Source organism: Podarcis filfolensis (genome assembly GCF_964270895.1).
Source record: "Podarcis filfolensis genome assembly, chromosome: 16".
Classification (NCBI taxonomy): domain Eukaryota; kingdom Metazoa; phylum Chordata; class Lepidosauria; order Squamata; family Lacertidae; genus Podarcis; species Podarcis filfolensis.
In genome coordinates, this window is record NC_139620.1 from 9,166,692 (window position 1) to 9,640,139 (window position 473,448).

Sequence of the window (473,448 nt, forward strand, 5' to 3'; positions counted from 1 at the left end):
AAAAGCCAGTTGATGTAAAATTTACCAAAATACCAGCTATCTATCTATAGAGCATTAGAACCGTTTGGCTACTGGATCAGGCCAAGGGCCCATTTAGTCCAGCGTCTGTTTTTGCTGTAGACAGCCAGAAAACAAGAGTTGGAGAACGTGAAACCGACAGATTAATCCATCTGTAGATATTTTGGACCCCCGACGCCTATCATCCCTGACCATTGTGCATGCTGGCAGGGGTTGGTAAGGAGTCTGAGTCCTGCAAATGCCTGAAGGAGGCACAAAGTTGGATCCAGAAGCCCACCATCCCCCCCCCAATCTCAGAATGGTCACCTCTGTTTTACCTTGGATAATTCTTTGTCCCTAATTCTGTGTCCTCCACTTTTTGGCAAGCAAGTTGTGGTTGCTTTGCTATGCCACTAGGTGGCAGCCCAGCCTAGGAGTCCATCACCCCCCAGCTAAAGATCTAAATATCCATACAGTTGCCTGGTTTGTTCCTAGAGATTTCGAGACTGGGCAGTGCAGGTAGTAGCAGAGGCTTCTGTTGCAAAAACCTCTGTTGGGCATAATGTGTACGTAAGCTTTGATAGTAACGCTGAGTTCTTTGCTTGGGGAGAGAAAAGGGGTGAGAACATAGACAACACGGTGCAGCCATATCGTCCTCCACAAAATTACCTAATCTATTTTTAATTTAAAAAGAAACACGTTTGTATTAACAGACTTTCCATAAATAATCAAGGTACAACAAGTGTCTGTTTTCGAATCATAGAATACAGGCCAATTACAGTCGTTCTCAGACATTTTTGTTGTAGGCATTGAGGGGGGAGAGGGAGGAGAAAATAGATATAAGAAGAAGAAGAGGGGTGGTGAGGAAGACAGTAAACCTTCTTTCTTTACTTAGTATATAAGTGCTTCACATAGATAGGTGCCCCATATCCTCTTTAAAAGACATCTAAGTTGGTGGCCATCACTGTGGCAGTGAGTTCCACAGTTTAACTAGGCCCTGTTTTTATAAATTTCTGCCATGCCACCTCTTCCCTGCTTTTTCTCTAAACTCGAGGGCTCCCAAGGGTTGCCACCCCACCTCGCAGGGGAGTCGCGTCCGTGAGCTAGCTCCCACCCCCCTCTATCCTCCAACCAGGCTGGCAAAAGGCATAACCCCAAGCAAGCATGGTCACTCAAGCAGAGGGAGCAAGGTAGAGCCACAGAGGGGTGTGGCTTGAGGGGAAAGGGGCGTGGCCTGGGGAGAGTTCCGAGGGCCAGACAGAGAGCCCTGGAGGGCCTGAGACGCCTTCACCCTTGTCTTAGGCTACTGCTGTTGGTGGCGGCGTCTTCCTGGCTGCCATCGCCGCTGAGTTTCACCTCCCAGGACACACATCCTGTGGCGAAACGTGGAGGTTGAGTCACGGGACATGCAAGAGTTTCGGAAAGGGACTTGGCAAGGGGGGGTCGCTCCGCCACGCAACCCCTGCGTGAGCTTCGGCTGAAATTGAAATCGCTGGGGATTGGGGCCTGTTGCCCGCACTGCAATTGCGTGCTGACCTTGCACTTTGGCACAAGTTCTCTGTGTGTGTTACGTGTGTGTGTGTGTGTGTCCCACGGTTCAAGCACCTTCTCTCCCCCCCCCCCCCCGTGAGAACAAAGGTTCTCTTGTCCTGCCCAGCCACGCGGATCCATGTTTATGGGGCTTCCCAACCCTGTAATTTCACCAGGTACGTGACTCTCAACAGGAGCCCCCGGCTGCCAGTCCACATCATGTGCTGGCTAGCTTGGGAACGAGGCACGGCTGGCACTGGAAAGGCACTGCTGAAGCCTCTGGATTTGGGATGGGGTGGGTATATTTGGGGGATGGAGGGAGGGAAAGGTTGCCCATCAAAAAGGCTTGTCTGTGTGTGTTGGTAATGGAGCACGCCGCGTTTCGCACCCGGCTCCTTAGCCTCCTTACGTGATCTCCACCTGGGAAAACTATCAAAAGCATTGTTTTTTTAATGACAGGGCATCCTCCAGCACCTGGAATTTCTATGGGCCGCCGGGCTGTGTTCCAGGTCCTGCGGGACGTGCCGATCATAATCGATCCCAACTTTGAACTGCCAAAAGAAATATGGAAGAGGCTGGCAGAACACGAGCCTCTTTGTCGCAGGGTTGTGGGTTTGAGGCTCATGCTGGGCAAAAAGATTCCTGCCTTATAGGGGCTTCAACTCATAGGAAAATAATACAATCCTGCTGGACTAGATCCTGTTCTCACAGTGGCCAGCCAGATGACCCAAGAGGAAACACCCTTTTCTTTCTGCAGTAGGCGACATTGTGAAGTTGCAACTGTGCAACACACACACACACACACACACACACACCTGTCCTCCATCCAGATAATCAAGCACTGTCATCACACTTGAAAGGCACCTTCTACCCTGGCTTAAACCACTTGAAGAAGTCCAGGTAAAGGTTGTGGCATGGGTGCGGGGAAGTTTGAGAGTCCTGGATAGCTTACAGGACCAAGACTGGAGTCCTTCCCACCCCCTCTGGCCGCCCAATATACCGGTAGTTGTCTTGTGAAAATCCTACAAGAAGGATATGGAGATTCTAAGTCCACGCCTGCTGTTTTCTCTATTCAGCAACTGGGAAGCGGCAGGGAATCTGCTCTGAGTGCAGAAGGTCCCAGCTTCAATCTCTAGCAGCTCCAGGTCTGGCTGGGAACGTCTCCTGCCTGCAACCTTCGAGAGCCGCTGCCAGCCAGTGTAGGCATAACAAAACGTCTTGCATATATATGGAGATAGACTTCGTGTCACCCTGGAGGTTCAGTTTGCCCCTAATGGACAGGTCTAGGGAGGTAGTCTTCTTCTGCTCCAGATGAAACAAAGAACCTACATGGAGGATTATAACCGAACACTGTACAATTTATGTCCTGGTGCACAGCTGTGAACCTTCATTTGCTGCTGGGCTCTGACCAGCACGGCCAGTGATCAGGGTCTGCGGCTGACGGGAGCTGGAGTCCAAAGTAATCTGGGGAGGTGGGCAATAGGTCCTCCATCTTTGCCATAACTCCTAATGAGAGTATATGTCTTTCTTGCTTTGTGAATACAGATAACTCACCTCTTCTGCAGGGGTTCTGTTCCGGGGGTCCACACCTAAGTGCAAAAACTCATAAAGGTAGGAATCCCTTAGAACAGCTGATCCCCTCAAGGAAACCCCACATGGGTAGGTGGGAATAACCCATGGAGAGTGGTGAATGGTGAATTCCCCCCCTTTTTAAATTTATTTTTGCTCCCCATTTCCTTATTTATTTCCCACCACCCATGCAAACCTGCGATCGCGTGGGCAAAATCAGTGAGTTACCTATATATAAGACAGGGGAGGGGGGCACGAGTTATGCATTGCAGGGGGAGGTTCAGAAAAAGGGGAGCAAAATGATCAACAATAATAATAATACAATTTTATTTATATCCCGCCCTCCCCAGCCGAAGCCAGGCTCAGAGTGGCTAACAACAGTAAAAGTAACACAGTTTACATAAAATCACAATCTGTTAATTGAAATACATTCTAAAATCAATTCACTCAAGGAGCAACTCCTTCCCTATTAGAAAAAGTTGCAGCATTCGAGACTTTTTAATTGAGACAAAAGGCAAATAAGTCACAACACGATCAACGTTTATAAAATGATGCCAGGTGATTGCAAGCGTAGACATTTGCTGCTGAGCTCAGGACCAGCTTGTGAGCTTCCTGCGAGAATGGGATGCTGGGTTAGATGGGCCTTGGGCCTCATCCAGTAGGCTCTTCCTACTTTCTTTTGGGAGGAAGGAGACCCCAGCCCGGCTGCCCCAGTAACAGAATATGGGGTTACTGCATCCTATAAAGGAGTCGAGGAAGAAGGGAAAAGAACAGACACACACACACACACACACACACGCGCGCGCCTGTATTATTGCTGAGAATTTGGGCCTGTGGAAGAGAGAAGAAACTTTAATCACACTAAACACTTCAATATGTTGTGCTCAGGACCAGTCTCAAAACCACTCCAAATTTTCTGCTTGGCCTGGAGGATTAATTACACATGTGAGCCAATGATGATAAAATGATGATTTGATGAGGAGGACAACTGAGTTGGGGGGGGCGTGGAAAGGTGTCCCTGCGGCCTGGTTTATGGAAGTTTATGCACATGGTTTATGCGTCTGAAGGTCCTGGGCTGCCCAGACGACAAGACCCCATCTCAGTGTCACTGATGTGGCCCCGGCGGAAAGCAGAGCAAGACGTTTGGCACCAGCTTGGCTGCGAGAGTTGCAGGAAGGAGGCCTACAAGGCGCCATGCAACCGTCTAAGGGGCTGCACTCTAGATTTGTGTTACTCCTGAACCTTTTCTTCTCCAGAGATATCCTACAAGGGAGCAGGTATGGATCCCCCCCCCCCCGAGGTTTACTCCCAAAGCCTTACTCATGAATCCGTATAGCTGCAAAGGCAGCAAAGGTTTAGGACCAGAATTTTCCTTCTCCTCCTAGATGGGGTCCCTTCCCAGATCGACGAGCCCCATCTGCCCAGGTGAGATAGATGTATTACGATTTAAATAAGGGATGGAGGAATAAGGAGGACCCCAATTGGATCAGGCCAATAGCCCATCCTGTGCAGTGTCCTGTTCTCACAGCCCTTCATCTTCGGAGTGGTCCTGGCTTCTGAGGTTGCCAGAGGGTTTTGGAGCATACCACAGATCCTCATCCTCAAGGTCCGTATAGTTCAGGCTATGGTTTCCCCAGTAGTGATGTATGGAAGTGAGAGCTGGACCCAGTGCCGTAGCGTGGGGGGTGCAGGGGGGGCCGGCCGCACCGGGCGCAACATCTGGGGGTTAGGGGGCGCAAATGCACGGGTTAGGGGGCGCAAATTACTTGCCTTGCCCCGGGTGCTGACAACCCATGCTATGCCACTGGGTGGACCATAAAGAAGGCTGATCGCCGAAGAATTGATGCTTTGAATTATGGTGCTGGAGGAGACTCTTGAGAGTCCCATGGACTGCAAGAAGATCAAACCTCTCCATTCTGAAGGAAATCAGCCCTGAGTGCTCAGTAGAAGGACAGACCCTGAAGCTGAGGCTCCAATACTTTGGCCACCTCATGAGAAGAGAAGACTCCGTGGAAAATACCCTGATGTTGGGAAAGATGGAGGGCACAAGGAGAAGGGGACGACGGAGGACGAGATGGTTGGACAGTGTTCTCGAAGCTACCAGCATGAGTTTGACCAAACTGCGGGAGGCCGTGGAAGAAAGGAGTGCCTGGCGTGCTCTGGTCCAGGGGGTCACGAAGCGTCGGACACAACTAAATGACTAAACAACAAGTGTAGCAACAAATGCATAAATAATCCCCGTTTTCGGAGTGGTCCTGGCTTCTGAGGTTGCCAGAGGGAGCACACCACAGATCCTCATCCTGCGCCGCCTTCTGGGCATAGGAGCCAAAAATATTTAAAAGGTGTGGGGGCCCCCAGGTTGATGGGCATTGCCATACAAATGGTGCTCGTGTGCCACGTCTTGTGATCGATTACCTGGCCCGCCATTAATTTTTTCTAAGTTGGCACTCCTGGATATGTGTGTGGGGGGGTGATGTCCCGAAATCGCGTTCTCCCCCCGCACCATACACCCACCCCCAAAAGGAGTGCCACGCTCGTAAATATCTGCCCGTCGAGCACGAAAGCACCGGAGCAGGGGCGAGCCGGCAACGTTGGCAACCCCTCCCACCCATCCATCCATCCAGACTTCCGCCGGGTGAATGAAGCGAGAGATAGAGAGAGAGAGAGAGAAAAGGGGCTTTTTCTCGGAGCGCCGCGGGCCTCGAGGGGTTAACTCCGAACTTCCCTCTCCTCCCCCCCCCCCCCTCGCCTTTCTTTCTTCTTTTCATTCTTCCTTTGCTCGGAGTTGCTACTATCCGCGCCGAGCCCCGGCCGCTGATTGGTGGAAAGTTAGAGCTGGCCGCGATTGGGGGCGTGGCCGCGGCGGCAGCAGCACTTTCTCCCCCGCTCGCTTCCCCTCCCCGCGCTCGGCTTCCCTCCGGCCGATCGAGCGCGCTCAGTCCGTCCAGTTGCCCCGACGGGGGGCTCGGCAGGGGCGGCGGCGGCGGCGGAGCGATGCGCCCGGCGGGGGCGCTGCCCTGGGGGCTGCTGCTGGTGCTTTGGGGGGCCCTGCTGGGCCGGCAGGTGCGGGGCCTCCGCCACAGCGTCTACTGGAACGCCAGCAACCACAGGTAACGCAGCCGCACCGAAAGGATTTGAGAAAGAAAAAGAAAAGATGGGGAGGGAGGGATCCAATGGATCTGCGCCGAGGATCTGGGTCGATCCCCGTTTAGGCCTCACCTGCGCCCCGATCCCTCCCAGAAACGCACCCGCCTGCCCCACCTCCAGGCCCCTGCGACCCTCGGGGGCCTTTGCCGCCGTGCGCCCCCTCCTCCCACAAATCAAGTTTTCTGGATCTTCGCTTGCGGTTTGTTGGACGGGACTCTTTTTTCTGTTGTTCGACTGGAGAGAGAGGGGCAGATTCCCTACTTTGTTCCTTCTTGCCTCTTAACCCCCTCCCCAAAATAAGTGGGGTTCAGGTCCTGCAAGGCTTCGCCGGCCTTTCTTAAACTCGTTCTCCCCCGGGCAGGATTTGGTTAAAGAGGCCGGTGGGGTGGGACGTGGGGGGGGGGAGAGAGAAAGGGGTGAGGGGCTTGCCTCTCCTCCCCCACCTCCCCTTTCCGAGCTGGCTTCGTGTTGCGCGCTCAGCATCTCTTTGTCTGGCGGCCTCCCAGGTGCCGCCCCACTTTCCCCCATCTCCCTCCACGAAAAATTCGCCTCTGCCCCCCTTCTTCCCTTCCCCGCCCCCCCAGCTGGCCGTTGGAGGGGGTGTTGCTCATCCAGTTAATGTGGGGAGGAAGGGGGTGTCTCCCCTTTGAACTACCTGGCAGGAGAGTCTTGCCAGGCTTAAAAAAAAGCACATTTTCTTAGGTTGGCGTGGCATTGGTGGCAGAGTTTGGCTGGGCTGGCGGAACCTCTTTAGGCCTGGCTGCTGCCTTGGCCTCTGTTTTCTCTCTCTCCCCAGAGAGTCTTGCCCAGTCTTGTGCCCCACAGGTGCCCGGAGGCTTGGGTGCCTGTCCTTGCTTGTTGGGCCTCTCTTGTGGGTGATGTTTGCCCTTGCTCCTGCCGACTGTTGCTTGGGGGGAGAGCTTCCTGGGGTCCCAGTGGCAAAAGTGACCCCTAACAGGCATTCGCTATCTGGGGGGCTTTGCCATGCTATAGGATCATTCCGCCTCTTTTCCCCAGCCTAGAGTAGTTTAAGGCTCTTAGCTAAGTCAGGAGAGCGTGAGACTCATAGGGTTGTGTGGGTTCGGGCCCCATGTTGGGCGAAAGATTCCTGGATTGCAGAGGGTTGGACTAGATGATCCTCGGGTCCCTTCCAGCTCTGCAATTCTGTGATTCTGCAAACACCCTCCCTGCTGCCTGAAACCATAGAGAGCTGCTGCCAGTATTGCCCAGGTGGAACAAGGGTGAGACTTGGAGTAATGTTGCTTCCTATGCTCCTCTGTGAATCAGCACTTTATTTGGAACAATGAGGGCTGGAATCTTGATTTATTTTTAGGGGACAGGCCAGAGCTCTGTCTTTGAGCCTGTGCTTTGCCTGCAAAGGTTCTCAGGTTCAATCCTCAGCATCTCCAGGTAGGGCTGGGAAAAGGTACCCTCCCCCTTTGCCCTAAATCCCCGGTGAGCCTCTGCCAGTCAGTGCAGGCAATACTGAGCTAAGTACAACAATGCCCTGACTTCACAGAAGGCCGTTTCCTATGTTCTTGTTTAAAACCTTGAGGACTGGGATCTTTATTTTATGGCAAGGGCTCGTAGGCCTGGAGTCTAGCGGCAAAAGCATCTGTTTGGCATTCAGAAGGTGCCAGATTCAATTCCCGGCATCTTCAGGTCGGGCTGGGAATATCCCTTGCCCGAAACCCTGGAAAGCCACTGTCAGCCAGTGTGGACAATACTGTCCTTCTTACTGACTTCTTACAATCCCATGAATGAGGAAGGCGAAGAGCCAACTCCGGATGTCTCTAAGGAATGGTACCCATGTCGCATTTTTCCTGGAGAAAGAGAGAAGCAACAAATTGAAAAAACAAATACAGTGGTACCTCGGGTTAAGTACTTAATTCATTCCGAAGGTCCGTTCTTAACCTGAAACTGTTCTCAACCTGAGGTCCCACTTTAGCTAATGGGGCCTCCTGCTGCCGCCGCAGCATGATTTCTGTTCTCATCCTGAAGCAAAGTTCTTAACCCAAGGTACTATTTCTGGGTTAGCGGAGTCTGTAACCTGAAGCATATGTAACCTGAAGCGTATGTAACCTGAGGTACCACTGTAATTAAAAACTGAGATTGGAAAAGGCTAGCTCACTTTTCAACGCATTTTAGTTCCCTCTCCAAAGCAATGCTAACTTTCTGGATGGCGTTCCCTTTGCTTTCCTGCTGTGCACTCTGCACATGCACAGGAACCATTTCTGCCCGCCTGCCATCAATACCAGGGTTGAGCTTGGGCCTTGTGAATGGGGCGCCTCAGCTCAGCACAATTTTAAGCACTCTGTGTTGTGTGGCAATGCCCAGGCCCTGGTACTAATCTCCTTTTCTCTCTCTCTCTCCCTTTTACTGTTGTCAAGCTTATCCTCCTTTTTCCTTCCTCGGTGGGGCCCACCCGGGGAGGCGGAGGGGGCGAGTCGGGGCGAGTCTGGCTGGCGGGGGGGACGGGACACGGAGAAGGAGGGTGGGAGCTCAGATTTACACGGGAACATTCCTGCTTGTTTTGTTTTCCCTGGCGTGGGAGAGTCAGGTTAGTTGGCGCTTGGGTCTTGGGCCTCGCCAGAGAGGCCTTGGGAGTGCCATGGAGGGGGGAGCTGGCTGCCGGCCCAATCGGAATTATAAATCCCGCGGAAGGATGGCAGGGTGAGAGGGAGCTCCGAACGCAGTTTGGGAGGCTGGGAAAGGCACACACACCCCCGGACCGTGCCAGCTTGTGCAATCTGAATCTGCACTTTTATTCCTCTCCCCCGTCCCCCATATCACTCATTTTCACAAGAATGGGGGGGTCACAATTCAAAGTGTTGGTGCTGACCTTTAAAGCCCTAAACGGCCTCGGTCCAGTATATCTGAAGGAGCGTCTCCACCCCCATCGTTCTGCCCGGACACTGAAGTCCAGCTCCGAGAGCCTTCTGGTGGTTCCCTCCCTGCGAGAAGCCAAGTTACAGGGAACCAGGCAGAGGGCCTTCTCGGTAGTGGCACCCGCCCTGTGGAACACCCTCCCATCAGATGTCAAAGAGATAAACAACTACCAGACTTTTAGAAGACATCTGAAGGCAGCCCTGTTTAGGGAAGCTTTTAATGTTTGCTGTATTACGGTATTTTAATATTTTGTTGGAAGCCGCCCAGAGTGGGGCTGGGGAAGCCCAGCCAGATGGGCGGGGTATGAGAATAATAATAATAATAATAATAATAATAATAATAATAATAATAATAATAATAATAACAACAACAACAACAACCTGAGTCTGGCCTGTGTTACTAGAGGCCTGCAGTACAAACACCAGAAGGTCGCCCCCGCCCCCATGCTGGATCAGGCCGAAGCCCTTACCTCGCCCAGCATCCTGTTCCCACATTGGCCAGCCAGATGGGAAGACTGGAGGCAGCAGTCCTCCTTCCCTGGTGCTCCTAAGGGGAGCCCTGCAGGATCAGGCCCATCCAGGCCTGCATCCTGTCCTCCCAGTGGCCATTCAGAGGCCCACGGGCAGGGTGTGAACCAGTGTTAGAAAGTCAGGTTCATAAGCTAGGCGCCACCTTCAACCTAGGTTGCAGTTGCCATAATGGGACGTCTGTTCGCCCAGGGGGTTGGGCTAGATGACCCGTGGGGTCCCTTCCAACGCTACGATTCTGTGACCTCAACTCCATTGCTTGCCTTTGCGACGCTTCGCTGGTTCCCGTGTGCAAGGAGGAGAAAGGCAAATGGGAAATGGAATTAGCTACAGACTAAGGCAGAGGCTTTTAAACTTGGTTGCCAGCTTGGCGCCCAGAAATCCTTGTCTGAAACCCTGGGAAACTGCCTCTGGCCAGTGTACACCAGGGTTTCCCAAACTTTAGTTTCCAGCTGTTTTTTCCAACTACAACTCCCATCATCCCCAGCTATCAGGACCAGTGGTCAGGGATGGTGGGAACTGTAGTCCAAAAAACCCAGCCAGAGACCCAAGTTTGGCGAAACCCTGGTGTAGACAGTACTGAACTGGGTGGACCTAATGCTCTGACTCAGAATGAGGCCACTTTCTAACCAGTCTTGACGTTTGAGCCTTTAACGCAGAACCATGAGGACTAGAATCTTGAGTAAATTTTAGAAGAAATGAAGGCCCAAGCTTGATCCCTGGCATGTCCAGGTAGGGCTGGGAGAGAGAGCCGTGCCTGAACTGATAGCTCAAGTCAGTAGAGCATGGGTAGGCAACCTAAGGCCCGGGGGCCAGATCCGGCCCAATCGCCTTCTCAATCCGGCCCACGGACGGTCCAGGAATCAGCGTGTTTTTACATGAGTAGAATGTGTGCTTTTATTTAAAATGCATCTCTGGGTTATTTGTGGGGCATAGGAATTCGTTCATTATTATTATTTTTTGAAAATATAGTCCGGCCCCCCACAAGGTCTGAGAGACAGTGGACCGGCCCCCTGCTGAAAAAGTTTGCTGACCCCTGCAGTAGAGCATGAGGCTCTGAATCTCATGGCCATGGGTTCAAGCACCACGTTGTGTCAGAGATTCCTGGGAACTAGATGGCCCTTCTGGTCCCTTCTGATTCTATGAAATCCTGCAGAGCTGCTGCCAGTCAGTGTAGACAGTATGGAGCTAGTCAGTGTTCTGACTCTGTGTGGCAGCTTCCTGGCTGGTTCAGCGTCCTTGTTTCTGCAGTGATGTCTCTGGGAAGCCCCTGGGGAGCAAAAACGAACTTCAACGGGGCAGAAAGCCTCCTTGCTTGTTGGAAGCGGGTATTGAGAGGCACCCTGTCTCTGATCCTGGGGGTAGTACTCAGCTATCCTGTCTCGTAGCCATCGATATAGACTTCTCCTCCGAGGATTTTGCCTAATCCCCTTTTAAAGCCGTCTAAGTTGGTGGCTTTCACCACATCTTGGGATAGCTAATGCCGTAGCTTAACTCTGAGCCACGCGAAGAAGAAGCATTTCCTTTCGTCTGTCCAGAATCTATCTCTGCCCTCTCTCCCCCGCCAAAATGTATATGTATATATTATCCACGGCTTGTATCAAAACTAAATTGTACTCTTTGAGAGTAGAGCCATTGGAAACGACTGGACCTCAGTTAGGTCACCGTCCATTTGAAGCCCTGTGGCGCCAGTCATGGCTTCCTGCAAAGGATTCTGGGAGCTGTAATTTGTTCAGGGTGCTGAGAGGAGCTACTATACAGTGGTACCTCAGGTTACATACGCTTCAGAGAAAGAAAGAAAAAGAGAAAGAGAAAGAGAAAGAGAAAGACGGTTACAGTGGTACCTCGGGTTGCATAGGCTTCAGGTTACATATGCTTCAGGTTACAGACTCCGCTAACCCAGAAATATTACCTCAGGTTAAGAACCTTGCTTCAGGATGAGAACAGAATTCGTGCTCCGGGGGCGCGGTGGCAGCAGGAGGCCCCATTAGCTAAAGTGGTGCTTCAGGTTAAGAACAGTTTCAGGTTAAGAACGGACCTCCGGAACGAATTAAGTACTTAACCTGAGGTACCACTGTATTACCATCTCATCTCTCTGCGGTAGTTTATCTTAAATTTTTAAGTGTCTATATGCTTACCGCATTTATAAATTTTAAATTTATTGTTGTACAATGTTTTGATTGTTTGCTTTCCTTCTGGGACTGTACCCCCAAGTGTGTTTCATAAGCTGGTCTTACAGTACCCATGATTTTTTTAAAATTTTTATTTTTGGCAGGTAGGAGAACCATGACTTTTTTTACAAATGGTATGGTAGCGCTTTTGGAGTGAATGTGTAATATTTATTTTTAACCCCTTGCACTTAGAAATGTAGTGTGTCAGGCAGAAACTTCCAAGAGTGCCCTTTCCCCTGAGATGCTAGCTTTCTAAGTACTGTACCGGGATAGTTTTGTACCAAAGAATGTTCAATCAGACGCACATCCCACCTTCCCAGCCTGAAATGACACTGCTCCTTTCCCAGACCATCACCCACTTACCTGGAGATAAGCCCCACCAAACTTGCTGAACTTCCTTCTGAGTAACTGTTCTAACAGGTACAGGTAATGTGCAGGTTTGAAGTTTGGGCGAAGCTAATTTGACTGGCTTTTTGCCTCAGTGGAGCCTACTTGTTTTGGAGTAGGGGTGGCGCTGTGGGTTAAACCACAGAGCCTAGGACTTGCCGATCAGAAGGTCGGTGGTTCGAATCCCCGCGACGGGGTGGGCTCCCGTTGCTCAGTCCCTGCTCCTGCCAACCTAGCAGTTTGAAAGCACAAAGTGCAAGTAGATAAATAGGTACCGCTCCGGCGGGAAGGTAAACGGCGTTTCCGTGCGCTGCTCTGGTTCGCCAGAAGCGGCTTAGTCATGCTGGCCACATGACGCGGAAGCTGTACACCGGCTCCCTCGGCCAATAAAGCGAGATGAGCGCCGCAACCCCAGAGTTGGCCACAACTGGGCCTAATGGTCAGGGGTCCCTTTACCTTTACTACCTCTAGAAGCTTTCTGAAAGCCTCTGGTTGGCTGCTTTGGGGATTGAAATTGCTGGCGTTGGATGGAGTCTCCTTGTGTTTCTTTCGCATTCGGAGTTTTGGATGTTAACATTTGCCTGCCTGCCTAAGAAAGCAGTGACTAAAATTTGCTGATCCGTTTACATTCCAGGAGATTCCTTGCTTTGCTGAGATTCTGTGCATGTTTCCTTGGGAACCCGTGCTTACTTGGGAGTAAGTCCTGTTTAATTCACTGTGACTTACTCCAGAATTACTCCTTCAGACCAAGAATTCTTGGGCTGCAACCCGCAGCCTATTTCAGTTTTAGACTCACTATATTCATTTGGACCCTAGGCAGAGGCTTAGAGAATTCATTGTTGGAGATTGTGTGTTTTTTTTAAAAAAACTATTTCTTTATTCTTAAGAAAGGAATATAAATCTACAAACTGTGGATTGCCTCGAGATTTAATTATCCTTAGAGCAGATCTGTTGGGACTAACTGAAGTTCTATCGCAAGTGTAGCCAGAGTGGTGCCCTTCTGATATAGTCAGACTTCAACTCATAGGGAAAAAAGACAGTCCTGCTGGATCAGGCCAGTCGTCCATCTAGTCCAGCATCCTGTTCCCATAGCGGCCAACCAGATGTCTGTGGAAAACCACCCAGCAGGATTCAGGATGGTCGCCGTCACTTCCTCTTGTGGCAGTGAGTTCCACAGTTTAACTATGTACCATGTAAAAAAGTCGTTTCTTTTATCTGTCCCAAAGCTTTGGAGGTCCATGAGTTCTAGTGTTGGGGGAGAGGGAGAAAAGCTCTTCACTCTCCCTGTGCTGAGCATAATTATAGAAATTATCAAGTTGTGGTCCAGCAAATATCTGGAGGGCCCTATGCATGCTACCTCTGTATGGGCTTATTCTAGGCTTGAATTTAGGTCGCATCCAGCCCAATGATCCCAGCTGAGGTGGTGTGGTTGGGCTGCAGTCCTGTTCACACTTACTTGGGAGTAAGACCCATTAAACTCAGTGAGATTTAGTTCTGAGCAGAGCTAAGAAGTGGAAGGGATCATCCATAACATTTTTGTAGAAAACTTGAACATTTGGGGGGTTTTGGGGGGGTGTGTGAAAGTGCAATATTGATACATATACATTTTTTATATTCTTTTTATGGCTGTAGGTTTTCCTTTTAAGCTTTGAATTAAAAGGTAGGAGAGACAGTATATAAATTTGTGGTGGTTTTTTGCAAGCAGATTTGCACAGGGGAAATTCCAAAAGAAAATTCCCTCTGATTCTCGTGCCTTTTTACTCCACTTCAGTCTCCATTGCCCCTGTTGATACATCTTCATCTTTCAAAACAGCCAGCTATTTGCTTGTGAGGCTTTAATGTTGAAGAACCCTTCGGTTGAGATTGTGTTTGTGTGTGCTAAAAATACAGCTCACTGCTAGAGAGACGGTACATATTGCTGCCTTCAAGAATGCCGCTCTGGCCAGCTATGCCAATGGTCTGGATGACCAAAAGTAGTTGCGTTCTGGGTCTCTTCCGAAAAACTTATCTGCCCTTTCTCACTGCCTCTCCCCCTGCCACAAAGAAAATCGCTTTCAACTCTCACGTGCACCCTCTCTGAAACACAGCCTCAAACCCTGGTCCCCTCCAAACTACTACTACTACTACTACTACTACTACTACTACTACTACTACTAAATTTTTATTATTTATACCCGACCCATCTGGCTGGGTTTCCCCAGGCGCTCTGGGCGGTTCCAACAAAATATTTAAAATACAATAAAGCATCAAACATTAAAAACTTCCCTAAACAGGGCTGCCTTCAGGTGTCTTCTAAAAGTCAGACAGTTGTTTATTTCCTTGACATCTGATGGGTGGGCGTTCCACAGGGCGGGTGCCACTACCGAGAAGGCCCTACGCCTGGTTCCCTGTAACTTTGCTTCTCGCAGTGAGGGAACCACCAGAAGGCCCTCAGCGCTGGATCTCAGTGTCTGGGCTAAACGATGGGGGTGGAGACGCTCTTTCAGGTATACAGGACCGGGGCCGTTTAGGGCTTTCAAGGTCAGCACCAACACTTTGAATTGTGCTCGGAAACATACTGGGAGCCAATGTAGGTCTCTCAGGACCAGTGTTATGTGTTCTCGGCGGCCACTCCCAGTCACCAGTCTAGCTGCCGCATTCTGGATTAGTTGTAGTTTCCGGGTCACCTTCAAAGGTAGCCCCACGTAAAGTGCATTGCAGTAGTCCAAGCGGGAGATAACTAGAGCATGCACCACTCTGGCAAGACAGTCCGTGGGCAGGTAGGGTCTCAGCCTGCGTACCCGGTGGAGCTGTTAGACAGCTGCCCTGGACACAGAATTGACCTGCGCCTCCATGGACAGCTGTGAGTCCAGAATGACTCCCAGGCTGTGCACCTGATCCTTCAGGGGCACAGTTACCCCGTTCTGGGCCAGGGAGTCCTCCACACCCGCCCGCCCCCTGGCCCCCCAAAACAGTACTTCTGTCTTATCAGGATTCAACCTCAATATGTTAGCCGCCATCCATCCTCCAGCCGCCTCCGGACACTTCACCGCCTTCACTGGTTTCGACTTGAAAGAGAGGTAGAACTGGGTATCATCCGCATACTGATGAACACCAAGCCCAAACCCCCTGATTATCTCTCCCAGTGGCTTCATATAGATGTTAAAAAGCATGGGGGAGAGGATGCAACCCTGAGGCACCCCACAAGTGAGAGCCCAGGGGTCTGAACACTCATCCCCCCAACACCACTTTCTGAACACGGCCCAGAAGGAAGGAGCAGAACCACTGTATAACAGTGCCCCCAGCTCCCAACCCCTCTAGACTAGGGGTCAGCAAACTTTTTCAGCAGGGGGCCGGTCAACTGTCCCTCAAACCTTGTGGGGGGCTGGACTACATTTTTGGGGGGGGAAATGAACGAAATCATATGCCCCACAAATAACCCAGAGATGCATTTTAAATAAAAGGACACAGTCTACTCATGTAAAAACATGCTGATTCCTGGACTGTCTGTGGGCCGGATTGAGAAGGCGATTGGCCAGATCTGGCCCCTGGGCCCTAGTTTGCATACCCATGCTAGACGGTCCAAACAGCAAGGCCAGTGATCAAGGGTGATAGGGTTTGGAGTAGACAAACAATGTCTGGCGGGCACCATGCCCACTTGCATACATGTGCAGACCCTGGTGCTTTGAAGAATTCACAGCAGCCATGCGCGCACCCATGCTCTTTGAAGCAAACACGCACACTCTTACACACTTCTCTTCGTACGCACAAACAAACACACTTTCTCACCTACATTCTTCTTCTCTGTCCACCCACCAATCATGTACATATCTATATTTTTGGTGGTTTCTATGGGGTGAGTGAATGTGGCAACCCTCCTTTTGCCTCCTTGTGCCCCCTCACCCCACCAACATCTAGGTTGAGGACTCTGGATAAGAAACTAACAGCACGTCCTGTTTTGCAAACTCGGTTCTCATGTCTGTTTTAAAAGGGGCCTATTATTTGCCCGCTTCCGAACTTTGTACCCTCTCTTGCAAAACCCTCACAGCCCTGGCTACGCTCTTAATCTGGGCTTTGAGCGCTCTTCTGTTTAGTCATTCTGAGGTAGTTGCTGTTGTTGTTTTACAAAGCTTCTCATGCAGGTAAGACAACAACAACTCCAGAGGTGCCGTTAACCTGGCGAGGGCAAAGGCATAACTCCCCCCCCCAAAAAAAACCCCTGGCTCTAAAGCTGCAGAACTCTGGAAGAAATACTAGACAAGGTTCTCTGGGTAGCGTGTTTCCTTGGCTCTTGAAACCAAGGCTTCCCCCAAGCCTCAGACGGCTGAGATTTGGGGGAAAGTTTCCCCGTATCTGAGAATTTGACACCTCGGCTGTCTTGCATCTCGCCAAGCATTAGTAGCTGCGAATCCTAGCCAGACTTTTTGGGCTGCAGGGCAGTGGGGCAAGCTTTTTGCTGTCGAACGACATTCCCTTGTGGGTTGTCTCTGTGGCGTGATGGACCCATGCCAGCAGCAGGCAGGCCTGAAGTCAGTGGGGGAGGCTCAGACCCCAAACTGGGGTTCCCTTTCCCTCTGTTTCTGTTCCTCCTTTCTTTCTCTTTGCCTCGATCCAGTTAAAGCACATAGCTGCTCCCCAAAGAATCCTGGGAATGGTGGTTTTTAAAGGGTACTGGGAACTGTAGCTCTGTGAAGGGGGTAAACTACAGTTCCCATGATTCTTGGGGGGGGGGAGGATGTGACCACCTCCTCCCTTTCCTCCTCTTCATCTGGCAAGGTTTGAAACAGACAGTTCTTAGGAATATAAAAAGAAGCTGCCTTCTACTGAAAGTCAGACCGCTGATCTATCTAGCTCTGTGCCATCTACACTGACTGGCAGCAGCTGCCCTCCTGGGTTTCAAACAGCAGGCTTTCCACTGGGGTTTAACACGGGGAACCTTGGGTGCAAAGCAAACCTGGAGAACTCGTTGCTTCCCAGAGGTCTTTTGGAATTAGCTACAGACCCACTGGTTGCTCATCCATGCTTTTTAGATAGAACATTTTACATGTGGATGGTTTTTGCAATGCTATCCTTGGCTTACGTGGGAGTAGGTCCCATTGCAGTTAGTGGGACTTTCCTCCAAGTTAAAATACACCGGCAGTCGTAGACCTGAGTTGCTTGGGGATGATAAGAAACCCTAAGATATCAGTGCAGTTTGGGAAGAGTCCACCTGCCATCTTGATTCAAAATGGTGCCCAACTGTATCCGCACATATAGAAAACTCAGTCCTGGATCTCAAAGACCATTGTGCGAAACGTGGTTCCGCTCTCGTAAGAGGTTTCCGAGTGCAAAGCGGACAGCCAACTTCCGAAATCACACCATTGATAGGATCCACCCTGGATATTAGGATCCTCCTGGGATGTGGGGACAGTTGGGTGACTAAATTTCCAATAATCGAAACAAGTAACACAGACCTAGCTTGTTTTGAATGTCTGTGGGTGCTCTTGACTAATTGGTGAAAATCAAGGTTGTGTAGACTTTAAAAATAAATAAATCTGGTTATATAAATATTTGACTCTGTGTGAAGTTTGTCCTCTCCACACCCTGCTTACTTAGCAGTTCACGGTTAAGTCGAACGAGATGCGGGCTGTTCCGTTGTGGGGTGTGTGTGTGTTTTTCTCTAATGCTGCTACCAGATCCAAATTTAATCAGAGTTGCGGTGATAGGACGGAGTCCTTTTTGTTGAAGCTCCGCCATCCCCCAGTTGCTTTTCCATCTGTTGGGGAAAAGATACTGATGTCCTCTATCTTTTCCCTATAGTGGGAGAAAAGCAAAGGGGGTGATTATCCCCCCCTCCAAAAAAGCTGGGAAATTGTCAACACCTCCTCCCACTGGGTCCGTTCCTCCAGTCATAAGAAGGACCCGTGGATCGGGCCAAGAGCACATCTAGGCCAGCATCCTGTTGCACAGTGGATCAGTGCATTTGGCTGTTAACCAGATGGTTGGTGGTTCGAGCCCACCCAGGGATGGCTGTGAGCAGGATTCCTGCATTGTAGAGAGCTGGATCCCTTCCAAGTCTACAGTTTTGTGATTCTAAGCGGGACCCGGGCACAACAGCCCTCTGAGCTCCTGTGCTTTCCAGCAACCGGTGTTCAGAAACATACCTGCTTTCAACCATGGAGGCAGCAGAGAATAGGCTGGTAGCCATTGATAGCTGTATCTAGGGCTGCCCAATACAGTGGAACCCCAGTTTTCGAATGTAATCCGTTCCGGATCACTGTTCGACTTCCAAAACGTTTGAAAACCGAAAACTGAACGTGGAAGCCTCAATTCAATAGGGAAACTCAAAACAAGAAGCCGCATCAGACGTTTGGGTTCTGAAAAACGTTCGAAAACTGGAACATTTACTTCCTGGTTTTCAGCATTCAGCGTTCGAAAACAGAGCCATTTGAGAACCAAGGTTTGACTGTACCTGGTTTTCAACATCACGATATATCACCAGCTAAACATTGCGCTGTGTCGATATATCACAATGTCTGAAATAAGGATAGAGCTGGTTTTCAACTTTGTGATATATCACCAGCTAAACATTGCAATAAACTGATTTATCACCATGTCTGATATGAGAATAGGGAAGTCTTTTAATGTTTAATTATGTTTTTATATATGTTGGAGGCCAACCAGAGTGGCTGGGGCAACCCAGTTAGATGGGTGAGTTATAAATGATTAAAAAACAACAAGTGCAATAATAATTAGCTAGCTTCACGGTTCTTCCCATGTTGTGATTTTTGCATAGCACACACACAAACAAACATCATGATTCGCGATATATTGCCAGGTGAAAAATTATGAAAGCAATATCATTTTATGGACTTCAAACCGGTGTGGCTATTCAAGTTGTTAACCATCAGTTTTAACTCTTTGCTGCGTTAAGAATCCAGTTTAGAAACTTCAGCAATAAAGTGAAAACAGAAGCTGCCAAGAGACAACCCGCGTGTTTTCCCGCAACTCTCCCACTCGAGCCCTTAATTCCTCCAGGACAGCAAGCAGTATCTAATCTCATCGATCTTCACAACAGTAAAATAGGTCATTGGTGCTCCTAATTAATGAGCGGCGATCCTTGCCTTTTCCCGGATCTCCACCCTGGCCATTTCCGATCCGTCCGGTTTTTTGCGCAATCTGTGCACAACGGCAGCACCGCACTCCCCACGCATCAAGGAGTTGTGGTTTTCTTGTGGGGATTCCTCGTTCGCCACACGGCCAGCCTGCAATATTTTGGACGCAGGGGTGGGGTTAAATGCCATTCCAAGCCCATTCAGATGTCATATCCGCTGTCAGTAATGATTTGCTATGTACCCGGGCCTGTACTTAACAGCAGGGGAAAGTTGGAAGCTACAGTGGTACCTCGGGTTAAGTACTTAATTCGTTCCGGAGGTCCGTTCTTAACCTGAAACTGTTCTTAACCTGAAGCACCACTTTAGCTAATGGGGCCTCCCACTGCCACCATAGCACGATTTCTGTTCTCATCCTGAAGCAAAGTTCTTAACCTGAGGTAATATTTCTGGGTTAGCGGAGTCTGTAACCTGAAGCGTATGTAACCTGAAGCGTATGTAACCTGAAGCGTATGTATTCCTGAATACTCAAATTCCACTTGTGTGTTTTTTTGTTGTTGTTGTTAAAGGTTGTGAAGAGTGACATCTATGGCGCAACCATATTTTGGAATACCATGTACTGTTCTGATCGCCTTACCTCCAAAAGGATACTCTTAGGGTTGCCATACGTCTCGAATTTCCCGGGCATTCCTGGAATACTGTAGTCAGAAGGGTTGTCTGGGCAGAAATCGTTCTTGCCGATTTCTGTTAAAAAAAAAAAAAAGGTTAAAACAGTAGGCCTTGTGGAAATCCATCAAAGCTGAATGGAGGAAGTTTCAGGACAGAATCCTCTTCTATGGAACTCACTCCCACAAGAGGCAGTGGGTGATTGATTTTGATGGCTTTAAAAGGGGACTGGGCAAAATTCACAGAGGAAAATACTATCAAAGGCTATTAGCCACGATAGCTACGTTCCGTCTACGGCTGGGCGATACCTGCTTTCCAACATCGCGATGTATGACCATGGCGATAGAGCGTTGCATCGTGATGTTGAAAGGGAAGGAGCATTTGCAACCGCTGCCGCCACCAGCTCCTGGCGCAGGGAGGAAGGCAAGGCCCACCTGCGATTTACCGCCAGGTGAAGGCGCCATTGTGCTGGCCCTTAAACCAGTTCTGGACGATGTACTGATGAAGAAGGCCTGTCACGTTGAAGAGACATGTCTTCTTCCTGTTTTTGTTTGTTTCAGGCGTTTGCATATTAGTTTCAGATTAATCTGTTTGGCTGTGCGGTGCTGTAATAACGGGAGGCTCTTATGTGGCAGGATATTAAAACGGGGAGTCGAACCTGAGGAAACGAAATCAACTCCTGTCAAAAGCATCCACCGCCCAAAGAAGCCCAAACTCAAATGTAATAAGAGCTTGACAAAACAGGTCAATCCAAATGATAAACTGGGAACGTTGTTGTTTAATGTGTTTTTAAAAATGCCGTTGATCTGTTTCAAAACAGGAGCAAAGTTTGCTACAGGGCCTGAGTCGCTGGCTTGCTGGAACTGTTGTCAGCCGCTCTGGGATGGATATAAATAAATTATTATTATTATTATTATTAAGAGGTGGTCTTTTGAGTGGCTGGACTACAGCTTCCATGGGACCCAGCCGCCATGATGGAAAAGCCCCAGGAGGTGATAGGAGTTGTAGTCCAGCCACTGGAAGCCCACAGCCCTGTCTCAAAAGGCCACAGGACTTTGGTTAGGATATTCCAGGAAACCAGTGGCTCAGGACCTGGGGGTGATGGGAGTTGTAGTCCAGCAACATCTGGAGGGGCATCACAGGCATGTGGTTTGAAACAGGGCGGGCGAGACGGCCTCCCACCTGCCTGAGGATTTCTTATTTATTTTATCACGCCCTCCAAGGAGCTGCATACATGGCTTTCCCCATTTTACCCTTGCAGCAACCCTGTGGGGTAGGCTAGGCTCAGAGGCAGCAACTGATCCTCACACCCAGTGAGCTTTGTGACAGTGTGGGGGATTTTAACCCCGGCCTCCGCCGTGAAGCGCGCTGGGTGATCGCAGACCCATCATGGTGTCTCAGCCTATCCCGCCTTGTAGGGTTTTTTTTTTTAAAATTATATTTTATTAATTTTCCATCAAAAGAAAATACAAATCACATTGCAACTTCTACATATTCTCCTCATTTTTAGACTTCCTTCAGCCTTTCTGCCAATCATCCGAATTAAATTTTCTTTAATTACACATTTCCAGATTTTGCTATTACCTTTATCCCTACCCCTCGCTTCTATTTTCCTTTTTTGTAATATTTCTTATGTTATTACAGAGCTTCTTTAAATGCCACTAACGTTATTTCACTATCACTTATACATTCCCAATACTCAACTAACTTTCCCCAGTCCTCGATGAACTTTTGATCTCGTAGATATCTGATCTTCCCAGTCAGTTTATCAAGTTCTGCATAGTCCATCAGCTTCATTCTCCACTCCTCCAGTGTTGGTATTTGTTCTTGTTTCCATTTCTGGGCCAGTAATATTCTTGCCGCTGTTACTGCATATTGGAAAAGTTTATGATCCCTTCTATTTATTTCATTTCCCACGATTCCTAAGAGAAAGGCCTCTGGTTTCTTAGCAAATGTATATTTCAACATTTTTTTCAGTTCATTATATATCAACTCCCAGAAGCTTTTCACTTTCTTACATTCCCACCACATGTGAAAAAATGTACCATCCTTTTCTTTACCTTTCCGCCTTGTAGGGTTGGGCTGAGGAGAGCGGGCAAAGGAGCAGTTCAAGAATGGATGGGAGCCAGGAGGTGCTCTGCTTGTGGCTCCTGGTATTGTTTTGGTTTCTTCACCAAGTGGCCATGGCAGTGTCACCCTGAGGCATTGTGGGAAATTTAAAATAGTGTCACCCAAGGTGTGCTTGAAACCTTTCTTTTTTAAAAAAATTATTAGTTTTTTTAACATATCATTTTCAACAATTATTAAACATACTTTTATATCTTATACAATTTTTTGACTTCCATCAATCATATCTGAAAATTTTCCAGTCTTTTCACTTAATATACATTTCTTACTTTCACTATTACGTTTAAATCTCGTAACTAATATCTCTCTTCTTTGCAATGTTTCATACATTTCTCCTTACAAAACTTCTTGTAGTCCTACTAGCGTAATTTGTTGATTGCAGTTGCTCTTCAAATAGTTCGTATATTTCTTCCAATCTTCTGTAAATCTCTGGTCCCGCAGGTTTCGAGTCCTTCCTGTCATTTTATCCAATTCTGCGTAGTCCATTAATTTTGTCTGCCATTCTTCTTTTTTCGGTGAAACCTTTGTTTTTGAGGGGCAACTAGGGCAGGCCTTAGCAGGCAGCTCTGGCAAATGACCAAAAGGGTTGTGTGCTGGTGCCAGGGCTGAGGAGCTTTTCTAGGAGAGGCCGGGAGGTTCTGGCCTGCTGTGGTTTCCTTGTCACAAGCGGCCATGTGCTTTTTGGATGCAGACTGGGAGTGCTGAAGCGCTCTTGACTTGAGCATCCCTTCATACCCCTCAGTTTGGTCCATGCCTTGAGTTCGAGTTCTGACACTTTGGGTTCATGCCTTGAGTTCGAGTTCTGACACTTTGGGTTCCTTCAGGCAAACATGAAATGTAGCAACTTTTCCTTTAGGGAAAGATGCTTTGTGGTCACCGACAGAGCACCCAGGATTCAATCCCTGGCATCTCCAGAAAGGGCTGGGAACGTCCTCAACAGCTGCTGCCAGTCCGTGTAGACAATGTTGAGCTGGTATAAGGCAGCTTCACCTGTTGCTTTTAAAAATCAGCCCTTTGTTTAGCACCATGAGGACTAGAATCTTGCTTTGTTTCATGCGGATGGACCATAGCTCAGGTGCAGAGCATCTGCTTTGCATACTGGAAAGGTCCCAGGTTCAAATCCTGGTGTCTCCAGCTAGAGCCGTGGAAACTCCTGCCGCAAACCCTGGAGGGCAGCTGCCAGCCAGAGCTAGAGGGACCAAAGTTCTGATTCCTAGGTTCCTGAGGCTGCCTGTGAATGTGTTTTTTTTGACATACCGAAGCCATACCCGCCAAACATGCCCGTTACTTCCTGGTGGCGCATTGCAAGGGGGTCATGTGCCCATGCGTGGGTTTTGGCTGCCACATTCCCCGACGATGCATCACTCCTAGTCGGGGGTCCTTTGTCTTGGGGCTGGGCTGTCGGCCCGTTGCCCTGGGGGCTCCCCGCTGACCCTTTTTGCTTCCAGTCACGTGAATTAATCGGAGTTGACATCTGCTTGTTTAGCAGAGCTGGGCAGCTGGATCGAAGCAGTGGGTGGGGGGCACCTGCAAAGGCTGTGCTCCCTCACTTTTTTGGGGGGAGTGCTTTTGGAGAGAGTCCTTTCCTGTACATCATCAAACCTTGGGCTTTATACTAGGATGAAGAGAAGTCCGTGAGGGCTGGATTTGTGTGTTAGGAGAGAAACTTCTTCAGGATTGCTAGATGCAGGTTTCTGTTGTGAAGAGTCTTCTACAGACAAATGGTTTTGGTCAAAAATGCAAAAGAAACAGGATGACACTGCTGTGATTGAAAAAAAAAGGGAAGTAAAATAAACCACAGGACGCGGGCGGCTCTGTGGGTTAAACCACAGAGCCTAGGACTTGCCGATCTGAAGGTCGGCGGTTCGAATCCCCACGACGGGGTGAGCTCCCGTTGCTCGGCCCCAGCTCCTCCCAACCTAGCAGTTCGAAAGCACGTCAAAGTGCAAGTAGATAAATAGGTACCGCTCCGGCGGGAAGGTAAACGGTGTTTCCGTGCGCTGCTCTGGTTCACCAGAAGCGGCTTAGTCATGCTGGCCACATGACCCGGAAGCTGTACGCCGGCTCCCTCGGCCAATAAAGTGAGATGAGCGCCGCAACCCCAGAGTCGGTCACGACTGGACCTAATGGTCAGGGGTACCTTTACCTTTAAAATAAACCACAGGATTAAGAGCGTCTAGCTGCATAAAATCTGTGAGGCAAGCTCAGAAAGAACTCGCAGTAATATAATCCAGAAATCCCTGACAACGCCCCTGAGAGTGATAGCACCATTTTGCAGAATGAGGGTGCCCGCTGCCCCCCTGTGTGACTCCCTGCTCTAGCCTAAGATCCTTCTGAGGCAGGCAACGCTTTCTCAGTGCTGAAATCAGATGTGTCTGGCTTGTTTAGTCATGCCCAATGCTGCTATAAAGTACTTGCCCTTGGAGGAGGGTGCTGGTTGCCCCTCTGCACGAGTGCCCGCTATGCTTTTTGGCTGCTTTCAGTCAGGCACTGCTAAAGCGATGGAGTAATTCTACCACATTTCAGTGTTGGATGAGAGGTAAACCTGTTGAAGGAGGTGTTTGTGTGTGGGGGGGAGATTATAGGCACCTTCTTTCCACGAGTGGGTGTTTTCTGCCTCATGGGAGCTGTGAATTATATTTAATTAACTTTGGGAAAATCCCAGCATTTTCCCTCAGGGACTTTTCGAACGTGTAAACCACAGCAAACCTGTGAAATGCTTTCTTTTTCGGAATGGGCAAAATGCTTTTTTTGCAATGCATGCTCAGAGTGCGCCGTCTGAAGACATTTATGTAAGGCAGGAGTGGAGGGAACAGTGTTGAACTACAACGCCCATCATCCTTGACCATTGGGCCTCCAATCCAAGAGGCTCCTCTGTGCCTAGAGCAGGGGTGGGGAGCCTGTGCCCCCCCCCCGGTTGTTGTTGCACTCTGACTCCTATCAGCCCCAGCCAGCATGGCCAACAGTGGGGGATGATGGGAGTTGTAGTCCAGCAACGCCAGGAGAGAGACAGATTCCCATCCCTGCTGCAGACCTAAGGCAACACTCAAACCCAAGATTTCTGCACTGCTGTTGTCTTCTGACTCCCATCAGTCCCACAGCCAGAATGGCCCAGTGGTCAGGGGCAGCGGGAGTTGTCGTTCAGGTTGCCAGGTTGCCGGCCTTTGATGTGGAAACTTGAGGAGTCATCGGCCACACCTTAAATAAGGGCCTGGGAGCAAACTGGATGCCAACGCGGATTAGGAAAGGCTTGGCATTCGTGTTCTCAGCATCCGGTCTTAGCCCAAAGGAGAGTCGTGGTGTTCTCCAACTGATGGAATTTCTGACGTGTCTCCAAAGAGCTCTCTGATAATCTTCTTCTTTTCACTGCATGCTTTTGGCCTATTTTGGCCATGAGAACTAGAAACTTACTTGCTGTTGGGTATTGTTTTGTTTTTAAAGAAAGCTGATTCTTAGGGATCTTCCTTTTGCGCCCAATACTACACTGGGTCACTTAATCAAAAGCACCCTTTTACCCCTTCTGTTGCCGTTGCTGTTTTTTAGACGCCAGGCTCATTTTAATCTGGGCCCTTCTCTTTCCAGAAAGTGCCCCATCTAGGAAGGGGCACAGGAAAAAAAATACGTATTCTCTCCATCTTGCCCTCGAGACTCTAACCAGGCCACATCTCTCATTGACTTTGTTTTGGCCACTCTTTAGTGCTTTTGCCTGGCTGGAATGTGTCCTCGAACCCTGGTCATGCCTCTTCCTTGCCAGGATGTAGGAAACAGAGGGGCATGGGCAAGTCTGTTCGTAGCAACTCACCAGCCTACTGCCCAAAGGTTTACCGCCGTTGCTCCTTCGGCTTTTGAGCATGGTCCCGCCCAACCCTGCCACACGGCCCCCAGAAAGCTGCCCTGCGGGGAATGCGGCCCTTTGGCTCAAAACTCCTCCCTATCCCCTGATCGTTTTGGCGGCTGACTGATTTGCTTCTCCCCATTTGCAGATTCCTGGAAGAAGACTATGCCGTCCAGGTCTCCATCAACGATTACCTGGATATCTACTGCCCGCACTATGAGCAGCCGCTGGCTGCGGGGAGCCCAGAATCCTTCACTTTGCTCATGGTGGACATTGAAGGCTACCGGGGCTGCTACGAGACGCCGGGAGCCTTCAAACGCTGGGAGTGCAACCGGCCCTACGCGCCTTACGGGCCGGTCCGCTTCTCGGAGAAAATCCAGAGGTTCACGCCTTTCTCGCTGGGCTTCGAGTTCCAGCTGGGCCATGACTACTACTATATCTGTGAGTTGGGCCTTTGGCAGGCAAGGATGGGATGGTTCTGAGTCGACTTGAGGGCCAAATTGTACAAGGTTTTCTCTGAGAGAGAGAGTTATGAATGGGATTTAGTGCTGCCCCAAACTTTTTTTTAAAAAAATAATTTTTTATTTGATTTTCAAGAATCTATATAAAAACCCATTCCAAATCCAAATGTCGAAATTACTCTGAATCTCCTGACTCCCCCCTCAGTCCCTTCCATGGGCCTTATTGATCCTATTTTCAACTGCATATCAGTACTTCTCCCCTTTTTCAATCTTTCTAAATTATCCATACATATTGTTACATTACAACTGTGTTTTAAAAAGATCTTGTCCCTGAGCTTCCCAGTTAATTTAGCCATTTTGGCAAACTTTTAATTTACAAGTTTTGGGCTGGGTTTCGCAACAGAAGATAGGGTGAAGCAGCATTTCTGTGTGTGTGAGGGTTTTTTTGGGGGGGGGGGTAAAAATGTATTTATTTGTATTCAAATGTATTTCTTGATTTAATAAATTTATATCACGCTCTTGATCCAAAGGCCACACAGAGGGTTTAAGATATGGTGTGTTTATCTGTTGCATTTATATCCCACCTTTTTCTCCAGGGAGCTTAAGGTGGCAGCAGTATTCAGAAATAATAGCCCTGTTTGGACAGTGGCTAAGCTTTGGGTGCTCCTCTGGACCCTTTCTGATAATCTGTGAACTTAACCTCACCCATTCGTTGCTATGGCATCTGTGACTGAGCCCTAACCCTGCCCTTGACCGCCTATGTGGTGTAGTGGTTAGAGGGCTGGACTGGAGCCTGGGAGACCTGGGTTCAAACTTCCATTTGGTCACAAACTCACTGAGTGGCTCTGAGGCCATTTCTGTCTCTCTGCCTCACTGGGTTTTTGCAAGGATTAAATGGGGGGGGCAGCGACACCTTGTTCCCTTCCTTTTTTTTTTATAAGATATTTATTAAGATTTTTTAAAGTATTACAATAAAATGAAAAAAATAACAAAAATACAAAATAAAAATAATTAAAAACACACAAATTTTCCATTGCTTATTTTCCTTTAGCTTGTTTCCCAGACCTCCTCATACCTCCCTTTTTTGTATTCCACTTCAAATTGTTGGTTCAGCAAATCCTTACCATTATGTTTTTACCTATTTATAACCCTTTTTTTCATATTCTCTTAAAGCATTACAGCTGGAAACCACTTAATTTCTATCCAACATCATTCTAACATTCATTAATTTTACAATATTTCTGTAGATGGTCTTTAAATTTCTTCCAATCTTCTTCCACCGACTCTTCTCCCTGGTCTCGGATTCTGCCAGTCATTTCTGCCAATCCCATATAGTCCATCACACCTTGTTCCCTTCCTTGAGCTCCTTGGAAGAACATGAGGAGAGCTGGATCAGGCCAGTGGCCCATCTAGGCCAGCATCCTGTCCAAGCAGATGCCTCTGGGGAACCTGCAAGCAGGATTTGAACACAGGAGCCCTCTCGCATCTTGTGGTTTCCAGCAAATGGTATTTAGAAGCCTCCAACTGCAGAGGCAGAACTCAGCCATCGCAGCCAGTAACCATTGACAGCTTTCTCCTCCGTGAATTTGTCCAGTCCTCTTGTAAAACTATCCAAATTGGTGGCCATTATTGCCTTCTGTGGGGGCGAGTTCCGTCGTTTAACCATGTTCTTCCCCCAAAGGGTTATGGGGGCTGTAGTTTGGTGCTGGGAGGTTTGACTTTCTTGCATTCTAACCCCACTCTGTCTCTCTTATCTCTGGGTCCTTTCCCTCCCCATAGCTATCCCCACCGCAGAGAGTCCCGGACGCTGCTTGAAACTGCGGGTTTCAGTTTGCTGCAAGACAACCAGTGAGTCCATCTATTGTCTGTCCGTCTTGTTCAGGCAGGGATGTGGGGAATAATAGGCATCAGCAGGGATTCCCCTGCCGCCGCCCCCCAGTACAGAGAACCAAGTAAATAATCCAGACAGAGAAATTAACTGACCTATGAACACCTGAATTGTTCAGCAATCACTTCTCCAATAAGGACCAGGAGAAAATTCTGAAACGCCAACCTGGAGATCAGGGATAGGAAAACCTCAAGCCAAATGTGGCCCTCGAGACCTCACTCTCTGGCCCCTAAGACTCTCCCTAAGCCACACCCCTTCACTGGCCTAACCCTCCCTGAATGTTTTTGCCTGGCTGGAATATGCCCTTGATCTCTGTGCGTAGAAACTAGTCTAGTGTACCAAGGTAAAAATTTGCATTTATTGCCCCCCGCCTCCTTTTCCCTGTGGCCCTGCCCACTACTGGTGTGTGGCCCCCGGAAGCTTGTCCAGAACAGAATGTGGCCCTCCATCTCTGCAGGTTTCCCTGCCCCTGATTTAGATAATGGGTGTTCCACTTTAGCTAGATCTGCTTTCCTTAAATGTATATATATCGAGGGGGAAACTCGTCAAGGACCGGGAGAGGAAGTTTGGTCCTGTCTGCGCCTTCTGAACTGACCTGTTCGTTTTTATTCTAGCCGTAGAGCCTGTGACGGAGGGTCCCAAATCTCAACCACGTGGGAGAGGCAGCTCCGAGGGTGAGTGGGGCTCGGGCAAGGGGGTGGCAGCAAGGCGGTTTGCTGCATTTAAAGCACAGGGGTGGGGGGGAAGTGCATGATTTTAAAAAGGCATCCTCAATGTGCCTTGTGCTTTACTGAGGAATATGACAAACAGAGGACAGTTCTCTTCCTCAAGGAGCTTACAATCACACATTTCTGTGTCCTTGACAAAGACAGAGGAGGTGATAGGAAGGCAGCCGAAATGTGCACTGACTGAGTAGATCTAGCTGATGCATTCTTAGGCTTCAATCCAGTCAGCGATGACAGCAAAAAGGTTGCCAACTGACCCTTAAAAACCAGCCTAACCGCTCTTGTGCCTTCAGCAAAATGGCGGGAGCTCCAACTGACCAGCGAAGCTTTTATGTATTATTATTTGTTTCATTTATATCTCACCTTTCCCCCCAAAGAGCGCGAGGCGGCATATTTATGAATCGCCCCCTTCCCCATTTTATCCTCACAACAGCCCTGTGAGGTAGGTTAGGTGGAGAGGCAAGCATGGTTGGTTGGGGATTCGAACCCTGGCCTCCGAGGTCCTAGACAAACACTCTTGACTTTTACACCACAACGCGAACACAGAGCGGGAGCTTATCCCCTCAGGCTAAGAGTGTGTGCGGCGTGTCTCAAGCTGGTGTTAATAGGTGTTGTTAAAACTTACAGGAAAGTTGGCAACCCACTCAGGTGTTCTGCCAAAGAGTTTACAGACGCGGAAGACAGTTTTGAGGAAGGAGGGTGGTGGGGAAGACGGGGAGAGAGAGAGAGAGAGAAGATTAGCACCAAATATTCCAAGATTTAGCAAATCACCTTTTTGGGAAATAAAATATTGCACAAGCTGGAGGTTTTCAGGGGCCAAAAAGGCTTGAGATGGCCTCCTTGGCATTTGATCCAATTTTATTTTATATACAATCACCAAGGCTCCAGGTACCCACAGGTCTATGCGATTGTCTCGATCTACCGCTGTCTGAAGTTATTCTTTATCTCCCTTTTTGAAATAAAAACATGTACCTGTTTTGATTCAGACCACGGAACCTTTTGTAATTATAGGCCGCACACCCTTTTCCTCTTGGCATGTGTTATTATTGACGCAGTAAATCACACTGCTGTATGCTATGCTTTTTTATTGGCAATTGTGACAATGTACCTTTTTTTAAACAACTAATGTTTCTTCATTTCTTGAAACCTGTTTGTTATTAGAGTTCAGTTTTAAGAAAACTGGGGGAGAAAGGAAAAGGAAATTAGAACTAGACGGGACTTTGAGGGTGGAACTCCAGAGATAAGGGGTAGCGAGGGACTCACATCATCCCTGACCACCAGGCAATTGCAGCTGGGGATGGTGGGAGTTGGCATCTGAAAACATCTGGGATTCATGAGTTCCCGCTTTATACCTTTGTAAGTGCATTTAATATGGTCCCTGATTGGTTGGGCCGTTGGTTGGGCCGAAGGTTCTCCACATCTCTGCCTATTTAGTACCTAGTGGTACCTTCCATCATCCAGCCAAGGGCCTTCTGGCAGTTCCCTCACTGTGAAAAGTGAAGCCACAGGGAACCAGGCAGAGGGCCTTCTCGGTGGTGGAGTCCACCCTGTGGAATGCTCTCCCATCAGATGTCAAGGAAATAAACAACTACAGTCATACCTTGGGTTAAATTTGCTTCAAGTTGAGCGCGTTCGAGTTGCGCTCCGCGGCAACCCGGAAGTAACGGAGCGCGTTACTTCCGGGTTTTGCTGCTTGCGCATGCGCAGAAGCTCAAAATGACGTAATGTGCAGAAGCAGCGAAAAGCGATGCGCGCGCATACGTGCCATTGCTAGATACGTTTACCTCTAGATGTGAACAGGGCTCCGGAACAGATCCCGTTCGTATCTAGAGGTACCACTGTACAGTGGAACCTCGGTTGTCGAATGCTTTGGAAGCCAAACGATTCAGAACCCAAACGCCAACTACCCAGAAGTGAATGCTTCCATTTTCGAACGCACCTCAGAAGTCAAACGGCTTCCGAGGCATGTTTCTCCATTTTTTAGAAAGGAATTTGCCAACCGGCAATTGCGCCTTGGCTGTCGAACGTTTTGGAAGTCGAATGGTCTTCCAGAACGGATTACGTTTGACAACTGAGGTTGCACTGTACAGTGGATGCTCGGGTTGCAAACGTGATCCGTGCGGGTTGCACGTTCGCAACCCGCATCTGCGCATGCGTGGGTTGCGATTCGGTGCTTCTGCGCAAAGCACGATTTAGCGCTTCTGCGCATTCGCAACCGCTGAAACCCGGAAGTAACCTGTTTCGGTACTTCTGGGTTTTGGTGGTCCGTAACCCGAAAAACCACAACCCGAAGCAGCTGTAACCCAAGGTATGACTGTATCTGACTTTTAGAAGACGTTTCAAGGCAACTCTGTATAGGGAAGTTTTTAATGTTTGATGTTTTATTGTGTTCTTAATATTTTGCTGGGAGCTGTCAAGAGTCGTTGAGGCAACCCAGTCAAATGGTCATAACACACAACAACAACAACTCCCCTTTTTTTTTTTCTGTCCTCCCCACATAGATGCCGCTGTAGCCCCCGGACGTAGCTCTGCCCCTTCCTGGTCCAGCGGGGCCTGCTTGGGGCTGGCTCTCTTACCCTTCCTGTGGCTCTGACCCCACCCCCACCCCTAGGGCCGGGGACTCTTAAGAGGCTCCAGGCCGGGGTGAGGAGCGAGGGCGGCGCTTGGTCCTCCTCGTCCCCCACTCGCAAGGATGCTGGATTCCTCACTTGGCACTTTAGAACTCAGAGGCGATGTACTGGTGGGCCTCCTTCACAGCCGGACCCCTTGCTCCCCAGAGACGAGCTGAACTCCCAGATGCTGCGTCAACCCAGCCGAAAGGGGGCAAGACACCCCCATAAGTCTCCGTATGCCCACCCCCTTCTCCGTTTGGATCCGCTGAGGCAAGAGGAAGACCTTTGGCCTGGAGGTAAGGCTTGGAGCAGGCAAGGTGGTGGTGGGCCAAGGGGGAAAACCTTTTGGCTAGACTACTACAATGCTCTCTGTGTGGGGCTGCCCTTGATGTTGGTCCAGAAGCTGCAACTACTGCGATATGTAGCGGCTCAGCTGCTTCCTGGGGAAGGATATCGGCAACACATTACCCCACTGTTGAAAGAATCGCCCTGGCTACCAATTGGTGATGAGGCTAAATTCAATGTGCTGGTTCTGGTGCAGAAAATCCTCTATAGCATGGGACCAGGATGCCTGAAAGATCGTCTCGCCCCTTATATAATCAATGGATCACTGTGCTTTCCAAGTGAAGGCCTCCTATAGATATCATCTTATTAGGAGGTCTTTTCCCAACTCTTTGGAATTCTCTCCCGTTGAATATTAGGCAGGTGCCAGGCACTGTTGTCTTATCAGCACCTTCTGAAGACCTTCCCATTACAGATATAAAGATCCTAGCCTGCATCTGTATTGGGATTGTTTGCAATGTTTTTGTTTTGTTATGTTTTGTTTTGTTTTATCCCTTGCTGCTTACCGCCCTGGGCTCCTTTGGGAGGAAGGGTAGGAGAGAAATCATATAAAGAAATAAGAGTTTAAATAAAGCCATAACAGTAGGACCATGAAGGATATTGACTCTGGCCCCCTCATTAATGCAGGATCTACAATGCAGGCTACAGCTACAGCATGGATGGGAGATCCTGCAGCCTTCCCAGAGGATGCTGGACTCTGACTCCCAGCAGTTCCAGCATAGCCAGTCGGCAGGGATGTTGGGAGCCCAGCAACCTTGGGGTGTGCCAAATGTTCCCCACACTTGAACTGGAACCATGAGGACTGGAATCTTACTTTTTTTCTGGAAGAACTGAGGTAGCTCAGTGCATTTGCTTTGCAGGGTTTCTGGGTAGAGAGACCTGCCTGAAACCCTGGAGGGTTGCTGCCAGTCAGAGAAGACAGTATTGAGCTGGGCAGTCCACCATCCTTGACCGATGGCCATGTTGGCTGGGGCTGATGGGAGTTGGAGTCCAGCAATCTCTGGGAGGGCCACAGGTTGCCTGTCCTTGATATCCAGTGGACACAGGTTGCGAACGTGATCTTTGTGGGAAGCATGTTCCCAATGCGCTGCGTCTGCACACGCGCGGGTTGCGATTTGGCGCTTATGCGCAAAGCACGATTTAGCACTTATGCGCATGCGCAAGCGCCGAAACCTGGAAGTAACCCGTTCTGGTACTTCCGGGTTTGGCGCGGTATGCAACCCAAAATCGCGCAACCCGAAGCGTCTATAACCCGAGGTATGACTGTACAGAGTTCCTTAAGAGGTGAACAAAAAGAGTAGGATTTCAGAGTTTGGAGGTCTTGAGAGGCCATCTCTCCTGACCTCATGCTTGGCGCAGGGATCTCACAACGTTCAGCATCCTTGACGGCCATCCACCCACCCTCTGCTTAAATAAATCCAGAGAAGGCGAGTGTGCTGGTCTCGGGGGTTAACCGAGAGGCAAGGTCCAAGTCCAGTCCGAGGTCAGGGGTCCGGTATGGAGGTTGTCTGTCAAAGGCGAGGCGGGGTCCAAGGCAGGGTGTCGGGTGAGGTCAGGAACTCTGGCAGAAGAGCAGGACAGGGTGCAGGCAGGAACAGGCTACCAACAACGTTGCTCCCGCAACCTGGGACTGGGCTGGCTGGCTTTTATCTGCCCCGAGGCATAGGGCGGCCCTGGTCCACAGGTGACTCGCCTCTCCTGGCCTGGAGGCGAGCACTCCTCCTGCGGGAACTTAGTTCCCTCCGCCTCTCTGCCCTGAGCCTCTGCAGCTCAGGAGAGGCTGGAGGGTTACCGGACCCAGAGGCAACCTCAGCTTCCCCTGACGGGGCTGAGAGTGGAGCACCTGCAGGCAATGAGTCCTCCATCACCTCAGGAGCCAGAGCAGACTCAGCTTGTGCCTGCACCTGAGGATCCAGCACAGGTGAGGACCCTTCAGGCTCAGGCCCCAGCCCTGGCTCAGCTGGTTCTGGAGGGGGGGGGACTCCTGTGCAGGCTGGGATTCCTCAGGTTCAGCCTCTGAGTCCGAATCCCAGGCCATCACAGCGAGCTTGCCGCTTCTGGAGTTGCCCTGCTCGACTGTCCGACACCTCTTGCACGTTAGGACATTTAACTCGTTTATTTCGACCGTCTAGATACAGCTTAATTGCAACCGCCTTAGGGGGGTGCACAGGTAACTCAACAACACGATAAACATTTATCCAAAAGGCAGCTTAAAACTGTAAGATCAGAATTCGGTTAAAATGCTTGCTGGGTTTTGTTTTGTTTTGTTTTTTGAAATTAAAGAGGCTTCAGGAAGGTCAACTGGGGAAGGAGGCCTGTTTGATCTCAGCCGGGAGGGAGTTCCATAGAACTAGGGTCCACAATATGGAACGCTCAGCTCCTGATGGATGCAAACTGTGCATATGAGCCATAGAGGCCTGCTAATAGAGGCTCCTCAAAGACCTCCATGATCGGGCAGGGATATAAGGATTTTGGGGGAATGGCTTCACGGGTCGATTCTCCTCCCCTGCCCTGGGGGCTTTTCCCTCCCTAAATATATTTTTGATATACAGTGGTACCTCAGGTTACATACGCTTCAGCTTACAGACTCTGCTAAGCCAGAAATAATGCTTCAGGTTAAGTACTTTGCTTCAGGATGAAAACAGAAATCGTGCTCTGGCGGGGCTGCAGCAGCAGGAGGGCCCCATTAGCTAAAGTGGTGCTTCAGGTTAAGAACAGTTTCAGGTTAAGTATGGACCTCCGGAACGAATTAAGTACTTAACCTGAGGTACCACTGTACCTGCAAGGACTGAGGTTCCACCCCATGCCTCTTGGCAATCTCTCCCTCTTCTTGTTCGACGGTGCTGTTTTGAGTGTGTGTAGGGATCAGCGCTAACCTCTGAACTTTGGAAATAGCCAGTGGGTAGGTGGGGTGGGGGGAAATAAAGCGAGATTAAAACAAGTGGACAACAAACAGCCGCAGAACTGCTGAGCTACTGGCAACAGGACATTAGGAGGGAAGGGACAAGGCAGAAAATTACAGAACAAATCACATAATCTGCGGAGGCGGTTCAAAATCAAATAACAGAACCATGAAAATGTCAGAAGCCAATATGAAAGACCGGGAGGAGGCGTGACCATTCGTGTCAGCAAAGGGCACTAAAAACATGGGTAGTGTCTGTGTATCGGCCGCAGCTCAGGGACAGAGCAGCTGCTTTGAATGCTGAAGGTCCCCGGGTCAGTCCCCAGGTGAGGCTGAGAATTGTCCCCTGCCTGGAAACCTGGAGAGCCGCTGCCAGTCAGTGTAGACAGTATGGAGCTAGATAGACTCTTGGTGTAAGGAAGCGATCATATATTTGTCAACCTGCTGGTGACAATCAGATGAATTGAATTTGAGGGGGGCAAATCTCGGGTCGTGTGCTAATGTGGGGTGCTAAACAGAGCACCCATGTTCAGACGCAGTCTATCTCCCAGGCAATAGAAGGAATGGTCTGACCCAGCCTTCTTAATGTCTGTACATTCCTCAGTAATAATAATAATAATAATAATAATAATAATAATAATAATAATAATATTTTTTTTATTTATATCCCGCCCTCCGCAGCCGGAGCCGGGCTCAGGGCGGCTAACAACAATAAAACAGTGCAACATTCTAAAAACATTTCATTATAAAAATTAATTAAAATCAGATTGATGGCAACCATAAGCTTAAGTTCTGTAAAGATTGCCAAAGGAGGGAGTCAGGCTGCACCTGTCTTGCAGGCCCTGCAGAAAGATGTCAAATCCCGCAGGGCCCTTGTCTCTTGTGACAGAGCGTTCCACCAGATTGGAGCCGCAGCCAAAAAAGCCCTGGCTCTGGTTGAGGTCAGCCTAACCTCTCTATGGCCCGGGACCTCCAGGATGTTTTTATTTGAAGACCGTAAGTTCCTCTGTGAGACATACCAGGAGAGGCGGTCCCGTAGGTACGAGGGTCCTAAGCCGTATAGGGCTTTAAAGGTTAAAACCAGCACCTTAAACCTGATCCTGTACTCCACCAGAAGCCAGTGCAGCTGGTATAGCACGGGGTGAATGTGATCTCGCAGCGAGGACCCCGTAAGGAGAGGAAGGAACTCTGCACATGCTTCAAGGCAGCGTTTGGGTTAATGGTCATGTCACGTGTTCTGGGGGGGGGTCGGTCTGAAGCCAGGTTGTGGGGAAAGGGCTTGGTAGTTGAGCCCCCCTGGTCTGCCTCTTAACAGGATCTCTCTTGTTCTCTTCCCTGCAGGAGTTGATTCTCCACGGTGACATCCCTGCCGGAGGTCAGGTTGACCGTTTCTGGTGACTGCGATGGTGTCGGAACGGGGATTTTCCAGCTCACCAAAAAGACTCAGATTTGGTTTTTGGGGGAAGTGGCATGGAATGGGGGGGGGAGTGGGGGAGAGCCTGAAATATCTCTTCCGCAGCGCAGCAAAGGACTCGCAATATTTGTGTCCAGGACTGTTGATATGCCAAAGATGGGGAGAGACACTTTGCAGTCCGTGACACTCGAAGCCAAGCTGCTTTAAAAGACTTCTCCCCCCACCTCGCCCCTGTTTTATGTCTCTGTCGAGCTCGGCTTCTCTCTCTCCCTTGCCCGGAAGCAAAATACTGGACTGTGTCAGCCCCCCCGCCACCCCCCCACCTTGTGTTCTCGGCGAGAACGGCAATGTTGACGCCTGCGCTTTTGTCTTCTATGAAGACGCTTCCTCGGCGTCACCCATTCCTGGTTTACGACTTCTTCGTTTTAAATATGTTGGAGTCCCCCCACCCCCGCCATTAATTGTCAGTGACTGAGCCAAATGATAAAATTGTTTCGGAAACTCGGCCCCCTTTCTTTCTGTTCCTCCATCCCCACTGAAGAGTCGGAAGGGGCATTGGGGAAAACCTAGGATATCGGGATGGTGGAGCTGGGAGAGCTGTGTGGCTGGTGGGTCCCTTTGGCAGATGTGGAAGTCTTTGGCTGCTGGGTTGGGGAGCAGCAGCTGAGATTTCGTATGGGAGGGGCACCGAACCTCAGGCCCGTGAGCTGGATGCGGCCCCTTTGGGGGGGTCTCCCTCTGGCCCTCAGAACTCTCCCCGGCCCACGCCCCTCAGTGCCCTGGCATCGCACCCTCTTTTGGGTGCTTTTGCCTGAACTGAATTTCCCTTGGACTCTGATCACGCCCCTTGGTTGCAGGATAGAGAAGGTTTTGTGTCGGTGTGTGCTAAAAGCAGCCTACTGTACAAAGGCACAATTAGCATTTGTTGTGCCACCCTCTTTGGCTACTGGCCCGCCCACCATGCGGCCCCCCAAAAAAGTTTCCTAGAAGGGAATGTGGCCCCTAGGGCTGATAAATATTCCCCACCCCTGTTGTACAGGGGCTGCTTCCAGAAAGTCAGGGGGTGCATTAGGCAAGAGATCTGAACTTGCATCCCTTTGGTTTTAGGCTGGGGAAGGGCTAATTGGTGGGGGTGTTTCTCCCCCTCGGATGCTGGCAGGTGCGTAGAATGGTGGCAGTGGGAAGCTTAAGGGCTCTTTTGTCATGAAATCCACCATTTTCTCCTTCTCTTCCCCGCTCCTGTCCAGTAGCCTTAAAAAAATGGAATTAGCAAACAGAGGGCATCTGAAGGGGACTAGACTGTCTGTAACCTGAGGAGGAAGGGCCATAGCCCAGTCGCAAAACATCTCCTTTGTGTGTAGAAGGTCCCAGGTTCAATCCCTAGCGTCTTCAGGTAAGGCTGGGATTGTCCTCCAATCCAGGGCCGGCCCTGCGATGAGGCAGATTGAGGCAACTGCCTCAGGCGGCAGCTGCTAAGGTGCTGGTCTGTTGCGCTCAATTGCAGTGGAAGACACTTCCTTCTCACCAGCGATGGAGTAAGATTCAATTCCCGATCAAACTAGCTTCTGTATGTGCCTTGTGGGAGAGCGCCATTTTGTTTTTCACCCCAGGCAGCAAAATGTCTTGAGCTAGCCCTGGTCCGTACTGTCTGAAACCCTGGAGGCTGCTGCTGGTCGATGCAGGCTTACCGAGCTAGACCCAATGGTTTAGCTCAGTATTAGTGGCAGCGGCGATTGCAGGTGGTTCTCTGCTGGAATGGGGACCCTGAAACATTGCTGGACTTCGGCTCCCATCAGCCAGTGGCCAAGAGTGGTGGATGCTGGAGTCCAGCCACATCTGAAGGTGCTGAACTACAACTCTTGAATTGCAGGGGGTTGGACTGGATGGCCTTAGGGGATCCCTTCCAAGTTTACAATTCTGCGATTCTACGACTACCATAGCCCTAGACAGCACGGCTGGTGTTTCAGAGATTACGGGAGTTGAAGTTCAGCAGTTTATGGAGTACCAGTTGGCGGTGGTGCGAAGGCTGGTGCATGCAGGGCCTGCCTCTGTCCCAGCAGCGATTGCAGGGGGGCTTGTGAGAGAACGCCCCCTCCTTTAAGGCAGGCACCAACGATGCCAACTTCTGAAATCAGGTCCAGAACTCCGTGCGGGGCAGAAAAAAGAGGTCTCTGGCGTCTCTTTGCTCGGTTTGGCTCCCTTTTGTTCTCTTCCGCCTCTTCTCCCCCAGCCACTCGGTACCGCGACCTTACAGGCGGGTGGGATTAATTGCAGTGTTTGATATTGAGATGTCAGGAAATGTCACGATGGAAGTTTTAATTATGGACCGCCTGCCAGCAATTAGTGTAGACGCCGCGGCGAGCCGGGCCCGGTGGGGGAACGGCGCCAGCACCGTGGCAACGGGTGACCCAGCCCATGCCAATCGGTTCCGTGTGCCGCCTCGCAGGGGCAGTGGGGAGGTCCCAGCTTCTGGGGGACAATGGAAAGCCCACTTTTTGGGGGCAAAGGACTCTGGGCTGCCTGCTGGTCAGACGCAACGAGGCAGCCCACCTGTGGTGGCAGATTTCGAATGTGAATTAAGAGTGGAAGCCAGGCAGGTCTGACCCATGGGGCCCCATCCACCGGGAAGATCTCCTGCGCAAATCCCAGTTGACGTGAACATGTGCCATTATGCATATGCTGGTATTCTGCATCTTTTTCTTTTATGAGCACTACCATATTGTTGCAAAGAATTGCTTTTGGACAGAACTTAGCTTAACCCTCCAAAGCTGAGCAAGCTTTCATGTTCATTATTTTATTATTATTTATTAAAGTTGAATACCGCCGTAGATCTCAGGGCGGTTCACAACGAAAAAATGCCATTTATCAGCAACACTGGGCCCTGTTGAGTTTCAGGGGCTTCTGTGACCTGTGTAGCCCCCTCTTCCATGCATGGTGAGCGAAATTAGTAGGAAATTAGGTTCCCATCTGCATGATGTGCCCTATGTCTGCTCTGGGGTGTAGTGTTTAGCCCATGGGGAAGGGCCGTAACTCTCTGGTGGAGCTTCTGCCGAAGACATCATTCGCAATGGTCTGATTATGAGGCAACTTTCTATTTAAATCAGCCCTTTTTATTCAAAACCATGAGGACTAGACTCTTAACCATTGTATTTAACAAAAGGGCCATAGGTCAGCTGTAGAGCACATGTCTTGCATGCTGAAGGCCCCAACTTGGATCCTCAGCATCTCCAGGTAGACATGGGGTCTCTCCCCTGCCTGAAACCCTGGAGCACCACTGCAAGTCAGTGCGGACAGTTTGGATTTGATATCCCGCTTTATCACTACCCTAAGGAGTCTCAAAGCAGCTAACAATCTCCTTTCCCTTCCTCCCCCACAATAAACACTCTGTGAGGTGAGTGGGGCTGAGAGACTTCAGAGAAGTGTGACTAGCCCAAGGTCACCCAGCAGCTGCATGTGGAGGAGCGGGGAATCGAACCCGGTTCACCAGATTACGAATCTACCGCTCTTAACCACTACACCACACTGGCTCACAGTACTAAGCTAGATGTGTCCTGGTGGCCTGACTTCCTCCTTAACAGGCAGGCAGCTTCCTGTTCCTGTACGCAGGTTGCATAATCCATTTTCCCTTTCTTTCCGCAGAATTCGAATCCCTCCCACCCCTTGGCCAAATGTTAATAATTTACTTAATCCTGTGAACACGCATCTCGGAGCCGATATCCATCCAGGCAACCTGTAACGCAGGTGATTTTACCGCTTCCCCAATAGCGCATTAATTCTACTGCCTGATCAGCTCTCCCCGCCAGGAAGCTGCCCCTGATTTTTTAACCGGGATCAATTTTCCGAGCGCTTCTTGCCTGCCGAACCTCAATTGGATTGGGGAGGGGGCTGGAGAGGCCGTTTGCGCCCGCGCACGGCACAAAAGTGGCCAGCCGCCAGCCGCATTCGCCTCCCCCTTCTCGCCGCAGGCAGCCGTGCCCCCACCCTCCCTGGCTCGTACGCTTGTAGGATTTATCCTTCCTCGCCCCCCCCCCGGCGCCCTCGGCGCAGCGCGGTATAACTCTGGCTGACGTTAACGGCCCCTGCACCAACGCCACGCCTAAACGAGGCAATTAGAACCCCCGCCGCAAATCAAGGCTGCAGAATTAGTGTCGGCCGTAAAACGGCGGCAGGTGGCATCGCTAGGAGCCCGGGCAATTGCCGGCAGAAGCCTGCAAATCAACGAGGGGGGCCTGCGCCGCACAAATGTGGGTGCCGGGACAGATTTGTGTGTGTGGCTTTTCCTTCCTTTCTCTTTTTTTTACTGCCCCCTGATTAGAAAACCGGATCCCCATAAACCTGCTTCATAGGGAAAAGGTCAGCGGGAGAGGAATAAGGACCACAACGTCCTCGTCCTCAAGGGGGCGCTGGGGGCTACAGTTATTATTATTATTATTATTATTATTATTATTATTATTATTATTATTTATTTGTACCCCGTCCATCTGGCTGGGTTTCCCCAGCCACTCTTGGCGGCTTCCACAAAGTCCGAAAATACACTAAGATGTCACACATTAAAAACTTCCCTGAACAGGGCTGCCTTCAGATGTCTTCTGAATGTCAGGTAGTTGTTTATCTCTTTGACATCTGATGGGAGGGTGTTCCACAGGGCGGGTGCCACTACCGAGAAGGCCCTCTGCCTGGTTCGCTGTAGCTTTGCTTCTCGCAATGAGGGAACCGCTAGAAGGCCCTCGGCGCTGGATCTCAGCATGCAGGCAGAACGATGGGGGTGGAGACGCTCCTTCAGGTATACTGGTCTGAGGCCGTTTAGGGCTTTAAAGGTCAGCACCAACACTTTGAATTGTGCTTGGAAACGTATTGGGAGCCAATGTAGGTCTTTCAAGACTGGTGTCTCGGCGGCCACCCCTGTCACCAGTCTAGCTGCTGCATTCTGGATTAGTTGTAGTTTCCGGGTCACCTTCAAAGATAGCCCCACATAGAGCGCATTGCATTAGTACAAGCGGGAGATAACCAGAGCATGCACCAATCTGGCGAGACAGTCCATGGGCAGGTAGGGTCTCAGCCTGCGTACCCGGTGGAGCTGTTAGACAGGTGCCCTGGATACAGAATTGACCTGCGCCTCCATGGACAGCTGTGAGTCCAAAATGACTCCCAGTAAATGATGGCAGCCCCATTCAGTCCAATGGAGCCCTGTGCAAGAGAATTTCGGTGTTTCCTGGCAGCTTTCTTGGTAAGATTGGACACAGCTTATCTAGCCTGTGGGTTCAATGCCCAATGGCATCTCCTGGCTGCTCCCTGAAAGCTTTGGAGAGACGCTGCCAGCCAGTGCAGACAGTATTGACAATGGTCTGACTCAATCCTGTCTTCCTGTTGTGTTGGACCCTGCCACACTTTCCCTCTCCCCCCTCCCTGTATCGGTTCTGCCTGCAGTGGAGCGTGGCAGCCTAAGCATCGAATGCGTGCTCCGGGGGCGCAGGAGAGGGGGGGTGCGTTGTCGAGTGTTGTGCAGCTGCAGCAGCCAAGGCCTGCCACGGCATGTTGATTTCACGGACCTTTATGTACAAATGCGGCTCGGTTTCCTCTGATCCCGCTCCAAGCGGCTTTGGAGGAGCTTGGCTGCCGCCGCAAGTCGTCCCCGTTCCCAGCTGCCCACCCCGCCAAAGATGCAACAGGTGACGCCAGGCCAGGATCTGGCCCGTCAGGTCTCCGGCAAACACCTGCCAATCAAAGAAGCACTAGGAAAGTCCCATCTCCACAGCTGGGCCACGTGGAGGATAAGAGAGCAATTGCGAGAGGGCTCTTGGGCCGGGATCGGTGCCAGATTTACGTATAAGCTAGACGAGCTATAGCTCAGGGCCCCACTCTCTTGGGGGGCCCAAAAAAAATTAAAGGAAAAAACCTGGATGTACGTTTCCAAATTATAAGATAAAAAACAATTACTTTGATAAAATACATATTTTGTTATGTGCAAATGGCTTTAGATACCTATTAGGTCCATAAATTATTATATAGCATATATTCAACACAAAAAACAGTGACAATTTGTTGTTGACAAAGGACAGCTGGACATATAAAGGGCCCTATTACCTTCAGTAGCTTAGGGCCTCATCAGACCTAAATCTGCCCCTGGCCAGGATCCTGCTAGTGGGATTCTCTGAGGGGCTGTCTGCTTGGCCACTGTGAGAACAGGATGCTGGACGAGATGGGCCCTTGGCCAGGAGGATATAGCAGGGGTGCTTACGTGGCCCCCTGGGTTTTCCTCCTGGCCCAAAAGTTCCTCCCCATTTCATTTCCCCACCATGCAATATAGCAGGGATGAAGACCGTATTCCCGCTGCACAACCCACCCTCCACAGTGTTGTTGGGCTACAGCTTTCGCCATCTGTGACCATTGGGCATGCTGGCTGAGGGTGAAGGGAGCTAGAAGCCAGCAACATCCAGAGGTTCCCCCATGCCTGTAATAAACTAGACTTGCCAGGAGTCAGGGGTGGGAGAACTTTTCATGCCAAGGGCTGCATTTCCTTGTGGGTAATTCTTGGGGAGCTGGGAGTGGTGCATGGGGGTCTTCCTCTCTCTGCCCCCCTTCCATTCACTTTCTTTCTGACACCCTTTCCTTTCTCTCTAACACATTCACCTTTTCCTCTCTCACCCCCCTGGGCTTCCCCCAAAAGATTAGAGCTGATCACGTGCAGAAGAGTCCCCGCTTCCTTCCACCACCCCATTGGTTTTGTGTCTCACTTCTTGTCGACGTGAAATTATTTAATTGTTGCATTGATACCCCCACCTTTACTTTGACGAGTGCCATGCGACATACAGTAAGTAGTACCTCAGTTCGCGAACGTAATCTGTTCCAGGAGACCGTTCAAGTTCCGAAACATTTGAAAACTGAGGCGCGACGGGCTGTCTGCAAATTCAGTTGAGAAAATTAAAAAAGCACGCAGCGGAAACCGTCCGACTTCCGAGGCGCATTCGAAAACAGAAGCATTTACTTCCGGGTTTTCAGTGTTTGGGTTCTGAAATGTTCATCAACAGAGACATTCGAGAACCAAGGTACCACTGTACAGTATATGATTCTCTCGCCATTTTTTCCCTGCTCTCACAAGAACTTTGTGAAGTAGTTTAGGCCGAGCGACCAGGTGAGTGGCCCAAGTTCACACAGCAAGCTTCATATCTGAAGAGGAGGGAGGAATTTGAACTCAGGTCTCTGTCAGATCCTTAGTACAGCATCTCACATTAGGCTGAGGCCCTTGGGCCCTAAGTTGCCCACCTCTGGATGGTGCAAGGCTCTGACTGAGAGCATAAATTATTGGGTGCAACTCACCCAACACCAGCCTGCCCTGCGCTCTTCCTATAGGGCACAGCCAATGCTACGCTTCCAGATTTCTGTTCTCACTTGGTGTGCTATTCAAAAGAAAAAAGGGAAAAAGATGATCATATTTGAACATCCCTGCCCTGAAAGGTAAGTTTGACACATATTCCAAGTACTTTGGCCAGTCAACAACCCATTGCCACCCCATCCAAAGACCCAATAATACCCTGAGGCAGGTGGTATCTCTTTTTATCAGGCATGCTTACATGCTGTGATTATTAGCAGGTGAAGTTGTTAACCAGGATAATGTTTCAGTTCCCGTGTATCAAATTGTTCTTAGGCCACATTCACACGATATATGCACAGAATTAGGATACCACTTTAGACAATCATGGCCTCGGCCCAAAGAATCCTGGGAATTGTAGTTTGTTAAGAGCTGTCGGGAGACCCCTACAGTGGTACCTCGGGTTAAGTACTTAATTCGTTCTGGAGGTCTGTACTTAACCTGAAACTGTTCTTAACCTGAAGCACCACTTTAGCTAATGGGGCCTCCCGCTGCCGCCGCATGATTTCTGTTCTCATCCTGAAGCAAAGTTCTTAACCTGAAGCACTATTTCTGGGTTAGCGGAGTCTATAACCTGAAGCGTATGTAACCTGAAGCGTATGTAACCCGAGGTACCACTGTATTCTCTTCCCGGAGCAGTTTAACAGTCAGTCCCTCTTCACAGGGGACTCTAAATTGTAGCTCTCTCTGAGGGGGATAGGGATCTCTAAGCATCCTTAACAAACTACATCTCCCATAATTCTTTGGGGGAGGAAGCCATAGCATTTTAAATGTATGGTGTGCATGTGACCTTTAAAGATGCAGTAGCGGGGGGGGGGGGTTATTTTTTTTAAGGCATCTCTTCCAACTGTGCCAAACCCAGAGTAGCTTGATTTACAACACTCGGATTTGTTCTAGAGCATGGGTAGGCAAACTAAGGCCCAGGGGCCGGATCTGGCCCAATTGCCTTCTAAATCCGGCCCTTGGATGTTCCGGGAATCAGCGTCTTTTTACATGAGTAGAATGTGTCCTTTTATTTAAAATGCATCTCTGGGTTATTTGTGGGGCATAGGAATTTGTTCTTTTTTTTTTCTTTCCCCAAAATACAGTGGTACCTCAGGTTAAGTACTTAATTCGTTCCGGAGGTCCGTTCTTAACCTGAAACTGTTCTTAACCTGAAGCACTACTTTAGCTAATGGGGCCTCCCGCTGCTGCCACGCCACCGGAGCATGATTTCTGTTCTCATCCTGAAGCAAAGTTCTTAACCTGAAGCACTATTTCTGGGTTAGCAGATTCTGTAACCTGAAGTGTATCTAACATGAAGCGTATGTAACCTGAGGTACCACTGTATAGTCTGGCCCCCCACAAGGTCTGAGGGACAGTGGACTGGCCCCTTGCTGAAAAACTTTGCTGACCCCTGTTCTAGAGGGATTCCAGCATCTCGGATGTGGTACAAACTTTCCATCAAGGTGTTCTGAGAGGCTTTTGAACAGGCAGCACTCCCAATCCAGCCACAGGTTTCCGCTCCTTAGTGCTGCCGCTGGTCATCAAAGGGAACTGCAGGTGGCTTGAGAAGGAAGTGCCGGCATCACAGCCCAGAATCCTCTGGTTCCTAGGGGTCAGGTGACCAAGGGTGGCCAATCCCGTGCCACAGACTGCTATAAATTTCCAGGGCTTGTTCCTCTGACCTCAGTTCAGGGTGCTTTGGTGTTTGGAGGAGGTTGTTACGAGGGTCTTTCACAGTAGGCCTCTATTGATCATCCTCTCAGCCTACGCTGGCTTGCAATATCCTTCTAGTCTTACTGGAATTGCCTTACTCTCTGCTCTTTGCTCTTCCTCCAGTGTTTGGAACCTGATTCTGCAAAAGTCTGGGACACTTGCCAGTGCAACTGGCAAAACCTGAGACTGTCCAGGAGGGCGGAGCCTGGTGGCACAAAATGGAGCAGGGGAGGAGCTTGGTTGTGGAAAGGGTGGAGCCTGAAAGACCTGAGGGCGGAGCTCCTAGCAAACTGTTTCAATGCAAGCAGCAGGTAGCTTGGGTTGCTATATTTTGAAGAGCAGAAAAAGAGGACACCTTTGCCGACTTCTGCTTTTAACTATGGATCGCTGCGACAAGACTCATTTTACATACCCATGGAAAAGAAGGCATGTCCTGGAAAAAGAGGACATAGGGCAATCCTAGCAGGGGTGCATAAATTTGTCAGTTTGGGTGGCTCTCACTTTCTCAGTCTTCAGTTCGCCACATTTCTAGGTAAGTGCTTTTTTGTTTTTTTTAAAGATGTTGCAAAATTCATTATGGGTGGCATCATGTCTCACTCAGAGCAAACCCGTTGAAACCAGAGGGATTTAACAATCAATCTCTCTTCCCAGGAACTCTGGGAATTGTGGCTCCACAAAGGGAATTGTGTGTGTGTGTGTGTGTGTTTGCGTCTCGTAACAAGTTTCAGCACCCTTAACTAGCTACATTTCCCTTATTTTTTTTTTTTTGAGGAGGGGGGAGCCATAACTGTTTAAAAATTTACTCTTTGCTTATTTCATAAAATTTATGTACCGTTTGATGGTTAAGATGTGGTGCCAGGCCTTTTTTTCAGTTCTGGCACCTCTCAGGTGGGCACTATTGCCATTCTAAGAGAACAAGAAGAGTTCATAGCGAGTTCTGGCACTTCTTTTTTAGAAAAATAGTGGTGGTGCTACATTTAGTGCTTTAAATATATGGTGTGAATGCAGCTTTAAAGCCCCTCTTCACCCACCACCCCTCATAAAACCATCAGTCCCAGAGCTGGTGGGTAGAGGAAGGCAGCAGTAGCCTTAGTACATTTAGGGAATTTTAGATTCTGGACTGAATGGTCTGACTGTATAAGGCAGCTTCCTCTGTTCCTGTGGCCACTGGTTTAACTAAATCAGCTTTCTAGGTTCATATTTAAATTAATAATAATAATTTTTATTTATACCCCGCCCTCCCCAGCCAAGGCTGGGCTCAGGGCGGCTAACAAGCAATAATAAAAACAAATTGAATGAATACAACTTAAAAACAAAATTAAAATACAACATTAAAATATTGAAACCTCATCGCAGGAGGAGAAAGGAAAAGAAAAAAGAAAGAGAGGGAGGGAATCAAATTGTCTCCAAGCCAAAGGCCAGGTGGAACAACTCTGTCTTACAGGCCCTGCGGAAAGAAATCAGATCCTGAGACAGAGCGTTCCAACAGGCCGGAGCCAGTGTTGAAAAGGCCCTGGCTCTGGTTGAGGCTAATCTAACTTCCTTAGGGCCCGGGACCTCTAGGGTGTTGCTATTTATGGACCTTGAGGCTCTCTGTGGGGCATACCGGGAGAGGCTGTTCCGTAGCTACGAGGGTCCTAGGCCGTGAAAAAGGTAAAGGACCTTTGGACGGTTAAGTCCAATCAAAGGCAACTATGGGGTTGCGGTGCTCATCTCACTTCAGGCCGAGGGAGCCGGCGTTTGTTCACAGACAGCTTTCTGGGTCATGTGGCCAACATGATTAAACCGCTTCAGGCGCAACGGGACACCGTGACGGAAACCAGAGCGCACAGAAACGCCGTTTGTCTTCCTGCCACAGCGGTACTCATTTATCTACTTGCACTGGTGTGCTTTCAGACTGCTAGGTTGGCAGGAGCTGGAACAGAGCAATGGGAGCTCACCACTGTCGTGGGGATTTGAACCACCAGCCGCAAGCCCAAGAGGCTCAGTGGTTTAGACCACAGCGCCACCTGCATCCCCATGTCTATTTCTAGGGAAAGGGCTGCAGGCCTGTCGCCCACTGGCAGAACACCTGCTTTGCATGCAGAAAGTCCCAGGTTCAGTCCTGTGTGTCCTTCAGATTCCTTGTCTGAAACCTGGGAGAGCTGCTGCCCATCAGCATAGACAATACAGTGGTACCTCTGGTTAAGTACTTAATTCGTTCCGGAGGTCTGTTCTTAACCTGAAACAGTTCTTAACCTGAAGCACCACTTTAGCTAGTGGGGCCTGCCGCCGCCACGCAATTTCTGTTCTCATCCTGAAGCAAAGTTCTTAACCCGAGGTAATATTTCTGGGTTAGCGGAGTCTGTAACCTGAAGCGTCTGTAACCTGAGGTGCCACTGTACAGAACAAGATGGACCAAGGCAGCTTCCTATTTAAATCAGAACCTTGAGGACTAGCCTCTTACTTGGTTTTAAGGGGAAGACCATAGCTCAGTGCTAGAGCATTTGCTTCGCGTGCTGACGGCGCCAGGTTCAGTCCTTGGCTCTAGGTAGGGCTGTGGAAATGACTCCCCCATTTGAAACCCTGGAGAGACGCTGCCAGTCAATGCAGACAACACTGAGCTGGGCGGACTGACTCACCAGAAGGCGGCTTCCCAGGTTGTTCCCATCTTGGCATGTTTGTGCCTGGATGCCTGGTTTCCTCTCAAGCAGCTTCCTCCTCTCCCCAGAGCTCTGAGCCACCGCTGCTGGCACTGCTGCCCGCCACTGCTGCCTTCCGCTGCAGCGAGCGAGAGTCACGTCCGAGGAGAGTTTTTATGGTTTTGCCTGCAAGCTGCACAGCCGGGCTGACGTAGGCCCCAGCAGCACCTCCTCCTCCTTGCTCTTCCCCCGAGCCTCCTATACAAGGTTGCTGCCTGGCCTGGATTTTTCCCTTTTTTGCCAGGTGAAACTCGCCAGCCACCGTATACTGGAAGGCAAAAGAAACTCAATTTCAGCAACCGGCACAGGGTTTTAAGATAGGGAAATAGTAAATCCAGATTTATTTATTTTTTCAGGAGCAGGAGAGCAGGTGTGGATAATCTTTTCCAGCCTGAGGGCTGCATTTTCTTCTGGGGGGCGGGCCACATAGGGGCAGAGGGGAAAGTGGGCATGGCAATGGGGGTAAATCTTATCTTCAGTGAGCTAGTTTCTATAAATGCACGTCCCTCTCTGATCTCCATCCAGGCAAATAAGAAGCATGATCATAGTTCAAGGGCACAGCCCACCCAGGCAGAAACATTCAGAGAAGCTGTGAAGCGGGGCTGGTGAAGGGGAAGGCCTAGGGGAGAGTCCGGAGGGCCAGGTTGAAAGGCTCGGAGAGCCGCATTTGAGGTTCCCCACCTGTGCCAGAGAGCATCATGTCTAAAATATGGCAACCAAGGGCTCAGGCTTAGTTAAGAATTTCTTCTGGTTGGTTGCAAACCCTGGACAGCCAGTGGTACCTCTGGTTACGAACTTAATTCGTTCCGGAGGTCTGTTCTTAACCTGAAACCATTCTTAACCTGAGGTACCACTTTAGCTATTGGGGCCTCACGCTGCCGCCACACGATTTCTGTTCTCATCCTGAGGTAAAGTTCTTAACCCGAGGTACTACTTCCAGGTTAGTGGAGTCTGTAACCCGAAGTGTTTGTAACATGAGGTGTTTGCAACCCAAGGTGCCACTGTACAGTGGTACCTCAGGTTACATACGCTTCAGGTTACAGACTCCACTAACCTAGAAATAGTGCTTCAGGTTAAGAACTTTGCTTCAGGATAGGAACAGAAATTGTTCTTCGGCGGCGTGGCGGCAGCTGGAGGCCCCATTAGCTAAAGTGGTGCTTCAGGTTAAGAACAGTTTCAGGTTAAGAACAGACCTCCAGAACGAATTAAGTACTTAACCTGAGGTACCACTGTATAGTAATTGTACGTGCTTGTCCCAAAGCTGAATAATAATAGTAATTTTATTTATATGCCACCCATCTGACTGGGTTGCCCGAGCCACTCCCAACAAAGAGCACTCTGCCCATGTTCAGAAGACCCTCAGCAAGATCCCAAGGTGCATAAATTAAAAGCTGGTTTGGGAGGCAACTCAAGAACGTAAGAGCCTGCCGGATTATACCAATGGCCAACTTAGTCCAGCCCTCCAGTTCTCACAGTGGACAACCAGATGCCTGAGGGAAATCGACAAACAGGACCTGAGGACAAGAGCGCTCTCCCCTCCTGTGGTTTCCAGAAACTGATATTCAGAAGAATTATTGCTTCTGACCACGGAGGCAGAGCACAGCCTTCAATAGCTGTCTCTTCCATGAACTTGAGAGCCGCCATTTTAACTATGTGCTGTGTGAAGGGAGTTTATCTGTCCTGAACCTTCCTGCGTTCAACTTTGTTGGTTGCCCAACATGTTATGAGAGAGGGAAGAATAAAGCCTTTCTCTTCATTCCTTGCATGATTTTAGAAACCTCCACCATGTCACCTCTTACTCGCCTTCTATCTAAACTAAAATATCCCACTTGATGCTGAAATCTTGACGTTGAAGAAGAGGTTCGGGGCCTCAGCTCTGGTCAAGATCCAGCTTTGTTGTAATGTTTTTTTTGTCTCCAATAAAAGTGTGTATTTGGGGGCAATCGTCCCTGTCGCATCTTTCTACTGGGTGGTGAGAGTCACTGGTGGCATTCCTGCCTTAATGTGCAGATTTGAAAGCAGGGTTGCACACAGCTCTTGGCCTCATGGAGACGGACAGGCAGTGTGCCAGCCATGGATTGTGCCCTTTTCAGGCGCTGGGCATGCCTCCCTGATCTTGCCACCCTGGAGAAGCAGGATTCTCCTAGTACAAATGTGGCTCCCAAGCTACCTTTTGGCTTGCAAGGTCCAAAGCCAGAAGCCACAGGCCAACCGGTGCTGGAGGAAGCCAGCACATTTAGAGACTTCAGGAAAGACCTGGAGGTCTGGCAACCCAGCCAATAATGCTTCTTGCTTACCTGGAAGGAGTGTGCATATGTAAAAACTTCTGATTTTTGCATGGCTGCCTATAGCAAAGATCATGGGTAGGCAAACTGAGGCCCAGGGGCCGGATCCAGCCCAATCGCCTTCTAAATCCAGCTCACGGACGATTCGGAAATCAGCATGTTTTTACATGAGTAGAATATGTCCTTTTATTTAAAATGCATCTCTGGGTTATTTGTGGGGCCTGCCTGGTGTTTTTACATGCGTAGAATGTGTGCTTTTATTTAAAATGTATCTCTGGGTTATTTGTGGGGCATAGGAATTCGTTCAATTCTGCCCCCCCTCAAAATATAGTCCAGCTCCCCTCAAGGTCTGAGGGACAGTGGACCAGCCCCCTGCTGAAAGATTGCTGACTCCTGGCAAAGATTAAGAGGTGGTGCTGTTGCTCTGCCCACTTTTTCTTTTGCCCTGCCCACCCCGGCATGTGGCCCCTGGAAGGTTGTCTGTGAATGAATGTGGCCCTTGGACCACAAAAAAGGCTTCCTTGCCCCAGGTCAGTTAACCGTTCTCCCTGTTAGGTGAGCTTCACCAGTTGAGTTCCTGTCTGGCACCCAACTGTTAAAAAGGGCCAGGAATATTCCTAGGGAGATTTTTTTTTTTTTTTTTTTTAAAGGTAGGGAATCTTTCTCTTTCTCCCCCCCCCCTCCTCTCCCCTTCCCTCATCGGCTGCGGATGAGAAATGGCCTCAATAAAAGCTAATTGACGGCGGCTCCTGGCAAATCGAATTCTTCAGCCCCCGAATCAGGAAGATGGCTGCTTGCCCCCACCAGCCCGCGGCCGCCCAAATTGAATCTATTAAAGGTAAATTACGCCATGATGCTCCCTCCCTGCTCCCCACTCCTTCCTCCCCTCCGTCTCGCCTTTTTCTCTCTGCCTCGGGGCTTCCTCTTAATGCCACCCTGGGGAGACGTCTGGCCCAGAATCTGTAAATGAGACAGAAAGGGAAGGCAGGTTGGGGAGGAAAAGAAGGGGAAGGCGGTTGTGGCATATGTGTGTGTGTGTGTGTGGTGGGAGTACTCTCACAGACAAAGGGCTCCCTGTGCAGTGAAGCAGCCACCCAGAAGCCTCTGGGCATGAAGGCAGACCCTTGTCTCCTTCTGCTAGTACTTCTGGGGTAGACTGCTTCTTCCTCTGGAGGCTCTATTCAGGGACAGCAACTAAAAAGCCTGTGCGTGTGTGTGTGTGTAAGTAAGTATAAGAAAAAGAAAGAAAGAAAGAAAGAAAGAAAGAAAGAAAGAAAGAAAGAAAGAAAGACGGTTACAGTGGTACCTCGGGTTACATAGGCTTCAGGTTACATACGCTTCAGGTTACAGACTCCGCTAACCCAGAAATATTACCTCAGGTTAAGAACTTTGCTTCAGGATGAGAACAGAAATTGTGCTCTGGGGGCGCGGTGGCAGCAGGAGGCCCCATTAGCTAAAGTGGTGCTTCAGGTTAAGAACAGTTTCAGGTTAAGTACGGACCTCCGGAACGAATTAAGTACTTAACCTGAGGTACCACTGTACAAGCAGGGAGCAAAAGCAACAGCTCTTCCCCACTTATTCATCCCGTCACCTGCTGTTCGGAGATAAACTGTCCCTATACATGGAGGTTTAGCTGTTGGGCCTTTTACAGCTGTCAGTGCATTTATTTATACTTTGACATCAGCTTATTTATTTGATTTCACCTTTAAGACCCGCTCCTTGTAAAATGTCTCTCGGTCATTTTGCGGTACCCTTCCCTACAAAAAAACACCAACGATAAAAACAGTTACACACAATTTCCATATATGAGAGCAAATTCTCCCATGTAAAACTAAACTTCACATCCGATACATACATATAGCATTTATATGGCCCTTCTCTTGCAACAGGCGCAGGAAGGTGAAATAAAAGAATGGCAAAATTTAGTGTGGTCTTTAAAAGCGTCTTCCTAAGTAATATGCATGCAGCATATAGTTAGGAATTTGCTCCAACTTGCATGGGCTTTTCACGAGGACTGGACAAGTTCATGGGTGGAATTAAGGCAGGATGTGCCTCTGGGTACCAGTTTCGGGGAGTAAGAAGTGTGGAGAGTTGTTGCTGCTTGTGGGCTTCGGCTTCCCATCAGGGCAACTGGTCAGCCACTGGGAGAACAGGAAGCTGGGCTGATCCTGGAAGCTCTTCTTAACGTTCTTATGAATAACAACGAGAGAGGAGCGCATTTCTTTATGCCCTTCCTGTGCTCCGCTTTGGCACGATCCATCTGCAGGGCTTTTCTCATGTTCCAATGGGTTTACAGTGACGGAGGGTTCTCATAGAATCGTAGAATTGGAAAGGATTCTGCGGATCATCTAGTCCAGCCCCCTGCAGCTGTCCCTTGAACCCGCAACCTTGGCGCTGTCAGCACCGCATTCTAACACGGTTTATTAGAGCAGTGGTGGGCATGAGGGTGCTAGCGTATTGTATTAGGGGGAATTGCTTTGGGGGCGGGAAGTCTGCATCGGGCAAAACTGTGTTAAAAAAAGACTAGGAAAATGGGGGGCAAGAGAAACCGAAATGGACATACCTTGGAAGTCAAATGGAATCCGTTCCGGAAGTCCGTTCAACTTCCAAAACGTTCAGGAACCAAGGCGCGGCTTCCGATTGGCTGCAGGAACCTCCTGCAGCCAATTGGAAGTTGGGTCGGACGTTTGGGTTCTAAAGAACATTCGTAAACTGGAACAATCCCTTCCGGTTTTCAATCGTTCGGGAGCCAAAACGTTTGACTCCAAAGGTGTTTGAAAACCAAGGTATTTGCTCATTCCCTTCTGGGAACACACCAGCTGTTTGGAACACTCCTTCCATCACATGGGTCAACTTTGGCAGGTAGGTGAGGTCCACCCAACTGCTAATCACTCAGTGTTGTCATTTGGCCCACAGTGTGATGGGGAAATGGCCCAAAGGGCCCATCAGAATGCTGCAAAAGTCTTGCACGAGGTGGGGAATAAAATTAAGCTGTCCTTGCTTCCCACAGTGGGCCGTCCAGATTCCTCCGCAAAGCCCACAAGCCGGAAATGAGCCCAGTAAACCCTCCCCTCCTTTGCCCCCCAAGAGCTGATATGCAGAGATAGACTTCGTTTGAACAGGGAGGCTCTGCAGCTAAGATTAATATTATTATTGATAATAAATTTATTACCTGCCTTTCACCAGCAGGTTAAAACAGATTACAGTCTCACTTCCTGAAAATGCACATCTCTGGCTTCAAAGGCCAGGGAAGAGAGGTGTGCCAAAAGCTGTACGGTGATGGTGCCAGGCGGACCTCTCTGGGGAGGGAATTCCACAACTGAGGGGCTGTCACAGAGAAGGCCCTGTCCTGAGCTGCCACCACCCACCAAGCTTCTGAGGGAGGTGAAACTACCAAGAGGGCCACCCTCTACTGATCTCCTGTAGGGCAGGCAGCGGCCTCTCGGATAGTTGGGGCCTGAGTCCTCTAGGGCTTTGAATACTAGCAGGAGCACCTTAAATGGGCTCTGGAAACAAACTGACAACCATGGCTCACCCCAAGGAATCCTGGGAGATGTCGTTTCAGAGGCCCCAGTTGTGAGGACACCCATAATTCCTTGGACCGGCCCTGGAAACGGCAAACCCAGCCAGTCATTTAGCCTCTGCCTTTTGGACCCATTGACGTTTCCAAGTTGTCTCAAGGGCAGACCTCTCATCATCGCCGCGTTTTTTAAAAAGCCTTTTGAAGCAGGGCCCTTTGCCTCCTGGTCTGCGTCGATCCCAGCAGACGGATACCCTGCGTGCATATTTATGTCAAGCGTATCGCCGGGCCCCTTTTTCATATCTGTGTCAGCAAGCGCGCCCGCCTCGTCTCCCCCTCGTCTTTCCTTCCTCTCGATTCCACCCTGCTCCTGACAGCTCCGTTAATCTCCCTCATTTTCTCTGGCCGCTGGGAGGCTCTGACATTTGTAAGGCATTAGGCCTGGCCGTGAGTTTTCCCCCGGACCGGCTGCGCTGTGGTAACCTGCCCCGTCTTCGCTCCCTCATTAGAGAGGCGCACTGGGGCTAATCGCTACATCATGCTCAAATCAGTGGCGCGGGGAGCTCCTGTTTGGACGCCGAACAGGGAGCGGATTCGAGACACACCAACGGGCAGAGGGCAGGTTTTGGGATTCTGACAAGCCTCCTGACCCTGGCCTCGTCATACCACTGGGTTGAGTTCAAGTCCGGCTTTGGGCTTTTAGAAGGGCATCCATCCTGTCGTGACAAGCTTTCACAGTGCTCAGATTTAATTTTTTCGCATTTATTACCCCATGCCATCCTCCAAGGAGCTCAAGGGGGTGAAAACAGCTCTCTCCTATCCTTACAACGACCCTGTGGGGTAGATTAACAGGAGAAGCCTTCATTGGCCTGAGATCACTCAACGGGTTTTGCAACTGAGCAGGTATTTGATCCCTGGTCTCCTTGGTCCTGGGGACGCAGGTGGCGCTGTGGGGTAAGCCACAGAGCCTAGGACTTGCTGATCAGAAGGTTGACGGTTCGAATCCCCGCGACGGGGTGAGCTCCTGTTGCTCGGTCCCTGCTCCTGCCAACCTAGCAGTACGAAAGCAGGTCAAAGTGCAAGTAGATAAATAGGTACCACTCCGGCGGGAAGGTAAATGGCGTTTCCGTGTGCTGTTCTGGTTCACCAGAAGCGGCTTAGTCCTGCTGGCCACATGACCCGGAAGCTGTACGCCGGCTCCCTCAGCCAATAAAGCAAGATGAGCGCTGCAACCCCAGAGTCGGCCACAACTGGACCTAATGGTCAGGGGTCCCTTTACCCTTTACCTCCTTGGTCCTAGTCCCAATGTTCTCATCCATTCAGATAGACTGTTCCTGCCCAAAGTTGTTTCATAACAAAAAAGAGGCTTTTCTTGTACCTCCTTGGTTTTCTTTTTTCTTCTTACTTCTTCTCACTCCATAACTATTCAGACGTGATTTGCTGTGCTAGGCTCCAGGAGCAAGGGCCAGTGAGCATCTGCGCCAGCCTTTCCTTCCGCCTCCTCACTTAACCTCCTGCCCTGACTAAGCCTCTGACTTTCCATCTGTCATGAAATCATGCCTCATCATTTCAGGCCCTAGTGGAAGAGGAGGGTGCCTCTGTGCTGAGGCAAGGTGGAATACAGGGCGAGGCTCAGGCTTGGGTACCAGGCAGACATAGGCAAGCATAGGAGAGTTGAAGCCAGTGTGGTGCAGTGGTTAGAGCATCAGACCAGGACTTGGAGGAGACCAGGGTTTAAATCCTTACTCGGTCATGGAGCTCCCTGGGTGACTTCGGGCCAGTCATCCACTACCCTCAGACCAACCAACCTCACAGGGTGGTTGTGAAGGTGAAATGGGAAGACGGGCTTAGTCTTGGAAACTGGTTTTCAGTGCTGGCGTTTTGCTCTGAAATGTTAGGGGAACCAACCTCTACTCTCTGAGCATGTACAGAGTGGTCCCCCCCCCCCCCACTGATCACCACCTCTTTAATTTCTCGTTTGGCAAACCCAGAATCCCAGACCCACATTTTGAGGCTGTTCTAAAGCAACCGTTTGCCCTCCCTCCAGCTCCAGGGCAGATTTTGACACACATCTTTACAATATTTCTCTTTCTCCACCCCCACCCCCCGCTTCACCCCTGGCCCCCCCAATTTAAATAGGATCCTTTTCAGCTCTGATTGGAATGGGTTTCAGGCCTCCTGATTTCTAGCCATCAATATTTGATTTTATTTTTACTTAGGCTCCAGCCTTGCAGCCAAGATCGGTTCCCAAAGCAACTTATAACAATTAAAATCCAATATTAGAGATTTCTGTTAGGGACCAGAAGGAGCTGCAGGTGGATCTTGGTAGGGTGTGTGTGTGCGTAAGGGCTGGCGGATGGTAAGGACGCCAATGCACAGTTGCATTTCTTCTGCTGATTTGTGGGGTCTTCTGGCAGCTAATAATACCATAGTCCAAGTTCTTAGTCCCTTTCCTCACAGGAAAGGAAACAGAAGACGCTACAGGCGGGCCTGAGAGCCAGCGTACTGGGGACAGTTTTAAATTTAGGGAGAGCCTGCCTGAGTTCTGCACATTGCACTATGGAGTAGGTATATAAGAAGCCGTTGTTTTCCCTTCCTCCCTGTGCTCATTGCATCCAGCGCTGCCCCCATTCTGCCACAGTTCACCTTCTGCCAAAAACCCAGTTACTCGCCTTGCTGTCCGCTGCGGCAAAATCCCATTTCTTTACGTTACTCCGCAGAGGAAACCCAGTGCAAATGGTGGCGGGGAAGTAATCTAGCTGCATATCATTTGTGGTCCGAAAGCAAAGATGACAGCAAATACCGGTCTTATCCTCTCACTGGTGTCTGTTCCAGACATGGCATAGTGGTTAGAGTGTCAGACGAGGATCTGGGAGGTAAAGGTAAAGGGACCCCTGACCATTAGGTCCAGTCGTGACTGACTCTGGGGTTGCGGCGCTCATATCGCTCTATAGGCCAAGGGAGTCAGCGTTTGTCCGCAGCCAGCTTCCGGGTCATGTGGCCAGCATGACTAAGCCGCTTCTGGCGAACCAGAGCAGCGCACAGAAACGCCGTTTACCTTCCCGCCGGAGCGGTACCTATTTATCTACTTGCACTTTGACCTGCTTTCAAACTGCTAGGTTGGCAGGAGCAGGGACTGAGCAATGGGAGCTCACCCCGTTGCCGGGATTCGAACTACCGACCTTCTGATCGGCAAGTCCTAGGCTCTGCGGTTTAACACACAGCGCCACCCACGTTGCTGGATCTGGGAGACCAGGGTTCAAATCCCCGTTCAGCCATGAAGCTCACTGAGTGTGACTTTGGCCCAACCGCAATCTCTCAGCCTAACCCACCTCGCAGGGCTGTTGTGGATCAAACAGAGAGAAAGAGAAACGTGTGCCAACTTGAGCTCCTTGGAAGAGAATTGGGGTGTAAATGCAGTAAATGAATAAGCAGCTTCCTATCGTACCCTTCACGGAGTGAGGATGACAGCATCTTGTTTTTATAACTGTTTTTCTCTGTGTGTGGTTGGAGCACAGCCAGTGATCAGTGAACGATGGGAATTTCCCCCCAAAAAATCTTCCCCTAATTGAATTTTAACATAACACAGGATCATGCCAGTGGCCGCATCTGTCCCGCCATCCTGTTCTCACTGTGGCCACCCAGATGCTTGTGGGAAACCCTCAGGCAGGTTTCGAACACAAGACCACTCTCCTCTCCTTAGGTTTCCATCAACTGACCATGGAGACATAGCACAGCCATCCTGGCTGGTAGCCCTTGGTAGCCCAGTCCTCTATTGATTAGTCCAGTCCTCTTTTAATCTATGGCTAAATATCAGGAAGAACTTTCAGACCGTCAGAGCTGGTCTCTCCCTCGGGAGATTGTGGACTCTCCTTCCTTGGAGGTTTTTAAGCAAAGGTTGGATGGCCATCTGTCATGGATGCGTTAGCTGAGATTCCCGCAGGGCCACTGTGAGAACAGGATGCTGGATGAAGCTGCATGATGGGCCTGATCCAGCAAGCACTCATTACGTTCCTACATATTTCCGTGCCAGCAAAAGGCTAGAGCATGGGTAGGCAAACTAAGGCCCGGGAGCTGGATCCAGCCCCATCACCTTCTAAATCTGGCCCACAGACGGTCCGGGAATCAGTGTGTTTTTACATGAGTAGAATGTGTCCTTTTATTTAAAATGCACCTCTGGGTTATTTGTGGGGCACAGGAATTCGTTCATTTCCACCCCAAAATATAATCCGGCCCCCCACAAGTTCTGAGGGACAGTGGACTGGCCCCCTGCTGAAAAAGTTTGCTGACCCCTGGGCTAGAGCATAGGTATTTTTTAAAATCTCAGCTCTGCGGGGAGTTAATGTACCACGTCGGCTTGCATGCAAGCGCAGCCGAGATGGTGCTTTATATTCTGCGGCCCTGTCCAGGCAAGGGCCCGGGCCTCTGCTGCTTGACCCTTCACCCCCTGCCCCACCTTGCGGCGGCAAATGGTGCCTGGGCCCACCTCCCTGACCTAGAAAGAACAGGCCGCTTTGGTACATCATGAGGGGGCTGCCAGGATTTGGTGCTGAGTCAGCCAGATCTCTTCTTCCGTTTGGCTCGCTGCTCCCTGTGGTGTGTGTGAGGGAGGGAGGCACACGGAGGGAGGGAGAGGGATGAATTAAAGTCAATGTCATTGAAGTTTGGCGCATGCATAAGAACCAAAGTACATGGATATAATAAAGAGAGGTTTTGTTTTGTTCCGCTGCTGAGATGACTGCCCCAGGCTTTAAAAGGGGATGGCAGGCACTTGCGGAAGAGGAAGGGAACCCTGTGCAGAATGTGTGTGTGCATAGGAAGGGGAGCCTCCCTGTTCAGGTGCAGCCTACCTTCTGAATAGGGACGCGGGTGGCGCTGTGGGTTAAACCACAGAGCCTAGGACTTGCCGATCAGAAGGTCGGCGGTTCGAATCCCCGCAAAGGGGTGAGCTCCCGTTGCTCGGTCCCTGCTCCTGCCAACCTAGCAGTTCAAAAGCACGTCAAAGTGCAAGTAGATAAATAGGTACCACTCCGGCGGGAAGGTAAATGGTGTTTCCGTGCGCTGCTCTGGTTCTCCAGAAACGGCTTAGTCATGCTGGCCACATGACCCGGAAGCTGTACGCCGGCTCCCTCGGCCAATAAAGCGAGATGAGCGCCGCAACCCCAGAGTCGGTCACGACTGGACCTAACAGTCAGGGGCCCCTTTACCTTTACCTTACCTCCTGAATAAGCAGGGGGTGGGGACCCAAAGGCTGCCTCCTTAGTGCTTGAAGACAGAAAAGATCACAGGCAAGTTCATGGAGCATTAAGTCCGGCGACTGCTGCCAGCCATTGCAGGTAACTGAAAACAGCTGATAACAGGTGCAGTCTACCTCTGAACGCTGCTGTAAGATGGGATGGCCGTCACAGGCTTTAAAAGGGGATAGGGACAATTTGCAGAGGAGGAGAGCTGTATGGGAAGCTAGGTGGGAGGACCCCTCTCATTTTCAGGGGCCGTCTACCCTGGTAGGAGGCTGCCTTCTTAGTGCTTTCAAAAAAAAAAAAAAAGGAGAATAAGATTGCAGATGAATTCATGCTAGCAACAGTTGTGAGTTGCAATAGCTGTTTGGAACCCCCCCACAGGCAGTGATAGCTGCTGGTCACCAACAGCAAAGGGGAGAGTCTTGTGGCTTCCTGCTTAATTATGGGCTTCCCAGAGGCACCTGGCTGAACACTGGCAAAATCAGAATGCCAGAATACATGGCTGTTTTTGGTCCAATCCCAAGCAAAGCCGCCACATAGGAATGGGAGCAGTGATGTCGTTGTCACAGGAGTGGGCCAAAGACCCCTTACTATTTCTGCAGCAGGGTCCCTGCCTCCAGCATCCTACAGACACCAAATCAGCACGAAAGGGGAGCTTTTAGGGCACTTTTCAGCCTTTGTGTTGATTGGAGGCAATCAGAGTGAAAGGAGGCGAGTTGTCCACTGAGGGTGGGCTCCCAGGGTGACTCGGGAGAAGGTGTGCATGGGAAGAACACTCAGGAAGAGTTTTTGTTCTTTTTGCTCCAAAGTTAAGCATTTAGGAACTCTGAAAGCACAAGTTGCATCAGTTTCAAGAGACTGAGGTGCAAGTTTCATTAACGTCCAATGGAACATCACTGAAAAGGCAACTTAAGATAGCAGAGCTCTCAAAATCCTTTGTACATGCACCAAAAGTAGTAGGTCTAGCTGAGAGGCAACATGTGGAGATCTGCATTGATCATTGCACTGCATCCCTAATTATTATCATTGTATAATTGTACGATTATTGTATAATCGCAGAAAGTTGTATAATCTTAGGAAATGAGGTGGCTGTGAGGAGATGGGGTCGCTGTGACCATCACGAAGAGACCGTGCCCTTCTGAATTTGCCACCACGGGAGAGGGTGCCTTTGAGCCGTGCAAGGGACTTTCCTCCCTGTCACTCATCTGTCCCAGAGCCTGCTTTCCTTTCTTCCCTCCCGCAACGATGCACCGGACAATGGGCCGATCGGTTTGGGTCCCTTCTCTTAAGCCGTGCGCATACCCAAGCGCGCGAAACAGTGCGTTTCTTTCCCGAGCGGCCTTTTGTCCCACGGATTATTGTCGTTTCACAATCGCGTTTTCCCCTGCCCGCCTCCCCAAACCTACAAAAGTCCCCCTGTATTTCTACAGCTTTTCAACTCTCTTTCTCAGGCTGCCGGGAAGTGGGGGGGGGGGGGGAAGGAGAGAGATTCCCTACACTTTAGTGTTTTGCACAAGGCCGGGCATGGTTGTCGGGGCGCATTTTCCGCCAGCCCCCTGAGGCGCTTTGCCCGCGGGCCCGGAACAGGCCTCACAGTCGAGTGCTTAATGCCGCGTGTCGGGGGGGCCTTTCTCCGGCCGACATGCCGCGAGATGGGAGCTGGCAGGCGAACAAGAGGCTGCCGGCCGCTGCGGAGTGGCACAGCGACCTTGACGGACACGGGGCTTAAGCCCTGCAGCGGGTCTTGGCGGGAGCAGGCCCTCGGCCCCTTTGTGGGGAAGCCTTCCTCAAAGGCTGGGCCTTCAATAGGTGAAGGTCAGGGGGTGGGGGGAGAGAACAGAGGCAACAGAGGAGCCCAGCTGGATCCGGCCAAGCGCTCTGTTCTCACAGTGGCTCACCAGAGGCCTCAGCGGGAAGGCCACAAACCATGGCACTCCCCTCTTGCGGTTCCCAGCAACTGGGGTTCAGAGGGGTGCCGCCCTTGTAGAATCATTGAACTGTAGAGTTGGAAGGGACCACAAGGGTCCTCTAGTCCAGCCCCCTGCAATGCAGGAATCTTTTGCTCAGACTCACGACTCTGAGATTAACAGTCTTGTGCCCTACCGACTGAGCTACCCCAGCTTTATCATTTCCTGTTTTATATGAAACTCAAAAGAGACCATTCTAAGCTGCACCTGTCTGTTCCAGCAGAGACCTCTTCTGGTTTCCATTTTTTTGGTGAAACTAGCACTAAGCTTGGGCAGAATTCACAAAACTGCTGGCTAGGTATTTTAAAGCTCAAAATAACATTTCAAAGTTCTTTTCCCTGGAGGATGTGGGAGGAGAAGGGATGAGGAAGGCAGGCTTTTTGATGTGGTCATTTTCTCCAAAATAAATATTTGGGAATTGCCAAGTGTCTCAAGTGTTAAAAAGGTAAAGGGACCCCTGACCATTAGGTCCAGTCGTGACCGACTCTGGGGTTGTGGCGCTCATCTCGCTTTATTGGCCAAGGGAGCCAGGGTACAGCTGTATCTGAGCACAAGACCATTCTCCTCTCTTGAGGTTCCTAGCAACTGATATTCAGAAAGCATTGCTTCCTCCAGACACGGAGATTGAGCACAGCCACTGTGGCTAGTTGCAGTCAATTGCCCTCTCCTCCATGAATCTGGATTTGTCTAATCCTCTTTTAATCCAGGTTGGTGGTAAAAAGGTAAAGGGACCCCTGACCGTTAGGTCCAGTCGTGGCCGACTCTGGGGTTGCGGTGCTCATCTCGCTTTATTGGCCAAGGGAGCCAGAGTACAGCTTCCGGGTCATGTGGCCAGCAGGACTAAGCTGCTTCTGGCGAACCAGAGCAGCGCACAGAAATGCCGTTTACCTTCCTGCCAGAGCGGTACCTATTTATCTACTTGCAGTTTGACGTGCTTTTGAACTGCTAGGTTGGCAGGAGCAGGGACCGAGCAACGGGAGCTCACCCCGTCATGGGGATTCGAACCGCCAACCTTCTGATCAGCAAGTCCTAGGCTCTGTGGTTTAACCCACAGTGCCACCCGTGTCCCTGTCTCAAGTGTTACCCTTTGCAAATTAATCTGAATATCTGGATGGGTTTGTACCCAAGTCTCCAGTTTTCTTACAAACGCCTTTGACGTAGCCATTGTGGCCGTAGAGAGCCTTCTCCTCCGTGGATTTGCCTGATCCCCCTTTCAAAGCCATCCAAGCTGGGAAGTGCAAACCAGGTCAGTTTGCTTAATAAAATAAAGGGGAAAGAACAGACGGAACCAAATCCCCAAGCATGCCTTGATGCAGCAGGTTTCTAGGCCTCCACAGAGAATGCAGACATGCCTGTGGATGTACTTTGCCGTAGCGTGCCGGCTCCCCTGCACGGAAGTCTGTGTGGTGCCGACTTCTCTAAACGTGGGTTAATTGGACGAAGGACTTGAGCTTAGGGATTATTAAGGAATGAGGAATTCCTTTCCTCCATTCCTTCCCCCTCCGCCAGCATCCCCTGGCGGTTGCGAGATCGGAGTTTGTGTGTGAGAAAAAACATAGGCTATGTACACATTGGTGGCTTAAAAACGCAGCGAGGTTGCATTTGGAGACGGGGTTCCCCCCGCCCTGTTGCAGTACAGTGGTACCTCGGGTTAAGTACTTAATTCGTTCCGGAGGTCCGTACTTAACCTGAAACTGTTCTTAACCTGAAGCACCACTTTAGCTAATGGGGCCTCTCGCTGCCGCCACACGATTTCTGTTCTCATCCTGAAGCAAAGTTCTTAACCCGAGGTACTATTTCTGGGTTAGCAGAGTCTGTAACCTGAAGCGTCTGTAACCTGAAGCATATGTAACCTGAGGTACCACTGTATATACGATGATGACTGTCTTCCACCTCCACCATCAAAGGCAGTTACAATGTGCCTCTGAATAAAAGCTGCTGGGATTCACAAGTGGGGAGAGTTGCTGGCGCACTCAGGCCCTGGGCTGCCCACTGGGGCGTCTGGCTGGCCACTGTGAGAACAGGCCACTGGACTTAGAAGACCCCCTCTGGCCTGATCCAGCAGGACTCTTCTCATGGTCTTATGAGGGCCTCGGACTTTAGCCCCATCAGTTCCAATAGGGAAGAGCACGTGGCAAAGGTGGCAGCCTCCTTGGGGAATTGGATCCTTCTGTGTTGCCATGCCAATGGGGCCTAGTAGGGCATAGGTAAAGGGACCCCTGACCATTAGGTCCAGTCGTGGCTGACTCTGGGGTTGCGGTGCTCATCTCGCTTTACTGGCCAAGGGGACCGGCATACAGCTTCCGGGTCATGTGGCCAGCATGACTAAGCCGCTTCTGGCGAACCAGAGCAGCACACGGAAACGCCGTTTACCTTCCCGCCGGAGCGGTACCTATTTATCTACTTGCACTTCATGCTTTCAAACTGCTAGGTTGGCAGGAGCTGGGACTGAGCAACGGGAGCTCACCCCTTTGCGGGGATTCGAACCGCCGACCTTCTGATCGGCAAGTCCTAGGTTCTGTGGTTTAACCCACAGCGCCACCCACGTCCCTGTAGGGCATATCACCCACAAAAGAGAGGTTGATAGTTGTACAGAGACCATGATATGTGTGTGTGTGTTGGTGGAGAACAGTGGTGTGTTTTTGTTGTTGTTGTTTTAGTTTTTTGATGGAAAGGAGGCCGGCTAAGCTTAAAAGAAATTGTTTTCTGTTGCCCCTTCCTCACCCGTTATTCACCAGGAAGTGAATAGGATCTGCCAGGCAGATGGGGGACGTGGAAGCTTATGTTTGTAGGTTGGACATCCTTGGAACCACTGAGGATTATAGTGGAAATATGTTAGACTCGGAACGTGATTTTTAAAGCAAACAAGGCTGGGGGTGAAAAGGCTGGATGAACCTGTCGATTTCATTTTCTGTTTTTCATATTTCCAGGCTTAAATCCAGTTCTTCACATTTCAACCTCAACTTGATACAGTGGTACCTCGGGTTACAGACGCTTCAGGTTACAGACGCTTCAGGTTACAGACTCCGCTAACCCAGAAATAGTACCTCAGGTTAAGAACTTTGCTTCCGGATGAGAACAGAAATCGTGCTCCGGCGGTGTGGTAACAGCGGGAGGCCCCGTTAGCCAAAGCGGTGCTTCAGGTTAAGAACAAGTTTCAGGTTAAGAATGGACCTCTGGAACGAATTAAGTACTTAACCCAAGATACCACTGTATTTAGTTTTAAAGCCCTTGTGAACATTCACCATATTTCTAACCCAATCGGAACTTTTTCATATACCCTTACGGATTTTTGCAACGGATTTCCCCCCTAACACAATGCATTTTTATATGCTTTTCGATGCATGCTTTACTGCAGTCTGTGCATCCCCCCACCCAATTACTCAGCAGGAGAACTGTGTTACAAAATTCAAAGATATATTGGTAAGCCCTTAAGAAGGCCCTGCTGCATCAGGCATAGCGTAGCCCATTGTGGCTAGTAGCCACTGACAGCCCTCTCTCCTCCATGAATCTGTCTAATCCTCTTTTAAAGCCATCCACGTTGGAGGCCATCGCTGCCTCTAGTGGCAGAGAGTTCCATAGTTTAACCATGAGCCGCGTGAAGCAGTTTCTTTTCTCTGTCCTGAATTTTCTAACATTCAGCCTCCTGGAATGTCCACTCGTTCTGGTGTCCTGAGAGAGAAAGAAGAACTTTGCTCTATAACAATAATAATTTTATGATTTATACCCCACCCATCTGGCTGGGTTCCCCCAGCCACTCTGGGCAGCTTCCAACCCGTATAAAAACACAATAAAACGTCAAACGTTAAGAACTTCCCGATGCAGGGCTGCCTTCGGATGTATTCTGAAAGTTGTGTAGTTCTTTTTCTACGTGGAAAAAGTTTTATGAACTTCAATCATGTTGCCTCTTACTGGATTTCTTCCACCAGCAGGGGAACAAACGTGAAGACAGGGCAGGAAAAATGTTTTATGCGGAACGGGTGACCTGTTGGTGCCTACGAGGCATTTGAAGCCATGTCTAGCAGGCTCCCCTGATTCCTCAGCACGTTTCTGTCTGGCCTCCCCCCACCGAAGCCCCCCTGTCTCCTGTCTCCGTTTTCTAAGCCTGATGGACGGTAATCCTGCTGCTGTGCCAGGCTGGACGTGCCGGGCTGTCCACTGTGGCTGCAGGGCCGCATCCAGCCGCATCTTCTTCTGTCACTCGCATGCTAAACCCCTTTCATTGCCCCCGAGAGGGAGACAAAAATCTCTGCGGCGCTTTCGAGGCTGCCTGGTTTATTGCCGTGTGCCTGCTTTCGTAGGCAAAAGTTTTTTCTCTCTCCCGGTTTTTGTTAGAGGCGTGAAATGGTCTGTGCGAGGGAGGCGATTCAGCAGAAATTGGCCTCTTATTTCTCTCTCTCCCCCTGGAAAAAAAAAAACCCGGCATTAGCTTTTCAACTTTACACCAACCTGGTTTTTATTGCGGGCTGAACCCCTCCTCTCCGCTGCCAGCTCTCCCTGAAATAAATTTTGGATGCTCCCTTTCTTGAATCACTGCAGCTGGGCCAATGAGAGCGTTGCGTGCCTGGGAAGAGAGTTGCTCGTGAAGCTAATTCACGTATTGTAGGCAAGGAACATTAAGGAGCTGGTGCTGTGCCGCCGAGCTATGGTCTTTCCCCCAAAATTAAAGTAAGATTCCAGTCCTCATGGTACCCCATACAGTGGTACTTTGGGTTACATACGCTTCAGGTTACAGACTCTGCTAACCCAGAAATAGTACCTTGGGTTAAGAACTTTGCTTCAGGATGAGAACAGAAATCGTGCTCCGGCGACGTGGCAGCAGCTGGAGGCCCCATTAGCTAAGGTGGTGCTTCAGATTAAGAATGGACCTCCAGAATGAATTAACTACTTAACCCGAGGTACCACTGTATATAGGAATACAGGAAGCAGCTGCCTTATGCCTAGACATTGGTCTGCCTAGCTTAATATTGTCTACACTGACTGGCAGCAGCGGCTGGCCAGGGTTTCTGGCTGAATTCTCTCCCAGCTGTACTCTGGAGTTGCCAGGGATTGAACCTTGGACCTTCTGCTTGCAAAGGCTGCAGCCCCTCCCTGAATTTGTACTTTGGGTTAACTTGGGGACCTTGCTGTGGCAAGAAGTAAGGTTGCTGATAAAGAGATTATTTGAGGATCTCCCAACAGCTATTGACTATGACAGATCTACAGAGCAGGGCTGGGGAAGCTCAGACCCAAATCTGTATCTTGCTTTAAGCCTCTCTGTCTGGGGCTCGGGACTCTCTTGCACTGCACCCCTTCTCTGCAGACCATGAGCTTCACTGTTTCTATTTCACCCTCCTTGAGGGTTTTCGCGTGGCTAAAATGTATCCATGATGTCATAGAATTGTAGAGTTGGAAGGGACCACAAGGGTCATCTAAGCCATTGGTTCCCAAACTTTTTGGGGGGGAGGGCGCCCCCTTGGTTCCATAAACTCCCCCTATTCAGAATTAGCACTTTGCATGACTCACTAAGATGATAACACAATAACACAAAGATGAAAACAATTTAATTGTGCATGTATGCAAATTAAAACTATTTAACTTAACTAGGGCTGGATCCAGATACATCAAATAAGCATTTCAGGAAAACGTGTTGTAAACTTGGATGAGAAATCTCATTGGCAAAAATGGAGCTCTGCAGTGCCATCTGGTGTCACAGTGCTATAATGCATATACAACACATATAAAACTCTTTTTCTTTACCAATCTAAAGGTAAGGGTAAAGGGGTTAAGGGACCCCTGACCATGAGGTCCAGTCGTCATCGACTCTGGGGTTGCCGCGCTCATCTCGCTTTATTGGCTGAGGGAGCTGGCGTACAGCTTCCGGGTCATGTGGCCAGCATGACTAAGCTGCTTCTGGCGAACCAGAGCAGCGCACGGAAACGCTGTTTACCTTCCCGCCAGAGCGGTACCTATTTATCTACTTGCACTTTGAGGTGCTTTCGAACTGCTAGGTTGGCAGGAGCAGGGACCGAGCAATGGGAGCTCACCCCGTTGCGGGGATTCGAACCGCCAACCTTCTTATTGGCAAGTCCTAGGCTCTGTGGTTTAACCCACAGCGCCACCCGCGTCCCTTTTACCAATCTAGCTGAGTCCTAACTCAGGAAAACTGATGAACTACCATCTTTTCTAAGACTGGCAGTGATTTACATTTCCAGCACCCCCCACTGCCCTAAGGGGGTAGTAGCGCCCACTTTGGGAACCACTGATCTAGTCCAAGCCCCTGCCATGCTTTTAATCTCACCCAATTTGAGATTAAAAGTTTCATGCTCTTCCAACTGAGCCAGGGCTCTTGCTTCCTTGAACGGAGGATAGAGAGGGCATGTCTACAGAAACTAGCCTGCTGTAAAACAATGGTAAAATTCACTGCTTGTTGCTCCACCCACTTAACCTCTGGCTCCGCCCACCATTAGCATGTGGCCCTTGGAATAGGATGCGGCCCTCGGGCTAAAAGAAACAAAAGAAGTTTCCTCTTCCCTGGGGTACAGTGGGCGGCATCCAGCTAAATTCTACGTAGAGTAGACCCATTGAGATTAATGGACCTCAGTTTGTCATGCTGATCAATTTCAAAAGGTGTAATCGGAACCGAGATACAGCCCCGTGCTAATTGCCATACATTACAGAACAACATTGACTATGGAACCAACTCTGCTTCTCTCAGGTGTGAGCATAGATCCATCTTGAAAGATTTCTGATGGCGGCTGGGCAGATCAATCCTGGGGGCGGGGGGCTGGCGAAGCTGGTGAGGCCTTGCCTTTATACAGTATGAACAGTGTCCTTATAACTCTCGTCTGCTGGGGATTTACTGTCAATTGATTTCCTCCAGGATCTCCTCCGCCCCCAACTTCTAATCTAGCATTTTGGAGAAAGGACAAACACGTCTCCCTCTGGAAGATTTGTAATTTTTATAAAACCTCAGGCGTGCGCCAGCCTTTGTTGCGATTGTGGCAGTGCAGTAAATACGCACTATGTTTTTTTTACAGAATAGCACAAAGATGTAGGTAGAGGGAGAAGGGTCCCTGCCCTGATGATCTTACAATATGAAACATCAAGACTGGAGGAGGAGCAGAAGCTAGGGGGTCGAGGCACCTTCTTAGAACATTATCTTTTGTTCAGAGAAGCCTAACCAAACAGACAGAAGTTATGTTGGTTTTTTATTTATTTTATTTATTTCTGAAAATGTAATATACACTGCTTGATTGTAAAAGACACCCTCAAATCAGTTTACAAAGTAAAAGATAAAACAAGAAGAAGAATTAGCAACAATAATTTAAGACATTTGAAAATTTAAAATAACAATGGGCTAAAAACTTATTGCCAGCAAAGGTCCATATAGTTAAAGCCATGGTTTTCCCAGTAGTGGTGTATGGAAGTGAGAGCTGGACCATAAAGAAGGCTGATCGCCGAAGAATTGATGCTTTTGAATTATGGTGCTGGAGGAGACTCTTGAGAGTCCCATGGACTGCAAGGAGATCAAACGTATCCATTCTTAAGGAAATCAGCCCTGAGTGCTCACTGGAAGGACAGATCGTGAAGCTGAGGCTCCAATACTTTGGCCACCTCATGAGAAGAGAAGACTCCCTGGAAAAGACCCTGATGTTGGGAAAGATGGAGGGCACAAGGAGAAGGGGACAACAGAGGACGAGATGGATAGACTGTTTGCTCAAAGCTACCAGCATGAGTTTGACCAAACTGCGGGAGGCAGTGGAAGACAGGAGTGCCTGGCGTGCTCTGGTCCAGGGGGTCACGAAGAGGCGGACACGACTAAACGACTAAACAACAACAAAACAACAAAAACTTATTAAAACACTCACCAGCTTTCTAAGCTTCTGGGTAAAGGTAAAGGTAAAGGGACCCCTGACCATTAGGTCTAGTCGTGACCGACTCTGGGGTTGCGTCGCTCATCTTGCTTTATTGGCCGAGCTTCTGGGTAGGCTTGTCCAAACAAAAATGTTTTTATCAGGCGCCAAAAATAATACAGTGAAGGCACCTGCTTGATATCAATAGGCACCAAAAGCTCAAGCTCTTGCAAAGGCAGAATGGGTGTTGTGTGGCATCTATAACTGCGCCAGTTCTGTTGATCAAAGCAGTCAGGAGGGGATATATGGGCCGAGACAGTTTTGCAGGGAAACTGGTCCAGGTTGTGAAAGGGTTTTGTATACGGAGAGTAGCACCTTGAACCTGGCCTGATAGCAAATTGGCAATCCAGGGCACATCTCTGAGCACAGATGTTACGTGCTGACAAGGCCTCACTCCCGTCAGCGATGGTGCTGCAGCATCCTGGCTTTTGACACCTGAGATGAGTATTTTTAGGACCGGCCTTATTTCTGTGATTGCAAGCTGTTCCAAACTGTTTTTAGCATTGTGTTTTTAATTGTTTTAACCTGCCCTGAGACCTTGGGATGAAAAGAGAGATGATGATGTTGAGAATAATGATAATTATTATAATAATGATGATGATTCTTAGCTACTGTTGATTTCAACCCATCTTTTCAATATTTTGAAATGCCTGTTTTTAACTCTTTTTTAACGGCTTTGTTAACGCCGGTGAGAAAGTGTGGCCTAAGGAGGGTCACTGCAGGCGGCAACTGGTCCCAACCCCTGAGATCCCCCACCCCTGCTGTAAACGATTTTATTTTATTTTTATTTATTGAGACAACAAAATTGCTTGACTGTATATGCCACTTGATTGTAGTTAAACCTCTAAGTGGCTTATGAGAAGTATTAAAATTATCAATCAGAAAAGACTATTCATAGCGTTGGTGCTGACCTTTAAAGCCCTAAACGGCCTCGGTCCAGTGTACCCGAAGGAGCGTCTCCACTCCCATCATTCAACCCAAGGGTCTTCTCTGTGAGAATTGAGATTACAGGGAACCAGGCAGAGAGCCTTCTCGGTAGTGGCGACCGACCTGTGGAACGCCCTCCCGTCAGATGTCAAGGAGATAAATAACTATCTGACTTTTAGAAGACATCTGAAAGCAGCCCTGTTTAGGGAAGTTTTTTTATGTTTGATCTTTTATCATGTTTTTAATATTCTATTGGGAGCCGCCCAGAGTGGCTGGGGAAACCCAGCCAGATGGGCAGGGTATAAATATATTAATTATTGATTGATTGATTGATTGATTGATTGATTGGAAGACCCTCAAGGTCCCTTCCAACTCTACAATTCTATGCTTCTGTGAAACTTGGCAACATGCTACTTGCCTGGATAGGCTTGTCTGAACAAAAAATGTTTTAAGCAGGCGTTGGAGAGAACTTAGCAAAGGCGCTTGCCTGGTGTCAACAGGCAGGGAGTTCCAAAGTGATTGATTTCGTATCACTGCGGAACAACTATTGTATGGCCTCCGTAGCAGTGCCTGTTCCACAGCCCAAAGCGGTCAAGTGAGCACGAACAGAGTGCCTTGCAGCTATCCGCCCCAGATGCCACCAATGCCTTTGAGCTGCTATGATGCTCTTTTAATGGGTGATTTGGGTTTAACGCAATCTCGCAAGCGCTGTCTTCCTGGAGGCTCGGTCCCCAGCTTCTCATCGCTTCCCAGTTCCCCTTTCCGAACGGAAGCTAGCCTCGCGCCTTGACCAGCCCGCCGGCGGAGGGGATGCAGAGTGGAAGCGAAGGGCAGATGTGGCCTGGAGGAGAAAGCTGCCACCAGCCGCCTTCAAAGGACTTCGCCCCAGGGCAGCCACCACAGGCCAGAGCTGGGGGTAAAGGGAATGGAAAGCAGGAAGGCAACTTCCTTTCTCTCTGCCTCTCTCCAGAAGAGTCCAAGCAGCCAGAGAGGGAGTGTGCAAGAGACCAGCTCTGAATCAAAAGGCAGGGCACAGGCTTCTTCTGTCCCTGGCTTCTGAAGCAATCCCACTCCTATCCAACACTTAAGAAACACTGGCAACCGCAATGCCTGCAGCAGGTGATATTGACCGGAGTGGGTCAATAGCTCCCTCTTCTTCAAGTGAAGTGCCCTGGGTTATTGTTGGAGGGTGAGAATAAGCAGCGGAGGAGGAATTTGAGGGGGGGGGGAGGATTTTGCCGTTGTGTTACTATAAAAATATATTTGCCAACTTTTTTTAAGGGTGTTTCAGATGAGATTCCACTTCATGAGCTGCCTTGCAGGCAGTTTTATTATGTTTTTATATAGGGAAAACCCATAGCTCAGTGATACGGCATCTGCCCCAGTTTCAGTCTCCAATGACATCTCCAAGTAGGTTCTGGAAGAGATCCCTGGCTGAAACCTTGGAGAGCTGCTGTTCGTCAGTGCATAAGTAAAGGTAAAGGGACCCCTGACCATTAGGTCCAGTCGTGGCCAACTATGGGGTTGCGGCGCCCATCTCGCTTTATTGGCCGAGGAAGCCAGCATACAGCTTCCGGGTCATGTGGCCAGCATGACTAAGGCGCTTCTGGCGAACCAGAGCAGCGCATGGAAACACCATTTACCTTCCCACCAGAGTTCTACCTATTTATCTACTTGCACTTTGATGTGCTTTCGAACTGCTAGGTTGGCAGGAGCAGGGACCGAGCAACAGGAGCTCACCCCATCACAGGGATTCGAACCGCGGACCTTCTGATTGGCAACTCCTAGGCTCTGTGGTTTAACCCACAGCGCCACCCGCATCCCTCCTGTCAGTGCATACCCTCCAACATTTCTCTGATGAAAATAGGGACGTCCCATTCCATAATGATAATTTTACTGTTTATACCCCACACATCTTATTGGGTTGCCCCAACCACCCTGGGCAGCTTCCAACCCCATCACTTAAGAGACGCATTGGCTTTTTCTTTCAGGGGACCAAGGTTGGATAATTAGGTTAGAAAAATGTTAGGATGATTCAGGAATGATAAAAAAGAAATATCTGCTTCTGTAAAAAGGAATGAGAAAGAAGAAGAAGAGCAGACATATATTTTTTGGTGTAATGTTTTTATTTCTACGGACCCCCACCCCACCCCGCGCAAACCTTGTAAGAAGGAAGGAAGGAAAGCAGGGGGTCTCCCGAGACCCACTCTCCTCCCCACCCCTTCTCCCCACCCCTCCTTCCCTGGGTTTAATTGGCTTTAATCACAGCCATGTCACCGGGTGAGTAATCGCAGGGTAATTACCCACTGGCACCTGGACAATCTGTGAATAAGCCCCTCAAAGCAGAGCCTGCCTCACAGGGGATTAGGGAAAATAATTACTTGGATCAAATGATAGCAGGAGGTTAACCCCTTCCCTGGCGCAACTTCTGCCTGCTGCCTCAAGTCTTCTCTGACTTGGGCAGCGGGCCTCCTCCCCTAGCACCTGTGTGCCTTTAAGGAGGCAGAAATCCAACAGGTGCTGCTTTAGCTGCAGCACAACTAGGGAACAACGGCCTACTAGGGTGGCGTTTTGTCCTGTAACTGCAGCCTTCTTCAACCTGCCGAAGAGCCAGAATGGTCAGGGGTGATGATGGGAGTTGTAGTCCAGCTACATCTGGATGGCCACCAGTTCCCGCACCCCTCTACCAGGCACATGTCCCAGCCAATCAGGGATCACACATTAAATGCGCTTACAGAAGTGGGTGGAAGAGCCCATGATCCTCTAGGTATCACTAGATCTTTCTGCATTGGTTTGTCCATTGAAATTCAAGGACATATAGGAACTTAGGAAGCTACCCTATTTACTTAGTCCCATGAGGACTGGAATTTTACTTTAATAAATTGGAATATAGGAAGCTGTCTCAAGCTGGATCAAGCCATTGATCCATCTAGTTCAATATTGTCTTCACTGGCCAGCAGTGGTTCCCCAGGGTTTTAGGCAGGGCAGGGGATACCCCCAGCCCTACCTGGAGATGCTGAGGATTAAATCTGGGACATTCTGCATGCTAAACAGGTGTTCCTTCCTTGAGCTACTATGAAATGAGATCTGGAGGAATCTGTAGCCCTCCAGATGTTTTGGAACTACAACTCCCATCAGCCCCAGCAAGCGTGGCCAACAGCCAGGGATGATGGGGACTGTAGTTCAGCCATGTCTGGAGGGCCAAAGGTTCCCCAAGCCCTGCCTGAAATTATCTGTTAATATCAGTGGGCCTACTCTGAGAGTGCAGCTTGGTTGGGGTGCAATGCAAAGTTCTGGCTGGTTTGTGATTTTCAACAACACACACACCATTTCTCAGCCAGGTCCGGCAAGCTCAAGGCCAGACGCTTGAGCAGCAAGAAACGGGATCGATGGTGTGAATAATTTAGAGGGGGCTGTTGGGGAGTTGGTGGGGGGGCAGATGGACACATCCCAGTGACAGATTCACAGGCCCCAAAGGGGCCGGGTCAGCAACGCATTTATGGAGCAGATCCCCCACCCATCCATTCCGCAATATGCTGACAGTAAAATGCAGGCTTCCAGAAACACTACTGGCCCCATCCTCCCTGTGTTTACTCCAAAGTAACCAGCTGTCTTTTCTTTACTTTATTTACTAAAAATATCTGTCCTGCCATTCCCTCCCCCCAAAATGCAAACCAGAAAGCAGGGGGGGAAACCAATTCAGTTAAAAAATAAATAACCGTAAAAAGTTTTAAGGACAGTCTCATATCCTCACAGCTAATAATTTCGAGGGAAGATTCAGGACTCGGCAGTGGCTCACATGGATGGCTGTAAAAGAGGACTGGACCAAATAGTGGAGAGTTATAAGGTGACCAGTGGCTGCTAGCCACAATGGCTATGTTTCGCCTCCCTGGTTGAAGGCAGTGGTGTTGTTTCTGAATACCAGTTGCTGAAAAACGGAGGAAGGGAGAGTACCTAAGTGCGTACCCACCAACATTTTGGGAGAGCAAATTGGGATACACATACCCTGCACCATTCGCTGCCCCCATTGTGTGCCCGCTGGCACCTGCCACTGCTGCCCAACCACCCCCTCCTTTGCCCATCTCCTCCTCCTTCTGTGGTGGCAGGCACAGCCTCCCAGATGTGCTCTGGCATGACCCTTTGGCGTTCCCCAAAGTGCCACCCTAGAATTGTCAACAGGTTCATACCAGAGCGCCTTCTGGTCCCAGCGGTCTGGCACTCATCAGCACGGTTGGACATGACCCTGCTGACTCATGCCCAGGTGCCTGTCTTAAACAGGACATTCCAGGATCCAAACAGAAGCCAGGATGATCTGGGATGTCCCGCTTAAAATGGAGCAGTTGTGGGGTTTGAGGGTACTTTTCTACTCAGGTCCTGATTCCCAAAAGGCACCTGCTTGGCCGCTATGGGAACAGGATGCAGGACTAGGTGGGCCTTTGGCCTGATCCAGGACCTGGCCTCTTCTGCTGTTCTTTAGGGTCCCCGCTCCAGACTGATGGGCTTTCTGTTTTCCTGCGGGTGAATCCTGCACTGTGTCATAGATGCAATTATACCACATTAGTGGTGGGTTGATAATAGACCATCCAGACATCAGTTGGCTTTATTGGTTGACATTATTAACTTCTAGAAGGGTACCTAACCCAGCACCACAACGACGAGACAAAAAAAATAAATCGGAATGTTTGTGGCATAGAAAGATTCAGGGTTTTAGCAGGAAGTTATGGGGCATGCGGGTGGCGCTGTGGGTTAAACCACAGAGCCTGGGGCTTGCCGATTAGAAGGTCGGCAGTTCGAATCCCTGTGACGGGGTGAGCTCCCATTGCTCGGTCCCTGCTCCTGCCTACCTAGCAGTTCAAAAGCACACCAGTGTAAGTAGATAAATAGGTACCACTCTGGCGGGAAGGTAAATGGCATTTTCGTGTGCTGCTCTGGTTCGCCAGAAGCGGCTCAGTCATGCTGGCCACATGACCCGGAAGCTGTACGCCGGCTCCCTCGGCCAATAAAGTGAGATGAGCGCCGCAACCCCAGAGTCGTCCACGACTGGACCTAATGGTCAGGGGTCCCTTTACCTTTACCTATGGGGCATGCACAGTTTAGAAAGGTAGCAGTCTGCCTGCCCTGGAACTTTTTCAGGTGCAAACAGTATTGAATGTGAGATCATGTCTAAGCACCTTGATAGCATCATGAACACAAGTCCTCATAAGTGCACCCTTCCTTCCTTCCTTCCTTCCTTCCTTCCTTCCTTCCTTCCTTCCTTCCTTCTTTCTCTTTAGCAAATTTAACAGTGAAACAGGATGTCTGGATTGGTCCAAGCGTTACAGGAATCTTCTTATGCTCTTATGAGTGGCTAAGGGGACATCTGGTTGGCCACTGTGTGAAAACAAGATGCTGGACTAGATGGGTCATGGGCCTGATCCAGAAAAGGGCTTTTCTGGTGTCCCAGCAGTTACAGACACCTTCCTTCAGCTGGGGAAATTTGCTCCACGGAGGAGAAGGGAGGGGTTGAAGGATAGAGACCTTGTCAGCCCCAAAGACCCAGTGGAACAGACTCCCTTAGAAGATAGTGGACTCTCCTTCATTGGAGATTTTGAAAGAGATGTTGGGAGGCCCTCTGCCAGGGATTTTTAAGCCGCAATTCCTGCACTGCGGGGGTTGGGCTAGATGACCCACTGAGTCCCCTCCAACTCTGTAGCCCAGCTAGCCCAGCAGCCCTGTCCGCTGCAGCAGCCAACCGTATTCCACTTGGAAAGCTGGCAAGTGGAGCACGAACGCAGCAGCTGTTCTCTGCCTCTTTGCCCTTGCCCCACCCAGCAATGGCTGTTCGGTGGTAGACTGCCCCTGACCTGGAGGTTCTGTTTTAGCTGCGATGGCCGTCGGCTGCTGGTCGACCCAGGAAACTGGGGTTGTAGGGTGATGTCAAGGCCCCTAAATTTCTCTCTCTCTCTCTCTCTCTCTCTGGGGGCCAGATTTGATGTCGTTGTGCCTCCCCACCCTATGCACCGTCCCAGAATTCCAGTTTGCCAGCACGAAGCATCGGGCTCCCGCCTCGGTTTTCTGCGACAGAGTCTTTGCAAGCGCCGCCCCTGAACCCAGCGGAGCCATATTTCAGCATTACCGTAGCGCAGCGCCAGGGCTCATCCGTTCCCATCCCCCGATTATTTATTGCCTCATTTTCTCCTTGGCGCCGCCGGCTGCTGAGGGAACGAACCAGCCATCCCCCCCGCCTGCCTGCCTTGCCTGCTCTCCCCATGGCCGCCGAAATTGCTAGATGGAATGAGCTGAAAGAGAGCAGGGAGGAGGAGAAGGAGGCAAGGTGAAGGTGGCCATGTATTTTGAGGGCTATGGCCATGCAGGAGCAGGTGGCCCAATTGAGTGAGCGATCCTCTGCCCGGCTGGTGTTTGCCCCGTGGTGTGTGGAAGACCCCAGTTTCAGTCCTGGAGAGCTGCTGCCAGTCAGTGCGGACAACACACCGCTAGATGGGCAAGTGGCCTGACCGCATCCAAGACAGCTTTCCATTTGGGGGAAGGGACGAAGCTGAGCGGTCAAGTGTCTGCTCTGCATCCTAGTGGTGTGGAGGTGCAGGGCAAGGCCAGCAAGGGGCGTGGCCTGGGGGAGAGGGCCGAGGGCCAGATGGAAAGACCCAGAGGGCCACATGTGGTCCCTGGACACCTGAGATTCCCCACCCTTGGTTTAAATTCACTGGGGAGGGAGAGAGGTAACAGAGGGAGAAGTTAGGATCTTGGGGGCTGAATGTCAGGAGACGTACCTGTGGTGCCCTAAGAAGAAGAAGAAGAAGAAGAAGAAGAAGAAGAAGAAGAAGAAGAAGAAGAAGAAGAAGAAGAAGAAGAGTAGTTTGGATTTGATATCCCGCTTTGTTGTTGTTGTTGTTTAGTTGTTTAGTCATGTCCAACTCTTCGTGACCCCATGGACCAAAGCATGCCAGGCACTTCTGTCTTCCACTGCCTCCCACAGTTTGGTCAAACTCATGCTGGTAGCTTCGAGAACACTGTCCAACCATCTCGTCCTCTGTCGTCCCCTTCTCCTTGTGCCCTCCCATCTTTCCCAGCATCAGGGTCTTTTCCAGGGAGTCTTCTCTTCTCATGAGGTGGCCAAAATATTGGAGCCTCAGCTTCACGATCTGTCCTTCCAGTGAGCACTCAGGGCTGATTTCCTTCAGAATGGATAGGTTTGATCTTCTTGCAGTCCATGGTGCTCTCAAGAGTCTCCTCCAGCACCATAATTCAGACGCATCAATTCTTTGGCGATCAGCCGCCTTTATGGTCCACCTCTCACTTCCATACATCACTACTGGGAAAACCATAGCTTTTACTATACGGACCTTTGTTGGCAAGGTGATGTCTCTACTTTTTAAGAATATCCCGCTTTATTACTACCCAAAGAAGTCTCAAAGTGGCTAACAATCTCCTTTCCCTTCCTCCCCAACAACAAACACTCTGTGAGGTGAGTGAAGCTGAGAGACTTCAGAGAAGTGTGACTAGCCCAAGGTCACCTAGCAGCTGCGTGTGTAGGAGCGGGGAATCGAACCCGGTTCACCAGATTACGAGTCTACCACTCTTAACCACTACACCACGCTGGCTCACTGGCTTTGGGTTGCAGGTGACTGGGGAGCTGATCGTCCTGCATGCCTGCATTGTCCGATGGGACTGGGGTTGCCAAATGGCAGGGGGGAAACCAGACTGGGCTGCTCTGGTGGCTTTCAGCAACAGCTGGATGTGCAGAAAACGAACAAGGACTGCAAGGTGAACATTATTGCTTGCTCAGGTCCGCGGATGAAGTTAGCGTTACAGTCTTCCTTCCACGATGCAGCCCAGGCTGGTCCACACTGCACTTCCCCAGTGCTTGGGGCGAAGTAGCTCGGTTGAAGGAACAGGCTGTACTTCAATGGCAGGGCATCTGCTTTGCATGCAGAAGGCCCCGGCGGTCTATCCCAGGCATCTCCAGTTAGAGGCTGTGAGTGTCCCCCCAGCCTGATGGAGAGCTTCTGCCGGTCAGCGCAGACAACACAGAGCCAGATGGACCAGTGGTCTGACTCCATAGAACATAGCCTCCAACCTTTCTTTGATAAAAATAGGGACATCCTATTCCAACATCACCATATTTGTACCCCAGCCATCTGACTGGGTTGCCCCAGCCACTCTGGACAGCTTCCAACATACAGTGGTACCTCGGGTTAAGTATTTAATTCGTTCCGGAGGTCCGTTCTTAACCTGAAACTGTTCTTAACCTGAAGCACCACTTTAGCTAATGGGGCCTCCTGCTGCTGCCGCGCCGCCGGAGCCCGATTTCTGTTCTTATCCTGAAGCAAAGTTCTTAACCTGAAGCACTATTTCTGGCTTAGTGGAGTGTGTAACCTGAAGCGTATGTAACCTGAAGCGTATGTAAACCGAGGTACCACTGTATATAAAAACATAATAAAATATTATACATTTTTAAAAAAACTTCCCTATACAGGGCTGCCTTCAGATTTCTTCTAAAGGTTGTATAGTTACTTATCTCCTTGGCTCGGAGGGTCACATAATTCCATACCCTGCAACATTTCTCCGATGAAAATAGGGACGTCCTAAGGAAAAGCGTGACATTCTGGGATACAATCAGAAACTGGGACGGCTTCTGTAAATCCGGGACCATCTTTGGAAAATAGGGCCACTTGGAGGGTCTGGTATAAAGCATCTTCCTATGTTCCTATCAGCTACTATTTCTAAATGCATCTATACCCAGAAATTAGCATACACAAATCAGCACCCTCTCCTTCTCCCTATGCAGTGGTGTATCAGCTCTGGGCTGCAGGGGGTCAGAGTCTCATTTTTACTTCTGCAGCAGGGTCCCTGCCTCCAGCATCCTCCAGCTGCCCAGCCAGCATGGAAGGGAGACGTTTAGCCTCTGAAGAAGAATCTTATCAGTCTTTGTGCTGATTGGAATCAATCCGAATGCAAGCAGGTGAGTCAGCCCTTGAGGATGGGCTCTCCATGTCACTCTGGAACAGGTGTGTGGGAAGAAAGGTGAGGAGATGTTCCATAGCCAAGTGTTTAAGAACACAATGAAGCGTTTAAGACAATGGAGCCACATGGAAAACACAACTTAAGTCGCTCTGAAATAAGATACTGGAGCACTCCAAATCCTTTGCTCTTGCATGTGCATGGAAAATTGTAGATCTGGCTGAGAGGCAACACATGGAGATCTGCATCGATCGCTGCAAATCCTCCCCGTTATTGTACAATTATGAGATTGTTGTGTAATCTTAGAAGGGGCCTTGCTGCGATGGGTGTTGGCGCCTGTGATGATCACAAAGAGAGACTGCACCTACGGAGTGTGTGCATTTGACAGGTCTGAATGATCGGTGTGATAAACTTCGGCACATCGCCTTGCTGGAGAAACTCTCTCGGAAGCCACAGGTGATGAGGGGGCAACGGGAAAGAGATCAATTTGTGGCCATTTGGTTTCCCTTTATTGAATTTACAAATGCATGAGAGCATGGCAGGGTGGTCCCGATGATATATAAATCAGTGCGGATACCCTGAAGCCCGTGGGGAAATCTTTAATCTTTAACATTTCCGTATATGCTGGTCAGAAACGTTGGGGGAAAATAGTATCCGAAAGCCACTGCCTGAATATTCAAATACTTCTATGGACAACTTATTAATTTGACATTTCATTAAATCTTCATATTTCATATTGCACCTTGATTGGGGTCTGGATCCTGATTCTCTCTTTGTGGGTGGCATTTTTGGAAGTTTATTTGTTTGCAGTACAGTGGTACCTCAGGTTACATACGCTTCAGGTTACAGACTACGCTAACTCAGAAATAGTACCTCGAGTTAGGAACTTTGCTTCAGGATGAGAACAGAAATCGTGCTCCGGAGGCCCCATTAGCTAAAGTGGTGCTTCAGGTTAAGAACAGTTTCAGGTTAAGAACAGACCTCCAGAATGAATTAAGTACTTAACCCGAGGTACCACTGTAATAGGGACGCAGGTGGTGCTGTGGGTTAAACCACAGAGCCTAGGACTTGCCGATCAGAAGGTCGGCGGTTCGAATCCCCACGACGGGGTGAGCTCCCGTTGCTCGGTCCCTGCTCCTGCCAACCTAGCAGTTTGAAAGCACATCAAAGTGCAAGTAGATAGATAGGTACCACTCCGGCGGGAAGGTAAACGGCGTTTCCATGCCCTGCTCTGGTTCGCCAGAAGCGGCTTAGTCATGCTGGCCACATGACCCAGAAGCTGTATGCCGGCTCCCTTGGCCAATAAAGCAAGATGAGTGCCGCAACCCCAGAGTCGGTCACGACTGGACCTAACGGTCAGGGGTCCCTTTACTACTGTAATACCTTTTGATTGTGCAATGGTTTTCTTTTTTTGTACTACATAAGCAAAAACTCAATAAGGCTTTATATTTAGAAAAGAAGGGCCATGGCTGTGAGCGGGTCTTCCTGTGACCATCAGGAAGGGACCCTGGTATTTCCAAAATTACCCCCACACCACTGAGTGGGTTTGCATGTGTGATTGACAGGCACCTGGCCAGCCTAGGAAAGGAAACATTAGCGGGTCTCTCCAATCCAGCCTTTCGACCACTGTTGTCAGCCCGTTAAGCGACATGAATCCGATTGGGGAATGGCAGGCGCCATCAATATCCTGGCCCCGCCACAATTAATCACCGGCTAATTAGCAGCGAGGGCTCCGATCCCAGACAGAGCTGCCGGCAGTCAGGGAGGGAATCAAGACAGGAAAAAGTAAAGAGGGAAACCAAACAAACCCAGAGGCACCTGTTTCTACTTCCTGTCGGGAATTACCGGGATTGCTGATAGGTTGGCCTGCTTCTGGGCGCTCACAGTTTCTGACAGGGAAGGGTGTGCGCGCATGTATGTAAAGAGCTCACGCTGCGCTGAGGTTCACGAGGACACGGCAAAGTGCATCTATTGTTTGTTATGGCCCACATCCAGGGCAGCTCAATTCAGACAAGAGATTGCAGTGAAAGTAATTAAGGGTTGCACCCGACACTCGACCTGCTCAGAACCAGACGCGTTGGAATTAATAGATATAGCTAACTGAAAGATTGTATCTCGCTATACAAACCTGCCTGGGTGCTAAGATCTTCAGGTGAGCACTTTCTCTGGTTCCCATTGACACCAGAAGAATGGAAGTTGGCAATGAGAGAGAGAGAGAGAGAGAGAGAGAGAGAGAGAGAGAGACTTTTCCATGGCTGCTCCAAAATTGTGGAATTACCAAGAGAGGTCAAATTGGCTATGCTTCCACCACTGACATTGGCTATCAAATTGGCTGGCCTTCTGCTTTTGGTTATCCTTCCGCCACCAGGCCAACCATCCTGTTCAGACAGGCCTTTGGAAACTAAGGTGCCGGCAATGCTGGCCACTGGGCTGCTTTCAGGGCAAACCGTATTTTAATTGTAGGTTCTGATTGTGTTCTGGTATGTTTTCACTATTCTTTTTAACTTGTTTGGGGGTTTTTTGTGTTTTTGTATTCTAGAGCGATGTTTTTAAATGCTGGAAGCCAACTTGAATCCCAGCTTGGGGAAAGGCGAGCTATAAACAGAACCATAGAATTGTAGAGATGGAAGGGACCCCAGGGGTCATCTAGACCAACCCCCCTCTGTGCAGGAATACTTCCCGCAGCCATCCCTGGGTGGGCTCGAACCACCAACCTTCTGGTTAACAGCCAGGTGCGCTGACCCATTGTGCCGCCAACTAAAAACAGTTGAATAAATCTGTTTTATTTTATTTGATCCACTGATTTCGATGGATTGACTCTTGAGTATAACTTAGTTGGGGACAACCCTATACAGTAGTGAACGTATCGTACGTTTGAAGCACATTCTCCCTCCCATCCCCAAAGAATCCTAGGATCTGTAGCTTGCCCTTCACAAAGCTGCATCTATAGGTAGGGCAAAGGAAAGCCTCCCCCTCTGAAACAATGGAGAGCTGCTGCCAGTCCGTGCAGGCAACATCGATCTAGATGGGTCAACATGTCAGTTTCCTCTGTTCCTTCCCATGCTCCTCCTGTTGAATTTCAGCCTGCTGGGCTGCTTTCCCAGCACCCACGAGTTCTCACCAGCCCTTGCCAAGAAACCTGCCCCATGTAAATTTATTTCCCCGGTTAATTTTTAGCCCAGAGTGATGTTTCCTACAGGAATGCACTGGCTACGGATTCCTTGGCAATTGGAAGGGAAAGAGTGGTTTGCCAGGAAGGGGTGGGGGGGGACCTTAAGAGTCAGGAAAGCTTCCCATGAGCTTTGATTTGTTGCTGCCGCTATCTGACTCTCCAGATCAGCAATTGACAGCCATTGAGCAACTGAGTGGTGCAACTTGCCCCTGGGCCAAAAACACTGCTTGGCTTTGCCCACTGACTCATTCAGACATGAGACCTGGGCAGAGGACATTGTTAACCCCTACCTCCCCGGGGGCTTTGGCTGAGTTGTGCTCTTTGAAGGCGGGAGGGGGGGGGAACCCGTGGCTTGACTCCATCTCCCATCAGCCCTCCAGCCAGAATTGCCAATGATTAGGATAGATGGGAGATGGAGCCCAGCAGCATCTAGGAGGGCCACATTCCTGGGTCATTCCTAGCCAGGTCTCAGCTTGTATTAAAATCGGCAAAAGCTGGAGATCGGGGATTATTTATGCATTTGTTGCTACACTTACGTACGTGTAAAAAAACCCCTAAAAATTCAGTCATCTCCCTTTTTGTTTTTTATGATTTCTAGCTTCTGTCTTCTTCTGTTAACTCGACCTATACTCATGTTTTGATCGGTTTTTCTGATGTCCTCTACTCAGACTTAATGAGGATATACACAGGAAGGTGATGGGTGGATGATGAAGGAGAGGCAGGGAAGGGAAGGTCTCCCAGAGTGGGAGGCTGGGAGAAGGAAGGGAAGCACCCAGGTGAGAGCTGGGAGGGTCCACTACCTTTTGTGTGGGACAAGGGTTAAGAGATAACTCTGTCAGATGCCTCTGTGTGTTTGTGTGCACCACTTTTCTCTTTGTTTCCCTTCATTTAACAAAGAAAATGCAGGCAACACGCCATTTACGCGTGTTCAATATGTGCACATTTGCACATCAAACTGAACCTGGAAGTCACCCCAAAAGGGTCGGAATGGGGTGCTTTGAAGGCTTTTCCAACGGTGTTTCAAATACAGTGGTACCTCGGGTTAAGAACTTAAACGGAGGTCCGTTCTTAACCTGAAACTGTTCTTAACCTAAGGTACCACTTTAGCTAATGGGGTCTCCCACTGCCGCTGCACGATTTCTGTTCTCATCCTGAAGCAAAGTTCTTAACCTGAGATACTATTTCTGGGTTGCGGAGTGTGTAACCTGAATCGTATGTAACCTGAAGTGTCTGTAACCTGAGGTACCACTGTATACGTGATTTCACTTAAATGAAACACAACTCCCGTGTAAATGGAGATTTGCCTGCACTTTCTTTTATCTATCCTGAATGTTCAGACATTCAGCCTCATTGGGTGGCCATGATTTCTACTACAATGGTACCATGGTTTTCAAACATAATCCGTTCCGGAAGAGCGTTTGACTTCTGAAATATTCGAAAACCGAGGCACAAAGTGCGGTCTGCCAATTCAATAGAGAAAATTGTGAAAAACAACAGATACACGCAGTGGAAGTCTGCGGCGCGTTCGAAAACAGAAGCATTTACTTCCCGGTTTTCGGCGTTTGAAAACTGAAATGTTCGGAAATGGAGATGTCCGAAAATTGAGATACTGCTGTGTTACGTGAGAGGGAAAACAACTTTATTCATTCTCTCCACGCCACACATCATTTTCTGAACTTCTTTCACAGTGTCTGCTACTCGGCCTTTTCTCTAAGAGCTCCAAACGCTGCAGCCTTCCTTCACGGGGAATCCACTCCATTTTTATTGTTTGGTGTGTTTTGAAATCCTCCGTTTTAAAATGGCCTTTTATCTGTGGCATGGTTTTCCCAGTTGTGATGTATGGAAGTGAGAGCTGGACCATAAAGAAGGCTGATTGCCAAAGAATTGATGCTTTTGAATTATGGTGCTGGGGGAGACTCTTGAGCATCCCATGGACTGCAAGAAGATCAAACCGATCCATTCTGAAGGAAATCAGCCCTGAGTGCTCACTGGAAGGACAGATCCTGAAGCTGAGGCTCCAAGACTTTGGCCACCTCATGAGAAGAGAAGACTCCCTGGAAAAGACCCTGATGTTGGGAAAGATGGAGGGCACAAGGAGAAGGGGATGACAGAGGACGAGATGGTTGGACAGTGTTCTCGAAGCTACCAGCATGAGTTTGACCAAACTGCGGGAGGCAGTGGAAGACAGGAGTGCCTGGCGTGCTCTGGTCCACGGGGTCACGAAGAGTCGGACACGACTAAACGACTAAACAACAGCAACATCTGTGGCATGCTGCTAGTTGCTTGGGAAGCCCTTTTATTTTCTGCGAAGAGGCTAGCAAAGGTGGCTATAACCAGCCTCCCTCCCTGCTTGACTTCCCACATGCAGAAAAATGCCTCTCTTCCTCCTTCCCCTAGCAAGCCAGAATCTCTGCCCGCGTGCCAGGCGAGGCAGGGCCAAAGGTCGGCTCCCTTAGGTAGCCTGCATAGAGGCTTGCCAGCCGCCTCCCTGCCGCCGCCTGCCGTCTAGCCGCTCCCTCCAGATCCGTGGTTTCACCGGGGCTCCTTCTCCATCTCTCTTCACACCTCGCCTGGCATTTCCTTGGATCTCTTTCTGCCGGCAGCCTGGCAGAGGCAAAGAGCGGGTTAAGGCACACAGCCGCCCCCCCCCGCAAATCCCCCCAGGAGGATGCACTACTCAGACAGGCAGCAAGGGAAGCATCTTATCACCTTCTTTCCCTTACTTGCGGCCTCCGCAGAAAAAGCGCAAGTTAGCTGCAGCATTCGTTACTTTTATGATGACATTCATCTCCCACCTTTCTTTTCTTTTTTTAAATCCACGCAGCTCAGGCTGGCACCCGTGATTCTCTTCCTCTCCTTTTCGCCCTCCCAAACAACCCTGAGAGGTAGGGTAGGCCGTAAGACTGGACACCCGGTGGACTTCATGGCCGAGCAGGGATTTGAACCCAGGTCCTAGTCCAGCCTTCTAACCACCGCAGCGTGTCTTCTAGGCTAGGTGGACCCATAAAGGTGGAAGTGTAGCCTGAGGGTTATGGTGGCCTTGGACCGGTCCCTGCCTCTAGGCTTAGCCTACCTTACAGGGTTGCTCTGTGGATTAAAATAAAGGGAGAAGAACCCTGTCTGCCCCCTTGAGCTCCTTGGAGGACAGGTGGGGTATAAAAATGCTTGTTTTCACGCCCCCCACACACTTGAAAAACCATTCAGTCTAGTCCAGAATCTAAAATTATCTGAATGTACTGCTGAGGCTGCCACCTCCCCCCCCCTTGCCCCCCCCAGCCCACTGGCTCCATACACCAAGACCATGGATTTGGAGTTGCAAGGAGAATGGAAAGTAGCTGGATCCCATTCAAATGCAGATCCTGAGGATTGCAGGGCTATTGAAATCCAAAGGTGGCCCCAATGTGGGGAGGGGGCTTAATCCTCAGCCCCCCAGCCTACCCTGCTTTCCATAATCCCCTTTGAGTTAGTGGTCTGGAGACTGGAAGGGGAGGAGTAAAGCCCCCGCCCCCTTCCCCAATACTCTTGTTTCCCTCCACATAATATAGAGTCTATATATCCCCATTGCTCTCCCCCCCCCCTTTAATCTCCATCCATGTGTGAATCATTTCAGAAGAGGATGGAGGAGCGAGGGAGAATCTGAATCTGAGAGGTGTTCTGTGCTGTATAGAGTAGGAAGTTGCCTTATACTGAGTCCGACCATTGGTCTGTCTAGTTCAGTACTGTCTGCACTGACTGGCAACAGCTTTCCAGGCTTTCAGGCAAGTGAACTCTCAAGGGAAGTAGGGTCAGAGCCAGGGGAGTGTTGCTGGGATGGCGATGACTGGCCAGAGGGAGCAGGCTGGGAGGAGGAAGTGTCCGAAGATGAAGAGGGAATGGGGTTTAGTGAGCAGGAAGATGCAGTGGCAGAGAGCGGTTCAGACTCAGAGGTAGAAGCGGAGGCTGGAGAGGAGGAGGTGGCCAGGCTGCTGAAGAAGCCAGGGAGTCTCCCCCTCCTGCTGTGTGACCAGCTCCTCTTCCCTCCTGGTCTCCCAGAACCAGAAGAGGCATGAAGAGGGTGAAGCAAAGAGTGACAAGACGAAGGAGTCTCAGGCTGCTGGGAAAGGGCCCTGGGGAGGAGCCTTAGAAAGTGGTGGAAGTTGGGGACTTTCCATCCTCACAACCGCCTCACTGGGGCAAGACCTGCCAGGAAGAGTTGCTGTGCTCACTAGGCCTACGCTGTTTTGCTTCTTTGAATAAAGAGCTAACTTCACAAACAACCTTGTGAGTTATCGCCGACTTGCTCCCGACTCCCACCTTGACATCCAGCAGCAGCTCTTCTTGTGCTCTCTCTCCTGTTCTTCTCAGAGGCTCCTTCTGCCTAATAAAAAGCAAGACGCTAGTCCTCATGGTTCTGAATAAAAAGGCTGATTTAAATAGGAATCTAGGAGGCTGTTTCATGCCAAGTTATGCCATGGGTGAAAGGAACATAGGAAGAAGCTGCCTTATCCTGGGTCTGACTCTTGGTCCACCTGGCTGAATAGCTAGAATGTGAGAATTAAAGTTAGCCAATCCAAGGGTGGAGCCACAGGGCGATCTGTTGGCTCTGGGGTGGGGCTAATGCAATACCTGGCGATTTGCAGGCGGAGCCTCTTAGAACCCACCTGGAGGCTTAACACCCTTGTATGTCCTCCTGCCCACACACATTTTCCCCCATTTTGAGCTTGCAAAACACTATAGCCAGCTGGCAACCCCATGGACGCCCTGGGGACAGGTGGTCCGTATTGCCACCGTCTTCAGCGTAGCCCCCCGGACGTCGCTGGGAGGGCGGGGAAGCGTAGCGGGCTCAGCACTGGCGAGACGTTGACTCAACCCGACGAGCCATGAGGGCCTCATTCAATTTTAATAGGCACCGTGGCGCTAAAAAAGGAAACAGGAAATGGAACAATGGGCAGGGGAAGGGAGAAAGGCGCCCACCCCCTAACCGTGGGATCTGGGTGAACTGGGGTGGGTGGGGACGCAGTGCTCTCCATCGGTCACCCTCTTCTGAAGCTGGGCAGTGGGTTTTGCAGTGCAGAGATATATACATTTCTGAGTTGGTGGTGGGGGTTCAGACCGGCAGCATGACAGAACAAGGCCTATCCACTGTGGTGGAGTGTCGGGCTAGGACCTGGGAGGGACCCGGGTTCAAATTCCTCCTTGGCCTTGACGCTCACTGGGCGTGACCTTGGGGCATCCTATCTTCCAGTGTTGTCTTGTGGATTAAATGAGGACAGGGAGTAGAATTATGTATGGCGCTTTAAGCTCATTGAATAAAAAGCTGGATAGAAATGCAATCAATGGACTGATCAATCAATTGATCAATGGACTGATCAATCAACTGATCAATGAACTGATCAATCAGTTGATCAATGTTCTGCAGGGATGCCAAGCAATTCTCGGAGTTCTCAGAGTGTTTTAACAATCAGTCTGTCTGCTAGGGAAATCTGGGAGTTGCAGCTCTAGGAATAGGGGCCTCCTACCAACAGCTTTCAGCACCCTTAACAAACTACAGTTCCCAGGATTCTTTGGGGAAAGCCATGGCGGTTTAAAGTGGTATGATACTGCTTTAAATGTAAGGTGTGGATGTGACCCCAATGGGCTTTTAAAAGTCAGCATAAGCACCATACATTTAAATTGCACACCCCATGAAAAGAATCCTGGGAACGTAGTTGAGAGTGCTGGGAATTGTAGCGTTCTAAGGGGGAAACTACAGTTCCCAGGATTCTTCAGAGTGGGGAATGTGTTTTAAATCTGTGGTATGGACACAGCTGAAATCAAAAGCTGACATTTGGACATTTAACATCCTGAACATGAGCTGCCAACTGCCAGCATGCATTCAACTTTCTTTTGGGGTTCTCTGGTGCTCACATATTTCAGCGGAGAGACTACTGTCGCCAGAGGTGCGATGGCATTTGGGCTGGGCACTGCAGGTGGGGCTCAGCCTGGCCTACTCAGTTACTCTTATTTTGTGGTTATCAGTGTTTTATTTGTATTAGGTTGAAAGAAAACAATAGAACTGTTTAGAAAATTAAAATCCACTTTTGTTTGGGACGTTTTATTTGCATCAAAATGATTAACATTTAGAAAATTAGGTTTCGCTTTATTTTTAAAAATGTGCTTTTTAATTCAAAGACATTAGGCAGAGTGTGGCGGCACATATACCATACATTTAAAGCGCACGCCTCCAAGAATCCTGGGAACTGTGGTTTGTCTAAGGGTCTGAGAATCGTAGCTCTGTGGGGGTCAAAACCACAGTTCCCAGGCCTCTTTCGGGAGGGAGGTGTGCTTTAAATGTAGAGCGTGCATTTAAAACACCCCCTCCTCCCCAAGGATCCTGGGAACTGTGGTTTGTTACGTGAGCTAAGAAAGACTGCTTTGTTGGGGGGTAAACTACAGTTCCCAGCGTCCTTGGAGGTGCTTTAAACGTCCTTTAAAAGTACGGCGTGTTCAACAGACTCCAGGTTTTTGTCCTACATTTGTTTGACATGTTCCTCCGGTCACGGCGCTTAACGGGCGACGGCTGGATCGCGAGGAGCCGCGGTTTGACTTCCCCGTCTCGGGTGCCACGCGTAGCACCTTGGGCGTGCCTCACCCCCCCCTTTTACGTGGACTAGGTTTCCACCGCCGGGGGCCCCCGGAGGGGGTGACGGTTTCATGCCAGGCCTGTTTGCCAAGGCCTCTTTCCCCGCGACGCTCCCGCCTGCTCCTTGCAAGCTCGCTCCGTGTTTATTTATTTAATGAATAATTTATCCCGCTCTCTGCTCGGCAATCTCCATTATCACGCGCCCCCCCCCTCGCCCACCGCCCGCTCCAGCTGCAATGCACCCCCAACCCACCCACACCCCCCTTTGCTCCTGCCTCCACCGCCCTGTGCAATGATTTATTGAACACTGTCTATGCACTACACTGCGAGCTGTTCTGTCACAGGAAGCCACGGTTAAATATTAACCAGGGCAGGAGGAGGCAGTTCACACACACAAAGATGCAAACACACACACACACCGCAGGCCTCCTCCTTATGCCCCTTGGAAACATGCTGGCCAGAGGTTCCCCAACCCTGACGTAGGGGTACTGTGCCATGCTTCTTTTTCTGATCGAAAACCGGGACGCTTGTCTTCCGGGATGCGCTCCCGGGGTAAGTCATGCAGCCCGCGCCACAGTCTCGTCCGCCGAAAAGCGCTTTTCTTTGGGCGCATCTCGCATGGCGCCCCAAAAACGCATGCTTCTTGGTGCCGTGCAAGATGGCGGCTTTTCCCAGACAGGAGCATGCGAGATCGCGGCAGCCAAAATGGCCGCCTCCACCTCACGCGAAGAAAGGGGATGTCCCGTTTTCTCCGGGCCACTTGGCAGGTATGGGGTATCCAAGTCCAGGGTCCAGGCCCTGCCACATGAGGGAGAGATTCAGGCCACGTTCACACTCTGCATTTAAAGCGTGGTGATTCCAGTCATGGCTTCCCCTGGAGAATCCTGGGAGACGGTTGTTTGTTAAGGGTGCCGTTGTGCAGAGACCCCGATTCCCCTCACAGACGGATCAACTCTCAACGCCCTTGACAAACAACAGCTCCCAGAATCCTTTGGGGGAAGCCATGACTGCTTCAAGTGACATAGTAAAGGTAAAGGGACTCCTGACCATTAGGTCCAGTCGTGGACGACTCTGGGGTTGCGGCGCTCATCTCGCTTTATTGGCCAAGGGAGCCGGCGTACAGCTTCCGGGTCATGTGGCCAGCAGGACTAAGCCACCTCTGGCGAACCAGAGCAGCGCACGGAAATGCCGTTTACCTTCCCGCCGGAGTGGTACCTATTTATCTACTTGCACTTTGACGTGCTTTCGAACTGCTAGGTTGGCAGGAGCAGGGACCGAGCAACGGGAGCTCACCCTGTCGCGGGGATTCGAACCGCTGACCTTCTGATCAGCAAGTCCTAGGCTCTGTGGTTTAACCCACAGCGCCACCCGCGTCCCTTTCAATGACATGATAGAGCTTAAAATGTGTGATGCGAATGTGGCCTCAGAGAGCCTGGCTTGCAGGAGTTTTTCTCTGAGGCAAGATTTGGACGCAGGTCCTCCTCAGTCTTTCCACCACATCTAGGCACCTGGTCCGTCTCCTTCATTCTGGTGATGTGTGCCATTGTGCCGCCGAAACACCTTTGGGAAGCGTTTGGCTGCCCCTGCTCTGGGCAATCAGTCTCCTAGTCCCTGGTGTGTGCTCTCTCTCTCTGCCTGCTGGCATCCCAGGGTCGAACTCTGCCGAGTGCCGGCAGCTTGGCACCCGTTGGCGGACCACCCCACCCCCTCCCCATTTTGTTGTTGTTGTTGTAAGCCTGGCGTTCTCCCAGAGCCAGCACGTGGAAACGGAGCCGCCTGCCACCGGCTTGGGAAAATGAATCAGAGCCGAAAAAGCGACAAAAACAACCACCCCCTCGCTCTCAGCCAGCCAAATCCGAGCGATGGCATTTGCTCCCCCCTTGGTCAGCAAAGGAACCGGCATGATTGGTTCCCCCGGGACCTGGCAAGGGGAGGCTTTTGGGGCTGGTAGGGATCAGAAAGCTGCGTGTGCCACCTTCCTACCCATCAGGAACGGCTGCTGATCAGTGGCAGAACATCTGCTTGGCATGCAGAAGGGCCCAGGTTAGTCTCCAGCACCTCCAGAACCCGGCCGCTCTGGAAGAAACTGGCACGTCTCCCAAAATAGCCAAAATAGCCTTTATGTGCCTTGTGCCACATGGACCTAGGAATGCAGGCTGCTTCATTCCACAGAGCTGTAGGAAGAGCCAACCTAGGAAACTGCCTTCTTCTGAGTCAGACCACTGGTCCATCTAGCGCTCTATTGCATACACTGACTGGCAGCAGCGCTCTTTCCAGGTTTTTCAGGCAGGGAATGTCCTCAGCTTTATCCAGAGATAGGAACACAGGAAGCCACTGTATCCTGATTCAGCCCACTGGTCCATCTAGCTTAGTATTGTCTACACTGACTGACAGCTGCTCTCCAGGGTTCCAAGCAGCATTCTCTCTCAGCCATACCTGGAGATGCTGGCGATTGAACCTGAGACCTTCTGCACGCAAAGCAGATGCCCAAAGGAGTGTCTCCACCCACATCGTTCAGCCTGGGTCCAGCTTCGAGGGCCTTCTGGTGGTTCCCTTACTGTGAGAAGTGAAGCTACAGGGAACCAGGCAGAGGGCCTTCTCAGTAGTGGCACCCGCCCTCCCATCAGATGTCAAGGAAATAAATAATCACACAACTATCTGAAGGCAGTCCTGTTTGGGGAAGTTTTTAATGTTTGATGTTTTATTGTGCTTTTACGTTTGTTGGAAGCCACCTAGAGTGGCTGGAGCAACCCAGTCAGATGGGCAGGGTACTACTACTACTACTAATAATAATAATAATGTACTGTCACTGATCCAAGGCCCATGAATGCGCTCGTGATGCAGGCTCCGTGTTGGGCCTGGTGTTCCCCTTCCACACGACGGCGGTGTGTTTATAACGGCATGTTGAGGTGTGTGGGCCTTTTATGTGTGTTTTCATCTGCAAGAGAACACTGTGTAGGGGGAGTTATTTCCATACATCGGCGGATGGGGGGAGGGAGAGAGAAATTCCCACTGCTGCGCAAGGGTGGCACAGAGTGGCAGAAGGTGGTGGCTGGCACAAAGAGGCAGACAGAAAGCCAACACATTTGCAGCTCTCTGCCACAGAGCTTCAGCTGTGAATCCCATTCCTTCCTCTCTCTCTCTCTCTCTCTCTCTCTCTCTCTCTCTCATTCTCTCTTTCTCTTTCTCTCTCTCTCTCTCTCTTCTCCCCCCCCCCCCAATTGCCTGTAACGAACTCATCCACCGTTGTCGTTGGCACTGCCCGTTCTCGCTGTCGGCACTGCTTGTGCCGTCAACCTGCCATGGTTCCTGACGGCTGCGCTGTGGGCGGGAGATCGCAAGGGGGGTGGGGGGGTTCTGCAGGCAGCGTGCCTCAATCTTGTCTCTGGTGATGTGCCAAGAGGAAGGGTGCCAGCCTCGCCGCTGCCGGAGCGCCCGTCAGTCACATCGCTCCACCGCGGTGGTAAATGGTGTACCCTGGCGGGCACGCTGAATAAATACCAGGGAGGTGGGGGGAATGTTCTTTATCCTTCGTGCAAGCATGCTTTCCAAAGGGGGCACAAACCAGCGGTTGTGTTGTGTGTGCATATCTGTGTGTACGATATGTTGGTGAGGCTTGTTTTCTGCAAAGTTGTGCAAGTTCCTGGCTGCCGTGGGTTATGTTCCTGGCTGCTATAAGATCATGTGCCCCACTCACTCCAAATCGAAACTGGTATAAGCCTCACCCATCCCAATATTCTGTTCCATATATAAGCACCTGTGTCAGACTCTGTTCTGGAGTCCTGACCTGTGAGGTCTGTATGTCTATCCCTCCATCTATCTATCAATCACCTATTGAAAGTATTTACCGTATTTTTTGGTCTATAAGACTCACTTTTTCCCTCCTAAAAAGTATGGGGAAATGTGTGTGCGTCTTATGGAGCGAATGCAGGCTGCGCAGCTATCCCAGAAGCCAGAACAGCAAGAGGGATTGCTGCTTTCGCTACGCAGCGATCCCTCTTGCTGTTCTGGCTTCTGGGATTCAGAATAATTTTTTTCTTGTTTTCCTCCTCCAAAAACTAGGCGCGTCTTATGGTCTGGTGCGTCTTATAGAGCGAAAAATACGGTAGTTAAACTACCACCAACCTGAGGGATGCGGGTGGCGCTGTGGGTTAAACCACAGAGCCTAGGACTTGCTGATCAGAAGGTTGGCGGTTCAAATCCCCATGGCGGGGTGAGCTCCCGTTGCTCGGTCCCAGCTCCTGCCCACCTAGCAGTATGAAAGAACGTCAAAGTGCAAGTAGATAAATAGGTACCGCTCTGGCGGGAAGGTAAACGGCGTTTCCGTGCGCTGCTCTGATTCGCCAGAAGCAGCTTAGTCATGCTGGCCACATGACCCGGAAGCTGTACGCCGGCTCCCTCGGCCAATAAAGCGAGATGAGCGCTGCAACCCCAGAGTCGGTCACGATTGGACCTAATGGTCAGGGGTCCCTTTACCTTTTTACCACCAACCTGGATTAAAAGAGGATTAGATAAATCCAGATTCATGGAGGGAGAGGGCAATTGACTGCAACTAGTCACAGTGGCTGTGCTCAATCTCCGTGTCTGGAGGAAGCAATGCTTTCTGAATATCAGTTGCTAGGAACCTCAAGAGAGGAGAATGGTCTTGTGCTCAGATACTGCCTGATACAGGCAACTGGTTTAGCCACATTGAGAACAGGATGCTGGAGTAGATGGGTCACGGGCCTGATTCAGCAGGGCTTTTCTTACATTCTTTTTTGACGGCGTTCCTATCCCACATATTTCTCTGGGGAGCTTGAGGTGGCGTACGTGGCTCCCCCCTCCTCATTTAATCCCTGCAACAACCCTGTGAGGTAGGTTAGGCTGGGAAGCAGCGAGTGGCACAAAGTTCAACCCAGTGAGTTTCATGGCGGAATAGGATTTCGAACCCAGGACTCGCAGGTCGTAGAGTGACACTCACCACACTGTCTTCCAGTCAAATGCTCCACTTTCTCTGCTTTTCTAGTATTCACTGCTGTGTGCGTGTGCGTGTGTGCGTGTGTGTGCCAAATTTGGTGGCAGATCTTCTCCCCTCCCTCCCCACTTTTAGGCAAAAACTTTCTTAGGGCTCTTTTTTTTAGGGGTCAGGAGGTCTTAGAATATATTTATGTGTGTTTTTTAGCTTTTACGTGCCTTAGCTCTTTTGGAGTACCCTTTGGCTGTGTACATACCATACATTTAAAGCACATAACTTCCACTGCCCACCCACCCCCGAATCCTGGGAACTGTAATTTCTTAAAGGCGCTGGGAGATGCAGCTCTGTGGGGGGAGGGGGCAAACTACAGTTCCCAGGATTCTTTTTTGGGGGGGGGCTGAATCCGTGCTTTGAAATGTCCTTTAAATGCAAGCCCCAGCATTTTGAGGGAGCTATATACAGTGGTACCTCGGGTTACATACGCTTCAGGTTACAGACTCCGCTAACCCAGAAATAGTGCTTCAGGTTAAGAACTTTGCTTCAGGATGAGAACAGAAATCATGCTCCAGCGACACAGCGGCAGCGGGAGGCCCCATTAGCTAAAGTGGTGCTTCAGGTTAAGAACAGTTTCAGGTTAAGTAAGGACCTCCGGAAGGTTAAGTACTTAACCCAAGGTACCACTGTACAGATAATCCTGCTTTCAGACTGTTTTGTAATAATTGGGGTGTCCCAGACTATCTGTCTGCCAAGATTCAACTTACTAGGTGATGTTCAAAGCTCCTTGATAATCCTGGTGTCTGCATGATGTCCCAGGTGCCTGTTCACCCTACTTCAGATCTGTTATATAAGCCGGTTCCTGACCTTCCAGTGTGGGGCAGTGGTTAGAGTGCAAGGCGAAGACTGGGAAGACCCGAGTTCGAATCAGCCACGAAGCTCATGGAGTGAGCTTGGGCCATTCGCTATCTCTCACCCAAATTTCTTCCCCTTGGGTTGTTCTGTGGGTAGAAATGGTGCAGCTGAAATGGTGCAGCGCCCCCCCAAGACATGTGCAGATCAGTGATTGGCAATCCTTGCAACAATCTTGCAAACGACAACCTTGCAGTGTCGGCCAGAATCATGAGTTGCGTCGTGCCAGAGGGGGCGGGTGGAGGCTGTGTAAATAATTATTTTGGCTACTGCAACAGTGTCTGTGGCAGAGGTGAGACTCAAAAGAGCTGAATCTCTACATTTTGGGAGGGGGACTGGATTAAGGGGGAAACAAACCTCTTCTCAGGCTTCCCTCTGTCTCGAAGGTTCCTAAGCCCCAGACTGTTAGTATTATTAATTTAATTTATATACCACCTTTCGACAGAAGTTCCCAGGGTGCTTCACCACATACAACGCAAATGTCACTACACAGCATAATATCAGTACAACATAAAGATCAGAACATTTGTATAATTACAATTGTAGTAATAAGATTTACAGATTCCCCTAACAGCAATGGCATTAAAAGCACTCTGCTTTATTTGCCATGGCATGTGGCTGTAGAAACTCGGTCGGAATACCTGTTTCAGATCCAGAAAAAGTGAGGAGGTTAAAAGCGCAGTGCCTCGGAGCATGTGCAGGGTGTTTTATGGCCTCCAGCTGGAGCTTAACTCCAACTGTTGCTGGACTCCTGACTCCTCTGAGCCAGCCTGGCCAGGGATGATGGGAGCTGGAGTCCAGCAACATCTGGAGGGCCACAGTGTTCCCCACCCCTGTCCTTTACCCGTGTCCCAACCAACCAGGGTTCACAGATTCAATGCGCTTATGGAGGTGTAAAGCATGAGTTGGGAAGCTTGTGGCCCTCCAGGTATAGGACTTCCAACACCCATCTTCCCTGACTGTTGGCTATACTGGCTGGGTAAGTTCATTTTGTATGTGATCCCTGATTGGTTGGGGCACGTGCCTAGGACAGGGGTGGGGAACATGTGTCCCTCCCAATGTTGCTGAACTACAACTCCCATCCTCCCTGGAACTATTGGCCATGCTGGCTGAGGCTGACAGGGGTTGGAGTCTAAGAATATCTGGAAGTCCATGGTCTCCCCATTAGGGCTGGGTGATATATTGTCCAAAACCAGTTTGAAGTCCATATCAGGATACTGGTTTCATAATTTTGATATGTGAAGCCAGCCAATGTCTCTACATAGCTCTGTTCTTATTTAAGACATCGTGATATATCAGTATATCACAATGTTTAGCCGGTGATATACTGAGATGTTGAAAACCAGTTATCTCCCAGCCCTACTGTTTGCCTCTACATAGTTTCATCCTTATTCCAGACATTGTGATATGTTGGTATATCATGATGTTTAGCTGGTGATATATTGTGATGTTGAAAACCAGATATCGCCCAGCCCTCCTCCCCACCCTTGCTTTGCACCTCTGCAAGTGCATTTAATATGGGATCCCTAATTGGTTGGGATATGTGTCTAGGACAGGGGTGTGGTGGGAGGGGAACCCTGCAGCCCTCCCAGCTGTTGCTGAACTTCCAAACATGCATCAGGCTGAGCAGCCAGCATGGCTCAATGGTCACGGGTCGCAGGAGGTGGGAATCCAGCAGCACCTGGAGGCTTTGACAGCCCTGCTTGCGGTGTCAGCACCCGAAGGGTTAATGGACAGCTGCCTCCATCTCACACACACACACACACACTCTCACTCACACAGAGCCTCTGGGACTGCTGTTCTCTCCTTGCCCCCTCCCCTTGTACCTTCCACCCCTCCTCTTTCTCTACCCACCCCCCTGCAGCCACCCTGCCCGCTCCAACCATCAGCCCAGTCGTTCAGAGCTTGTTTTTTTCCATGTTGTATTTTCTACACTTCACTTCCTCAGATGAATAATTAATTGAAGCTTTTTTTGGTCTTTCCGCGTTTGTTTCGCCAGCCTCCTCCCTTCCCACAACTCCCCACCCCCCACCCTTCCCAGCTGGGGCTACTGACAGGCATCTAAACAGCCTCTCTCCCCCCACTCACTTCCAGCCATCCATGCACAGACACAAACACACGACCCACCTTTCTGCAGGCGGGCAGAGGTGAGCAGCCCTTCCCCAGCCATGCCTGGTGCACGCCTACGCATGCGTTGGTGGGTGAGCATGCATGCACATTTTGCTGCTCAGTAGCTCTAAGCCCAGGCCTGTGGGGAACCTGTGGCCCTCCAAGGTGTGCTTGAACTCCCAACTCCCATCAGCCAGCACAGCCAGTGGTTGGAGTAGATGCAGGTTTCCCACAAGCATCTGCTTGGCCACAGTGAGGACAGGATGCTGGGGTAGATGGGCCTTTGCTTGATCCAGCAGGGAGGCTCTTACGGGCGCTGGAGCCCATCAACATCTGGAGGGCCCCAGGTTCCCCACCCCTGTCCTTGACAGGTGTCCCAACCAATCAGGGATCACATATGAAATGCACTTTGTTGTTGTTTGGTTGTTTAGTCGTGTCCGCCTCTTTGTGACCCCCTGAACCAGAGCACGCCAGGCACTCCTGTCTTCCACTGCCTCCCGCAGTTTGGTCAAACGCATGTTTGTAGCTTCGAGAACACTGTCCAACCATCTCGTCCTCTGTCGTCCCCTTCTCCTTGTGCCCTCCATCTTTCCCAGCATCAGGGTCTTTTCCAGGGAGTCTTCTCTTCTCATGAGGTGGCCAAAGTATTGGAGCCTCAGCTTCAGGATCTGTCCTTCCAGTGAGCACTCGGGGCTGATTTCCCTAAGAATGGATCGGTTTGATCTTCTTGCAGTCCATGGGACTCTCAAGAGTCTCCTCCAGCACCAGAATTCAAAAATGAAATGCACTTAGAGAGGTATAAAGCAGGGATGGGGAGCCCGTGGCCCTCCATATGTTCATGGGACTACCATCAGCCAGCACACCCAATTCAAACAAACAAAGAAAGAATTATTGCACTTTTGAAATCAGTGCTTGAAATCCGTGCAAGGCTCAGTCCACCATCTTAATTCAAAATGGTGCCCAGTTGTATCCAAAGAAAGACAAAAACCTGCTGCTTGATCTCAGGAACCATCAGGCAAAATCAGGCGGCGATATTGTAAGATATCGTAAATACAGAACGAACAGTGTTCCAAAAATACAGATTGTTATTGTGGCTTTTGTTGAACCATCTATATACATGGCGCTATACCAAATAAATAAGTAAAGAAGTGAGAGACAGTTCTCTGTCCTGAGGCACTTACAGTCTAGAAAACCTCACAACGGGAGACAACAGAGCAAGGGGAAATGAATCTGCAACGATTTCTGTTCTGAGGGTTGATTTCTTTCCATAGTGAACAAGGTCTAGGGCAGGGGGTTGCCAGCTTTTTTAGGCATGTGGGTTACATCTGGATTCCAGGGCCGGGCAATACCTGGTTTTCAACATCATGATGTTTCATCAGCTAAACATCACGATACAGTGGTACCTCAGGTTAAGTACTTAATTCGTTCCGGAGGTCGGTACTTAACCTGAAACTGTTCTTAACCTAAAGCACCACTTTAGCTAATGGGGCCTCCTGCTGCCGCCATGCCACCAGAGCACGATTTCTGTTCTCATCCTGAAGCAAAGTTCTTAACCCGAGGTAATATTTCTGGGTTAGCAGAGTCTGTAACCTGAAGCAAATGTAACCCAAGGTACCACTGTATACAGATATGTTCCGATGTCTGAAATAAAGATGGAGCCATGTAAAAATGTTAGCTGGCTTCACAGTTTTTCCCACATTGTGATTTTTGCATAGTGCACGCACATCCCATGATTCACAAAATATTGCCAGGTCAAAAATTACATCACAAACTACACCCCCGCCCAAGTTATATTCTGATGTGATTAAAAACACACACACACTCACAGACCCAAGAATGGATTTTTATGTTCTAATAAGTGGCAGGGGCTATAGAGGCAGATAAGTACAAAGTCAGCTCTCCACAGCTGACGGTTGCCGAAGGCGGATTGCAGATTCCACCTCTCTGCTTTCTGAGCCTCTAAATGTCTGCCTCGACTTATCCCACGGTTGTCACTCATCCAGAGAGGGAGAAGTAAAGCACTGCGTAAGGCAGGTGGGGGAACCTTTGGCCATCCCAGACGTTGCGGAAATACAGCTCCCATCATCATGCTGTTTTCAGCTGTCGGAAGTTGTAGTTCAGTAGCATCTTCTTGACACTTGTCCCAACCAGTCAGAGATCACATACATTTAGAGCAGTGTTTCTCAAACTAGGGTCCCCAGCTGTTGTTGGACTACAACTCCCATCATCTCTAGCTAGCGGGACCCAGGGGTCAGGAAGGATGGGAATTGTAGTCCAACAACAGCTGGGGACTCAAGTTTGAGAAACACTGATTTAGAGGAAGGGCCACAGCTCAGTGGTGGAGCACCTGCTCTGTGTGCAGAACGTCTCAGATCCCAGCGTTTTCCAGGCTGAGAATTCAAACCCGAGAGAGCTGCTGCCGGTCAGTGTTGCCAGTACTGAGCCAGACAGGCCAATGGCTCTAACTCTGTATCAGGCAGCTTCCTGTGTTCCTCTTTAAACCAGCTCTCTATTTTGAACAGGGAGGACTAAGATTTTACATCAAGAACCTGCCCTCTGCCCTCTTTCCTGCTGAGTGACCGGATCCTCAAATACAAGGGTGGGAGCACCCTTGAGTCCTTGCACTGTGAAAAAAGAAAAACTCCCTCCTCCCATTCATACAACCCTTTCTAAGGAGTGTGATAATGAGATGGTTTTTCTAAAGGGGCGTGCCAGGCAGTGATAATTCCGCGAATAGAGAGGAAATTCATTCCAAAGGTTGCTACTCATCTCAGCAGACATGGCCTTGGCAGTTCTCGGGCAGGGCACCAACCTGGAAGAGAGGGAGAATAGAAGCTCGTTTAAGCCAGGAAGGGAAGGCACCTTTTGGACCTGGGGTAGGGACCCTCCAGGCAACTTGGTTTGGCCCTTGAAACTGTCCACAATGGTGAACTGTCAACACACTCCTGGGCTGAAGTCTCCAGGTTTGCCTCACTCCCCCTCCAGGTGGTAGGGGGAGGGCTTGAATCTCTAGGTGGGCGAGAGTGCCTTTCATGATTATTTCTTATCAAGAAGACTATGCGTGGAGCTGGCAAGCTTCTGCTTGGCAGGATGGGTTGCAAATTGTTGCATAGACTCTTGGGGTGGGGTGTCCTGCTCTGCTCCGCTCCTTCTTCCCCTCTCCCAATTAACCTCCGTCTCCAGGACTCAGTGGAGGGAGGAAGCACAGAGGAAGAATCATCAGAGCCCCCCACAATACATCACCAGGGGCCACCCCTAGGTCTCAGGTTTGGGCTCTGAAATCTCAGGGTCTGGGATACTCCTGGCTTGGCCATCTTAGCCCACAAGCTGCCCCCTGTGTTTTTGCCTGGTTGGTTTCTGAGCATGCCTCTTGCTTCTAAGGTTAGAGAAGTGGGGGGTTGAGCATATGCGTAGAAACCAGCCTGCTGAATGATGGCAGCATTGGCCTTTGTTGCTCCGCCCACTTTTGCCCCTGGCTCCTCCCACCACAGACATGTGGCCCCCGGAAGGCTGCCCAGAAGGGAACATGTTGCTGGATTCCATCTCCCAGCAGCCAGCATGGCCAACGGTCAGGGAAGATAGGAGCCATAGACTTCACAGCATTCAGAGGGGAAAGAGGCCCTCATCCTGGGCTTCCTGCCCGGAAGCTACTCTGGTGGCCCTCCGGATATTGTTGGCTTACAGTTCCCATCAGCCCCTGGACAGCATGGCCAGTGGTCATGGATGATGGCAGTTGTAGTCCAGCAACGTTCTTGGACTCCAGCTTTCATCAACCCCCAAACAGCACAACCAATGGTCAAGACTGATGGCAGTTGTTGTCTTAACAGCATCTAGAGGGCAACGGGGTCCCCCTCCCTGTTCTCCTGCCTAGAAGCTACTCTAGATATCATTGGACTGCAGCTCCCATCTGTCACGGTCCTGTCTACTGGTGATTGAAGTCCCGACTGAGGACGTCGGGACCAGGGGCAAGATGGCGGGGTGGGAGCAGGAACGAGAGTCCAGAAGCCAGTGGTTCGAGGGTCAGGAAGCAGGGAGTCAGGAAGCCGAGGTCCGAGGATCAGGAAGCAAGAAGCCAAACACAGCGAGGCAGGGAGCGTGTTGCTGTGGCAAAGAGTCGAAGGGACATGCTGACCTTATATCCCTTCCTGGCTCTTGCCACCAGGTGCAGTGAGTTACCAAGCGCCCACGCCTTGCCTCTCCAGAACAAACTTAGGAAGGCCCCAGTACTGCAAAGCCCTACTGGTCACAGGGCCTGGCTCCCGCACGCACTCCTGACACCATCAACCCCCAGGCAGCACGGCCGCTGGTCAGGGACGATGGGCATTGTAGTCCTGAGACATCCAGAGGGCCACAGATTTCCCCTGCTTCAGGGAAGTAGCCTGTGCTTTGTTGCTTTGCCAAGCAGGAGGGAAGGGTGGAGTCACCCTGGCACAGTGTTCCTTTCTCAGTCCCAGGCCAGCATTCGCACCTTGGCCCAGGACCTGGGGCGACATTCCTGACGCGCCTGAGCCGCAGCCATGGCCACAGCCCCAGACATGTTCAGGCAAGGGCTGGGCCCTGCCGGCTGGCGTTGATTTTCTCCCCAGTGGGCGGGAAGGTGTTGTCTGCCTCCCAGGTTTTCTGGATCAGCTTTTTTGGGGATCACAGGGAGGCCTCCCCAGTTTGCCGCATGAGACCGCAGTAGCCAGGGAGGAGGTGATGGTAGTGGAGAGTTTCAAACCTGCAGATTCTCTGCCATTGAGGACCCGGCCAACTCCACACTCCGGAGTCCATTCCAGGACATTCTTTGCTGGTTGCTTAACAGGATAGGTGCCAAGCAAACCACACCCTCTCCCCTGGAAGCTGTGGTTCCTGATTTCAGAACGCAGGGAGGCTGGTTGCCATTCCGCAAGGAAGGAGGGGAAACAGCGCTCTGCACCACCTCAGAGGCACCTTTCTCTTCTCATTATCCCTCCCCCCCCCACGGCATAGAAACTACGTAGTTCTGCAGCTGAGTATGGTGGGTTGTCCCCCCACCTCTCGGGATGAAGCCTGCTCCTAGTTCTGTTTGGGGGATGGATGGAGAGTGGGGAGATAAAAGACAACCTCTAGCTTTCTTCCAGATGTTCGCCACCTGGCAACAATTATTTCCTAAACTGTAGAGTTTGCCAGGGGCCGAGGGGGGCCTTCTCGCTCCAGCCTGGAAATTGTTGCCCTATAAACCTGACTTTCCTTCCACTTCCCAGATGTCCGGTGGCTGCTGATGGCAAGGCCCTCTGCCCATGCTCAGAGGCTGCGTCCTTCCTGGATTTCCCCACATCCTGAGCGCTGCAAAGTTGTGGCATTCAAAGGCAGCGTTTAAACCTTTGCAGAGAAGGTGCACTCAGAGGCCCTTTGCTTCCGGTGGACAACTTCCCCTATTTCCACGGAATTAAAAATATTATTGATGTTTTTAACATCAGCCCCTCTCTCATTCACAAGTGAGTCCCAAGGACAAAGCCCCTGGGGAAATGCTGAGGCAAAGGCACTCTGCCCATGCCCAGGGGCCTGTCCGTGTGATTTTTGACTCCGGGCAGAATTCAAAACACCCTTGGCACAAATGTAATATTTTATATGGGGGAGAAGGAGGAAGGAAAGGTGTGTGTTTGAAAGGGAGGGGGGTTCTCCAGATGTTCTGCGAGAGGGGGGGGGGCTTTCTTTCATAAGGGGCGGGGCGTAGTGGCCGGACACGGACACGCCTCCCCCGCCTGTAATCGAAAGCAAAGGGCGCGCCAGGAAAGGGACCCCCAATAGATGGAGAGACGCGTCGGGCGCGCAGCGTGGGGAGCCCGTGGGAAAGATCGGGCGCGCGCGGCGTGCAGGGAGCGCGCGAGGGGGGCGGTCCCGGGGCCGGAGGCGCGCAAGGAGGAGGGAAGGAGGAGCCTCGGCGGCGCTGGGGGCTCCGGCGGCGAAGAGGAGGAGGAGGAGGACGGCGGCGGCTCCGATCGCCTTTGGATCTCTTTCTCGCCCTCGCTCTCCGTTCCGGCGGCTTCGCCTCTCGTGCACGGTCGCGCCTGGCGCTGCGCTGCCCCGGCCGGCGGGATGGCCGCGCTCCTGCTGCCGCCGCCGCCGCCTGCCCCGCCGCTCCTGCTGCTCCTCCCGCTGCTCTGCTTGCTGTGCCACGGCCCCGCCGGCAGCCTCGGCAACCGGCACGCGGTGCATTGGAACAGCTCCAACCCGCAGTGAGTACCGGACCCGGTGGTCTGGGGGTGGTGGGAGTGGGGTGGCGGGAGAGAGGGGGGGATTGGGGGGACCAGTGTTTTTGCTTTTTTTAAAAGGGGGGTTGCTCAAGGAGAAAAGAGATCGGGCTCCGTTTGTCCGTTTGCGCCTGTATATCCCTGGACCCCCGGAATTTGCCCCGGCGCGGGAGGCGAAGGTGGGTGTTAGGCAAAGAGGGGTCGGCGGGTGAGGTGGGAGAGGGCGCGCGTGCACTGCATAAGGGGGGGAGTGGGTGTCTGGGAGGAGGGGTGCGCGTGCACGTGGACGGGGCGAGGGCACGTGCGCGGTGGGGATCGGGGTCCGCGCGTCGCCGGAACCTGGGGATGGGGGAGCAGAGATTTCATAGGGGGGGGGGAGGGAGCGGGGTTGTCTGCTTTTTGTCTGTGCGTCGGGAGAGATCCTGCAGAATATGAAGCTTCCTCTGCCCCCCCCTTCTCTCCACCCTCTTTCCTTCCTAATCGCCCCCTCCCCCAGTCTGGCGGCTGTCTGGACTGGGACCCCAGTCTCTCTTCTCTCTCTCTCTCTCTCTCCACCCCGCAACTCACCGGCACCCCCGTCTCTCCTTGCCCGTCTCCGTCCCCCCACCGTCTGTTTCTCCCCTCTAGTTTTTGCAATTTCAGCTCTGCTCCGCTTCTTAACCCCCCCCCGCCGCCAAATTCCCCTAAATCCAGGCACCGTGGCCTCCATAGCGAGGTGTGTTTAGAGAGGGGGAGCGGGGCCGTCTGCGCTTTCCGAGCGAGTTTATTTGTTTATTTCCTTGACCGTCGGTTTTTTTTAAAAGGACAATTTCTCCTTAGTTCAGGGGGTTGGGGGGGGGCCTCGATCAGACCGCGGTTGAAGGGCAACAGAGCCCTGTGTGTGTGTGAGAGAGAGAGACAACGTGACCTTTGCACCCCCGTGGGCACTACCAGCACCCAAAACTTGGGTGGCACACACTATTTGGGGGGCACGCTCTGCCCTTTTTTTTATATAACCCTCCCGATCGAGATCTCCCCATGCCTGCTGCTACCCCCAGGACTCTCGCCACAGACAGGATGCCCAACCTTGATCATGTGTGTGTGGCGTGACCTATATATCCGAGCCTAGGTGTGACTCCGTGTGCCAAACCCTCGCCAGCCCTGGCACGGGTTCCCCGGCTGTTTGTGGGGCTGAGCCGCGAGACTGGCAGAGAAGACACACGCCTACCGATCTGTAGGCACGGCAGATGCGGGGGGACGTCGAGCGCCCTGCCCGCCTTGCATCCCCGGAGCACCCCGTGGCACGTGCCCAGGCAATGCCGGGGCTCCTCTGGGAACTGGGCGAGGTTTTTTCCCCTTCTTCCTCCTCCTCCTCCTAACTGGCTGCTGCTTAGCGAGAGAGAGGGAAGGCTGTGGGGTGTTTATTGCAAAGAGAAAGGCAAAGTGCCAAGGGAGAATCTGTCTCTCTTGAACATTCATGCAGGGATTTGGAGTGTGTGTGTGTGTGTTTGCAGGGACGGAAGCTGCCTGATTGATGCCTAATCATTTCTCACCCCCCCATTTTTTTTAAATGCCTCTTTTAAAACCATCCGAAGCAGGCAAGGCCGGTGTTCATCCTAGCATAGCCTTCTCTGGAGTCACAGAGAGACTTGGTGCTTCTAACTCAGTGCGGTCTACACTGGCCGGCAGCAGCTCTTTCAGGCAGGGAGATGCCAGGGATCCAACTTAGGACCACCTGCATGCAAGGACAGAGGCTTCTCCTGCTCAGCTGAGGCCTTTCAGCCTCACCTTTTCACCCTTTCCAAAGGGGCTCACCTGCCTGACCCTTCCTTTGTAAATTTGCCAGGACACCACAAAGGAACCGGGTTGCCTGGATGTGAGTGCTTGGGAACACACACAGAGAGAAGGTGTGTAGTGTGTGTGGGGGGGGGGAGTTAACCAGGGGGGCTGACAGTGGGGAGCCGCAAGGTTTGAAAGCTGGAGGCATTAAGGGCATTCCTGCTCCATATTTTTTTGTTTTCCCAAGTGGGAGGGATCTGAGAGATATTTATCTGCACACACCATCTCTTGATTCTCTTTTGTTTCAGAAGGAGCGTCATTTAGCCGGCTCTATTGACTGCTGGGCTCCGTGTTTACACGCTGGCGATAGATAGCAAGTGAGAGGGGGATTGTACACACCTCCCTCCCCCCCCCCCAGTTTGCTTAATATGAGTCAGTTAGAGCTGCTTCCACTGGCCTGCCGCTTGTATTTTGAAGTGATGCTGAAGTGTGATGGGGGGGGGGGCGGTATATAATTTGGCCTATCCCTCTTTATTCGTTCATGTGTGGTCCACTCGAATTCCTGGTGGATTCCTGGTGGCCAGCAATGTTTTTTTCCCTTTCTCTCTCTCATGTGGCGGGAGGCTGATTAACCAACAAAGCCACCTGATTTCTTTACAGGGCCCAGGCAGGGCCTGCTGTGTGGCAGCAATCCTTGGCTGAGGAAGACGTGGTTCTCGGCTTGTGTAGGACGCCTGCCCCCCTTTTATTTACGTGTGTGGCTCCGGGATCGAACCTCCAATGAGCAGCGGCGTTGATTCCCAAGTGCATTTGGCTTGACCGGCGGCTGCTGCTGGTGCCACGAGTGGCCCAGATCTAGAGACTTGAACGGAAAAGTGTTGTTTTGCAAGGTGGGACACCTTGCCGAGTCGCCGTTTCTCTGCGTGATTCCACCCCTTCGCTTTTTTTAAAAAAAATAAAAAATCAATGGGGGCTTTAAGTAATAATCTGGAAATTGTAATGGCCGCCAAACAGAGCCACAGGGAGCCAGATCAATGGGGGAGTTAACAGCGCCTGTGTGTTGCATCTCTAATGCTCTGCCCATGGGGTGAAGCGAAGGAAGGGACACGGCCACCGTGGGGAGACCAGGGCGGCAGCGTAAGTGGGTGACGCCAGGCACAGGACCCTAAAAACGGGTGCTGACGTGGCTTGGGAACAGGGTGACCCTCTGGAGGCCCACTCAGGCCAGCGGCTGTTTCCTACTCCCCGGTGGCCTATCCATGCCGCTTTGTGCCTGTGGCTTCCATTTTCTCTGGGACTTGGCCGTTAACCGACGCTGGGAAGGACAGGTCGAGCCTGGAGTCCACGTGTGCCCGGCTGTCTGCAAATTTCTCTCCCTCCTGCTCCCCAGTGTCTGTCCGTCCGTCCGTCCGTCCTTGGTGCGTCTGGGTCTCACGCCCTCCGTTCGTTCCCTCTCCCGCGCCTCCTTTCTGTGTGCCTCGAGGGAGGACCGTCTCCTTTGAGAATGTCTTCTGAGGCGGAAGCCCAGGCCCCATAAATTGCGCCTCTGAATTGGGCGCTGGCGGGCGCCACACAATGGCGGAGCAGCGGACGCGGGGCCCTTTGCTGGGGGGGACCTCCCCACACACCCAGCCCCCTTCCTCCGGCTAAAAAGCTTTCTAACCTGGCCTGACTTTTAGTGGTTGTGTGTGTGTGTGTGTGTGTGTGTGTGTGTGTGCAGTGCAGGGGTGGGGGTGGCAGTTGAAGAGAGAGGATGGTTGCTAAGGAGCCGTATCAAGGGCTCAGGTAGATCTGCTCTGCAGAGCCTGACCCACAATGCACTGGGGCTGCCTTGGTGGCAGTGATGGCAGTGGTCACAACGGGCCTAGCTCACCTGGCTTGGCTTATTTTCCGCGAGACCTCGGCACCCCAAACCAAACCTTTCCCCGCTCGGTGCCGCGGACTCCTTTTTGGGGCCTAGCCATTCGATGGTTGCCTTTGCTGGGGTGTCGGGGAAAGGCTTCAGTTTGGCTCCCTTTCCCTTCGGTCTTTACGTCCCCGCCAACCGCGCCGTGGGTGCTGGGCCCCCGCCTTTTGTGGTGAGCCGAGGCGTGTTGTTGGGGGGGCGGGGGGTCCCTGCCGCAGAGCCGAGTTGCCGGCGCGTCGGGGATATTTATGGCGGAGCAGTGCGGCAGTGTTGGTTTCACTGCAGCCGCACGCGCCGTACATAGCCTTGCGCGCCGGGATTTTGGGGATAAATTATCGGCGGAATTGGTCCTTGTGGGGCCCCGGTCACCGGGTGTTTAGAGAAGCCATAAACAAACCCCTGCGAGACACCTGTCATGGGGATGAGGTTGCTCTGGAGACATTTTGACCTGACAGCATTGAAAGCTGTTCCTGCGGCCTTAGGGTGCTGGGCTTTGAGAAGGAGCGCAGTAGCCTGGGATGGAGACGAGACGATGCCCCATTTCTTCCACCTCTGGGAAGCTGCTTGCTTTCCCCCATTCCCCTGGAGAGACATTAGGGAGCATTTCTTCCCCTCCGTACAAAGCTTGTTTGTGTTTATGAATATCCAGTTTTCCTCTAATTCCAACTGCTGCTGAAGCAGGTTGCTCTTATTATCCAGGATCGGGGAGGGAATGAGTTTTTTGACGTCTGCCCTGTCCCCCGCCCCCAAACCCGCCCCCAAACCCGTTTCATCAATGCGGCGTCTTACACACACACACACACACACACAGAGAGAGAGAGAGAGAGAGAGAGAGAGAGAGAACGTGCCCCACTGGTCTATTTCTGCCTGCTTTGACTTATCTGTGCCACTCTCCTCAGGACCACATTTCCTGTAAACCCACAATGAGATGGAGGTTTGCCATTGGTTTTGGAGACTCCAAGATGGCTTCAACGCTAGGTTTTCGCTCCATCACTCGTCCCATCACCCATCACCTTTCAGTAACCGGCATGGCCTTAGTGGATTGCCCCTAGGCCGGAGAAACGCTTTGCATTTCTGGGAGGTTTTTTTGTTTAAAAAAATGGCTACAGAGTTCCAAAAGAGCCATGGTTCTTACATTTTTCTAGGCACTTGGGTGAACTGCAGCCTGGGATTTTCCCAGATCGGACATCAACACAACCTGATCCTCTCCTCCAAATATTGTATTAGAGATGAAACTGATGCCACCTGCCTGAGTTTGGTCTCCCATCCCTTTTATTTTTAAGTCTTTCATGCCTGCTCCGAGATTATGGTGGCGGTTGTTGTCCTCAGACTCCCTGCAGAATAGGTGTCCTCCGCTCCCCAAAAATCTCTGGGGTCCACTCCCCTCTTGCTTTTTAAGCAGGTCCCTGTGTCACACTGGTGTGTATCTGTGTGTTTTTCCGGACAAGGGCAGATGTGACTGGTGTGCTGATGAGCTGCTGAGCTGCTGATTGGTCCAGGATGGGCGGAGGAAAGGTCTTCGTTAGAGGGTCCTGCATACAAAAGCTTCACACATCTCTCAGTCTTATTTCTCAGTCTTCAGATGAGGATCAAACGCTCCCTGCCCTTTAAAAACAGAGAGCCAACTGGGGTCGGTTGGGGAATACCTTGAATTAGGAAACCTTTAAACTTCTTACCATTTTCTTTTTTTAAAAGACAGGCTGGCATGTTATTCATGGAAGGTTTCTAGTCCTCATCCTCTGCAAACAGGGAACGGTGTTAGAAACATCAATAGTATGGGGGTATGTGGAACACAGGCATTATCTTAACAGGAGGGAGAAGAATACCAACTTAAATTTTGCCACATTTTAGTGGGTATACAATCTGAGTAAGATTGTGTGCGTGTGTGTGGAAATACTCCCAATATTCTTTATGGGGTTATCTGTGTTTCGCAGCCCTGTTGAGCCAAGCGTGGAGAATCTGTGTCCCACCGGAAGTGTTCAGACTACAACTCCCATCATCCATAACTGTGTTGGAGTGGGATGATGGGAATTGGAGAGCCACTGATTCTCCATCTTTGGCGCAGAGGGATTTTTTGGCGGGTAGGGATATTGCTAGGTCACATTCACAGGTTCCTCCTGTGGAGGAATTTCTACGCAGGAAATTAACACACAAGCCACGGAAAGATTGTTGGAAGCTGTATTCTCGCATGTGGGTTCACATGGCTTGCGAATGTGTGCTGAGCATTTCAGACCCCATCCTCACCATCCGTTTAAAGCACTCTGATACCACTGTGTCCCCCAGCGAATCGTGGGAACTGTAGTTTAAGGGCTCTGAGAGTTGTTAGGAGGCACTTCCACATAGAGCTACAATTCCCACAGGTCCCTGGGAAGAAGGATGGATTGTTATACCACTCTGGGAACTGTAGCGCTGTGTGGAGAAGGGCTGTATAGCCCAGTGGCAGAGTACCTACTCCCAAATTCAATCTGTGGCGTCTCCAGGTAGCCTTGCCTATCTCATGGGCTTATAGTGGACTGACTACAGCCGGGTAGGGACTCTTTGGCCCTCTGTATGTTGCTGGACTTCAACTCCCATCTGCCCCACCAAACATTGCCCTTGCTCCCTGGTGATGGGAGTTGCAGTTCAGCAACATGTTTCCCTTCTCTGAGCTACAGGCTCATACAAGGCCATTTTCCCGGTGGCAACTTGGAATCCCTTCCAGGCGATGATGCAGAGAAGCTACACAAAAGCCGGTTGTCTTCCTTTCAGACCCGCAATTATTTATACATAAAGTTGGGCAGCCAGACCAGCTAGGAAAGGAAATATTGTGGACTAGGAACGTGTGTGGACGTGCTGGTGAGGCTGGGCTCCTAACCCCATGTGCACACCGTGAGGAGGAGCTCCCCGGAGGAAAGGCAGGATTCAGATGTGATGCATATCTCAAACCCACAGAGCCTGTGTATACGATCACGGCGCTCAACACCCTGCAGCAAGGTTGGGCAAGCTGTGGCCCAGCTAGCCTGGCCGATGCTCAAGGAAGATGGCCAGTAGCCAGGGACAATGGCAGCTGGAGTCCAGCAACGTGGTTCCTCATCCTTGGGATAGCTCAGTCGGTAGAGCATGAGACTCTTAATCTTAGGCGAAGATTCCTGCACTGCAGGGGTTTGGACCAGATGACCTCCATGGTCCCTTCCATCTCTGCAATTCTTTGATCCTGTAAAATGGCTCAGGACCACAAGGAACGCCTCTCCACATATAAACCAACCCAGATCCAGAGATCATCCTTTGAGGCCCTTCTTCATGTGCCTCCTCCATGAGAAGTCTGGAGGGTGGCAACATGAGAACGGCCCTTTCCTGTGGTGGCTCCCCGTTTGTGGAATGTTCTCCCCAGAGAGGTTTGTCTGGTGCCTCCATTATACACCTTTAGGTGCCAGGTGAAAATGTTCTTTACCAGGCCTTTCGTTGATTCTATGGCCTTTTAAATGTGTTTGTGGGGTGGGGTGGTGGTTATGCTTTTGTTTTGGCTATATATTTTGTAGTTTTTAATCCTGTATTCTTGTGTTGTAAACTACACTGAGATCTTTGCCCTGATCGCTTCTCAGCCTTTTGGCTTAGATCAGGGCCTATCATGCCCAACATCCTTTTTCCATAGCAGACAATCGCTGCAGTGTTAGAAATTAGCCAGGTGCCAGGCGCATTTTGCTGCTAGCGTGGGTTCAATTGCAACCACGTGGAGATCTCTGGATGCCAGGCTGGCGACAAGGGAAAACCAAATGTCATTTAGAAAAGAAGACTCTGGAATGTTTTCTGGATTGTTTTATTTGATGTTTTAATGTGTCGTAAACCACTTGGAGAGTTGTTCTCTCCAATATAAAGCTGCATAGAAATGAAATGAATAAGAATAATAAGTCCAATTGCAAAAAAAAAAAAGCAACCCCACAAAAAACCCGGCATCTAGACATTTCGTTGTGGCAACTATGACCTAGGTTTAAGGTGTCATTTGGCAATTAGTTTATATATCTGAATTTCTAACACTGCCAACCAGATGCTTATGGGAAACCTACAAGCAGGACTTTGAGCACCACAGTGCTCTCTCCAACAGCAGACTAGGGCTGGGCGATACCAGTTTTTCAACATCGCAGTACAGTGGTACCTCTGGTTGCGAACGGGATCCGTTCCGGAGGCCCGTTCACAACATGAAAAGAGCACAACCTGCAGCGGCATGTCTGTGCACGTGCGGGTTGTGATTCGCCACTTCTGCGCATGCGTGTGACGTCATTTTGCCCTTCTGCACATGCGCGAGCGGTGAAACCCGGAAGTCACCCTTTCCGGTACTTCCGGGTTATCGTGGGACGTAACCTGAAAGAACGTAACATGATGTATGACTGTATATCACCAGCCCAAACATCTGGCAATATACCGCGGTGTTGGAAACACAAGCTGCATTGGCCTTAGCCTGCAAGGCGCCGGGTGAAATTGCCACAGCTCTCAGTGTCCCCAGTGTCCCCCCCCCACTTGTGGCGGGTGCCAGTGCTGGGCTGGGGGATCCTTTGATTGTTCAGAGGGGAGTGGCAACCACACACTCCTCAGCTGAGCAGTTAAAAGACACAGAAGGAGGAACAAGCTGTATTGGTGCCTCGCCAATGTAGCTTTTTTCTCCCTGTGCACAGTTATGAGGTCAGAGTGGGATGTCAGCTTCACTCAGTGGTATATCGCTGGTAAAACCGCTGCCGCTCCTGAGTCCCTCTGCTAGCAATGGAGTGGTGAGCGTTTCACCAGCGATCTACCGCTAAGTGAAGCCGACATCACGGTCTGCTTCTCATACCGGTCCTGGGTGATATATTGATATATCGCCCCAGCTAAAGCAGACACAGTCTTTGTATCTCGTAGCCATTAATCCAGTCCAGACTCCTGTTCTTACGGCCCCCAGCCGGATGCACCAGTAGGAGGCCCCCAGCTGAACCTGAGCACAGCAGCATCCACTCTCCCCACCTGCGATTCCTAGCATTTGGCATTCAGCGGCGCACTGTCTCTGGCAGCCGATGTAGGAACATAGCCATGGATAACCCTGTCCTCTAGGAACTAAGCCAGCATCCCTGCTGCATTGAGGGTGTGTGTGTGGTTTCTGCCCCAAGTCCTTCCTTGACAGCATCGCTGCTCAGGATCCTGGGAGATGGGATGCTTGGCTTGGCGGGCCAGTGGCCCAACCCAGCACAGCTCTCTTCCCTAAATGCTAAAGCACATTTGCTCCTAAGAGCATCTTCTTCTATGCACCAGCGCATCCAGCGATGTAACACACAGAATGCCAGAAAAAGCCAGTCTTAATCAGACTGCTGGTCCCATGGGATTGTGGTTATTTATTTTGTGTAGATGATCCTTTTCCCTGTTGCTAGGGACACGCTTTCTGGTTTTTTTTTTCCTTTTCTTTTTAAGGTCTAGTTCTCATTTGAGGTGATGAGTATGTGCCTTGTCTGCACTGCTTCCAGACCTCCGGTGAGTGTCCACGTGACTGCTGCTGCTCTGTGCCAGTGGCAACAAACAAACATTCCCTTGCAGGTAGAAAACTAGGGAGACAGGTTGTAGCCTTGCTTCTCCCCGAGAAGCTAGCTTTCTCTGTGAAGGGAATGGTTTCTGATGGAGGATAATTTCCATCGGGTAAATCTCCATCCCTGGTACAGTGGTACCTCTGGTTAAGAACTTAATTCGTTCCGGAGGTCCGTACTTAACCTGAAACTGTTCTTAACCTGAAGCACCACTTTAGCTAATGGGGCCTTCCGCTTCTGCTGCTGCGCCACTGGAGCACAATTTCTGTTCTCATCCTAAAGCAAAGTTCTTAACCCGAGGTACTATTTCTGGGTTAGCGGAGTCTGTAACCTGAAGCGCCTGTAACCCAAGGTACCACTGTATAATGCAAAAGCTTCTTTTTTAAAAAAAACCAGCCAACCCTTCGTGCTTCTTGTGAATGTGGTCTTCTGATTTTGGGATGATTCAACAGATGAGCTGATTAGGGGCAGAGGTAGAAAAGGGTTTCACCCTCACATGATGTGTCAGGCTACTGCAGGCCAGGATGGGGGTTTTTTTTGGGGGGGGGGAGGGAGGTGTTGCCATGAAGGAGCTTTCGGAAAATCTGTTTCTGCTGCACCTTCTAAGATGTTCCACACCCAGGAGAGGTTTGCTCCTTGCTCTCCCGTCCACCCGCCCATATCGCTCTTAGGGCCACTTTCAAACATGATTGCCTTCTCTCCAGTGCTGTTAAAAAGCTTTCACCGTGTCAATGCTCCATGTGGAATCAGCGATATCAAGCATCAGTGCATGATTATTGGCAGGGCGCTGATGTACAGGAGGGTGCCGTAATGAAGCAGGGGAAATAGGAAGCTGCCCTGGCCTGAGTGATTTTGACTCCTCCAGCCTGGTTTGGTGAGCTCTGACTGAAAGCTGCTCTGCAGGATCCCAAGCAGCGAAGGATCTACCCTGCCCCTTCTGCCTGATCCTTTCAACTTGGGTGGTGAGGGACCTTTGGTCCTCTGGATGCTGCTACACTACAACTCCCACCATCCCTGGCTGTTGACCATGCAGAGGCGGCTGGGAGTTGTAGTTCAGCAACATCAGGGGGGCACTGGTTGCCTCACACCTGTTTTTGCTGAGGACGAAGCCAGGGAACCAAGCAGGGGATGAAGCCAAGCTGTTGCCCTTCCCCTAGCTAGCAGGACCAGTGGTCAGGGATGATGGGAATTGTAGTCCCAAAACAGCTGGAGGCCCAAGTTTGGGAAACACTGCTGTAGTGGGTTAATATTTAGGAGGCATTGGTGGGGAATGGAGCAAGCAGGGGCACAGCTCCTAATATCTATATACTACAATATTTTTATACTCTGGCTTAATGAAATAAAACCTGGCAGTGAAAACGTATGTGTGTGTTTGTCTTGTAACGCAAAATGCTACTTAAAATATAAGCCTACTAGAATAGCTTTTTGTTTAAGTGCAATGAACCTGTAGCAGAGCAGCAGAGCATTATTGGTAGTAAAATTGTTGTTTTTTTTTAATGGTCAAAAGGCACCAGCTGCCCTCTGCCTAAGAGTCAAGACGAACTGTGTGCGGCCTGTCTTAGTTTCTGAGGCCCATGTGTCAATTCTGAGGCCTCCCTCTGGGCTTGTGTTGTGCCTTGCCTGGCTGGTTGCGGGTGCTTTGAGTCCAATTTGTGCTTATTTAATCAGGCTTAAAGCCAGAGAAGGGCCTTTAGTAAGGGCGGGAGACCTGTGGCCACCCAGACGTTGTTGGACTCCAACTCCCATCAGCCCCTGCAATGTCCAATGGCCAGGGATGATGGGAATTGGAGTCCTGCAACATTTGGAAGGCGACCAGGTCCCCCCATCCCTGCCCTCCTCCAACTGACAGCCAAACTTCCAGAATCTTGGGGTTTCTGCTACCCCCTTACCCCATCCCGTTTTTTATCCCAAGAGCACAGCGGCCATTTTGGTTGCTGTGCTCTCGCACAATTTCAGAGCATGATTCCCCTCAAACATGATTGGGGGGCACACAGTGCCCCCAAAGGTGCTTTGGGGGGCACCGTGCCCCAAAAAGTGCTCTTTTTTGGTGGGGACTGCGATGTGAAATTGCACAAGATCACAGCAACCAAAATGGCTGCCGTGTTCCCGCAATAAAAAAACACAAAGATGGGGTCCGGAAGATGGAGACCCAGATTTTGGCTTCAGAGTGTTAGAGGGTATGCAGATTATTAGCATCGCTTGGAGCTTGACTTGTGACCTTTGGTCTACAAGCATGACATTGTTGTAAGACATCAGTTGTGTGGAGCAATGGCGGCTAGAAGTCGCCAAGGAGAGTGGTCTTTTGATAAATTTCCTCCTGGCCCATTCGCTATGAGGCTTAACGCAGACACCCCGAGTTTAAGAACTGAAACGTTGTGTAAAAACCATTGACAAGAAGTCTTGTGGCACCTTAAACCCAGGCAAATTTATTACGGCATCGGTTTTCATGGGCCAGAGTTTGCCTCATAACACGGTTCACCCTCTAGAAAAACTGTGTAGGTTTAATTGGTTTCTGTGATGTTTTGGCTCTGGGCTCAATCCATACACCATGGATTAAAATGTGGTCAAGGGTATATCCCATGGGAATCTCTGACTGGTAGATAACTTTCCCAAATGGGATTTCACTCCACTGCCAAATATATATATATTTTTCCTGTGCTAATTTTTTCTGCGGAATTTTTTCCCTTTTTCATAACATCATTAGTAACAAATGCTGATTGCCAATGCCCTATTACACGGCGGCTGGCCGGTTCAAAAGTTTTCAGCTTTCCTTTGCTAAATACAAATAAAATAAATCTGCAAAATTAGATCACAAGGGCATCGATGAATTTCCCAATGCGAAACCTTCTGGTGGAAGTGACCTTATGGGAATTAGCCTAATGTGGATGAGAAAATTCTCCAGAAAAATGTCTGTGGCTAATTTTCTCCCCATAAAATTCACACCACTGTGTTTCAGGGATCTTAATTACAACCCTGCCTGTCTCTGTTCAAACACACACACACACACACACACACACACACACACACACTCTCTCTCTCTCTCTTCCTTTCTGTTGGCACATCACTGCTCTGCTTTCACCATCTCCTGTGATTCTTCTCTGGGTGCGCCTGACTCTTCCTGAACCTTTCACAAGAGCAGGGTGGGGAGTGAGGAAGAGCAGGCTGGCTGGGCGTGTGCTGATCTGTCAGCGGCTGCGTGGGTAGCATTCCTGAATGGAGAGGTGCTTCATTCTTCTGCCTTCCCACCCACCCTGACCCGCGTCACGGCAGGACCATGGCAGGTGGTGGAAGTCCAGAGGCCCTATCTCGTCCAGAATTCTGCAAGCGGAATTGGATTTTTTTCTCCCACTCTCTCATAACAGACAACTCCCGACACCCACAATCTATTGCTCCCCTTTTCTCTGAACTTAAAACAATATATATCCCCAAATGCACCAGCCTTTCCTCAGACAAGAGTCGTTCCATCCACTGGTTCATTTTGGTTGCCCTTGTCTGAACCTTTCCCGCAGTATCCTAGCTGTTCCCAACTATTCCTCATAGGAGTTGCTTTCCAGATCCTCTCTGTCAACCGGTCTTCCTTTTCCGAACACACGCTCCTTCGTCAACACCCTCCTTGGAGTGTCGTAGACAGCATTCTGGAAGCGACAGGCTCAGCTTCCTTACAGAGCTTGTAATTCTCCACTGGAGCCTAATTTCACCCAGTGCAAAAAGATGGGGAAGAATTACCCTCCTTTTGTGTCTCTGCAAGAGTCTCTGCTCTGGGCTGGCTTGTTCCAGAGGTGCAACAGGCAGCCTCGCCTGAGGGCGTTTCCTTCTGCTTGCCATCCCGTTCACAGCCCAAGTGGAGTCTAGTTGGAAGGAAGCAAATCCTACAGAGGCAGCTGCCTCTTATTCTGGGGGTGGGTCCGCTGGCGCTCATGGGAGCCTTTAAATAATTTTTTGGTGTGTTGCTTGCAGTGCGCTAATGTGCCCCAAACGCACACTTTGGAAATCATTGCTTTGGGCTGTAGCAAAAGCAATCGCTGAGAGTGCGGCGGCGTCTTAAAAAGATAAACACATTTTATTGTGGTGCGCAATTTTGTGGTGTCCACGGCTACCCTCCGTTTGTGTGGAAGGGGTTTTGTGCCCCCTTGACCCTTCCCAAACACACCGCGTTTCCGCTCTCTGTTCCGCTACGGTAACCTAACTGCTCGTGACCGATCTTAAATTCAATCTTGTTCCTTTGTTTTGTGCAGTGGCGTCTCTGCCACAGAGAATGCCGAGCAAAAACCAGCCGCTTGGATCTTTTCGAGTTGCCTGGCTTTCTCTCTGCTAAGGCGCATGCCATAGAAATGATTGAAAGTGAGTTGATGGGAATCTGTGCAAAGTCCCAACCTGTCAACCTGCCTTCTGCTTCAATAACTCGCGGGCGGCGTGCGCCCCAATGCTGAGCGGTCTGGAGAGAAATTGTGGCTTTTGTGAGCCCGAGCACCCCTCCTGCCTGTTGTGTCTCTGTATGATTCCCTGTTCTGGGCTGCCTCATTCCCCATTTATTATTTGTTTGTTTATTAAATTTGTATGCCACCCCATACCTGCAGACCCTTCAAGTGTCCCCATTATCCAGGGACAGTCCCGGATTTACAGAAGCTGTCCCAGTTTCTGATTTGATCCCAGAATGTCCCGCTTTTCCTTAGGACGTCCCTATTTTTGTCTGAGAAATGTTGGAGGGCATGTAGTTATGCGACCCCCAAGTCAAGGAGATAAGTAACTATACAACTTTTAGAAGACATCTGAAGGCAGCCCTGTATAGGGAATGTTTAATGTTTTATTATGTTTTATATATGTTGCAAGCCGCCCAGAGTGGCTGGGGCAACCCAGTCAGATGGGTGCAGTATAAATAAAAAAAATATTATTATTGTCGTTAGGGAATAGGGTATCCCTATTTTCATCAGAGAAATGTTGGAGGTTATGTACCCATAGATCTCAGGTCAGTTCACAACATAAAATCCCAGTATATACAACATAAGATACATAATAAAAACAAAAACGCAGACAACCCAATCATCCCTTCTTCCACAATACATTTTAAAAGGGCATCGGATTTCAATCAGCCAAAGGCCTGGTTGAAGAGGAATGTTTTCCCCTGGTGCCTAAAGGTGTATAATGAAGGCGCCAGGTGAACCTCTATTCCACAAATGGGGAGCCACTGCAGAGAAGGCCCTGTTCTCGTGTTGCCACCCTCTGGACCTCTCGTGGAGGAGGCAGACAGAGAAGGGCCTCAGAAGGTGATCCCAGGGTCCGGGTAGGTTCATATGGAGAGAAATGTGTTTAAGAAAGTGGTGTTTTACGTTATAAAACATGTTTAGAAATGCATGCAAAAAGGATTCGGGTTTTATCTGAGGCTAGTCATATTTAAGAGCCGACCCACTGAAATGAATGGACCTTAGTCACTCCTATCAGTTTCAATGTATTTACTCCTGAGTATGACTAACGTTGACTCCAACCCAAAAGCTGGATTCGAATGCTAATCTTTCTGTGGATTTTTAAAAATTGAAAAATAAAGATAGTATATGTTTTGTGCAGGCACGGCACAGAACAGGCTTATGAATGAACAATTCTGAAATGGACATGGAAAGGAAATAAACCAGGGGTTACCCAACATTCTGTTCTCCAGATATGGTTGAACCCCCAGTTCCCATCACCCCTGACCATTGGCCATGCTAGCTGGGATTGATGGGAGTTCGGAGGGCACAATTTTGGCTCCCCTTGAAATAAGCAGATCGGTTTTATCCTTAAAATCATCCCTCCAACACATACACACACCCTTGCTTTGCAGGGAATTGTCATGGCACAGGGTGGGCTCCTCTTACTGCTTTTGCACCCAGTTAGACAACTTCTTGGAGGATAAAGCCAAATCGATAGTTGCTGGCCCCTATGGCTGTGTTTTCCCTCCCACGTCGGAGGCAGTGATGTGCATCTGAATACCAGTTTCGTGTGAATCACGAGTGAGGAGAGTTGCTTTTGAACTCAGGTCCTGCTTGCGGGCTTCCCACTGGGGCACCCATTCTTGGCCACTGTGTGAGCAGGATGATGCCCTGGCCTGATCCAACAGCCAGGCTGTTTGTACAGTCATACCTCATGTTACATTTGCTTCAGGTTGCGCGTTTTCAGGTTGCGTGCCGCGGCGACCCGGAAGTACCGGAAAGGGTTACTTCTGGGTTTCGCCGCTTGCGCAGAAGCGCAAAAATAACATCAGACGCATGTGCAGAAGTGGCGAATTGCGACCCGCGCGTGCGCAGACGTGGCTTGCGTTCCTTTCAAGTTGCGAATGGGGCTCCGGAACGGATCCCGTTCGCAACCAGAGGTACCACTGTATATCCAAATGCTCATCAGTTAAATTTGGAGGAAGGGCTGGCCCATCCTTGTGAGAAGCCAGGGGAACATGGGAACCAGGCTTATAATGAGCCAGAATCTAACCCGCCAGGATTTCAGGCCAGGGGGCATCCCCAGCCTTACCTGGCGTCACCAGGGATCAAACCTGCACTCTTTCCGCTGAGCTGCAGCCCTTCCCCTCCAATGTTTGCTGACATCGCATTGCTAAATCCAATTTGCTCCACTGATGATCTATGACCCTTCCAGGCAGCAGTAGAAAGGTTGCCTTATACAGAGTCAGTCCAACTGGTCCATCGGTGTCACCTACAAACTGACTGGCGGCAGCTCTCCATGGTTTCCCTGGCACCAGGGTCTGAACCTGGAACTTTCGGCATTCAAGGCAGATGCGTCGCCATGGAATAAAGTTAAGGTTCTGGTCCTCCTGTTTCTGATGAATGGGCTGGTTTTAATTGGGAGCTGATTTATGACCTCATTCCCAGCCCTACCTGGAGATGCCAGGGATTGAGCCGGGGTCCTTCTGCATACAAAGCAGGTGCTCCCGCCAAGCTACAGGTCTTTTCTCTCTCCGAGTCGCCTGGAAGCAGCAGCCGCATCCTTCCCTGCGTCCGGACACAGACGGAGGAGAGGTTGAGAGCTCCAGCACTGTGTAAACAGCACCATCCCACCCATTTGTACCTGTTTAAAGAGGGATTACGCATCTGAAGCAGAAAATCCCCGATTTTAATACCAGTTCAAGGAGCCGGGCCTTTTTTAACAACAGGGAGGAATCAACTTGAGGGCAGCCAAGGTGGGGCTCTCATCACCATTATTATTTTTTTTGGGGGGGGGGAGATGGTGGTGGCTGGCGGGAGATCAGAGAGGTGCGGTTTTGACACGCCAGGCGAGTGCCAGTTGCAGCGAGCAGGGAAGAGAGCAGCACTCCATCCGGATCGGCAAGTTGGGGGGGGGGGATGCGCGGAACCTTAATCCAGATTAACCCCAGGGTGGGAGATTAAAGGGTATTTTTTTTACAGTCATCTTAATCCTGTTAAGCAAAGCCCCTCTCCTCCTCCTCCTTTTTTCAAATTCTCCTTTTGCGCGCTCTTTCTCTTTCTTTTTCTCTTTCTTTCTCTCTTCATACAGCCGACCCTGCCAGGCTCTGAAGTCTTGAGCCACGATCGAGAAGAATTGCACAGTTTTCTTAGAAGGACAATAAATAAGCTTCTCCCAGGCGTGTGTTAGAGGCAGCGTTGTTAAGTATCATAGGACTGCCTCCATGCTGGCTGGGAATTTGATGCCACAACGTAGGAGTAAGGCCTGGAAGTTGTTTTGGTTATTATTATTAATATTATTATTATTATTATTAATATTATTATTATTATTATTATTACTACTACTACTACTACTTTGGGTTGTTGTTTTTTTACCCCGGAACAATAAATCAAAGTCTTTTGTTAGGGGTGTCATCAGATTCCACAATATATTTCTGATGTGACTAATGTTCTTTGCTGAACAGGGTGCAATATAAAGGGATATTTTCAACCTGTTTTCTTTCTGAATTGCCCCTTTCCATGCCTATCCCTGCTCATGTCTAACATTGAAGGGGAGAGGTCGTTGCTCAATGCATAGAGTAGGTGCATCATTATGTGCAGAAGCTCCTGGGTTGAGAACATAAGAGCCTCGCTGGATCAGGCCAGTGGCCCACCTAGTCCTTTATCCTGTTCTCACAGTGGCCAGATAGATGTCCCAGTGGGAACCCAGCAAGCAGAACCCAAGTGCAGGATCCCTCCCTTCCTGCCTCCAACTGCTCCCCCCCCAAAAATCCTGGGAACTGTAGGCTGAATATTTTTTTGGGGGGGAGGGAATTCCACTCTCAGCTACAATTCCCAGCACCCCTAACAGACTACAGTTCCCAGCAGTCTTCGGGGGAATGTGCCACGGCACTTAAAGGCGTGTAAGAGTGCTTTGAGTGCATGCCGTGGATGTGACCAAAGGAACTGTTTTCTTCTCAAACACCTTGCCCGGCCGGCCCTTGTGAACGTTTTCCTGCTTTCCCCCATGCCGCTTAATATTTTGACACGGCTACCTGTGTTTGATCGGCGAGAAAGGAGCTTGAAATAACAGCCGCCCTTTCTCGCAGCCCCTTATAGGTGATTCAAATTGATTTCAGGCAGCCAGTTTGGCACGTACCTAACCGGTTAACTCACATCAGGGACAAGGCAGGCACATTGGACTCCCATCAGCCTTGGAACTGGAGGGACTGGGGTTCTGCATCTAGACCTAGGTCCAGAAACTCAGATATATAAGCTGATCGCCAAATGGCACCTTAAACCTAGGTTATGGTCGCCACAGGACAATGGCTGGGTGCCCACTCCATCAGGAAGCTCACTGGGTGACCTTGGAGTCCGTCACACACTCTTAAGCTACCTCACAGGGTCGTTGTGGAGATTAACTGAGGGGGGGGACCATGTACATCTTGGAGAAAAAGGTCTGCTATAAATGCAAAATATGGTCTGAAGCTCAACATCAAAAAAATGAAGATCATGGCCACTGGGCCCATCACCTCCTGGCAAATAGAAGGGGAAGAAATGGAGGCAGTGAGAGATTTTACTGTTTTGGGTTCCATGATCACTGCAGATGGTGACAGCAGTCATGAAATTAAAAGACGCCTGCTCCTTGGGAGAAAGGCGATGGCAAACCTAGACAGCATCTTAAAAAGCAGAGACATCACCTTGCCAACAAAGGTCCATATAGTTAAAGCCATGGTTTTCCCAGTGGTGATGTATGGAAGTGAGAGCTGGACCATAAAGAAGGCTGATCGCCAAAGAATTGATGCTTTTGAATTATGGTGCTGGAGGAGACTCTTGAGAGTCCCATGGACTGCAAGAAGATCAAACGTATCCATTCTTAAGGAAATCAGCCCTGAGTGCTCACTGGAAGGACAGATCCTGAAGCTGAGGCTCCAATACTTTGGCCACCTCATGAGAAGAGAAGACTCCCTGGAAAAGACCCTGATGCTGGGAAAGATGGAGGGCACAAGGAGAAGGGGACGACAGAGGACGAGATGGTGGGACAGTGTTCTTGAAGCTACCAACATGAGTCTGACCAAACTGCGGGAGGCAGTGGAAGACAGGAGTGCCTGGCGTGCTCTGGTCCAGGGGGTCACGAAGAGTTGGACATGACTAAACGACTGAACAACAACAACATAAATGCAATAAACAGGCTGTTCTGCTTACCTGCTTAAGAAATCTGGAGGGACCAGCCTGATGGAGATGTCATTTGCCAAGCTGGCATCCAGATATCTCCACATGGTCGCAACTGGACCTGTGCCAGTCGCAAAACACACCTGGAGGCTGTCTAATTTCAAGCACTGCCTAGATCAATAACAGCTCTATGCGCTTCTGGCCCAGGTTTGAGTAGTGAGGACTAGCCGCTTGGCATTTGTTTGGACTAGACTCCATCAGCCAGCCTGGCCAGTTGTCAGGAGTGATGACAGGAGCCGATATCTAGCAATTCGTGGGGGGCCCTGAGCTAAATCAATTGCTGCTCCCTGCCCTGCTGGGGCAGATCCCACCCCTTCATTTTATAATGAATATACAGTGGTACCTCAGGTTACATATGCTTCAGGTTACATACGCTTCAGGTTACAGACTCCGCTTACTCAGAAATAGTGCTTCAGGTTAAGAACTTTGCTTCAGGATGAGAACAGAAATTGTGCTCCGGCGGCGCGGCAGCAGCAGGAGGCCCCATTAGCTAAAGTGGTGCTTCAGGTTAAGAACGGTTTCAGGTTAAGTACGGATCTCCAGAACGAATTAAGTACTTAACACGAGGTACCACTGTAGAACAATTATAACAGCAGCTGAAAACGTAAACATGAAAAACAGAACCATAAAATACTCACGCAGAATGAGTACTGTTCCACATGGGCTGAGGCACAAAGACCCAGTCACGGAAAAAGAAGAAACAAGAACAAAAGTTGTCCTCAAAGAAAGAAAGAAAGAATATTAGTGTTATTTGATTGTCAAGTTTAGTTCCAGATTTGCCGGGCTTGTGACGACGGGTGCCTTGAAAATGATGGTTCAGCTGTGTATGTAATAAAGGGATGTCAGATCGTATGAAAAGTGCCTGGAGGTTCCAGTCCTTGCTGAAATCTCAAATTCTGTGCAATTTCCTCCATTATAGCTGTGTTCCAGAATGAGTGATAACAAGCGTTGGGTGTAAGATTTCAGGCTGTTTTCCATTGAGTTGCAATTACTGACAGGTGTGATTAGTGAGGACTACCAACTTAGCATTTTTTTGGAGAGAAATCTCTCGGAACTGGGATTTCTATATATTTTTTTAATTTCTCGCTGTCTGTCTGTCTGCTCTTCTATATAATGCCTTGAGAGCAGTTTCTTTTGGACCAAGTTGTGAGGAGTAGCTGGAGACCCGAGTTCTGGTCTGCCTGGATAGCTCAGCTGGTGAGAGCGCGGTGCTGATAACGGCAAGGTTGCAGGTTCGACACCCGTATGGGACAGTTGCATATTCCTGCATTGAAGGAGGGTTAGACTAGATGATCCTCAGGGTCCCTTCCAGCTCTATGGTTCTATGATTCTACACACAACCCGATGCCACCTGTAGTTTGGCTCCAGTTCCTTTGACAGCAAATCCCCTCTGTATCCCACAAAAAGTCCCCACAGTCTCTTGACCCTGTCCTGTAACCTGAGGCCCTCCAGCTGCCATCGTGACATCATGGGGGGAAGGTTTAAAAAATAAATAAATTGCAAATTGCTGCGGAAATGTGGAGAACTGCATTTAAGATTGGAAGAATTAAGAAAACAAAGTGGAACTGAAATGGACAGATTCATCCATCCGCCCAGGGTGGGGTGGGCTTTATTCTTCCACCTGTAAAAATGATGCCAACATAATCCAAATATAGTCAGTCAATGTGGACCACAACTCCCATTATCCCTGCCCATTGGCTATGCCCACTGAGGCTGATGGGAGTTGTAGTCTGAGAACGACATTGTTGTTGTTGTTGTTGTTGTCACTGCCCTTTATCCAAAAATCTCAGGGCAGTGTACACAGCATTAGAAACTCCCATTGTTCTAGGCACATTTTGCAATAGGGAATTTCATTAGCGTGATTTTTGAGCTCTGGGCACAGTACTTCCACATAGGAAAGCTCCTTATGGCCCAAGGTGAATTGACCCCAGACAGCTCAAAGTACAGACAGCCAAATGTGGACTACAACTCCCATTATCCCTGGGCATTGGCTATGCTGGCTGAGGCTGATGGGAGTTGTAGTCCAAGAACATTCTTGTTGTTTATTCAGTTTATATACCACCCTTTATCCAGAGATCCCAGGGCGGTGTACAACATTAAGAACATAATATGTGCAGCATTGTTGAACTACAACTCCCTGCCCATTGGCCATGCTAGCTGGGGCTGATGGGAGTCCCATCCCTGCTTTATATATCTCTGCAGGTCCATTTAATATGTGATCCCTGATTGGTTGGGATGTGTGTCAGTGTCAAGGGTTGGCAACCTGTGGCCCTCCAGATGTTGCTGGACTCCACCCCCCATCATCCTGGACCACGGGCCTTGCTGGCTGGGGCTGGTGGGAGTTGGAATCCAGCAACATCTGGAGGGCTGAGGTCCCTCATCCAGAGTGTCTCAGAGCAAGCAGGCCCTGCGTTCAAATTCCAACTGGCCCCTAAAGCAAGGTGAGAAGCTGCATCCTTCAAAATCCCCCATTTTCCATTTCTGCAGAAATCACACCCCCTTTCTGTAAGTCGCTTTGCATTCTTTTGTCCTGAAAGAAGTGATAATATAATAAATATAAATTACTACTACTACTACTTGGAAGGAGGTGTGGGGAACCTGATTCTCAAGAGTCACATTCGGCCCTTTGGCCTTCTCTGTCTGGCCCTTGGGAGTCTCCTCAGGCCACACCCCTTCCTAGCGAGGGGTCTGTAGGTGTAGAACTAGCCGCCTTGTACAAAGGTTTCATTTGCATTTGTTGCCCCGCCCACTTTTGCCTCCAGCCCCGCCCACCCCAGCATGCGGCCCCCAGAACAGAATGCGGCCCTCAGTCTGAAAAAGGATCCGCAGCCCTGGTGTTCCAGTAGAGATTATTCACCCTAGCATTTTTTTTATTATGGCATTATAAACCATAAAGCCTAGGACTTGCTGATCAGGTCGGCGGTTCGAATCCCCGCAACGGGGTGAGCTCCCGTTGCTCGGTCCCTGCTCCTGCCAACCTAGCAGTTCGAAAGCACATCAAAGTGCAAGTAGATAAATAGGTACCACTCCGGCAGGAAGGTAAACGGCGTTTCCATGCGCTGCTCTGGTTCGCCAGAAGCGGCTTAGTCATGCTGGCCACATGACCCAGAAGCTGTACGCCGGCTCCCTCAGCCAATAAAGCGAGATGAGCGCCGCAGCCCCAGAGTTGGCCACGACTGGACCTAATGGTCGGGGTCCCTTTACCTTTACCTTACCGAACCCCAAGCAAGGAGCTGGAGATGGTTGCATGTGGTTCTCCCAGTATCCTCTTCACAACAACCCTGTGAGGTAGGCTAGGCTGAGAGACAACCCCATGAGCTTCAGATACCAAAGCCCCAACGCACGCACCCCCCCCCCAATGTAAGTTAATTGTGGGGAGGGTGGAAATTGCAAGTCTTTTAGGAGATTCTTTTCTGGGATGGGTCGGGCGGTGGAGCCTTTCCCTTCCAGTTAAGAACAAGTTCAGCCCCGCCGTAAGCGTTCGCAGCGAAACGACATTGGCTCACTGCGGTCAGAGAGCGCGCCAGCCTCGTCCGCGGAGAGAGCCTTGCCTCTTTGCGTTTATGTCAGCAACACTCAAATCTACCTTGTCAGGCCGATGAAGCGTCTTTGAGAGGAATTGGTCCCCGTCCAGTAAGAGGGAACAGCTTCTGGTGGTAGCGAAGGCTGGCGGTGCAACTGGGAAGAGGAGGGTTCTGGGTAAAACCTGCGGCACCAGAACCAGGGTTACCAACAGGCTGGACTGGTAATGGGAGGTTTTCCTGCTCAGCTGGGATGGCCGCGTCTGGGAAGAGAATTCACGGAGTACCAGGCTTCCTGTGGCTGGTAGCCGCAATGGCTAGGCTCTGTCGAAGACAGTAATACAGTGGTACCTTGGGTTAAGTACTTAATTCGTTCTGGAGGTCCGTTCTTAACCTGAAACTGTACTTAACCACTTTAGCTAATGGGGCCTGCTGCTGCTGCTGCGCCGCCGGAGCACGATTTCTGTTCTCATCCTGAAGCAAAGTTCTTTTTTTTTTTTTTTATAATATATTTATTAAAGTTTTCAAATAAAGCATATATTAGATAAGCACTTATCATTGTCCATTTGACATCTCTCAATTGTTACATGGGACTCCCCCACACCTCCCGCATACACTTACATCATTATTAAATTAGTTTCAAACAAATTATCATTTAATTCATCTTAATTAATAATCTTAATTTGGTTTGACATATAATTCAACCTTAAATCTAATTTAATGGTAGACAATTGTCTGCACTGGCATCCAATTCAGCACTCAGCCAAATTACAATATTTTTGTAAATAAATCTTAAATTTCCTCCAGTCTTCTTCCATCCTTTCTTCTCCCTGGTCTCGAATTCTGCCGGTCATCTCGGCTAATTGCATATAGTCCATCAGTTGCATCTGCCATTCTTCCACAGTGGGTAGCTCCTGAGTTTTCCAATTCTTGGCAATTAATATTCTTGCTGCTGTTGTTGCGTACAAAAAGAATGTTCTGTCCTCTTTTAACACACTCTGGCCGACAATACCCAGGAGAAAGGCCTCTGATTTCTTAGTGAAGGTGTATTTAAACACCTTTTTTAATTCATTATATATCTTCTCCCAAAAGGCCTTCACTCTAGGGCAGGTCCACCAGAGGTGAAAAAATGTTCCTTCATTTTCCTTACATTTCCAACATTTGCTATCAGACGAATGGTATATTTTAGCCAGTTTAACAGGGGTCATGTACCATCTATACATCATTTTCATCACATTTTCCTTCAACGCATTACATGCAGTGAAGTTCAGCCCAGAGGTCCACAACCTTTCCCAATCTTCAAACATAATATTATACCCAATATCCTGCGCCCATTTTATCATTGTTGATTTTACCATTTCGTCATGTGTGTTCCATTTCAGCAGCAAGTTATACATTCTTGAAAGTACCTTAGTCTTAGGTTCTAACAGTTCAGTTTCTAACTTTGACTTTTCCACTTGGAATCCTAGCTTTTTGTCATTTTTAAACACTTCTTTAATCTGAGCATAGTGTAACCAGTCTCGCACTTTGTCTCTCATCTTTTCTAAACTCTGCAATTTCCAGTTGTCACCATCCTTTTCTATTATCTCCCAATATTTTGGCCAGTTGGCCTCCATATTGGCTCTTTTCCGAGCCTTAGCCTCCAGGGGTGACAGCCACCTCGGAGTTTTATTCTCCAGTAAGTCTTTATATTTTGTCCAGACATTAAAGACTGATTTTCTGACAATATGGTTCTTGAAGGCCTTATTTATCTTAGCTTTATCATACCATAAATATGCATGCCATCCAAACGCATTATTAACATCCTGAAGCAAAGTTCTTAACCTGAAGCACTATTTCTGGGTTAGCGGAGTCTGTAACCTGAAGCGTATGTAACCTGAAGTGTATGTAACCCAAGGTACCACTGTACTTCTGAATGCCAGTTGTGGGAAACTGCAGGAAGGGCGAGTGTTGTTGTGGCCGAATCCTGCTTGTGGGGTTCACAGTGAGGCATCTGGCTGGCAACTGTGAGAACAGGATGCAGGACTAGACGGGCCACTACTGTGCGGTGTTAGAAATTAGCCAGGTGCCAGGCTCATTTTGCGAGTGGCGCAGGGGTCCAATTGCAACCCCCTGGAGATCTCTGCATGCCTGGTTGGTGACTGATATCTCCATCAGGCTGTCCCCTGCAGCTTTTTTAAGCCAGTGAGTAGAAGAGCCTCTTTATTGCATTTAAACCCCACCTTTTTCTCCAAGGACTCAAGAAGCTGAAGGCCAGGCTTCCTGACTGAGTGGGGATTTGAACCCTGATCTCCCAGGTCCTAGTCCGACACTCTTAACCACTACAGCACCCTGGCCGCCTAGAGTACTTCTGCTATGGGGCAGTACTACAAATTAAGTAGGTAAATCAATATGGAGAAAAGGGCAAATGTCCTTTAGCGAAGGATCTGAAATAGTTTCCTTGAAGCTTGCATTTGTTTTATTCTGGATTGTTTTATTTGATGTTTCAAGGTGTTGTCAACTGCTTTGAGTTTTTTTATTTAAAATATAAAGCAGTATAGAAATTGGAAATAATAATAATAATAATAATAATAATAATAGTAATAATAATAATATGCCATCGGGGGATAGGGACAGCACCTAGACATTCTGTTGTGGTGACCGCAACCCAGGTTTAAGGTACCATTTGGGGATCAGCTTATATACCTGAGTTTCTCACACTGCCCACTGGCCTGGCTTTTATGTTCTTGAGTGAATGGCTTAGCTTACTTGAGTCACCGGATGCTGTTTGTTCTTTGATGTGCTAGACCAGGGGTAGGCAACCTAAGGCCCATGGGCCACAAGCGGCCCACGGGGGTCGTTTAACTGGCCCACGAGCAGCCCCCAAACCGAGCTGCCCACTCAACGAGACCCTGCGCGCTGCACTAAAGCAGCACAGCATGGGGACTCGCTTCCACGGTGCCAGAAATCACATCTGCACAGACGCAGACACCGGAAATCGCATCCACAGAGGGATCTCTGCTGGTGTGAACTGGCCCAGGCAAGGTAAACCTTGCCAACCCCTGTGCTAGACTCAGTGCCTATCAGTGGCTAATAATAATAATAAATATTTTATTTATATCCCGCCCTCCCCAGCCGAAGCCGGGCTCAGAGCGGCTAACATGATGGCTGCAGATTTCCCTCCAGCTTTGGAGACAGCAGACCTCTGAATATCCGAGGTCTCCAGTAAGGAGAGTTGCTGTTGCACTCAGGTCCTGGAATTGTGGACTTTCCAGAGGTGTCTGGTTGGCTACACTGAGAACAGGATGCTGGACTAGAGGGGCCATGGGCCTGATCCAACAGGTTCTTCTCTTATTAACGTTGCTGGGTTTCTTTATCCCACCCATGTTTGGGGAACTTTTACCTTCGGGAGCCCCAGAACTCACAGCAGAATCGGAATCTTGAATGGGGCGGTGGCATCCTGGTGTTGTGTTCCAGTAAAAAAAAAGGGGGTGGAAGGTGAATCCTTTTTGTGGTGGGTGGATTTTATTGGTGCTCAACCTGTGTGATCGCTATATGGGGGACAGCAGGATTTATTACGTTTTGATCCGGACCCATGAAAGGAAGCGCTTCTTTGCATGATTTGCATGATGTGGAATTTGCTCACACAAGGGAAAGAAGTGGCCAACTTGGATGGCTTTGAAAGAGGGTGAGACAAATTCACAGAAGCAGTGCCACCTGGTCGCCATTGGCCTGGCCCAGGAGTCACCCCCTTTTTCCACCTTGCCCCTCCACCCCTCCGGCCCAGCGTCTTCCCTCTTGAGATGCCCCTGCGCCAGAGCGTTTAAGCGCCCGTCCCGTGGTCCCTTCTGCTGCCGCGCTTGGTGACTGGAGACCCGTCCGCCTGCAGCAGCCCGGCGTTTCCACTTCAAGGCGCCTCTTATCTGCTCGAGCTCCACAGCAGCCGTGTGTTCGGAGGCCGCAAGCTGTTGAGATGGAGAACCCTTCAAAGCGGCAGCCTCTCAGCTCCTGCGGGGGCCGCTGCCTCAGCCTCCTTTGTGTGCCCTGAACGGCTGGCTGGCTGGCTGGCTGGCTGGCTGCTCGCTCTCTGGGCAGGTGAGAGCCGTGGCCTTGCAGCTGCCACTGATGCTGGGCAGAGAGAGGTCAAAAGCCCGGGGCCTTAATCCCCATCTATGGAGGGGGGAGGCAGGCAGGGGCCAGGGATGAGGGGGATTGCAGGCAGAAAATGAAGCCTCCAGGCTTGGATCTGTGTCTCTGGGGGTGAAAGGTGAAGCCAAAGAAGGGTTGGTAAGCATCTGCCTTGCAAACAGAGGGTCCACGTTCAGTCCCTGGCATCTTCAAGTATGGTTGGGAACAGTGGCGTAGCGTGGGGGTGCAGGGGGGGCCGGCCGCACCGGGCGCAACATCTGGGGGGGCGCTTGCACTCGCAGCTCTCTGCCCCTACTAAAATCCACGGGTTAGGGGGCGCAAATTACTTGCCTTGCCCCGGGTGCTGACAACCCACGCTATGCCACTGGTTGGGAATGTCCCCTGTCTGAAACCCTGGAGAGCCACTGCCAGTGTTTGAAATTAGCCAGGCGCCAGGAGCATTTTGCACCTGGCTTTCAACCACTTGCAACCAAGTGAAGACCTGACATCTCCATCATCTGAGGATCCTTGGATCTGGACTGTTTTCGCACACTAAGACCCCACCCTGTAGAATTCTATCGATTATATTTTATCCGCACAATCGGAAAGAATTTCTGGAACCAAAATGCTTTTTCTGTGCGGCCTGAGCAGGAGCAATGAACGACGTTACAGTTAACCGTGTGCTTCCTGAGCATGTGCAAAATGCTTTTCCTTTCTGCTCTCCAGCTCCTGCACATGGGAGGAGGGAGGGGAATTTCAGAAGCACAGGAGGGTGTTGACTTTGGGCAGGGTTTGTTCCCCAGCGTTTTCCCCGTCCTTCAAAACGAAATGCCTTTCATCAGCAAAGGTGTCGACCGGTTGTTGCGCCCGGTTTTGTGGTGCTTTCTTCCTTTTCTCAGCAGGTGAAGGTGCAACTAGGTCCCCGAGGACAAGGCAGCTCCCCAAAACTGAGCTCGTGACTCATGGGTGTCAAGCAAGCAGGACTTGGCTGCTGGTAACTGGGTGTCTCTGCAGAGCAAGGTGGAAAAAATGTCAACGGAGGGAGTTAGGAGATGTGCTTATGCCTGTGTGAACGAGGACAGAGCCCCAGGGCCTGTCAAGAGTGCCAGAATTTGGGCTGAGAAACGTTTCTGCCATACCTGACATCTCCTGGCAGGGCTGGGAGAGAACCTGGTCTGAAATCCTAGAGAGCTGCCAGTCAGTGTAGACAATACTGAACTAAGGTAGACCAGTGTTTGAAATTAGCCAGGCCCCGGGCACATTTTGACCACTTGTGATCAAGTGAAGATGCCTGGGCACCAGCATGGAGGTGCGTGCCTGGGGATCATGGGATCTGGACTGCTTTCACATACTAGCGACACATCCTGTAGAATTCGATCAGTTATATTTTATCCGCTCAATCAAAGATGTAAGAACAAGCCAAGATAAATGTTCAGGTTGTCATCTGAACTAGCCAGATGTTTAACCAAGGAATCAATCACAGTCCGTCATTTGAAAAGTAAGACTTGAGAGCAGTCTTGCCCCAAAATGGCAACTACATTCATACCTCGGGTTACAGACGCTTCGGGTTGCATGATTTCAGGCTGTGCACCACACCGAACCTGGAAGTACTGGAACGGGTTACTTCTGGGTTTCAGTGCATGCACAGAAGCACTAAATCACACTTTGCATATGTGCAGAAGCGCTGAATCGCAACCTGTGCGTGTGCAGACGCAGTGTTGCAGGTTGTGGACTTGTGGGTTGCGAGTGTGCTTCCCGCATGGATCACGTTCGCAACCTGAGCGTCCACTGTAGACGTTTCGTTTTGGTGACTGCAACCTTGGCTTAAGGAGCCATTTGGCACCTAGTTTATATGTCTGCATTTCTAACACAGTCATCTGACCTCTGTAAAAAGCAACTTCCCGTTCCCCTACTTGGGGAAGAACCAGCTTGGCTGCCGGGAGTTTGCTGAAGTAGCTGGGTCCTTTGGCGTGAACCAACAGGGCTGCTTTTAAGTTTGCGATTGTGCAAAAGGCTTGCAGTGTGGCATTGGGTACCTTGTGCCTTGCTGAGTGCGAATAGCTGTTCCTGCAAAGGCGACATGTGTGCGGGGGGAGAGATGGGGCTGCAGTGCTTAACCGGGGGGGGGGCAGTACTGGGGTGTTGGGGTCCCTGAGCGCAGGTGGCCGGGGTGTCCAGACGGGCGTTCCCGACCTGTGGCAGGCAACCTGAGCGCCGCTGGGGGTGGGCCGCGCTCTCCCTGGTGCCACACGGACCCCTTAATTGAGTTGCCAGCTGCAGATTGATCGCTTAATTAAAACTCAATTAAAAATCCCATTGATCTTGTTAGCCAAAGCGGGCAGCCTCTAGATTTACTGGGGATTTACCCGTGTGGCTGTTGTTGGGCTGACGAAGGCGAGAGGGAGGAAATATAAGAAAGTGTTTCTAGTTTGCTTCTCTCGCCAGGGTGATGTTGCTTTCTGTTTCCCTCTCCCCAAAGCACAAAACTTGAGGTGTATTTACTTGAGGAGTGAAGTCATTCCTGATGCAAACATCTCGACCTTTGCCTCTGGCTCTTCAAACATTCTGCCCCTTACGTTTTCCTCCCACCTTCGCTCCCAAAAGATTTGTTTGCTTCCCACAACAAGCCTGTGAGGTGGCCTAGGAGGAATGACTCAGTGCCCAAGGCTGTATGGCAGAGCCTGGGTCTCCCCTGGCCCCTGATCTTGACACTCTCCAGGGATGGAGAACCTGTAGGGCACCCCCCCCCCCATGGTGACGGACTACAGTTCCCATCTTCCCTGGTGATTGGCCCTGCCAGCTGGGGCTGATGGAAATCGGATCCTGACAACATCTGGAGGGCCACAGATGTTCATCACCTTTGTGCTACACCAAGGATTGGTGCCCTCCTGGACTGCGACTCCCATCATCCCTAACCATTGACCACGCAAGCTGGGAATAGTAAGAATTGTAGTCCATCTGGAGGACTGTGCATTGGCTATTACTGTGTTAACTCCATACCTGCGTCATATACTTGAGTCATCTAGCTGTAGCTCAGTGGTAGTAGTAGTAGTAGTAGTAGTAGTAGTAGTAGTAATAATAATAATAATAATAATAATAATAATAATAATAATAATTTATTTATTTATTTATACATACATACATACATACATACATACATACATACCCCATCCATCTGGCTGGGTTTCCCCAGCCACTCTGGGTTTCCCCAGCCACTCCCGACATCTCCAGAGGGACTGGGAACGTCCCCTTTCGGAACCCCTGGAGGGCTGCTGCCAGTCAGTGTAGACACAATTGAGCTAGAGGGACCCAGTGGCCTGACTCTGTATAGGGCACCTTCCTGCGTTCCTACGGGAGACACAAAGGCCTGAGCAGACAAATGAGAAGTCAGGCCCTCTCCCTGCGCCCTGCAGGCCTCTGCTTTCTTCCTCGCTAAATAGAAATCAACCAGATCAATTAATTTATTTGCAATAAATCCGACTTCGGCTTGTAGTAAATAGCGCGCTTGGTCGCCTGTTCAAATTGGTAGGGCAGGCAAGGAAGCTTTTAATCGGCTCTTCCCCAATAAATGAGATGGGGGGGGGCAGGCAGGCTTCTCTGGCAGAGGTTCTTCTGAAGGCTAATGGGTGGAAATCACAAGTGGGGAGGGTAGCTGTGTACTCTCAGGTCCGGCTTGCAGGCTTCCCATCGAGGCATCTTGGTGCGCCACTGGGAGAGCAGGATGCTGGACAATGGAGTGTGCCTCCGGGGGATGAAGTCAAACCGCTGTGTTAGCAGCACCAAAGTCCCTAACTCACCAAGGGTTTGAGACCCATGACTTGGTTTAGTCAGCCAGTCAAAGCTGTTCCCCAGGTGTGGCCTCTGTCGCATGCTGCCAGCTTCTAAGAGCCACAGGTGAGAGCTGAGCTCAGGGTGGGGACCGAAGGTGAACAAAGTAGCCCAGAAGGAGCACAATGTGTGGGTCCCCAAAAGTACCACCCCTCCCCGAATACCCCCTGTACATGCTGAACTAGGGGGTTGTTTATGAGGCCTGATCCGGCAGGGCTCTCTCCCAATGTCCTTTGGTAGCCTAGGTTTTAATGCTGGGGTGGGGGTATTTTTTCCTGCTTGAGGGCCGCATTCCCTTCCAGGGGCCACATGCAGGTGGTGGGCGGGGCCAGAGGATGGGTGGAGCAGCAAATGTAAATTTCACCTTTATACAAAAGATTAGTTTCTCTCCCACCCACCCTCTGTCTTCTCCTCCATCCAGGCAGGCAAGAAACATTATGAGCGTTCATGGACATATTCCAGCAGGGCAAAAAACATTAAGGAAGGTACAGAGCACAGCCTATTGAAGGATGTGTTCTGGGGGCCTTACAGTGGGTCCCAAGGGCCTGATGGAGATGCCTGGGGGGGTCACAATTCGTCCCTCATCTCCAGTTCAGTGTTTCTGTTGGCTAGTTGAGCTCAGCAGGCCAACCTGTGCCCCCCCAGCTTTTTGGGGGGGCATGAAAGTGGGCCACCCTTCACCCATCTCCAATAACTAGGTTCCCCTCTTCTCTCCTGCCCACTCCCGCCTCCCCCCACAGCAAAGTCTCTGCTGCTGTGTACTCTGTCGGGGAAAGAAAGTGTAAAATCAATGAGCTGTGTTGCTCTTAGCCGATCAATACCCTCCTCCCCCCCCCCCCACCTCTCCATGCACAAAGGCAAAGCTGGAGCGGAGGCCCGAGTGGCCGCCTGCACCGTGGGGTGGAGGTCTCCTCTGAGCCAGTGTCATACAGTCTCTGCCATAACCACATGTGCACTGGCTCTTTGCGATGTCTCGCTGCTAGAAGGCCAACAGAGGTGTGTGTGTTTGTTTGTGTCCCGTACCCCACCCGCAAAGCTTAAAAGGCACAAATGGCCTGAAAGTTTTTCAAAAGAGGTAAAAGGCTGGATGTGGGAGGGATCTGTACTCGGAAAGGCTTCAGATGGTGTGCTTGTTTATTCTGCAAAATTTTCATTAGAATACCTAATGACATTAAGAATACCTAAGTATATCTTCCTATATACATAAAAATGTAAGGCTGTCACCACGCAGCCCTCTTGGGAGGATTTATAGCAGCACCTCACAATCCTAGATTTGCAGGACGTTAGGGTGGCAGGTTGTATAGGGGTTTAGTGGGGGGCGGAATGGCAGGGGGGCTGTGAGTGGAGCAAGCAAGGGCACAGCCCCTTTGGTGTGTGTGTGTGTGTGTGTATACGCACGCACGCACACACACACCTACCCACCCCACACAACAACAACAACAAATCTAGCAACATCAACAAATTTTATTCTCCAGTCACAGACCCAAGAGCAAATTTTATTGTGCGGTCACAGACCTGGTGAGAATATATATATATATAGCACGGTGATAAACAGCATAAAATCAACCATAGAATTACATTCATAAAACCAGTACAAAACAACTTCACAAAATCAGTAGGTCAGATTTAATACAGCAGCATAGCTGGATCACGCCTCAGGGAAGGTCTGGGATGAGAAGAATATTAAGCAAGGGCCTAAACGCCAGCCTGTCCTTGCCTGCTTGGCGTTCACCTGCGTTTGAGCCATCTGCCAAAGCTCAAGGGGCAAATGGAACTCTGAGGTTCTTCTTCATGCACACTTAGCCTATGGAACTTACCGCCACTGGGTTTATTTATCTATTTGCAACATCGGTCTGCGTTGCCCAGTACTATCTCCACTGACTGGCAACAGCTCTCCTTGGTTTCAGAGAGAGAGAGGGTCTCTCCTTGTCCTATACGGAGATACCTCTGGGGTTTGAATTTGGCACCTTCTGCATGTGAAGCAGATGTTCTTTTCCCCAAAACTCCCTCGTACTGAGTCACACCATGGACTCATCTAAACTAGTGCTGCCTACACTGACTGGCAGGGGCTCGCCAAGGGTCCGGGCAGCAGCCTTTCCTAGTCCTACACCTGAGATCAAACCTGTGACCTTCTGTGTGCAAAGCGGATGCTCTGCCACTAAGCCACGAACTGCTGGAGAGCACAAGTCCCCACGTCCTCCTTCGACTTGCCAGATGCTGAGGCCTAATAACGAGGGAAGGATATTCCCATCATGCCCTGCTGGTAACCCTCCCTGAGGCGTTTTCATTGGCTGCTGTAGCATCGAGGAAAGAGGTTTCTTGGCCTGTTCCAAGAGCCCAGTTCTCCTCGATGTGTCATTTTGGGTACAAAATCCTCTCTCTCCCGCCCAAGCCCTGCCCTTTCTCTGTTGCCACGTGGCCACCCTCTGCCATCGCCGCAGCGAGCACCAGGCCATCCCCACTGCACTGCCCCACCAGCCCCTCTTTTCGCCTGGCAGATGGGCTACCCCTGGCACCTCTCCTTCCACCCCCCACCCTCTGTCCTCTGCCACTTGCCAGCGATCTTGGGGGGCACTGGCGGGTTCCTGGGCTGCCGGACGCCGTGCCCGGGCAGCGCTCGTCGCTGGCGGTTCTGCCAGGGGAAATCCATCTGCCCGGCTCCGACAGGATGATGGAAGGTGCCTCTGCCCTGAAAGCGCCTGTTCTAAAAACCCAGCCGTGCAGAAGCGATGTCGCTCCTGTTCCGCCGCGGTGCCTTAACCCTCCACGCGCCAGCAGAAGGGGCAGGGAGACCTCCAGATGCTGCCGAAGCTAACAGAAAACTGCTGCTGAGTAGTTCAAAGGGGGGGGGGTCCTGGTTCCAGCATCTTGGGTCCAGGTGGGGCTCTCCAGACCCCTCCCAAGAAACTCACAGGCAGGGTGTGAAATCGCAGGAGTTACATAGGTGGTTGCTATATACTAAGTCAGACCATTGGTCGATCTAGCTCAGTACTGCCTGCTCTGACTGGCAGCCACTCTCCAGTGTTCCCGAGTGAGTCTCTCTCCAACCCGGGGGGCCGTTGGGGTTTGGACCTTCTGTGTACAAAGCAGATGTTGTGCCCTCCCCAGCTGTTTGTCCTCCGGTATTCCAGGGTAGAGGGATGCGGGTGGCGCTGTGGGTTGAACCACAGAGCCTAGGACTTGCCAATCAGAAGGTCGGCAGTTCGAATCCTCGCGACGGGATGAGCTCCCGTTGCTCGGTCCCTGCTCCTGCCAACCTAGCAGTTCGAAAGCACGTCAAAGTGCAAGTAGATAAATCGGTACCACTCCGGCGGGAAGGTAAACGGCGTTTCCGTGCATTGCTCTGGTTCGCCAGAAGCGGCTTAGTCATGCTGGCCACATGACCCGGAAGCTGTCTGTGGACAAATGCCAGCTCTCTTGACCGATAAAGCGAGATGAGCGCCGCAAGCCCAGAGTCATCCACAACTGGACCTAATGGTCAGGGGTCTCTTTACCTTTACCTTTATTCCATGGTAGACTATCTCTGGACATGGATGCTTGACCGTCACTGCATTGAGCTTAAGAGGCATTTCTGTGCCTTATTAGGACCGCCCTCTTGCAGGAGTCCCCCCTAGTTGCTAGTATTTTCTTTCCGAAAGGAGCCAACCATCTGCCCCAAGAAGGGCACAAAAGAAAGGCCCTCCTGCTACCACAGCCTCCCTCAACCTGGGCAGTGTCACCCAGTAATCAGGGACGAGGGGAGTTGCAGGCCCCAGCAGCTGCATCTGGGGAGAACCGGCTTTTGGGGGTAGACTGCGTCTGAACATGGAGGTTCTGCCTGTCATCAGCTCCTCCTCTATACCCTGCTATATAGCACCCAACAACTGATAGGCATGTGTGGTGCATAGTAGCCAGCCCCCAGCTCTTTTCTCTCTGTCTTTTATTTAAAATACTTTTTCCATATCCCGTGGGATGGTGCAGAGAAGGTCCCAGGCCTTGAGCCTCTCCCTCGCCTACCGACAGAGCTCTTCCCTTCCCCAGCTCTGCTGCAAAGTTGGGAGAGGTTTGGGGGGGGGAGAAGATCCCTCCATGTGGGGAAGAGAGCCAAGGGATGCCACGGGCGCAAGTGAGTTATGGCAGGAAGGGGTGTCCTTTTCAGCACAGCATCCAAGTGGCTGGGCACAGCAGCACGTTGTACTCGCCTGGGCAGGAGCTGAGCGTCATCCTGGGCGGGGATTTGGCCCGAGGGGGGTGCTGGGGTGGTTGTTGGCGGTTTGCAGCTGCACTCTCTTTTGGAGAAGTCGAGGTGTGGCTCCAGCATCCTTGAGGTCCTTTCGGAAGCGCAAGGAACCACACTGCAGTGTGTGTGTGTAGAGGAGTCATAATAACTTAAGAGGCCTGCCGGATCAGGCCAAAGTCCCGTCTCCTCCATCATCCTGCAAGAGGACCTGAGCAACTCTCCCCACTCGCTGCTCCCGGCAACGGAGGCACATCACTGACCCCGAGCGTGGAGGGAGATCATAGACGTTGTGGCTAGTAGCCACTGGCCACCCCCTTTTGGGAACCACTGGTCTGCACTGACTGATAGCAGCTCTCCAGGGTTTCAGGCTGCCCTCCCTGGCAATCCTGGGGGATTGAACCTGGGACGTTCTGCCCCTGAGTCCTTCCCCCTGACGTGCATTAGCGTGTCCAAAACATAAGACTACAGTCATACCTCGGGTTGAAGTAGCTTTGGGTTAAGCGTTTTCAGGTTGCGCTCCACGGTGACCTGGAAGTAACGGCGCGCATTACCTCCGGGTTTCGCCGCATGCACAAACGCTCAAAATAATGTCACTCGCATGCGCAGAAGCAACAAATCGCGACCTGCGCCCGCGCAGATGCACAAACGCGGGTTGCGTTTGCTTCAGGATGCAAACGGGGCTCCGGAACGGATCCCATTCACATCCAGAGAGGTACCACTGTATAACATCAATTGATCTGTGCTATCTGAACGGTTGGGAAAATAAAAATGCCATTGTGTGGTCCAGAAGTGATGAGAAAGTTGATGCCCTGGGGAGAGAATTGAATAGGGTTGGGGGGGGGGGGCAAAAGTGTTCTCCACCTTCCGGATCTCCCTTGGAGGGGGCACATGGACCAGAGCCTCAGGCAACCACCGCTACCCAGAGGGAGATTGCAAGGGAAGAACGAGTGGCAACAGCCGGATATTCAGTGTGGTAGAGTAGTGGACTTGAGGACCTTGGAGCCCTGGGTTCAAATCCCCTACTCAGCAGTTGCCCCAACAGGAAGTGCAGGCAAACTGCAGCTTTCACTTAAAACAGAAAAGGGCAATTTCTAGTCCACATGGATGTGAATGGACTCATTTACATAAACCATTGGATCCCCCCCCCTCCCGGTTTGGCACTAGTTGGATTCCTTTAAATTCTGGAAATGGGGTGAAGTGTGAAATGGGGTGAAGCAGGAAATGGGGTGGAAATGGGGTGAAGCAGGTTTCCCCTCCGCCCCCTGGTTTAGACAGATCTCTGCCCAGCCTCTGATTTTTAACCTTGAGAAAAATTTATTCTCGTCTCCAGCCTTTCAGTTTATTCCTGAGACTGTTTACCAGGCTGCCGATAGTTCTAATAGGTCCCACTGCAGGAAGCAATCCCTGTGGGGGGCGCTTTGCACCCTCAGCAGCGCTCTCTCTCTCTCCTGAGCCATGGGGAGAGGCGAGGGTTGGGACTCTGGCTGTTGTTTTGCATCTAAGTAGAAGTTTGCGGCTGGGTCGGAACCCGCTTGCTTACCGGGGTAAGGATGCAGGCAGAGGTTCAACAGGGGGTGTTCCCCGTCACTTGGGGTAGATGGGGAAGGTTGCTGTCCCTGTTGAATTTTGCCTGCAGCTTCACTTACAAAAAAGGGAGGCGGTGTTTGAGCTGAATTACTGCCTGCGTCTTCCCTGCGCAAAAAGGCACAGGCGCTTTCCCCAGCAAGAGGATAGAGAGCGGTGATCTGAGCTCACTATATAATTTCCACTGAGCACAAGGGACGCTGTCCCCTCTCCCCAAACACAGTCTTACGTTGAGCTTTGGATCAGCTACAAAGTGCAATCCTATGCATGCCTATCCAGAAGGGAACTCAGTGTGACTTTATTCCCAGCAAAGGGTGCATACAACAGACTGTCTAGGTGCCATTCCCCACCCCCCATGAAATATATTGTTGTTGTTGATTTCATTTCTATACCGCTTTATATCCCAAAGGAAAAAAATCAAAGCAGTGGACAATACATTAAAAAGATCAAATAAAGCAATCCATAATAAAACAAATTCAAGCTTCGAGGAAGTGCCTGGGTCCTTTCCCACACTGACTGCAGCCAAGCTGGGCCTTTTGCATCATATGCCTGGTACTTTGAGGAGGTAAAAGGTAAGGGGACCCCTGACCATTAGGTCCAGTCGTGGCCGACTCTGGGGTTGCGGCACTCATCTCGCTTTACTGGCCGAGGGAGCCGGCGTACAGCTTCCGGGTCATGTGGCCAGCATGACTAAGCCGCTTCTGGCGAACCAGAGCAGCGCACGGAAATGCTGTTTACCTTCCCGCCAGAGTAGTACCTATTTATCTACTTGCACTTTGATGTGCTTTCAAACTGCTAGGTTGGCAGGAGCTGGGACTGAGCAACGGGAGCTCACCCCGTCGCAGGGATTCGAACCGCCAGCCTTCTGATTGGCAAGTCCTAGGCTCTGTGGTTTAGAACACAGTGCCACCCATGTCCCACATGGGTCTTTGAGGAGACCCAGGTGCAAATTCCCCCCTCAGCCATGAAGCTCACTGGGCCTCTCAGTCTAACCTGCCTCACTGGGTGCTGCCAGCCAGTGCAAACAGCACTGAGCTCAATGACCATTGGTGGCAAAAGGCAGATTCCTGTGATTCTAAGCAGGGGGCAGGGCCTGGTGGGAAACATCTGCGGGTGAGAGAGTGAGGCCTGCGGACCAGAGTGTCCCTGCCCCTGATATGGGAACTTGGGTAGGAGGCAAAGGGAAAGCCTGCCCTCTGCTGGAGAAGCTGGGGAGTCCCTGCCAGCCCAGACAAGACAACGCTGGCCTTGACAGGGTGAGCCGCCGGACCCAACAGACAGCATCTTCGTACGCTTCTCTGACGAACACAAGCAGGTCCCAACCTGTCAGGGATCTTGAATGCCTGGGATTATTCCTGGTCGTGCGCCCCAGGTAGGTCTGGAAGCCCGGCCAAGGCTTCTTGCAGAAATCCGGGCACTGCCCTTTGAGGTGCTGGCTTAGGAATTTCGCTTGGCTGGGTGCGGCAGTGGCGGTGAGGGCCTAGTCCGGGGCGGGATCACCTGACTTTATTTGCGGCCTTCTGCCAGCCGCTTTCTGCTCCTCTGGCGCAATGAGGGCTGACCCCTCCCTCGACCCACCTTGGCCTCTTCCCTTTTCACAAGACGCCGTTTTCACACCACTTCAAAGGCAGCCGGTGATGGAAGGCTGAACGTTTTGCTCTGGGGCGGATCATTGCACCTTGATGTGTGTGGGGTTGGGAGGGGGGAATGCGTGGCCTCCTGTGTGGCGCTGCCCGCACTTCCAAAGGGCCTAACTGGCACAGCCCTGAGAAAGGGCAGGCAGACCAAGGAAGCTGCGTCTTTGCTGCCCCACCTCAGGCCTAGCAACCAGGGATGGTGCCTCTGAACACTAGCAGAGTGCCTTTCTCCTAGGCTGTGAGCCTGGGGTGGTGAAAGCTGCGGGCTGTGCATGGCATGAGGCCTGGTCTTCTGCAACCCATCAGGCCTGCATTAATGCAGGGGAAATCTAGGAGCAGCTGGGGAGCTGAAACTGACGGTGGGGGGGAAGCACAGAGTGCGAGAGAACTTCCTTGGAGGTTTTTAAGCAGGGGTTGGATGGCCATCTGTCAGGGATGACCTAGTTGAGATTCCTGCATTGCCGGGGGTTGGGATAGATGACCCCTGGGTGTACCTTCCGACTCTACAGTTCTGTGATTCTATGCACATCTGGGCTGAAGGCAGGTCCTGGGTCTGTAAAGGTTGAAGACCTGCCGCTCTAAGCAGCCCCACTTGCACCCCGATCGCCGGTGTTTCTTCAGCCTGTGCAAATGGACTTGCAAGGCTGGATTTGTTCCAGCTGCAAACCCTCTTCTGCCTCCCCTTCATCCTCTTCTACCTCTTGGGTTTTGGGGGTAAGCGTTCATCGATTTTTAAACGCCTACAGAATAGGCCATTGATTGCAAAAGGCTCCCGTTGCCAAATTTTAAGAGGGAGCTGTGTGGGCACCGTTCTGTATTATTTAAACGGATCTTAACATGGAAGCCGCGTTGCAGGTTCCTGGGGGGGGGGGAGACCAGGAAAGAGGGGGAGATGCATATTGAACATGTATATTATTGCTGCGGATTCCTGTACCCTGGAGAAAATATTATGTGCCTCCTGAATCTGGGGCCTGTTGAAAATGTGCTGGAACTGTGTGCTTTTAAAAGAATTCCATACAAGTACTCTAGCAGCCTTAAGACATGGTTGCTTTACACCTCTGTAGGTGCAGCTGAATGTGTGATCCCTGACTGGTTGGGAGGTGTGCCAAGGACAGGTGTGGGGAAACCTGCAGCCCTCCAGATGTCGCTGGACTACAGTTCCCAGCACCCCTGACCATTAGCCCTGCTGGAAGTTCGAGTCCAGCGCTGTCCGGAGAGCTGCAAGTCTCCCTTCTCAGTCCTTAAGAGGTATCTACCTACCGTATTTTTTGCTCTATAAGACTCACTTTTTCCCTCCTCAAAAGTAAGGGGAAATGTGTGTGCGTCTTATGGAGCGAATGCAGGCTGCGCAGCTATCTCAGAAGCCAGAACAGCAAGAGGGATTGTTGCTTTCGCTGCGCAGCGATCCCTCTTGCTGTTCTGGCTTCTGAGATTCAGAATATTTTTTTCTTGTTTTCCTCCTCCAAAAACTAGGTGCGTCTTGTGGTCTGGTGCGTCTTATAGAGTGAAAAATGCGGTATCTTGAGAGCGAATGCCTCTTCCAAAGAGAGGCATTATTGCATCTGTCCCATGCAGCACAGAATCACAGAATGGGCCATCTGGTCCAAACCCCTGCAGTGCAGGAATCTTTTGTGCAACGTGGGACTCAAACCCATGGCCCTGAGATCAAGAGTCTCATACTCTACCAACTGAGCCATGCTGCTTCTTAGAGCAGGGCTGAGGAACCTGCAGTTCTCCAGATGTTAATAGCGTGTATGAGAGAGAGAGAGTGTGTTGGACAGTGGCTTATTCAGCCAGAGAGGCTGTGACAGAGGCAAAATTTGAACCCAGGACTTTTCAGGCTCCTCAGGTCAGGGATAGCCCGCCAGCTGCTGTTGTTGGACTCCAGCTCCCATCATCCCCGACCATGGGCCATGCTGGCTGGGGGCTGATGGGAGATGGAGTCTGAGGGCCCCAGAGACCTCACATCCCTGGCCAAAGATCCTGTTTTCGATGCTTGTGGAGGACCGTTTTTGAGCAGCTGAAAAGAGATGCAGTTTGCATCGGCTGCAAACCCCTGTTCCTCTAAACAGCAGAAGAAGGTCCTTTGCTGTCCTGCCCCTGGGCACGGGACTTGTTGGAGAGGCGAGGATGGCAGCACCTCCAGCCACAGTGTGGCGGTCCCTCCTCGCGCATGAAAGGAAGGTGGAGAGAGAAGCTGCCTGTCACTCTCGTCAAGGCCTCCGATTTCAAGATGTGCACACAAGGCGCTTTTGCTCATTGGGCTGGAAATCTGGAGGAGATGACAGTGGCAAAGCGATGGGCCAGCAGGGAGTTGCTGAAGGGTGTTTGTGTGTGTGTGTGTGTTTGTGTGTGAACCTGCCCTTGGCTTCCTAGCATGGGTACAGAACGGGGACGTGGTGAACTGTCCATGTAGGAACGTCATGCGGAACAATTGTTGTCGGACAGCAACGGGGAGCCTGTGGGCCTCCAGATGTTGCCGGACTGCAACTCCCATCAGCCCCCAGCCAGCATGGTCAATGGTTAGAGGTGATGGGGGTCCAGCAAAACCTGGAGGGCCAAAGGCTCCCCACTGCATACTGGACACACGTCCCAACCTATCAGGAATCACATATTAAATGAACTCACAAAGGTGTGAAGAAGGGGTGCCGGAGCCCATGGCTCTATAGATGTCTTTGGATTCTAAATCCCATCAGTCCCAGCCCGCAGGGCCAATGGTCAGGGGTGTTGGGAGTTGTAGTTCAACAGTGCAGAATATCCCACCAGACTTAGCTTGCAGTCGTTTTGAGCTTCCACTGTGCTTTGTGTTCTTGATTTTGATAATCCTTACAATGACGCTTTTAGGTCAGTTGGTATTAGCCGCCTTCTACATCGGTCCCAGTTCCTGGGGTGCAGGGCAGTGGACAAACACGGCTACTTAAGTAAGAAGAGAGGGGGAGCCCCCTGAGCATGTGATGAGTGCTTTTCCTCCTTTCTGAGTGCTATCAATACCAAGGTTTTCTAGTAAGGAGGCCTGGCCTCGGGGCCTGAGACAGTAGCAGAGCAGAGATGTGATCGCTTGAGTTTCAGGTTCACCGCTTACTATCTCCATCGCTACAGTGTGCAAATTCTCAAGAGCAGAACTACACTGCATGATAAGAACATCAGATTTGGGATCTGAGACTGGGGAATAGGAGACATGCCAGAAGTATATATGAGCCTCGTTCTCTTTTGGATTCCCGGTCCCAGGCCTCCATGCTTGAGAACTTCACAAAACAAGCACACAGACAGCAGTCAAGCCCTGGCAGCTGGCATTTGGAGGTAGACTGCCACTGCACAAGGAAGCTCCATTCTCAGCATCCATGGCAGACACCTCTTTTCAGCAGCTTATGAATTAGAATCTCAGCCCTCCTTATAAGGATTGCTCTGCTGGGTTGGCCAGACAAGCTTCTTTTAATCCAGCCTCTTTTTTCATCCAAAGGCCTTTCCCATGTTGCATTTCCCCTGACCGTCAAAGATACACTGCCACTGGATGTGGAGGTTCTGCTTCCCCATTGCAGCCCGTAGCCAGTTCCCCCATGGCACGAGACACACCTACACACACATTGGGGTGCGTGTGTCTCATGCCCAGCCGCCCCCTGGAATCTGTCCCCAGCGCCTGGTCTTTAGAGGCGTTTTGGCGCCTTGCTTCTCGCTCCCCCCCCCATCGGTGGCGCAAAGGGTTACATCCCTCCGTGCCGCCGGTTCAGTGCTGTGCGGAGACCGTGGCTAATTAATTGGCGGAGCCGTGCATGTGTGCTGGTGTGCGGCCTGTCAGCCTGTCAGGATTATCAAAGCCCGGGCTCCCAATCAGGCAGGATTAGGCAGTGCGGGGGCCTCCCCTGAGCACATCAGAGGGGCCTTGCGGTGCAGGATCAGCGTAATGGAAGCTCCCCAGGGGCGCCCTTTTAGAGCATTAACGGGTAACAGGATTAGTGCCAGCAGTGGTGGAGAAAGTGGGGAAGAAGGGGTGGGCGTCACGGGCGGGTTGGCTGCCGTTCCTCCGCACTCCACACACGGAAAACAAGATTTCACCCCCTTTTAAGGCTCTCTGTCGCACCCACACGTTCTGCAAGTTGCCTCCATCTTTGGGCAGTTTCCTTGAGGCAGAGAAGGCAATGGCCAGAGTCGGTTTGTGCCTCCCCAAATAAAAACCGGAGGAGATTTGAACTCGCTGCAGGCAGCCCCTTGTCCCCCTGCCACACACCCTGCTTGGCGCTCTAGCCACTACACCACACTTCCTTCCTAGAATACTTCTGCTATTGGGCAGCTCTATAAATTAAGGCGGTAAATAAATATGGGGAAAGCAAAATGTCTCTTAGATCTGAACTATTTTCCTGGAAGTTTGCATTTGTTTTATTCCGGATTGTTTTATCTGATGTTTTAAACTGCCTTGAGATGTTTTCTTTAAAATGTAAAGCGGTATTGAAATGCAAATAATAATAATAATGATACAACTTACTGAGAAAAACATTCTGTTGTGGTGGTCATGGTAACCGAGTTTTAAGGTGCCATTTGGCGATCAGCTTATATATCTGAGTTTCTTGCACTGTTACTTAGTCTTATAGTGCCCCTGAACACAATGCTTTGGTTTTAGCTGTCATGCAAATAATAGCCTTCTCTATCCTTCTCTGTCCCAAATGTCTCTGGGTAATACCATCTCAACGGTGGGAGGGTGGGGGAAGTATTGCTCTGGTTTGATGCCTTGGCTGTTGGAGGTAGAGAACCTCACAGGGCTGCAATTTCCAGAGTTGGTTTAGCAGTCAGTCCCTCTTCACAGGGAACGCTGGGAATTGTAGCTCCCGGGATTCTTTGGAGGTGAAAACATGCTTTCAAGATATGGTGTGTGCGTTAACGTGGCCATTCAGCCCAGACCTCTGTACAGATGTGTGTGTTTCTTTCTCTCTCTCTCTCTCTCTCTCTCTCTCTCTCAGCACACCTCAATAGAGGAAAACGAGAGGAGGAGGGTAGAGGAACACTTTTCCTGCTCCTCTCTTTGCCAGGGACCCCACCCTTCACCTCCACCTCTGCTCTTGCCTGCCCTTGCTCGTCAGCAAAGTTATCTTAATTGCTCAGTGGGATGCAATTAGCGTCAGTGGCCCTTGTGTGAGCTTTTCTTTTCACACACTCACCCCTTGCTGGGTGGCAGCAGCAACAGCAGCAGCCCCTGATGGGAAAGCTTTGGCACAGCTCAACTCCCTTGGGCACTCCCTGGCGCCTGCCCAAAGGCCGAAATCCCTCTTGCCCTGTTAGGAGCTGGCACCCTGGAGGGGCAAAACAGACAGGGAGGGGTGTGTGAAGCTGAGCGTTCTCCGACACGACCCCCTGAGATTTGGCCACTGGCAGGAGGAGGCTCGTGTGGGGAGACTCAGCTGCCCCCTTGCCAGCCAGCTCTGGCAAAACAAGCTGCCGGGATTTATTTATTTATTTGGGGGGGGGCACACAGACGATGGGCCGCATCCGGCATTCCTGTGCCTTCCCCTTGTCAACTTCGGCTTTACAAATTGAGCAAACGGCTGGGTTCGCACCAGGCTGGGAGTTGCAACTCCTGCCCTGGAAAATAAACGAGATCAAGCAGAGGGAAGGCCCGATTCCTTTTAAGAACAGATGCATCACTAAAATACACACACATGCAATTAAGTGGGTCTGTTTCCTGCCTCCTAAGGGTGCCAGCCATGCCCTTCCGCCAGGGTACTCCATTCCATCCCTACCCCAGTTTTGCAAATGGGCGAATTTTGCAACAGCCCACAGCTGTCCGTTCTCCTTGTGTTTTTTTCTTCCTTAGGGGAGGATTTCCCCCTTGGATTTTTTAAAATAAAAATTGTACTTGGTCAGTGTGGCGTTTGCCCTCTTAGGTGACATCATGGTGGATCATAAGGAAAGGGTTAAATGAGTGTGAAGCGATTGGCAAGTGGGAACCCAAGGGGAGGAGTTAGAGTTAGTGTGGTCAGTGGGTGTTAGAGAAGGGAGAGGGAGGTTAAGTCTGTGGGTTGGGATAGTTTGATGTGAGAGAGTGAGAGAATCTGTTAAGAGGAGTCAGATAGACAGTTGGGATAATCAGTTAGAAGTTATTAGGAAGGTATAGGCCAGTAAAGAAACTAAGATTAAGAAACTGACAAGAAAAATTATCTGAAACCATAAACTTGTTAATGCTTATAAAATAAACTTGTTTATTTGGTCTAATGTTAACAACTGTCTGGACTCCGTGTGTACCCGAGAGAAACGGGTTGGTGGCAGCGGGCAAGCAATCACAGTGGTGGCACAGGGATCAATAGACCGTTAAACGTCCGGGAACTCTGTGTGATCGCCACAGTCAGCCTGGATAGCTCAGTGAGTTAGAGCCTGGTGCTGGTCACACCGAGGTTGCAGGTTCGAGCCCCGTATGGGACATCTGCTTATTCCTGCATTGCAGGAGGTTGGACTAGATGACACTCGTGGTCCCTTCCAACTCTACAATTCTATGATTCTGCAAATCTTGGGGACCCCCTAAACATGATGGGACCTCCCTCCCCCCCCCCACGGCCCCCTTTAGCTTCCTGGCACATTGGCACTTTTCCACATGAGTTTGTTATTGAAGTGATTTGCCCCAGTTGGCGATGACCCATGACGGGGCCTCCTCGGTGGTCGTGCCCCGTTTGTGGAGCGAACACCTGCCCTGGTGAGGTGCGTCAGTCTCCCTCGCTGTTTTCTTTGAGGAGAAATGTAAAAACATTCCTGTTTGCCAAGGCGTTTGATGACTGAACATCCTGTCCCTGCCAGTCCTGAAATTCTTTGCTGGAGAGCGAGGCCACATTCACATCGAAAGCACCACGATACCACTTTAAACCATCATGGCATCCCCTACCAAAGAATTCTGGGAACTGTAGTTTGCTATGGGTGCTGCTGGAGTTGTTAGGAGGCCCTATAGCACAACAGTGCCATAATTCCCAGGTTCCCCCTGGGAGGAGGGATCGATTGTTAAACCACTCTGGGGGTTGTAGCTCTGTGAGAAGAATAGGGGGGCCTCCTAGCAACTCTCTGAACAAACTACAGTTCCCAGGATTCTTTGGGGGAAGCAATGGCTGTTTAAAGTGGTATCGCAGTGCTTTAAATGTATGGCACGAATGCGGCCTAGGTGATTGCTCTTAGAAGTTTGAACGTTGTTCTAAACTGCCTTGTGGACATTTTAATTGAATCAGGATTGATATGTTTTAATTGTGTTAGCATGGATATGCTTCCTTCCTTTGGAGGAAGCCTCAATCTAATAAATAAAATTATCTATTAAGCTTAATAATTGTGTAGAAAACGGATTGTCTTGAGCATAATAATTCCTCTTTCCACACAAACATGCAGTGGTACCTCAGGTTACAGACGCTTCAGGTTACAGACTCCACTAACCCAGAAATAGTACCCCGGGTTAAGAACTTTGCTTCAGGATGAGAACAGAAATCTTGCTCCGGTGGCGCGGCGGCAGCAGGATGCCCCATTAGCTAAAGTGGTACCTCAGGTTAAGAACGGACCTCCAGAATGAATTAGGTTCTTAACCAGAGGTACCACTGTACAGTCATACCTCGAGTTGAATGCGCTTCAGGTTGAGCGCGTTTGAGTTGCACTCTGCGGCAACCTGGAAGTAATGGAGTGCATTACTTCCGGGTTTCGCCGCATGCACAGACGCTCAAAATGACATCACGTGCATGCGCAGAAGCAGCAAAACACGACATGCACAGACGCGCCGTCGCATCTTGCATTCCGTTCGGGATGCGAACGGGGCTCCGGAACGGATCCCGTTCGCATCCCGAGGTACCACTGTATTAAGGTTCTCCTTCCAGCCTTTTTGCGGCTACCTTAAGTGGGGCTTGTGAGCTGGGAGAGATGGCCTTTCTTCTCCCTGGGAAGAGCCCTTAACCACATTTTAGAGTGTTTGATCTAAGCTTCACAGAATCCTAGAGTTGGAAGGGACCCCCGAAGGTCATCTAATCCAACCCCCTGCAGTGCAGGAATATTTTACCCAACGTGGGGCTCAAACCCACAACCCTGAAATTACGAGACTCGTGCTCTACCAACTGAGCTTGGGATTCATCCTGCAACAGAGTGAGCTGCTTGCAGTTAGCCTGTCCCCATCAGCAGCAGCCTGGCCCTCTGGGTGGGTGGGGTCATTATCATTGCAAGGAAGCTATCTTAGAGCTAGACTGCAACTGTTCCCTCCCTGTCTTTCAACAGATTGGAGAGCTGCTTAAAGGGCTTTTTCCCCTCCCCGCTCCTCAGCATCCCTTTTCAAGTTCTTCATAACCCCCCCACCCCCCCACACACATTCTTTCTCTTTGGCACATCTTCCTTCTGGCTGCTGGAATTTTCTCCCTTTCGGCAGAAAGTGTGTGGGTGTGTTTTTCCCCCCTTGAAAAAATAATTCCTGGGATTGCCTTCAAATCACAAGAGTCGGCAGTGCGTTTTATGTAAATAATGAATCCACCAACCACCACCCCACACCCCACTTTCGCGAGGCTCTCGGGCGGCTGCACAACTTATAGAATTTGTGGTAAAATTTAGATACGGGATTTTAAAAAAGCTAAAAATGAAATCCATCTTTAAAATCACACACGCGGGGCTATAAACAGAACACTCGGCAGCATTTAAATAGCACATGGGGATTGGAAAGGGGAAAATGAGTAGGAGACCGGTGGCTCTTTCTGGAGGGGATGTAGCAGAGGGTTTTGGGGGGGTCACCACCACAAAGGCCCCGTAATCAATTGCCACCCACCTCCTGAGGGAGGGATGGGACACAGAGAAGGATCTGATTTTTAGTGTTTGGCCTGGTTCCTACTTCAGTCTGGTTTTGTGCACCATCACAACACAAAAGGTGGTCCTGAACATGTTGTTTTCCCCATGCTTAGGACTGATCTCTTCACGCAGTGGCCCCAAGATACCAGCCTGTGATAACCCTGAAAGACAGGATGTTGTTGGGTTCCTGCTCCCATCGGCCGCAGCCATTGTGGCCTGTGGCCACGGGTGATGGCATTTGTAGTCCAGCAACATCCAGAGGTCCACAGGTTCCTCACCCCTGTCCTTGACACATGTCCCAACCAATCAGGGAACACATATTAAATGCACCTGCAGAGGTGTAAAGCAGGGATGATGGGAGTTGTAGTTCAACAATGCAGTGAAAAACAATGTTCTTAATGGGGTACACCCAGTGTTAGATGGCACCACAAACCCAGGTTATGGGTGCAACAATGGAACTAGGCACGCTTTTTTTCATAACAAGAATACGAAGCTGAAATTGAATGAACTTTCACATGGCCTAGTCCTTCCTTTGCCCACTCCCGCCACTAATGTTCTTAAGAGAGTCTTTTCTCCAGTCTTCAGAGAGTGACTGGAAGTGGGGAGGCAGAAAAAGATGGTCCTTTCCTTCCACTCTGCAGTTTTAATCGGAAATCTTAGGCACAGGACTGCACCCAGAGCTCAGAAACAGATCACGCTAATGAAATTCCCTGTTGCAAAATGCGCCTAGAACAATGGGAGTCTCTAACGCTGTGTACACCGCCCTGAGATTTTTGGATAAAGGGCAGTATATAAATTGAATCAACAACAACAATGTCGTTCTCGGACTACAACTCCCATCAGCCTCAGCCGGCATGACCAATGGGCAAGGATAATGGGAGTTGTGGTCCACATTGACTGACTATATGTGGATATGTTGGCATCCTTTTTACAGGTGGAGGAATAAAGAGAGTCCCCACCCCACCCTGGGCGGATGGGTGAATCTGTCCATTTCAGTTTAGCTTTGTTTTCTTAATTTTTCCAATCTTAAATGCAGTTCTCCACATTTCAACAGCAATTGGCAATTCATTTCTTTTGCACAACTTTCTCCTGATAAACACATTTATGCATGCAGTTTTGGCTCATAACATTTTTGCAATCAGCTTTCTCTAATACAAGGAAACTTTATATCTTATTTTCACCAATTTGTGCATTTTCCTGGATGCCGTTCCCGGAGTGGCTGGGGAAACCCAGACGTGCAGGGTATAAATGTTGTTGTTGTTGTTATATGCACATGTCTTTGCACATATCGAATCATAGAGTTGGAAGGGACCACAAGGGTCATCTAGTTCAACCCCCTACATTGCAGGAAACTTTCCCCCCAATATGTTTGGTGGGCCGAGAAAATTGCATTGCTCTCCATTTTTATTTTTCTTGCATTTTATATACCCCCTTCCCCCTACCCCAGCCTAAGGAACCCAAGGTGGCATAAATGGTTCTCTCCTCCCAACAACAGCCTTGACAGGTAGGCTAGGCTAAGAGACAGTGACTGGCCCGAGGCCACAAACATGCCGATTATATAGATGAGAAGTTTGCTTTCTTTCTAAACGAAAGCGGCAACTCTCCGTTTACTGACTCCTGCCCCAAAATCTGGACTTCCAGCCCAAGCAGCTGTCACTCAGCATGCTTCCCTTTTGCGAGGGGATTCTAACTCTGCTCTCTCCCAGGTTCTATTCCAACACCTTGCTGGCTTTCATCCTCAGTCCCTTGCCGCCTCCAGCACCGCCCAGGAGTCTTAACATAAGTTGCGTTTTGCAAATTAGAAATACATAAATAATTTGCAGAGCGCATCTGCACGGCATGTGTGTCTGTGGCCAATCGATGTTCGGCGCCCTCCGTTTGACACAAGCTTGGAAAAGGAGAACATGGGGAGGGTGCCTTGCGCGGGTTCGAGCGAGAGGATTGGAAGGGTCTGGGGGAGGCAGAGGGGTGGGGGTGGGGGGACGACACGGACGACCTCGTGGCTCAGAAAGGGGCACCAGAGTCTTCCCAGCCCGGCATCTGCAGGTCGCGTCCGTTCCAGGCGCATCGAGATGACTGTTGCTGTCCAGACCGATCTCGCGAGGTGTCAATCAATGCGGCCCTAGACGCCCGATGGCGTTAGGCTGACTCCTGTCATTTATACACGGGCAACCTGCAGAGCTGGGAGCAGGCCGAGTGGGGGACGGGGAGGGGGTTGGATGGTAGGTGCAGAGTCTGGCTTGATTAAAAAATATATCCATTATAAAACGGATACAAAGCCATCCTGCAAAATGACCGCCCAGCACTGCTCATCCCCTGGCCTCAAGCAAAATTTGGAAGACTTTCAGTTCAGTTGGCGTCCAACTAAGCCTGCATTTGTAGCATCCTAGAGCTTTATGGAAGTGAGAGCTGGACCATAAAGAAGGCTGATCGCCAAAGAATTGATGCTTTTGAATTATGGTGCTGGAGGAGACTCTTGAGAGTCCCATGGACTGCAAGATGATCAAACCTCTCCATTCTTAAGGAAATCAGCCCTGAGTGCTCACTGGAAGGACAGATCCTGAAGCTGAGGCTCCAATACTTTGGCCACCTCATGAGAAGAGAAGACTCCCTGGAAAAGACCCTGATGCTGGGAAAGATGGAGGGCACAAGGAGAAGGGGACGACAGAGGACGAGATGGTTGGACAGTGTTCTTGAAGCTACCAGCATGAGTTTGACCAAACTGTGGGAGGCAGTGGAAGACAGGAGTGCCTGGCGTGCTCTGGTCCAGGGGGTCACGAAGAGTCGGACACGACTAAACGACAACAACAAGAGTTTTCAGAGTTGGAAAGGACCTCCCCTCTAGGTTCATCCAGTCCAACCCCCGGAAATGCAGAACTCGCAGTGGAAAGCATTCCTGATGCTACTCTGGTGTTCACACCACTCATTTAAAGCACACAAGGCTTTCCATAAGGAATCGTGGGAAGCGTCGTTTGTTAAAGGCGCTGGAGCTCTGTGAGGGTGCAAACTACAGTTCCCATGATTCATGGGGTGGGAGCTGTGACTGTTAAAAGTGTATAAATGATGCTTTGCGTTGTATGGTGCGGGTGTGAAAACAATGCACCATTTTATTTTTATTCTAGCACTGTAACTGTTTCAAATGAGAAGCTAGGGTGACGTACTTCATTCCTGCATTGCAGGGGGTTGGACTAGATGACCCCTGGGTCCATTCCATCGCTACAGTTTTATGATTCTGTCTCCCAACCCTTCTCCCTTTTCGACTTTCTAACAATCCCCTGAGGTAGGACAGGCCAGATGAGAGAGAGAGAGAGAGAGAGAGAGAGAGAGAGAGAGAGAGAGCAGTTGCTTGGAGGGAAACCCACCTGAGTGGCAATTTGAACCCGGGTCTTTCCTCACCCCCCCCCCTCCAGCAGGACAACACTGAATTCTTTTGCCTGTATCAGTCGTGCAAATGAGAGTGCATTTACATAACTCCTGCCATTGCATTATTTTTTTATTCTGGTTTTGCCAGCTGTATGGGAGATGGAATCTCCACCCCACACACGCGCGCACACACACAACACCAGCCACCAGGAAGCTTCTTCAGCCACCCATCAGGCCTCTGCTGTTTCATCAGATGACGTCCCCACACTCTTTAGTCCTGAGGGTCTGAAAGCAAAGGAGGGCTTCCTGAGGGCCACATGCTGGTGGTAGGCGAAGACAGAGGGAAAAGCGTGTGGAGCAACAGATTTCAATTTTACCTTCAAAGGTTCCTTGTTGTTGTTACCTCCCAAGTGTGCAGTCTAGGGTTTATTTTGGACTCACAGCTGTCCATGGAGGTCACTTCTGTGTCCAGGGCAGCTGTCTAACAGCTCCATCTGGTACGCAGGCTGAGACCCTACCTGCCTGTCTCGCCAGAGTGGTGCATGCTCTGGTTATCTCCCGCTTGGACTACTGCAATGCACTCTACATGGGGCTACCTGTGACCCGGGAGCTACAACTAATCCAGAATGTGGCAGCTAGACTGCTGGCTAGAAGTGGCCGCCGGGACCACATAACACCGGTCCTGAGAGACCTACACTGGCTCCCAGTACGTTTCCGAGCACAATTCAAAGTGTTGGTGCTGACCTTTAAAGCCCTAAACCAGGCATAAGCAAACTCCGGCCCTCCAGATGTTTGGGAGTACAATTCCCATCATCCCTGACCACTGGTCCTGTTAGCTAGGGATGATGGGAATTGTAGTCCCAAACATCTGGAGGGCCAGAGTGTGCCTGCCCTAAACAGCCTCTGCCCAGTATACCTGAAGGAGCGTCTCCACCCCCATCATTCAAGGGACACAGAGAGAGGCCTGGGGGCCACATTCCAGCCTACTCTGAGTAGGACTACAGTGGTACCTCGGGTTACATACACTTCAGGTTACAGACTCCGCTAACCCAGAAACATTACCTCGGGTTAAGAACTTTGCTTCAGGATGAGAACAGAAATCGTGCTCTGGCGGCGCGGCAGCAGCAGGAGGCCCCATTAGCTAAAGTGGTGCTTCAGGTTAAGAACAGTAATTAAGTACTTAACCCGAGGTACCACTGTATATAACACTAGAGCAGACTCGCTTGGAAAGTGCTCCTTCATAGGCAGAGCTTGGTGGCCGTGTGTCAGGGGTTCCTTAGCTGTGATTCCTGCAGCGCAGAGGGTTGGACTAGATGGGGCTGGGAGTCCCTTCCAACCTCAAACATGGTGAGGGATTTCAGAGTGCTGCACCCCCAGTACTGTATTCTCTGCTCCTGCAGGGACTTGGGGCAGACACGGTTCTGATTCTGGGGGTGCTGTTTGTATTGGAAGGGCCCAGCGGACGTGTTTCGTTGAAATGAATGGCAAGCTCATCCCGAACTGGTGGAAAAGGTGCCAGGTTGCGTTCTGCGGCCTCTAGTGGTCGCCTCTTGGAACTTCATCCCAATCTTGGGCGTTGGGAGAACCCCAAACTCCTTGCTGTTGATGGGGGGGTCCTTTGGGCTGGGGGTGCAGTTGTCAAGTACTGGCATTTATACCCATTTCCTTGCTTTTACATTCAAAGGTATTGAGGCAGACTGTAGTCTCTGTGCAAATGTATTAACACTTTTAATACATTGATCAGTTTTTATATTAATTTAAACTTGGGCTGTGACTGTGCTTTGTTATCTAAGACAGCAGGTACCTTTCAGGAGGGAGCCACAACCTGCATGTAGCAACCTTGTGTTTTCTCTCTCCTCTCCACCTCCCCCCGGCCCCCCAAAAAAGTGCATACCACATCTGATGTTCTTCATCACCCCTAATCATTTTTACATGATTTTGTAAGGTGTGCTTATTTTAAATTGGGTTTATTTGCTGCTTTGTCGTTTGCTGTATCATAGAATTGCAGAGTTGGAAGGGACCACGAGGGTCATCTAGTCCAACCCCCCTGCAAATGCAGGAATCTTTTGCCCAATGTGGGGTTTGAACCCGCAACCCTGAGATTAAGAGTCTCATACTGTAGCAACTGAGCTATCCAAGGGCTGGGCTCCTTTGGGTGGAAGGAGGAGATAAATTGAATAATTAATTAGTCACTGTGTTGTTGGCATTTGAGAGACAATGGAAAAGTGACATTATTAACTATTAATAATTCATAGATTATTATTGCCAATAATAGTAATAACAACAACCATGGGTTGTATCCAACTACTCAGCACAGACCTGTCGAAATGAATGAATCTAAATTAGCCACATCTATTCAAGACAGCTCAGAAGGCAGCGCTATGAGACTCTTAATCTCAGGGCTTGGGGTTTGAGCCCCATGTCGGGGCGAAAGATTCCTGCATAGCAGGGAGTTGGACTAGACCTTCGTGGTCCTTCCAAACTCTACAATTCTATAATTATACAGTGGTACCTCGGGTTAAGTACTTAATTCGTTCCTGAGGTCCGTTCTTAACCTGAAACTGTTCTTAACCTGAAGCACCACTTTAGCTAATGGGGCCTCCTGCTGCTGCTGCTGCGCCGCCGGAGCACGATTTCTGTTCTCATCCTGAAGCAAAGTTCTTAACCTGAAGCACTATTTCTGGGTTAGTGGAGTCTGTAACCTGAAGCGTATGTAACCTGAAGCATATGTAACCCGAGGTACCACTGTAATATTGGCTGCGTTTTACTGATTTGGAGTATTTTGGATATCCCATTTTGGATTCCTATTATTTTAATAATAATATTTCCACCTGTGTGCAAGTTCTGAAAATGACACACGTGCGTGAATGCTCCTTCCACAAACTGGAGAGTTGCGGTTTGTTTGTTTGTTTGTTTGTTTGTTTGCTTGGGACCAATCCTGACTCTTCCCCCCCCCCTTCTCCTTCCCAGCTTGCGCCGCGAAGGCTACACGGTCCAGGTGAACGTCAACGACTACCTGGACATCTACTGCCCGCACTACAACGCCTCTGTGCCCGAGGGGCGCATGGAGCAGTACATCCTCTACATGGTGAACCACGAGGGCTACCGGACGTGCAACATCAGCCAGGGCTTCAAGCGCTGGGAGTGCAACCGGCCCCACGCCCCCCACAGCCCCATCAAGTTCTCGGAGAAGTTCCAGCGCTACAGCGCCTTCTCGCTGGGCTACGAGTTCCACGCCGGACACGAGTATTACTACATCTGTGAGTCTTTGAGATGCAACCGTCCTTAAATGCAAGGGGTGGGGTGCAGGGATGGGGTTGAGTTCCATCCCTGACACCATCCATTGAGGGAGAAAAGGGTCTCTGTTAGCAAGTGATCGGAAGGACCTGTTTCTGAGGCTTGAAGGATTTGGGAGAGCTCCCAGCTAGTCAGAGCCGAAGTAGTCTTCTTGCACTGGGGCCTGGCTGAGGTTTTGGATTGCAAGTCCCATCAGCGCCAGCTGAGGTCCAAAACATCAGCCTGGGGCCCAAGGTTCAGGAAGACTAGACAGGGATGAGATTGATGGTGCAGCGGGCGTATTCAGTAGAGGGAAACATCTTGTGAACTCGGGGAAGTCTTTGGCAAAGGGCACATAAACTCAATGGTAAAGGATTTGGGTTCAATTCATCTTCTGAGCTAGATGCACCAGTGGTCGACTCAGGATAAGGCAGCTTCCTGTGTCCCTGTTTAAGTGAACCTTTTATCCAGAACAATGAGGACTAGAATCTTACTTTGGTAGCAGAGCACCTGCTTTGCATGCAGAAGGTCCTGGGTCCAATCTCCCGCTCCTGATTTGAGTAGACAGTAGAGCCGACTGATTTGTGTTTATATGTCACCATTCCTCTGAGAAGCTTGAGGATGCACACAGTTTTCCAACCCTGCTTTTCCCCCATCCTCACGACAACCCAGCAAGGAGTGTTAGGGTTGAGACTGAGAGAGAGTGGCTGGTCACCCAGTGAGCTCAGTGGCTGAGTGGAGGGTCTCCCCAGTCCTAATCCAACAATCTTAAATGCTTTGGCCGCATCTGTACCTTAAAATTAAAGCACTCCTAAGGACTCTTAGCACCTTGAATAAGGTTTGGTTCCCAGGAATCCTTGAAGAAAGCCATGACTATCTAAAGTGGCATCATAGTGCTATAAATGTCTGGGGCAGATGAGGCCTCTATCTCCCATTAAGGCTGCTGAAAGGTCAAGATAGTTAAAGACAGCTGATTCTGCTCCACCTGACCAATTTTTGAAAGGAAATTCTTCCTTTCAGATGCGTGCGCACACATTTCCTCTGCCCTCCACACCGCTTACTCCTCGTGTCAGCTGGCAGGGCTAAGTGGTCGCATGTATTTCTAGGGTCCACCAGGGGGCAGCCCTGGCTAAACTTTGGGGCAACTTTGCTCAGGCCCAATCTACACCTTGAGAAGAATCACATGATACGGGACAGGGTGACTCCAGCGTGAATGGGTGGAGGGAAGGATCTGTTAGCTGCCTAATGGGAGCTGGAGCCCAAGAACATTGTTGAGCTACAGCTCCCATCGTCCCTGACCACTGGCCACATTGGCTGGGGCTGATGGGCATTGGAGACCAGCCGCATCTGGAGGGCCAAAGGTTCTCCATCCCTGTTTAACACCTCTCTTAAGTTCATTAAATATGTGATCCCTGATTGGTTGGGATGTGTGTCTGGTACAGAGATGGGAATGCTGTGGCCCTCCAGGTCCAGTCTTGGACTATAACTCCCATTATCCCTGATTGGTTGGGCTGGCTGCTGGGAAGCCAACAGTACCGGTTAGAGTGCTGGACTAGGACCTGGGAGATCAGGGTTCAAATCCCCACTCAGCTATGAAGCCCACTGGGTGACTTGGGGCCAGTCACTCCCTCTCTCTCTTGGGCTAACCTACGTCAGAGAGTTGAAATGGAAATGGGGATAAAATGGAAAAGGGCAAGAAGCATTAGAATTGTAGAGGTGGGAGGGACCACAAGGATCCAACCGTCTGCAATGTAGGAATCGTTTGCCCACCGTGGGGCTCGATCCTGCAACCCTGAAATTGAGTCTCGTGCTCTACCAGCAGAGCTATCCCAGTTTATGTGTGTACATAAGAGAAAAAGTGGAATGCAAATGGAATAATGAAATGGGTTGTTTCCCCCTCTCATTTTCTCATCTTCTACAACACACTGGCTTTTGTAGCTGTAGACAGCGGGCCAATTAGAAGACCCAGGTTTGCCAGTGGACTCTTTCCCTTCTCCTCCCACCCCCCCCTCAAAAAATCCCCCTGCCTATCCAGCCAGCAAATGTTGCCGAGCACGTCTATAATGAGTACAACCAGATCCGAGCGCGAGATTAAACCTTTTACTAGAGATTACGCTCCTCGCCTTCTTTAAAGGGAAGGAGAGACGGAGGACCGTGTTGATCAATTTGCTAATGCTTCCTCCTTGCGTTGAAAGGCGGGGGGGTCCCTTGCCAAGGGGCCGGATCCCGAAGGCGGCCAAGGAGCTGGGGCGGGGAGCCTTGAGGAACGGGCAAAGGTGGGGGTTGGTTAGTTCAGGCCGTGATCCTTCCGGGGTGCAAACAGATACGGATCAAGTAAACAAGGCTGGCTGCCCTGATTCTCATCTGCAGAATGTCAGCAGGTGGAAGGTGCGTTTCTGGGACCAGCGCCAGAAATCCGGGCTGTTGGGCAACAGCCAAGGCCCCCCCCCCAAAGGGGTGGGGGCAGCATGGAGCTGCTGGCTGACACAGAGGCAAAACATTGCTCAATCTAAGTCCAGTTGTTGTCTTGCAGTGCCTCTCCAGCCCTACTGGGGATTCCACCTTCTGGATGCAAAGCAAGTGCTCTGTCGCTGAGCTGTGCCCTTCCCCTCGAAATAAAAGCAAGAAGCTAGTCCTCAAGATTCTGGACGAAGGGCTGGTTTAAATAGGAAGCTGCCCTATAAACCAAGCAGTCGGACTGTTGGCCCGTCCAGCTCGGTATTGTCTGCCCTGGACAGGGAGATTTCTGCCTGCAGGGTCGGTCTCTTGCTGCTGAAACATAGGGCCCCCAGGTGCAATCATTGGCATTTGCATCTCAGAGAATCTCAGGTGCTGGGGAGGAACTTAGCATATGGCTCAGGTAGACTGCCTTCACCCAAGGAGGTTCCTTTTGACTTATCTAATAGAACTCCCGCCCTATGAATTTGTTGGGTGTGTAGGTGCCTATTCTGCAAATATACCTCTTCCTTTCTTTCTTAAGAAAGCAGGTAGAAAAAATGCCCCCCCCCCAACTGGCTGGCCACCGGGGGAATAGGATGCTGGACTGGCTGGGCCACTGGGCCTGATCCAGCAGGGCTCTTCTGATGTCACAGCAGTTCAGAGCAGAACCTCCATGTCCTATGGCAGTCTACCACTGAACAGTAAATTGCAGGCTTTCCATTGGGACATCCAGCTGGCCAATGGGGGAACAGGATCCTGGACTGGATGGGCCTTTGGCCTGATCCAGCGGCCTCTTCTGACGTTGCTTTCTGTTCCTTTCCAGCGACTCCAACGCACAACCACCGCCGGGCCTGCCTCCGAATGAAGGTCTTTGTCTGCTGCGCCTCCCGTGAGTGCCCGGCTCCTTTTCTCTTTTGAACCCCCACCTGGCGCCCCCACCTCCCTGGGGCACCCCCGTCACCCCCCGTGTGCGCGAGACACATCCCTTGTCCCAAGCGCTCTGAGCACGTTCATCCCATGCAAACACACAACTGCGTTGCATCCAGCCAAGTTCGACTCAGTGTAGACCTGTTAGGAGACATGGCCACGCTCATTCAAGTTAATGGGTCTACTCTGAGAGGTGGATACAAGCCCCTCATTTTTCTTCTTCTGTGCTGCTCTAGATAGCTGTGCCTGACCAAAGGGAGCAAGGATTATCTGGTGTGCAAAAGCCTGCAGAGGTCCTAAGCAGCCGACTTTTTCTCACTCTGTTTGTTTTTCCATGCTTTGGGCAATTGCACCACAGAACCTGGTGCTAAGCAAAGCATGCTGAGAATCTTCATTATCATTGCACTGTTTTTATTTTCCAAAGCGAATTGTAAACCCTCATGGACAGGGTGCTGTGTAGATACTTCTTAGAAAGTTTACCTCCTGCTTTTCCCCCCCTTCAAAAGCAAGCCGCTAGTCCTCATGGTTGCGCTCTCTCCTGCTAACGCGCCCCCGTGTGGTGAAATGGAGGTGCAACAGAAGGAAAGGTCGCCGGCATGCCCAGATGAAAAGGGGATTTCGTAATGTTTACGTTTCTCTCATTCGGCGCACAGGGCGCGTTCCGAGACAGCAGACAAACCCCGGCGGCAGTTGTTTCTCCTTACTTCCCAGTGACAAACAGCCCCTCCTCGCCTGTGAGAGTGACCTCTGGCTGTTTAAATAAGTGCATAAATCCGCTGAATATTTCATAACATTTATCGTCGCCATTAATTTATTAATCGTGTTCTACACAGCCTATGCCATTTACCCAATACTTCCATGCAATGATACGGTTGCTGTATTACGTATTTACACACTGGCTTATCTATCAAAATACCCAAAGCGTTTCCGACACAGAGCAGCATGAATAATTTCGGGGGGGGGGGGGGGAGAGGCGCAGTGAGCACCAGAGGGCACTCAGCACCAGCCATGCCTCTGTGTCTCCATCCCATAATCTGGGGCCTTCCAGCTATTTTTGGAGTGCAACTCCCATCAGCCCCAGTCAGCGCAGAGATCCCTGAGCTAGATGGACCAAGAATCAGAATAAGACAGTGCCTTACATTCCTACAGCAGCTGTTTGGTCAAAACCATGAGGACTAGAACAATACTATTATATTTAAGAGAAGGTCAGCAGTAGAGCACCTGCTTTGCATGCAGAAGATCTTAGGCTCAGTCCTCAGCATCTCCAAGAAGGGCTGGGAATGTCCCGTCTGAAATGCTGCAGAGCTGCTGCCAGCCAGTGTAGACAGTATTGAGCCAGGTGGACCAATTGGTCTGACTCTCAATAGGGCCGCTGCCTATGTTCTGATGGCGTTGATTTGAAAAGGACACTAAGGTTTAACAGCCCGCTAATGATAATCCACACTAAGTCTTCGCAAAAAGAAAGGCAGTGACAGATTTGTGCTCTGCGTGCACCCCATAATACTCCACTCCCTACAAGGTGTTCATCATTTCTGACACACCCACAGGCCTCCTGGCGCATGCTCCATTTTCTCCCAAAAAAAACCTATGTTGTGTGTCACGTGACCCAGTGGCCTCAATTGACATCTCACCACCCCCAACCACATACAAGGGGCACCCGGCTTGTTTGGGAGTTCCGGGGTGCCAGGGTTGTGGGGCAGCAAGCTTCATTGGGGTGGGGTGGGTGAAAACCACAACATAGGGGCGGTGGGGTTTGGGGCCTGGTTGCCGTCCTCTCTCCCCCCTGGGCATAACCCTCTTCCCCCCACCCTCTCCTGCCCACAGCGTCGCATTCTGGGGAGAAAGCGGTTCCAACCCTCCCGCAGTTCACTATAGGGCCCGAGGTGAAGATCGAGGACTTGGGTGAGTGATGCCCACAGTGCTCTCTCTCTGCTGGGGTGGGGGGCGGCAGGGGGCGCTTGTTTTTCTCCCGGAGACTCAGCAAAACACCAGCCCCTCCCTGTTGGCAGTGCCCCCCTCCACTTGCTGGAAAGAGGGCAAGAACTTCTCCAGAATTCTGTCTGTCCTGGACTGGGTAATAAAGCCCTCTAGCTGTGGCGTAGCTGCCGTCTCCTTTCCCGATACACCCAGAACCCTTTGGTGCCCGCCATCTTGAAGGTGCTTTGAGCAGGAGACACTTGCTGCAGGAAGAGGGTCCCTGACCCTTGAGCTGTGGCGTAGCTGCCATCTTCTTCCCCGATACACCCAGAATCCTTTGCTGCCTGCCATCTTGAAGGCGCTTTGAGGAGGAGACACTTGCTGCAGAAAGAGGGTCCCTGACCCTTGAGCTGTGGGGTGGCAGCCGTCTTCCTCCCTGATACCTAAAATCCTTTGCTGCCCGCCATCTTGAAGGCGCTTTGAGCAGGAGGCACTTGCCAGGGGAGGGGAGAGGGTGCCCAACTCCTTGCTAGAGTCCAATCTTCCCCTTTTCTCTCTCTTTCTTTCTCTCTCTCTTTCTCCCCCCTTGCAGATAATTTTAACCCCGAGATGCCTAAGCTGGAGAAAAGCATCAGCGGGACGAGTCCGAAGCGGGAACACTTACCCTTGGCGGTGGCTGCTGCCCTCTTCCTCATGACCCTGCTGGCCTCCTAGCCGCCCGCGAGTCGCCGCAGGAGAGGGGCCCCGACTCAAGCTCACCGACCCAGCCTGTGCCAGCGGCCCTCCCCGGTTTGTTTCTGAGGACAAGAAAAAGAGAGAAAACACCAGACCTTTTTTTAATCTATATATCAAAAGAAATACAATTCCAAAGGGAGGCAGCTTGAGGTGATGCAGAGGAGGAAAGGCCCCAAGATGGAGGACGACTGACCTTCCTGGCTGTGCTGCTCCTTCTTCCTGCTGCTCCTCCTCCCCACCAGCTGGGGGGGGGGGTTCCTCCGCTTCTGATTTTTCTCTCCCCCCCCCCCCCGTCTGCCGCTCGCTGGGGCTGCTCATATGTGTGTGAGGGGAATGGCGGGTATTTCAGAGCAGGCCCTCCCTCTCCTGCGGACTTTCGGAGGGGCGGCCGGGGTTTTGTTTTGGTGTCCCGGAGAAGAAAAAAACCAGAATATGGCATTTCCCTCCTCCTGCCGGGCTCCCAGTCTCTTTTGAGGACCGCAGCAATAGGCAACCTGCCCGCCTTTTCCAATGCCCCCACTGCAAAAAAAAGAAAAAAAGGCATCTGGAGAGACAGAACCACCTTCAGGAACTTTTAAAAAATGGCTCAGGTCAGGACACGGGGAGTGTTTTGCACAGCCTGAGAAAACTTTTGCAAAGGAGAGTTGTGCGCCCTGCGTAGGGGGTGCGGGCACCGTGCCCCAGGAATGCCCACCCCAGAGATAGGTGGCGGCGGCAGCAAAATACACTGTCTTCCTGGTGACTCTCAAGCTGGAGGGTGCGTGTAGGGTGGGGGTGTGTGATCTCCTAGCCCTCAACCCGAGGGGGGGGGTTACCTGTACATATCTCTTTATGTGTCCTGTACAGAGAGAGAGGCTCTATTATCCGTGTCTATAGATTATATAAAAAAAAAACTGATCATGTAGTGGGGTGGGCACGGGGCGGGCACCGGCCCGCCTGTCTAAGCCAGAGTCTTTTGGGGTTTTGTTTTTTAGGTTTTTTTGGGTGGGGTGGGGGCGCGATTCTTCCCTTTGTCTTCTGTGAAGACCGAACCTATGCAAAATGCACGGACACTTTTTTTTCGTTCCCGGGGGCAAAAAAACAACCAACCAACCAACTACACGGACAAAAAAACAAGCAAAGGAACTTTGGGGGTGGCGAGGTGGGGGTAGGGTTCTCCTTTTTTTTTTTTTTTTTTGGTGCCCCCTTCCTCCCCCACCCCATGAGAGCTTTGGCTGGTGATTTTCATATACTTGCTCTTAGTCTATTAAAAAAAATGAAATAAAAGGTGGAGAAAAAAAAACACATATAAAGATAGTTGTCTTTTCCCTGCGCCGTCACCTTGCGGTGGTTTCGCAAAGGCTGTTACTCCTGCTCCTACTCAGAGGAGGCCCATTGAACAGAAAAGCCCAGCGGGATCAGGCACAGTGGCCCCTCTAGATCCAGCATCTTGTTCTCCCAACCAGATGATTGTGGGGAACCTGCAAGCAGAATTCACACACAAGAGCGCTCTCCCCTCCTGTGGCTTCCAGCAACAAGTATTCAGAACCATCACTGCCTCTGACAAAGGCGGCAGAACATAACTCTGTCCTCCATCAATTTGTCTGATCCTGTAAGAACAGCCTGGCTAGTCTAAAATCCTGTTTTCACAGTGGCCAGCCAGGTGCCTCCAGAAAACCTGAAAACAGGACCTGAGCTCTCTTCTCTTTTGATTGTCAGCAAGCGAGAGAGATGATCGGTAGCAGAGGTTGTTGTTATTTAGTCGTTTAGTCATGTCTGACGCTTTGTGACCCCCTGGACCAGAGCACGCCAGGCACTCCTGTCTTCCACTGCCTCCCGCAGTTTGGTCAAACTCATGCTGGTAGCTTCGAGAACACTGTCCCACCATCTCGTCTTCTGTCGTCCCCTTCTCCTTGTGCCCTCCATCTTTCCCAACATCAGGGTCTTTTCCAGGGAGTCTTCTCTTCTCATGAGGTGGCCAAAGTATTGGAGCCTCAGCTTCAGGATCTGTCCTTCCAGTGAGCACTCAGGGCTGATTTCCTTCAGAATGGAGAGGTTTGATCTTCTTGCAGTCCATGGGACTCTCCAGAGTCTCCTCCAGCACCATAATTCAACAGCATCCATTCTTCTGCGATCAGTCTTCTTTATGGTCCAGCTCTCACTTCCATACATCACTAGTAGCAGAAGCATAGCTATTTTAGCTAGTAGCCATTGATCCACTGCAGTTTCTTGAAATGGCCAACGAGAAAGCCCACTGGCTTCCATTGGGCAAGTCCTGAGCGCCCCAGGAACTCGCCCCACCTTTGATTCTCGGCAGCTGGTATTCGGAGGTGTGCAACGCCTCTGAGAGCGGGGAGCCTAGCCACCGTGTCTAGTAGACATCATTAGCCTTTGCCACCTAATTTGTATAATCCTCTTAAAGCCATCCAAGTTTGGGAGGCAGGGCCGGGAGGGGCCGGGAGAGAAGTCAGAAAGCCTTCTTTGTAATGATGCCGTACCCTTCTGACCCCAAGAAATTATGCCCCCCAAATCAGGCTGAAATGTTTTTTTGCTTGGAATAATTCCATATGCTTCGATTTCATGCAGCCTGCAGAGGAGGGGGACAGAGATCGGAGAAGCTCTGCCCACTTTCCCAGTTTTCCGTGGACCCTGCGTCATTTTCACCCTACAGGAGGCGCAGAAGAGAAAAGGGCCCCCCCTTCCTTGCTCTAAGCCTCCTGCGCCAGCTGCAGAGGACCCCCAGCGCTCTGTCCTTTCAACAGCTCACTGCTGCTCCCACGAGGGGACTGAGTTCTTTCCTTCTGGGGCTCAGCCAGAGGTCAGGGTGCTCCTCCGAGGCTTAGACACAAAGGGCAGAGTGACACCTCATCCGCCCGCCTCCCCTTGAGTGAGTCACAGTCTGGAAGGATTCTGGCTGCCCAGACAGCCGGGGAGAACCTAGAAAGTCCTCAGGTGCCCATCTTGAATCACCTAATTGCACCATCATCGCTCAGACTGTAGGGGGTGAAGTCGCTCCCCCACACAAACAATGGCAACTGTTACCATCTGCAGGCCTACGCTAATCACCCCTAAACGCAGTCTCTGATCTTTACACACACACACACACACACACACACACAGGCATTCTGTTTGACTCCAATGTTCCGAAGCAGTTTCTAGATTGTAAGTTCCTTGTGGCAGAGACCTGTCCTCATTTGCAAATACAGTGGTACCTCGGGTTAAGAACTTAATTCGTTCTGGAGGTCCATTCTTAACCTGAAACTGTTCTTAACCTGAGGCACCACATTAGCTAATGGGGCCTCCCGCTGCCACCGCACCACCGCCACACGATTTCTGTTCTCATCCTGAAGCAAAGTTCTTAACCCGAGGTACTATTTCTGGGTTAGCGGAGTCTGTAACCAGAAGCGTCTAACCCAAGGTACCAATGCATAATAAAGAACCTTAGAAGTGGAGCTGTAACAAAATGTTGCAGTGTTCAGGATTCCAGACACTTTGTTATGTTCCCCCTCTCCAACCATTATCCACATGCACCCATTTTTTTCCCTGAACACTCTTATTCCTCATAGAAAATGTGGGGTGTATTCCCAATCCCACACACTTTTTGTCCCATCCCCCCCCCACATAAAGACTTCCTATTTCTGCCACCTTTGGGGTCCCTTGCAAGCAGGGATGTTGGAAAACTCCATCAGAAACAGGAATTGAAGTTGCTGTGACCCTCACATTTGTCCGAGGTCAGGAGCACAAACTGCCTAAGCCAGTATTCACTACCATTGCTGCTGCTGCTTCTTTACAACACAAACCGTACGTAAATAATCGTGTTACTGCCTGCATTACTTTTGATGTTTCCCTTCCAGGCACCAAAGTCAATTTATTAACTCACTACAAAATTAACTGCATCAGCTTTGGCCCCAACAGGCAGCTAGACGGACAGCGTAGGGTTTGGCCAAGGTAGAAGAGAAGCAGTACTGGCTGTGATGGAAATGTCTGGCACCTTAAATCCCTACCTCTGTGTGTGGAGTAAGGGACGTGGGTGGCGCTGTGGGTTAAACCACAGAGCCTAGGACTTGCCGATCAGAAGGTCGGTGGTTCGAATCCCCGTGATGGGGTGAGCTCCCGTTGCTCAGTCCCTGCTCCTGCCAACCTAGCAGTTCGAAAGCACGTCAAAGTGCAAGTAGATAAATAGGTACCGCTCCGGCGGGAAGGCAAACGGTGTTTCCGTGCGCTGCTCTGGTTCACCAGAAGCGGCTTAGTCATGCTGGCCACATGACCCAGAAGTTGTACGCCGGCTCCCTCGGCCAATAAAGCGAGATGAGCGCCGCAACCCTAGAGTCGGCCACGACTGGACCTAATAGTCAGAGGTCCCTTTACCTTTACCTGTGTGTGGGGTGCTGGTTTGACTGCACACACAACAACATGTACGAACATCAGAGCCTGCTGGATCAGGCCAAGAGCCCATTTGGTCAAGCATCCTGTTCTCACAGTGGCCACCCAGATACCTATGGGAAACCCGCAAGCAGAACATGGGCACAAAAGCCCTTTCTCCTCCTGCAACTGGCATTCAGAAGCATTGCTGAGGATTAGACAAATTCATGGAGGAGAGGCTGCCAGCTGCAATGGCTAAGTTATCCCTTCACTGCTGAAGGCAGGATGCCTCTTGAGGGCCAGTTTCTGGTTCGAGTCCTGCTTGTTTGCCCTGCTGACCACTGTGACTGCAGGATGCTACACGAAATGCTTTATCCCACCTTGAGGTCGCAGGAGCACCGAGGTTCAAAGCCAGGACTTTCCCGCACATGCACTTAAGCTGCAAAGCTGCGCCATTGTGTTCTCTTTCTGCCTCGCCAGGTGACACTGTTGGGTTTATGCACAGGGCGCTGCCAAGTCGGAGCCTGCCCTGGGAGGGAGAAGCTGGCAAACTGGCTGGACGGGTCTTGTCAGCAGAGGTGGGGGGTGAGGAGGCTGCTTTCTTCCCACAGACCTGGTGGCAGGGGATAGGGGCCAGGGGGAAGGAAAGCCTCTTGCAGAGAGGAAAGGGACCGCCCCAATCTTCTCCTGGCTCCCCCAGAATCCCCCACCCGGAAAGGGGGGGGAAATCCCTAGCCTTGGCATGGGGCAAAGTCTGTGCCCACCAACTTGGCTGCGTCTGAGTCTGTGGGTGCGGCTGCTTTCAGTCGCATGCAGGAGTGGATGTGAGAGGCCTCAAAGGACTGCTTTTAACGCTCTAGGGTTCTTTCATTTGCAAAGGGGAGAACATTAAGGTGTAAGGTGATGCAGACAGAGTCTCTGCCCCAGAGAGTCTCCATCCTGGGCAAAAAAATGGTCATCGGGGAAAGGGATCAGAAAGTGAATCGGTTTGGCCCCTGCATTTAAGGGAAGGTGGAAGCTGTGATTCCTGCACAGCATGGGGTTGGACTAGATGACCTTTGGGGTCTCTTCCACATCTACAATTACCTAATTCTATGAAAGGCAACGCTACCAAATCCAGACCTCCCAAAACAATATGCAAAGCGGAATTCAGGCATCCATCGGGATTCACACTTCTCCAGCTTTTGTGACACAGGTTTCCAACCAACATTTCCCACCCCCACACAAAAAAAATGCATCGTATTAGGGGAAATTGTACATAAAAGGAATCTATTTGTGAAAATAATACATCAGGACTGAATTATATTACGGAAGACCGCTTGCAAAAAAAATGGGTGCCCAATTCAAAATCGCATCTACACATAGAAATAATAGAATCCTAGATTTGTCAAGTTGGAAGGGACCATGAGGGTAATTAATCCAACTCTGCAATGCAAGAATCTTTCACCCAATGTGGGACTCAAACCTGTGACCACATACGTGCTTATCAGGAGGAATTCACATTAAAACGCTGACGAGTTTTCATAAGGGTTTTTTTCTTAACCCACTAATTTCTGCAGAAATACACAGAACTAACTTTAAAATGGGAAAATCTGAGAAGCTGAGAAAATCTGAAATGGACAGGTCCTTCCACCTTCAGCCAGGAACAGGCAATGGATTGTGGAGAGATTCGGGGAGAGTCATTAAGGTGAGCCCAGGCTGGTTTGTTCAGTGGGACTCAGGAGCCCCCTTCAGTCTCTAGGGAAATGGGAGGCTGTGTTCTCCCCAAGAGAAGGGAGAGACCCTCTGCACATGCTCAGCGGTGCTCTTGCCCATGTTCCCAGCCTGAGAGCTACTCGAACCCAATCGCAAAGCGCCCTGGCTTCATGCCAGTGCTCTTGTTGGGCTGCTGTGCCCTTTGCCCAGCCACCTGCCCGCGTGACAACCCCTGTGCCCGCCAACTCACCCGGGCACTGCCCTCACTCCCTATGAGCTATAAAGTAAGTTGATCACGAGATCCTTGCCTTTGCGACTACAAGCTCAACGCAAACATGCTCCTTACTACTCCTTGGCTATTTGTGTACTTGCTCTGGGCAGGTGCACGTACGCAGAAATCTCACTCCTCCCCTGGTGACCGTGTTGACAATGCTACGATAGAGTAAAGTCTCGCCTCACCCTTGCTCTGCCTCCAAGCTGGCACTGCTCCCTTGTTCTCTAGGGTATGTGTGTGCCGGCCTGCTGCGGTCTTTGCACAGGGATGGAGGAACCTGCCCGGACCTTCAAGCCACTACAACTCCCATCATCCCTGGCCATTGGCCACACTGCCTGAGTGGGGCTGGTGGGAAGTGGGAGCCCAGCAGTATCACGAGAGCCATGTGCTCCTCATCCCTGCTTTACACCTCTGTAGGTGTGTTTAATATGTGATCCCTGATTGGTTGGGACATGGTTGGTCTAGGACAGGAGTGAGACACTTGCAGCCCTCTGACCATTGCTGAGCAACGACTCCCATCATCCCCTGCCGTTGGCTATGCTGGCTGGGACTGATGGGAGGTGGACGTCCAGGAACATCTGGAAGGGCCACCAACTTCCCCATGCCTGCTTTCCATGCATTTAATATGTGATCCCTGATTGGTTAGGACATGGTGGGTGTAGGAGATGGGTGAGGACTCTGTTGCCCTCCAGATGTTGCAGAACTACAACTCCCATCATCCCTGACTACTGGCTATGCTGGCTGGGGTTCCCCTCCCTATTGCCCTTCCTCCACTTCTCCAAATTAGCATTTTGAGAGCTGGGTTTGCTGTGTGATACGCAAAGAAGCCAAGCACAGGTGTTAACAGGAGAGAGAAATTACAGGAGCCCAGATTATTTTCATCAACTGACCCTCCATCGATCCAAACCTCTCCATAAATCATTTTTCTCACTCCAGCAACAAGATCCAATCCTATTACGCCTTTCCCAATACCGGAAGGAGTACTTTAAAAGTGTATGCATTTTAAAGTGCTAAATCTTGCTTGGTTTACAAGCGCCGGGAAACAGGAGAGATCAGACACGGTCAGATCCCAATTCGTCTGCAGAAAGCACCTTCATGGAAGCACTGTGAGCAAAGAGAGGCTGTTCTAGGCCTGGGAGACAAATAATTGGAGACCTGATAGACAGACAGAAAAGACTGCTGCCTTTTATGGGTTTAAAAACAGGGGCTGTGCATCTCTCAGCCTCAGCATTCCTCACGTGTAAAATGGGCACATTACTTGGTGACCACTGAGCAGCTCCAATGGCAACTTTTAGCTATTTGTCATGGATCCCTGGGTCCTACTCAGAAGGTAGCTTTTGATGTGATGTATGTGGGTCACCCCAGCGTGTGGCTCCAGCAGGTCAGTGGCCTTGTTCCTTGAACCACCAATTTTGAAGCTGGTTCTGCCCTTTTTAAAGAGGAATGCCTCTCCCAAGATGGCAGCTGCTGCCACACACCAAAGTCTAATCTAAAATGAAATAATCCCCCCCCCCATTTCTTTTTTTTTAGTCCAGCAAAGGGCAAATGTGGCTGGACCCTGCAACTCCCATCAGCCTCAGCCAGCTTGGCCAATGGTCAGAAATGGCGAGAGTCGGAGAGTCAGTATATTTCATCAGCTAACCAATCGAAACTCAGTTTGGATCTCTTTTATTGGACGCCCTTAAGATGGGGAAAGAGGACTCGATGTCAAACTTTGGTCCTGAGCGCGGAAACCTTGAACCTGGCGCAACAGACAGGCGAGGGGGCATAAAAGCAAGAGGTACTGGGACTGAAGAAAGCCACACTTGCTGCCCATAGACATGGGGGAAATAGTGTTCCCCCCCCGGGCAGAACATCTATGTTTTTATTGGCATGGGAGCACTCTGTGCATGCTCCAGGGCACTATTATTCCCTCACCTGCCCCTGGACAGAGAACACAAGTGAGCCCTGGGTTCAGCAGATCCCTGGTGTAGGGATTCAAAACAGTTCTGCGGGTTGGGGGGAAAGACAGAAGGGGGTTTCCAAGGCTACCCTCCTCTACCGCCCTACTCCCTAGATTATGACCTCCTGGTTAAATCCTTTCTGCCCTGCAAAGGGGGAAGTTATGTCTCTTAATTTCTGGGAACTTAGCTGGAATAAAGTGATCCCCTTCCGCCTTACGTGTTTTCTTCTTCTTACATGCGGGACGTGCGGAAAAAGCCTTGGGAGTGAAAACCCCGGCCATAAACTCTTGTTATCTGTTTGCTTTTATAGAAGGTCACTGTGTGAAGAAAACTCTAGAGAGGTTGCACGAATGCCTTTTGGCAGCTCGAGGGAAGGGGGGGGGAAGGCTGTGGAGTCCAGCGGGGGGGGGGCATTGACATGCCTGGGTTCAGGAAGGTGGCACCTTCAAAACTGGGACTGTCATGCCTAGCGCAGAGGTCAGCAAACTTTTTCAGCAGGGGGCCGGTCCACTGTCCCTCAGACCATGTGGGGGGCCGGATTATATTTTGAAAAATAAAATAAAAAATGAACGAATTCCTATGCCCCGCAAATAACCCAGAGATGCATTTTAAATAGAAGCACACATTCTACTCCTGTAAAAACACACCGATTCCTGGACCATCCACAGGACGGATTTAGCAGGCGGATTGGGTCAGATCCGGGCCCCCAGACCTTAGTTTGCCTACCCATGGCCTACCGGATGGAGCTGGTGTGTTTCTGGACGAGAGAAGGAAGTAAGGGAAAGGAGTGTCACCACGTGCTTGGGATTTGCAAAGTCTGGAAAAGTTTGCGCCTCGGAATAGGGCATGGAAATAGAAAAAGGGATACAGTGGTACCTCGGGTTACAGACACTTCAGGTTACAGACGCTTCAGGTTACAGACACCACTAATCCAGAAATAGTACCTCGGGTTAAGAACTTTGCTTCAGGTGAGAACAGAAACTGCACAGCCGCGGCGCAGCGGCCGCGGGAGGCCCCATTAGCTAAAGTGGTGCTTCAGGTTAAGAACAGTTTCAGGTTAAGAACGGACCTCCACAATGAATTAAGTTCTTAACCCGAGGTACCACTGTACTAGACAAATCCACTGAGGATCAGGCTGCTAATGGCTACTAGCAACAATGGCTATGTCCTCCCTCCACTGTCGTAGAATCATAGAACGGTAGAGTTGGAAGGGACCCCATGTTTCATCTAGTCCAACCCCCTGCAATGCAGGAGTCTCAACTAAGGCATCCGTGACAGGTGACCATCCAACCCCTGCTTAAAAACCTCCAAGAAAGGAGAGTCCGTCACCTCCCAAGGGAGACCGTTCACATTGAACAGCTCTTGCTGTCAGAAAGCTCTTCCCGATATTTAGTCGGAATCTCTTTTCTTGCGACTTGAAGCCACGGGTTCAAGTCCTGCCCTCCGGAGCAGGAGGAAAAAAAGAAGCTTGCTCCATCTTCAATGTTCTTATGTTCATAAGATGTTCCTGCTTGATGTAGCATTGCTGCCTGCAGCTCACAGGAAGCCTTCCCCACGTCCTCCCCCGGCGAAGATGCTGGACTAGATTAATGGCTCGTAGCCACGACGGCTAGTTTTCTAATGCCCCGTTTGGAGGCAGCGATGTGCTTCTGGAAGCCAGTGGCTGGGAACTGCAAGCAGGGGGAGTTTCAGGTCCTGCTTGTGGGCTCCTAATGTGTTGGCCATTGAGGGAACAGATGCTAAGACCAGACAGGCCTCTGGTCTGATCCACCAGAGCTCTTCTCAAGACCGTAGTGGAGGACCCTCCCAGAGCCTACTTTGCCGGGAAGGCCCTCGAACCCAGGACCTGTCCTCTTTCCTCAGTCCTACCACCTGAGATGCAAAGCATGTGCTCTGGCCGCTGCTCCCTGTGGCAGTTCGAAACTTGCAAGGGCAGGAGGAGAGGGAGGTTTGCAAAGGTAGCCTCCTCTCCAGCGTGTCGCCAAGGGGGAATCGGCTTACTGCGGCCTGCTGTCTGGCATGTCAGGATTGCCGCCAGCTCCTGCTCCCTCTCTCTCTCTCTCGCTCGCTGCCTGCTCCGTGTTGGGCATGGAACATTACCCGCAATCAATGCATCATTATGCGATAAACAAGAGGAAAGTTGTTTTGCAGACACGTCAAGGAGTTATCGCTTTCTCTGCCTCTCGCTCTCTCCGGCAGCTGTTTAAACGAGAATGGATCGGCGTTCGGGACCGACAAGCGCCGCCGTGCCGGTAAGGAGAGCTTGACGGACGGCCATGTTTAGGTGCTCTGGGGAATCCGCCGGAGGCTCTTACTTATTGGTCCTATCGACACAGGCAGCGGAACGGAGTGGTACAGTCCGGGATGGATTGTTCGGCTCGGAATAACTTAGAGTGCTCCTCTATGTCCTTAAAACAACAAAGCAAAACAAAGCGAACTCCCAGCAAGCAGAAAGCTAGCACAGCAAACCTTTCTCTGTGAGGGGTTATGTTTCTACTGCCAGGGAGTTGTTCCAGCTTTTGTTGTATGGAGGGAATTACTCAAAAACATTGACTTTCCCCAAGTTGCAACTGAACTATCAGATCAAGTCGACCAAAATGGTGTGCTCAGGATAAAACTTTGCCCTGACTCAACAGAATAAGCAGGAGAGTCCCACAAACGTTAGCACATTCTGAAAGAAGTGAATTATTGCAGAATGGCAGCCTTGTACCTGGAACAGCTTGGGAATTTTAAGGAACAACAACAACAAACCCAGTAAAGTTTTGAAAACAGTAGCTAAAATCAGTGCAGATTTCAGAGGCTCAAGTCAGCCATCTTGATTCAAATAAAAACGTAAACAAAAACCCACTTGTTGCGCAAAATTTGGTTAAAATCAGTGCGGCTTCAAACATTTCTGTCCTCCATCTTGATTCAAAATGGCATCCAGTTGTATCCAGAAATAGATGATCTCAGGAGCCATTGTGCCAATCTTAAAAGGTGTCTGAATGCATCGCTAACAAACACCTTTCCAAAATATGTCATGGGTTGCTAATTAAAAACAGCAGGCCTGAGGAAACTGGTACTCTCCTGAATGGATGTGCAAGTTCATGAATGGTGCTTTGCCAGACAGCCAACAGATTGCCCTCCGGAGGTCAGGGATGATGGAAATTGTAGTTCAGGGACATGAGCTACGTCAATGCTGTGCTGGTGTTGTCAATTAACACACAGCCGCTGTTGTGAAGAGGTGGGGAGCCAGGCAGAAGGACACACATACCACTCTAGGCCAGACTTACCCCAAGTGGGCACTAGAGGGCTCTCTAGGCCAGCAGCGTGGACTGCACAGCACTTTTGCTGAAGCAGCCGCAGTACGGTTCAAACTCAAGTTACGGTGCCCGGTTCAAATTCTGCTTGCTTGCTTGCTTGTCCATAGAGCAATGGCAATAATTAAGAGAACACAAACTGTCCAGTTAAGAAACAGGGCAATTGGAGCCCTCTGATCATGCGGCTCCTATCTCATCGAAACACCTTTGCTTATCCAGATAACAGGCTATTAGGGATGTCACAATCTCGAGGTCCAAGCCCCCTCAGAAGTCGGGCCCGTTATCAGCTCTCCTTTGTCTTCTTGTCAGACTTGAGAAGCCCTGCTTAGCATTTGAGAGAGGGGCGGAGAGTAAGCAAACCTACCCAGTGCCAGATTTACTATAAGCTAAACAAACTATAGCTTAGGGCCCCACTCTCTTGGCCCCCCCAAAAAAAAATGTAAAGGGGAAAATAACTGGATGTACATTCCCAAAATATAAGATAAAAAACATAAAATAAAACCTACATACAGCAACAGTGTTTTGTGTTGTGTAGGCTCCTATGATGTAAGTAATGGGTCTCCAATCATGTTAAGTTAGAGCAGGGGTCAGCAAACTTTTTCAGCGGGCGGCCGGTCCACTGTCCCTCAGACCTTGTGGGGGGCCAGATTATATTTTGGGGGAAAAAATAAATGAACGAATTCCTGTACCCCACAAATAACCCAGAGATGCATTTTAAATAACAGGACACATTCTACTCATGTAAAAACACATTGATTCTCAGACCGTCTGCAGGCCGGATTTAGAAATGTGATTGGGCTGGATCCAGCCCCCAGTCCTTAGTTTGCCTACCCATGAGTTAGAGCTTCATAATTATTTCACTATTAATATACTTCTTCTTAACTGTATTTCAGTTCAACAATTACTTTGATAAAATACATATTTTGTTATGTGCAAATGGCTTTAGATACCTATGAGGTCCATAAGTTACCATGTAGCATATATTCAACACAAAAAACAGCAACAATTTGTTGTTGACAAAGGACAGCTGGACATAGAAAGGGCCCCATTACCTTCAGTAGCTCAGGGCCTCATGAAACCTAAATCCGGCCCTGAACCCACCCAGCGCTCCACAGCATTTTCCCTACCTCTATCTAGAAGCAGCTTCCGTCTTCTCCCCTTCCATCTCCTCTGCGTAGAAGCCTTCAGACCCCATCAGATTTGCTGCCTCAGTCCAGCTGCCCTTCCACCCTGACTCAGCTGCAGCCTATCTTGGCTGATGGCTGGTGGGGCTGCCTTGAGTAGGCCACAAAATTTAGCAGCTTCTTCCCCAATAGATCAATAAAACTCGTGTTTTATACATGCACACACACATACATATATCAGCATCCTCATAGGTTTGGGAATTGTACAAAAAAAAACCCCCAAAAAATAACAGCAGTTTTTCCAAACAGCGGTTCTTTTCAGAATAGGTTTGGAAGGGTCCACCCGCCATCTTGATTCAAAATGGCGTCCAGCCAAGCAAGAAAGAACAAGCTCAGTCTCAGGAAACCTTCGCACAAAATTTGGTTGCGATGTCTTGAGAGGTGCCCCCATGCAAACAGGCAAAGGACCGGCAGTGTTTCCCAAACTTGGGTCACCAGCTGTTTTCTTGGACTACAACTCCCATCATCCCTAGCTAGCAAGGCCAGTGCTCAGGGATGATGGGAGTTGTAGTCCAAAACAGCTGGGGGCCCAAGTCTGGGAAACCCTGGATGAACTGGAAGAATAGGATCCCCTTTAATCAATGGATTGACGACATGACGACACTCGCGACATATAAGCACAGGCATTGTTTTGACAAATACCTTGACATTTGAGACAAGATTATTCAGAATATAGTAGGTTTTTAATAATCATATCCATCCGGACAATAATATTATTTATATATCTATATAACAATTTATGGAAATGTAACTGGTTATATTTATGTCTTTCTTTCTTTCTTAATTTGTTTTTTCACTTTTTATCTTTCCTTTCCTTTCGTCACTTTATTTTGTATAACTGAAATCCTTTAAATAAAATATTAACAAGAAGAACTTTTTGAAATACAGATATTATCTATAAATGCATATACATATATTGTGTACATTTATACACACATTCATATGTATAAGCATATATAAACACACAGACACATATGAATTCCTATTTTCATATGCTTTTATACTACTATTTTACTGGCTTTGTATTATATTTTTGCTTTAATTTTATTTTCTATTTTCTATTTCTGACACTGTTTTGTGATATATATATATATATATGATCAATGCCACAGCCTTGAACTGTGATAAATTTGCTTTGCTGGGTTGGCGGTTTGTTTTTCCAAGTGATGCCAGTCCAGAACTGCTGTGTTTACTGGGCAGGCTTGATGCTCTATTGAGGGGCGGGCTGGCTTATTATTGGGCTGCTCAGATTAGTTACCGGCTCCCCATACGTTCAGACCAAGGTCTGAGCTTGCCCTGTTCACATGGGTTATTTGTTCTCGGATTAAGGGGAAGGAGATGAAAGGAGACGGGAGCGTTGGAAACTCATAATTCCCGTTCAAAATTGGGAAACAGAAACATAAGGATTTTGACCCCAGCTTTGAAGGGTTTTATATGGGGGAGTCAAGCCTGGAGGAAAACACACAGGTCACTGTGAAATTTAAGGCAACCACCTAAGCATGGAAGCACCAAATCTAAGAACTTAACTGAGCTTAGAGCTAGCGGGCATGGTGCCTTCCGGTGCGGAACTACAACTCCCATCATCCATGACAACTAGCCATGCTAGCTGGGGATGATGGGAGCAGGAGTCCGACAATGTCTATAGAGCCCTCCCCCCTATGCTGATAGACTCCAACTCCCATCAGCTCCAGTCAGCAGCACAGCCAATGGACAAGGCTCATGGGAGTTGTAGTCCAGCAACACCTGGAGGGCCACAGGTTCCCCAACTGTGCCCTAAGACTTAAAGCCACAGGGGCCCAAACTGAATCCCCCCACTGACCTAAAAAGGACAGAGCTGCGAGGACGTCCTTGTGGGATTATTCAGTGTGAGCACCTCTTTGGCCACATCGACAGCCTACATTTCAAGTGCTATGATACCGCTTTAAACAGTCATGGCACCCCCCAAAAGGATTATGGGAGCTATAGTTTGTGCAGAGCATTGCTAGGAGACCCCACTATTCCTCTCACAGAGCCACAACCCTCAGAGTGGTTTAACAATCGATCCTCAGAGCACTGAGGGTTGCTAAGCACATCACTGCCCTCATTCCCCTCACAGTGCTACAATTCCCAGAGTGGTTTTATTCCTCTTCCCAGGGAGCTCTGGGAAATGTAGCTCTGTGAGGGAGAACAGCCTTCTCCTCCTTGGATTTGTCTAACCCAGGGGTTGGCAAGGCTTACTGGGCATGGGCCTGATCACTCCCATGGAGCACAGCATGATGCTGGAAATGTCGTCTGCGCATGTCCACGGCGCTGGAAATCGCTTCTGTGCATGCCCAGACGCTGAAAATTGCGCCTGCGCAGAAGTGATTTTTGGTGTCTGGGCAGGCGCAGAAGCAATTTCTGGAGCCACGGAAGAGAGTTGCTGTGCTGCGCCGGTTTAGCGTAGCGCACGGGGACTCGCCAAGCGGGCGGCTCGGTTCGGGGGTGGCTTGTGGGCCGGTTAAATGGCTTCCGTGGGCCACTTCTGGCCCATGGGCCTTAGGTGGCTGACCCCTGGTCTAACCCACTTTTAAAGCCGTCCAAGTTGGTGGCCATTACTGCCTCGTGGAAGTGGATTCTCTAGTTTAACTGACCCTAGGATACCCTCCTCTCTTCCTCTCACAGAGCTAGTTTTCAGAGTTGCCTGGGAAGACGCAACTGATTGTTGAACCACTGTGGAAATCTTGGCTCTGTGAGGGCAAGAGGGAGGTATCCCAACAACAATTTTATTATTTATGTGCCGCCCATCTGACTGATTTTGCCCTGGGTGGCTCCCAACAAAACATTAAAAGCGCAATAAAACATCAACCCCGTTTAAAACTTCCCTAACAACTCTCAGCATCCGTCAAAAACTACAGCTCCCAGAATTCTTTGGAGGAAGCCTTGACTGTTTAAAGCGCTTTAAATGTATGGTGTGAGTTCCCTGGGACCTAACTGTTCTGGGTCAAAAAAGGGCCTGTCGGACTGCGCTGGTGTTGCCGTGTCATGTTTTCTGGTGTGACTGCTTGGATCAGCCCTTGTGCAACAAGTTGTTGTGGCACATGGGAGGCCTCATGCAGGCCTAGTGCGAGCCTGGGCTTGCCCACTCACCTCCTGCTGCCATTCCCTTCGAGCACATAAGTGTCTGGGTCCCTCAAGTTTACAAGCCTGCTGGTGTTTAAGGAGGCCGCCGCAAAAGCTACACCTGACTCCATGCCCTGCTTCTCTGGCGCGACCCCTAAGTTTATTCCATGTGCCAAGAGGCCCGTGTGGGGCAGTGTGTTTATGCACATGCACTGCCCTCTTCGATTTTCCTTTTCGTTTTAGAGAATTTCATTTGCTGTTGCTGGGGTGTGTGTGTGTGTGTGTGTGTGTGTGTGTGTGTGTGTGTGTGTAGGTGCATGTCTCTTGCGTTTGTTATTTTCACCTTTAAAAAGATGTGCATTGGCTGTTCTTCCATTCCTGCACAAGAGATGAGTGCTTTTGTGTGTAATAATGTAAAGCTTCTCTTTGTTCCTGTTTCTTTTTAGATTATTATTTATTATTATTATGTATTCAACATACACCGTCCTATTCATGGAGGTCTCAAGGAGGTTGACAACAAGAACATTAGACTTTAAAACTATTTCTTTTATCCTTGTACATTATAAAAAGATACTTTGCCTTGAGTATAAAATTTTGTATATCTTTTGATGAGTATCAATAAAAATGTTTTTAAAAAATAGAAATGTAAAACTGTGACCAGCCGTATGAAGGGCTATGTCGTCTTGCTGTGTGTCTTTTTCTAAGATTGCATGTGTTTGATTTATAACTGCTGCTATATTTACTTATTTCCCTTTATTAAAAAATATCAATATTTTGCTTTCTGTCCAAATAGGTCCGCAGCAATAAAGCACAAAGCTGAAATACAATCATTGTCTATTAAACAATTATTTAATGCAATTGTTCATGAAATATTAAAAGCACAAAGTAGATAAATAGTGGCTGGTGCTGCAATTCTAAAACATACTTACTGGAACAGCCTTGCCCAAAATACGTAGTCCAATTGTTTGGGACTACAACTCCCACCAGCCAGGCTGTGCATGATCTTATATTCCTCAATCACGTCCACATCTTACTCATCATTTTGCGGAACTCAATAAGCCCCAAATGTTGCAACCTTTCCTCGTAAGGGAGTTTTTCCATCGCCTTGATCAGTTTGGATTACCCTCTTCTGAATCTTTTCCAAGAATCTCTTTTTAAAGATTCCTGTGCTCATGGTTCTGAACAAAGGACTGATCTGAGCATAGGGATAAGGGAGTCTGGGGAGCCCTCTAGATATTGCTGGACTCCAACTCCCATCAGCCCCTGGCAGCAAAGCCCAATGGTCAGGGATGATGGGAGCTGGAGTTCAACATTAGATCTGGAGGGCCACAGGTTCCCCCTTCCCTGATTTAGACACAGGTCCTAACCATTCAGGGATCACATACCGAATTCCCCTACGATGGTGTAAAGCAGTGTTCCCCAAACTCGGGTCTCCAGCTGACTACAACTCCCATCATCCCTAGCTAGCAAGACCAGTGGGCAGAGATGGTGGGAATTGTTGTCTGAAAACAGCTGGAGACCCGAGTTTGGGAAACCCTGGTGTAAAGCAGGAATGGGGAGCCTGTGGCCCTCCAGAGGTTGCTGGACTCCAACTCCCATCAGCCCCAGCCAGCACTGGCCCCACAGTCATGGATGATGGGAACTGGAGTCCAACAACATTTGAGGGCCGCGGGATCCCCATCACTGTGGGGAAGTTGCGTTATACAAGCTATGACCCTTGTTCTGGGGAATCTTTTTCAGCCCAAGGCCCATATTCCTTCCTGGGCAGCCTTCCAGGGGCACAGTGGTGGGCAGTGCCAGAGTATAAAGTGGGTGGAGCCACAAATGCAAATACTGTAATACGTTTCTACATTAGGCTAATTTCTACATACAGAGACTCACCCAGGGAAGCAAGAGATGTTTGATCCGGGTTCAAGGCACATCCCAGCCAGAAACACTCAAGAAGGATGCAAAGCTGGGCATTTAAATCACTATGCTAGCACTTCCAACTGTCATGGCTTCCCCAAAAGAATTATGGGAGCTGCAGGTGGTGAAGGGGTACTGAGAGTTGTTAAGGAGAACTGTGTTGTCACAGAACTACAATTCTCAGAGTAGTTTAACAACCAAGCCCGCTTCACGGGGAACTCTGGGACCTGTAGTTCTGAGCTCCTCTTAGTCCCCTCAGCAGACTACAGTTCCCAGGACTTTCGAGGGGGGGGAACCAGACTGTTTTAAAAGCGGCATCATGCCTTTTAAAATCTGTAGCGCAGATGGCGGCAAGAAAAAGCAGACAGCTTTGCTGTTGTGTTTTGCTTTCTGACCCACGTGCAAGGACCCAGGGCGTGGCAGCGGCTGTTGTTGTTAGCGGTGGGGTGTGTGAGAGCCTGACTCCGAGCGGGTCTCTCCCGCGCTCTTTCCTTGTCTATATCTCTCGGCGCGCAAAAGTCTCCGCAGCGAGTGTTGCTCTTACTCCGCCTTCCCTCCCCGTCCTAACCAGCCCCACCCAGCCCAGCCCGGGGCGGGGGCCTCCCTGGTGTATAAAGCTCGGCTCTGGGCAAGCTGCCCAGCTTGTAGAGAGAGCGAGATCGCGAAGCGAGGGCGGAGCAGGCTGGAGAGAGCGCTTGTCCGCGCCGTCGAGCAGGCGCCACTGTGCCGCGGCTGTGCGTAAAGGCGCATCAAGCACACTTTTGGTTTTCTACTCTTTTACGAGAGAACCCCAGGCGTCCTCTCCAATGGAGCTGCTGCTTTTGCTGTGGGCCCCGCTGGTGGGCCTCTGGTGCGGGCTGTGCGTGGCGTCGGGAGAGCGGCACACCGTCTTTTGGAACAGCACCAACCCCAAGTGAGTTTTGGGGGAGCGTGGAGGGGAGAACCAAGCCCTCGTAGCCCCAGGCTGGAGAGTTATCGTCGTCACCAATGCCCAGCCAGAATTTACTTTTTGCGTGTGTATAAAAGGGATGACCCTTTATTTTGGCGTCGCTCCCGCCCCACCCTGTGATCATGGGGTTGTGTTGGAGGGATCGCATTTGGAGATCCCCGCCTTCTAACCAGGCACCCAGGGGACGCTTAGGGGTCCGGTTTCAGGGGGTGTTCCACTGGAGGCGCCTTGCAGGCGGGGAGCGCGGCCAGCCTTGGCCAATGATCGCCCCGTTGTTGAAAAATCAGCCGTGTCTTGAATAGGTGTGCGTGTGTTTTTTGCAGAGGGGGCGGGCAGAGGCTTCTTGAAGGAGGGTTCAGGGAAAGAATGAGTTTCGCCTAGAAACCCCTTCAGTTAGAAGTTAGCCATGGAGGGGTCGTTTTCCCTAGAAGTTGGAATATATCTGGGGGAAGGTCCGTGGAGATTGAGGGGTGGGGATACAGTTGGAGGGAAATAGGACTCTGCTTCCATCCCCCTGATGGTTTGGTGGTTTTTGGCACTCTCCTACCTTCCAGCCTCGGTCGTTGCCCCTGTTAAGGGAAAAGGGGCAGCCGGCCCTTTAAATCTGGCGTGAAGGATTCAGATGAAAGTTTTCCCTTTCTTTTCTCCCTTGTTCCCCCCCCCCCACTCCGCCTCTTTGCCTTAGCTCGCCCCCTCCTGTTCCTGCGCCTGCATTTTGGGCGAGGGCCACCCAGGGCAGCCCACCTCTGGCAGCCTGGCACAGGTTTCCCTTGCCAGCCCCCAAGCCTCATGTTTCAGGTTGCCTCTGCTGCTACTCTTTCCTTGAAGCTGGCAGGTTTAGCTTTGCAAAATGGGGATGAGGGGTGGGTTCCTGGACCTTTGGAAGGAGGAGGAGCTGGTTGGGCATAAAAGCTGGAATTCGTAAACATCCCCACGGTAGGCCTGCGCTTGGCACCCAGCCCGTACCTAGGCACCGTGACAGAGGCATGAATCAGGTCTTTGCTGGGAAAGATAGGGCAGTGCGGACGGAAAGGACCCTTTGAGGTGGGGAGAGGGACGCCTTCTTCACCCCCTTTGCCCCTTGGGATTCCCGGGTCCGGTTTATGGCATTTTTGAGGAGCTCGTGGTTTTTAATGAGTTATGTCACGCCGGCTGTAATTTATGTATGACGCGCAAAGGGCCGAAAAGGAAAAAGACAGGTTCTCTGCCCCAAGGAGCTTACAGATCTGTACTTCTGATGGCGCCTGTAGGAGACATCGCGCTTTTGTTTGCGTGCTGGGAATTGGAGGGTGGGGTGGGGCATTAAAAGTGGCCCACAGCCAGGAGTGCCAACTTGAATAAAATATTGGGGGGCGGGAAAGTAAGCCTCATCCCACATAATCGATCACTTGACTTGGCTCACCATTTGAATGGCAACGCCCATCGTTTTTTGAGGGGAGCTGCCCCCCTCAAAATAGACTCAACAAGATGCATTAGGGAAGGAGGGAGAAGGTGTTGTTGCGGTTTGTTTGTTTTTTAATAAGAGCTGTGGGGGCTTGGGCTGAAATCCAACAGGTACGCCCCCCCCCCCGCATCTCTGGGAGGGCTCACCTGTTGAATAGTGGCACGGTTTTTCCCATTTGTTAAAAGGCCTGGAGATTGGTGGGCAAAGGATTTCCAGCCAGTTCCCGGGGACTGAAGAGTTAATTGCATTAAGCCATTGTTTTTATGCTGGAAGGTAAGGTGAGGGGAGGGAGGGAGGGAGAGAGAGCTCTGGTGCCTTTGTTCATTCAGCCTGTGTGTGAGAAGCACAGACATCTGTGTCCTGTTGTGCAAACCTCAAGGCCAGGGATCTGGATGGCCCTTTCCAGGTGGCCTTCCTCCTCCCCCCCTCCCCAAGGCAGCTAGCTTGTGAGATTTGCCCGTCCCCCTGGCCTCGGGTCAGGTCAGCTCTGTGTTGCTGCCTTGGGTGGGTCTGATCTTGCTTTAATCAGAGCTTTGGTAAATGCTGGCACTGAGTCTTTGTAATAGGCTGAGTGATTGGAGAAGTAAACCCTCCACGCCTAGGGGCAGTGTACCTCTGAATAACAGTTGCTGGCAGGGAGGTGGGGGCAGCCAGCAGGGAGGAAGGGCTGTTGCCCTGCTTGGGGAGCACACAGCAGAGGTGTTGGGTTAGCTTCTGAAAGCAGAATGCTGGACTTTGAAAGAGATTTGGGCAAGTTTGTTAAGGCTATCTGCTGGGAATCGCATATGGGGAGATTTTCGGTTGAGCTCAGGTCTTGCTTTGGGGATTCCTGGAAGAGGCATCTGGCTGGGCACTGTGATCCAGCAGAGCTCTGCATCAGTGTTCGAAATTCAGATATATAATCTGATTACCAAATGGCACCTTAAACCTCGGTTGCGGTCGCCAGAACGGAAAGTCTAGGCAGCATTTTTATTTTGCAATGAAATTCATTATTATTATTATTATTATTATTATTATTATTATTATTCATTTCTATACTGCTTTATGTCCTAAAGAAAAAAAATCTCAGAGTGGTTTACAACACATTAAAACATCAGATTTAAAAAATGCAGAATAAAACAAATTCAGGCTTCAAGGGAAATATTTCATATCCTTCTCTAAGTGACATTTGGCTTTCCCCATGCAGTATTTATTTTCCTGCTTAATTTGTAGAGCTGCCCCATAGCAGAACTACTCTAGGAAGACAGTGTGGTGCAGTGGTTAGAGCACGCTTCCTCAGCCCCCCAGATGTTTTTGGCCTACAACTCCCATCATCCCTAGCTAGCAGGACCAGTGGTCAGGGATGATGGGAATTGTAGTCTCAAAACATCTGGAGGGCTGAAGTTCAGGTAAGCCTGGGTTAGAATGTCAGGCTAGGACCTGGGAGATCAGGGTTCAAATCCCCACTGGGAAGCTTGCTGGAGTCAGTCGCAGACCCTTAACCTACCTCACAGGGTCATTGTAGGGGTTAACTGAGGGGGGGTGATCCCCATCGCATGGCAGATTCTCTGCGGTAGCATAAGTGGTGCAGGAATTGCACTTTGCAAATGCACAGAGGTTCCTTTTGTCTGTTTGTAACTAGATGTTCCCAGCTTGGCACTGTAAAGAGATGCTAGGACTCTTCAGCCTTGTAAACCCTGGGGAGGGGCGTGCCTGTGGTGAGGTCCTTTGGGGATTTAGAAAAAAATATGTCGCTGGACTACAACTATAGCTCAGGTAGAGCATCTTCGTTGCATGGAGAAGATACTGGGTTCAACCCCAACTGATCTTTTGGTGGGGCTGGGGAAAACTTTGGCCTGAAACTGCTGGAGAGTTGCTGCCAATCTGTGCAGACTAGGTGCGTGAAAACGCTGGCTCTGTATAAGGCAGTTTTCTGTGCTCCTATTGGACTCAGAACCATGAGGACTAGAATCTTAGTGTATTTTTAGGGGTAGGGCTAGATGTACCAAGGATCCGACTCAATATCAAGGAGCTTCCAGGATTCAAAAAAACCTCCCATTGCCACTGACCATTGGACATGTTGGCTGGCTGTGAGCTGGCCTCTGGCGGGTGCCAAGTTGGCAAAGGTGCCTTGAGGATGATCTGCAGAGTTTTACTTCATTGCAGAAGATGAATCGGGTGGTGATTTCAAAGTTGCGCCTGTCTGCCCCCTGCAGATATTACTGGCCTCTTCTCTGCCTTTCACTGGTGCCTTAAACCCGCCGGCTGGCACTGCCAAGAGGGCAAAGTTCTCAAGCGGTGCAGGCAGCAGGTGGTGGGTCTTGGCCAGCAAGGCTGAATCAGCTTGGAGAAAGTTGGAAGAGAGCGAAGCCGCAGCTGGCCAGCCACTCCTTCCTTTCCCAGGGTCTATCTCCCCCCTTCCTTACTAGCCGTGGGCCTCTTCCTTCCCGCCCGGTGCTGGCGAGAGCCCAAGGGAAGGCGCCAAGGGCACGCGGGGCAGGAAATCTTTCTCCTTTTTAAAAAAACCAACATGTTGTTAAGATATATATTTTAACGTGTGTTTTTTCCGCCCAGGACGCTGGAGGCGAAACCGTCTTTTTGGCACGGAGGCTTAAGAGATGGCCAAGTCCGATGCCAACCTGGCTGGAGGGGCGGGGTGGAGCGTGCAGCGGGGGGGGGGGGTTGTGTACAGCTTCTGCCCCTGCAGGGAGGAGGGTGTTGCTGTGGCAGGTGAGAGTCCAGGCAGAGGAGATTGCAGGGCCCAGATGTGTCCACCTCTGGCAGGGTGGAAAACCCTGAGGCAGCTGTGTCTGGGCAGTTTCCTTCCAGGGGGAGCAGCCTTAATCGCTTTGTGTTGGCCTGTTGGTTGTCAGAAACAGCAGTGATCACATCCATGCCATACTTTCAAAGCACATTGCTTCCTTTCCAAAAGGATCTTAGCCCTCGTGGAGCTACAGTTCCCAGCACCCTTAAACTACAGTTCCCAGGCTGGGAGCAACGGAAATTGGGAGTTGAACATCTGGGGGGACACATGCTCCCCAGCTGTGACTCCTTAAAGAACTATTGGACTTATCATGGCTTTGCCTTTCACGGCCAACTTCATCACTGTCTGGAGCAGCCGCTAGCCCACGCAGATTATGGAGTCCGAAAGTTGTTGAATGCCAGCCCTGCCGAGCCCCAAATAGCCAGCACGCCCAGTGGTCAGGGATGATGAGATCTGTAGCCTGAAACATCTGGAGGACCAGTGTTCGAAACTAGCCAGGTGTGTTTGCTACTGGTGCGGGTTCAATTGCGACTACGTGGAGATTTCTGGGCGCCAGGTTTGGCAACCACAGTTTAGAAACTTCTGCATAGTTAGTATCATTTCCCGGTGTGTTTCTCCTACTTGCATACTGGGACAAGCGAATTGCTGTAAGAGCGAGCTGCAGCCAAGCGCTGCAGTTGGGATCACAGAATCGTAACTTTGGAAGAGACACCATGGGGCATCTAGTCCAACTCCCTGGCGGATAGACATTCCATTGTGGCCACTGGTAACCAGGGTTTAAGGTGCTATATGGCGCTTAGCTTATATACCTGAGTTTGTAACACTGCGTTCACCACCCCGATCTACAGTTTCTCATTCCGTGTTGTACTCCACTTTTATTCAGAGCAGACCCATTCACGACCTGGACTAACTTGGTTCCATTAATTTCAGCACACCTACCTTTTAAGTAAAAAGCAATTGACTACAACACATCAGTGCTATGCTATCCCGGCAAGTGGCTTTGGGTCACTGGTGCAAAAGGGACAGCAACTAAGAAAAGCGAAATAATAACGATGATAACGATCACCTTAGCAAGATCTTTGCTGTGTAGAAATGCCCAGACTTTGCATGCCAATAATCCCCCTCCTGCCAAAAACAGAAAAAAGCAAAAACCCTTCGAAAACCACCACCACCGGACCTGATGTCATCAGGCACCATTTGTCCCTGAGTGCATCACTCAGTTTTACACTTTGCTGTCCCTTGGATCATGAATTTGGGGGTGCCAGCCCCATCTAAAACTTCTGCTGCCAGCTACCCCCATTGCAGCAAGCAGCCTTTTTGAATCCCAGTTGTTAGAAACTGCAGGAGGGGAGAACTGCTGTGGTGCTCAGGGTCTGCTTGCAGGCTCCCCATAAGCATCTGGTGTGCCCCTGCGGAACAGCACTCTGGACCTGTCAGGATTGGCACCCGTTGCCTTATGACATCAGGCAGGCGCCTTCCCCGTACCCTTTGGGGCGCTTGCTAAAAGCAATTTTTTTTTCTTTCGGCAAGCCTATCCAGACATGTAGAAACCGCCGTGTGTTGTTAATCTGGTTTTCGCTTATAGCTGATGTTGTTATTTTTGGGGAGTGTCTAAAAACACTTGCCTTTTTTTAAGAGGATACTTCTGTTGTTGTCTTGCCGGCTGATCTGACGACTCGTGACAACCCAGCGGTGCATAAAGGCCCTGAAATAAATGGATGAGGCTCGGAAGGGCCAGTGGCCCTTCTTGTTGCATTTGATTGCACTGTTTTGACAAGGATCAGCCAGCTGCTTCGGGATCTTCCAGGGGGTCAAGACTTCTGGGTGGTGCCCTGGGGCGAGGAGACAGACGGAGGGTGGGTGGGCGCACCCCCCCCAACCCAGACCCTGCTGCTATCTCTGCACCTGAGGCCAAGATAAGGTGGATCCTTCGTTGCTGCCTCCTGCCACCCGCCTCGGGCGGCCAAACCGGTTTGTGGGTTCGTTCTCCCGAGGAGTCTTTCGGTTTCCAAAGCTTGTGTGACTCAGGGCGGAGTCCCTCTTTCCACAGCTGGCTTGGTGAGGCTTTAATAAACACCTTGGCTCTCTGCTGGGAATGTGGGCTAGCCCAGCAAACTTCCAGGGCCAGCCCTGAAAGGGGGAAGCAATGCTCTTGTGTGGGCTCAGTGGGTAGAGCATTTGCTTCCGATCCTGGGTTCAATCCCCAATGGCATCTGCAGGTAAGGGCTGGGAATATCGCTTGTCTCAAATGCTGTCGAGCTGCTGCCAGCCAGTGTGGACAGCACTGAGCTAGATGGGTCAGTTTTCTGACTCCGTATAAGGGAGCTTTCTGCGTTCCCATTTAAACTATTTTGAACTGTGAGGACTGGAATCTTTCTTGAGCTTTCGTGCCGCAAACTTGCCCATGGAGGAAGCTGCTTTCTACCACTCGCCTAGCTCAATATTGTCCACACGGGCTGGCAGCAGTTCTTCCAGATTTCAGGCAGGGAGAAATTCCCCATCCTATCTGGTTATGCCACTGGAGATTATCTCCAGATAATTTACAAGTAAGCCTGCTGACTTCAGTGGGTCTTACTCACAACTTTTCTTTCTTTGTTTTGTATCACAAAATCCTTAATAAAAACCTGTTTTTTAAAAAAATAAAAACACTAAGCACATGCAGGTTTGCAACCTAAGTTGTGGCATCCAGACTCCCCCGTTCAAATCTCCCCTCTGTGATGGGCTCGCTTGATTAGCCTTTGGCCTCAGTGTTTCTCCCACCACCATCTGCAATATGGGTATAATGTAACTGATTTACCTTGGGGCTGTTGTAAAGATGTCAGCCGGATTAACATGTGTGCAGCAGTTCCAAGGCTCATAAACGCTGTAAAAAAAGTGGATTTTATTTTATTTTTTAGCAAATGGCCAGGCTGAAGTTTGTTCTTTCTTTTGGGCTGGGGGGGAGTGGGTAAGGGAGCATCTGCCTTGCAGCTATAAGAGAGAGTTGCATAAAGGTTTATTTAAATGCATTTGGTCAACTTAAGAAAATAGTAACACTTAGGTAAAGTGGCAATGATTTAGGTTAAGAGCCAGCCCCAAATAATTACCGGAGGGAGGGGTGTTTCAGCAGTCTCCCACTTTGAGGAAGTTGTTTGTATGCATTGTTTTTATTCTATTCTTTAAAAATCCACCTCAAAGATATACAGGAAGAGCTTAACAAAAGCTCCCTTTGAGCAGCGTATGAAAGAAATACACGGAATCCATAGAAAAGCATGCGCTACTTTGTTAGCGACTGAATCAATAGGTTTCCATTTTTTTAAAGTCCGTTTTCTCCCCTCCTTTCATCTGAATAGAATTGGCTGATTCCTTGTCATAGCCATATTGTTGTAAATTTTACTTTTCCAGCCTGGGATGTTAAAGCTATTGGGGGGAGGGGGGAGTTACGAAGGGATTCCTATCTTGCAAGGCTGTTTTGTGAGGATTTCTTGTAACTTTTATTTTATTAGCGGGGAGGCGATGGAACTGCATGTGACACTTTTATTTCATGGGGGTGCTGGGGCAATTGAAATGGCATCGGTTTCCAAACAGTGTCTGCTCTCCCCCCACCCACAAGCCTTCTACAAAGGGGTTAGGAGATAGTTTGTAAGAATTTCCTAGACATTTCTCGCAACGTTAACTTTATTGGAGGATGGAGACGAAACGGCATTGGCTTCAAAATTGTGTCTGCCTGTTCCACCACCACCAACCTTGTCTGAAGGTGCCTACTTTTATAGGGTTGTTCGTAAGGATTTCTTAGAGGAAGTTTACGCAGACGTTAGATTGCAAGCACTAATGTCGCTGTCGTTCGCTGCTCCTGATACAGGTTTCAGTGGGATAGCTATTCCGTCGAGGTGCGGCTGAACGACTACCTGGACATCATCTGCCCGCACTACGAGGACAGCAGCGTGGCTCCTCACTCGATGGAACGCTACACCCTATACCTGGTGGAGCAGGAGGAGTACGAGACCTGCAAACCGCGCTCGAAGGAGCAGATCCGGTGGGAGTGCAACAAGCCAGATGCCCTGCACGGCCCTGAGCGGTTTTCGGAGAAATTCCAGCGCTACACTCCCTTCACACTGGGCAAAGAATTCCGGGAGGGCCACGAGTACTATTATATCTGTAAGTGTCCATGGCAGAGAAACCACACACACACAACCCCTTACCGGCTGTCATTTATTTTTCCGTTTTAGCGCTCCTAAGATTTCTTATTTTGTGTCGTTCTGAGACGGTGGAAGGTCACTTATTTAAGCCCATTTTACAGATGGGGAAAGAGGAGGCTGGGAACGAGAGTAACTAGCCTAAGAGCTACATGGTGGTTTTTATTTCTAACAGGCCCTGGTTATAGGACTTTAAGGGCCGACCTATAAGAGAGATCTGTCACGGGTTTTTCCTAATGTTTGTGGTTTTGGTTAAGAACATCCACTGGGGTAGGAAGGTTTGTGTTCAACCCTCATTTAAATCCATCTCAGCCAGAGGCCAAGGCTGAATTTTTCAGCAGTGCAGGGAATTGGGTTGGGTTTGTGAGTTGAGGGCCCCCAGATCTCTTGTTTTGGGCTGGATAATGAATTTGAGGGAAATAGATCAGGATTACTGATCTATAAATTTTGTGGATTGAATGAAACTAAAATGACATTTCTATAGGAAATTTGGGGGCGGTTAATGGGATTAATCAAACTTGATAGGAACAGGATTTGTTGGTGAATTAATTTGGGCAGAGGGTAATGAATGAAAGAGGAGCTGATTTGGGGTGATCTGTGGTGGGGTGTAGTTTAATTGAAGAATTGAAGATAAGTTATGTGTTGTATAATTTTAGCCTCCACCTACCCACCCAAAATAGATGCACCAGTAAATAAAAATTAACAAAAGCTTCTGTAGTCCGTGTCAAGTTACCAGGTCTCAGATTCATATAGACTAGATGTCCTCCAATACCTACACAAAACCACCTGGCTGTTTCAACTCTCGCCAATAAAAATCTCTTTCTCAATTCCTCCCTATTAGCAAAACCTATCCATCACCACGGAGAATCTTGCCTTAAATTGAAAGTCATAGTGGTTGGAAAGAATGGTGAGTTTTCTAGTGCCTGACACTGTCTGTCTGTCTGTCTGTCTGTCTGTCTGTCTCTCTGTCTGTCTCTCTGTCTCTAGTCTGGCCTGCAAATGCTATCTGCCAAGTTCTGCAACAGCCTTTTGCAACCTGGTGCCCATCAGCCCCAGCCAGCTTGGCCAATGGGCCAGGGATGACAGTGAAATCGGGGGGGGGGGGCACCAGCTTGGGGAAGGCTGCCTTGGAGAAATAAGACAGATCTGATATGAGTCCCTGTCTCCCCTCCACTTCCTATTCCATAAGGTGAGATACTTGGCAGTTTGGTGGGGAGCGATATAAATTGGGAAAACTGTATGTGTGAGAGAGGGGGAGAAGGTTTATACTCTCCCTGATGCCAATGCTCTGGTCTAATCTCACCCCCCACTTTTTTATGTGACTGCTCTTGAGCCTAATAATAATACCTGACACACGTCAGTATTCAAAACGGTTTGCCTGCATCCTCTCCACCAGGCTTCCTCAACCTCGGCCCTCCAGATGTTTTTGAGACTACAATTCCCACTGGTCCTGCTAGCTAGGGATCATGGGAGTTGTAGGCCAAAAACATCTGGAGGGCTGAGTTTGAGGAAGCCTGCTCTCCATGGTCCTTGCAAGCGGTATCGCCCCCTAGTTGCATATAGTATTGCCCCAGTGGTATTGCCCCGCATCAAGAGAACAGGGGCTGCAGGCTGAGATTTAAGCTGGGGTTGAGAACTATGGGCTCAGTATTTAGGTTGGCTGTGTTCTGGGGGTCCGGCCTTCACTGTGTGTCTCTGTTCGCTTTTAGGTCGGATGCCCCCCAGCCGCAGCCCCACCCTGAAGGGGAGACCTCAGTCAGGTAGGTCCATGGGAGAGAGTTTGTTCAGTAGGGGTGGGGGATGTGGAGGTGCCGCAAAGAGGGGTGGCACAATCAGCCATTTGCAGGGGACCCATTGACAAGAGACCCCTCTGAACCTGCATCTCCTCCTTCCTCACTCTTGCCACCTAATAATAATAATAATAATTTATTATTTATACCCCGCCCATCTGGCTGGGTTTCTTCCAGCCACTCTGGGCGCCTTCCAACGGAATATTAAAATACAATATCCTATTAAACATTAATAATCAACATGCTTTTCCACCCCCCTCGCACTCAGGCCCAGGCAACAGGGGGGGTGAGAATGAGGCCACACACCCCAACACGCATTTATACCATTACGGTACCACTTTAAACAGTCGTGGGTTCCCCTCAAAAACTTCTGGGAGCTGTAGTTTGTTATAGGTGCTGAGACATTCCCCTCCCAGAGGTACAATTCCCAGAGTGGTTTAACAATCAGTTCCTCTTCCTTGGGAACTGTAGTTCTGATTTCAGGGTAGGGGTGTCTCATATTAGCTCTCAGCTCCCTCAGCAAATAAGATTTCCCAGAATACATTGGGGGAAACCGTGACTTTTCAAAGTGCCGTCGTAGTGCTTTAAACGTATGGTGGTGCGGGTATGGCGGGGAAGAGAAAGGAGCTGGCAGAAATGGTGGTGAGGAAGGAGACTCAAGGAGGGAAAATGGAGGGCGTCAGACCTCCAAAAGGACAGAAGTGAGTGGGTTTAGGAAGTGGTTCAGGAGGAGAGGATTTGAATTTGGGTTGAATTTTGCGTGCCATGTAATTATTATTATTTTTTAAGTGTTTATTAATTTTCCAATGCTGTATTGTTTTTAACACTTGATTGGAAGCCGCCCAGAGTGGCTGAGGAAACTCAGCCAGATGGGTGGGGTATAAATAATAAATTATTATTATTATTATTATTATTATTATTATTATTATTATTATTATTATTTCCAATAAGAACATCCAATTAACATATCAAATCCAATAAAAATAAAAAAACTAAAATAAAAAAGTCCAATTGTAATCTTGGACTTCCAAATTGTAATCTTAATTTTTTTGACTTCCCACGGTCTGAATTCCAAAGCATTTCCCACCTCGTAGTCCTGCCTCTCATGATGCCACATATTATTCTTGTCCTATGTGCCCAACTTTGCTGCTTACCAGACCCTTTTCTCATCTTCTTGTCTCTCTTTCCCCCGGCAGACGACCCTGATGCAACGATGCTTCGCAGCGTGGGGCACAATTCGGCCCCCCGTCTCTGCAGCCCCTTCACCTTCGTCGTCCTCCTGCTGCCGCTGCTGATGCCGCAGGGGCCCTGATGGCACCCAGTTCCCCAGCATGAAGCCATCAGCAAAGGGGGCAGCGCCTGTTCTGTTGTCGCCGCCCACCCCCAACACAGTGTGGTGTGGGGGATGCGAGTCTCCACGCGCCCGCAATGCCTCCGTGTGATGTGGCGGTGCACCAGTCAGTTTTAGCAGGCTGAGTGCCGGGATCAAATCGCCGGCAGCTCTACAAGGGATGTGGCTGGTGGAGTCTGGGACTGGTGAGGGGTCTTGTGGACAGATATATCCCTCCAGCAAACAGACATGGACCAGATTGGGGGGACTCTCTTTGGCTCCCCGGCGGCAAACAAGGCTTGGATGGATCCAGCCCTGCCACAAAGGTTGTGGCTCTGAGTTTCCTGCGGGCAGGAATGCCACCATGTGTCAACGCCCTGTTGGTGGTGCTTATGGACTTTTGGGCACACCATGAAACTGGAAACACACAGTTACCTTGGGACAATGTACAGTGCAAAAAAAAATTATGTGACTATCAAACAGGCAGGCCCTGGAATTTTTGGAGTGGGGAGGAATCCCCTGTTTTGTGTGCCCTGCTTTGACGACGACTCTTCCCCCTGCCTGCACCCAGAGTTCAGAAGACCTCTGCCTTGTACCTGAAAGGATCAAACTGGAGACCAGTCGTGTTGAGGATGTGTTGCCCTGTTAGATCAGACTGAGGGGTTCACCTGGTCCAGCATCCTGCTTCTGGCAGTGGTCAGCCATTTATCTCCAGGAAGCACTACCAGTCCTCCCCGTGCCGCTTACCCATGGCCACCGTCAGCTTCTGGTATACTGCCTCTGCCCAGGAAGGTTTCATTTTCAAGTCTGGCAGGATGGCGGACATTTTGTGTCTTGTGTATGCAAACCTGTTGAGGACAGCAAAGGGCAATGCCCCTGTTTGGCACACGGTGATATTCAATCACAAGGACAGAGAAATGAACAGACTGCAAAAAAAATATATTTCTGTGTGCGGAGGGGAAGGGGAGATAATGTTGTAGAGCTTTTTACCTCTGTAAAATATATATATATATATCTATTTTTATACTGAATAAATAACTCCAGAAGAAACGTGCTACATCAGTGTTTGTGCTCCGCTGCGGTGCTGATCCGTATGAACTTGGAGGTCACCTCTGGTGTAGGGGCAGAGCCCGGGAATGGGAGGTGATTTGAATATTGAGGGGTGGGGCCTGGTGATAGAATTGGCTGTTTTTTGTGGGAAATGGGCTATTTGCAGTCTGAGTGGCAGAGACTCCGTTTGGGCCTTGAATATTTTGGAGACACTTTTCCCCCTACAGATCCTCTTGGTATATCTACTACTCTCAGGTGTTCAGGGTGTCATGGTTTGTCCACGGCAGTGCCTAAGTCATGGGTAGGCAAACTAAGGCTCGGGGGCCAGATCCGGCCCAGTCGCCTTCTCAATCTGGCCCGTGGATGGTCCAGGAATCAGCGTGTTTTTACATGAGTAGAATGTGTGCTTTTATTTAAAATGCATCTCTGGGTTATTTGTGGGGCATAGGAATTCGTTCATTTTTTCCCCTCCAGAATATAATCTGCCCCCCCCCCCCAAGGTCTGAGGGACAGTGGACCGGCCCCCTGCTGAAAAAGTTTGCTGACCCCTGAAAGTTGTGGAGTTTCCACAGAGATGTGTCCACCACCTTCATTACAAAGTGTCAGTCCTTTGCTGAAGATGCACTCCGGCCTTTGAGACCAGATACATATTTTTGGACCCACCCTCTTACCTTAATCTGTTTTAAACTGATTTTTAATGTGGTTTTTTATTATTACTGTAACTAGCTGCCTGGAACCTGATGGTGAAGGGGCAGCTAAGAGATTGAAATAATAATTACTATTTAGTTAGTTATTTGAGACATTAATGCACCGCTTAAATATCCGCATTTCTAAGTGGAGTGTGTAAAAATAAATATCGCAGAAAACAGGAAGACTTTTTTAAAATTATCATATAAACAAGCACCACCTTAACATGCCTTGCTGGAACAAGGAAAATTGTAGCAACGGAAGAATAGCAAAAACCTACAAGTCAGGCTAGCTCAGGCTTCCTCAACCTCTGCCCTCCAGATGTTTTTGGCCTACAACTCCCATGATCCCTAGCTAGCAGGACCCAGTGGTCAGGGATGCTGGGAATTGTAGTCTCAAAACATCTGGAGGGGCGAGGTTGAGGAAGCCTGGGCTAGCTTTTGCTGTTAAATATTCTGTCACCTGAATTTTTACTTTTTCCCTAGAAAACCCAGGGAGGTAGGACAAAATGTCAAATGTTGAGACTTGGGGAATTTTACTGATCTTTTAAGATTGGTTTGCTACTTTTGTAGATACTTTTGGGACAGTGTGTGTCATGTGACCCCCCTTTGATCTGGCATGCTACAGTGACTGCTTTTTGGTATTTCTACGGGGTTTTTTTAATTATTAATTTTGTCATTTAACCTTTCTTTTCCATAAAGCAGGTGAGCATTGTTTCCATTTTACGGACCAGAGACCTGGTGAATGATTAACGTCGCAAGTTGATGCTAATCAGGGACTGGTTTAAAACCATAGTATTCGTTGATTCCAATCTCTCTGCTACATTGCACTAGCAAGTGGGGGCGCGTGGATATGAGAACTCTCTGCTTTCGTTTTAAACAACCCCCTGCCAAGATTCTAGTCCTTAAGGGCTGCACAAATCCACTTGACAGTATGTGGACTATGTTTCTAAAAACCCCAGATGGAGGAGTTGCTGAATAAAGGCTTCCAGTGATAGGAGAGGGTGAGAGTTTCGCACTTCTGCTGTGAGCAGCAGCAGCAGCAAGTTAACTTGGTTTTCAAAGGAGTGAAAAAATAATGGAAATGTGTGACATCTGGGCACCTGCATTGAGTTTGCTTAGTTCCAGAACAGTTCTGCAAAAATTACATTGCTTTACATTCGTTTTTAATACATACGTACTAGGTAAAGGTAAAGGGACCCCTGACCATCAAGTCCAGTCTGGGGTTGCGGCGCTCATCTTGCTTTACTGGCTGAGGGAGCCGGCGTCAGAGCGGTACCTATTTATCTGCTAGGCTCTGCGGTTTAGACCACAGCGTCACCCACTTCCCACTGTACTGGCAATCGTTAAAGGGTAAATCGTCAAGAAGGCATCAGCTCCTTGTCCCATGGAGCTTACAATCACAAATTCACCCCAGGGTAGGATGGAAGTGAGAGAAAATTTGGCGAAGGGTAGAGATTCAGTTAAAATGTACAGTGGTACCTTGGGTTACGTACGCTTCAGGTTACAGACTCCGCTAACCCAGAAATAGTACCTTGGGTTAAGAACTTTGCTTCAGGATGAGAACAGAAATTGTGCTCCGGTGGCATGGCGGCAGCGGGAGGCCCCATTAGCTAAAGTGGTGCTTCAGGTTAAGAACAGTTTCAGGTTAAGAACGGACCTCTGGAACGAGTTAAGTACTTAACCAGAGGTACCACTGTACCGTACTTAGTTTTGCCTTTTAGTAAGGGACAAGGACTAAGATGGGAGCAGGCTCGGGGGCCAAATGTACCTCTAGCCCTGAATATTGGGCCCTCAAGATTCTCCCCAGGTCATGCCCATTCCTGAGCCACACCCCTTACCAGCCCTGCTGCATACCTTGCTTGAGCGTCTGCCCAGCTGGAATGTGTCTTGGAGCTCGGATCATGCCTTTTCCTTGCCTGGGTGGAGAATAGAGAAGGGCGTGTGAGAAACTAGCCTACTTTGCAAAGGTAAAACGTAAGAGTTGTTTCCCCCACCCACCACTTCCACAGGCATGTGGCCCCCAGAAGCTTCCCCAGACAGGAATTTGGCCCTTGGGTGAAAACAGTTTCCCATTGCCGGACCAAGATAGTTGCGCCCAAAGGGTTTAGGGGAGAAGGGTTTGGAGGAGGCTTTTGAGACAAAACTGGGATGATCACAGACGGATTCTCTGCCATGTACCTCTCCAGGAAACCTGTAGAAAGGTGAAAATGTAATTGGTTTGTTGATGATGCATCAGCAGCAGGGGGCTTATCCGAAGGGCGCAAGTCATGGAAGCAATTTGTCTGGTGCTGTGGACTTGTCTGTGTTTTGTTGTTGTGGTGCATTCGGAGTCGGGGAAAGTGACTTGGCCCAGACAGGCGGCTGTTACTCAGCTGAACCACAGCGGCTGCTTTTGTGGTCTTTGTCAAAAGTTGGTTTTAGGGTCACTGTTTTCTTGCGCTTCCTTTGGTTTTGTTTCGTTAGCTGGAATACAATTCCTTTCCCATATCTCCGTCACATCAGGGAGAGGCTGATGATTCGCAGGCTCAGACGGGTGTGAGACAGATCATCTGTGGTCTGATCTTGTGACTTCTGTTTTTATCTTCTGCGCTTTAAAGCAGACTGGGGCTGCAGACACACCATACTTTTAAAGCACAGCCCTGCCTCAAGAACCCTGGGAACTCTAATTCACCCCTCAGAGAACTACAATTCCCACCAGCACCCTTAACAAACCACCGTTTGTTAATCATGGAGGGTTTGTTTGTTTATTATATTTATAAACCTCCACCTTTGTCCAAGGAGCTTAAGGTGGCAACATATAGTTTTCCCCCTCCCAATTTTATCCTCACAACAGCCCTGTGAGGTAGGTTAGGCTGAAAGATGTTGACTAGCCCAAGGCCATCCATTAAGCTTCATGCCCGAGGAGGGATTTGCACCCATAGTGTGACAATCTCTAAGCACTACACAGACATCATAGATTTAAAGCACATTATTAAGCCCAAAGAATCCAGAGAACTGTAGTTTCCCCATGCAGTGCTACAGTTCCCAGCATCCTTTTAAAAAGCTACAGTTCTCAGGATTCTTTGTGGAAGGGAAGACGCTTTAAATGTGTTGTGTCTGCAGCCTCGAAGAAGGGAAGGGAGGTGCTGATTTTCATGGAAGCAGTAGCAGTGACAGGCTGTTGAAATAACCTGGAGGGAAAGGATTTGCACCCCCTCAAAATAAAGCCCCTTAATGCTCCTGCCTTAAAGTAGGGTGAAATTAACAGCAGTGGATCTGACTGCACTTTGCTTGACAAGGCCTGGTGCAGGAGGTGAGGCCTGTTAGTAGTAAGTTGTGCGGGGATTGTATGGACTCGGGGCACAGAGCCCCCTATAGGTATGGAAAGGTATTGAGACAGTAATATCGGTCCTGGCCATTGGCTGCCCCAGCATGAAGCCTCGGGATTGGCTGGGACTTGTTATAAAACTCTTTAGGCCTCCTCCCAATATTCCACAGAGGAATCTCTGGGAGTTGATGTGGTGTCTCACAAAGCCCACATTCACACCATACATTTAAAGCACTACAATACCACTTTAAACAGCCATGGCTCCCCCCCCCCATGAATTCTGGGAGTTGTAGTTTAAGAGTGCTGAGAGTTGCTATGAGATCCCTCTTTTCCCCAAATTGTAATTCCCCAGTTCCCGGGGAAGAGGGATTGATTGCTAAGCCACTTTGCAAATTTGTTGCTCTGGGAGGGGAATCCTAACAATTCTCAGCACCCTTAACAAACTACAGCTTTAAATGTACGGTGTGAAGGTAGCCAAGGACATTATTGGGTGGGGCGAGACCTGGGTTCAAATCCCTGCTCTGCCATGTACTTCAGACCCTCCAAGTCTCCCTGTTTTCCAGGGGCAGTCCGGATTTACAGAAGCCGTCCCAGTTTCTCATTTTATCCCAGAATGTCCGCTTCTCCTTAGGATGTCCCTATTTTCATCGGATAAATGTTGGAGGGTCTGGTACCTCACCATGTGACCTTGAGCCAAATGTTCTTTCTCAACTGAACCTCACAGGGTTGTTGTGAGGCTCAAATGGTGGCCAGGGGAAGAGCCATATATATAGCCTTGTTCTCTGTGGATGGATGAAATTGGAAAGTCCTTGGTACTTGTAAAATCCCTTTTTTTGCTCCAAAGGTGTTTGCCTTTGTACCAACACACACACACACACACCCCATTGCATGTTGCTCAAAGCTTTTTGTTCACTTAACCACACGCTGTACACCTTTGGAGTGAAGAAAGACATGACCTTTCAAAATGGATTGGAACTGGTTTTGAAAAACCTATGTTGTTTGCAGGGGTTCAGGTCTGCAACCAGACCACCTCTGCCACGCTTGCAAATGTTCCATCCATCTGTCCTGCAGAGCCTTCAGAAGCTGCCTTGTGCTTATAGCAAGCTGGTCGCACTCAATTTCTATTTTTATATATCATGTCTGAAATGTGTCAGCCCTCCTGCTCGGCCCTCTGGGTTTCAGAGTCTTTTGAAACTTAGGAATGCTTTAGCTCACAGATGAACCTCTTTGCACAGCTAAAAGTCCTGTGGCACCAGGGGGAAAAAACTTAAGCAGGTGGGGATGGCACAAAAGAAAATAGATTGTAGACTAGTCGAATCCGCTTTGTCAAATGCTCGCCTTTGGCAGGCAATTTTATATATTTGGGTGTAAAGTAGAGGGGGTATTGTAAGCCGTGAGGTTAAAAGGAAATAACAAAGGTGAAAAGTACAAAATGAGAGCTTGCTGGGATACAGCAAATGGCCCATCTAGTCCAGCATCCTGTGCTGAGCATGGCCAGAAACAAAAGTGGGTAGAGCAAATAATTTAAATTTTACCTTGCTACCGTAGGCTAGATTTCATGTGTGCACACATCTCCCTCCAGAAAAACAAAATGGTTCAAGGACATGGTATGGTCAGGAAAAAGCACTCGATGAAAGCAGGGCGTGTTTCTGTGAGAGGTGTGGCCTTGGTGAATGTCCTGAGGGCCAGATAAGAGAGACCTAAAGGTAAAGGGACCCCTGGCCATTAGGTGCAGTTGTGACGGACTCTGAGGTTGCAGCAATCATCTCACTTTATTGGCCGAGGGAGCCGGTGTACAGCTTCCGGGTCATGTGGCCAGCATGACTAAGCCACTTCTGGCGAACCAGAGCAGCGCACGGAAACGCCGTTTACCTTCCCGCCGGAGCTGTATCTATTTATCTACTTGCACTTTGTGCTTTTGAACTGCTAGGTTGGCAGCAGCAGGGACCGAGCAACGGGAGCTCACCCCGTTGCGGGGATTCGAACTGCCGACCTTCTGATCGGCAAGTCCTAGGCTCTGTGGTTTAACTCACAGCGACACCTGTGTCCCCAAGAGAGGCTTAGAGGGTCGCATTTGGTCCCAGGGCCTAAGATTCCCCACTCTGGTCTTCTTAAAATGAAACATTCTACCTCTGTCCCCCCCCCCAATAAATTATCCAAATGATCCAAACAGGAACAGCTGGAACATTTGGAAAGCCGTCTCCCTTTCTAGCTGCCTGAAACGTCCCTCCTGCCTTCCGCAGATGAGGCCCTCTGAGCTGGAGCTGTTGACCTTCGCTGCCCTGCCCGCTGGGGTTCTTTTGATTAGCTAATTAATTAACTGGCTTTACAAAGGGAGGAAAATTACCCCGGGGAGGGGTGGGGAGAGAAAATTAGCAAAGAGGGCGATGGGTTGGAGGCGAGAGTAAGCCGTGCTTATTGAAATACCTCTAGGCTGGGTTTCTCCAGAAGACAGGATGTACGGAAGCTACAACCCTGCTTGCCAGTTTAAAATAAGGCAGGCACGTCCAACTCCCAGTATAAAAATATAACTCCCAGTACAGTATAAAACTCCCACGTCTAACTCCCAGTATAAAAATATAACTCCCAATATAAACATACTGGCTTGTGATCTACCCATTGTCAGTACCAGGATTTGTTGAGCTTTTTGGGGGGGCACCTGGGGGGGCCATCGACCAGGGACAACCCCGCGATGGACCAGTAGATCGCGATCGACCGATTGGACATGCCTGAAATAAGGCTTTGGTCCTATGGTACCACTTTGAACTGCCATGGCTTCCCCCAATGAATCCTGGGAGCTGCGGTTTGCGTGGGGTACCCAGAGTTGTGAGGTGACGGCTGTCCTCCCAAAGCTACAATTCCCAGAGTTCCCTGGGAAGAGGGGTTGATTGGGTTAACTGTTCCTGGGAACTGTAGTTTCTTGAGGGACCTGAACATTTCCTCTCCCAGAGCTACAATTCCCAGAGTGGTTTAATAATCAATCCCTCTTCTCTGGGGAACTCAGGGAAGGGAAATACGGTGGACTCTGTACAATTTTCAGGACCCATAACAAACGACAGTTTCCAGAGCTGTCGTCTTTGAGGGGAAACCATGACGCTTAAAAGTGTTACCACAGTGCTTTAAATGTTCTTGCTGCTGTTTTATTATTATATGCCTCCCATCTGACTGGGTTGCCCCAGCCATATTTTGTTCCCAACAAAATATTAAGAACGCAATAAAGCACCAACCTTGAAAAAACTTCCCTTTACATGTATGGCGTGAATGTCACCTAAGGCAGAGGAATTTGAATTTTATAGTTATGTGATTGACTCGCCTACTGAAAAGGGTCATTCCGGAGGTGCCCCACTGAGTCTGGCTAATCTCAGCGCTCCTTATCCTGGGAGCTTTTATCAAAACTGTTGCTATCTCTGCGTGGGATGCTGACAAGTCCAGGTGGCCTAATGAAAGTCGATTTGGTGCTCCTACGCAACAGATCTGCTTCCCAAAACAATTGGACTTCTTGCAAGAACAAAAGTGGCTGGGAAGAATGCACTGGAAAGGTGGGAAAATGACTCTCCTGCAAATAAATCTGCATGGATTCTCAGTAAACAGTTTGTCATGGTCTCACTTCCCCACAAACTCTGCGCAGGCAAATGCTTGAGAAATAAGGTAATCTGGAAGCCACTTTTCTGGATCTGGGAAACGGTTGTATAGCTCAGTGGGTAGAGCATCTGCTTTGCATACAGAAGGTTGCAATTTCAGTCATCAGCATCTCTAGGTAGAGTTCAGAAAGCCTCCTGCTGAGGTCGTAGAGTTGCTGTATTCTGAAGAGCAAAAAAAGAAGAAGACACTTTTATGGCCATTCAAGGCAAATAAATTCAACTTGTGCCAAATTTTAGCCCTCAGTTTCTCATTCTTCAAATCTTAAATTCAGTCCTCCACATCCCACAGCAATTTATTTTTTAAATTGTCATTAAAATTCATCTGCAGTTAGTGCAAATTTCTCCCAATAAACACATGTAGTTTATACTAACTTGGGAAAGCAATTTCCCCAAATTTGCATTCGTATATGTTATTTTCACTAGGAAATTCCCCAATATATGCATTTCTCGTAATGTTGTTTGTTTGGAGAACTGCGTAGTGAAATTCGGATAAGTGCCAATTTCGAGGGACTGCTGTGTTTTCGCTTCTGGAAGGAGCAAATTTAATAGATCCTGTTTTAAAGGCATACTGGATTAAAATGTCTCCTTCAACCCTCCTCCTGCCTCAAACTACTGTGTAGAGAGCTGTTGCGGTTAGTCTGTGCAGACATAGTATGGAGGTAGATGAACCAAGGGCTCAACTCAATACAATACAGTGTATCTCCCTATGTTCCAGATCTCAGTCAAGATCAAACTGCAGCCTCTTCCTTTGTTACATCCAAAAACACCTAGATTGCATCATCCTTCGGTGGGAGGTGGGGATAAGTGTTTTGTTTCCCAGCTATTCAAAAGGCAGGCTATTGAGAACAGTCAGCCAATCGCCCTAACAAAAAACGTTTATGTGCTTGGCAACTGTGCTAGGATGATTAAGTCCGCAACAATATTCCTGGCTCCATCAAACCCTCTTCTACAACACAGTTCCAATCTTATGGCAAGTTATTATATGTACCGTATTTTTCACTCTATAAGACGCACCAGACCACAAGATGCACCTAGTTTTTGGAGGGGGGAAACGAGAAAAAAAATATTCTGAATCTCAGAAGCCAGAACAGCAAGAGGGATCGCTGCGCAGTGAAAGCAGCAATCTCTCTTGCTGTTCTGGCTTCTGGGATAGCTGTGCAGCCTGCATTCGCTCCATAAAACGCACACACATTTCCCCTTACTTTTTAGGAGGGAAAAAGTGAGTCTTATAGAGCAAAAAATACGGCACTTGTAATTATCATGCTTCATCCAATTCCCGTTTTCTGCAACGTTTACGTATATATGATGCAAGGTCTGAAGAAAGTAGCTGTTTCTTTTCTTTCTGTATCTATTTATTTTTGCTTTCTCCCATAAAACTAGAATTCAGAGATTCTTTCCCTGAATTCAGTCAAATAAAATAACAGAGGAGAGGTTTTTTAATAATTATATTTGTATTCCCTGCTCCCCTTCGTCCAAGGAGCCCCACCAAGGCTGCATGATCCACACCATACATTTAAAGCATGCTATTTTCCCCAAATAATCCTGGGAACTGCAATTTACCCCTCACTGAGCTGCCATCGGCGGCACCTATAACAAACTACAGTTCCCAGGATTCTTTGAGGGTGGGAAAAGACACTTTAAAGCAGGCAGCCTAATGTTTTCCATTATTAGCTAAATAAAGCCTCCAGGTGCAGAGGTAGTATATATTTGAATATTGAACGAGATGGAAAAAACATCATGACCCAGTATCAGGCTGCATCCCACGTCATTTTAACCTGCACAGGTGTAGCTGGAAAATATGACACAGAAAATAGGACAAAAGATCCTGCCCCCTCTCTGTTCCACAGTCACAGCTGTGCAGGTGTCCTGCTGTCTATATTTTCCAGGCCCCAGGCAACTGCTCCCTGTGTGTTGCAAGCAGTGATCTGAAAGCACAGCTGGGGAAAGGCCGGTCGGCGTCTCCTGTACCAAGGTGGCAGCCCTCCTGTCAACAGCAAGGCAGAGTCGGGTGATCGAGAGAGGTTGCGGTTGGAATTGCGCAGTTTTCTAGAAAAGGGTGAGGAAGAGTTCCAAGGGCCAGAGAGAGAGGTGTCCGGGGGCCGCATTTGCGTACCATCCAACAATTATTCGATGAAAATAGGGACATGCTATTCCATGATGATGATGATGATTTTACTCCATCCATCTGATTGGATTGCCCCAGCCACTCTGGGCAGCTTCCAACACATATGAAAACATAATAAAACATTAATACAGTGGTACCTCGGGTTAAGAACTTAATTTGTTCTGGAGGTCCGTTCTTAACCTGAAACTGTTCTTAACCTGAGGTACCACTTTAGCTAATGGGACCTCCCGCTGCTGCTGTGCCGCTGCCATGCAATTTCTGTTCTCATCCTGAAGCAAAGTTCTTATTTCTGGGTTAGTGGAGTCTGTAAACTGAAGCGTCCGTAACCTGAGGTACCACTGTATATATGTATTTTAAAAACTTTCCTATACAGGGCTGTCTTCTAAAGGTTGTATGGTTACTGATCTCCTTTGCTCGGAGGGTCGCATGACTCCATAGCCTCCAACATTTCTCCGATGAAAAATAGGGACATCCTAAGGGAAAGCGGGACATTCCGGGATCAGATCAGAAACCGGGACGGCTTCTGTAAATCCCTGGAAAATAGGGACACTTGGAGGGACTGCATTTGGCCCACCCTGAAGTTCTAGCGCTATGAGATGGAGCGCAAGATCTCTCTCCACTCACACAGACGGACAATGTCACAAACCTCTGCCATGTTCCTCCTCGGCTGCCTTCCTCCCTCACCACCAAAAGAAAACAAGGAGCCAAAATGTTTGACTTGTTCTTTGTGTACAAAATGTTGTCATCGCTGCTTCTCAAGCCTGTAGACTTTTTTGGGTTCCCACAGTGCGCCGGCTCTGAGCCAGGTCAGTCTCAGCGCTGGTCTAACCAGCACAGCAATTATAATGTCATGGCATAAGTAGCAGCTAGATGAGCATGACAGACGCGGAGGAATGAGTGTGGAGGTTAGGCTGAGTTGGGCGATCAAGCAGTTTACAGAACACCAAAGTATTTTTATGGAATAAACCTACTAGACACTCGTCACCTAAAGGTCTCCATGCAGCTTACATGAAAGACAAATACAGGCCCATACATAATACCCTGATGACATTTCTCCAATTAAAATAGGGACATCCTAAGGAAAAGTGGAACATTCTGGGATCAAATCAGAGACCGGGATGTCTTCTCTAAATCAGGGACGTCCCTGGAAAATAGAGTCTATAATGTGGGAGGAAAGCGGGGAGAATAATACGTTAATATTTTATGTAACATGCAAGGTATTGAAAAACGAAAACTCCATAAGCAGTAACCAACAACATTAGTGAAACTCAAAGAACAGACAAAGCAATATTGCAACCCACAAAACCTCAACCCCTTTGTGAGTCCAAAAACCAAATCACTTCAACCCAACAATTCCCCCCCCCCTTTAACCTTCCCACCCCACCCAGAAGTCTGGCATCAGGCTAGCTGCTGTAGATTAGCAGTGGGTGGGCCAAGGGTCCATGCCCTCAGCTGTTCCATTTTAAACGGGACATCTCAGATTTACAGAAGCCATCCTGGCTTCTGATTGGATCCCAGAACGTCCCAGTTTTTGTGGCTCTTGTTTTTGTTTTTGTAACTGCGTGGAACACAGTTCAGCTACTGACTGATTGATTGTGTGACTGCAGTACCTTGTCTGTTGCTTTCCTTTTATGGATCCATGGTCTCGTTAGATAGTAAAATTCATGTTAAATTGCTGTTTTAGGGGTTGTTTTTAAAAGTCTGGAACAGATTAATCCGTTTTGCATTACTTTCTATGGGAAAGTGTGTCTTGGTTTTGCAACGCTTTGGTTTTGGAATGGACTTCTGGAACAGATTAAGTTTGAGAACCAAGGTCCCACTGTACGTATTCTTCAAAATAACATGAGGATGATCCTCAGCCTCTACGTGTGTCACAGAACGTGTAAAGTTTGTGGGAAATTGGGGCTCCGGAGTTATTTTCTCTACAAGCGAAGATGAAAGCGTTTGAGACTACTTTTTTGTCTGGGAAAAACTCCGACTACGGGGAACACCTTGATTGAGGTTTAAGAAAAGGATGTCTGGTGTGGAGGAAGTGCACTGAGTGAGAATTCCTCTCTCTCTCATCAAACCAGATGAAACTCAGCTCCGGAGAGTCGGGCAAGATAAGCGAAAAGAGGGGGAAAAAGAAAGACTTCTTCACACAATGCATAATTAACGTGGAATTTGTTTCAACAAGGTGTGGCGATGGAAAACAGGCTCGGATGCCTTATGAAAGTGGATCTGACAATTCAGGGAGGTGGAGAGAGATGGAGGGTGCTAGGAAAACTCAGCAGAGCCTCCCTGTCCAGGGGCAAACTACCAGATTGCTGAGAGGGGTGGGCAAGCGCAGGAGAGGCAAATTGTGTCTCCTGCTTTTGTGGGTTTTCCCAGAGGCGCCTGGTCTCCTCTCTGCACTCATCGGCCAGTGTTCGCTGTTAGTAAGAAGGATATTATCCGTAGGTAGCGCGGGTGGCGCTGTGGGTTAAACCACAGAGCCTAGGACTTGCCGATCAGAAGGTTGGCGGTTCGAATCCCCGCGACGGGGTGAGCTCCCGTTGCTCAGTTCCTGCTCCTGCTAACCTAGCAGTTCAAAAGCACGTCAAAGTGCAAGTAGATAAATAGGTACCACTCTGGTGGGAAGGTAAACGGCGTTTCCGTGCGCTGCTCTGGTTCGCCAGAAGCGGCTTAGTCATGCTGGCCACATGACCCGGAAGCTGTACACCGGCTCCCTCGGCCAGTAAAGCGCCGCAACCCCAGAGTCGGTCACGACTGGACCTAATGGTGAGGGCCCCTTTACCTTTTCCTTTTTAGCTCAGTTAGAAGAGCATTAGACTCTTAATCTCAGGGTTGTGGGTTCGAGTTTGACATTGGGCAAAAGATTCTCTACAATTCTACGAACTTACAATTCTACGAACTTGTTACTTTTCAAACCCCTACCCCCTGCCATGGATCAGCACAGCTATCTGAAATCCCACCCACCCAGGCCTTGTATTTTGGGGTGGGTGGGGGGTGGGGGTGTTGAATAAAAGGAACATATCAACACAGCTAGTTCCCTTTGGTGGCTGTCAATTACATCCCCCAAGAATTTTCAAAAGCGTTTGCTTCAAATGAGACCTTTTTAAAATATATTTTTAAAAACACCCCAGAATGCACATTATTTTTCATAATGCATGTTATCATAACTTTGAACAGTTTTTGACGCCTCAGCCAGCCGTTCCCAAACGCTAAATTATTCAGACCTTCAAAATTCATTAGCACAGCGACAAGGTTGCGAGATTTTGTTCGCAGGTAAGTGAGGCGCCGCTTGTTGCGGTGGGTGGAAGGGAAGAGACGAGGCGCTTTGCCACTAATTCAGGTTTTTAAAATTAGGTAAGATTTCAGGGCAGGGTGAGGAGAGAGGGTGTGCGCATTTCCCCCCCTCTGATGATAATTTCCAGGGGGAAAGAGAGGGGTGTTTTTCCTCCCTCTGATGATAATTTCCAAGGAAAGGCCAAACAGAATGATCATGGGGAGCTACTGCTCCCCCCGTGAAGAAAGCTTACAAAATATGTGGCTTTTAAAAAGGTCGTCTCAGCAGCATCAGTATTTTGCAAGAGAGATGTCAAGCACGTGCCTGGAAATTTAGGTTTGTGCAATTAAAGTGGATTAATGTTTGCAGCCGGCCCAGCACAACAAATCCACTTTTAAAAAACAACAACACTTTTTGTGGTTAGGGAAGGTAATGGGAAAGAAGCTGAGACGCAAGCAAAATTGTATGAAGTCTCGCGGTCTTATGCCCTTCCTGCAAACAAATAAGAACAAATCCTAAAGAAAAAAAAAAGACCAGGCAATAGGCCACATTCACGTCATATATTTAAAGCACTATCGTGCCACTTTTAACAGTTTCTCACCAACGTTTCCCGGAAACTGTAGTTAAGGGCGCTGCAAGTTGTGAGGAGACTGCCCTATTCCCCTCGCAGAGATGCAATTCCCAGAATTCCCCTGAGAAGAGACATTGATTGTTAAATCACTCTGGGAACTGTAGTTTTGGGAGGTGAACAAGGGGTCTCCAAACAGCTCTCTGCACCCTTAACAAACTACTCTTCTCAAGATTCTTTGGGAGAAACCATGACTGCTAAGGGTGCGGAGACTTGTTAGAAGATCCTTATTCAAACCCCTGCCCCAAATATACAATTCCCAAAGGGGTTTAACAATCAAGCCCTTTTCTCAGGCAGCTCTGAAAATTGTTAGCGCTGTGAGGGGACCACCTAGTAACTCTTAGCAACTATATCAAATCACAGCTCCCAGAATCCTTTGGGGGAAGCCATGATGGTTTAATGTGCTCTCACACCAAATGCTCAAAGCATAATCCACCCACCTTCAAAAGGAATTATGGAAACTGTAGTTTGTTATGGGTGCAGGGAATGATAGCTCTGTGGGGGGCAAACTACAGTTCCCATGATCATTTGAGGTGACAAAGTACAAATTTCAAAGGGTGGCTGTGTTTGTTGATTCAGAAAGTGCAAATCAAAAAAAGCCTACCTCTAATGCAAACTGAATCTAATTTATCCCTCACCTCAGCTGACCACTGTTGGAAACTGGATCCTGGGTTAGGTGGAACATTTAGTCCAATATATCCAGGCAACCTGTTTGCTGTTGTGCCAGGCAAATTAAAGCTTGGCTTGCGACACCAGTATACAAATTTGGCACAGGGTGTACACAACATGAAGCGAAGAGGCACTGTGTGCCTATGAAACAGGCGCAGGTGGGAGAGAAAGGAATGTCCTTTGATCCTACCTTTGTTCCCAGAGGCCTTTTGAGTTCCTTGCCAAAACTTCACTTTTAACTTCCCACTGCTGGGATCATCGCAGGGAATTATTCTCATGTTCCATGGAAGGCAGAACTGTCATGATGAGACCTACACGGCAGGGCTGCTAGTAAGATCTTTGGAAGATTCAGGGTCACAAGACCAGGACACAAATTTGCAAAACATTTAAAGATGCTAATCTCCCCCCCTTTATATTTATATTATTTATATTATTTATATTTATATTTTGTGTGTGTGTGTGTGTGTGTGTGTGTGTGTGTGTGTGTGTGTAGGTAGGTAGGTATACCTACATTTTAGGGGAAAATTTGTATGCCTTGGTGAATCTGGGCATCTCTTAAAATACCGTCATCAAATTTTGCATGGTATTTCCTGAGATCAAAGAGCAACTTTTCGTCTACGTTTAGATGCAAACGGATGCTGTTTTGAATCAATATGGTCAACTGAATCTTTCAAATTGGACGGATTTTAATGCCCTGATTTCAAAACTGCACTGATTCCCCCCTGCCTACCCCCCCCCCCCCCGTTTCTTAGAATTCCCAAGCCATGGTGAGTACAGTGGTACCTCAGGTTAAGTACTTAATTCGTTCCGGAGGTCCGTCCTTAACCTGAAACTGTTCTTAACCTGAGGTACCACTTTAGCTAATGGGGCCTCCCGCTGCCGCCGTGCCGCCAGAGCCCGATTTCTGTTCTCATCCAGAAGCAAAGTTCTTAACCTGAAGCACTATTTCTGGGTTAGCAATGTCTGTAACCTGAAGCGTATGTAACCTGAAGCATATGTAACCCGAGGTAACACTGTATGTGGCTGCTAGTTCTATATACAGAATACAGAATGTGTGTGTTGTGTGTCTGTATTATATTTATCCTGGGATGTGTGGGGTGTTAGGGGAAGGGTACTACCTCGGGGGGGGGGGCGCACACTGAGGAGGAGTTTTATGCTTCAAAGCTAAGCCCTTAGGAACATTGCAATCAAACGGTGCTTCCTTTTCAAGAGAACGGGGTGAAAGTTCTTTTACAGACAATGGAACTCCCAAGGAAACTTCAGTCACTCTGAAATAAGATATTGGAGCACTCCAAATCATTTGCCCATGAACATGCACGGGTAAACTAGTAGATCTGGCTCAAAGGCCACACATGGAGATCTGCATGCATCACAGCAATGCCTCCCTAGTTGTGATTATTGCATAATTAGAAGGTTATTGTGCAGTTTAGAAGGCTGTATAATCTTCGAAGGGGGTGTCGCTGAAGGGACCCAGTTTTTATGAATTTGGCACTACACAACTGGGCACTAAGGCAGCGACATCTTTTCCCTAGCAGCTGGCATTTGGAGGTAGACTCCCTCCGGGCATGGAGGTTCTACCTAGCTAGCACAACTTATTAGCTTTGCGGTGTGCGGCGACGATTAAGAAAAATAAAAAAAAACTGCCAGTGGGGAACACACCTTTGATGATAGCATTAATCTGCAGCAAGATTATGAGTGGTGGAGAAAGTGAGTGGGAATATTTTCCCTTACCTCATTTTGCAAACAGCAGGGAACACCCATCCCTAAAGTGAGGCTGCAGGTTTAAGATCACAGTGTAGAAAAGAGGATCGATTTCCCTTGATTGTGGAAGGTGTATTATGTGCTTTTATAGAAGGGGGAGATGTAGCATGTGGGGTTGGTAGCCAGCTAGGCCCTACTCAGAGTAGACCTGTTGACATTCACGGACCTAAGCTAGTTGTTTCCATTCATTCTGATGGTCTTACTCTGAGTAGGACTGGCACTGCATAGCTAGAAGTCTTTATTCCAGAAACCAATAGCTTTGCCTGCAAAGGTCCACTGGCCTGATCCTGGAGTCCTCCTCACGGAAAGGGTTTTTCTGGTCCTCACAAAAACAAGGGAAGTTGAAGCTGTCTGCAAAGACAGATCCCCCTCTTTCCATAGTGCTGCAACAGCTTTCGCCTGCCGAAAGCTTAAGAAATAGTTGCATCATCCCGTGCTTCAGTCTCCTCTAGCGTTGCCCAATTAACTCCAAAGCATTTCACAGCCCGAAAGCCCTATGGAAGCAATCTGCCGAGGCTAGGCTAGTGGTTCTATCGTCGAGCTCCAAGGGTAGAAAAGGGATATGGATACCGATTGCATGTGTGCTGAGGCGAAGAGAAGTAAAATCATGATGCTTGGGTGAGCCCCTCTGTACGTCAGTCCGGGCCAGATTTTGGTCACAGTCACATCTTGATTTAAAGCAACATCATACCACATTTAAAGTGCCATCATACCACTTTTTTAAAAAAGGCATCGTTTCTCCCCAAAGTCTCCTGGGAACTGTAGTTTGAGGGCGCCGAGAGCTGTTAGGAGAGCCCCCTATTCCCCTTGGAGAGCTACAATTCCCAGAGCTCCCTGAAAAAAGGGATTGATTTGTACGCCTCTCTGAGAATTGTAGCTCTGTGAGGGGGAGTTCTCAGCTCCCTCAAGAAACTACAGTTCCCAGTGGGGGGGGAAGGCACGACTGTTTTAAACTAGCACAATATTGCTTTAAATGTATAGTGCAGATGACGGCCTAAGCTCACACTCCATTGGAATGAATGGGTCTAACTTAGGTCCTGCCCATTATGACGAATGGGTTTCCTCAGAGAAGGGCAGACACTTGTACTCTTTGACAACAAACAACCCTGGCTTGTCTCCAACTAGATTCTACTAAAAACAGACCTATTAAAATGTACGGACCTAAGTAAGCCATGTTGTTTCACTTCAAGGGGGTCTACTCTGAGCAGCAAAACAGTCAACCGCTCTTCCCAGGGCATTCTGGGAATCGTTCTCTTTGCCTTGAGAAAGAAAACAGCAACAACATGGGAGCCGAAGGAGAAAGCAAACACACATATTTATAAAGATGTGTGCAGTCGGGAGGGCTCTGCCCATGCAAACTACACCCCAGGAAGTTTAGCTTTTACCAAATATATAATTAGCTTGTGGTACTCGGGGCCGCGGGGTTATTCAGAGGGTAAAAGCATATGGGTTGTGTTTTTGTTTTTGAATGGGAAGGGAAAAGTGGCGACAGCGAGGAGCAGAGGGACGGATGGAAGAGTCTGGCGAGGTCATTTCAGGCCACAAGCTTAGATTGATATAGTGGTACCTCAGTTTAAGAACAGCCCTGTTTACGAACTATTCGGTTTACGGACCTCGCAAAACTGGAAGTAGCGTCCTGGTTTGCAAACTTTACCAGCAATGACAAACCTAGACAGCATCCTAAAAAAGCTGAGGCTCCAAGACTTTGGCCACCTCAGGAGCAGAGAAGACTCCCTGGAAAGGACCCTGATGTTGGGAAAGATGGAGGACACAAGGAGAAGGGGACGACAGAGGACGAGATGGTGGGACAGTGTTCTCGAAGCTACCAACATGAGTCTGACCAAACTGCGGGAGGCAGTGGAAGACAGGAGTGCCTGGCGTGCTCTGGTCCAGGGGGTCACGAAGAGTCGGACACCACTAAACGACTAAACAACAACAACAACAATGAACAAAAACCGAATGGTGGAAGGGCACCGGCAGCAGGAGGCCTCATTAGGGAAAGCGCACCTCGGTTTAAGAACAGTTTTGGTTTAAGAACGGACTTCCGGAACGGATTAAGTTCGCAAACCAAGGTACCACTGTAGATTAATCAACTGAAGCTTTTTCATTGGTTTTGAACCAGGGCCATTTTTTGGCCCGTCTGGATTGATTAACCTGAGGCTTTAGGCCCCGTCTAATTTTTTTTGGGGGGGGGCTCTAGTGACGCGTTCCCCATGGGGAACTTCCTAGAGCGGCCGATCCGAGAAAAACAGCCCCACAGGCTTCATAGGGATCCAGTGGACCAGAGGCAACCAGCCCCTGTCTGCTACATCTCCCTGAGAACAAGAGTATATCTCCAAAAACAACTCTTTGGCCATGTTGTTGTTGTTTAGTCGTATCCGACTCTTTGTGACCCCATGGACCAGAGCACGCCAGGCACTCCTGTCTTCCACTGCCTCCTGCAGTTTGGTCAAACTCATGCTGGTAGCTTCGAGAACACTGTCCCACCATCTCATCCTCTGTCGTCCCCTTCTCCTTGTGCCCTCCATCTTTCCCAACATCAGGGTCTTTTCCAGGGAGCCTTCTCTTCTCATGAGGTGGCCAAAGTATTGGAGCCTCAGCTTCAGGATCTGTCCTTCCAGTGAGCACTCAGGGCTGATTTCCTTCAGAATGGAGAGGTTTGATCTTCTTGCCGTCCATGGGACTCTCAAGAGTCTCCTCCAGCACCATAATTCAAAAGCATCCATTCTTCGGCGATCAGCCTTCTTTATGGTCCAGCTCTCACTTCCATACATCACTACAGGGAAAACCATAGCTTTATCTATACGGACCTTTGTCGGCAAGGTGATGTCTCTGCTTTTTAAGCTGCTGTCTAGGTTTGTCATTGCTTTTCTCCCAAGAAGCAGGCGTCTTTTAATTTCGTGACTGCAGTGATCATGGGGCCCAAGAAAGTAAAATCTCTCACCGCCTACATTTCTTCCCCTTCTTTGGCCATATCCACACACTTTTAAAAAGCTAAGATACCACTTATGGCTTCTCTCTCCCCCACCCCAATAATTCTGGGAATGGCAGTTTTCTAAAAGAGCTGAGAATTTTTAGGTGAAGCCTGCCCCCCAGAGCTAAATTCCCACAATGGCATAACAATCAACCCCTTCCCAATTTGCGAATTGCAGCTCCTTCGGTGGAATAGAAGGGGTCTCTTAACAGCTCTTAGAACCCTTTCATATGAAGTGGCCTTTAGGGTGCAATCCAATTCATACTTACCTGGGAGGGAGAATCTGTCCATTTCATTTTCTCTCAGCTTCTCATGTCTCCAAGCTTCAATTCATTTCCTCACATCTCCAAAGCACTTTGCAATTTATTTATTTATTTATTTATTTATTTATTTATTTATTTATTTATTTTTAAATCCTCACCAGTATTTTAGTTTGGGATTCTCCTAAAGATGCACGTTTTTGGAAACAAGTTTGTCTAACAGACACATTTTTTTGCAAAAGGCATTTCCCCAAATATAAAGCATTTTTGGTATGTTAGCGTTGCTAATGGATATTGTACACTCACTACCCTATGAGATTCACTTCTGTACACATTACTAGGCTACAAAACGGCCTTGCAAAATTCAGAGCGTTGCAGATTTCATCAGACATCTCTGCGTTTTGGTTCGTGCATTGATTTAGAAAGTGCAGATTAGGTCAGTTTGTCTGGAACCCAATTTCTTCCCCATCCCTACCTGGGAGCGGACATCATTCAACTCACTGAGCCTTACTTCTGAGTAAATGCACGTATAATGGCATTGTGGGTCCAGGAATGCTTATTCCATAAAGAAGCTCATTTGTTTCTAAGGAATCACAAAGTTTTTTAACATCACTGCTGAGGTTTGGGCTACATTCACCATTCCCTCTCTATCTGGGGTTTCATGGTTAGCGCTTTTCCTTATGTAGCCAAAATGGCACTGTCCAGGCAAGGTTGGAGGAAGGTTCTCAGAAACACAGCAAATATTCCTCTTTCCCCAACATTAAGGAGGGGACAGAAACCCCAAAACAGCCCAGTGAGGAATGAACCATGCTGACAGTCTGCTGGAAATCAGGGTGGGGAGGGGGGAAAGTAGGGCGGAATGGAGTATCGTAGAGAAGGGCAAGACTGGCTGGCCGGCACCTGCACTGCAACGTTTGGTTGCAGATCCCGCTCGCATTCACTAAACAGAACTGCTGAATGGATGGATCGGACCGTCCATAAGCGAAAGATAAAACAGCCTAAGCGTTTTGGAATGGGTCGACAGAAAAACGAGACGGATAATCGATCTGTCCTTCCATCGAACTGGGAGTGGACGGCAGCGGGCTAACTTTGGCTCCCCTGCCCCAATTCCTGACGGCTTCTCCGCCAAGCATCTCGTAATGAGCAGTGTGAAGAGACAGGATGCCAGACTGGAAAGACCAGAGGACAAGCCCTGCCTGGAAGTGACTCTACCTTGTGACTATGCCGCTGTGTGACTCGAACGCAGAACCTGTCAGGCTCAACCTCAACGGCCCTAAGCTCAGGCAAGTCACTTTCTTTCTGCCTGTTTCTCAACTGTCAAACGGGGATCACAGCATACCTAAGCCTGGAATGCTGTTTGCTGTCATCCGGGTGTCATTCAAAAGCTTGTGTGTGTTAATTTCATATAAGTTGCTTACAGATTGGAGTGAAGGCTTTCCATTTTACAAAGCTAGGTGCTATCTACTAAGGCAGGCTTTGAGGACGTACAGAGTGATTTTCTCATCCCAAATCGCCCATACACTTTGAGTAAGAGGATCGAAAGATGAGATCTTGTGTCAAGTCTATGGCCTAACACAGGCATAGGCAAACTTGGCCCTCTGGCTGTTTTGGGACTACAACTCCCATCATCCCTAGCTAACAGGACCAGTGGTCAGGGATGATGGGAGTTGTAGTCCCAAAACATCTGGAGGGCAGAGTTTGCCTTTGCCTGGCCTAATACCTGCTCCAGCAGTCGGGGTAATCATATAATAAAAGTCCATTTTAATATTGCTGATTGCCTTGGAATCTTACAATGATCAGCTAAGGCATATAATATCTATGCATAGTAAGTTTTATTTTTGAAACTACAGTATTAAAATATTACCATGTTTGCAGAATGACTATAGCGCAAGGAATCCTGGTTACATAATAAATGCATATGATAAAGGAAACTTGCGACTTCAAGTCATTTTTGTGGACAGATGGGTTTTATTTTGCTGCTGGTAAATAGCAGACACCTGACTGGCTCTTTTGTCTTTCCTTTCTCTATACTTTTTCGACGCAGCTGTTCTGTGCTCATAATTTATTTTCCAGCTCCAATATCGAGTGCAGTCGATTCGCAATCTCCATTGCTTAGCGTAGCCGATCCTAGCAGCTGTCTTCAAAATGGGATCTTGATGATTATTTGGTACATCTTTCATACAGTGTAATAGAAATATCGACGGGCCTAAAGATAATTCTAGTCCAGGGAGCACCACTTTATGCCCAAAATAATCTGGACAGTTAAAGACTGTAGGCTCCTTGCGGGCAGGGACCTGCGGCCTGGGCATTACTGTGTACACTGAATATGCTGCATTGAATCAAAGGGCCATAGCTCAGGGGTTCCTGATTCAAGATCCCGGGTTCAATATCCAGTTAAGTAGTGATGTATGTCTTTTGTATTTCTGATATATATTTTTTATGATCTGTGATATTGTGTGTGTTGACGCTGGTCTGAGACCGTATTAATAAATTCATTCATTCATTCAATATCCAGTTAGGGCTGAGAAAGTATCCTGTTTGAAATCCTAGAGAACCACTGCCAGTCAGTGCAGGCATTATTGAGGTAGATGGACCAATAATCTGATTCTGTATAAGGAAGCCTTCTAGGTTCCTATGTATATACAGTTGCTGTTGTTGTTGTTTAGTTGTTCAGTCGTGTCCGACTCTTCGTGACCCCATGGACCAGAGCACGCCAGGCACTCCTGTCTTCCACTGCCTCCCGCAGTTTGGTCAAACTCATGCTGGTAGCTTCGAGAACACTGTCCAACCATCTCATCCTGTCGTCCCCTTCTCTTTGTGCCCTCCATCTTTCCCAACATCAGGGTCTTTTCCAGAGAGTCTTCTCTTCTCATGAGGGGGCCAATGTATTGGAGCCTCAGCTTCACGATCTGTCCTTCTAGTGAGCACTCAGGGCTGATTTCCTTAAGAATGGATAGGTTTGATCTTCTTGCAGTCCATGGGACTCTCAAGAGTCTCCTCCAGCTCCATAATTCAAAAGCATCAATTCTTCGGCGATCAGCCTTCTTTATGGTCCAGCTCTCACTTCCATACATCACTACTGGGAAAACCATGGCTTTAACTATACGGACCTTTGTTGGCAAGGTGATGTCTCTGCTTTTTAAGATGCTGTCTAGGTTTGCCATCGCCTTTCTCCCAAGGAGCAGGCGTCTTTTAATTTCGTGACTGCTGTCACCATCTGCAGTGATCATAGAGCCCACGAAAGTATATACAGTAAATGACAATAACAAACATCACAATTGGAGACAGATCTGTTGGAATGTAATGTTAATGTGCTTCTAAAATGTATGTTATTGGAATGGGAGACGGAGGATAAGCAAGTAAAATCCTCAATGATACAGTGGGTAATAGATATTGGTTATAATATAGATACGGAAGCATGGGAACAATTGTGTCAGAGAGATATAAAATTCACAGCGTCTTATGGTTTATAAGGGAAAACTATATGAAAATGTTATATTGATGGTATCTAACACCAAGTAAACTGGCAAAAATGTATAAATCAAAATCGAATAATGTTGGAAATGCAAAAAGAAGGTACTTTTTATCCTATGTGGTGGTCTTGTGGCAAGGTTAAAGCTTACTGGGAAATGATATATAATGAATTGGAAAAGATGTTTAAAATAGCATTTGTAAAAACAAACCCCAAAAACCAGAAGCTCTCCTTTTGGGAACTATTGAGGCAGAACTACCCATACTGTATACAAAATTATTCATGTATGTGACTACAAGAATGTTATTTGTCCAAAAATGGAAAGAAGACGTCCCAAGGAAAGAAGAATGAATACAAAAACGTATGGAATATGCAGAAATGGCAAAACTTACCGGAAAAAATAAGAATTCAAGGTAACAAACTTTTTATTAAAAAATGGAAATGGTTTATTGAAATATTTACAAACAAACTGCAAACAGATAAGAACATTGGCAGGATTACTGTAATACATATTTAGTATATATTTAAAGTAGATAAATACATGAATAAGTTAATTTGGAATATGCAAGAAATATAAAAAAATAAATTTAAGGAACCGCAGGAAGAGGAAGAAAGTCAAGTTCTGAAATGTTAGAATGATTGTAAAACTATTGTAATGTATATATATATAAAAAACTGAAAATCATAAATAAAAATTATAAATATCAACGAGCAAAATGGGTTGGTGTAATTGTAAAGCTTTATAATTCCAAATGTGAACACTCACAGAATGACCATTAGTTCGCCTGCCGCCTTCATTATACACCTTTAGGCGCCAGGTGAAAACATTTCTTTTCAACCAGACCTTGTACTGAATGACAGCCAATGCCCTTTTAAATGAGTTGTGGGAAGGGGGTGGGTTATTGGCTGGCTGGTGTCCTTATTTTTACTATGTGTTTTGCAGCTTTTATATTTTAATTTTATGTAGAGTTGGAAGGGACCTTCAGAAGTCCTTTAGTCCAACCCCCGGCAATGCAGGAATCTTTTGCCCAAGGTGGGGTTCAAACCCACAACCCTGAGATTATTAATCTCATGTTCTGCCAACTGAGCTAGCAAGCTACAGTTCCCAGGAGACTTTGGGAGAAGGCACGGCTGCTTAAAGGGATACAGTCGTGCTTTAAATACATAGTACAGACTGGGCATTAGCTGGGTGCAACTTGGAACATGTTGAACAACCCACTAACACAACATAAATACTGCTTTTTTATTGTTATAATTATAGCGACTCGTGTAGGGTCCCTCTGGAAATGTTCTATTTACATCTCTCTCTCACACACACACCCCTCATCCCACGCAATCTAACTGTTTGGGTGCATCTGCCAAAGAATAATGACTCAGAAAGACGAACAATTAACTTTCCTTCTTCTTTTTCTCCATTGTTATTGTGTTCGGTTGTGTTCCGTATCGATCTGTTGTCTTAGGCTGCTTAACGCTTTGTTCAAGCCAATTGTCTCGCTTGCTAAAACTCTTAATACTGCGTGTTTGTTTAAGGGGGGGCAGGAGAAAATGAACAGCAGGATGGAGCCTTGATGACAAAGTCCCAGGACCAATTAATTCCTCCAGAAGCCCCAGCACCTATTTCTCCCCCCACCCCCACCCTTTTTAAAACCCCATGGGCAGGAAAATGAAAAAGATTTTGAAGGTAGGCCTTGCAACCAGCTAAGTTCTACCTTTAAGCCTCAGGAATTGTGTCCCTTTTCCATCCTCCCCCCACCCCACCCCCTTTCTCACCCAGTCCTTGTTTCAGCCCCAGAACCTCTTGTGCCTTTCTTGGGCTCCATGATCACTGCAGATGGTGACAGCAGTCACGAAATTAAAAGACGCCTGCTTCTTGGGAGAAAAGCAATGACAAACCTAGGCAGCATCTTAAAAAGCAGAGACATTACCTTGCCAATAAAGGTCCGTATAGTTCAAGCTATGGTTTTCCCAGTAGTGATGTATGGAAGTGAGAGCTGGACCATAAAGAAGGCTGATCGCCGAAGAATGGATGCGTCTGAATTATGGTGCCGGAGGAGACTCTTGAGAGTCCCATGGACTGCAAGAAGATCAAACCTCTCCATTCTGAAGGAAATCAGCCCTGAGTGCTCACTGGAAGGACAGATCGTGAAGCGGAGGCTCCAATACTTTGGCCACCTCATGAGAAGAGAAGGCTCCCTGGAAAAGACCCTGATGTTGGGAAAGATGGAGGGCACAAGGAGAAGGGGAAGACAGAGGACGAGATGGTTGGACAGTGTTCTCCAAGCTGCGAACATGAGTTTGACCAAGCTGCGGGAGGCAGTGGAAGACAGGAGTGCCTGGTGTGCTCTGGTCCAGGGGGTCACAAAGAGTCGGACACGACTAAACAACAACAACAAGGAAACAGATGCTGGGGCTGAACCCTGGAACCCATTGTTTAAGCCCCAGCACCCCTCCCCACCCATTTTACACGGAAAAGAAAATAGGTTCAGGGGCTAAGCTCCATCACCCATTACTACTGCATCACAGCCCCAGTACATCTTTCCTCCTTTTCAAAAAACAAAACAAAGGCAGATGTTGAATCCTGGAGCCCATTATGCCCTTGTTTGAACCCCAGCACCCATCCTGACTCCCCTCCCTTTCTTTTAACCCTATAGAAAAAAAATAGGTGCTGGGCCTGGGCCTTGGAAGCCATTAAGTCCTTGTCTGAGCCCCAGCGCCTCTTTCCCCTGCCCCTTAAGCAAGGGGTGGTGGAGCTTTTCCATCCTGAGGGCCACATTCCTTTCTCGGCAGCCTTCCAGGGGCCACATGCTGTGGTGGGCGGGGCCAGTGGCAAAAGTGGGTGGACTTTCTACACACTTTTGCACTCCATCCCCGGAACTCCTTGGTATTCTCTCCAGTTCCCTCGCCTCTTCCCTGCTGCTTTATAATGCAACAGGAACAAGAAAATAGGTTCGGGGGCTGAGCCCCAGAGCCTATTACCACATGTTTGAGCCCTGGCATCTCTCCCGCTTTTGTTCCCCACCCAGTAAGAAAAAAGAAAATAGGCACTGTATTTTCTTAGCCCCAGAAGCTAAAATTAGCCCCATGTCTCAGCGCCAGAACCTCTCCCCTTGCTATTTGAACCCAACAACAACAAAAAAAGGAAATAGGTGCTGTTGTTGAACATATCCCCCTCCCCTCTTGTTTGGGCCCCTAACCTCTCCTCTTCCTTTTAAAATCCAATAACGAAATAAAAATAAAATAGGTGCCGGGACTGAACCCTGGAGCCCATTTCCCTCCATGTGTGAGTCCTGGAACCTTTCCTCTTCCTTTTAAATATCCAGTAAGGAAATAAAAATAAAATAGGTGCAGGGGCTGAGCCCTGGGCCCATTTCCCTCCGTTTGTGAGCCCCAGAACCAATCTCTTTCTCTCTCCCTTTCAAAACCCAATAGAGGGGGGGAGAAATAAAGAAAATAGGTGCAGGGGCTGAGATCCCTTCCCAAACCATTCACGAGCTCCTTTGCTTGAGCCCTATCCTTCCTCGCTCTTTAGGGAAGCCTTGAACGCCGCGCCCTTTCGCCGGGTCCGCCCCGTCCGAGGCGGAGCCGGGGCCGCTTTGGCGGCGGGGCGGAGCGGGAGGCGGGTCCGGGCGAGGAGGATCCGGCCGAGGCGGGAAGGAGGGCGGCCGGGCGCCCCATCGCGGGGGGTTTGCCCGGGAGGCAGGCAGGCAGGCAGCCAGCGCTTCCCCGCAGGGCTTTCCCCGGGGATCGATCTCGGACGGAGCCTCGGCGATGGGTCCGGTGGGGCTGCAGCTGCTCTCGGGGGCCTGCCTGCTCTTCTCCCTGGGCATGTTCGGGACTGGCCTGTGAGCGCATTTTGTGGTGGGGGGCATTGGTTGTGGGGAGGGGGCAAAACACGTCAAGGCCGGGGGGGGTTCTGGTTGGGTCAGGGATGTGGGGCTGTAGCAGGTGGGGAGGTGGATCTCCTGCCCTTCTTCCCCAGCAGGTGCCAGGCTCAGCCCCCGAGATAGACACGTGGGGCTCCCCCAGCGAAATACCGCCCTGTGCACGTGTGAATGCGACGTGGCTTGGAGTGTAACACGTATCGCGGTGGGGCAGAGCTCCAGCGACGTGTCTCTGGGTGAGAGGTGTTGACAGTAACAGTTTTATGGGGCGGACCTACCAGGAAGTGGGTTGCTATGGAGCAGGATATATGGGCAAGAGGCTCAGGTTCAGATCTTTATTATTCTAGGTGTTTTCTCTCGCTCCCAACGACCTTTTGGTTCAGTGCCACATAGTTTATGTGGGTTAAGGCATGGGGTGTGTTTTGATGTGGGGCAGACAGAACCAAGGATGGTGTGGGGAACACAGACTACGTACACAGTTAGAGCACACATATCAACAATCCTGGGAACTGTAGTTTGCTCAGGGTGCTGGGAATTGTAGCGCCGTGAGAGGAAAGGACGTTTCCCAGAATCCTTTGGTGCAAGCAGGCGTGCTTTAAATATGAATACAAAAACGGGGTCAGCTGGCGCAGAGCTGGGTATGTGAGTGGGGGAAACGAGCGTGGATGGATCCGACGTTGGGGTGAAGAGATGTGGGGCAGAGCAGTGGGATGGGTGATGGATCTATGGGCACACAGGCGCCTGGTTGTAATCGAATGGGGAACTATGTCAGCCTCCGTGATGACAAGGTATCCTCTCTCGCCTCTTCTCCAGGTCTGACCTGAAGCAGATGTTTGCAACCCAGAGTGTGGAGAACATCCAGTTCCTGCCGTTCCTCACCACCGATGTCAAGTATGGCCTGGGACTCTTTGGGGGAGCTCTGCTTAACGTGGTTGTGGAAACTGTGGCCCTCCAACCGTTGATGGATTCCACCTCTAACCATCCCTGCTGGCTGCAGGGGCTGATGGGAATTGGAGTCCAACACGATCTAGAGGGCCGCAAGTTCCCCATCCCTGCTTTACACCTCTGTAGGTGCATTTAATAGGTGATCCCTGATTGGTTGGGACCACCTGTGTCTAGGACAAGGGTGGGGAGTGTGGTGGTCCTCCAAATGCTGCTGGACTCCCATCACCCCTGACCTTTGGCCATGCTGGCTGCAGGGGCTGATGGGAATTGGAGTCCAACACGATCTAAAGCAGGGGTCAGCAAGCTTTTTCAGCAGGGGGCCAGTCCACGGTCCCCCAGACCTTGTAGGGGGCCGGATTAGATTTTGAAAAATAAAATAAAAAATCCTATGCCCCACAAATAACCCAGAGATGCATTTTAAATAAAAGCACACATTCTACGCATGTAAAAACACCAGGCAGGCCCCACAAATAACCCAGAGGTGCATTTTAAATAAAAGGACATATTCTACTCATGTAAAAACATGCTGATTCCCGGACCGTCCGCAGGCCGGATTTAGAAGGCGATTGGGCCGGATCCGGCCCCTGGGCCTTAATTTGCCTACCCATGATCTAGAGGGCTGCAGGTTCCCCATCCCTACTTTACACCTCTGTAGGTGCATTTAATAGGTGATCCCTGATTGGTTGGGATTGCGCAGAGCGGGCTCCTGCTGCTGCGTGTCTTTGGGTGGTCGTTGGGCAAGTCTGCACAAGTGCAGAGGTTTACCCTTTGGGGTTGGAGCTGCAACCTGGGCGATGTAAACAAGGTTGTAGTGTGAGCTCTGCTAAAACCAGCAATTGCTCTGCACCAGATTCCGCAGCCTGAATAAAGCATATTTTTCTATGGCTGCATGATTTCTTATTTTGATTGATTCATACTTTCTGTTTCTTTTATTATTAAAGGTTTTCTTGATTTACAAAAGTATGTGCAATGTCTCTCTTATTTTTTTCCCATGTAACATTAATTTTTTTTCTTAAATACTTTATTCTGATTTGCTACTCATGCAAGACACTGAATGATGATGATGGTGATAATAATAATAGTAATAATAATAATAATAATAGCAGTCTGCCAGAAGATAGGAAATGAACATTTTTCTTCCCCTCTTACATTATCTTTATTATCATCAGCATTATTAAATTCATTTGTTGCATATCTACTACAAAAATGTCTTGAGGCAACGTAACAATACTGAAACATGCATTACATTTTAGGGCATCTAAAAACAGCAAGCACTCAAAATGATCACCGGCTGTATTGTTAACCCCAACTATTGGGAATAATATTGAATTCAATAGGTCTTGCATCTTGAGTAGACATGGTTAGGGTTGTGCTGTAATTCAAAGAGCAGCAGACAGAAACCCCACCTCCCTCTTACCCAAGTACGCATGATTGTTTGGGCGGCTTTGCCCATAAGGACTAGAGACTTGACATCTTACAAATGTAGCCTGAGGTTCTTGGGACGCAGAGATCTTGCACCTGGTAGCTTAGGCCATGATTCTGCTGCAGGCTAACTTGAGTTCTGGATGTACATGATTGTGATATGGCTATTAGCAGAGATGCAGTTCTTTTGGCACCCAGACCCCTTCTGAGGTATGTCCTGTGCCGGCTACACTGTGATCTGGAGTTACCGGAATGGCTGTCCTCGTTAAAAGCAACAACTTTTACCTTCTCTTTCCCCATCAGTAATTTGAGCTGGCTGAGTTACGGCTTCCTGAAGGGAGACTGGACTCTCATTCTCGTCAACGCTGTGGGTGTGACGTTGCAGACTCTCTACATCCTGGTCTACTTCTACTTCAGCTCCGAGAAGGTGGGTGGGGATTGTGGCCAAAATCAGACATGTTAACAACACTGGAAGAGCCCTGCAGGATCAGGCCAAAGGCCCATCTGGTCCAGCATCCTGCTTTCTGGAAGGCCTGAACCCTTCTCCCTGAGATGCTAGCTTTTTACATACGGGGAGGACTTTCCTGGCTCGTGACCCCTGCACCTGCTCAAGTGGTACAGTCCCAGGAAGCCTGTACCATGTGCCGTTTTGTAACGAGCGCTCCAATTGGCTCTTTCCTGGCACCCTCAAGCCTACATTCAGAGGCTGTTGACTCAAGAGGGCTGGTATCTTGAATCAACAACAGACCACGTTTTGATGGGCCATAAATTTTCCATAGTGCTCCAGCCACGCCTGACTTACTATCCCTGGGTCACTTGCAGGGCACGGCGGAAGGATGGAGGGAGACTTCTGTATTACACACACAAAATCAGCGTTTTAACAACCAAGTGCCTTGCATGATTTTTTTAATGTATATATTTAATGTGCATAATGTATATGATTATTATTCATTGCACTTCTTAAGTCACTTTTCTGGTGAAACAATAAACTCATAGCAGCTTCCAGTAGAATACGAAAAATTGAAACCAAGCTAAAATATAGCTTGGCTGGTAGTGCATGAAGACTCAAGGTCATGGGTTTGAGCCTTGAGCTGGGCAAAAATATTCTTGCATTTCGCGGTGTTGGACTAAATGGTCTCTTCCAACTCTACAATTCTGTGATTCTATGAAAAGATAATAAAAGCTAACAACGTGCATAGACATCAAAGGTGGTCTAAGGCAATACTAAAATACGCCACGATATACTGTATAAAATTTGCTAATTTAAAGCCTGGCTGAAAAGAAACATTTTGACCCCACCCTTAAAAATAGCTGGTGATGGTTCCAAGCATAACTCCCCTGGGGAGAGCCATGAGTGCTTAAGGTGGTTATGCTACTGCTTTTAAGTTTAGGTTACCAGGTTTTTTTCAAAGAATCCGGGGACACTTTTTTTTTTAAAAAAGAGAAAAATATATATTAAAAAAGTAGTTTTTTTTAAAAAAAAAGAAGTAACATTTTCTCTTCTGTGGCCTTCCTCTGTGCCCCAGCCTGCTCTCTTGGAGCACTAGCCACCATGGAGTAGGCTCGGATCCCCTCTTTTTTCTCCTTCCTCTTTCTCTCTCTTCTCCTTCTCCTCTCCTCCTTCTCCTTGCGTCGGCTCCAGGGTTTTCCTGGCCCCAGAGTGCCACTGGGCAGCTGGCTGGGTAGCTGGGCGCTCTCACCCCTGGCTCGATTTGGGTCATGGGGGGGGGTCAGCGGTCCCCAGTTGACGCGCCGGGTGTCCCTGGTTCTCCCGCGGTGGTGGCAGTCTCAGCAGTCCCGAGCCAGCCTGGTAGCGCAGGTGGCTCTGGCTGGTTTCAGGAGCTGCTCGTTTGCCGTGGCGCCCGCCATTTTGCCTTGCCGGAAGTCCCCATACTATGTGTCTTGTGCTGTTGAACCAATCGCGCAACATTCATTCCCTACTAATAAATCTACAACATTTAAATATAAATCCGGGGACATTAAATGAAATCTGGGGACGGATTTTGTCTGGGGACAGATTTGTAAATCCGGGGACTGTCCCCGGGAAATGGGGACGTCTGGTATCCATATTTTAAGTACATGGTGCAGATGGGAGCAAGAAAACAGGATCCCGATCTTATGTAGAAGTCTGGGATGGGCAGCCTAATGGTTAGACTCCAGTTCCCATCAGCCCCAACCAGTAGGATCCGTGGTTTGGCATGATGGGAGTTGTAGGCCAGCAGTGTCTGAAGGGTTATCTGTGTCCCATCCTTAGTTTAAATAAGGAATTATTTAAATAATAATAAATGGAGTAGAAGTTTAAATAGTGAGTGTTGTTGATTCCAAACAACCACCTCCTTTTCTCTTCCCTCGTCTAGTGGTCTGTGCTGTTGAAGACCATGGGCTTATTGGCAGTGCTCCTTCTCGGTTATGGCTACTTCAACCTGTTGGTTCCGGATGTTTCTGTGCGCCTGACGCGCCTGGGTCTCTTCTGCAGCCTCTTCACCGTCACCATGTACCTCTCACCACTGGCTGACCTGGTATGCTACAAAAAAAAGAGATTGCCATCCTCATAAACTAGCATATAGGAGTAATATTGCCCTCTCAACAAAGGAGACAGGATGCAGCCATTGTGGCCAGTAGCTACTGATATTCCCATTTCTTACTGGAATCTTCCCGGCCCATTCTCAAGCCATCCAAGTGGGAGTCTTGTGGGAGTGAGTTCCACAGGCACCGTGTGAACCTAAGACCATATAAGAAAGAGATTGGTTGCTGGGCCAGGCCCAAGGCCCATAATAGTCCAGTTCTCACATGATAGCTGACCAGATGCCTCAATGGGCGTTTTGGTTCTCCTGCTCTATGCTTTTCAGGGTGAACCCGTTTTAATCAAGGCAATTCAAAACCATAATTTAAAATCCCCAAGTTTTTAAAAAAGGGCTGATTTGAAATTGTTAATGGAAACTCAAGTTTGCCGCTGGCACGCTGTATGTTTCCCAAGCGTACATTTTCAAGTGTTTGGGGTTTTTTCTACCCATGCAAGCCAAGAGGCACGAACAGAGTTCAAGGGCACATTTTTGCCAGGGGAAAAAACACCCCAGGAGGCTGCAAAGCAGGTGTGGCCAGGTGAGAGTTCCAAAGGCCAGATAGGAAGGTTTAGAGGGCTGCATTTGACCCCCAAGTCTGAGATGTGCCCGCCCTCTGGTCATTCAGCTGACCAATTAAATATAGCATCCTGGAAACTGTTATTTGGAAGGGCTAGGATATAAACGGATTAAGGGTGTTGTTGGTTTTTTAAAAAAGAAATGATTAAGATAGGTGAATTTACGACTAAATAAGTGCCTGCCCTCAGATAGCATAGCGCTATCAGGCCTAGTCATCCCTGTGGCTTCATCCTGTGTTGCGTAACTCTCTGCTTTGGCCCCGATCCCATCCCCACCCTGCTTAGCCATCCAAAACATTTGCGCACCGCAGCTCAGGTGTCTAGCGAGGCTGGTGCCATTTCCTGTGATGAGACAACGGCAGGACCGGAATCTTCCGGAAGCCAGGCCTGCCTGCCAGGTGGCGGCGTGGCAAGTCCTTCATTATTCTTGTTTTCTTAAGGTGAAAAGGAAATGTCCTTGTTCAGAGAGAGAGAAAGAGAGAGTGAGCATTCGTGACCCCGAGAAACCGGATAAGTTGCAGGACTCGGGTTGTTGAATGAACACACTGGTCCCAGTTCACGTGGAACTGGGAAGTGTGGTTTGGTACAGGGATCTGAGAGGAACTAAGGCCTGCGGGCCAAATTCAGCCTTTGAGAGGTTTTCGTCTTCTTTTTCTGGCCTGCATGACTTTTTCCAGACTAGAGCTCCAGCTGTTGTTGGACTACAACTCCCATCACCCCTTGCTTAGCAGAGCTAGTGGTCAGGGATGATGGGAATTGTAGTACAAAAAACAAGCCAGAGACCCAAGTTTGGGAAAACCTGGCTCTGGGTGTAGTGGTTCAGAGCGGTGGACTTGTAATCTGGTGAACCGGGTTCGATTCCCCGCTCCTCCACATGCAGTTGCTGGGTGACCTTGGGCCAGTCACACTTCTCTGAAGTCTCTCAGCCCCACTCACCTCACAGAGTGTTTGTTGTGGGGGAGGAAGGGAAAGGAGAATGTTAGCCACTTTGAGACTCCTTAGGGTAGTGATAAAGGGGGATATCAAATCCAAACTCCTCCCCCTTCTCTTCCTCCTTGCTGTACCCTCTCCTTGAGAGCTTTTTCCTGGCAAAAATGTGTCCTTAAATAGCAATTGCCTGCCTGCATGGGGGATGCACGTGTGTGTGTCTGTGACCGACAAGAAAATCACCTGCTGCACAAAGGGAAGAGTCAGACCTGATACATAAGAAGCTGCCTTATATCACATCTATTGGTCCATATAGCTCAGTATTGTCTACTCTGAGTGGCTGGGGAAACCCAGCCAGATGGGCAGGGTATAAATAAATTGTTGTTGTTGTTAATATTATTATTATTATTATTATTATTATTATTATTCTGACTGGCAGCAGCTTTCCAGGGTTTCAGGTTCCGCACCAGCCCTACCTAGGGATCGAACCTGCGGCTTTCAGGTCCTGTTGGCAGGTTTCCCATCGGGGCATCTGGTTGGCCACTGCAAGACTGGGATGGGGGACCCAGGTGGGCTTGGGGGTCAGGTCCAGCAGCCAGGCTCGGCTTCGGTCCTTATGGTTTCAGCACAATTCAAAGTGTTGGTGCTGACCTTTAAAGCCCTAAACGGCCTCGGTCCTGTGTACCTGAAGGAGCGTCTCCACCGCCAACATCCAGCCTGGACACTGAGGTCCAGCACCAAGGGCGTTCTGGCAGTTCCCTCTTTGCGAGAAGTGAGGTTAGAGGAAACCAGGTGGAGGGCCTTCTTGGTAGTGGCACCTGCCCTGTGGAACGCCCTCCCAGCAGATGTCAAGGCAATAAACAACTACAGTGGTATCTCGGGTTACAGATGCTTCAGGTTACAGACGCCTCAGGTTACAGACTCCGTTAACCCAGAAATAGTACCTTGGGTTAAGAACTTTGCCTCAGGATGAGAACAGAAATCGCGCAGCGGCAGCGGGAGGCCCCATTAGCTAAAGTGGTACCTCAGGTTAAGAACAGTTTCAGGTTAAGAACAGACCTCCAGAACAAATTAAGTTCTTAACCCGAGGTACCACTGTATTTTACTTTTAAAAGACAACTGAAGGCTGTTTAGGGAAGTTTTTAATGTCTGACGCTGTATTGTTTTTAATATTTGATTGGAAGCCGCCCAGAGTGGCTGGGGAAACCTAGCCAGATGGGCGGGGTATAACTAATAAATAATAATAGTTATTATTATTATTATTATTATCGCTTCTGACACCTCTGAACCGGACAATTCTTTGCGTCTTCGCAGGCCAAGATCGTGAGGAGCCGCTCCACGCAGTGCCTCTCCTTCCCGCTAACAGTCACGACCTTCCTGGCTTCGGCCTCCTGGACCTTGTATGGGATTCTGCTTCAGGATGTTTACATTGCGGTGAGCAGCGCACGTTTGTGTGTGCCCGATTTTTGTGCACTTGGAGGTGGCCACGGCAGTGTCCGATGAACGGTTGTGCCCCCGTCTTTGCCCTCTGATAAATCATGCGGCATTGATTTTAATTAATTAAACGGAGAGGCCAGTAAACCACCCTCGGCAGAGAGGAACACGAGAGCGGGTGGTGGTGATGCAATTAGATTTTTTTTTAATCGGTTTTTCTCCACCACCACCCCCCTTCTCCTGTTTGCCCTTCACCTCATTCCTCCCCATATCTCCCTCCCGGGTTAAGAGATTTTAAGATGCTGCCTTATGCAGAGTCGGATTTTTGAGTCCCCCGAGCGCAGTGTTGTCTGCACTGACTGGCAGCGTCTCTCCAGGGTTCCAGGCGGGAGTCTCTCTCCCAGCCCCCCGCCTGGAGAAGTGCCATTGGGGACTTTCTGCAAGCAAAGCAGACATAGCTGTCAACTTACAGATTTGAAAATAAGGGACCAGCAGCCTCGAAAATAAGGGATCATCAGCCAAAATAAGGGATCAACAATTACTTTGATAAAATACATATTTTGTTGCGTGCAAATGGCTTTAGATACCTATTAGGTCCATAAATTACCATATAGCATTTATTCAACACAAAAAGACAGCAATAATTTGTTGTTGACAAAGGACAGCTGGACATAGAAAGGGCCCCATTACCTTCAGTAGCTTATTTAAGGGACATCATCAATAAGGGACAGCAGCGGGACATGGCGCTGGGATAAGGGACTGTCCCGCCAAATAAGGGACGCTTGACAGCTATGAAAGCAGATGGTCTGCCACTGACCTCCTTTCTGCCTCTTCCAGGTCCCCAACGTGCCAGGCATAGCCACCAGCCTCATCCGGTTCTGGCTCTTTTGGCGCTTCCCACCGGACCTCAACAAAACCTACAAGTCGCTGCAGGCCTGAGAACCCAGGGGATGGGTTTGATGACTGCTCTTGGCCAAGCAAGGGGGGAAAGCGCTGAGTCTCAGCTGGGTGTGGCTGCTGCGTCCCAGCTCTCCTTGCGCCCTTAGGAGCCCCCCCCCGACCCTCCGGACTGCGCAAGTGGACTCCGCGGCAGGAACAATTCCTCCTCCATCTTGGGCTGTATGGTACAGACTGAAAACCAGGGAGCCAGAGGCCCCCAGTCCTGCCCCAGAGCAGGAAAAGTATGAAGGAACCAACCCTGCTGCTTTTCCAGGGTACAACAGTGGCCCTCCGGGTGCTGCTGGACTACAACTCCCATCATCCCTGCCCATTGGCCGTGCTGGCTGATGGGAGCTGGAGTCATGGAACGTTGTTGAACTACAACTCCCATCATCCCCGCCCATCGGCCGTGCTGGTTGATGGGAGATGGAGTTCTGGAACATTGTTGAACTACAACTCCCATCATCCCTGCCTATTGGCCGTGCTGGCTGATGGGAGATGGAGTCCTGGAACGTTGTTGAACTGCAGCTTCCATCATCCCTTGCCCATTGGCTGTGCTGGTTAGGGGCTGACGTGAACTGGAGTCTCTGAACATTGTTGAACTACATCTCCCATCATCCCTTGCCCATTGGCCATGCTGGCTGACGGGAGATGGAGTCCTGGAACGTTGTTGAACTACAACTCCCATCATCCCCGCCCATTGGCCGTGCTGGTTGATGGGAGATGGAGTTCTGGAACATTGTTGAACTACAACTCCCATCATCCCTGCCTATTGGCCGTGCTGGCTGATGGGAGATGGAGTCCTGGAACGTTGTTGAACTGCAGCTTCCATCATCCCTTGCCCATTGGCTGTGCTGGTTAGGGGCTGACGTGAACTGGAGTCTCTGAACATTGTTGAACTACAACTCCCATCATCCCTGCCTGTTGGCCGTGCTGGCTGATGGGAGATGGAGTCCTGGAACGTTGTTGAACTGCAGCTTCCATCATCCCTTGCCCATTGGCTGTGCTGGTTAGGGGCTGACGTGAACTGGAGTCTCTGAACATTGTTGAACTACAACTCCCATCATCCCTTGCCCATTGGCCATGCTGGCTGACGGGAGCTGGAGTTCTGGAACATTGCTGAACTACAACTCCCATCATACCTCACCATTGGCTGGAGCTGATGGGAGATGGGGTCCAGGAGCATCCTAACCAGCCACCCACGTTCTTCACCCTAGGCCTAGGAGGTGTAAAAGTGGAGACACCCCCCCGCTCCCCAAAAAGAAAATGTTGGGGGCCCCCTCGCTTTAATGCATTACTTCCAGAAGGCGACTTTCTCCCCCCGTTCTGCGGACAACCGTTTCTGCCGCCCGAGCAGTGAGGACTTCACAGTTTCCGCCTCCGTCCTCCGGGAGTGCCTTTTGACCAAGTTCTCTGCCCCTGCTTTCCCCTTTGTCTCACTGCCCCACAAACACCCCCTCCGCCCCTGTCTTCTTCCCCCAGTCTCTGGAGCGATTGCTCGGCTCTGAGCTCCGGAAGAGGACTTTCCTAAGAAGCTGTGACTTTCCACACAAAGTGCCTTTTAATAAACCAGGTTGTTTTCTGGGAGGAGAACGCGCCTTGCATCCTCCTTCTTTCTGTGTAGGAATCGAGGAAGCTGCCATTATACTGAGTCAGGCCAGCTGTCCATGTAGCTCAGTATTGTCTACACTGACTGGCAACCGCTCTCCAGGGTTTCAGGCAAGGCAGTCTCTCTCTCTGCCAACTGGGTGCTCTGCCACTGAACTGTGGCTCTTTCCTAGAGATAAAGTAAGGTTCCAGTCCTCATGGGTTGATTGCAATAGGAACATGAGAAGCTGCCTAGCTCATTGGTCCACATAACTCAGTATTGTCTACACTGACTGGCAGCAGCTCTCCAGGGTTTCAGGCAAGGGGTCTTTTCCCAGGAGATGCCGGGGATCGAACCTGGAACCTCCTGCGTGCAAAGCAGATGCTCTGCCACGGAGCTACCGCCCCCTAGAAATAAAGATCCCAGTCCTTTCTTTTATCCCGGAGAGGGCAGTTGCCTTCTCTGGATGCATCTAATTGACTACTATAAGAAACAGGAAGCTGGACTAATCGAGCCTTTGGCCTGGTCCAACAGGGCTCTTCGGTTGGTTGGTTTATTGACAATTCAGTGCATTTTGTCCCCTGCTTCTCGCCCAAAAAGACTCCCAGAGTGGCTTACATCAATTAAAACAAGGCAGTCTTTCCCCACAGGCTTAAAACCTGAAAAACAGCAAAAGAGGCAAGAGCATCAGGGAGGGAAGAGGAAAGAAAGCAAACTCGGGCGCCACTCTCAGATAGCAGTTCTTACATAATGACTGGCTGGCACAGAAAGAGCCCAGGGGTAGGAGGTGTCCATTCGGCAAAGCTGGTGGAATGACCCTGCTTCTCTCTTCATCATCATCATCATTTTTAATTTGTATACCGTCTTTCTAACAATACTCAAGGCGGTTTACAAGCTGAAGAAACAAAAAATGTACATCTTATAACAATCTAATGCAATACAAAAATGTGACAATAAAACATAACTTTAAAATAGGCAACCTACATCAAAAAAGTAACATTCAACAATCATTAGAATAGTATAAAATACAGTGGTACCTCAGGTTAAGTACTTAATTTGTTCCGGAGGTCCATTCTTAACCTGAAACTGTTCTTAACCTGAAGCACCACTTTAGCTAATGGGGCCTCCCGCTGCTGCTGCTGTGCTGCCGGAGCACGATTTCTGTTCTCATCCTGAAGCAAAGTTCTTAACCTGAAGCACTATTTCTGGGTTAGCAGAGTCTGTAACCTGAAGCATATGTAACCCAAGGTACCACTGTAATATCAACATATAAAAGTTAAACAGAAATCCACTCAACAGTTACAATAAATAATATCTAAACTATAATCAATAAAACGACAAGCCACAGTACATAAAACAGTACAATACACATTGAGAAGCAGAGACTAGAGGGTAGAGCAAGGCAGGTGGAAGGAGGCCTTGCCTGATGGAGGCTCTCCCCTCACAGTTCTTCCTTCAAGAACAGTTCCATTATGAGGACTCTTGCGTCCACCACCCAGCAGGAAGTTCTCCTGCACAAGCTGCCTTGATGTGCTATGCAAGGGCGTCTTCTTCTTTAGGGAACTTGGGGGGTGGGGTGGGGTGTTCCCCCTTTGAACGTCTCCGACTCCCGCACCAAAACAGGCTGATTGCAGAAGTGTTCGTAATTCTCTCTGGGAGTCCGAACCCATTTCTAATCCCAGAGCTGTCCTGTGGTTCACAGCAGCGCCATGCCTCTGTTCACGTGCAGAGTGCGCCTCCCTCGCCAACAGGTTTTCGTGATTCAGGAGCCAAGATTTTAAGGCCACGCATCGTGACCAGCTTCCTCAGAATATATCAAGTGTGCTGTACTCTAGGGAAAAATGCACCACACCTTCCCAGTCCTCGAAGCCACCGATATCCCCGGAAGCCAGTCATTAGTTCGCTCCTGCTAATTATCCAACTCACTTTGCTACGCCAGCTGTGCAGGTGCTAATTTTAAAAATCTAGAAAATCCTGGCTTTGGAACAAGGAGAGACCTGGCAGGGCCAGGAGGACGGGGAGGTCCTGGTTTATGGCAGAAGCTTGCCTGACGCACAGGGCAGGCTGTTCTGGGTGATCGCGGCCTCAGGGGCTGCGTTTGGCACCGCGGAACAAGAAATGCAACTGTGGAGAGAGGATAACTTTAAAGAGAAATTGGGTCAACTAGCATTTTGGGCAGAGGTTGCAAGCTTCTGAGTCACACAGGATTCTTTTACAGACTATAGAGTCCAGGAAAGAAATAGTGGGTTGTATTGAACATTGGATAAAGGACCGCTGACCATTAGGTCCAGTCGTGGCCGACTCTGGGGTTGTGGTGCTCATCTCACTTTATTGTCCGAGGGAGGCGGCATACAGCTTCCGGGTCATGGGGCCAGCATGACTAAGCCGCTTCTGGCGAACCAGAGCAGCACACGGAAACACCGTTTACCTTCCCGCCGGAGCGGTACCTATTTATCTACTTGCACTTTGACGTGCTTTTGAACTGCTAGGTGGGCAGGAGCAGGGACCGAGCAACGGGAGCTCACCCTGTCACGGGGATTCGAACCGCCGACCTTCTGATCAGCAAGTCCTAGGCTCTGTGGTTTAAGAAATAGTGGGTTGTATTGACCATTGGATACCCAAGAGTAAACCCACTGAAGTTGATGGGCATGGCTGACTCAGGGGGCCCTGCATTCCAATGGATTGGCTCTGAAACATCTTCAACCTGGCTTTCAAACCTTTGGTGCAGCACAATTTTAAAGGATCCCTTTCTGCTCCAAGCCTTCTTTGATTCCTATCATTCCATATTTTAAAAACCGGATTACAGTTGTTCTGCTGCCTTGCAGGGTATCTTTGGGAGAAGAAATGGCTAAGGAGTAAACTCTGCACACATCTGGAGTGGAGTCCCTAAGACAGTTGGGTGGCGCCTTGTATGCTTCCTTCCGGCATCTCCTGCACCCTAACTGGTGCCAAACATCTTGCTTTGCTTACCTTTGGACCACATCTTCAAGGTCAAGGGGGGGGGGTCTTGTTGAGTGGGCAGCCCAGAGCCTCCAGACCATGGGTCGGCAAACTAAGGCCTGCGGGCCGGATCAGGCCCAATTGCTTTCTGGATCCAGCCCAGGAATCGCCGTGTGGATCACCAGTGCACACGTTCTTTCCCTCTCCCTCCCTCGGCGGCGGCGCCTCCTCCCTCCCTCCTCCTGGCTTCTCCTTGCCCTGCCTAGAGAAGGAAGGGGACTGGGCTTTGTTGGTGCCAGCGGCAGCAGCACTCGAGCAGCCGGCATTTTAAGCAGCCCCTCTCCGGAGCCCTTTTGTGCGCCACTCATCGTCCCGCACTGCCAGCCCCTGCCGCTCACAAGACACAGGTAAGCAGCCACCGGGGCTCATCTGGTGCTATGGAGAAGGGAAGGGAGATTAAGGGGGGATGGCTTATAGTCCGGCCCCCCGCAAGGTCTGAGGGATAGTGGACCGGCCCCCTGCTGAAAAAGTTTGCTGACTCCTGCTCCAGACACACGGCCCAGGCTTGCGCCTCAAGGAGGTCGCTTTGGTGCTGCTAATGCAGCGGTTTGACTCCCATTGTCTCTCAAGGCAGAGAGATACCAACAACTTTTGAGTAGAAATTAGGATGCAACCTGATCCTTGAGAAATAGTTGTAAAGCCATAGGAAGAAGCCTTGCTAGATCAAACCAGCAACCTGTTTTCACAGCGGTCAGTCAGATGCTTCCAGGAAACTCTCCGTTTGGTCTTAAGTCAAGACCAGGGGTAGGCAACCTAAGGCCCGGGGGGCCAGATGCGGCCCAATCGCCTTCTCAGTCCAGCCTGGGGACGGTCCAGGAATGAGCGTGTTTTTACATTGCTAGGATGTGTCCTTTTATTTAAAATGCATCTCTGGGTTATTTGTGGGGCATAGGAATTCGTTCTCCCCCCCCCCCAAAAAAAATATAGTCCGGCCCCCCACAAGGTCTGAGGGATGGTGGACCAGCCCCCTGCTGAAAAAGGTTGCTGACCCCTGGTCAAGACCCTCCCTCCCTGTTACTCCAAAGCCATCATCCCTTTTCAGCAGCCAACCCAAAACTTCTAAAGAAGCCCACAAGCAGGCACAGAAGCACCAGCGCTGCCTCCCCATTCACCCTCCTTGATATTTTCTATTCATCAGGGTATACTGCCCCTGAACCAGGAGGTTCTATTTGCCTCATTTTTAGGAAACTTTCTGAACTGACGACTCGTGCAAAACTGTATCGTGGCAGCGTATGAAAAAAGCGTTAAAAAGACCGTGGAATTATGAAATCATAAAATGCAGGCCAAACGTCCCACACTGAATCAAATTAATTATCTAAAAATACCTGGCAGAACAGAAATGTTTTCAGCAGGTGACAAAATATCAGGATTTCAAGCACCTTCCTGATTTCAACAGGAACAGTCTTCCGAAGTTACGGTGCCAACAACAAAGCCTTAAGTTTGCATGGAAACTAGGCCATTTTGGGATCCAGGCAGAAGGAAAATTTCCATGACCACCCTACCCTAAAGGCACATGGGGAACCACTGTGTGTATCCTTATCAGAGATCAGGTTGGGGATATCTTGATTGATTGATTGATTTCATTTATTATATCCCACCTTTTCCTCCAAGAAGCTCAAGGTGGCATACATGGTTTCCCCCCTCCTCAAATCCCTTAAACAACTCTGGAAGGTAGGCTAGGCCGAGCGGCAGCGACTGGTCCAAGGTAACCAAGTGAGCTTTGTGGCCAAGTGGGCATTTGAACCCGTCTCCCTGGTCCTAGTCTCTAATTGCTACACCACCATCGGCTCTCTTTACATGTCAGTCCTGAAACACAAGGTGCTTAAAAACAACAACAAAAAACACCCACACCCACCACTGAGAGTTATCCGGAGCATGTGCAAAGTGCTTTTCTCTCGCCCGCTTCAGTTCAGCTAACCGATCTAGCCCAGCTATCCCCAACTAGTCTGAGGGACCCATCACCGCCCCTGTTGAAGAACACAAATGAGATTCTCTTCATCTCAGGAGCCCCAATGTGCCAGTGCCGGGGAGTAGACAACCCATCAGCTTCTTCTAATGCTGAAAATAGGGCAGTGTATATTCTACAATTCAGGGGAAAAAATGTGTAATATGGTAGACACTGGTTCACAATCTCTTGCCTCGCACCGCCACCAAGGCAATCCACTGCCAGCAGATTCGATTCTTTAAAAAATCCACCACCAGGCCACCAAAGAGCTCAGTCATGTTCTCTGAAATTTTATTTATTGCTCCAGACGGGGTGCTTCTTTCCACCGGGGTGCTGTGCTCAAGTCCTTGCGGCAGGGAGGGTCAGAACCGCAGTCCGCGGCGGGAGAGGTCTTCCCGGGCCTCTCGGATCTGCTCCTGCAACTCTTGCGCCGCCTCCTCGCAGTCGTTGAAGGTGGCCAAGCGGTAGCCGACGACGCCCAGGGAGTAGCAGCCAAAGGCCACCAGCAGGTAGGTGGGCAGGGGCCACAGCACTTGGTGCCAGGCTGGGGGCAGGGGGTCCAGCCCCAAAAGGTTGAGAGTGAGAGCCGCCCAGACGGCGCCCAGGATAGACAGAGTCCACAGCCACTGCAGGAGTTTCGTCATGGCCGAGCCTAGAGAAGAGGAGATGTGTCAGCACTCGGGAGTGAGAGTAGGGGACCTCTGGGCTGTGCGGCCCTCCAGACTTCTCTGCCTGGCCCTGCGGGACCTTCTGCAAGCCACACCCCTCGCCAATCCCGCTTTGCACCCTGCTTTGCCTGGCTGGGAAGCCCTGGTCCCTCCCACTCTACCCACTACGCCACACTGCCTCAAATCCACAGACAAGGCATCCATTTGGCCGCAGACTTAATCCGTGCTGAATGGACAGTGGAGGAACACTTAGCCGAGCCAAATGCTCTAACCACCGCAATGGCTCCCCACTCTCGTGGGAAAGGCACAGGAGCCCTGCAAGAGAGTAAAGTTGGCAGTCCCAAGCATGCTTCCTATGCATTTAAAAGAAGGAAAGGCGTAAATGATATGATTTCTCCAATGCAAGCCTCCCAGATTTCTGCAACAATTGCCCATCTCCCCCACCAACTGTCAATTTCCTCTCCTAGGCTGGAATTCCCACCTGGAATTTCCTTCCTGGTCAGCAGCGACGCTATATTCGGGATTCTGCTCTTGCGCTGGGTTCCTGTGCGCGTCGCGCGCGGGGTGACGCCATCTCCCCTTCCAGCCAATCACCGCCTCCTCCGGGAGATAGACATTAGGCTGCGCGCCGCGGTGCATTCGGGGAGTTGTAGTTTATTCTCTCTCTCTCTCTCTCTCTCTCTCTCTCTCTCTCTCCCCCCCCCCCTCCTTTGCCATTTGGAAACCTGCTTCTTTGGTTCGTAATTCCGTCCCCAGCAAAACTTCATAAACCTCTCCCGGGGCTTAATAGCGCTCCTCCCCTCCCCGGAGTTTCCTTTTCTCCAGCCTTAGGTAGGTAGGTAGATAAAAAGGGCGCCCCTGAGCATGTGCAGAGTATTAACGCGTTGCGGTCACGTGGGACGCACTTGGAACGGGAGGGGATGCCTTCTTGGGGCGAGGGATGCTGCGGAGCTGGAAAAGGTTGAGAAAACGGGGCGCCCCAAATGACCCAGGGACTGGAGCAGCTCCCCTGTGAGGAAATTTCACAACGTTTGAGGCTTTTTAGGGTAGAGAAAAGGCGACTCGGGGCGGGGAAGGGGGAAGAGGCATCATACTGGGATATCAAATAATAGAATCATACGAGTTGGAAGGGATCCTGAGGGTCATCTAGCCCAACCCGCTGCAATGCAGGAATATGCAGCTGTGTGAACCTGCAGCCTTGGTGTTGTCGGCACAAAGCTCTAACCAACAGAGCTTTCCAGGCTGGGGAGAAAGTCGATGGAGAAATCCGCTACACCGCTTCCCTCTCTTGTAATAAAGTCCTGGTACCCGGGGTCATCCAAAGAAGAATGTGGGAAGGTTCAGGGCAAGTAAAAAGGGAAAGATTTCTGCAAAAAGCCAGTAGTTCATTTTACATTTATTTACTTGCTGCATATATATTCCACCTTCATTTTTCTCCAAGGAGCTGAAGGTGGCCTGCATGGCTCTCCCACCTCCTCATTTAATCCCCACAACAACCCCTTGAGGTAGGGCAGGGACTGCTTCCCGACGTTATGCCCAGTGAACTTCGTACAGCCGAGTAGGGATTTGAACCCAGACCTCTCCCAGATCTTAGACCTGGGACCCTAAACACTACACCACACCCCCGGCTCTAAACTATGAGATTCGTTCCCACGAGAGGCATTGATGATGGCCACTGACTTCTCACTTGGAAGGCTTTAAAAGAAAATTAGACAAATTCAGCAGGGTTTAAGAGTCCCTCTCTTTTCCCATGGGACTCTGGGAATTGTAGCTCCCTCTGCGAGGGGGGGGGTCCCCTAAAAACTATACTTGCCAGAGTTCTTAGGGGAAGCCATGTCTGTTTAAAGTGGTATGGTACTGCTTTAAATGTGTACTTCAGAGGGGGGTCTAATTGGATAGGATCCTCTACATTCAATCTTTTATAATTTCAAAAGCTTTTATTAACCCCTGAATATTTTGTTTAAAAATCTCTTAAGCGGCGTACAACATAAAATAAATAATCCAATGTCAGCTGTGCTGAGACGAGGCCCATTATAAAGAATGGGCATGACAAACTTCGAGTCATTCATGTGCCTGAAGGTTCCAGCCCTTGTCAAAAATATCAAATTATATGTATTTTTCTCCATTATAGCTGTGTGCCAGAGTGACCAGTACCAAGTGTTCAGTGTAAGATTTTGGGCTGTTTTCCACTGAGCTGCAATTACTATTTGCACTGCAAAGATCTTATATAAGTCCTGTCCTTTTGACAGTATGGTACCGTCAAAAATATTCAGCAATGTTAATTTTGGGCAGCAAACGATAGTTTCTTTCGTGATATTTATCCTTTCTGCAAAAAAATTTTTTTAAAGCCTGTCTCGTTGAGAAACCAAAACATCGCAAACAAATCCAGCAGAACACAAATATAATAAACAAGAGCATGTAAAAAGCATGAGTTTGGGGAATTCAAAGAAATTAAAACAAAGCAAACCAGGGCAGGGCTCCTGTTCGCTTGCGTCTCCTGCCTGGATCGGTGCCCGGCTGGGCATGAACTCTGAACTTCCCTGACTGCTGATGTCAGAATGGGGACCCTGGTCAAGAGCCTTGTTTCGCGTGTGGCTTAGACCAGTGGGAACCTCTGAGCGGCTGGTTCCCAGTGCCCGGCTCCCCACTCTGACATCACAAAGGAAGGCGGAGGGAAGTGGCTTCTAATCTGTGCCAGGCTGCAAGCAGGCAGCCAGGAGCAGGCAGCCGAGCCCCCTCTAAGCTCCCAACCCAGTTCCTGTCTCAGCACAGCCTGGGGCCCACGAAACTTGGCACCCAAGTGGGGCATGGAGGTGGATTAATTGGTGGCAGAGGAACAGAGGAAGTTGCCCGAGACTCAGTCGGGGCATCTAGCCTGGCAGTGTCTGCCACAGGAGCGGGAGAAAGCCGTGGCCCTCCAGATGTTGCAGGACTTCAGCTCCCACATTCCCCGGACATGCTGACTATACATTTAAAGTGGTATCATAGAATCATTGTAGATTGGGAAGGGACCCCGAGGGTCATCTAGTCCAACCCCCTGCAATGCAGGAATCTCAGCTAAATAATAATAATAATACATTTTATTTATACCCCGCCCTCCCCAGCCTAGACCGGGCTCAGGGCAGCCAACACCCGATATAAAAACAAATTGATTGAAATACAACTTAAAAACAAGATTAAAATACAACATTAAAACATTAAAATACAGCCTCATTTCAATGGAAACTCAAATCAAAAACTTTTTTGAGGATGAAAACGTCAAGCATCCAGGACAGCTTAAGCCATCCAACCTCTGCTTAAAAACCTCCAAGGAAGGAGAGTTCACCACCTCCTGAGGGAGACTGTTCCCCTTTCGAACAGCTCTTGCTGTCAGGAAGTTCTTCCTGATGTTTAGTCGGAATCTCCTTTCTTGAAACTTGAAGTCAAGGGTTCGAGTCCTGCCCTCCAGAGCAGGAGAAAACAAGCTTTCTCCAACTTCCATGAAGCAGCCCTTGAGATATTTGAAGATGGCTATCATCTCCTCTCAGTCTCCTCTTCTCCAGGCTAAACATACCCAGCTCCTTCAACCGTTCCTCATCCGGCTTGGTTTCCAGACCCTCTTGGTTGCCCTCGTCTGCACACCTTCCAGCTTGTCAACATCCTTCCTAAACTGTGCTGCCCAGAAATGGACGCAGTATTCCGGGTGTGGTCTGACCAAGGCAGAATCAGTATCAGACCACTTTAAACAGTTGTGGCTTCCCCCAAAGAATCCTGGGAAATTGTGTTTTGTTAAGGGTGCTGCAAGTTCTTAGGAGTTCCCCACTATTCCCCCTCACAGAACTACATTTACCAGAGTGGTGTAACAACCAATTATCCCTCTTCCTGGGGAACTCTGGGAATTGTAGTTCTGTGAGGGAGAACGGGGGGGGGCGTCTCCTGGCAACTCTCAGCACCCTTAAACTACAGTTCCCAGAATTCTTTGGGGTGGTACTGTTTAAAGTGGTAGGTAAAGGGACCCCTGACCGTTAGGACCAGTCGCAGACCACTCTGGGGTTGTGACGCTCATCTCGCTTTATTGGCGGAGGGAGCCAGCGTACAGCTTCCGGGTCATGTGGCCAGCATGACTAAGCCGCTTCTGGCGAACCAGAGCAGCGCACAGAAACGCCGTTTACCTTCCCACCAGAGTGGTACCTATTTATCTACTTGCACTTTGACGTGCTTTCAAACTGCTAGGTTGGCAGGAGCAGGGACCGAGCAACGGGAGCTCACCCCGTCGCGGGGATTCGAACCGTCGACCTTCTGAACCACAAGTTCTAGGCTCTGTAGTTTAGACAACAGCGCCACCCGCGTCCCTGTGGTAGGACATGGCTTTAAACGTATGGCGCACATGAAATTTACGGGCTTAAGTTAGGCATGGGCTTGGATTTCCGTAGGTCTACTCTGGGCAGGGTTTAGTTGGATACAGCTCAGACTTTCTGCCACAAACAGAGCCACCTCACCTTCTCCACAAACTGTGCCTGATTCCAAGAATCAACTGGAGAGGAAGCAGTGATTTGTTTTATTCTCCTCTCGGTGGCTCTTTGGAAGAATCGAGGCGGCTTTTGGCAGGAAGCATCTGGCTTCCTCCGTGTCCGGCCGGGGCTGGGATTCGGACGATAGCTGAAGGAAATGTTGGCGAAGTGTGAGACTCAGGATGGAGATCGTGGGAGGCCTTTGAATTGAAGCAGACGGATCTGTCAACACCACCTAACTAGTACACTCAAGAAAACAAGTGGGTTGCTGCTACAACAAAATGTTGCAGCGTGGGGAGTTTTCGTTCCAGACCAGGTAGGGCTTTCCCTCAGAAAGCTCTTCCTAATGTTTAGTCAAAATCTCCTTTCATCCACTGATTTTAGTCCTGCCCTTTGGAGCAGGAGAAAACAAGCAAACTCCATCTTCAGATATTAGAAGATGGCTTTCCCATAAAATGTCAAGGAAATAAACAACTACCTGACTTTTAGAAAACATCTGATGTTTTTAATGTTTGATGTTTTATTGTGTTTTTAATATTCTGTTGGGAGCCGCCCAGAGTGGCTGGGGAAGCCTGGGCAGATGGGCGGGGTATAAGCAATAAATCATCATCATCACCCAGTGCTATTTTTCCAGAAAAAATGGTGTCAGAGCTCACAATGAACTTCTCCCTTGTTCTCTTAGAATGGCAATGGCGCCCACCTGAGAGGTGCTGGAGCTCATAGTTTTTAAAAAAAGCCCTGATATTGCCTCTCACTCTTCTCCATACCCAACTTTCTCCACCATTCCTCAGAAAGCTAGGTTTTCAGACCCAACCAATCCCTCTGAACCACCTCACTAACTGGTTTCATTGGAGCAGCCCTGTTTCAGCAGAAGGCAGAACCCGGCTTTCCTCTGAGCATACACAAACTGCCAGGTGTTCCACATGCCTGCTTTTCTCCCTTTGCAAAGCCTTTCGAAGCAGACAGCTGCAGTCTGCAAAGATCTCCCTTAAGGCGTCTGTCCAGGAATGTGTCTCTCATTAGATTACAGACTTTGGAGGGGGGGTGGTTGAAGCTTATCGAAAAACCGCTGAAACCAGCAAACCTGGCGGGGGAATCTCCAAGCTATGGAGGTGGCGTCTGCTCTTTCAGCCCGGCACCCGTCTGCCTCCTGAACGAGGGCGGATCTAGCACCCTGAGGGCAATCGCCCAGATCCTGCCCTCTCATCATTTTCAATTCCACAGCTTCTTCAGAGGGCTGGAGCTAACTTCAGCTAGTTGGGGAGGTGGTCAGAGGGCGAAAGGACAGAATGGTCAAAGTTGGGAGGGCCCTCCAAGTTCATCTAGTCCAACCCCACCACCAAATGTAGGAATTCTGCCGCTGACGGCTTTGCTGACACCGAGCGAAAAGGTTGGCATTGATGTGCAGGTTGCCACATCTCTGATAGGAATAATTTAAGGGAGCAAATTAGACGGCAATAAATACTAAACATGCAATTAGTAAACGGGACGAAATCGTTAAACCCTAATGCATGCAACGTAGAAGCACTCTGCTGGACATCAAACTGTAATAAGACGCTGGAAAACTGCAACTCCAGCGTGCCTGACAGACAGACAGACAACCAACCTGTCTCAATATCTCAAGCACTCCTTGTGAAGTCAGTGGGCCATAAGTCAAGTTTAAGACCTGGCATCCAAGTAGGGCTGGGAATTTCCCCTCCCTGAAACTTTGGAGGGCTGCTGCCGGTCTGTGTGGACAATACTGAGCTGGTTGGATTCTGGGAGTTGCAGTTCTGGTTCAACAATGTTCTCGGAGTCCCCATCTGGCATGGACCGTGGTCAGGCATGTTGAGAGCTGGGGTCCGGATTCGAAACCTGCGGGACCAGAGATTCTCAGAAGACTGGAATAAATATGTGGACTATTTGAAAAGCAACTGTAATCAACAGATTACGCTAGTAGGACTGCAAGAAGTTTTGTAAGGAGGAATATATGAAATATTGTAAGGAAGGATATGATGAGAGAGTCAATAGACAGTGGCGTAGCGTGGGTTGTCAGCACCCGGGGCAAGGCAAGTAATTTGCGCCCCCTAACCCGTGGATTTGCGCCCCCTAACCCTAACCCCCAGATGTTGCGCCCGGTGCGGCCGGGCCCCCCTGCACCCCCACGCTACGCCACTGTCAATAGATAAGATAATTAAAAGCACTAGTGAAATTAAGAAATGTAAATTAAGTGGAAAAATTGGAAAATTTTCAAATGTGGGTGCTGAAAGTCCAAAAAAAACTGTATAAGATGTGACCTATGTTGAATGACTGTTGAAAATGATATATTAAAAAATGAATAATAATAATAATAATAATAATAATAATAATAATAATAAAGAGAGAGCTGGGGTCCGGCAGGCTCCCCGTCCCTCTCCTAGACACACATCCCAACCAATCAGGGACCACATGTTAAATGCATTTGCAGGGGTGTAAAGCCAGGATGTGGCGCTGTGGGTTAAACCACAGAGCCTAGGACTTGTTGATCAGAAGGTCGGCAGTTCGAATCCCCGTGACGGAGTGAGCTCCCGTTGCTCGGTCCCTGCTCCTGCCAACCTAGCAGTTCGAAAGCATGCCAGTGCAAGTAGATAAATAGGTACCACTCCGGCGGGAAGGGAAACGGCGTTTACGTGCGCTGCTCTGGTTCGCCAGAAGCGGCTTAGTCATGCTGGCCACATGACCCAGAAGCTGTACGCCGGCTCCCTCGGCCAATAAAGCAAGATGAACGCCGCAACCCCAGAGTCAGTCACGACTGAACCTAATGGTCAGGGGTCCCTTAATAAAGGTAAAGGGACCCCTGACCATTCATTCCAGTCGTGACCGACTCTGGGGTTGCAGCGTTCATCTCGCTTTATTGGCTGAGCGAGCCGGCGTTTGTCAGCAGACAGCTTCCGGGTCATGTGGCCAGCATGACTAAGCCACTTCTGGCGAACCAGAGCAGCGCACGAAATGCCGTTTACCTTCCCGCTGGAGCTGTACCTATTTATCTACTTGCACTTTGACGTGCTTTCAAACTGCTAGGTTGGCAGGAGCTGGGACCAAACAACGGGAGCTCACCCCGTCACGGGGATTCGAACCGCTGACCTTCTGATCAGCAAGCCCTAGGCTCTGTGGTTTAACCCACAGCGCCACCCACGTCCCTTAGGGGTCCCTTTACCTTTACCTTAAACCTTAAAGCCGGGATGGGGAGCTCACAGCCCCCCAGAGGCTTTTGGGCTAGCCCCAGCCAGCATGGCCAGTTGGCAGGGATAAGCAGAGGCCAGCAACCTCTGATGAGCCAAAGGTCCCCCAGTCTAGATTATTTCGGAGGCCTCTTCCAACTTCAAACTCTGAGCTGACCCTGTCCAACCTGGGTCAGTCTGATCTAGTTCTGCCGGAAAGGAGCCTTGGCCTCTAGAACGTGCCTCTCTGACCAACAACAACAAGAAGAACTCTCCCTCCCCAGACCACCTCAAGCGTGCCCCGGCTTGAATATTATGGGTTTTTCCTCTGGCTGAGGTTGTTCCACTCCAAAGGTTGGGTTGTGCGTCAGGCTGTTGGAGAAATGACGTCCCGAAAGAGAAAAAGTGACAAGTCTGGGGAAAGATGGTCCATGCAGTCCATCATTTATGAGAAATAACCTCAGTTGCCCCCAGGCACTTTCTGCCCCATCTCTGACTCCCCACCTCCCACCCCCGCTAGTTTCTCTCCCATGCTGGTAACTACAGCAAAAACAGCCACGATTCTTCCTCTATCTGGTTTCGCTTTGGCTTTGACACACAGAGAGCTGCATTTTCCAGAATCAGACCAAATTGGCCCACCTGGGTCAGTACAGTGGTGCCTTGGTTCTCAAACTTAATCCATTCCGGAAGTCCGTCCCGAAACCAAAACCTAATTATTTCTGTCATTTTAGCCAGCTCAGTGTATTCAAATGACTTTATTTGCCACTCTTCAATTCCTGGAATCTCTTCCCCCTTCCATTTTCTGGCAATAAGCATTCTTGCCTCTGTAGTGGCATATAAAAATATCCTTCTTTTATGGCTTGGGATATCTGAGGATAGTAAACCCAAGAGAAATGCTTTGGGCTTTTTGACAAAAGTTCGTTTGAACATTTTTTCCCCCAATTCTTCATAAATACTATCCCAAAAGTAAGTGTGAGTAAATTTTTAATTATCCCTGCATCTTTGTATTTTGGTCCTTTCAGGCTGTGGCGATATATGGTTAGGAATTTTGGCTTATTTACTGTGACTTTCTTTTTGCTTAGCTTGAACTTTTCGTTGGTTACCAAAGAATAATTTTATTTTTTTAAGGAAAAAAGGAGGGGGAAATGAAACAAATAACCCCGCCCCAAAATAGATGATTACTGTAATTTTCGCTGTACAAGACGCACCAGACCACAAGATGCACGTAGTTTTTGGAGGAGGAAAACAAGAAAAAAAATATTCTGAATCTCAGAAGCCAGAACAGCAAGAGGGATTGCTGAGCAGTGAAAGCAGCAATCCCTCTTGCTGTTCTGGCTTCTGGGATAGCTGCGCAGCCTGCATTCGCTCCATAAGACGCACACACATTTCCCCTTACTTTTTAGGAGGGAAAAAGTGAGTCTTATAGAGCAAAAAATACGGTAGGTTGCAACGAAAGGATGCTCACACAGCGCTTCTGAGACAGACGTTCACGCCTACGTTGCTGAACGCACATTGTACGCTCAGGATGCAAAATACATCTCTTTGCACACACCCAAGAGTTAACATCTCAGCTTTTTTGGGGGCCTGGGAAAGGCTCTTCCACCTGTTCCGTCAGTCAGCGAGACGGAGCCAGGAGAGATCCTGTCAAAAGAACCCGATGAATTTATGTCATTTCTTGCAGGTAGCAGGGACTCTAAAGTGCCTTGGCTCAGGGCGCATGAGGTGGTGGCTGAGAACATGCGCCGCACACATGGGTTAAACCTGCTTCGTCGCCCTTGAACAGAGTCGTGGGCAGCAGGTAGGGGGAAAGCCAGGAATCTGCCTTATACCAAGTCAGACTATTGGGTCCAGCTAGGTCAGTGTTGTCTGCACTGGCCGGCAGCGTCTTTTCAGAGTTCCCAGCCCTATTTGAAAGCTGCCTTGGCTTGAATGGTTACAAGTCTATCTCTATTCTAGTTATTATTCTAGTAAATTTGGTTTTATACTTATAAGCCGTTTGTGATGTTGTTGTTTTGTTGCATTAATATTACTGTCACACCATTTGATACTTTGTGTATATACAGTGGTACCTAAGGTTACATACGCTTCAGGTTACATACGCTTCAGGTTACACACTCCGCTAACAAAGAAATAGTGCTTCAGGTTAACAACTTTGCTTCAGGATAAGAACAGAAATCGGGCTTCGGCGGCGCAACAGCAGCAGCAGGCCCCATTAGCTAAAGTGGTGCTTCAGGTTAAGAACAGTTTCAGGTTAAGAACGGACCTCCGGAACGAACTTAACCTGAGGTACCACTGTACTTGGTTTTTTGGGGGACCTTTCCGTTAGCCCGAAAGCGATAAAAAAAAGAAAAGAAACGACGTTCTTCCACTTTGCAAAAATATACAACGCGCCTGGTCGCCTGGAGTCAAATCTCAGCAGGTGAGGAGGGCAGGTGGTTATTTTCCAGCTCTGCCTCCCTTTGGGGAAGAAAAAAGGAGAGAATATCTGCCCTTGTTTTAAATGTCAAGTAAATAGATTCTCAGCTCTTGGGCCTGCTCCTACCTGCCTGGTTTTCCTAGGATTTCCTTGGCTGTTTGTGCAGGTCTAAACAGAGAGGGTAGAGGGGGAGCAGAGCAAGCGGATTTCTGTGGAATGCCCTGGCTGATCCCAGATAGGGCTTCTGGATCCTCTAAATCAGGAATGGGAAACCTGCCGCCCTCCAGATGTTGGCAGACTACAACTCCCATCATGCTTGACCCTGCTGGCTGCTTAGGAGTTACGCCGATATGTTTTCTGGGATGTAAGGGAACGATCTCTTTTTGAAGAGGAGATTAAAATTGCATCAGAGTTGCAAACTTAGTGAGGATCACGCCATAGAATCCCCAGTGCGAAAAGGGTGCATCTCCTTTTTTCCCTCAGAAGGATTGTTAAGATCTTGTAAGATCCATAAAAGATCTCTGCAGGATCTGGCCGCTTTTCTCTGAAGGGTGGTAAAGGTAAAAGTAAAGGGACCCCTGACCATGAGGTCCAGTCATGGCCGACTCTGGGGTTGCAGCGCTCATCTCGCTTTATTGGCTGAGGGAGCCGGCGTACAGCTTCCGGGTCATGTGGCCAGCATGACTAAGCCACTTCTGGCTAACCAGAGCAGCGCACAGAAACGCCGTTTACCTTCCTGCCGGAGCGGTACCTATTTATCTACTTGCACTTTGTGCTTTCAAACTGCTAGTTTGGCAGGAGCAGGGACCGAGCAACAGGAGCTCACCCCGTCGTGGGGATTCGAACCACCGACCTTCTGATCAGCAAGTCCTAGGCTCTGTGGTTTAACTCACAGCGCCACATGCGTCCCACATTTTTCTCAGATACCGGAGGCAAATATATAAGCTGCTCTAGCTGGTAGAATAATAATAATAATCTTTATTTGCATTAGCCACTAGCAATAAAATAATATGTACTGCAGACAGAGGTAGAAACTTAACTACACAAAATATATTTTGGAGGTTTACATTAATAATCAAATAAGAGATCTTATTCTAATTGCCCTCCCGCTAAAAACCTTGCTGTTTTTGCTGTCACCTGACCATCTTGATCTGCTCAAAGAAAGGACACAGTAGCAATGGTTGTTGAGCGACCCAGCATGGACAATAATAGAGGGGTAATAACCTCACTCCTCAAATCTTTATAAAGATTGCAGGCCAGAAGCACACGAGCCACCGACTCCATTCTGCCATCTCCACATGGACATAACCATTTTTTCCGCAGTGGAATTTTTTGAAATCGACCCTCAAGTACAGCCGAAGGCAGTATATTCAATCTTGCGAAAGTGAAAGCCCGTCCGCATTTTGGAATTGTTAAAATTTCGCAAAGAGGGTGCCAAAGTGTCAAAACGACTACGTGGGAAATAATTATACCGTGGACAAAATTTCCTTATTGTGGCCAAATTATTCTATCGCTCGATATATTACCTCAGATATTGGAGGCAAATATATAAGCCGCTCTGACTAGTAGCTATTGATAGTCTCCTGCATGAATTTATCTAATCCTCTTTAAAGCTATCCAAAGTTGCTGGCCATCGCTAATTCTCCTGGGAGCCGATTACACAGTTTAATTATGCGCCGTGTGAATAAGGATATTTATTTCTTTTTTAAGCAGCCTGGTGCCATCCTCTCCAGGCGATCCCAGGGCTTACTCCCAGGAAAGTGTGCACTTATGGGGTGGCAGCCTTTAGGTCAGGAGAAGTAAGCTTCTTTGTTTTTCTGGAGAGGTTATGCCCAGGTATGTGTTTATAGGGTTGCAGTTAAATATGTGCACAGGAGAGTCTGCATGGTGTTTTGACCTAGGAGACCAGGGTTCAAATCCAGCACTCGGCCACGCATTTCACTGGGGTGGCCTTGGGGCAGTCACTGCCCATCGACCAAGCCTACCTCCCAGGGTTGTGAGGATAAAAAGGAGGGGAAGTGGCTCTGTATGCCAGATTGATCTTGAGCTCCTTAGGGGCTATAGACATAGGGTGAGTAGACCCACTGAAAATTAGTGTGATGAAATTAAACATAAATGTTAAAGGTAAGGTAAAGGGACCCCTGACCATTAGGTCCAGTCGTGGCTGACTCTGGGGTTGCGGCGCTCATCTCGCTTTACTGGCTGAGGGAGCCGGCGTACAGCTTCCGGGTCATGTGGCCAGCATGACTAAGCTGCTTCTGGCGAACCAGAGCAGTGCACGGAAACGCCGTTTACCTTCTCGGCGGAGTGGTACCTATTTATCTACTTGCACTTTGACGTGCTTTCGAACTGCTAGGTTGGCAGGAGCAGGGACTGAGCAACGGGAGCTCACCCCGTTGCGGGGATTCGAACCGCCGACCTTCTGATCGGCAAGCCCTAGGCTCTGTGGTTTAATCCACAGCGCCACCCATGTCCCTTTCACCACCTGCGTCCCTTGGGTGAGTACAAATGTCACTAGTTTTTTTGAATTGGAATATAATTGTTGAGTAACCATTGTAACTTTCTAGATGGAAAAAAAGAACAAAATACTGTTACAAAAAAGAGAAAATTAATGTGCGTAAATTAATTTATCTCATAAAATTGATATGCCCCTTGACTGTAAAAAAAGAGAGCGATTTTCAAAAAGATAGAACGAAAAGATCAACAGGAAAAATTAATGACAATAATTTAAAACTTCCACAAAGTTTAAATAGCAATAGACTGCAAACAGATTAAAACTCACAGCTGCTTTCTAAGTTGGTCTATGAATGTCAATGGGACTACTCTCAGTAGGGCTAAGATTGCAGACAGCCAATAGTCTGCATAACCCTTAAAACCTGCAGGGTGGAGCAGCTTGTCTGTCTTCAACCAGCGCCCCAGTAAAAAAACACACATCCTGATCAGCATTGCAAACTCCAACCAGTCCCTACGACGACCCCTCGAGGCAGGTAGGCAGGCAACTCATCCATGGCGTCTCCCAGAACCGTGAGACATATGCTGCGTTTTCAAAAAGCTCAGCCTACGGAGCACAGCTGTGTTATGAGTAAGCGATGGGAGTCTGGAACTTGAGGAAAGGCGATCCCGGGACAAAGGCTGTGCGGGGAAAATAGAAAAGACCCAAGAGATGAAGAGGTGGGGAGGAAGGATCCGTGAACATCTGTGTGGTCCAGGACTAATGCCTCCAAAACTCTTGCTGAGCCCTGAGCTTCAGGCTTTGAACTTCTGCTGAACGCAGGTGGGAAATATTCTGCACCCTGCGGGGCTCTTATTCCCTTCTGGCCCCCCAGTCCAGCAAAGTGGCCGGCTGGCTCTTACTAGGAACACCACTGAACAGGACAGCAATCTCCTGTTGGCTGTCCTTAGGTGCACAGAGATAGACTGCCCCTGTCCATGGAGGCTCCGCTTAAAAAGAAGACCGTCAGTAATGCCATGGCCGGATCAGAACCACCAGCCCCTGTAGCCCCATAGTTTTAAATTCATGACCCGTGTCCTTCCAGCCTGGCTCATAGAATTGTAGAGTTGGAAGGCGCCACAAGAATCATTTGGTTCTAGGCAGGAATCCACATTTTCCCCCAATTTTTTTTAATTGATTTTTTACATCTATAACGAATAAAACATACAAAACAAAACACACACTACAACACTACAAGAAAATAAAAATTAAAAATAAAAACACATATTCTTTCTTATATTCATTTTAAATTCGATTATTACGTGACTTCCTCAAATCCCCCCTAACTGAATTTTATTATGTTCCCTTGTAACAGTTCTCCCAAACATCTTTCTATTACGATCAGTTCCTTCCATTTACTATCTTCATCTCTTTTCTTATTGTCTTAAATCCATCTTACTATACAACATTCATATTATAATCATAGGCCTGTTTAATACTTTCAAGTATCTTCTGAATTATCTTATATTACAGTATTTGGCTAAATATTCTTTAAATTTCTTCCAATCTTCTTGGTATTCCTCCTCTTTCTGTTCGCGGATTCTTCCAGTCAGGTCAGCCAGCTCCCAAAACTCCAACATCTTCATCTGCCATTCTTCTACCGTTGGTGTTTCTTGAGATTTCCAATTTTTTGCTAATAGCAGTCTTGCCACTGTGGTGGCATACAAAAATAATCCAACATCTTTTTTGGGCAATTCCAATCCATGCAGGAACCCACATTTTGCCCAGTGTGGGGTTTGAACCCACAACCTTGAGATAGGAGTCTCGTGCTCTACCGACTGAGCTATCCCATCTTGCTCTCCAATGGCAGAAATTTGGCTGATCCTGGATGTGGAGGTCCCACCCAGTATCCCCTTCACCCCTCCCAGCTGCTGCTGTTCGCCACCCAGAAACTGGTACCCGGAGGTAGACTGCCTCTGAGCATGGATGCTCGGCTCCTAACCATGATGGCTAACAGGCCCGTCGAGCCTAAATTCTTGTTTCCTTGCTGAGGCCAGGCAGACGCCTCTTGCGAAGCCCGTCAGCCGGGCAGGAACGAAACAGGCTTCCCCCTGCTGACTGCCTCCAGCAGTAAGGCATAGGGAGATAGACTGCTTTTGGCTATGGAGGGTTGCGTCTCGCTCTCATGACCAACCCCAGCCGTGGACGGGCGTCTCCTCTTCCCCTAATTTGCCTTAATCCCCCTTCAGAGGTGTCTGAGCCCATTTTCCACTGCGGCAACAGATTCCGCCAATGGATTATGCGACTAATCCTCTCCTTTTCTGCTGCAAATCAACTCCGCCGGGAGATCCTGAGCTCTAAATATTATGGGATGGGAAGGGGAAGGCGTGCTGGGGAAGAAACCTTTCCCACCGCTTCTCTCTGTCCCAATGTATAGGTCTCTTTTTATGGCCCCTACAATAGTCCCAAACACTTTCTGCCAAGGGTGGGGAAATTCAGGACCTGGCCCTCCGAGTCCTTCTGTTTGGCCCTTCAAAATCTCTCCCCTTGCCACAACCCCTTGCCGTCCCTGCTTCGGACCTTTCTTGAGTGTTTTTGCCTGGCTGGAATTTGCCCTTGAATTCCTTGTCGTGTCTCTTGCTCATTGTGTCTCGGGCAGTCTGAGTGTGTGGACACAAGCCTCCCGAACAACAGCAAAATCTCGCACCCATTGCTCTGCGCACTCTTGCCTCTGGCCCCAGCCACCCCTGGCATGTGGCCCTCAGAGGATCTCCGAGGATAGAATGTGGCCCTCCGGCTGTGAACACGGCCCCTGCTCTCCTGAATTATTATTATATTTCGGAAAATCTGCCCACCTACTGTGTGATCGCTCTCTTTTTTTTGCACCCGTGTCCCAAATCGCACAGGGTGGGTGGGAAGGAGACCTCGCAACCCCTTCCTAAGTCAGGACGCAGCTTCTTTCTGAGAAAAGCCCCCTGCCCTCCCCAAAAAGAGCTGAGGGGAAACTGGATTGGTTTTCAGCTCTGGCAGAAAGTTAACGTGGACAGGAGCAGACAGGCAATTGTGGAGAGGTTTGAGTTACAAAACAAACAGGAGCGTTGAGCGATTTCGCTCTGGAATGCGGCTGAATAGGGAAGGGGGCTCAGCCCCCCTGCGCTTGTTGCTAAACCCTTGGCCTCCCCCCCCCTCAAAAAATCTCAGGCTGGCAACTGTTTTCTTTCCCTGCAGCCTGGGGGACAGAGGTCAGAGGTGGAAGGAGGCCTTGGTGTTCGAAAGGAGGGGCTGACATTTGAACCTACCTGGGGCAGGTTTGTGGTGGGATTGTTGCAGAGGGGGAGAGGCGAGGTGGTCTTCATCCAGGCCCGAATTGCTCCCCCAGGCTGAAATTCAAGAGGTGGGGCAGGGAGCTTATGGAAGGAGAGCTGTCTGACATCTGCAAGGAAGTTTGTGGGAGAGAGGGAAGGGGCGCCCATCCAAATGTACAGTGGTACCTCGGGTTACATATGCTTCAGGTTACAGACTCTGCTAACATAGAAATAGTACCTCGGTTTAAGAACTTTGCTTTTGGATGAAAACAGAAATCGTGCTCCGGCGGCACAGCGGCAGCGGGAGGCCCCATTAGCAAAAGTGGTGCTTCAGGTTAAGAACAGTTCAGGTTAAGAACGGACCTCCAGAACGAATTAAGTACGTAACCAGAGGTACCACTGTATATGTAGAGTTGGGAGGGACATACAAGGGCTATTAATGTTTGACAGACTATTGTATTTTAATATTTTGTTGGAAGCTGCCCAGAGTTGCTGGGGAAACCCAGCCAGATGGGTGGGGTATAAATAAATAAATTATTATTATTATTATTATTATTATTATTATTATTATTATTATTATTTAGCCCAACCCCCTGCAATGCAGGAATCTCAGATAAAGCATCCAGGACAGATGGCCTCCGTCTTTCTGAAAGGATGCAGGAGCCAAAATGCAGCCTTCTTTCGAAACATACCCTTCTCCAAATTTCGCAGCGCAGTTCTCGGGCCAAATGGTAGTTGCCAAAAATGTGTACCATGTGGATAAAGATGTATACTGCATATATACTGAATATATATATATATATTCATGACCATATAGAACATACTAAACACATTCTGTTAGGAAGAATCCATTGCCGAAATCTGTATGTTAAGTCAAAATGAAATGTGTGAGGAAAAATCCACGTTACACTCTGACACATTTTCACAAGGAAATGCGGAGAACTGGATTTAAGGTTGGAAAAAGGAGAGATTGAGAGAACGGGGAATTGGCTGCAATTCCTGCATTGCACGGGTCAGACTGGATGACCCCTGGGGTCCCTTCCGCCTGTACAATTTTCTGATGGATCCTCCAGCCCTGTGTCAGGACAGGAGTAAGTCCCATTGGTTTCAATGGGGTTTACTCCAAAGTCAGTGTGTGCGCGACTGCAGTCCTAAGCATCAGAAGTAACCCTCCTTGTTTTTCAGTTTATTCCCAGGTGAGTGTGTTTAAGAGAGTCAGCATGGTGCGGTGGTTTGGGTTCAACTCTGAAACCAGGGCTCAGTCCTCCACTCAGCCAGGGTGCTTACCATGGGCCAATCCCTGTTTCTAAGCCTAACCCATACCTCAAAGGATGGATTTGGGGATAAAATGGGGGGGGGAAGACCACAACAGTCTTGTGGCACCTTAAAAACCAATTTATTCTTTCATGGTTTTGTTGTGTCTCTGCCACAACCTCCCTCCTTTCGCCCCACCTACAAAAGGAAGATAATTATCATATTGTATCCTACCTTACTCACTGCAGATGGTGACAGCAGTCATGAAATTAAAAGGCGCCTGCTTATTGGGAAAAAAGCAATGACAGCATCTTAAAAAGCAGAGACATCACCTTGCTGACAAAGGTCCGTATTGTTAAAGCTATGGTTTTCCCAGTAGTGCTGTATGGAAGTGAGAGCTGGACCATAAAGAAGGCTGATTGCCAAAGAATGGATGCTTTTGAATTACGGTGCTGGAGGAGACTCTTGAGAGTCCCATGGACTGCAAGAAGATCAAACCCATCCATTCTGAAGGAAATCAGCCCTGAGTGCTCACTGGAAGGACAGATCCTGAAGCTGGGGCTGCAATACTTTGGCCACCTCATGAGAAGAGAAGACTCCCTGGAAAAGACCCTGATGTTGGGAAAGATGGAGGGCACAAGGAGAAGGGGACGACAGAGGACAAGATGGTGGGACAGTGTTCTCAAAGCTACCAGCATGAGTTTGACCAAACTGCGGGAGGCAGTGGAAGACAGGAGTGCCTGGCATGCTCTGGTCCATGGGGTCACGAAGAGTCGGACACGACTAAACAACAATCCTACCTTACTGGGCTGTTGTAAAATGCTCTAAAGTGTGTTTGTTGTCATTACAAACTAATGAATAGTAGGCTTGTTGCACACGTGCGTCTGCCCTTTTTGTTCGTGAAGCTTCGTCCCGAGAGACAACAAGGCTTGTTCTAATCACTTTTATTTTTGTGCAACAATTGCAGTGATTTAAAACCACAGAAGCTTGCAGCTTGCCTTCCTCAATCCAGACCCTTTAAAAAAACAACTCGCATCTCTCCCAGTCCTGCAGCGCCCCCTGGCGGACGCTGCCTCACATTGCAATGGTGGCGAGAGAGCAATAGAGACCCAAGGCTGGGAAATCGTAGAATTGGGAGGGGCACCCAACGGTCATCTAGTCCAACCCCCTGCAATGCACATTATTGGCCCATTAGTAATGGGCACATGACTGGTGTATTATCTTGTGCAACTGGCAGTGGAGCCATAGGAGTGGTGCTGTGGGGGGCGGGGACTGCCCAGTTGGCATGGATACCAGATGGTCTTGGTGGCAGCTCTCTGTTTACGAAATGCCCTCCCTGGCAAAGTGCGTCTGCCTCCATTGTTCACAGCCAGGAGGAATTTAAACGGCATTATTGTTCACTCAGGCGATTGACAGAGGAAACACAATGTTGCTTGAAATATTGGTATTATTTTCCGCTGGAGTATGTAATTGCGTCCACCTTGCACGCAGAGTTGCAGGTTTGATCCAGGTAAGGCTGGGAGCAAGCCCTGCTACTTGAAACCCTGGAGAGATAAAAGGAAGTCCTTTTCCATGAGGTGCATATTTAAAAACTATGGAACTGGCTCCCAGAGGAGGCAGCGGCAGCCAACAACCTAGGCTGGCTATAAAAGACACTTAGACAAATTCATGGAGAGCTACTGACAGTTACTAGCCATGACATCGGTTGAGACCTTACCTGTCTCGCCAGAGTGGTGCATGCTCTGGTTATCTCCCGCTTGGACTACTGCAATGCGCTCTGCATGGGGCTACATTTGAAGGTGACTCAGAAACTACAACTAATCCAGAATGCGGCAGCTAGACTGGTGATGGGGAGCGGCCGCCAAGAACACATAACACCGGACTTGAAAGAGCTGCATTGGCTCCCAGTACGTTTCCGAGCACAATTCAGAATGTTGGTACTGACCTTTAAAGCCCTAAACGGCCTCGGTCCAGTATACCTGAAGGAGCGTTTCCACCCCCATTGTTCAGCCCAGACACGGAGATTCAGCTCCGAGGGCCTTCTGGTGGTTCCCTCACTGCGAGGAGTGAAGCTACAGGGAACCAGGCAGAGGGCCTTCTCGGTAGTGGCGCCCGCCCCGTGGAACACTCTCCTATCAGATGTCAAAGAGATAAATTATATGACATTTAGAAGACATCTGAAGGCAGCCCTGTATAGGGAAGCCTTTTAATGTGTACTGTTTTATTATGTTTTTATATATGTTGGAAGCTGTCCAGTGGCTGGGTCAACCCAGTCAGATGGGTGGGGTATAATTATGATTAATAATAATAATAATAATAATAATAATAATAATAATAATAGTTATAATAATTTCCCTATTCCCCCATGTGGTTCTCTTTGGCTCCCTCTTTCCCAAGTTGTGTCGTTCTCCTCAAGCAGGGTGTGGGGGAACTCTGGCCCTCCGGATGTTGCAGCTCCCATCAGCCCTAGCAAATGTGGCCAATGGCAGGGGCTGATGGGAGTTGTAGTTCAACAATGTTCTTGGACTCCAGCTCCCATCAGCCCCCAGCCAGCATGGCCGATGGTTCAGGGCTGATTAGAATTGTAGTCCTGCAACACCTAGAGCACGATTCCTTAAACTCGGCCCTCCAGATGTTTTGAGACTATAATTCCCATCATCCCTGACCACTGCTCCTGCTAGCTAGGGATGATGGGAGTTGTAGTCCGAAAAACAGCTGGAGACCCAAGTTTGGGGGACCCTGACCTAGAGGACTGAAGGTCCCCCCATCTCTGTCCTAGACACATGTCCCAACCAATCAGGGATCATGTACCAAATGCACTTACAGGTTTGACGCAGGGGGGCAGTCCTTTGCCCTCGAGATATTGCTGAACTCCCATCAGCCCCATGCGGCATGGCCAAGATGAACAGGCATGGGGAAGCCCAGCCAGATGGGCGGGGTACAAATAAATTATTATTATTATTATTATTACCCTGGGAGGGGTGGCTAACACCCCAGAGGACAGGATCACACTTCAAAACGACCTTGACAGATTAGAGAACTGGGCCAAAACAAACAAGATGAATTTTAACAGGGAGAAATGTAAAGTATTGCACTTGGTCAAAAAAAATGAGATGCACAAATACAAGATGGGTGACACCTGGCTTGAGAGCAGTACATGTGAAAAGGATCTAGGAGTCTTGGTTGACCACAAACTTGACATGAGCCAACAGTGTGACGCGGCAGCTAAAAAAGCCAATGCAATTCTGGGCTGCATCAATAGGAGTATAGCATCTAGATGAAGGGAAGTAATAGTGCCACTGTATTCTGCTCTGGTCAGACCTCACCTGGAGTACTGTGTCCAGTTCTGGGCACCACAGTTCAAGAAGGACACTGACAAACTGGAACGTGTCCAGAGGAGGGCAACCAAAATGGTCAAAGGCCTGGAAACGATGCCTTATGAAGAACGGCTAAGGGAGCTGGGCATGTTTAGCCTGGAGAAGAGGAGGTTAAGGGGTGATATGATAGCCATGTTCAAATATATAAAAGGATGTCACATAGAGGAGGGAGAAAGGTTGTTTTCTGCTGCTCCAGAGAAGCGGACACGGAGCAATGGTTCCAAACTACAAGAAAGAAGATTCCACCTAAACATTAGGAAGAACTTCCTGACAGTAAGAGCTTTTCGACAGTGGAATTTGCTGCCAAGGAGTGTGGTGGAGTCTCCTTCTTTGGAGGTCTTTAAGCAGAGGCTTGACAACCATATGTCAGGAGTGCTCTGATGGTGTTTCCTGCTTGGCAGGGGGTTGGACTCAATGGCCCTTGTGGTCTCTTCCAACCCTATGATTCTGTGATTCTATGATTCTAAGACATCTGAAGGCAGCCCTGTATAGGGAAGCCTTTTAATGTGGACTGTTTTATTATGTTTTTATATATTTTGGAAGCAACCCAATCAGATGGGTTTTATTATTATTAGTTTCCCTGCTTCCCCATGTGCTTCCCTTTTGCTCCCTCTTTCCCAAGTTGTGTCGTTTTCCTCAAGCAGGGTGTGGGGGACCTCTGGCCCTCTGGATGTTGTAGTTCCCATCAGCCCTAGCAAATGTGGCCAATGGCAGGAGCTGATGGGAGTTGTAGTTCAACAATGTTCTTGGACTCCAACTCCCATCAGCCCCCAGCCAGCATGGCCGATGGTTCAGGGCTGATTAGAATTGTAGCCCTGCAACACCTAGAGCAGGATTCCTTAAACTCGGCCCTCCAGATGTTTTGAGACTACAATTCCCATCATCCCTGACCACTGCTCCTGCTAGCTAGGGATGATGGGAGTTGTAGTCCGAAAAACAGCTGGAGACCCAAGTTTGGGGGACCCTGACTTAGAGGACTGAAGGTCCCCCATCTCTGTCCTAGACACGTCCCAACCAATCAGGGATCACGTACCAAATGCACTTACAGGTTTGGGGGTCAGTCCTTTGCCCTCGAGATATTGTTGAACTCCCATCAGCCCCAGGCGGCATGGCCGAGATGACCAGGCATGGGGAAGCCCAGCCAGATGGGCGGGGTACAAATAATAAATGATGAAGATGATTATTAGGGTTTTTGACACAGCAACATCTGGAGGGGCAAAGCTTCCTCACACCTGTTCTGGAATGCAAGCACATTGGGGCGGAGACTTCCCCCCCTCATCCTTATCTGAAATAACAAGCTCAGAAGAGGACGCGGTCTTGTTTGTTTTTAAAAAAGGAAATGTTTTATTGGCCGTTCCGACTGCGCTGAGGATGGTCCTCCGCTTCAATTCCTCTTCCTGCCTTTACTGACAGTCTTGGCAACCACAGGCACCGGCGTGGTCGATTGGTACAGCGTGGAGGAGATCTTGTTGATGTAGTAGAGGGCGATCATCGAGAAGATGAAACTGGGAAGAGAAGCCAGAGGGGTAAGTAGGTTGCAAGGAAGACTCGATCGCAGGGAAGGGCTCAAGGCTAGACCATCTGCTTTGCAAAGGGGGGCGTGGCTTGTGAGGAAGGGGCGTGGCCCGCAGAGAGCACCCCAAAGGCCCTCCTCCCTTTCCATAGCTCGGCTCCCTAGTTCCGCGGTGGGGAATCTTTCCCCCCTCGAGGGCCACATTCTCTTCTGAGCAGTTTCCCCGGGGGCCACGTGCAAGAGTGGGTGTGCCAGCAAATACACATCTAGGTTAGCTTACACACAGACCGACTTGACCCCCACACCCAGGTTTGCATCTCTGATGATCAGCCCTGACTTCCGCCAGAGGAGAGGCGATGTTGCTAAACCAGAGCTATGGGAAACTGCAGAGCTTGTTGGACTCCAACTCCCGTCAGCCCCCAAGCAGCACGGCCAACAGCCCGGGAGGAGTCCAAGCTTTTGCGAGGGAAGAGCTGCTTGTCTGCAGATGTGTAACAATGCCTTTGAAAGGCCCATGGCTCAGTGGTAGAGCATCTGCCTTGCATGCAGAAGGTGCTGGGTTCAATCCCTGACATCTCCAGGTAATATTAATAATAATAATAAATTTTATTTATATCCCGCCCTCCCCAGCCGAAGCCGGGCTCAGGGCGGCTAAAAACAATAAAATAATACAACATTCTAAAATCATTTCATTAATTCAACTCAAATTGATGGCAACCATTAGGCTAAAGTTCTGTGAAGACTGCCAAAGGAGGGGGTCAGGCTGTGCCCTGACCAAAGGCCTGGTGGAACAGCTCTGTCTTGCAGGCCCTGCGGAAAGATGTCAAGTCCCGCAGGGCCCTAGTCTCTTGTGACAGAGCGTTCCACCAGACTGGAGCCGCAGCCGAAAAAGCCCTGGTTCTAGTTGAGGCCAGCCTAACCTCCCTGTGGCCTGAGACCTCCAAGATGTTTTTGTTTGAAGACCGTAAGTTCCTCTGTGGGACATACCAGGAGAGGCGGTCCTGTAGGTACGAGGGTCCTAGGCCGTATAGGGCTTTAAAGGTTAAAACCAGGTAGGGCTGGGAACGCCCCCTGCCTGAAACCCCGGAGAGCAGCTGCCAGTCAGTGCAGTCAACACTGACCTTGATGGAGAATCTGCTCGCTCAAGGTCAGGCGCCTCCCTATTTAAACCAGCCCTTGCTCCAGAACGTTGGGGACTAGAATCTTGCTTTATTTTTAGGGGAGAGGACGGCAACAGAGCAGAAGGACTCCCGGTTCAGTCCCTGGCAGCCCTTGCTTGAGCTGCTGCCAGTCAGTGTGGACAATGCTGAGTTAGACCAGCGGTCTGATTCAGTATAAGGCGGCTTCCAACATTCCTGTTTCAATCGGCTGTGTTTTGGGGCCTTCCTGCTTGCTCTGCTAATAGTGGGGGCTTCTACCCCTGATCTGGCCCTGTCAGCAGCTTCAGATGTGATGCAAGCTGGATTTCCTTAATCCAGATCTGTTACGACGTGTGTGTGTGTGTTGGGACACAATCCCCCATTCTTACCAGGTGGTGACGCAGACCCGATGAATCAGCCCTGAAGCAAATAGTGCCAGCAGCAGGCAGGTAATAACTGCGGAGGAAAAGGAGGTGCGTTTTGGCAAGGGGAAAAAAGCGACGAGAAATTATCATTTTGTAAACAACCCCCGCCCTAACCCCCCCCCAAAAAACCCTCCCCATATCAGCCAACCACCAGTTGCTACATACAAACCAGCCGATTTCTCAGCCCCCCACCTCTCTGAAAAGAAAATGATCACCCTAAATCCGTTCAGCTTACTTTCAGGGAAGATCTTAGCTTGGAATCCTTTGCCGAAAATCAGATTTTCAAGGTTGTTGAAGGCCTGGGTTTCAAGTCAAGGAAAACATCCGCTGACATGTCAGGGAAGTAAGAAGCCCCTCCCCCCACCGCAGATGTACAGATACTCTCCCCTCTGTTGCTACATAAAGATTGTCACTCACTGCTTGGTCATTGGAAAGAAGAGAGATTGAGGTGGAAGGTCAGAAATGCGTAAGCTTTCCTAGTTCTCCAGAAAGCATCTTCAGGCTAAACAGAGGAAACACGTCAGAAATGTGTAAGCTTTCAAGTTCCCCAGAAAGCTTCTTCGTGCTAAATGGACAAGATCTGGGGTCTACCAGCTTTACGTAGCCAAAGTAGAACCATTCACCCAGAAGTGCAGGCCAGGGGGGAAATGTTGTGAACCTCCCTGAAATCTGTGGACAAGGGTGGTACAGTATACAAATTTAAGGAATAATAAAAATTCCCAGTTTGCTTGCGAGATTGCAGGTGCCACATAACATGCGTTCCATACTTGTAAAAACCGATCTTTGCGTGTTGGAAGTCCCTGGCTTTTGACACTAGGCAAGCCCCTTTGCTGTGCTCTTTTCAGCACCCACCAAAAAGATTTTTGCTTCAGCAAGACTATCTAGATGTGTTGAAAGTCGTCTAGCGTTTTAAACTGGTTTTTAGCTTATTGGTTTTAATTACTTTTCTGAACATTACACTTGTTTAAAAAAGGGCTATCTAAGGTATCTGTTGGCGATGCAATAGGGATAATGCTACACATGACCGGGAAAAACTGTCTGCGGACAAATGCTGGCTCCCTCGGCCAATAAAGCAAGATAAGCACCACAACCCCAGTCGTCTAAGAATGGACTTAACTGTCAGGGGTCCTTTAAAGGTAAAGGTAAAGGGACCCCTGACCATTAGGTCCAGTCGCGGACGACTCTGGGGTTGCGGCACTCATCTTGCTTTATTGGCCGAGGGAGCCGGCGTACAGCTTCCGGGTCATGTGGCCAGCATGACTAAGCCGCTTCTGAAGAACCAGAGCAGCGCACGGAAACGCCGTTTACCTTCCCGCCGGAGCAGTACCTATTTATCTACTTGCACTTTGACGTGCTTTCAAACTGCTAGGTTGGCAGGAGCAGGGACCGAGCAACGGGAACTCACCCCATCGCAGGGATTTGAACCGCCGACCTTCTGATCGGCAAGCCCTAGGCTCAGCGGTTTAACCCACAGCACCATCTTTACCTTTACCTTTTTAATGAGGTTAGTAAAAAACAAAGCCAACCCTCCCAACTTCTCCAGAAAGCTGATTCAGGGAGGGTTAATGGTTTTTGGGGAATTGAAAGCATGTGGTTACACGTTTCTGATGTCATTTCATGTGATTCCCTCTATTTCCAAAGTTCAGGTGGTCAGTGACAATCTTTTTACATAGTCAAAGTCATGCCACCTACACGGAAGAGGAAGGGCTCAGCAGGCCTGAGGGAACTCTGAGGTTTGTGTGTGCTCAGCGACCACAGATGACTGGCTTACTGGTGGGGGGGGTAATGGAAAACTGGGTGGGAGAGGGAGCACAATGGAGTATTACAGAGAAGGGCACAGCTGGCTGGCTTCCTAAACAAAAGCACCCTCTACTGCAACATTTTGTTGTGGAACTTCTCGGCCCAAATGAGGGTATTGTCCCAACATTACTTGCAAGGAATTATTTCTATTTCTCCAGTTGTAAAGCAATCTGTAAAATATATGGCTTGTAGCTAGAGCGTTTTGATCACAGGTTATTGAAAACAATGAACGCTGTAAATGAAAGATTAGTATTATTTATTATAATAATTAGGAAGTTTTTAATGCTTGATGTTTTATTATGCTTTTGTATCTGTTGGAAGCCACTCAGAGTGGCTAGGGCATGGTACAAATAATAACATTATTATTTTTATTGCAGTGGAACCTTAGTTGTTGAACGTAATCTGTTCCGGAAGATCGTTCGAATTCCAAAATATTCGACAACTGAGGTGCAAAGGGAGAATGTCAATTTCAGTGGTGAAAATTGAAAAACATGCAGCGGAAGCCATTTGGCTTCCGAAGCGCGTTTGAAAACAGAAGCATTTACTTCCGGGTTTCTGGCATTCAGGTTCTGAAACGTTCGTCAACGGAGGCGTTTGAGAACTGAGGTTCCACTGTACAGTGGTACCTCTGGTTATGAACTTAATTTGTTCCGGAGGTCCGTTCTTAACCTGAGGTACCACTTTAGCTAATGGGGCCTCCTGCTGCCGCCGCTGCGCGATTTCTGTTCTCATCCTGAGGTAAAGTTCTTAACCTGAGGTACTATTTCCGGGTCAGTGGAGTCTGTCATCCGAAGTGTTTGTAACCCGAGGTACCACTGTATTATTATTGTTACTATTATTATCAAGGCTTTTTTCACTGAAATTCAGTTCTGGCACCTCTCAGGTGGGCAGCATTGCCATTCTAAGAGAACAACGGAGGTGTTAATGCTGCATTCTGGCACCTCTTTTTCTAGAAAAATACCACTTTGAATATTATGTTTAAAAAAGATTCTCAGTGCTATTTGTAGAATATATTGCGCTTCCAAGAAATGTAACCTGAGTTTTAAAACAGCGTTCAAGCTGGGGGTGGGGTGGGTCAGTTAATTTATATTTAGTATTTTAATCAATATTACTTCCGCAGCACCGTTTGAAGAAATAAAACATTTAGAAGAAAATGGCAGAAGACTCTCTTAGCTCAACCTGAAAATGCCAGGGGACCTTCTGCACTGCAAAGCAGAGGCTGAACCACTTATAACACAGGGACGTAAGAAGCTGCAGTTCAGACCACTGGCCCCTCTTAGCTCAGGAGTGCCTACACTGACTGGCAGCAAAACGCCCAGGTTTCAGACAAGAATGTTCTCAGCCCTACCTGGAAATGACAGGCATGGAACCTGGGACCTCCCGCAAAGCAGACCCTCACGGCCTAGGACCCTCGTACCTATGGGACCGCCTCTCCTGGTATGCCCCACGGAGAGCCTCAAGGTCCATAAATAGCAACACCCTAGTGGTCCCGGTCCCTAAGGAAGTCAGATTAGCCTCAACCAGAGCCAGGGCCTTCTCAACTCTGGCTCCGGCCTGGTGGAACGCTCTGCCTCATGAGACCAGGACCCTGCGGGATCTGAATTCTTTCCGCAGGGCCTGTAAGACAGAGTTGTTCCGCCTGGCCTTTGGCTTGGAGCCAATTTCAGTCCCTCCCCCTCTTTCTTTTTCCTTTTCCTTTCTCCTCCTGTGATGGGGCTGCATTTTAAGATTTTAATGTTTCAATATTTTAATCTTGTTTTTAAGTTGTATTCATTCAACTTGTTTTTATTATTGCTTGTTAGCCGCCCTGAGCCCGGCCTTGGCTGGGGAGGGCGGGGTATAAATAAAAATTATTATTATTATTATTATTATTATTATTACTACGTACAGAGCTGCAGCCCTTTATGCGTCACATTCCTGCTGGATCAGCTGATGCCGATGGGTGCCCCCTTTGACCTCATCCCATTCTGACAGCCTCAGCCCGGCTGAAAATGCCTAAGCAAAATGCTGCACGTAGGAGGATACGGTAAGGGAGAAGATGAAGAGGGCAGAGCCCAGCAGGCCCCCTTGGATGGTCAGCCACTCGCTGGATGCCAGCTGGCGGCTGTACATCTGCATCCCGGTGAAGAGCAGGAGGCACAGGAGAGACGAAAGCACCAACGATGTACCCGTGCCGACAGCTGGGGAGAGAGAGAGAGACAAGGGTCACTCGCCTCTGCTGGCAGGAGCACTAAGGACAAGCGCCATTAATACGTGAGCACGACATTTTCGGGCTGTTTTGTGCCATGAACCCCACACTTTGTGCTGCCCCCCCCAAACTGAGTAACTGACACAGCAAACCGGGGTCACAATTTAATACCCGAAACCCAACATTGTCCGATCGACTCCAAACCGGTGCCAGTTTTGTGCTAGTTTTGTGCCGTGAACCCTGTGTTTTCTGTCACCCCCACCCCGCAAACTGAGTACAGTGGTACCTCTGGTTAGGAATTTAATTCGTTCCGGAGGTCCGCTCTTAACCTGAAACTGTTCTTAACCTGAGGTACCACTTTAGCTAATGGGGCCTCCCGTTGCCGCCGCGCAATTTCTGTTCTCATCCTGAAGTAAAGTTCTTAACCTGAAGCACTATTTCTTTATTAGCGGAGTATGTAACCTGAAGGGTCTGTAACCCAAGGTACCACAGTAGTTGATGCTCAAACTGGGGGCCACAGGTATACCCCAAAACTGAACATTGTCTGACTGACTCCAAACTGGTGTCAAAGGTTTTGTGCCACGAACCCCGCTTTTTCTGCTGCCCCTGAAACTGAGCAACTGACACTCAAACTGGGTTTACAAGTTGCCACCCAAAAATCACTCAAGGAAAATGTCAAGCAGGGCCTGGTGGGGGTGTATGATATGGAGGAGCAGTGCGGCACGGCCTGAGGGCACGAGATAGGGGCCTGCTGGGCCACATTTGGCTGCCAGGCCTGAGATGCCCAGACCCTGGTCTACTCGTACCTGGACAGGTGCAGGGGACTGGAACTGGGTCCTTCTACATGCAAAGCAAATGGTCCACTGCTGAGCTCCAGCCTCTCCTCAGCTTAGAAAGCTGCCTTTCAACTCAGCCAGGCCATTCATCTGCTGAGCTCAGTATTGTCCCTGATGATTCACAGTGGCTCTCTGGGGTTTGAGGAAGGTGGGGCCTATTTGGAGATGGCGGGGATTGAACCCTGGACCAAGTCAATGCTCTGCCACTGAGCGACAGTGCCTCCCCGATACAGGAAGGCGCCTTATACTGCGTCCATTTAGCTTAGTGTTGCCTACACAGGCTGGCATCTTAAACAGCATCTTAAAAAGCAGAGACATCACCTTGCCAACAAAGGTCCGTATAGTTCAAGCTATGGTTTTCCCAGTAGTGATGTATGGAAGTGAGAGCTGGACCATAAAGAAGGCTGATCGCCGAAGAATGGATGCTTTTGAATTATGGTGCTGGAGGAGACTCTTGAGAGTCCAATGGACTGCAAGAAGATCAAACCTCTCCATTCTGAAGGAAATCAGCCCTGAGTGCTCACTGGAAGGACAGATCCTGAAGCTGAGGCTCCAATACTGTGGCCACCTCATGAAAAGAGAAGACTCCCTGGAAAAGACCCTGATGTTGGGAAAGATGGAGGGCAGAAGGAGAAGGGGACGACAGAGGACGAGATGGTTGGACAGTGTTCTCGAAGCTACCAGCATGAGTTTGACCAAACTGCGGGAGGCAGTGGAAGACAGGAGTGCCTGGCGTGCTCTGGTCCAGGGGGTCACAAAGAGGCGGACACAACTAAACAACAACAACACAGGCTGGCAGCAGCTTCCCAGGGTTTCAGACGGGGAGGCCTCTTCCCAGCTTTACCCAGAGATGCCACTGGGGACTGAACCTTCTGCACTCAAAGCACATGCTCTGCCACCATTGCCCATGCTCCTCACCCACAAGGCGCCCTGAGCACAGGCTGGCAGCAGTGCCCACCCCTCTCCGGGCCAGGAGCATGCATGTCGCCCACCTCCCCAACCCCCATGCCACATTACCCATAATGCACCACGCTGCGCCCTCCGATGTGTCCGCTCCCGGTTTGAACCAAAGTTCCCTGGTTCCTTTTTCCCTCGCGCATGCGCCGTCCTTGCGCCTCCTTGCCTCGGCGAGAGGGAGTTCTCTCTGCCGCGCAGGCGCGGCTCTGAGCGGAGACGTGTAATTCGCGCCTCCGCGCAAGCGCGCCGTACTCCCCGCCGCCTGAGGGGCGGAGAAGCGTGCGTCGCGCCACGTTCCCCGCCTAGCGGCCGGCGGCGCCCATAGCAGGCTTTGCTGCGTTTCATTTCCTGAGCCTGGCCGCTAGGGGGAGCACACGCGCATTCAGCGAACAAAGGACCAAGAGCCAGAGAACGCCGGCAGGCCCGGGAAGTCGGCGGTTCGAGTCCTGCCTCCGCATTTGTAGGCCTGGTCAATTGAGTGAATACTGCAGTTTAACGATAATGACACGACGACGATGGTAATAAATGCAAAGTGTACAGCTTCTCGAAACCTTGCACCTTCCGATTTGGAAGCTAGGGGAATGCACTCTGCCTATGCTCAGATGCACCCTTGCCCATGCAAAGCCAGGCCCGTGACACTGTGGAAAGCAGGACCAAAGCCTTTCGACAAATGACCACACCCTGGGATGGCATGTGGCGACTGGCAGCTCCCCATCAACCTTCTGCCCCCCGCTCCCCTTGGCGGCTGCTCCTCCTCCCTAAAGCGCTCTGCATGTGGGATCTGCTGCACCAGCAATAAAATAATTATTATTAATAACCCGACACACTCACACGCGCCCTCCATCACTTCAAGGGGCGGGGGGGGGGGGACGCGAGAGGGAGGAAGGGCGCCCGGAGCCGAGCCTCTCCGGAGGAGCATGCGCATTGCTGGCTCTCCTCCTCCCTCCCCGACGGCTCGCCCGGGCTCTCGGCCGCAATAGACCGAGGCGTTTGCAAAGCGCTGCCGGGGCGGCGCGGGGGTGCGGAGGCCGGAAGCCCCCCGTCCCCCCCGGGAGTCATGGCCGAGGGCGAGGACCTCCACTCCTTCACGTCGATCATGGATGCCCTCGTCCGGATCAGCGTGAGAACCGGGGGGGAAAGAGGGTGGGCAACGCAAGGGATAGAAAAACGGGGGGGGGGGACGAGAGAAAAAGGGTGTGGGGAGAAAACACCCCAATCTAGTGTAGCCGATGTGGGGGTGACTGTCTATATGCCATGAGAAGGGATGCTTTGCGGGAGGGGGGTGTGAGGAAGAGAGATCTAGTATGGGCATCCCATTGTCTCCCGAGTGCGCCGGCATGATGAGGGATCCATGTTGGTGCCACTGGGATCAAAAGAGCCGGCCCCCCCGCAAAAAACCTGGAAATCACCCCCCCCCCGCAAATAAAATAGGTGCTGCCCCTCCCCTCTTGACAACTAGCCTAGACGCTCCCATTCCCTCCCCCCACCCCAGAAGCTCCATCAGTTTTTCCCCGGACTCCCTTCAGGGCTAAGTGAAGGATGCTGTGAGCATCCGAGCACATCCCTCCGTCGCCATGGCAACCTCCTCCCAGGGCTGGCTGCCGGGGCCTGCCTGGTCCAGCGTCTGCCTCCGCTGTGGCTCTCTCCCTCCCTCCCTCCCCGCCCTCCTCCATCCATCCATCCCCTCCCCTCCCCTCCTGCTTTGTGTGTGTGTATGTGTGTGTGTGTCCCTTCTCGCTTGCCAAGAGAGATGGCATCCAGGCGGACGCTGGGCAAGGTGAGTGCCCGTCCCTTGGGGATGGATGGATGGCAGGGAAGGGAAATGCCTTTGGGGCCCCGTGGCGGCAGATCTCTAGGTGGGGAAGCCTTGGCTGGAAGATGCAAGATGAATGTTTCTTTGGCAAAAGATCAGATGCTGGGGTTTCTTTCCTGTTTTTTGGACCACCTTCTTCCCCGGGTGCCTTGTATCGCTGGGGAGCCGGAGCGGAAGGGAATGAAGCTTTGGGGCACGGGGTGCCGCCAAGGCAGTAGAGCCCCCCGCCACCCCACTCCCTGGCCAAAGGACAAGAGTGCCCTTGAATGGGACGCGGCAGAGACTGGGCTGGCTGCCAAACTGCCTGTAAGAACTGGGAGGCGGGGTCTCTCTCTCCCTAACCCCCACCCCCCACCAGCCTGTGTGCCCAGCGGTGAGGAAAGCAGGCTGGCCCTGCCTTTGAGCTGCACGGAGTGGGGAATCTGGGTGGGTGGGCGTGAGCGGCTGACGCTGATTTGGAGCATTACGCTTATATTGCCTGCACTGACTGGCAGCTTCTGTCCAGGGTTTCAGACACAGCCCTGCTGGAGATGCCGGGAATTAAAACCTGGGACTTTCAAAGCAGATGATGCTCTGCCCCCCCCCCCGAGCTATGGACCACCCCCTACAAATAAAGGAAGACCCCACTCCTCCTGTTTGTAGAGAAAGGCCTGATTTAAACAGGAACAGAGGAAGCTGCCTTATACTGTCAGTATTGGTCCATCTAGCTCAGCATTGTTGACACGGACTGGCAGCCGCGCTCCGGAGTTTCAGGCAGGGGACATTCCCAGCCCTGCCTGGAGGTGTGAGGGATTGAACCCAGGACCTTCTGCATGCAAGGTGGGCGCTATGCCCCTTGCACATATAGTTTATTGACCTTTGGGAAATCTCTTTGTCCCCAGAAATGAGTGCTGTTTCTCTCGCTAATGGTCATGTCTCTGCATATTGTAAGAACATAAATAAATTCCTGATGGATTTTTTTTGGTGGGGGGGGATTATAGAAGGTCCATACCTCAATAGTTAAGTACAATGCCCTTCATTCAGAAGGTTCCAGGTTCAATCCCTAGAAACTCTAAGAATCTATTTTATGTCCGTGTGAATAGATTGTTTAAAAAAATAAACCATGCTTCTATTATTGATATCACCCCTACCACACAGTATCACCACCCTTAGAAAAGACTTCACCAATGCTAGGGTTGCCATATTTCAAAAAGTAAAAGCCAGGACACCCCAAAAGTTCTTGAGCTTTCTTTAAGGAAGACCCCAAAGTTGTTGAGCTTTCTTTTTTTTTACAAAAACACTGAAAGACCACGATTGACTTGCCTGCAATCCAGGACAAAGCGTTGCATTTCCCGGTAATGTCTGGATAAATCTGGATGGATGGCAGGCCTAACCATTGCAGTGTTGCTATTAACTACTACCCTATAACTAAGGACGCAGTCTTGCTTCCACTTACCAGTGAGTAAGCCCCCTTGAATTTAGTGGGTCTTACATCTGAGTAGACAAAGGCCACATCCACAGCCTACATTTAAAGCACTATGATGCCACTTTAAACAGTCATGGCTTCCCCCAAAGAATTCTGGGAGCTGTAGTTTGTTAAGGGCGCTGAGAGTGGCTAGGAGACCTCAATTCCCTTCACAGAGCTACAATTCCCAGAGTTCCCTGGGAAGAGGGATTGATTGTTAAACCACTCTGGTTTTTCAGCAGTCTATTCATAAAAAGGTAAAGGGACCCCTGACCATTAGGTCCAGTTGTGGCCGACTCTGGGGTTGCGGCGCTCATCTTGCTTTATTGGCCGAGGGAGCTGGCGTACAGCTTCCGGGTCATGTGGCCAGCACGACTAAGCCGCTTCTGGTGAACCAGAGCAGCGCATGGAAACGCCGTTTACCTTCCCACTGGAGCGGTACCTATTTATCTACTTGCACTTTGACGTGCTTTTGAACTGCTAGGTTGGCAGGAGCTGGGACCGAGCAACGGGAGCTCACCCCGTTGTGGGGATTAAAACCGCCGACCTTCTGATCGGCAAGCCCTAGGCTCTGTGGTTTAACCCACAGCGCCACCCACGTCCCTAATTTATTCATATTACAGTGTAAATCACTGGGTGATCAAATAAATAGCAGGTAAGATCCTTAGCTTGACCTAGGATCTTAGCATTGTCAAGGAAGACTGGGAATCTCCCCTGTCCAAAACCCTGGAGAGCTGCTGCCAGTCAGTGCAGGCAGTGCTGAGCTTGTTGGACCAGTGGTGTGACTCTGCATAAGGCACCTTATTTTGTAACATAATCTAGAGTGGGAGTGAAGGAGCTGTACATAGTCTCAAAGCTTGGCTCATATTGTACTCATGTTTCTGCCACTTCTCCCTTTCATGACACATGCAATCTTGTTGGGTTGCCTCAAGAGTGAGACTGGCCCTCTGTACATGCTTAGGGGGTTCCACGGTCAGAGGCTGTAACATTTTTGAATCCCATTTTCTACAAAACACAGGCAAGGAGAGTACTTTTGGGTTGGAATCCTTCTTGAGGCATCTGGTCGGCCGTTGGGACTCAAGAAGGATTCGAACCCAAATCCTAGCACATGCTGGACTAGATGGGTCACTGGCCAGGTCTTCTTGTTATTTTCTGAGGACAAACACTGCAGAGTAATGGTTGAAGGAAAACTGAACTGCAAAACGTTCCCAGGTCTCGCTGCTGCTCCTGCAAGTTCCCTGATGCAAATTTCTGTGCCTCAACTCCTGTAGCCCCATCTGCAAAATGGGGATATTAAACAGTGGCCTGGTTTACAAGGTGGTTGGGGGGCGGGTTAATGAGACCCTTTGAACACACGTGAAGCAGGACAGCTAAGCATTATTAGTGAGGTAGCATGGAGCAGTGGTTAGAGGGGTCGGCAACCTTTTCAGGCATGTGGGCACGTTTGCATTTTTGAGTGAACATCACAGGTGTCGCCTCCCTTCCTGGTCTGTTGTCCCCCAAATCTCCTCCTTGCTGCACCCGCCAAGAGACAGAAAATGCAGCCATTTTGAAGTGATCTGGGTAAAAGTCGGAAGCGGTAAAATAAGCACATGGAAAGCACATAGAGCTGAAAGAGGAAGTGGGAAAGAGTGCCACTCTTGCAACTTCCTCCTTCATCTCTATGCTCTTTTGAAGGAGGGTGTGTTTGTGGGTGGGTGGGTGTGTACAGAGACCTCGTGGGCGCCGAGGAAAGACCTCAGTGGCTTCCTTGCACCCGTGGGCAGGATGTGGGCAAATTTTTGAGTCGCATGCAACCCCCAAAGCTTTAATGGATGCACTTTGCTTTCTGCTTTTCCTATCCCTCAGGGTCGTTGTGAGGATGCAAATGAGACACACCCTCTGCGTGACAGCAAATGCAGAATACTTACTACTACTACAAATATGATATATTAATACTTATAATATACAGATGGGATATGCCACAAAATTTGCCATTTTTGTTCAGGATCCCAGCCAGCCAGAGGCTCCATTCCATTCCCTCTCTCAGTTTTTTGTTCCCTTCCCCATTCTTCGCAACAGTTAGTTGGCGCAATGAATATGCTCAGTCCTTGTGCGGTTGGGTGATGCTATTTTAGCGACTTCAGACTTCATAACCTGAAGAGATGAATATAAATCTCAAGGCAGAGCCTGTATTTTTTTGGGTTGGGGGGGGGTATAATTGCAACTAGCAACCAGGATCCTTTCCCTTACCCGCTGCAGGGAAACGCTTGCCTCCCCTGCACATTGGCCATGAAACAAAGCATGTTGCAAAGGATTCTGGGAAGTGTTCTAAGGCACACCGTTGGTCTGTTCTTCCTACGGGCAGCACAATAATAATTAAAATAATTTATTATTTGTACCCCGCTCTTCTGGCTGGGCTTCCCCAGCCACTCTGGGCGGCTTCCAGCAAAGATTAAAAATACATTAAAATGTCACACATTAAAAACTTCCATAAACAGGGCTGCCTTCAGATGTCTTCTAAATGTCAGGTAGTTGTTTATCTCTTGGACATCTGATGGGAGGGCGTTCCACAGGGCGGGCGCCACTACTGAAAAGACCCTGTGCCTGGTTCCCTGTAGCACAACACTGCCTTGTGATTGGCCAGGGAGAGGTGAGACTGCAACCCCTGCTCCAGATTGCAAGGGGAGGTCGCGAGCAGTGGGCAGACTCTTTGAGAGTGTCGAAGAGGAGGAAGCCGCTATCGTTATTATTTTTAATTTTAAATTATTATTTTTAATTATTATTTTGCCCTGTATTTCCTCCTCCCCCCCATCCTTCCTTTAAGCCAGTGGTTCCCAAACTTTTTCGTTTATGCCTTGGTTACATAAACACATCCTCAGCGCCCCCTACAAAAAGTACTGTTCAGAGCAGTCAAGATACCTCAGTTGGTAGAGCATGAGACTCTTAATCTCACAGTTGTGGGTTCGAGCCTCCTGCAGCCTCCTACATTGCAGGGGGTTGGGCTAGATGACCCCTGTGGCCCCTTCCAACTCTACAGTTCTGCGATTCTTTGAATCGTGGTTTGCATGATGACCCACTAAGGAAGATGGTAACGCGATAAAATTCAAAACAGGAACAAAAAGGGTGTGTGCAGCGCGTGTGCATGAACTTAACAGTGCTCAGTTTATTCTTTTGGTTGCTATTTCATCAGCATTGTTAATTTTTGTTTAATAGATTATAAATGCCCTATTGGTTCGTTAATCATGTAAGACGACTTTTGCTTTCATTGCCATGCTCAGCTTGTTTTTGTAGTTGTTGCTTTGCTAACGGTGTTTTATAGGTTGCAACAGTTAGGCTGATGATTTGTTAATTGTTCTGTGGGATTTATGCTGCATTTGTGGTGTTGTGTTATTGCTATTCACTGTTTGTAAGCCGCTTTGGGATTCATTCGAACGAAAAGCGGCGTAGGCATGCAGTAAATCAGATCAAAGCAAAATTAATTGAACATGCATTCAAAAGCCAATTAAAACTATTCAGCCTTAAGTAATTGAACAAAATTGATCCAGCGATACCAGCTTTTCAAAGTCTGGTAGTCATTTACACCCTCAGCAGCCCCTGTTGTTGCCCCCATACCTCTTAGGTCCCTTCTACGGGGGATCCTACAGTATGTTATAATACTGGTGTTGAGCTAGAACCAGCCTCTATTTGCAGGAATCACGGTTTTGTTCTCTTGAACCCTGTTTTCCTTTCCCCTCCTTCCTTGTCCTTCCAGACCAGCATGAAGAACATGGAGAGGGAGCTGTTGTGCCCGGTGTGCAAAGAGATGTACAAGCAGCCCCTGGTGCTTCCCTGCATGCACAATGTCTGCCACATCTGCGCCACCGAGGTCCTGCTGCAGCAAGGCTATGTCTGTCCGGACCCCACCTCTGAGCCCACCTCGCCGGCCTCCACGCCAGCCACGCGGAGCCCTCGCCTGGGCCGCCGGGTCATCCCCAAGCCAGAGCGCCTGGACCGACTCCTCAAGTCAGGTGGGGAGGAGGGTGGTGTGGCGGCGCCCTCTGCTGGCGGGGGAGGGACACGTAGGATGAGGGCACCCCCTCCTGGTGGAAGATGGGACGTGGGTGGTGCTGTGGTCTAAACCACTTAGCCTCTTGGGCTTGCCAATCCAAAGGTCGGCGTTTCGAATCCCCGCAATGGAGTGAGCTCCCATTTGCTCTGTCCCAGCTCCTGCCAACCTAGCAGTTTGAAAGCACACCAGTGCAAGTAGATAAATAGGTACAGCTCTGGCGGAAAGGTAATTGGTGTTTCTGTGTGCTCTGGCTTCCGTCACAGTGTCCTGTTGTGCCAGAGGCAATTCAGTCATGCTGGCCACATGACCTGGAAAGCTGTCTGTGGACAAACGCCGGCTTCCTCGGCCTGAAAGCAAGATTAGCACTGCAACCCCATAGTCGCCTTTGACTGGACTTAACTGTCCAGGGGTCCCTTACCTTTAACTTTACCTGGTTGAAGGTAAAAGCGGTTGGGCCGTAGGAATGTTTGCAGTTCGTGCTGCAAGCGCAATAGGGCAGGTCCTTGCCCCGAGGATGTTACAAATTAAAATTTGGCACCGGGGAAACGGGGTGGGAGGAAAGTGGAAAGAGGGGCTTTGGGTTGTCAGCAAGATCTGGAGGGCCCACAAGTTCCCTACACCTGCTTACATGCCACAGTCAGACGGGGAAAGGATTTCACTATTGTCAAAAGGAAAGGGATGTCCATCAGTCTTCTGTCTCTCAGCTACTCCTGGGTGTTCACATGATGAAGCTGTTGTCACAACAGAGAGGCCCCGTCCCTGACTTTGGCTTGTGTATCTCATCCATCTGAGCTGAATGCAAGCAGGCGAAGACTACGCCTGCTTTTAGCCTTCTGATGCTCCTGCTTCAGTCCTCTTCTGGTCCTGGGAGACAGTGGAGTAGGAGAGATGAGGCAGGAGAGGAGGTGTGGAAGCCCGTGACTCTCCACCAGCCTGACCCATCTCTCTCTCCTCCTGTAGTTGTTCTTCACCCTCCAATCCTGCAGCTTCTCCTGGCTCTCACCTCCTAGTTGTTTCAGGCTCCCTCAGATCACTGGTTCCTTTTCCCAATCCCACTTCTCCCAGTGGCTGCTCATCAGTATCCAGCCACCGCTCCTCAGCATCCAAGCCAGTCCCTGACCGCATTTAATATGTGATCCTTGATTGGCTGGGACACGTGTCAAGGACAGGAGTGGGGAACCTGTGACTCTCCAGATGTCGATGGACTACAATCCCCATCACCTCTGACTGATGGCCATGCTTGCTGAGGTTGATGGGAGTTGGAGTCCAGCAAGACCCGGAACGGCTCGCAGGTTCCCCCCACCTGATTGGCTGGGACATGATTCTAGAACAAGGGTGGGGAACCTGTGACCCTCCAGATGTTGCCGGACTACAAATCCCATCAGCCCTGCCCATGGGCCAGTTTCCACGAGGCTGATGGGAGTCCTGCATCTTTTGGGGAAGCATCTTCTGTGTGCGCAACGTCACCTTGCCTTGTGTTCTGGTGTCCCTGTGCTTCCAGGTTTCGGCACGTACCCAGGGCGCAAGCGAGGCGGCCTCTTGCACCCCCAGAGCGTGCTCTTCCCCTGCCCGCTGTGCCAGAGGGATGTGGACCTGGGCGAGAGGGGCCTGGGCAGCCTCTTCCGCAACCTGACGCTGGAGAGGGTGGTGGAGCGCTACCGCCACACCATCAACGTCAGCGCCGCCATCATGTGCCAGTTCTGCAAGCCGCCGCAGCTGGAGGCCACCAAGGGCTGCACCGAGTGCAAATCCAGCTTCTGCAACGAGTGCTTTAAGCTCTACCACCCGTGGGGTACCCAGAAAGCCCAGCACGAGCCCACCCCACCCACGCTCACGTTCCGGCCCAAGGTAAGGGGCTCCCCCCAACTCCTCCGAGGGCCAGGCGGGAAGACTTTGCTTTTTATTTGAAAGTGACTTGGAAACAGCAACTAATCCAGGCTGGTGACTTGGAGCGGCTGCCAGAACCATATAATACCGGTCCTAAAGGAGCTACATTGGCTCCCAGTAGGTTTCCGAACACAATTTGAAGTGTTGGTGCTGACCTTTAAAGCCCTAAACCTAGGGGTCAGCAAACCTTTTCAGCAGGGGGTCGGTCCACTGTCCCTCAGACCTTGTGGGGGGGGCGAACTATATTTTTTGGGGGGAAATGAACGAATTCCTATGCCCCACAAATAACCCAGAGATGCATTTTAAATAAAAGCACACATTCTACTAATGTAAAAACACCAGGCAGGCCCCACAAATAACCCAGAGATGCATTTTAAATAAAAGGGCACATTCTACTCATGTAAAAACACGCTGAGTCCCAGACTGTCCGCGGGCCGGATTTAGAAGGCGATTGGGCCAGATCCGGTCCCTGGGACTTAGTTTACCTACCCATGCCCTAAACAGTTCGGCTCTCTATACCTGAGGTAGTGTCTCCACTCCCATCGTTCAGCCCGGACACTGGGATCCAGCTTCGAGGGCCTTCTGGCGGTTCCCCCATTGCGAGAAGTGAGGCTACAGGGAACCAGACAGAGGGCCTTCTCGGTAGTGGCGCCTGCCCTGTGGAAAGCCTTCCCATCAGATGTCAAGGAAATAAACAACTATCTGACTTTTAAAAGACATCTGAAGGCAGCCCTGTTTAGGGAAGCCTTTTGTAACGTTTTATTATGCTTTTATATATGTCAGAAGCCGCCAAGAGTAGCTGGTGCAACCCAGTCAGATGGGCAGCATATAATGATGATGATGATGATGATGATGATGATGATGATGATGATAATAATAATAATAATAATAATAATAATAATAATATCCCAACATTTCCTCCAGGGTGGCTTCCATGGTTCTCCCTCTTCCTCAGTCAATCCCCACAACAACCCTGTGAGGTAGATTAGGCTGAGAGGCAGTGGCTGGCCCAAGGCCACCCAGTGAGTTTCTTGGCCAGGTCAGGATTTGAACCCCGGACTCTCCCAGGTCCTAGTCTGACACTTTAACCACTGCACCACACTGCCTCTTGGTCTGTGTGTGTGTGTGTCTCTGTTTTCGCACAAAATTTCCCTCCACGTTTCTCCCAATCCGGGGCCTTTCTCAAGGGTACGCCTTAGGAATCTTCCTTGGTCTTGTTTCCTGTTCCTGAAGGCCTTTTTCCCCTCACAGAATGCTACTAAGGCGCACTTTGTAGGCGCTTTCTAGTTCATCTGCGCCCCCTGGGTCTGAGGCTTCGTGTCTTAAAGAAACAGAAACGGATTCAAAGGGAAAGTCCTCTCCCCACAAAGATTAGGAAGCCGGCGTTTGCGTCCGCAAGTGCCAGGGACTATGAACAAAGTAAAACCATGACTAACCTGCCTCCTTCTGTGTCCTGCGCAGGGTCTGACGTGCCCAGAGCACCGGGAAGAGGTGACGCATTACTGCAAGAGCTGCCAGCGCTTAGTCTGCCAGCTGTGCCGTGTTCGCCGGACGCACACGGGCCACAAGATCTCGCCCGTCGTCAGCGCCTACCAGGCCCTCAAGGTGAGGCTTTTGGTGGGATTTAAGCTGTCTCCTTCATCCTCACCTCTGTCCGCCCGCCCGGTTCTGATAAAATGGCTGAGTTGAGAAAGGAAGGTAGAGAAGTTGCTGGCCCAGAGATGGAAAGATGGAAAAGTCCCCACCAGAGAAGAATGGCAAGTTAAACCGATGGATTATGTTGAGATGGCAAAAATGACTAGAAATATCAGAAACCAGGAAGACCAAGGTAAAGACTGGAGGAAATTTATTTTATACGTGGAAGACTGCTGTAAACAGCTGAGCTCTTTAACAGGGCTGAAATAACACTTGTGAGTTAACAGAGACTTACGATATAAAATATAAATGGAATAAATGGAGGACATGAAATATGCAGCAGGAAATGTTAAACATGGAACCCCTGGGAGGGTGGAGTGAGGTCCAAGGATGCGAGGGAATCTTGTGTCTGTTTTTTCTATGGTTAATTACATCGGATTGAGAATGTTAAAAAATAAAAAATCAGTAAGATTTTGTTAGAAGTGCAAATCTAAAAATAAAAAAGGAAGTTGCCATATAGCGAGTGAGACCAAACGGTCCATGTAGCTTAGTGTTGCCTCACTGATAAATATTGCCACAGACATTTCTGACATCATGGCAGTGGCGTAGCGTGGGTTGTCAGCACCCGGGGCAAGGCAAGTAATTTGCGCCCCCTAACCCGTGGATTTGCGCCCCCTAACCCGTGGATTTGCGCCCCCTAACCCATGGATTTGCCCTAACCCCAGATGTTGCGCCCGGTGCGGCCGGCCCCCCCTGCACCCCCCACGCTACGCCACTGCATCATGGTCTTTCCAACGAGTGGCACCTGTCCAGGTTTGTTCATTGTCTTACTTTAAATGTTGTGAGGATCCTATTCCCTTTTAAAATGTATTTTTTTGGGGGGTTGCTACTGGGTTGTTGTTTTTATTTTGATTATGCATTTTGTGGTTTCATATTTTGATTTGAACCGCTCTGAGACCTCGGGATATAGGGTGGGATATAAATGCAATCAATCAATCAATCAATCAATCAATCAGTCAATCATAACCTGGTACCTTCCTGCATGAGCTGCGCTGCTGACCTATGGCCTTTCTCTTAAATATGACAGCAAGATTCTAGTTCTCATGGTTCTGAGTTATAGGGCTGGTTTTAAACAGGGGCATAGGAAACTGCCTTATACTACTCACACTGACTGGCAGCCATTCTTCAGGATTTTGGGCAGCAAGTCTCTCAGGCCAGGAATCGAACCTCCAACCTTCGGCAAAGCAGATGTCATGTTCTGCCACTCTGCAACAGCCTTCCCCCTAGGAAGCATTTAAGATTTCCATGCTCATAGGACTGGCTTCAGTAGGGACATCAATATTGCCCACACTGACTGGCAGAAGCTCTCCAGAGTTTCAGGCCTGGAGTCTTTCCCCCAGGTCTGTGTAGAGATATGTATGTTGAACCTTCTGCTTGTAAAACAGGCTGAGGGATGGCCTTTCCATCCAAATTGTGGAATGTGGAACAGCTTAGGTTGTAACAGACGAGTGGGGTGGTCTACACCTATATTCCATTTCATTTTCATTTCATTCCACTTTTAATTTGTATACCGCCTTTCTGTATTGCTATACTGAAGACGATTTATAGCAACAAACTATAACAACAAAGACTGCACACCTTAAAATAATTGATCCAATACAAAAAGTCACAAAAAAACAAAAAAACTTTAAAATACAACGACTTACACGAATAAAGCGATATTCAATCATCTATTAGCATAAAACAGTACACAGTAAAGTTAATTCCCAAAACATCAGCAAATTATAATTCAACAGAAATTCACTGTATCATGCAGACCCCCGTTTAATTCAATATCCCATCGTCTTGTTTCCCCTATTTTGCCTTTTGACATTCCCTCCGTAGTAAACATCCCAGCAATGAAACAGCCCAATATTGCCCAGCCAGTTTTCTGACTGAGCGGGGATTCAAACCTTGGTCTTGTAGGTCCTAGTTCAGCACTCTTAACTGCTACTCTGGTTCTCTTTGGCACAAATGTACGAGTCCCCTGTCACATCTTGAGCAGCGTATTTTGGGTCTGTATCATTGGGGAACGGTGGCGTGTGTTGGCTGTGGGGCAGGGGGAGGCAGAGGAAGGAGGAATGGGTGACTCTCAAGGGATCGGGTGGGGTGGGGGTGGCAGAATCGGGAACCCTCAGAGCTTGGTGTCAAATGTGTACCATAACGCTTTGCTGCTCACATCGCTCTCTCTTTTCCTCTACCCCTTTTTCCTTGCACATCCAGGATAAACTGACCAAAAGCCTGACTTACATTCTGAGCAACCAAGACACAGTCCAGGCCCAAATCAGTGAGCTGGAAGAGACCCTGCGACTCACGGAGGTACAAACTGCTCTCGTGTCCATTGTTCTTGTTTCACATTTCCCCCTTCAGATGGAGCGGGGCTATCTGTCATTCCAAATATGTTTTAAAGGGTTTCAGAAAGAGAGGCTGCGGTTCTTCTTATTACCTATCTTCAGGCGATTGTGTCAGATGGCAAGCAGATAAATAACTAGATGACATTTAGAAGACATCCGAAGGCAGCCCTGTACAGGGAAGTTTTTGATGTCTGATATTTTGCTGTGCTTTAAATATTTTGTGGAGAGCCATGCAGAGTGGCCGGCGCAACCCAGCCAAACGGGCAGCATATGAATAATCCTCTTCTTCTTCTTTGGCGATCACTCGTAGCCGAGTAAGATTGTCTTCCATAAACACGGTTTTCAAAAGTGAGTCCGTAAGTGACTGTGGAGGCCAATTCTGTACCCACACGTCCTTCCACAGTGGGGACATAGGTTTCCGGGTGGGAGTTGATCACGGTGAGGGTTTGCCAAGCATGCCTTCCTCTTAGCACGTGTCTCCCTTGCGTCCTGAGTTCGAGTGTCTTCAAAACCCATAACACCACTGGCAAAGGCTGTTCTCCAACTGGAGCGCCCGCAGGCCAGTGTTTCCCAGTTGTTGGTGTTTATACTGCATAATAATAACAACAAAATTATCACATGGGAGATGGAGCAAGTTTGTTTTCTGCTGTTCTGGGGGTGGGGGGGTGGGTAGGGCCGAAAACCAATGGATTCAAATGACAAGAAAGGAGATTCTGACTAAACGTCAGGAAAAACTTTCTGACGGTGAGAGCTGTTTGACAGTGGAACTGACTTGTTCGGAAGGTGGCAGACTCCTATCCGCTGGAGGGTTTTAAAGAGAGTCTGGATGACCATCTGTCAGGGAGTCTTCAGCTGGGATTCCTGAATGATCCTTGGTGTCCCTTCTAGTAGCTGAACGAGGAGCAGAGCCACAGGTGCCCCTCTGCAATCCAGAGAGCTGCCGCCGCCACCACTTTTTGTCCTCTGTTTTGTGGGATGTGATACATAAGTAGCAGTCAAGTACAACATTCCTTGTTTTCCTAGAGTGGACATGCGGGGGAATGTTTGGCCCAGCCAGTCGAAAACTTCCTGTTTCCTCCTGGCTGGGACATACTTCCTTTGCATGTGACTAGAGGTGGGCGTGACCTCACCTGTCCAGGTAACAAAAGGACAAGGCACGCTGCAACACTCTCTCTCTTTGACTTCCTCCATCGTTGGAGCAGCTTTTTAGCTAGATATGCTGTGCTGGCTTCCAGCCAACAGAGGACACTGGGATTATCCCCATATGGGATAGATCCACATGTATATACTTTGTAACTAAGTCTGCCTTCAGGGATCCAACTGTGAACTGAATGTGAGTAAACTTTTATTGGCTTTACTCAAGATTGTGGCGTGTTTTTTCTTTTAAGAGGGATATAAGGGAACTTGCCAGGAACCTAATAGTAAGAGGCTTACACAAGCCTGCAACCAGCTACTTGCCGTGCATTTAAAAGGGGAATGCGAAACTCTACTAAGTTAAGGAACTTGCTAGCGCAAGTTAGGAAGGATGTTAATAAACAATACAGTGGTACCTCTGGCTACAAACTTAATTTGTCCCGGAGGTCCGTTCTTAACCTGAGGTACCACTTTAGCTAATGGGGCCTCCCACTGCCACCGGTGCGCGATTTCTGTTCTCATCCTGAGGTAAAGTTCTTAACCTGAGGTACTATTTCCGGGTTAGTGGAGTCTGTAATCCGAAGTGTTTGTAACCCGAGGTACCACCGTATATCCCCTCCTGCCTCCCTGAACGCAGTCCCCACGTGTTTTGCCTCCCTGCAGGCGAATGGTGCCCAGGCCAAGGAGGAAGTGGCCCGGCTGATGCGCGGCCTGAGCGCCCTCTTGGAGGAGAAGCAGTCGTCGCTGCTCAACGCCATCGAGGAGTGCCGGCAGGACCGCGTCTCCAACCTGCGGGCGCAGCTGCACGAACACCGTGCCATGATGGAGAACTCCGGCATGGTGGGCTACACCCAGGAGGTGCTCAAGGAGACGGACCAACCCTGCTTTGTCCAGGCTGCCAAACAGCTGCATAACAGGTATGTGGACGCGACAAATTTAAAATGGTACCCAGGGAAGTTTGTGCCATAATGGGAGAGAGCTAAATCCCCGGGAGCTTGCTTCCCTCAACTTTTTCTTGGCAGGTAACACAAACGTGCGTTTCTTAACGTCTTACTGGTCAGTTATTGTCGGCAGCTAGGTGAGAAACCTAGCACTGGAAGTTTCTGGAAGGAGCACCTGCCACCATGTGGCGTTGGAAAGTTTGGCAGTTAGCTCTGGTAGAAAAATCGAGCAACAAGTGTCAGCTTTCGAGGGGTTTCTTATGGCGGGTCGGTATTCCTTCATTATGCCAGTGCTTTTTTCTGAGGGGACGCAGGGGTACATGTACCCCTAAACATTTTGTGAATCAATCGAGAAAAGAAACTAAAAAAAATTAAATTTTTAGTTTCTTCTCTAGCATGCTGAATCGTCAGTTCCGTTGCTGCCCCCGATGGCGGCCTCATTTCCTGTCATGGCATTTCCTGAGTCTCAGATGGAAGCGAGCGTTTAATGTGTGAAGCAGTGTGGAATGTGGGTGTGTGGTATTTTGCTGATGAAAGTTTGGCCTCATTGAGGGGCAGTATTTCAATATGAGTAGGAAAATCAGACTGGAATGCAGTTTTTAATGCCTTTAGTGGGGGAATAACAGAAGCAGGCGTGTGCGGAACGAGAGTGTTGTTGTTGTGTTGAGAGATAGCAACGTGGCCCAATACCTTTTGTTGTTTCGTCATGTGGTGCGTCCAGTGGTGTGAATAAAAATTCAGGCCAACATGCCAGTGGTTCTGTTATGCAACAGGTACTGGGGCGCAAAATGAATATTAAAAAAACATTGTACAGTGGTACCTCGGGTTAAGAACTTAATTCGTTCTGGAGGTCTGTTCTTAACCTGAAACTGTTCTTAACCTGAAGCACCACTTTAGCTAATGGGGCCTCCTGCTGCTGCTGCAGCACCGCTGCTGCATGACTTCTGTTCTCATCCTGAAGCAAAGTTCTTAACCCGAGGTAATATTTCTAGGTTAGCGGAGTCTGTAACCTGAAGCACATGTAACCCGAGGTACCACTGTAGTTAGGAAAACTAATGCAATATTCCCCACGTCTGAATGACCCCTGAGCAAAACTAATGAGAATAGTACAGATATATTGAAGAGAAGTGTGTATCTCTACCGCGGTTCAGCCTTACCTCACCTTTGCCCTCTGGGTGCTGTTGGGCTCCGTCTCCCATCACCCCCAGCGCGGGCAGCCAATGGGTCAGGGTGATGGGAATCGTAGCGCCCGGCGCCCAGAGGACGCAAGGCTGGGCAGGACAGTAGGCCTCGGATCTGCCTTGGGAAACTGTTCCTCTTTGCCTGACCCCCTCTTTCCTTCCACCAAACCCCCCACCCCACCCGCCGGCAGGATCGTCCGGGCGACCGACTCCCTCCAGGTCTTCCGCCCGGCAGCCAGTTCGTCCTTCAGCCACTTCCAGGTGGATGTCAGCCGAGAGCTGAAGCTGCTCACGGACCTCACCTTCATCAAAGGTACGTACGGGACGTGCGGCGGCCAAGGGGGCTTCGGCGTGGTAGGAAGTGGGCCTCGAAGGGATGGGGCAGCAGGGTCTTGGCACCCTTCCCTTGCCCTCGCGTTCCGTTCCGGTACAGTTTCCGCCGGAGGAAATCCTCACCCGGTCCGGTTTGCCGAAGGAACCGCCGACCTTGCGTGAAAAGCAGCGGGTGCAGATTTGTTTTTGATCGTAGCAGGACAAGCGAATTCCTCCTTGCCTGGGGCCTGTGAGGGGTGACCCCCTCCCAGGAGCCCTCGGGCCACCCCCTAACAGTGGGGCTTGGCCTCCGCTGTGATCCTCCGAGAGAATGTAGCTTGTGTGGCGCCGATCTGACAGATCACGGCCCTTGGGCGCGGAGGGTAAGTATGGGGGCTTCCCCCCCCTCTTCCATTCCGCTTCACCCCATTCCCACTTCACGCATCCCCCTCCAGACCCAAGGTGGGCTGGGTGGGTGTTCGATTCCCCCGCCACCCCGTCTCTCACATCGCCTCTGGACCGCACCCTGGGATTCTTGGCCCCGGTCAGCTCCATCTCACCCCCCCCGACCTGCGACCCCTGCATCCCATGATCCATAGCCCACCCGATATTCCAGGCTCAGCGCCCGCCCCCCAGCGACCCACCTCCGCCCCGTGCCTGGCTGTTGACCCATCTCAGACCTGCTTTACCTCTCTTTGTTTATAGGCTTTGGCTGCTGCTGAGTCATCATCGAAGTAAAAAAATGAGGCAAGTCATCTCCCGCCCAGCTGACCCCCCACCACCTCAGTCCTCCCTGAGCCGCCTGACACTCTCTCTCACTTCTCTCTTTCTCCTCCCTCTGCCCCCATCGCCAGCCCTCGCGCCTCCATCCTGCATCCTTCGCCTGCATCCTCCCATCCCCCTGTGTGGCTTAGGTTTGGTTCAGGTCCTCAAGATGCTCTGGCCGGGCCAAGCACCTCTGAGCGCGTGCAGAGTAAAAAAAAAAGACTGCTCAGTCGCAGGGTTCCTTCCCGCTCACCGCTGATTCTCGATTTAGGTTTTGCTGTCAATGGTGTCCAAATACAGTGGTACCTCAGGTTAAGTACTTAATTCTTTCCAGAGGTCCGTTCTTAACCTGAAACTGTTCTTAACCTGAAGCACCACGTTAGGTAATGGGGCCTCCTGCTGCCGCTGCGCCGCTAGAACACGATTTCTGTTCTCATCCTGAAGCAAAGTTCTTAACCTGAAGCACTATTTCTGGGTTAGCGGAGTCTGTAACCTGAAGAGTATGTAACCTGAGGTACCACTGTAAGCGTTCACGGTTGGGACAACGAAATAGTTTCAGTTTCTTCCGAAAGGCATGACACAGAGGGGTGCTGGTTTGGAGTAGAGAGTTCTAGGGGTCCTGTGTGCTTCACTGCCCCTTCCTTGCCCCCCAACCAAATTTATTTCTTCCCTGCTCTTTTAAAACTCAAAAGCTTATCTCCCAATACAGTGGTACCTCGGGTTAAGAACTTAATTCATTCTGGAGGCCTGTTCGTAACCTGAAACTGTTCTTAATTTGAGGTACCACTTTAGCTAATGGGGCCTCCCGCTGCCGCCGCACGATTTCTGTTCTCATCTTGAAGCAAAGTTCTTAACCCGAGGTGCTATTTCTGGGTTAGCGGAGTCTGTAACCTGAAGCGTCTGTAACCCGAGGTACCACTGTATCTTGGCTTCTGCCAAAACTCTCCATTGTATAATTCAGGGGTTTAGGCCACAATTCAGTCCCTTCAAATGTTGCTGGATTCTACGTCCCACCAGCCCCGGAGGCAATGGGGCTGCAGGGAAGCAAAATTCTAGAGGGTTGGCTACCTCTGGTTTTCATTTAAACATTTCTGTCCTGTCTGAACTGGGGGCCACCCTTATTCCTGGGAAGCAAGCCAGGCAGTCGCCTGAGGTGACAAAATACCAGGAGCGAGTTGGTGAGATGCCTCAGCTGTGTAAATATCATTGAATCATAGAACGGTAGAGTTGGAAGGGACCCCATGTTTCATCAAACCCCTGCAATGCAGGAATCTCAGCTAAAGCATCCATGACAGAGGGCCGTCCAACCTCTGCTTAAAAACCTTCAAGGAAGGAGAGCCCACAGCCTCCCGAGGGAGATGGTTCCATATCAGAGAGAGACTTCCTGTAGCTTGCAGAGCTCTGTTGTGTTCTGGAGGACATAAACAGCAAAATCATCGAAGGGAGGCTTTAGGCCTCTGAACACCAGTTGGGGAGAATTGAGGTTGCGTAGGGCTGTGTACCAGCGTTAGACAAATCCCAGATCCTGAACCGAATGGGGTTGATCCAGGGTTTGCCTGGACAGGGCTGAGGTAATCCTGCATCACCCTGGGTTGGGGTCACCCAGAGCAAAGTGGTGCTCTCAGAAGAAGACACTTTTTGATTTTTTGACCATTGGTGGCCTGGGTTGAAGGGGCCAGGACTCTCAAGCAACTTTACTCCCTGGTGCACAAACAAAAACATGGATAATACCCTTTTAATTCTCTGGCTTTCTTCCTTCACCCTTTTCATTTTAGAGGTCCCGGGTTACATCTAACTGAATTTTTACACGCATTGAAACAAATGTCATATCCATCCATTTTTCAATGGGGCCTAACACTGGTGACTGGATACGACCCCCTGAATCTTGTTTTTGAAAATCACCTCCCTCCTCTGCAAAATATTACAGTCTTCTTCCAATTTAACCAACAAACTGATCAAAAAAATCTGAGGTTAATTAACTCGCGTTGCCTTTCTAGGCCCCACTGAACGCAGTGGGAACAATTCCTGCAGTGGACTGCAGTGTAAGTTGCATATTTTGTTTCCAAAAGTGTTTGTTTCTCTTTCCCCATCATCACCAAGAAATAATAATAATAATAATAATTGTAATTGTAATTTATATGCCGCCCATCTGACAGGGTTGCCCCGGCCACGCTGGGTGGCTTCAAGCGAATTAAAATACAGTAGAACTTCAAACATTTAAAACTTCCCAATACAGGGCTGCCTTCAGATGTCTTCTAAAAGTCAGACAGTTGTTAATCTCCTTGACATCTGATGGGAGGGCGTTCCACAGGGCGGGCGCCACTACTGAGAAGGCCCTGTGCCTGGTTCCCTGTAACCTCACTTATCGCAGTGAGAGAGCCGCCAGAAGGCCCTCGGTGATGGACCTCACTTTCTGGGCCGAATGAAACTTACTAGTTGCTTCATTTTTTACTGAAAGCAACTCAAAGGGACTTGCGGCAATCATTCAGTCCCCTTTTATTCATTTTTGGGTCCTACGGCAGGAGTGGGGGAAACTCATATCTGGCTCCCCAGTCCTCTCCATCGATGTCCTGGCCCTCTCAAGGCCACCACCATATCGCCTCAGCTCTCTCCTTCTCTTCCGTGTCTATCCAGCCATGGTCTGTCTCCTCCTGCCTCGACGCCACCGCTCTTCCTCTCCTCTTCCTCCTCCTCTCTTTCTTCCCCCTTTCCCTTCCCACCCTGCTCCCCGACTCTCGCACTCAGCCTCTTTCTGCTCCCCGGAGTCTCTCAGCAGCTTGCCCCGTCTTCCCGACAGCTCTCCTCCCCACCCCGTTTTTTCGCCTTCTGGAACCCCCTTAGCCTGTAGCCGGTTGTCTGTCGGTCCGTGCAGAGCGCCCGTCGCCTGTTGTCCGCGCCGCCGCCTGACATCGCCTGTCTTTGCCCCCTCTCCCTCCTTCTTTCTCTCTCTCCCCCACCGCAGCGCCGGAGGCCCCCGTGATCGACACGCAGCGCACCTACGCCTACGACCAGATTTTCCTCTGCTGGCGCCTGCCGCAGCACTCGCCATCGGCCTGGCACTACACGGTGGAGTTCCGGCGTGCCGAGCCCAAAGGGAAGGCGCTCAAGCTGTGGCAGCGCCGCGAGGAGGTGCGTGGCACCAGCGCCATGGTGGAGTACCTGGACACCGACTGCGTCTACGTCCTGCGGGTCAAGGGGTACAACAAGGCCGGGTTCGGAGACTACAGCGAGGACATCTACCTGCACACGCCGCCAGCGCCCGGTAAGACCATAGCTGTCAAGCGTCCCTTATTTGGCGGGACAGTCCCTTATTCCAGCGCCATGTCCCGCTGCTGTCCCTTATTGATGGATGTCCCTTAAATTTCCCGGGTTTCAAAGGAAGCAGCTCCTCTCCCTCCCTCCCTGCCGGCCAGGGAGGAGGGAGGCTCCAACTGTGTTGTTTGGCTGCCCGGTCTGCCCTCCTCCGGCCTCCTCTCACCAGCCTCGGCCCCCGGGAATCCCTCCCCACCGGGACTGGTGGGAGCCTCAGGCCCTTCCGCCACCATCCTCCTCGCCGCCGCCGAACTGAGCGTCTCTGCCTGGGGCCTCCCCTCTGCCCGTCACCGCCGCTTCCGCTCCCGCTAGGCTGTACTGCAGCTGTGCCGCTGAAGGACCCGAATGAGATGGGCAGCCTGGCATGGTCTATGAATTGATGAGGAGCCTTGAGAGGAGAGCGAGAGCAACCATAGAGAAAGCAGTTCAGAGAGAGGAGGAAGAGGAGGAGGAAGAGGCGTGGGCAGGTGTTCCAAGGGCTACAAGGGAAGGACCGCAAGCGCTTCTCCCATAGATTTGTAGTGGTAGACTAGCATAGATGGTCTGATCTGCAGGTTTACTTTGGGTGCTATTCCCCCCCCTTCCTCCCGCCCCACCTGATGGAATTGAGAGCTGCAGATGGAGCACAAGAGAAAAGATACAGAACTGCAGCAGCATCTTCGTAGCTTGGACTTCGTTTTGTGCGAAAAGTGGTTGCTGCTTGTAGTTATTTAATTGCAGTGTTTCATCGGCTGGTGTCTTGAGCAGCAACCTCTGGAAACGAAGGGCTAAAAACTGGCGCTGCTCTCCAAAATTATCTGGTCCCTTTTAACTGGTTGACTAAAACCCCTTATTTTGGCTGCTGGTCCCTTATTTTCAAGGCTGCTGGTCCCTTATTTTCAAATCTGTAAGTTGACAGCTATGGGTAAGACCCTCCTAAAAATATAGGCAGTCTGTCTTTCTGACAACCAGGGCAGCCCTGGGCACATTTACCTGGAAATACTGAGCCAGCTTCAAGGTTCTTTGGGTCCAGGGTACCTCGGGGATCAGCTCAATCACTGAGATTATCTGCAGGCGTGTCGTCAGCCCTTTCCCGAGTTGGCAACAACGAGAAACTAAGCCTTTCGAGCCGTCGGCCCGGTCCTGTGGAACTATCTGCCCCATGAAATTCGGCAGACGCCTTCTGTGCCAACTTTGAAAAGCCTGCTGAAAACTTTCCTATCCCACCAGGCAGGCGGCGAAGAATGCGTCCTTCCCCAATGGTTAATTCATGCCTGTTTCAAGCTTTTGAAAAATGTTTTAAACTTTTTTTATGGTTTTACAGTGGTACCTTGGTTCTCAAATTTAATCTGTTCTGGAAGTCCGTTCCAAAACCAAAGTGTTCCAAAATCAAGGCGCGCTTTCCCTTAGAAAGTAATGCAAAACGGATTAATCCGTTCCAGACTTTTAAAAACTACCCCTAAAACAGCAATTCAACATGAATTTTACTATCTAACAAGACCATTGATCCATAAATTGAAAGCAACAACCATTGCACTGTACTGTAAAATCAGTGAAACACATATTGTAGATGATAAAAATGAAAATGTATCTTTTTTCTTACATGCACTGTCTAAAGTGGCTTTGCAGCTTTTATCCATTTCCACAGTCACACAATCAATCAATCAATCAATCAATCAACCAGTAGCTGAACTGGGTTCCACATAGTCACTAAAGAAAACAAAAAAAGCGCCACAAAAATGCAAAATAAATAGCATAAACAGACAGTCCTCAGCGTGTGGCACTCAGAAAGAAAGTGTGGCACTCAAATCAGAAGTGGAACACTCAAATCGGAGCACGTTCACCTTCCAAAAAAAGTTTGCAAACCGAAACACTTACTTCTGAGTTTACAGCGTTCGGGTTCCAAGTTGTTCAACAACTAAGCTGCTCAAGAAACAAGGTACCACTGTCCTGTACGGTTCTTGTTTTATTGTTATTGTTTATTGAATTTGTATACAGCCCTTCATCGGGGTGGTTCACAGTTTTACTGCTGTAAACCGCTTGGCTATTTTTAAATGATGTAGCGGTATACAAATATTTGAATGAATGAATGAGCCCCATCTGCACTGTAGGTTTAAAGCAACATCAGACCACTTTAGAAAGCCAAAAAGTATCCTGGGAACTCTAATATTTTAAGGGTGCTAGGAGTTGTCAGGAGAACCCTTATTCCCTTCCCAGGACTACAAATTCCCAGAGTGGTTTAACAATCAGTGCCTCTTCCTAGGGAACTCTGGGAATTGTAGCTCTGTGGTGGGGAATAGGGACCTCCTAGTGACTTTTTGCACCCTTGACAAACTACAGTTCCCAGAGTTATTTGGGGGAGAATCATGGCTGCTTAAAGTGTCAATGTGTCTAAAGTTTCTACACCTCAGCAGCTTTTTTGGGGGGACGGGTTCTTCCTAGTTAAGATTCTTTCTCCTTTTCCTTCTGCCTGCCTCTCACCTTCGCCTTCTCCCAAGTGCTGAACTTCTTCCTGGACAACCGGTGGGGGTTCAACCGGGAGCGCCTGGCGATCAGCAAGGACCAGCGAGCCGTCCGGAGTGTGCCAGGGCTGCCCATGCTCTTTGCCGCAGAGCGGCTGATGACCAGCTGCCACCTGTCGATTGACCTGGTGATCGGGGACGTGGCCGTCACCCAGGGGCGCAGCTATTGGGCCTGCTGCGTGGACCCTAGTTCCTACCTGGTCAAGGTGGGCGTCGGGCTGGAGAGCAAGCTGCAAGAGTGGTTCCAGGTACCCCAGGATGTGGTGAGCCCCAGGTGAGCAGCGGCTGTTCTGGAGGGGGGAAGAGGGGCAGGTTTTCTCAAAGAAATTGTGTTTTTAATTTCATAAAGTTTATACAGTGGTACCTCTAGATGCAAACGGGATCCGTTCCGGAGCCCCGTTCGCATCCTGAAGCGAACGTAACCCGCATCTGCGCATGCTTGGGTCGCGATTCGCCACTTCCACGCATGTGCTTCACGTCATTTTGAGCGTCTGCGCATGCATGAGCAGTGAAACCCGGAAGTAATGCACTCTGTTACTTCCGGGTTGCCACGGAGCGCAACCCAAAAATATTCATTCCGAAGCATATTTAACCCGAGGTATGACTGTATATACAGAAAAACCTCTGCCAAACTGTATTGCAGAAGGGATATGTATTAGGATATTGACTGCAATATTGACCAGCTTATTGATCAGGGTATAAATAGAAATACTGTTATATTGCAATAGAAATACTGCTATATTGCAATAGCTCAGCTGGTTAGAGCGTGATGCTGATAACGCCAAGGTTGCAGGTTCGATCCCCATATGGGAGAGCTGCGTAGTCCTGCATTGCAGGGGGTTGGACTAGATGATCCTTAAGGCCCCTTCCAGCTGGAATAATAATAATAATAATAATAGTAATAATAATAATTATAATTATACTGTACCCCACCCATCTGACTAGGTTGCCCCAGCCACTCTGGCTGGCTTCCAGCATAATAAAAACACTGCAAAACGTCAAACATTAAAAGCTTCCTGATACAGGGCTGCCTTCAGATGTCTTCTAAAAGTTGTATAGTTCTTTATCTCCTCGACATCTGATGGGAGGGCGTTCCACAGGGCGGGCGCCACTGCCGAGAAGGCCCTCTGTCTGGTTCCCTGTAACTTCACTTCTCGCAGGGAGGGAACCGCCAGAAGGCCCTCAGTCCTGGACCTCACTGTCTGAACTGATTGATGAGGGTGGAGACGCTCCTTCAAGGAGATAAATAACTGTACAACTTTTAGAATCGTCTGAAGGCAACCCTGTTTTCGGAAAGTTTTTAAATGTTTGCTTTGTCCCTTTATATTTTGTTGGGAGGTGTCCGATCTGACTGGCAGCCCAGTCAGATGGACAGCGTATAAGAAATAAATGATGATGATGATTAACCGTCAGTCACTTCTTGTGAAGGCTTATCTTTCGGCCCAGGCTGGCTGGGGGCTGATGGGAACTGTAGTTCTCGGACTCCAGCTCCCATGGTAAGGAAGACCCTGAGGTTCCCAGGGGGCTGGGGCCTTGACCACGGGGCGAGCCAACTTCCTAGGCTCATGTGCCGTCGGACTTGTTGCTCTGAGGCCTAACTCCTCCTCTCCCCCTGGCCTGCCTCCTCGTTTCCTGCGGCTCAGATACGACCCTGACAGCGGGCATGACAGTGGCGCCGAGGACACCACCCTGGACACGGCGCCGCCTTTCGCCTTCCTGACCATCGGCATGGGCAAGATCCTCCTCTCGCACGGCGTGGCGCTGACCTCGCGGGACCCCGGCAACTGCACTGTGCCGCTGCCTCCTCGCGTGGGCATCTGCCTGGACTACGAGCGGGGCAAGGTGACGTTCTTCGACGCCGTCTCCTTCCGCAGCCTCTGGGAGTGCGGCATTGACTGCTCGGGACCCGTCTGCCCCGCCTTCTGCTTCATCGGCGGCGGCGCCCTGCACCTCCAGGAGCTGGTGGCCAACCGACAGGAGCGGAAGGTCACCATCGGCGGCTTCTCCAAGATGGACTGAGCGTCTCTTGGCATCTCTTGGCGCGAGGGAGGCGGAAACCGAGCGGGAGGCGGCCTCCGGTGCACGAGAACAGTCATCCCTCCCGCTAAACGGGCCTCCGAGCGCCTGTTGAAAGCGGCGGAGGATGCCCGGGGCCTACAACAAAATGGCCGCCCTTCCGCTCGCGGGCCATACTGAGATTTGCCCCGCCTGGCGGGCTGATGGACCTTCCAGCGGATAGAAGAGACTCTGCCTTTCGAAAGACCGCAATCCTGTCGTAGACCTCCCCTCGTAGAACGTTTGCTGTGGAGATAATTTTGTGGGGGACAGGGACGGGACAGAGCGGGGTGCTGCCTCCATAAGCTGCACGGTGTGTGTTTGTGGGGGGCAGGAATGTCTTTCTGTTTCATCAGGTCCTTTGTTTTTCCTACCCCCGCTACACCCCAACATCTTTTCTGGTCCCTCCGTGTCCTTGTGCCTTGGGGTGGGGGGCACTCTCCCAGTTGGGATGCTTGCCCCAAAGACTCTGAAGGAACCTAGCTCCCTGTGGGGCAGGAATTTTCATCTGTGGAGGAGGTAAGGATGTTTCGTTTGATGCATGGACGAATTAGGGATGTTTTTAACCACACACAATCTCCCTTTTTTAAACTCTGTAATCCATCTGTGCTCTTCCCCCTACATCTTTCCATCGACACCCCACCACCAGCGACGGGGTGATTGGCACCTGTCGCGTCTCTCCTGGTCTGACTCCAATTTTGAACTGAATGTTTTTTAAAGCTCTCCCCCTTCCAAAGAGCCCCCTCCCCAACTTTGCAAGTCTTGCAAGGCCTCACAGGTGCCTCACCCTCCTCATTTTTGGATCAAGTCCCATCTCTTATCTTGTCTACATGATGTCAAAGTCTGTTTTTTTCCAATCTGTCTTGGGTTTTGCAAACCGTGGATTTCTGGATTTTTGGCAAAGGGTGTGAAAGGGCAACGGGATGAATAAGTCACCCCTGTTGGGGGGGGGGAATTGAGAGTCCCCCTCCATGGGGGAGAAAGGGAGGTGGGTGGGACAGAGGGGGGTGGGCAGGGGTGAACTAAGGCAATCAAAACTGTTTTCGTGCAGGTTTAAGATTTTATAGTGTAGATCTGCCTGTTCACTTCAGGATTGTTGTGATATTAAAAAAAAACATTAAATGGAACGGTGAATCGCACCTGGCTCTCTTCTGACTGACTGCATTTGTTTTCTGGATGTTGCTTCTCCATGAAGGTCCCTAAAATGGATCCTTCACACACCTGAGATCTCCTCACTGTTCCCTAAGGAAGCCTCATTTCGCACCCAGAACATGACACTATGGTTTCCACTATTATTCACTATGATTCTAAGTTGCAATGCCTGGTTTTCTTTTGCTTGTCAGTTTGTAAGGAGAACAGACATCCCTGCAGGACACCCCCACTCCCTGATAGCTGTTACCCACCCCCCAAAAGAAAGGAAAGTGAGTCACTTTCAGCCACCATTAAGGACCGCCTAGGTAGAGATGATGCGGGGATGCGGGTGGCGCTGTGGGTTAAACCACAGAGCCTAGGACTTGCCGACCAGAAGGTCGGTGGTTCGAATCCCTGTGACGGGGTGAGCTCCCGTTGCTCAGTCCCAGCTCCTGCCCACCTAGCAGTTCGAAAGCACGTCAAAGTGCAAGTAGATAAATAGGTACCACTCCGGCGGGAAGGTAAACGGCGTTTCCGTGCACTGCTCTGGTTTGCCAGAGGCAGCTTAGTCATGCTGGCCACATGACCCGGAAGCTGTACGCCGGCTCCCTCGGCCAATAAAGCGAGATGAGCGCCGCAACCCCAGAGTCGGTCACGACTGGACCTAATGGTCAGGGGTCCCTTTACCTTTACCTTTAGGTAGAGATGGGCAGATCCTTCTGGCATATGCAGACGTGATCTAGTGGGTCCTTCTCCTGCACATGTCAGAGAATAAAAGGGCATGTAAATTGGGACGGAGCAAGAGCCTCAGGCCCTCTGTGCCTCTCTATGCGGCCCTCAGAAGTGTCCCCGGGCCGCTCGGTTCTTTCAACAGGTGTTTGGGTCTGGCAATAGCCAGCAGAGGGCACTGCAGCACTAGGAACAGAAATATTTAAGTGTGCGCTGTTCCAGCCAATAATTAGTTGCTAGTTTTGTTGTGACTTGAGGGAGTTTCCATGGGGCAGCCTTTTGCAGGCTTGTACCTGCAGAGTGAGGGTTGCAGAGAGGTCATGGCATTTCTGCAGTGTTTTCTGTTTGCAAATGCAACAACGAAAGAAGGAAGTCTGGTAACATCTTAAGGGATAGGCTCCATTATTATGGCATGCGCTTTCATTTGCTAGAGTCTGCCTCATCCATGATCTGAACAAAGACTACTGTCTAGTAGTAATAATAATATAAACATTCATAATCATAATCATATTAATTTATTATTTATACTCCACCTATCTGGCTGGGTTTCCCAGCCACTCTTGGTGGCTTCCAACAAAGTATTAAAATACAGTGGTCTGTTAAACATTAAAAGCTTCCCTAAACAGGGCTGCCTTCAGATGTCTTCTAAAAGTTTGGTAATTATTTTTCTCTTTGACACCTGGTGGGAGGGCGTTCCACAGGGCGGGTGCCACTACTGAGAAGGCCCTCTGCCTGGTTCTTGGCTTCTTGCAGTGAGATGATGATGATGATGATGATTGTCTCCTGCTGGTAGCCACCAGGCATCAAGGGTCACTGAGCAAGATGAAAACATAATAATACATATCATTATAACAAGCGAAACAATAACAGTAAGTGAAACGTTGTTGAGCTTTTTTTAGTTTTAACCAAAGTTGCTTAGCTTTTTTTTTTGCTTTTTTTACAAAATCTCAAAATAATAATAATGAAGTTTTAGAGCTATTCTTAAGGAAATTCACCCAAAAAGAATTTCCTAGACACCTCAGCGATGTCCACCGTTTCACACTAACGTATTCTGGATGTATGGCAGCCCTACTGGAATGCAGGTTCCTGTAGGAAAGGTAAGCTCCGCCTCTGTTTGCCTCTGGCCCCGCCCACATGTGTCTCCAGGAAGGTGGTCCGTGCTGCAACATGGCTCTTGTGCTGGAAAAGTTCCTCCGCCTTTCATGAATCAGCATGCTCCGATGTACAGTAAATGTAAAGGGGCCCCTGACTATTAGGTCCACTTGCAGACGACTCTGGGGTTGCAGCGCTCATATCGCTTTATCGGCTGAGGGAGCCAGCGTACAGCTTCCGGGTCGTGGCCAGCATGACTAAGCCGCTTCTGGCGAACCAGAGCAGCGCACGGAAACGCCGTTTACCTTCCCACCAGAGCGGTACCTATTTATCTACTTGCACTTTGATGTGCTTTCAGACTGCTAGGTTGGCAGGAGCAGGGACCGAGCAACGGGAGCTCACCCCGTCGCGGGGATTCGAACCGCCGACCTTCTGATCGGCAAGCCCTAGGCTCTGCGGTTTAACCCACAGCGCCTCCCGCGCCCATTATGCTCCGATGTAGTAGCGTGGAAAGTCTGTAGTTCAGGGGTAGAGCACTTGCTTTGCATGCAGAAGGTCCCAGGTTCAAGATCAGAAATTATTCCTGTATGCCAGAACAGCAGGAAGACGACTCCTCGTACAGAGATGGAAACAACAGGATATTCTGACAATTGACGAATGGCAACAGAAAGTATTGGAGTATGCGGAAATAGCAAGACTAACTGGAAGAATCCGACAGCAGGACGATGAGAAATTCCAAAAAAGAATGGTCCAAATTTATGTTATACTTAGAGAAAACTGTACATAAATAAAGACACTCACAGGACTGAAATAAAACTCATAACGTTTCTTGTAAACATTTGGTTAGATCACAAGGTGTAATGCTGTAATATAATAAGGAATATATGTCTAAAGTATAATACAAAAAATTATTAAGGAATTATAGACATTTATAGAATGTATATAGGGACGGGGTGGCGCTGTGGGTTAAACCACAGAGCCTAGGACTTGCTGATCAGAAGGTTGGCGGTTCGAATCCTCGCGACGGGGTGAGCTCCCGTTGCTCGGTCCCTGCTCCTGCCAACCTAGCTGCTCGAAAGCACATCAAAGTGCAAGTAGATAAATAGGTACCACTCTGGCGGGAAGGTAAACGGCGTTTCCGTGCGCTGTTCTGGTTCGCCAGAAGCGGCTTAGTCCTGCTGGTCACATGACCCGGAAGCTGTCTGCAGACAAACGCCGGCTCCCTCGGCCAATAAAGCGAGATGAGCGCCGCAACCACAGAGTCGGTCACGACTGGACCTAATGGTCAGGGGTCCCTTTACCTTTACCTTACAGAATGTATATATAGTAATCACGCTTAAGTAAGAGCAATGTAGAGAAGCCAGAAGAGGGGTGGAGGGAAGTTAATTCGGATAAGATATAGATTGAAAGGAGAATAATACTGTTAAGCTGTATTGTGTTTAAGATATTTGAAAAAAAAATAATAAAAATTATGGGGAGGGGGGGACGGGACAAACAGAAGGCCCCAGGTTCAACCGCTCGCATCTCCCGGTAGGGCTGGGGATTGACCCCTTCATGAAACCCTGGAGAGCAGTAGCTGCCAGTTGGTGCGGACAATACTGAGCTAAGATAGACCCAGAGGTCTGGTTCTTTGTAAGGCAGCTCCCTAGCGCCCTATTTAAAACCAGCCATTTGTCCAAGGGCATTGTTACGTACTGAAGTTCTCACCCTGGGCCAGCAGGGGGATACTGCAGATAGTTCAGGTCCACATATGCAAATAAGGGATCGAAAGTGACGTTCAGTGATTGGATAGTTACAGAAAGTTGTTACTGTTGCGTTGTAGTGGAGCTCTATATAAGCAGGCTGGCTGAACCCTTCAGTTCAGTTCTGTTCTGGCCTGTGAATAAACAAGAGCTGTTTGAGGAATCGCTGTGTCGTCTGATATGTTCACCCACAACTTAACACTGGTGACGAGGATGGGATCAATGGACATTAGAGCACAGCCAGATGCAGCCACCCTCTGAACTGAGCTGAATCACTGAGCTGAAACACCGAGCGAAATCACGGAACAGAACCAATTCAGAGCTGACTGTTCTGGCTAGAGCACTGTGTTCCATCCATCGCCCTTCACGCCGGCATCAGAATCGTGGCTTCACTTGTGCCTCTACCGCCGTTTGCGCCAGCCTCTGAATCATGGGACTGCTACCTCGCTCGGTTCGACTGCTACCTCCAAGCCAACGAGCTGACAGAAGTATCACAGGAGCGGAAGCGGGGCCTATTCCTCAGCCTCTGTGGGCCTGAGGTGTTTGAGACGGCCCGAGCATTGGTGGCACCTGTAGCAGTCCAGGCAACACCATGGGACACGATCCAAGAGAAGCTCCGCAACCACTACGTGCCAAAGCCGTCCAAGATTGCTGCCTGCCATGCGTTCTACCTCTGGAACCAGGCAGAGGGGAGTCAGTTAACAACTTCAGTACATAACAGGCATGAGGACTGGGCTGAGATGGCCGAAGCTCGTGGCAGGACACTTGCTTGGCATGCAGAAGGTCCCATTTTGGATCCCTGATGGTATTTCCAGGTAAAGAAAGGTAAAGAAACCCTAACCATTAGGTCCAGTCGTGGCCGACTCTGGGGTTGCGGCGCTCATCTCGCTTTATTGGCCGAGGGAGCCGGCGTACAGCTTCCGGGTCATGTGGCCAGCATGACTAAGCCGCTTCTGGCGAACCAGAGCAGCGCACGGAAACGCTGTTTACCTTCCCGCTGGAGCGGTACCTATTTATCTCCTTGCACTTTGACGTGCTTTCAAACTGCTACGTTGGCAGGAGCAGGGACTGAGCAACGGGAGCTCACCCCGTCGTGGGGATTCGAACCGCTGACCTTCTGATCAGCAAGTCCTAGGCTCTGTTGTTTAACCCACAGCGCCACCTGCGTCCCAATCCAGGAAAGCCTCTGCCAGTCAGTGTAAGTAACAGTGAATCAGGAGGACCGAAAAAGCTTCCCCACCCTGGATTAAACAAACCAGGGAAGTCTGATTTTGCAAACATTAAAAAAAAGAACACAATTTCAAGAGGGTATTGCTGAAAAGAATGACTTGAGTGCACTTCATCTTCCTGATGTTGAGTGCCTCAGCCCTTTGTATGTTTTTTTGAGGGTCGAGAGAGGCAGGTACTCGTGGTTGGTTTGATTCTTGAGTGGGTGCAGCAAGGCTTGTTGCTAAGGTTGTTTACACACACACACACACACACACACACACACACACTTATTGGTTTTTTTAACATCATTGCCAACAATAATTTAACGTAACTTCTTATTTTATACAATGTTTTAGACTTCCGTCAACACCTCTGAGGATTTCCCCTTCTTTATCACTTATTCTTCATTTCTTAATTTCTCTATTACTCTTAATTATCCTTAACTAATAATTCTCCTCATAGTCTTTCTTGCCATATTTCAGATAGTCCTCCTTACAAAACTTCTTGCAGCCCTACTAGCGTAATCTGTTCATTACAATTACTTTTCAAATAGTTTGTATATTTACTCCAGTCTTCTAAGAATCTCTGGTCCCGCAGGTTTCGCATCCTTCCTGTTAATTGGCTTGTTGCTGAGGTTGCAGGTGTTGGAAATATAACAGCAGGGATCCTGCGGTCAGCAACTAAAGGGTTAATTCTGTTGACAGACAGTTAGCCAAGAGGGGTGGTGAAGGAGGAGGAGGAGGTGTTTCCTAACAACCAGCCAGAGTGCAGTGTTCAAGCTCTGATTGGCTACTAACCCTACCCTGGACTAGGCCTTGTTGTAAATAAAAATTGCCCTTTCCCCTTATGGGGTATCCAAGAGCCCATATAGAGTCCTTACACAGGTTCCCTATTGGTAGGAGAGAATAACAAAGGCCAACCAGAGAATATTGAGAAGCAAAGCAGCTAGTAAGCTTGATCTTTATTGATCTGTTGCAACAGGGTGCTCCCCTCACCCGCAGGAGAGAGGAGGGACCCAGAAAAATGGCATGCAAGGCCTTATAAAGACTTTTGAAATTCCCATCCTGTAGATCAAGACCACCCCCAGAAACATCATACATACATCACAGAAGGGGTGTGACCTAAGACCACCCCTCAGATACATCACACCTACATCACAGAAAAGGCGGTCTAAAACAGAAATTTGAATATTGTTTTCTCCTGTTGTTGTTTATCTCCTGTCTGGCAGGTTGCTTGATTGGATTGCCTGGGTAGCCTGGCTAGTCTTTTGTAATAATAAATAGTTCCTGGGCCAGGTCACAGGCTCACACTCTATTCAAACAGACATACCCTTAAGACAGGATTTGTGAAGGAAAAGAAAATGGGGAGGGTTTTCCACTTTGACCTTGCAGAGAAAACATTTGCTCAGTTTAGGAATCAAAATGGCTTCAGGTCGGTCTTCCTGTGCTGATCTATGTACGTGCAGTTATGAACATTGCCATATATCTAAGACCTCAAAATTCCTATCACAGCCTGAACCCTAAGAAAGAAGACCCCCTCCTTCTGCATATTTATATACTGTTTTGTTCACTTTACTTCAGTAAAGTGTGGTCCGTTTTCTTTCTCAACTCCCATCTGCTTTATTCCAGTCACTCCGTTAACAGCAAGATCAAGGCCAGGGTGGTGAGGGAAGAACTTAGGCAGCTGCTTTGTACCAGGTTTAACCAATTGCCTATCAAGCCAAGTATTGCTTACTCTGGCTGGCAGCACCTCTGCAGAGTGATGAGCAGAAAGAAGTCTGCCCTATCCTTTTAAAACCGGGGATGTCAGCGGTTGAGCCTGGAACTCCATATACATGCAAAACTGGTTCTCTGCCACGGAGCTGCAAAGTGAGAAATAAAGTCAGGTTCTAGTCCTCATGACTCTGGATTAAAGGGCTGGCTGAAACAGGAAGCTGCCTTATACCTTGCCACAATATGTCAGGATTTGAACCTGGGACCGTCTGCATGCCAAGTAGATGTTCCGCTGCTCAGCTGCAGTCCTTCCCATCAAAGAATTCAAGAAGTCAGTTGCTTGCTTTTCCCCTTGACCCTAATCAACTACCGGTCGATTTAATGCATCAGCGCTCATGCCAAATAAGCAAATTGGCAACCCTATTGTTCATTATTATTTACTTTACACAAATATACTTTCCTACTGCCAAACCGCTGCCCCCGCCCCTATTGCTTACATAATAAAAAAAAAGGGGAATGTTTGCTTTCATTGTTGCCTTGGGAAACTGCGGAACGAAAGCCAGCCAGCCCCGGATCTCGCTTCCTCCCATCCTGAGCATTTTTCGTTCCCGTTTCCTTGTCTATACAATACTGGCTACTGTGTTTTCTTATCCCCAAGGACTGCTTTAAGGAAGAAATAAAAATATCGCCCAATTAGGAAGCACAGGATGTCTTAGCAGGTTGTTCACCCGAGAACCTCCAGCAACAGAGACAGTCTACCTTGCAAGTAAAATTGGAGGGGGCAGAATGAACAAACGACAGAGGGAGGGCTGTGGCCTTCATGCCTTGTTTGCGAGTAGCCTAGAAGCATCCAGCTGTCCTCTGTTGGAAACAGGGAGCATGGCTTGATGGAGCATAGCTCTGCCTTTCCTATGGTTGTTGCAACTCCCATCATCGCTGACCATTGGCCATGCTGGCTGGGACTGATGGGATCTGGAGTCCAACGGCATTGGAAGAAGGTTTAATATATACTGTATTTTTCACACCTAACCATAAGAAACAACTAGTTTTTAGAGGAGGAAAACAAGAAAAAAAATATTCTGAACAAAATAGTGGATTTATGATCTTTGTGGTTCATGCTGTGGCCACAGACATGTAATTTGATGGTGAGTTTGGGGTAGCCCAGTGCAAAAATCCTGAGGATCCATGTGGATCCGTGCTTTGTAACTACGTTTTTGCACCACTGCAGCCCCAGGAAACAGTGGGTGTGTGATTTTTTTGGTGCAGGCTGTAGCCATGCATAGGCTGTGTGATCTGATGGTGAATTTGGGGTGATCCAATGTAAAAATCCTGAGGATCCATGGGCTTTTACCTTCCTGCTCTCAGGCAGCCTTCTTTATTGCTAGCCTCCCTTATCTCTCTCCCGATCCTACCGATCAGCTGCTTCCTTTCAACACTCCCTTCCCTCTTGTTTGCCTTAGTGTCTTTTCCTTAGCTGGAGCAGTTTTTTGCTCCTCCTTTTCTTCTAATTTCTCTCCTCATTGCTTTAGTCTTCCTGTCTCCTCTCCTTGCAAGTTTGCTGTCTTTACCTCCCCCCCTCCCAGGCAGCCTCCTTTATTGCTAGCGTCCCTTATCTCACTTCCGATTGCTTGCAATCAGCGGCTTTGTTTCAACACCCACTTCCCTCCCCCCCCCCAAAAAAAGCATGATCTGCTTTCTGCCCCTGAGCAATTCGGCTCCAGGGACCACACATTCGTTCCATAAGACGCACAGACATTTCCCCTTACTTTTTAGGAAGAAAAAAGTGTGTCTTATGGAGCGAAAAATAAGGTAATATACAGCTTGAAGAATGGGAAAGGTTGTGGAATGAAAGGATAAAATTTACAGCCTGCAATGCTTTGAAAGAGAATATGATGAAATTGATGTATAGATGGTATATTACACCAGTGAAATTAGCTAAAATGTATAAGACAAATAATAAATGCTGGAAATGTAAAGAAAAAGAAGGAACATTTTATCATATGTGGTGGGAATGTAAAAAAGTAAAGAACTTCTGGGAAATGATATATAATGAGATGAAAAAGATGTTGAGATATACATTTAAAAAAAAACCTGGAAGCATTTTTTCTTGGTATTATAGGTCAGGACATTAATAGGCAAGATGTTAATTTGTTTTTATATGCAACAACTGTGGCAAGAGTATTGTTAGCCCAGAAATGGAAACAAGAGGAAATTCTGACGAAAGAAGAACAGCAGACGAAAATAATGGACTATGCAGAATTGGACAAAATGACAGGAAGGATTCGAAACCTGCAGGACCAGAGATTTACAGAAGATTGGAAGACGTATATGAACTATTTGAAAAGCAATTGTAACCAACAAATTACGCTAGTAGGACTACAAGAAGTTTTGTAAGGAGGAATATATGAAGTGCTACAAAGCAGATAAAGAATAAGAAATATTGGTTATGAGTTTTAAATGTAACAGGGAAAATAAGAAATGTATACTAAGAGTTTAGATTGGAAAATTTTCAGACAGGACTGATGGAAGTCAAAAAAATTGAATAAGATGTAAAAATATGTTTAATTACTGTTGAAAATGGTATGTTAAAAAAAACTAATAAAAATTATATATATATATATATATATATATATATATATATATATATATAGGAAGAAGGTTTCCCCAGACCTGTCATGAGCTGTGTCAGCTTGCTACCAGTCAGTGCTGACAATACTGAGTCTAATGGGCCAGTGATCTGTCAGCATCAGATGTTCCTGTGATATTTTATTAGGGGATGAGTTCTTGATGGCTGGGGTCCTCTCTGTGTTTTCGAATGCAATACGCACCTGGGTTTGGAGAACGCGAGAGGCTGTGCTAGGGAAGGGGAGCTGGAAGAATCCAAAGCAGGCGGAACCAGTGGGCCCTCTCCTCTCGATGCTGCTGTACTGCAACTCCATCATCCCCCAGCCAGCATTGGCCGGTGGTCAGGGATCATGGGAGTTGTAGTCCACCAACATCTCCGAGGCTACAGGGTCTCCAGCCCTCATGTCCCAACCAAGCAGGGATCGCACACCAAATGCAGAGGTGTAATATTCTCTTACCTAGAGCAGGGATGAAGAACCTGCAGCCATCCATGTGCTGTCAGACTACAACTCTCATCAGCCCCCAGCCAGCACTGGCCAGGCGTCATGAACGATGGGAGTTGGAGTCCACCGACATTTGAAAGGCTACAGTTCTCCCCATCACTTTTTTTGGGCGGGGGGAGTCTGGCTTCGGAGGATGGTCTGTTTGCTTCCTCTCTTCTTCTACTGAGATAGCTCAGGCAGTAGAGCTTGCGGTTCCAGCCCCATGTTGGGCAGAAAGATTCCTGCATTCCAGCGGGTTAGACTAGATGATCCTCCCCTCCCATTTTTATTGGCTTAAAAAAGAAAAACAAATTATACAGATAGCAAAACAAAGAAGTCTAAATTAACATTGCCTTCTACCAATAAGAAATAATAACAACTTACAATAATGAAAATACTAAAAGTACCTTTACTTCCCCTTTTAAACTTCTATTCTGGTTACAATATATTACTATTCTATAAGACTCTATCATATCCTTTGCTGTCCCATATATTATTTTATTTCCAAATTTAACCTAACCCTCCCTTCCTCGCCACTGCTTCCCTTCACCTGTGTGAGATCTTCCCATCATAGTATATATATTTTTCTAGTTGCTTTGATAAAATAGAGTAACTTGAAAATTGTTAAATTATAATTACTTCTTTTGTCCTTACACGCCTAACAATTGCCTATTAAGTGTTCTGCTTTAACACCATATTTCTTCATCTGTTCCCCTATGCATTCCCATTCTGTATAGAATTTTTGATTGGAGCAGCCCCTGATTGCTGCAGTCATTTTTTGCCATCTCAGCAAACTCACAAATCTTAACTTGCCATGCTGTCATTTGTGGTACTTTTTCTGTTTTCCGATATTTTGCCATAAGTATTCTTGCAGCTTGAATTATGATGCTGGAGGAAACTCTTGAGAGTCCCATGGACTGCAAGAAGATCAAACCTCTCCATTCTGAAGGAAATCAGCCCTGAGTGCTCACTGGAAGGACAGATCCTGAAGCTGAGGCTCCAATACTCTGGCCACCTCATGAGAAGAGAAGGCTCCTTGGAAAAGACCCTGATGTTGAGAAAGATGGAGGGCACAAGGAGAAGGGGACGACAGAGGATGAGATGGTTGGACAGTGTTCTCGAAGCTACCAGCATGAGTTTGACCAAACTGCGGGAGGCAGTGGAAGACAGAAGTGCCTGGCGTGCTCTGGTCCAGGGGGTCACGAAGAGTCGGACACGACTAAACAACAACAACAAAAAATTCTTGCGGCTGCGGTTATATATAAAAATATATTCCTTTTGTCTCTGCGTATGTCGTTTGTCAATAAACTCAGTAAGTATGACTCTGGTATTTTTGGAAATAGAGCTCCCGAGGATCTTTTTGATCTCATGTATCTCGTTCCAAAATTGTCTTACCACCTTACACCCCCACCACATATGGTATAGACTAGATGATCCTTATGGTCCCTTCCAACTCTACAATTCCATGATTCTAAAGCAAATAATGCAAAGTCCTCAAAAGTTCCTCCAGTGTTCTCTTAACCAAGGGAAGCCTAACCAGGCAGCACCACCCATCTCTGGTACTCAAGGAAGCAGGACGATGTAAAATATACTGCAGGGACAGTCACGTTGGAACATCTGTTTGGGGATTTCCCAGAAGGGCTCACATTCTTGTTTACCCTGTCCTACCCCAATTCCTGGCAGTGATTTTTGCACCACAGACCCAGCCCTTGGCACTCAATTAATTGCCCTCCCAGCCCACATTTTCTGTGTTTAATGGACTCCCTGCCCGTCTCACCCAGTTACGCACAGGCTGGATTTGACTGGGATTCCAGTCTTGATGGTTCCTGCTTGCTCCTCTTTGCCCCTGATTCCACCAGGCACTGGCAGGATTTTGTGGGGAGAAATTTGACAGGGTGAAAAATGAGTATCAGAAGCGCTTTTTTTTACTCTCGTTCTTTTTTGGGGTGAGGATTTTTAATTTCGTTTTAGTAAAGGTAAAGGTACCCCTGCCCGTATGGGCCAGTCGTGTCCGACTCTAGGGTTGTGCGCCCATCTCGCTTAAGAGGCTGTGAGCCGGCTCCATCTGAGGACACTTCCAGGTCACGTGGCCAGCGTGACGAAGCTGCTCTGGCGAGCCAGCACCAGCGCAGCACACGGAACGCCGTTTACCTTCCCGCTATAAAGCGGTACCTATTTATCTACTTGCACTTAGGGGTGCTTTCGAACTGCTAGGTGGGCAGGAGCTGGGACCGAAAGACGGGAGCTCACCCCGCCGCGGGGATTCGAACCGCCGACCATGCGATCGGCAAGTCCTAGGCACTGAGGTTTTACTCACAGTGCCACATATATAAAACAGGGAGAACAGTTATGACAACAGACAAAAATCGAAAGAGGAAAGGCAAACTATAAAATAGGCCTGTAGGGTGAGTAGGAGTTGCACAAGAGTTAAAAGAATGAGGTCCAAATAAAGAACATGAGTGTTATTCAACTGTCAAGCGTCGTTCCAGATCTGCCAGACTTTTCTTGGAAATGACGATTCCGCAGTATAAAGGAATGCCAACTCATGTAAAAAGGGTCTGCAGGTTGTAGTCCTTGTCGCAATCTCAAATTATGAAAAATTTTATTTGTGATTTCTTTTTTCAAGGCAGGGAGAACTGGGCTTTAAATGTATGGTGTGTAAAAGGTAAAGGTACCCCTGCCCGTACGGGCCAGTCTTGACAGACTCTAGGGCTGTGCGCCCATCTCACTTAAGAGGCCAGGGGCCAGCGCTGTCCGGAGACACTTCCGGGTCACGTGGCCAGTGTGACAAAGCTGCATCTGGCGAGCCAGCGCAGCACACGGAAACGCCGTTTACCTTCCTGCTATAAAGCGGTACCTATTTATCTACTTGCACTTAGGGGTGCTTTCGAACTGCTAGGTTGGCAGGCGCTGGGACCGAGCAACGGGAGCGCACCCCGCTGCGGGGATTCGAACCGCCGACCTTTCGATCGGCAAGCCCTAGGCGCTGAGGCTTTTACCCACAGCGCCACCCGCGTCCCTGTATGGTGTGTACACAGCTCAAAATTGGCCCAAGGGCTGAATTGTGTGGATCAAAGGAAGTTGGCTCCCCAAGTCATGACTGAAAAAAAAGTGGAAATTGGTGTGTGTGTGTAAATGAGAGGCTCACTGCCAGTTCCTTCCCATCTTTCTCTGTGCACACAAACCTATCTTATTCTTTTCTTTCGAAAGTGTCATCCATCACTTTTGCAGTCAGTTGAAATATTAAGTTTCGTTTCCTCATTTTTCCTCCGTTTATTGTTTGCCCAGCAGACTCTGCTTTGGAACGGTTGACTGAGGGAAGAAAAAACACCTCAAACCATGTTGCAAGAGGCAAACTGGAGGCATTTCCCCCCCCCCCGCTATTCCACAAATCAGCGTCAGAAGCTGTCTTATGCAGTCAGACCACTGTTCCATTGAGCTGAGTAATGCCTACACTGACTGGCAGTAGCTCTCCAGGCAAAGGTTTCTCCCAACCTTAGTTGCCAGGAGTTGAAGCTCGGACCTTCGATGTACGAATCATATGCTCCCCCCCCCTCTCTCTCTCACTGAGTTATGGTCCTTCCCCTAAAAATAAAGCAAGATTCTAGTCCTCATCGTTCTACCTCAAGATGATGGAAATTGAAAGCAAGTCCCTAGGTTCCTTTTCTCAGGAGAGATACCTAAGTCCAAAGAGGAAAGGTTGTAGCATTTGAGACTTTTTAGTTTAGAGAAAAGGCAAGTAAGAGAGGACAGGGTAGTTTCTAAAACACTTTATGGCCACTGTTGTTATTATCATATTAGTATTTTTAAATGCCTGTAACGTTTGCACGGCAAAACAGGCTTTAATTCTATTGCACTTTATCCAGCTTGGAGGTCTGGGGCACTGGTGGGGGGAACCCCACAATAACCAGCTTTCTGAAAAGGCCGGCTTTCTTTTAACTTTTCCCAAGCAGGTTTCTAGTCCTTATGAATATAGGTTCGGAAAGTGCGTGGGTGACGCCAGTCAAAATCTTAGGCGTCAGAGATTTGAAACAGGTTTCCTGCTGGAGGAAGGGGGACCCCCCCCCTCGATTTCTCTGCTCATCGCTGCTCATTGTCCCTCTCCGTGACTGGGAATAAATTGTGCAAGCTAAGCGGAACAGCAGGCAAAGGTGCTGAATCTGTAAAAAAAATACTGATTTCAGAATTTATTTCACATGCTCCTGGGTACAGATTTTGTGCAAAAGGTTGTGAAGACATTTTGCAAAGTTGGCCAGTGGATAGAGTATTTGCAGCCCTGTGCAACGTGGCTGCGTCATTTGTGGCTCATTCGTGGTGATTTGGGAGCCTGCCAAGAAAACTTTTCCTGGCACATATGGGACAGTTGCCTTGTTACACACCAGTTATTGGAAGCCTTTTGATCATTCACCGTTTTTTATCATCTCAGTATGATCTTATTACTTTATGATCTTATGACCCGCAATTCGCCATGTAATTCCTTTTGAAATGGCAAGGGGTGGTTGTATGGGACAGAAATGTGGTCCGCAGGCTTCCAGTGCGTCAGAAAGGTTTTTTTACTTACAAGCACATCAGACTTTTCCACTAAGGAGCTCAAAATGGCCAACGTGGTCTTCAACCTGCCATCCTCCCAACAACCCTGTGAGGTAGACAGGGGCTGGTCTGAGGGCAATTCTCCATTCCATTCCCCTTCAGCTTTCCATTCCCTTCTGCCCCACAGATACTCGGGGATCTCTGGGCACTGAGAATGTTTCTGTTTCTGCCACCCCATCCCACCCAGTTCTTGCTCCACTTACAGGAGTGTGCTGGTCAGTAATCACATTGTTCAAAGTTGGAAGGTAAAGGTAAAGGGACCCCTGACCATTAGGTCCAGTCATGACCGACTCTGGGGTTGCGGCGCTCATCTTGCTTTATTGGCCGAGGGAGCCGGCGTACAGCTTCATGTGGGTCATGTGGCCAGCATGACTAAGCCGCTTCTGGCGAACCAGAGCAGCGCACGGAAACGCCGTTTACCTTCCCACCAGAGTTCTACCTATTTATCTACTTGCACTTTGAGGTGCTTTCAAACTGCTAGGTTGGCAGGAGCAGGGACAGAGCAACGGGAGCTCACCCCATGGCGGGGATTCGAACCGCCGACCTTCTGATCCACAAGTTCTAGGCTCTGTAGTTTAGACAACAGCGCCACCCGCGTCCCGTTCAAAGTTGGAGTTATCTCTTTATTAGCAAAAGCATGATCGCCACAGATGTGGTTGAGTGTCAGGCCTAATAAGCAGAGCAGCTTATTTCCGGTAGTCTTACCCTGTGAAAATCAGTTGCCGGGACTGAAATCCCTGCCTTTCCACAGCCGTCATCTAAGTCTCCTACTCCCCAGGGCTTTTTCCAAACAATCAGAGACTGCGTCTGCGTGCAGCCAGCCTCTGCTCCACTCTTTTCATGCCTCTTCTGGTTCTGGGAGACAAGTGGGGAAGGGAGCTTGTCGCAGCGGGTGGGAGAGACACCTGTGACTCTTCACCAGCCTGACTTATCTCCGCCTCTTGGCATAGCTGTCAAGTGTCCCTTATTTGAAGGGACAGTCCCTTATTCCAGCGCCATGTCCCGCTGCTGTCCCTTATTGATGGATGTCCCTTAAATGTCCCTTAAATGATGTCCCTTAAATTTCAAAGGAAGCAGCTCCTCTCCCTCCCTCCCTGCCGGCCAGGGAGGAGGGAGGCTCCAACTGTGTTGCTCGGCTGTGTTGCTCACCCAATAAGAAGTCTAAGAACGACTGGGGGGTGGAGCTTGCATGCCTTGTGTGTGGCTAGTTAATGCAAGCTGAGGGGGGTTTTGAATGCTGGACGCCATTTTGTTGCACGTGCTGCTGCAAACTTTGCAGTGCAAAGCCAGGCCGGGGAGCCATCTTAAGTTGAGGCTGCATAGGCCTTGTGGTGCATGTGATTCAGATTCTATTCAGTTGAACCTCTGGTTACAAAGTTGGTTGGACAGTGTTCTCAAAGCTACCAGCATGAGTTTGACCAGACTGCAGGAAGACTGGAGTGCCTGGAACAGGTGAGGCTGCAGGTCCCTTATTTTGGCTGCTGGTCCCTTATTTTCAAGGCTGCTGGTCCCTTATTTTCAAATCTGTAAGCTGACACTATGCCTCTTGGCCTCCCTCATCCCACTCTCCTGCCTCCGATTCTGGACTCCTCTCTGCCACCGACTCTCCCAGCTCACTAAACCCTGTGACCTCTTCCTCTTCCGAAACCTCCTCTTCCTAGTCTTCTCCCTCTGACCACTTGCATCGTCGCCCCACCACCAATCCCAGGGCTCTGAGCCTTCCTTCTTTGGTGGTTTTCCAGCGGGTTCCTCCCGTTCCTCTGCAGCCAAAAAGTCAGTGACACGGGCCCAGAGAAAACATGGGTTCAGATGCATCTTCCATCGCTTTGTGTGTGTCAGCCAAGCCAGTAAAAAAACTTTGCAGCCTTAGTTAGGTGATAAAAAGAAACCCGATTCTCTCTGAAGTTCCTGGTCCCTACCCCAAAAGCAAAGAAGGCAACACACCCTCAATACCAACGTAGATCCGTTTATTGTTAAATGTTATAAATACAGAATTTGACACAGAAGCCACGGCACTTCCTCTTCCTCCCCACTCCCTCTTCGCCTCCCTCCACAACTCCAAAACCCTTCACCCAAGAATTTTGAGGTTTGCTGTTGTACAAAACTGTCCACTGAGACACCACCCACGAGCACCAGGATTTGCAGATAAGGCAGTTGCCAAATTTGGCTTTCAAAAACCTCCCCTCCAAAGCATTTAGCATTACAATGCTGACTGGTTAGAAACCTGTATGGAGAGGACTGTGGACTATCTCCTGTACAATGCAGATTTGGAACGACAGCATCCCTATGGAAGCATAGGAATTTTTGGGGGGCGGGGAGAGGTAACCCCAGCATTGAGGCTTAAGGATCCTGGGTTGGCAAGAAAGGGCACACTCTTCTCCTCTCCACCTTAAATAAATATTTCGGGTTAATCTTGTTCCTTCATGCGTCTGGGTTTGACTCCTCTGGAACTTTTTCGTGTTGAGGTGGAGGAAATAAGGTCAAAACGCAACTTGCCCCTCTGTATTCTCACTTGGGGGGGAACATGCTGTAGCTTAAGAACATAAGCAAAGCCCGGCTGCATCAGGGCAATGGCCCACCTAATCCTGTATCCTATTCTCACAGATGCCCCAACAAGAAGCTCACAAGGAGGATATGAGCACAACAGCGATTCTCATCACGTGTGATTCCTGGCAACTACCGGTAGTATTCAGAGATGGCAAGGTTGTCTGGAGCAAGGATTGTTCCATGTGTGGAGCAGGATTGTGGGGGAGAAAAGATTGGAGCATGGCTATTTTGATTATTGCACTCTGCCCTCTCCCAGGTTTCACGGGGGTTGAGATTTTGCATCCTAATCTGACAAATCTCCCCCAAAAGGCAGTACATTCAGGTCCCACTATCTGAACACAATGCGTCCCCTGGAAATCGTTTGGGAGGCAAGAGTTCATATAAGGAGTCAACGATTTCCATTGATTCCTATGGGGGAATTTTGTAATGTGTTCCCAGCCATGGAAGTTTGGCCTCTAAAAGCCATAAGAAATAAATACAAATCAAACCCACCCCTTAGGAAAACCCTCTGAAACCTTACTAAAAATACAGATCGCTACGGTTCAGTTCTGTTCCACAGCCAACCAGCAAAAGGCAAACAAGGAAGTAAAAAAATGCTCTCTGTTTGCATATCTGAATTTGCAATGTGTATAGCGAGGTTTGGGTAGTAATTCCTCATGTTTGGATAAGTGAATTATTGCAGAGTGAGCGTTCAGAAAGCAGGACCTGCATATTTATGTACATGTTGATCTCCTGTATTGCAGTTTGAATTCTTTTACAAAAATCACTAATAGAATATTAATATTAATAAAAATAAAATTAATTAGTAAAAGTAAAAGCAAAAAAGTTCAACTTTTTCATAGTGGTGATGGGGAAAATAGTCTGGAAACTCAGAATTTACAGTTCAGCAGCTTAGGTGGTTTCCTCTCGTCCTCATCTTCTTAGTTAATTTGTCCGGTGCAAGAGAATCTCCCATTGATCTTTTGAGCCCTGGTGGGATCCTTGTGACAGGGAGTTCCGCTGGACAGAGCATAACATTCCAGGCTTGAGGGACACAGCTAGCTTTGCAAAGCATTCTCTAGTTGTCCTCATTGCTTTGGAGAGGGTTGCTCGCTCACCACACATTTGCAAGGGGTGGATTTTTTTGGCACATCTATAGAAGAGATTCTTTCAGTTGTTGAAATTGTGCTGCTTGTTCGCCTTCAGGCAATTTGAAACTCACCACAGGTGAGTAGGCGAGTGGCTATTTCCAAGCTTGTTTGCAGAACTCATCCTTCCCACATTCACACCGAAGCCCAACAATATCCCTGAATTTACCCGGCTCAGCCAGGTTCTGGCTAACCCCCCCTTGCCAAGTCCAACTGTAGGGTGTGCTCCGCCTACAGTTCATCATTGGCCATTGTGGGGTTGGTGTAGGAGAAGGGAGCATTACCATTCCTGGGAAGATTCTGTGGGAAAAACACACAGAGAAAGGAAACGGTTAGTACAATCACCTAAGGCATGTAGGAAGTCGTGCTTTTGCACTAAACATCCCCTGCTGAGTGACTAACCATATTCACATATTTGAGTCCAGGGTTGCCAACTTCTCTCTACCGGCTTTGCTCCTCTGCCATTAGTAAGAGAGAAATGAAACAGGAGATGCAATGCTTCTTGCATTGCTGTGCCAGAAAAAGTTCCACCAATGGAATTTCTATCTGTCCAGTGTGTTGTATGCAATATTATTCAAACTCAGGTTGAAGGACGGGAGAGAAAATTGATTCAGTTTGAATTTGAAGCAGAACCTACTGAATTTGGACTTTCCAAAACAATACAAGAATGGAAACACAGCCATTCTTTGAAATCTGTACTTTGAATTCCGAGATGCAATTCTCCAGATAACGTTTACTAAAAATGTCTATATTGTGGGGATATAACACATACAAAATGCATTATATTAGAATAAATTATTTGCAAAAATATGTATGTTAAGTTAAAACTGCATGCAAAAATGTGGGTTTTTAAAGGAGAAATTTGTACTAATAAGCTGATGAGTTTTCAAGAGGATTCCGCCTCCCTACTCCCCCCCCCAAAAAAAAATCACAAACCACAGTAGGAAGGTACGTAGATAACTGAGACTAAGCTTGCAAAAATGAGAAACTGAGAGACTCAAAATGGGCAGGACCATTCATCCCTACTTAGAGCAGATCCATTGACATGAATGGCCATTAATGCCTAACGGGCATTTCAGTTGATTTACAGTAGTTTTGAGTAAAACTGGATACAGCATAGAGAGAGAAAGTAGAGAGATCTGCACAGACTTGCCAACAGTTTTATGCGCTCTGATCCTGTGAACATTCAACAGCAACCTGCTTATCTGAAAGGGTTTAAACTGGGAGACGTGGGTCCAAATCCTGACCCATTCACAGACTCATGGGTTTATAGCTTGGCGGCAACAAAGCCTCCTGGGCATGTTAAACTTACTCCTTCCTGATTTGACACTGGACTGAATAACTTACGCATGGACAAACTTAGGTTTTAAAATTCTGAATATTGGAATATCCTGTGCTAATTCTATTTACACAGAAGGCCACTGAGACCTTTACCTTGGCAACAGGGAAGTTCAGAAGCGAAAATGTCCAAAATTCTTTTGTGAGGCGTGCCAGTCATCAGGCCCCATAAAAGATGTATTATGCCTCCTGTTCCCAGCAAAGGCATGAGGAGTTATTTTGTCACGTAACATTAAAAAGCAAACAAATGTGCCTCTTTGCATGCTAAAAAGCTTGGAACTTGGAGGATATGAGCAAATAAGGGCAGATCAGCTGCAAGGTGTACAGGTGAGGCAAGTGGCAAAAATAAGGTACTATTGCGGGGGGAGGGAGGCAGATTTTGGATGACGCCACCTGTGGATAGCTTTGCCTTGTTAAGGGCCGGCATGTGTGAAGGTTTCCTGGAACACTTAGCCTCGCTTTTGAAAACATCTTTGTGAGCGACCTTGAACCAAGGGAACATGAAAACGGGTTGCACATTTAAACCAGGTGGGCCCAGTTGCAACACAGAGTGCTGAGGCTGCTGCCCGCCCGCCAGCCCTGCCTTTTTGCAGCATTCTCCATTCCACCCAGAAGGGATGCGGGTGGCGCTGTGGGTTAAACCACAGAGCCTAGGACTTGCCGATCAGAAGGTCGACGGTTTGAATCCCCACGACAGGGTGAGCTCCCGTTGCTCAGTCCCTGCTCCTGCCAACCTAGCAGTTTGAAAGCACGTTAAAGTGCAAGTAGATAAATAGGTACCGCTCCGGCGGGAAGGTAAACGGCGTTTCCGTGCGCTGCTCTGGTTTGCCAGCAGCGGCTTAGTCATGCTGGCCACATGACCCAGAAGCTGTACGCCGTCTCCCTCGGCCAATAAAGCGAGATGAGCGCCGCAACCCCAGAGTCGGCCACGACTGGACCTAATGGTCAGGGGTCCCTTTACCTTTTACCATTCCACCCACCCCAAACAAAAGGCACTAAGGCTCACTGAACATTCTCTGCCTTTACCTGGTTGTTTTTGGGACCCCCGCTCTTTAGGTTCCCCCCTTCAAAATATTTTCTTTGCACTTCTGCAAACCTCAAGGGTCTCCCAAAGGCTGCTGGTGCCTCCATCTTGTGTAAGTGTGGGGAACCTTTGGTCCTCAAGAAATTGATGAACGGCAACTCTCATCATTGCTGGCCGTGGGTCATGCATGCTGGGACTGATGGGAGTTAAAGTTCAGCAGCATTTGGGGGGCTAAAGGTTCCGCACATGGGTGGCTCTGTCCCAGCTGTGGGTCATGAGCTTCACAGGATGGTCTGATTGGCCATTGTTGGAACATAAGAACGCCCTGCTGGATCAGGCCAAAGGCCAATTTAGCCCAGCATCCTTTTCCCCATAGCGGTCCATCAGAAAAGGAAGCCCACTGGGAGGGCATGGACCCAAGACCTTTCCCTCACTGTAACCCATAAGAGCATCAGAAGGGGCCTCCAAGATCCGACCAGTGGCCCTGTCCTCACAGTGGCCAAGCAAATGCCGCCATAGGAAGCCCAATATGCCCCACAGAGGACCTTAAAGTCCATAAATAGCAACACCCTAGAGGTCCCGGGCCTTAAGGAAGTCAGATTAGCCTCAACCAGAGCCAGGGCCTTTTCAACACTGGCTCCGGCCTGGTGGAACGCTCTGTCTCATGAGACCAGGACCCTGCGGGATCTGAATTCTTTCCGCAGGGCCTGTAAGACAGAGTTGTTCCGCCTGGCCTTTGGCTTGGAATCAGTTTGATTCCCTCCCCCTCTTTCTTTCTTTTTTCCTTTCTCCTTCTGTGTTGGAACTCCTATTTGGGGACTTCCCTGGCTTTTTTCTGGCCCATGTAGGACCAGTCTGGATAGTTAGCCTTGGTGAAGACTTGGCGCTTTTATCCCCCCAAAAGTTTTTCATTGAGTTCCACTGAAATGAGGCTGCATTTTAATGTTGTATTTTAATTTTGTTTTTTAAGCTGTATTCTAATCAATTGTTTTTATATTTGGTGTTAGCCGCCCTGAGCCCGGTCTTGGCTGGGGAGGGCGGGGTATAAATAAAAATTATTATTATTATTATTATTATTATTATTATTATTATTATTATTATTATTGGGACCTGAGCACATCAGCAGTTCTGCCTCCACCAGGGGAGGTAGAATATAGTCATCAATAGAGTGGTTTAACAGTCAGTCCCAGAAAACTCTGGAAACTGTCGCTCCAGGAGACAAATGGAGGGTGTCCTAACAACTCTTACTTCCCCAAACAAACTACAGCTCCTATAATTATTTTTTGAGGGGGAAGCCATGCCTGTTTAAAGTGCTATGACAGTGCTTAAGGTTGTGGCCTAAGTTCTCCTTAGAGTTGACCCGTTGGGGAGCTATGTTTGCCACCGCCATCCATTGCAATGGGTTTGCTCTGAGTAGCACAGACACTGGATACAGCCTTCCACGTCCTTCACTTCCCCCTGTTCTTCTGCTGAGGAAACGGAGAGAAACAAAGGGCTCAGGTGCATTTCCACCTTCCTCTGTGGAACACTGAGGGCTAGCGCCTTGCTTATCCCCGTTTAAGACGGAAAAAGCCAAGGTGCAGCAAGCTGAACTAAAGGGCCGTACGCATGCAATTGCCCCAACGTCCAGGGGGCCCAGATGGACCCCACTGAATGTCGCTTCCCCAGAGGGGTTAAAAACGCTGGGAGTAGCAGCCAGCTGCTGAGGAAAGAGCCTTGGAAGGCAGCCAGAAACATCACAAGCAGCTCAATGTCGTGTGTAAACATTGCCCAGTCACGAGGCTGGGGAGCGGCCAGGCCAGCTGAGGTGCTGGCCACGTACCCCCAGGCAACCACGCCAAGGGCAAAGGGGCTCAGTCCTAGCCTGGGACCACCACTATGTCCCCCCGCTCCGGTCTAACCAGCGATGCCTGCTGTATTCATTTGCAGCAAGGGCACAGGGCGGGAGGGAGGAGGGTGAAGCCATTCCAGGGACCTGCGGTGCCAGGCTTGACCCTGCTCCCTCTTTCTCTCTCCCCTCCTAGATTTGCAAACAGTCCCAGGGTGCCGAGCTAAATATTTGCTCAACGTCCCCATGTTTGCTCAGCAGTAGGGAACAGGACAGATGCACCCGGCTCTGTGGGGAGCGAGCGGGGCCCGGCGCATGGCCGAGGTGACTTTAGCAGGCCTCTCCTTGCCACATGCTCAATGGCACCCACCCCTTCCCTGAGAGCCACCTAAGGCCCGAGAGGCCCTGCCGGGGTCGGTTGGCGCAGGTCGCCTTGGCAACATGGCCTACCCAGCCATGACGGTCACGCTGACCGTTCTCAAGGGTCAGCGGCCTGTCAGGAAGCGGGGGTGGGTGGGTGGGTGTTATTTGTGGAAGTTCCCCAGGCCTCAGCCTTGGAGGAAGGAAAAAGGTTTCCATGGCAACAGGCCGAAGGCTGCCTCAGGCGCGCTAGGCCGAAGCCTTGGCCGAAGCAGCCATTGGCCGTTGCCACGGTGACCACAGCTGCGGCCTTTCGCACCGGCTGCCCCATTAAAGATTAACTCCGGGGCAGAGGTGGAGGGCAGGGAGACTCGCTCTGGGGTTCGAGGGCAGCAGTGAAACCGTTGTGCCATGAAGGATGAGAGGCCGGGGCTTCAGGGTGTCCTCCATCATGACTGGCAGAGATGTTGGCTGCAGGGAAAACCCCTTGACGTCGCTCAGCGAGCAGGGTCTCTGCCCACAAGGGGATTGCAAAGTAAAGGCTGACATGGGGGAGTAATGCAGGGTAGAGAAATGGGCAGGACAGGCAGGGATAATCAGAGGCAAACAACTGACTTGCGGCCCCATCTCGCCTGCAAACATGGTGGGGCTTGGGACAGTTCCCATTATGCCCCAAACCCTTCAATTCTTAGGGCCTGACTGGAAATCTGTGTTTGTTTAACTTCTGTCCAATTTTTCAGATTTTAAGCTCCTTAGGGGCAGGGGCCTGAACTCCTGGAGTCCCTCTAATGTCCATGTGGGTGGTTTTTAAAAATATTATTATTTCAATTTATATCTCACCCTTCCTTCTGAAGGTGCCCAGGGTGAGAAAAACACATAATAATAATAATAATAATAATAATAATAATAATAATAATACCCACACCATTCTGAAGACATCTGAAGGCAACCCTGTACAGGCAAGTTTTTAATGTTTGATGTCTTTTAATGTGTCGGACGCTGCCCAGAGTTGCTGGGGTAGCCCAGTCAGATGTGCAGCATATTATTATTAATAATAATTCTAAAAACAGTTAAAACTTTCTAACAGCATTTAAAAACAGTCCCTCAGACAGTGAACCCAGGGTTGCCAGGAACAATGTCTTTCAGCCATCAAATGCCTGGGTGAACAGGAATGCTTTTAAATTGTTCCTGAAAGCTACTAGGCGCACCTCCCCAGAGCCCCACATAAATAACACTGGTGACAAGTAGGTGCAGTGTGGCAAATTCATGACTGCCTGCATGAAACCATTAACTATTTCTATGGGGTTTCTTTTTTGGGGGGTGGGGAAGAGGAATTAGATTAGAAGGGTATAGGTGGGGGAGGCACTAGGAATGGAAACAGAAACTGAGCTTGATTGACCAAGGGCCTGACTCTGTATAAGGCAGCTTCCTCCATTCCTATTTCATAGAATCATAGAATTGTAGAGTTGGAAGGGACCACGAGGGTCATCTAGTCCAACCCCCTGCAATGCAGAAATCTTTCAACCAACATGGGGCTCGAACCCATGAACTTCAGGTTAAGGGTCTCATGTTCTACCGACTGAGCTATGTGTTTAGAATCATGAGGCCTTTCTTTCTGAGGAAAGGGATGTAGCTCAGGGGTAGAGCATCTGCTTTGCATATAGAAGGTGCCAGGTTCAATTCCCTGCATCTCTAGGTAGGGCTGCCAGTCAGTGCAAACAACACTTAGCTAGATGGACCAACGATCTGAGTCGGTATAAAGCAGCATGCTGTTTTAATCAGCCCTTCATCCAGAAACTTGAGGACTAGAATCTTTCTCTTAAGGGGAAAGGCCACAGCTCAGAGGAGAGCATTTGCTTTGCATCTCCAGACCCCCTGTCCGAAATCATGGAGAGCCGCTGCCAGTCAGTGAAGACAATATTAGGCTAGATGGACCAATGGGCTTATTCGGGGGCATGGCAGCTTCTAACATTCCTATGTACTATGTCCTGGGTCACTAAAGAGCACCCCAGGATTTGGGTTGGGTGAGTGACTCTTGCTCACCTCGCTGTATGGGTTAGGCTTGCTTCCGGGGGCAACGTATCGCCCGTGTGTGTGGTACGTCGGGTACTCACTCATGACATGGTAGGAGTCTTGGTTGCTGAGCAAATCAAGCTTCCCCCGGTGATTCCGTCGACACCAGTAGATGATCTGGGAGGGAGTGAAGAAGAGTAAGAGTAAGGAAAGGTCATGTTGCTGGGAGAGATGGATTGGGAAGGTGAGAGAGAGCTGTGAGAGCAGGGGGTTGGACTAGATGACCCATTGGATCCCTTCCAACTCTACAGTTCTAGGATTCCAAGTTCTACTTCTGAGTAACAACGTATGACAGAAATGGGGAGCCTATTTTCATCAGTGGGCTGCATCCCCTTCTGGGCAACCTTCCGAGGGCGACATGCCGCTAGTAGGTGGGGCCAAAGAGCTATTAGCAATCAAAGGGTATTAGCTAGGGTAGCTAAAGGAAGCCTCCAGCTCCAGAGGCACTCTACCTCTGAATGCCAGTTGGGAAAAAGTAACAGCTGCTGCTATTGTTGCCCTGTTTGTGAGTTTTTGGGAGGCAGGCGCTTGGCTGCTGTAGTGGAAAACAGGGGCTAGAATAAATGGGTCTTTGTGGCCTGATCCAGCAAGGCTCTTCTTAAGGCTCTTTAGCCACAGCAGCTCAATGGCACTTCCATGTTCCGTGGCAGTATACCTCCAAAGGGCATATACTGGGGTGGCAAGGAAGACAGGAGGGTTGACGGGACAAGAGATTTAGCTCTATGTTTCATTTTACCCAATGCACTATGGTGCATACGAAGCCTGGCAATCACACTGTTGTTCTGTGCAATGGAATCTACAACATGCACACTACTTTGCCTCATTTATTCTGGTTATGGCAATGAGGACTAGAAATTGCCAGGCACGTCTGATTCGCTACTGAGTAATAGGATGCTAGGGTAGATAGACATGAGGCCTGATCCTGCAGGTTCTTTCTTATGTTCCCCATGTCTGCCAGGTGGTCCACTGGCTCTGCCCCAACCACACCCACTAGTCTTGCACCTCTGGCTCTGAGTCTATATAGAGCCAGCCCCCTGAGTCTCCAGCCGCCTGGCGGGTTGATGTAGCGGGTGGCGGAGCTGTTGTTTTGGGCCCAGTGGGTCTTCACCTCCACCAGCTTGATTTTGAGAAAGCCATTTCTGACCTGGGAGGAGAGGGGGTTGCGGGCTAATCCCTCCCACACACACGCGGGGGCTGGCCTTTGCCCCCCCCCCCCGCGCGAACAGGGAATCCCCGGGCGTGTCTTCGACCCGGCCCGCCAATCAGCGGGCCGGGGAGGTGGGGCCTAGCCTATTTAAGGCCAGGCACGCCCAGGGACCGCCCTCTTTCCCCCTTTCCAGCCGAGAGGTTTTTCCCATCCCACCCACCCTTAGGCTTAGCTAGCTATGACCTTGCTATGGACTTCGGTTGGTCGCCGCAAGGGGCCTGGTAGGAATTTTTCCAACTTGGCGCACTTCGAGCCTTTTGGTTTTTTCGCCTACCTCGTAGCAAATGTCACAACTTCCGTGGTATGGGCGGTTAGGCATTGGCAGGGGTTAATTGTTATGCAAATGAATGGGGGGGAAGGAAGCGCCATCACCTTCCCCCCAATGAAAGGGGTAGTCCAGTAGAGGACTCCGGGGGGCGTTGCCTTGTCGGAAACCTAGGGAGGTAAGGGCCTCTGGCACGCCCCCGAGCGGTGACACCCGTGGGATCCTAGTTGGCGTACTTCAACAGGACTCCCACAGCTTGTGGACAACCCTTCCCGGTCCCCATGCCGGGTAGTCGATAGGAGCCAATGCCTAAAGCCAATACCTTTCAATTCTGTAATCAATAAAGTTGTGGCCTTTTTATGCCCATTAACCTTAAATAATGTGTCCAGTGTCCATTTCACATGGGGGAGGGGACTTGCCACGCAAAGAAGGCTGAGAAACTTACCAGGATCAGGAAGGCAATGAGCGCCAGGAGAAGAAGGATGCAAACTAAGACGAGGAGAGCAATGCCCCAGCCTGGGACAGTCTCTGTGTGATTGGGAGTGGTTGTAGTCGAGGTTGTCGTTGAGGTGGTTGCCGGGGGGGAAGTTGCTGTTGAGGGCGGGGGGTTGGGGGGTTCCGTGGCGTCTGAGGTCACTGGGAAGATAGCAAAGAATCCCATTAATAACCCACTTTAGGGAAACACCTGAGGGATTTGTGGCTGATGAAAAAGAGACATGCCTGTGGTCCTCTTCGGGGATTGGTACTAGAGGTGGGCAAGATTTGATTCAATTTTCAGGATTCCATACACCTTTGTAACCAAAAGCCCCCTTCATTGCATTTCACCATCAGCCATTTTCCATTTCATTCAAGAGCAGTTTGTTGATCTCTGTCCTCCTAGCTATCTGAGGGTGTTGTTGATGTCCCACCCCCTGTTTTATTGTCCCTTTCTGCTATTTCTTTGGACACTGCAGATCCGTGGGGGGAGAGGTGCCCTCCCCAGCTGCGGCAGGATCAGCCTCTGGAGAAGCCCAGTGAAGCAGCTAAGCCAACCTTAAACCTGCAGGAATGGGTATGAATGGGTGTCTCAAATGGGAGTCTCCTCCATGACCATTTTGGGAGGAATGGAAAATTTGTGGGGAAGATCCATGGCTCATCTGCGTTGCGTGCAGATGGTTCCAAGTTCAGTCCCTGGCATCTTCAGGTAAGGCTGGGAGAGACCCCTGTCTGAATGGAATACCCTGAAGGATTATGGGAATTGTACTTTTCTAAAGGTGCTGGGAATTGTAGCTCCCTGTGGTAAAGTAGAAGGCCAGAAGGCCATGGGAACCCCAGAACAGTTTCAGGAGGGGTGTGGGGAGAGGAGAGCGTTTCCCTGCACAAGGAGAAATCCTCATGCTGATGGAGCAAGAGATCTAGCACTATGCTGGAGTCCACCCAACGACTTTGAAATGTATGGTGCATTCCCTGCTTTGAACACCATGCCATTGTTTTGCATAATGCAATGTGCAATGAGCATACTAATCTGTAGAAGCAACACTGAGGGCTGGAAACCTGCCTAGACTTCCAGGAAGGAAATTCTGTGCCTGGAGCTGCAGGAGGGGCTCTGAGTCTTGTGTCGCAGACACAGCCCGAGGGATGTTTTGCTGTAGTACCCAGGCCCCACTGTTCATCCTTCAGGCCTTCACCTTTGATCTGGGTCAGGTTGAGACCATGCCGTTTGTCTTCAGGTGCGTCGCTCAGAGCAGTGCGGAGCTTATCGGCGGAAACATCTGCACTTTCCTGGAAGCGTACCGTTGTATCTGCCACCACTGAGCCATTTCTGTATGTTAGAAAGGGAAAAGAGAAGTGTTGGCGGATCTGGAACCGCAGCTTGACAGCCCCACACTCCCATCACTCAGCAGAAGAGCAGCTGCTTTGCATGCAGAAGGTCCTTGGTTTAAATCTCTGGCTTTGCCAGGGAACGCAGCCAGAGAGGATTGTTTTCTGCCTGAGCATCAATTGGCATGAAACCAGAATTGTAGAGGTGGAGGGGACCTCAAGGGCCATCTATTCCACCCCCCTGCAGTGGAGACATGTACATGCTTAGCAGAAACACAGAGAGACACCGGAAGCTGCCCTATACTCAGCTGGACCCACAACCCACCTAGCTAAGGTGGGTGCCCTCATATAATCCCCCTTCCGTACCTGAAAGAATTCACCTTGTATCCTATATATTTCCCTTCAGCAGGGCATCCTGTGCAGTTGAAAACATCCACATACTGCGGAAAGAAAAGGGTAGTACGAATGTTGTATTATACTATTAACTCTTTTTCTGAGGCTTGTGACATGGCTGGGATGAAGTCAACCCTTCTCACTTTCTCTTTGCCCCACCCCACAGGAAAAGAGAGGCACAGAGGAGAATGTGTGGGGCAGCAGAGACGAGGGGGAATTGAAGACTGCATATAGGGGCTGACAATCCCCAGGAAATTGCGTCACAAACCTGGAAGCCCCATACCTCTGCAGTGGCACAGAGATATCTGCCCCATTCTTTACAGATGTGCAGGCACCACCGCACCCCACCCACGGACTGAGAGGCTGGGGGGGGGGCAGCATTTCCCTCCCCAGAGCCCCCTCCCCCAGGTGGGTGGAATGGCCACAGAACTTACCATCTTCCCGATTGTCTCATTCAGGTTTTTGTATGCTTTGGAGGACGGATTCGACAAGTCCTCAGTATAATTCATTGCGATGTGGTAAGTGATGGTGAACGTTTTCTCTGTGGGGGGCTTAGGTGCGGGTGTCTTTGAGCTGGTGCTAGTCGTGGTGGGAGAAGGCATCGTTGGCGTCTCCTGCTTGGTCACTGAGGTGAAAGGAAACGATCTCATTAGGACCCCTCCCGGAAGGAAAAGATTTGTGGCGGAGGAAGAAGAGGCAGGCCTGCTGTCCTGCTCAGGGATTGTGCCTAGAGGTGCTCAAGCTTGGGTTGGAGTCTTACTTTCAGGATCACGGAAAGCCCCCTTCTTTCCATTTGTCCCTCTCCCAGCCCTTTTCAGTTCCATTGATCTCCATCCCCACACATAGTCACCTGCGGGGGTTGTTGAAGTTTGAGCATCTCTTTCTGCTCGTTCTATGGGCACCACCTGAGCAGGAAGCAGGCCAATGGGGCGAGAGGGGCCCCCCAGCTGGAGCAGGAGGAGCCCCCGGAAGGAGACCCGGAAGCTGCCTCCACAGTCAAGCGTTCCAGCCCACCATCATGGAAGGAATGTGTAGGTAGGAACGGGTGTCTCCGGTGGGAATCCCCTCCATGTCCATTTACTCCTCTCCCTTTGGGGAGGAATGGGAAATCTGTGGGGAAGACCCATAGCTCACTGGGTAGATCTTCTGTGGTAAAAGTAGTTGGATTCTGGAACCTCACTACATGCCTCTTCCTGTGTACCCACCATACATTTAAATGCATGGGATATCTGCAAGGATCCTGGGAACCAGGTTGCTAAAAATGCTGGGAATCATAGCTCTCTGAGCCCTCAAACACTGTTCCCAGGATACTTGGGGGCAAGCTCAAGCAGGCGGCATGCAGCTATTGCGTCCTGTCCTCGTAAGGCTTGCTGCTTGCTCAATGGGACATTTCCCCCTCTCCTCCCTCCCACACAAGTGAAGCCTGTGTCCTCTCCAGATCTGCTCCAGAGGTCTGGGGGGAACCCCCCGAGCACTTTCATGAGGGGTGTGGTGAGAGGAGAGCGTCCCCCTGTGCAGGGAGAAATCCTTGTGCCAATAGATGGAGAGGTTTAGTGCTACTTTGGTGTCCAACCAAAGGGCCATAAATATTTGGTGTGTTCGATGCCTGAGCGCCATGCTGTTGTTTTGCATAATGCAATCTGTGGTGTGCATATTAATCTACAGAAATCATCCCAGTTTCAGCACTGAGGGCCGGAAACCTGCCTAGACTTCCAGGAAGGGAATTCTGTGCCTTGAACTGCACGAGGGGCTCTGAGTCTTGTGTCGCAGAAACAGCCCGAGGGATGCTTTGCTGTAGTACCCAGCCCCCCACTGTTCATCCTTCAGCCCTTCACCTTCAATCTGAGTCAGGTTGAGGCCCTGCCGTTTGTCTTCAGGTGCGTCGCTCAGAGCAGTGCGGAGCTTATCGGCGGAAACACCTGCACTTTCCTGGAAGCGTACTGTTGTATCTGCCAGCACTGAACCGCTACTGTACGTTGGAAAGGGAAAAGAGAAGCGTTGGCGGATCTGGAAATACAGCTTGACAGCCCCACACTCCCATCACTCAGCAGAAGAGCAGCTGCTTTGCATGCAGAAGGTCCTCGGTTTAAATCTCTGGCTTTGCCAGGGAATGCAGCCAGAGAGGATTGTTTTCTGCCTGAGCATATCATGGCATGAAACCTGAATTGTAGAGGTGGAGGGGACCTCAAGGGCCATCTATTCCCTCCCCCTGCAGTGGAGACATGTACATGCTTAGCAGAAACACAGAGAGACACAGCAAGCTGCCCTGTACTCAGCTGGACCCACGACCCACCTAGCTCAGGTGGGTGTCCTCATTTAATTCTCTTTTCGTACCTGAAAGAATTCACCGTGTATCCCATATATTTCCCCTCATCAGGGCATCCCGAGCAGTTGAAAACTTCCTCATACTGTGGAAAGAAAAGGGTATAACGCATGTTGTATTATGCTATTAACTCATTTTCTGAGGCTTGAGACTTGGCTGGGATGAAGTCAACCCTTCTCACTTTCTCTTTGCCCCACCCCACAGGAAAACAGAGGCACAGAGGAGAACATGTGGGGCAGCAGGGACGAGGGGGAATTGAAGACTGCATATAGGGGCTGACAATCCCAAGGAAGCTGCGTCAAATACCTGGAAGCCCCATAGCTCTGCAGTAGCACAGAGATATCCGCCCCATTTTTTACAGATGAACAGGCCCCACCCCACCCCCGGACTGAGAGGCTGGGGGGCAGCATTTTCCTCCCCTGCGCCCCCTCCCCCAGGGTGGTGGAAAGGCCACAGAACTTACCATCTTCCCGATTGTCTCATTCAGGCTGCGGTATGCTTCGGAGGACGAATCCAACAAGTCCTCAGTAAAATTCATTGTGATGTGGTAAGTGATGGTGAACGTCTGCTCTATGGGAGGCTTAGGTGTGGTTGTCTTTGAGCTGGTGCTAGTCGTGGTGGGAGAAGGCATCGTTGGCGTCTCCTGCTTGGTCACTGAGGTGAAAGGAAACGATCTCATTAGGACCCCTCCCGGAAGGAAAAGATTTGTGGCGGAGGAAGAAGAGGCAGGCCTGCTGTCCTGCTCAGGGATTGTGCCTAGAGGTGCTCAAGCTTGGGTTGGAGTCTTACTTTCAGGATCACGGAAAGCCCCCTTCTTTCCATTTGTCCCTCTCCCAGCCCTTTTCAGTTCCATTGATCTCCATCCCCATACATAGTCACCTGCGGGGGTTGTTGAAGTTTGAGCATCTCTTTCTGCTCGTTCTATGGGCACCACCTGAGCAGGAAGCAGGCCAATGGGGCGAGAGGGGCCCCCCAGCTGGAGCAGGAGGAGCCCCCGGAAGGAGACCCGGAAGCTGCCTCCACAGTCAGGTCTTCCAGCCCACCATCACCCCGCAATGGAAGGAATGTGTAGGTAGGAACGGGTGTTTCCGGTGGGAGTCCCCTCCATGTCCATTTACTCCTCTCCCTTTGGGAAGGAAAGGGAAATCTGTAGGGAAGACCTATAGCTCACTGGGTAGATCATCTGTGGTAAAATCAGTGGCGTAGCGTGGGGGGTGCAGGGGGTGCCGGCCGCACCGGGCGCAACATCTGGGGTTAGGGCAAATCCATGGGTTAGGGGGCGCAAATCCACGGGTTAGGGGGCGCAAATTACTTGCCTTGCCCCGGGTGCTGACAACCCACGCTACGCCACTGGGTAAAATAAGTTGGATTCTGCAACCTCACTACATTCCTCATGCTCTGTACCCACCATATGTTTAAATGCATAGGTTATCGGCAAGGATCCTGCGAAGCCGTTTGCTAAGGATGCAGGGAATCATGGCTCTGTGAGCGCTCAAGCACTATTCCCAGGATACCTGGGGGCAAGCTGAAACGGGCGGCATGCAGCTGTTGCGTCCTGTCCTCGCAAGGCTTGCTGCTTGCTCAATGGGACATTTCCCCCTCTCCTTCCTCCCACACAAGTGAAGCCTGTGTCCTCTCCAGATCTGCTCCAGAGGTCTGGGGGGAACCCCCAGAGCACTTTCATGAGGGGTGTGGTGAGAGGAGAGCGTCCCCCTGTGCAGGGAGAAATCCTTGTGCCAATAGATGGAGAGGTTTAGTGCTACTTTGGTGTCCAACCAAAGGGCCATAAATATTTGGTGTGTTCGATGCCTGAGCGCCATGCTGTTGTTTTGCATAATGCAATCTGTGGTGTGCATATTAATCTACAGAAATCATCCCAGTTTCAGCACTGAGGGCCGGAAACCTGCCTAGACTTCCAGGAAGGGAATTCTGTGCCTTGAACTGCACGAGGGGCTCTGAGTCTTGTGTCGCAGAAACAGCCCGAGGGATGCTTTGCTGTAGTACCCAGCCCCCCACTGTTCATCCTTCAGCCCTTCACCTTCAATCTGAGTCAGGTTGAGGCCCTGCCGTTTGTCTTCAGGTGCGTCGCTCAGAGCAGTGCGGAGCTTATCGGCGGAAACACCTGCACTTTCCTGGAAGCGTACTGTTGTATCTGCCAGCACTGAACCGCTACTGTACGTTGGAAAGGGAAAAGAGAAGCGTTGGCGGATCTGGAAATACAGCTTGACAGCCCCACACTCCCATCACTCAGCAGAAGAGCAGCTGCTTTGCATGCAGAAGGTCCTCGGTTTAAATCTCTGGCTTTGCCAGGGAATGCAGCCAGAGAGGATTGTTTTCTGCCTGAGCATATCATGGCATGAAACCTGAATTGTAGAGGTGGAGGGGACCTCAAGGGCCATCTATTCCCTCCCCCTGCAGTGGAGACATGTACATGCTTAGCAGAAACACAGAGAGACACAGCAAGCTGCCCTGTACTCAGCTGGACCCACGACCCACCTAGCTCAGGTGGGTGTCCTCATTTAATTCTCTTTTCGTACCTGAAAGAATTCACCGTGTATCCCATATATTTCCCCTCATCAGGGCATCCCGAGCAGTTGAAAACTTCCTCATACTGTGGAAAGAAAAGGGTATAACGCATGTTGTATTATGCTATTAACTCATTTTCTGAGGCTTGAGACTTGGCTGGGATGAAGTCAACCCTTCTCACTTTCTCTTTGCCCCACCCCACAGGAAAACAGAGGCACAGAGGAGAACATGTGGGGCAGCAGGGACGAGGGGGAATTGAAGACTGCATATAGGGGCTGACAATCCCAAGGAAGCTGCGTCAAATACCTGGAAGCCCCATAGCTCTGCAGTAGCACAGAGATATCCGCCCCATTTTTTACAGATGAACAGGCCCCACCCCACCCCCGGACTGAGAGGCTGGGGGGCAGCATTTTCCTCCCCTGCGCCCCCTCCCCCAGGGTGGTGGAAAGGCCACAGAACTTACCATCTTCCCGATTGTCTCATTCAGGCTGCGGTATGCTTTGGAGGACGAATCCAACAAGTCCTCAGTAAAATTCATTGTGATGTGGTAAGTGATGGTGAACGTCTGCTCTATGGGAGGCTTAGGTGTGGTTGTCTTTGAGCTGGTGCTAGTCGTGGTGGGAGAAGGCATCGTTGGCGTCTCCTGCTTGGTCACTGAGGTGAAAGGAAACGATCTCATTAGGACCCCTCCCGGAAGGAAAAGATTTGTGGCGGAGGAAGAAGAGGCAGGCCTGCTGTCCTGCTCAGGGATTGTGCCTAGAGGTGCTCAAGCTTGGGTTGGAGTCTTACTTTCAGGATCACGGAAAGCCCCCTTCTTTCCATTTGTCCCTCTCCCAGCCCTTTTCAGTTCCATTGATCTCCATCCCCATACATAGTCACCTGCGGGGGTTGTTGAAGTTTGAGCATCTCTTTCTGCTCGTTCTATGGGCACCACCTGAGCAGGAAGCAGGCCAATGGGGCGAGAGGGGCCCCCCAGCTGGAGCAGGAGGAGCCCCCGGAAGGAGACCCGGAAGCTGCCTCCACAGTCAGGTCTTCCAGCCCACCATCACCCCGCAATGGAAGGAATGTGTAGGTAGGAACGGGTGTTTCCGGTGGGAGTCCCCTCCATGTCCATTTACTCCTCTCCCTTTGGGAAGGAAAGGGAAATCTGTAGGGAAGACCTATAGCTCACTGGGTAGATCATCTGTGGTAAAATAAGTTGGATTCTGCAACCTCACTACATTCCTCATGCTCTGTACCCACCATATGTTTAAATGCATAGGTTATCGGCAAGGATCCTGCGAAGCCGTTTGCTAAGGATGCAGGGAATCATGGCTCTGTGAGCGCTCAAGCACTATTCCCAGGATACCTGGGGGCAAGCTGAAACGGGCGGCATGCAGCTGTTGCGTCCTGTCCTCGCAAGGCTTGCTGCTTGCTCAATGGGACATTTCCCCCTCTCCTTCCTCCCTGCCCAAGTGAAGCCTGTGCCCTCTCCAGATCTGCTCCAGAGGTCTGGGGGGAACCCCCAGAGCAGTTTCAGGAGGGGCGCGGTGAGAGGAGAGCATTCTCCTGTGCAGGGAGAAATCCTTGTGCCAACAGATGGAGAGGTTGAGTGCTACTTTGGTGTCCAACCAAAAGGCCTTAAATATTTGGTGTGTTTCCTGCCTGAGCATCATGCTCTTGTTTTGCATAATGCAATCTGTGGTGTGCATATTAATCTACAGAAATCATCCCAGTTTCAGCACTGAGGGCTGGAAACCTGCCTAGACTTCCAGGAAGGGAATTCTGTGCCTGGAGCTGCACAAGAGGCTCTGAGTCGTGTGTCGCAGACACAGCTTGAGGGATGCTTTGCTGTAGTAGCCAGCTGCCCACTATTCATCCTTCACCCCTTCACCTTCAATCTGAGTCAGGTTGAGACCCTGCCATTGGCCTTCTGTTGCGTTGCTCATAGCAGTTCTGATCACTCCGGCGGAAACATCTGTGCTTTTCTCGAAGTGTACCGTTGTATCTGCCACCACTGAACCACTTCTGTACGTTAGAAAGGGAAAAGAGAAGCATTGGCGGATCTGGAAATGCAGCTTGACAGCCCCACACTCCCATCACTCAGCAGTAGAGCAAGTGCTTTTAATGCAGAAGGTCCTCGGTTTAAATCTCTGGCTTTGCCAGGGAACGCGGCCAGAGAGGATTGTTTTCTGGCTGAGCATCAATTGGCATGAAACCAGAATTGTAGAGGTGGAAGAGACCTCAAGGGCCTTTTATTCCATCCCCCTGCAGTGGAGGAACACGCATGCTTTGCAGAAACAGAGGAAAACAAGAAGTTGCTATATGGTGAGCTGCACCATTGGTCCACCCAGCTCAGTATCATCTGCACTGACTGGAAGCAGCTCTCCAGGGTTTTAGACCGGGGGTCTTTCCCAGCCTTACCTGGAGAAGCTGGGGGTTGAACCTGGGACCTTCTGCATGCCAAGCAGATGCTCTGCCACTGAGCATTCTGCATTCTGGCCCTTGAATGTAGTGCTTGGCTGTGTTGAGCATGCCATGGCACTTCAATGTTGTACAATGGTTTTTGGAAACACGCCTTCAGTGCCTGGCCCGAAAGAAACAACCCTGAAAGTCTTTCAATAGTGGAACTTGCTGATTCAGAAACTGTTTCACCCCTCTTTGTTGGGGTTATTGTGGAGAGTGCCACTTATCAACAATGCTGTGGCCGTGGATTTACTGCACATTGGCATGGGGTTGCACTAAGTGAATTTTCAATTCCCTTGCATCACTATGATTTGTACCGGTGGTGGTGCAGAGAATTCATATTCAAAGTGGAAATGTTGGATTTGAAATGTGACTGTTCAAAAGTGAGTGGAGAAACTGTATGTTTCAGACCAAATTGTGTACGAGTGGGTATACACAGATGCCATATCCAATGAATTTTGAGCTGAAATTATTCCAAGGCATGTTTGTATATTAAGAAGCATGATTAATGTAAGAAAATAAAGACACAACAGGTCTCAAGGATTGCCTCTTCCCATAGGAACCAACCTGGACCCTTCGATCATCATCTGAGGCCCTTCTTCTGTGAGAGATTCAGTAGGCTTGTGGGATGTTTTCCCTAAGGAGGTTCACCTGGCACCTTCATCACATATATTTAAGTGCCAGGCAACAATATTCCCCTTATCTTGGGCCTTTGGTTAATTAAACCATCTATCTCGCCTTTTAAATTTTTCTATTGCTTTTGTTTGTTAGTATGTTATGTATTTTTGTGGTTTTATATTGTAAACCATCCTGTAATCCCAGGAGGAAGGTACACAACTTATCTATCTATCATCTATCATCTCTCCACATCATCCATTTACAGCAAACTTATACTACACAGAAGAGACGTAGATTCCCCCAAAGAATCCTGGGAGTTGCAGGTTCTTAAGGGTGCCAAGAACTGTTAGGCGGCTCCTGTTTCCTTCCCAGAGTGGTTTAACAACCAATCCCTCTCCCCAAGGAAATCTGGGAATTGTAGCTCTGGGAGGAGAAAAGGGACTTCCAAACAGCTCTCAAGACCTGTAAAAAACTACAGCTCCCAGGATTCTTTGGAGGAACCCATGACAGTTTAAAGTGACATGATAACACTTTAAATGGAAGATGTGGATTTGAACAGAGTGCGGGTGGGATTCCTGTGCAGAAGTGCACACCCCAGTTTGAGGATTGTGGTGCTACTTCTCTTCAGCTCTATGCCTCAGCATGCATGTGGTAGGTAAGTAAGTAAGTAAGTAAATAAATAAATTCTTTATACCTGGCCCATCTGGTTGGGTTGCCCCAACCACTCTGGGTGGCTTCCAACGCATATAAAAATAATTAAAAAACATCAAACATTAATAATAACAATCTGATCCAATACAAAAAACTCAAAATAACTTAAAACCCCCCAACTTATATCAAATAAAGCAATATTCAATAATTCATTCAAATCTAATAGTAAACAGTAAAATTAAATATAATAATTAAACAGTTTACACTTGGTTGGCATTGGGACCCCTTTACTGCTCTTGCATTCAATGAACAGAGCTACCAACCTAGCCCTGGCAGCTTGCTTTCATGTTTCCATGTGGCTCTGAAGTACTTTACAGGTAATTGGGCAACACTAAAGGATACTGAAGAGCATGGTGAAGGCATTTCTTAAGCTTTCAGCAGCAAGAGCTGTATTTTGCAGCACTACGGAAAGAGGACAAGCTGTTCTGAATGAGACCCTTGTAGTCAGCATAGGGTTGGGAGCAGGTGGGTGCAGTTAAGCTGCTCTTGTTTTTGTGAGAACCAGAAAACCCAACATGACACTTTTCACCAGCCCTCATTTAATCCACCTTCCATACCTGAATCCGTTCACAGTGAATCCAAGATATGTCCCATATTCAGCAGGGCACGTAGAGCAGTTGTAAATGTCATCATACTGTGGAAGAAAGGGGAGGTACGCATTTTGTATTAGGAGATAAACTCAGTTTCTAGGGCCCAGTCCTTGACTGGTTCTGCCCTCCCCTGTGATACAGAGTCACAGAGGGAAAAGTGTGGGGCAGTCATAGCTAGAGGAGATCGCGCACGGAAAGGGGTTTACAATCACCATTAAGCCAAGGTCTAGAGGGACCTCGGATGCAGCTCCCCGACTCCTTCATAGCTCCGGGGAAGGGGAGAGATACCTGCCTTACTCTTTACAGATGAGCAGGCCCCACCCCTTCACCATCCTGAGAGGCTGGGGGGCAGCATTCCCCCTCCCCTGCGCCCCCTCCCCCAGGGGGTTGGAAAGGCCACAGAGCTTACCATCTTCCCGATTTTCCCAGTCAGGCTGCGGTATGCTTCGGAGGACCGATTCCTCAGGTCGTCAGTATAATCCATTGCGATGTGGAAAGTGATATTGAAATTCGTCAAAGGGGGCTCAGTCGGGGCTGCTGTTGGGGTGGTCCCAGGTGGGGAAGTTGCTGTGGAGCGTGCATTTTCTCCTGAGGATGTAGATTGTTCCCCGGGTCCCTCTGTAGAGGCAGTGGAGGTTTCCGTCTCATGGGATTTCGTGGTTCCCTCAAAGGTGGTTGTTATTGGGGAGGATTCTGTAGGGGATGTTATTGGTGGGGTTCCGCTTGGGGAAATTGCTGTGGACCTTGTCATTTCTTCTGTGGATGTAGAGATTTCACTCAATCCTTCTGTAGAGGTGGCGGAGGTTTCCGGCTCATGGGGTTTCATGGTTCCCTCAGAGGTGGTTGTTATCGGGGAGGATTCTGTAGGGGATGTTATTGGTGGGGTTCCACTATGGGAAATTGCTGTGGACCTTGACGTTTCTTCTGAGGATCCCTCCATGGAGGCGGTGGAGGTTTCCGTCTCAGGGGATTCCGTGGTTCCCCCAGGGGTGGTTGTTGTGGGGGAGGATTCTGTGGAGGACGTTGTTGGTGGGGTTCCAGATGTGGAAATTGTTGTGGAGCTTCCCGTGGTTGGGGAGGAATCATTTGCTGAATCGGCGCTTGGCGTGACTTTTGAGGTCACAGGGAAGATAGCAAAAAATCTCATTAATAACCTACTTTGGGGGAACACCTGAGGGATTTGTGGCTGGTGAAGAGGCCTGCCTGTTATCCCTACCCATCTCCTAGACCAGGGGTCCTCAACCTTTTTAAACAGGGGGCCAGTTCACTGTCCTTTAGACACTGTTGGGGGCCGGACTATAGTTTGAAAGAAATATGAAAGAATTCCTATGCACACTGCACATGTTTTATTTGTGGTGAACAAAAAACAGGGAAAACAATGCAATATTTAAAATGAAGAACGATTTTAATCAACATAAACTTATAAGTATTTCAGTGGGAAGTATGGGCCTGCTTTTGGCTAATGAGATGGTCAATATTTGTCACTGCTAGTCGTAGCAAGTGATGCAAGCAGCTTTTGGCTCGTTCCACCTGCTCATTACAAGAACTCAGTCATGAAGAAATAGGTTTGCTTTTCTACCTCCTCCCTCTCCTTTTTCCTTTAGTGCTGTCTTCCCCATTGTAAGCCTGAGAAGGCCCCACTTCTGCTTGTTTTCTGTGAAAAGCTAAAACAGCCCATACTGAGCCCTTCCCAAAAACAACAATCCACCAGCTAGACCTGCCTAGCTAGAACCCAAAATCCAACCAGCAAACAAAGCCTTGCTTCAGCATCCCGGCCCCTACCCTGGGGAAGCCGAACCAGCGGCCCTCGGGCTGTTCGTAGACTCCATCTCCCATCATTCACTGCTACCAGGTTGCGCTGGTGGGGGCTGATGGGAGTTGTAGTCCACGAACAGCCTGAGGGGCCCACAGGCTTCCCACAGACCTGCCTGAGGTGAGAGGGCCCGCAAAGCCCCACGTGAGCGTCGAGGCTGTGGGGCGTCAAGTGGAGGCCGGCAGGAGCCGAACACGTTCCCTCGGACCGCGGGCGCAATCGTAGGTGTGCGTGTGAATGCTCCCTAAAGCGCAAAATCTCACAAGTGCCAAACGTGCGCGCACTCTTCCCTCCTCCGACCTGCTTTGCCACCCATCTCGAATCCCTTTCTCTCCTTCTGCCTTCCAGGCCCCTGCGAAGGTGCCACTTCCAAGGGTGGGGACTGGCTGGCCAAGGGGTGCCAGCCAGGCTCACGGTGGGGCTGCTCCCTTTCCTGGCTGCTGGCCTGAACGGAGCCAGTGTGTGCACGGGTGCATGCATCTGCAGGCTGGGCCGGACGCAGCGCGATTCTGCACATGCCTGGGAAAAACCACCACCACCAGGGCTGCAGGAGGGGGGAAAGGGAGCTTGTGTGCCAGCTGATCCGGCCCTGCCCGGCTAGAGGAGGCAGGGAGCTGCGGGGCGTCATCCCAGGCCACCCGCCTCCTTCCAGCCGGGCTGGAAAAGGGATCCCTTAGAAATCACCCCCGGTTGGCAGGAGGAGGATGGAAATGCGCAACCACATGCACCCTTCTCCCTCTGTTGGGGTTCCTGGCAAGGGGAGGCGACTAGGTCTCGCAGGTCTCGCGCGAAGGGGTGGCGTTTGTGGGCGTAGGTGGAGCCGGCCAAGGCCTGTGAGGGGAGAGCGAGCAGGTGGTGGCGAGAGAGAGCGGGCGGGCGGAGGGGTCGCTGGCCTGGCCCGTGAGGTGGCGGCGGCAGCAGCAGCAATAGGGTTTTCCCCTGGGCCTGGGGGGGGGGAGCCTGCCTCCCTGCCCCTTGCACCCAAAGATACCGGGCGGCGGTGGCAATTGCCGGGCAGGCCGGGTGTAGAACCCTGGCGGACCAGATCCAGCCCGCTGGCCGTAGTTTGAGGACCCCTGTCATAGACACGTGTTCCAACCTATCAGGGATCACACATGAAATGCACTTAGGTGTAAAACAGGGATGGGGAGCCTGGACACTGTTATACTCCAACTCCCATCAGCCCCTGCAGCCAGCATGGCCAGTGGTCAGGGATGGTGGGAGGTTGTAGACATTCTGGAGTGCCACAGGTTCCACTTGGCTAGATGGAGCGATATAAGGATGGCGCATTCAAAAGAACGGTTTTGGGTAATCAGTCTATCTTTCTAACGCTGGACTGCTTCCAAAAATCCTGAGGAAAATACCAGCTGTGTATAGTCACCAGGCCAGCTGCCTCTTTGATAGGTGCAGGGAAACTTAAAATACTAGGCAACGAGTGAGCATGTGCAGCCACGTCCAGTCCAAACTGTAAGGGAGCTCAAGGGCAGGGAGATACGACATAGGCAAGGAAGAGTGACATCTCTTTATTGATCTCTGCCCTGTGCTTGCTTTTGTAGGAGACTGGCAGATGGCATGCACAAAAACAGGCGTGTGTGGCCAGCATCATCCTGGAGGCTTCCTCGTCCGCTGTGAGTCTGGAAGTGGCGTCATTTATCCAAAGAGCATTCGGGTTTTGCTCCAAAAAGCCTCCTGCTTTTAACATGCCTGGCCAGGCCTTAAGAACTTAAGAAGAGCCCTGCTTAATCAGGCAGAAAGAGACCATCTTGTCTGGTGTCCTGTTCTCACAGTGGCCAACCAGTTGGGAACCCCACAAGTAGGACCAGAGTGTAACAGCAACTCTCCGCAGTTGCAATTCCCAGCAAACTGGTATTCAGAAGCACTCTACTGTTCTCTGATTCCATACCCTCCAACATTTCTGCGATGAAAATAGGGACGCCCCATTTCATAATGATAATTTTACTATTTATACCCCACACATCTTACGGGGTTGCCCCAGCCACTCTAGGTAGCTTCCAACATATATAAAAACATAATAAAACATTAAACATTTTAAAAAAACCCTTCCCTATACAGGATTGCCCTCAGACGGCTCGGGGGGTTGGATAATTCCATACCATCCAACATTTCCCCAATGAAAATAGGGACATCCTAAGGAAAAGTGGGACATTCCGGGACATTCAAATCACAAACTGGGATGGCTTCTCTAAATCAGAGATTTCCCTGGAAAATAGGGACACTTGGAACGCCTGTGATTCACAGCATCTGGAGGGTGTCAAATGTTGGTTGCCCCTGATACAATGCTCAGTGATGAACAGACTAAGATTTCTGTAGTGGGAGGATAACTATAGCTATCTACTCTTGATGAACGTAACCCAAAAGCATCCCCCCCCCGTGTCTCCCATAAAGGGATGGCCAAGCAATGCGAATTCAGTTTGCATTTAAAAGTGAAGTTTTGTAATTTACACTTTCTACAGTAATTGGCAAACCGAAACCCAGCATCTTTTGAAATTTGCAGTTCTTCAAGTTTTGCAGATCTCCATGCAAGTAATAGGCATAAAAGTGCATGTACTAGGGTCAGGTCTGCATAAAAATGCATCTATTAGTGCAAATAAACCGAAAAATGTATGATAGGCAAATTCAAATTGTTTTATTCCAGGCTTTTTTCCAGCTGGAACCTGCTGGAACTCAGTTCCGGCACCTCTCAGGTGGGCGTCATTGCCATTTTAACTAAGAGAACTAAGAGAACGAGGTACGTGTTCATGGTGAGTTCTGGCACCTCTTTTTCTAGAAAAACAGTGCTGGTTTGATTGATGATTTGTTCATTATTTTATATGATTCATACTGTATTTGTGATGATCTGTTATGTCTTATTATGTTGTTGCTATTTATTGCTTGTGAACCTCTTTGAGATTCACTTGATCGAAAAGTGGCCTAGAGATACAACAAATCAAATAAAAGATTGGAAAAATGAGAACTGGATAGGAAACCGAAACTGTACCTATTCCAGTGTGAACCGTAAGCAGTTTCTGCTTGCTGGCCTCCTCTGGAACCTACACCCGTAGACCGGTCCAGAGCAGTCAGCTTGGTCTCTCTGGCAGAGGCCTGGGCATACCCTTGATGGCGAGAATGACCCAAGGATTGTGCAATTTCCTTTCCAGAGTCCTTCCATCTCAGCACAGCACATTGCAGCAACACCTCTGGGACCAGGGTGGATCAAACCTCAGATGGCCACAGTTGGTTCTGTCTGCTGAAAACCATTGCCAGCCTCTCCCGATCCCTCTTGAAATGTGGGGCATCTGCCAGAAGTGTGGTTTGGGGGCCAGGAAACCCCAGAATTGGCTCGATTGGGAGGGATTCTGGCATGCATGTTTGCAGCGTCAGGGCAGGAAATGGCCAGAACCTGTACCTGTCAGTCTGGGCTTGAAATGGGCTGTGGCTCAGTGACAGAGCGCCTGCATAGCCTTAGCATGCAGAAGGTCCCACATTGTTGTTGAATAGGGTGTCCCTATTTTCACCATAGGAATGTTGGAAGGTATGCAAGACCCCCCAGTCTAAAGCCCTGGAGAGAGGCTGCCAGTCTGTGTTGACAGGGCTGAGCTAGATGAACCCACGGTCTGAATCAGCCTCCTGGACCTTTGTCATTCCCCCTTCCTCCCCCACACAAAGAATGCTGGATTTTTGGGGCTTCAAAAAATCTTCATCCAGCATCACTCCGAGAGGAAAATGATCGCGGTGACAGGCTTTCAGCAGGAAGTTTAAGGGGCATGCACTGGTTGGAAATGAAGGACGATGTCTGCCCCGAAACTTTTGCAGGCATAAAAAACAGGACTGAAAACAGGGTCACGCATAAAGAGGCGGAGCTGTGCACATTGGGGGCGGGGCCATGGGGTAGGGCAAGCGTCCCAGGGAGCGAGCTGCCCATGGGGGGGGTGGAGCAAGCCACCCATGGCAGGCTGCTTCCTGGACAGGGAGGGGAGGCTCGGGGGAGGCTCCCCCAGGAAGCAGCCTGGGTGTCATCATGGAGTGGAATGACATACGGCGTGGCACCCGCCTGCGACTCCCAAGCCTCCCCTGAACTGTCAAAACGAAGGGGAAGGGAGGGAAGGCCTCCGGCAAGGGGGTGCAGCTCCCCCCTCCCTTGACGGCTCAAGGTAGTCTTGGGAGTCGCGGGTGGGCGGCACGTCAAATGTCACCCCCCTCAGTGATGACACCCGAGGCAGACCGCCCCCTCCGCCCCTGCACGCATAACGGCCCTGGTGATCATCATGAATACACAAAAAATGACACCTGTAGGGGGCACTAGGGAGGCTCTGAAGAAAGCAGTGGGAAGGGGAAATCTCCCCACAGCCCCACAAAAAGCAGCCTTTGCTTTTTCCTTAGCTGAAGCATTACAGCCCTAATAGACAACCAGCTGGTAGAGCTTCCACGTCCAGGAGTACTGTACCAGAGGAAAGCTTGTTTGTCTTAACAAGGTTTGTTATTGACAATCCCATCACACTCCCAGTTTGGGTTGAGTCAGAATTTGTTTCTCTCCCTCCTCTAAAGGGAGGACAGTTCTCCTTATCGAAAAGCCTTCCTCCTTGTTGCAGCAGGAAAATCTGTTTGGCCTTGGGATCGGTCTGATTTACAGCCCTTCCTTCCCCTTTCTCTGGTGTCCCCATAGACATCCCTGCACTCCTGCTTTTGCATTAATCTGCAGTGTGTGTGTTTAAAAATGGATGGAAATCCATATTTAGATATGTTTGAAATGCATTTTTCTTTTAAACATACGTTGGGTTGCATCCAAGTAGATTCCGCCTAGCGTTGCCATATTTTGAAGAGCAAAAAAGAAGACACATTTGCCGACTTCCATTTTTAACTATGGATCACTATGACAACTCTACCCATGAAAAAGGGGATGTGTCCTGGAAAAAGAGGACATATGGCAACCCTAATTTTCTCACAGTAGACATGTTTAAATTAACCAACCTAAGTCATTCCTGTTTATTAACTTTAATGGGCTTACTCTGATTAGGATTTAACATTGGCTACAACCATCTCAACTTCCACATTTCTAAATACATTTTCTTTCCAAATAGCATTTTTAAATGACTCTTTTTTTAGCCGAAACCTGCATGCCCACATTCAGGGAAGTGCGAAACTTGATGGATCGCTATGTTCCGCTCCTCTCGCGCCTTAGGGATGTGCATTAGAGCTGGCAAGCACCCATAGCTCAGGAGCAGAGCATTTACTTTGCAAGCAGAAGGACCCAAGTTCCCGGCATTGGCTGGGAATCTCTCCTGCCTGAAACCCTGGAGAACTGCTGCCAGTCAGTGTAGGCATTGCTGAGCTAGATGGTACAAGGCAGCTTCATATGTTCCTGTTTAAAAGCAGCCATTTTTTCATAACCATGAGGACTAGAATCTTACTATTATATTTAAAAGAAGGGCTCCAGGTCAGTGGCAGAGCATATGCTTTGCCTGCAGAACACCCCTTTTTTAATCTTCAGGTAGGACTGGAAACCTCTCCTGCCTACAAACCTGGAGAGCTGCTGCCAGCCCGTGTAGGTAAGACCAAGCTAGATAGACCTGCTTCCTAAGATCAAATTCCTTAAGGAACCCTAATTATGCCTTCATATATATATATGAGTAAAAAACCCGCCTAACCTAAGCAACAAAGAGACACTTTAAAGCATTGGCACCTGAAGGCCAACAGATTTATTGTAGGATCAGTTTTCCTGGAAAAGAGGCCAATACTTCAAAAGGCCTCTGCCCACTCTCCCATGCCCCTGATTTGTTTTCCTTTCATCTACATTCCTGTGCTCAGGAACGATAACAAATGAGCTGGAGATTAAAGTGATCTCCTTACAAAACTGGACCCTCTCCAGATCTCATTTTTTAAAAATTGTACTTTCATGATTATGTTGGTACAGGGCTGTTATAGGGCATTCCACTCCCGATCCCGGCCACGCCTGGAAGAGTTGGTGCATATCCTGTAACTTCACCTGCTGAAATCCTGAAACTTTATACCACAAATGTCTGCATTTATTTTATTGGTGGAATAGCTCAGTCAGTAGAGCACGAGGCTCTTAATTTCTCTCTCTTTTTATATGAGGCTCTTAATCTCAGGGTCATGGGTTTCGGCCTCACTTTGGGCAAGAGATTCCTGCGTCGCAGGGGGTTGGACTAGATGACCCTCGGGGTCCCTTCCAACTCTAGGATTTCGTGATTCTGCCTAGGGCCCCTCTGGACAGCAATCCCATGTTAACCAGGAAGGGATGAAGACACTTAGAGGCCCCAAGCACTGAAATGATTATGGTGCCCCCTCACCATATGCGGTTCAAAATACAAACAATGCTGAACCGTAAAATAAAATCTGCAAAATGACGCAAAACAAAACACAGATTTACGATCTGATTTCCTCGCAGTATTTCGATCACTGGTAGTAGGACACCCCCCTGGTTTTGTGGGGAATAAGTAATCAAAAGAGAGCAGAAAAATGCAGAAAAGAGAGGGAAGGAAATGTAAAGAAGTCTAACCAAGTCTTGATTTTTTCCCGTGGTGACTTCTTCAAATGTCAAATTCTTTCCCCCAAAAATTCCTCCTTTTCTGAGGTGCCCCTGATTTGCTGGTGCCCTAAGTAACCCAGCACTGCTCCCAGCACGGGGGCAAGCATTGCAAAACAACTAAGCAGAATGATGTCCGGACAGCCCAGTATAAATCCACAGCTAATGAATTATTATTGTGGCAATGACATGTAGCAGGATACATCCACCAAAACCCCCCCCCCCAGCCTGAAGGAGGCTCAGGTCTTAACCTCGAGGCCCCCTCAACATCCAGCCCACCTCCACATAGAAAGAGCACACCGTTCCCTAGAATAACGACTCTCCTTCCTTCCACCTTCTCCAGCCACACCCGTCTGCCATTCTCCCTTTCGACACACCTGCAAAAGGTGCCCAACACCCCTTTGTAATCGCCTCGCCTGACAAACGTCCAGCACAAGATTTGCCATGGGTTTTTGCCCCTGCCCGACAATATCTGTGGGGCTGGTCTCCCTCCCCATTCTCCCCCCCCCCGAAGCTCCAAGCCACCCACTTTGCCATCTGCTCACCTGGGCACAATGCCACGAGCATCAAGGCCAGGGCGACCGTCTGCAGGATATTCCGTTCCATGGCAAGGATCCGGGGATGTGGGGTGGACAGGTGTCCGAGGCACACTTCGTCACGGGCTTTTGTAAACTCCCAAGGCAGGTCAACCGAGCGGCAGGGCGATCAGGGATTGCCAGTGAGCGCCTCCAGGTAAGAATTTATAGCAGAAGCACCTGAGCACAGGTAAGGGGCGGGGAGGGAGGCCACCTCCCACAGGACTGGCTGGGCTGAGCACTCAGAAGGAAACACGGGCCCCTGGGGAGCTGTTTCCTTGAAGAGAGAAAAGGCTGCTCCTTTCCTGCCTCACCTGTTTTCGCACTGGGGAAGGGAAGGTTTGCTTTCAGTTTGGGGATGCCTTGTGGGGGAGTCATAGGGGAGCTAAAATACGGGAGAGGTCAAGAGCTGCAGCATGTTGGGAGCTTAATTTGAATACTAAAACGACCCTGGAAAGTGTTAGATCCCAATTCCATGTCATTATTCTAGAATAGAAAGGGACATAGGTCAGTGAGACCAGAGAGGGCTGGAAATGCCTGAATGCCTGTAGATGCCCCCATGGTCCTGCTATAAGTCAGCTTCCTATTTAAATCAACCCTTTTCTCCATACCTTGAGGACTAGAATATTGCTTTATTTTAAGGGGGAAGACCAGAGCTCAGCAACAGAGCATTTGCCTGAAATCCCGGAGAGGCTGCTGCCACTCAGTGTAGAAAATGCCTAGCTGGATGGACCAGTGGTCTAACATGGTAGAAAACAGTTTCCTGTATTCCTAACAGGGGTGGGGGAGAATTCCAACTCTGTTCTTATTTAAAGGAGAGTTCTCAATTCATACTTCCCAAAACAACAGGTGAACCAAAATACAGTCTTCCGACGGAATTCACACTTCTCTTGAAGTGCAGTTCTCCAGCCAAGTAATGTGTGCAAAGAATGTACATGCTAGGGTAAAGCGTGCGTAAGAATGTATATCTTTGCGAAAATACAGTGGTACCTCGGGTTACAGACGCTTCAGGTCAGTGGCGTAGCGTGGGTTGTCAGCACCCGGGGCAAGGCAAGTAATTTGCGCCACCTAACCCGTGGATTTGCGCCCCCTAACCCGTGGATTTGCGCCCCCTAACCCATGGATTTGCCCTAACCCCAGATGTTGCGCCCGGTGCGGCCTGCCCCCCCTGCACCCCCCACGCTACGCCACTGCTTCAGGTTACAGACTCTGCTAACCCAGAAATAGTACCTCAGGTTAAGAACTTTGCTTCAGGATGAGAACAGAAATTGTGCGGCGGTGGCAGCAGGAGGCCCCATTAGCTAAAGTGGTACCTCAGGTTAAGAACAGTTTCAGGTTACGAACGGACCTCCGGAACGAATTAAGTTCTTAACCCGAGGTATCACTGTAACACATGAAAGTGCTTAGGAGAACCCGGGATCTCTGTGAGGAGAATAGGTGTGTCTCCCAGCCCCCCTCAGCACCTAACTACAGTTCCCATGGTTCTTGGGGGAAGCCATGACTGTTTAAAAAAGATGTATCACCTTTTAATGTCTGCTGTGGATGTGGCAAGCAAGACCCAGGTACAAGGGTGGGTGGGGATTACAAAAGCAACTTTGGAGCGGGGAGGGGGGATCCTATGGGTGTGGGGCGGGAAGCCTCAAAAGAGCTCAACCAGGAGAGTTGATCCTACTCAGTGGACATGAAGTGCTGGCTGGCTGTCGGAGGGGGCAGGTGTCCGGGAATGGAAAACCAAGAGGGAAGGGAAACTCAATGGAGTATCTTGGGAAAGGGCACGGCCAGCTGGACTCCAACCAGGCAAGCAAGAGCTGAAGTAGACAGTCAAAGTTCAAGAGCTTAGTCCGGCCAGGCAGAGAGCAGGTTAACAACCAATCCCTCTTCACAGGAAACCGAGAACTGTAACTCTGTGAGGTGAATGGGGGTGGAGGTGGGGTCTCCTAAAAACTGTCAGCACCTGCAACGAATGGCAGGATTCTTTGGAACAAGTCATGGCAGTCATAAGGGCCAGTTCCTAGGTGCCGAAGTCCCTTCGCCGCCACCCCAATAAAATATTTGAGGGGCCCCTCAAAATTGCTAGACATTGCCATTCAAATAGTGACATGGGCTGTGTCATGTGACCGATTATGCAGACCGGGGCTTACCTGGCCTTACCCCCACCCCCACTCCTATATTTTATTCAAATTGGCACCCCTGATTCCTGTTAAGAGTGGTTAGAGTTGTTCAGAAGCCCCTGTTCCACACCCAGAGCTACAAAGTGGTTTTAACCAGGGCTTTTCTTAGCCAGAACTCACCAGAACTCAGTTCTGGCACCTCTCAGGTGGGCACCATTGCCATTATAAGAGAACACGGGGGGGGGGGATTCATTGTGAGTTCCAGCACCTCTTTTTCTCAAAAAATAGCACTGGTTTTAACAGTCAATCTTTCTTCACAGGAAACTCCTGAGAACTGCAGCCCTGTGAGGGGAAGGAGGGGTCTCCTAACAGCTGTCAGCACCTTTAGCAAACTACAGTGGTACCTTGGGTTAAGTACTTAACTTGTTCCAGAGGTCCCTACTTAACCTGAAACTGTTCTTAACCTGAAGCACCACTTTAGCTAATGGGGCCTCCTGCTGCTGCCGCGCCGCCGGAGCACGATTTCTGTTCTCATCCTGAAGCAAAGTTCTTAACCTGAAGCACTATTTCTTGGTTAGCGGAGTCTGTAACCTGAAGCGTATGTAACCTGAAGCGTATGTAACCCGAGGTACCACTGTACAGCTCCCAGGCTTCTTTGGGGGCCATTTAAAGCGTATCGTAGCGCTTTAAATGTATGGAATGAACGTGGCCTGAGAGAAACTGAAACTGATAGATTCATCCATCTCGAAAGTTTTTTTGGCATGCCACCCTTTTCATTAGGCCTGACAAGCCAAAGAGGAACACCCCCTTCTCTCTCTTTCTCTTTCTCCCTTTTTCTCTCTCCCCCCCTTCAGGTCACCACCCCTGTTTGCTAAGAGGGAGAGGAGGAGGATGCCAGAGCAGGTGGAGCTGGTGACATCACTGTCGCCGCGGAGGGCGTAACCAGGGAAGGGATGCTGTTGCCAGGGCACCTTGGATTAAAGCAAAGAGGTGCCTCAGGCCTGCAGAGCAGGCTTAGCAGACAGGGAATCAAACCCATCCAAAAACACACTGGTTGTCTATTGCCTCTTGATGGGAACTGAACCAATGGCGTTGAATTGGATCCGCAACAGGCTGTCGTCACATTAAACAGTTGTTTCTTCTTATTATTATTCACATTTGCTTGCCTGTTTCCCCTCCCCAAGCATTTTGACCCAGACCCTCCAGGACAGCTTCTGTAAATCCAGGACTATCCCTGGAGAAAAGGGACAGTTGGAGGGTCTGAATTTTGCATTCCCACCAAGCATGAAAATATGTCCCAAGGTTCCCACAACCTCTCCAACAAAGCTTTGGGCTTTAAAGAGCGGGGTTTTGAGGGGAAATCTCCAGAGCAAAAAATAAATAAAAGGCCACTCGGATGCAGAGCTTTCAATGGCAGACTGTTCCTTGAAAGAGGAAAGGTGAGTGTGGCTAAGCCCTCAGTTACAAAACAACCACGGGGGCAGACAGAACATTTGACGCACCCTGAAAGGTCAGCGAAATGAAAAGGACTGAATCTTAAAGAGAGATGGGCCAACTAAAATGTTTACCGTCTGCGGTATCTCATTTCATTGTAGAAGGGATTAACGTAAGGACCTGCTGGATCACGCCCAAAGGCCCAGCTAGTCCATCATCCTGTCTTCGCAGTGGCCAACCAGGTTCCACAGGCCGGGTGTGGAAGCAACAGCCATCCCTCACTGTTACAGACCCTCCAAGTGTCCCTATTTTCCAGGGACAGATCTGGATTTACAGAAGCCGTCCTAGTTTCCAATTTGATACTGGAATGTCCAGCTTTTCCTTAGGACGTCTCTCTTGGAGTGTACGAGCTTATGCAACCCCTGAGCCAAGGAGATAAGAAACTATGAAACCTTTATAAGACATCTGTATAGGGAAGTATTTTTAAATGTTTAATGTTTTATTATGTTTTAATATTTGTTTGAAGTTGCCCAGAGTGGCTGGGGCAACCCAGTCAGATGGGCGGGGTATTATTATTATTATTGACTAGGGCGTCCCTATTTTCATCGGAGAAATGTTGGAGGGTATGTCGTTACCCATAAGAACATCAGAAGAGGCTTCCTAGATCAGGCCAAAGGCCAAGCTAGTGATCCATGTCCATATTAGGAGAAGTTAGCACTGAAACGCTGACGGATCTTCATTTTGCTTTAAAAAGCAAAATCCCACAAACTTCTGCTGCAACGTGGAGAACCGAATATGAGATTGGGAAAAATGAGAAACTTAGAAAACCTGAAACAGACAGATTTGCCCATCCCTTGTGAACTTCTCTAATCTCCCTTTAAAGCAATCATCCTCTAAGTCATGGGTAGGCAAACTAGGGCCGGGGGCCAGATCCGGCCCAATCACCTTCTAAATCCGGCCCGCGGACGGTCCGGGAATCAGCGTGTTTTTACACGAGTAGAATGTGTCCTTTTAATTTAAAATGCATCACTGGGTTATTTGTGGGACATAGGAATTAGTTCATTATTTTTTAAAAAAAATACAGTCCGACCCCCCCCCCCCCAAGGTCTGAGGGACAGTGGACCGGCCCCCTGCTGAAAAGGTTTGCTGACTAAACTAAGAAGAAGAAGAAGAATTTTATTATTTGTACCCCACCCATCTGACTGGGTTGCCCCAGCCACTCAGGGTGGCTGCCAACAAATATAAAAGCATAATAAAACATCACGTCTAGTACCATATCTTGTTCCCCTGGCTGTTGGCTTTTTGAAGGCATTCTCCCAGCTGCAGTTTGAAATGGGATTACGCCCCTGTAACATTCGGAGCGACAGATAAATCATATTCGAAACTATGCCAGAGATGCAAAAAGCACAATGGAAGAGGGGCCTGTTGGATTAGCCTAGTGGCCCATCTCGTCCAGCATCCTGTTCTCACCATGGCCAACCAACGGGAATCCCAAAAGCAGGGCCTGAGCCCGGCAGCAACTCTCCGCAGCTGCGGTTTCCAGCAACCGGTATTCAGAGGCACAATGCCTTTAACCAGGCATAGGCAAACTCTGGCCCTCCAGATGTTTGGGACGACAATTCCCATCATGCCTAGCTAGCAGGACCAGTGGTCAGGGATGATGGGAATTGTAGTCCTAAACATCTGGAGGGCTGGAGTTTGCCTATGCCTGCTAACAATTGCTGCAATTATCCTACGTGATGGACCTGTAGTTTCTGCACTAAAGTACTGGAAGATGCTTATGACAGTCAGAGCAAAAATATCAAAGTAGGAAGTTCCCTTGGATCGATTATGATAATGATTATACCACCCGATACCTGCAGGCCTCATGGTGGTTCACAACTCAAAGTTACAGTATACAAAGTATACAGTAATACAAAATACATAATAAAAATAAATAAAGTGTTACTGAAGTACATGTCACCTATCATAAACAGAATATAAGGAAGTTACATCTTATCTGTAAACGCCTGCAAGAATGTTACGGGCTCAAAACTGGAAAGTTGCATCACTCCCTTATTGGAATAAATGGCTTCATAAAGTGCTGGATTTGGCTATAATGGCAAAAGTAACATCTAAGAGTGAGAATAGCAAGTGACTATAGAAACTGCCTTGAGATCTATGGATGAAGCATGGTATACAAATTTAATAAATAATAATAATAATAGAAACAAATTATGAGGAAACTAAGGGACGTGGGTGGCGCTGTGAGTTAAACCACAGAGCCTAGGACTTGCCGATCAGAAGGTCGGCGGTTCGAATCCCTGTGACGGGGTGAGCTCCCGTTGCTCGGTCCCTGCTCCTGTCAACCTAGCAGGTACCGCTCCAGCGGGAAGGTAAACGGCGTTTCCGTACGCTGCTCTGGTTCACCAGAAGCAGCTTAGTCCTGCTGGCCACATGACCCGGAAGCTGTATGCCGGCTCCCTCAGCCAATAAAGCAAGATGAGCGCCGCAACCCCAGAGTCAGTCACGACTGGACCTAATGGTCAGGGGTCCCTTTACTTTTTATGAGGAAACTGGTGGGCTCTTACACAATATTGCCAAGAAAATTATTGCCTCCTGTGAAAACAAAATCCAGTGGGATTTATTTTCTTGCAGAATACCATGAGCAGAAGTAACTTCCTCTGGAACAGCTTTCTTGATTGTTCTTATAATTGCCAAATGATTAAATTGAAAAGAAATTAAATGGGATGCTGGTCTCAGAAGGATTTTTTCATTTTCTGCCCTTTCTGTTTGGCCAGCAGGGGAAATGATCCTGGTCTCCGTTTTGGAAAGATCTTCATTAACCTCCATTGGTCTTGGGAACTGCGCTGCAGCCCTGCAGGCAAAATGTGTCAATTCCACACTCTTTATCACTCCCAGCCCAAACAACCAAGGGCTGCATGTGTGTCTGACCCTGACAGTGGGGGTTAAGGTGATGGGATCTCAGAAGTCAGAACTGGAGACTACAAGGGCCTCTCTGTACATTGATAAGCAGGGTGTAGCTCGCTGTTTGTAGGTTGCTTTAGTTCAGTGTGGTTTTGTTCCAATGTCCAAGCCTTGCCGAGACTCTTTCCCTATTGCTTTGCGTCTCTGGGAGCTGCTGAGTGTTGCAATGCGATAGCCTTCGCCCTCATTGCAGCCAGGGCATTGCTCTAATCCCAAATTGCAACAGGGACCCCCCCACACACTCCAAATGTCCCAGTTTAGGGATGCCCTTTATATTCTTTGCTGGAACCAGAGCCGTCTTTCCCAGAGGGCTTAGTGGTTCATTGCGCCAGGGCGCCGGCCTCTCAGGGATGCCCAGTGAGTGGGGGAGCTGCACAGCTTTGCCAGTGGCGGCCCCTTTCCCTGCATGCCCACCAGCTGCACCCCATCAACCATATGGCTGGCGGGCATGCAGCTTCCTTCCCAAGCCTCCATGGGAGGAGAGCGATCCCTGCAGAGAGCCAGTGTGGTGTAGTGGTTAAGAGCGGTAGTCTCGTAATCTGGGGAACCGGGTTCGCGTCTCCGCTCCTCCACATGCAGCTGCTGGGTGACCTTGGGCCAGTCCCACTTCTCTGAAGTCTCTCAGCCCCACTCACCTCACAGAGTGTTTGTTGTGGGGGAGGAAGGGAAAGGAGAATGTTAGCCGCTTTGAGACTCCTTCGGGTAGTGATAAAGCGGGATATCAAATCCAAACTCTTCTTCCTCTTCTTAGGATGGAAGCTGCGCCCCGCCAACCAAATGGCTGGCCGGCATGCAGCTTCCCTCCCAAGCCTTTGCGGGGATTGCTCTCCTGCAGCAGCATGGGGGAGAGTTGCCTCCCCCACGGCTGGCAGTGCGCAGCTTCACCCCTCCCATCCATGGTAATTTGGGGGCGCTGGGCAGATATTTGCACCCCGGCGCCACATCTGCTAAAGACGGCCCTGGCTGGAACCTAAATCACAACAGGAGACTCCAGTGTGCTTCAAATCTCCCATCTTACCAGGGAAACACCCTGTTTTCTGTGCCTCGCAACAGGGGACTCTCATGTCCTCTTGGGTTTCATGTTACAGAGGCAAGGGAAGACTGAGTGTGGTCAGACATGCACTCTGGGCTTTAAAAAGGCCAATTTTGAAAAAGCTTAAGGAACTACAGGGTGAGATCCCATGGTCAGAAATACTCAAAAGAGAAGGGAGCCCAAGATGGAGGGGAGTTTCTTAAAGGTGAAATATTGAAGTCACAAATGCAGACAATTCCAACAAGAAATAAATTTGGGAGGCACCTAAAGAAAACAGTGTGGCTGCATAAGGAGCTTACAGACTGGCTGAGATTTAAGAAGGGCATGTCTGCTCCACCCCCATGCCCCACCACTGCCCAACCGTGAAAATCTGAGCTATAAACATAATTATGGACTAATGTAATTTTATGGAGTGGGGAGGAGTTTTCTTGGAAGAGTGTCATAACACCTGTATGCCTTTGTACCATTGCTTATTTCCTGCAAGTTCCTGTCTCTTTGCTAGGGACGGGGAAGAAATTTAGTTTGCATTTAAAAGCAAACCTGCTTAAGTCATACTTTTTGACACAAGATGCGAACCGCAATGCAGCCCCTCTTCGAAATCCACACTCCTCTGAAATTTTGCAGCACAGTTCTCCAGCCGAGTAATGCATATGAAGATGAATATGTTAGGAGAAAACATGCATGTATTAGTTGATTTTTAAATATATACATATATATTAATGAATATAACCTACAAAATGTCATATATTATGCAGAAATGACTTTGCTGAAAAAAAGGGAGGGGGGAGTGTTTATCGGGCACAATGGAACTCAAGGCACTTATGAATTTCCATGAGGATTTTTTAATTGCAAATTTATAGGTGTTGATGTTTATTCTTCCAGGCTCCAAGTACAAGTCTCTTGGCTACCATAAAGGCACGCAAAATCCTTTTTCGTTCTTCTGCCGTTAATTCCCACCCTACAGGAATATAAATTAAAAGTACAGCAAGTATAAAAGGATCTCACTGGTACAAAACTGATATGACTTCATGAGGACTTTTTTAAAAAATAAATGAATGTGATGGGAAACTAGGACTAGGACAAAAATGGGAAATGGATAAGGGCAGCTCTACTTGACCTGATGCAAATGTTTGTGCATAAATACCAAGACACTGCAGGGCCAACAGCTTCCCACATCACAACCTGGGGAGGTTGCAATCCCCTTTGTTTAAATGTACAAATTCACATCTTTATCTGAGATTCCTGGAGTCCTCCTTCATGCAGCAGAGAGTTAAACTATGGAACTCACTTCCACAGGAGGCAGTGATACAGTGGCGTTGCAAGGGGGGGCGGTGTGCCCCAGGTTCCATGTTTGGGAGGGTGACAAAAAGGCACCCCGCGGCGTGCTTGCCCTGCCACCCGGGCACGACGGCCGAAGCAGCCACTGTGCCACCGCAGCCGCATATGGAGGATCCTCCATTCGCGGCTGCAGCCGTGAGCAGAGGATCCCACCTCCGTCCGTATGGCATTTGGGAGCCGCCGGTGGCAAACCGCTACATACAACGCATGTGCAGTGTCGCGCGCATGCGCTGTGCGTAGTGATGCCACACATTCACTGTACTGGCGTGGACGGCGGTGGGATCCCTCCGCCGCCGGCAGGAGCCACTTATGGCGAGCCGGGATGGGAGGCTCCCGCTTTGCTGCTTTACAGCGAGCCAAGGAGGGAGCACCCCGGCAAAGCGGCATAGCTCCCCCCTCCCCCCAACGGCTCGGGGTACTTGGGAATCGCGGGGGTGCGGTGCAGAGGTGTAGGAAGGGGGGGCGGACATTCGGCGCCCGCCTGTGATTCCCAAGCCTACCTCGAGCTGTCAATGTGGGTGCGGGGTTAGAAAAAAACTTCTGCACCGGGTACCACCTGGGCTTGCTACGCCACTGCAGTGATAACCACCAGCTAGGGTGGCTTAAAGAGGACTGGACAAATTCATGGAGGAAGAAGTTATTGATGGCCAGAGGCAGTCATGCTTCTCAGTACCAGTTCCTGGAAAGCACAGGAGGGCAGAGGGCTTTTGTCTTCGAATCCTGCTTGCGGGTTTCCCACAGGCATCTGGCTGGCCACTGTGAGAGCAGGATGCTGGACTAGATGGGCCTGATCCAGCAAACTCTTATGTCCTCATAGAAGTGTTTCACTGCTGCTGGACAAGGCAGCATTGACCATGTTGGGCTGAGGGTGGCCTGGCGCTGACAACCTCTATCTGTCCTCGGGCGACCTTGCCCAAAAGGTGCCCCTCTAAATCGTGCCCAGGTTTGCCACCTGAGGCAAAGCTCTCAGGCCGCCTCGTGGCTGGACGGCCCTTATTTGCTCATCCACGCTCTACAGAGCATGCAAAAAGGGTGCACTTGTGGGAGGGGGGGAGGTTATTGTTCACGTGACGCAGTAGCTCCTTATAGCATTGCTGGGAACAGGAGGTGTAAAATGTATTTCATGGCTTTGTGGCCGGCACGCCCCACAGAAGAATTTTGGATACTTTCTCTACTTCCCTATCACCTAGATAAAATATCTGTGTGGCTTTGTATAGCTGTTGCCACACCTTGATAGAATTTTCTGGGCTACCAGTAACCATCCACCCTCCGCTCTGTTTAGAATTTCAAAGCGACGTCCCTTCACAGGTAACTGAATTGGTCCAGCATCCAATCAGAAAGCCTTTTCCTTTGCATTGGGGTGGGGAATCTTGTCTTCAAGCTGCATCCCATGCTGGACAGCCCTCCTGAGAGCTGCATCAAATGCAAACTATTCTCTTCATACAATAGGCCACATAGCGCTCTCTGCCCTGCATCCTGGCAAGCGAAGTGGCACGATCGGGGTTTAGAGGCACATTCCAGCCAGGCAGAAACACTCACGGAGGATGAAAAGCAGGGCTGCTGAAGGGTGTGGCCTGGGGAGAATCCTGAGGGCCAGGTGGAAAGGCCTGGAGGGCCACATTTGCCTCCCAGGCCTGAGGCCCCTCACCCCTTTCTCGCTCCAACTGTACGATGGCCGATGATGACATGTGAAATATACTCAGAGTCGAGAGTGGATTTCATGCTCTTTATTCAGCTCATAGTGGTGAGGAGGAATGAAAGTCCCCCCAAAGTAACTGCTTTATATACATTATTATATACAATGGGCTGCACGTGATTGGCTAATTCCGGAATTCTCCTGTAGGCCAATCAGGTTGTGGATTCACTTCCATCTGCAACTGGATTGGGTGGCTCCTGCGGACCAGTCATACTGCTGCATTGTTTTAGGACCAATCAGACTGCTGCATTCTGAATCCTATTGTTCTAGGACCAATCAGACTGCTGCATTTTGGATCCTATTGTTCTAGGACCAATCAGACTGCTGCATTTTGGATCCTATTCAACTCAGTACATAACAACATGTAAGAACCAGGGGCATAGGAAGGGGTGTGTGGTGGGGGCGGTCTGCCCCAGGTGTCATCCCTGAGCGGGGTGACAAAATCCCCCTGGCGGATCACGTCGCCGCGCTGGGATCGCCCCCCCCGGCGGATTGGCCCCCCGGTGGCTTGCCCTGCCCCCGGGTGCACGGCATGTGTGCTGCTCAGGGTGTCCTAGCGGCAAGCTCCGCCGCTGGCAAGAACCATACTTCCCACACCTCTAAGGAAAAGGCAGCCTCTGGTGAGAGAACAGCATACCCTCCAACATTCCTCAGATGAAAATAGTGACATTTCTCACTCCCCAACCGACTGACTCTCCTCAACCCCCAATTTTTGCCCCCCCGCTCCCTGCAGAACATTTCCTATCAGAAGATGGGCAAGTGCCACCGCCACTGCGCCAATGGGGCACAGCACAGACGCCCTCCACCGTTCAAGAGAAAGACCCGCTTAATCCCAGTATTAGTTATTTTTTTACTTCAGTATATTTATACAAAGAAAAGCACACACCAATACAGTGGTACCTCGGGTTAAGAACTTAATTCATTCTGGAGGTCCGTTCTTAACCTGAAACTGTTTTTAACCTGAGGTACCACTTTAACTAATGGGGCCTCCCGCTGCCATCGCACGGTTTCTGTTCTCATCCTGAAGCAAAGTTCTTAACCCAAGGTACTATTTCTGGGTTAGCGGAGTCTGTAACCTGAAGCATCTGTAACCCGAGGTACCACTGTAAATCTTTTTTAGAAAGGGGCAAGATTAGACGCGGATGCTCAAAGCATTTTTTAAAAAAATCAAGAAGAAGAGTTTGAATTTGATATCCCGCTTTATCACTACCCTAAGGAGTCTCAAAGCGGCTAACATTCTCCTTTCCCTTCCTCCCCCACAACAAGCACTCTGTGAGGTGAGCGGGGCTGAGAGATTTCAGAGAAGTGTGACTGGCCCAAGGTCACCCAGCAGCTGTATGTGGAGGAGCGGGGACGCGAACCCGGTTCCCCAGATTACGAGACTACCGCTCTTAACCACTACACCACACTGACTCCTTGCATTCCGCTCTGCGCCTCCTTTCTTCCTGCTCAGGGTGACCCTTCCCTCTGCCTGCCCCTCAGAGCCAGTGCTTCACGTGGGCCTGGGCCTGGGTGGCAGCATCAACCTCTCCTCCTCACCTGGTCTCCAGGGGCCAAGGGAGGAGGCCGGCAGCAGTGGCCATGGAGAGGCAATGGGATGCTCCATCATCACCGCTGCTCGGGACAAATGCTGGCTCACCCTCCTCCCCAAATTCAGCGGCAGCAGCACCGGCAGGGCAAATAGGGACATTCCGGGACTAAATCAGAAGACTCTGCTCCCCTGTGTCCTATTTTTTTTATGCATTTCTATCCCACCTTTTTCTCCAAGGAGCTTAAAGATGGCGCACATGCTTCTCTTCATCCCCATTTTATCCTCACAACCACCCCCTGAGGTAGTCTGAGAGACAGTGACTGGCCCCAGGTCACGCCCAGTGAGCTTCACTGCCAAGCGGAGATTTGAACCCAGATCTCTCTCCCAGGTCCGATACTCTATCCACAGTTGGCATGTGGCCCCGGACAGATCGGGGGAATGTGGGCCTTGGCAGAGGGGCTGGAGGAAAGTTGCTGACCTTCGCAGCAGGACCTCTTTCAAAGAGTTTTCTCGGCTAGTTAGGGAAGTTCTCCAAGCTGAAATTGAACAATGAAAAAACAAAGCCTGGTTTACCAGTAATGGACTGGTATGTAATCTGATCAAGTAACTGCATCAGGAATTTCATTTATATAAATATATATGTAAAAGCAGGAGCTTTTGTGGGCCCGCTGAGTAACCTCCTGCTCTCTAAATGAACTTTGCTCACGCAGAGAAAAGGGGGAAAGAAAGGTTTGGTTAGCATAACTGAATTTCTTTTGTGTTCCTTTCAAGCAAAACCAAAAGTTGGCGTGATCCTTGAGTTTCTTGTGTGGCTTTTTTTTTAGCCTTGGAGTTAGTCCTTCCTTGATGACGGGTGAAGGGATTTCTTTGGGGTGAAGCGTAACCACTCTTCATGTGCTCAGAAACACTCTCTGCCTCCACTGTCAGGACATGGAGCTGCAGCCTTTTTCCATCCCCACCCCTTGACACCCCAAATTTCTGGCCTTTTCTCACTGAAATTCAGTCTTGCTTTGGTAAAGGCCAAGCCAGTAGACGGGCACCTGCAGAAACAATTTCCCACTGTTTTAGGTGATTAATGGCACCTTCTTGAGCCTCATCGGAGTCCAGGGAGACTGTTGCTGAATGCCAGTTGCTGGAATCACCTGCTTCCCTGCTCCTCCCTTTGCCCCACGAACCGCAAAACCAAAAAGAAGCAGAGGTGGCAACCTCTTCCACAGCGACTGTCTCTGAATTCCAGAAATAGATTCAGAATTTGCACAACCTGTTCAGAGACTGTGCAATCAGAAATCTTTGAGGCCGAGCGGTTGGGTGCCTTTGTAAAATGATGTTATTTACCGAGAAAACATCCCTTCGTTGCTTCCAGGGCCCTGCATTCCCTGTGGCCTTTCACTATCGATGGGCCATGGCATGATGCTGTCAGTCTCTTTGTCCCCTACCTGCCCTTCATTGTTCTTCCCTGCATGCATAGCATCTTCATTCAATGGGGCAAAGAACAGGCTCTCTCAAACAGCTGCAATGCCGTGGACAGGCTCAGGGCTGCATTTAGGTTTGATGAGGCCCTAAGCTACTGAAGGCAATGGGGCCCTTTATATGTCCAGCTGTCCTGTTTTTTGTGTTGAATATATGCTATATGGTTATTTATGGACCTAATAGGTATCTAAAGCCATTTGCACATAACAGAATATTTATTTTATCAAAGTAATTGTTGAACTGAAACACAATTAAGAAGAAGTATATAAATAGTGAAATACAATTATTAAGCTCTAACTTAAAATGATTTTTGTATTCATAACAAACTTAACAATGCAAACACATTGGCATTTCCTTTAGAAACACAATTTACAAAGACTCATAACCTAGTCTCTAGAAACTTGCTGTAACATGAAATAATGCAAACTACTAATAATTATAAATAGCAGAATGTAGGCACCCTATTGCTGCCAACCTAGCAGTTCGAAAGCATGTCAAAGTGCAAGTAGATAAATAGGTACCGCTCTGGCGGGAAGGTAAACGGCGTTTCCGTGCGCTGCTCTGGTTTCGCCAGAAGCAGCTTAGTCATGCTGCCCACATGACCCGGAAAAACTGTCTGCGGACAAACATCAGCTCCCTCAGCCTGTAAAGCGAGATGAGCGCCACAACCCCAGAGTCGTTCACGACTGGACTTAACTGTCAGGGGTCCTTTACCTTTTTTTAGACACCCTATATATGGAAATGAGCAAACCAGTGATATTTTAGGGAGCAGGCTAGCAGGCAGGGCCCATTTCTGACAACATAGGAGCCTACACAACACAAAACACTGTTGCTGTGTTTAGGTTTTATTTTATTTGTTCTTTATCTTATATTTTAGAAATGTACATCCAGGTTTTTCCCCCTTTAAACTTTTTGGGGGGGCCCACTCCTAAGCTATAGCTTGTTTAGCTTATAGGTAAATCCGGCACTGGAAGGGCTGGATGCAGAGGGGAGGTAGAAGAAACCAGCCCAGGGAAGGCAGCTCAGAGCCTGGAGACTGGTGGTGGGACAATGAGAAGAAGACTCAGAGCAGAATGCGTCAGAAGCTGAAGAGGCAACAGGGTTTAGTGAGGAGGGAGAGTCTCTGGCAGAGAGCAGTTCAGAATCAGAGGCAGAAGTGGAGGCAGGAGAGGAGGGAGGCCAAGAGGCAGAGCTGAGTCCGGCTGGTGAAGAAGCCAGAGGGGTCTCAGCCGCCAACAAGTTCCCCTCTCCCCTAGGGTCCCATTTTCCCCTTTCTCTTTTGAACACCCTCTTTTCTTCTTCCATCACCGCTTCTCTTCCTTCCTCTCTGCCCAGCAGGCTGACAGGAGAGAAAAAGATGCTTTTTCTCCAGAAGCCTGAACCAATCACTTTTGAAATCACCGTATTTTTCGCTCTATAGGACGCACTTTTCCCCTCCAGAAATTAAGGGGAAATGTGTGTGCGTCCTATAGAGCGAATGCAGGCTCCTTGGCTTCAGCGATAGCAAGGCAAAGCCTCCAAAGCGCAGAGGGAGCGCTCCCTCCGCACTCCGGAGGCTTTGCGTTGCTTTCGCTGAAGCCTGGAGAGCGAGAGGAGTTGGTGTGCACCGACCCCTCTCGCTCTCCAGGCTTCAGGGATGGCTGCCTAAAGCCTTTGGAGCGCAGCGAGAACTTGCGCTGGGCTCCAAAGGCTTTTTCCTTTTGCTGAAGCCGGGAGAGCAAGACTCTCCCGGCTTCAGCAGAGAGGGAGAGCTGTGCAGCGCCCCTTCAGCCAAGCGGGAGGAGAAATGGAAGGGGCTCCATTTCTCCTGCCACTTCGCTGAAGGGGCTCTGAGCAGAGAGGGGGAGAATTTTTTTTTCTTGTTCTCCCCCTCTAAAACAAGGTGCGTCCTATGGTCGGGTGCGTCATATAGAGCGAAAAATACGGTAGGCTGAGGGCCACGTGTGCCCCCAGGACTCCAAGTTGCCTACCCTTTCCTATACCCTTTCCACAAACCCAGTGGGCGCTCTTAACTGCTGAGCATGCGCAGGGCACACCCCAAAGTCATTCTGTTTTCTGCAAGAACACAGGAGCTGAGAAGGACCTTTACAGAAGGAGGAAGTATTGCCAGGCAGTTTCCCCTTATTTCGAGCGCAGATGCTGCTGCTTTTATTTCATGTTTATTTCATTTTTATGGTCTGTTTATGGTTTTATGTTCTCTCCAGGCCCACTGTTTATATTATGGCAAAATGGCCAGTAAAATAACAGCAGTGCTGAGGCATGGAAGACTTTATTTGCTCAGTCAGACCAAGTTTTGTCCAGTCCAGCATCCAGATTCACACTGACAGATGCTTCCTGGATCACCCACAGCTGTTCTTCACTGACCACCCCCCCAGCCCAAACAGTTTTCTGGAGGTAGAATGCTTCTGGGCTCTGTCTTCAACTATTATGATGACTAACAGATACTGATAGACTGGCATGCCATGGAAAACACCTCACTCTCGCTCAGTCGGACCAAAGTTTCGTTTGCCAAAGCACCCTGTCTCTGACAGGGGACAGGTGTCTGCTTCTGGAAAGCTCGTGAGCCAGGCAGAAGGCTGAGACAGCTCTCCCCCCAAATAAATAAATAAATAAATAAATTGTTTGACCTCTAGTTTCGGAAGGGAGCCGCCAGCATGCCAGGAAACAGAGGCAGAGGAGCGGGGCAGCGGTGGGAAAAATGGCCTTATTTTCGGCCACACCCCTCTGCAAACACATGATGCATGGGGAAAATGAACAGCAGCTACCAAGAGAAAGAAGGATATTGCGGTGGCTCCTTGACGTACACTTTCTTTGTCGTGACGAAATCTGCCACCGCCCTCCCAGGGCTGCAAAACATTAACAGATTAAGTATGAGTCCTTCAGGGTCCCTGCTACAATTCTATGATTCTATAATGGCGAGAAACCCATCACCTTTCAACTCCTTCCAGCAGCGTGGCAAGCCAAGTTAAATTTCATCCCTTCTAGGAAGAGGAAGTAAGATCAAGGGTGTTAAACAAATTAAAAAAACCAATAAAGGGAACTTAAATCCTATGGATGCTATTTTTAGGCAGCTAGGTGGATGATCTCATTTCAGTAATAAATCTTTTTCACACAGTGCCTTTCCTTGTGAGAATGTCGCGGTGTGTCAGAGTTATGTTCGAGTAGCAGCTGGATTGCTGCCACATATTTTGCTGCTGCTTCACCCGGCCAGCGCATAGTTAAACTACGATGTTCCCTCCCATGAGATGTAGTGAAAGCCGTTAACTTAGAGGACTGGAAAAGAGGAACCCTGGAGGAGAATGGTAGAATTGTTGGAAGGGACAGGGGGTCATCTAGTCCAACCCCTGCAATGCAGGAACATGCAGCTATCTCACATGCAGGGATCGAACCTGCAACCTCGACATTATCAGCACCACACTCTCGCCGACTGAGCTAACATCATCATCATCAATCTTTATTACGGTCCAGAGACCCAACAAATCATTACAAAGCAATACACAATTCACACAGCCTAACTCCAGGTTAAACAAGCATTTTGTTCAGAATATAGGGATTATTTGTTCTTGCAACCACCGATAAAAACTTTGCCACTGCTAATGTTCTAGTATTTGTCCGGTCTTCCAATAGGAACCTGACATAGTGAGCCTCTGATTTTCCTGGGAAAGGTACCAGCAAGGGTAGTATCAGTTCAGCCCTGGCTTGTTCATATTTTGCACAATGCAACAAAATACGTTTTATGGAATCGATGTCTTGAGCACACGAGCAAAGTCTGTCCTGGTAGGGAACTCCTCTCAACCTGCCATCCAACACTGCAGAAGGAAAGACGTTTAGTCTGACTTTGGTGAAAGCCTTCGATAGTTTGGTACTGTCAGATTTTTAATGTAAGATGTTAACTTAAAGACATACCCATATTGTACTCAGTATTCGCAGAAAGGCATCAGTGGACTAGATGCCCCTTTGGGTTCCTTCCAACTCTACAATTCTACGGTGCAGTTCCTTTATGGATCCTTTCTGGGCCCGCCTTCCTCTGCTTTCTGCCCCCTTGAGAGAGTTCAATCCAAACTCATTAGAGCTCTCCTACAAGTCCCCAGATGTGTTTCAAATGCATGGGTTAAACTAGAAACGGGGATGATGAGAGTGGAGGCTTCTATCCACCTAACATCAGTCTATAAATGGCTGACATTGAATTTGCTCCCCCGAGGAATAGCCCCACTGATCATCTGCGACCAGTTCCAGTCAGGCTGGCAGACAGCAGTCCTGAACACACTTCAGGACCCTCAAGCCCTTCTAAGTCAGGGGTTGGGCCAGGCAAAAGCTATGGTCAGGCAAAGAATCATAGACACTGAGAGACAACAGGACTGCTCAAGGTGCCCCAACTATAAAATTGGAGAAATCGAGAGAGATATAGCCACACCGGCAGCATATCTCTTCTTTCTCGTATCTAAAAATGCAAGAAGGGTCTTTACACTTGCCAGAAGCTCGGCTCTGCCCTTGCCGTTCCTGGAAGGAGCCTTTAAAAAAATCCCGTATGCTCAGAGACTTTGCGCCTGTTCATTGGGGGAGATAGGAAGCCCAGAGCACTTGTTCTTTAGATGTCCCTTTTATGAAGAGGCACGTAGTGAGACCGTTGATCCCCTGCTGGTGAGGCTCGCTGACCTCCTGGAAAAGCAAAAATTTGACCTTTTCCTGTTAGGCAAAGATCAGAAGACGACCCGGATGGTCGGCAGATTCTGTGTACAGATCTGTAGGCGCAGACCATCCCCCGATCCAAACTAGTTCATTAAGAAAATCCCCAAACTCAGTTCCATGGGTGACTCTGGGTCACCTCCCTGCAGTAGCTTATCTTAAAGTTTTAAGTGTCTATACGCTTATCGCATTTATAAATTTTAAATTTATTGTTGTACATTGTTTCAAATGTTTGTTTTCCTTCTGGGATTGTACTCCCAAGTGTGTTTTATAAGCTGGTCTCCGACCGTAATAAATTATCTACCTATCTTCTACGGTGGAGAAGGATAGGGGAAAGTCTTTCTCCCCCTCTCGTAAACACAGGAAATGGCAGACATCCAATGATGGAAGGTTCAGGACACCTTGAGCTCCTTTTTAGTGGGATGGAAATGCAGCAAATTAATAGCAAGGCTATTGAGAGAGACCAGCCACCAGGGCTGTGTCCAGCCCCCGCTGGGAACGGGCGCATGCGAATCCTGGCTCGGGTCTGAGCCTCGTGCCTGGAAGATCATGGGCTCGTACAAAGGGCAAGGAGTCCAGAAAGTGCACGGAACACTTAATCATACCTGTCTGGGGACGGCGGAGGGAACAGGAGTCAGAATAAATAAAAGAACCTTGTTAAAACATTTCAAGACCAGTCTCTGTATCACCCAGAGGCCCTTTCCACACCCATTGCAAATATGAGATGAATAAAGCGATAAAAGTGTGAGCTCCAGAGTCTTTTGACGTCACAGCACAGCCAAATTTGAGGGGGAAACATCGTTCGGCTGTTATGGTTGGGCAAGACGGGTCATTGAAATTTAACAACCCAAGCGCCTGAACTGAAGGGAGGGAGCAAAGTAGCTTGCAAGGACACCTTTGGTTCCCTGCCCCCCCTAACTTTTTATTAGTTTTCAAACAATTCAACGAATTCAATTTCAATGCAATATTCCCTTAAGATTTCCTTCCATGAGGTTTCTATTCAAATCTTTCACCTACTGCCATATATGTAATATTTATCTAAAGCATAATAATAATAATAATAATCATATTTTTATTATTTTGGTTTCCCCAGCCACTCTGGGCAGCTCCCAACAGAGGACTAAAAACAGAATAAAACTTCAGACATTAAAACTTCCCTAAACAGGGCTGCCTTCAGATGTCTTCTAAAAGTCAGGTAGTTGTTTATTACCTTGACATCTGATGGGCAGGCGCCACTACTGAGCACATAAATCTTACATTGCATTCCTTTATCATTCTTATTCCTTTGCCTATATTTCAAGTCCTGTGCATAGCTGTCAACCTTCCCTTTTTTTGCGGGAAATTCCCTTATTCCAGCGCCGTTTCCCACTGCTTCCCGCTGCTATCCCAGATTGTTAGATATCCCGTAGACTGTCCCCGGGATAGGTGAGGCTGCTGATCCCTTATTTTCAAATCTGAAAGTTGACAGCTATGGCCCTGTGATTTCATTTGACTATAATATTTTCTCAACTAATCAGAAAAGGGTCTCCATTTTTCTGCACGCGTTTCTCCTTCTTGGTGTCTTATTTTCGACGTCAGTTTCTCCATCTCCACATAGTCCGATGATTTCAAGGTCCGCTCCTCTTTCGTTATTGGAACTTCTTTCCATTTATGTGTGTATAGAATTCTGGCTGCTTCGGTGGCACACATAACCAATTTAACCAGGTTTTGGGGGGACCTTTGCTATTGGCTCAGCTCTTGTGACTTTCGCTCAAGGGTATGGCACCCCCCACCCGAGGGATGCGTTCCCTTCTGGGCAGACGCCCCGTGATCACATGGCCATGGTGGGCAGGGCCATAGAAAAAAGGGGCGGAGCAAACCATGTGAATTTTGTAGAGGAGGCTGATTTCAACACAAACACACACACAACCCCCCCCCCCAGATAGAGAGGCTTGGAAGGGCCGCATTCGGCCCTCCGGGCCTGAGGTTTTTCACTGCTGGAGGAGCTTCGCAGGGGAAACCTCCAAAGGGTCAAAAGCGGTGCAAGAGAATTCTTGCATTGCATTCCCTGTTTCTTTTAAGTGAAGGCTCCGGTTATAATATTTTAGCTCCTCCGTTCCATTCCTTGATGCTCCCTTTGTTCTTTGGCATCCGTAAAATTTTCTGGCTACAGGCCTGAGCTGCCTTTTCCCCAAAACAACCTTTCTGTTTTGCAAAACTCGAGAGATCCACACCACAGGGATGGGCCGATCGGTCCGTTTCGGTTTCTCCTAACTTCTCTTTGTTCCGGGTTTAATTTAATTCCACCACGTATCTGCATCGATTTGTCAGTTTCATTTCCAAGTGTCCTCATGGAAACTTGCCAGCATTTTAGCCCCGGTTTCTCCAAAATTATATGCATTTCTATGCACTATTCTGCCCAATTGTACACAATTTTCACAAGCAGTTTTCCCTAAGTGTGGCATGTAATTTCCACTAATACATGCATTTTGAAATGCACGCTTTCCCCTAATATGCACCATTTTTAAATTTCAGTTCGCACAGAACAGAGAGGACAATTACAACAAGAAACGAAAAATAAAATATGAAAAGCAGAAGTGAAAAACCATGCAAATTAGTACAATTGCATACAAAGTCCAAATCATCAATGGTGGAGGGGTGGGTGGGAAGGTGAGAATTAAAGTTGTCTCCATATATAGAGAACATATTGGAGTTGTTTGACTGCCATGCATAGTTCCAAGTTTGCCAGGCTGATGTACCCATTTTTTTGCAGACCCTTTTTGATTGGAGAGCTGCATTACAAATTTGGAGGAGTGAGTATGTATAAAGAGAAGCTTTGAACCTTGGTTAGATTCCAGTCCTCATGGTGCTAGACCTCATGGTTCTATTGCAGCGGGTTGGACGAGTTAACCCTTTGGGATCCCTGCCAACTCTACAATTTTAGGATTTTATTCAAGAGGTGGACTTATAAAGGATACTAGGAAACTGCCTTGTACAAAGTCAGAGGTGTGCTCCAGCTAGCTCAGTATTGTCGACACTGACTGGCAGCAGCTCTCCAGGGTTTCAGATATGGAGCCTGGAAATGCCGGGAATTGGAACCTGGGACCTTCTGCATGCTGCAAGCACTGAGCCTTTTCCCAAACACCAGTTTTGGGGTGTCCTCTGAATACCAGTTACTGCAGAGAGAGCTCAGCCTTTGCAGAAGGGAAGGGGGGAAAGAGAGTGATCCTGAGCACGCACAGAGTGTTTTGCACTAAGAACTCCTGCCAGCCCAGTTCCAGACAGGTTTGAGCCCCTGAACCTGCCACTTTAGAAACCCAGCACTGCTGTTCACCCCACCCTCCCAAGTCCAAGGCCCCAGACCCCCCAGCGCCTAGTACAGGCTTCCTCAACCTCAGCCCTCCAGATGGTTTTGGCCTACAACTCCCATGATCCCTAGCTAGCAGGACCAGTGGTCAGGGATGATGGGAATTGTAGTCTCAAAACAGCTGGAGGGCCGAGGTTGAGGAAGCCTGGCCTAGTTGTCGTTTAGTCGTTTAGTCGTGTCCGACTCTTTGTGACCCCCTGGACCAGAGCACGCCAAGCGCTCCTGTCTTCCACTGCCTCCCGCAGTTTGGTCAAACTCATGCTGGTAGCTTCGAGAACACTGCCCAACCATCTTGTCCTCTTCTCCTTGTGCCCTCCGTCTTTCCCAACATCAGGTCTTTTCCAGGGAGTCTTCTCTTTCCAAGAGGTGGCCAAAGTATTGGAGTCTCAGCTTCAGGATCTGTCCTTCCAGTGAGCACTCAGGGCTGATTTCCTTCAGAACGGAGAGGTTTGATCTTCTTGCAGTCCATGGGACTCTCAAGAGTCTCCCCCAGCACCAGAATTCAAAAGCATCAATTCTTCGGTGATCAGCCTTCTTTATGGTCCAGCTCTCACTTCCATACATCACTACTGGGAAAACCATAGCTTGAACTATATGGACCTTTGTTGGCAAGGTGATGTCTCGGCTTTTTAGTACTGCTTTTTCCAAATATACACAGACCTTCCTGGAATAAGCACACTAACCCGGTGGCACTTTCCACATGGCCGGGGTTGCAGCGCCACCTCCTGGCTATTCCTTGCCAGCAACTTAGCCAGGCAATGGCTGGGCACGAAATTTCTAAACGGCACCTGAGCATCCTGAAAACACATTTTCCAGCCTGAGGGCCACATTTCCTTCTGCACAACCTCCCAGGGGCCAGAGGCAACAGTGACCAGAGCAATGCGTGTGAATGTTTACATCTGAACAGTAGGTTAGTTCCTGCACATGCACTCCCGCGTACACCCTTCTCTGCTCTCCACCCAGACAAGAAAGAGGAATGTTCGGGGTTCAAGGGCACATTCCAGCCGGGCAAAAGCCTTCAAGGAGGGTGTGAAGACAGGGCCAGGGATGGGTGCGGCTTAGGAGAGAATTCTCTCACTCTCTCTTTTTTTTAATAACTTTTTTATTCAAAATTAAAACAAAACATATTATCCAGAAACATATCATCCTTATTCCCCCCCATTTTTCCTCCCTCCCCCCACAGAACCCCCCCACCCCCCAACTTCCCTCAGTTCCAGTCTTTGATTTCTCTAAAAGTGCTGTTTTCTGCATGTTACACAGTTGTATAGATCCTCAAACTATTTAGCTGATTATTATCAATAAAAAGTTTGTGAATGTTTATTCAAAGCCAGCCAAGGAGTCCAGTTTGCTTTGTTGCGTCTTCAAATACTTTGCAAAGGGTTCCCATTCATCTTTAAAGTCACAGTTATCCTTGTCCCGTAGCTTGTATGTCAGTTTTGCCAGTTCTGCATAGTCCATCAATTTTTCTTGCCCATTTAGGGGAGAATTCTCAGCGCCAGACAGAGAGGATTGCCTTTAGGCCCTTTCCATCTTTGGGTGTGTGTATTTTGGGAGAGAAATAAGTTTGTTAACATGTCAAACTCACTGCGAAGGCTGCCCATTGTGCCATACTCTCCAGCACCTTGGCCAGGGTGGATAAAAATCAAACTTAGGAAGGTATGCTACAACAGCAGCAAGAATACTTATCGCAAAGGATTGGAAGACACAAGATTTACCCACCCGGGAAGAATGGCAGATGAAAGTGATGGACTATATGGAACTGGCGGAGATGACTGGCAGAATCCGAGACCAAGGTGAAGAGTTGGTGGAAGAAGATTGGAGAAAATTTAAAGTTTATCTACAGAAACATTGTAAAATTCAGGAATGTTAGAAGGATGTTGGAATGAAGTAATGTGGTATTAGCAGAAATGATACAAAAGATTAGGTAAAAATTGATTTTTTAACTGTTGAAAGACGAGAATGTAAAATTATACTACATTAGGATAAATTATTAGGATAAAAACCAAGCTGGAAAGGATTTGCTGGAATATTTAATTGAACTAGAATACAAAAAAGGGAGGTGTGAGGAGGTCAGGGAAATAAGTAAATGAAAGATAAGACATGGAAAGAGGGAAATGTTTTTAACTGCTTTTATTTTTCTGTATTTTGTATTCTTTGTTTTTTTCTTTTGTTTTTTTCCCCATTTTTTCTTTCTCATTTTTGTAACTTTTTTGAAACTTTAATAAATATTATTATAAAAATAAAATCAAACTTAGGAAGGCCCCAGTCCTGAGAAGCCCTACTGGTCACAGGGCCTGGCTCCTGCACCCACACCTGACAGACACTGAATGGAATAACCTTGAAAAGCAGATGTGCTGCTGTTCTGCCTGTTGCCACTGCCACTGCTTAATAGAATCACTGAACTGCAGAGTCAGAAGGGACCCTGACGGTCATTTAGTCCAACCCCCTGAGAGCCAGAGTGGTGTAGTGGTTAAGAGCGGTAGTCTCGTAATCTGGTGAACCGGGTTCGCGTCTCCGCTCCTCCACATGCAGCTGCTGGGTGACCTTGGGCCAGTCACACTTCTCTGAAGTCTCTCAGCCCCACTCACCTCACAGAGTGTTTGTTGTGGGGGAGGAAGGGAAAGGAGAATGTGAGCCGCTTTGAGACTCCTTCGGGTAGTGATAAAGTGGGATATCAAATCCAAACTCCTCTTCTTCTTCTTCTTCTTCTTCTTCTTCTTCTTCTTCCCTGCAATGCAGGAATCTCAACTGAAGCATCCATGACAGACGGCCACCCAACTTCTGTTTAAAAACCTCCAAGGAAGGAGAGTCCACAACCAACAGAGTCCTCTGCCTCCCCTGATGCATCGGCACCCATTTCGCTCCGCAGGTTCCAGAGCAGTTTCCGACGCCATCCTGCTGCTGCTTCTGCTGCCGCCCAGGGGCTTCTGCCACCTGAGGCGGCCGCCTCAATCTCTCTAATGGCAGAGCTGGTTATGTTGAAAAGTAGTCAGTAACGATCAAAGAACACTGAGATGGAGGCGAAAAGCCTTTCAACAGTCAATATCCTGCAAATATGCAGTGATAGGGTTTTTGCCTTAATAATAAATTATTATTATTATTATTATTATTATTATTATTATTATTATTATTATTATCATACCCCGCCCATCTGGCTAGGTTTCCCCAGCCACTCTGGGCGGCTTCCAACAGAATATTAAAATACAATAGTCTATTAAACATTAAAAGCTTCCCCAAACAGGGCTGCCTTCAGAAGTCTTCTAAAAGTCTGGTAGTTGTTTTTCTCTTTGACATCTGGTAGGAGGGCGTTCCACAGGGCGGGTGCCACTACTGAGAAGGCCCTTTGCCTGGTTCCCTGTAACTTGGCTTCTCGCAGTGAGGGAACCACCAGAAGGCCCTTGGAGCTGGACCTCAGTGTCTGGGCTGAACGATGGGGGTGGAGACGCTCCTTCAGGTATAAAGGACCGAGGCCATTTAGGGCTTGAAAGGTCAGCACCAACACTTTGAATTGTGCTCGGAAACGTACTGGGAGCCAACATAGGTTTTTCAGGACCAGTCCCAGTCACCAGTCTAGCTGCCGCATTCTGGATTAGTTGTAGTTTCCAGGTCACCTTCAAAGGTAGCCCCATGTAGAGCGCATTGCAGTAGTCCAAGTGGGAGATAACTAGAGCATGCACCACTCTGGCGAGACAGTCCGCGGGCAGGTAGGGTTCTTTGATAGTTACTGACTACACCTAATATTTCTGTTCATGGAACATTTAATTTACTCCTGTTAATTGTCGCAATTCATAATTCATGCACATTTTACATGTTTGCTCGTTATGAATTGTGAAATGAGATAATGTTATCAATTTATTGTTAATACATTATTAGCCGCGTGTTACTTGGGGTTGTTCCGAGTTTTCTCTTTTGCAACACCGGGGATGCTCTCAGAGAGGTGGCAGCAAGAGCCAATAATGGCAGAACCCATTCATTACAAGTTTGTCCCCGTCCTCTTGCCACTGCCGATTTCTACAAGGGAAACGTGAAGGGGAAGGAGGAGGAAGGTGGCTGTCAGTGCCGCCCCCCGCAAAGTGGAGAGGCTGGCGGGGGCTGGCTGAAGACAGACTGGGGTTAGTGGGCCAAAAGCACCCCATTTGCCCAAATGGACTGGTCGCCACTGTACGTTCTGCCAGAGTGCAGGGCCAGCACATCACTAGGATTTCCTGGGATTTTTTTTTTTTTTTTTGGAAAGCCAATTTGTGTTAAGGAATTTCACCCTGCGTGAAAATTTCATCCGCTTCGTGAACTTTTCAGAATCCAATCCCCTCCAAGGGTGCCAGCATAGTGTCAGGCTAGGCTCTGGGATACACCAGAGTTCAAATCCATGCCTGCCCGTGAAGCTCATTATATGACCACAGTAGCCAATTACTGGGTGAACAACCTCGCAGGGCTGTTGTGCGGATGGAATGGGAAACGGGGAAGAGAGAAAAAATGAGTTTGCTGCCTTGAAGGGAAGGCGGGAAATGAATATAACAGAATGCTTTTCGGCAGCCTCCACAACCTCGCAGGGTTGTTGTGAGGGTAAAATAATAAGAATAATAAAATTTTATTTATACCCCGCCCTTCTCGGTTCAGGAAACAGGGCTCAGGGCGGCTAACAACAAATTTAAAACACTTAATTGATGCTACAAAAAAACCAGTATAAAATACGGTATAAAGCGTAAATAACAATAAAATAGGAAAGGGGGGGGGAGAAGTGTGGCCCTGTACTGAGCTAATTGGAGGAAAGACTGGGAATGAATGAAATAACAGAATGCCTTAAGCGTGGAAAAGGCGGCCTATAAATTTAACCAGTGATAAATACAAATACAGTCATACCTTGGTTCTCGAAGTTAATCTGTTCCGGAAGTCTGTTCAGCTTCTGAAAAATGTTTGAAAACTGGAACACTTCTGGGTTTTCAGCATTCAGGAGCCCATTTGTTTGACAACTAAGCCGTTTGACTGTCAAAGGGGGTGTAACTGAGAGTGAAAGGCAAAATGTACCCTTGAAATTGGGAGTAGGGCTGGGAAATCTCAGGTCTGGTGGCTGAATGCGGCCCTCAAAGCCTCTCTATTTGGCCCTCGAGACTCTCACCAGGCCATGCTCCCTCTGCGAGACCACGCCCCTTGTTGGCCCAGCTCCGCCCTCTTGAGTGCATTTACCCAGCTGAGGTGGGTCCCTGAGCTGTGGTTGTCCCTCTTGCTAGCTTGCGTGGAGAACAGGGCGGTGGGTGGAGCAGCCTCAGACTGTTATGTGTGCCTGGAATAAAGCCTGCTGTTGCAAAAGGCGAGAGACAGATCCATCGCTGCGCCCACTCTTGCCTTTGATCCCACCCACCGCATGTGTGGAAGGTCACCTGGGATGGAACGTATATCCCTGTTATTTATTTCATAGAATCTATACACCGCTTGACTGTAAAAACAAAACAAAAAACCTCAGAGCAATTTATGAAAAAAGATAAAACAATAAAATTATCAGTAAGGAAAGTGAACGACCATAATTTAAAACTTTTGAAAAGTTTTTTAAAAAAAACCTCACAGACAAAAGAGAGATCAAAACTCGCATCGTTTGGGTAGCCTTGTCGAAACAAAAACGTTTTTAGCAGGTGTCAAGCACAGTACAGTGGTACCTCAGGTTAAGTACTTAATTCGTTCCGGAGGTCCATTCTTAACCTGAAACTGTTCTTAACCTGAAGCACCACTTTAGCTAATGGGGCCTCCTGCTGCTGCCGTGCCGCTGGAGCACAATTTCTGTTCTCATGCTGAAGCAAAGTTCTTAACCTGAAGCACTATATCTGGGTTAGCGGAGTCTGTAACCTGAAGCGTATGTACCCTGAAGCATATGTAACCCGAAGCGTATGTAACCCGAGGTACCACTGTACAGAGAAGCGGCTTGCCTGGTTTCATTAGGCAGAGAGTTCCAAAGTTCCCAAAGTCTAAAAAGAAAAAAGAGAAAGTTCCTCCATCCCTACCTTAGGGGTTGCCTAAAGCCACTCCAGAAGGCAAAAAGAACTCTACTTTGCACATGTCCAGATGCACCCTTAACTTGGCAGTAACTGTGTTTGCATTCTGATGTCGGGCTTCCCCCCGTTCCTGGTCTCTCTCTCTCTCTCTCACTGCTGTGTCCCCATCCCCCTGGTCCGCTCTGCGCATTGCCCTTTTAAGAGGACACTTTTTGCTGCTTGAATGGGCCGCTGGAGTCTATGCATGCCCATTGTTGCTGGGCGCTCCCATCCCTGCCCGCTCCATTGTGTAGCTAAAGAGCCGAGGTTGGAGGCGGAGTGGGGGGGGGGTGGAGAGCCCTCTCCCGAACAGAACTTTTTTGCGAGAGAGTCGACGCAGCCAGGGCCCCAGCCAAAGACGCTGGAAGGACTGAGCTGCATCAGGACCCCTCTCGTCCTGCACCGGGCACTATCCAGGCTGGGGAATTTGCCGAAAACAAGCTCTCCGGCCACACGTTTCAAAGGCAAGTAGATCTACCTGAAGGAGCAAAAACCCTCCTTCGGCGGGCACAGTGCCCATCCTCACCAACAGGGGGCTTCTCAGGGTTGCCACATCTTTACCACCTGCGCCGCTCCTCTGCCCTTAGCCCACAGAGGCAGCAGGTGGGTCTTTCTGTGTCAGCAGGATGGGCAAGATTCCCTTATTTCCATTTTCCTCTCAAGGCCAAGGAGGGGGGTCCTCCGTTCACCCTCACAACAGGTGGTGACCCTCCAAAATTTGAAAACTTTCTCAAGTCTGGGATCCAGAGGAGATCGATGGCGTTGTTGTTGTTTTTTGTTTGTTTTTTGAGAATTTATTTTAGTTTGCGGAAGCAGGTAGAATGCCTCCCCAGGAGTCCCGTTTCCCAACGCTCTCCGTTCTGTGCGTGGGAGCCTTGCGGGCTCCTCTCTGCGGCGTGGGTGAAGCGGGGTGCCCCCCAACCGAACAAGGCTCCTCGCTGCCGGCAAGAGCGCAGCATTCACTTGGCCGTTGCCGGGACACTGGTCGCCACAGCAACGTCCGAGTGTCTTGGCCAGGGCGGGTGATTATTTAACCAAATGCCCAGCTCCAGAGCGCCAGTTGCGACTCCGGCTTGTGGGGGGGGCCTGGACGGGGCTTGGAGAGGCTTTCTCTGAGAGGGTGCAGGTGGGTATCGCTCGAGACCCCCATGATAATAATTTATCCACTCTTTTCGCAGGACCGGCAGCCTGGTCCTCTCTCTCTCTCCCATGGGAGAAGCCCAGGCCGTGACGCAGCAGTGACTCGCTCAACCAGAGGCCTGCAAGTGTCCCTCTTTCCAGGTTGGCGGGAGGAATGGGGCACAGTGCAGTGTTGTTCGTTCTCCTGCTAATATTGCACTTGTCCCGGCCTCCTGCTGTCCTGGGTTCGCCTACGGGTGCCCCATGGGGACACACCTAACCCAGGACCTCTCGGGATACCGAGTCAGGCTCTCCTTCCGAAGGCCGGAGACCTGGAGACAAGACAGAGGTGATTGTGAGATTTGGGAGCCACCAAAACAACAGCTGAAGGATGGAGACACACATTTTCAATCGAAGCGCTTCTGTCGGACCTCAAGTGCAAACTTTCTCATGGCTTCCTTCTCTAGTGACAGGAAGGAAATCTGTTTGGCGAGACGACCGCCTCAGGCGGCAGATTCCACCGAGGCAGCAGATCCCAATGTCGATCTTTCTTCTCCCTTGTTGCTGAATTAGATCTTCCCTCATCTCTTCTTCTCTGGCAGGGAAGTGGGAGCCGTTTTGGGGTCTGCCTCAGGTGCCCAAATGTCTTGGGACAGCTCTGGGTGGTGAGAGTATTAATTATACCTGGGGAAGGGACATGGCTCAGTGATGGAGTATCTCCAGGTAGAGCGGGGGCAAGACTCCCCTGCCTGAAATGGCGGGCAGCTGCTGTCCATCAGTGCAGACAATACTGGACCAAATGGACCTGATGCATCCTCTGTTCCTAATAATTTCAACTTTTATATGGAATGCTTTTCTTAGTGCTCAAAAGTGCCCCTGATGCAGAATTCATAAGAACGTAAGAAGAGTCAATGGCCCCTCTGGTCCAGCTTCCTGTTCTGACTGTGGACAAACCGGACCTTAGGACAACTTCATTCTGCCCTCCTGAGATTCCCAGGAACTGTTATCCAAAGAAATGCTGTTTCTGAAAGTGGAGGCAGAGCACAGCCATTGAGTCTGGTGGTTGATAGCTTGATCCTCCATAAATTTGTCTAATCCACATTTAACTATCTGCTCTGTGAAGAACTTCCTTTCCTCGGTCCTGAATCTTTCCATGATCATCTCCACCAAATGCCCACAAGCTTTAAGGCTACAGCAGAGGGAGAAAAACTGTTCTCCATCCCCTTTTCCATTTGTGCCTAATCTTATAAATTTCAGTCATGTCCCCCTCTTACTTTTCTCTAAACTAAAAACACTGGCATCTTTCCTCATAACTCCAGTCCCTTGAACATTTCGGTTGCCCTTTTCTGAATCTTTTTCTCGTTCTACAATATCCTTTTTGAGGAGAGCTGACCAGAACCCTACACGATATTCCAAATGCAGCCGCACCATAGATTTGTATAACAGCATTGCAATATCGGTAGTTTCATTCCTTTCCTAATAATCCCCGGCATTGAATTTTGCCTTTTCGTAGCTGCCTCACACTGGAGTGATCTTTTCCATCCACTACAATCCCAAGGTCAGCAACCTATGGGCATATATGTGAAATTAAGATCCACATAAAGGTCAGCTGTTTTAATAGATATTGGTCCATGAAGCATAGCTCAGTTGGTAAGATCATAAGCTCTTAATCTCTGTGGGTTCAAGCCCCACGTTGGGCAAAAGATTCCTGCATTGCAGGGGGTTGGACTAGATGACCCTCGCAGCCCCTTCCAACTCTACAGGTCTATGATTCCCAGTAAACTCTGGGAATTCTAGACCTCTCTGAGGTCGAATGGGGAAGTGAGGCTTCTTTTAACAGAGACTTCTCAACCCAGAATCCTTTGTGGGTGCAGGAAAGAAAAGGATGTCATAGTGGTATAAAGCAGCTGTTTAAATATCTGTCTCCCTCATTTCCCCGCTGAAATATGATTCCTTTGAAGGTGAAACACTGAGAAAACTAAGTCTTCTACTACTTGGGACCCCACCCACCCACTCGTGCCCTCACCAAACAACAACAGGAGCAAGAAGTTAGAAAAACAGCCAGAACTTTTATGGACAAATTGTTTCCCAAAATGAAGACAGCAAAAGACATAGTGGGCGTTTGCTCTGTCGCCACCCTCTCTGATTGGTTGGGCCCTTGCTGGCCCAGAATCCTTTGCTGGTCCCTGTGGCCAAGGAATCTTGAGAACCCCACAGAAGAGACTGCAGCCAGCAAACCCCTGGGGGTTTCCAGAAGCTTATGGGGTGAGGTCTGCTAGTTTTCCAGTCCATTGTGTGTGTGTGTGTTGTGTATGGGGGTCTGAAATGATGCCCACTTCTAGGATGGGCGCTGAGCCCTTTTGATGACCTTAGTTCAAGCCCCTTCCAGTAAGATCCGGCGGAACGGCTCAAAGTCCACAGGGATGGTATCTACAGAGAGAAGAGAGAGAGAGAGAGAGCATTAGGTAGAGTGGAAAAATCATAGTCAAGGTTTTGAATTGGACCTATGGAAAGCAGAGCTCTGGAGAACATCTGTGGCTTCCCAGATGTTGTTGCACTCCAGCTCCCATCAGCCTTCAGCCAGCATGGCTAACAGTGAGGGGAGATGGGAGACGGGAGTCCATCTGGAGGGGCACATGCTCCTCATCCCTGCTTTACACATCTGTAAATGTATTGAATATGTGATCCCTGATAGGTTGGGACACGGGTCTAGGAAAGGGGTGAAGAACCCTGTGGTCCTCTAAATAGTCCTGAACTACAACTCCCATCATCATGGGGCTGATGGGCGTTGGAAGTTCATCAACATCTGGAGAGCCCCAATCCCTGATGATGGAAGGATCTGTTGATTCTGTTGCTCTTCATCTTCTCATTGTTAAATTTAGATTTTTTTGTAGGGGGGGTTTAATCCCCATGAAAGTCTTCTGCATTTTAGTGTGAATTTCTCATGAGGAACACATTTTGATCAATGCACACAATAATGCATGCCATTTCTCCTAATACAAACCCCTTTTCTATGTTATTTGGACCAACATATTCATTTCTGATGTATACTTTTACCTAATGTGCATTTCTTGGTAAGCACCGGGTGGATAACTGCATTGCAAAATTCAGAAAAGTGCAACTTTTCAAATATGGTTGTGTTTCGATTTGCCTTTACATGGAAGCTGAATCAAATTCTGCCTTCAACTCCACTTGGTATATAGAATTTCAGCCTCAGTGATATAAACATGCCCAGCCTGTCATTTCCCCCAAAACAGGCTTGACTATTTGGGAGGGGGGGCAGAGGGGATATCTCAGTTTCAAATTAAACCCTACCCCCCATTCTGATCTGGTGGGAAAGACCTCCATGGAAATCCCCCCCCCACCCTGGTCTAGGAGAATGAGGCCTAGCTCAGGTGAGCGAAGCCCTGCTTTGAACCACCCCGAATTGTCCCACAGCTGACCATTGCAGCGATACTGCAGGTTGGACCAGATGATGTTCTCCTGGGAGAAGCAAAACACCCCTAAGCGGCCCCCTCGCATCGTCGTGTCGATGATGACGCCCGAGTCGGCCACCAGCTGGGGTCCCTCGTATAGCAGCACCCTGTGAGGGGGAGACAGGAGGGGGTCAGGTGCGTGGAAAGTCCTTGTTGGGGGGGGGTGTCACGATGATCCGGAGAAATAAGAAAGTAGATGAATGGCAGCCGACCTTCAAGGATGGTTTTGAAGCAGAGAAGGTCGCAAAGCCCAGGGCCGGCACACACATGAGTGGACTGGGATAGTCGGCCCTGTCTTAGACAACCCTAAGCCTTCCTCAGGTCTTATCTTGAAACAGCCCATCCATCCCAGCTGCTGAATATTGAGAAAGACTGGATGGAAGACCCACTCCACCTTTGGGCTCGGCTATTGTAAGCACTGGCACCTGGAATTTTCCTCTTCCCTCCTCAGCCCCTTCTCCTCTTGTGTTGTATCTTTCACATTGCAAGCCTGAGGGTCAGGGAATGCCTTACTTTTATCGATCTCACGCAGGTTGCTCTGGGGCCCTTTCCAAATGGAGAGAGGGGTAAAAACTGCTTATAACAGAAGCAATATGTCCTGTATAGAGAACGGTGAGGCCGTCCACTTCAGGCTGTCTCCATTTCAGGGTGACCCACCCTTCATAAACACAATATTAAAAACAGTTTAAAACAACTTGCTGCACAGAAACAAGGCAGGTCCCTATTTACCACAGTACAGTGATACCTCGGTTTTTGAACACCTCCGTAGTCAAATGTTTCGGAACTCAAATGCCAAAAACCTGGAAGTAAGCACCTCGGTTTTCAAACACACCTCGGAAGTCGAACAGGAAACGTGGCTTCCTTTCTGAGTTTTCCGTATTGAGGCTTCCGTTTTCAGTTTTCGATTTTCAAAAACCGAGGTACCACTGCATATTCGTTCTTGTTCCTGGTATTTGGCTGGAGAACAGCATTGCAAAATTCAGAGGAGCACGAATTTCATGGGGTGGCTGGATTTTGTTTCACACGTTGTTTTGGAAACGGCGAAATCGTCAGACTGAACTCAGCAGCACCCAAGCACAAGAGTGCCTTCGTCTACTGTGGATCCCAATGGCCGGCATTCAGAAACATAACTAAAGGTGGACCCTTTATTCTGAGTAAAGGCAACGCTACTCTGAAGTGCCCAGAACGTCTGAAGGACGTTAGGGGACATGTTCCTTCCAAGCCACCATAACCGTGCAAGCCACCGTAAGGCCTCTTTGCCTCTTGTCAAAAGTTGGCGTGTTTTGAGGGTCTACAGAGATCTAGGGATCTAGTCCAGTTCAAGGTGTGGGGGGGGCACAGGCCGGGTGGCGGAGTTGCAGTGGAGAGATGGGGAGATATCGTCCCCCCACTCTTCTCCTGCTTTTTCTGCAAAGGAGGGGGGGGGAGAAAGTTCCCAGGCTTCATTCCTCCTCCTCCCGCTCTGCCCTATTCTCGCAGGATTGCCCCCCGCCACCTTTCCCCATTGTCCAGACTTCTTTTCTCCCTTTTTTTTTTGCATTTTAAAAAGGTCTACTGAGGGCCAAAAGCATTCCACCCAGACTCAGGTTGCCATGGTGAACCAGACAATGGGCCTTGGGGCCCATCCAGTCAATGGTTCTTGGGGAAGGTAGTGGAGGGGGTGGGGGTGAACTCGTTCCCAGTGGAATGAGCCACCCCCCCCCCTTTGCACACACACACACACACACACACAGAGGACCGGCCACATTGTTAAACAAGGAACGGCTCAGCCTCTACGCCAGCTGGGAGAGGGGAGGCTGGCGGTGGCGGGGAAAGGGGGAAAGAGAAGTATTCAACCCCCCCCGGCCTTTTTTCTGTCTCCCTCTCACACTCAATCCAACAGACTCATAGTCCCCCCCCTTCAATCTACAAATTATCCTTTGCCACTCTAGAGAGGTCGAGCGAGTGAGCCAAACCGCCCAAGCTCAAGGAAGGCTGAGATTCCTTTTAACATATCAAACAACACACGCAATATATGAATGGATTGCTTATAGATGCAGACTTTGTTTGGACAAATATAATGACATTTGGAATGAGTTTCTGCTGAACATAAGTAAAGGGACCCCTGACCATTAGGTCCAGTCGTGACCGACTCTGGGGTTGCGGCGCTCATCTCACTTTACTGGCCGAGGGAGCCAGCGTACAGCTTCCGGGTCATGTGGCCAGCATGACTAAGCCGCTTCTGGCGAACCGGAGCAGCGCACGGAAACGCCGTTTACCTTCCCGCCAGAGCGGTTCCTATTTATCTACTTGCACTTTGACGTGCTTTCGAACTGCTAGGTTGGCAGGAGCAGGGACTGAGCAACGGGAGCTCACCCCGTCGTGGGGATTCGAACCGCCAACCTTCTGATCGGCAAGTCCTAGGCTCTGTGGTTTAACCCACAGCGCCACCCGCGTCCCATGCCAAACACAGTAGACTATTAAAAATGAGATATGCTTTAGGAGACGATCATTTTATTTATATATCTACCTAATAATGTATGGAAGAGTAACTGATAGTATTTAGTGTACTATTTCTTTCTTTCTGTATTTTCTGTACTTTTTTCTGTCTCTCTTTTTTCTTTCATCGCTTTATTTTCTGTAACTGAAATTCTTTCCATAAAATATTAGTAAAAAACAACAATGTATTAGTCACCCCTGAAAACAGTGTGGGATAGTGAACAGCACATCAGACACAGACTGAGGGGCATCTACAAGTCCCTTGCTCACTGGGTGGGCTATGCATCGCCACATGACCTCCCTCACAGGGTCGTCATGAGGATAATTTTATCGCAAGGGGAGACATCCCAGGCTCCCTGGCAGAAGGGCTGGGTTCTACATGAAACATGTGAGGTATTCACTGAATGGGCCAGAATTCATTTCAAAACCTCAACTTGAGGAGGTGAGCTTTTGAAGGAAGGGTGTGCTTAGGATGTAATAATGAATAATCAATAATACCATACTGACCCGAATATAAGCCGCATGTTTTTTTCTAAATTCCAACCATGACAAGTTAAAGTGCGGCTTAAATTCGTGACCTTACAAAAATTGGCTTTTTTACGATATCACTGCTGAAACAGACACACGGTAAAATGGAGCAGGTGTGAGTGCCTGTGGGATTTTAAAGGAGTGGCTTATATTCAGGTATTTCCTTTTTTTCTTTTCTCCCCGTGAATTTTAAAAGTGTGGCTGATATCAGGGTGCGGCCTATATTCGGGCCAATATGGTACATTAATGACAAACATTGATTAATCAGCCTAGCCTTCGCTCGAAAACCTAAACTTGAGGAGGTCAGCTCTTGACAGAAGTGTGTGATCAGAATTTATTAGCTAGCTAGTAATAAATATTAAAGATTACTTAATTTAATTAACAGTGATGTGTTGACAATGATAAGTCAAGAAGGAATAGTAAGTAAGTAAGTAAGTAAGTAAATAAATAAATAAATGTTTGAGGTCAAGAGGCAATGTCCACCTTAACTATTACAGTCATATCTTGGGTTGAAGTAGCTTCGGGATAAGTATTTTTGGGTCGCTCGCTGTGGCGACCCGGAAGTAAAGGAGTGCGTTACTTCCGGGTTTCGCCGCTCACACATGCGCAGACGGTCAAAACGACGTCACGCGCATGTTCAGAAGTGGCGACTCGCAGCACGTGCAGACACGGGTTGCGTTCGCTTCTGGATGCGAACGGGGCTCCAGAACGGATCCCGTTCGCATCCAGAGGTACCACTGTATTATGCCTCCTTAGTTTTCATTATCGCCTAATTATATAAGATAATGATTAAGATGACTTCTAATCTCAGAAGGTAGCATAATGTCAGAAGGGTGCGGGGCTGTTCCTGTCATGAAACTGCCCTCGTCAACCTGCCCTCTCACCGCTGAAGCGACCGCTGCAGCCCCACACCTCACCTGATGTAGCCCACTTGGGGCCGGTGGAGGAGCCGCAAACGGTAAGAGGTCTTGTCCTTCCAGCCCACGTTGCGCGGGTCCTTCCAGAGCAGGCGGACGTGGTCGGGGGTGTGGCCCGTGTGCCACAAGGCATTCCGCAGGTATTCTCCGGGACCGGTGCTAGACTTCACCGCCTGCCAGCGAGGAGAGGGGTTGTGGGGAGCAGGAGAAACAGCACGCATCGTTTCAGCCAGGAGAGACAGGATCAGGCCTTGCAGAAGCCAAGCTGGATTCTGCTTCAGCAAGACCCGTTCGCACCATATCTTTGAAGCGCTATGATGCCACTTTAAACAGCCGCGCCAGCCCTCCCTGCAGAGAATTCTGGGAGCTGTAGTTTGTTAAGGCTGCTGAGAGTGGCTGGGAGACCTTCCTGTTGCCCTTATAGAGTTACAATTCCCAAGAGCTCCCTGGGAAGAAGGATTGGTTGTTAAACCACTCCGTAGCTCTGGAAGGGAAACGGAGGTCTTCCAGCAAGTCTCAACACTGCAGTGCCCAGATGAAGTTGATGGATTATGCTGAAATGGCTAAAAATGACTGGAAAATCAGAAATCAGGAAGATCAAAATTTAAATAAGGAATGGGGAAAATTTATAACTTATCTTAAACAGTTAAAACCGTTAGTAGGATTGGAGTATCACTGGTAGTTTAATGGTGAATTTTATACAATTTAGGTAGTTCTGTCCCTATAATTCCCAAAAGAAATCTTCTGGGCTGTTGTTTTTTATCAAAGTTATTTTGAACATCCTTTTCAATTCATTATATATCATTTCCCAGTAAGTTTTAACCTTACTACAAGACCACCACATGTGATAAAAAGAACCTTCTTTCTCTTTACATTTCCAGCATTTGTTTGATTTAGATTTATACATTTTTGCTTGTTTACTTGGTGTCAGATACCATCGATATATCATTTTGGACATTGGAAAGGTAAAAGATTTGGATTATCATAAAAAATGCAGGAGGGAATGATTAACAATAGGACCCACAAAGGGGAGGAGGGAAGTCCAAGAGATTCCTTGGAATCTTGTTTTTATGTTGTATGTTGCACTTGTGACTGTAAAATTTCAGCCTGAATAACCAAATAAAATAAAAGGGTTCTTTGTGGGGGGGGGAGGGGTCTCTCCTAACAAGTCTCAGCGCCCTTAACAAACAAAATTATATTAAAGTATATTAAACTATTCTATTAAAGTGATATACTGCTGTAGACTGTATAATGCAGATGAGGCCTCGCTGAATGCTGGGAGGTTGGACGAGGTGATCCATCAGGTCCCTTCCAACTCTGCAATTCTATGTGTCCCACTCAGAGTTGATTCCTTGACATCCACCTTTCTTCCTGCCCAGGGCAGCCCTGCCCTCTGCCTGCCCCTCTACAAGTCCTTTGCTTGCTGGGTGGGCTATGCATCGCCACATGACCTCCCTCACAGGGTCGTCGTGAGCATAATTTTATTGCAAGCGGAGGCATGTACAGTGGTACCTCGGGTTACATATGCTTCAGGTTACATACGCTTCAGGTTACATACTCCAGAACCCAGAAATAGTGCTTCAGGTTAAGAACTTTGCTTCAGGATAAGAACAGAAATCAGGCTCCGGCGGCGCAGCAGCAGCAGGAGGCCCGATTGGCTAAAGTGGTGCTTCAGGTTAAGAACAGTTTCAGGTTAAGAACGGACCTCCGGAACGAATTAAGTACTTAACCTGAGGTACCACTGTATAGCATCCCAGGCTCCCTGGCAGAAGGGCTGGTTTCTTCATGAAACATGTGAGTTATTCATTGACTAAATTTAGATGGATCGGCATTCATTTTGAAACCTCAGCTTGAGCAGCTGAGCTTTGGAAAGAAGAGTGAATGAATCAATAATACATTTTTTTTTATCTATCAGCCTTCGCTTCAAAACCTAAACTTGAGGAGGTCAGCTCTTGACGGAAGTGCGTGATCAGAATTTATTACCTAATAGCAAATATTAAAGGTTACTTAATTTAATGAACAGCGATGTGTTGACAATGATAAATCAAGAAGGAATAGGAATAAATAAAAATAAGCCGATGTTATGTAAAGAAACAAACTAGCGTATAAATAAATGCTTAATGTTAATAGGCAACATCCACCTTGATTATTATTATGTCTCCTTAGTTATCATTATCGTATAATTATACAGTGGTACCTCGGGTTAAGAACTTAATTCGTTCTGGAGGTCCGTTCTTAACCTGAAACTGTTCTTAACCTGAGGTACCACTTTAGCTAATGGGGCCTCCCACTGCCGCTGCACGATTTCTGTTCTCATCCTGAAGCAAAGTTCTTAACCCGAGGTATTATTTCTGGGTTAGCGGAGTCTGTAACCTGAAGCGTATGTAACCCGAGGTACCACTGTATAAAGTAATGATTAAGATCACTTATAATCTCAGAAGGTAGCATAATACTGGGCATTTCAGGATCAAATCAGAAGCTGTGACGGCTTTCGTAATTCTGGGATTGTCCCTGGAAAATAGGAACACTTGGAGAGTATGGCACTCACTTTGAGCTGCAAGCTCGGCTCAGCCGTGGCGCGGAAGGGCGTAGCCTGCCAGTAGGTCTGCTCTGTCTGCTTCCACATGACCACGTAGAAACTGGCGCTGTCCTGGTAGGCGAAGATGAAGCCGGCGTAGTCGTCGTCAGTGATGGTGTTGACGTGGAAGGTGCCTTCAAAGTCCACCCCATTGAAGGCTGTGTACCCTGCCCCGTGGTTAGAGAGAGGAAGAAAGAGTTAGCGGCCGTCTCACCAAGATAGAGGAAGGGACTGGTGGGCACAGGCGGTGGGAAATATTTTTCTCCGCTTGCTTGAAACCCTGAAGAACAGTTGCTAGGCCACACTCAGACCATAGGCTTCAAGCGCCATGATATCGCTTCGAACAGTCATGGCTTCCCCCAAAGGATTCTGGGAACTATCGTTTGTGAAGAGTGCTGAGAACTGTTAGGAGACCCCCCCATTTCCCTCAAAGAGCTACAATTCCCAGAGTTCTCTGGGCAGAGGGATTGGTTGTTAAACCGCTCTGGGAATTGTAGCTCTGCGAGGGGAATAACGGGGTCTCCTCTCCCTCGGCACCCGTAACAAATCACAGGCCCCAGAATTCCTGGGCAGAAGCCATGGCCATTTCAAGCAGTTTCGTAGTGCTTTAACTGTATGGTTTGAGTGCAGCAAAGAATCATTGGCGGCCGAGTATGTTTACCGTATTGTTCGCTCCAATAAGACACACTTTTTCCCTCCTAAAGAGTAAGGGGAAATGTGTGTGCGTCTTATGGAGCGAATGCAGGGGGAAGGCAGGCAGGAAAAGCCCCCAAGAGCCGCACAAAAGCTCCGCGCGGCTCTTGCGGGCTTTTCCCCAGGAGGGAGAAGGGACTGACGCGGCCAGTCTCCCTCCTCGTAGAAAAGCACACAGGAGCTGCGCGCTCCTTAAAGGGTGCGCGGCTCCTGTGGGCTTTTGCGGGAGGTGGGGAAATTGCCATAGCCCGGCTGGAGAGGTTGCGCACAGCTAAAGAGGAAGATGGATCCCGCTCGCTGTCTTGGCTTCTTTGCTCTTTGGGGCTGGGGAGGGGAACCCGGGCTTCCCCCGGCAGCCCCGAGAAGCTCTGGGAGAAGCGGACAGGCTGCGCGCTTCTCCCAGGGGGGAAATAATTTTTTTTCTTGATTTCCCCCTCTAGGTGTGCCTTATGGTCCGGTGCGCCTTATGGAGCAAAAAATACTGTATATTCCTCTTACCGACAGCCAAGCCTGGGTCGCTGTTCATCGTCTGTACAATCTCCATGCCCTGGAGGTTGGGAAGAAAAAAGAGAGAAGGAAAGGGTGGTGACGAGACGGTCGAGTATAAGCAAAGGGCAAGGCAGCTGCCCAGACTGACCCCTGGGGTTTTGCATCTACAACTAAGCACCGAGAGAAGGGCCATAGCTCAGTGGTTAGAGCCCTTTAAAGACCAGATTCGGTAGAGGGCATTTTCCTGTGTCCCTGTGGCGATTGACCCCCCAGGAACCAAACCTGATAGGCAACATGGCCACTTGTCTACTCGTCCCCAATGAACCCCAGAGGCCTTTGAAGTTTTTCAACGGGGGCTTATTCTGCACTGTGCAAAGACTAAGGTCTTCTCTACCCAGTGGCTCACCAATATGCACCAAGATTTATTGACTTTTCCCCCTTTTGCCCATGGAACCAATTGGGTTTTTTTCGCCTCCGAAGCCTGCGGCATCTTCCCGGCTCCCTTGCCGTACCTGATTGAGAACCACCCAATTGGGATCTATCTGGGCGTCTCCCTCAGGATCCAAGATGACCGTCTGGTACGCGCGGAAGTCGGTCAACGTCACCTCGGAGCTCTCCGGGCAGACATCTAGCGGGTCAGCCACCGTGTCGTTGTCAAAGTCCTCCTCGCACACATCCCCTACGCCATTGCCTGTGCGAAGGGCAAAAGATGGTGAAGGCCCAGCCACTAAAGCACGTTGGAAGATGTTTCGCCATATTCATACCTATCAGGCGTGGGGGAAGTGTGGTCCTCCAGATGGACTACATCCCCCATCATCCCTGAACACTGGTCATGCTGGCTGGGGCTGATGGGAGTTGGCATCCAACAACATCTGGAGGGCCAGGGGTTCCCCATCCTTGCTTTATACCTCTGTAAGTGCATTGGATAAGGGACACGGGTGGCGCTGTGGGTTAAACCACAGAGCCTAGGGCTTGCCGATCAGAAGGTCGGCAGTTCGAATCCCCGCCACGGGTTGAGCTCCCGTTGCTCGGTCCCTACTCCTGCCAACCTAGCAGTTCGAAAGCCTGAAGTGCAAGTAGATAAATAGGTACCACTCCGGCAGGAAGGTAAACGGTGTTTCCGTGCCCTGCTCTGGTTCGCCAGAAGCGGCTTAGTCATGCTGGCCACATGACCCGGAAGCTGTACACCAGCTCCCTCGGCCAGTAAAGTGAGATGAGCGCCGCAACCCCAGAGTTGTCTGCGACTGGACCTAATGGTCAGGGGTCCCTTTACCTTTAAGTCCATTGGATATGGGATTCCTGATTGGTTGGGGCATGACTGATCTAGGACAGGAGTGGAGAGCCTGGATCGCCCCAGATGTTGCTGGACTACAGTTCCGATTAACCCCAATGGCTGAAGGAGCTGGAGACCTGCAACGTCTGGCCTGCCTTGGTTGTGGTGTTCATGATTTGAGTGGGGAAGTGAGCAATTATCTTAGTTTGGGGTAGCGTATAAGGTTATCCACCTCCCCGATATTCTGTTTCAATCCTCACAACAACCCTGTGAGGTAGGATGCGAGATGGGTGGTGAACCTGTGGCTCTCTAGATGTCACTACAACTCCTGTCATCCCTGACCATTGGCCCTGCTGGCCGGGACTGATGGGAGCTGGAGTCTAGCCACAGCCACAATAAGTCCAATTTCATCTGCAATTCTGTGTGCTCCCTTCAAGGCACTACTCTTTGAGAAGGAGGCAGTCTGGGGGCCGCCAGTGTGAAACACTCCTCCTCCTATGGTGCCTCAAAAATGTCTCAGTAAACATTGTCTCAAAACAGATGTTCTGTACAGAGGAGAGGTACAAAGAGCTTCTTTCTGCGAGCGAGACCAGCGGCGGCGGATGTAGGTGCCTTTTCACGCACTGAATGGAGGCAACATCCCCTCACAATTTTGTGGCCCTGTCTCTTTTACTGCTCTCCGAGGTGCAGCAGCCATTTTGCGCTACGCCACATAGCAAGGCATCCATTTTGTGTCGTGCCATACCTCCCCCCCAATGCCACAGCAGCCATTTTGTGGCTGGTGCCATTGACATAAAGAATTCTGGGCGGATTCCACTTTAAATTATCCTGCGCTCACCATCAGAATCCTTCTGGTTGGGATTAGGGACGAGACGGCAGTTGTCAGGGCCCGGGGGCACATAATCGGGGATCCCGTCGTTGTCGTCGTCATTGTCACACTCGTCTCCCAGCCCGTCGTTGTCTGAATCGAGCTGGGAGCTGTTGGGGATCTCTGCACAGTTGTCTTTCGTGTCCTGGTGACCGTCGCCATCACTGAACAACAATAATTTTATTATTTGTACCCTGCCCATCTGACTGGGTTGCGCCAGCCACTCTGAGCAGCCTTCCAGTATATAGAGAAACATGATAAAACATGGAACATTAAAATCTTTGGTGCTGCCTTCAGTTGTACAGTTATTTATTTCCTTGACATCTGAGGGCAGGTGCCACTACCAATAAGGTCCTGTGCCTGGTTCCCTGCAACCTCACTTCTCGCAGGGAGGGAACCGCCAGAAGGCGGTTGGAGGTGGACCTCAGTGCCTGGGTTGAACAACAGGGGTGGAGATGCTCCTTCAGGTATACTGGGCTGAGGCATCTCTTTCTGGAAAAATAGCACTGGGAAAATAACAGTGAATTCAAAATACCAAATTGATTCAAAATGGGGTCCAAACATAGACCCAAACCTGCTCCTTGGTATCAGGGGCCATCTTGCCAAATTTGGTAATGATATCTTAACAGGTATCTGAATACATAGAAGGACAAACAGACAATATCCCTATAGATTCTGAGATCATGCATTTTCGCGGGTTTTAGGTTCGGGTTTTCGTTTTCCTTTTTCCTCACCTGTCCACGTTCGTGTCGCAAACGTCACCCACCAGGTCGCTGTCCGCATCTGTCTGAAAGAGAGCATGGCCTCAGGTGAGTAAGCAAATGGGCATCCCTGGAGTCACACGCAAACGCCCCTCTCATCTTCACCGCACATTTAAAGCGTGATGATGTCATTTTAATCGCCATGGCTTCCCCTAAACGGCAGGCATGTCCAAAGTCCGTTTAGGGTGCCCAATCCGGCCTGCCTAAAAAAAAACCCTCAACAACTTCAATCCTAAAAAAAGGTTAACAACTTTAGTCGGCCATTTGGTTGGCCCTCACAGCCCTTCAGCATCAAATCTGGCCCTCTTTGAAAATAGTTTGGACACTACTTTTGGACACCACTGCCTGAGGATCCCAGGAACTGTAGGATGTTACAACGCTCATACCTGAGTAGGGTTACTGATCTCAGGACAACTGTCGCAGGCGTCTCCTACGCCGTCTTCGTCGCGATCCGTCTGCAGCGGGTTGGGCACTTTGGGGCAATTGTCAAGCCCATTGGGAATTCCTACGGAAGGGGAGAGGGGGAAAGGGGCTGTTTCATAGGAGCACAGGAACGTGCCTTAAACCGAGTCCATCTAGCTTAGTATTGTCTACACTGATAGGCAGCAGCTCTCCAGGGTACAATTAATTAAGTTGAATTGCTTCCCAATAGCTTTTTTTTTAAAATTAAAAAAACCAAACATCCTTAGAGCATGTGTGTCATGCTTCTGTACCGGTTGTTAAATTTGTTTTCTCAGATCAGGCATATTAAATGTGTTATAAAAACCATAACCTGAAAAACCTGTGTCTGGGCTTGGCTTTTCCTCCTCCCTCCCATTCCCTTTTCCTCACGTGCTGTGCGTTTTCTTAGATTGCAATCTTTATATTGATCTTTGGAAACCACTTTAGGAGATCCTTTTTTGGCTAAAGGGTGGTGTACAAAGACCTGAAGGAAATAAATAAGTGTTATTTCCCCTTTTGGGGAGGGCTTACATATTTCTTAAACCCCAGAAAACAGGACAGGACAGAACTATGACTATATGCATGCAAAAATGGGCATGGAATGGAAAGAAGACTCATCCGTCTTTGCTGGGTGCTGGCTTAACCTGTATGACAAAGCCAGCCATAAGAACTCTACCACGATTTGACCCTTCCACTCACCGTCGCCGTCGATGTCATTGTCGCAAGCGTCCCCCTCCCCATTGCCGTCTGTGTCCTTCTGGTCGTTGTTGGGCACGTTGGGGCAGTTGTCACAAGCATCCCCAAAGGAATCCGTGTCTGAATTCTGCTGGTCTTTATTGGGGAAGAGACGGCAGTTGTCCTATGACCAGGGCACAAGACAGAGAAAAAGGTGAATTCAGACATGGGGAATATCGCCTTAGCCTTCCTGATTGCAATGCTGGTTCTTCTGCCCTGTTTCATGATGTTCCTTTTGTGGAGGGTTGCAGTCAAACATAACTATGTGTGGCTGTTAGTTAGTGAATGAAGGGGGTAAACAACCACAGAGTTGCATTGCTAGATAGACTCCTCTGGAGACGGAGACTTTCTACTTCCTCTCTCTCTCTCTCTCTCTCTCTCTCTCTCTCTCTCTCTCTCTCTCATTGTGCAATCCACCGAGACAGACATGTGTGAGCTCGCTCCCGAGTTTGCAGCATGTGTTTGGAACTATATTCTGCATTTTCTACCCAAGAGCATTTTGCCTGCGTTATCCTTGCTGCTGCATGGAACAAAGCATGACTGAGACCTTGAATCTGTAAGTAAAGCGTTTTACACATACTTTGCCGTGTGTGGTCTGTTCTTTGCAAAGGGGCTAGAAATAGGTTGAGCGTTGTATATGGGATAAGAAGGTCTTAGAACCTATATCCTTAATGCTTCTAGGGATGGGATGCCTCAGGCCAAGGGCCCAAATGCCCTCTCTATCTGACCCATGGTCCTCTGACCCAGCCACACCCCTTTTCCCAGGCCACACCCTTCACCAGCCTTCCTCTGCACAATAATAATAATAAAATAAAATATAATAATAATAATAATAATAATAATAATAATAATAATAATACATTTATTATTTATACCCTGCCCCTCTGTCTGGGTTTCCCCACCACTTTGGGCAGCTTCCAACAAAATATTAAAATACAATAATCTATTAAACATTAAAAGCTGCCCATCCCCTGTGGTTCTACCTAGTTGGAACAAGTACTTGGACTGGGATAATGCCTCATGCTTGCCTCGATGGGAAGATGGAGTGTGTCTCTGGCTGCACCCAGCTTGGTAAGCGGCCCCTGGGAGGTTGCCCACGAGTATAATGTGGCCCTTGGCCTAAAAAAGGTCCCCTACCCTCGCTCTTGTCCGATACATCCAGCCTGAGTGGGAAGTTGAGCTTGGGCCTACCTCCACGTTCTTGATCCCGTCGCCATCCGCGTCGTCGTCACACTGGTCCCCGATGCCATCGTTGTCAGCATCCTCTTGACCCGAGTTCGGCGTAAGCCGGCAGTTGTCCTGTGTGAAACAGGGCAAGGTGGAGGGTGGGACAAGTCAGAAGAAATCCCTGATTGGCTGCAACTGTTCAGGATTTCCGACAAACGTTTTCCCCAGTCCTCGGTGGAGATGCCAGGGACCAAACCTGCCACATCCTGCACACAGAGCACAAACTCTACCCCTGAGCTACAGCTTTTCCCTTAAAATATAATTCTATGATTTCAGTCCTTATGTTCCTGAACAAAGGGATGATTTAAATGGGGTTTTAATTCTCCAACAGCAGCTGCGTGACGACAGGCTTACATTTTTATGTATATAGGAAGATATGTCAGGAGAGAAATACTTTGATTAAATATATATATATAAGACACACATATATATGGGACGCGGGTGGCACTGTGGGTTAAACCACAGAGCCTAGGACTTGCCGATCAGAAGGTCGGCGGTTCGAATCCCCACGACGGGGTGAGTTCCCGTTGCTCGGTCCCTGCTCCTGCCAACCTAGCAGTTCGAAAGCATGTCAAAGTGCAAGTAGAGAAATAGGTACCGCTCCGGCGGGAAGGTAAACGGCGTTTCCGTGCGCTGCTCTGGTTTGCCAGAAGCGGCTTAGTCATGCTGGCCACATGACGCGGAAGCTGTCTGCGGACAAACGCCGGCTCCCTCGGCCAATAAAGCGAGATGAGCGCTGCAACCCCAGAGTCAGCCACGACTGGACCTAATGGTCAGGGGTCCCTTTACCTTTACCTTTAAGACACATATAACAGCATTCGCCCCTCCTGTGGTTTCCAGGAACTGGTATTCAGAAGCATTACTCTCTCAGACTGTGGAGGCAGAGTATAGCCAACGTGGCTAGTAGCCATCGATAGGCCCTTTTGTTTCTGCTGCCGCCACATCTTACCTTGGAGCAGTGCTTGTTGTTATCAATGCAGGGCAAAGGCTCGTCTGGGTAGCCATCGATGTCTGTGTCGCGTCCGCACACATTGCCGTTCCCGGCCCAACCCACGCTGCACTGGGAAGGCAAAGGGGAAACAATATTTTTGCAACAACTGGTACTACAGGTATCAGCCCCCATGTCCCCGACTGTCTGAAAGTTGGGGGCATGGGGACATTTGCCCCCCACCTCATATGAATAATAATAATCTGTCGATTTCAAGCTTCATTAAAAAGAAGAGCTAACTTCTAGAAATCGTAGAACCTGAGGTACAAGGCAAAAAGGCTGTGTGGTGCAGTGGTTAGAGTGCAGGACTAGGACCTGGGAAACCTCTACCAGGTCATGAAGCTCATTGGGTGACCTCTTTGGGTGACCCGGAAACTACAACTAATCCAGAATGCGGCAGCTAGACTGGTGACTGGGAGCAGCCGCCGAGACCACATAATACCGGTCTTGAAAGACCTATATTGGCTCCCTGTACGTTTCAATTCAAAGTGTTGGTGCTGACCTTTAAAGCCCTAAACGGCCTCAGTCCAGTATACCTGAAGGAGCGTCTCCACCCCCATCGTTCAGCCCAGACACTGAGGTCCAGCACCGAGGGCCTTCTGGCGGTTCCCTCACTGTGAGAAGCCAAGTTACAGGGAACCAGGCAGAGGGCCTTCTTGGCAGTGGCACCCGCCCTGTGGAACGCCCTCCCATCAGATGTCAAAGAGAAAAACAACTACCAGACTTTTAGAGGACATCTGAAGGCAGCCCTGTTTAGGGAAGCTTTTAATGTTTGATACATTACTGTATTCTAATATTTTGTTGGAAGCCGCCCAGAGTGGCTGGGGAAGCCCAGCCAGATGGGTGGGGTATAAATAAATTATTATTATTATTATTATTACTCACTCCCAGCCTAACCTACCTCACAGGGTTGTTGTGAAGATATATAGGGGGAGCAGAAGTATACCTGCCCCCTTGAACCCCATGGAGAAAAGGTGGGCTATAACTGCAGTAAATAAGTAGATAAATAAAATGTACGGACTCTTCTAATTTGGAGGTGGGGTAGAAACAATTAGGCTGCTCCCCCTTTTCTGTGTTTTACTTTTCCACACCCCCCCGGGGGGGAAACCCTGTAGATGCCCATGACTGCAAGGTGTCAAATGAAATTTGTACGAACGCAGGATCAGTTCCGACTCAAAAAAAAGACACTGCAGAGCTGGGGAAAAGGAGGCAGATTGATTTGTGTTGTGCGAGAGAAGTCTCTCGGCCACTTTGCAATGGTGGCAAGATGGAAGGCCAACAGTAGGTGGCGCGAATGCCAATGGAAAGCAGGGGCAACTTGCAAGTCCACACCATACATTTGAAGCACTAGGATGACCCTTTGAACTGCCATGGCATCCCGCAGAGAATTCTGGGAGGTGCAGTTTGTTAAGGTTGCTAAGAGAGTTGCTAACAACTCTCAGCACACGTAACAAACTACATTTCCCAGAATTCTTTGGGGGAAGCCATGCCTGTTTAAACTAGCATCATCATAGCACTTTTAATGTAGGTAGAGTTGCCATACACCCAGAATACTGCATTAGGAAGCAGTGTCCAGGGGAAATCGCAAGAAATGTGTTTTTGGAGATAGCTCAAAAACATCATTTTCAAATTTGGCAAAAAAAGCTCAACCATATGGCACCCCTAAATGCATTTGCCCCAATTTTGCCTCAAAAGGACTCACCGCGCAGGAAACATCTCCATTGCGTTCAAAGAGGCAGTATCCGTTGATGTCGCAGGGGTTGTGGCTGGGGCTCTGGCAGGTCTTCTGCGGGGTGCAGCTGCCATTCTGGTTCCCCACAAAACCAGACTTGCAAGGCCCACATTTGTAGGATCCCTACCAAGGGAAACAAAACAAAAAGGAAATGATTTTTTTGTATGTTATATTTTTTGCAGAAATGTGGAACGCTGTTGGTCCATCTAACTCAGTAGTGTCAACACTGACTGGCAGCAGCTGTCCAGGGTTCCAAGCAAGAGGGGCAGATATCCCCAGCCCTACCTGGATATGTTGGGGATTGAACCTGGGACCTGTTCTGCGTGCAAGGAGGGTGCTCTCCCACTGACTGGTCCTGCACCCAAAAAGAAACTAAGATTCCAGTCCTCATGGTTTTAAAGGACTACAGTGGTACCTCGGGTTACAGATGCTTCAGGTTACATACGATTCACATTACAGACTTCGCTAACCCAGAAATAAGAACTTTGCTTCAGGATGAGAACAGAAATTGTGCTCCGGAGGCGCGGCAGCAGCGGGAGGCCCCATTAGCTAAAGTGGTGCTTCAGGTTAAGAACAGTTTCAGGTTAAGAACGGACCTCCAGAACGAATTAAGTTCTTAACCCAAGGTACCACTGTAGTTCAAACAGGAACAAAGGGTTCTTCAGAGCCAGTCCCACAAACTCACTTAAGCAGCCTTAGGCAAGCCACTCTTTCTCAGCCTCCAATATGAGGGATAATCAATAGGGGGGGAGCGAAGGGACCTTGGCCCCTAGGAGTTGGCTCCGATGCTCTCAGGGCTCTCCCTCGGCCTCACCCCTCACAAGACCTGCTCAGCCAGAAGTTCAACAGGGAAGGGGCTTGTTTGACTTCAGCTGGAAGGGAACTGCGCAAAATCGGACCCACACTCCTGAATGCACAGATCTGGTGGATACAAAATGTGCACGCCTCCAAGTGTCACGGAAAAAACGGAGCATCCCATTTTTTTACCGTGAGAGAATGGCGGCCATTTTGGTCGCCTTGATCTCGTGTGACTTTGTGGCATGATTCCTCCCCCAGCCCCAGAAAAATGCTTTTTGTGTGGCCACAACCTTCGTGCGGCACCCAAAAACATGCATTTTGGGGCACCGTGCTCCCAAAAGTGCTTTTTTTCAGGAGGGGAAACCACAGCATGAAATCGTGCGAGAACGCAAGAACCAAAATGGCTGCCGTGCTCTTGTGATTAAAACATGAGGAGGTGGCAACTGGGAAGACAGCGTCCAGGTTTTGGCCTCAAAGTGTTGGAGCGTGTGGACGTTTATACGAGGCATGGGAGACCCCTAACATGGTGGACCCCTAGCAGTGGCTCCCCCAAACAGCTCCCTGATTGGGCAGGGAAATAAAGGATCAGGTGGTCCTTGAGGTATCGTGGATCCTAATTGTTCGGGGCCTTACAAATCAATACAAGAACCTGAACCGGTCCCAGTAGCATAAGGGCAGCCGGGGCAAGTAACCGTAGCCTCTTCAGTCCCTGTTTCCACATGGAGGACCCCACTTCTTCACCCTAGACAGACTCACCACTGTATTGGTGCAGATGGCATTGGGGTCACATCCGCCATTGTTCCCATCGTTGCATTCGTCAATGTCTGTGCAAGTCTGGAGAGAGGAGAGAGATCGTTTTGATATATAAATAGATAAATAAAGAAATATATAAAGATATATAAAGAAATAAAGACCCCTCTCGAGTTGTTATTTATTGGAACGTTTGCTTATTCATCTATTCGTTATTGATTTATTGCACAAAATTTATATATCGCTCAATCGCCCACGAGCGTCCACTTGCAACGGTTTTAGTCCAATTTTAAACGCGTCTGTTGTTTTTGCCTTTTTAACTGTTTTAAATTGCCTTATGTGGAAATCGCCTTGAGATGGTGGCTTAGAAGGTGATCGATAAATCGATTGTGGTCGTAATAGCTAACAGCACATGTAAGAAAAGACCTCAGAGTGGTTTACAAAAAGAATAGAACAATGAAATGATCGTTGAAACACAGCTAAAAACGCACTTGAAAGATAATTAAAATGAACAATAAGATAAAAACGTGACAACATTATACGTGTCTGGATAAAAGGTAAAGGTAAAGGGACCCCTGACCATTAGGTCCAGTCGTGGCCGACTCTGGGGTTGCAGCGTTCATCTTGCTTTATTGGCCGAGGGAGCCGGCGTACAGCTTCCGGGTCATGTGGCCAGCAGGACTAAGCCGCTTCTGGCGAACCAGAGCAGCGCACGGAAACGCCGTTTACCTTCCGCCGGAGCGGTACCTATTTATCTACTTGCACTTTGTCGTGCTTTCGAACTGCTAGGTTGGCAGGAGCAGGGACCGAGCAACGGGAGCTCACCCCGTCACGGGGATTTGAACTGCCGACCTTCTGATCGGCAAGTCCCTAAGCCAAAACTTTTTTAGCAGAAAAGAATGCGGCAAATGCCCCTCTTTGGTGTCAATGGACAGGAAGTTCCCAAGTGTAGCTGCTGCTACCTGAAAAGGTTGGTTTCTTACAAATGGGGAATGAGCATTATGCAGCACCAGTAATGGTGACAGTTCCACCATGTGCCTGGGGCAAAGGAATATAACCCCATGGGCAATCTTGGTTTTATATAAAAGAAACACACACCCCCCCAAAAAATTCCTCACCTGTTTGCTGGCTTTGGCGTAGTCTGCCCCTACTCCAGATATGAGGTTCCCCTTGTAGCCGGGCGGGCAAGGTTCGCAGCGGAAACCGGGTGCCGTGTTGAGACATTTGGATCCAGGGAAACAGGGGTTGGCATGGGCACACTGTGGACAACAGGAGACCTCGGTTGTGGGTCCTTCATCTTCAAATTGGCGCCAACCCTCAGCACCATGCTACCTGCCTATCTCATTTTTTAAAATAATCACTTTGTTTATTAGGTTTTACAAAATTCTCAGGCCCTTCCAATACCCACAACTTGCTTTCGACGGGTTATATACTGATGCATAATAATCACACAAAACTGGCAATTATTCCAAGATAATGTCATCATTTGCTGTGACTCTGTGTTGGTAGCGTTAATGCTGGTCTATGACCGTAATAAAGATTTACATTGCTGTGTCGGTAGCAGGATTCCGTTAGGTGTGTTTACTAGAAGTTCCTCTGTTTTGTTTTCTTGGAATCAAATAAAAATTAAGGAATGGCAGATGAAGATGATGGATTTTTTGGAGCTGGCTGACCTGACCAGAAGAATCCGCAATCGGAAGGAAGAGGGGCATCAAGAAGAATGGAAGAAATTTAAGGACTATTTGGCTAGATACTCAAACATAAATTAAGTAGAACTACTTGTAAGTACCAAATTGGCCTAGGAGTAAAATAGATTGATTGTTTAACATTATGGATTGAGAGCATTATGAAAAGAAAGAAAGATGTTAATGGAACAAGTTAATTTAATTTGAAAGTGGATATTGGAAAACCGCTAAAATGAGTATTATGGAAACACAGTTAGGGGGGATCTGAGGAAGTCACCTAACAATGTTATTTAAAGTGGGATTCTAACAGTTAAGATATAGTTTGTTTGTTTGTTTGTTTGTTGTATGTTTTCTTTTTGTGTTTATTATAAATTTGGAAAACCAATAAAAAAATGGGGGGGAATTATTCAACAACAAAAAAAAAATAGAAGAGTTAACAGCAGGCAAAAATCGTTCAGAGTTATTGCCCAAGGAAAGAAACCGAACAAAGGAAACACTTGACCTTATGAAAGCGGGGTGGGACCATTAACCAAGATCATCTGTAAATCAGCCTAAGAGTTTGTGGTGGAATAAAACTCTTTGCCAAAGAATGACAAATCTGATTTGGCATCGAGCTGGAAACTGCGAGGTCACCGAGATCTGAACACGACTGTGTCGACTCCAGCACAGAGGATGATGAATCTGGCTGGCAGCTAAACCTCAGCCTCAGGACGGCCAAATTCCTAGCTGAATGACGCTAAAACCACTGTGTTTACCTCGTTGATGTCGGTGCAGTGGGTGCCGTTGCCTTCAAAGCCTGGCGGACAAGGTCCGCAACGGTAACCCGGGTACTCGTAGGTCTCCATGCAGTCGACACCGCTGAAGCAAGGATTTGGGTTGCAGCGGGAGCGGTGTTCGTGAAACCCTGTCGTGGGGAGGAGGGGAAATGATGGCAGCGAGGGGTCAAGTCACTGAATACTGGAGCAAAGGAATAATAAGGGGAAGGATGCTGACAACCAGAGCCTGCATCAAGGGTTGGGAATTTGCTCTGGGCCCATATTCCAGTCCTATTGCAGACCCACCAAGTGCCCCTATTTTCCAGGGACAGTCCCGGATTTACAGAAGCCGTCCTGGTTTCCGATTTGATCCCAGAATGTCCCGCTTTTCCCTAGGACGTCCCTATTTTCATCAGAGAATTGTTGGAGGGTATGGTGTTATCCGACCCCCGAGCCAAGGAAATAAGTAAATAAACAACCTTTAGAAAATATCTGAAGGCAGCCCTGTATAGGGATTTTTTTTCATTATGTTTTTAAATATGTTGGAAGCTGCCCACAGTGGCTGGGGCAACCCAGTCAGATGGGCAGAGTAATAATAATAATAATAATAATAATAATAATAATAATAATAATAATATGGCAAGTGACCCACCCCCCCACCCCAGAAGGCTGTGCTAGGATGACTGACGAAATCAAGCTTGTGTGCATATCATCATCATCATCATCATCAGATTTTATTGGTCAACCAAATACAGGCTCTAAAGGTAAAGGTAAAGGTAAAGAGACCCCTGACCATTAGGTCCAGTCGTGACCGACTCTGGGGTTGCAGCGCTCATCTCGCTTTATTGGCCGAGGGAGCCGGCGTACAGCTTCCGGGTCATGTGGCCAGCATGACTACGCCGCTTCTGGCGAACCAGAGCAGCGCACGGAAACGCTGTTTACCTTCCCGCCGGAGCGGTACCTATTTATCTACTTGCACTTTGACATGCTTTCGAACTGCTAGGCTGGCAGGAGCAGGGACCGAGCAATGGGAGCTCACCCTGTCGTGGGGATTCGAACCGCCAACCTTCTGATCGGCAAGTCCTAGGCTCTGTGGTTTAACCCACAGCGCCACCCGTGTCCCCCTAATACAGGTTATAGCCAAGAGCAAACAAAAACAGACACATATCAAAAACATATTATAGCTCTTTCCCCCTGGGGGACGCGGGGCGGGGCACATGCCTCTAACCATTTTGTGAATCTTTGTACTTTTGTCCATTTGCTGTATTCATTTTTCCCGATTTGAACTATAAAAAGGTGATTTTCTTGAGTCAAAATGAGAATACCTCTAAACATTTTTGTTAGGAAAAAAGCACATATGATTAAAACATTATAAAACACTTCACAGATATACACAAATGGCGGACAACTCTGGGTAGAAGACAGGACTTTAGGGCTTTCCTGAGCTGAGAGGCTTTTAGCACAAACTTCACTGTGTTAAATATAACCAGTTTGTCCAAGCCAGACAGCAGGTAATAGATTTTATTGATGTTGCTAAATGTGGCAATCGACTCAAGGGGTCTCTTTAAATATTTAGTGCTCGGAATTTCACATAACTTACAGCCCAACATATAATCATGAATGGTGCTTGCCTCACAGTCCAGAAAAGCACCCAATTTCACATCATTCAGTCTTTCCCACCCAGTCCCCTCCCTCGGCACTCACCGCACACCTGACATTCCATAATGGTGTTCCGGATCAAAGACATCTCCTTCACCTGGGAAGAACAGAGACACATCACTGTGTGTGCAATGGAGTGCGCCGCAGATGAGGCGCTGGAGCAATGGACAAGGAAATGGGGTAGTAGAGTAGTCTGCAACAACTGCGCAGCAAACCAAACAATACCAAAAAAAATATTTAAAAAGTTAAAAATAAGAAATTGGGTAGCTGTGAAGTTGTGGGTGAACATATCAGATGACACAGCGATTCTTCAGACAGCTCTTGTTTATTCACAGGCCAGAACAGAACTGAGCTGAAGGGTTCAGCCAACCTGCTTATATAGAGTTCAACTACAAAGCAACAGTAACAACTTTCTGTAACTATCCAATCACTGAACGTCACTTTCAATTCCTTATTTGCATATGCGGACCTGAGTGAAAACTATCTACAGTATCCCCCTGCTGGCCCAGGGTGAGAACTTCAGTACATAACAGTAGCTATTTTGAAAAGATGTATTCTTTGACTCTGACCGAATAGAAAAGGTTTTCAGTGTAGGGTTGCCATATTTCAAAAGGTGAAAATACAGACAGACACAAAAGTGGTTGATATTTTTTTTTTTTTGCAAAGTTGTATACCCCCCCCCCAGGTTGACCTTACCTGGACTTATTGTCCCCCTCTCACCTGGTCTCTCATGTCCTCTTGAAGTTCCATCAGGATCTGGTTGAAAAGGGTGAGTTGTTTCACAAGGGCCCTGGTTTGCTCCCCTGTCACAACAATGGGGGAAAGTCAATTGCCTCGACTTATTTATTTTTATGGAAAATCCATTTATGTACAAGAAAAACCACCTCGGAAGGTGTTTTACAAATGCTGAAAGAAACGCTGAAATTATCAGCGGGAAGTCAACCGTTTAAAACATTTGAAAAATAATTAAGATTGTCGATAAGCTAAAAAGCCAGGTCAAAACACATGCTGATGTTCTACAGGTCTAGGTAGGCTTGCCTAAACAATGATATTTTTAGCAGGCATGGAAAAGTGTATCGCAAAGGTGTCTGCTTGACGTCAACAGTTTAGGTGCTGCCAAAGTTCAGGTGCTGCCAAGCTAAAAGATTGACCTCTTATAAATGCAGAATAAGTATTATGTGGCATGTGTAACAGAACCGGTTCCACAGATCAAAGTTGTCAAATGGGAACATTTGGGGTAAAGCTATCTCTCGCAGGTAAACTGGTCCCAAGCTGTTAAGGGCTTTATGTACTGCTAGTAACACCTCACAGGGGTCAGCAAACTTTTTTAGCAGGGGGCCGATTCACTGTCCCTCAGACCTTGTGGGGGGGCCGGACTATATATTTTTTTGGGGGGGGGGAGAATGATTTCCTATGCCCCACAAATAACCCAGAGATGCATTTTAAATAAAAGGACATGTTCTACTCATGTAAAAACACGCTGATTCCCGGACCATCCACGAGCCAGATTTAGAAGGTGATTGGGCTGGATCCGGCCCCCGGGCCTTAATTTGCCTACCCATGCCTTAAGACTTAAGATGCTTGAACCAAGAACATCATTGCCCGCACCACCCAACAAGCTCTGCTACTGTGGAAAAAGCTTGTGCTTAAGAAGACAAGATTTGTTCTGAGACACACATGGATGAGAGGGACGTAACAAGGGAGCAGTCATCAGACTCACCAAATAGGGAATTGATCACGTTGGATACTGAAAGGGAAAAGAAAACAGAAATAAGATGCTATGTAAGGACTTGAAGAAGTTCAATAATGCACTGTAAGTTGCTGGTGGACTCAAACGGGGATGTGGGCCTCTGCTATCAGAATACAGTGGATCCTCCGTTGTCAAACATAATCTGTTTTGTTTTGTTTTTGTTTTTTTTATAAATATTTATTAGATTTTCCAATTTTATATAAACACAAAAAGAAAAAAGAAAAAGAAGAAAAATATTAAGAACAAGTCAATTTCAGTAACAATTTTTCAATAACATGTTTCTTTGACTTCCTCATACCTCCCCTTCTTGTTTTCTAGTTCAACTTGTTAATCCAGCAAATCCTAATCTCTTAACATTCCTTTTAAAGTAACGCCTTATTTTCCACTCAACTTTTTAAATTTAATGACTTAAACAATTTTAATCCCTATTATCTTTATCATAACAGCTAGAGACCACAAAAGTTCAATCCAACATCTTTTCAGAGTTCATTAATTTTGTAGTATTTCTGTAAATAGTCCTTAAATTTCTTCCAATCTTCTTCTGCCGACTCTTCTCCCTGGTCGCGGATTCTGCCAGTCATTTCTGCCAGTCCCATACAGTCAATCAACTTCATCTGCCATTCTTCCAGAGTGGGTAGATCTTGAGTCTTCCAGTGCTTTGCTATAAGTATTCTTGCTGCCGTTGTAGCATACATAAAAAACGTTCTGTCCCATAATCTGTTTTGGAAGACCGTTCGACTTCCGAAATGTTCAACAACCGAGGCGCAATTGCCGGTCGGCAAATTCCTTTTTTAAAAATGGAGAAAAGCTTCGACTTCTGAGGCGCGTTCGAAAACGGAAGCATTCACTTCAGGGTTGTTGGCATTTGGGTTCCAAATTGTTCGACTTCCGAAATGTTTGACAACCGAGGTTCCACTGTAACTCAGAGGCCACATTCACAGCATCCATTTTAAAAGCTCTCATCCCCCTTTAAGCAGGCCTGGCTTCCCCAAAAAGATTATGGGGCCTGTAGTGTGCTAAAGATACCAGAAGTTGTTAGGAAACCCCTCCTAGCCCTCCTGGCCCCGAACTACAACTCCCAGAGTTCTCTGTGAGATTGGATTGATTGTTAAACCACTCTGGGAATTGTAGCTCGGGGTGGGTGGGGAAGAAGAGGTCTCCGTACAACTCTTAGCACCCTGAACAAACGGCAGCTCCCAGAATCCTTTGGGGTTAAAGCAATCTGACACAGCTTTAAACGTGTTGTGTGAATGCGGCCATAGTGGGAATGCTCCACAGGACCCTGAGCCCAGATCCTGAACGTGAATGGAATATCCCGCTCTGGCCGAGCAAATAAAAAGCCGAAGAAATCCTTACCTGTGTTCTGCATGGATTCATCCCCCTGGAAGGGGCATTCGCTTAAGGCTCCCACGCGGCTCATTGAGCCTCCCAGGATCAGCTTCAGGGATTCCAAGAAACCCTAAGATGGAAATGGGGGAGAGGAGCAGTGTCAGTACGCCTAAATGGGGGCAAGTGAGACTAGTAAAGTTCAAGGGCCGCATTCGCCTTCCAGGGGCCACATGCAGGCGGTGGGTGGAGCCAGAAGCAAAAGTGGGAGGAGCAATGAATGCAATGCCCCTCCCTTTGTGCGGTAGGCTGGTTATTGCAAACAACCCTCTCAAATTCTTCTTCCAGGCAGGCTAGAAACATCATGAGGAATTCAAGGACACATTCCAGCCTGGCAAAAACATTCGAGGAGGGTGCAGGGGTATGGCTTGGGAAAGACTTATGAGGGCCAGATACTGCTTTTGCCCCAGGCTTCCTCAACCTCGGCCCTCCAAATGTTTTGAGACTACCATTCCCATCATCCCTGACCGCTGGTCCTGCTAGCTAGGGATCATGGGATTTGTAGGCCCAAAAACATCTGGAGGGCCGAGGTTGAGGAAGCCTGGCTTTTCCCAGTCAACTTATCTCACCCAACCCTACCTCACAAGGTTGCTGTACAGATAAATGGCTCAGGACCTCAATACCTCAAGGACTGTCTCCAAATGAACCAACCTGGACCCTGAGATCTTCCTCCGAGGTCCTTCTTTGTGTGTTTCCTCCATGTGAGATACGGAGGGTTGCAACACAAGATCGGGTCTTTTCTGCGGTGGCTCCTCGTTTGTGGAATTATCTCTCCAGGGAGGCTCACCTGGAGCCATTATACACCATTAGGAGAAAATGTTCCTCTGCAACAAGGCCTTTGGCTGATAGATATCAGATGCATTTTTAAATGTGTTGTGGAAAGGGAGGGGTGGATTATTGGCTTGGTTTTTGTTCTTGTTTTTATTATGTGCTTTGTGGTTTATACATTGTAATTTTATGCTGTGAACCGCCCTGAAATCTACAGGTATAGGGTGGTATACAAATTTAATAAAAAATAATAATCTAATAATAAAATGAGGGAGTGCTGTAAGAGAGGAAGGCTGAATTTTTCTTTGTTAACATAAATCAGCTTCATGATGTAATAAAAAGCTTCAGCCATTGTCTTATGGAGGAAACAGAAAGGTCAGCTCTTAAAGATCCTATGGGCATGGTGAGAATTAAATCGGCACCACAGGAGCCAACGCCTAATAAAATATTTGAGGGGGCCGGGGGCCCCCAAAGTTGGTGGACATTGCCATTCTAATGGTGCATCATGTCATGCGATTATGTGTGGCGAGGCTTAGCTGCCCCCCATATTTAATCCACGTTGTCACCCCTGATCATCACACCCTCCCTAGAGATCTGCAGCCATTGCAAACCAAGATGGCCCCTTTCTGTATTGCCCCTCCCTTTCATTTGCATAGCCCCGCCCTTCACTTCCCATCCCATTTGTACATTGAAAAGCATCAGAGAAATCAGTGTATTATATAAAAGGCAAACGATCATTATATTGATGACATCTAAAGTAAAAAGTGTTTGGTTTTATTCTAAGCCTTAACTGGAGCTTTAGTCGCCCTACCCAAACAGCATATTATAGCAGTTCAACAACGAACACCAATAAAAATGAACATACTCCCAAGAATGATATTTTTGTTTCAAAACATCCCAGTGATTAGAGGTTCCTCAATGTTTAAAGATTGGCAAAAAACTCTTTCGAAATTTATATGGCAAGGGAAAAGACCAAGAATTAGATTCAAATTACTTACAGATCGGAAAGAAAGAGGGGGATTCTCGGTACCCAATCTGAAATTATACTTTGAGGCCTCCTGCCTCTGTTGGATCAAAGATTGGATTAATTTGGAAAACACTGATCTGTTAGACCTAGAAGGCTTCAACAACAGATTCGGTTGGCATGCCTATTTGTGGCTAGATAAAGAAAAGGTACATAAAGGTTTTTCAAACCATATTATCAGAGGGCCACTATATGAAGTTTGGGAGAAAAATAAAAAACTTCTGGAATGGAAAACACCCTGGTGGTTATCACCAATTGATATTTTAACAACTAAAAAAGCAAATATGGAAGGAGAAAGACTGACCTATGAAGACCTACTGATAAGATCAGAGAGTGGATGGAAATTGAGAACATATGAGGAGTTGAAAGACAAATTAACAGGCTGGCTGCAATTTCATCAAATAAACGCAGTATGGAAGGAAGACAAAAAAGTAGGGATAAACGAGAAAAAAATCTAAATTTCAGATAGAAATAATTGAAGGTAAATCCAAGTTATTATCTAAAATGTATAACATATTATTAGACTGGGACACTAAAGATGAAGAAATAAAGGTCATGACAAAATGGGCAATGGACTTGGGATACAATATAGAATATGATAAGTGGGTGAAACTATGGACTAGTGGAATGAAATTCACGGCATGTGTCTTACTCAGAGAAAATTTGGAAAAAATGATGTATAGGTGGTACATCACACAGGCAAAACTAGGGAAAATGTACAAAACATGAAATAAGGCTTGCTGGAAGTGTAAAATCAAAGAAGGCAATTTCTACCATATGTGGTGGACCTGCGAAGAAATGAAGATGTTCTGGGAACTTATTTATAATGAGTTAAAAAAAATATTTAAATATACCTTCCCTAAAAGACCAGAGGCCTTCTTACTAGGAATAATTGGGGATGAAATCAAAAAAGAAGACAAGACATTATTCCAATATGCCACAGCAGCCGCTAGAATATTAATTGCACAAAATTTGAAAAGTCCAAACACCCCAACGATCAGAGATTGGCAAACAAAATTATTTGAATATGTTGATTTAGCAAAAATTACACAAAAAATCAGAAACAAAAAAAATACAAAGTTTATAAGTGACTGGAATAAATTTATGGTATACATTGAAGGGAACTATAGAGACCTAAAAACTATAGCAGGTCTGATATAAGTCTTACAACACGTAAACCATTAACAATTAATAGCTGCAGAAAAAAGAAAGAATCTTTATTAAGAAGCCCGAAATCAGGAGGGAAGGAGGTCAATAGGTGCGTAGAGGAAAGGTTTAAATATCTAAAGATATAAAGATTCAAGGAAGAAGACAAAGAATTGTAATGGATGTTATTTTTGTGCTATGTATGGATATTTCTTTTGAATTTGTTGATTTGTTTTTTTCTTTTGGTTTTTTTTTGAAGAGAAACTCAATAAAAAGAAAATTAAAAAAAAACAACGAACACCATTTATGTAAAAATTAATAATAATGGGTGTGTGCTATTGGGTTATTGTTTTTAACTTTGATTTTGTATATTGTGATCTTTTCTGGGAACCACCCAATCAATCAATCAATCAATCCCTTGGTCACACTAAAGGGTGACGGAACATCGGCGGCAGCTGGGCTCTTCTTCTTCTCCCTTACCTGCGAGCGGAGATAGCCTTTCTGTCCCGTCCGAACCTCCACCGCCTCCACCTGCTCCGGGTCGAGGGGCGCCATCTCGGGCTGCCCGGCGCTGGAGTCCACTAGCTTGCAGTCCACGTAAAGCTCCACCGAGAGGCGGCCGCCTTGCAGGCCGCTCATCCGCAGGAGGGCGGTGTGGCTGCGCCCGTCCACCAGGTTGGTGTTCTGCAGGTTCACCGAATGCACCTTCCCGTCGGCCCGCAGGTATCGGAGGTGGACTGGGGGGAGAGAGAGAGAGAGAAAGAAGGGATGGGCATGGTATTCAAAGTTGTGTACAGTCGTACCTTGGTTTTCAAACAGCTTAGTTTTCGAACGTTTTGGCTCCCGAACACCGCAAACCAGGAAGTGACTGTTCCGGTTTGCAAACTATTTTTGGAAGCCGAACGTCTGACTGGGCTTCTGTGGCTTCCGATTGGCTACAGGAGTTTCCTGCAGCCAATCAGAAGCCGCGCTTCGGTTCCAAACATTTTGGAAGTCAAACGGACTTCCAGAACAGATTCTGCTTGACTTCCAAGGTACGACTGCAAATGCTATAGTTGTGATGGCTGTTAAGTTGTGGGTGAACATATCAGATGACACAGCGATTCGTCAAACAGCTCTTGTTTATTCACAGGCCAGAACAGAACTGAACTGAAGGGTTCAGCCAGCCTACTTATATAGAGCTCCACTACAACGCAACAGTAACCATTTTCTATAACTATCCAATCACTGAACGTCACTTTCGATCCCTTATTTGCATATGTGGACCTGAGTGAAAACTATCAACAGTATCCCGCTGCTGGCCCAGGGTGAGAACTTCAGTACATAACAATGGCCAACTCCTTAGACATGTAGATGGACTCACCCCGATAACTGTCCCCAATTAAATATAGCGGACTCACGGCACACCGATTAAACAAATTTCTACAATTTACCGCAGGCTATCTTTTGGGGGTCTCGTGGGGGGTGGGACTTCATTCCGGGAGTCTCAGGCAGGAGTTGATCGAACAATAAAAGTTTTATTTACAGAGAAAAAAAGATGGTAAAACAAAATTGGGTCAGGAGATGCGTTTCTTTCAGGTCGAAGTTAACTTATTACAGTGGTACCTCGGTTTATGAACTTAATCCTTTCCTGAAGTCCGTTCTTAAACCAAATCCATTCTGAAACTGAGGCGCATTTTCCCTAATGAGGCCTCCTGCTGCCGGTGCCCTTCCACTTTTCGGCTTCCGTTCATAGACTGAGGTAAAGTTCACAAACCGGAACACTACTTCTGGTTTTGCGGAGTTCGTAAACCGAATACAGTGGTACCTCGGGGTACAGACGCTTCAGGTTACAGACTCCGCTAACCCAGAAATAGTACCTCAGGTTAAGAACTTTGCTTCAGAATGAGAACAGAAATCCTGCTCTGGCGGCACGGCGGCAGCAGGAGGCCCCATTAGCTAAAGTGGTGCTTCAGGTTAAGAACAGTTTCAGGTTAAGTACGGACCTCCGGAATGAATTAAGTTCTTAACCTGAGGTACCACTGTAGTTCGTTAACAGGACTGTTTGTAAAACGAGGTACCACTGTACTTAAACTCAGGACTCCCCCCGCCCAAGCTGGAGCAACAGTTAGGAATCAGCTTGCAATTTTTTTAAAAAAAAACACCAACCAACCTGGGAATTGTAGTTTGTTATAGGTGCTAAGAGTTTTTAGGAGACCCCCCCCCTACAATTCTCAGAGCGGCTTATCGCTCAATCTCTCTTCCCAGGCAACTCCAGGAATCAGAGGGGAACAGGGGGACTCTGAACGACTCCCGGCGCCTTTAACAAACTACAGTTCCCAGGGGTCTTTGTGGGAGGGGAGCCGTGGCTGTTTAGAGTGGCAAATGCTGCTTTAAATGCTCAGTGCAGGTGGGGCCTGAGACATTCCTGGCCCTTTTCTTTCCCCCTCGCACCTGGACAGGGTGGCGGGTTCGGATCCTAGGTCTCCTGGCTCTCACTCACCTTTGTTGGTCTTGCCCACCACCATGGCTTCAAGCCAGCGGCTGTTGTCCTTCTTGTAGTAGAGCCCAAACAACACCCCGCCTTGCTTGGGGGGCAGGCGGAAGGTGGAGAGCAGGTAGAGGTCACGGACGGTCAGCAGCTCCGTACGGATCTTCTCGGCCACATTGGCCATATGCCTGGGCTCCGTCACCGACAGGAGGTCAAGTACTAGGGGAGGAGCAGCGGGAGAGCAGAGGTCAGGCATTGGCAGAACTGGCTGTCCGTCACAGAAAAAAAAGAGTTTGTGTCGTGGCACTTTCTCCCTCTGCCTGTCTGATGCACGTTCGTAGCTCGGTGGGGGGAACATCTGCTCTGTATCCAGAACGTCCGAGGTTCAATCCCCGGCGGCAGCTTCACACAGGGCTGCTTGAAACCCTGGAGAGAGCTGCTGCCAGTCAGTGTGGACAATACTGAGTTAGATGGACCAACGGCCTGATTCATAGAATCATAGAATTGCGTGGCCAGTTCCACTGTCCCCAGTGGAAATAAAGACACATGGCACAATTATTACGGTTAATGGGCTAAATAAGGCCACAACTTTATTGGTTACAGGTGATGAGCAGTATTGGCTTAGGCACATAGCTGTCAACCGTCCATTATTTGGCGGGACAGTCCCTTATCCCAGTGCCGTGTCCCGCTGCTGTCCCTTATTGATGATGTCCCTTAAATTTCCCGGGTTTCAAAGGAAGCAGCTCCTCTCTCTCCCTCCCCGTCGGCCAGGGAGGAGGGAGGCTCCAACTGTGTTGCTTGGCTGCGTTGCTCACCCAATAAGGAGTCTAAGAACGACTGGGGGGTGGAGCTTGCATGCCTTGTGCCGATCAAATCGGCTGCGTTGCCTGGGGACTCGCATTTGCTCAGCGCTTCCCAGCGGAGAGGTGACGGTGGTTTTCCTTGCTGCATCCCCTTTGCTGGGTTGCTGCGCTGTGGGAACCACCGCTTGAGGCTTCGTTTGGCTGCTGGCTGGGCTTTCTGCCTTTGGCTTGGAGGGGCTCAGAAGTTGAACATACCTGTGCTTGGAAAATCCCTTATTTTGGCTGCTGATCCCTTATTTTCGAGGCTGCTGGTCCCTTATTTTCAAATCTGTAAGTTGACAGCTATGCTTAGGCATTGGTCCTAACCGACTATATCTGACTTCAGCCCGTCTGCTTGAAGTCCGGGAAGGGTTAACCACCAGTAGGGGGAGTCCTGCTGATGCACATCAACTAGGAACTCCCCCGGGGTCACCGCTCGGGGGCGTGCCTTAGGCCCTCAGCTCCATAGGCTTCGGACAGGCCCCCCCCCCCCCGGAATCCTTTATCGGACTACCCTTCAATATGCGGGGCAGGTGATGGCGCTTCCTCCCCTCTTCCCATCTACATAACAATACCATACCAATGCCTAACCACCAATACCAAGAAAGCTGTGACGATTTGCTACGAGGTAGGCGGAAAACCAAGTGGCTGGTGCCAGTTTGCCAAGTGGAAAAAATTCCTACCAGGCCCCTCAACGGCGACCAACCGAGGTCCATAGCAAGGCCAAGGACGGAAACCTTAAAGGGTGGGACGGTGGGAAACCGGAGCAGCTGGAGGCGGCAAAAGAGGGAGATCCCCGGCTGTGCCAGCGATAAATAGGGCAGGCCACGCCCCCCCCCGAGCCAGCCAATTGGCTGTCCAGGTGGTGACGCGGCTGGGGATTCCCTTCAATTGCGCAGAGGCTGAGAGCCAGCCACCGTGCACGTGGTGGGGGCGTGAAGCCTGCAACACCACCACCGCTGGCAGGCGGAAGTGGCTTTGTGGAGTTGGGATCATCTCGTTCAACCCCCTGCAATGCAGGAATATGCAGCTGTTCCCATATAGGACTTGAACTTGCAACCTTGACATTATCAGCACCACGCTCCAACCAACTGAGAACCATGAGGACTGGAACCTTACCAGTCTATTTAAGGCAAGCATAGGCAAATTCGGCCCTCCAGATGTTTTGGGACTTCAACTCCCATCGTCCCTAGCTAACAGGACCAGTGTTCAGGGGTGATGGGAATTGTAGTCTCAAAACATCTGGAGGGCCGAGTTTGCCTATGCCTGATTTAAGGGAAGGGCCATAGGTCGGTGGTGGGATCTCTGCTCTGTGTGAACAAGATCCTCTGTGTGAACAAGACTCCCTTTCTAAAGTCCTGGAGAGCTGCTGCCAGTCAGTGCAGTCAGTACCAACCAATGGTAAGAGGCAGCTGCCTATGCGAGCCAAGAAGGCCACAGACAATTTCCAAGTGTTCTGCAGGGCAGCGGGCAAGTTTGGCTCAGGAAAAGATGCTAGGCTTTTAGAGCCAAGCGCAACTCCTGATCTCCACACAAGGTGGCAGGCTAGATGAATTTCAACCTTTCCCAACCCTCCACCTAAAGTAAGGTCTTCTTGACTTTAGGTTTTTATTCCACACCCTCCAACATTTCTCCTATGAAAATAGGGACGTCCCATTCCATAATGATGATTTTACTATTTATACCCCACGCATCTTCCTGGGTTGCCCCAGCCACTCTAAGCAGCTTCTAACATATATAAAAACATAATAAAACATTAAACATTTTTAAAAACCCTTCCCAATACAGGATTGCTTCCATACCCTCCAACATTTCTCCAATGAAAATAGGGACGTCCTAAGGAAAAGAGGGGACGCGGGTGGCGCTGTAGGTAAAGCCACAGTGCCTAGGGCTTGCCGATTGTATGGTTGGCGGTTCGAATCCCTGCGGCGGGGTGAGCTCCCGTCTTTTGGTCCCAGCTCCTGCCCACCTAGCAGTTCGAAAGCACCCTTAAGTGCAAGTAGATAAATAGGTACCGCTTTATAGCGGGAAGGTAAACGGCGTTCCGTGTGCTGCGCTGGTACAGGCTCGCCAGAGCAGCGATGTCACGCTGGCCACGTGACCCGGAAGTGTCTGCGGACGGCGCCGGCTCCCGGCCTCTAGAGTGAGATGAGCGCACAACCCTAGAGTCTGTCAAGACTGGCCCGTACGGGCAGGGGTACCTTTACCTTTAAGGAAAAGAGGGACATTCCAGGATCAAATAAAAAAACGGGACGCCTTCTCTAAATCAGGGACATCCCTGGAAAACAGGGACACTTGGAGGGTCTGTTATTCCCATCTACCTTGATTTCTCTACCCTCCTTTCACATCAGGATAATTTACTGCATTTCCAGAACAAAATGCAACCATCCAGCTTGTTCCTGCGTCAAAACATTATCCACTGCAATGCAATCTCATGTGTGTGTGTGTGTTTTGTTTTTATGATTGGAATTATTATAATTTAAAGGCAGGGTGTGTTGCCTTGAGAGTGTCTAGCTGAATGTCTCTTTCATTTGCAGCTGCAGCAGACAATGTGGCAGGACTGGCCCATTCACCCAACCTCCATGTAACTGAGTCACTGCAGAATAATACCAGGATGGAGATGGGTGTAGCAGGGAGGTCAGCGCAGTGGGAACGTATTGGCAGGGAGTCTAGTTCTGCTGGTGAGTTTGCACCGGGTCAACTTTGCTGCTGCTGAGCCCTGCCTCTCTCCAACTCAGTATGCTGCCTGCTGCCTCACTCCAGAAAGGATATTGTTTAGCTGGGAAAGGTTCAGGGAAGCGAAATTAAAATTACCAAGGCGATGGACTGAAAGGTTGCAGTGTTTGGGACTTCTTAGTTTAGAGAAAAGGTGTGTCAGAGGTGACATGACAGAAGTTTATAAAAATTATGAATGGAGAAATTGGATAGGGAAAAGTTTTTCTCCCTCTCTTATAATGGTAGAACTCATGGATCGGTGGTGGGGCGTAGCTTGGGGGCCAGAGGGACAGCTTCCCCAGGTGAAAAATTCTTAGGGGCGCAAAATTTTGACACCCAGTGCTGCTTCAAAGCTGCATGCTTGCATCGCTGAGCTCCGTTCAAAACGGCTTCTCTGTGCAAACCAGGAACTGACCTCTCCAGACAATGGAACAACTCTTCTTTTCTTATCTCTGCAGCTTCGGGGCCATTGAATGCCTCCGTTTCCCTCCCTCCCACACACACACGCCGCCCTGGGCACTAGCAACCCATGCTACACCACAGCATCCAATGAAGCTTAATGTTGGAGCAGATAAAAGGAACTTTTTCTTTGTTAAACTGTGGAACTCACTCCCACAAGAGGCATCGATGGCCACCAGCTTGGATGGCTTTAAAAAAGGTAAAGGGACCCCTGACCAGTAGGTCCAGTCGTGACCAACTCTGGGGTTGCGGTGCTCATCTCACTTTATTGTCCGAGGGAGCCGGCGTACAGCTTCCGGGTCATGTGGCCAGCATGACTAAGCAGCTTCTGGCGAACCAGAGCAGTGCGTGGAAACGCCGTTTACCTTCCCGCCGGAGCGGTACCTATTTCTCTACTTGCACTTTGACGTGCTTTTGAACTGGTAGGTTGGCAGGAGCAGGGACCGAGCAGCGGGAGCTCACCCCGTCATAGCTGTCAACTTACAGATTTGAAAATAAGGGACCAGCAGCCAAAATAAGGGACCTACAGCCTCACCTATTCCAGGCACTCCAGTCTGCCTGTCCTCCTGCAGTCTGGTCAAACTCATGCTGGTAGCTTCGAGAACACTGTCCAACCAACTTTGTAACCAGAGGTTCAACTGAATAGAATCTGAATCACATGCACCACAAGGCCTATGCAGTCTCAACTTAAGATGGCTCCCCGGCCTGGCTTTGCACTGCAAAGTTTGCAGCAGCACGTGCAACAAAATGGCGTCCAGCATTCAAAAAACCCCTCAGCTTGCATTAACTAGCCACACACAAGGCATGCAAGTTCCACCCCCCAGTTGTTCTTAGACTTCTTACTGGGTGAGCAACACAGCCGAGCAACACAGTTGGAGTCTCCCTCCTCCCTGGCCGGCAGGGAGGGAGGGAGAGGAGCTGCTTCCTTTGAAATTTAAGGGACATCATTTAAGGGACATTTAAGGGACATCCATCAATAAGGGACAGCAGTGGGACATGGCGCTGGAATAAGGGACTGTCCCTTCAAATAAGGGACACTTGACAGCTATGCACCCCGTCATGGGGATTCGAACGGCCGACCTTCTGATCGGCAAGTCCTAGGCTCTGTGGTTTAACCCACAGTGCCACCCGCGTCCCTTGGATGGCTTTAAGAGGACAAATTCTTGGAGGAAAAGGCTATCCATGGCTACTAGCCATGACGGCTACATTCTACCTCTACTGTCAGATGCATTCTGCCTCCAGGTGCCCGTTGCAGGGAGTCGCAAGTGGGCAGAGTGTTCTTGTCCTCCGGTCCTGGTCGGCCTGGTCCTAGATGGAGTAGATGGGCCCTTGGCCTGGTCCAGCAGGCTGTCCTTGTGTGCTTATGGAAGGCACTGCAAATCCTGGGAAAAGGGGGCCTCCGGCTTGCAGCCTTCCAGCCCGATATTTATTTACAAGAATGGATTGAGCACACTGTCTCCGTTCAAGCACACAGAAGCCTTTGCATCTACTGGGGGTTCTGTGGTCTCCTTCTGGGCAGGAGGAGAGGGTCCATATTCACAGCCTTGCCACCCGCCCCGGACCAGACCTCCCAAAGGTGTGTGTGGTGTCTGATAAAGAGTCCACCTGGAACATCTTTGGATTCCACTCCCTGGCACAGAAATTGGGGCAGATCCTGCCCAGAACTTTGAGTACAAACAGATTAACTATATATATCTAAAACCAGGAATACCGTTAACACTTAATTTGGACAGCTGCTACGGAAAGGAATGTTACAGCTGTTGGCGACGATTTGGACCCTGGATGGATTAACAGCTTGCCTGGTTTTTTTGGGGGGGGGTTGGCTGCCAGTCCTAGCAGCACAGAACCTTGTCACAGAGTTAAGCATAAGAGGAAAAGACCATAGGAAGATGCCTTACACTGAATCAGACTATTGGTCCATCTAGGCTAGTGCCGCCCACACTGACTGGCAGCAGCTTTCCTGGAGTTCAGATGGGGTCTTTCTCCCAGTCCTACCTGGATATGGTGGGGATTGAACCTGGGACCTTCTGCATGCATATCAGGGGCTTGATTCATCCTCTGCTCACACATGCATCTGGACAAAGCATCGGAATGGACTGTGCCACTTGGACTCCAAGTGAAGGGGAGGTTTTATTCCACCCCTCCGCAACACACGCAAATGCTCCTCTCTGTAAAAAGCTCCCTGCCCACTGCTCTCCCTGAAGTGCTACATTTCTCCTTGCAGAGAGATCAATTGTTTTTTGTATGTGGAGGGAGAAGCTTCCCAAAGTGCCTGGAGTGATACAATCCATTCTATTGCTTTATTTCGGTTATCTGTAGACCCCGATCGAATGGTCTGTACCACTTCAGGCAATAGGTAGGAAGCACCACTTCCGAATGCTCCTCCACATTAAGATGACAGCAAATCCCCGCAAGCAGAAACATAGCTCATCGGGGAGATGTGTCCTAGGAGACCAACACTTTGCCTTTGGAGCTGGCTTTCTCCATGCAGGGAAAGGATGGTGTTAATGCAGGGCAGCATTCAAAAATGTGGCATCCCCCCCCCCAACAACATTTGAAGCGGTGAACTCTTAAACTTATGATATTATCTCAGTCCCCCTCTACTTCTTCACCACCACACTTCATCACTTGTTAGATTTGCAGAACTAAGAACATCAGCACCAATACATTGCTTTATTTATTGATGCTAAACTATTTCTTTACATTGACAGCCAGGGAACCTTAAATGTTTAGAATGTCTAACTCGAGAGAGTTGGGTTCAGAAGCTCAGTGTCTCTTGGCCCAGCCTACTTTGGAGGGTTGTTGTGAGGATAAAGGGAGAAGGAGGAAGATGTAAACTACCTTGAGCTTCTCGGAGGAGAGAGAGGGGGGATAAAAGGTAAAGGTAAAGGGACCCCTGACCATTAGGTCCAGTCGTGACTGACTCTGGGGTTGTGGCACTCATCTCGCTTTACTGGCCAAGGGAGCCGGCATACAGCTTCCGGGTCATGTGGCCAGCATGACAAAGCCGCTTCTGGCGAACCAGAGCAGCGCACAGAAACACCGTCTACCTTCCCGCCGGAGCGGTACCTATTTATCTACTTGCACTTTGACGTGCTTTCGAACTGCTAGGTTGGCAAGCGAGGGGATAGAAAGATGATTTATAAAAAGCAGATCCGAACGTGTGTGTCATGGGATTAGAGACGGCCATAGTGACTTGGGGAGAGGGAGGGTTAAATTGCTGTCCTCCTTGCCATCTTCCCTTCCTTCTCTTACTCAGAGTTGCAGCATCTGCTTTGAGGCAAAAGGTCTCGCCGTTCAATCCCTGGCATCTCCAGCAGGGCTGAGAATGCCGTCGTCCGCCTCCCAAACCCTGGAGACTCCCTGTCCAAGCTAGGGGGACTAAGAGTCTGACTGCAAGGAAACATCTTGCTTAAATAAGACCTTAATCCAGAGTCATGAGGACTGGAATCTTACTTTAGATTTAAGGGAAGGACTATTGCTCAGAAGCAGAGCATCTTCTTTGGATGCAGAGGGTTCAGTCCCCGATGGCATTTCCAGGTGAGGCAGGAAAAGATACCTGCTAGTTGGAGCAGCAGTCCGCCTATCGTCCGATGCTCCTGTTTAAATCAGCCTCTCAACATGAGAAGGAACCTGGGACTTTCTGAATTCAAACCACATGCTCTGCTGTTAGGTGGTGGTTCTTCCCAGAAATGTGAAGCAAGAATCCAGACCTTGTGGTTTCGGATGAAAGGTCGACAGTATTGAGCCAGTTGGACCAGTGGTTTGGCTATTGATCAGTGCCCTCTGTTGTGATTTAAAGCAACCATGAGGACTAGAATCTTACTCTGTGTTTAGAAAAGGACCATTTTTGCATTCGGCTGATTGAAACAGATTGTCTCATATACTGTACAAGTCAGACCACTTGGTCCATCAAACTCAGGACTGTCGACACTGACTGGCAGCAATTGGACCATTGGGTCCACCTAGCTCGGTATGACCAACACTGACTAGCCCCATGCTGCCAACACTGACCAGCAGCAAAAAAGACCACTGAGTCTGTCTAGCTCAGGATTGTCGACACTGACCGGCAGCAATCAGAGCACTGGGCAGCAATCGGACCATCGAGTCCCCCTAGCTTGGCGTCACCAACACTCACTCCATCCATCTAGTTCCGCGCTGCCAACACTGACCGGCAGCAGTCAGAGCACTGGGTCCGCCTGGTCGACACTGACCGGCAGCAATCCGACCACTGGGTCCGCCTGGTCGACACTGGCTGGCAGCATCTCTCCAGCAATCCCTCCCCGTGGTCGAACCCGGCACCTTCTGCCCCTAAACCAGAGCTCGGGCACCGCTTCCGGACGAGCGAGCCCTTCGGGGATCGAACCCGGGACTTTGGCTGGGCTTGGACCGAGCGCGCCGTCCCCGCCGCCCGCTTACCTTGCAGCCCCTGCCTGGCTGCGCCCGCTGCGCCCAGGAGGAGGAGAAGGAGGAGCGGGAGGCGGCGGAGGGCGGCCGGGGGTCTTCGCAGGAGCCGCTCCATCCTCGCAGCTTCCAGGCGCAGGAGGAGGAGCGGGGCGTGGACGGGCGGCCGGCCGGCGGGGCGGCCGGCGGGGGCGGCGGATGGGGGCGCTCCGAGGAAGGGGCGGCGCCGCCGCAGGGACAAAGGGCAGCGGCGGCAGCAGCGGCAGCCGAGGCTCGCTTGCAACGGCGCGGCCGAAGAAGCGCTGCCTCCTCCGGCGTCCCTCGCTCCCCTTCCACGATCCGAGCCGAGCCCTCCCTGCCTCTGCGCCCGCGGATCGGAGCAGGTTTCCGGGCGGGGTGGGGGGCACGGATCGGGGGGAACAGGGCGGGCTGGGGATGCTCTGCTCGCCCTCCCAAAAGGAAAAAGAAAAAGGGAGCACGACTACAGGACCTCGCCTGTCCTCAACGAGAACCAAGTCGCGGCGTCCGGGCTCCTGTCCCTTTAAGGAGTCGCTTGCAGTCGCGGGATTCCATCTGATGTGGCTTCGCTCGCGCGCGCTCCCCCCGCCCACTAACACACATCAAAAAGATGCAATGAGGGGATAAAGCTGCACGGGTGGAATTTTCCGTCCCGGGATCGCTCTTAAAGCGGCAGGAAACGCTGCTGGACCGGATCGAAAGAGGGTTCCCTCCAGTCCAGCGTGGGCTTTCCGTCCGGTGGCCAAGCCAAATAAACAGCATAATCCTGCGACAGGGGCAGCAGAATATGCCCCTCTGCTGTCGTTGGGCCCAGTAACTGGTAATGAGGTAGACTGCCCCGATCCTGGAGGCTCAGTTCTTGGTCCTCAGGGCAGATAGATAGATAGATAGATAGATAGATAGATAATTTATTATGGTTGGAGACCAGCTTATAAAACGCACTTGGGGGTACAGTCACAGAAAGAAAACAAACAATTAAAACAATGTACAACAATAAATTTAAAATTTATAAATGCGATAAGCATATAGACACTTAAAACTTTAGGATAAACTGCCGCAGGGAGCAGACCCAGAGTCACCCATGGAACCGAGTTTGGGAATTTTCTTAACGAACTAGTTTGAGTCGGGAGATGGTCTGTGCCTACAGATCTGTACACAGAATCTGGTGACCATCCAAGAATCTGGTGACCATCCATCTTCTGATCTTTGCCTAACAAGAAAAGGTCAATTTTTGCTTTTCCGGGAGGTCAGCGAGCCTCACCAGCAGGGGATCAATGGTCTCACTACGTGCCTCTTCATAACAGGGACATCTAAAGAACAAGTGCTCTGGGCTTCCTATCTCCCCCAATGAACAGGCAGAAAGTCTCTGAGCATACGGGATTTTTTTAAAGGCTCCTTCCAGGAACGGCAAGGGCAGAGCCGAGCTTCTGGCAAGTGTAAAGACCCTTCTTGCTTTTTTAGATACGAGAAAGAAGAGATATGCTGCCGGTGTGGCTATATATCTCTCGATTTCTCCAATTTTATAGTCGGGGCACCTTGAGCAGTCCTGTTGTCTCTCGGTGTCTATGATTCTTTGCCTGACTGTAGCTTTTGCCTGGCCCAACCCCAGGCTTAGAAGGCCTTGAGGGGCAAAACCCAGTTTCTGAAGGGGGTTCAGGACTGCTGTCTGCCAGGGTCCGCAGGGCAAATAGCCGCTGCTAGCCAAACAACGGAACATGTCTTGGGGCTCCTCCACACTTCTGCTTGTCCCTGGGGGAAACGGAAAAGCACTTGGACCTGTGCTTTAGAGGCACAAGAGGAGCAAAGTGTGAGCGAGTCCCTGGCGATTCTTTATCAGAAGGGCACTGGCAGACTGCAGAAGAAGCACCAAACAGGAGAGTCCTGGGGTTCTGGTTTCAAAAGGTGGCCCGTCAGATGCACCCACTGAAGGGGGGTAGATGGCTGCCCCCTGCCCAAACTATTGGTTCTGCAGGGTGTGATGTTCACAGGCAGGCTGCCTCTGAAGATGGCATGTTGACTCTTGAATTTATTAAGAATAAGGTAAAGGGACCCCTGACCATTAGGTCCAGGCGTGGCCGACTCTGGGGTTGTGGCGCTCATCTCGCTTTATTGGCCGAGGGAGCCGGCATACAGCTTCCAGGTCCTGTGGCCAGCATGACTAAGCCGCTTCTGGCGAACCAGAGCAGCGCATGGAAACGCCATTTACCTTCCCGCCAGAGCGGTACCTATTTATCTACTTGCACTTTGAGGTGCTTTCGAACTGCTAGGTTGGCAGGAGCAGGGACCGAGCAACGGGAGCTCACCCCATCACAGGGATTCGAACCACCGACCTTCTGATCAGCAAGTCCTAGGCTCTGCGGTTTAACCCACAGCACCACCCATGAACGTAAAAAGAGTCCTCCTGGACCAGATCAAAGGCCCGACTTGCCCAGCATCCTGTTCTCCCAGGGACCAACTTGGTGCCTATGGGAACACCACAGCTAGGAAGACCTGCGTGCAATAATCCCCTCTGTACTTGTGGTTCCCAGCCACTGATATTCAGAGGCACCTTAGTACCCCACCAAGAGTAGAGCTGGAACACAGCCATTGAGGTTATATTCTCCATGAATTCCTCTAGCCCAGGGGTAAGCAAACTTTTTCAGCAGGGGGCCGGTCCACTGTCCCTTAGACCTTGTGGTGGGCCGGACTATATTTTTGGGGAAAAATGAACGAATTCCTATGCCCCACAAACAACCCAGAAATGCATTTTAAATAAAAGCACACATTCTACTCATGTAAAAACACCAGGCAGGCCCCACAAATAACCCCGAGATGCATTTTAAATAAAAGGACACATTTTACTTGTGTAAAAACACGTGATTCCCAGAACATCCGCGGGCCGGATTTAGAAGGCGACTGGGCCGCATCCGGCCCCTGGGCCTTAGTTTGCCTACCCATGCTCTAGCCCTCTTTCAAAGCTGTGCCTCACTGGGGCAATGAATTCCATCGTTTAATTATCACTTGAATAAATAAGTCCTTTCTTTTATCTGTCCTGAATGGATGTCCAGTGGATATCGGGGATTGAATGAGAAACTTGCCTGTGCCTAGGATGTGCTTCCCATTAACAGGAAGAAATATGGGGCGAGATCCCTTGAAATCTTGGGGAGGACATCACTACCAGCTGGCAACCTTCCCTCGGAAACAGCCCAGCAAAACATCACTTGCAGGAGAGTACATGGTTGTGCTTGGCTCACGAGTACAATGGCAAGATCCGTGAAGGCCGGCATGAACTGAGGATGCACAGCTGGAGATGGAAGAAAAATTGGATCTAGTTTGCATCTAAAAGCAAACCTACCTAATTAGCCCTTTCAGAAAGAACACACAAACCAAAACAAAGCCATCTTTCCAAATTCTCACTTCTCCGAATTTCTGCAACGTGGTTCCCCAGCCAAGTCATGGTTACAAAAATGCATGTTTTGGTAAAGCGTGTGTTGAAACCCTATGTGAGTGAAAATAACACACAATAAGGCATTGCATCATATTAGGGAAAATGGCTTTGCAAAAAAAAAAAAAAAAGTGTCTATCAGGCGAAATTGCATACAAGAATGCGTCTGTTGGGAGAAATTCACACTAACGTGCTGTTATCTCATAGAAACCTAGAGCTGGAAGGGACCCTGAGGATCATTCTAGTCCAAGTCCTTGCAATGCAGGAATTTGCAGCTGTCTGGGATCGAACCTGCAACCTCGGTGTTGTCAGCAATACGCTGTAACCAACTGAGCTATCCAGCTAAAATGCATTATAAATAAATAAATAAACTGCAGACTGATGTGGAAAACTGAATAGATCAGAAAAATGAGAAACTGGGGAAAACCTGAATGGACAGATTCGCCTAGAATATATCCCAAATTGCCAGTGACAATGCTCTTGGGTTTTATGGCAGATGAGTCAATGCAGAAAGGACACTTTGGCACCAATTCAGTGTCTACTTCACAAACATACACACACACACACACACACACACACACACACACACACACACCATTCCAGCTGCTCATATTGTTTCTGGCCTGATGCTCCCAGCATAATCTTTGTAATGGGATGCCTCGTGGGAAACCATTCCTAAATGAAATAAATCTTCCTCCTCCTCCCTAGCTTGTGTAGACAAGGACTGTCCCATCTCTGTTCCCCTTTGCCCCACCACCCTCTCTCCTCCGATGGATCCTTGGTCTGGGCTCTTGTCTTGCACAGAGCTTCCAAGATGACCTCATTGTTTTTCTTCCAAGACTTGGGTCGGCTCCCAGGAGCTGGAGAGGGGTGCTTTTTTTGTTTTTTACTGCTGTTGAGGTTTGGCCCAGATCCCTCTCTCCACCCAGCGAGCAGCAGGATTGCGGGCACGTGGCATGTCCTAGGGATGAAGGGAATCCCCTTCCCATTTTTCAGAGGCGGCGGGGGGTGAGCAGGGAATACATATTCTGAGAAGTCTCCCCGCAAGGCGCATTTTTCTGTGGCTGAAAACGAGTGCATCCCTTGCAGGACCCAATGGAAGCGGGAAGCCCAGATGTTATTCCTGCACACATACACACCCATCAGTATGGGGCACAGTTATCTTAGGAACATAGGAACACAGGAAGTCAGTCCATTTGGTCCATCTAACTCAGTATTCACAACACTGACTGGCAGCAGCTGTCTAGGCTTTCAGGCAGTGGGTTTCTCCGAGCCCTACCTGGAGATATAAGGGACTGTAGCTCTACCGTTGAGCTACAAGCCCTTCCGCTAAAAATAAATCAATATTCCAGTTCTCATGGTCCCAAATAAAGGGTTGGTTGAAATAGGAACAGAGGGTTCTCCAGTACCCATCCCATGAGACTCAGGGGTCTGGAGATGCTCTGTTACTGAGACTTCCCAGTGGTTTGTGGGTCGGCAAAAAGCACAAGCCTCCTGTGGAACTCCCTGCCCCAAGAAATTAGGCTATCTTCCTCTCTGTTTGCATTCTGTCCAAATCATAATCATATATTTATTTGTACCCTGCCCATCCAGCTAGGTTGCCCCAGCTACTTAGGGCAGCTTTTGCCTTTCAAACTTTCGGTTCTGCCGCTGATTAATTCAATTTAATGTGAACTCCGGTTTTGGTGTTTTCCGTGTGCGATGGCCAGCCTACTCAGAGCAGACCCATGGAAATGAATAAAGTTAGTCGTGCCCGTTGATTTCGCCCTTGACACACACAAAAATGTGTTTCAGCCCTTTGTGAGACAGGGAGACGCAGCTGTCGGTGGCTGGGGCAGGACCTGCGAGAAGCCTCCCTTCCCCAGAAAGTTGGCCAAGACGGTTGTCCCCTGAGCGGAGGCCAATCCCTCAGCCGGGCCGCGACAGGCCAAGCTGTGTTTACGCTTTGTTTCCCCTGCCGCCATAACAACGGGGCCTAGTTGCGTCCAGGTGGGCCTTCCCTCCGCTTCTCCTCTTGCCTAGGGGAGCCTCATCAGGCCGCAGAGACAAACTCGAGCCAGGCTTTTGTGGCCAGACAGGGCCCCGATCCAAATATTTCCTCATGAAACGGGAATTGGAGGAATATTCCTTTCTGGATTCCCTCTAAATTACAGAGTGAGGGTTCCCCCCCTCCCCTGTCTCCAGAAGCCTTGTTGTCTTTCCATAGCAACCCGTTTCAGAGAGACTGTGGCGCGGGCTGGGTTTTGTTTTTTGTTTTTATGAAATATTTATTAAGATTTTTCACATTCAATCAAAAAAGACGAAAGAAAAAAAAAAGAAAAAAAAATTAAAAACACATCAAATTTACAATTCCATATTTTCATTACCATATTTCCCGGACTTCCCCACACCTCCCCTTCTTGTATTCCAATTCAAATTGTTTGTTCAACAAGTTCCTATCCCCAATTTTTAACCTTTTTATATTTAATTCATTTTTAAAAAAAAAAACCAATTTTGACTTATAGACATCAATATTTGTACCTCAATACACAAACCTTTTTCTAAAGTCGACCCAAATTCCATTCCACGAATTTCCCAATTTTCATATTAATAACCAAACAAAAAAATAAAACAGATCATAATTATACACCCTTTGGATTCTCAAACCCCACCACCCCCTTTCCTGGTTTCGATCCCCAACAAATGTCCATCAGTCTTAATCTACTATCAGCCTGGAGATCTCACGTCCGAGGCTCTTAATTCTCTCTCAGTTCCTCTCTGCCGGTTTTTTTGATAGTCCTTAATATTAAACTCCAAATCTCGGAGGAGCTCTGTCCCAATAAGGTCCATATTTCGAGAGTGTGGTGCGGGCTGGGTTTTGGATCCAAGCCTCACGCCACCTCCCACAAAAAACCAGTCGGCTTCTGGCAAGGACTGCAGGTTGAGACAGGATGAGCAAGGCGGCTGAGAAGACAGATCTTTGCACATTCACATGAAAAGCCCTGTCTTTCAGAAGCATCGGTGAGAACTGTGGAAGCAGAGCGTAGCCATCATGGCTAGTAGCCATGAATTTGCCCAATCCTCTTTGAAAGCCTTCCAAGTTGGTGGCCAGCACTGCCTCCTGTGGCAGGGAGTTCCATAGTTCCGAGTCATAGCTGTCAACTTTCAGATTTGAAAATAAGGGATCAGCAGCCTCACCTATTCCGGGGACAGTCTACGGGATATCTAACAATCCGGGATAGCAGCGAGAAGCAGTGGGAAACGGTGCTGAAATTATTGAATTTCCCGCAAAAAAAGGGAAGGTTGACAGCTATGGTTCGAGTATGCGCTGATTATATCTTGTCCAACTGAGCTGGATAGTTTCCCTGAGTTGTCAGGATCTGGAGAAGTAGATATTAGGCTGTCCATCTCTCTGAACTCTCTATAGATTCTCCTAACCTCGGTTTTAATTGCTGTGGTTTCTTTGTCAGTCCAGTCACCAATCCCCCTCTTCTTAGGTGACCTATGCAAGTGCAAGTGGGACAGTTCAGTTATTAAATGTCGATAAATTTGTCAAACCGAGTGACTCCAACAACAGGGGAAAGATCACCTTTCTCTGTTGAGAACAAATGGATCACACGGTCATTGACTTGTATCCTTGAATGCTGGGGTCTCCTTTCTTTTAGCAAATGTTTTGTGCCACTGGGGAAGTGGTAATTCCGTATTGATTTGTTTTGGATGTTGTATGTGATGCCAATAAAAGGTTTTACGGTCCGATACGAGCATGTGCTGTGCAAAGGAGGACTTTATCAGTCCTGAATCTTCCAACATTCAGCTTCATTGCAAGAGAGGGAGACAAACTTTTTTCCACTTTCTCTATCCTTCTATAAACTTCTTACTCGCCTTTTCTCTTCCAGCAAGACGTTTGCCAGCAGTGGTTGTTACGGATTCAGTCCCCGAATCAAAGAATCATAGAGCTGGAAGGGAGCTTGAGGATCATCTAGTCCACCCCACTGCAATGCATCTGTCTCTTATGGGGCTCGAACCTGAAACCTTGGTGTTATCAGCACCACGCTCTAAACTAGGGTTACCATATGTCTGGGATTTCTGCAGTCGGCAGCAGTGTCCGGGTGAAAATTGGTAAAAATGTCCAATGTCAGCAGTGCCGTTTTTGCCGATCTTCCACAAAAATTGCTGGAAAACAGCATTATTATTTTTTGCAATTTTGCCAAGAAAGCTCAACAACGTTGGGCAGAACTAAAAAAGAAAAGGAAAAAAGCTGCCCGGGTTGCCGTATTTCATAGGGTTGCCATATTTCAAACTTTTCACTGTTTGAAAGACGGCAACCCTACTCTAACCAACTGAGCTAAAGGTAAAGGTAAAGGGACCCCTGACCATTTGGTCCAGTTGTGACTGACTCTGGGGTTGCGGCACTCATCTCGCTTTATTGGCCGAGGGAGCCAGCATACAGCTTCCGGGTCATGTGGCCAGCATGACTAAGCTGCTTCTGGCGAACCAGAGCAGTGCACGGAAACACCGTTTACCTTCCTGCTGGAGTGGTACCTATTTATCTACTTGCACTTTGATGTGCTTTCGAACCAACTGAGCTATCCAGCTGCAAAAAAAGCCCCAAACGCTGCCACCTTTCTTCATTGTGGAGCTGCTCTGTCCCCTGGATCACTTGGGTTACCCTTTTATGAACCTTTCCCAACTCTACAATATCCTTTCTGAGGGTTTGAGAGCTTCTGGAGAGCTGTAGTCCACCCACTCTGGCTCCCTCTGCAGCGGCAGATCTGAGCAACAGTGTTGTAATAGAGGCTTTCTCCCTCCCTTCCTCCCGTGTGTGTGCGTGTGTGTGTGCGCACACAGACTCCTGCCCAGAATGTGATGGAATCGTGTTCTGGTGTCCCCTTCGAATGAGATCATTGCGGAGGCACTATTTTTTGCAAGGGAAATATAATGAGGCAATAGCCACAGAGGAATGTGCTGGCTGGCTGCCTGGGCAAATCCGCCTCTTTTCTGAGCCAAGGGTGCCCCCGAGATTGAGTTCTCTGCCTCAAACAGGAACAGAGGCCCATCTGCTGCAGCCTCAGAGCTGGATCTCACCTCCCTTGGCAAAAAGGGACAGGATGCGTGTCTCTCCCTCTCCCCCCAACCAAATCAATCTCTTCTTGTTTCCTCTGGTTTGGATCCTTCGCTCCTCTGCAAACACAAGAGAGCCTCCTTGACGTCAGTGTCTGTCTTTCGACTTGTGCTTGGCTGAACAGGGGGCAAAAATGAATGGTTATTGTTAAAATGGAGGGGTTGCGTCCAATGTTAGCCCTACTTGGAGGGAGAAACGAAGGAACATGACTAACTTGGGTCCATTAACAGCAATAGGTTCGATCTTGAGTAGACCGTAGCTGGACAGTCAGAGACAGTGTGGTGAAGTGGTCAGAGTGTTGGACTAAGATCTGGGAGTCCAGGGTTCAAATTCCCTACTAGACGCATGATTAAGGCTGCCATATGTTTGGGTTTTTCTGGACATTTCCAGGAATTGGGCTCTCAAAACAGCATCCGGGTGGGTTTTCGCTGAATTGGCAAAATGTCCAGGAAAACCCAGACATATGGAAAGTTGGGCTTTTTTATAAAAAAAATGCTTTAAAAATAAAAAAGCACCCCAAAAACCTCAACAACTTTGTCCGGATTTTCACTTTGGGGAATATGGCCACCCTACCCTTGATGCTCCCTGGGTGATCTTGGAAAAGTCACGTACTCTCAGCCTAGCCTACCTTACAGGGTTGTTGTGAGGATGAAATGGGGAGGAAGAGGAACCACCTGTGCCGCCCTGAGGTCCTTGGAGGAAAGATATAAATGTAATCAATAAATGAATGAAAATAAAGGATAAATGCAACCCAATGTCAGAGAAGGCCTGTCCATAATGCAGAATCATAGAATTGTAGAGTTGGAAGGGACCCTGAGTATCATCTAGTCCAACCCCTGGCAATGCAGGAAAATGCCAGTCCTATATGGGGATCGAACCTACAACCTTGGTATTATCAGCATCATGCTCTAACCAACTGAGCTACCCAATGGCCTCTGCATGTGTGTGTTGTGTTGTGCAAGGGGGGGGGGAGTTGTATAAAGAGAGATGCTCCTTCTTTTGGTAATACACAAAAAGCAGGTAGAAGCTAAGAATGTCGACTATGACACACCAAGGCCTTCTCTGCTCTGTACATTTAAAGCATCACCATATCACTTCAAACACTCATAGCTTCCCCACAAATCCTGGGAACTATAGTTCGTTAAGGGTGCTGAGAGCTGTTAGGAGGTGCCCTGCTCCTCTCCCAGAGCTACACTTCCCAAAATGGTTTAATGACCCATCCCTGTTCCCAGGCGACTTGTAGCTCTTTGAAAGGATTAGGGGTTAGCCCAGAGGCAAAATGAAAGCAAATTTTAGTCCTCTGCGAAAGAGGACTGGAGGGCTGCATTTGCCCCCCCCCCCCCGTGGGCTTTAAGTTCCCCACCCCTGTATTACGGTAAAGGAAAGGCATGCTCAGAGAAACTTTTCCTTTAATGGTTACCCAGAGTGAAAATCTTCTCACGCACACAGCAGCACTGGAAGTCTGGTCCCCATTTGTGTGGGGCCTGAGTAGCAGTTACTCAGAAGTAAGGCAAAAGCCTTCTGTGCTTATCTGTCAATGGTTAGGGGTGACACATTGAGAGGCTTCTCTGTGGCTGCTCCCATGTTGTGGAATTCCCTCCTGAGAGAGGCCAGACTGGCTCCCTCCTTGTTATCCCTTCTGTAAAGGTAAAGGTAAAGGGACCCCTGACCATTAGGTCCAGTCGTGACCGACTCTGGGGTTGCGGCGCTCATCTCACTTTATTGGCCGAGGGAGCCGGCGTACAGCTTCCGGGTCATGTGGCCAGCATGACTAAGCCGCTTCTGGCGAACCAGAGCAGCGCACGGAAACACCGTTTATCTTCCCGCCGGAGTGGTACCTCTTTATCTACTTGCACTTTGACATGCTTTTGAACTGCTAGGTTGGCAGGAGCAGGGACTGAGCAATGGGAGCTCCCCCCCCCCCCCCGTCGCGGGGATTCAAACCACCGACCTTCTGATCGGCAAGTCCTAGGCTCTGTGGTTTAACCCACAGCGTAGGTAGGATAAAACCTTCCTGTACGGACCAGCCCTTGAAAATTAAGGCCGCTGTCAAGATCACACTGCATTTTAATTGCTGGCTCCAAATGCGTTCTGATGTGTTGTAATTATAGCTTTTCTCTATTTTTTAATTGAATTTGTATACCACCCTATACCAGTAGATCTCAGGGCAGTTCGCAACATAAAATCACAATATAAAAAACACGAGATACGTAATAAAAACAAAAACAGAGACAACCCAATAACCTCTCCTTTTGCGACACATTTTAAAAGGGCATCAGATGACAATCAACTTAGTTTGCTTTTTCTACTTTGTATTTTATAAGGTTGTTTGGCGATAAAAGGCCAGATCTAAACACTAATAATAATAAGTGCTTTTCCTGGGGGTACTCAAGGGTACGCAGAACCCATATGTTAAAAGTGTGGCACTTACTGTAACTATTTCACGGTGAGAACTGACACCTTTGGGGGAAGCCATGAGCTTTTAATGACGCGTGTTGCTACAAGCACGCCACTTTGGTGGAAGAAGTCTGCGATCCTAGCTCCCCTTCCCCGAGAAAGCAAGCCTCTCCAAACTCAGTGGGGCTTACTCCTGGGTAGACCGTGGCTAGGAAGGAAGACCGCGCTGTTTGAAGCTTTCGTGCGGATACTCCCGAGTCAAACACGCCCCTAGGGCTCGGGTTCAAGAGAAAGTCGAGGGGAAAGCTCCCCCTTGGCCATCGAACGCAGAACCGGGTTGAATTCCCGCGCTGCGATCGGGGCCGTTTTTCCGCTGCGCCCTAAGCGCAGAGCGCACGCTTTTACGCGCGGGGACTGGACGGAATCGGAGTGACTTCTCTTTTCTACCCCCCTCTTTCCCTCGGAGCGTGTTGTTCCGGGTCGGAAGGGCTGCATCATGGCGGCGCCCATGGAGCTGTACTGCTGGGCTGGCGGCTGGGGGTTGCCGTCGGTGGATCCCGACTGCCTGGCCGTTTTGGTGAGCCTTGGAGAGCGAGCGGCGTCGAGCGGGGGACCCCCTCTCCAAACGCGGGCGCCGCTGGCTCTCCCCAAAAGCTTTGCCCTTTGGGACGCAGCCTCTGCCTCTCCCCTGGCACGGTGGGGAGGACTTGGGGAAAGACGAGGGGCCACGTCTTTACCTCCTGGCTGCTCTTCGCCCTTTCCCTGGGCCAACTTCAGTCCCCAGCGCTGCTCCGGTGCTTTTTAGCAGGCAGAAAGTTGGCAGCGTTGGAGCTTTCGAAGCCCTTAAGCAAAGCAGGTTATTATAAGAAGCAAAGCGCCCAGGATGACGGTTTTTCCCCTCCCCGCCTTTTAAAAACTAAGGAGCAGGGCCAGTTTAAGAAAATCGAAAAGTTTGACAAGCAGACCTGCAATTCCAGGGGGTTGTTAACATTTTAAAGGAATATGTAACCTTTAAACTTTCTCCCTTTCCTCCATGACCTTCTACCATATGGCAAAAGGTCTTTTAGCTAATTATGGGCCAGTGCTGTGTTTATAGCTGTGATTTAGTCACTGGGTTTATTTTTTCCCCTGGGGTGGCTCTTAGGCTTGTTTGTAGCCTCCCCCTTGAAATCATATTTTTAAAGGTTTCTTTTTAATCTGCCGATTTGACAGATTCACGGAGGCTAAGACTTATCAGGGGCTGCTGCCAAACCATTTAGGCCTACCACATTAGACAGAACAGTTATTGGAAATCACAAGTGGAGAGACAGCTGCTGTTGCACCCGGGTCCAGCTTACCGGCTTCCCATTGGGGCAATTGGTTGCCCTTAGTGAGAGCTAGATGGGCCATTGGGCTGATTGGTCACGGGTTCCCCCAAAGAATTCTGGGAGCTGTAGTTTGTTAAGGGTGCTCCGAGTGGTTAGGAGACCCCTGTTCTCTTCACGGAGCTATAATTCCCAGAGTTCCCCAGAGAGAGGGATTGATTGTTAAACCACTCTGGGAATTGTAGTTCTAGAATAGGTGTCTCCTCCAAACAATTCTCTTCATCCCTTAACAATCCCTTAACAAACTACAGCTCCCAGAATTCTTTGGTGCGGGGGGAAGCCATGACTGTGTCAAGGTGTATCATAGCACTTTAAATGTGTTGTGTGAATTAGGGTTGGGAAGACCGGCGTTCAGCCATGGAGCTCACTGTGTGCGTGCTTGGTCACTTACTCCTTCACAGCCTTGCCTACCTCACAAGATTGTTGTAGGCGGGAAAGGGGGTTTTATAAGCCACTCTGAGCTACTTGAGGGAATGTAAAAAATAAATACACTGCACAAAGCTCAGCTTGATTTTCCCCTCCTTTCCAGACTTACGCCCGTTTCACAGGTGCACCCCTCAAGGTTCACAAAATTACAAATCCTTGGCGAAGCCCCTCAGGTAAGATTTTTGTGGGAAGCACGGAAAATGAGGGACGTCATCCTCCTTCTTTCTGCACAAGTGGTTGGTAGTAATGTTTTTTTCCCTTTTTAAATATTTTTTTATTAGTTTTCCAACATATCATTTTCAACAGTAATTAAACACTTTCATATCTTATACCATTTTTTTGACTTCCATCAATCACATCTGAAAATTTTCCAGTCTATCCACTTAATATACATTTCTTACTTCACTATTACATTTATCTCATAACTAATATCTCTGTTCTTTCTCTACTTTGCAATGTTTCATACATTTCTCCTTACAAAACTTCTTGTAGTCCTACTAGCGTAATTTGTTGATTACAGTTGCTCTTCAAATAGTTTGTATATTTCTTCCAATCTTCTGTGAATCTCTGATCCCGCAAGTTTCGAATCCTTCCTGTCATTTTATCTAATTCTGCGTAGTCCATTAATTTTGTCTGCCATTCTTTTGTCGGAATTTCTTCTTGCTTCCATTTCTGGGCTAACAATACAGTGGTACCTCAGGTTAAGTACTTAATTCGTTCCGGAGGTCCGTTCTTAACCTGAAACTGTTCTTAACCTGAAGCACCACTTTAGCTAATGGGGCCTCCCGCTGCCACCGCGCCTCCGGAGCCCGATTTCTGTTCTCATCCTGAAGCAAAGTTCTTAACCTGAAGCACTATTTCTGGCTTAGTGGAGTCTGTAACCTGAAGCGTATGTAACCCGAGGTACCACTGGTAGCAGTGTTTCACAACACCAGTATTTGGAAATCACAGGAGGGGAGAGGGCTCTTGAGTTCGGGTTCTGCTTGTGGGTTTTCCAAGAGGACCTGGTCGGCTGCTGTGAGAATAGGACGCTGGACTAGACAGGCCACTGGCCCAACCTTATTCTTCATTTTACTTTTTATTAGAGCATACGGACACGCAACGGTTACACAAAATGAAAATCAAAAATAAAGCAATGGCAAACACTCAGAGAAACGTCTTCAAATGTACTAAAAGTTATGTCGAACTGTATTTACCAAAACCATCACAGTTTTAACAGACACAAAACCAGAGAGATTTTATATCAACAGCAATTATGATCTACAGGAGTTTATATGAAGGCGGGAGGAAGGAGCAAAAAATAATTAAAATAGGTGCTTTGCGCACACCAAACTGTGTGGCAGACGATGGGTACTGCTCTCCCAAATGCCTCATTATTTGTGCAATTGAAGTCACCCCAGATTGCATAAAAATTGTTGCTTTTCTTTTGGCCTCTTGCTCTTTTTAATTTTTGTGTCAGTTTTTCCAGTAATGCTGTTCACCCAATTGCATTATGACATTGGTCCATATTGAATAATTGCAGTGATTTCCATGTCCTGGCAATGGTTGTTCTTGCAGCGGTTAACAGATGTATTATGAGTTCTTTTATTTCTGATTTGCAACATATACATATTAAAAAGAACCAGCCATGGGAACTTTGTGTGCCTTGTGATCAAAGGTATCATTTCCCCATAACTTTTCCTTTTTGGGGACACTCCCTGATTCAGTGGGTCACTTCTGGAGGGCTTCAGGGCTGAAACCCAGCTCTCCTAACTGTGCCTGGGAAGCAACCCAGTCACCTGCCTCTGATGTCGTCTGTTTGCAGGGACCCTCCCGGCACTGAGGACAAAAGATGAAGGCATTATCTCCGACACTCAGCAGATCATCACCCACCTCAGGAAACAGGTATCTCCCTTACAGCCTCCTTGGGATCACCTCTGGGGCAATCGCGGTCGGGTGGGGGCAAAGGTAGGGAGTCCCCCCTGATTCTGAAATCACAGTTGCCCAACCTCTCTATCACTGATGGACACCCAAGGCCCTTTTAAAATGTGTTTTTTTGGGGGGCGGTTATTGGCTTGTTTTCGTTTTTATTTATTGTGTTTTTTTATTTTGTGAAATTTTGTTGTAACCGCACTGAGACCTGTGGATATATAGGGCAGTATACAAATTTATATAGAGGGACGTGAGTGGTGCTGTGGGTTAAACCACAGACCCCAGGACCTGCCGATCAGAAGGTCGGCAGTTTGAATCCCCGCGACGGGGTGAATCCCGTTGCTCGGTCCCTGCTCCTGCGTTCAACCTAGCAGTTCGAAAGCACGTCAAAGTGCAAGTAGATAAATAGGTACCGCTTCGGCAGGAAGGTAAACGCTGTTTCCGTGCGCTGCTCTGGTTCGCCAGAAGCGGCTTAGTCATGCTGGCCACATGACCCGGAAGCTGTACACTGGCTCCCTCAGCCAATAAAGCGAGATGAGCGCCACAACCCCAGAGTCGTCCACGACTGGACCTAATGGTGAGGGGTCCCTTTACCCTTTATACAAATTTAATTAAACAAACAAACACTGCCCTGTGATCTTTGGATAAAGGGTGGTATAACGACAACAACAACAATCTGATAATAATTTGATGGTAATTAAACATAAATAATAATATAAACCCACCACATGGGCCCAAATGTGCCAACAGCACCCCCTCCCCATGCCAGATCCTAAGGCAGCTGTGGGGGACCTCCGTCCTTGCCCTGATCCTCTCTTTCCTGCCCCTCTGCAGAAATTCAACGCAGACTACGACCTCTCGGCTCGACAGGGGGCCGACACGCTCGCCTTTGTGTCCCTGTTGCAGGAGAAGCTCCTGCCTGTGCTGGTGAGTCGGGGCAGGTGGGAGAAGTTGCTGCGTCAATGGGGGGGGGGATTACCCACCCTACACTCCAGACTTGTAGGGTCGGGGCCCAAACTTGCTGCCCCACTGTGTTTGTGACTGACGGATCTGACTTTCCCTTTCATGGAGGAAAGGGAAGCCGAGTTTGAATGAATAAAAACAATAGATTATGCAGCCGCACACAAAACAACCCCTGCTTCTTCTCGCAGCAACACATAGTTAAACTATGGAACTCGCTGCCACAGGAAGCAGTGATGGCCAAAAAGAAGGTTGCAGAGATTCACAGAGGACAAAACTGTCAGTGGCTGCTAGCTGTAATGGCTATGCTTTGCCTTAATGGCTGGAGGCAGTAATAGATCTGAATACTACTTGCTGGACACTGCAGGAAGGGAGAGTGGTCTTGTGTTCGAATCCTGAGGGAGAGGTTCTCTCTGAGAGGGAGAACTGCTCAGCGCCCCTTCAGCGAAGCTGGAGAAGGAACAGAAGGAGTCCCTTCTGTTCCTCCTCCAGCTTCCAGGACAGGTGCGTCGCTGAAGGGGCGCTGCGCAGTTCTCTCTCTCTGCGCAGCGCCTCTCCTTCACGGGAGAGGTGCTGCGCAGAGAGGGAGAAGGCGCAGCGCCCCTTCAGCGAAGCTGGAGAAGGAACAGAAGGAGACCCTTCTGTTCCTCCTCCGGCTTCACAGGACAGGCGCTGCACAGAGAGGGAGAGCTGCGCAACGCCCCTTCAGCGAAGCGGGAGGAGGAACAGAAGAGGCTCTGTTCCTCCTCCCGCTTCGCTGAAGGGGAGCTGCGCAGCTCTCCATCTCTGCGCAGCACCATTCGCTCCATAAGACGCACTCACATTTCCCCTTACTTTTTAGGAGGAAAAAAGTGTGTCTAATGGAGCGAAAAATACGATAAATGCAGAAAACAACAAAGAAAGGGATCTGTTGTCCCATCAGGCTTCTCTTTCTCCGACAGATCCACACATTCTGGGTGGACGCGAAAAACTACGTGGAGCACACCCGGAAGTGGTACGGGGAAGCCATCCCTTTCCCGCTCAACTTCTTCCTCCCGGGCCGCATGCAGAAGCGGCAGCTGGAGAGGCTGCAGATGGTCTGCGGGGAAAACTGCCTGGACAACGAAGAGGAGCTGGAGAAGGAGGTCAGTGGGAGCAGGATGAGGCCACAACAAGCTGGTGCAGCGACCGCAGGGTGGTGGAGGACTTCAGAGGCGGCTCTCCAGCCCTCTCCCCCTGGCCCTCGGAACTCTTCCGAGGCCCCGCCTCCTTTCCTCAGGGCCACACCCTCTGCTGGCCCTGATTCGCCCTCCCTTGAACTCTGATCTTTGCCTCTTGCTTGCCTGGACAGAGGGTCTCTTCCGCAGCCCAAAGAAGCATAGCTGTCAAGCGTCCCTTATTTGGCGGGACAGTCCCTTATCCCAGCGCTGTGTCCCGCTGCTGTCCCTTATTGATTATGTCCCTTAAATTTCCTGGGTTTCAAAGGAAGCAGCTCCTCTCCCTCCCTCCCTGACAGCCAGGGAGGAGGGAGGCTCCAACTGTGTTGCTTGGCCGCGTTGCTCACCCAATAAGAAGTCTAAGAACGACTGGGGGGTGGAGCTTGCATGCCTTGTGCTGATCAAATTGGCTGCGTTGCCTGGGGACTCTCCTTTGCTCAGCGCTTCCCAGCGGAGAGTTGACAGTGGTTTTCCTTGAGGCTTCAGGCTTCGTTTGGCTGCTGGCTGGGCTTTCTGCCTTTGGCTCGGAGGGGCTCAGAAGTTGAACATACCTGTGCCCGGAAAATCCCTTATTTTGGCTGCTGATCCCTTATTTTTGAGGCTGCTGGTCCCTTATTTTCAAATCTGTAAGTTGACAGCTATGCAAAGAAGCAGGCGGTTCTTATGGGGGTAAGGTGTCTGGGAGGTGAGGGAGCCACTTTGTGTCAAGGGGCAGTGCTTGAGAATGGCAAGGGTCACAGCCTGACAGCGTTTTTCTCTCCCTGTGCCCCACAGCTGTACCGGGAAGCCCGTGAGTGCCTGACGCTGCTGTCCCAACGCCTGGGCAGGCAGAAGTTCTTTTTCGGAGATTCGTAAGTTCGCCGTTTGTGAGTGGAAGTATGTAGGCTTCTGTAAGAGCGTGCGAAGTCCCTTAGGAACTGGAATCCCTGCAGTTCTTTAATGTCTCCTTACTCTACCGTGAGTGGGAGCACACTCTGTCCATGCTCAGAGGCACTGTCTTTCACATTAATTTAGCCAAACGCTGGCGACGCTTGCCATTTATTTACTGTGTTTATAGGCAACCTTTTCCTCCAAAGAGCTCAAGGTGGCACATGCGGTAATAATAATAATAATAATAATAATAATAATAATAATAATAATAATACATTCGTACCTTGGAAGTCGAACGGAATCCGTTCCGGAATTTCATTCGACTTCCAAAACGTTCGGAAACCAAAGCGTGGCTACTGATTGGCTGCAGGAAGCTGCTGCAGCCAGTTGGAAACCACGGAAGCCCCGCCAGACAATCAGGTTCCAAAGAACGTTCGCAAGCTGGAACACTCGCATCTGGGTTTGCGGCGTTCGGGAGCCAAAGCGTTCGAATTACAAGGTGCTTGGGATTCAAGATATGACTAATAATAATAATAATAATTTATTACTTACCGTATTTTTCGCTCCATAAGACGCACCTTTTTCCTCCTAAAAAGTAAGGGGAAATGTCTGTGCGTCTTATGAAGCAAATGCATGGTCCCTGGAGCCGAATTGCCCAGGGGCAAAAAGCAGATCATGGGGTTTTTTTTTGAAAGAGGGAAGTGGGTGTTGAAACAAAGCCGCTGATCGCAAGCGAGATAAGGGACACGAGCAATAAAGGAGGCTGCCTGAGAGGGGGGAGGTAAAGACAGAGAGGAGACAGGAAGATTAAAGCAATGAGGAGAGAAATTAGAAGAAAAGGAGGAGCAAAAAACTGCTCCAGCTAAGGAAAATACATTAAGGCAAACAAGAGGGAAGGGGGTGTTGAAACAAAGCCGCTGAGCAGCTGATCGGCAAGGGATCGAGAGGGAGATAAGGGACTCTAGAGATAAAGGAGGCTGCCTGGGAGGGGGGAGGTAAAAGCACATGGATCCTCAGGATTTTTGCATTGGGTCACCCCAAATGCACCAGCAGATCACATAGCATGTCCATGGCTTCAGCCTGGACCCATAAAACCACACATCCCCTGTTTCGTGGGGCCGCAGTGGTGCACGGATCCACATGGATTCTCAGGATTTTTGCATTGGGCTACCCCAAACTCACCGTCAAATCACATATCATGTCTGTGGCCACAGCATGAACCACAAAAATCATACATCCACTGTTATGTTCAGAATATTTTTTTTCTTGTTTTCCTCTAAAAACTAGGTGCGTCTTATGGTCAGGTGCGTCTCGTGGAGCGAAAAATACGGTATATGGTTCTCTTTCCCTCCTCATTTAATCTCCATTTAATCTTTCCATTGTGCAGCATTTTGGTAAGTTTGGGTTGTGAAGTGCTTTGTAAACCTGCAGACAGACCAGTGTGTCGGCCACAGGATTTGAACCCTGGACTCCCAAGTCGACCACCCTGCTGACAGGAGAGGGTTAGCCTTTGCCTCTTGACCTGCTGGGGATTCCCTCACCTCTTCTGTTCTTTCTTTTTTTTCTTCCTCCCTCCTTCTCTTTTCAGGCCTGCCTCCCTGGACGCCATCGTCTTCAGCCACTTGGCCCCGCTCCTGAAAGCCAAACTGCCCAATGGGAAATTCCAGCAGCACCTCAAGTCCCTCCCGAACCTCTGCAATTATTGCACGTCCATCTTAAGTCTCTACTTCCCCTGGGATGAAGGTGGGTGCTTGGTTCTGTCGCCTGAGAGGGGGGAGCGAGAAAGGTACCCAGGGTAGGAGAGGAGGAAGGAACCACAGCAAACCCCAAGCACCCAGAAAAAAATTGGCAAAAGATCAAGATGGCACTGGAAAATTCATTATTTATAATAACCAATAATACGATAATTTTAAGAATAATTTTATTATTTGTACCCAGCTCATCTAGCTAGGTTGCCCCAGCCACTCCAAGAAATATAAAAGCATAATAAAACAGCAAACATTAAAAACTTCCCTATACAGGGCTGCCTTCAAGAGTCTTCTAAAAGTCAAATAGTTGTTTATTTTCTTTTTTTTTATATACATATATAAATTTTTATTAATTTTCCAACATATATTAAGACACAATACAACTGACAATACATAAACAAACAAACATATAAACACGTATAATTTCATAACCTCTTTTTCTTAAACCTTATTTCAATGACTTCCCCATACCTCCCTTTTCTGCATCCCTGTTTTAAACTTTCCCAGCAACCCCTAATTTCAGTTACTTATAATTCACTTTCTTTAATCCTTTTTCTCTTACCCAATTATTTGTCACTGCAATTCTGTTTTACATTACCCATGACATTTTAGCACTCATTAATTTTACAACAGTTCTTAAGATAAACTTTAAATTTCTTCCAATCTTCTTCCACCGTCTCTTTCCCTTGGTCACGGATTCTGCCAGTCATCTCGGCCAGTCCCATATAGTCTATCACCTTCGTCTGCCACTCTTCCAGCGTGGGTAGTTCTTGTGTCTTCCAATACTTTGCTAAAAGAACTCTTGCTGCTGTTGTAGCATACATAAAGAACGTCCTATCTTTCCTTGACACCAATTGGCCTACCATGCCCAGGAGAAAGGCCTCTGGTTTCTTATGAAAGGTACACTTAAGTACCTTCTTGATTTCATTATAGATCATTTCCCAGAAGGCCTTGATCCTTGGGCACGAAATAGTTGTTTATTTCCTTGACATCTGATGGGAGGGTATTTTACAGGGTGGGCACCACTGCTGAGAAGGCCCTCTGCCTGGTTCCCTGTCAACTTAATTTCTTGCAGCGAGGGATATATATTGCGTTTATATCTTACCTTCTCCAGTGAGCTCAAGGTGGCCTACATGGTTCTCTACCCCATTCCTTATTTAATCCCCACAACAACCTGGTGAGGTAGGTTAGGCTGGGAGGCACCCAACGACTTTTCACGGACGGGATGGAGATTTGAACCCTGGTTTCTCCCTACTCCTAGTCTGACACTCTAACCATGACGCTGGCAAATCAGGCATCTTAATTCCATTGACTGATTTCTTATGTAATGCATTATTTTAGCAATTTAGGCATGTTTCTTAGTTTCCACTCAGAAGGAGACCCATTGAAATGAATGGCCCTTAAGTTAGTCATGTGCATTACCTTCAGCAGGTCTGATTTTGAGGGCGACCAGCAGGGGGGCTTATTTTTATTTAACAACATTTATATACCAATATTTCTTTTTTTGAAAAGCAACAACAACATCCCTTCTCGAAGTGGTTTGCAGCGCCCCAATCAGATGGGTGTCACATAAAGAATACAGTGGTACCTCGGGTTAAGTACTTAATTTGTTCCGCAGGTCCGTTCTTAACCTGAAACTGTTCTTAACCTGAAGCATCACTTTAGCTAATGGGGCCTCCTGTTGCTGCCATGCTGCCGGAGCACAATTTCTGTTCTCATCCTGAAGCAAAGTTCTTAACCCAAGGTAATATTTCTGGGTTAGCGGAGTCTGTAACCTGAAGCGTATTTAACCTGAAGCGTATGTAACCCGAGGTACCACTGTAATAATAATAATAAATTAAATTATTAAAAAGAAAAGACAAGCTAAAAGCAGGTATTGAAAATATTCCAAACGGTGATTTTAAAACCAACGGTAGCTTAAAAAGAAATAAAATGATTTCTGCATGTCTGGATAACTTGCCTAAGCAAAAATGTTTTAATCAGGCACCGAAACCAGTATGGCGTGTTGGTAACTTGCTGGGAAGGGAGGCCCACAGGAAATGGGATTTCACCCCCTTCTTCCCATAGCTAGGGAGAACCTCCAATCACTTTTGGACTACAACTCCCATCAGCCCTGGCCAGCGATGATGGGAGTTGTAGTACCAGAATGTTCTCTGCCTCCCGGCGGCCAGGAATGATGGGAGCTGGAGTCTAGCCGCGTCTGGGCAGCGCCAGCTTCCCCAGCCCTGCTCTGACCGATGAGTCGCCTCAGCCGCCACGCCTCCGCCATCTTGCCTACCTCATGTTGCGATTCTTCCTCCTGACGGCCGTGCCGGTTCTCTCCCTCAGGCGACCCGCCGCCCAGCGTCCCCAAGGCAGCTGCCGGGGACGGGAGCGACGCTGAGGAGGAGCCGTACAAGCGCCGCAACCAGGTCCTGTCGGTGCTGGTGGGCCTGGTGGCCATGGTCGGCTACGCTCTCCTCACTGGTATCGTCTCGGTCCAGAAGCAGCAGCCCCGACCCGGCGGCCCTCGCGCCATCGCCCTCGAGGAGGAAGAAGAGGAGGAAGAGGAGTGAGCTCCAGGGACCCGCTCTGCGTTCTCCAAACGGACCGTTGTTTTTGTACCTCGCTGGACCCAGACCGTCCCTGTCGCCCCCTCAGACTCTGCCCTCTCGTTCATTCCAGAATCATGGGGGTGGGCGCCCAGCCGGGCCCAATAAACCTCTGTGAACCAACCTCTGCCAGATGACTTGCTTTCGCTCTGCGTCACCATCCTCTAAGCCGGATCGAAAGTTGTTGTTTGGGGGGGAGATGGCCGTCGAAGGGTCCAGACCGGCCTTCCCTCCCCAGGAAATTTGAGATCCAGGAAGTTCCCAAACTGTGGTCCATCGACCCTCAGCAGCCTTTAAAGCTTTGCTGAGGTAGTCCGTGGCATTAAATATCCTTACTGAGGGTTTTTTAAAACAATAAAAATAAGAATTGTTGCTTCTTTTCTTTCTTACATTGCATTTTTGTATTGCATTGCAGTTTGAATTCCGTGGAATGTGAATGGTAATGCAATAGAATATCAGTGTAAGAAATAGAAAAGCAATAAAATGCAATTTTGAAATGCAGCGTTTAGCACATCTAAAGGTAAAGGGACCCCTGACCCCTGGCCGACTCTGGGGTTGCGGCACTCATCTCACTTTATTGGCCGAGGGAGCCGGCGTACAGCTTCCAGGTCATGTGGCCAGCATGACTAAGCCGCTTCTGGCGAACCAGAGCAGCGCACGGAAACGCCGTTTACCTTCCCGCCAGAGCGGTACCTATTTATCTACTTGCACTTTGACGTGCTTTCGAACTGCTAGGTGGGCAGGAGCAGGGACTGAGCAACGGGAGCTCACCCGGTCGCGGGGATTCGAACCGCTGACCTTCTGATCTGCAAATCCTAGGCGTTGTGGTTTAACCTACAGCGCCACCTGCGTCCCTTTTAACACATCTACAGGAGGCAAAAAAAAATCCCAACTGCTGAGACCACCTGTGATTTTCAAGTGAGGGGAGGAGAAATGTGGAAACCACTGCTCTAGATGTTGCTACTGACATTATCCCTAGCTGCTGGCCACGTGGAATGGGACAGACAGATTCTGCTTCCGTAGTGCAGGACAAGAACTTTCTTAGGTTGGCCTTGAATCAGGGGGCACCATCGATTTTCACTGGGTGACTCCACCAGCATAAAAACATAAGAGTTCTGCTGGATCAGGCGAAAGGCCCACCAAGTCGGTAAAGCATAAAATCACAGAGTTGGAAGCTCAAACAGCTCTTACCGTTGGGAAGTTTTTTCTGATGCTTGGTCAAAATCTCCTTTGCTATAACTTGAAGCTGGAGAAAACCAGCTTGATCCATCTTCCATGTGGCAGCCCTTGAGATATTTGAAGAGGAGGCTAGCTTGTCTCCTTTCCGCCTCCTCTTTCCCAGGCTGAACAACTCCATCAACTGCTCCTTGTAAGGTCATCTTGGTTGCCCTCCTCTGCACACCTTCCAGCTTCTCAGCATCCTTCCTAAATTGTGGTGCCCAGAATTCGACACAGTATGCCAGGTGTGTGGTCTGACCAAGGCAGAATAGAGACACCTGATCTTACTTATTTTTTTTATTTTTTTATTCCCCGCCCCTCATTCTTTATCATCACACTTTCATCCAGGGACGTCAATAACTTACAAAATAAATCATTCAGTCAAAAATCTAACAATAACATGCATCAGAATCATCCTCCTATTAGTTATGCATAACAATATACAGTGGTACCTCGGGTTAAGTACTTCATTCATTCCGGAGGTCCATTCTTAACCTGAAACTGTTCTTAACCTGAAGCACCACTTTAGCTAATGGGGCCTCCTGCTGCCGCCGCGCCGCTGGAGCCCGATTTCTGTTCTTATCCTGAAGCAAAGTTCTTAACCTGAAGCACTATTTCTGGGTTAGTGGAGTGTGTAACCTGAAGCGTATGTAACCCGAGGTACCACTGTATACTTTTGTCCCTACTCATTTATCCTAATTTTCCCCCCTCCCCCCCCCAAAAAATTGTTCTCTCTTCAAATCTTTAACCATGTGCACAGATTATTCATTCTAATTTGGATGCTTGGGTTGGCTTCCCCCCGTGCTATCCAATTCCTATAACTTGTCCATTTATTCAAACTCTTAATCTTATGAGACTCTTAATCTCAGGGTGGCGAGTTCGAGGAAAGAAGATTCCTGCATTTCAGTGGGTTGGACAGACTAACCCTCATGGCCCTTCCAGTTCTATGATGCTCACGTCCAGTGTCCAACCTTCTCACGTTGGCCAGCCAGGTGCCTTTGGGAAACTTGCAAGCAGGGGTCCCTTTACCTTTACCTTTTACTCAGCCAAATGACTGGAATAGCCCTGCTTCAAATCGCTCACACTTGTGGCTATTCCTTGTGGCAATGAGTTCCTTACAATAAAGCAAGGAACTTCCTTCTCCCCTCAGTCTACAGACCCCCTCAGTTTTACTGGGTTTCTCCCTGAGCTATAGCATTAGGAAGGAGAGGAAAGAAAAACCCTCCACCTTCTCCATGCCACACCCAGATCTTATATAGACAGCCTCCCTTGTTTCGCCTTACATAAACCCCAGTTCTGTGCGTAATCCCACAACCCCGTTCGCACAGCTGGATCCGCTCTGTTTGGTGAGGCTTGGAGGCCTAGGCACCCACGGCTTTGGCCAGGGGATCGATTTCCTGGCAGCCTTTGCCAGACAGAAGCTCCTGCCTGACTTGTTGATCCAGACAGGGTGACGTCGGCTCTCCCTCGCCTGCCAAGTTCCACAGCCGCCTGCTTCTGTATCCGCAACGAGGTCTGGAAACGGGCCTGAAGCCTCTTTGCCCCATGCTGGCCGGACGTCTCTTGTCCGTCGGCCTTCGGCGTTGCGGTTGACCCATTTATCTTGGCAGTGCTGTTCCCGGACCCCCTTCTCTTTCCCTCCTCCCTGCCTCAAACATGAATTTCTGGAAACCAAAGTCCTTGTGGTGGGGAATTGGTTCTGCTTTATAAAGGTTCTTCTGAGCCATACATTCAGCCGCTGACGTGATGGGTGGTCCTGAACATTTCGGTATTAGTTTTAGTTAAGAGGTCCGTGTCCTTGAGCCAGTTTCTTTCTTTCTTTCTTTCTTTCTTTCTTTCTTTCTTTCTTTCTTTCTTTCTTTCTTTTCTTCTCTCTCTTGTTCTCAGATCCATGTAATCCCTAAACTGGAAGCTCTGCCCCCATAATCCTGATATGCCCTCCAACATTTCTCCAATGAAATTAGAATCAAAGAATCATAGAGTTGGAAGGGAGCCCCAGAGGCATCTAGTCTGACCCCCAACCATGCAGGAATCTCAGCTAAAGCACATATGACAGATGGCCATCTAACCTCTGCTTAGAAAACTCCAAGGTAGGAGAGTCCGCCACCTCCCAAGGGAGACTGTTCCACTGTCGGACAGCTCTGACGGTCCTTTTATTCCGTAATAATAATAATAATTTTATTATTTATACTCCACCCATCTGACTGCATTGGCTCAGCCACTCTGGGTGGCTTCCAACATATAGGAAAAACATACTAAAACATGAAAAACTTCTCTGTAGATAGCCTTCAGATGTCTTCTAAAGGTTTAGAGTTACTTATCTCCTTGGCTCAGGGTAGGGTGGGATCACATAACACACAAGGATGGAAAAGATCAAACTCAGGCCTCTGAAACAATTACTCTTATAATGACCATCAAGCCTAGTTCAGGGGCAGGAGGTGCCTGATGGAGCCGAGCCTTAAGAAAGCAGTAAAATTGAGCCCTGCTTCCCTACTCTCCCATCATTGTCGGTGCTCCTTGCAAGGACTCGACTCTATATGATCTCAGGACACGCTGGAAGGGATGCTAGCAAGGTCCCAAGGTGTGAGTGCGGGCTCCAAGGTCAAAACCACCAGTTCCCTGGAAACAGATTAGCAGCCAGGGAAGGTATTTGCCGATCGGAAGGTCGGCGGTTTAAATCCCCGCGACGGGGTGAGGTCCTGTTTGGTCCCAGCTCCTGCCCACCTAGCAGTTCGAAAACACATCAGTGCAAGTAGATAAATAGGTACCGCTCTGGCGGGAAGGTAAACGGCATTTCCGTGCGCTGCTCTGGTTTGCCAGAAGTGGCTTAGTCATGCTGGCCACATGACCCGGAAGCTGTCCGTGGACAAACGCCGGCTCCCTTGGCCTATAGAGCGAGATGAGCACTGCAACCCCAGAGTCGTCTGCGACTGGACCTAATGGTCAGGGGTCCCTTTACCTTTTTAATATGTTCCTAGCATCCGGTTCCATTTAGCAACCTTGCAGCTTTACTCTGCACCAGCAGAAGTTCCCAGGCCGTTTCCAAGGGCAGCCCCATGTGCAGCACATTGCAGCAGTCTAGGTTAGCGGGACATGGATCTCTGAACTCCTCCAAGTACAGTTGCAGCTGGCAAAAGGCACTGGAAAACACAGAGACCACTTGAAGTTCACCCTCTCCAGATACTTCAGACTCCAGCTCCCATCAGACCTAGCCAGCGTGGCCAATGGGTAGGGATAATGGGAGTTGTAGTCCAGCAACATCTGGCAGGCCACAGATTCCTCACATCTGCCTTAATATCTCTGAGACAGATCTCCCGTGGGGTAAATAAACATTGTTGTTTCTGATGAAATTCCTTTAAATTGGACGCTCAGGGTCAGTCTTGCTACCTGCTTAGAAGCTGAATGGTAGAGTCTAATAAAGCTAATAATTAACCATTGAAATTAATCAATTAAGTAATTACAGCGGATACTTAATTCTTCTCATTGTTTCCAGACGGACAATCTTCTGTTTGGATTCGGTAAAGAGAGTGAGTTATCCCGCTGAATGTTTATATATTTAATTTTTTTAAAAAGTAAATTAGGTTTGAAATAACATGATAAAGTAAGGTGGCATAAAAGCAAACATGTCGATGACAGAAAATTGTGTGGGGAAATATATACGGTAATTACAGAGGGCACATGAACAGCATACACTGAAAGCATTACGGTACCACTTTAAACTGCCAAAGCGTTCTGGGGTCTGTAGTTTGTTAAAGGGCGCTGAGAGTTGTTAGAAGACCCTATGAGGGGATCAAGGGGCGGCTAAATTCTGGATGTTGTTGGGCTCCAACTGCCATCAGCCCCAGCAAACATGAGCTACACTGACACCATCCATGTAAAATACTAAAGATACCATAGCTTCCTGTTATGTACTGAGTTGAATAGGATCCAAAATGCAGCAGTCTGATTGGTCCACAGGAGCCACCCAATCCAGCTCCAGGTGGAAGTGAATCCACGACCTGATTGGGCTACAGGAGAATCCCTGAATTAGCCAATCACGTGGGGCCCATTGTGTAAGTAATGTATATAAAGCAGACATTCTGGGGGAACTTCCATTCCTCCTCACCATTCCCTCACAGAATGCTGGGAGCTCTAGCTTAAAGGTGCCAAGAATTATTGAGATATGCTTTTTCTTCTTCCCATAATTCCCTGGGAAGAGGAATGGTTAAACCACTGTGGGAATTCCCACCCTATTTAAAAGGAGGTTGCGATGCTCTCTCACTGGAAATGTTGCTTAATGAAGAATAAGCTGATTTATAAGATAAATGGGAACAATGTAAATCAAGAAAGGTGTTCCGGCAGGCCGGCAGGAATAACAAGAAGCACCTCCAAGTTTGTGACATCTCCGGCAGTTAAAAGTCGCCGGTGAGGGAGCTGGGAGGAGGCCCTTGGGACTTGAGAGGAGAAACTGAGAGGAGTTATTTATTCCCCCCTTCTTTTCCTCATATATTTCAGTTATGAGCTTTAGATCCATTTTCATTTGTGTGCAGAAGAGGCTGGTACACAACCTTGGCTTTCATTGCACTATATACACTACATTGACCTGTAGAGGACGCCTGCAAGCAAATAATTGTGCGTGGTCAAGAGATGTAATAGACATTGTGTTTCTGGTGAAGAATGCATCTTTGTGGCCCCATCCATCATGCATATGATCTGATACCACTTTGAAAGGTCATGGCTTCCCCTAAAGAATTCTGGGAGCTGTAGTTTGTTATGGGTGCCAAAAACCCCTGTTAAGAGACCCCCTAGTCCCCCATGGGGACACAAGTGGCGCTGTGGTGTAAACCACTGAGCCTTGGGCTTGCCGTTGGAAGGTTGGTGGTTCAAATCCCCGCGACGGGGTGAGCTCCCGTTGCTCGGTCCCAGCTCCTGCCAACCTAGCAGTTCGAGAGCACGTCAAAGTGCAAGTAGATAAATAGGTACCGCTCTGGCGGGAAGGTAAACGGCGTTTCCGTGTGCTGCTCTTGTTTTGCCAGAAGCGGCTTAGTCATGCTGGCCACATGACCCGGAAAAACTGTCTGCGGATAAATGTCAGCTCCCTCGGCCAGTAAAGCCAGATGAGCGCAGCAACCCCAGAGTCGTTCGCGACTGGACTTAACTGTCAGGGGTCCTTTACCTTTAGCTATTCCCCCATACAGCTACATTTCTCAGAGTTCTTAATAAAGAGAGATGGATTGTTAAACCACTCCTGCGGCGAGGGGAACGGCGTCCGCACCCTTAGCAAACTACAACTCCCAGAATTCTCTGGGGGAAGCCATGGCTGTTTAAAGCAGTATTATCACAGTGCTTTAAATATATGGCATGTATGTGGCCACACCACACCCCAGTGCTCACCAAACATCCTTTGCGCTCATGATGAGAACTTATCATTTTTGTATTTATACTGAAAGATAACAGGCTGCCATTCTGCTCCTCCTCCCCCCTGCAATCCATTTTTGATTGGAGAGGGGGTGACTTGTGTTTCGCACGCACACACAACCTCAAGGCAGTTGGTATCCCTCAGCCTAAGCTACTTTTACAAGGTCATAAAATCATAGGATTGTAGAGTTGGATGGGACCCCATGGGTCATCTAGTCCAACCCCAGCAATGCAGGAGCGGGTGTTTGCAGAAAGCTTCCTCAAAACTAGTGGTGGTGGTTAGAATTTCTTACCTGCCCCGCATCCAAAGGTCCCAGGGCGGATTACAACAATTAAAACACAACATTAATATTAAAGCAACACCGCACAATATTCAAAACAAGTGAAAACTGCAGAAATTAGCTGGCTCCTAAAAACATACGTTGCCTGATCTTTATTGAGGAATCGTTCCGATTTCTTTGTCCAGTGTCCAGCATTCAACTTGATTTGTTGGTGGGGAGATTATACGTCTTCTTCCGATCAATCAGTCACCATCCCACATTTAAAGGGTAAAGGTAAAGGGACCCCTGACCTTTAGGTCCAGTCGTGGCCGACTCTGGGGTTGCGGCGCTCATCTCGCCTTATTGGCCGAGGGAGCCGGCGTACAGCTTCTGGGTCATGTGGCCAGCATGACTAAGCCGCTTCTGGCAAATCAGAGCAGCGCATGGAAACGCCGTTTACCTTCCCGCCAGAGCGGTACCTATTTATCTACTTGCACTTTGACGTGCTTTCGAACTGCTAGGTTGGCAGGAGCAGGGATCGAGCAACGGGAGCTCACCCCGTCGTGGGGATTCGAACCGCCAACCTTCTGATCGGCAAATCCTAGGCTTTGTGGTTTAACCCACAGCGCCACCCGCGTCCCTATCCCACATTTTCTGTCTTTATTCCGAATCCCTCTCACAGAATCGTGACAGCCCAGAGGCAACAGCAGTCCTTGTGTTCTGTCTTGTCTGTGATCTTCATCTTGTGTCTTGCAAAGCTGGGGCTTATCTCTTGCGACAGAGGCACTCCTTGCTCTGAGTTTAAAAGAGGACTGGGCAAGTTGCTGGAAGATAATCCATAGTCAGACCCCGCGATGCTTCTGTAAAAACCCCATAAGGGGAGAGTGTGCTCTTGGCCTCAAATCCTGCTTGTAGGATTCTCACTGAGGAAACTGGTTGGCCATTGGGAGAACAGGATGCTGGACTAGAACCCAGGCTCTTCCTGGGTTCTTAACCGCTTCAGTTAGAGAGCCCAAAACTGGGGAGGATTCTGATCAGAGGGAGTTAACTAGTGAGAGTTAATAGTTGCAGTTGTTGTTGGCATCTGTCTGTCTCGAAAGACAACGGCGCACATACCCGCCAACATTTCTCCGATGAAAATAGGGATTTCCTATTCAATAATAATAATAATAATAATAATAATAATAATAATAATAATGTTACTATTATTATTATTATTATTATTATTATTATTACTCCGCCCATCTGACTGGGTTACCCCAGCCACTCTGGGCAGCTTCCAACATATATAGGTGTTATGTACTGAAGTTCTCACCCTGGGCCAGCAGGGGGTTACTGTAGATAGTTTTCACTCAGGTCCACATATGCAAATAAGGGATTGAAAGTGACGTTCAGTGACTGGATAGTTACAGAAAGTGGTTACTGTTGCGTTCTAGTGGAGCTCTATGTAAGCAGGCTGGCTGAACCCTTCAGTCCAGTTCTGTTCTGGCCTGTGAATAAACAAGAGCTGTTTGAGGAATCGCGGTGTCATCTGATATGTTCACCCACAACTTAACAATAAACACATAATAAAACATGAAACAAAAACTGCCCCGTACAGGGCTGCCTTCAGATGTCTTCTAAAGTTTGTATAGTTACTTATTTCCTTGGCTCAGGGGTTGCATAACTATATAACACCCCTTCCCCATTTTTTTTTTTTGCCCCCATCATATGGTTATTCTTATGTAGATTGCCTCTGAACGTGGATGTTCCATTTAGCCATCGTCGGCAGTGGAAAACGTCTCTGGAGAACAGAGGAAGAGCCTGGCTGCTGGATCAGACCGATGGCCCATCCGGCCCAGCTCATTGTACAGTATTCACTCTCCCCAACAAGAATCCCACAAGCAGAACCTCAGGGCAACAGCAACGCTCCCCTTCTGCATTTTCAAGAAACTAATAATCAGAAGCATTACTGCCTCTAGCATGTAGGTGGATCAAAGTCAGAGAGCTGAGTGGCCATCAATAGCCTCGGCCTCTGCTAATGTTTTTAATGTTTAATGCTGTATTGTGTTTTAATATTCAGTTGGTAGCTGCCCAGAGAGGTTGGGGAAATCCAGCCAGATGGGTGGGGTATACTAATAAGAATAATTATAGCACTTTCCCATAGTTACTCTGATCCTGCTTTGAACCCCATACCCTCCAACATTTCTCCGATGAAAATAGAGACATCCTATTCAATAATAATAATAATAATAATAATTTTATTATTTACTGTATACCCCACCCATCTGACTAGGTTGCATCAGACACTCTGTGCAGCTACCAGCATATAAAAAACAGAACATAACGTTAAACATTTTTTTTAAACCTTCCCTATGCAAGGCTGCCTTCAGATGTCTTCTAAAGGTTGTATGGTTACTTATCTCCTTGGCTTGGGGGTCGCATAACTCGATACCCTCTGATGAAAATAGGGACGTCCTAAGGAGAAGCGGGACATTCTGGGATCAAATCAGAAACTGGGACGGCTTCTGTAAATCCAGGACTGTCCCTGGAAAATAAGGACACTTGGAGGGTCTGTGGAGTATATGCCTCTAGGGGTGAAGTGAAACTGCCGGAGAATCACAGCGCCTGCTGTGCCTGTAGAGACCAGTAACTCATAAATGCTGGTAACTCATAACCCCCCCCAACCCACAAACTGGGAACTATCCAACGGTTTGGGGACAGTAGTGCAGTGTCAGATTCAGAAATGCAAGGTCCCAAGCACAATTCAAGGTGTTGGTGCTGACCTTTAAAGCCCTAAACGGCCTCGACCCAGTATACCTGAAGGAGCGTCTCCACCGCCATCGTTCAGCCGAGGGCCTTCTGGCGGTTCCCTCATTGCGCGAAGTGAGGTTGCAGGGAACCAGGCAGAGGGCCTTATCGGCAGTGGCGCCCACCCTGTGGAACGCCCTCCCGTCAGATGTCAAGGAGATGAATAACTATCTGACGTTTTGAAAGACATCTGAAGGCAGCCCTATTTAGGGAAGTTTTTAATGACTGATGTTTTAACGGACAGTCATACCTTGGGTTAAAGTTGCTTTAGGGTGAGCGTTTTCGGGTTGCGCTCCGTGGTGACCCGGAAGTAACGGAATGCGTTACTTCCAGGTTTCACCGCTTGTGCATGCGCAGACGCTCAAAATTAGGTTACGCGCATGCGCAGAAGCAACAAATTGTGACCCACGCATGTGCAGACGCGCAGACGCGGGGTGCGTTCACCTCAAGATGTGAACAGGGCTCCGGAACGGATCCCGTTCGCATCCTGAGGTACCACTGTATTTTTAATATTCTGTTGGGAGCCGCCCAGAGTGGCTGGGGAAACCCAGCCAGATAGGCGGGGTATAAATAATAAGTTATTATGTATTATTATTACACCTTCGTGATCATCTTATAATTATCCAGGAATAATAATTAGGGGTGTATTGCAACAAGCAAGGCAGATTTCCATGCTCCCAGAGTTCCCTGGGAAGAGGGATTGATTATTGAAGCACTCTGGGAACGTTAGGTCTCCTAATAGCTCTCTGCATCCTTCCCAGGTTCCAGAATCCTTTGCGGGAAACCATGACTGCTTAAAGTGGGAATCATAGAATCTGTTGGAAGGGACCCTGTGGGTCATCTTCTAGTCCCCTGCAATGCAGGAATATGCAGCTGCCCCATACAGGGGCCAAACATGCAACCTGGGCGTTATTAGCACTGCACTCTAACCAGGCAAGCAGCTGGTACCGTATTTTTTGCTCTATAAGACTCACTTTTTCCCTCCTAAAAAGTAAGGGGAAAATGTGTGTGCGCCTTATGGAGCGAATGCAGGCTGCACTGCTATCCCAGAAGCCAGAACAGCAAGAGGGATCGCTGCTTTCACTGCACTGCGATCCCTCTTGTTCTTCTGGCTTCTGAGATTCAGAATATTTTTTTTCTTGTTTTCCTCCTCCAAAAACTAGGTGCGTCTTATGGTCTGGTGCGTCTTATAGAGCAAAAAATACGGTAGTTGTGGGGCTTTAAATGAGTGGTGGAAACTCATTAGCTAAAGTGGTGCTTCAGGTTAAGAACAGTTTCAGGTTAAGAATGGACCTCCAGAACGAATTAAGTACTTAACCTGAGGTACCACTGTATGGTAATTTATGGACCTAATAGGTATCTAAAGCCATTTGCGCATGTTGCCATGCAACCAGTCCATGCAGAATGTAGGCACCCTATATATAGAAATGAACAAACCTGTGATATTATAGGGAGCAGGCTAGCAGGCGGGGCCCATGACTTACATCACAGAAGCCTACACAACACAAAACACTGTTGCTTTATGTAGGTTTTATTTTATTTGCTTTTTATCTTATATTTTGGAAATGGGCATCCAGGGGGTTTTTCCCTTTAAATTTTTTGGGGACCCCAAGAGAGCGGGGCCCTAAGCTATAGATTCTTTAGCTTATACATGAACCCAGCACTGACCACAACGTAGAAAAGAGGTGCGGCAGCTGATGCATCACCTGTGCACACAGGGGAAAAACTAGAGAGATCCAAACGCGGGCCTGCAATACCAAACTCCGTATTCTGGAAGCACCCAAAACTCTTCACTCTGCCCAGACACGACTAATTCCCAGTGCCACCTAGTCAGTGACAGAGAAACCCTCTCCGGCACCCGGGGCGGGACATCAAGGGGCGTGGCGAACCGCCCGGTGACCCACACGTGACGTCTGTACAGACTGTGCATGTGCGGCATCCCATACAGAGTGCACACACGCGGCGAACATACGGGATGCCACACATACGCAGTTGGTATGGGATACCGCACATGCGCATTCTGTACAGGCTGTTGCTCGCACACGGTGGCCTCACAGCTTCTTTCCGTGGGCTGTTGGGCCGCTGAATGAAAAGATAACAACAGGGCAACTGACTTTCGGGTTTGATGTGTGTGTGTCAGTAAACGAAGGGAATTAAGACTAAGAGAGCTGTGAAGTGATGGACATGAGGCAGGAGTTGATAATGCAGGTGAGCTGCGCACAGGTGAGCTGCATGCAAGCTGCCGGCCAGCCCTGTGGAGCCTCCTTTTATTGAGACAAACATGCAAACCAGGCAGATACATTTGGGGCTGTGACCTTTACACATCTTCCGGTCCCGAGATTGTGGGGTGGTACAAAGTTATTTTGGCACCTGTTTCCACCGCGTCATTTTCCCCTTGCACAGTGTATGACGAAGGAGACAAAAGGTCTCAGAGACCAAGGTCACAGACAGGACACTGCAGACTACTGAGATCGCAAAAGGTTAGACAGGGTACAATGTTCAGACAGCTGTGGCTTGTCTGTGAGGAGGGGTGTGCCCCGCACCCCAAGGTCACGCGTGCAGGCAGACTGTGGCTGCCTCCGGGTGGGGAGTGGGCTCCCTCCGGACCCCACTCCCCACTCCGCGATCATCCCTACAGACCTGAGTGGGGGGTGTTTGCGTAATCTCACTGTATACAAGTTGTGTTGTTGTTATTGTTTAGTCGTGTCCGACTCTTCGTGACCCCATGGACCAGAGCACGCCAAGCACTCCTGTCTTCCACTGCCTCCCGCAGTTTGGTCAGACTCATGCTGGTAGCTTCGAGAACACTGTCCAACCATCTCGTCCTCTGTCGTCCCCTTCTCCTTGTGCCCTCCATCCTTCCCAACATCAGGGTCTTTTCCAGGGAGTCTTCTCTTCTCATGAGGTGGCCAAAGTATTGGAGTCTCAGCTTCACGATCTGTCCTTCCAGTGAGCACTCAGGGCTGATTTCCTTCAGAATGGATAGGTTTGATCTTCTTGCAGTCCATGGGACTCTCAAGAGTCTCCCCCAGCACCATAATTCAAAAGCATCAATTCTTTGGCGATCAGCCTTCTTTATGGTCCAGCTCTCACTTCCATTCATCACTACTGGGAAAACCATAGCTTTTACTATACGGACCTTTGTTGGCAGGGTGATGTCTCTGATTTTTAAGATGCTGTCTAGGTTTGACATCGCCTTTCTCCCAAGAAACAGGCGTCTTTTAATTTCGTGGCTGCTGTCACCATCTGCAGTGATCACGGAGCCCAAGAAAGTAAAATCTCTCACTGCCTTCATTTCTTCCCCTTCTATTTGCCAGGAGGTGATGGGTCCAGTGGCCATGATCTTCGTTTTTTTTTTTTTATGTTGAGCTTCAGACCATATTTTGCGCTCTCCTCTTTCACCCTCATTAAAAGGTTCTTTAATTCCTCCTCACTTTCTGCCATCAAGGTTGTAAGGCATCAATTACACAGGTGTAATTATGATGCAGCCGTCATGAACCTCACCTCCAGGCTTCCTGACACACCATGCCTGCTTTCCCACACCCTCTCTTTGTGGCGGCAAAAAAACCTGTCCGATGAGTACCACGACGATTGCTACATGTACTTCATTGCCTTTTCACAAGCCCAGAGCGTTTTAATCCATGGCGCCGACTCTTCCTTCATTCCCTTTCTTGGGTTCCTTTGAATGTTTCGCAGCTGGAAGCTGCGACCAAATCTGGATTCCAGATATGTTAGCAAAAACGCTCATCATCAAGTTTCTAGATCTCATGATCCTTGAGAAAAATCCTGAACCGAGGAGTGCTGGTGGGTCAGTGCGCCGGGCTGTTAACCAGAAGGTTGGTGGTTCAAGACTACCCAAAGACAGCTGTGGAAAGGTTTTCTGTGCCGCAGAGGGTGGAGCTAGATGACCCTCACCCTCAGGGGTTCCCACCCTAGGATGATGTCAAATGATGTCACTAGGGATGGAAAACTCACTTAAACTCATCTGGTTTCTCATTTTTACAATCCTAAATTCAGTTCTCCACATCTTGTAGCAATGTTGTGAGATATATACCATATTTTTCGCTCTATAAGACACACCTTTTCCCTCCTAAAAAGTAAGGGGAAATGTGTGTGCGTCTTATGGAGCGAATGCAGGCTGCGTGGCTAAGCCAGAAGACAGAACAGTGAGAGGGAGAACTGCCCAGCAATTCCCTCTTGCTGTTCTGTCTTCTGGCTTAGCTACGCAAAGCCTCCGCAGGGCACGGGGAGCCTTCATCCCGCTGCCCTGCGGAGGCTTCGCGCGGCTATCTCACTTCCCCCACCTCCCGCAAAAGCCCCCAAGAGCCGCGCTCCCTTTAAAGAGCCACGCAGAACGTGTGTGCGGCTCTTGGGGGCTTTTCCCTGAGGAGAGAGAAGGATTTTTTTTCTTGCATTCCCCCTCTAAAAACTAGGTGCGCCTTATGGTCAGGTGCGTCTTATGGAGCGAAAAATACGGTAGATAGCTATAACAGCTATATCCTCATGAAGACTCATCAGCAAATTTCTCTACTTCATTTGTTTAATTTATTGACTGCTTTGTTGCTTGATTGATAACATGCTTATAATTACCGCTATGAGAAAGATCAAAGCACTTTGCAGTAATATCTCCATATATTTAAAAACAAATTAGAAATGTATATTGTTCTTTAAGGGAGGCGAGGAGAGCTGTACACAGCATTCCAAGTATGGTTGTACCACAACAACAACAACATTATTTGTACCCTGCTCATCTGACTGTGTTGCCCCAGCCACTCTGGGCAGCTTCCAACAAATATAAAAACATAATAAAACATTAGGCCTTAAAAAGCTGCCATATCTTTATGGCAGACTGGCAGTTTTATTTTCAATTCCCCACCCCCCCAAAGGAACAGACTTTGCCTTTTTCACAGTTGTCATACATTGGGGTGACATTTTCATCAAGCGAACTGCCATGAAACCCTGAAATCCCTTTCCTGCCAAATGTTCAAGAGGATTTTTATTTATTTATATATTTTTTTAAAAAGTTCAAATCACAAATTGCGGCAGAAATGTGCCCCCTTCCTTTCCCCCTGCCATCAACTGCCACCACAGGGATATTTGAAGGACAAGTGGCAAGGAAGCATTAAAAGCTTTCCCCTTAACAAACAAGTTGTCTTTTCCATTCTTTCATAACTTAAAACAACAAACAAAAAACAACCGATGCCTTTTGTTGTAATAATCTTCTGCAAACTGCTCTATGAGCTCCACCTGATAAGTGGCATTTGAATACTGCAAGTAAATAAATGGAGAGGACTGATGTGGAGAGCTCCATCCATCCCTACATAGCCTGTGGGTATTCTAAAACAGTTAAAAAAACACTCTAAACAGTTAAGAACATTCTGGAAGTCTCAAGGGGTGAGGCAGGAAAAGATGGCAAGCATGACAGGAAGATTGAAGGACAAGCAAAGAAACGTTTAAACATTTCAGTGTAGTACATATATTTGCAGAATATGGATAGATACCTTTTCAAAATGAGAGCAACAGCGTCAAGTGATCCCAAGGACAATCTTTTCCTTCCGATTGTATTTTATTAAGTTTCAACATTTTCAACATACGGAATCAAATCACAATTTTGCCTTTTCTCTCATTTTTGTCGGCTTCCTGCCTCTTTTTCCACAGAGTTGTTGTTTCTCTCCTTCTGCTGCACCCTACCCTCTATCTATCAAATCATAACCACAATATTATAATCAAATTACTTCTGTTGCTCCACAGCTCAAATCCTGCTCGCGAGTTCGCCATACTGTAATATTTCTTCCAATTGTCCGAGAAAGACGTCCGTTCTTCTCCTGAGGACAATCCTAGTTGTGATCCGGAACCGCTTTCGAACAGAGTCCAGCCTCCTGTTCTCACAGCGGCCGACCGGATACCCATGAGAAACCCACAAGCAGGATTCGAACACAAGAGCTCTCTCCCCTCCAGTGGCTTCCAGCAACCAGTATTTGGAAGTACTGCCGCCTCTGAATGTGCAGGCAGAGCACAGCCACCGTGGCCAGTAGCCATCAATAGGCCTCTCTCCTCCATAAGTAATAATAATATCATCATAATAATAATAATTTATCATTTATACCCCGCCCATCTGGCTGGGTTTCCCCAGCCACTCTGGGCGGCTTCCAACAAAACACTAAAATACAATAACCTTTTAAACATTAAAAGCTTCCCTAAACAGGGCTGCCTTCAGATGTCTTCTAAAAGTTTGGTAATTATTTTTCTCTTTGACATCTGGTGGGAGGGTGTTCTACAGGGCAGGTGCCACTACCGAGAAGGCCCTTTGCCTGGTTCCCTGTAACTTTGCTTCTTGCAGTGAGGGAACTGCCAGAAGGCCCTCGGCGCTGGACCTCAGTGTCCGGGCAGAGCGATGGGGGTGGAGACGCTCCTTCAGGTATACTGGACCGAGGCCGTTTAGGGCTTTAAAGGTCAGCACCAACACTTTGAATTGTGCTTGGAAACGTACTGGGATCCAGTGTAGGTCTTTCAAGGCCGGTGTTATGTGGTCTCGGTGGCCGCTCCCAGTCACCAGTCTAGCTGCCGCATTCTGGATTAGTTGTAGTTTCCAGGTCACCTTCAAAGGTAGCCCCACGTACAGCACATTGCAGTAGTCCAAGCGAGAGATAACTAGAGCATGCACCACTCTGGCAAGACAGTCTGCGGGCAGGTAGGGTCTCAGCCTGTGTACCAGATGGAGCTGGTAGACATCTGCCCTGGATACAGATTTGACCTGTGCCTTCATGGACAGCTGTAAGTCCAAAATGACTCCCAGGCTGCGCACCTGGTCCTTCAGGGGCACAGTTACCCCATTCTGGACCAGGGAGTCCTCCACACCAGCCCGCCCCCCGGCCCCCCAAAACAGTACTTCTGTCTTGTCAGGATTCAACCTCAATCCATTAGCCGCCATCCATCCTCCAACCGCCTCCAGGCTCTCACATAGGATGTTCAAGGCCTTCACTGGTTTCTCTAATTCTCTTTCAAAGTCACCCGAGTTGGCAGCCATCATGGCCTCCTGTGGGAGGGAGTTCCGCAGTCTAACTATACGCAGTGTAAATAAGAACTTCCTTTTATGTGTTCTGAATCTTCATTGGATATCCCCAAATTCTAGTGTTATGAGAGAGGGAGAAACGCTTTTCTGTAGCCACTTTTTCCATGCTGTGCATCATTTTAAAAACTCCTGCTGCGTCACCTCTCAGGAGAACAGCTACCTTTCAGAGTTCCTAAAGTGTATTCTTTCCGACAGTGCAAGTGGGCACAATTCCACCTAGGCACTTTCCTTTATAAAATCCCCACTAGAGAAAACTGGAAATCCAAGGAGGGAGACCAGTCTATCCCTGGTGAGTCAGGAAGACCCTGCAGTTCCACTGCCGAGTTTGCAGCCTTGCAGCTGCCTCAGCTTTTAATTCAAAAGCAGGCCTCTGCCCTGAAAATTTGGGATTTTTTCCCCTCTGCCTAAGACTTGGAATGAGCAGGTGTGTGTGGCCCTGCGGCGAGGCAGAGCTCCTGCTTCCACAAATCTGGGCGCGTCGGAGAAAGCGCTTGCGACACCCAGGCCCCAATTCCCAGAGGAATTGCAGATCCAAAACGGGGGAAACCAGATTTCATCAGGAGTGGATTTTCCTGTTGAGCCAGACGGGCGGGATCCCTCCCACTGATGCTTGCCAGATCCACCAGCCAGTTGCTCTCAGGTGTTTCAGGATCCCGGGGAGCCACGCAAGGGAACTGGGTTCTGGAAGCATCAAGACTGAGCCAGGGGTCCTCTGTCTCGCATCTGTGGCAGACAAACAGGTGAGTTGGGGCAGGGGTTGTCGCAGGGAGTGGGGGACAGGGCATGGAAGGAGATGGGGTTGTGACAGGCCTTGATTTCATCTTTCCCACATGGGAGAGAGAGCTGCTCTTGAATTTCTTCCCCAGTGAAGAAAGTTACCGCATCTGGGTTGTTTTTTTAAAAAGAATTCTAAGGTCCCAAATATATATATATATATATATATATATATATATATATATATATAAAATTCATAAATGTACAAGGCAAACAGATACATAAGTATATAAACCCCATGTCTGAAATAGTTGTTGTTTGTTTAGTCATGTCCGACTCTTCGTGACCCCCTGGACCAGAGCATGCCAGGCACTCCTGTCTTCCACTGCCTCCTGCAGTTTGGTCAAACTCATGCTGGTAGCTTCGAGAACACTGTCCAACCATCTCATCCTCTGTCATCCCCTTCTCCTTGTGCCCTCCATCTTTCCCAACATCAGGGTCTTTTCCAGGGAGTTTTCTCTTCTCATGAGGTGGCCAAAGTTTTGGAGTCTCAGCTTCAGGATCTGTCCTTCCAGTGAGCATTCAGGGCTGATTTCCTTAAGAATGGATAGGTTTGAACTTCTTGCAGTCCATGGGACTCTCAAGAGTCTCCTCCAGCACCATAACTGAAATAGTACAGGAGAGCAATTCATCTGGGGGGTTTGAGCTTGAGAGAAAAAGCAAGTAAGGCTCCCATTTTCGACTCACAGCTGTCTATGGAGGCACATAAAAGGAAGTTCTTATTTACACTGTGTATAGTAAGGGCATGAATTCGAGCCTTTTCCCCTTGCCGCACTCCTTTCCCAGGGAAAACCCACTCTTAGCTTGTCAGCCTGGAGAAAATCCAAACTGAGCACTAAAGAGCTGCTTCCCTCAGGAAACGGGGTGGGGGGCGGGAAGAGAAATGGGACGTAAGGAAGTGTGGATGAAGTTTTAAGAGGCGACACAGCAGAAGTTGAATGTCTTTTACTGCTTCTTTTAATTTTTTCCAATTACCCTACGGAACACCCTGTCACAGGAGAAAGGGATGACTTCCAACTTGGAATGGCTTTGAAAGTGGATTAACGGAGGCAGATTAGCAGAGGCCACTAATGGCTGCTAAGCTCTCTGACTATATCCACCTCCACAGACAGAGGCAGTAATGCTTCTGAAAATAATTTTCTTGAAAATACAGGAGGGGAGAGTTGCTGTTCCCCTCAGGTCCTGCTTGTGGGATTCTCATTGGGGCGAGTGGTGTTGGGGGATGAGTGTTCAGACCCCTGGGCTCTCACTTGTGGGGTGCCTCAGGGGTCCGTCCTCTCCCCCATGCTTTTTAACATCTATATGAAGCCGCTGGGAGAGATCATCAGGGGGTTTGAGCTTGATGTTCATCAGTATGTGGATGATACCCAGCTCTACCTCTTTTTAAAATCAGAACTAGTGAAGGTGGTGAAGGTCCTGTGTGAGTGCCTGGAGGCGGTTGGAGGATGGATTGAGGCTGAATCCTGACAAGACAGGAGGACTGCTTTTGGGGGACAGGGGACGGGCTGGTGTGGAGGACTCCCTGGCCCAGAATGGGGTAACTGTACCCCTGAAGGACCAGGTGTGCAGCCTGGGAGTCATTTTGGACTCACAGCTGTCCATGGAGGCGCAGGTCAATTCTGTGACCAGGGCAGCTGGCTACCAGGTCCATCTGGTACGCAGGCGGAGACCCTACCTGCCCATATAACACTGATCTTGAAAGACCTACATTTCAAATTCAAAGTGTTGGTGCTGACCTTTAAAGCCCTAAACGGCCTCGGTCCAGTATACCTGAAGGAGCGTCTCCACTCCTATCATCCAGTCTGGACACTGAGGTCCAGCGCCGAGGGCCTTCTGGCAGTTCCCTCACTGCGAGAAGTGAAGTTACAGGGAACCAGGCAGAGGGCCTTCTCGGTAGTGGCACCTGCCCCGTGGAACACCCTCCCATCAGATGTCAAGGAAATAAACAACTATATGACTTTTAGATGACATCTGAAGGCAGCCCTGTACAGGGCAGTTTTTAAAAAATGTTTTATTATGTTTTTATATATGTTGGAAGCCACCCAGCATAGCTGGGGCAACCCAGTCCGATGGGCGGGGTATAAATATTATTATTATTATTATGGAATAGGATGTCCCTATTTTCATGAGAGAAATGTTGGAGGGTATGCTAACCTACCTCACAGGGTTGTTGTGAGGATAAAATGGGGAGGGGGAAAAGATTTATATGTGTCACCTTGAGTTCCTTGGGGTGGGGGAAGTCGGCTATAAATTTAATAAGTACTTAATTCGTTCTGGAGGTCCGTTCTTAACCTGAAACTGTTCTTAACCTGAAGCACCACTTTAGCTAATGGGGCCTCCTGCTGCCGCTGTGCTGCCGGAGCACGATTTCTGTTCTCATCCTGAAGCAAAGTTCTTAACCCGAGGCACTATTTCTGGGTTAGCGGAGTCTGTAACCTGAAGCGTATGTAACCCGAGGTACCACTGTACATAAATCATCTCGCCCACAAACCATGGGGGTCCTTGTCCCAAATCAGCAGGCCACGAAATACAACCATCTAATTTTCCCCTAGCCTAACCTAAAACCTTCGAAGTCTTTGTGCCTTTCTAGAGCAGGAAGGCTATCCTCTGATCTTCTGATGTTGTCTGCGCCTTTTCTCGAACCCTTGGCCAGTGGTGGTGTCTCAAAAAGCAACAGCTGCCTTGCTCTGTTTCCCTGGTGCTGCCAGAAAAGCGTGTGCAGATTGCATCTGCACAATCACCGCAGTGTTGACTTTGATCCTGAGATTGTAAGCTTAGTGGGGGCAGGGACCTGTTCTCTTAATCCATTTCACAATTGTCAGGGACTCAGGAGCAGGAGCACTGGGGAGAGAGGAAATGGAGAGCGAAGGGGAAGAATCCGAGGGCAGCGTAGGGGAGTATGACAATGGCCCGAGAGATTCCATGAGCTTCTCCACCGAATCAGAAGATTCCCAGAAGGGGGCACCTATGGTCAGGGCAAGGGGGGTCCCAGGGGGGACGCACCAGAAACAAGGAGCCAGCGGGGAACCCCAAAGCAGCAGTGGGGGATCGGGACCAGTTTCCCCACCAGAGCGTAGTGGGGGGGAAGAGTCACATGTGTCAGGGCCAGCGTCTCCTCCAGCGGGGAGAGAGAGTGAGGCAGGGCTGACCACGCCTCCAACGGAGGGGAGGTCAGTTGCAGCTAGCCCCCCCAGAGGGGGAAGCAGTGACAGCAGCAGCAGTGAAACGGTCAGGAGAAAAGTTACCGGCTGGGCGCGCGCGCCAAGTTCAAATGTACAGGCGCGGGGAACAGCAGGAGACCCGGATGGGGAACCAGCTCCTAAAGCCCCCCGGAGGGAGGGGGAAGGCTCAGGGGACTCAGCACCAGAAGAGTCTAGAAAGGGCGAGACCCCAACGGCCAGGCGGAACCAGAGGCGGAAGGAACTGAGGAAGAGGTGGAGTAAGGCTAGAATCTTAAATTGGTGTCAGGGGGGAGGAGACTCAGACGGAGCATCAGCGGTCTGACAGTTGAGACGTAGAGCTGCGCGCTGCGGCTCTGGAAGTGAATCTGAACTTCAATAAAGACTTTTGTACTTAACAACGAAGCAGCGTTGGTCCTTTGTGAGCTGGGACCTTGGGCAGCTCTGACAGCAATTGATTGCAATGAAACCGCAAAGCAATTACTAGGACTTCCAAGGAGACTCTCTGTACTTTGGAAAGCTGAGCCGCTATAGAGCAGATCAGGGAAATACACCCGGTACCTCCTTTTTTGCAGCTGGAGGGCTGCATTCACTTCTCCACAACCTTCCAAGGGCCACTTGCCAGCGGCGGGAGGGGCCAGAGACAAAAGTGGGAGGTTTTTATATTTGTGCAATAGGCTACCTTTTTCACACTCACACATCCCTCTATCCAGAGGCGCCGAGTTCTGTTCAGCATGCGGGGGGTGGAGCTAGTTTAATGCACATGATGTCACACGTATGACACACATGTGACATCACACCCGGCGGGATGAAGTCTTCCTTTGTTCTAGATATAATTTTATAGTGTTGTGAAAACTTCAATAACAATTTGTAGAAGGGTGGCTTCTAACATATATAAAAACAGAATTAAACATTAAAAAGTGAGAAACTTCCCTACACAGGGCTGCCTCCAGATGTCTTCTAAAGGTTGTATGGTTACTTATCTCCTTGGCTCGGGGTTTGCATAGCTCCATAGCCTCCAATCTTTCTCTGATGAAAATAGGGATGTGCTAAGGAGAAGCGGGACATTCTGGGATCAAATCAGAAACCGGGACGGCTTCTGTAAATCCAGGACTGTCTCTGGCAAATAGGGACACTTGGAGGGTCTGCAGGGCCGGCCCACTCACGAGGCAAGAGGCAGCGACTGCCTTTGGCGGCAGGTACCACCAGGGCAGCAGATCCTGACGTTGATCTTTCCTCCCTGCTTGCTCCTGAGGCAGATCTTCCCTAACCCCTTCTTCGCTGGTGGGGAAGGGGGCTGTCATTTTGGGGGTCCACCTCAGGTGGCAAATTGTCTTGGGCCAGCCCTGTTTGCACCTGCAGACTGCCTGGGGAAAATATTCTCCCAGCCACCCTCTCCCTCTCATCCTCCTACGCCATCCACACCTTAGGGCCTCCTTGGCCCATCCCAACAGACACAGACCTGTTTGTTTTTGTCTAATGCTGCAGCAACTTGCCCTCCAGTCGGAGCTGTTGCCATCTTGTTTCAACTGGACCTGCTCCTCTGCCTTTTAATGGACGCCTGGCAGACAGAAACTAAGCCAGAGAAGCTCTTCCTCATCACTTCCTTTTATGTGCTCTGATGTCTGTCAGATAAGAACTGGAGAGGAGGCTCAGGCGCTTGCCACATCTGATTTGCATTCCTTCCTTACAAAAAAAAAAAAAAAAGGCAAAAAAAGCAGGGGCACCATATATTTGAATCACATCATTTTCCCTTCCCTGCAAAAACTCATGGGAAGTGTAGTTTATACCTCACAGAGCTCCATTTCCTAGCACCCTTAACAAACTACAGCTCCCAGGATTCTCTGGGGGGAAATCGTGTGTTTTAATATGTTTTAGATGGACCCTGTGTGCAGCCACACACTGCTGCACATCAGTCAAGGTGGTTTGCCTGATCCAAGCAGAGAAATGCTTCTAACCCAGATTCCTGTTTCCAACAGGGGACAGCCAAAGTGCCTCTGGAAAACAAATGCTGAATACCTTCATGCTATACTGATTCTTCTTCTCTCTCTTTTTTTTTAAAAAGCATTTTTCCTTCCTAATGTGCATGAAGGGAGCACGAGTATTCAGCTTAAAAGGAACAAGGAGCTGTCAATTTGAAACGTTTGGGACCTCTGCTGGCAAGCAGTGAGTTAACGCAACACGCGATGGCCAAAAAGGGGTGGGTTTATGCAAATATCACACCAATGGCCATCGAGCTAACCTGACAGACGGGTGAGAAATGGATAAAATCAACAGAATCCACTATTTTTGAGATTAAACTGCCCATCAAAAGGCTGGTGCGTTGGGCAACAGAAGCAGAAACGTTGCCAGAGCATGTTTTGTGGAACTGGAAACGGTGCTGATTCCGTGGGGGCGGTGAGCTCTTTGCAGAACCAGGTGCTCCCCGACAGCTCAAAAGGCATCTGGAAAGGAGACCCGCTTAATTTTTGTTCAGTTTGGTATCGCTTCTCGGCCTTTTGGCTAAGATCAAGTGTAGTATCTGTTCTTATCAGTTTAATATCTGATATGTCCTCTATTTGAGGACTATATATTAAATGGATTTTTGGAGCTGGGAGATGGAATAGGGGCTTGCTCCGTCCACTCCATGCATCGACCTGGTATTGCAGTACCTCCAGGAACGGTGCACCTCCCTCTGGGGGGAATATTACTGGTGCAAAAAAAAAAAACATCGAAAGAAGTCTAACGTTTTTGTAACAGTGTATAGCGTTATCAGAGATGGGGTGAGCTCCGTTGCTAGACCCTGCTCCTGCCGACCTAGCAGTTCGAAAGCACGTCAAAGTGCAAGTAGATAAATAGGTACCACTCCGTCAGGAAGGTAAACGGTGTTTCGGCCAGTAAAGCGAAATGAGCGCGGCAACACCAGAATGGGTCACAACTGGACCTAATGGTCAGGGGTCCCTTTACCTTTATAGTGGAAGCAGTGGAATTCTACGTTCCTTCCACTACATACATGCAAACTCATTCAGCAGTAAGGGTGTTTCATTTTTCTCCCTAAACATTGTACAGTGGTACCTTGGGTTACATACGCTTCAGGTTACAGACTCCGCTGGCCCAGAAATAGTGCTTCAGGTTAAGAACTTTGCTTCAGGATGAGAACAGAAATCGTGCTCCAGCGGTCAGAAGGTCAGCGGTTCGAATCCCCGCAACAGGATGAGCTCCCGTTGTTCGGTCCCTGCTCCTGCCAACCTAGCAGTTCCAAGGCACATCAAAGTGCAAGTAGATAAATAGGTACCGCTCCAGAGGGAAGGTAAACGGCATTTCTGTGCACTGCTCTGGTTCGTCAGAAGCAGATTAGTCATGCTGGCCACATGACCCGGAAAAACTGTCTGCGGACAAACGCCGGCTCCCTCGGCCAGTAAAGCGAGATGAGCGCCACAACCCCAGAGTCGTCCGTGACTGGACTTAACGGTCAGGGGTCCCTTTACCTTTACCACTTTCTGAAACAACACGAGAAGCAAGCCACACCCGTGCTTCCAAATCCACATTTGGCTCAGTTTTGCAATGCAGCTCTCTGACCAATGTTCACAAAAATGCAGAGACCAGTGCCTAAAAATGAGTATGTTGTTTCAAATGACAGAAAGAGATGCGTTATAGTAGGAGAAATTGTTTGCAGAAATATCAAATGTGTTTCTTAGAAGTCACTAAAATGTGTGTGTGTAGTGGACTAAACTGCTGTTTAATTTCCATGAGGATTTTAAGAAAAGAAAATTGGCAAGTTGCTGCAGGAACGAGGAGAACCAAAATTGAGATGGATAAAATGAGAAAAAGAAATGGACGGATCCTTCTGTCCATCCTCACAAGGGAAGCGTGCAGCTGACTAAAGTCATCTGGTCCAGCCCCTCGATTGGCTGTGCCCCATCTCCCATATCTCGATCTGCCAGTCATGCAGAAGGAATTTGAGTCAGTTTGCATTTAAAGGCAAACCTCCCTCATTCGCTCTTTCTGAAACCAGTAGATGAAACTTAAAGATCTTTCAAAATTCCCTCCACCTCTGCATTTTGCAATGAGCTTTTCCAGCCCAGTCACGTTCATCAAAATGCATACATCAGGATAAAATGTGCATCGAAATGCATATAATTGCAAAAACCATGTACCCAAATGCACTATGACCTGGATTGGAAGCAGTAGATTAGGAAATAATTTTTTTGCATAGAATCATGAAAAATGCCTGCTAAAATGCTGATTAATTCTCATGAGATCTCCCCCCCCCCTTTAAGTAATAATCACAAACTGATGAGGAAAACAGCATTTAAGACTGGAAAAACAAGATGGGCAGACACTGAAATGGATGAAGCTATCTGACTCTTTTTGCACTGCACTTTGCACATGCCCATGGAAGTCTTGTTGGACAAAACACAGCTGAAAACACAGCTGGAGGGAGAGCTGGCTAGCCATGAGGTTATAAATGATGAGCCTTGAAATCATGACTGAACACGCCCCCCCCCCTTTATTTTTGTTTCAGGACCATCTTTCCCAGCAGCAGCATTTACTGCATCTGGCTGTGAAACCATGTGGAAAGGGGCTGTTGTTTGCTTCCTGCTTCTCCAGCTGACGGTTGCTGTGACAGGTGAGCGACATTTGACCGAAGGCTTATGATTACAAACAAGCCTGGCCTTACCAACCAAGAGACTTGCCTCCAGAAGATGTGTCAATGACTTCCCCCTGCCCTGTTTGAGGTCTAAGTAGAGCATCTGCATCCAGAGGCAGTCTACCTGTGGTGACGAAAGGTGTTGCTCAGTCATTGTGGTGCTGGATGGCAAAGGGGGGCTTTCCGATGGAGGCTGAATATTGCAGAAGCAAGATGGGTATTGGCTACTGGACTGTTTTATTAACAAAAAAGATCAACTCCCTCCCACCCCTCGCTTCCCAGAAAGGAAAAAATGGGAATAATCGGGGAGGAGGGATGTGGGCTGATGTGGGCACTGCAAAGAATTGCAGGTATGAGGAGCACTGATTATCCCACAATGAACACCCTTTTAGAAGCACTTTTTGTTCTGGAAATGTTGGGTTGAAATAAACGACAGACGAATGACAAGTGTCATATGGGAGGCATCTCTCGAGCATGTCTCGGGGAGTCCCTTTTATTGGATATTACAGCATTGCCACATATGTGCTTGTTGCTGATTGGTTAACACAAATACAATGCAAGGGTTGCATATAGGCATTAATCATCAATAGATTAAAGGTTGGGAAAGGGAACACAGAATTGGACAGGTATGAAAACCTCCTTATTAAACTATTACTAGTGATTGATATAGCAAAACTTAAAAGAACATAACTATCGCATTCCATAGATGTGGTCAACCATGCATTAAGAACAGGTCAGGGTACGATGTTTCATGAACTCAGTGTGAACTAAACATTCTAGGGTGGGTGAGGAAGGAATGCTTCAGCTTAGAGCGGTTTGCCAGAGTCATGTGCAGAAGCAAAACTTCCCATCGTGGAAATATAATCCAAGGCCCAGCCACCACTGGCCATTCTTTAGCTTTCTAACTATCCCAGCTCTCTGTGTTTGCCATCAGCTTCACCACTGCACCACCCACTCTCCCGACTGCAACATCACAGACCAATGAGGTGGCCCGGATGTTTCCTCCTATCAGGGAAAAGCCATTCCTATCATGGTTGTCCCTCTGACACTTGCTCAGACCACCCACCCACTGCCTCTTGTCATGCTGTAGTTCATAGCGCCACCTGTCTGTGGTCAAGCCAACTGCAGTGTGATGACATGCTTACATTTTTATTATATGCACAGAAATAAATTGTAATTGTTCTAGAGCATACAGATTTGTGTGGCTACTGATTCGGCAAAGCTTTCCTGCTGAGAGAAGGCCTCCTTGATCCCTTCCTGTCTTACCTCTCCACTTCCCAGAAATGGAACAACAACAAAAAAGCCAGATTTTCCCTTCCTTTCCCCAGGTGGCCGTCCATGTTCTGCCAGGAATTTTGGGCATGGCTCGTTGGTGTGTGAATGTGGGGCTAACTACTGTGACACCTTGGAGCCTGTCTCCCTCCTTCCTCTGGGTTCCTACGTCAAATATGAAAGCAACAAAGCCGGGTCGCGTGTGGAGCGCAGTGAAGGAGTCCTGCATGAAGACTCTCCAGGAAAAGGTGGGTTTGTCTACTTTTTTAGATCTACCTCCAAGGAGTCTTCCTCTATATATATCCTAACCTTCCTCCAATAAAATTAAGCTTGCACACTCCATTTTAACCTCACAACGACCCTGTGAGGTAGGCAGGACTGAGATATGGTGGCTGGAGAAGGGAAGGTTAAGGGGAGACTTCAGATACCCGAAGGGCTGATGCACTGAAGGAAGTATAACTTCCTAAGGGCATTACTTGTATTACAGTGGAGCTGCCTGCCATGGGGTGAGGGGGTGGGGTCGTCTTCTCCAGAGTCATTCTGTCAAGACAGAAGTACGGTTCTTGGGGGCCAGGGGGCGGGCTGGTGTGGGGGATTCCCTGGTCCTGAATGGGGTAACTGTGTCCCTGAAGGACCAGCCTGGGAGTCATTTTGGAATCACAGCTGTCCATGGAGGCGCAGGTCAATTCTGTATCCAGGGCAGCTGTCTACCAGCTCCATCTGGTACGCAGGATGAGACCCTACCTGCCTGCGGACTGTCTCGCCAGAGTGGTGCATGCTCTAGTTATCTCCCGCTTGGACTACTGCAATGCGCTCTACGTGGGGCTACCTTTGAAGGTGACTTGGAAACTACAACTAATCCACAATGCGGCAGCTAGACTGGGGACTGGGAGCAGCTGCCGGGACCACATAACACCAGTCCTGAGAGATCTGCATTGGCTCCCAGTACGTTTCCAGGCACAATTCAAAGTGTTGGTGCTGACCTTTAAAGCCGTAAACGGCTTCGGTCCAGTATACCTGAAGGAGCATCTCCACCCCCATCGTTCAACCCAAACACTGAGATCCATCGCCGAGGGCCTTCTGGCGGTTCCCTCGCTGTGAGAAGTGAGGTTACAGGGAACCAGGCAGAGGGCCTTCTCGGTAGTGGCGCCCACCCTGTGGAACGCCCTCCCTTCAGATATTTTTCTTTGTGGTTGTTGTTGCGTTTGCTATTGTTTGTTTTTTATTTTTGTTAAATTTCGAAAATTTAATCAAAGTAAATAAATAAATAACTGATGCGGAAATTTAGAATTTAAGGCTGGAAAAATAAGAAAGCGAGGGAAAACTGCAATGGACAGATTTAGCCCATCTCTACCCTAAAGTAGCTGCATCCGCTAGGAATAAGCAAGCAGTGCTGTGCAATCTAAGCCACTTTCCTTCTTCCTTCACTATAGAAACCCTCACTCTGAAGATCAAGACATCCCAGAAATATCAAAAAATTAAGGGCTTTGGTGGGGCCTTGACAGATTCGGCGGCGATCAATATCCTGGCGCTTTCTCCAAAGGCTCAGACAAATCTCCTCAAATCCTATTTCTCAGAACAAGGTAAGTTGCCAAGAGGTGGGTAGCAGCAGCCGGGTTGCCAACTTACTGCGCTGGTTCTGCTCCTCTGCTATTCCAGTGGGGGGGGGGAGAAAGCTCTGCCCCATCTAATATCTGCATGCCATCCTGCTGTGGAAGGCAGAAGAGCAAAAATGTTGGCGATCCTGAAGGAAACTGACAAGTCGCAGAGTTGGTGTAACAATCCAAACCCAGGCATAGGCAAACTCGGCCCTCCAGACGTTTTGGGACTACAACTCCCATCATCCCTAGCTAAAAGGACCAAAACATCTGGAGGGCCGAGTTTGCTGATGCCTGGTCCAAACCTTCTTCACAGGGAACTCTGGGAACGGTAGTTCTGCGATGAAAACAGGGGCCTCCTCCTGTGAACTCTCAGCAAAAACTACAATTCCCAGAATCCTCTGGGGGAAGTGGTGTTCAAAGTGGCAGGATGCTGGTTCAAATGTACAGTAGCAGATGGAGCCTGAGAATGGGGAAATGAGAAACTGCAATGGACAGATTCATCCTTTACTACCCTAATGAAATATACTCGGAGTCGAGAGTGGATTTCATTCTTTTTATTCAGCTCATAGTGGTGAAGAGGAATGGAAGTTCCTCCAGAATGTCTGCTTTATATACATTATTTACACAATGGGCCCCACATGATTGGCTAATTCTGGGATTCACCTGTAGGTTGTGGATTCACTTCCACCAGGAGCTAGATTGGGTGGCTCCTGTGGACCAATCAGACTGCTGCATTCTGGATCCTATTGTTCTAGGACCAATCAGACTGCTGCCCTTTGGATCCTATTCAACTCAGTACATAACACCTAAGCAGTTATGCTCAGTCCTCACTGGACTTTTTCCACCGGCTTCTTCCCCTGCCTTTCATCCTCCCACAGTAAATATATTTAAACTGCTGCAAACCATGGGGCTCCCTGCAAGCTTCTTGATACTGCCATCTTGTGTCTGGAAGGTGCAATTGCACTAGGGTTTTCTTCCTTTCCTTTCCTTTCCTTTCCTTTCCTTATACAGTGGTACCTCGGGTTAAGTACTTAATTCGTTCCGGAGGTCCGTACTTAACCTGAAACTGTTCTTAACCTGAAGCACCACTTTAGCTAATGGGGCCTCCTGCTGCCGCTGCGCTGTTGGAGCCCGATTTCTGTTCTCATCCTGAAGCAAAGTTCTTAACCCGAGGTCCTATTTCTGGGTTAGCGGACTCTGTAACCTGAAGCGTATGTAACCCGAGGTACCACTGTACATAAAAATCACACGTGACCCCAGAGGGCAGCCCCATACAATGTCCTTAGCAAGGATGTTGCATTGTCCTGTGCCATAAGGGAAAATTTGCCTCATTTCCCCCCCAGCTTGTGGTGCAATTGCTGTCTAATGCTGTTTAACTCGCTCTCTAATTCTTTCTAACTCACTAACTATTCTCAACTAATGCTCAAACTCTGAGTTTCACTCTGTCTCAATCTGTCTATCTAGTAATCTGTTCTCTCTCTCCCTCTCCTATCTATATTAGGACCCAATCTATTCTCTTGGTTGTTTTAAACTGATTTAAAATATTATAGTTTTACACAGTGCTTTTTTCTGAGGGGACACAGGGGCACACATACCCCCAAACATTTTGTGAAGCTTTGTGCTTTTGTCCATTTACTGCATTTATTTCCCCCGATTTGAACCATAAAATGGTGATTTTCTTGAGTCAAAATGTGAGTACCCCTAAACATTTTTTTAAGGAAAAAAAGCACTGGTTTTACATCATTGTGACCTTCCCCAGGACCCCACAGTGCAGGGCAGGAAAGAAATTGAACAAGTACTGTAATAATAGCCACACTCATCGCCTCCAAAGATCCAACAGAATTTGTTAGGCGTGTGGGTTCCAAATCAGACTTTGTCCAATTTACACATTAATTTGCGGATCAGGTGAATTCACTTTGAAATGTGGAAGGACCCCCCCCCCCAAAAAAATTTCCTCAGTGAGCCCTATTCCTGGGAGTAACCCTGCTCTGTCTGCCATTGGCTCCACTTTCTCCAAGGGATCGAATACACCTTGGTCCGCGTCCCCATGGCGAGCTGTGATTTCTCCGTGAGGCTCTATACGTACGACGATTCGGAGGACGACTTTGAGCTGAAAAACTTCAGCCTGACGGAGGAAGACACCAAAATGAAGGTGAAGGGATTCGCCGATCCCAGGATAAAGATTTAGGCCCATTCCCAGGGGAGAAAGTGGATTCGGTTTGCTTTTTAATGTGAACCCGTTTCCTTTGTGCCTAGGGGGACCAGCTAGTCCTTGACTGACTAAGAAACCTTAGCCCAAGACTTTGAACCCCGAATGCCATTTTAGAAGATAAAAGAGAAATGTCCATAGCTCACTGGTAGAGCATCTGGTCTCAGGTTCAATCCCCAGTCCCCTGTCTAAAATCTTGGAGAGCTGCTGCCAGTCAGTGCAGACAATACCAAGCTATTTTATTTAGTTATTATTTTATAGCTGGACAGACCAAGGGACCAATGCTCTGACGATAGCAGCATCCTCTATACTAAGCAGCTGAGTCTTCCAGGAAAATTGTTGAACTGCAGCTCTGCATCATCCCTGACTATTGGCCAATACTGGCTGTGGATGATGGGAGTTGTAGTCCAACAATAGCTGGAGAGACACAGTCCGCTGCTTGGCCAGCTCTGTTGCCTTTATGGCAGATCCTAAGGACTGAACCACAGGTCTTCTGTGTCCTCTCTTCCACTGATCTGGAGATGAGTGGGCCTGGTATCCTTCAGAATATTATTGGACTCCAATGCCCATCATCCACATCCAGTACTGGCCAATAGTTAGGGACGATCGGAGCTGCAGTTCTTGGCCTCCAGCTCTCACCATTCCCATCAGCCAGCATGGCCAATGGTTAGGGATGGTGACAGCCCAACAAGAGCTGGGGGCCACCAGAGGAACCTGGGAAATGTGTCAGGAGCTTGTCCTACACTTGAGTAGGACCCTGGCAGAGAAACATGCCCGACTGGCATGTTCTCTCCCTCCTGGTCGTTCGTTCGTGAGCTTCAAAAGCTTTCTTCTGCCCGAACATCACAGCGACCGATGCCAACAGACACTGGCACACTTAGGGATCCACAGAGTCTGCGCAGTTCGTGTGACAGACCTCAGCAACTCAGCATTTTGGCTAATCTACTTTATTTACATATAAACACACACGGAGCACTGCAACATGGCTCCCTCTCTCTCTAGCACCAGACAGCAAAGAGAAAAAGAACAAAGGACAATAGTCCCACTTCACAGAACACAGTAACACAAACATCCTGTCTCTGTCACTTCCCACTCTGTGGAGTCAAAACATACACCGTCATGTGAAAGACAACAATCCCATGACTGCAATCACGGAGCAGGAATTCTAACAGAATATTCTCTCTGGCAACCATGTGAGAGCAGTGAAATCACTGAGACACGACACAGGTGTTGGGTAAAATCAGGCCAAATCTTTATTGATTACAAACCATGTTCCACATCCCCTCCCCAGATCCCAATCCTTCAGCAAGCTCAAGCTGTGGCCAAGAAACCACTTGCCCTCTATGCCAGCCCTTGGACCTCCCCAGTGTGGATGAAGACCAACGGGGCCATGACAGGCCGAGGGACCCTCAAGGGGAAGCCGGGAGACAGATACCACAAGGCCTGGGCCAACTATTTCATCAGGTAACGATACCGACCACTGACGTCGTTTGGTTCCATTTTATTTGACGGCTGACCAGTTTGCGACAGCCTCAGAGCAATAAAGTTGTTAGGCACACAAACAAAGCACACAGCTAGTGCAGCAAAGGCTACTGGGAGATGGTGATAGGAATTTTGAGGTCTTAAAAGGTAAAGGTAAAGGGACCCCTGACCATTAGGTCCAGTTGTGACCGACTCTGGGGTTGCGGCGCTCATCTCGCTTTACTGGCCGAGGGAGCCAGCGTAAAGCTTCCGGGTCATGTGGCCAGCATGATTAAGCCGCTTCTGGCGAACCAGAGCAGCGCACGGAAACACCGTTTACCTTCCTGCCGGAGTGGTACCTATTTATCTACTTGCACTTTGACGTGCTTTTGAACTGCTAGGTTGGCAGGAGCAGGGACTGAGCAACGGGAGCTCACCCTGTCGCGGGGATTTGAACCGCCAACCTTCTGATCAGCAAGTCCTAGGCTCTGTGGTTTAACCCACAGCGCCACCCACGTCCCTTTTGAGGTCTTAGATATAAGTGTACCAACCAGGCACGCACATAGATCAGCACAGGAAGACCGACCTGAAACCATTTTGATTTCCAAACTGACCAAATGTTTTCCCTGCAAGGAGGGAGGGAGGAGGAGGAGTTTGGATTTGATATCCCGCCTTTCACTCCCCTTCAGGAGTCTCAAAGCGGCTAACAATCTCCTTTCCCTTCCTCCCCCACAACAAACACTCTGTGAGGTGAGTGGGGCTGAGAGACTTCAAAGAAGTGTGACTGGCCCAAGGTCACCCAGCAGCTGCACGTGGAGGAGCGGGGAAGCGAACCCGGTTCCCTAGATTACGTGACTACCGCTCTTAACCACTACACCACACTGGCTCTACACCCCCCTGACTGGGGGGTCAGGGAGCCTTCCCATTGTCTCAGGAATTGAGTAATCAGCATTTTAATAGGTGACAGACTATCAGGAAAGGCAATCAGATAACCTGGCAAACAGGAAAAACAACATCCAAATTTCTGACGAAGGTATCTGACGAAGTGTGCATGCACACGAAAGCTCATACCAAGAACTAACTTAGTTGGTCTTTAAGGTGCTACTGGAAAGAAAAAAAATTTTTTTGTTTTGACTATGGCAGACCAACACGGCTACCTATCTGTAACTGGAACTATGGAAGGCACCACATTGAGCCGCATGAAATGGAAGTCCATCGGTATCTGACGAAGTGTGCATGCACACGAAAGCTCATACCAAGAACTAACTTAGTTGGTCTTTAAGGTGCTACTGGAAAGAAAAAAATTTTTTTTGATCCAAATTTCTGTTTTAGACCACCATTTCTGTGATGTACGTATGATGTTTCTGGGGGTGGTCTTGATCTACAGGGTGGCAATTTCAAAAGTCTATATATGGCCTTGTTCTGGGTCCCTCCTCTCTCCTGCGGGTGAGGGGAGCACCCTGTTGCAACAGATCAATAAAGATCAGGCTTACTAGCTGCTTTGCTTCTCAATATTCTCTGGTTGGCCTCTGTTATTTTCTCCTACCAATAGGGAACCTATGTAAGGACTCTATATGGGCTCTTGGATACCCCAGAAGGGAAAAGGGCAGATTTTTTTGTTTACAACAGAGAAAAATGGCGGAGACGCGAGGAGACAATTCAGCACCAAGGGGCCGCCTTCTTCCTCAGGGGAGAAAAAGGATATCGTAGAGCTGAGAAAGGTTCAAAAATCATCAAGGGGAGGGAGCGACTTCACTAGAAGGAAAAGTTGCAGCATTTGGGACTTTTCTCTTAGAGAAAAGGCGGGATGAGATGAAATGGTGGATGTCTATAAAAGTTATGTTCAGCCGACAGAGAGCGGATAGACAAAATTATTGCATCCCTTTCATAAAACCTGTGGACATTCCATGAAGCTGAAAACGGGAAGATTCTGGACAGACAAAAAAGTTTAGTTTCTTAAAAGAAAAAATCTCAGGAAGTAATCTGAGGGGAAAATATTCTCATCTTGGCTCGCAGCTCCTGCTAACTTTCTCTGCCATTCCCCTCTGCAGGTTCTTAGACGAATACGCCAAGTATAACTTGACTTTCTGGGCTGTGACGGCCGGGAACGAGCCAACGGCTGGCGACATCATCTTTTACCCCTTCCAGTGCCTGGGCTTCTCCCCTGAGCACCAACGGGACTTCATCGCCCAAGATCTGGGTCCTGCCTTGGCCAACAGCTCTTACAAGGGCATTGAGCTGATCATTCTGGATGACCAAAGGATGATGCTCCCTTACTGGGCTGAAGTGGTGAGTGGGCCGTCCTGGACTGGTGGAACCCCAACCCCAGGGGCTCTGTTTTCCTATTTATTTTGCTAAAGGCACTGGAGCTGAGGCCACGTCGGCACCATGCATTTAAAGCCCCAGGAGGCTGTTTGGACTGTCATGGCTTTGCCCAAAGCATTCTGGGAGTCCAGAGCAATAAATTTTTGTTGTTGTTGTTAAATGATACAAATAAACCAGGAAGGATCAGGCTAAATATCTATCCAGTTTGGAAACCCAGCCAGATGGGTGGGGTATAAATATATTATTATTATTATTATTATTATTATTATTATTATTATTATTATTTATTTTCTCCCAATCAGAGCAGCCGGGGGAAAGACCGATTGCTCTGGCCTGAGGTCTGAACTGATTGCCTCAAGGGGAGCGGGGTACACAGGTTACCCACATCTGTGGGGAGCAATTGCTAAATTCCCTTCATAATCCAGGACAAGGAATTAGACTTCCTCTCCCACCCATCACCGCTACCTCACAGTCTCAAATGTGCATATCCTTAAGATAGGTAAGGGTAAAGGGACCCCTGACCATTAGGTCCAGTCGTGACCGACTCTGGGGTTGCGGCGCTCATCTCGCTTTATTGGCTGAGGGAGCCGGCGTACAGCAGACAGTTTTTCCGGGTCATGTGGCCAGCATGACTAATCTGCTTCTGACGAACCAGAGCAGTGCACAGAAACGCCATTTACTTTCCTGCCAGAGCGGTACCTATTTATCTACTTGCACTTTGACGTGCTTTCAAACTGCTAGGTTGGCAGGCGCAGGGACCGAGCAACGTGAGCTCACCCCGTTGCGGGGATTCGAACCGCCAACCTTCTGATCAGCAAGCCCTAGGCTCTGTGGTTTAACCCACAGCGCCACCTAGGCCCACTGAAACCAGCTAGCCTTGAGTTTGCTTTGGGGATTTGTAGCTCTCATCTTCACTCTCCTCCATGAGGTCTAGAAACATGCCGGTGGGGGATGGAAAGGCCAATAATAGAATATGAAGCTGTTAAGAGCTCTGTGAGCTTGACAATTCTGTTTTTATTATCCCTTGCATTCTTCTAGGTTCTCAAGGACCCCGTGGCGGCCAGTTACATCAATGGAATCGGCATCCACTGGTATTTGGATTTCCTGGCCCCCATCGACTTGACTCTCTCTATCACTCACCACCTTTTCCCCAAGTATTATCTCATCTCCACCGAGGCCTCTACAGGATCGTATTTTTGGGAGCCCCGTGTGGTGCTGGGGGAGTGGGACCGCGGCAGCAAATACAGCCACAGCATCCTTGCGGTAGGAGCACGAGCCGCAATGACTTTTTCTTTTTAAAGAAAAGTTTAGTAGAATTTCAGAGTCTGACATTTGTTTGTTTGTTTGAACAAAATATATACCGTACTTTTCGCTCTATAGGACGCACCGGACCATAGGAGGGGGAGAACAGGGAAAAATTTTTTCTCCCCCTCTCTGCTCAGCGCCTCTCCAGCGAAGCGAAGCCTGGAGAGCAAGAGGGATTGGTGTGCACTGACCCCTCTTGCTCTCCAGGCTTCAGGCGGCTATCCGCAAGCCTTTGGAGCACAGCGGGAACTCACAGCAGAAAGAGAAAGTCAAATCCAGGCTCCTTCTGGTCTGTTTTTATAGTCAGCATGAGCTTGACAGAAAGAGATAAGAGAACTAGTTTAAGCCATCTGTACTCAGCTTCTCGGAAGGAATAACCCAAACATCCGGAACCTTCTGCTTGTTTCTTTCACACAGAGAAGCTCCCAGAACCCTCTTGAATTCAGGAGACTAGGAATTCAGTAGACATCAGATCAATACTTTCATTACTTAGAAATGCAAACTGACATTTAGAACACTAAAATATGGGTTTATCATTTCTTGTTTGCTGCCCTCAGGTGGCTTTGGGAGGAAATGAAAGGCAAAAAATTGAATTAATGCGTAAATTAAGCCTATTAAGAGGCGTGTATGACTATGATGTATTGGTTTCCTTCCTTAGTTTGAAAAGTACTTCTCGGCAGCCGGTGCATACAATCTGATCAACCTAGAGGTACATAAAAAATGTGAAGTAAATAAGATTAATAAACGAATCAAGTGTTCTTCTCCGCCTTCCTGCAGAATCTCAATAACTACGTCACAGGCTGGACGGACTGGAACCTTGTCCTGGACATGGAAGGAGGCCCCAACTGGAGCAAAAATTATGTTGACAGTCCTGTCATTGTAGACGCGGCCAACGATGTCTTTTACAAACAGCCCATGTTTTATCACATGGCACACTTCAGGTGAGACGGCGGGACCCTCCACAAGTCCCCAAAGCAGGTGACCCCCGTGCCAACCATATTGAGTCCTAAAATGGGGAGGCCCTGTGGGTGGCGCCGGCTCAGGCTGCGGCCTGCTGGGCTTTGATGGGTGACAGGGCCTTCTCGGTGGTGGCTCCTCGTTTGTGGAACACCCTCCCTGGTGACGTGTGCTTGTCCCTCATGCTGTCGGGTTGCAGGCAGATTTTTAAAAAATGTTCCTGTTCACCCAGGAATCAGATGGCTGATAGATGTGGGCCAAGGCAAGGGTGAAATTAAAAACCAGGAGGGAATGTGGTTGCTCCAGAGGGTGGCAACTCGAGAACGTAGCCTTCTCTGCAGTGGCTCCCCGTCTGTGGAACGCTCTCCCTGGGGAAGTTCACCTGACGCCTTCATTATACACCTTTAGGCGCCAGGCAAAAACGTTCCTTTTTAACCAGACCTTAGGTTGACCTGATCGACATCCTGTACCCTTTTAAAATGTGGCTCTTTTGAGGGGGGAGGTGTTACTAAGTAATTGTTTTTACTTTGATTTTATATACTGTGATCTTTTATGTGAACCAACCTGAGACCTCCGGGTATAGGGCGGTATATAAATTCAATAAATAAATATAAATAAACGTTTTAGATGTTGTAAGTATGTTTTCGGAAGGTGTTCCCCCCCCCCCCAATCATTATTATTTTAAACCGTAATGTTTTTAAATATTTTATATTTGCTGCCCTGGGCTCCTCTGAGAGGAAGGTACGGGATACAAATTTAATAAACAAGCAAACAGATAAACACTCTCAGGCCCAGCCCCCCTCCCCAAACCCTCTCACGATAACCCCCTTGGTTGTGTTGAGGTGGGAGTACTACACCCTCACTCTGCAGCAGCAGGGCTGGTCTTGGGCTACTTAGATCTAACCATATTCCCCTTTCCTCCTGCTTCTTTGATATGCTACTGCAGCAAGTTCCTCCCGGAGGGAACCCAGAGGATTGAGATTCAGAGGAGCAAGTGGACCGACCTGGAATATTCGGCCTTCCTGCGTCCAGATGGCTCAGCAGCCGTTGTTGTCTTGAACAGGTGAGTGGGAGACAGGTGGCCTCCGTGGTGCCGCTGAACGGCTGTCAGAAGAAAATAAGACGAAAAGTTGCAGGAACCTTTTCTCCAACGTCTTCCTCTTCTCTGCCTTGACTCCGCTGCCCGGCCTTTGAACTCGTTTCGGTTGTCCTTTTCTCGTGGGCCGAGGAAGAAGCAGATTTTCCTGGATTTGTCCCAGGGCGCCCTCCAGAACTATTCCTGGCCAGTGCCAGATTTACGTATAAGCTAAACAAGCTATAGCTTAGGGCCCCACTCTATTGGGGGGGGGGGGTGTCCAAAAATGTAAAGGGGAAAAAACTGGAACTACATTTCCAAAACATAAGATAAAAAACAAATAAAATAAAACCTACATACAGTTAGAGCTTAATAATTATTTCGCTATTAATATACTTCTTCTTAATTGTATTCCACTATTAATATACTTCTTGATTGTATTTCAGTTCAACAACTGCTTTGCTAAAATACACATTTTGTTAGGCGCAAATGGCTTTAGATACCTATTAATAAGTAAAGGGTAAAGGGACCCCGATTTTTAGGTCCAGTCGTGGCCGACTCTGGGGTTGCGGCGCTCATCTCGCTTTACTGGCCGAGGGGGCCGGCGTACAGCTTCTGGGTCATGTGGCCAGCATGACTAAGCCGCTTCTGGTGCCGTTTACCTTCCTGCCGGAGTGGTACCTATTTATCTACTTGCACTGGCGTGCTTTCGAACTGCTAGGCTGGCAGGAGCAGGGACCGAGCAACGGGAGCTCATCCCGTCTTGGGGATTTGAACCGCCGTCCTTCTGATCGGCAAGTCCTAGGCTCTGTGGTTTAACCCACAGCGCCACCCGGATACCTATTAGGTCCATAAATTACCATATAGCATGTATTCAACACAAAAACCAATTTGTTGTTGACAAAGGACAGCTGGACATATAAAGGGCCCCATTACCTTCAGTAGCTGAGGGCCTCATCCAACCTAAATCCGGCCCTGTTCCTGGCCCAGATTTTCCCCTCGGCACACTGCCTGCCTGTCTTTCTAAATCGTTTCCTGTCTCGCCCTCTTCCTCAGGTCCCACAAGGACGTCCCGTTTGTCATCTCCGACCCTGGCGTGGGCCACATTGAGGCCGTGTCGACTGCCGACTCCATCCAGACCTACATCTGGGAGCGGCCCAAGGAGGCGGCATCAGAATCCTCCACTCAGCAATAAATGTTCTGCGCCCGTGAGATGGGTTGACGTTAGCAGGGAGAAGGGGAGATCAGGATGCTGCAGGAGTCCTGGGGATGGGTCTGCCAGCTCTGCAGGAAGGCCTGTATGAACCAGGAACTGAACGGGGTGTTTTCTCTGCAACTGGTGTTGGATAGGTTTAACGCTCTCAGTTTCACCCAGAGAGCAGGGGTCAGCAAACTTTTTCAGCAGGGGGCTGGTCCACTGTCCATCAGACCTTATGGAGGACCGGACTATATATTTTTTTGGGAGGAAATGAATTATTTTCTGTCCCCCACAAATAACCCAGAGATGCATTTTAAATAAAAGGACACATTCTACTCATGTAAAAACACGCTGATTCCCGGACTGTCCCCGGGCCGGATTTAGAAGGCGATTGGGCCGGATCCGGCCCCCGGGCCTTAGTTTGCCTACCCATGTGTTAACATTACTGGACCCAAGCTAGCCATGCCCATTACTTCCAGTGGGTCTACTCTGAGGAGGACCAGCATCGGCTGCATAAAAATGCCATAAGATCTTTGACCCGAACGACGTTGCCGAACGACAGCTTCCATCCATGAGTGCGGCTGGTGGAAAGTGGATTTGAACCATGTTCCTGTCTCCCAGCTCCCAGCAGCCCCAGCAAGCATGCCCAAGGGATGATGGGAGTTGTAGTTCAGCAACGTCTCAAAACCCTGCACTGGCTATAAAACACCAAGTTTTATAAAAACGCCTCTCCTTGCTATTTGAGTTGCCATTCATTCCATAGAGGGCTTTACCATGCCCACCTCACGGGGCTGATCGCTTCCTCCTATCTCAGATGTTTTCATACAATAAACCAGTTTTTTTTTCTTTTTCTAGAAACCCACCTGCTTCCTGGCTTTCTTTCATGGGCTCTCGGGCTAGGATGGGAGTGCAGAGGGGCAGGAGGAGGACTGTGTTGGCGCTGCTTCCCATATATTGTGAGCTCTTTCCCTGTCAGTGTTTCCCAAGCAGTGGAACGACAACTCCAGGGTTTCCCGAAGCCTGAGATGCAAAGAGCAGGAGGCTTCTGACATCGGGTGGGGTTTGGGCCTCGAGGTGCCACGGGCCTTTTATGTCTTAAACAAAGGGTACAGAAGCTGTGGCCTTTTGGGTGCTGCTGGGCTCCCAGCTCCCATCGCCGGTCGTGGTCGTTGGGGCTGCTGGGATCCAGGAATCCTACATCATTTCTACACTTCCCTTTAGCCTGGGATTGTTATCAGGTTTAGCAGATCTCACTCCATCCATCTTGTATGGCTCTGCTCAAATAAGGACCTTAAGGGGGGAGGAAATGTATTTCGGGTGAAATTAGTCTCCAAGGGGCAATACTCAAGAGGGAAAAGGAAGAAGGGGCAACCATTTGAATCAAATTCCGTCCCAAGTAGTTTCCAACCAAAGGGCTAGAATATATATTTTAAAAAACCACCTACAGAAATGTTCTTGGAGCTGAAACGTCAGTCCTGTCGAAAGAGCTCTTGTATGTTCATTCTCCAACCAACCCCCCTGCAAAGCGAGTAAAACCTAGAATCCATTTCCGCACTTTGTTGCCTAATGGAGTACATCTTCCTTTTTTCTTTCGTGGTTGCATTTCGTGAAATCATTTGACGAGATTTTCATCTTAAAACTTTGCACAAATAATATTGGCTGGGTCTGTGGACATATGACTGTTTTTGTCAATTTCCCCCCCTTTCGTTTGGTTGGCCTGAGCAAGGGAAGAGCTGTTTGAAGCACAATAGTGCCTTCTGCAGCAATTGCCAAATATCTGGCACATTTCCTGTGAATAATTTTTGGGGGAGGGGGTGGGGGGTTGTGGGGAGGGTGCTAATTCTGTCCTGTAACTTGGGAGGTAGCGGAGGCAGCTGTGGTGATGGAGCTTCAAGAGACTCCACCTGCCCTAGCGGCACCCAGGCGACCAAGGCATGGGGAAATACCGCATACATTTTTAGCACTATGCAATGAAGACTCTTTCCAAACCCAAAGACTAGCTCCTGTCTATCTCACCTGCCTACCTCATCTCTTCCAAAACACAGGTAAAACTTTTAATGTCGTATTCGATCGCTGTAGCACACCCTGGAACCTTAGGGGTGAGAAGGGTGGGGAATAATTAAATATTCGAATGGGAGACTATTCCCAACCTCCTTTTCAGTTCTCTGGAAAACTCAAAATACCCAAGTTGATGGGAAAGGATGCAGCTCAGGAATACAGCACCAGCTTTGCATATTCCTAGTTCAATCTCTGGTTTCTCCAAGAAGGGATAGGAATATCTCCTGCCTGAAATGGTGGGGAGACGCTGCCAATCAGAGTTGCCAGTACTGAGCTGCATGGACCAGGGGTTTGGCTCAGCTAAGGGGAAGTTTCCCTTGTGTCCGATGTTCTTTTGTTGTCCTTTATCCTAAGAACAAGCAATCGTCCATGCAAAACAAGGGGATTAATGCCTTCCTTTAAGATACAGTATGGAAACATCATGATATGTAAAATAGCACAAGGGCAAAAATTCTGAATACAGAAGGAGGGATGTCATGGAATTCTACTCAGTACTGATCCAGAGCAGATTCCAGCGTATAGTTAGCAGAGTAAAAACTTAAACACGTTGCAGGAATCCCCAAAAAATAGACCAGAGGCAATTGTTTTTCATCCAGCAGAGCTTTACTGCTACTGAAGGCAAATGAGCATAATGGTCACAAATCCAATACATTCAGGATTGGCGCTGTTCATAAGAAATCCAGTTACAGCAGACTTAACTTAAAAATTCCAATAACTTATAATAAGACTGAACCTTAACACTATATACAGAATGCCACACCAGAAGGAAAAGAGATAGAACAAGAAAGTGAAACCCAGGCTCCTTCTGGCCTATTTTATAGTCAGCATGCTCTTGACAGAAAAAAAAAAGAGAACCAGTTTAAGCCAGCTGTACTCAGCTTCTCGGAAGGAATAACCCAAACATCCGGAACCTTCTGCTTGTTTCTTTCACACAGAGAAGCTTCCAGAACCCTCTGGAATTAAGTAGAATGAGAAAGATCTCTGCACATCAGATCAATACTTTCTGCACTAAGAAATGCAAACTGCCACTCTCTACTTCAAGAATAAAGCCTCCAAGCTTTTAACCCAGCTATAAACTAAACCAATTCCTCCTCCCACCCCTGGCACAAAACCCAAGAAGGAGCACGCAAGTCCTGTCCTCGTTCTCTCTGCTCGGACCCCGTCAGCCACATGAATGCAGAAAAACATATCTGCGTTAGGGAGGGTTCAAATCACATTTAATGCTTGATAAATGAGTGTCTGATTATAGCCTTGGGGAAAAGGGAGAGAGTTTATGTATGCCTATTGGTGGGGTGGCAGAAGGGACACGGGAATCTGTAAGCAGGCATCTCCTAGCCTCCATTCTTCCTATTCCAGGTCTGGGCAGAGTCTCACCTCCTTTCCACATTGTCCCAACAATTGCCAGGGGCTGGACTGAGGAGTAATGGTGGGAGCTGCTGCCCCCTTCTCCTGAAGCTTCCCAAGGGCAGGAGGACAGTATTGATTCAGAACAGTGGTTTGCAGAAGGGCATAGTCCAGAGCGGAAAAGCTGGGAAATACTGGGTGAGGAACAGCTAGAAGAGGAAACACCAGGAGGGAGACATCTGGCAGATTCAGTGTCCTTGGACAGCATTCCTGAGCCCCCTTCGCCTAGGACTAGACGGGCTCCAAGAGTGATAGAACAGAGAGCGCAGCGGCAGCAAGCTCAGGATACCCAACGTAGGAATGGCACAGATTAATGGGGACGGAGGAGGGGTAGACCTTTACTGGGAGCACCGCCATTTCTAGAGAGAGATGCATTCCTTTGTCTCTCGCTGTGATTATTAAAGAACTAACTGGTAAGAACACTCCTTTCGTTTGATCTGCTTATTTACTGCCATCGGGGGAGGGATCTGATTCCCCAAAGCCTGACAATGTAGCCTTATGAGGCTTTGCCCTCGGGTGGGAAAAATATTGCGCCCGGGAAAGGGAAGTGGAAGGGAAGTCAAGGAATAGTTTCAGAGAAAAAGCTTTATTTCTACCACCCATAAACTGGTAGAAGGAGCAAGTGTGATAACTCACAAAAAGCATGCACGAGTTCACAGTCATGTGCACAAGCATATATACCCCTTTCTAGTTCCCTCCCCCTTTTCTCCTCCCTCAGGAGTCCTGCCCATGAGTTCCTCTGAGCATGAACAGAAAGCTGTCTTGGGAAAGGGGGGGGTGAGAAGCCAAGGGGGTTCAGAGTGTTCA

At 49.2% G+C, this 473,448-nt stretch overlaps 11 protein-coding genes and 5 long non-coding RNA genes across 34 annotated transcripts; 10 read left to right on the top strand and 6 right to left on the bottom strand.

Annotated features, from left to right (window-relative positions):
* The first annotated feature begins 5,999 nt into the window (after nt 1-5,999).
* On the top strand, nt 6,000-36,760 carry EFNA4 (ephrin A4). Of its 2 annotated transcripts, none has more exons than XM_083591588.1 (6): nt 6,000-6,206; nt 26,064-26,356; nt 28,156-28,224; nt 28,879-28,938; nt 31,491-31,897; nt 36,187-36,760. In XM_083591588.1, the coding sequence occupies exons 1-5, from the start codon at nt 6,091-6,093 to the stop codon at nt 31,580-31,582; spliced, it is 630 nt and encodes a 209-aa protein (XP_083447714.1). In that variant the 5' UTR covers nt 6,000-6,090; the 3' UTR covers nt 31,583-31,897; nt 36,187-36,760. The 2 variants fall into 2 exon arrangements, with proteins under 2 accessions (XP_083447714.1, XP_083447713.1); XM_083591587.1 differs by lacking the exon at nt 6,000-6,206 and adding an exon at nt 20,265-20,404.
* A 7,773-nt stretch (nt 36,761-44,533) lies between these two features.
* On the bottom strand, nt 44,534-297,018 carry LOC310751979. Its single transcript, XR_014542749.1, has 3 exons — nt 296,928-297,018; nt 62,725-62,905; nt 44,534-44,765 (listed from the first exon to the last, which is right to left on the bottom strand). It is a non-coding gene; the product is annotated as an uncharacterized lncRNA (long non-coding RNA).
* Nucleotides 102,299-163,183, top strand: LOC310751809 (ephrin-A3-like). 2 transcript variants are annotated; one of them, XM_083591502.1, is made up of 5 exons: nt 102,299-102,741; nt 155,561-155,850; nt 159,129-159,194; nt 161,057-161,134; nt 161,742-163,181. In XM_083591502.1, the coding sequence occupies exons 1-5, from the start codon at nt 102,314-102,316 to the stop codon at nt 161,861-161,863; spliced, it is 984 nt and encodes a 327-aa protein (XP_083447628.1). In that variant the 5' UTR covers nt 102,299-102,313; the 3' UTR covers nt 161,864-163,181. The 2 variants fall into 2 exon arrangements, with proteins under 2 accessions (XP_083447628.1, XP_083447629.1); XM_083591503.1 differs by lacking the exon at nt 161,057-161,134 and having other exon boundaries at nt 161,742-163,183.
* EFNA1 (ephrin A1) lies at nt 180,202-193,087 on the top strand. Of its 2 annotated transcripts, XM_083591589.1 has the most exons (5): nt 180,202-180,519; nt 188,584-188,879; nt 189,759-189,824; nt 190,627-190,677; nt 191,904-193,087. In XM_083591589.1, exons 1-5 carry the CDS (start codon nt 180,413-180,415, stop codon nt 192,017-192,019), a joined length of 636 nt encoding a protein of 211 aa, XP_083447715.1. In that variant the 5' UTR covers nt 180,202-180,412; the 3' UTR covers nt 192,020-193,087. The 2 variants fall into 2 exon arrangements, with proteins under 2 accessions (XP_083447715.1, XP_083447716.1); XM_083591590.1 differs by lacking the exon at nt 190,627-190,677.
* On the bottom strand, nt 187,384-196,528 carry LOC310752009. The gene is made up of 3 exons (XR_014542785.1): nt 195,955-196,528; nt 195,631-195,692; nt 187,384-187,605 (listed from the first exon to the last, which is right to left on the bottom strand). It is a non-coding gene; the product is annotated as an uncharacterized lncRNA (long non-coding RNA).
* On the top strand, nt 219,498-230,161 carry SLC50A1 (solute carrier family 50 member 1). 3 transcript variants are annotated; one of them, XR_014542677.1, is made up of 7 exons: nt 219,498-219,723; nt 220,576-220,653; nt 222,433-222,556; nt 224,487-224,648; nt 227,510-227,629; nt 228,467-229,392; nt 229,546-230,161. XR_014542677.1 is itself a non-coding variant. In XM_083591580.1 (6 exons), the coding sequence occupies exons 1-6, from the start codon at nt 219,650-219,652 to the stop codon at nt 228,566-228,568; spliced, it is 660 nt and encodes a 219-aa protein (XP_083447706.1). In that variant the 5' UTR covers nt 219,505-219,649; the 3' UTR covers nt 228,569-229,377. The 3 variants fall into 3 exon arrangements, 2 of the variants coding, with proteins under 2 accessions (XP_083447706.1, XP_083447707.1); XM_083591580.1 differs by lacking the exon at nt 229,546-230,161 and having other exon boundaries at nt 219,505-219,723; nt 228,467-229,377; XM_083591581.1 differs by lacking the exons at nt 219,498-219,723; nt 229,546-230,161 and adding an exon at nt 219,866-219,998 and having other exon boundaries at nt 228,467-229,378.
* Nucleotides 235,376-236,326, bottom strand: DPM3 (dolichyl-phosphate mannosyltransferase subunit 3, regulatory). Its single transcript, XM_083590875.1, has 2 exons — nt 236,251-236,326; nt 235,376-235,753 (listed from the first exon to the last, which is right to left on the bottom strand). Exon 2 carries the CDS (start codon nt 235,743-235,745, stop codon nt 235,464-235,466), a length of 282 nt encoding a protein of 93 aa, XP_083447001.1. The 5' UTR covers nt 235,746-235,753; nt 236,251-236,326; the 3' UTR covers nt 235,376-235,463.
* Nucleotides 257,539-265,294, bottom strand: KRTCAP2 (keratinocyte associated protein 2). 2 transcript variants are annotated; one of them, XM_083591625.1, is made up of 5 exons: nt 265,140-265,294; nt 263,124-263,278; nt 259,534-259,597; nt 259,263-259,329; nt 257,539-257,726 (listed from the first exon to the last, which is right to left on the bottom strand). In XM_083591625.1, the coding sequence occupies exons 1-5, from the start codon at nt 265,141-265,143 to the stop codon at nt 257,606-257,608; spliced, it is 411 nt and encodes a 136-aa protein (XP_083447751.1). In that variant the 5' UTR covers nt 265,144-265,294; the 3' UTR covers nt 257,539-257,605. The 2 variants fall into 2 exon arrangements, with proteins under 2 accessions (XP_083447751.1, XP_083447750.1); XM_083591624.1 differs by lacking the exon at nt 265,140-265,294 and adding an exon at nt 265,041-265,138.
* Nucleotides 266,098-291,623, top strand: TRIM46 (tripartite motif containing 46; the record flags this gene model as incomplete). 3 transcript variants are annotated; one of them, XM_083591113.1, is made up of 11 exons in its annotated part: nt 266,137-266,222; nt 266,826-266,856; nt 272,070-272,325; nt 273,868-274,214; nt 275,715-275,858; nt 278,151-278,246; nt 280,079-280,332; nt 281,729-281,850; nt 285,577-285,876; nt 288,404-288,701; nt 290,071-291,623. In XM_083591113.1, 11 exons carry the CDS (start codon nt 266,137-266,139, stop codon nt 290,444-290,446), a joined length of 2,310 nt encoding a protein of 769 aa, XP_083447239.1. In that variant the 3' UTR covers nt 290,447-291,623. The 3 variants fall into 3 exon arrangements, with proteins under 3 accessions (XP_083447237.1, XP_083447239.1, XP_083447238.1); XM_083591111.1 differs by lacking the exon at nt 266,826-266,856 and having other exon boundaries at nt 266,098-266,199; XM_083591112.1 differs by lacking the exon at nt 266,137-266,222 and having other exon boundaries at nt 266,779-266,856.
* Nucleotides 297,019-307,744: 10,726 nt separating the features above from the next.
* Nucleotides 307,745-338,244, bottom strand: MUC1 (mucin 1, cell surface associated). 6 transcript variants are annotated; one of them, XM_083591071.1, is made up of 16 exons: nt 337,872-338,211; nt 329,379-330,079; nt 328,937-329,013; nt 326,479-326,612; nt 325,069-325,259; nt 324,617-324,690; nt 324,118-324,251; nt 322,543-322,733; nt 322,091-322,164; nt 321,592-321,725; nt 320,191-320,381; nt 319,730-319,803; nt 319,231-319,364; nt 318,009-318,199; nt 316,133-316,208; nt 307,745-309,768 (listed from the first exon to the last, which is right to left on the bottom strand). In XM_083591071.1, exons 1-16 carry the CDS (start codon nt 337,930-337,932, stop codon nt 309,749-309,751), a joined length of 2,457 nt encoding a protein of 818 aa, XP_083447197.1. In that variant the 5' UTR covers nt 337,933-338,211; the 3' UTR covers nt 307,745-309,748. The 6 variants fall into 6 exon arrangements, with proteins under 6 accessions (XP_083447197.1, XP_083447196.1, XP_083447201.1 ...); XM_083591070.1 differs by having other exon boundaries at nt 316,062-316,208; nt 337,872-338,067; XM_083591075.1 differs by lacking the exons at nt 319,231-319,364; nt 319,730-319,803; nt 320,191-320,381 and having other exon boundaries at nt 337,872-338,244.
* Nucleotides 312,942-319,215, top strand: LOC310751992. The gene is made up of 3 exons (XR_014542766.1): nt 312,942-313,982; nt 318,517-318,746; nt 318,848-319,215. It is a non-coding gene; the product is annotated as an uncharacterized lncRNA (long non-coding RNA).
* Nucleotides 321,732-333,756, top strand: LOC310751966. Of its 4 annotated transcripts, XR_014542733.1 has the most exons (8): nt 321,732-322,058; nt 322,284-322,626; nt 323,022-323,151; nt 324,160-324,584; nt 324,810-325,152; nt 325,548-325,677; nt 332,339-332,410; nt 333,439-333,756. It is a non-coding gene; the product is annotated as an uncharacterized lncRNA (long non-coding RNA). The 4 variants fall into 4 exon arrangements; XR_014542734.1 differs by lacking the exons at nt 321,732-322,058; nt 322,284-322,626 and having other exon boundaries at nt 322,729-323,151; nt 324,160-324,590; nt 324,818-325,152; XR_014542735.1 differs by lacking the exons at nt 321,732-322,058; nt 322,284-322,626 and having other exon boundaries at nt 322,729-323,151.
* A 1,234-nt stretch (nt 338,245-339,478) lies between the features above and the next one.
* Nucleotides 339,479-346,373, top strand: LOC310751983. The gene is made up of 2 exons (XR_014542754.1): nt 339,479-341,002; nt 344,227-346,373. It is a non-coding gene; the product is annotated as an uncharacterized lncRNA (long non-coding RNA).
* A 22,331-nt stretch (nt 346,374-368,704) lies between these two features.
* On the bottom strand, nt 368,705-419,563 carry THBS3 (thrombospondin 3). Of its 2 annotated transcripts, none has more exons than XM_083591055.1 (23): nt 419,425-419,563; nt 400,043-400,249; nt 398,041-398,297; nt 394,593-394,695; nt 393,207-393,233; nt 392,207-392,289; nt 391,532-391,583; nt 389,828-389,976; nt 388,506-388,646; nt 387,394-387,471; nt 385,810-385,962; nt 384,069-384,179; nt 383,084-383,191; nt 381,857-382,016; nt 381,103-381,221; nt 380,690-380,742; nt 379,926-380,119; nt 378,327-378,505; nt 377,824-377,872; nt 376,603-376,799; nt 374,055-374,227; nt 370,099-370,238; nt 368,705-369,085 (listed from the first exon to the last, which is right to left on the bottom strand). In XM_083591055.1, exons 2-23 carry the CDS (start codon nt 400,212-400,214, stop codon nt 369,030-369,032), a joined length of 2,754 nt encoding a protein of 917 aa, XP_083447181.1. In that variant the 5' UTR covers nt 400,215-400,249; nt 419,425-419,563; the 3' UTR covers nt 368,705-369,029. The 2 variants fall into 2 exon arrangements, with proteins under 2 accessions (XP_083447181.1, XP_083447180.1); XM_083591054.1 differs by lacking the exon at nt 419,425-419,563 and adding an exon at nt 408,466-409,025.
* A 187-nt stretch (nt 419,564-419,750) lies between these two features.
* MTX1 (metaxin 1) lies at nt 419,751-430,833 on the top strand. Of its 2 annotated transcripts, none has more exons than XR_014542669.1 (8): nt 419,751-419,967; nt 421,284-421,353; nt 422,985-423,064; nt 423,926-424,018; nt 424,993-425,175; nt 426,022-426,098; nt 427,706-428,171; nt 428,839-430,833. XR_014542669.1 is itself a non-coding variant. In XM_083591511.1 (8 exons), exons 1-8 carry the CDS (start codon nt 419,887-419,889, stop codon nt 430,418-430,420), a joined length of 966 nt encoding a protein of 321 aa, XP_083447637.1. In that variant the 5' UTR covers nt 419,751-419,886; the 3' UTR covers nt 430,421-430,833. The 2 variants fall into 2 exon arrangements, 1 of the variants encoding a protein (XP_083447637.1); XM_083591511.1 differs by having other exon boundaries at nt 427,706-427,860; nt 430,194-430,833.
* A 16,948-nt stretch (nt 430,834-447,781) lies between these two features.
* LOC310751717 (lysosomal acid glucosylceramidase-like) lies at nt 447,782-470,037 on the top strand. The gene is made up of 11 exons (XM_083591267.1): nt 447,782-447,933; nt 455,651-455,755; nt 457,105-457,296; nt 458,482-458,631; nt 460,668-460,801; nt 462,150-462,322; nt 464,371-464,608; nt 465,683-465,907; nt 466,727-466,890; nt 467,853-467,969; nt 469,038-470,037. The coding sequence occupies exons 2-11, from the start codon at nt 455,698-455,700 to the stop codon at nt 469,174-469,176; spliced, it is 1,590 nt and encodes a 529-aa protein (XP_083447393.1). The 5' UTR covers nt 447,782-447,933; nt 455,651-455,697; the 3' UTR covers nt 469,177-470,037.
* The last annotated feature ends 3,411 nt before the right edge of the window (nt 470,038-473,448 follow it).

Coding starts and splice junctions, on each gene's coding strand:
- EFNA4 (XM_083591587.1), top strand. CDS start 20,280: ATGTATGACCATGGCGATAGAGCGTTGCATCGTGATGTTGAAAGGGAA. Junction 20,405..26,063: donor CACCTGCGATTTACCGCCAG/GTGAAGGCGCCA, acceptor CCCCATTTGCAG/ATTCCTGGAAGAAGACTATG. Junction 28,225..28,878: donor AGTTTGCTGCAAGACAACCA/GTGAGTCCATCT, acceptor TTTTTATTCTAG/CCGTAGAGCCTGTGACGGAG.
- LOC310751809 (XM_083591502.1), top strand. CDS start 102,314: ATGGAGAGACGCGTCGGGCGCGCAGCGTGGGGAGCCCGTGGGAAAGAT. Junction 155,851..159,128: donor ACACGAGTATTACTACATCT/GTGAGTCTTTGA, acceptor GTTCCTTTCCAG/CGACTCCAACGCACAACCAC. Junction 161,135..161,741: donor GGTGAAGATCGAGGACTTGG/GTGAGTGATGCC, acceptor CCCCCCTTGCAG/ATAATTTTAACCCCGAGATG.
- EFNA1 (XM_083591589.1), top strand. CDS start 180,413: ATGGAGCTGCTGCTTTTGCTGTGGGCCCCGCTGGTGGGCCTCTGGTGC. Junction 189,825..190,626: donor CATAGTGGTTGGAAAGAATG/GTGAGTTTTCTA, acceptor GTTCGCTTTTAG/GTCGGATGCCCCCCAGCCGC. Junction 190,678..191,903: donor GAAGGGGAGACCTCAGTCAG/GTAGGTCCATGG, acceptor TTCCCCCGGCAG/ACGACCCTGATGCAACGATG.
- SLC50A1 (XM_083591580.1), top strand. CDS start 219,650: ATGGGTCCGGTGGGGCTGCAGCTGCTCTCGGGGGCCTGCCTGCTCTTC. Junction 219,724..220,575: donor GGCATGTTCGGGACTGGCCT/GTGAGCGCATTT, acceptor CCTCTTCTCCAG/GTCTGACCTGAAGCAGATGT. Junction 227,630..228,466: donor TTCAGGATGTTTACATTGCG/GTGAGCAGCGCA, acceptor TGCCTCTTCCAG/GTCCCCAACGTGCCAGGCAT.
- DPM3 (XM_083590875.1), bottom strand. CDS start 235,745: ATGACGAAACTCCTGCAGTGGCTGTGGACTCTGTCTATCCTGGGCGCC.
- KRTCAP2 (XM_083591624.1), bottom strand. CDS start 265,101: ATGCTCCTGGCCCGGAGAGGGGTGGGCACTGCTGCCAGCCTGTGCTCA. Junction 263,279..265,040: donor GTGCTCAGGGCGCCTTGTGG/GTGAGGAGCATG, acceptor CTCTCTCCCCAG/CTGTCGGCACGGGTACATCG. Junction 259,598..263,123: donor TCTTCATCTTCTCCCTTACC/GTATCCTCCTAC, acceptor CTTGAAACCCAG/GCCTTCAACAACCTTGAAAA.
- MUC1 (XM_083591070.1), bottom strand. CDS start 337,932: ATGGAACGGAATATCCTGCAGACGGTCGCCCTGGCCTTGATGCTCGTG. Junction 322,165..322,542: donor ATGAGACAATCGGGAAGATG/GTAAGTTCTGTG, acceptor TTCTTTCCACAG/TATGAGGAAGTTTTCAACTG. Junction 316,209..318,008: donor TCATTGCCTTCCTGATCCTG/GTAAGTTTCTCA, acceptor ACTCCCTCCCAG/ATCATCTACTGGTGTCGACG.
- THBS3 (XM_083591054.1), bottom strand. CDS start 408,568: ATGGAGCGGCTCCTGCGAAGACCCCCGGCCGCCCTCCGCCGCCTCCCG. Junction 393,234..394,592: donor TGAATCCATGCAGAACACAG/GTAAGGATTTCT, acceptor TTTCCCTTTCAG/TATCCAACGTGATCAATTCC. Junction 391,584..392,206: donor AAGAGGACATGAGAGACCAG/GTGAGAGGGGGA, acceptor TGTTCTTCCCAG/GTGAAGGAGATGTCTTTGAT.
- MTX1 (XM_083591511.1), top strand. CDS start 419,887: ATGGCGGCGCCCATGGAGCTGTACTGCTGGGCTGGCGGCTGGGGGTTG. Junction 421,354..422,984: donor TCCTTGGCGAAGCCCCTCAG/GTAAGATTTTTG, acceptor GTCTGTTTGCAG/GGACCCTCCCGGCACTGAGG. Junction 427,861..430,193: donor CTACTTCCCCTGGGATGAAG/GTGGGTGCTTGG, acceptor TCTCTCCCTCAG/GCGACCCGCCGCCCAGCGTC.
- LOC310751717 (XM_083591267.1), top strand. CDS start 455,698: ATGTGGAAAGGGGCTGTTGTTTGCTTCCTGCTTCTCCAGCTGACGGTT. Junction 455,756..457,104: donor GCTGACGGTTGCTGTGACAG/GTGAGCGACATT, acceptor TCCTTTCCCCAG/GTGGCCGTCCATGTTCTGCC. Junction 465,908..466,726: donor ACAGCCACAGCATCCTTGCG/GTAGGAGCACGA, acceptor GCCTTCCTGCAG/AATCTCAATAACTACGTCAC.